The sequence below is a fragment of the Cygnus olor genome, chromosome 5 (genome assembly GCF_009769625.2).
Source record: "Cygnus olor isolate bCygOlo1 chromosome 5, bCygOlo1.pri.v2, whole genome shotgun sequence".
NCBI lineage: Eukaryota > Metazoa > Chordata > Aves > Anseriformes > Anatidae > Cygnus > Cygnus olor.
This window is the reverse complement of record NC_049173.1, coordinates 2,721,559-3,200,000: the sequence shown is the minus strand read 5'-3', so window position 1 is coordinate 3,200,000 and position 478,442 is coordinate 2,721,559. Positions and strand designations below refer to the sequence as shown.

Below are 478,442 nucleotides of genomic sequence, written 5' to 3'. Positions count from 1 at the left end.
AGTAGTGCACGGCCACGTCGTCCAGCCGCACGGCCTCCTTGATGTACTTGAGGTGGGCCTCGGAGGCCGTCAGAGCGAACTGGTCCTTGTGCATGTTGGGGACATGCTTCAGGATGTAGTCCCGGCCCCTCTTGGCCACCACCTGTTTGAAGATGAGAAGGTTGTCGAGGGGAGCACGGGCGAGTCCAAGGGAAAAGGAAAACCACAGCAATGCCTTCCATTTTAGAGACTTGCAAGCCCCCATCCCCCTAGTGCTCAACTTCTGGTGGCACAAATGGAATAAATACAGGGGCCACCCATTCCTCCTTGTAGGGTTTCCCACTGGCAGGGACATGGGGCCGTCACTTTTCCCCAGCATGTACAAAAAACAGGGAAATTGGTAGATTTGGGGCAAACCCAAGAAATATAAGTCATCAATCAAAGCGGGCAGCAGTGCCTACATGTTTTATACGATATTCTATGATTCTACGATTTATTCATCCTGCCATCCCAGTGTCCTGGGCAGTCCTGGCTGCGGGATGCCCTGGGGGGAGGCTCAGCTTTTTGGTGTCAGCACACCACACGCATTGCCCCTCGCTGCACTTCAATGCCAATATTTAGTAGTCTGGTCACAACCAGGCTTTTCTGGGGACACCCTGCCCAGCCTGGTGCCAAGCAGCGAGCAATGTCCCTGCCGACGGGGGTTCCCAGATGGGGGTCTGTGCACGGGGACAGCAGCACCCAGGGGCTGCAGAGCCCGCGGGGGGGCACGTGAGGGTGGCCGGGCGACGCGGCGCGAGGGGAAGCCCCCCGTAGCGAGCATCCTCATAGCAAACACAGGAAAATCCCTGTCTGTGGCACAACCACGCTGACCCCAACAGCTATTTGCAGCCCCGCAGTTGTCACTGGTTATTAATAACCAGGACAAGGCCGGAGCTGAGGAGGCAGCAGCATCGCCCCTTCTCCTGAAACAAACCCCGAGCAGCACAGGACCAGCAGGGAGAGCGGGCAGGAGACGCCGCAGCCATGGGATATCCTTGCAGCAGGCAGCAGCAGGCTTACCCAGGCGGGGAAATAGGCTTCGGGCTCGAAGTACTTCCCGTAGTGCTTGTTGCGCTTGAAGTCGCCCAGGTCGGCCTGCAGGGCGAAGGCGGTGAGCAGGAAGTAGGCCTCCTCGCGCAGCACGCACTGCGAGTGCAGCACCTGCTTCCGCAGGTGCCAGTAGTAGTAGTACCGCGCCGTCCGGTCGCTGCAGGGGACGAGAGGATTTGGGGGGTGCTGGGGTCCCACGGCAGCACGACATCGCAGCCACCCCCTGCAGCACCCAGTTCGCAGCCGGGAAATTAACCCCACCAGAGCACCTCCGCGCGGCCACCGTGTCCCAACACATCCCGGAGACGCTTTAGGCCCTGCAAATGTTTTTTTTTTGTTTTTTTTTTTTTTTTTTTTTTTCTGAAAGAACACATCAAGCTCCCTTCTGTCCTTCTGGCGAGTGATAAAATCCTAAATCTGATGTCCCCAGCCCCCAGAATGGCTCCTTCATCACTGAGGGGGAAAAGCGTCCCTGATAGTCCCTGCAGGGAGGTTCGCAGCACGGGGTCCCTTGGCACACAAACACATAGGGACAGGGACAGCAAAAGGGGCGAGCTCTGGGTGCCTGAACACTTCTGAATGAAGACACGCTATTTCGGGTTACTTTCACAAAAATCTCCTTTTTTTTTTTTTCAGCATTTTGGCACTGCCCAGACACAGCCCGGAGCGCCACGAGCCCCACACGCGGTTATCACGGGGTGCCCACCCCTCACCTTATCAGCCTGCCGTTCTCCACGTAGTACTGCACTCGGAAGTGGATGATCATGTGGGGGCCGAACTGGTCGATCCCCTGAAACACAGAAGGCATTCGGGGCTCCTGCGGGGATCCCGCTGTCACGCTGTGAACCCCGGTCCCCGCACCGACACCCCCAGCGCAAGGTCTGTCTTGGCAATTCCCTTCCCCACCACCACTTTTCCCCCCCAAATCTACCTTATCTCAAAAAAATGAAGGGGATTTGGATTTAAAGAAGGTGGAGGTTGGGTTCAAGACCCCCAGTGGGTCTGCAGCTACCGTCCCCCGTGCTGATGTCCCTCTTCCACCCCTCTCTGTCCCTTTGCCAGTCCCAGCAGCAGCACGGGAGCCTTCACACCAAGCTCCCTGTGCAGGCTGCATTGAAAATAATTATAAAGGTGCTTTGGGAAAAGGAAAAAAAGAAAGGATAAAAAAAGAATGCTTGACTTTAAAAACTGGACGGAAGCTGAGATTCTGTTGAAATATAGGGAAATGAGGGAGGAAAAAAATCACCGGGGAAAAAATTCATGTGGAGGACAGGTCCCCAGCTGGGGCACGTGGTGGCACGGGGGTGACAGCCACGAAGCACTCTCAGGGTTTGCACACTCATCCCCCCCCACAGCGCGTTTACAACACCCCCCTCCCCCCCCCCCCCGTAGCTGCGCAGGGACAGTGACCTGCGCCGGGGACAGAGGTGGCCTTAGTGCCGTCATCTCTCCATGCAACACCTCACCGCTGACCTTGCTGGCCTCCTTCTTCCACTCCTTGGGGCAGTACTTGTAGAGTTTCTGGGCCAGGTCCATGTACACGTGCTCATTGTCTGCGGGGGGAGAGGGGTGAGCGTGGCCGGCGCGTCCCGCTCGCGCCCGGACGGCTCCGGCAGGACCGGCCACTGGCACCAGCGGGCGAGCCCCAGACTTACTCTGGATGACGCTGAGCCCGAAGAGGTGGCAGTCCTTCAGCCTCAGGAGGTCGCACACCTGCACGAGCAGCTCGTGGCACAAGATCTTCACCTGCAGATGCACGCACAAGCCCCGTCGCACGGGCACCTAGCCTGGCCGACGGCACCGAAACCCTGCCGTGTCCCCAGGCATGGTCACCGGGGGTCTGGGTCTCGTTTTTGCATAGGGACAAAATCCCCCAAAATATGTGGGATGCGCAGCTGGGGCAGCTTGACCGCAGGTGGTGCAGAACGCACTGCAACCAACCTGGTTTGGGGGCAGACAATGGAATATTGGGTAGCGTTGAATAAAAAAAATAAGCAAAGTGTGGGAATTTCACATCCAGTACCCAACGAAAATCTCAGCAAGCAGCAAATTGAACGAAGAAGAAGCAGGAGAGCGTAAAGCACTGATGCACCCTTCAAGGGGAACAACCTGTGGGGGTTTCTGCAGCAAGGAGAGGGCGGGGGGGTCAAAATTAGAAGCAGAAGCAAGATGAGAGCTGGCAAGAGAGGCGCGGGGCGATGCCAACGGCCGTGCTCAACGGGAACAGGGGGGTCCGCCGCACGCCCCCGATCCGCCGCCGCCTTACGTTGATGATGATGTTGAGGGAGTCGTCGTTGGGGAGGAAGATGCACACGCTGCGGCGGTCCTGCATGACTCGGTTGTTGTGGAAGGGCAGCTTGTTCATCGTGGGCCGGGCTCTCCCTCGCCGCGCGGCCGGGCTGGGGCTGGGGGCGGGCGGCGGGCACCTCACCGGCGGGCCGGGGCGGCCTCGGTCCCCGCGGGCGCCATCCCTGCGGGACAGGGGGTTGATGAGCCCTGCACCGAATTCCCTGTCCCATGGCTTTATAATGAGCCCCCCAGGAACCCCCCACAGTTGTACCCCCCCTGTGATGCCGTTGTCCCCCCCCCCAAGGGGTGGCAGGGGACACCCGAAGCGCCCGAGCGTGCCCCGCCGTGGTTCGGGCAGCGTGGGATCGCAGCCCAGCCCAAAAAGCCTGAAGCAGCGGTTTTCTTCTCCTGGCTACAGTTTCAGAAAAAACCTCAGAAGAGGCTTTCCCAGCATCGCAGCGATCATAAAAAAGTCTTTGTGCTGGGAACAAACCAGGCTGGTCCGCAGCGGCGCTGCCTCGCAGGAGGTTTTGCTGCGAGCTGTGGAAAGCCCCAGGTCCGTGGGGTCCAATTCAGCACCTGCGCCCCCCCAGCAGCCCCATGCCCCTCCAGCGCTGCCCCGACTTCTTGCAGGGTTCAGACAAACCGAGCCCCACGGGATGCACGGGGCAGCCACCAGCCCTCGCCCCCTGCCCGCCCGGCCCCTGCCATTTCCCTGCTTTCGCCTGAGTCGGGACCGGGGCCAAGACAAACCCGTCCCAGCACCAACCACAGGCAACTGGGTTTTATCCTATTTTCAAGGGCAAATATTCCTTAAGCACTCTTTATCCCATAGCTGTCCCCAGGGACACAAACGCCCGCATGGAACAATGAGCAAGGATCTTTAAAATCCAAACTAGCTCACTCTTTTTCCTAACCAGCAGCTCTGTGCTGGCACTGAGGACACGACAGCGTCTCCCTCTTCACCAAGTATGAGCTTTGGTCTAAATGAAAACACGCTTGGCTTCCAAAACAGTTTCACTTGGAGATTTTTAGAGCAGAGGAAAAAATGCCCCGAGGTGACTTGGCGTTAGGTGGTTACCGGCGGTTAGCACGAGTTGGGAAACCCAGAGGTGAAGCTCTCCTGCCGCGCTGGGCTGGAACCACCGAGGCATTGTGCGGCTGTGCAACGTGGCCGTGCATTAAATATGTGCACCACAGCCGTGCATCGGGGCCGTGCATCGCACACGTGCATCGTGACCACGCGTTGTGGCTGTGCACTGCACCCGTGCCACTGCCTCCGTGCCTTGCACCGTGCGCTACGTCCGTGCGCTGCATCTGCGCACCGTGACCGTGCCCAGACGTGCTCGATCCCGACTCGGAGCAAGCAGCCCAGCAGCCAGGCTGGTTTCAGGGTTCATTAAAAATCACAGCAGGGAACGAAACGGGGCTGAAGGTATTTGGTGAGCGTCCCCAACAGAGGGGAGGGCACCATGTCCCAGGGCCAGGTGCTGCACGGTGCCAGCGCCCTCTGCACCCCGCTGCCACCCACGGGTGCCCCACAGCCCCTGAGCATCCTCCTGCTGCAGCCCGAGGGGCTCCAACCATAGCACAGAATATCCTTGACTTTATGGGTAGAAATAACCGGGTCCTTCCTCCAGCCGGGCTGCTGGCACCCGGCCCGGCCCCGCGGAAGAAGCCCGAATTGCTCCTGGAAATGAAACCGCGTCTTCGGGGCCCTGGCAAAACCGCCCGTGCCCCGGGAGCGACGCCAGGCCATACATTTACTCCTCGCCCTGCAGGGCACTACCTGCGAGAGCAGGCAAAACGCTGGAGGAAAAAAAATGTGCTGTTCTGTATTTGTAGAGGAAACGCTCCAGATCCTCCTGCTGAACGCTGTCGCCCCGTGTCACGGCAGCTTTATGAACCCCCCCGGCTGCCAGAGCTTCCCCTGGGTGTCCGCAAGCTGGGTGAGAGGCAGCCACCGGGCATCCCGAGCCCTTCTCGGGCGAGCCGTCCCCACCAGAGCCAGGTGCATTATTTTGGGGCATCTGCTGCTCCTTCCCACGAGGTCAGCTTGCATTCCCCGGCAGCCGGAGGCCGTGCTGCCGCCGGCGAGCTGCTGCTGCTGCTGCTCCGGCGCGCCGAGACAGCCGCGGGCTGGGCGCTGCGCTCTGCTGCCTCCCCAAAAATACCCGCCAGTGCTGGGTGGAAAGGTTTAAAAAAAGGAAAATAACCCGGTAAGTGCTGCTGTTGGCTAACCGTGAGCCGGGGGCAAACTCTGTCTATCTGTGGTTGATGCTAAAATTCCCAGCGAACAGGTATTTTTCTCCCCGTGTGCCCAAACAAGCGCTGACACGAGCCCCGAACACGCATGGCTCCGGGCTGGGAACGGCAAGAAGAGATTGCAGCAAGGGAGCTCTGCTCGGATCCTGCAATTTTCCATCAAGAGCTGCCCCTGGTGCATGCAGAGACCCCCAGCAAACCTTCCCCACGTGCAATTTTGCAAGGTGTGGTAGAGCAAAGTGGTGCTGGTGCCCACGAAGCTGTAAAACCCACGGAGGACGGAGGGTTTGGGCATGGAGCCCCACATGTGGCTCTCCCGGCCATGGCACGGCAAGAATTGGTGTTTTTCCTGCTAAAGGGAGCTTGGGCAAAAAGCATTAAAACGTCATGGGAAGGCACTGCAGACACCTCATCAGCCTCCTTGCGCTCCATCACTCCGGGGGGCAGGGAGAAAATTCCTCGATCTGTTGTGCTTGCAAGAGCATCTCCCTGGCTCACGCCGGTGCCGCGTGACGAATGCTTTTACAAAGCTGAGCTGGAAAGAAAACATTGTGCAATAAACCTCGGAAAAGCAGCTCCCAACATCCCCGCTGCCCGGGCACGCGCGGCGTTGGACCAGCGCGGGTCCTGCACGCACGGCTGCGGGCACGCGAAGGCTCGGGCGGCGGCAGAGGAGCAGCTTGGCAGGCTCTCACAGCCAACAGAAATTCTGGTCCCGTTCCAGCGCCGGGGATTTACATAGCCTGAACTTCGTGGCCGAGGTGGGTTTTTCCTTCAGGAGAAGCCGGCACACAACTCTTTTCCATGCGAAACGAGGCTGCTTTGCATGTGCAGCATCTCCCCCCCCCGGCAGCGCACGCGATCGGATCCAGAGGACGTGGCCGGGTCTCGGTTTGTGACATTTCGGCTCCGGGGATGCCCGAGGATGGATGTCACGGTGCTGGCGGGTGGCACTTGTCACCGGCGAGTCCCTCCTGCTGCCACCAAAGCGGGGAGCAGCAGCACGGCACGAGGCACACGCTGAAAGCGCATCCCTTAACGCAGCGCATCCCTCGAGCCCCGTCACGTTTATATTTGACCAATTTCCTTTTTTTTTTTTTTTTGTAAATTCTGTGCTATCAGCCGTCCAACCCGGCCGCCGGTCCCCGGCTTTTGTTTCGGCGCTCCCGAGCCACAATAGCAGCGCATTAAGGGATTATGCAAGGGTTGATCGGCGCAGGGAGAGGAAAGGCAGAACAAAGTGCAGAGCTGGATGGGAAGATGAATTCACGGGGCAGGAATTTCTTGTTTGGAAGAGTTTAGAGTCGGTTTTACCCCACATCACAGGGCGCAGGTATGCGCAAGCTGTTATTACAAGTTTTAAGGCTGTCACTTAGCGCAGCTTCTACTAACCCAAAAGCTAGATTAATTCACGCTTGCGGTCACCCCGTAATTAAAATTGTCTCCAATTCTTCATGAACTCAACAGTTTCCTCATAATGAACAGAGGCAGATGAAAGAGACCTGCACTGGGAAAAAGGACCGGGTTATAAATATTCCATTACTTCATCCCCCACAAAGCAGTTGGGATGCTGGGGACTCGGCCGGGGCAGCGGGAGCTGCACCCAAAGGACACCGGGGTCCCCGCGGCCACCGGCGTGCAGCAGCGCTGGGGACATCCGGGGATGGCCACCAAGGGCTGGGACACGGGCACCGTCCCAAAAGGGGGACGCTCTGCGTCTGCAGCCGGGGCCAAGCCCCGCGGGACACGACACCGCGCCGGGGGCTCGGGAAATTGCTCCCCCCGCCCTGCCCTCTGCCATGCAAAATGTCGAATCCAGCCTGGAAGCACGGAGTTTTCCAGCTGTGTGTTACCCGTACGTGGCACAGCAATTCCTCCTGCCTTCGCTGCCTTCCTTTGGGCTCGGTGCACTAAAAACTAAACCAGCAGCAGAGGCACTCAGGAGACGGATCTCGGCAGGCACCGGCCGCCAGCTCCTGCTTTTTATCTTCTCTGTTTTCCTTTCCTGCTTCATGAACCAGCCCCTTCCATTTTATTTCCTTCTGGAAAACTTCACCACCGGCCTCTGGGATTAAAGCAACGTCTGCCGAGAGCTCCCAGGTGCAGCACCGCCGGGTCGGGGGGGGGCTCTATCCATGGCCCCCCCGGGGCCGCTGCAGATGTCCGGGCCCTGAAGGAAGCCAGCGGCGATGATCCGTCGGGACAGCTCACCAGGGACACGGCCGGGGCTGCACGCACGCATCCGGCCCCACCAGCATCCCACAGCTCTGCCCAGTTTGGGAGGGCTGGAAACGAGGAGATGCCCCCACGCAGGGCAGGGCAGGATGGCCACGCAGCCCACGCCTCCCCGCCGGCGCTGGGACGGGGCCCGGGGAAGCAGCACTCCCTCCTGTAGCATCAAACCGGGGCGGCCGGGCTTCGTTTCATTTATTTTTCAGCCTCCTTCCAGCCTCCCAAAGCCGGGCTTTGCCCAGCCGCCACCACCCCCATCCCAAGGCGGTGCCCAAAATCGCACCGCGAGCCGCTCAGACCGCCGGCCTCCGAGAAGGAGGCTGGAGAGGGGGCGCAGGGCGCGAGGCGGGCTGGAGGCCGGCTGGAGGCCGGCTGGCACACGGCTGGAAGCAATTATCCCCCGCGGCAGCGCTGGGAGGAGGAGGAGGAGACGCGGCGCTGCTCTGCTTGCTGCGGGTTATTCGAGGAGAGGCAGGGGAACAGACGGGGCTTTGTGCGCCCCGGCCAGCCGGGACCCCGGCGCGGGCACCCCGCGCCCCTGCGCAGTGCTTTCATCCCGTTACAGCCCCCCCCACGCTTTCCGGGGCTTTGTGAAACGTCCCCCAGCCCCACGGCAGGATGTCTTGGTGCACGGGTCCCAGGATGGCAGCAGTTGCCCCGAAGGATGCCCGCGGACGGGAAGCAGCGCTGCCCTCTCCGTCCATGGGGTTAGCCCGAGCAGCATCCGTAAATCCTCGGGGGTTTGGCCCTGGGTTTGGCTGCAGGATCTGCTCTCCAACCACAAGGCAGCCGTAAGGAGCAGCTCAACCTCCCCGCAGCCGGCTTGGCCTCCCCGCGCCGGAAAGAGACATTTCCAAACCATGAAAGCCCCTATTAAAAAAAATAACATCAACTCCACGGCAGCCTCCTGCCTGCGTGATGCCCTGACCCCGGGCAAAGTCCTCTTTCCCAGGGAAAGGGCTTTCGGAAAGGCTCGGAAGATTTTTGTGCAAAAGCCCCTTTTGGGAGCCCCATCCCATGGCCGTGCTCCCGGGCAGGAGCCGCGCTGCCGCGGCCCAGCTGGGGCTCAGCACCCAAACCGGTCCCCGCTCCGGGGAACGCATGGCTCCGGGTGCACGTGGAAAGAGCCAAAAAAAAAAAGCCTTGATCGTACTTATTGTAGCCCCGGGACAGGGGTGATTTCCCAGGGGAAGGAGACGGGTTCAAAACCGCACGTGGGGAAGCGCTGCCCTGCCCCGGGTCCGCAGCGAGGTGCAAAGCACGTGGGGTGGGTGCAGAACCCAGGCACAGCCCCACGGGATGCCGGCGGGCTCCCCACGGCTCAGCCCCACCGGGTGGCTCCCAGCATCGCTTCCCAAAGACCACGCATGCCAGGCACCAAGCCCTCGGCTCCATTTCGCACCAAACCAGCTCCATTTCACGCCGAAACACAAGACGACGGCGCCTTGAACCTTCGGGTCCCCATCTGCGCCCTCCGAAGTTCACGGCACCTTTGCCTCCAGCTCCGGATTGGGGCAAACGAAGCCAAAGTTAATTTTTTTGGATCCTCAGGACTGGAGAGGAAGAGCGGAGCCGCCCTGGCTGGGCAGCCCACGAGCGAGCAGCGCGGTCTCCTCGAGCAGCCGGGCACCTCCGCTCTCCAAATCGCCCCGGGCGGCCCCAAAAGCGCCGGGGCTGGGGGAGCCGCGCTGCGCCTCCCCGGCTCCCCTTCCCCAGCAGCAGCGGGGAGAGCCTTCTGCCTTTGGAAAACATCATAAGCCTGCTTTTCAGAGAGGCAAAAAAAAATAAATAAATAAAAGCATAAAACTAAATTAACAACCAGGCAGATATTTTAACCACAACCATAATTTGTATATTCCATCTGGAGTCCACAGCGCTGCTTTTCTTTTTTTTTTTTTTTTTAATTTTCTTTTTTTTTAGCAGGAGGGAGCTGACATCATCTTAATTTGAAATTCACATTTATTTTTACATCTGGTCTGAATTAATCCTTTTCAGTGTACTGACTTTCATGTAATGGAATAATTGCTTACAGATTCTGGGTTTAAAGAGCCTGAATAAACCGAGTTTAAAAAAAGAACCCCTTTGCAAACTGATAGTAAAAAGCCCATAACCTATAACCAAATCCCAATCTGCCTTCGGGACTCGGAGTTTTAAACGAAACAACGTCGCTTTCAAGCAACAGAGACCAAATCAATCCACGCTCTATCTAAGAATTAGGGAGTGCGAGCAAGCCTGGTGGAAAAACACCAACACAAAGCAGCCCAGGAACCACGGAGAGCAGAAGCCCTCGGCGCGCAATCAGCGCGGCTGTAACCTTTCCGGAAAAGCTGAGCTTGGCTTCGAGCGAAAAACACCCTCATGACCAGAAAACGCATCAGCCACGAGCAGAGAAAAGCTGATTCAGAACTGCGAGATGACAGCGAAGGCACCCGGCCGCGTCCCTCCCGCTGCCACCACGGTGTCCCCGAGGCGGCTGAGCCGAAGGACACGGGTGACACGGCGCGGCCGGGAGCCCTCAGCCCCAGCCCTGCAGCAGGGAAAGGCACTCCTCATGGGAACGCTAGTCCCTGCGGGGGCACCAGCTCGTTTAGGGCCTCGTTAAGGAGCTGCATGGGTTTATCCTCACGACTTGGACAGGGATTCACATCCCCGCTGGGAAGCACGGCGGTGAGCCACAGCGGCGCTACCGGGTGCACTGGGTGCCACCGCCAGCTCCGTGCCACGGCACCCCCGTGGCCCCGCTCGCTCCAGTGACCCTCAGGCCACGCAGCCTCCCGTGGGACTGACCTGGTGCTGGGCAGGTCCTGGGGTGACGGCACCCGCAGGCAGGGGCACCCATGGGTGAGTGGCACCCAGAGGCAGGCGGGTCCATGGCCGAGAGGCCCCGTGGTGTGGGTACCAACAGGCAACAATACCCATGGGTGGCGGATCCCACGGGCAGGTGTAACCCGCAGACAAGGGGACACAGAGGTGAGGGGACCGGGTGATGATTGGGACCCCTGGGCGATGGGACCCATGGGTGAGCGGGACCCCTGGGCGATGGGACCCCTGGGCAATGGGACCCCTGGGCGATGGGACCCGTGGGTGAGCGCGACCCCTGGGTGACGGGACCCATGGGTGACCACGACCCCTGGGCAATAGGACCCCCAGGAGATGGGCCTCACAGACTCCCTGGTGGTGAGACCCACGGGTGACCCCCGGGCAAGCACAGCCCACGGGCGAGCGTGACCCAGGGGCAGGGGTCCCACGGGTGAGTGCAACCCAGGGCCGAGCGCAGCCCCTAGCAAAGGGTCCCGGGGGCCGGGCGGAGGAGCGGAGCGGGGCGGGCGGGGGGTTGGCGGAGCAGCCCCGCCGCTGTTAAATTTCAACTCCCTGCGACCGGCCAGAGGAAATGACTCGCATTCCTGGAAAATGAAGCCACTTGCAGCTCTCCGGCACCAACTCGGCCCCCAAGCGCAACAAGCCGCCGCGCCGGCCCCCGCCGCCCCAAAGCCTCCCCAAGCCAGCCCGGGCCCACCCGGGGCACCCCCGGGGCCGCAGCGGGTGGGCCGGGAGAGCGCCTGTTCGACCGTGCCGAGCCGTGCCGAGCCGTGCCGAGCCGTGCCGTGCCGAGCCGAGCCGTGCCGAGCCGAGCCGTGCCCAGCCGAGCCGTGCCCAGCCGAGCCGTGCGCGCGGTGCGGGGCGCACGGGTGCGCACCTACCTGCGGCTCCGGGGACCGCGCTGCCCAGCCGAGCCGTGCCGTGCCGAGCCGTGCCGAGCCGTGCCGAGCCGTGCCGAGCCGTGCCGAGCCGTGCCCAGCCCAGCCCGCCGCCCCCGCCCCTTCCCGGGCCGCACCGCCCCGAGCGCCACCGGCGCCGCCTCCCTCCAGCCTCGGAGCGGGGCCGGGGCCGGCAGGGGGGCGGCGGGCGGCCCCGGGGGGGTGTGGGGGGGCGGGTGGGCACGGAGCGGGGCCGGGAGGGGACGGAGGACAGCGGGGAGGGGACCCAGGGATGGTCCTGAGGGTGCTGAGCTGCCCGCGGGGAGCCGACAGCCGCGGGGAGCGGGCAGCTCCTTGGGGGGGGAGCCGGGAGGGAGCCGGGCATCCCCCCGGGGCCGCCGGCATCGCCTGGCCGCGGCACTCGCCTGGCCTCTGCGGGGGGAGCCGAGCACCCCCCGCACCCAGCCCTGCGGCCCCCAGCTCCATCCCGAGGCAGCCCCTTGGGAGCAGACGCCCCGGGCTCTGCCCGTGCCCCATCACATCTCCCACCTCTCACCCACCTCAACAACTCGTGCCGCCCGGGCCGCCGCTGTGCCACCGAGGAAGAGCCCCCAGAAAGCTTTCCCGAAAAGCCTCGATCTGCCCCCCCCCCCCCCCCCCCCCCCCCCCAAAAAAAAATCCCCAAAGCCCCCAGGTTTTCCCACAGCCCCAGCCAGCCGTGGAGGAGCCGCTGCCACCCCTCAGCATGCGGTGCCTGGGGCTCCAAGCCCCCGGCCGTGCCACCGACCCCCCAGGCCTGCCTTCAGGGGCCAAACCAAGCCAGAATTAGGGCCAGATCCTGCTCCTAGGAAATCCTCCCCTAATATCCTGGCAGCAGGACCACGGTTGGGTCTGGCTCGCTTTTGTGACGGCCGAAGGGTGCCCATAAGGGGTGCCCCGTGCCCGCAAGGCAGCCGACGCGCACACGGGGCCGGGCTCCATCGGTGACCCGGGACAGGAATAGCAGCAGCAGCGCCATAAATTAGCGGCAAAGCATCTTCCGCGGCGCTCCTTCCTCAGAAGTGCCATATGGCGAGATTTGTTTCGGGAGTAGTTATTTATTCCTCACTTTTAAGTGTCTATAGGCATCTTTCGGGCTGACCTGCGAGGCCGGCTCTGCCCCCACCGTCTCTGCGAGGCTGTGGGAGAGAACAGCCGCTTGTTCCCAGACCTAAATAAAGAGCAGCTCTGCTGCGAATACCCTGACGCTCGCTCCTGAAATCCGTTTGCAGCCCAACAGATCGTGCTGGGTAATTACATGACGCGAGCGCGCGGTGCCGGCAGTGGGAACCCGACGCGCTGCTGTCCTCATGGAAAAAAACAGCCTGGCTTTCTGCAGAGCTGAAAGGGGCCTGAAAAGCGCCGGGTTTGGGCCCGCCGCCGCTCTCTCATTCCATGAAAAATTCAGGGAGCATTTGCACTCGGCAGCTCGCTGCTGCTTGTGGCACACCACGTCCCCACGAAGCCACCGGCGGCACGTGCTGGGTGCCACCGCAGCCAAGGGCAGCAGAGCGGCAGAGCAGAGGCCAGAAAAGTCTTTTTTCCCCCAAAATTCACTCTGGAGACCTCCCTTCCCCAGCTAGCACAGGGGATGTGCAGCAGGGGCCATGCACGTTGCGGAGCTGCAATCTGGTTCATTTTCCAGAAAGCGAACAAAACGCTTTCAGTGCGGCACTGGTGGGGCTGGGGAGGGCGAGTGCGCATTGCCAGCTCCGGCAGCGGGGGGAAAACATCCCCATCACCTCGTGCTCTGCTCAGGAGGGCAAGTCAGTGCCACAGGCGTGCCACACGGGCCGCATCCTGCCGAATGTGTCACCTGTGGGTCCCACACCAGCCCCTTCCCTGCTGCTCACCCCTGGGTTCACACAAGTCGCCCCTCAGTAATAAGGTGCCTTGCTCTGGAGGCGCTGGGACAGCCAAATAGAGCAGCAGAAAGCTTTCGGATGCCAGCGAGGCGATACACAAACACTTATTTGGACGGCATGCGTGCTAACGCTGTGTTACATATCCCAGGATAAATGGAGATACTCTCAGGCCAGGGCTGCGGGCGCGTCCCCTCCGCAGGGAGAGCTCGGAAAGATGGACACGAGCCAGTGTCCGGCCGGCCGGCTTTGTGAAAGGAAAACCCCAAGGACTCCAGTGACATTTCTCTTTCACAATTCTGGCATTAAGATTGCCAAAAATCCCAAGAAACGGAAACGCAGATGGAGAATGTAATAAATTGAACCTTTTCTTTCTGTCTCTCTTTTTTGGAGAAGGTTTAAGGGAGCTAATTGCATTGCGAGGCATGTCTCCGGAAAAAAAAAAAAAAAAAAAAAGGAGTTGTGGTTATGACCAAAAATATCATCCACATAAAATATACAGATTTTTTTCACACTAGATGTATTTATATTAAGAGGATGGGAAATAGCAGCTGTTCACTGTGATCCTGCATTATCGCCAGTCGAGTATCTTCTGTAGCAGCGTCTCAATATCGGCATTGTTACTGGCAGGAATTGCTGCACAGACGTGGAAGCTCTCTTATCTCATACATATTTTCGCTATGATTTTTGCTAATGGGATAAAAATTATAAACAACGCTACAGAGTAACAAATAAATTCATCTGGTTCTCAGCGCCCAGCTCCTTTTTGCGGAGGCTGGGGCTGTGGCAGCCTGCAGCGCGCTGGGCGCTTCGTCCGGGGAGCATTTCCAAATTCAGGCTGGGGCTGCGCTCACCCGAGGCATGTCCCCCATCAGCCCTGAGCATTAACACCGGGTGCTGCAAAAATAGCCGCCCGTTTTGCGAAGGAATTTTTAGGATGTCCCTTATAGCAAAATGTACCAGGAAGGGTCTAAAACCCCCGCGCGCAACTCCAAGAGGTTCGCTCCCTGACTTCTCCCATAAGCTGGCCACGAGTTCCTCCATCTATGTCACTGATTTTGCACACAGTTTTCATAAAAGCCGATGAAATGCAATTTCAGGGGGGCTTCCAGCTCTCTGCCAGCCTCCCCCAGTGTATATTTGCTTTTTAATAAACCATATCCAGAGACGTGCGCATGGCACCGGGGTGCGCCCGGGGACAGGGGTGTCCCCGCCGCTCGGGGGACGCTTGGCACGGCGGCAGGGCCACGGCTCCAGCTGCAAACGAGGTTTAGAAATTCTTCCCCGGGGCAGGCAGGACAAAGACGGCGGTCACTGAGTGGGGGAGGCCGGGCTCTGCTCGGCTTTGGGATGGTTTCTCAGCCCATAAAGGGAAGAAAATAAATAATGAAGCCCCGCTCGGCTCCGCGCAGAACCACAACAGCCGCGCGTTGCTATAAACTCCAGCGAGGAGCTGGACCTTGCTGGGTCTCTTGCATTTCATGGAGGATTTCCAAGGAAACTCATCTTTTGCTCCCCCCCGGGGCCAGGCAGACACGTGCCCTGTCCTGCGTGGGGGCAAATGGTGCACGGCGAGCTGGGCAGCCAGCTCTGAGCCTGCTGATCCCCGGAGTCTGCGGGGTTAATGCGATGGGGTGCGCCAGGGGTGCCTGCTCTGCAGGGACACAATCAAGCCCCTGCCTTTATTTGCTTTATGACCAAACGCCTGGGCACCTACGGGTGCCCCCCTTGGGGTTTTTGTCCTGATGCTGCCTCAATTCTTTGATGTTGGATGAGCGACACCCCCAGCACCGTCCCGGTCCGTCCCGGTGAGATAGGCAGCGGGGTGGCAGAGCTGGTGCCCCCCAAGCAGGAGCCAGCGCTGGGTGACAGCAGGTCCCCGCCTGCTCCAGGGCTCGCGGGGAGACTTCGGGCACATCCTCGGAGTTACGGGGCTGGCAGAGTGCTGGGAAAACCCTCCGCAAGCCGAGCTCCAAAGCACCCTTCCGCAGGGGAGCGGGAAGCAAGGGGCGGCCCCCGAGACAGCCCAGCTGAGCGCAGGGATGGCCGGCGGTGGCACGCGGCCATCGGCGCCGGGGCAGGAATGCCAGAAATGCAGAGCCACCCACAGCTCCACGGCCGGGGGGGACCGGCCACGCTGCGCTCCGGCTGGGCACCGGGAGCAGCGGGACGTGGGGTCCCCACCGAGCGGGGTGCCGTGGGTCCGGACCCCAAATCTCCCTCTCTGTTTCCCCCGCTATCCTCTGTCTTTGTCTGGGAAGTCGGGATGGACGAAAAGAAGACGAAAAGCGGGTTCATACGGGGCTGGAAAAAGGGAAAATCCACCCTTGAGTGCACCAGTGTTGGGAATATAAAGAAAATCGAAGCGTGAGTCCTCGCTGCCTGGCAGAGGCCGGCGTTCACCCGCTGCGTGCAGCTCTGCCGGCGGTGCTGACGCGGGGTTTTCCCCTCATCTCCCCCCCCGTATCTACAGCCGCCTGCCACCGAGGAGCCTCTTCAAAACCCAGCCGCAGCAGCCGGATGCGAAGGGAGCCTGTGAGATTCCTCGGGACGGCCCGATGGGAAGGCGGGCTCGCTTCTCATCAGGTGCTTGTCATTGCCAAGTTATTGATAAGGCAATTAGTTAGTCTGGGGGGGGGGGGCAAGCTGGCGAGGCCAGCAGGGAAGTGCCGTGGCGTGGGTTTGGCTCAGCCCCCTGCGCGATGAAACACGCTGCACTTTGCATTTCCAAAAAAAAAACAACACCAAAATAACCCTTCTCCCTCTCCCATCTGCATGCTTCCCCATTTCTGGGGCCCTAAATGGGCTTTTTGGGGGTTCTGGACCTGTTTTTTTTATCTCCCGGAGCTGGCAGAGCTGCTCCCCGCCTGCCGGAGCTGCTGGAAAGCCGTGGAAACGTGTTGTAATGCAGGAAAGGCAGCGGCCGGCGGGGAGGAAAGATCACAGGAGCGGGGGGAATATTTTTAGCCTGTCTGTGCGCCTGCTCGCCGGCTTCCCTCCAAGAGCTGCAGAGCCACCAGCCGATCCCAGCCCCATCCGTCGGGGGGAAAAGACATCCCCGGGGCTTCTCCACAGCAGGGGCTGGGATTTTGGGAACCCCAGTGGGGTCCCCCCTCACGCCCCATCATAGCCTCAGCCCTACAAGACATCAGCGAATCGACGGCAGCATGGGGCTAAGGAGGTGGGGGAGAAATCGGGTCTGGGAATCTGCTGGAAAATAATTGCAATTAATGCAATTTGGGCAGGGGAAACACCCATCTGGGGCCAGGGCACAGAGGGTGCCACAGGGGCGCATCTGCAGCTCCTGGCTCGGCCCCCCCAACAGATGTGCTTTCAGCCGGAGCCCCCGGCAGCGGGTTTTGATTACGGACTTGCACAAGGCAGCAAACCTCTCCCTCGCTCCCCGCTCACGTTTGGCTGCAAACTGTGGGGACGGGGTTAAAACGTCGCACGGGAGGTCAGCGACCAGCCTCGCCCCGCACTGGTGCAGCTGGAGATGCTTCCTCCGCTGGAGCCGCTCCGTTTGCACCCATGTGTGCTCTAACCTGGATAGAGCAGGCCCTCACCAGCAGGATTTTCAAAGCAGACGGGATTCCAGCACTGAAAGAGGCTTGGCCCCAGTGCACGGGGCGAGCTGCATGCTGCAATGTGGCTTGGACAACCCCATGTTGCATCGGGAGCTGCAGATGACCGCTGCTCAAGGGAGCGTACGAGCAGGCAGGGTGCAGGCAGGAGCCAGGGAAACAGGGCTCTGGCCTCGTGCTTTGTAAATTTCTGGGGCTGCAGGGCTGTAAATATGCAGGAAACCCAGCCCACGCCAGCCCTGTCCCTGCCAGCCCCAGGGCAAAGCACCCCGTGCCAAAGCACCCCGTGCCAAAGCACCCCGTGCTGCGCTGCCTTGTGGCCACCCCTCGGTTTCCACTCCCGTGCTCTGCCCGGCAGGGGGGTGCCAGCCCCATTTGGAGCCGGTCCCCAAAGGGGCCAGCAGCACAGTGGCCACCCCAGCCCCAAACCACCCCTGCCGGCACCGCGGGTGTTTGGGCTGTGCCTCGCAGGAGGGCTGGGAGAGGTCCCGGCCGCGCGGGTCCGCCTCTGGAGCAGACCGCGGCGTGCTTTAAATGCCCGACCAAACGCCCCAGGATTATTAAAGAGCGGACTGAGCAGGCCTCTGTGAGGATCCGTGTCTCAGCTAATGTTTATCTGGAGGGCTTGCACAGAGAACCGTCTAACTCCTGGTTCCTTAGCAGCAGGCAGGACACAGCACGATGCGGCTGAGCTCCCTGGCCACGTCGCGGGGGTCCTGCAGCCCCACGTCCTTAACTCCAGCTCTGGTCACCTGGATTTCCCTGCTTTTATTTCAGTATTTTGGGTCCCTCCTTTTGCAGGGGAGACACGTACATATGCACACGTATACGTGTATATATATATATATATATAATGCAGGTAAGGGGCATGCACCCTGCATCCCTGCCACCACAGCACCGAGCCCGCCCGCTCCGCACTCCTCCCTAAACCCCCAGCTGCGGGCCGCCTGCCTGGCAGTTTGGGAGCAGTTTGGGGGCAAAACCTGGGGGATTCCTCCTTTAGGGGAGGGCCAGTGGGGTGCTCAGAGCTGCTGCTCTGCCAGCAACAACCCAACAAGTGCACCCGTCTCAGGGTGATGCTGCCCACAGACCGCAGCCTGGCGCAGAGCGCACCCGTGACCAGAGCGCGGCTCCCAGCGCCCTCCCGTGCAGCAGGGCACAGCGTTTTGCGCCATCCCTGCCACAGACACGGGCAGCAAGGAAATGCTCCCCGTTGTTTGGGTCTGAAGGGCCACGTTCAGCAGAAACATTCCCCAGACACGTCGCTTCCCCAGGAAGTGGCAGCTGCGAAGCCTCCGGCTGGCCACGTACCGCGCTTGTGGGCTCGCACATGGAGCTCCTAGTTAATGGGACGAAGGGAAGAACGCGCTTAAACCGTGAGTCAGGCACAGCCCCGGGCCAAAATGATACACGGCAGGCTGGCGTCGCCCTGCAGTGCTTCGTGCAGCGCAGCAGCACCGCCCCGTGCTGCAGGATTCGGCCCCGACAGCCGCAGCATCTCCCCGTGCGCTCGGGGTGTCCCAGCTGGCACCCGGCGGGGCCGGGGGACGCGGGGCCAGCCGGCTGGGGCCGAGCAGATGGTTTCCATCTGGGTTCCTCCAGCTGGGGGGAAATAACACCGGCGGATGCCAACGGGAGGCCCTGGGGTGAGAGCAGGCAGCGCCGGAGGTGCCCAGGCCACCCGATGTGGGTGCTGGGGGTGTCCTGCAGGGGCAGGAGCAGACGCAATGCTGATTCCAGCTGGGGCCCTACCTCTCCGGGACAGGGCTTGCTTGGATTTCAGAGCCCTGGAGAAACTCCTTCCCCCCCCCCCTTTCCCAGGTCCCTGGGTGCAGACTGTTGGGTTTAACCGCAGAAATAACCAAAAGAAGAGAAGTCACCCGTCGCATCCCTGCACTTTTCCCCAGCCCTGGCATTGCTGCAGCCCCTGGGTCTACATCCCTCACCCGCCATCACAGCACTCCAGCCACGCTCCCCTGGACCACAGCATCACAGCGCATCCTAAAGCCCAGGCAGGTTTTTGGGGTGGCTGCGCACAGCCAGGTCCCCACGCCGGGCACCCCATGGCAGCAGGCAGGAGCCCTCACGGCGCTGCTGGCCCGAGCGCTCTTCACTTTGCAGAACAAAGCTGTTTATGAGCTATATGAGCGCAATAAAGCAAAAGCAGCTGTGGCTACTGCCTCCTTTATGGGATTTTTTTCCCCTGCTCCTCTGAAATTTTATGATCCAGATATAAAGACTTAGAAGAGAGCACTGACACCCTTTAACGCGGTGGCATAAAATACACGTGTTCCCGGGATAAGAACCTTTCTTTGGGCGTTGCTTTTGGTGGGATCCAGTCTCATTTCCTTGGCATCACTTTACCAGCCGTTCAGCAGCCAGGCTGCGAGTTCCCTTGCACGATGCCCTCTTCTCACGGACTTTTTTTTGGGGGAAAAGAAAGCGCCCGGAAGGCTGCGACGGTGCCTGGCGGCGGGGCAGAAATCCCAGGTGTTTCTCGTTCGGCGCTTGTGTTTGCACAGCGCTTCCCCGGGCCAGCAGGGCTTCGCCCAGGGCTTCACACGGGAGAAGGAGCAGGGCTGGAGGATGCCAGGCTCGGAGGAGGAGAGGCGCGGGGAGCAGCGCTGCCACACGCCCTGACCCCCGCCCCCAGCCCCGGCTCGCTTTGTCAGCGCTTGCTGTGTTTAGTATTAGTGGGGGTTTTTTGCTCGTTTTTTTTTTTTTTTTTTTTGCTTTTGGTTATGCTTCGGAGCTGCGAGGAGGAGGGAAAAGCAGGGTGTTAATATTAGAGCATCAGCAGCCGGCATGGAAAACCGCGCTAAGCTGGGGGGTGACGGCACGGAGCCGCCTCCCTGGGGACAGGGACACCCCCGGAGTGCCCGGGGGAGCAGCTCTGCCCCTGCCAAGCCCCAGCTCAGCCAGGCAGGGGAAGGTCTGAGGAGTACAGGGCACATCTGTCTGGCAGCACTGATGCTGGCACTGATGCAGGAGGGATGCTGAGCCCCTGCTTGCTTCTGGACCCCTGTGGCCACGCGTCCCAGCGGGGCATGGCTCGACCTCAACCACTTGCTCCGTCCCAGCTCCTCGCCACCTGTTTTGCGCCTCTCCACACTCTCCCCTGTGCCAACGCAGCCCCCAAACCCCTCCTGCTGGCAGTACCCCCTCATCTGGGCACTGTGCAGGAGGAGGGTGCCCCCAAGCACCCCGCTGGCACTCCCTGCTTTACATCCCTCCTGCCATGGCAAATCCCACTCCCGTGATATACGCCGTGTGCCCAGACGTTTAATCACACGCGGAGCGGCAATTTCCAGGTCGTCGGTGATTAGGGAGATGCTGCATTACCCTCCGGCGTAATTACTAATGGGAACCCCGCGCTGATCTGGCACTTTGCATCCGCAATGCCGCCCGCGAGCCCCGGGTTCGTGAGCTGGGCAGGATCCGGCCGTGGGCATCTGGCTTTGCACTCCCCAGCAGGCCTCGGGCTGGAGCTCAGCCCCCGGGAAGGGCTCGAGATGGAAGAAAAGCACCCGAAAACACGGGAGCAGAGAGCTGCCCGGGCAGGGCACGAGCCCCCGGAGCCCACGCTGGGTTTGTACTGGTGGAAGAGATACGGAGTGCCACAGGGGGCTGAGCAAAGGGCCGCATCCTGCCCGTCCCGTGAGAAGGATTTGGCCTGGGGGAGCGGGGAGAGACGACTCTGCCCCTCTCTGCGATGCTCCGGGGGAGCTGGGTACAGACCCACCTGCATTCCCTCGCTGCAAAGCCCCCGGGGGCTTTCTGCAGTGCTGTTACACCACTGCAAGCTGCTGGTGTGAATAAATCAGCAAGGGGGTGCAGGATTGGACCTCCCATGGCGGGTGCACGCAGGAGGAGGCAGCCCTCGCCCACCACGGGGATTTGTCCCCATTTTACGCCGTCCCCGTGCGGCCCCAAAGCCACACATCCCTTTGCTGCAGGCTTTTTGGCTCTCATGGTATCAGACCCAGAACTGTGCCTGCGCAGCCAGGGACCCTACTAGGTGCCCACAGAATCCAGGTAGAGAAAATGATGCTTGAAATACGTTTTTTTCCAAGCTTAAGTCCCTATTTTCCAGGTACAACCAGGCCAGTCTCCAAGGCAGGAGAGGCCTTTTGCCTTCCTCCCTCGCCGAGCCCAGCAGACAGCCCTACCTGCGGAGCAGGATCGGATGCTTCTGCCACCTTCCCCTGCTCGTGTTTGCGACGGGGCTGGGTCTTAAGCCGCTGCATTAAAAATACAATTAAAAATTTGCATTGGGCTTCACGCCCAGCCTGAGCCGATACTGCACCTCCTCTGCCCGCGTCCACGAGGCACCGCCATCACCCTCGGCAGCTCTGCAGCAGGGATTGCTCAAAGCTCTCCTGCCGGCACGCATGTTTGTGCTGCTCCTTCTCCCTCCGAAATAGGGCAGATCCGCGGGAAATGCTGGGGTCTGCAGGACCAGCAGCACCCATCCCGGTGGCTCCCATCCCAGCGGTGCCCGTCCCAGCGGTGTGGGAAGCCTCCCGCAGCCTTTCCAGGTGGGGTGAGCGTGCGGGAGCCATTTAATTACACGGTGCCGGGTGTTTTTCTGGTTGCAGAGGGCCGGCTGCATTTGCACTACCCAAGCTGGATGTTTTCAGTCCTGTTCGACAGCTAATTGGCAATTAATGATATCTTTGCATGGCGCAAATGGGTTACTAATGTTGCAGATCTGTTTTTTTTGTGTTTTTTTTTTTTTAATGTCTTCACATTTGCCTCTAAGTACAGCGACGCTTTGAGAGCTGGATTCCTTTTTGCTAGGGGCTGGAAACACGGATGTCTGAGGATGCAAAAGCAGGTAGTGCTTCCAGCAGCACCTCCCTGCAGCTTGGCTTTGCTTATGCCGGGAGGGGAGGAGAGGAACGCCAAGAGCTCGGGGTGGGAAGACGCAGTGGTGAGCGGTGTGCCGGGGTTTTCCACGGCCCTTTTGGCTGCGGCACGTGGGGCCGTGCCCGTGGCACAGCCGGCATCGCTTTGGCAAGCACCACGCCTGCACCTGGCTGGGGTTATCGGCAGGGTTTCGCTCCCCTGCTGCATGTCCCGCACGCTGCTGCCAGCACGAGGGTCAGGAGGGATTGGAGTGAGGAAATCTGGTGGCTTTAAATCACTGGGACGCAAACCTGCGGTGCTCTGCTGTAGGACAAGCTGCTTTCTCACACTGGGCTGAGCTCCCGCGTTGCCAGCTCCCTTTAGTTTGGGGGGAGCAGAGAGCTCGCATCAGCCCTGCCAGTGCTGCTGGCTGCAAGGTTCAGGGCGCAAAGAGGCATCGCCGGCTCTGCAGAGCAAGATAAAGGAGCCAAGCTCTCCGAAAAAGAAGGAGCACGACGACAGCAGTGTGAGCACCTGCACCTCCGTCTCCCTCCGAACCTGGGGCTGGTTTTGCAATCACGTCTCCAGGCACAGGAACGCGCACACAGAACATGGAAAAACGGCAAGGGCCCCGTTTTCCCCCAGTCTCTGCGATTCCCAGCGAGAGGTTTCAACATCCGGATACCAGAGGACCAGGAAAATGTAACTCACTTGTAAAATTGGCTCTCGAGGGCGCTGGGGGAGTTTTCACAAGGGGGGGGGGGAAGCTATTTGGGAAAAAAACAAAAGTAGGTTTTTCCCTGCCTCTGCCCAAAGGTTTCTGCTTACACTGAGCAGGCGCTCCGAGGAGGAGCACGTCAGCGACCACTTTCCTTCCCAGGGTATGCATGAGCTTCTCCAAAAAAATAAATAAATCTGTGTTCCTTCGATAAATCGTTTGCATTGAAGGTAATTAAACTTTAATCAGCACGGCCAAGGAAATTCAGATTTTTCCATCGGAGATGAGATAGGGACGGACCGATGGTCTACCGGACAGAAGGCACCCCATTAGGGCAATACCAGCAGCTTCCATTTGCTCCTTGCTTCAGGCCGCTCAGGACCACGACACCCTCGGTGCAGTCCCAGCATCTCCTGGCTCTGCCTTCCGACTGCCAGCCCCCACCCCAAAACGAAGCTGACCCCACGTCGTGGTGGGGAAACACTGCCCAGCCAGCCGGCGGGGTGGCTTCTCCTTCCCTCTTGCAGGCAGAAAGCAAGATGGGGAAGAACGAAGAGTTTGCCGGGGCAAACAGCAGGAAAATTCACGCATTTCCAAGCGAAACGACGCTGCTTAGATCACGGGGATAAAAATTACCTGCTTGCTCCTGTCTGCTTCCTTATGCCTCGGTTACAAACCCTCGGTGCTGGAAGCATCCTCCCCACCCAGGCGGGGAAGCCAAGGCCCAGCTACCTGCTTATTAGCCGAGCTGGATCAGCCGGCAAGCGGGCAGGAGGGCAGGCAGCAGGGTGCTTCCCTTCCCTTCCCTTCCCTTCCCTTCCCTTCCCTTCCCTTCCCTTCCCTTCCCTTCCCTTCCCTTCCCTTCCCTTCCCTTCCCTTCCCTTCCCTTCCCTTCCCTTCCCTTCCCTTCCCTTCCCTTCCCTTCCCTTCCCTTCCCTTCCCTTCCCTTCCCTTCCCTTCCCTTCCCTTCCCTTCCCTTCCCTTCCCTTCCCTTCCCTTCCCTTCCCTTCCCTTCCCTTCCCTTCCCTTCCCTTCCCTTCCCTTCCCTTCCCTTCACTCCCTTCCCTTCCCCTCCCGTCCCCTCCCGTCCCCTCCCGTCCCCTCCCCGTGGGGACAGACCTCCTCCTCCAGCAGCTGGAGCAGAATTGCAGTTTTTCAGCCAGCCCCGGGCTCTGGCAGGCTGTTAGCTAACACCCAGGTTTTCGGGGAAGACGGGGTCAGCCGGCGTGTGGGGCTCAGCCGGGCGCCCACCCCGTGGGGACGCAGCACGTGGCCGACAGCCCCGCTCGGCCGCTTCCCTGGGGACAAAACCCCCCAAAAGCCGAGCGTGGAAACGGAGCGAATCCAGCCCTGGGGACAAGCTGTTTGTAAAGCCACCGAGTGTCCCTCCTCTCCCCTTGCTGCACGTCCCTCTCTGCCCATAACCCATGGGGACGCCCGAACATCAGCCCGCACCCTTCCCGCAGCACGGGGCACACGGCTCCGTAGCCGGCAGACTTGTGTTAGAAAATGGGCACGCTGAGAAGGGCCAGGGAAAAAAAGAAGCGAAAAAATGTTGGTTTGCCTTCTTGGACTGGCCAAATGTGGGACTCGGTGGGGGAAATGTCGGCAGAGCCCCCGGGATGTGCTGGGAGCAGCGTGCCTCCTGGCCGCCCACCGCGTGGACACGGGAGGGACCCCCTGGGACCCCTCTGCGCAGGGGGGGTGATGGCTTTGGGGGTGTCACAAACGCTCACGGGGCAGGAGCAGGACTTGTGCCACCTCTCCCGGGGGGAGCCAGGGATGAGCAGAGCAGAGGAGGAGGGCAGGAGAGCTCCTTAGCTGGCGGGGGCTGACTCACGCTGACTCCAGCTGCGAGCAGAGGGCTGGCAGCCGCCGTTGTCACTGCTGCCCCCGCGCATGGCCGGGCTGCGGGCATTCCACACACCCCCCCCCGGGACCCCCACCACCACTGCCCAGCATCGCCCCCAAGCCATAGGGGGAGCTGGAAATCCCCGTTTGCCCCCAGACTGCCCCAAAATGATGCGCGGCACGCAGGCGCAGGCACGGTTTGGAGCCGGGGGGGGCCCCTCCTGCCCGGGCTGGCCGGGGGCTCTCGCACACCCGCAGCTGTTGACTCCAAGCAGGGAGGGGAGCGCATATTTTCACCTCAAAACTGGCTAATTGCAGGCAGCGGGAAATTCCCCCTCCGCAGAGCCAAAGCCTCCGCGGTGGGAGGAGAAGGAAAGTTTGCCATCGGCGCGAGGATCCTGAAGGCGAGCGCTGGAGCCAGCAAGCGTGGCCAGAGCCCGCGGCTTTCCACAAGCGTGACCAAAAGGATGTTTTTTCCACCCAGATTGAACCCTGATTGCATTATGCAACAGCGCAGGGGCTCGGCTCTGCAGGACTCAGCTCTGCAGGGCTCGGAGAAAGCCCTGGGAGAGGACAGCTTGTGGCCACTGGCACTTTTGGGAAGCTGCATGCCCCGAGCTACCCCCTGCTCCCCACGGTCCCAAATGCTCAGTGCTGGGGGCCGGGCTGCACCCCATGGCACAGGATGCCCAGTGCCCTGCAGGAGGATGCTGAGCTCGCTGCACGGCTCCACATGTAACAAGCCCGTGTCCCACCCCAAAACATCTGAATCTGGGGGTCCAGCGGGACACGGCAGTGCCAAAGCGGCGAGCCGTGCTGCCCGGCGTGTTGCTGCATGCCAGCGGGGAGGCAACGCTCCCCCCCCCGCTGCCTCTCGCCCCGGCTTCGCCTCGTTCCTGCCCGATGACGGGTGCGATTGCTTCACCCGAGTGGCTCCGGCCATGGGGAGAGAGCAGCCGCCGGTGCCCCTCGTCCCCATCCCTGTGCCCTGGGGCTCAGGGGAGCCCAATGGAGGGGCACGGCGCAGACGTGGGGTGCGTGGGTGCTCTCCTGTGAGCATGCAGCAAGGAAAGGGACGCGGGTTTTGCTTGCTGCAAGGCCACCGAGGGTGTCTCCTGAGGCTGGGGAGCAGCTGGTGTCACCTCTCTGCATCCCCATTTCCAGCTGGTGGGGTTGAGAGGAGGTGGTGGCTTTGGGGACAACTGGGGGTGTCCCCTGTGCTCCCTGTGCAGCAGGCTGCAGAGTGCCAAATTTGTCAGGTATCTCCCTACCCCTTCCTTGCTGGGGTACCCCAAGGGGGAATACAAGACCACAAACCCGGGGGACACGGGTCAGGCATGCAGCACTGTCCCCACTTTTGCAGGAGAGTCTCCTGCAGGGTGTGCAGCGCAGGGAGGTGTTGGACACGCGTGGGCACAGCGCTGGAACCATCCCCGCTGCTCTGACCTGAGCTGGTCTGCATTTTGCAACACCAATTACACACGTGCCACCATATGGCGACCTACTGGCCCTCTGCTTTAAAAGCAGGAGCTCTGGGTGCGGGCACAGTGGGCAAGCCATGCACGGCACAGCTCACATCTCCTTCTGCAGCTGGTGGCAGCGTGCCGGGCATTCCCAGCCCCAGGCTCGGCTGCTGACCCCAAAATTGCCAGGCTCAGGCTTAACCAAGGTGCTGCCATTTTATTTGGCAGACGCTGGGTGAGGGCAGTCCCACCTCCTGCACAGGTATGAAGGAAAAGAGAGAGAGAGAAAGTTTGCCACTGAGTTGGTTCTTTCCCATCCCCAGAGGCTTTGGCACAGATTTACTTTCCACTTTTTAAATTTGTTCTCGCTCCCTTGTTTTTTTAATAATTTCAACCAACGTGTTATTGAAGTTTTTCGCCTCCTGACAAAACCCGGGCTCCACGCCAGCGCATATTTCTGATAATTCATCCATTATTAAATGAACTCAAAGATATGACTTAAAAAAAAAAAAAAAAAACAAGGCACGGGACGTTCGCATCGGCGAGATGCCGTTTGCAGCTCAGCTGGGAGCTTCTTCATCTACAAAATGTTCTCCCTGAGGAAAACCCTCCTCGTTCACCACGCGAAATCCATGCCTTGCTCCTTGAGCTGCAAACCCACTGGGGGTGCCAAAACACAGGGGTCCCGTGGCACGGCCCTGCCGGGTGCAGGCGATGCTCTCCGGGGCCGATAACTGCCCTCGGTGCGCTGGGTGCCGCCGGGAGCGTCCTCGCCCTGCCGGCGGGCTGCGGGGCCGACCCGCGGCCAGGGACACCCGACTGGCTCAGCCGGTCCTCTCCAAACCCGAGAGCGAAGAAGATCTGATGGAGAGGGTGGGGCACGGCAATTACAGCCTCCTCGCTTTAATAACCCTCGCTGCTTCCCCGAGTCCCTATTTACATCGTTTTCGTAACAGAAGTAGTAATTAAAGTCTCTCCGCTCAGGTCTAAACAACAGCAGACCCTCCTGTTATTAACAACAGAGAGACAAAGCTGAAAATCAACCCGATCTTTACGGGCAGAGAGCCTCGAAACCCTCTCTATGGGAGAGGAGCTCAGCAGGCGTTAGGGCCACGTGCCCGTGCTCTACTAGGGAATGCATGGGATCAATAGGGTGGATGTATGTCCATGAGATGCTGGTATAGAAAACAGATTGGAGAACAGCCCCAGCCCCTTCTCACCCCACTTTTTAGGATATTTGCACCCCCCTGGGCTGCCTCTATCAAAAGGGAGCAATTTTTTCTGGGGGCTGCAGGCGCCAGCTATGGGGCAGCTCGGCAGCTTGGCAGCAGCTCGTGCCTGACCCAGCCCTCCCCTCGCTTTAAAGAAGCTATCAAAAGAATTTGAGAAAATTAATTATTCACCAAGACTACTAATTAAGCTGATTTCCTCTGCGAGGGCATGGAAGGAAACGAGCTGGAGAAGCTCTTAATTGTTTAAAAAGAGCCATCCCACAGGCGCGGCCTCCGACGGCCCTGCGCGGCGCCGGGACTGGGCACTTTGCGAAAAGGGACGGTGGCCTTGCAGCTGGCCATGCTTGCAAGGAAGAAAAGGCAGTGACGTTTGAAACCCGGGCTGGGATCCTGGCTGAAAACACCAGGCAGCTGGAGGTGGTAGTGCAAAGGGAAAATGGGAGGCATGCAAGAGCAGGAGGGGGTCAGCGAGGTGTGGGGATGTGCAGAGCCCATCTCCTCCGGCCCGTCTGGAGGTGCACAAGTGTGGGAGCACAGGAGACAGCCAGGGAAGGAGTTTGGGGTTGTTTCTGCTTCTGCCTGAAACAAATTTCACTACAAAATGGCGTAAAGAGCGGCCGAGCAAAGTGATGTGTTTCGACATGGAGCACGGGGCTTCGTCCTTACCCCCATAGCTCCAGCGGGCGAGGTTTGCGAGCACCACACCGCTCTGCGAGGCCTCCGCAAACCCCGCGCGGGGATTTGCATGGGTTTGGCTGCGTGCGAGCCACAAAATGCTCCCAAACCGCATCTCGAGCTGGACGCACCCAGCGCCACATTCCTGTCCGCTCCCAGGGCTCGGGGGGCCCTGAGCTGAAAGCAGCGCAGACGAAAGCTCCTGTTACCCCGTGCACTTGCTTTCTTAACATCACCAGAGCTCGAGGCAGGCCTCATCCTGCCCTGGTCCCACACAGCGGGGCACTGGCTGCCAGCAGCCACAAGCAGAGCGGGGCCGGGGCCCAATATCCATGGCCAGAAGGAAGGCCGAGCGCCAGCTCTCTGTGTCGGGACGGTTTGGGCAGTCCGGAGGTGACACCAGCCCAAACCACCTGAACCATGGCTGCCATATACACAGAAACCACAGCAGTATACCAGGCCAGTGCTGGGAGGCCCCGGCCCACCTCCCATTTGGTGGCATGCCACAGGCTGCTGGTGGCAGCCAGCGGGGGACTGACCCATCATGGCCCCGCCATCACCGTAAGGCCAGCGCTGCACCAGGAGCACCCTGGGGTGCATGGGGAAGGGCACCCACTAGCCATGCCCTCCTGCCCCCACCTCATCTGGGGCCAGCAGAAGGCCTTCCCAGGGCCTCTCCTTCTCTTCCCATAGGGGCCAAAGGAGAAAAATGTTTCAGGGCCTCGCATGGCGGTGCAAAGGGCAGAGTTATTTAAAAATAAGAAGCTTGATTTCCGAGGCGTCTCACCAACAACAGCTCAGTGGTGACAGCACAAGAGGGCACCCATCTGCCCCCCAGTCCCTAAGGCCACCTGAAGGGGCACCGAGAGCCCCCGTCCCACAGGGACCCGGCTGTCGGGGAGGGAGCGGAGCTGCCAGAGCACAAGATGGATGGTGCTCGCAGGCAGCCCGCTTTTCCTTCCCCGAGTACCACCTTCTTCCTCCCTGCCTGCCTTTCCTCCTGTTTTTCCATCGGTGACCCACAGGACACATTTTTTTTGCCCTTTTTTCCCTTCTCATCCCCAAACGACCCACCCCGGTGCTGCTTTGGAAAGCACCGCCACAGACAATGCAAACATAAACCAAATCCAAACGGAGCGATCCAAGCCAAACAACCTCGCACCGAGAGCCTGGGGGCTGGGGGATATGGAGATGGCGCCGTCCCCACCAGCACCCCGGGGCCCTGCACGGCCCCAGCAGCCAAACACCCCGACGGGACACAGGGAAGGAACACGTGCCCTGTGTCCTCGCCAGGAGAAGACAAAGCTCGATAACGAGATTGCCCTGAGATCCTCCACTAGAAAGCACTTACAGCCACAGGACAGGCACGTCGTGGTGAAAGCCACGTCCCCACAGCTCGGCCGGGTGCCAGCCAAGATGCCCCCCCCCAGAACCAGCTCCCCACCGGCACCACCTTCCCTCCCTCGCCATCACAAACACGCACCGGCTTTCCTACCTGGAGGTGGGAACACCTATGAGTCGGGTTCCTCCAGCAGCTCCATGGCAAGCTCGGGGCGATCTCAGCAGAGCTGGAAGACAAAACCACCGCGAGGAGAGCTCAGTGTCCCGCAGAGGTGCGATGGCTCAGAGCGGGCTCGGCCGATGGGAGCCCATGGTGCGTGCTGGGGCGCACCGCGTCCTCCGGGGCTGGTGAGGCTCCTGGGAACCGCGCTGCGCTCTGAGGGACCTACCCTGTTTTGACTGGTGTCCAACTCCAAAACGCGTGTTCTTACCTGCTCGGTGGAGGCCGGGGGAAGGCTGGAGAGCCTTTCTGGGAAGCACATGGGTCCCCGCGGGGTGTGGACCTCGGTGGCTCCTCCTGCTCTTCGGCCGAACGAGGGTTAGGGAAAAGAGGCGCCGCGGAGTTGCAGCAATCTGGAGGAAAGGGGCCGGTGGTGCGAACGCTCCCCGCGGCCGGTGTCTGAACAGATCTGCCGGTTGGTTAACAGTGGAGCTCTGATCAACAGGTACATTGATGTCAAGCTGGGACTTGTCTTCTCGGAGAGGAAAGGGAACAGCAGAGATTACTAAGCGATGCAGGAATGTGGTTTGTTTAATATGAGCAATCAACACAGAAGAGTAAAATAATGACAGATGTGCAATCACATTTCCTGAGTCTAAAACCATGAGATAGAGAATTTAAACACCACTTTTCCCAAGATCAAGAAGAGGAGCCGTTTGGCTAAGAACTCATTTGGTTACTAATTTCCTTGGCATTAAAACATGCTTCCCGAATCTCTTGACATACTTTGCCGAAGCGCTCCAAGGACGGGGCTGCTCCCCGGAGCTTTGAAGTGAGGGCAAGCAAGGCGAGAAGATGCTTTGGAAACACAGGAACGCCGGCTGACCAGGCTGGCCCGGACCAGAGATTCCTGAGCATTGCTTAATTGGATTATTTTATGAAAGATGGCAAGAGAAATTTCACGTGGCTCCTCATCAGGGGAGTGGCGAGCGGTGGGAGGCAGAAATTGGGATCTCGGTTAAAGCAAGCCTTCCAGGGCAGAGGGAAAGCAGCCATTTCCCCAGGAAAAGCCTGGCTGTTGTGGAAAGCCAGAGACTGCTCTGCTTGGGTCTCGGCTCCCAGTCGGTGTTCAGCTCGGTCATCCCCCCGCCGTCCCAAAGGTCCCAGGTGCAATGACCACGGGGACACGGCTGCCGTCCCGCTGCAGAGTGCAGTGAAGGTCTGGGAGGGATCTATGTCATCTTCTCGTCTCTTTTTTTTTTATTATTCATCTCAAGATCAAAAGCGGGAAAAGCACCAAACAAAATGGGAAAGGTGCCACTGAGCGCAGGAGCCAGCTGCAGAGGGACTCTGCTCTGTGCCTGTTCTGGATTTAGGAAGCGTGTGGTTTTCCCCTGGCTGAATTACCAGCCCTGCCTCTGCTTCCTCTCCCTGGCTTTTCAGGGCTGATGGGACCAGGCCGTGTCACCCGTGGGATATCTCAGGTGGCCCCAGACGGCTGCAGAAAAGGTGCTGGAGAGCAGGAGTCCCCAGCGTATCCCAACCTCCCCCCCCAAGGTGGCAGAGCAGGGCAGGGGCCTCCAAAGCATGCCCTGGCACGGTGTTGGCCTGGCAGGAGATGCCAGACCAGCCTGAGATGCTGGGGAGGACACGACCGACTTTGGACCTAGGTCAGGTCCAGCTATTTTCCACATTCAGGGACAGAGCCAGAGGAATGGTGAGCCAGGGGCAGAGCTGAGCAGCGAGGACCCTCCAAATCCAGCTTCATCTTCTGGATCCTCACGTCTCCGCGGGGAGCCCACCTCCTGGTGCAGAGTTTGCTGGAGTGTCCCACACCGGCTCTCCACACCACCATGGTCTGGAGGGAGCTCACGGACATCCTCCAGCCAGCCTGGAGAACACTGCCCGTGCCCTCCTCGCTGCCTCGCTGCATTTCAGCACACGCAGCGCTGCCTCCTGCCCTGGGAAAGGCAGCTCCAGCCCCTCCACGGGCTTTAATTACCCCAACAGCCTGCCAGCAGCTGCGCTGGTGACACCCATGCTGCAATTAAGCCACGCTTTCCCCCCAAACCGTGCGGGACCCAGGCACGGCTCGCCCCATGCCCAGGGCTCCTGGGCGCATCCCGCAGCCCGCGGCTCCCGTCCGGGGCTGCCACTTCGTCGCCGCCTGCTTCATTAAGAGTCACCTGGGGTGGGATTTGGGTGCGAGACGAGCTGAATCACACCCTGCAAGCCGGTCCCCGCTGCAAAGGGAGTCTAGACGGCGGGCCGGTGGGGAGACATCTCCTCCCGGAGATACCTGCGCGAGGCTCCCACATCAAAGGCCCCGCCGCACGGCTGTAATTAAGCCTCCCCGGGGCAGGAGGGTGAGGGTTTCTCCCAGCACCGGCTGATCTCCCGTCACAGCTCCATCCTCTGCCGCCGTCCCGGGAGGCTCTCGTGGCCACAGCAGGGGCTCCTCATCATGCCTGCTTCATGCTGACCCTGCTCAGAGAGCCAAACCCCCCTCTGCAGGCAGGTCACGCTCTGCTCCCAGCTTCTTGGCTCTCCTGCACGCATCAGGGATGGAGATGCAGATGCGTCAGGAGCTCCTTATAACCCATTTTACTGCCAATTTACCCCAGAATCCAAGGGGGAACCTGTGCAGCAACACCAAGGAGGGCTGTCCTGCAGGGCAGAGGGGAGCTGGAGCCCTGGAAACCCTTGCAAACCTGCAGCCTGCCAGCGATGTGCATGCAGGCTGCAATTTTGGCTACAGAGAAAGCACAGGAAAGCAGCCATTTAATCACCCAGGGGAACCTGCTTCGTGTCGCTCCTTGCTAGGAAGCACATCCGAGTCTCATCCTCAGCCACGCAAAAAAATAAAGCAGGAAACCCAATGCCCAGGCAGGACCCAGAGCATGCAGCTGGGAGATGTTGGATAATGTTTTCCCCTTTCAGCAGGGCTTTGTACAGGTGGATCATCTCACAGAGCCAGCTGGTGAGCACAAAAAGAAAGAAAATCACCCTAAGCAGGAGACACGTAAGCCCCGGTGGGCAGGGAAAGAAGGGTCACCTGCTGGTCCCACCTGCCAGCACCAGAAGGGCCGTGCCTAACGTGGCCCTAACAAAAGCAGGAGCTCGCTTCTCAGCTCACCACTGAAAACTAAGCTCTGCAGAGCATCGGTAAAGCCCACATTAAAGGATTAAAGATGGGCAAGGAGATCCCAGCAAGCTGCTGTCCTCTGAGAAGCCCCGGCGAAGCAGAGGGCACCGTGGAGAGATCAACCTCTCCATCCATAATCCGGGCATCGCTGCAAAACCACTGCTGGCAAATGGTGTGCAGGCACAGAGCGCACCCGAACCAGCTGGGGGACTTCTGTAGGGAGCTTAAAAATAGCAGGAATGTAAAGAAAATGATGGATGAGAACGGGGATTGCTCCTCCATCCAGCCGACTGCTCAGATGCATAAACCCACAGAAGTTTTTTTGGAGGTGTGGCATTTTCCGCACCCAGAGACCTGCTGGGCCTTAAGGGAGGTGTCCAGCACCACCCCAGGATGCCCTCAAGGCTGGAGTGAAAGCTGCTGGTCCCAGCACACGGCAGTGTGTCCGTCCAGCACAGCCCCCGCCTCGGCAGGAATAAAAATACGATAGAAACTCTCAGTAAAAACCCTCCTTCCAGGCACTGCCTGTCCCACAGTGAGGGCTGGCTGTCGTTAACCTCCACGCAGGGAAAATTGTCTCTGTGAACGCCTGCCAGACATGCTAGGGACCCATTTAGCGATGCACCAGGCACATCAGGTTTTTGGGGAGCTATTGAAGCCGTCCTGCTGTCCCTGGAGAGCCCCGATGGCTGCATGGGCATCTTCCCTTCCCACCACGCAGCTCACTGGCTGGATTGCCTTGGAATCTATTTTCTTTTTTTTTTTTTTTTATTTCCCCAAGAGGCCACTTTTCAGCTTGTCGGTCCCTTTTTCTACCTGCCGTCAAATCCAAGCTCTGCTGCAAACAGAAACTGGGTGACCCTGCCACAGCTCCGTGATGGCCTCGTTCCTCGGGAGAGAGGCGAAGCAAACTGGGCCAGGGCGATAAAACAGCAGAACACCCCTTTTGAATGTGGAAACCTCGCTCACAGCTGAGTAAGGGTTTAAGGCTAGTAATTTGCATGGACCAAGCCAATGCAAAATGACTTCGATGATTCATTTCGTCTCCAGCCTGGTCTGGAAGTCGTTGCGGGCTGACTCAGACGGATAGATTGAGGCGAGGGGGACAGTGTAGACATGAAGACAGTACGGGGTGCGGCGGCGTGACTTTTTGGGATGATTTATGTCCCCCCCATGCAGCCGGAGCTCACCCCAACTTGCTGCCCCCGTCCCATGCGACTTCAGAGGCCGAGAAGCCGGGGCTGGTCCCCAGCCCGGGTCCTGACCCAGGAGCAGGAGATCGGCGGTACGGCGCTGCCTGCGGAGCTCTTCCCCTCCCTCCCACGGCTTTCTGCAGCTTCTCTCCTCGAACAGCAACTCCGGTTTGCATCGGAGGCAAGAGGAGTTACCCAACCCCACTGCCCTGAGCAGTTGCAGGGCAATGGGTAAGCGCAGGGACTTGTCGGAGCTGCAGCTGATTTGCAGATATTTATTTGCTTATTAGGTCACATTTGGCTAATAGACCCTGCGATGCTCCGCAGCACGAGCTGATAAACCTTCCCTGGAGTTCCACCGGCACCTTGCTCGACGGGCAACTTGAAGGCATCCCTAATTAAACCAGTTTTGCCTTCCTAATGCAGCCCTGGGAGTCAGCCAGCGGGGCAGGAGGCGTTCCCCGGGCTGCCGCCCTGTGACAAGGACAGGCTGGCCACCCACGCCACCGCTGACCTGCTCAGCCCTCCCACGGGGCCCGAGCTCGGCGTGCACACACCGGGTCCTCTCCCACCCTTTTTATTGTGGCACGGGGTTGGAAGGGGCACGCAGGGGACAGGAGGACCCTGGCACACAGCATCCCTGCAGTGTTTTCTGGAGCATCTCCCGCCTGGCTGTCCAGGACATGAAGCATTCAGTCTCCTTTCCCCATCCCGGCTGATTCCCACCCCCAGTACCTCCTGATGGTCCTGACCTCCCTCCCAGACCCTGCTCAGCCCTTCTCACCCCCCTGCTTTGTGTCTCCTCACCCCACCCAGGTGCTACCCTCTTTGGCACCGGGGATGACACAGCCGAGGCGCTGCCACAACGCACAAACTGCAGGCACCGTGGGTTCGAGCCCCGAGCACGGCTCTCCCCCAGCCCCTCGCCCCTTCCTCCGCCTCTCCCCTCCCCGACCAGCGCATCCTTGCCTGCGTGCCCCATCCCCGGGCACACAGACAGCTCCAGTTCTCCCCGGGCGAGCTGCTCCCCGGCGGCGGGGCCGCGGCTGTGCCGGTGCCAGGTATGAACTCAGAGCGTGACTCAGCCGGCCGGATCAGGCCGAGCAGCACCAGCCCCGCGCTTCCCTTCCAGGCCTCCAGCTCAGCCCAGCACAGGCTGTTCCGCAGCGTCAGGGAAGGTTAGTTAACGTGAAATATGACTTTTTAAACGGTTTGTTGCATCGCCCCTCCTTTGGGGCTGCAGCTGGTAGGAGAGGATGATGGAAATGCAATCAAGGAGATCGTTCCGAGGTGTGGTTTTTTGTTTTTGTTTTTTTTTTTTTTTCCCTAATTTTTTTCTTTTTTTTTGCTGTCTGGGTTCAAGGTTCCCCTGCAAGACCTTGGCACTTGTTCTGCAGTGGAGATGTACAACGTGGCAAGCGCTGCAAGACGCGGTCCGTGCCGCAGGACGGAGACGGAGCCTCTCCCCTGGATGTGGGAGGAAGGGGCTGTGCGGGCCTCGGGGTTCCCTTGGGGCACGGGGCACCTTGTCCTGCCCAGGGCTCACAGCACCTGAAGAAAAGGACCTGAGATGCCCCAGTTCCAGCCCAGCAAAACCATCCCAGTGACTGCAGCACACGCGGCGTGCCGAGCACAGCGGGGCCGGGAGGGCGGGCAGGGTTCAGTGCTGAAACGCCTCATTTGGGGGGGTTTATTTATTTATTTTTGAGAAGAACACAGCAACACGCTTGGTTAGGAGGGGCCGTGCCAGCACCCTCCCCGTTTCTTGGGTTTGCCCCTCCACCAAAAGCATCCGTGCCTGCCCTGGCACTTCATGATCTCTGAGACCCTTTCGCTCATCCACGCTAACAGAAAAACATCTCCCCGTTAATAAACTCTGCAAGAGCTGCTGAAATCCCGAGCGCCTCTCCGGCCCCCAGACCGCTCTTCTATTTTTATTCCTGTTTCTGCGTTATTGCCTCCTCTGTTTCGCTGTGGAGGCCGTTGTAATATAAACAAGTGCAAAATAAATGTGAATTATATTCTTGTTTTTATGAATTCTAGAGAGTGCATTCACCTGTCCTGCACAAAGCGCTGGTCATTCGCCCTGTTTCCATGCGGGGCTGCTGGGCACGCATCCTTCTGGAGGCCAGGTGCTTGGTGGTGCTTAGTTCTGGAGTAGCTAAAAAGCCCTATTTTGGCATGCTCAAAGGAAAAAGTTGTCTTTTTTTTCCTTTTATTTATTTATTTTTTCCAGCCGGGTCAGTTACGTCACTCCAACACTTAGCTGAATTAATTACCATATTATTTTATATTATATAAAAATATGCTTAAGAGGAGAGGGTAGAAAAGATGAAACCAGCACCCAGTTCTCCATAGTGTTGGGCCTGTCCCAAACACAGCAGATCTAAGATTTGCTTCCTGCACCCAGGCTGGAAGGTTTCTGGGGGTCTCATGGGGCAAGGAAGCCCAGAAAGGTGAAAACCAGTGGATTTGGGGATGGCTGCAGGATCGCCCCATGTTTCCTCTGGCGTTACTTGCAGAGCTGAGGGAGAGCAGCGCTGGGAGTCTTTGGTTTGGAAGAAAGCTCCAGGAGAGAGAAGACCCAGGGAGAGGCATCACCTGCAAAAATGGGTCAGCCTCTAGCAGGGACCCGTTTAATTCAGCACCTTTCGCATGGTGAACGGTGCTGGTGCAGGGTTTGGTCCCACCCTCGGACATTTTGCAGCGGGGAGCTCGGGGCTCAGGGGTCGCTGGGAGCCTGCTCCATGCCCTGGTTGCCTTCTGGAGCAGAGAGGGAAGGAAACAGGCTGGAATTTCCCGGGAGGCAAACTTCCAGAGAGGAACCAGACATTGGGGTGGATCTGGACCTTTCATCCTAGCTCTGATTAAAACAGCGCGACCTGTCCCCACGAGGCAGGCTTGTACCTCTTTGTACCTCTGTAGGTTTAAACCTCGCAGGTTTAACCCCTCGGTCTTTGCAAAACCACCATTTTCTGCCAGGAAAATCGCTTTATGGCTAATGGCCGGCCCACGGGGGCCATCAGGTGCGGGGCAGACACCGTCCATCGCGGCCGTGCCGGAGGGGAGACACCGCAGCGAGCAGCCCACGGGTGCCAGAGCATCCTCGTCACCCCAACCTGGGGCTCACCTGACTTTGGGCACAGCAAATGTGCTCCTGAGCTGCTTTTTAGTGTGTCGGGAAGTTTTGGTCTGCCTCAGCGATTCTCTAATTACGATCCAGTGCATTGCTCAGCATGAGCTCGCCAATAGCCTGACCTGCGTGGGCAGATGGCAGGAGTCAGATTTTGCCCCCAAACCCCTGTGTTTTGGGACCTCCTCCTTGCTGGAGGCCTTCCCCCAGAGAGCTTTGGGCAAGATGGGCTTTTTCCCATTTTCTGGACTCGCAGTGACTTCATCGTGTTTCCTCAGCGCGGATCAGAGGTTTAATGGCAAAATGTGTTAATCCGGCGATTACGTCTGCGGGAAATGTGAAAGGGCAGCGGTGTGGGGAAAAGGGGGTGTAGGAAGACATGAGAACATCGTTCCCCTGCCACAGGCATGAAAAAAAATCACAGAGAAGTTCCACTACGATTCACAGGGAGTTTCAGACGCTTTCTTAAGGACTAATATTCTGATTTTTAACCTGTGCCGTGCAAACATGTCTGCTCCATCCCCAACAGCACCCAGCCAGGCGCTGGATGAGCTCCCCATGACTGACCCCGCAGCCTGGATTTGGGGTGCCCACACCCCCGGCGCTGCTGGGATCCCCCATTTCCACTGCCTAAACCCCAAGGGGCTGCACCCACACAGCCACAACGGGGAGAGGAGCACCCAGGTGGTGATTTTGGGCTGGAAACGCAGGGTTTGCAGAGTTTGCTGGCAATGCCCAAAAAGCACCGCTGCAGGCACGGCCTCGGAGAGCTATCAGAAGGCAGCGGGGCTGTGAGATGCTCAGCTCAGCCCCAAAACGAGCATCTTCACTGCTCCCTCCTAGTCACGACGCTGCTGAGAAAGGAGCAAGGGCTGCTTCCCTCTCCCCAGCCACCTCCGTGCCATCCATCTCCCAACAGTTTGTTTTAATTACGCAATTACAGTGTGTACAAAGCTTTCCGTGAGCTTCGGTGGGTAATTAAAACAGATGGCGAGCTTAATGGGACCAGCTCCTCCTTCTTCTTTTAATTAACGTGTTAACAGTTTACGGGCTGGCTGCAAGCCCTCCTCACACGGAGGTGGTGGTGGTGTCCCCACACCTCGTGGGTCACCGCCACGGTGTCACGCACCCCCCTGGTGACACAGGCACCCGGCGGGGCAGGACGCAGGGGGTGGGCGTTGGGTGTCCTGGCACACACCGGCCTCTTGCAGGACCAAGGAAGGATGCCTCAGAAAGGAGAGCACATACGATCGTGCTGCACCAGCCATATAAACCCCGCGGGTGACCCTACAACGGGCCGTGCCCCTCGCCGGCCAGAGGGCCGCGCGCCTCCGGCCCCTCGGCTGCACGAGGAGCTCGTTGCTACAACAGGAACCGCAAAAACCATGGAAACTGCTCGTCTCGGCCAAACCCAAACTTAGCTGTATACACAGCATAAAATTTAGTTGCTTTAAACTCGCATATTTTGGCTCAACCCTCCCGGCCACATCCTGAGCCCGAATGGATTGAATTACCGAGCGCAAAATAAATTCCATCTGAGCGGGCTGCGGCCGTTGTCTCCCCAAACAAAGGCCGAGGTGTTTGCTTTGCCTTTTTTTTTTCTTTTTTTTTTTTTTTCTTCTGGAAGAAAACGAGCAGATTTTGTCAGAGAGGAGGAGCAGAGGCCTGGGCGCAGGGCAGAGCCACACCAGCTGGATTATTTTTGGGCTGGTGTCATCATGCACTGGGCCATCACCTCCAGATGCCGCCACCTCCGGCATCCTCCATGTCACCCGACGTGGCAGTGCCACCTCTTTTTGCCCCAGGAGACCCTCTCCTCCTTTGAGCAGGGACCGTGCACCAGGTGCCGCACAGAGGGAAGGACTCAAAGCGTTTCAGAGGGTGGTAGCAGGGGAACTTTGGCCTCTCTTGTAGCCCAAATTGGGCAGGAGAGCAAGGGGCAGGGGGTGGGAGGATGGGAGAGGAGAGCAGGAGGTGGTGGCAGGGAGCTGGAAGGGAGCTGCAAGCACCCAGCACCAGCACCCTCTGCCAGCCAGAGGCACGTCACAGCCATGGTTTGCAAGGACGTTTTGGGGCTCGTTTATTTATTTTACTGGTGGAAATATCACCGTGAGGGATTGACAACGTGGAGCCCGGCACAGGCTGCCCAGAGGGGCTGGGGGCTCCTCCTTGGGGAGCTTCAAAACCCACCCGGCCGTGGGGCGGGGCACCCAGAGGTGCCTCCAGCCCCATCCACGTGGGAGTCTGAGATTCTGCAAAAGGGTGCCACGGCCGGGCTCCATGGCGAGCAGGTAGGGCTGAAGAGGACATCATCAAGGGAAAGACTACACAGGGATTTCTCTTCCTGCTGCTGAGCCATTTAATTCGCTCCTTGAGATGAACAGCCACCCGGAAAAGAGTAACCTGGTGTTGAAACATCAGCAGGGCCGTCGCTGCAGAAAATGAGCTTTTAAACGAGGCTGAGGAGAACAAGCAGAAGCAAAGCCCTTTGTCCCACCGCCCCTAGGACTAGGAGAGGGCTGGTGCACCCTCCGGTGAGGCTCTGGAGCTCGGGAGAAGCAGCGGATGTGTTACCGGCAGCCCAGCAGCATGCCGGGCCCGCTGCACCCCCTCATTACACAGATTTATTTATGGGGTGTCTGAGGAGCAATGCGCATGTTGAAATAATCCCTTCAAAGAGGCCGGCGAGGGGAGGGCACTGAAGAACTGATGAGCCAAGGTGGCGCGGGGCTTGATCTCGATGCGTTTGTGATGTTAAGAAGTTCAGAGCAGGTATGCAGCATCGCTGCACGGAGCACGCGGATGCAGGATTGGGTCCAGCACCGGCGGTGTGGCAGCTCTCAGCACCAGCAAACAGCACCGAAATCTCTGCAAACCCCGTCGTGTGTAAAGAATTTAACCTCGCGGAGCACCAGGAGGCCAGGACCGTCCTGCTGTGCCCATTTTACAGGTACAAAGAGGCTGCCTGAGTCACCCGGCAGGCTGCAGCGGGATGCCACCTCCCTGGGCTCGTGTCCTCACCACCAGCCCCTCTCTCACCCTGCGTGTGGTGCCCAGAGGTGAGCAGAGCCCCCAGCAGCCCACCAGCAGGACGCCCCCTCGTGCCCACCATGGGCTGAGCCAGGAGCTGCCATCACGGCACAGCTGTCCTGGGGGGAACAGAGGAGCGCTTTGTTCCCCAACGCGTGGGATGCACGGCCCCCTTTCCTCTCCCTCCCCATCTAGCCGCCCTTTCCAAGGCAATTCCCCGGGGCTGAGAGCCGTCCCCTCCAGACATTTGGTTCAGACTCTGAAAGTGGCCTGAAACCTCGACAATTTATAGATAAAACCTGCAGCGGGTGGGCTGGCTGCAGCAGGTCTAACACTGCGAGGCAACACCTCCCACCCTGGACACCCTCGGTACCCCGTTTTACACAAACAGACCCTGAAGTCCTTGGGGCCAGCAGCTCCCATAGTTCAAGGCCGCCTCAAATTGCATCCAGCTTTGGAGGGAGACGGGGAGGTGGGAGCGCTGCACGGCGCACAGCACTCGGCTCAGCGCAGCACGTAGCCACGCACCCTCACAGCTCTCCTCTCCCCGTGCCACGGCTCTGCTCTTGGGCCAGGTCCGAAACCACATCCCAGAGGCCAGGAATCGTGCACGAGGTGGGATGGGGGCACCACAAGGGGATCTGCAATTCAGAGCAGCCCTAGGAGTGGGTGAGATATCCCGGGGGATGCTGCGGAGCTGGAGGAGGATGCACTGAGGTGGGCACAGTTAGCAGAAAGGTGGGGACCTTCTCTGGGATCAAGCCCCGCTGAGCATCCCATGGGATGCCGGAGCATTTGGGTGGATTTGGGGAGAGTGGAGTCTGCAGGCTGGAAAACCCTCCTGACAAAATCAGAAGCCCCGTCGGTTGGGTTGGCTCGGACAAGGTCTGCAGGTACCCAGCTGGTAAAGAATTCCTGTCAGGCACTTCTTCCGCGGCCTCGAAGAAAATAATTGCATGGCAGGAGCCAAGAGAGAGCCGATGACGCAGGACAAATTAACCTGGGAAATAAAGTACCGGGGCGAGCTCTAATGATGTGAGGAGTTAGAAGCAGTGACTGCCACACGTGAGGGCAATGACAAGCAGGCCTGCTGGTCAGAGGGATGAGGCAGGCACTCACCCAGACGCTGGCCATGCTTCCCCAGCTCCTGGTCCCCAGAGCTCAGACACGGCATCAGGTTGCCCCGTGGTGCTCAGCATGCTCCAGGCACCCTTGGTGCAAGCACAGCACCGGCTCCGAAGTCATGCAGGTGACCTGAAAGAGTGGCTGAGTCCTGGGGAGCTTCAGAGGAGGCAACAGAATAAATGCAGCTCCTCCAGCTCAGGGATCCTGGCTCCATGGACCCCAACAAGGACCAGGATGGGAACATGGGGTCCGACCGCTGTTTGCTGCATCCCTCATTGCCTGAGAGGCTGCTCCCTAGCTCAGGGCATGGTTAGCCTTAACAAAAAGCCTGCTCCATTGGTGACAGTGCTCCAAGGAAGACAAAAATTTGGGAATGAGGCTGGGATGTGCTGGTTTGCAGCCATCCTAAGAAAGAACAGTTGTCTCCATCCCAAATCAGCGCCCACTGTCTCCTGTGACACCGACTCCAGCTCTGACAGCCTGAGACATTTCCTCCCAGTAGCATCACCTGGAGGAAAATGCCCACATGAGCTTGTTACAGCAGCAAAGTCGCCCTTTCCTACCAGCAAGATCTGCTTTTGATGGCTCTCACAGGCAGGGAAATCCCCCTGATGTTGCTGAGAGGGGCCGAGAAGCATTTTGGACAGCCCGGTCTCCTGCCAGCCTTCACCAGCCGCAGGACCACTCATCCATTCCTGCCCTGACGATGCTCATCTGGTCCAAATATACAAAAGACACACGAGAGATTCAGCAGGAGACATGTTTGTGCCAAGTGTTTAGAAAAAGCCCAAGAAGCCAGGGCAGGTCGATGTCCTGGCCGACACCACCCACCGGGCAAAATCCTCCCAGCGAGCTGGGAGCAGCGGGGAGCCAAAGGCTGCCAGCACAGCCGGGTCTGCAGGCCAGGAGGGATTTTCTCTCCGTCGGAGCCAAGCAGTCACAGCCTTGCATTGATAAATGGGTTTTGAACCAGTGCCCACACACAAAGATAATGTGCTGGCCAAAGCCAGAGTCAATGATTCCACGGCACTCACTCCTATGCAGAGCACACCAACAGGCGTCAAGTTTGGGGAAATCAAGCTCCGGCTCTGACATTCCTTGCTCTGTGAAATTTATGGGGCCTCCTCCAGCTGCAGGTGATGGGAAGGTGTCCTCTTTGAGACGGTGACGAAATGGTGCCTCGTGGGATGAGGCAGGGTGACAAGCTCTGTTCAACAGATGCCTTCCGAATCAAGGAAATCTCTGCGACCGCCTTGGCTCAATGAATAAAAAGCAATGAGCAATTCAGCACTGGTGTGTTTTAAACGCACCTGTTAGTGCTGGTGGTGTTAACACCAATGTGATTCTTTAAAAGATCCTGTGCGTGCCAGGGTGGTGACACCCACAGAAACCAGCAATCCTCAGATTATTCTTCTTGTACACCTGCCGTTAAATCAGTGTAAAGCTCCCACCTCAAAGCCCCAGAATTAATTACATGCTTTACACCAAGCTAACTGGAAGAGGACCTTGGCTTTGCATTGCATGGGGCTGTTGGTTGTGCCTGCTAGACCCGAGCTCCCCTCTCGGCTCCGCCTTGCAAGGCCTTGGGCCTTGTTTCCCTCTGGGCCTTCCCCCCCTGCTGTGGCAGACACCTCCTCCCTTCCCCGACATCTCAGCGACATCCCAGGCTGGTTCAGCGCTCCCCGGGCTCCCACGTGCCCCCACTTTGCAGCAGAGACCCCTGCAGGAGGGGATGAGCTGGTGGTGGCTGCAATCCCGAGGGCGCCAGAAGCCCCCATCCCCTCGGGGTGCACCTTGGACACCCTCGGAGCAGCCCCAGGCCGCTGTGGCCTGTGAACGCAGTCAGAGGGCAGCCAGGAAAGCCAGGCCCAGTCTCTGAATGGCATCAGGTTGCTGCAAACCACCCGCATTTGGCAGACGGGCCTTTCACCGGGAGCATTCGCCTGGCCTTACCCCATCCATGTGCTCTCTGCAGACGCTCCGGGCATCCGCCAGCCCCACGGCAGCCCAGGGTGTCACCGAAGCATGGCAGCTCCAAATGCAGAGCCCCGAGGCGTTTCTCTCACCCTTTACAGAGTGCAGTGAGACGTTTCCCCCTCCTCACCGTGCACGGCCAACCACTTTGGGAGAAAAAATGAGTGAAACAGCACAGACTTGTGTTATTTAAGTTGGGAGCTCCAGGCAGCTCTCCTGCCCACCCAGTGGTGTGCCCATCTGAGCAGCACCACTGCTCTGTGGGGCCGAGGTGCTGGGGATCCCCCTCCCCATTTCCACACAGTGGGGCAGGGGCATGGGGACACTGGCCGTGCCACCAAACCTCAGCTTTTGTGCACACCAGGGCAGCGGGACAGCTGCTGGGTGCTCCTGGAAGCGTGATGCTGGGCTGAGACAGCGGCTTTGAGGAGGACAAGCCGGGAATCCCTGCTCACCCATCTTCAGCTTGGGCAAGAGTGTTTGTCCGCTCCTGTCCACCTGGAGAGAGGCGAGCTGGCTGGTAAGGGGATGCTGGCCCTACTCGCAAAGTTTTAATGACCTTCTCCTGGCAGACCTGCAGCTCGTGGCTGAGTTTTGACCAAGTTCCTAAACGAAGAGGGAGATCTGAGAGTAAAGCTGTCTTGCTCACAGCCACATTCCTTCCCTGAGATGCTGCCTGGAGATCCCAGGGCCCGTTCCTACGCTCTTTGCTCAAGCAAAACCTCCTGCCGCTGTTATTCCCCGCCTGGGAGCAGCTCTCCTAACGGGGAGACTGACTCCCCAGGCAGCAGAGATTTTCTCCCCATGTTCCACAAGGGAGATTATCTCTGATTGCTGCCGGTCCCTTATCAATTATTCACCACGCAGCCACGCTCCAGCCGCACTCCCCGGATCGCGCCGGTGCATCTGCGCTGTCGGCACAGTTTGTAAGCTCACTGCCGGCTGAAGGAGCAGCCGTGAGTAATCATATCTCCTCCGGTACTGCTCACGCTCTCAGCGAAGCAGAACGAGTAACTCACACTGCAAATGACTCACGGCCCCTGGAAGCTTCTCATTTTAGCGTCCCATCGAGGACAGCAGCCCTGCAGAAGCACCTGCTAAAAGCTGTGGGCCCTTGGCATTCAAATAAATAAATAAAGGGGAGAATATTAAATCCCATATTTCAACCTGATAGGATGAGTTTGAATACAGGGACTCTTTCTCCTTCCAGAAAATCCAATACAATTAAATGATTAAAAGAGAAAAGCAGACATAACACCAACGAGGAGAGGCTAGACGAGCTGCTCTGAATACAGATCGTGTGCTGGAGTCTCGATGAAGCCTCAGTCACTCCCCTGTTGTAAGTATGAGCCTGTTGCCGTTCCCATTCCTCTCTGCCAGAATAACAGCCGCGAGGCACAAAGCTCAGGATGAAAACAGCCTAATTTTTTAGCCAGAGCCCACTCAACGGCTTTATCCTGTGCGCACCCATACACAGGGTACACGTGCACGAACGCCTTTCCTGCTGCAGAGGTGATCGCTGGCACACGTAACCCAACCTCAGCGCCCAGATCTGCAGTCTCCAACCCCAGCCATTAGAGTGATTTATGGCCCAGAAGATGCACCGGTGTCCTTCTTGACTAAACCAGGCACAGGATGGAGATGAAAGGCGATCTGTCCCTTCCCAGCTGTCCCCAGGCAGCTCCACGACCGCAGCGTGGATGAACCCGCTCGGGTGTCCGAGACATCTGTGCGTGACAGCGGTGCTGGCTGTCCCCTCTGTCCTCCAGGTGGCTTTCCTTCGAAGCACCCTGCCAAAGGAGCAACCAAACAGCTTCTAAAACCAGCGTGTATTATGGGCATGTCTTTCCCGGGGAGATGTGCCCCTGTTTCTCTATTTACCTCCATGGTTTGACGTTTTGCTTCACAAATCCTTCCCAGGAAGAGCAGGCTGCCTCCAGGAGGGCTCGAGCAAGGCAGAGAGGTGAGAGACACGACTGTGGCTGTTCAGAGAACACTTCTCCAGGGCAATCCCCCATTGCACAACCAGTGCCACCAGCACCCACAGGTAAAACTGGAAGTAAAAAAAAAAATTATTAATAATAAAAAAGCTTGGCATTTCAGCTCTCTGGGCTTACTTACCTCCCCTCTGAGCATCTCTGCACCGCCGGCATCAGCCAGCTTCCTTCGGGAGGTACAGGAGCAGGGGAGATGCCAAGGTTTAGCCTAGTCCCTGATGGCAGCTGGGGAAAGTTTCCGCTCTCTCGCGGTGCCCTGCTGGCTCTTCTCCTCCCCCGTGGGGCTTTCTGCGGTCTAGCAACGTCTGTGGGGAGGAGATGAAAGTGCTACCAGACAGCTGGCCGCAGAAGGTACTAAGCCTTGCCTCAGCCTCCATTTCTCCAGCAGCTCAGCCACGATGAGGCAGACTAATAGCAGGAGACACCGGGCTACGTAACACACTGCAGAGGGTGACAGCAGGCTCAGACTAATGGACAACGCTAAAAACAGCGTGGCCGACATGATGAATCAGAGCTATGCAGCTTCGGGGGAACGGAGGAGTGGAAAAACACAAAAATCGAGGCTTAGAGCTTTCTGCCCAGGCCTGGAAGGGGAGGCAGTGTCCTTCTCCGGCAGGCTGAGCCCCCAGGTGCTCTCTGCTTGCAGCTGCAGGTAGAATCATAGAATCATAAAATATCCTGAGTTGGAAGGGACCCATAAGGATCGTCGAGTCCAACTCCTAGCACAAGGTGCCTCTTGGTGCGTGCACCGAGCTGCAGACTGCAAAGCAATTCCCTTCATGGGGTCACCGAGCAAATGCCTTATCTCGCCGTCCAGCCTCAGCCCCGCGAGTGGCAGAAGGAAGAATTGAAGCCGAGCTGCTAAAAAGCCTCCCTGCGGACTGCCTCCCTCTGGAGGGCTGTGAACACAGCGGTCCTGTTCCCTGGGGACTCCAGAGTCCTCGCAGGGTGGTTTAACGGGGTCCTTGGTGCCACCCCCGGTGTCGCTGGCAAACCCAGCTCCTGTTTGCAGCCCCCACACAACAGCGTCTCGTTGGGCTGTGGCTGGCAGGGGAGGAGGAGGTGTGAGCAGGTCAGAGGTGGAAGCAGAAAGGCAACTCATGTCTGCAAACCTGTGGGTTGGAGAGAGCCTACACCGGCGTTCAGCATCCCTTGCCACGGCGCCCAAAATGCGCTGGCTCCACCCTTCGCCAAGAGCCCGAAGGAAACGCTGCAGAGCTCCACGTGGCGAGCGGCCCTGGCAGAGCCCCAGGGGCTGCCCCCGCTCCATCTTTCTCTCTGCCACCTGCCCACGCAGCACATAAATCCCTGAGCACCTACAGCAGCCTTCCTCCAGCCCCCGGCACCCCTTACGGTCCCCAAAATGAGCTGAGCGACCCCACGGCGCTGCCGGCACAGGGGTACCAAGAGGCAAAGCGCACATCTCGGGATACCCGACCACGGAAAGCACACCTGCTCGCCAAAAGGGCTGCGTCCCTGAGCTGTGGTGGAGAGGAAAACGGGCGTCATGTTCTCGAGGGAAGAGCAAGGAGCTCCTGCAGGTACCCAGGCACAGGAGAGGAGAGCTGGCAGCGCCGCCACGGGTGGGCAAACAGCCCCCAGCATTTCCACGACGTGCTGGTGCCTCCTCCCGGCCCTTAAAAAAAAATCCCTCGGTTAAATTCTCCTAAAAAACATAAAAAATAAGTAGATAGAATTTTAAGACAGCTAACATCTCTCCCAAGCACAGCGCGCATCCTGGGGAGGGAGAAGTGCCAGAAATCAGCTCGAAATTGCTGCTGATTCTCCGTGGAAGGCGTTCAGCTGCTTTGCTGATAAGCAGCAATATAAATCCCTAAGCTGGAGAGGTAGATCATTAAGGGGAAATGTTTAGAGAAATTAAATCCTTTTTCCTGCTTCTTATGCTAATAGGGAAAACCAAGCTGATTTGCAGGAGGACAACATTTAGCAATATCTAATTCATCAAAGTCTCCATCTGCTCTCCTTCTCATGCTGAGTCTGTCAAAAATCAGCTTTCCTTCAAGCAACACCCGCGTCGGTTTTAGCCGAAAGAGGCCAGTTCTGGAGAGGTTTGTAGATAAACGACTTCTGCAAACCCAGCCAGAAAAAACAGGCACGGGCTGGGCCTGGCCGAGGGAAATACACGTCGGGACTGAGGAGAGGTGGCAGAGTGAAGGAGGGGACAGGGCGATGACTAAGAGGTGCAGCTGCCAAAACAACCTGCAGCAGAGGCAGGGCTCCCGCGGCTGGCTGGTGCGGGGTTAACACCACCACGATGGGGAAATCTCCAAAGCGGGGAGATCCTGGCAAAATCCTGCTCTGGGATGGGGCAGGATTTGGGAGCCAGCCTGGATGGGGACCCTCCTGCAGCGCTTTGGAGAGGTCCTGAGCGGGAGCACCAGCACCAGCACTGCCTGCGCTGCCCTGAATGCTGAACTAATTCATTATACTGCCTTACCTACACATGGGTATCAAAGCAAAAAGATCATCAATGTATTTAATACGAGCAAAACACAACACGGAGCAGATCTTCTCTCAAAACTTGGAAATTAAGGATTTAAGCAGCAAGGCTATGTTCCCAAACTCTTCTTTAGGGGCAGGATTATTCTGCATGGTTCGTACAGGTAACAAAATGTTCCTGTATTCAATTTATTCAGCAAACTGACTGCGTTTTCTCAGTGTTTTGAGCAGTGGGGATTATGTTTTCAAAGCGGGCAGCCCCTGCTGGGCTGGCACCAGCATGGCAGGGTGGTTTTGGTACTCTGGCAGTACCCGCTCTCACCTCTGGATCTGGGGCTGATCTGCCTTAAGGCATCGCAGCAAGCAGAGGGGAAAAAACCCTGACATTTGCTGCCCTAAAGACAAAACTTTTTTTTTTTTTTCTATCCTCGTCCACAGGGCAGAAAATCCAGAGAGCAGCAGCTGCAGCAGCCTCAAGCCCTGGGGCAGGCCAGCGACGTGGTTCACCACCTGCCTTTTCCAGGCGGCTGTAAAGCCCCGTGCTCGGCAGGGAGCAAACCCAGAGCAGCCCGGCTCTCCCCGCAGCAGCCGGGACGCTGCTCCTGCCCCGCAGCTCTCCCAGCCGAGCATCGCCTGCGCCCGAACGGCTTTGCTGCCACCAGCCGTCTGCTGCCTTCGCGAGCTCCCTCGCTGCCGGCCCCGGCTTGCTCTTCTTGGCCAAGCGCAACGTGCAGCATAAACAGGAGCAAGGAGCACGGGGAAGCTGGAAAGTCCAAAGAGCCACAGGTTTTGATGATACAGGTGGTCGTGCACGAGCTGCCCCTGCAGCACCGCTCGCCCCGGCTGGCTCAGAGACGGCTGCAGTGGTGGGGCTGTTCCTGAGGGCACCGTGGTGGAGGAACCGATCCCCCCAGTGAGGCCACTGCCCCTGCTGGGGACATCCCCGGCCTTTCTGGCACTTGTTTTCTCCTGGAAGACCCCAAAGTCTTGAATGAAAGCCAGCTCCTGTGAATAGGAAGGAGAGAGAAGAGTTAATTCTTCACTCTGCTCTGTGCTTCCTCCCAGGGCTGCAAGTTCAAGCGACAATCCCAGCTGCCAGAAATGAATCCATCCATCCGGGGCACAGGGTGCAAGCTGGACCTCTTCCTTCTCTACCATTATCTCTCACCAGGCCCCGTACTGCTGCAAGGTTACTTCCTGCTGTGTTGCCTCTAGCTCAGCGTTAATTATTCATTTCCTAATGTCCTTTCGTTCAGGAAGTTCTCGCTGATCTTTAACCTTCTTTTTCCTTTCCTTTGGTCTACGCCACCAAGTGACATTACAGCCACCCATAACATAAAGTGTTAGTTAGTTAGTTCTCACAGGTATGCACTGTACCCGTGTCTATCGTCTCCCTTACAGCTACCAAAAACGCTCACGTTGGCTCATTTCATGCTCTCTATTAAGTGATGAGACGACTTCAGGTCTCTCTGTAGACAAAACATTTCCTCCGGGGGTAACGCAGGGCCAAGCAACCTTTAAGTAGCATCCCCAGGTTGTCACCACATGGGCAGTTGGCTCCTTCCACTTGCCTTCCTTCTGGCAACACAGCTCCTTCCACAGCTCTCCAGAGTAAAGCCAGAGTAAACCACTGTGAGACATGCTCCAAAGCCCTCTGAGTACATACTCATACCCAAATTGGAGCAGATCTCTCTTTGGGGCATTTGAGCTTCATAGAGCAGCGGTGAGAAGCATGGGCTCGTGGCCGAGTCCCTAATTGTGGTAGGCAAACCCAAAAAGTGACGCCCTTGAGCTCCACACGCTCAGCACTACATGCACATGGCCGAATCTCTCCCCCCAAGGTCCCCTCCCAGATTTCACCGGGAGCTGAAACCGCTGCTGTAGGCATCGGCCAGGTTCACCGTTTCCTGGATGAACAGAAGAGAAATGAGGCATACGTGGATATCACGTGCCTCACATAAATCCAGCCGAGGGACTGGAGTTAGTCAGCATTTTCTAAAAAAAGGCCTCTTTATGGTGCCTCCGACCCAGCCCCGGGCTGACCAGCTCCTCCAGCCCAGCGAGGTCTCGCTGCGGCACCGCGGGCGCGCTCTGGGCTCTTTTAGTCATCGCGGCACAACTCCGGCAAAGCATCAGGACAAACAACTTTCCCCCCGGGGCCAGCAGGGCTGCTTCTTTCCGTCTCTCACGCCTAAGAAAACATAGGGAAAGCTCCAACAAAAACCCCGCTGCTACTCGGTCGGGCCCCGGTTGGCTTCAGCCATTGCTCACCTCCTGCGGCTGGGCTGGCAGCGAGCTGTAGGCTCAGCAGATCCGAAAAGGGAAACATCACTCGCTTCCAGGGCTCTGAAAACACACATCAAAACGTCCGGTTCCTTCAGAAACCTGTGGTGATCGTGTCTGCAACACACATCAAATTGATGATGAACTACTGTATTCAAAAAAACACTGCAGCAGAAACCACACACAAATTAATCCAAGCAGGATACGTTTTGGAAACACCTCGTTTTTATTTATCTTTAGGCAGGATTTCATCGATTAGCCCCTGTTTTGTACTCCCACCGCTCACAGCAGATCCTTCAGCGACTCAAAGCCTTTGGGAAATTTGGCCACAGATGCAAGCTCCGGCCTAAGGGGGACATAAAAATGTCATTTCCATTTCTGATCAGCCAGGCATGCACAGAGCCCACACCAAAGCCTGCTTCATGCCAAGTACTTCGTCTCAAGTTTTGTTAACAAAGCCCTGCTTGAACAATAATAATTAAGAAAGAGCTCGGTGTAAGGCCACGCCGCATGTCCTTCCCGAATATCTCACCAGGGGATGGGCAGAGGAGGAGGAGGACATGGTTACGTACCTCCGGAGGTGACACTTTTCCAGTCACCTAAGAAATCAGCTCTGCAGTTAGGAAACGGCAAGGAATAATCAACAAGGGAAATATGTGATGTTTTCCTGGGAGACTCAGGGGCTGAAGTAGCCTACGTGAGGAAATCAGCCGGGCTCAGCGGGCAGCGGCAAGGAAAGGCTTCGCTCAGCCCTTCGTCCTCATCGAGTGGCAACGTCACGCGCGCTTGAGAGCCAGAAAAGGCCACGCTCACCCTCGCTGACACGCTCACACCTCTCATTCCTGTACCACAACGGCTATGGCAGCTGTGCTGGTCGAGCCGAGCACCACGTTCAGCCTACACCCTGCCCGTTTCTCCACCCTCAGCATCTCTGGTGGCTCCAGGCCCTCCTCTCCCCATTGACTCAAGACAGAACGCCGGTGGAATTTCAGTTGTCCAAATACAGCACTTGGCCTCCTCGGGTTTTTCTTTTTTTGACAGATGAAGCTGCAGTTCCAGGGCAAACACGCAGTGCGGTTTGACAGCGAACGAGAGCTTGGGTAGTCCGAGGAGTCAGATGGAAGAGATTTACAGCGACGGTGCTAACTGCAGCTCCGAGCTGCATGGAAACAGAGCGAACCCATGATGATGCTAATGGGGCAAACGGCCCCCCGTGTCGCTGCCGTGCCTCACGCACCAGCTAAACTTGCCTGTGGCTGAAATTACAGGGGTAGAGGATGCCATTTGCACAGGCCAGGAAGAAATCTGTACTTTGAATGCCCCTTTCCCCTTCAGCTGACAGTCTTAATACAGCAAGCACGCAGAGGGAGCAGCTATCCCGAGTGCCAAGGACCCAGAGACATCCTTCCTGAGGAATTACCAGTCATACAGGGGAAAAAAATGGGGTTGAGGTTCAGGCTCAGCAAAGCATAGCTGAAACACTCTGGAAGGAGCAGCACAGCCAACAAGTTTTATCTTTACTGATGATCTTGCATTAATGGTTTCTCATCTCGCATGTTTGGAACTTCTCGGTTTAGAAGTCACAATTTAACTTACAAATGAACCTTCTGAAGCAAGATGCAGATTTAATTGGTGATTTTTTCCTGCAGATTCACAGCTATTTTACTAACTCTTGCCATTTCAAGGGCACCAGTTTTACACAGGCATCCACCAGCTACCGGAGCCCAGCAGCTGCTCCTGCACACGATGCTCCAAGGCACACGTGCCACGGCTAAGCGATGAAATGGGCTCTCGGAGAGATGAGCATCAGTTCCCAGCGTAGGAAAGGCTGGGTCTCTGATCTGCCTCGCATTTGGCCCACAGGGAACCCCAACACCAAGCATTCCTTCGGTTGTTGGCGCTTCCTCTCTGCCCACAGCACAAAGGTGGCACCTACCAGCAGGGCAGCAGCAGGAGGCGAATCGCGGTTCGCTGGGTACAGCGCTAGCTGGGAACAGGGCTCTAGGGGCTTTTTGGAGGGCTGGATTTTGCACGCTGGAAGTTAAGGTCAAATAATGCAAGTTCTACAACAGGATAATTCATATACTCTACTTCGTCAGACAAAGGAAATACATTTATTCCTTTCACAGCCTAAAGATGACTATTAAAGATCAGCTGTATACCTAAGAGCTGGCTTTCTGTACCAGCCTTGCGGTTAAGAAAAAGGCTGTAAGCAATGCTCGATAGAAATGAAACTTAGCTGGGAAGTATTAAAGAGCTAAACCCAGAAACCTGAAGAAAAAGGGCAGATTGAGGCAGAACCTCTTCTCCTATAAAGTTACTGAAGTTAAAACTCCTTAGCAAGATAAGAAGTTCAGCAAGGTTATAAAAAAAAAAGCTGACCCAACAGCGGACTGCAGGGCATTAGCCAGAAATAAAATTCAGGGAAGAAAGAGCCAAAGGTGACGCTCTTCGGGTCAACCAAGAACTTCAGCTGATGCAAGAGACGAGCTTCAGGAGACAGCCTCCCCCACCTTTGTAAGCAAAGAAGTCTTGAAATTGCCATTATTTCGGTGTTGCTAAACACTGAAACAATGCCATAGCATGCTGAACGTTCTCCTTCCCTGTCACAACTGAAACTTTTCCAGTTTCAAAAGCAGACCCGTGGCTGATAGCAACCTCGCAAACACCAACTGCCAGCTAAGCAGACAGTTACTTTTCTGTTTCCCTCCAAAATAATTAAAATAGCTGGGATTAGCTAAGCATATTTGACTTTTAGCTGCTTTGGGCTGGTTATTGTTCTCTGCTGTACGTCATACACTGAGTGGAAGAGTAGGGAAGCCAGGCTTTTATGAGTATCCACTAATTCCCCAGGCAATGCATGTTTCTTGCTCCTGCTGGGGAGGAATTGCAGAATATTACTGCATTTTTTTCCAGAAAAATCCACACAGAGAGAGCATGCACAGGGAGCTACCACATTCTTCCTACTCCATAAGAGGAGAGATGGACGAAGCAGTAAGAGAGCAGGCAAGACAGACGCTGATGAGAAAAGCCAGCAGTCGCTGGGTCAAGCTGTTACCCAGCGGTGCTTTGAGCATACCTTGTCTGGATTTGCTCGCCCCCAGGTATCTCCTTCATTTCAGAGACAGCTCCAGCTTAAGCTTCCCAGTCTAACATAAATGTACCGACGCTGGCCACTTCAGCTGTTCGGATTTGATGTAGCGCGTAGGTGGAAGAGGGGAGGAAGCAGGCCGTAGCTGAAATGATTTGCATGCATACTCAATGTGATTTTAGGCAAACGCAAAGAAGTCAGAGAGATGAATTTTAAACAGCATTTGCCAACTCTAGCCGACATTCTTTTTGCAACACAAGAACACTTTCTTTTTCCCCTCCTCAACCATCACTGTCTAAGCCTGGTATGCATGAAAGCTCCTTCCCAAACCGTAAAAATCATCTAACCAAAATGACTCAGACTACCATGAGAAACCCAAGCCAGCCTCAGCTAAAGACCACAAGTAGCTCAGTGCAGCTTTAGTCCAAAGAATTCTTCAGACTTGTCTTTTCAAAAGAGATTTATCACAAATGGCTCATTTGCTAGAGCATAACAGCAATTTTTTCCATGGAAACAGCTGCAGTTTTGCTCCTCTGCTATACAGAGGGACACTGTCCTAAAAAAAAAAAAAAAGGAAAAAAACAACACTGAACACAGGAATCCAAAGCTCATGGTTATTTTTTACTTGAAGAATCTCCGAAACATTAAAAAAATACCATTACAGTTAATTCATTCCTTCCTGAATTACACTGGATGTGCTTGGTCAAGGCGAAGACATGGACAGAGTCTGACTTTTATAAAACTGATATTCAAGCATCATCACCACACACAAAGGACAGGCTCTTATGCACATTTATTACACGGCAACCTTTGCTCTTCTTCAAGAAACGTCTTTTGAATACAGATGGAAAAAAAGAAGCAATATTCACAGGACAAAATCATAACATTATTAAAAATATGAACAGCAAGATTTACAGAGATCAGCAAACACAGGCTGCCTACGGATAATCAACACAGTACTTGCGTAAGTTATAACGATCACAAGCACAGGTCTGCATCAGAGGCTGGATTCCAGCAGCTCAGAACACGCATGAGTAAGAGGCAGTTTTGGAATTCAATCAGTTGCCTAAGGCAGGGAGGCAGTACAAAAAGGTAGGAGTGCAGAAGGCAAAGGCAAGGTTAGTGCTAGAAGTTCTTGTTAAACCAGGAGTCTAAGACGAGAGCAAGAAAACAAGGTTGTATTTGTTCTTTTGAACTTAAACATTAGACAAAAGTTATCAGTATATACTTTCTGTATTGCACCACCAGTTAAAGTAACTGAAAAATTAGAAAACCCTAAAAAAAATCTGCATTTTTAACAGCTACATTTAAATATATTCACTGAAGTTAGCCCATAGAGTTCAACTTTTAAAACAATTCATCCATTTTTTTCTAACAAGACCATACAGCATTTGTGTCCCATCTTCTCGAGCCCTCCCCAAACTAACTAAATACACCATTTACCAAAGTGCTACCAGTCCTCCTCAGTACATCGCAGATTTATTGCTTAATTTTCCTAGTTACAAAGGCTAACACTAAGCGTTTAGAGAATTTAAGGCAATCCTACAAGACCAACACCTTAATGGCATTTATGGCACACGCACGTCTTTGTTCCAACACCAGGAAAGGTTTTGATACTCAATGGCAGGAACACTTGGATTTTAACCAAAATGATCCTTTCAAGCATTGCAGTTGTATCTTGTCAACACGTAACCCAGCGCTTGAGTAAAGTCATTCTAGAGCACCAATGTTCACAAAAACAGGAGGGGGGGAAAAAAAAAAAATCAAAGGAGGAAGTTCCAGGATCTTATATAACAGCTCATTCTTACTCATCTAAGAACTTGTTGGAAGATTCACTCAGCTATTTGGATTGCTGAATCACTTCTTTCCATTCACAACACGCACGCCGAGTTATAACCTGTCAGACGTCCTTAAAAATGCAACTGACAAAGCGTTTAAAACTGACGAAAAACAGAAGTACTTTTTAACAGCTTTAGGTAAACTCATTCACCTGCAAGAGCTTTGAATCTTTTTTTCCCCCTAATGTTTCTTTCCTACCCCACAAAATTCATTACTAGCTCTTTGTTTCATGGTCTGTCTTCTTAATAATCACAGAGAGCCTGGCTTTAAACAGCCATGCTGCCACTGAAGACATTTTCAAGAGAACTTCTGTTTGTGGTCTTAATCACAACCAAGTTTGTTACTGACACGGATTTATCAACCGCCAGTCCTGCAAGCCCACTCAGACGAATAATTAAAAATTAAAACAACAACAAAAACACACCAACAAGAACAAGCCTGTCAAAACCCCAAGCATACTCGGCATAAGACTAACCCTTCCCTTGCAAATACTTTGGAAATTAACTGGAAGAACATGGAAAATCTTTTTCAAGCGATGCAAGGTAACACTAGTCCAACGCTCATGTGCATTCATTTCCGTACAGAGTGAAAACGGACACCAGACAGGAAACAGCAGATCACAGGTTTTTTGTTTTAAAAGAACTAGGGTATATTGTTTCAAGATGGTTTTGTGAAAACAGAAAAGATGCATTTCTGAAGAAAAAAATTAAGCAGTCAGTTCAGCTTCAGACCAGGTACAGCCTGATTGGATTTGCAGTAGAATTTGGTTATGCAGCCGTTATTGATGATGTATTAAAAAACAAGCAGAGTCCTACAGCAGGACAGATGGATGGGATTTGCCCTGAGCAGAGAACCCTGCGTGTAAGCTGTCCCTATCAGCGAGACAGAAAAGACTTCATAGTGCTACTTGTAATACTTTTCTGGAGTAGAACTACTTCAACCAGAAGTTCATACGCTTTTTTATAGCCTTTTCTAAAGGGAATTGATGCAAGTAATTGTTTTACCAGAAACCTATCTGTATCACACACAGTGCTGCTTGCAACCTCCATCCGTGAGGATTGCAATGACACGCTCTACCTTTTGCTCGGAGGGAAGCTTCTGTTCCTCTAAACGAAGGCAGTAACCTTTATTTCTTTAGGAGAAGACTGGGGTTTTTGTAGCACTCGTTGTCGTAGCAGAAAGCACAGGTTGGCCGCACAGCAAGCCCGGAAAACATCCCATAAACTGAAGGAACTTTTCCCCTCAGCATTTCTTCAGAGCACAACTAGAGTTGTGCTGAGAAACCCTTTTGAATGCTTTAACAGCGAACAGGTTAGTGCATTTTTTTCTTGCTAATGTTCCCTAATACAATGGTTTACATTCTATTAAAAAAAATCCCTATAGGACAAGTCATCTGAGAAGCCACGTCATTTCTTGGTACTCCTCTGCACACAGAGGCTTCAGCCATGTGCAACAGCAAGTTTTAGTTTTGAGTACCTGGTACCGAAGACACTTTAATTCTGAATTAGTGAAATGCATCAGAACTACCATGACAGGAGTCACTCTTCTCTTCGAGGTGAAGGATTTGACATTTAACTCCTTTTGATTTGGTGACTCACGAACACTAATCCTGCGTGCAAATAATGCTAAGACTTATCCGCTGTCACAGCGGGGTTCACTGGGCGCTGTCGTACAGCATTTGGTGACGAGTTTCTGTCAGACTCCTCTTTATCCTCTGCCTCATCATCCGAGATATCTTCTTCGTCCGCTTCTTGTTCTTCATCCAGCTTTTTCAACAGGTGAGCTGACTCTGGAGCTAGCTTTTCTTGAGGGGAAAAGAAAACGCATACAGAAAGTAATACCAGTAACAAGTGAAACGTTTGCTGTTCGTGGTTTTTTTTTGTTTTGTTTTTTAAGAAGTATCACAGACTGGCACGGAACGGGGACGAACTTAATCCAGGTAGCACTTTCCAGCATCGGTTACTTAAATTGCTACCTTCGGTAGAATCATTGCTAGCATGAAGTTACCCACAGGTCAAGTATTAAAGCTTACAGCCTGCTAGACAAGGTAACAAACAACTTCTTCCAGTTTGGGAAAAATGAGTAAGGTTCCTACAAAACATAAGCTAGCATTCAGATCTCCTTCCATCTATTTTAACGTTACCTTGATAGATTCCAGAGGCTAACCCCAAACTGAATCACTCACTATCCACCGAACTCCCTTTTGATCCTCACTTTGCCCCTAAAACAGAAACAAATCCTGCAACTCAGCAGCAATGAGAGCTCCAGAGGATAAAGCAATGATTCAAAATTTTTACTCTATCTCCCTGCACATATGGAATTTTATAACTTGTAGGTATAAAGATGCAGCAAAAACATTTTTTTCTACCACCTAAAAAACTGCTTTTAAGCAATAGTTTGGCATTAGCCTCAAATATAATCTTTCACTGTCAACCCTAAAGGGCAAAAACTGCAGTTAAAGCACAGCATCAGTCATGTGTGAAGACTTCTCCATTAAATCTCCCTTCTGCAGACCCAAGTTCCGCAGCATTTTTTTATTAAGTAAGATTTACCCAACACTGAATTTGAAGTAAACAGTAGGCTTACTTGAATAAGGGTACTGCGGTGGTCTGTGTTTTTTGGAAGGGCAGAGACAGTCTGCCAAGAACACCATCATCTGAAACCAAAGAAAGCCAAGGTTAAAGCAAAGACGCACCACAGCAGGCACAAGCCACTCTGCTTCAAGGGGTTCACTTACGAGTCCCAGTATCAGTCCTGAGAACAGAGTTGCCAACGCAAAAATGGCGTATGAGCCCCAAACCGGTATTCCAACGCTTTCTGTTAAATAACCATGGCAGTGCTAGAACAAAAAACCAAAAAACAAACAGGAGAGTCATCTCAAGGATAGCTGAATATCCTAAATATTGAAATGAAGCTGAGATCTGAGCACATACCCTGATCCACATTGATAACTGAAACAACGCCGACATGCTGCTCATCCTGAAAGAAAGCACAGAAAAGTAACCGAAAGCATCCAAGTTAGTCAAATGTCTTATCTTCTAGTTTGCCTGACTAGTCACTGTTTAGGTGCATGTTGAACAATTCTCTGCTCATGCCTGGTTTCCCTTTTGACTACTTTTGTTTTTTATCTCCTGTTTTGTCTTCTCCTGCAGTAAGCACCCATTTCCCACGAAGCTATCTTTAGAACCAGCATCACCCTGCGCGATATTCCACATCTGGATGACTACCAATGCCTTGACTTGGCCCTCTGGCACATTAATTTTAATTACTTGTGTTTATATTCTAAGTTATATATGGATCAACAGCCTCTGAGAAGCCAGCTGGAACTCTATTTACGGTACTAATAATTAATCATCCGGACATTCTACTAAAACAAAGAACGTGTTGAAAAAGCTCAGGTTGTGTGAGAACTGAGAGATCTTCAGGCAGCTGAGTTTAGCTTTGTGTTAAATACAAGCTCAAAAAAGACCAGGCTATCTGCTACGGATATTCTGCTGGTTCTGACATTTCCCTGCTACTGTGAAACTTAGCATTAAGTACGGACTACCTGTAAAAGAAAGGAGAAATCAAAACATTAAAGACGACATAAGTTGCTAACGGGTGAGCTGCGGAAGCAGGCACTCATTAGTAAAGACCTGCACGCTCCTTCAACGTGCACAAAGGAGCTGTACTGGACACTGCCAATAGGAAACCTCCTAATCCTAAAATGAGTACCCTATTTCACGTGTTCCTCGGAGGGGGATAATACTCTGTAAGAAAACTACCTGGTTTGAAGACTCAAATAGCATTGTAAGTAGACAACACGATGAAGTTGAGCTTACTAGGAGACAAAATGTAAGATTTCAACCTAGCGTAACACTTCATAAAGCGGACCAACGATACCCAAACCTGCTTAAACCCCAGTGCAGTTAGCACAGGTCAGCGACCGCAATGATAGCTGACATCTCTCAAATGAGAAGAAAAACCACAATTGGCCTCATTTGCCTCAACCAATAGCATTCCCAACACGCTCTACCACTCAGTTATCTCACTGCTCTGAAACCACCCCTCTCCCCACCACGCAGCGTAGGCACTAACAACTACAAGCATTTCCAAGCCACAAAACAAGGGCATACATACGCCCAAGAGCACGTTTCTTCCCAGACTACAGCATCTTCGCCTCACCCCTCCGCGCTGCTCTTAACTTTGCAACGGGTATGTCGACTTACACGGCCAGGCCGTATATTACAACTGCGTTGCCACAACGTTTCCCAGTTTTTATTGCTAGATTTCTAGAATTTAGCTCGGCAAACTATCATTCTGCTACATAACCAAGAGAAGAGCCTCAAGTGTAAGCGATCTGCCAGATTTTGATAAAACAATACATCCGACTTTTAACTGAGACCTTAAAGCAAACCTTGCTCAGGAAACTTCTGCAGCGGTAGTGCTCACCACCCTCCCACAAGCGAGGGAGGAGGCACAGCCACCCACACATCCTGTTCACAGACCTGTTACCAGCCCTGAGTTGCTGCACGAGCTGTTAACGACCTACGGGCCTGTACCGACCCGTCCTTCCCCACGCAGCACCAGGTGAAGCACGTACGTGCTCCATCTCTCACACCACGTCCTTGAAGCGGGCATATTTGACAACAAACGATAATAAAAAATCCTACCAAAACTTACAGGAAAGAGGAAGGACCAAACCAGGACGAAACCGGTTCGATGGATTTCCATTCCTGGTCACTGATGAAATTTATGAAGTCAGTTTTAGTTCTTGCGCCCTGGTATTTCCGAAACTCCCCATCTTTACAGCTGTAAAGGAACAACAGAACAAGTCCTCTGTTTTAGACAGCTGAAACGTTTGTTTTCGCTCAACATCTTTCCTCCCCCACCTTTTTTCTTTGAATTTTGCTTTGCTTTAGATGATATTGGCTCCAGTTTGTTTTCTAAGAACCTTTACTCCGTACATATCCTGGTTCGCTCAGGCTGCAGTGCCATGCACAGATAACGATCTTCCTAACGCACCTGCCACCCAACAGCATTAATATCAGCCTACAGAGAAAAGATTTCAAAACGGGAACACCCATGAAAAGACAGAATAAAGATGGCCCGAGGGCAAAAAGGAAGAAAACACTGGTGGCACTGTAAGGTCACAGAAGATAAGGCAACGGATGTATCTACGTAGAGTAACTCGCGTTCTTAAAGAGCATGGTAAATCTCATTTGCTTATACCAAAAAACATAAGAAGTCATTTCCTCTTCAAACAAGAAGTCACGCTGCATACTTACTGATAGATGGTAGGAAGAGCTGTTATGACAAATCGCCCACTTAACCCTGTGAAAAAAAGTTATCTTCAGAAAAGTACAGCATTGTTGTATAAAAGGAAGAGCTAAAACTGTTATTACACACCTAAATAGAAGAAGCTGCTCCTAAGCGATCACACATGAACTTGTGCGTATCAAAGCACGGCACACATTCTAGAGGAAGGGGCCATGAAAACTCCACAGGGGATGGGAAAAAGAGATGGCTGGGGATACCCACTCCACTCAACTACTTGGGCTGCAGCTCTTCAAGATGCTCTCTTTTTTTGCCCACAAGGAGCTGCAGCCTCCAGTGCTCACAGAAAACAACCCAAGTGAGGCAAACTTCAAAAGCCCTTGCATGACTTCAGAGAAAGCACCGACTTTGACAAAGCAGTTTTTACAAATCCCTCACGAACAGGAGGGCAGTTCAGGGAAGCGAGCTTCAGCTGAGAGAAGCCTGCTGCTCACACTCTCTTTTATCAGCAGCATAGGAAAGACTGGAAGTGAATTTTTAAGTCTGCGTGGTGCTTAAAAAAATGGGAAGAAGCATTTCCTCGAAGCCTTCCAATTCAGCCCCCCCAAAAGTCCCCCCGTTGCTTTTTGTGCCCAGGCAGCCCGGACGGCCCGGTGCCCGAGCTGCCCCCCGCCTCCCCCCGTTCCCCAAAGCCCCCCCCCAGGCTCCCCGCCCCACCTGGCTGCTCCGTGACGTCCACCTTAGCGATGTTCACGTCCAGGTCCTCCCCCCACTCGGCGAACTTCTCCCACTCGGGCTGCAGGCTCTGGCAGGCCGGGCACCAGGGCGCGTAGCTGCGGCGGGACACGGGGACCGTCACCGGGGGCCCTCCCGGAGCCCCCCCCCACCACGGTACCCCCCCGGCAACCCCCCGGTACCCCCGACTCACAACTCCACCATCCACTCTCCGTGCAGCAGCTCCCTCCACGTGCCGTCCGACAGCACCCGCACCGGGCTCGGCCTGCCCAGCGCGGCCGCGCCGCCCGCCGCCGCCAGGAGCAGCGCCAGCAGCGCGCACCCCCACCCGACCGCCGCCATCTTGCGCCGCCGCGCTTCTGTCTTCCGCGGCGTGCCCGGCGTGCAACGTCATCGCGCACGCCCCGCCCTCCCCCCCGCCGCTCACGCGCCCGGCGCGCTCCCCGCCGCGTGTGTGGGAGGGGCTGGGGGCGGGATTAAGGTGAGCGGCAGCCTATAGGGCGTCGAGTTGGGGGGAGAGGGGAGGGTTCGTCGAATCACGGCTCGCGGGCGCTGCGGCTGGCCAATGGGGGGCGCTTGTTCCTCGCCCGCCGCCATGTTGGGCGGGATGGGTGAGGCGGGAGGGTTCGTGCCCGCCGCCATGTTGGGGGGGCTGTGTGAGGCGGGCGGGCCCGCAACGTTACAGAGCTGGTGCTGCTTCCCCATGGGGCTGCTCCCACAGGGCCCTGCACTGCGGGCTGCTGTGTGCAGCTTCCCCTCCCCTCACGCCCCATGGACAGACGTTTAAATGTGACTAAGAACAGATGCAGCAAAGGCTGTGAATGCGTGCTGTGTCCTTTTTCCTGCCTGAGGAGGGGGAGAGAGCTATGGGTGCTTGGGGCAGGCTGTGGTGCTCGGCGAGGTGAGGAAGCAGGCAAAGCTGATCTGCAAGGTGTCTGGGAGAACAGCGCCCTGCTGCCTGCCCTCTTCCACACCTCTAGTTGGTCATATGAGCATCTAGTTCTCCTGCAGAAGTCAGGAAAAAAGACACCGGTAACGAGCAGAAAAACCCCACGTCATTTCATTATTTCACTGCAGTTCAAGAGTTAGAATCGTAGAATCCCAGAGTCATTAAGGTTGGAAAAGCCCTCCACGATCATCAGGTCCAACCATCCCCCTGCCACCAATGTCACCCACTAACCCATGTCCCTGAGCACCTCGTCCAACCTCTCCTTGAACACCCCCAGGGACGGTGACTCCACCACCTCCCTGGGCAAGTTTGTTGATACCTTAAGCTATTCAAGGGAATTAATCTCTTTTTTGATATGCACATATCACATAATCGCAGAATCATTTAGGTTGGACATTTAGGTTGGAAGAGATCCAAGATCACCCAGTCCAACCTCTGACCTAACACTAACAAGTCCTCCACTAAACCATATCACTAACATACATCCTCTCCCACAAAGTTTTAGCCAGCTCTTGATCAGAAGAGGCTGTGATAATGTAAGTCACCTTTCCTGCCTGGATCATTTCTTTCCCTGCATCTTTCAAAGGGGCTTTTGCCATAATTTAATATCCCACAATTTAGGGGTTTGGCAGGTGGAGAGAGCTGGTCTGTAGCAGCCATTAGAGCAGCGCAGGGAAAAGAATAAATCAGCATTTGGTATTTTTTTCCTTAATTTTGGCAACTTTTCTGTAGTACAATGTGTATGTTCCTCTTGTATGAGGACACTAAGACATTACTAAGGACTTGATGAAGGTTATTATTCATTGATTCAGGGTTCAGGAACAAATAATTGCTTGCCGCACTCTCACTGCCATTCTATTTTAGTCATAACTGATTTTTTTGAAATTTTGTTACTGATAATCCAAGAACACTTCAGCTCTTCATCAGTCATGAGATGCTAAGAGTTGTCTTCAGTTCTTCAGAGTAGTGGTACACATCCTGATAATTTAAAATGCATTCAGGAATAAGATGGTGCTTATCAAATGTGCTGTGTTGTGTGGAGGTTGGGTACCTACCAAGCCACGTGGCTTTGATCTACATCCTAGGAAAAGTGGCTGGATGTAGGGTCTCACCTCTTTTACATGCTGAACAGGAGGATAATTAAATGTGCCTTACCAAACAGATGTGTCCAGACAGATGACTGAACAGAGGATGAATTTGATCTCATCCATGTGTGTGTTAACAAAAGAGAAAACGTGACAGAATAGGGGCTACAACAGAAGCAAATTGCAACACAGCCTTCAGATGACACCACAAGAGAGCTCTTCTGGGACCGAGTCCCACCTAGAAGGGCACGTGTGGGATTGAGAGATGGGGAGAGTGATTTTGCCATTTAACACTCCTGTGATCAAGGAGAAAAGAGCTGGTAGGCGTTTACTGTAAATAAAGAGTAGTTTCAGAGGCACACTAAGCTCCCTATGGAAACAGCTTGAAAGATCCCCAAAAGTATGACTTCATACCTCCTCTTCTCTTGGTACTAATAATTATTTTAATTAATAACTACTGTGGATTACTTCTCATCTCCGTTAGTATTACACTGACATTTTCTTGTGTCTTTGTAAAGTTTTGAGGCGTTTGAAAACAAGCAAACCTTGGCCATATCTTTTATGCATTCATCCTCTCACCTATTCAGCCTTCCCCAACTGAAAGAGCAATGTTTGCCCTTTCAAGGCTTATAATAGAATAAAGAGATTTAATAACCAACCAAACATGAGATGACCCTGAGTGCCTTTAACACATGAACACAGCTCCTGATTCTACCACCCCTTTTCCCTTTCTTTTGTGCCTGCTCTGTTACTGCGAAGGAAAAAATGTCTTATTTCAGACATGGGCAGAGGATGGAGGCACAGCACTGGTTTAACCTACTTGTCGCCAACATCCAGTCCACTTCTTTCCTGTTGTGCTTCCTTGAAGGTATGATGCTCCTCTGCAGGAGCAATCTCAGATACCTCAGCGTTCACAAAGCTGCAGAGCCCCGTGGCTTTGATCTTGATGGAGCTGCCACGTCTCCAAGACCAGCCTGGGATTGCCCTCCTCCGGTTAGTCCTCTGAAGTGGGATCCTCAGGCCTCAAGGTTCTTTCCCTTTGCAGGTTGTAGGATCTAAGTTGTAGCCCAACACATATTAAACAGGTTTTGGTACCGATCCTTAATGAGTTCTCTTTTTTCAGAGTTTGTCCACACATCCTGGTGTACAGAAGGGATAAAAAATGCAGGATCCTGACTGTCAGAGGTGCTCTGCTGGTGTTAAGGTGTTTGCACAAAGAGGTTTGTGTGCTGTGATCTGTGCATATCCCACCTTTAAAACCAACTTCAGCCTCCATTTGCACAACCACCCAAAAGGGAAAGGACAATCAGTGGGGAAAACACCCTCGATCCTTAAGGACCGTCGTGGAACTACCAACAGCCGTCATTTTGAGAAACCCCAGTAATTGTCCACATCCCCTGAGAGAGCCCCGAGTGGTCCTGCAAAGCACCGGCCCCTCTGGTGGGGTGGGTGGTGGAGATCCTCAGGTGTAAATTCCCGGCTGTAAAATCAACCCCACAGTGCCGAGCAGGTCCTTTTTCCCCGTCTGGTGGGGTGAGCCCACGGGGCAGCGGTTTGGGATTTCTTTCCACGGCCTTTTCCAGCGCTGCCACACGGCGGCAGGGCTGAGGCTGCTTCTAGACAGGGAGGAGGGCGAAAAAAAGTCCTCTCAGAAATGAACTGCATCGCCTGCTAGGGCATCCTGTTAGATCATGGTGTCCTAGCGGAGGGCTTTTTCCGTGCCTGATAATGCTCTTTCTCCTGTTTTCAGACTGATTTTGCTAAGAAGCTGAGGTACAGGTGGTCAGTGCGCAGTTCTCCCCCCCACACCGCACCGCTTTGGTCATTTTGGCCAAGGCCGGGTTTACAAAAATACCAAGTCTCTGTAAGTTTCACGTTCAGTTAGGGGAGAGAGTGTGCTACTGATACACAGAAAGAGGCTGAAGCACAAGCTTAGGTTATTATTAGAGACAGAAGAGGAATTATGAGAATTTTAACTGCAGGGAAAGGTTTGCTCAGCAAGAACACTTGTCAGAGAAGGGAGATTCAGCCACGAGACACTTGAGCCCAGGAAACAAGGCCGATAGATCCTCCTGCCCACAGAGCTTTAATTTTTTTAATTATTAATATTTTTAATAAAATATGAAAGATGATAAAGCAAAAAATGACTGTGTAACCAAGATATCATCTTCTTTTTTCTTTTTTTTTTCTTAATGACATCTGTGCCTCAGAAAAACAGATCCCACAGGTAGGGGTGGGAGTAGAAAGAGTCTGCTTCCTTTGGAGTTTGTTTTCTTTCAAACTGGAAATAAAAATTAAAAAAAAAAAAAAAAAAAAGAAAAGACCAAAGTGCCTGAATGTCTCAACATATTGCCCAAAGTTAGAGCCACAAAGATGAACAAATTTTGCGAATTCATACAGTTCTGTAAGCGGTCAAAAATGGGAAAAACATCCATGCCAGTTCACCCACTCTCTTCCTTTTTTTTTGCAGAATGTTAATTCAACTATATTTGAAATGCGAACAACTTGAACCAGCTCTATTTCTGCATATTTTCTCTCTCTTTTTAAAATACCCTTGTACTTCCTGATGACAAGCTGAACCAAACCAGACAAATGATCAGTAGGAACACTGTGGCTGCCCACCTGGGGCCGACCTTTTGAAGGGCCACTTTGAGACAGCAGAGTGCTGGCCAGGTAATTATTTCACAACGCGGACCAAGCTCTGCAGTCCCTGGGCAAGGTACAGCATCAGAGCCCTGACCTGATTTACAGAGCCTGCATTTATGAAATGCCAAGAGATTATGCAGAGAGCTTTCCTGCAAGTGATCATATGAGTCAGGAGACATGAAGTCATTGTCCTGGAGCCCAAGGTGAAATCAGGCTGACCCCGAAAGTCACAGGCAGGCCGCGGGCTGCCTTTTGTGCCGCTGTAGGAACACGGACTGATCCTACCTAATTTGTTTGGCTGTTTTCTGGTTTCGGCCTTATGGGAAAATTGGCCACTCGGAGCAGTTTTATGGGCTTCAGTGCCTGAAGAATTAAAGTCAAGAGCTGATTGCTTTTCTGCGGCTCTGGGTTTCGTTACAGGAGGACAATCCATGCATCGATGCCTCCTCCTATGGAAAAACCCTTCATACAAGGGGAAATAATTCGACTCTACCTGTCTGCACTGAAGCACACAGAGGATGCCACGAACTTCCCAGAAGCCAGGGTGGGCTTGGTGCCTGTGGACAAGGTTGTCACACTGAACACAGTCGGGGAGGATCAGCAGAGACGTCTCCACGGGGCACTGTGCTCAGAGGAGCCCTGTTGGAGAGCAAGATCCCACCTGACAGCCTAATCCTTCTTCCTCCCAGCACCTGAGCTGCCCCAGCGTGGGCTCACGGGGTCCAACGACCACGTTTTGGGGGTTCGAGTTCTCGAAAGCTTCAGCTTCATTGCAAGGGTTTCACTGCCTCAGCTTCTGCCGTTATGCAATTCGCTCCTGACTGCAGTTTGCGTCAGCTGGTGAAAATGCTATGCGCAGCAAGGTTTGCTGCTTCTCGCTTTGGAAGACCTCAGAATTACAACAGTCCCTCTCACAACCACCATCCGCAAGCCTTTCCCTCTATGTGCTAAGAAACTCCGGCAACTGCTAATTATTCAGTAATTAAGTGTCTCTCTAGGGTCATAATTGTAAATCTGGCCTCTCCCAGTCACTGTTTGCTCATTAGGTAGCAGTTTTCTCAATGCAAAAGCAAATTCTCTGCTTTATATTTGATTGGATTACAAAATTGCTTTAAACTCGGTGGAGATGATTAGGAAAAGTGTGTTTTTGCGCTAGAGTTACCATGGGAACTAAAGTGGAGAGATCTTTATAAACCAAAAGTCAAACAGATTGTGTTTCAGACAATTAATATTGTCTCACATGTTTATTCATTTGCTTTAACTCTTTCAAGCAGCATTCTGAAATAGCTTTATAAATAAAATATAATGCGTATATCATCTCTTTTTTAGTATCAGGTGCTGTGCCAAAGAGATTCAGCGCCTCAGAGGATTCACCCCTCTCCTCTCTTGCAAGGGCACCTTGCTCCCACTCCAGCCCTAATTAGCTTCATCTTCCTCTTTGGCTTTGCCTCTTGGGCCTCAGGACATCTTGGGGGGCTCCCAGGTAGGATTCGGTTTGGGCATGGGACACGGCTGTGGGGAGAAGTGTCGGAGCTCCCATCCCGTCTGCTCTCATCGCTTCTCCTGTGCAAACTCCTCCGCTGCCTTTTCTAGCACCCTGGCCTTCTCAAACCTTCCCCTCCTCTAGTTCCAGGTTTGACACGTTAGGGAAGGGCAGGAAAACTGACCCAGTGCCAGTAGCTGTGCCTCTGCTCTCTGGTCTCTCCCTCCAAGCCCTCCTCTTCCTCCAGTAACCACATCCCACCCTGTCTCTTGATTTCTCTCCCATGCCCTCAGCTCTGTCCCCAGTATCTTGCCATCCTCTGGCTCTCCCTCCTAGCACAACAAGTCTTTCGCATCTTAAAAATAATTAGCATTATGCCAGAGACCCCTGTACCACTCCAGCAATTTCTATGTGCCTTTCTCCCCTTCACACTGAAAATGTCAAGAGGCCTCGACTGTACCCAGCTGCCGTACTGACAGCATCGCCCTTCGCTCTGCCTGCCTTTGCCTCCGTACTCCCATCGCAATAGTTTAGAACTAATTAATTAACTAACAGAACTCTCATCGCTTTCGTGGCTTTCCCGAGGCAAGGTTTTGTCCTGCATTAGCACAGCGCCCCTCGGAGCAGAGTTTTGGTGTGAGCACAGCTTGAAGAAACAGAAACAAGAAAGAAGAAAGCCGCATTCGCTGTACGTTTGGTTCTTTCTCACGGTACTGCTCAGACCACAGGGCTGTGCCATAGCAGCTGCTCTGTTCCTCCCACCCCAGATTAGCTCCTGCTTCTTCCGTCATCATTCCCATTTTCACACTTTCGCCGTGGCATCACGCAGCCAGTTTGGCAAGCTTTAGCAGGACCAGCAAAAGGCATATTCCTGCGGCAAGGGTGGCTGAGCAACCGAATTTCCAGCCTCTGATCAAAATCAGGGACGAGCGAGATAACCTTGTAGAAACACGGGCAAGAACTGGCACTGTGAGAAGCAAACCTCCTGTTTTCTGTAGCTTCAGTCTCAGCCTGCTGAACAGATCTGAGCAGAAACCTTCCCGAATATTTGTTGCAAGGCAGCTAGCTGGCCTGGAATAAATCAGCGTGCAAGATTTCACCTCGGGAAGTGAGAAGAGACTGAAAGCAAGGGCTTGCAGTGGGAAACGTCAGGCAGCCAGGAATGCCAGTGTTGCTACTTCCTCTGCTGACAGCATTTTGCCACGGAAGATGCACAAACCAGGATTTACAGTGATTTACTCTTGTTTTACAGGATTTACTCTTGTTTTCAGGAGACGGTGGATGCTGTGCTGGTTGAAACCCATTTGCTGTGTTTTAGTGACAAGAAACCTGCCCTGAGACCAGCACAGGAACCTTCCCAAGGGTGTCCAAAGACATACAAGAGAAAATTATATTATAGTAATTGGCTTTTAAAACGCCACTTTTTTAAGAGGAAGGTGTGCGCAGGTATTCCTGTGCTGATTTAGGAGCTCCTGCAAATGCTGCGTGCACAGGGCTTGTTCAGGCGACAGAAAATAGGCCACGTTTAGCTACGAAGTATGTTATGATGCTATGAAATATGTCAGTGAAAACATCCCCGTTTGGGCCCAGTTTCTCTCTGCAAAAACCCATGAAGCAGGGGAGATGTCAGCATGCCTTGTATTTTACTGTCACAATGGGAAATGATGCTTATGGAATAGCTAGAACCAGGAAAGAGGACCAGCAAAAGCTTTCTGCCACCACTGCCGCGTGTGGAACTATTCCCACTCATTCCCAGTCCCAGTCCCAGCCTGGCACAGGCTGTAAAAGTCCAACCTGTCCTTACAGCGAGGTCTCTGGGGCTGGAAAAGTTCTCCCGGGTAGCTGACAGGGAAGCGATTCTGCTTCTGAAGCCAGGAATAATTCTTTCAGGTGAACCAGGTGATCTGTAACAGAGCCCAGCGTTGCGCTGCTACCAGGTGCTGCTGGCAAGGTGCAGTTCGTGGCACTCCAGCCGATTATGTTGGATTTTGAGATCAGATTGGGTTAAGTTAAATTATCTTCCTGGATATCCAGGCCAGAAGGGCCAGGCGGTGCCACAAGGAGCCTCGGAAGGGGGACGCGTTCCTGCGTTCAGAAGGAGCGGGTGCTGGCTGCCTGTTGGCAGGAAGCCCGCTGCTCCTTAATTGGAAAAAAAAAAAAAAAAAAAAAAGGGTTTTAAATCAAGTTGGCATTTTCTTCTTTAAACAAGACGTCTACAATGGAGGGCTCGGCATCAAAGGATCAGGCAGAGAGGCGCAGAAATAGCAGTGGGAGCGTCTGATGAGGCAGAGGACAAGCCTCCTGACCCCAATGCCGCTAGCAAGGGTGCCAAACGCTTCCAAAGGTTTCTTCTTGGAGCCCAGGGTAAGGCTTCTGCTCATGGCTTTTATATTTTGCAGCAAATGGAGAACAGCGGCAGCATGGCCACAGAACAAAAACTGCTCTCCCAGAAGGGACTGGCCCTCCCGAGCCAAATATCTCACCACTGGCGTCGGCAGGCTCTGAGTCAGGTCCGCAAGAGCACGAACAGCACATCAGGGTGTCCCTTTATCATCCCTCTTCCACTTCCATCCCTGGGAAATCCTTCTGTCAGCAGCCCTGCTGCTGGTGCCGAGGGGTGTTTGCCTTCTGGGCTGGGACGGGGGTGGCAGGAACTTGCATGGAGCCCGAAATACCTTTGGAGACCCAAACTCCCTGCGGTTAGAAAAGCTGGAATCTCACTTGGACCTTAGTTCTTACCCTTTCTTTTCATGGCCACAAAAAGCCCACAGTCAGCACGTAGATTTTGTCTCTTAATTGTAAAGTCAATCAGCAAAGACCCTCTCTGATTTGTCCTTTCCTCCTTTTCAGGTCCTTACGGCTTTATAAATCCCTCCTGCCTCTGCTGACACCAAGAAGCCCAGCGCTGGCCCACCGAGCCGCTGCAAGTGGTGCCAGCGATGCAACTCGTGCTGGACACCAACCCTGGCGTTCACGAGCATGTGCCCTGATCCCATCTGTGCCTGCTGATGGTGCCTTTAAAGAGCAGCCATGCATTTTCCACATTCTCCTTAATGGATCTCTTCTCCCAAGGTTTTCCAAATACCTCTCCTTCTATTTTTCTATTTTTTTTTTCACTTCCCGAGCTGCAGTCCCACAGCCAGGGCTCCCCACGCAGGCAGCCGCGCCGCAGGGCGCTGTGTCAGGCAGCCCCGACGAGGACGGCCGTGCTGGGTCCCCGGCGGGCGATTTTTGTCACGTTGTGCTCTCCTTCTGCCGGTGCCGATGCCCCGAGAGGCTGCACCGAGCTACCTGCAGGGCGAGGGCTGGCCCGTCTCGCATTCCCTCTGCAAAGCCAAATAGAAACCTGTTTGCGCCGGCAAAATACGGATCTATTCATCCTTTCGGCAAAAATAAAATAATAATAATAATAAAAAAAAAAAAAAACGGAGTCATTTTCGTATGCTTTAAGGGAATAATTGAGTCAGTGATCCCATAATAAGAGCCCTGCCCCCTGTTCCTCTGAGGGTGTTCTCTCCGGCACACATCTCTGCCGTTCTGTTTTGAAGAGCCCTGTATGACTTGCCCACACATTCCTTACCGCGGGTGCTGTAACTGCTGTGTAGGCTGATGCAAAATGTTCCTTCACCCACAGATCCCTGCCTGCCTCTGCCTTAAAATGTCATTGAGAAACCAACCAAGAAACCACGCTTAGAAGAGAAGCTGCTCTCCCGGGAGTCCACTCCAGCGCGTCCCTCCGTCACCCACGGGTGGCACGGGTAACGCCGGGGCACAAAAAGGGACCGCAGGGCAAAGCGTGCTCTGCTGGTGGGGCTCCGCCTGCAAAACCGGGGAGGTGGCACGAGGAAGCTCTCACTGCAGTCATCACAAAGCTTTCCTGAGCCAGAGGATGCTGAACAAAACTAAATGTCACGGGCTGAATCAGAAACCCCGCGGGAAGGCGGCGATCATCGCACCCAGCCGTGTTCTCGAGCGCTTCTGGAGAGCACTGCCAGTCATTTTGTGGTTACCCTGGTGCGTGATGGGCTCCGAAACAGCACGCGGGTGGCTGATGCCCACAGGCACAGGCTCGCTCGTCGCACAGCCTGAACGCGGAGGTGTGCGGAGGGACTGGGAGCGGAGCAGGGTGCTGTACAACCCCGTCTCTGCTGCAGAGTTAGCGTGGAAAGTGCCGGGCTGTTTGTTTGCCATTCAGAGGGAAAGGTGATGGATGCACCCTGTTACGTGCAGGGCACCAGCGTGCTCCTGCTGCTGAGGACCCCCACCCTGCAGGGCAGGAGGTGCAGTGGTGGGCAGGAGCCTGAAGGTCAAACATGGGAAAACTGAGACCCGGTGGTTCCTACCGGAGCATCTAAAGGAGAGGGCAAGGAGGGATTTGGATAAAATGGCCCCACAAAGGAGCGCTCTCCCCTATTGCCCAGCCTTGCCCCTTGTTTTCATTTATTTATGCTCTCCCCTTCTACAACAGCCCCGTCTGCTGCGTGCCATTGAACCAAAACCAAACCTCCAAACCAAGAAGCAGACAACAAAACACTCCCGAACTGAAACTCTTCAATCTTCTGGTCAGGTGATGTGACGCAGCAGCGACAGCAGGGAGGCAATCTGTGACTGCCGCCAGGTGGACTCCACTCTTACCAAAACGCGTCCTGACTGCCCTCCGTCCATCCCTCCCACTGCCCGAGTTACTGCTCCCCGAGTCCACAGGGGGATAAGGGGACAGTAAGGGAAAAAGGGGAACGCTTGAGGATGTTTTCCTAGAAAGCCAAGCCACCACAGGCTCGCCGTGGGGAGGGAAGGCCAGGCTTGCTTTAATCAGCCGGATTTACAGGGGCTGGCAGAGCAGCTGGGACAGAAAGGAGAGGCACAAGAAGGGGAGAGGAGGCAGCTGGGAGCTGCTGGGGGAACAGCACAGGTCACAGGAGGGCAGAAAGGACGGGGGCTCAGGTGTGATGTCCTGCCTTGTCACCACCCCACGTGCCCAGGCACACGCGGCTGGCCCCCGCGCCAGCACCAGCAGCAGCAGCGAGCCCCCAGCGCGTGGCAGCCAGCAGAGAAAATCCACCCTAATGAAATGCTTCCCCGCGGTAATTGGATTTCCACTGTAAACGAAGCCATTATGCTGATTGTCCTTGCACTTTTGGAGACGAGGCGATGCCAGCGAGAGGCAGCTCCTGCTGGCGGACCCGATTACATCTCTCGCGGCGGGGAGCCGAGGGGGGCACTTTGCTTAGCAATGCCTCCTTCCCTGACGGAGAGCACGGGTCGGCTTGAGCAAGGTCACGGTGGCCACAGAGCTCCTCTCCGAGGTCCCCGCGGAGCTTGATGGCCTTCGGGACGTTGCCTGACCTGGTGCCAGCAAGGGAAAAGAGGTGAGGGCAATTTGGGGTGCTCTGGGACCACCCACATCAAGCTGGGGGCTTGAGCAGGGCTTTGTCATTGTGGGTCGAGCAGCAGCGCGTCCCTGCCTGTGCCGTCTCCTCCCCCTTGTGTTTTTAAGGTTCTTTCATTGCACGGGAAAACGTCATTCTATAAAAAACTCACCGAGCATAAGCAAAAGCCCAAGTGAGAAGCAAAATACAACTTCGGTTCTGCAGTTGTGCACTGCTGAGGTCGTCCTTCAGGTTGGCTTCCGAAACCCTTCCACAGCAACCAGAGCTCGCTCCAGCAGTGCTGCTAGGGCAAAGACGTGGGATTGGAAATGGGGCAAAGCATCATTTGAGACCAAGATACCCAGCTGGATCAGGGACAGATGAAATGAAACGACTCTAAACGAGTGATTTGAGTCATCCTGTGAATCAACAAGTGAAAAGTATTGGTTTAAAGGAGGGAGAAATCCCGGTCTGCATTTCTATTTCATCCCTTTGCAGGCAGAATTCGTGGTGTCAGTGGTGCAGCTGACAAACCACACCGATGGGGAGCCACACCGAGCATCTGTTCCCCAGGGGCACGCATGGCGCGGGCCGTGGGCTGAGGAGCATGGCTGTTTCTCTGACCTTGCCACCCCCTCGATGGTGGTTGGCACTAGAGGTCTTCCAAACGGGGCTCCTGGAGGAGAACTGCTGGCAAATCCAGGGGAAAAGAGAAAGCTAAGCGCACACGGGTCCGTGAGACAACGCAGAGGCAAATGCAGTCCCCCGGTGCCGTTCCCAGGGGAAGAGGTGTGTGCGAGAGACCTCGCTGATCCGATGCAAGCAGCGCGCAATGAGACCCAACAGCTAGAGCTCAGGCCTGAAAAGCTCAAGCTGGCAATAAGACACGTGTTTCTAATGGTAGGTAACGGGTCACCGTACCGGGCTGCCGTGGATGGGATAACCTCCCCGCAGCGCACAGCCCCGCCGGCTCCTGACGTTCCCCCGTGGCAGCACCACGGCAGGCAGATCAGACAGGCTGCACGGCGTGGTGCTCTGCTTCAATCTAGGGTGTGCGTTCTCCAGCGGGCAGTTACAGAGCCGCTTTGGGTCTGCTGGTCCTGCATCTTGAGCGAGGCACCTGCCACTGTCCTGTTACCGGCATGGCAGTTTCACCGGTGCTTTCCTGGTTCCCCACGACAGAGCAGACGCCGGCGTTACCCCGCGCTTTGAGACCCGCAGATCTGAAAACAAGGGGCTGTGTCTGCCTGGCTTTGGTTCGGTTCGCTGCTGAGACACATCTCTGCTCGCTCAGTGACCCAGGACACAGAATCATCACACGTTAACACAGCGGAACACGGGCCCAGGGAATACACGTCTAGCACCGTCATTTAACTCACCCGCAACAGTCAGGTTAGTAAATGAGCATACGCCGAGCCCCATCAGCCATTACACCCCGGGAATATTTCTCCGCTCCTGCCTCTGGACATCTGACAGTGTGTTTACATGATCGCCGAGATGAAAAACTCCGATTATTTGGCTTCGCATCAAGAGCAGCCTCTGCTTGAGCAGCCTGCAGTGGCAGCTCCCGAGGAATTTTAATCAGATGCTCACAAACCACGCGAGCTTTGTCGTCGTCGGTGGAAGCGTGCGGCAGGACGGGGCGGCACACGCGTGCTGCGGGGCACACGAGGGATCAACAACCTGCTGCACACCGGGCTTCCAGGCAGGGCTCTGCTCCTGCTGACACCCTGAATGCCTGTAAGGAGCGAAAAGAGGGGCTGGGGAGAAAGGAAGGGGAGAGCTTTCTGGCCCGGCATGATGTGTAGGGGTGGCAGAGTTTCTCTGCTGGCCCGATCAGACAGCCGGGGACCTGGAGGACTGGATTTCAAACAGAGAGGTACCAAAAGATCCCGGGGTTTTATTTTAACACCCTACAAAGGAAGATCTCACGGTGTAAATAGCGGAGCGCCGCACCCCTGGGTGAAGCACAGCCCATCCGTTTGGTGGGGAAAGGGCACGTAAATGGTGCGGTGCCATGGGGAAGCTGCTCCTGGGGGGCACGGCCTGGGGCCTGAGCCCACCCCAAATACCGCCAGCACCGCCACTCTCCCGCCTCTGCCTGCCCCAAGCCGAGGAGCTTAGAAAACAATAATGAAGGGTTACCGCTCATTTATTAATGATATCTTATCGACTCCGTCGGAGCTCTTTACGGCCCCTGCAGTGAGAGCAAAGCAACATCCCAGCGGGAGAAGTGTGGTGGTGTGCAGGGACCCTGTCCCCGGAGGCAGCGGGCGGTGGGGACGGTGAGGGCCGGCGTGACGTGCACCCGCTGGCTGCTTGGTGCTGGCAGCCCCGCGGGAGAAAATGCGGGAGGTTGGGGAGAAGCAGCTAAAAAGGGATTTGCGTCTTCTCCTATTTTAGCAGCGCTTTAGTCAGAGCAACACGTATTCCCAGGGTATTTTTGTCTGTCGCGGTTTGGGAGCGCAGCCTCCGGGTAGCGGGCTGCTTTGGGCCACCGCCAGCCCCCCATGGCACGGCACGGCCCCGCTGCCCCCTGCGAGGGGAAGGCAGCGCCATCCCGGTGCTCGACGCCTCCAGAAACCGAGCTGTTTCCTTCTGCACCCACATTTCGGAGGGGAGCTGGGGCTCCCCATGTCGCCCGCCTCTCCCCGTGCCCTCAGCGGGGGCGAGGAGCTGCAGCGTGCCCCGTCGTGTGCAGCTACCGGGGGGCATTTGGGTGTCCTCGGCGTGCTCAGGGAGGGCTTTAAGTCAGTCCTGCTGAATTCCTGAACCCAAATGTTCAGGCTAATTCCAGTAGCCTCCAGGGGTTTCTGCTCTGTGTTCCCTGGACCTCAAATATCAAAGGAAAAATGCAACCACCAAAGCTTGCGTGCCCCAAAACCTCGTCTGCCTTCCCAGCCGTGCTAGGGGATGGAAGAGGAGGGTAACGGGAGAGCATCACGCTACCTGCAAAACCCTCGGGTGTATTTACCAGGCTCTGAGTGTATTTGGCTCGGGTCGGCACCACGGTGGGCACAGACACCGGCCCTGTGGGGCAGTGGAGGTGCAGGAGCCGACACCCCGGGGTCTCAGCCAGATTTCTTTGCCTGCAGATTAAAGTTTCCTATGGGCACCTGAATTTTCCCCGTGGAAATTTCTCGTATAACCATGACTCAGTGATGCTGGAGAACTCCGGAGGAGCTGTCCGACTTCTAGAGTCATCCTCTGCCTAAAAGGCAAAAATCTAATTTTTCCTTACTTGGATAAAGAGTTTTTCTTCAGCACGCATTATTTCCTGCTCCTGTTCCGTGAGTCAGGGCACCCGGTACAAACGCTGTGAGCTCGCTTCATGCTACAGCTGGTTATTTATGTGAGGCTAGATAATTACAGCCGTTAATTGGGCATTAATGAATTGTATGTCATCCTCGAGCAGCCTTCTCGCTGCACAAAGGCAGAACCACAGCTGCAGTGAGCACCGGGAGAGAAGGTCCTCCCCAGCGCTGCTCGGGGCTAAAGAACCACTCTAAAAACTGGATTTTAATCGCCTTTTTTAGAGCCAACACGGGGTTGTTTGGAGCCAGGCGAAGGGGAGATTGGCTCCCCACTGAGCCCCGCCAGAACCTGGAAAATATTTTCAAAACACAGCCTAAATGAGAGCAGCTCAAAAAGCCTCCCTGGCCCTTTCGAGCCCATGAATCCTATGTGCAGCAGGCGGGTAGGGACGACACGGGGCAGAAAACAGCCTGGCATGGCCACTTGCCATGGGCTACGGCATCCCCTGGTGGCCTGGGCACTGCTGGAGGTTGCCGAGGTGGACAGGGACAGGGACAGGGATGGGGACAGGGACAGGGAGAGGGACAGGGCTGCCTGCAGCACACCGTGCTCTGCTCTTGAGCCCACTCTCCAGGGGAATTTGAGTTTTAGGGGGGTTTTGCTCTGGTTTCGCTCCGCTATAGCTGTTTAGATAAGCAGCGAGGCTCTTCTTAGCCTATATGATTTATTTTTTTTTCCCAGCCAGGTGGTATTTGCAGCGTGGGGACATCTGCCAGAAATGATTCACTCCTTCCTCTCCTCTCTCCGCCGATACTTTCCCCCGTGCCATAATAATGCCCCTTTTCCCCATTAGCCTTCCTGACGCTGCTGTTTGGGGGATATTCGATGCCCAGGGAGGGGGCATGGAGAGGGCAGGGGTGGGCTCCTGCTCCCAGGGGAGCGGGACCCGCAGCGTGGTGCCCAGCCGTGAACAGGGAGCTCTGGAAGCCTGCTGGAGATGGCAGAGCTGAATACGGTTTGCTCTCCTTGGATGCGCTAAATTCTCCCGAGCTAAATAGGGGAGACAATGAAGATCTCGGAGGCTCTGATCCTATTCTCTGGCTGCCTTCACCTCGGTAATTTTGTCTGCCCACCTCCCGCTCCTCGTCCTGCCAAGCACTTTTTACCCCATCCCATGCCTCCCCGGCCGAGCAGAGCCCCGTGATTCAGAGCCAAGTCCCCGAGCTGAGGACCACCAGAGGAGGCAGCTCAGGGAAAGGTCTCCAGGGCTCCCCCTTGAATTTTTTCTCTACGTGTTCGCTGCTGAGAAGCCGCAGCCCAGGACCGGGCACAAAGGACCACTCTCGTGTCCTCAAACGCCTTCGCCCCGCATTTATCAGCATCCTGCCACGGACGCCGTTCCCGTGCCTGGTCCCAGCAGGAGCAGATGTTGCTCCGTTTTGAAGTCCCTTGCAGGCGGGATCATCTGATCTTCAGATTTCTCAGTGAAGTTAAGTCCTAGCCAGCAATTTCCTTTCAAACCCATTAGGATCCCGCATAATTTTCAATTCACTCTTCCTTTGTGGCTGATGAATAGAGGAGGGTGCTCTCCATCAAAGACGGTTTATTAAAATGCAAATAAACTTCAGACTCGAGGTCCACTTCAGCGCTGCAAATCCCACACATCGACAGGAAACACGAGATTTGGTCCCACGAAGAACCGAGGCACAGATTTATTTCTGTGGAGGAGCCAAGATCGGCCCCGTCACCAACGCTGCCCTCCTCCTGCCACCGAAGGGCCCTTGGGGTGCTTCAGGGCGTCACCCCAACTCCGGGCAGCCAGAGCTGGCATTTCCTAAGCCTGCTGATGAGAGGCGACCTGGAGCTGGGGGTTTCCTCATCCCCTTTGGGATCCAGGCCCATCTGAAGCACCGCTGCCCGGATGGGCCAAGTAGGGTCCAAATTAAGGACCAAATTAAGGTTGTGGAAGCCCAGAGCCTGGCCAGGGCCACTTTCCCCGTGCAAAAGAGGCACGGTTCGGGTCCAGGGGGCTGTAGCTGCAGGTGGCTGCTCTTGGCAGGATCGGAGCCGATTTTTAGCCCTATTTTTGAACCCCGAATGGGGAGGTCTGTCAAGTGGGATCAGGGCACGCAGCCCCAGCTCCTGCTGCCCCTCCGGGCACCGGCCATCAGGAAGGAGCACAGAGGGGCTGCCCCAAGTGGTGCTGCCCAAAAGAGACCCCCCAAAGCCCTCCCCATGCCTGCAGCTGCCCCCCTTGGCGCATCAGCTCCGCACACCAGGCTCAGTGGGGGCTCGACCCAGCCTGGCCCCCGCACCAGCGCCCAGCCCCAAGAGAGGGCGAGGGTCCCGGGGGGAGCTCTGCTGTTTGCTGGGGACCCGGCAGGGGATGTCCCCCGGGATCTGCCTGCCCCGCCGCCGGGGGTGTCACTTGTTGATTGATGTTCCTGTGGCCAAAGCCGTGACCAGAATCTGTCGAGGTTGCCATGGCAGCAGGAGCGAGAAAAGGAAAAAAGAAAAAAAAAAAAAAAAAAAGAAGAAGGAAAAAAGCAAGCAATAGGTATGGGAGAAGCGATCTCCAAAATAACAAAAAGCCCACGGCATCCCGGCGGCGGCGCAGACCCGGTGGAAGCGCCCAGTGTCACCCTGGGCCAGGCTGGGTGCGGAGCTGCCCTGCTCAGTGCCACCTCCCCGGGGCAACGGGGTGGCGGCGGCAGCAGCCGGTGCCCCCGAGTCACCCAGCGGCACCCCGAGCACACGGAGGGTGGTAATGCAGGGAGAGCGCTGGATGGATGCAGAGCAGTCACGGGAGGAGGAGCAGGAAGCCAGGAGCAGTGCTATGAGCACGTCCTTGGGGTGGATCAAACCCTTAGAGCCGTATGGGGCCCCAGGGAGCCGGCTGCAGGACATCCAGTGGCTGCAAGAGGCCGTCAAAGGGGATTTGTTCCTCATTTGGGTTTCCCCAGGTGCGTTTTTCGGCAGTACAGAAACTATTCACGCGCCCAAGCTTTCACCTCCTCCTTTTTATTTCCTAGGTTGGTGTCTCCAGCCCTGCTCCTGTTCCCTGTTCCCATCACCCCTCTGCTCAAACCGCTCTGTGCTCAGGTGCAAGCACAAGCATCAAAGCCTTTCATTTGGCTGGCATTTTAACAGCCCTGAAATTGTGTTGTTGTACAAAGTGGGTGGCTGAAGTCCCTGCACAAACGATGCCCTTTGCTTTCCTGGAAAGAGCTTTTGGTGTTTTCCAAGTTCTTTGCAGAAAATCAAAGCCAAAAGCGTGGCTGGAGCCTTCTGAGCCTAGAAGAGCACCCAGCAGGTCCTGGCCCTGTGCGATTCGGCCATCCGAGGGACAAGGCGACGGCCGGCCAGCGCTCTCCTGCCAAGCAGGAGCCTTCCTGGTGCTGAACCCTTCCCCTTTCCGTGACATCTTTCCTGCAAGCTCCTCTACCCCCGAAGGCTTAGGATCCAGCACGACAAAGGCCTCTTTAAACAGGGGAGAAAAAGTAGAAAGAGATGTTTGAGTTTGCCTGGGGAGGCGCCGGTCCCCACCGCGGGGTCTGGCAGGAGGCAGCCCCTCGCCAGCTCTTGGCTGCGGTGCCCGGCGCTGAGACAAACACCCCGGGGAGGTGTTTGAGCACCCCGTCTTGTGCAAAATCCCAGCAAGAAGCCCGTGCCCGGGGAACGTGGGGGCCGGCTGGCACCGCTTTGGGAAGAACACCCCAAGAGAACAAACTGGGACGCGTTGGAAGTTGCCGGAGCAGCAGGAGGTGGCTGTGATGTGGGAGAAGCACTGCCAGGCACCGGTGGGCACACTTTGGGTTCATCTTTTAGGTGCTGCCCCAGGTGTGCAGGGCCCAGCACCCTCCTGGGAGGAGATGCTGGTTCCTCTCCTCTCCGTGCCCTCCTGCTGCCTTGCCCGGTTTTGGGAACGAAAAACGTGGCTGTGTCAGCCGGAGGTGAGTCTCAGCGAGGAGTGGGTTGCCAGGGCTGGGAACTAAGCCTGGCTGCCTTCTCGCACGTCTCCTCGTCGCTTCCACCACCTCCTCGCTGCATCCGAGTGTGTCACCGCGTGGCAGCAGGCCTGGGGGAGCACCCACACGGTGGGAGCGGAGGCAGACTCGCCGAGGAGCTGGCAGCAGCGATCCCTCCACGGACAGCGAGCGCGGGATCAGCGGGGCTGATCGCCGGCGGGGCTGGAGCGAAGGGTGTCCGTGCTGCTGTGCTCCCCCCCAGCCTTCACTTTGGGGCCTGTTGGCTCAGTCAGCAGCACCCCAAAGCCTGTCCGAGCCCCCTAAGACCCCGCAGGCCTGCCTGAAGTCCCCCCGCCTGCCCCGTCTGCACGGGGAGCCCTCCAGGGCAGCAGCAGCGATGCCATGGGAGGTGCTCTCACACCCTCAGCATCAGGCCCGGTCCTGCTGGGGTTTGGTGGTCCTGGCAGGGCTCCGCCTCCCACAGCACCTTCCCAGCACTCGCTGCCTCTTCGCCCTCGCCTTCCTGCTGGGAACCCAGCTCCCACCTCAGCAGAGGCAGCCTCGGCCCCTGGTGAAGTCTCCCTGGAGGCATGGGCCTCCTCCGAAGGCCACAAGCACACCAGGAAAGTGGGTTTCTACCTCATCTTTCTCACTCCACATAACATCAGACGCCCACCGCGAAGACATCTACACCTACACCAGCCCCCCACGGCTCCTCCCAAGCCCCTGCCCTGCCCCAGGTGCCTGATTTAGGAACAAGGGATGAACCGAGTCCCAAAATGGAGGCCGCAGGCAGGGCGCCTCGTCCTGCGGGCCCCAGGATTGCTGGTGAGGCACCCGCAGGTCAGGAGGGGTGGCTGAAGGCACCGTGCGTGCTGCCACGTGCACAAGTCCAGATTTTCCGCAAGTCCGGCTGTTCCCAAGCCCCACGTGGAGGCTACGTGGAGGTAAGGGGCAGCAGCACTGCTCCCACGAGGGCAGCGCCTGCCTTGGCACGTAACAGATCACAGCGATGATAAACGGCCGGGCTAGGCATCTATTCACCCCGATAACAACACGAATGCCCCGGAACGCAGGGAAGCAGACTGCCTGCCTAAGTTATGCAAAACGTCTAACCTGGAGACAGTTTTCCCGTGTAATTAACATAACGTTAAACGCCGTTACATAATGATTACAGATTTCAGGTCAGATACTCCGTACGTCACGAAAGCATGGTGTGTTTTGACATTTACGGGAATACTTCTTATTTTTAGTTAGTTTGGTTTCCATGGCAGCAAGAAGAAGTCTGCACCAGCCGCAGCTATACATTAGATTTTGGTCTCCCACTTAATACATCCCCAAACTTTTAAACGGATTTCTCCCAGGTTGCTAGCCGTAAGGCGTGGAATGAGGCTTGAAAAGCAAAGAGCCAGCACAGCTCCTTGATGATGAAGGCGATTTCCAGCCACTCGCCTCCTGCGAACCCTCCGGATGGGAATGCTGCAGAGGCGGAGGAGCAGCTCATGCCGTTCCCCTCACAGGGGGCTGCCAGCCCATGGCAGGGGGACAGCATGGGGACAGACCTGGCCCTGCCACCAGCATCCCCCGAGATGGAAATTTAGGGTTGTAGGGCTGACCCGGGGTGTTGCCGAGGATCAACTTCAAGATAAACCTGAGGATTTTCTTTTCAATGCTGCAGATGCAGGGAATATCCCCCCTTCGGGCTGCCTGAGGAACAGCTAAATGCTTCTGTCGGTGCCTTTGGCCAGGAGCGAGTGGGGAAGTCAGCGCCAGGCTGTGGGAGGAAGGACAGATCGCTCCGGTGCGCTGAGTTCAGCGTTGCTGCTCTCTGAAATGAGTCACGGGTCGGAAAAGTGGGGCACCGATCTCAGGGGAGATGAGTAAGTGGGCGGCGTGAAGGCAGTGGTCAAAGGAGCATCACAAATTATCCTTGCAGCTAGCTCTACCCAGGTATTAGCAACAGCTTTTGCTCTCTCCTGATTAAAATCAGAATTTTTCCACTAAGCCCCTGGAGTAAAAAAAAAAATAAATAAACAAATGATGTCACCTTTGAAAGTAATCTGCAAAGTCAGAGACTTTTCAGCACTCTGAGGCATCATTTTAGCATTCAGCTTTTCTCCTGCAGCCCTCCTGCAGCCGTCAGATGTCCCCAGGTGCCGGCGTGTCACCCGGCTGGGACTTACTGATGGAGCAGGTTTTGCCGGCCTATCTCCAGAAGCATATTTTTGGCGGATGCTGCCAGGAGGTGACGGCGAGCTGCTGCCACCCCTGGGCACGGCCACCGCTGACGCCCACAGCCACCGCCAGCACCGTGGGCGAGAAGTCCTCGCGGCAGCTCCTCGGCGGCTGGGCTCTCATCCTCACGGTGCTGCCGGCTAAGTGCTGGTTTCAGGAGGGGGAGCGCGTGCGTGAGCGATTTTAATTCAAGTCTGCTAAAGGAAAAGATCATTAAATATTTAGAACGGTTATATTGTTAATGTCCTCACTGGTGTTCCTCAGGAGGCCGTGCTCCTCGGTAATACTGACATTTTTAGTGCCAACAGGCCCCTGTCTCAGTGTGAGGGGTACCCAAGCCCAGAGCTGCTGCCCACCAGCCAGAGAAGCTCTTGTTTCACCTCTTGGGGAGCGAGGATGAGATGGAAGCAGCCAGATGCCAAATATTTTGTGATTCAAGTTACTCCAGAGCCCACTGAAGTCGGTGGAAAGTCTCCTCTCAGTGCTGGTGGGCTCTCAGGTCTGCCCCAAGCCCAAAAACTGGCCAACCTACGTGACCCTTTGGGTGCTGCTTGCCCAAACTACGTGCTATGGTCCTGCGACTTGATGGCACTCATGTCATCGCCTCTGTACAAAGGGATTCCTGCTCCTCTGCTCCTGGAGCACAGTATTTTACCTCGGTTCAATGGAGGTCCATCAGCTGCAATAACTCGGCAGCTTTCTTGGAAGAGAAGAGGCCTCACAAACAAACGGGAGGTGCTTTCAACTTTCGGAGCTCCTGCAATGCACCTGGAACGGTGCCCCAAGGTCAAGCTTGGAAAAAAATGATATAATCAGTCAGAAGCTTTGAAAATTGTGCCGGGAGGCAGTCGCTGCTGGAGTCCTGGGCATTTCAGCCCTGGGACGCTGTTAGACATCTCGCCGAGCATTTCTGCTGGTGGTCTTGGCACCAAACATAAAAGAGAGCTCAGCAGACGTGCTAACGATGCAAAGCACACAGGAGGTGTCATCGGTACAGGGACGAACCAGGCAATGCTGGAAACTGAATGACCTGGAGGGGTGGAATGGCAATGGGGACATGGATTTCAAGGTCACACGTGCACGCAGGGAGTAATAAACAAGGATTTCTGCTGGCAGCCCAGAAAATCTGTTCATCTCTGTTCATCTGTTGAAAATGACTGAGGGGAAGGAGGATCAGGGTGTGTTTGTTGATCACGGGTTGAATTATGAGCTGCCAGTGTCTTAAAGTCATAAAAAAGGCAGCTCCCATCCTAGAAGGCATCCACTGAGATGTTTCCAGTGGACCCAGGGAAACGTGAGAGTTATTGCACAGGGGCCCCGCACAGCTCAGGAGTGGCACCACCGATGGCACCGCAGCCCCGGGGGAAGACACGTTTCTGGACCCAGAGCAGGTTTCCCACGTGCAGGTGGGAGATGTGCAGCTTGCAGCGGGCACCCGAGGCCCCTCGAGCATGGGGACACCTGTGGGAAGGCCCTGGGGGGCCCCAACATGTCCCCAGCCCCCCAGCATTGGCAGCCTGAGGACCTTTACGTGTGTTTTGGAGGCTATCAGGGCTCCTGCCCTCCTGCCCAGACCCTTCCTGCTGCAGCACGTGGACATGTGCCCGCACACCAACACCTCCAGCCACGCTGCTCTCACGGGAGGGAGCCCTGAGCCCCCTTCTGCTCCCTCATTTATCTCTTGGAGGTGTTACAGGAGCGCAATGAACAAACAAGGCTGCAGAGCTCTCTGTCTTGCTCATTCCTCTCTGTTATTTATTAGTGCTAGCCCGGCTCAGAGCCTCATAAATCAACCCAAACTCCCCCATTACCTGCATGCGTGTGCCTGTGCCCTGGCACACCTTCGTCTGTCTGTCCAGCCTGTCCCTCCCCTGGAAACCTCACCCAGGACCCGAGGATTTTGTGCAGTAAGTAGGAGCGAACGTGGGAGCTGGCCAGTTTGGTGAGACCCTGCCACATCCCACCCGCGGGGAGATACAGGCGGGCTCCTCTCTGCCCTGGTGGACAGAGATCGATGGGTGTCACAGGGACAATGTCGGCAGATTAATTAGTGACAGACGGCCTTCAGCTCCTCGCTCCCGTCTAAGATGTGAATGCCATTGATTTCCCGAGTCCCACCTTCCTCCCGTCCTGTACGCCTCGTGCTGCCGGGGAGCTCCAGCTGACGTGTGGTGGGAGCAAAGGAGGTTGGAGGGGGATGTTGGAGGGGGTCCTGACACCGCAGACCACCTCCAGGCACCGCAATTTCTGCGATTTTCCAGTTGGTCTAACAGAACCGCGGCGGTGATGCGATCTCCTGGGCGGGAACGCATCATGTATGATTCAAGGAGCATCGCCCACCACCCCGTCTCGCTCCTGTCAATACCTTCGTGTTTGATCCTGATCTCTAATCTGCATTTCCAGCAGACAAAGCAAACGCTCCTGCAGGCTGGTGAGGTGCGAGGGGGGACGGCCAGGAGCAGGCCATTGATGTCGATGATAACAGCCCTTCTTGTTATTATGAATCGCCGAGGGGATGCAACAGCACTTACGCAGAGTCCCAATGACTTTAATTTATCTCAGCCCCGTGGCGTCCGCACCCTCCAGCCGGTTGCAAGAGAAACAAGAGACGCAGCCCTCCCGCAGCAGGAGCCGGGGCCGTCTCTGAAGCTGAGGCTCCTGGTGAGAGGCACAGGAGAAAAGCGAGAGGCAGCCCAGAACGAGATGACTTCTCGATCCTTTCGTGTGTAATCGCTGATCGCAGTGACATTAGACAAATGAATTTTGAAGCTGGGTCAAGTAATTATTGCAGGTTCATAGCTGCACGCCACGCGGCTCTCGGGGCAGTAACGAGTCTGACAATTGTAAATAATACGCAGCCGGAGCATGGGGATGCTTGCCTCTTGTTCAATAAAGTAAAGGCGTAAGCTGCTGCGCCGAAAAGAAAACGGCCTAATGCTTAGGAGCAAGGGTTGCTTCCAAATGCTCTGGCTGCACTCCCCCATGGAGGGCTTTTTCCTCTTTCTGCCCATTTATATGATCAGCATATAGCTAAAGCAGAAATGGCATCACATACCTGCCAGGATGAAAAATGGCCAAGGGAAGCAAGAGGCAGAGCAAACAAGGAACGACGGCTTTACTTGGGCAAAAGGGCAGCTAGAGGAGTGAGAGCAGGAAAAGGAATGACCAGCTCCGAGCAGACACTGAAAGGGAGCAAAAGAGGAATGCTCAGCAGAGCTCAGGGAAGGCACAGTGCCGGTCATCCATACGGAGCCAGTGGGAGCACGAAGTAGCAGAAGGGAAAGTACAAAGCACCCCTGCTCACAGCCCTGCACGGAGCAGGAGAGAGAAACACTCAGAAAGTCCTTTGCTCCTTATCACTTGCTCCTTATCAGACTGAGAGATGGCGGTGCCTTCCTTGAGCGTCTCAGCTCATCCACCTGGTCTTCTCCCCCATCCGAATACCAGTGCATCAGCTGGGAATTGTACCTGCTAGCTGGATCCGGGGAACTGCATGAACCCCAAGGGATTGGTACTACCTGTGTCCCCACAGAGGGATGAACTAGGCAGATGGCGATAGCTCCTTTTAACCTCCCCAAGACACAGATTAACAGCATGGCTCAGCAACAGTGGTCAGCAAGAAGTGGGTAGACAGCCCTGCTTTGGTGGCAAAATCCTAGAGCAGGTGACGGAGCCCTGGAGTGCCGCAAGTACCTCTGCCATCTCTCCGTCCTGGAAATGGAGGTGCCCAAGAGCGGTGGGAGGCACGCTATGCACATGTGGCTCAGCTACTTCAGAAAATAACCTCAGTAAAAAATAACCTTAATTTATCAGTTCCCAGCACTCTGGGATGCTACGGACTGGGCAAAGGCAACCCAGGAGCGCTGGTACCACAGACAGGCCCGCCACGGTGTGTCTGGCTTTGCACACAGAAGCAGCAAGAGGAGAGAGCAGAGGTGAGTGTCCCATTCTGTCTGAATATTCTCAGCACTGTGGCTGAGATGTCCTGGTGCCCTCCCCTTTGGATCCCTCAGCTACCTCAGCATATGGATTTCTTCACTCTGCCGGTCAAGGCAGGATGAGACCGCTAGCAGATATTGCAGCCAGAGCAGCACTTCAGGACGCTTGCCTTGCAGAGAGCTGGGGATAAATCACCACGTTCAGCTGTAAGACAGAGCACAGACAGCATCACTTGGCAAACGCCGCGGAGGAGCTCTCGTGGGACCAGGCTGCAGTGCATCCTGCTTGGCCGCGTACCAGGGAAGCTGCCAGCAGGCAGCAGAGGTTGCCTTTGTGGAGATGTGCAGATAAGATTCAAATTCAGGAACCTAATGAAGGACTTGAAGCAGGCAAATAGAAACAAGTCTTAGGCTCTGCCTGTCCGAGTCCCTGGGTATGAAGCAGAGGAACCATGCCACTGGCAGCCCGCTGCTTCCCCTGGATGGACTGTCAGGGCTCTGAGGGCACTTCATTGCTCCGACGAGCCTCACCTGGGGCTCCTGCAGCCCTCTGCCCAGGTTCCCAGAGCTCCAGGTAAGCTTTGGCCTTTGGCCCCAGACTGGCCAAACCCCCGGTCACAGGGTCCTGTCAGCGTTCAGCCCTCACCCTCTCACAGCCGCTTGGGCATTGCTGTGAACTTGCCTCAGTTTCCCCATCTTTGCCACCAATCACCCTGTGTCACCTCACGGCTTAGCTGTCCAGCATCGGGATCCCCAGGCCAGTTTCAAGGCAAGGGCCCACCACCCCACAGTGGCAAGGGCCCACCACCCCACAACAAGGACTGGAAGCCAATCTGCTTCCGTCCCTTGCTGTCCCCACTCTTCCTACAGTGTCTCTGCAAATTTCTGCAGCCCTCTAAACTCCAATTTTGAGCCTTTTCCTTGCTAGAGGCCCCCTCTGCCTCCAAGCTCTCCTTCCATAGTTCTCAAGTCAAGGCTCCTCTCCCAAGAGACACCCAAAGGCATCACCACAGAGCAGCTGCAGTCCCGCACAGCCCCAAACATGGGCACGCTGGTTCAAAGAGAAGGAAATAAAAGATAACACAGAAACATTCCAAGTAATTTTAATTTTCAGCTGGCTGAAAAGGAGCCGCTATGCAGCACTGCACATTGCCAGGTTATTTTTAAGACCTCAGGTGCCTTTCTTTGCGTTAAGAAAGGTTGAAAAGCGCTGCTCTGGTTAGCGGTGGGAGACACCCTGGGGTCTCTGAGCAAGCTCGACCGTGCTCGGCGCATCGAGAGGGCTGCCCAGCACAGAGCTGGCCATGCTCGCTCTCTGCACATGCATGAGCATGCACATCAACACATTAATTTTATAGAAAAAATGTAAGTTTATCAAATTATTGATAGCGTGTTGCATTTATTATGAAGTCATACTGTCAGCAGGAGCCCTAGGGGACCCCCATACCACACATATCCCATCCTATGCAAAATTTTCCGGCAAAACACTCTTGTTCTGCCTGGACTTGAGCTCCTTTACTGCCCTTTGCCACCACTGCTCAGCCAGGGCCCAGGGGCTCAGCACCCTGCAGCCCTGCAAAGCCCCTGCAGCAGCAGCAGCATGACCTGGAAAGGGCTCTTAAATGTGAGGAGGGGGCCCTTAAATGTGAGGATGGGGCTCTTAAATGGGAGGAGGGGGCTCTTAAAGGCAAGGAGGGAGTTCTTAAAGGCAGGGAGGGAGTTCTTAAAGGCGAGGAGGGGGGCATTAAATTCCAGGAGAGGGCTGTACGCCATCCTGCGGTGTGCGGCCAGCGGGGGGCTGTGCTGCCAGGCACCTGTTCCACCTCAGCGCCACCCTCAGCGCTGGGTTCTGTCACCACAGAGCCCATGAAGAGAGCCCACCGCACGTGAAACGAGTGTGAAACAACCACAGAATCACAGAATAACGCTCTAAAAGCCGCCCGCCTGGCACCCAGCGGGACACCGCGGCCCCGAGCCCCCGTTCGCTGACTGAGGGGCCGGCGGTCGGCCGCCATCTTGGGGGGCACCCTCGGGCCCGTGGGCGGGCGGGAGCGGGCACCGTGGGCTGCCCGGGGGGCCGGCGAGGAGCCGGTGCTGACGGGGATGCTCCCCTCGGGCGCTGAGGGGACTGCGGCGGGGCGGCGGGGGCACAGTAACGGAGCGGGGAGGCGGCGGAGGCAGGCGGAGGAGGAAGACCCCGCCGCCACCGCACCGCCGGGCCCCTCGCCTCCGCTCCGCAGCCCTGAGGAGAGCCCCCCGCAGCGCCCGGCCGGTGGGCGGGCGGCAGGGCGGACGAACAGGCGGCAGAACCAATGGCGGCGCTCCGCCCGCCCCCTTAGCCGGCGTTGGACCAATGGGGAGGCGCGGGGCGGGGCCAGGCGGGCCGCGCGGCGGGCGGGCGGCGGGCGGGCGGCAGTCGGCGCCGAGGCGCGGTGAGGTGCGGGTCGCGCCGGGTGGCTCCGCTCGGCTTCCCCTCGGCTTCCCCCCCACCCCAACCCCGGGCCGCGCCGCGGCCGCCGCTCTCCCCCGGTCCCCTATGGAAGAGATGGAAGAGGAGCTGAAATGCCCGGTGTGCGGCTCCTTCTACCGCGAGCCCATCATCCTGCCCTGCTCGCACAACCTGTGCCAGGCGTGCGCCCGCAACATCCTGGTGCAGACGCCGGAGTCGGAGTCCCCGCAGAGCCGCCGCGCCTCGGGCTCGGCCGCCTCCGACTACGACTACCTGGACCTGGACAAGATGAGCCTCTACAGCGAGGCCGACAGCGGCTACGGCTCCTACGGCGGCTTCGCCAGCGCGCCCACCACCCCCTGCCAGAAGTCCCCCAACGGCGTCCGCGTCTTCCCCCCGGCCGCCCCGCCGCCGCCGCCCGCAGCCCTGGCCCCGCCGCCGCCGCCCCGCAGCGCCTGCCTGACGTGCCCGCAGTGCCACCGCAGCCTGGGCCTGGACGAGCGTGGCCTGCGAGGTTTCCCCCGCAACCGCCTTCTGGAGGCCGTCATCGACCGCTACCAGCAAGGGCGGGCGGCCGCGCTGCGCTGCCAGCTGTGCGAGAAGGCGCCCAAGGAGGCGGCCGTCATGTGCGAGCAGTGCGACGTCTTCTACTGCGAGCCCTGCCGCCTGCGCTGCCACCCGCCGCGGGGCCCGCTGGCCAAGCATCGCCTGGTGCCGCCGGCGCAAGGCCGGGTGAGCCGGCGCCTCAGCCCCCGCAAGATCTCCACCTGCACGGACCACGAGCTGGAGAACCACAGCATGTACTGCGTGCAGTGCAAGAGCCCCGTCTGCTACCAGTGCCTGGAGGAGGGCAAGCACTCCAGCCACGAGGTCAAGGCGCTGGGCGCCATGTGGAAGCTGCACAAGGTGAGCCCGGGGCTGCCTCGCCTCCGACACGGCACCGGGACGAGCCCTGCGTGGGGGGGGTCTCCACGTGTACTGGGGTCGTGGTCCCCCCACGCTGGGGTCACCATCCCACCGTGGTTGGGGTCACCGTCCCCCCGTGCCATCCGTCCGCCCTTGCCTCTCGTGAGCATCACCCACCCATCCCGGCACCCTCACCCTGCTGCTTTTGGTGGCCTCGTGCAGAGGAGGGCAGGAGATGCTCCCCAAACCGCGTGGCGATGCCCACCGGGGCTGGCAGGGGTGCGGAGCTGGGAAGGCAGGCGGGAAGGATGCTGCTGGCAGGAGGGAGGCGTGAAATCTCGGCGGAGGACGGGATGCGGTGCGGGGCCGCCGAGGAAGGGCTGCCTGCCTCCTCCTGCGCACTGAGTCATCGGGAGGAGGAGGAGGAGGGCCGGCAGCAGGGAGAGGTGCCTGTCCCCGCATGCTGATCAGCTGCGCTGGAGCGCGCTCGCTCCCACACGCGTCCTCGCTGGAGGAGAGGGTCCCAGCGCGGGAGGTGGGGACGCAGCCAACGTTGGCTCAGCGCCACCCGGTCCACGCCGCCTCCCTCCCTGCTCGCAGCGCTAACCTCAGCTCACCTCCCTGGGGGAGTGGGGACGGAGGGGACGGGGGCGTGGGTGGACAGGGCGCGAGGGGATGTGCCGCGCTCCTTGCGTGAACACTGACGTGATTCCCCCCTGCTCCAGCGGATGGGTGCTGGCGGGAGGAGGTGGGGGACCCCTTGGTGAGGAGTCGGGGAGAGGTGGGGACACGCGTGACCCTGCTGAAAGGGGCTGGGAGATCCCTCTCCGGGAGCGTCTCTGTGCTGTGCTTTGCCTTGTGGCTCCCTGGGGGATGCAAACGGCCGGGCTGCGGCTCCCTGACGTGTGCTGGCTCCGTGGGTGCTTGGCACCGTGCTGCTTGAGAGGGAAGGCTGGAGCCGAGGGGGACTGCAGAGGGAGGAAGGGTACAGCGGTGCCTGTTGCTGCTGGAAGCAGCTTGTCCTGGCCCCGTTTTCCTGGGAGCACGGAGTCTCTTCTCCCCCAGCACGGTAGCTGTCAGGTGCCGTGAGCATGTTGCCCGCTAGGAAACCCGGCGCGTGCTCGCCGCATTAAAATCCCGGCGCCAGCTCTCCCGCGGGAACGGCCTGTTCTCCGGCGCCTGGCCCAGCGAAGGATGAATGGGTTGGGGCTGTGCTGACGCGCAGCGGGACAGGAGCCGGCTCTGGCGCTCAGCGGTGGTCTTAAACAAGAGGAGTCTCACGGGTGCCGGGCCTTTTTGTAAGGCTTTGGCTGCGGCGCTGTGCTCCCGCTAGCCCGACGCCTTCCTGCTTTGAGTTGGGTCCAGCAAGGCGCTGAGATGCACGCGTGGGCGTCTGGGCAACGTGGTGTGCGCCCAGGTACTTCAGGTTCTGTCCCTGTGGTCTTTAGGACGGCGCGTTCGTGGGTGAGCGGTTAGCTTTCGTTTCAAGGTACCTTTTCACGGAGGCTGAATCGATGTGGTATTTCCCTGATGCAGCCAACAGACCCAGAACTGCCAAGTTACTTGAACCGATGGTTTTCGTGCGATTTCCTTGATCGTCTTGAAAATTGGAGAGTGAAGGTGAGCCTGCATTTCGGCAGTCCGTGTGTTTTTCTGGATGTGACAGGGCAGGGATTTCCTGCCATTTCACAGTGGTAGGGGAGGGAAAGAAGTTGGTTGGGGTTAAACACGACAGCGTTGTATAATTGGAGGAATGATTTCACCGCCAGAGCTCAGGGGTGCTCCGAGAGGCTGCGTAACAAAATCAAGGGCTTTGGACGGGTCAGGCTTTATGGACCTGGTTGGAACCAAGCCACCAGGACCGCCAAACCACGTGGATCAGTTCGGGACCTGGTTGGAACCAAGGCACCTGCAGACTGGAGCTGGTGAGCCTCCTGCAAAACCGCCTCTGTGTCACTCTGGGGCAGGAGGACGGGCCTCTGGCGGCAAGACAGACTCACCAAGACGGAGACTGTCCCTCTTCGCCTCGTCCTTTTGCTGAGGTGAGTGGCTGTAAGGAGCGCTGCAGCTCGTAGGAAAGGACAGAGGGGTCGGCTCCTGGCTTCTCTCCTGCGATTACCACGCTGCTCCGCGCTAAGTAATCTTTGTGGTACATCTGTGCTCGTAATTTCTGACCTGAGAAGAATCTGTGATTCTCGCTGGAGCCTGCGATGACCTGAGGGTGCTTTGATGAACGCTTGCTGCTGAAAGCTGTGTTTGTGCATCGCTACCTGCCTGCCCGGCCCTGGGCACTGCTGCTAAGTGCAGTGTGCTCTGCCTCGGGATGGACACCAAAGGGGTTCTGCACATCTCTTTGGGAACGGCTCCGTTTTTTCCTTCCCTCTGAAAGGGAGCTGATGGTGTGGTTCTTGCAGACGATGGTTTCAGAATAATCAGTGCTGAGATGCAGTAAAGCATAATTCAGGGAGCTAGGGTTTCTAAGCCGGGCACAGGTCGCGGGGAATCCTCGCTTTTCCCGTCGTCCTGCCAGGACAGCTGTTGGGAGAGGGGTGAATATTCAGAGAGGGATGAGAGGGGAGCGGGGTTTTAATCTGAATTGGCCTAGTTTGGTACATACATTGCAGCGGTCGGATTTCACCCTGACAAGATGTAGTGCCGCTTGTCATGTCAAAGGCAGAAACACAAGATGGAGCTGGATCGTGCATTCGCTGCACATTCGAGGCCCTCTTGGTAGAGCTCGCTAACGGTGGTGTATATAAATATATATTTATTTTTTTCAGACAAACCGAAGGGTTACGGTTGTGGGTTTCCGTTACAGAGGTTCGTGGGGCTCAGCCTCTTTTCTTCACCAGCACCTTTCCCGTTCCTTTGCCTTAAACCAGGGCTGTTTTCTGTTTTACCTCGATGCTAAAAGTGGAGCGGGTGAGGTGCCTGTCCAGAACCCTCTTGCGGCAAAGCAGGAACAGGTCCTGACTCCAGCAGAAGGTGCACGGTGCCCTCGGTTTTACTTTCAGCCAGGATTTTCCAGACCGGGATGAGTTTACCCAGGCTGCAAACACAAACTGTCCTCAGACTGCAAGTCCCCGTGGCATCTCCACGCAGGTCGCTGTAGAGACCAGCCTGTAAACTGAAGGTAGCCCCCTGCTGAACCAGCTGCAGCGACTGTTAGCGGTCAGAAGCTAATTAGCAGCAGCTAATTAGCCTCGGCTCCTTCAGACTGCCACTGGCCCAGGTGGGGTGCAGGGGAAACTCCTTTACGAGTCAGAAATCCCATGGGCTCTGACTGCATTGCGCGTCTGGGGCACACCAGGGGCTGGGAGCACGCTGCCCACGCCTGTTATTTTCTGCCTGGGGGCAGCCGAGGAACGTTTCTGGGGGCTGATTTCTTGCGGCGCTGCTGCTGGGCCCATAGGAATTCCTGCAGCCTGTGGGAAACCCCCGGGAGCTGCTGCCGCACAAAGGCCTGTTTGCTTTTGCAAAATATTTGCTGCTAAAACGGAAGCGGTGAGGATCCTTAATCTTCTCCCGTTGCACTTTCCCAAGCCTGGCTGCGAGGGCCCTGCCAAATCCCAGCGCCTTTGCTCTGTCGGCTGCCACCTGCAGTGCGGGGTGTCTCCTTCCTTCCCCAGGAACGCCAGGCAGCCCCCCCAGCGCATTTTCCTGGGGGCGCCAAGCAGGCTGAGGTGCTTGGAAGCCACAAAAAGCAAGGAACGGCGCTGAGGTCAGTGGATTTACGCCAGCTCCGTGTGTCCTGCAGGTGATGCTGCCTTCTTGTATTAGCATTTGTTTAGAAAAGAGCTTTCTGTCGGGCCACCCTTCCCTCTGCACTTACCTCGGTTAACAGAGTAAGGAGCGTCCAAGAATAGCCCATTAATCACAGGTAATGTGGGACGGCAAGTTCTGCAGCATGTTCTTGGAGCTAATGCGGCATCCCCTAGATGCCAGGAGGCATCCGCTTAGGTCTGTGCAGCTGAAAATGGGCCCAGGGCTGTCTTGGAGGGCGTGTAAATCACTGTGGCTCCATCAGTTCCAGTGGGAAGCCCTAAAGTACAGGGACTTGAGAGGGCAACGCTGTGCTGCGCCATCCAAAAGTTCCTGTGCCCTGGATATCTCAACCCTTTTCCATTCTTTCCACATGGAGGTATGTTGGATTTTTAATTCTGACCACTTCACAAATGAAGGATCCCATGAACTTGGTAATTTTGGCTGAGCTTATAGTGGTGGGAGTCAGGAGCACCTCAGGTGAGACGAGTGAAAATCCAGCAGTGAAAAATGAGCCCAGGGACTAATTCTTGTCTTTTTCTCCCGGAAATGTCAACAGGTGGCAGTGTGTCATCCAGGGAGTCTCCTGACACTGCATCCATAGCTGGAAAACCAGGAGAATTAGTAAGCATTAAGAGCAAACACTGCTCCTGGTGTTAAGTAAATGATATGAGAGTGAGAAAAGGCATTGCTGTTTGTTTACCGGCGTTGCAAGCTGTGCCAGCAGCCAACACTGCAGCTAACAGCGGTGCGGGGTGGATCTTGGTCAGAAACACGTTCTCCAGAGGCTTATGCTGCTGCTCTCCGCTTTGCTGCTTTCCGCTGTCCTAAATAAAGCGCCCCAAAGTTCAGGTTTTTACAGTGAAAACCTTGCTTGGTGTCTCTTGTTAGAACCTGGTCTGCAGGTGAACACAATCCCATCGTGCATCTTCACAATGATATGTGTTTTTTTTTTTAACAACTCATATTTGGTTAAGGAATTAAAAAATGTTTATTAGAGGAACTGAGGAGGCATGTAGCGTGCTTTCTAGAGAGCCAGCGCGTAGCACTTGGAGATATTCTCATTTTCTTTCCTAAAGGCTGAAGAAACGTCCCGCATCACCTCTTTGTATGATTCACGTACTTATTCTTCTAAAGCAGACCAATTTTGATTTGCCCATGGTCTCCCTGGCTATATCAACGGGTAATTAAAAATTAAAAGGTAGATCACTGCATCTCCTGCCCTGTTCCCTGCTCTGTTTTTCTTGGGGAAGGCACTCTGTGTGGCCGGGTATGCGTTGTGCCTTCACTGTCTGAATTGTTAAATTAGCTTATAAGTAAGCCAGCTCGCTCGGTGCCCATTCAGATCGTCCTGCTGGGATGGATGGGATAAATGGCTATTTAGAGGAAGCCAAACAAAGCCAGCGGTGTCAATCCCTGGTGAACCTAGCTCAGGTCACGTACGAGAAGGATGGCAGAGGGCGGCGTGCTGCAAGTCCGCTCCCTGTGAAGAGGGTGAAGCGTCCGACCAAGGCTCAGGACGAAAGGCTCTCAAGTTCTAAAGGACGGTTCCAGCTGTACCAAAAAGACTGCAGGTTGGTAAGCCGGTGCTCTGGGACCTCTGGTGTGGGGCGGCTTACAGAACAAGGGTCCCTGCTGAGATTCGGCCTCGTGATCCTGGCCAAATAACTCATGAGGCTCCCTGGTCTGTCCTTCTTCCCTAACCTGGACTCCTCTATCTTGTCCAAAGCTGCCTCTTACGAATGCACGTTCAGCACAGCCCCTCTCCTCCAGCCCAGCAGCCTGGTCGTCCTCTAATGCAGGTAAATATCCGGGCACCTTTGCCGTAATATTCTGAGAGCTTTGCACGAAGCAGGGGGCACGACAGCTGTGACGAAGTCCCTCCGAGGCCATAAGGGGAGCTGCAGCCTCCCTCCCCGGGAGAGCACGTGCATTGTGCTTAGTGCGGAACGGAAGTCGCAGGGATTGCAGGGCGTGGCTAAAAGCTTTTGTGAGTTGGGGCGTCAGAAATGGCGAACTGCTGAGAGCCCTTCGTGTGCAAACGGCATCGGGTCAGCTCCATACAGCGTGAGAGCCGGCATTGTCCTTGGCTCGGGGTGACAAATGTCACCCTGTTTCCTTGGGGCAGGGCTCTCCCTTCGGCAGGGTGCAAAGTGGCAGTGTAAAACAAGCCTTGACCTTCATGGCAGAGCCAGCACGGGCCCAGTCTTGCTGTCTGAGGAAGAAAAGTGCCTTTGACTGTCCCCACGTGTGTCGTGTTGGTGCTCCTTTGTGGTTCCTCCGGCTGCCCCTTACGCCGCCTTCCATCACAGCCAGCTCTTCGCGAGGGCCTTGTCCAGGAGGAGCAGCGGTGGCTCAGCTCGTGCAGTTCAGACATGGCCAAGTTGTCCTCTTCCCATCCTGTAGCAGCACTTTTTCCACCCCAACATCAAATTCTCTGGAGATGAGGACCTGACCGGGTCTGTGCCACAGCCAGCCGCAGCTCGGTGACTCAGAGCTAGCGCCTCGATGCAGTTCCTCATCTATGAGACTATTTCTCACCTCCCCTGGAGCCCAGCAGCAACAACTCATTACTGACTAAGAAATCCCATACTCCCAAAGAGCTTTGCTTGGAATCATTTTAAATTTTGCCCTCGGGCTGATGGGCAGGACAGAGGGGAGCCAAGCGCTGCCCCTTCTTCCCCTGCGGGTGATGGATCACGGAATCGTCTAGGTTGGAAGAGACCTCCAAGATCACCCAGTCCAACCTCTGTCCTAACACTAACAAGACCTCCACTAAACCATATCGCTAAGTTCAACATCTAAACGTCTTTTAAAGACCTCCAGGGATGGTGACTCCACCACCTCCCTGGGCAGCCCGTTCCAATGCCTAACAACCCTTTTGGTAAAGAAGTTCTTCCTAATATCCAACCTAAACCTCCCCTGGCGCAACTTTAGCCCATTCCCCCTCGTCCTGTCACCAGGCACGTGGGAGAATAGACCAACCCCCACCTCACTACAGCCTCCTTTAAGGTACCTATAGAGAGCGATGAGGTCTCCCCTGAGCCTCCTCTTCTCCAGGCTGAACAACCCCAGTTCCCTCAGCCGCTCCTCGTAAGACTTGTTCTCCAGACCCCTCACCAGCCTCGTTGCCCTTCTCTGGACTCTCTCGAGCACGTCCATGTCCTTCTTGTAGCGAGGGGCCCAAAACTGAACACAGCACTCGAGGTGCGGCCTCACCAGAGCTGAGTACAGGGGTCAATCACCTCCCTAGACCTGCTGGCCACGCTGCTTCTGATACAAGCCAGGATGCTGTTGGCCTTCTTGGCCACCTGAGCACACTGCTGGCTCATATTCAGCCGACTATCAACCAATACTCCCAGGTCCTTCTCTGCCAGGCAGCTTTCCAACCACTCACCTCCCAGCCTGTAGCGCTGCTTGGGGTTGTTGCGCCCCAGGTGCAGGACCCGGCACTTGGCCTTGTTGAACTTCATACAGTTGGCCTCAGCCCATCGCTCCAGCCTATCCACATCCTCCTGCAGAGCCTTCCTGCCCTCGGGCAGATCGACACACGCACCTAACTTGGTGTCATCTGCAAACTTACTGAGGGTGCACTCGATCCCCTCGTCCAGGTCATCAATAAAGATATTGAAGAGGACCGGCCCCAGCACTGAGCCCTGGGGGACGCCACTAGTGACCAGAAATGCCGGCGCGGAGCCTGGGGAGGCGAAGTGCCTCGTGCTGGGCTCCGGGAGCTGCCGACCAGAGGACCGGTGGGTCGATCCACCCATGGCTCTCTTGCTCTCCTGTTGAGGGGTGAAGGACAGGCTGCAGCAGCTCGGGGGGGGCCCCTACTCGCTTCTCGAGCCAGCTCGCCCCCACGGGCGCACGCCGCCGAGCGTCGGGCTGGCTGCCTGCCTGCCGCAGCGGGTTTCTGGCTCGTGTCGCTGTGCCCCGGGCACGTGCCTTCAGCCCCTGTGCCAGCCGTGGCTGGGGTCCCGATCCCTCCGTGACCACGTGGGGATGTGCCTCGTGCCCGTGGGATGCCCAGGAGGAGCACGTCTCCTGCCGGGCAGGAGCGAGGTGGGATCCCAGCTGCCTGCTCCTTCCCCACCGTGCAGCTGGGCAGCGGCAGGGGGAAGTGGAGCGCTGGTTCGGAGGCTGCTTGACTGCTTTCCTAATGCTCTCGGGAGAAATATCCTCTTTCCTCTAGCTCTGAAGGGAGTTTAAGGAGCTCTACCTGTAAGCGAGACTAAAATCTGGCTTGAAGCATGCTTGTGGTTGAACTGGAGTCGTGTGGGGGTTCGGGCGGGTCGGTGGGCTCCGGTGTGCTGTGACAACCAGTGCAGGTGGGTTTGGCTTGGAAACAACCTCATTTCTGCTCAGGCATAAGATATTTCTTCAACCATGGCACGGTTCTTAGTGCACAGCGAGTGAGGGCACAGTGAAGTGCAGCAGGAGGGGAACAGGCCGTGTCCTCTCGGTGATCTCCTGAGATTATGTGAGCAGGTTGTCAGAGGGAACGGTGTCAGAGCTCACGGAGCTGTTGGTGTGCTGCCTCAGCTGGCGTTTAGCTCGTGCTTCCCAGGTTTGACCTCAAGAGTTCTGTAGCTCCCTGGGTGCTGGTGGCTGCTTGGCGCAGGTTCACCTGTGAGCAGACGGTGTCGGGGAGCGACATCTGGCTGCTCTCAGGCTGTCTGAAGGTGCTGGGCATGAAGTACCGAGACAGGACGCCTTTATGGGGCTGCTGCAGCTCCTGGGACTGCTTGCAGCTCTGCAGAGGCACGGTGGGTATGGTGAATAAGGGTCCTTCCTGCCATCGGATCCAGCTTCCAGAAAGCTGTGAATTGTTGTAGTTGTCATGAGGCACGTCGGATCCAGGAGACGAGTTTTTTAAAACCAGTCCGTGGCTCCGGAGAGATCCCCGCTTGATGCCAGCTGGGTCTGCAGTGGCAAAATGTGCAGAGCCTCAGAGACTTCAGGTACAGCTAAGGCCTCGTGCAGGCGGTGCCGTCGAATGCCGTCGAGTGCCGTGGTTTGTTCCAGCTCTGCTCTGTGTGCCACAATTTGTATTTTAACTTTAATTGTAAGCCACGATGTCCACAGGCAACTCCTGCTTTTGGGTGCCTCGAACTTGCTATGCCTTTATTAACTCTTATGTGAATTTCTCTGAGTACCTCGTGCTCACACCCTGAGAACCACTTTAAGTGGCTTCTTTAAAGTTTTAAGGCAGTCAAAAGTGCCCGTTATGTCTGAAATTTGTCCCCCGAGTGGGTCTAGAGGATGCTGCTAGTCCATGCGCAGTCGGCGCTGTCGGCAGCACGCCGCTGAGTGCTTCATCATCCCCCCGTCCACAAGGGTTCCTCGGCGCTTGGTTCCTTTCCAGTTAATTGGCGGAGGCTCCCTGCTACAGAGAGTAATTATACTGTCAAATGAAAGGCAAGGTGCTAGCCAGAAAATCGGCCATTTGAGCTCAGATTTAATCGGGAAGCCGGCACTGGGAGGATGGGTGGCGGCGTTTGTCCTCACCCAGCACGTGGCCCGGAGCTTTGCAGCAGAGATCACCAGAGCTGCCCGAAGGCAGCGGGATTTACGCACGGCTGTCTGCAGGTGGGTGAGCTGGTCGTGGAACAATCCCCTTCTAGCGAACGTGGTTTTCATCACCTCGTGCCTTATAAAGAGTGAAACGAGGGTAATTTAAAAAGAAGGCGTACGAGCAGAGGTTATATTCGTGCAGCCGCCCTGCGCTGAACTGTTCAGAAGCAGCCGGGCAGGGGTTGTGCTTCGTGGTGCCTTCCCTCCAAAGGCCTTTTCCCGAACCTGAGAAACCATCCGCTTTACTTGAACGTGCCCCAAAATGCATTCCCTTGACTAAATACAAGGAAGCTTGCAGGCCCAACGTGGTCACCTGGCGCTGAGCGCCGCGGAGCCGTGCTGACTCGGGCTGCCCGGCTCTCTGCTGTCATCCACCACCTATCGATGACCGTGCCTGCCGGGGGTACAGAGCCGAGCTATGCGCCTAATGACTGCCTCTGTGAAAAGCTTTTAACCTCAGCAAAATGTTTACAGGATCAATATTTATTATATTGCAGCCGTTTGGTTTAAACAGACGGTTTGCTTGGCTTGGGGGTCTCCGAGTGGATTTGCAGCTGCAGTCGGAAGGAGCCCGGAGATCCGAGTGGTAGTGCAGGGGTGGGATGGGTGAGTAATTTAGGGACGTATCTGCTTCCTTCCTTCGTGCAGCCATCCCTGCTGTTGGGAGTAACGGTGGTGGCTCGAAGCGATGTACTCCTTCAGCGTAAGGCTGGGGGAATTTGGCTCTGGAGATGTACCCGCGGCCGGTAGGTAATTTATAGAACAGCTTGAAGGCAATAAGCTGTTACGTACCATTTTGCACGTGCATAAATACGTCGATCTACCTTCTTGTTCCCGGGAACGTCCGAAAAGCAGACGGCTGATGCATAGATGGACGTTTTCGGTGTGTGCTCGGTAATAGCCGGAGCCTGCAGCTGAGCACCAGCAGCACCGCTGCCCTCGACGGGGCAGGATGCGGGCGCTCTGTTCCCAGGGGATGCCACAACCTGCACGTGATGGGCAGAGGAAGAGCGGCCGGGCAGGAGGAGAAGGGCCCCTTTGTCCTGCTCAGAGGCGGTTTTGGCCCCGGCTCGGCACAGCCGCTGCACGTGCTCCCTGCAGCAAGCCCCGGGGTCATTTCCCACCGGTTTCCAGCGAGCGAGCTCAGCTGGGAGAGGCCGGGTCAGACCCGAGCTCCTTCTCTGCACGTGTGAAACCCGGGGGGTCACAGCAGGGCCACCCGGGCCGATGCTTGGGAGCTAATTAAGAGTCAGGGCTAATGAGCTCAGGCAGAGCACTGGGCTAATCCCACTAGGCTGGCTCTGTTCAGCCGCATCTGCAGGGTGGATGCCGCAGCTCAGACACCTGCCAGGAGTCTCTGCATCCTCTTCTGCACCCCACGAGCCTGCCTGATGAAACCGACGCTGGTCACAGCACCGTTAGCACTTCCACACTACATGAAGCCCCTCTGCTTCGTGTACAGGTGCTGCTCGATTGCACCGTGTCCTGAGCAGGGGCCCCTTGCTGTGCATTAAGCAGCAGGAGGAGTGAAACTCATCCGAGATCCCCCTCTGCTGCTGCTCGTCCACGTAGCCCAGCAGCGGGGAGAACAAAGAGCATTTCAACAAGCTGCTCCCGGCCCTGCCAGCACGCCGTGCTGTGTTTGCTCTCCGCACCCAGCAGATCCTCTCCCATTCTCTTTAAAGTTTGTCTTCGCCGCGACAGAGCTGAGAACTGGAGAAGAGCTCCCGAGCCGCCGAGCGCCATCCCTGCAAGCTGGCCAGCGCGGTGCTGCGTTTGAAGCTGAGCTTATAAATATTAGCAAAGCACCTCCTTCCCAACAGTTTTAAACCCCCAGAGGGTTTGTTGGAAGTTACTTTCCTCTAAATTACACCGTGACTTAAGAAGAGCTCTTCAGCCAAGTGAGAAGTGGGGCTCTTTGCCCACTTTGCAAGTTGAGTGGTCTCTGCCTGTCAAAACGCGTGGCACAGGGTCTCCGTAGACCCTTTTAAATACATATTTGTTGTAAAAGAGGTGTCAAATTTATCACTTCCTAACGTGTTTGTACATTTATGGTGTAAAAGCGTTTTATTTTGTTGAAAGTGAAGTGCTGCAAAGCCTTGTGTGCCCTTCGAGATGCTGCCTGCTGATCCCGTCTGCGGCCCCTGACTTAGAAGTTGAGCTGCCACTTGGTGTGCCCCCTGCGAACTAAACCTCTCATTTCCTCCTTCCCCACTCATATTTAAATGATGAGAGTTTCTGCATTGGTTCCTCTACCTCGACAGCCGTCCCATTAAAGTACGTTCCCACTGGTTTGTTTCTTTGCAACAGGAGGGACAGAGACCGAGGTGATGGGCTGCTATTTTTCTGGTCTCTACTGACCAGGAGGTGCTGTGCATCCCACGCCTGGTCCTTGGGCTCCTCAGGGCACTGGGTGCCTCGCCCCCATCCCAGCTGCTAAGGGATTAAATGATTTCCTATCCCACATTAGACCTGCTCATGTTTCTAACAGAATGAGGGAGCAGAGCCTCCTGCGAGGCGGTCTGCCACTGCTGGAGGTAAAGGAGAACTGCCTTCTGCTCCCCCTCACGACCAGGATGGAAGCTGGAGGTGGACGTGGCCGGGCCTTCAAAGGGGCCATCGTCAGCTGGAAGAAATCCTGGGCACGGTGAGCGCATGGCCAGGGTCTTGTGGACTGAGGTGTTTGCTTGTCCTCCCTGGGACTTGCCTCCCTCTCTTGCTGCTGCCCTCTTTCTCCTGCCTTTCCCATCTTTCCCCCTCCTCCATCTGCCTGTGCCAAGTTCCCTCTCCCTGGGGCTCTGGTGGTCTCTGCCCCGTTGCAGTCCAGCGCCTGTCCTTGCTCCTTTCTTTAAGGTCTTGGGAGCACTTCTTTCTTTCCTTTAAAAAAAAACAGAAAACTATTACTGGAGGAAACGTGAATTATTCCCCCCTCCCGTCCCTTGGTACTCCCTGGGTTCTCCACTTCTTCATAAATACTCCTGAATGATTCAGCGAGTCCATTAACTGCTCTCCTCGTGGCACCGAGATGAATTGCTCGGCCCCAGCGATTCGGGCAGCCTTCAGCTCTGAGCTCCGGGTCCCCTCGCCTCCTCGCTCGCTGTAGGCACGCTGACAGGTCCTTCGTTACTTCCTAATTAGCCATTCGTCCTTTCTTATTAAATAATAATTTTTTTAAGGCACGCATTAGCCCAGCTCTTCGCAAATTATTGATTTATTATTCTTCCGCTGTTATTAATGGGTCTACAGTCTTCTCATAATCCCTCCAGTCTGGTTGGACGTCCTGGTAACGATATCCTCCTTCCCTGCCCACCTCCGTCGTAGTTTCACGCCACCTTTGAAGGCTTTTGTCACCTGTGCCACTCTGATTTCCACTGAAAATCTTAGCGGGGCTCCCGGGAGGCCACTTGAAACACGTCCCCCAAGCACAAGGGAGCGGGCTTTCCACGGAGCCCCTTCCCAAATCGTATCAGGAGAGGTGGAAGCTGAAAACCTCGGAGGTTTTAAATCTTCGCGAAATTCAGAGCGAAGCCCAGAGGCCACGTGCGTCGTGACATCCCGCCTCCCGCTGCTGCTGGGGCTGCCTGGTAGCAGCAGTCGTATCAAAAGCAGAAAGCATAAAATTAGGAATAATTAATTAATTAATAAGTTCTGCTGCCAGCGGAGTCTTGTCTGCCAGCGAGTGCCGGTAAGGCAGCGACGTCCCGGCGTTGGTACTGTCTGTGCTGAGCGGGCTGGCCGGCAAATGGGGTGGGTTGGGTAAATGAGGGGGACTCGGTAAATGAGGTGGGCTCATCTCACGGGGCTGGTGGCAGACCCCAGCCCACTGCTCCTTCCTGGCCGTGAGGGAGAGCCCAGGCTAGCTGCTAGAACCGCTCGGCTCCCCCAAGCCGTGTTCGGCTGACGGCGCTGGGCTGCTCGTTACGCAGAGCGGCTCTGGGGATTTAACCAGGCCTTCAGCGTTAAACACGAGCTTTAAAGCACTAGCCAAGAGCTACGTTTAGAAAAAAAAAATGAATAAAGAACCCACATCCTCCTAAAAATGTCAGAGAAGCAAGGGGGTTTGCTGCGTCCTCTATGGACAGGCGGGCGGTGGGGTATTTGCCGGGAGACGGTACCCCGTGCTTTATTGGTCACGGCACGGCTGATCAAAGACCTCGGAGGAGCATACGAGAACCTCTCCAAAAGAGGGTCCTGGCAGTAGGAGAGATTCACTCCTGATCTCCCGAAGAAAGGCAGGGGCATCTCCCTGGGAGCACAGGGGGTTGCTGTCCTCCGCAGCCGTGAAGTTGTTCAGCCCGGCACCGGTGCGGCTGGAGGACGGTGACAGCGCTCATAGCACGCGGGAGAGCAGCCGGGGTGACCGTGGGGCTGGAGGGGAAAAAAGGAAAGAACTGGAGGCTCCAACGGAGAGGTTGGAGGGGGGAAATTGTGAGGATGGTCTTCAAGGTTACTGCAGGCAGTCGCAGGCTTTGCATTTTCATGAGCACGACAAGGTGTTTGGCCTTAAGTTGTAGTGGTGGAAGCGTAGTTACGTTTCCCCTTCCGCCGCGGTAGGTTTTGTCATTAGGAATTTGGGCATAATAGCCAGTAGAAGTGCTAGTGACACCAAATACCACCTCCTTCAGCAGGTACTAGCCAGTATCGCACTGGGGAATATTAAACTGGGAAAGGCAGCCCAAGGCTGAGAGCCTTTCGTCTTGGGACAGCGATGGAAGGGACCAGCTGGGGGCTGCAGCCCTCCAGTGCTGATGTGGTTCACTTCAATACGTGCCAGCCTGCCTTCTGCAAGGTGGCTAAGAGCAAATATCCAGAAGGGAGCCCTCACAGAAGATGCAGGATCTCGTAGCTGGGTGGGACTTCGGTTGGGCCAAGGTAAGATTTGGGCGGGAGAGAGCTCTGGAACGCTCTGGTCTGCACCAACAGGAGGTGGTAGACGTGGGCTTGCCCGGCTGGTCCTCTGTGGTAGAGCAGGGCTTGGGCTCCAGGCCTGCAGACAACACATCAGGACCACCCTGAGCTCACCCCATAGCTGCCCTCCACGGGGGACCTCGTGGCCACCATCAGCAGTGGTGCTGAGTCGCTCACGCCAGCCCCAGCGGATGAAGTTTTCTCACCCCAGCCCTACAGGAGCAGCGGCTGCCGGCCGACCGCCACCCTGGGTGCGCCTTCCTGCCCCGGTGGGTCCTGCTCCGATGCAGTTTGCATTTCTAGGCAATTAAATGTCAAAGCAAAGTCAAGATGCTGGCTGGCTGTCAAGCCTATTTACGGCCGCACCGGGCTGCAGCGCGCAGATGGTTATTAAAGGCTATGGGGCGAGACAAAAGGGTGGCCAACGCACCAAATGCAGGAGGAGGAATCACCCCGTGGGGCTTGCAGCCTGCTTTCTCAGATGCCCCTGTGTTTGGGGAAGGGTTGGTAAAAATCATTGTTTGTGCAGTTAGTCGGGTTTAAATTTAACTCCAAAGTAATCAGATTTAAAGACTTAATGCAATAATGGGATGGCGGAGCTGGAGTGCGAGGAGCCGTGCAGGGAGGCTGAGTGGGGAGGGGATAATTGGGCTGGAGGCAAATGGGGCATGATTTTAAGGCAGCAAGAGTAAGGTCTGTGGTGGGCACCTTCCTGGGCACGGGGCTGGGTGCCTGGGGGGCACTTGGTGCTTGCAGCCACGCTCCTGCACTAACTGCAACCCCAAAAACTGGCTGTGCTGATCTCCTGGCAGCTTAGACTGCAGGGTGGTGGTCTTGTCTTATTTGCACGCTTGCGCACCCACAGTGCCTTTATTTTGCGTGTGGAACAGGCCCTTGGGACCATAAGCTGAGCCTTTGCGTACGTGTTTTTTCCGTGCAGTGTGGAGGAAAACAGATAGGGTTTGTCCGGTGGGATTTACCCTGCTGTTTGCAGGAACATCTTTAATTTCTTTGCGTAAGAAGCAGCAGCGGCAGTTCGTGCCGTGCCCACCTAGCCAGACCCAAACCTGCCCCGACCAGAAGTGTTTCAGAGCTCCTCGACCTCTTCTGGCAGCCCTGCCCCTGGTGCCCGTTTGTTCTGCGTAAGTAAGAGCATTTCACAGCTCTCCCCGGGGAGCCAGGTCGGTCCCCTGGTGTCGCCAGCAGCTCATCCCATCGCACACCCATTCTCGAGCCCCTTCTGGCACTGGGTGGCCGAGCTGGAGACGTGGCCACCGTGTCCCAGCGGTCGGGTGACAGGCAGCGCCGGGGGAGGCTGCGTGTGGGGCTGTCCCGGAGCTCGGGGGACACAGCGAGGGCCCCACACCGCTCCCTTGGGTCTGGGAAGCAGGAATCCGGGGCTTGGAGGCTTGTTGAGAGCCAAGGGAAAATGCCACGAGGAGCAGAGACCTGGGCAGGGATCAGCTGCTGCAGAGATTAGCTGCCGAGCAGACTTCTCAGGAAATGCAGTGTCTGGCTTTATTAACTGCCTTCTCTCTAATTAAGGCTGTGCGTTGGGTTTATTACTCTTTAAAACAATAATAATGCTATTTCAGTGATTGCCTGGGATGTGGAGGATCTCGCTCGATGAGACGCTTCCTCCTGACCTGCAGAGTCCTCCTCCAGGAGCTGAGCCCTGCTTTCCAAGGCCGATTCTAACTAGATGGGCCGAATGTTATTACTCTCAATATTTTTGGTGCGCTGGCTGCTCCAGCGACTGTGCACCAGACGGGTGGGTAACTCTGTCAATAAACCGTCTTTCTGTTTCCCTCCTGGATGCTCGCTCGGGGCTGGTTCTGCATTGGGAGGGCTCCAAAGGGAAACGGCGTCTAGCAGCAGCTCCGAGTAAGGTGCACCGCACTTGCTGGGGCACCGGGAAGCCAATTTCTGCAGTTTCCCTTCAGCACAGGCTTGTGTTTTTTCCTAGCAGTCCGTCTGCAAGTTGTCCTGCCCTTTATCATCCTTAGGAGAGGGAAATCTGTCGAGGAGGCCCGAATCTGCCTTTTCCCCAGGCAGCCCGGGTGGCACTAGGGGGATGCCAGCTCGGTATGTCGATACCCATACTCTTAGGCCTGCCCTGACTGATTTCAGGCCATTTTCTTTGCCACCTGGGCTCAAGCCCAGCCTGCTCATCTCAAGCACGAGGCCACGGTGCAACTCCGGTGACACGGCCCAAACGGCGTGCAGCTGCACCCAGGCCAATTAGCTGGGCGTGCTAACGAGGCTGATGAGCCGTGCTGGGTGGTGCTGTGCCCGACACTGCTGCGTGGCCGGAGCGGTGAGCAGTTGGGGCGCTCTCTCCTCCTCATCTGTGGTTCTCCTCTCTTGGCACGAGGGCACGGGGAGCTCTCAGCAGCCTGGATCCGCGCCCATCTCCTCTCTCGTTTCCGGATCCCTCCAGCTGGGTTCAGCTCCCGATGAATCCAGCTACCCAGGAGAGGATAATCTCCTCCCAGCTCCTGCAGAGGGGAGCCTCGGTGGAGTTTGGCGCTGATTCTGCCTGCAAAAGACATCCCTTGCAAGGAACCAGACCGCCTGCTCGGGGACGTGTCCGAAAGCACTGGTCCAGGAGAGCTGCGAGCACCTCCGCCCGCCGAGGGCACAGCCTGGGGATGCTGAGCTGCGCCTGGCAGGGGAGGGGAAGGAGCCTGGAGAAATCACCGATCAGCTGCGGGTTGTCCTCCGCCTCTCGCCAGCCTCATTCATCCCCGGGAACACACCAACACCGACACGCGGCAAACGAGCCCTGCGCTCCCAGGGCGCTTAGGAAACGCCAGCAGCACACAGCAGCTACCCGCCAGCTAAATGCCAGCAGCTACAGATCAGCGGGCTCCCAGCTGGGGGCTGCACCCAGCCATCACCAGGGCCGTGCTCCTCCAGACGTGCCTCAGCGCCGGCATGAAGGGGAGCCTCGTCTCCCCTGCTTCGGGAGGGACCTGCTTGCCCCAGGATCCGCCCCCATCGGTCTGCAGTAGTTGGCCCTTTTTTTAAAATAGCTTCCCACCCTTGCTGCGTACCCGCGGGCAGGCAGCAGGCCCTTGTTTTTCTCAGCACCCCTCTAAAGGAGCTGGCGTTTCCCTCTGTGATTTCAAAGGGCCGCGCGTTTGGTTTTGTCGGTGAGAAGCCGAGGTGGTTTGGTGCTGAGCGTTAATGAAGGAGAACAGGAATTAATTGGGCAGCATCAAAGGGCTGTTACTAACACCTTGCTCCTCGCATTTCTTCTCCCTAAAAATCAAAGCAAGCGCTACGTCCTGTATCAAAGCGAGGAGAGCGTCTTCAACACATCCACGCCGCAGGGAGCAGTCCCCACCTCTCCCGATTGCCCCCGCCGTCGTTTATTTGTCGTGTGGGTCATGCTGTGTCCCTGGCGTGGCCGTGTCCCCAGCACGGCTCGTGTTATCCCGTGCCCTACCTAAGTGCCCCCTGGCCACAACCCACCCCCTTACTCCGTGCCTCCAGGCCAGTGGCCCCGTTAGCTGCAGGTGTCCGAGGCGGCATCCTGCCGTGCCCTGCTGCCATCGGTCCCTCTCTGCAGCCCCTCTCTTGCCTTGCCTTGTTTTCATTATTAATATTGTAATACAAGTATTTTAATATTTTAATATTTTTTGTGTTTTTTTCATTATTAATATATGATAATTTGTGTTACATATTGTCCTGGTTTCAGTTAGGATATATTCAGTCAGGATATATTATAATTGATTTTTTATATTCTAAACGATATTATATATTCTAATTGATATTATATGTATATTTTATGATGTCCTGGCAGTCCTGCGAGCCGGGAAGCATCGGGTTGGACTGAGCCCACGGGTCGGCAGCTCAGCGGGGTGCTGTGCTGCTCCAGGGGGAAGGAGCGGCATCCTGCCTGCCGCCCCACAGCCCACGCACCAGCTCGGCTCTGTCCCCAGTTCTGCTCCCGGCAGGGCTCTGCAGGCCCCAGTTATTCTCCAGCCCTTTTGGCGTGACAATTAAGCGCATTAAAATCCATGAAAAGAGAATAATTGATGTTTTTCCCCTAAGCCTATTACTTCCAGCAGCGTGCCCGGTGCCGGCTGGGGTACGGTTCCAGGGGCTGGCGACCAAATCGCAGCAGGTAGCTTCCCAAACACCAAAAAAGTCCTTTCAGGGGGGAGCCTGGGGCTGAGCCCAGCCGACCCCAATCCCTCAGCTGTGTGTGCAGGGCTCTGGGCGGGAGCTGCAGCCCTCAGCCAGGCAGGGAGCTGGGCTGGGCAGCTCACCCTGCTGGTACGGATGGGCTGATGGACGTCTCAGCATCCCTGACACCAGCCTAAATTTTTTAGAAACTCGGCATTGCCCGCAGCGAGGCTGCGAGGAGGCAGAGCGCCGCGTGTGCTCCCCGGAGCAGGGAACCCCGGCGCTACTATGAAAGGGTTTCAGCAAGGTCATTGTGCTTGGGAAGAATATATCCTTGTCTTATTTCCAGGCTGGGGCCTTTCAATCGCTTCTGCCTGCTGAGGAAATACACTGCCCTAGTGTGCGCCTGAACAAAGCCAGCGGCCGGGGCCATCTGTGCACACAATTTCTGCTCCGCGCTGCGACACCCATGCCCCCTCTGCTGTTCTTTTATCAACGCTGTCAAAAAAATCAGTGGTTTTAACCAAATTTTAGCAGGTGGCCGGCAGCAGCCTGGCTTTGGGGCTTGGCATGGGGCAAAGCCCCCTGCCCCGTGCCCCCCAGCTCGAGGGAGGGCTGCAGCCAGCCGGCTGCCTGGCAGGCAGAGGGCTCCTGAGGATTTTTTGCCGGCTGAATTCTGCCCTGCCTCCATCCTCACCTGGCGCGCAGCTCCTGCAGTGTTGCTGCACGGCGACAGGGGAAAAGGAGGGTAAGGAGGGGGCTGCGGGAGGAAAATTCCCTGTGCGCACAGCGTAGTCTGTGTCCTGCTCTTTGTGGGCATTGGGAGCCCTCAGCCTCTTTTTTAAATGAAAAAGCCGTAATGAAAAAGCAGCTGGAGGAGCTGTCAGTAAAGCTGAACAGCCTCTCCCGTGGTCTCAGGCAGAAAGACTGATTGCCTGGTCCCCCCTAGGAGGTCCCACCAGGGTCTTGGATTAATTCCAGCGGGTGTAGCGGCATCTCTGCCTCTTCCCGAGATGCGGGGGGCCCTGTGCAGGCCCTGGAATTAATTCCTGTGTCAACTGCCCCGGAGATAATCGGCTTTGCAGATCCCCAGACCCTGCCTCGCACGTGCGGAGCGTCATCTGCTTGGCAGCTCCCAGCTGCGGCAGCAGGAGCAGCCGGGCCCCACGGGCTCTGTGAGCATTTCGTCTTCTGTGGGGTGGACCAGGGAGCAGGCCCTGATCTCGGGTGCATCGGGCCAGCTTTCAGGGCCCTCTGCTGCCTGATTGCCCCCCGAAGACACCGAAGGATTGCGGTGGGCTGCAACAAAAGTGGTCTCCACCAGCCCTGGGGTTGTTGCAGGGCGCCTCGGGCTCGTTTACTTGTCTTCGTCGGAGTAAATACGGTGCATTCTCAGGGCGCGTGTGCTCAGGAGCCGAAGGAAAGGGTCTGGGCTATCCAGCAGGCAGCCCGCACACAGACAGAGGCAGCGGGGACACGGGGCTGCTGCTGGGGGTTCGCAGGCAGCGAGGAGCAGCGATGCTGTGTCAGCCCCGGGACGGCCCCAGCGGGAACGAGAGGGTGTCAGATGGGTAAAGGAGGGACGAGGAAGGGATGAGGGCGGGATTTTTCTGCCGTTTGTCCCTGCTGGGACCAGGAAGGAGCCCCCCGGCGCGGATCTGCACGGCTCCCTGCCGTCGCAGGGCCCCGCAGCCCCTGGTCCTCCGCTGAGGCAGCGCCGAGCCCCGAGGTCGGGCTCCCGTGGCTGCGGTGGAAAGCCGACCGATTGTCAGCAGTTTAGCTTCGTCAGTTTTCTGACTGAATGCGAGTTTTAATTAAGCATCCCACTTTAATTAGCCAGGCATCGCGGACGCTAAGCTTGCCTCGAGATTCAAGGCTGCGGGTCCCGTGCTTTAGTTAAAAGAAGGAGGCAGACGACTGCACCTCCGGCATCTGCGACAGCTCCTCATCCTCCCGGGGGCGCAGGCAGAAGAGCTGGGAGCAGCACCTCGTCTTTTCCTGGCTCGTTGCTCTCCTCTTTTCCCTCCTTATGAAGGAACACCCCGCTGCCCCCGTCTCCTGGCGGCTGGGGGCTCGTCCCAGCAGAGAAAGTGGCCGCGATGGCTGGAAGGAGAGGAGAAGCAGGGTCTGGTTGCAGCAGCTGGGATCAGAGCAGGTCCTGGGCTCTCAGCGTACACCAGGAGTTATTTGGGGTGAGTTTTCTCTCCTGGGGTGGCAGCAGTTATCGCCTCCAGGTGAACCCGGATCACCTCCGCTGGTGGCAGCTGGGTTGTACAGGAGGAGAACCAGGCCGGCTCCTTCCGAGGGATGCTGAGGAGGTGAAAACGGTGCTTTCCCTGCCGTTTTTGTGGCTGCAGGGAGCCTGCTCAGCCCTAGGGAGCCCCCGGCTCTCTGCACCCCACTGCACTCATCCGTGCTTTGGGACCGGGGAGCCAAAGGCTGGCAGGAATCCCGTTGTGAGCCGTGCCTGGGAAGGAGGGCTGCAGAGCTATCAGTGCGCACAGAAAGGGGACGGATTCTCTCCCGAGTGCTTCGGGGACAGAGATTGAAGCGCTTAACTCCCATTAATGCTAATGTGTCAGTAACGGAGGGCTGCTTTCTGGGAAGAACAGATGCGCTTGATTTTAGGACTGCGCTAGGTGATGTTTTTCTGCATTTCATACTCATTAATTCCCTGCCTGTGCTATCTGGGGTGAGGCTCTGGTCCTGCACATGCAAGCGGGCTGCCACCCCGTGCTGCAGAGGATTTGGGTCTCCATCCGCCTTCCCGGCCCTGCTGGCAGGCACCAGTCCCAGGGCAGGCTTCGGGGCCCCGAGAAACCCCAAGAAGCCCGGGAGGTTTTGCCCGATGGTTCCTTTCCACATGAAGATGCAAAGATCAGCATTTCAGCATTTCCCCGGGAGGGGAAACCTCTCCAGCAGGTCAGAAACCTTCCCGGCATCTTGCTGCCTGCGGGAGGGCAGGCTCCAGGCTGCCAGGCTGGGGGCAGCAGCAGGGTTGCAGCCCCTCTGCTGCCCTGCCAGAGCGTCCCCCAGCCCGTCTCTCCAGCCCCAGTCCTTCAAGACCTCAGCGTGAGCCTTCATCGCCCCCAGCCACACTCATCCATCTCTCCCTTGCTCCCTCCGTGGGGTTCCTGCAAGCCGCCTCCTTGTTTTCTTGCAGAAAACCTCTGCCCCTTGTGCGCAGTGGTGAAATCCTCCTCCGAAGCGACAGGCTGCGTTAAAGCTTGGGTGTGCTCCAAGGGTAATGGCTTTCCAGGAAGGTACCTGGAGGATTTACGGCCCCAATCAGGCCGTTTAATTTCTCTCCACAGCCCCCGAGTTACAAGCAGAATAACGGAAGACAGAAGGACTTGTTTTCTCTGTGTCCCACGGCTGTGAATCACGTTGTCACCGCGCCTGCAGCGCTGCGCTGCACACATCCAGGCGTGCCTGCGAGCCCCTGCGCACGTTCCCATACGCGCTGCGTTGTCATATAGCATTAATTGACATTATTTAATGGGCTAACCACGATGGCTCGCAGCTCCGAGCCCCCAGATGGGTGCATCCCCAGCAGGGATGCAGCGCGATGTTTGCCGGGGATGCCCGGCAGCCTGGGGCTGCACAGGCTGAGAGCTCGCCCTGCCGGGGAGCCGCGCACGTGGGAGGCATTTGGGGATGCAGCAAGAGCTCGGGAGGGAGCCTGCAGGCGGTGGACCGTCTGCTTCTCCCACTTGCCGGGAAACGTGCACAGCTGGAGGGTTGTGGTGGCTCTGCTCCTACCCAGAGAGCTTTCCTAGGGGGCTGCGATGGGACGCCCTGCTCCCAGCTGCAGGAGCCCAGGGGCACGGGAGGGAGCTAAGATGGTATCCAGGGAGCAGAGGGGTCCTGGGGACACGAGACGGAGCTGGGAGGAGCATGGAGAGGTGGGAAGGAAGATAAAAGGCCAGAGGACGCCAGCACCTGCGGTCTGTGCTGCTCATGGAGGAGCTTTTCGGGTTTTGAGCCTACCCAGGAGGCAGGACATCACCCAGGCTGCTGGCATCCCCGGGGAAGGCACTCGCGACGGTCCCCATGGCCCTGCCGTGGTGCAGGGCCCAGGAGGCGGCAGACCCGCTCGCTGCTCTGGGGTCTTCCAGGAGACCTTTGCCTCCTCAAAACAGAGCCCGGCCTCTCGTGGACAGGGCTGAGGTCTCTGCGCTGTGAAAGCTGCTTCATTTAGTGACCTACCCGTGGGCAGCGCAGAGCTCTCATTAAATTTTAAGGGCACATTTAAAACGTTTGCCCATTAGGAGAGCCTCAAAGAGTTATGCTGAGATAAAGATCCCTTTTTTTTTTTTTTTCCGAAACGTATGTTGATATTAAAAAACAGCTTTCTGAAGGCTTTGTGAAAGGAGGAAAAGAAAAAAAAAAACCACACCGCGCTGCACTTTTAATGAGGAGCTTGTAAACCTCCCGAACTCCCGCTGCTTTCCTGTATTAGCTGCCTGCTGTATTGAGGAACAGAGCCCTGTGGTGCTCAGCCCCCAGCAAAGCACCGTGCCGAGCTGTTCCCTAAACCTGGCAGGGCTGGAGCTGTGCGCGGGGGGAGACGTGAGCTCGGGCCAGGAGCCACGGGGATTTTTGCGGGGTTTTGTAGGGGAGGGGACGGGATCTCGCCGGGGTTGTCCCCGCAAGGAGCAGCGGTGGCAGTGCCGCTCCTGCAGCCCTTGACTCGGGGCGAGGAGCCAGGCAGGCTGCTGAGCTGACTTAGCAATCCCATTTTTATTAGAGATGCATTCGCTGATTAGCTCCGCGTCCTAATGACTCGGGCACGACAAATTACCAAGGAAGCGCAGAAATCGCTAGGGTTATATTAACATCTCCGGGGGAGGCAGCGGCAAGGTCGTTTTCTGGGCCACTGAACGCCTGCCTCTCGCTGCTCCCTGCTCTCTTCGACAGCCGTCCATCCCACCTCCTCCCTCTGCCCCTGCCACATCCCCGGGAGCACAACAGCATGACCACGGAGGGTTAGGTTTTGGAGATCTGGGGACATCTCCACCCTAAAGCCCGCGTGCTGTTTGCAGCCCCCAAAATGCGAAATCTCTCCGAGAGGTAACTTCTCACAGGTGCTTTGCCCAGCTCCTGAAATAACAACTTAGTGAAATCGCAGCAGAGGGGATCTGAGTGAATGTTTGCAAAGATGAAGATGAAAAGCCCGTGGCATTAGCGTTACATCGCTGCGTTACGCCCCTCAGCAGCGGCTGGGGCAGGCAGCGATGTGCCCTCGCGCTGGCGGAGGCAGGGGCAGGCAGGACCCTGTTTGGCCTTGGTTCCCGTGGGGATCGGGTTATTTTCGGGCTGATTCGGGTGGCCTTTTGCCGATCATCCTCAGCACAGAGGTCAGACCCTGCAGGATTTCTGGTGCCTGGCTCCCCAGCGAGCACAGACCCGGAGGGGGCAGCGGCTGGCTCGCCTGGAGATGGCTGTGGCGTGTCCGTGACCACCTCTGGAGCAGGGGGACACCAGGTCCGTGCCTCCCGAAGCCAGGGCCTCTGAGATGACGGCTAACCCTCCTTCTCCCCTTCCCACTCCCAGGGCAGCGGGGGCAGAAGGACACCTCCGCAGGCTGCTGAAGGCTGCGCGCCCCTGGAAGGCGGCGCTGGGACCGCACTCCGTGCCCAGCCCAAACGGCACCCACGTCGGCTGCTCCAGCACAAGGACGAGGCCAGGACATGGAAATGACCCTGCTCTTTCTTCCCCCCGCAGAGCCAGCTTTCCCAGGCCCTGAACGGGCTGTCAGACAGAGCCAAGGAGGCAAAAGAGTTCCTGGTCCAGCTCCGCAACATGGTGCAGCAAATCCAGGTACCGTGTCTCCCGGTGGAGGAGCAGCCGTTCTGGGGATCTTCTGCCCCATCTCCCCACCTTGGTTTGTGGGAATCCTCTCCCAAAGGGGCCCGCCATCAGCACCTGCCTCTTTACATAGCAGACCCCTGCAGCCTTCCCAAAAACCGCTCCTCCCAAAGCCACCCAGCTGGCGTTATGGCTCTGCCCCCCAGCAGTGACCTTGTCTCTGCCGTACCCAGACCCAAGGCCATGGTAGGGTGGACCAAACCTGTTCCTCACCTGCCCCTACTCCATTTGCCGTGAGGCAGAGGTGTAAGCACTCCATGCACTAACGCTACAGATTGGTGTGTTGCAGAGCCATGGCTGTACATATAAAAATGGCCTTTGCCATGTCAAAAATAAATCCTGCTTCCCAGCTGAAATGGAGAAGCGCCCCGGGCTGTGACGCTTTGCTCTGACCCGCAGGAGAACAGCGTGGAGTTCGAGGCCTGCCTGGTGGCCCAGTGTGATGCCCTCATCGACGCCCTCAACAGGAGGAAAGCCCAGCTGCTGTCCCGGGTCAACAAGGAGCACGAGCACAAGCTGAAGGTGAGCCCTGCCCGCCAGCTCGGGCGGTCGGAGAGCTTTCTGCAGGGCTGCCACCAGCCCGGGACCAGGACCACGACGCTGTTTTTGGGGTGAAGAGCAGGGAGGTCACCGTGAAGCTGCTTTTCTCACCGTGCTTTGCACATCAGCCGAGTTCCCTTTTGCTGCAGGTGCTCAACCCACTCCCAGCATGACAGGCCCTGAGCAAAGTGCTGCTTCCTCCAGGTAGTAGTTCCCACTGAATCACTCCATTAGCGGGCCAATTAGCAGTCATTAGGTCATTAGAGCCCTCTGTACGGCATCCACAGACTGTTAGATGACCTTGTCCGTGTCCCACGTTGCTTCTGAGCTACCAGCCTGCTCCTGCAGGATGCGGAGTGCTGTAACTGCTGCTGGTTTCAGCACAAGCTGTGATCCTGGGGCACTCGGTGTCACGAGATGCCAGTTCTGTCACCAGGCAGGAGCAGGAGTCTCTCCATTTTCAGTTCTGCTCCTCGCTCCTTGCTGCCCCCCTCCCTTGTCCCCAGCCTTTCTGCAAAGTCCCCAGCAGGGCAGGTGGGCGTGCGATGCGGCGTTAGGCTCTGATCCCTGCTTAAACCCCGTGGATCCCGCGTGGGTCCAGCTGGACCACAGGATGAGAGCAGCTTCGTGGGGCTGAGCCCTGCCTCGGTGCTCGCTTTCTGACACCGAAGCACAGCCCAAGCAGGCAGTGCCACGCCGCCTGCCCGTCCCGTAGGTGCAGGACCGCTGCGCCCAGCGGGCTCTCTTTCACTCTTCCCGTTTGGGGCACGGTTAATTACCCTCTCACAAAGCCAGGCAGCACGAAGCAGTTTTCCTGCTCTGCACAACCCGCAGAGGCCCCTCACACGCAGGCCAGGGGAAGGAAGGAGGCTGCTTCCCACAGCTCGTCCCGCATCGCCCGCTTCCTGCAGCGTTACTCAGCACCATCACGGTGGCTGCCGTTTAAAATCCAGAATCTGTTCCCCTCTGCACTTCAGCCCATACAGTGGGGTCAGATTTTCAGCCTGAAATTCTTTTATTTTCCCTTTTAATTCTTGAAGGCAGGGGTAAGTAATGCACGCTGTATGTTGCTGTAGGCTTGGATGGGGAGAGCTGTACATCCCCGACCCTCTCAAGGGCCACCTAGAGTCCTGCACGGTGACATTTACCTCCCGTGGCTTCAGCACTGTCGGGCTGGGCCACACAGCCTCTGCACACCCTTCCCCGCCGGCCTGGGGACAGGGACAGAGAGGGTCTTGCCTGCTTTCAAGGCAAGGGTGGCCACCATGGGAGGGTGGCCATCACGGCACGGGAGGGCACGAGGACGAGGGGCACGAAGGGACAGGGCCTGCCAGCTGGCACCGGGCCACCGGCGCCTGTCACCGCCGAGCCCAAGCTCCCGGTCCCGTGGAGCACCCGTAGCTGGGGTCAGCTCGGCTTCGGGGCTGACCTACTTCTGCTTGACACACATTTGGTGCAGGCAGGCACCGGTCCAGGGCTGCCCGTGGGCCAGCACTAATTGCTCCAGAGGGGGGAAATGAACTTGGGAGGGACATCTCGCTGCCTTTCCCAAACCCCCCTGCCTTTCCCAAACACCCCTGCCTTTCCCAAACATCCCTGCCTTTCCCAAACCCCCCTGCCTTTCCCAAACCCCCCTGCCTTTCCCAAACCCCCCTGCCTTTCCCAAACCTCCCTGCCTTTCCCAAACCCCCCTGCCTTTCCCAAACCTCCCTGCCTTTCCCAAACCTCCCTGCCTTTCCCAACCCCTGCCTTTCCCAAACCCCTGCCTTTCCCAAACCCCCTGCCTTTCCCAACCCCCTGCCTTTCCCAAACCCCCCTGCTTTTCCCAAACCTCCCTGCCTTTCCCAAACCCCCCTGCCTTTCCCAACCCCTGCCTTTCCCAAACCCCCTGCCTTTCCCAAACCCCCCTGCCTTTCCCAAACCCCCTGCCTTTCCCAAACCTCTCTGCCTTTCCCAAACCCCCCTGCCTTTCCCAACCCCCTGCCTTTCCCAACCCCCCTGCCTTTCCCAAACCCCTGCCTTTCCCAAACCCCCTGCCTTTCCCAAACCCCCTGCTTTTCCCAAACCTCCCTGCCTTTCCCAACCCCCCTGCCTTTCCCAAACCCCCCTGCCTTTCCCAAACCTCCCTGCCTTTCCCAAACCCCCCTGCCTTTCCCAAACCCCCCTGCCTTTCCCAAACCTCCCTGCCTTTCCCAAACCCCCCTGCCTTTCCCAAACCTCCCTGCCTTTCCCAAACCTCCCTGCCTTTCCCAAACCCCCCTGCCTTTCCCAAACCCCCCTGCCTTTCCCAAACCTCCCTGCCTTTCCCAAACCCCCCTGCCTTTCCCAAACCCCCCTGCCTTTCCCAAACCCCCCTGCCTTTCCCAAACCCCCCTGCCTTTCCCAAACCCCCCTGCTTTTCCCAAACCCCCCTGCCTTTCCCAAACCCCCCTGCCTTTCCCAAACCCCCCTGCCTTTCCCAAACCTCCCTGCCTTTCCCAAACCCCCCTGCCTTTCCCAAACCTCCCTGCCTTTCCCAAACCCCCCTGCCTTTCCCAAACCCCCCTGCCTTTCCCAAACCTCCCTGCCTTTCCCAAACCCCCCTGCCTTTCCCAAACCCCACTGCCTTTCCCAAACCTCCCTGCCTTTCCCAAACCTCGTTGCCTTTCCCAAACCTCCCCCCGGGCTTGGATTCAGACGAAGAGCCAGGCTTTAACAAACAGCATCCGAAGGAGCAGCGTGGCCAGGTTTTAATCTCCTTGTCTGTTCTGCTCCTCGTGGCTGGCCCTGGTTTCCAAAGGACTGTTCCCCAAGTTCCCCTACAGCTCAGGCTGGATTGAGCCGGGGCCATACAAGTTCCCTGCAGGGTTGTCCCAGGACAAAATTCCAAGGGTAACATCAAAGCCACTGAGCTCCTGGACCTCCTGTCCATAGCACTATACATATCTGTGTCTCCAGAGCTGAAATGCTGGTCCATGACCCTTCTTATGGGATTACAGTCCCCAGCAGGGCTCATCCCGGGCACCGGAGCCGAGGTTCATGTGAGGTTGGGTGCCCTGAACACCACAAATCTAGCCAAGTGCTGGGAGAGGAGGAAGGTGAGGAAGACGTTTAGGTAGAGATGAGCACAGGTGTTACTGCCTTCCAGGAGCTGTATTAAAATGTAAATTATAGTTAATATCATCTTGCAGGGAAGAAAAGCTCTTGAAATAAATGTCCTATTTTAAGGCAGTGGTGAGGTGCTGTGAGTGCACAGCAAACGCCCTTTTTATAGGCTGTAATTAGTAACCAGCTCCTGCCTGTTGCCTCCTTTGACATGCAAAGGGAAAAAAAAAAAAAAAAAGACATAAAAACGACCAGAAATGAAATGTGTGGAGCTGCCCAAATCCCTTCGCCAGCCGGGCATGGTGCCCTGCTAGCCTTTTCCCAGAAGATGCCACCGCTCAGCGGTTGTGCTACCTCTGGGTTCCAGCAGAGCTCTGCAAACTACCGACTTCCCTGCACAGCCTAGGGCAGGCTGGTTTTCCTGGCGATCTGGTGGATATCACAAGCCCTTTGGGTTCTCCTGAAGCTGCCCAGCCACTGGCTTTATCCCCTTGCACAAGCCAAAGGCTTGAGGATCTTCCAGATTTTGCTTTCAGCTCTGGAATCACCTCCTCTGGTATTTAATGGGAATACTTCATTTCTGGGGTAACGAGGAGCCGAGATGCCCCACGCAGTGGAAATGCCAGGTGACAGCAGCAGATACCTGACAACCACGGGATGTTCACAGCCATATGGAAATCCCACGGGCTTCACTGCCCCCAGTGGGTTTTAGCCTACAGGGGGGTGTTTGTGTCTTATTTTTAAAACTTTTTGTTTCTTGGTCAAACCAATTCATGGGGTCTCACTGTCCTGTCTGCATCAAAGCTGTCCCCTGGCTGCTGTAGAGCCACAAAACCCCACTAGGTCCCAACCCAGGATCCGTCCTCCTGGCTTGGAAACCCTTTGGTGGTGGTGAAGGGACCGGGGCTTTCTGCTGTCAGCTCGCCTGCTGGGTTTGCACTGCAATCAAACCGCTGCTTCACGCTCTGGTTCTCCAGATGAAGAAGTTCTCCGTCCCCAAATGGGATCACAGAGCTGCAGAAGGGCAGGATCACCCGGATGGAAGGTCTGGGTGCTGGCAGGATGCCCTGCCCAGCCGCTGCCCAGGTAGCAAGCAGGGCGAGCTGCAAGGCGAGGGCGGTGCGTGCCCAGCAGCCCCGCTACCAAGGATGCCCTGACCTCTGTTAGCAGGGATTATCTGCCTGGAAGCCCGGTAATTAACTGGCCTTCCTGCAGCCCCTCGTGCAGGAGGAGCTGGCTGGCGCTGGCCTCGCCTCACCCTGCGGCTGCGGAGCGGGCAGGGCAGAGGAGCAGAGCTGGGGCTGCTGTCACCATCTCCCAGCTCCCTCCCCACAGCGCCAGGAGGTCCCGCAGGTCTCACAGACCCTGGAGGTGGCAGGTCCCCTTGGCTTGCCTGTGACCCCATCCTATTCCCAAACAGGTGACCGGTGCTGGGGGAGCCAGCAGGGTGTTCTCTAACAGGAAGGTAAACCGCGGGCTGGGCTCTTCCTCAGTGCCCAGCTAGCAGCACAGCTCGCAGCTCAGAGACCCAACATCCAACCCTTGCAAGAGCAGGGCCAGAAAAATCCCCCTCTCCCTAGGCAAATTGCTCAGACTGATGCAAGGGGCTTTGCTCTGCGTGGCAGGGGTTGCTGTGAGGCTTTGCACCCCCCCTGCACCTTCTGGATCGTGCCCCAAAGGACTGGGAAAGGAGGTCCAGGGGCTTGCCCACGCTTCTGGAAAAAGGCGCAGCAGAGCCAAAGAGGGAGCGTAGGAGTCCAGCTCTCCAGGAGCGGCTGATGCCTCCGCTCCGTGCCAGCAGAGCCATTCCGGTGCACTCGAGTGTTAAAAACTGGCAGCGAATGAACTCTTCGTCCCTCTAATGGAAGCATTCGAGGCCAAAACGAGCGTGCGCTTCTCTCCTGCCTGGTCTCTGAGCTCTCCAGCATCTCCGCAAGCCTCCGCACACGCTTCTCGGTCTGGAGGACAAGATGGGAGCTCCCCCTGCTGCCTCGCCAGCCTGGCACACCGGTGTGCTGCTGCTGCTCCTGCTGCTGCTGCTGCTGCTCCTGCTGCTGCTGCTCCTGCTGCTGCTCCTGCTGCTCCTGCTGCTGCTCCTGCTGCTGCTGCTGCTCCTGCTCCTGCTGCTGCTGCTGCTGCTGCTGCTGCTGCTGCTGCTGCTCCTGCTGCTGCTGCTGCTCCTGCTGCTGCTGCTGCTGCTCCTGCTGCTGCTCCTGCTGCTGCTGCTGCTCCTGCTCCTGCTGCTGCTGCTGCTCCTGCTGCTGCTGCTGCTCCTGCTGCTGCTGCTGCTGCTCCTGCTGCTGCTCCTGCAGCCCTGTCCCCAAAGCAGCAAGGGCTGTCCTTGCAAACAGCAACCCCCTAAAAACCAGGAGCCAGCCAGGAACGTGTTTCATAGCGTTTCAGATGCATTGTCCCAAGTTGCAGGGCGTACGGTTCTTTTCTTCCTGCTAGGTGATTCAGTGGAGGTGATTAAGTTATAATTAAGCAACGCGTGAGCTGATTGATTGCCCTGCAGGAGTCATTGCCCCCGTGGAAGCCCGGGCTCGTTTGCCGCAGGGGGCTGACACGTGCCTCATTGCAGCTCTGCCTCCCTCCCAGCAGCACGGCTGGCTGCAGGGGGGGCACTCAGCCCAGGGGGTTATTTTAACACGGGATTCACCGGCTGCTGTGACGGAGACATAGCTGTGCTTTCCCAAATTTTAATGGCTGCTTAGTGCAGCCTTTTCCATCTTCTGCTGGTGGGAAGCTCACCCGCACTGCCTCTAACACCCTGGCTAGCTGTGATCCCCGGAGCTGTGCAGCTTCGTTCAGTCCTAGTGGAGAACTTCACGCAGCTTTAAAGCTCTTTCAGAAGATAAAACATTTTTTATTTCCGTGGGCACTTCCCTCTAAAGCCTAAACTCTCTCTTCCTGAGCCACGGTGCCCGTCTCCCACCCCTAACCAGCCCTGGCTGCCCGCCGTCTTCGTGGGCAGCAGTCCCACTGACTGCCCCGCTGCCTCCCCCTGCCAGAGCCCTGCCCGAAGGATTCGTGTCCCTGGGCAGCAGTCCTGTCCCTCTGAGCTCATCTCCAGGCTCCTCTGCAGCCTGGGGGGGAAAAAAAGAGGCAATTCTGCATGGTCCGTCTCAGCCGATGGGGGGTGAGCACCTCAAACACACGAGTCTCACCCTCAGCACTGGAGCTGGGGCAGGTGGAGGGTTCATTCCTCTTGGAAATACCAAAACACCAGGCTTGCTCCTCACCCACCACCCAGTGGCTCCACTCGGAGGCATCCCCACGGAGGCTGTAGTAGCAGCTGTGTAGCTCTGGAGACGGGCGTTTGCTGTGCACGGAGCTAGCAGGCTGTCAGTGGGAAGCTGTCTTAATTAACGGCGGAGCAAGGAACTGCCCTACCGCTTTGAATAATTACCTGAGTTAATAATTACGGGCCAAAAGAGGCTTTCTGTTGTTCGTCAGGTTTTCGAGGATCTGGAGTTTGGTAAACGAGTTTTGGCCGTTTCTGCTTTGTTTTTTGTTTTTTTTTTTTTTCTGGGGTCTCGGCCCTGCGGCCAGGGTTACCGCGGCTCTCCTTGTCGCTGCAGGTGGTGCGAGACCAGATTTCCCATTGCACGGTCAAGCTGCGCCAGACGACGGGGCTGATGGAGTACTGCCTGGAGGTCATCAAGGAGAACGACCCCAGCGGCTTCCTGCAGGTCGGTGCGCGGCCGGGAGCCCTGGGGCGGTACAGCAGGCAGGGCAGGTACAGCGAGGACGGTGTCCCCGTTTTTCCCAGCCCTAAAATCGAGGGGCAGCCTCTCCAGGTAGCAGCAGGCCAGAAGCAGAAGCGGGATGGGGCCATGCGTTGCTCTGAGCACAGAAACAGGGGGTTGCAGCTGGTGGTCAGGGGTCTCCGGAGCGGAGAAGTGAGGGTGAGAAGAGGCACGGGGAAACTGGGGAGCAGGGTAGGGGCAGGGCAGGTCCTCAGCGCGCAGCCCCCGGCGGCACCTCGGTGGCTGAGGCTGCTCCTCGCCGCCAGATCTCGGACGCGCTCATCAGGAGGGTGCACTTAACCGAGGACCAGTGGGGAAAGGGGACGCTCACGCCCCGGATGACCACGGACTTCGACCTGAACCTCGACAACGCCCCTCTGCTGCAGTCCATCCACCAGCTGGACTTCGTGCAGATGAAAGGTAAGAGTGTGCCCGGCGCCCCTGCTCGTGCCGAGCGCCTCCACGCAGCGGGACGGGGAGCAGAGGAGAGGTTCTGCCCGTCCCAGCGAGCTGAGGTGGGAAGGATGGAAATCAGCCTGGCTTTCGTGACCTTCTCCGGGCCTCCACATCAACCTCGCCTCTGTTTCTCGGTGGTGAAGTGCAGAGCACAGCTTGCCCTCCCTGCAATCCCCATTGCTGGCTTGGGGCTTGTTTTGGGAGCAGTCCTGTGCCATGTGTCCTCTGTACCACAGCAAATACCAGCACCTAGGGACAGGTCAGGATGGGGCCAGCTTAGCACATCCAGGGTGTGAGACCACCAGTGGTGAGACCCTCACCTCTCACAGGCTGCACCGGTGAAGAAAGGGCCTTTAGTAGCCACGTAAGACATTTGTTTTCCATCTGGGCGGCCCTGACAGCAGTGGCATCAGACCTATTGTCCCCAGGCGTCCAGGTAACCATGAGCCAGATGCTACAGGGGGTCTTTGGCCCAGCTCCAGAAAGTGAAGTGCAAGAAATCCCTCTTTTAAGCAGGAAGGTGGTTTTTTTTTTCAATTTTTTAGTTTTTTTGTTTGTTTGTTTGTTTGTTTTCACTGTGAGAGTGGTCAGGCACAGGAGCAGGTTGCACAGGGAGGCGGTGGAGTCTCCTTCCTTCTAAATATTTAAAACACATTTGGGTATGATCCAGCGCAGCCTGCTCCAGCTGACCTTGCTTTGAGCCAGGGTTTGCACCAGGCAATCTCCAGAGGCCCCTTCCAGCCTCCTCGTTCCTGCTGAGGATCCTACCCAGGACGTGGAGGAGTCCCAGCAGGAGGTGGTGAACGGGGAACCTCGGCCACTGAGTCCGTCTTTTCTTTCCTGAGCACCCCTGGCTTCCCCACGTCTTGTCTGGGCCCTCCACGTCTTCTTCCCTGCCGACTCCCGTCAGATTTGGGGCGGTGAGGAAGAGGAGGGGGGATGAGCGGCACTGCTTAGAGCAGGGTTGGGAGGCAGTGTCCAATGATGGGATGTTCCAGGGGAGTGGCTGTGTCAGGGGCTTTCCCTGCCATCCCATTACCTCTTGCTGCTTTGCAGAGCAGGAGCAGGCTGTTACACACGCAGATACCCGACTGCAGGTGTGAGCGGGAAGAGCCCTGGCAGTCCTTTACGTCCCCTGAGCGCCCGATGGGTGGCTGTGGGGTGCGCAGCCTCCTGGCTTCAACCGGGGGCACGCAGAGGCTGAGGGCAGCGACTGGTGGCTGTTCAGAGACCTCTCTTGACGTGCTTGTGCCTTCTGCACCTCTTTTGGGATGCGTCCAGCAGCAAGAGCTGTTTGCTGGGGGAGCTGGCAGGGGAAGGCAGCCCCGGGGCCCCCAGGAGCGGGTGCACTGCTGGGGACAGCGTGGGAGGACCCCAAATCTTTTTGGCAAGCTGAGGGCCATCATCCCCCTGCAGTGACATTGCTGAGAGGCGCCCTCATCTCTTCTTCACTGCGTCTTGCAGCTGTAGCCTCCCTTTTTAGGACAGACCCAACCTATTCTGCAAGGCCCAAGGGCTCGTTCGTCTCTGCTGCTGGAGCACCGCTTGTTTTGCTGCAGTGAATTTGGTGGAAAAACAGCAGCACGTAGTGCTGGGCTGCGGGTAAGGCCAGGCACCCTGCCGCAGCCAGCTCTGCAGAGCATTTCTGGGAGTGTCCCAGGGCTGGGACATGAATCAGGGCAGTGGCACACCCCGTATACTGTTGTTTTGCCACGTTTCTCCAAAACGCGTTAGAAATAAATCCAAAAGAAAGCAGAGAAACTCCAGGGAAATCTCAGCTTCACCAGGCTGGAGGGTGGAGGAATTTGGTGGAGCTTGCCTGGAAGAACAGCTCTTTCTGCTTCTCACCCGCGGGGTTGCATTTACACCCCCGAGCAGTGCTGGTTGAGCCCCGAGGCACTAAATCCATCCTCCGTGCTCCCCCCCGGCGGCGCTAGCAGCCAGGGTCACACTAACTTGTGTTTAGTTTCCTCTCCAGTGCCGGCCCCGCCGATCCTGCAGCTGGAGGAGTGCTGCACCCACAACAACAGCGCCACGCTGTCCTGGAAGCAGCCCCCCTTGTCCACGGTGCAGGTGGAGGGCTACATCCTGGAGCTCGATGACGGCAACGGCGGCCAGTTCAGGGTAGGTGCTCGGGGGCCTCGAAATGACCAGAGAGCTTCCCCGGACCTTTTGCAAGTCCTCTCCTGCCTTGGAGACGTGAGACTTGGCTGCTGGGGTGCCCAGGTGTGGTGCAGACAAGCCGTGGGCTTTTTTTGGGGAGGTTGAAGTCATTTGAGGGGGTAGAAATACCTTCCCGGTGACCAATATGACTTGCAAATGCAAAGAATCCGTTTGAAGCTCTGTCTTTGTAGGTTGCTAAATATTTCATGCGAGGTATGCTAATTGCCACAAAAGTCTCATGGTTTGCCAGCTGCCAGAAAGCAGAGGTGTTTAAGGCCTGAGGGCTTTTAAATTGCTGTAATTACACAATTAAAATATGATTTTTTTCTGATCCGACACGCTGATAATTACCCCGGCGTGTTCACATCCACCGAGAGCAGGCGCAGCGAGCGGCCCATCGCGTTTTCTGCATACATCCACACGAAACTTAGCTAGGCAGGAGCCGGAGCAGAGTGAGGACAGAAGAAAGCAGGTGAGATCTGGAGAGGGGAGGACACAGGAGGCCAATTTAGGGGAGCCCGAGGCTCAGCAGAGCCACTCCAGCAAGGTGAGGGCAATTCCCCAGAGTCTCAATTATTCCTTCCCTCCTAATTTGCCCAGAGACTTTGGAGTGCCGACTGCCTCTCATGGGACACCGGCTGCAGGAGGGCTCCTTGGGTGCCAAGAGCCACCTTCAGCTTCTCATCACCCATCTCGGTCAGTTTGTCAGGGCACCCACAGTGTGTTGCTTGACCTGCCAGGGTCTTTGGGGAGGCAGAAGTGACCTGCTCTGCTCTGCCCTGCTCTGCTCTGCAGGGGAGCCTGCAGGCAGCTCTGCAAGCCCCAGGGACATGCCTGGGAGGACAGGGAGCACTGGCTGCCCCTTCTGGGAACAGCACAGCACCATCCCGGCAGCTCTGGCAGCAGAGCAGGGCAGGCTCTGGAGTCGGAGCAGGGCAGCAAAGCTTTCCCACGCGGGTGAGAACCCCGTACAGAACCTCCTTCCACACCACGAAGGGCAGCAAACCTCAGAGCTTTGTTGTGGGATCTGCTAATTGCAAGTGAAGGTTTCATGAGCCACACGTTTCGGTAGCCTGTAGATGTGTTTGTTCGCCATCTCTGCTTCCACAGCGTTGTTCCTTTGGCAGCAGGAGCGTGACGCGCCAGTGAATCAGCAGCACTTTGCTGAAATCACCTTGTTTTCTTTCAAGGAACGCTTTGATCCTGCCACCCAAGAGCATGCAGAATTGCTTTCTGCAAGGATGTTTCTCCCTCCCGTGCCGTCTGCATTAATTCCTCTCTCTGGCACAGTTCCTCTGGGATTCAGGCCGGGATCGATGCTTTACAAATACAAACAGCGTGTCCTTCCCCTACAGAAACTGCTCTTATGGCACGTTATTGTCAAGGAACAAACCACTTTGCTCCACTTTAGCAGTATGCGGTGCCCATAAACCTGCCCCAGGCAGCGGTGCGGGGGTCCCGGCACTGACACGCGCCTGTGCTTGCTTGGCAGGAGGTGTACGTGGGGAAGGAGACCATGTGCACGGTGGACGGGCTTCACTTCAACAGCACGTACAGCGCCCGCGTCAAAGCCTTCAACAAAACCGGAGTCAGCCCGTACAGCAAGACCCTGGTGCTGCAGACATCCGAGGGTAAGGCGGCGCCGCAGCCCCAGCCCCGTGTGCTCGCACGCTGCTCACACGCACGCAGGGGGCACGTCCAGCACAGCCGGGCTCAGCACTGCCACGCAGGGATCCTCCGGGACCTGAGCACTCGTGGCAGGGAAGCCAGTGCTGAGGGGAAAAAGGAAGGCTGTGTCAGGAGCCTCGAGCAATGCCCGAGTTCTCTCTCGCCCCTTTCCTTTGCAGAAGGTGTTTTTTTGGAGAGAATCGGTGTGGGTGCAGGGAGAGACGTCCCAGAGAGGTGGTGTAAGATTTTGCTGTTGTCAGGGCTTGTATTACACCCAGGGGAAGCTCGAATGTCTTCACTGATTTTGTTTAAAAGAAAATCAAACGCTCTCAGCATCGCTCCCAAGACACTAGGGGCTGTGCGTGGCTGCACAACAAGATAACCACAGCATCCCCTGAAAGCCTGGCAGCGCCCAGCAGGGAGCAGAGGGACCACGGAGCCACCCAGCTGTCCTCGCAGACCCCCAGGACCTACAGACAGCCACGCTGGCACCGTCTGCGGAGCTGATCCCCCGCTGGCAGGCGCTCAGGATATGAACAGCCCTCTCGCAGGCCGTGGAGGAGTCTCCCCGCCGGTCTCTAAGTGCATTTGTCACACCAGGCGCTTAATCCGTCGCGGAAAATTGGCTTGCTTCTGACGTGCAGGCTGTAAGGGTGGCTCTGAGATACAAGAGGAGGTCAGGAGCGGTGGTGCTGTGGCCACGGAGGAAGGGATCAGCCCCACGTCCACCCGGCAGCTCTGCTGCCAGGCAAGGAGCCTCCCTTGGGAGGCTGAAATCACTCCTGAAGGTCAGCAGTGCTCACCCAGCTCTGTGCCTGGCTTCCCCGAGCCTTGCAGGAGACAGCAGAGCTTGGGCTTCTCATCGGCTTCGTGTCCCTTAAGCTGCACTGGAGCAGCTTACCTGTTGCACAGCTCCAAAACGTGAAGGAACCTGGAAGAAATTGGCTGTTTGTGGTGGTCCCAGCAGGCCGGGTTGTTCCTGGGGCTGGTTCCTAGGTGAGTGCCAGCACACAGACCTCTCCTGACAAAAATTGCTCTTTGTTCACATTCAGCATCGGGGGAAAGTTTGCTGCATCCAGCCTCTGCACCGAGCAGGCTTTGCACTTGTCCTTGAACAAAAGAAAGAGGAAGAAGAAGTCAAGTGGGCCGGGAGCATTTTCTGCTCTCAGAGGCAGTCAGAGCTTTTTGGGCTCCAAGGGAAATAAATGCCATCCGTGTGCAGCTTCTAGATCTTGGTGAATGGAGCCGCTGTGCACGTCACGGCCCCCGTTAGGCTTTTATTCCTGTCTGGACAGCAGCATCAGGCCTTTAAGTGCTGTTTTCCCCGAAATGGCTTTCAGGCGCAGCGTTCCCCGCAGCCACGCTCTGCAGCTTGCTGCAAAGTGTTCCTGCAGGGGAGAGCAGGGGGGGCAAAAAAAGAGCCGGGCTCAGGATGAAAAGAACATCTCTGAACACAGCCGTCCTGTTGTAAGTGGTCATGAGACATTCTCCTGGGAGGGTGTTATTAAAGGATGGCTTCTAGCTCGAGCAGACAAGGTCCTGTCCAAAGCTCGTGGAAGTTAACTGGAGTCTTCCTTCCTTCCCTCACGCTCGAGCCAGCCCGGGGGAAGAGCAGCGTGCCCGCCTGCCTCCACTCCTGCCTCTCCCCGCTGCTCCGAGTCCCCAGTTTTACAGTTTTAGGTAAGGCTGCAGAGTTCAAGGCAAGCTAACACCACGAGCAGCCGCTCCCAGCTGCCTCTGCCACCCAGCTGTGCTGGGGATGTGGCAAAGCAGCTTGGGCACCTTGGTTCGAGACCCCTTCCCCAGCCTAGGCAAGCAGCAGGAGCTTTCCTTAATGCCACACAACTTTCTCAGGCTGTAAAAATCCCTCAGCTGGGGCACTGTGTCCCAGTACCCTCACCAGCTTCCCGCCTCCCGTACCTCACACAGCTTCCTCAGCAGCCCCGAAGCGACCTGCAGCAGCAGCAGCCACACGTTTTGAGCCAGCGTCATTTGGAAAGGGGCTGAGCGGCGCAAGGCGAAGTACACTGCAAGGGGCCGTAGGAACGTAGGATGCTGGGCTGGGGGAGTCACGAGGCATCAGAGGGCACATCCCTACCTAACCCGGAGCTCCATTTCTTTCAGAAAAAAAGGAAGGTTTTGCAGTGATGCACCTAGCCCATTTCCGAACCCACCGACGCTCTTTGCTCCCGCAGCCTCACGCAGCAGCAAGCTCCAGAAGTTACCACCCACCGCGCAAAGAAATGCTTCTTTGATCTGTTTTAACATGATTTCCAGCTTTATCGTGGTTCACAGAAAGAGACAGGAAGGCTGGGGACACAGAGTCGGGGGTGTGAATGTGTGGAGGATGGAGGATTCAGGATCTCCATTAGAACACCCCTTGGCAAGACGAGGGGAGAAATTGCAGGAGGTGACCGTTAGCGGGGAGTGGGATCTGATGACGTGAGGGGTTCCCTCTAGTGTGACGTTTTGCTGTGAATCGCATGAGTTGAATTCTCCTTGTAAGGCTCAGATGTGTTTTGACAGGTACAAAGAGACACCAAGAGCCCAACATCCCGAACAGCCTTTGAGTAAGGTGGGTGCTTGGTGGTGCTTAGGGTGTTAGAGCTTAGTGCCTTCGCAGCCTTCCCAACGTACTAGAGAAGGGACACAGCTAGCTCTGTGCCAGCAGTTGTTGTGCACAAAAAGGTATGAGATTTATTAAAATAACGCGAAGTGTGTGTGGTAACTTGGGATTTTTTTTAGGTGCGTTATTGTGACGCGGTGCAGGACTCGTTTAAAAGAAAAACCTCTTGAGTGTCTTGATGACGAGCAACATTTTGGAAGACAACCGTACATTTATTGTCGATATTACCCAAGGCAAAGCTCCCCTGAAGGGTGCCGCTGGGCTGCACAGCACCACGTGTCCCTGCTGCACACCCCGTGCCCACACGGACGCGGGTCCGGGCGTGCTGCCGGCGGGCCGGGGCGCGGCGTGGTCGGGCAGAGCCCGTTTCTGATCTCTGGTTTGCATTGATCTTACGTTTAGAAACGCAGCCAGAAGAACAGACCCTCCCTTTTCCAGTGCCTTTGGAAAGATTGCAGCTTCGTAGAATGAGTCCTTTCTCCTCCACCCTTAATCTACAACCCAGCTTTCCGGGGAGATCCTACTTTGAGCTAAGATCTTCGGCCCACCAGCTGAGCTTGCATTCTTCTTTACAGTCCCTGAATTCAGCCGGTGAGCCGAGTGCCTCTGGCATTTCCTCTTGGTCTGTGCTTCTGGCCATCTCCAAACTGTTTGTTTCGTTCTGTTCTGTTCGTTTTTCCCATGACATGCGGATGGATGGCAGGGGGGCCCCGTCCTGGTTGTCAGCGGGCTGCCCCCGAGGCAGAGGGGATTTCGGTGGTGCGGTTCTCGGGGTGTGCCCGGCTGTGCCTACAGCATCACCGGGTTCATCCATGGGGTGCTGGAGCAGCGCAGCCACCCCGAACGTGGGTCCTGCTCATGGCAGGGCCGGCATGGCCGGGCTGTGTGGCACAGAGCACGTTCCTCCTCTCGAGATCTTCTGCCGAGACACAGGCAGGGGAACAGACCCCCCCCCCGGGAGAACCCCCTGGGGACATTTCCCTGGTTGGCTTCCCCTCCCCAGGCAAAGCAAGGTCGGACTAAGGCCCGCTCACGGACCCCTCGCCGTCTGGCTCCTAACAAGATGGGGGCTCCGACAGCTCCGCTCGGAGCTGCAAAACCAGACGTGACCATACCCGAGGCTCCTTCCCCGCAGAGGTAACCACGCCGGCGGTCCCTCGCTCGGCTGGCAGCACCCATGGGTGCTTTGCTCGGTCCTCGCACCCGGTGTCCGCGGGCCATGCGGGCAGACCGAGCCCGGCATCGGCCGCCGGCAAAGGAGCGGCAGGCGCGGTGCATCTCAGAGCTGTTTTCTAACCTCTCTTTGCACATCCTCCGTTGTTAAGGATCCTGGGCCCCGATTCTTCCACCGCTCCGGATTTACACCACTCCGTGGGCTCCGGCGGAGTAATTCGCGGCTTCCTCTGGTGTAAGCCCAGGAAGAATGGGGGCCCCCGATCGTTTCGTTTCCATCTCGTCACCTGGAATGAGGAATGCTGCAGCATGACCGTTGCCAACATAACCGGGGGCCCTGCGGCTTTATTTTCTTTGTGCTTTTTATGTTTTTCCTCATCATCTTGCTGTGCGCTAATGGCTTGAACTCTGTTTTGTTACGGGCGTTTCTTACTTTGTGTCCAGCGTGCCGAGATGTCCCGCGGTGGCCGTGAGCACTGTTTGTCCACGGAGTTTGTATCTCTGCAGGCACGGTCCGGGTGGCGGGGCAGGGCAAAACGGGGTGGTAGCAGGGGGCTGAGGTCAAGAACTGCCCCAGGGACCCCAGGCCAGCAGCACCCAACCTCACAGGTCATGTTCGTGACCCCTCCCCGTGCTCTTTGGCTTTTAATGAATCAGGCCTCCTGTGGCTGGCCGGATGCTCGGGTTAAATGCTCACGAGTGTTTCTCAGGAGACCGGGTGTTGTTTCGTAGCTGTGATGTGTGAAATGTAGTATCTCTTTGTAGGATGCAATTTTGAGACACAAGGAACGCCTTACTCTCAATTAGGCAAGTATATTTGTTACAATTAACTGGCCCCTACTCCATGTTGCTCATCCATATTTTTCTTTTGTTATCTTTAACTTTCCTTTGGCGAGCGAGCAGCGTTTCTTGTGCACACCCTCCTTGCAGAGCACCCCCAGATGTCCTGGCGGTAGGCAAATTGAAAGAATGGCCATTGCCGTATGCTGCAAAGGCATTTAGCTTTCTTCCCACCATGGTTTTAAAGAGAAGCCCTGTGATTAAGAACTGAGCCTTTTGCTCAAAGCAGTGTGCGTCCCCATCCGCGCTAATCGGGGCGCTGGTGGGAGACGTCCGATTCAGAGTGCCTTCCCCAGCCGTGGCGCTCAGCAGCCCCCAAATTCGAGCCCAATCCTTCCTCCTTTGGGGGAGAAGGTGTCCCCTGAAGGGCACGGCACGTCTCTCACACACCATGCCTGCCAGCAGCACTGCTCCATCCTCGCTTCATCTCCCCCCTGTCGGTGTGTGCAGAGCCCTGAAAGCTCCGTGCGCTCGCCGGAGTAGCAGGCGAGCAGAAATTGTTTCTGATTCCTTTTTTTTTTTTTTTTGACTGAATGCCAACTTTACGTGCTGTTTTCTTTCCCTGCATGCCTCTCCTCGGGGATGACCACAGTTGACATTAAAAAAATGGTGGCAGGTACGGAATCGCTTCTGTCGGGTTGCGCAAGCCCGCGTGCATGTGAGCCGTCCCGTGAACCGTTCCAATAAACCGCTGAATCAATCTCACCCGAGTGTTTCATTCTTAAAGGCGTGTTTACTTCTGCAGGCGTGAGAGTGTTTTGTGGATGTGTCAGTTCACGTTTCGGTGACCGCTGGAGAAAAAGCCACCGGTGAAACCGGGACGGTGGCTTGTGCAACCCCGTGCCTGTCTTGTCGAGAACGTGACCCCGTACCTGTCCGGTTGCCAGAGACCGAGTCCCGTGCCTTTAACCCGTTCTGACTCGTGGAGGTCCTCAGGCGTTGTCCGTGGGCTAGCTCTTGTCTTACGTGTGGCCGGCTGCTCCGCAGGGCTGTTCCTCGGTGTGCAGCGGTGTAAATGCCGACCTTTGTATGTGCTTTCGGTTCCCAGAGCTGCCAGCCCCCAGACACACACAGGCAGTTATCTGCTGATCTCCAGCTTAGCCTTCCCACACCGAGCCTGACCCTGCCAACCATTGCTCACACGAGCAGCCTTTAGCCCTAAGAGTAAGTATGAATACCTGGGCCAGCCAGAAACCTCCCAGGATCGCCCGTCCCCAGCTGCTAGGGCCAGACAGAGACGGAGACGATCCTGCGGGCTCCCGAGCCGCGAGGGGGACAGGCAGGGGAGCAGCAGATCCAAAGCTCAGCTCGGAGCCCCAGCCGTAAAGCCAGGAGCCCTGTGGCCGTGCCCTGGAGCTCGGTGTCGCCCTGCATGGAGCATGCGCTGCTTCTCGTCCCGTCTGCTCCACGTGGCTCGGCGGCGTTCCCGTCCCACTGACCCTCTGGTTTTTATCTCTTCCAGTAGCTTGGTTTTCTTTCGATCCCTCCTCCGCGCACGCCGACATCATCTTTTCCAACGACAACCTGACCGTCACCTGCAACAGCTACGACGACAGGGTCGTGCTGGGGAAAACGGGCTTCTCCAAGGGGCTCCACTACTGGGAGCTGTCGATCGATCGCTACGATAACCACCCCGACCCGGCCTTCGGCGTGGCGCGCATCGACGTCCTGAAGGACGCCATGCTGGGCAAGGACGACAAGGCCTGGGCCATGTACGTGGACAACAACCGGAGCTGGTTCATGCACAACAACTCGCACACCAACAGGTACGGGCTCTGCGGCTCCGTCTTCCCCTGATACAAGAGACCAGTGACACCTATAGGCACCCGCAGGAAGGGGGGATTTGCTCCTAATCGCGTGTGCCCTTGCCCAAAGCAAAGGACAGCCCCTGCCGCTCTGGTTCGTTGCTGTGGCTGCTTCTTCCTTACTGTGGCCTGGTTGCATGCTGGCTCTTCCCCCGAGCACGCACTGCACCCCTTGTGCGTAGCACACCCCTTCCGTTAACATCCAAAGCCTTGTAATTCCTGCAGCGAGAAAATGCTGTCTGCATTCATCCCTGTGCCACAGCTGTGGTGTGGGCTGGTGGAGCTGGGGGCTGTAAAGCTTGTGGTCGCTTGGGCAGAGCCTGGCATCATCTCCTTCAAGGCTCGAGGGCAATTCTCTGGTGGGTCAGCGGGGTTTGAAGCAGGAATCACAGTTCTGCCCCCCAGGCCCAGCAGCTTTCCCCTCTGGGGTGTTCTCCTGGGGACATGGTGACAGGCGGTGCTGCAGGTGGCTCTGCTGGGCACGGGTCACGGCGTGGCTCCTGGCCGAGGTGTGGAGCCCTTTTTGGGGCTGCGGGGTCAGAGGGATGCTTTGGGGGATGCCAGAGGGCAGGGGCTGAGCTCGTTCCTCTCGGGATCACAGCCACACAGTGGGCAGCCCTGGGGAGGTGACATGGTGGGGGCCACAACCCGAACCCTGGGCCAGGAGCACAGGGGACGTGAAGCCACCATTGCCGCCATTGTCTCTCTGCTCCCACAGAACCGAGGGTGGCATAACGAAAGGCGCCACGGTGGGGGTGCTGCTGGATTTGACCAGGAGGACCTTGACGTTCTCCATCAACGAGGACCAGCAAGGGCCGGTCGCCTTTGAGAACCTGGAGGGCCTCTTCTTCCCCGCGGTCAGCCTCAACAGGAACGTGCAGGTACGTGCCGTGACCGTGCCCCCCGGAGCTGCTGCCTGCAGCTCCTGCCCCGGGTTCCTCCATCAGAGCTGAGGGAGCACCAGGGCTTTCCAGCCCCCCCCCCGGCTCGATGGGGTTTGGCAGCTCCACTTCGTGATCACTTCCTGCAGGAGCCTCGCCAGCTCTTACATCTCCCCAGGGACACAGGCAGGAGCACTGGCAGGGAGAAGGGCGCCTTTCAAAGCCTCTTTTCTTCTTGGGAGTTTCAAACCCCTCTTCTCTCCCTCTCTCCCAAGCTCCCTGCTATGCTGAACGTCATCAAGTGGTGGCTCCCCGGGCCCATCTGGTATTTCCATCTTTCATTTCCTCTTCTCACTGATCTCTTCCCTGCTAGCAGGTGCCCCAGTGAGTCCCCCACGCTCACTCAGCCTGGCTGTGGCACGTCCCCTCTCACTGCTTGCTCTTCCAGCACTCCTTCCTGCACTGCTTTTAGAGATTTCCTATTATTTGCTCTGGTAGAAATGTCCTGCTCCGCGATGGGTTTAATTCCTACCACAATCCTCTGTACCACTAAGAGACAAGCACACTGTAGAGCCCCTCTGGTTTCTGGCAGTTCAGTGTGCAAGGCAGGGCTTCAAATCCCCAGACAATAGGGGAGTCCTATGGGATGCTGATAAAAGGCTGCTAATAAACCCAAGCCATTCATTATCCTCCTTCTTCAAAGGCACGAGTAATTAAAATTACCCTAATCAGGATGGAAATAATCGTATTTTGGACAACGTTTCTTATAAATCTGTATCTGAAGGGGGAAAACGCTGCTGTTCGAGAAAAGGAATTGTGCTTTCCTCCCGGATGAAAGCATTTGGGGAGGGAACTGAATGAGCCGTGCACAGCTGCTTGGTGCCTGGGTGTGTGCAGGATCCGGCCCCTGGCCCGCTCAGTCCCTTCCTGTTCACCAGGGATTTCTTGCAAGCAGGGAGCGTTGGTCGCCAGTATTTCTTTGGTTTTCCCCTTACCTGCGTGCTGAAGTCCGTGCCGAATTGCTCCCCGTTGCCAGGACCGAGTGCCTGGCTCCCATTTTGCACCTGAGCATCCTCCACCCCACGGCACGGCCCTGCCCCAGCACTGCAATGCGAGCTCCTTCCTCCAGCCTTGTCCTCTCCTCTGGGGCTTCTCAGAAGCCTCCTTCAGCCCTAAGCAGCTTCACGATCCTTCAGCCCGCTCCGTACCCTCTTCTGCCCACCCTACCCGCAGGAGGACCCAGTTGCACCCATGTCCCACCCCTGGTAGCCATCTGGGAGCATTCGGTGCTTGGTACACCGGTACCAGCAGCCCCTCTTCATGCTGGAGCTGCGTGAGGGCCCCAGCCCCACAAAGAAGTGGGGAAGCAGCAAAATGGAGCCACCACCACGTCCTGGGGTCCCACTCCCACTCCCATGAGGGCCCCAGCCCCAGAAACCAGTGGTGAGGCAGCAAAATGGAGCCACCACCACAGTCCTAGGGTCTTGCTCCCACTCCCATGAGGGCCCCAGCCCCATAAATGAGTGGTGAAGCAGCAAAATGGAGCCACCACCACGTCCTGGGGTTCCGCTCCCACTCCCATGAGGGCATCAGCCCCACAAACCGGTGATGAAGCAGCAAAATGGAGCCACCACCACATCCTGGGGTCCTGCTCCCACTCCCATGAGGGCCCCAGCCCCACAAACGGGCAATGAAGCAGCAAAATGGAGCCACCACCACATCCTTGGATCCCACTCCCACCCCCCAGACCTCACTGCAGCAGGGACCCCCGGCGAGGTGGGCTCCCCACGACATCTCAGACCACATCCCGCCTCTCTGGGGGTCCCGCCATCCCCGGGGGGGCGCCACGTGGGCTGTCACACCCCGGACTGTGCCCCCGGGCCTGGTGGGGACGCGGCTGAGGCCCGGTGTCTCGTTGCAGGTGACGCTGCACACCGGCCTGCCCGTCCCCGAGTTCTACGCCTCGCGCTCGGCCATGCAGTGAGGAAGCTCCCGGGGCCGGCTGCCTCTGCTCGGGGCGAGAGGAGCCAGCCCGCTCCCTTCTGCGGCACCAGAGGCCTCTGCTCGGCCGGGGACCGGCGACGGGGGAGGCGAAAAAAAAAAAAAGGGCAGGAAGAAACTGGCTTTCGGCAGTCTTTGTTCTCCACCCGCCTGCGCTGTCCTGTGTGTGTGCGCTTCGCTCTTTAGCTCTTTTTGGCTGATCAAGTATACCTAGGTAGCCTGAGGTGTTTCTCCGTGTCCGCTTTTAGGTTTGGTTTTCCTGATTTTGGTTAGGGTTCGGGGGGCAGATTCGTCTCGTTTCGGAGGGCTTTCCGTCCTCGCTGGGCTGCAGGAAGGGGCCGGCCGGACAGACCCAGGAGGGCTGCGGGGAGGGGGACCCCCCCCAGGAAGGCTTTCGCCCCTGCCGGTCCCATGGCTTTGCAGGATGTTTCTTTCCCCGTGGCCTTTCTTTCAGAGCACCTCAGCCACGCGTCGAGGTCGGGCCTGGGTTACCAGCCGGTCCTGGGAAGCCCCAGGCGCCAGCCCCAGCAGCACCCATCTGCCTTGGCCTGTCTTCGTGCAGCTCCCCCCGCAGGCAGCGGGCCCCCCGGGACTTGGGGTGGTGACGGGGTTGGCGTGTGTCATTAACATGGGTCGTTAACTAGCATGGGTCGTTCACAAGACGTGTCCCATCACCCCAAGGCGTTTCGCTGGGCGCAGCAGGCACCCACCGAGTGCCCCCCCCCCCCCACCCCCGGCTCCCCGCAGACCGGCGCCAGCCAACACGCCACAGCCATACGCCGCGCGGCTCCTCGGAGATGAGCGTTTATTTTTCTATAGTCGCCGTATAAAAACCTAGCCTTAACTACTACCTGATAGTGTCCTTCCCTTCACCGGAGATTTCCTTCTGCAGCGAGGATCTGATGGGGAGCCCGGGGAGGACGGGGAGCTGCCCACAGCCCTGCCATGCACTCAGGGACCCGTGCCCGCTGCCGTGCCTCCCCGCGCCCGCTGCCCACCGCGTTTCCCTCTGCTCCCAGCCGCCGCCGTGCCCCTCGCCGGCAATTCGGGCGCAGGAGAGGAGCGAGCAGCCACCAGCCTGGTGCCAGCACGCGCCCCCCCGCCCCGCGCCGAGGGCGACTGCATGCGCTTGTCCCCACGCTTTGCTTTTCCGTCCTTTCGCCGTCTCCCCAGCGCGGCTCGTGGGGCCGGAGGAGGTGCCGGTTTCGCTGCCCGGCGTTTGCCGAGCCGTGGCAAGCCGCGGTTCGTCGCCCCGGGGCTCGGGGCTGCAGGAGGAGCGGTCCAGCAGAAGGACTGTACATAGGGCATTCCCCTCCAGGACGGTCCCGTTCGTTCCCTCGTTGCTCTAGGATTAAACTGACCTAATTTATTGAAGGGGTGCTATCTCGTTCATTCCCACCGACGGGTTTCTCAGCTGCAGGAGAGCCGTGTTGCGGGACAACGCCGAGCAGCTCTTTGGTTAATTCCTGACGAGCCCCCGTGGCCGGGTCACGGGGCCCATTTCTCAGCCGTTCCCCCCATTCTTTAGGATGTTCACGGTGCTTCTTAGACTCCTAGTGGTTGTAAGACGTCGTCCCCACTGTACCGCGATGATAGCTGCCTCCAGCTGCTGTACTACCGAGAAGTGTCATGTTTGCTGTTCTAATAAAGGACTTTTATGAGAGAAGGGCAGAGCTTCCCGGAGCATCTCTGCGCCGCCGCAGCCCCCCCTGCGTCCATCTCGCCCCCCACCATGGGTCACCGCAGCGGCACCACGCACCCCTGCGGCCCCCAGCCCTCAACAACACCGTGCCAAATCCGAAAGGATCTGAAGGGCCAGCCGTCCCCAAATGTCCTTCCCCAAGCCTTTCCCTCTCCAAGCACATCCATTATGAGTTATTTTGGAAATGCCAGCACCACCCCGGTGAAGGAGGGCCGGCACCCAGCAGGACAGAGGATTACCGGGGCTGGGTGCGGGTGGCTGCTCGGGGTGGTCCCTGCAGCCAGACCCTGCTTGGTTGCCAAATTTTAGCAAGGACGGGTGGAGAAGAGAGAAAATAACCTAGCAATAAAGTGATTTCAAGAAATTCAAGTGGGAGCCCAGCGCCCTGTTGCAGTGCTGGCAACGTTAAAATCCCTTGAGGGGCTTTTATGGAATAAAAATGCTAAGGGATGGTGGTGCTGGGGCTGTTTCTGAAGTCAAGAACCCGTCTCAGCAGCCTGAGAGGGGTTTGCTGCTGGGGTATCTGTGTCTGCTCTGAGTTTTGTAAGAGGGCCACAGGGAGGTTTTCACTGTTATGGCCTCTGAGCTCATCGTGGGCTGGAGTCCAGGGCTAAGGAATCGCTGCTGCCTTGCATTACTGCCTCAGGACGATGCTCATCCCTTCCAGACGGGCAACGTGCCCAGGACACCGCAGATGCAGGAACCTCTGTCCCCGGTGCAGCACGTAGCCCAGCCGGTAATTTGGGGTGGGGGAGTCCCTCAGGGGCCGGGGGCAGCACCCAAGGGCGAGGGCAGAGCCTCCTGCGGGACCAGCACCAGCTGCACAGCACCACAAGCCTTTTCCAGGCACCCAAATTCACCACCCCCAAGCTTCCACCCAATAATCCTTTAATTTATCCCGTAAAAAATCAGGAGGATCGGTCGCCTTCCCTCTTTCCCACGCCGCACGTGTTCCCAAACAGCAGCGGGTTTGGTTTTTCTCTCCCTTCTGCCGTGCCTGGGCAGGGAAAAACGCCCGGAAAGCCTGCGCAGAGCTGGCTGGAGGAAGAGGAAGAGGAGTTGCGTTGCTCGCCGATAGCCGGGCTCTGGCCCTCCGGAAGAAGCGCGGGCAGGAACCGGTGCAGGGCAGAACCCGGCAGCGGGACGCGGAGACGGGACCCGGCCCGGGAGGTGCTGAGGGGGGCTGAGGGGGGCTGAGGGGGGCCCGGAGCTGAGCAGGGGGGTCCTGGGGGAGTGGGGAGGGGAGAGGGGAAAGGGGAGGGGGAGAGGGGAAAAGGGAGGAGGGGAAGGGGAAAAGGGGAAGGGGAGAAGAGAAGGGGGTGCAGGGGAAGGGGGTGCAGGGGAAGGGGGGTGCAGGGGAAGGGGGAGAAGGGAAAGGGGGAGAAGGGAAAGGGGGAGAAGGGAAAGGGGAGCAGAGGAGGGGGTGCAGCGGAAGGGGAGCAGGTGAAGGGGTGCAGGGGAAGGGGTGAAGAGGAAGGGGTGCAGGGGAAGGGGGTGCAGGGGAAGGGGAGATGGGAAAGGGGAGCAGGTGAAGGGGTGCAGGGGAAGTGGGTGCAGAGGAAGGGGAGCAGGGGCAGGGAAGAAGGGAAAGGGGGAGCAGGGGAAGGTGGAGAAGAGGAAAGGGAGAAAGGAAAGGGGTGCAGGGGAAGTGGGTGCAGGGGAGGGGGAGAAGGGGAAGGGGAGAAGGGGAAAGCGTGCAGGGGAAGGGGGTAAAGGACGGGGCGAAGGGGAAGGGGGTGCAGGGGAAGGGGGTGCAGACGAAGGGGAGCAGGGAAAGGGGAGAAGGGAAAGGGAAGAAGGGAAGGGAACGGGGAAAGCGTGCAGGGGAAGGGGAGAAGGAGAGAAGGGGAAGGGGGAGCAGGGGAAGGGAAGATGGGACAGGGGTGCAGTGGAGGGGGGATGTAGGGGAAGGGGGCTCCGGGCAGGGGGGCTCGGGCAGCGCCCAGACCGTGCTGGCAGCGCGGCGCTTCCCCTTTGGGACCGGAGGCGGTGCTTCCCCCCCCCCCTTTCCCCCCACCCCCCCCGGTTCCTCCCCCGGCCGCCCGGTGCCGCCCCCCCCACCCCTCCCACCCTCCCCGCGGGGCCCCGTGGCCGCGGCGCCCGCCCCACGCGTGGGCGGCCCCGGGGCGGTGCCGGCGGAGCGCGGTGGGTGCCCGCTGCCAGCCCCGTCCCTGCGTGTGTGTGTGTGTGTGTGTGTGTGTCCCTGTGTGTCCCCGTGTGTCCCCGTAGTGTCCCCCCGTGTCCCCCCGTGTCCCCCCGTGGTGTCCCCCCGCGGTGTCCCCGCGGTGTCCCCGCAGCGATGTCGCGGCCGCTGTCGGACCAGGAGCGGCGGAAGCAGATCAGCATCCGCGGCATCGTGGGCGCCGAGAACGTGGCCGAGCTGAAGAGGGGCTCAACCGGCACCTCCACTTCACCCTGGTCAAGGACCGCAACGTCGCCACCCCCCGCGACTACTTCTTCGCCCTGGCGCACACGGTGCGCGACCACCTGGTGGGGCGCTGGATCCGCACCCAGCAGCACTACTACGAGCGGGACCCCAAGGTGGGTGGGGGGCACCCGGCCCCCGGAGGAACCTCGGCAGCCCCCCGGGAGTGGTGGGCAGCTCCGGGCTTGGAGGGTTGGAGCCCCCTCGGCACCCCTTGGCCCCCTTTGGCACCCCTTGGTACCTCTCGGCACCCCTTGGTACCCCTCAGCACTCTGGCACCCCTTGGCACCCTTCAGCACCCCTCGGCACCTCTTGGCACCCCTTAGCACTCCTCGGCACCCCTCAGCACCCCTTGGTACCCCTCAGCATTCCTTGGCACCCCTCAGCACCCTCCGGCACCCCTCAGCACCCCGTGGCATCCCTCGGCACCCCCTGGTACCCCTCAGCACCCCCTGACACCCCTCACACCCTTTGGCACCTTTCAGCACCCCTCAGCACCCTTTGACACCCTTCAGCACCTATTGGCACCTCTTGGCACCCCTCGGCACCCCTCGGCACCCCCTGGCAACCCTTAGCACTCCTCAGCACCCCTTGGCACCCTTTAGCACTCTGGCACCCCTCGGTACCCTTCAGCACCCCTGGCACCCCCTCGGCACCCCCTGACACCCCCTCGCACCCTTCAGCACCTCTCAGCACCTCTTGGCACCTCTCAGCACCCCTTGGCACTCCTTGTCACTCCTCGGCACCCCTCGGCCCCCCTGGCACCTCTTGGCACCCCTTAGCACTCCTCAGCACCCCTTGGCACCCTTTAGCACTCTGGCACCCCTCAGCACCCCTTGGTACCCTTCAGCACCCCTTGGTACCCCTCAACACTCCTTGGCACCCTTCAGCACTCCTCAGCACCCCCTGGCACTCCTCAGCACTCCTCGGCACCCCCTGGAACCCCTCAGCACCCCTCGGCACCCCCTGGCACGCCTCAGCACCCCTCGGCACACTTTGGCACTCCTCGGCCCCCCCGGCCCCGCACAGCTCCCCGCCGTCCCCGGGCAGGCGCCGCCGTCCCTTTGCTTTGCAAAACAAACAGCGCGGCTGGGCCGCAGCACGGGGCGCAGCATGGGAACGGCGTGGGAGCCGCCTGCCAAAAGCACAGCGAAGCCTTCTAGGGTGAATTAGCTGCAGAGAGAAAAGAGCCCGAAACAGGCCACGGGCAGACCTCGGCTGGCACGGGCGCCGTGGCGGGGCCGAGCCCGAGCGATGCGGCGGGTGCGGGAGTTGCTGCGCCGCCGGTGTGCGCCGAGCACGGGGCTCTGCCTGCTGAGGGATTAAGCCCTAATCCCTTCCTGACACCTGCCTGGCCCTGTCGGCTCCGATTTATTCCCGTGCCCCCCTCGCTGGCACCGCACCGGCCGGTGGGAGCTGGCACCCCCTCCCCACGGGGTGAAAAAGCCTGCTCGAGGGATCGGCCGCCCCCGGCACCGCCGGCACCGGCCCAGCCAGCGCCCGAGGAGGTCCCGGGGAAACCTGCAGAGTCAGCGGCTTCCTCCAGCCCCAATCCTGCCCTAAAACCCGCCGGTGCTGACACCAGGGCTCGGCTTGGGGCGGCTTACACAAGCCTCCGCGTTAGCGGCCACGTGCCCGGCGGGGTCTGCGGCACCGCAGCCATCCCCAAACCCCGCTGGGGCTGCAGGGCCCGAGGAGGCCGGGTGCCCCCCGGCACCAGTTCTGGTTTTCTGGCTTGCTTTTGCAGCTCGGGGTGACGTTAGGAAACGGCTCCTCTTTAAAGTTTAACTTTGTACCGCAGTGCCCTCGAGGTGACCATCCCGGAGCTGTCGCCGCTCTCGGGCAAACAAAGCGGCGCTGTCCTCCTCCCGGCCTGCAAAACATCAGCGGGGCCGGGCCAGCGTGGGGTGGGAGGGCAGGGATGGGGCTGGGGGTTCACTGGTGGGCTCCTTCTGCCCGCTGCAGGGACGTGCGAGGTGATTTCTGAGGGAAAATGGGAGGACAGGCCCTGCCGCAGCCCTAAAATTCCCCTTGCAAGCCACACTGCGAGTCGGGTTTTTTCGTCTTCTAAGTCAGATAACAGCGGGTGGGAGCTGCGGGGGGGGTTGGCTGAGCTGCCTCCAGCCCTGCCAGCACTGACCGTGGGCTGTTTCCTCTCGCAGAGGATTTATTACCTCTCCCTGGAGTTCTACATGGGGCGCACGCTGCAGAACACCATGATCAACCTGGGGCTGCAGAACGCCTGCGACGAGGCCGTCTACCAGGTGAGCACCGGGCGGCCTGGCCACGCATCTTGGCTTGGGGTGAAGACCCTGCAGCCCCACAGATGATGCCTCAGCAGGTAAACGCTGCCCGGGAGCAGAAGCCAGGGCATACCCTGGAAAAACCTCAGGCCGCATCCAGTGCCAGCGGGACGGGGAGTCGAGCTCCTGCTATCAGCTGCCTCCCAGGTGGCACACATGAGGCCGTTGCTCGCTGTAACCTGTGGCAGAGGGGATAAAACCTTGTCCTCCCTAAACCAGTGGCACTGGCACGCCGGTGCCACTCATCACTGCGTGGCGCTCGGGCTGGTGAAGGTTTTTTTCCACCCTGCCCTGTGCTCGTGCCCCGCCTGACAAACACCATCGTGCACGGCTGGAGCAGTTGCACAACAGCAGGAACAGGTTTCAAACAAATATGTTCAAAGGGAGAGCAGCTTATTTTTAGGGCTTTTTATTTTTTTTAACCTGTTAACCTTGCAGTGAGGGCAACAGCCCGGCCAGGGGCAGGTTTGTAAAGGAAGAGAGTGGGATGTTACGTAGCAGTTGTGTAGCTGTGCTACAAACCCAAATGCTAAACATTTCTAAAATAAAATGCTTGGCATAATGGGAATCACTTAAAACATTTCTGTAGGTGTTCAGGGCTTTCAGTGCAATTCGGTGCTGAGAAACACCAGCGAGGGGCTGGTGCTGCTGGGCTTTCCTGTAGCCGACCGGTTTGGGAGAAGCTGGCAGACCCGTTCTGTTTGGTGAGGTGGGAACGGGTGGCTCAGCCTGCTTTATTTCCTGCTGAGCTGCCCGAGGAGTTTTGCATAGGCAAAACCTCTTTCTCGATGGTGTTGCGGGCTGGAAACTTGGCATTTGCTTGCGCAGGTGCTGCGGCCGCGTCTCTGCACGTCTCTGCTGCAGGAGCGTGAGCCGGGGGGCAGCCCGGGTGCCTGCCCCAGAGCTGGGGGTCCTGGGGACCTCTCACCCCGGTGCTTGTCCACGCGAGGGGAAGGACGTGGGTGTCCCTTGTAGAGGCTGGTGGAGTGGCCCGAACACCAGGGAGGGTCCCTGCCCTGCATTGGGCAGCACCCAGGGGTGCGGGGTGGGCGCTCAGACAGCCCCCAGCCTGTCACCTCCCCTTGTCTCTAGCTGGGGCTGGACATAGAAGAGCTGGAGGAGATTGAGGAGGATGCCGGTCTCGGCAACGGCGGCCTCGGCCGGCTTGCAGGTGAGGAACCCCCAAAAAGATCTTGTCCCCTGGGTGGCGGCGCACAGCCGGCATCGGCTGCGGGGTGGCACCCGCGCCCCGGGGGTTCCCTGCTCCAGGCACGAGCCAGGCTGCCGACCTGTGCTCCCCTGGGCGAAGGAGCCGGTGTTCTCCTTGCTCCATGCGTTCCCTGTCGTTGGCAGCCTGCTTCCTCGACTCGATGGCGACGCTGGGGCTGGCAGCCTACGGCTACGGCATCCGCTACGAGTACGGCATCTTCAACCAGAAGATCCGGGACGGCTGGCAGGTACGACGGGGGCGCGCGGCCCTCGCCTGCCCCCCGGCACAGCCGAAGCCCTGAGCCCTGCCTGCCCCTCAAGCCAGGGCTGCTGGAGCCAGAGCTGGTGCTGTCGTGTTTAAAGCTCTCCTCGGGTGGTCTTCTGGCTCCGGGGAGACTTTACAGTGCCTCAAGGGGCTGCGGGACAGCTGGTGAGGGAGTCTGTGTCAGGGGGTGTGGCGGTAGGACAAGGGGTGATGGTTTTTAACTAAAAGAGGGAAGGTTTAGGTTAGATACGAGGAAGAAATTCTTTACTCTCAGGGCGGTGAGGCCCTGGCGCAGGCTGCCCCAAGGAGCTGTGGCTGCCCCATCCCTGGGGGTGCCCCAGGCCAGGCTGGATGGGGCTGGGGGCAGCCTGGGAGGGGTCCCTGCCCATGGCAGGGGGCTGTAAGGCCCCTTCCAACCCAAACCATCCTGTATTCCATGATTCCATTTTCAAGAGCAAGTGACACTTTTTAAACCAGTACAAGCACGTAGCCCCCGGCTCACCGCCCCCGTTAGCTGCCTGGTGCGGAGGGCAGCGGAGCCGCCTTGCAGCACACTGCTAATTAGCAGAAAGCTGCAAGTCATCGGCCTGACTTGCTTTCCTTCCGTGTCCGTCTCGCACCGAAATCCCTCCTCCCGGGGCTGTGCGGATGCCGTGAGTCACGGCCCTGCCGGGAGCGGGGAACATTTTGGGAGGAGCAGAGGGGTCGCTGCTCCTGCCCTGTCCCTGAGCTCTGTGTGCCAGGCGAGGCCGAGAAGTTTCCTCCAGGCAGGGAAGGGGTGGTTTGATGGAGACGGGGAGGCCAGGCAGGCCGGAGCCGCTCGCCCAGCGGACAGATGAAGAGCAGGGCGATGTCTCGGGCTGCCATCCCAGCACGGCTCATCCCCTGCGGCCCTTATGCAACGCCCGTCTCCCGCAGCCCTCCTTTGGCAGTGTCAAAGGTGACGGCTAATCTGGACAGGGACAAACCCGCTTCATTAAACCCGGCAGAGGCTTAGCCTCCGATTACAAGGCCCTCCAATTACAAGACCCAGAGGAATCGGTGCTTTAGGCCGCACGGAGCTGGCCGCGGCCCCTTTGCCACCACCGGGTGCCGGCGGCAGGGCTCGTCGCCATTTCGGGTGGCCCTGTCAGGGCTCGTCCCCAACTCTGGTGGCCCCGTCACCACCGCTGCTCCCTCGGGCAGGTGGAGGAGGCCGACGACTGGCTGCGGCACGGCAACCCCTGGGAGAAGGCCCGGCCCGAGTACATGCTGCCCGTGCACTTCTACGGCCGCGTGGAGCACTCCGGCACTGGCGCTAAGTGGGTTGACACCCAGGTATGGGTCACAGCCTGGTGGCTTGTCCCCTGGTTGGTGGGTCTGTCCCCAAAACCATGGGTTGTCCCATGCCCTAAAGCACCTCCAGCAGGGCTCGGTGCAGTGCACGGCCTGACCTGACAGCTGAAATCGGGCTTTTCCTGGCCCTCACAAGCACCTTTCCATCTCTGGGGGGCTTCTGGCAAACCACAGCCAGGGGAGCTGGGGTGTCCCCGGAGTGGGACCGTGCACGCAGCCCCACAAGGGCTGTAAGGGTGGGTGCAACCCCAAGATCCCTCCCTGGGGCTTGTTTGGGATGGGAGGGCTCTGTCAGGACATGGGGACACCGGCCATGGTCTGTGCAGCTTGCCAATGCCCTAGGTGGTGCTGGCACTGCCCTACGACACCCCGGTGCCCGGGTACATGAACAACACCGTCAACACCATGCGGCTGTGGTCGGCTCGGGCGCCCAACGACTTCAACCTGCGGGACTGTAAGTGGGGGCCGGCGGGGGCCGAGCGGGACGGGGCGCAGCGGGGTCACCCCCACCCTGTCCCTCTGCTCCCCCGCAGTCAACGTCGGGGACTACATCCAGGCGGTGCTGGACAGAAACCTGGCTGAGAACATCTCCCGCGTCCTCTACCCCAATGACAATGTAAGTTGGGAACTGGGGGCATTTTAAGGATGGCTGGAGAGCGTGTGTTGTGCTGCAGAGGGGCCTTGGGGTGGGCTGCAAACCTCCAGGTGCCCTTGGCCAGGGATCGCTGCGGCAGAGATGAGCCCATGCCTGGGCACAGCAAGGAGAGGAGCACGTCCTGCTGAAGAAGTATTCCTCAAATCTCAAAATATAAAACTGGGGCAAACTCCAGCATGGCTGAAGACTACTGGGACCTGGGTGGCATTTCCCTGCCACTCGGTGCTGGCCCGCGACTGGAGGCGATGCCTCGAGCTGCTCTTGCCACCCTAACCCCATTGCTAGGGGCGTTCTTCCCGCATGGCTGCTCTGCCGTGCACAGGGACACAACACGATGTGACACGATGTGACATGATGCAAAGTGACACGAGCCCTTCCCTGGGTGCGGCGGCAGCCGTGCACAGCAGCGTGTTCGGGGGCATGGCGCAATCCCGCCGGCCCCAGCAGCACCCCGCTCCTCTCGCTGGCAGTTCTTCGAGGGCAAGGAGCTGCGGCTGAAGCAGGAGTACTTCGTCGTGGCCGCCACCCTCCAGGACATCATACGCCGCTTCAAAGCCTCCAAATTCGGGAGCACAGACAGCGTCCGAACCGTGTTTGAAACCTTCCCCGACCAGGTACGGGCTGGGGTTGCTCCAGTGCATGCCTCCCAGCTCAATTTGCCACCCCCCTGCTCTGTGCCCGGCTCTGGGCAGGTTTTGTGGGCTCCACAGGGTGCCCGCGTGCCACCCGTGTGTCCCCCAGGTGCCACTCTCTCCCTGCAGGTCGCCATCCAGCTGAACGACACGCACCCTGCCATGGCCATCCCCGAGCTGATGAGGATTTTTGTGGACATCGAGAAGCTGCCCTGGAGCAAGGTTGGGAGCAGCAGCATGGCTTTCCCTGCACCGGGTGGCAAAGCGCACCCCCTTCCCCATGTACTGGGACGGTTCCCCCATTAGCACCATTAATTAACCACCACACAGGAGTGGGAAGGATCCAGCAAGCGGCTCCCACACCGCACGGGAGCTCAGGCAGGCGCCGGGGCTGGCAGGGCTGTGCTGCCGGTGGCTTGGGAGCAGCCAGGTGCCAGCACCCACGGGCACCCCCCTTCAGCCCGCCCGCCCAGTGGAACCAGTTCTGTGGCACCTGGAGCACTGGGGCTGGGTCTCACCCGTTGCATTGAAGTCTTCCCCTTCCCATCTTCCCCATCCCCAGCTCCTCTTGCTGGAGAGGGACGAGCCTGGCCCCGCTGCCCACCCCTGTGGCGCTGGGGGCCGTGGGTTGTGGAGGAGCCACGGGTGGGAGGGCCACGGGTGGGTGCTTGCACCCCGCCGGGTGCTCAGGGCTTGCCCACGCCGCGCTGCCGCCCGCAGGCCTGGGACATCACCAAGCGGACGTTCGCCTACACGAACCACACGGTGCTCCCCGAGGCCCTGGAGCGTTGGCCGGTGGACCTGGTGGAGAAGCTGCTCCCGAGACACCTGCAGATCATCTACGAGATCAACCAGAGGCACCTGGACGTGAGTGCGCCCCGGGGCTGGGTGGTACACGGTGCGCCCCGTGCCTGGGTCAGGTTCTGGGTGGTTCTGGCACTCATTTTTGGCACAGGAACCCGGTGAGGTGAGGCAAGGCCCCTCCTGCCAGCCTCGGGCTCCCCAGAGGGGCTGGGGGCTCCTCGGGGACATCTCCAGCAGCCGCCTGGCCATGGGGCTGCGCACCCTGCTGGGGCTGGGGGGCACATGGGCACCCAGAGGTGCTGCCAACCCCAGCCACCCCGTGACTTTATTGCCATCCTGCACTCAGTGGCTGCTTTAAAGGCCTCACCCAGTGCCCCAGGGCCTTTCCTGGTGGCATTTCTTTGTTCCTTAACCACTAAATTCGTCTCGGGGAAGGATGAGGATGGGGGTATGGCGGAGCTGGTGGCTTGGCCTCCTGTGCTGCAGTTGAGCTGGAACAGCCTTACAGGTGCCCCCCAGCCCTCCTCTGTGGGGCCAGAGGGGTCTGCATGTCCAGAGACACCCGCTGGTGTCACAGGAGGCAGAAGGGCAGCAGACGAGGTGGTTCACCTGGAGTAAAAGCCATCACCCTGGAGGCATCAAATGCATGGGGACACCGCATGGCCCATCGTGTGGGACGTCCCCATGGCACTGCTCACCCCCCCTGCCTCCACCCACAGCACATCGCTTCCCTCTTCCCCACCGACATGGACCGGCTGCGGCGGATGTCCCTGATAGAGGAGGGAGGCACCAAGAGGATCAACATGGCTCATCTCTGCATCGTCGGCTCCCACGCCGTCAACGGCGTGGCCAAGATCCACTCCGAGATAGTCAGGACTGAAGTGTAAGGGCGGGGGGGAGGCACTGGGGATCCCTCTTAGCTCACAAAGGCTGTGGTGGGGCTGGGGGGGCAAGCCTGAAGCTGCTCCCCCCTCGCCCTTGCAGCTTCAAGGACTTTGCGGAGCTGGAGCCCGAGAAGTTCCAGAACAAGACCAACGGCATCACCCCGCGGCGCTGGCTCCTGCTCTGCAACCCGGGGCTGGCGGAGCTCATCGCGGAGGTAACCGAGGGGGCTCCCCGTGCCCCACGCCGCACCCAGGGGTGCTGCTGCCAGCCCCAGCCCCGTCCGTCTGGCTGCTCGCCCTGTGTCGGCATCTCGCCCGAGTTCTTCGCCTGTGCTCCTCCTGCAGAAAATCGGGGAGGACTACGTGCGGGACCTGAGCCAGCTGGCGAAGCTGCACGAGTTTGTGGACGACGACCTCTTCATCCGCGAGGTTGCCAAAGTGAAGCAGGTGAGGGGCGCGGGCACGGGGGGCGTGGATGCGGGGGGCCCGGGGCTGACACCCTCCCTGCCCTCGGCCAGGAGAACAAGGTGAAGTTCGCGCTGTACCTGGAGAAGGAGTACAAGGTGAAGATCAACCCGTCGTCCATGTTCGACGTGCACGTGAAGAGGATCCACGAGTACAAGCGGCAGCTGATGAACTGCCTGCACATCATCACCATGTACAACCGTAAGCCACCGCGCACCCAGCAGGGACCCACGGCATGCCCAGGGGTGCACGAGCATCCCTGGCCCCCGGGGCGGCAGCTGGCACAGAGGTGACACTGGTGCTGCCCTCTCCTCCAGGCATCAAGAGGGATCCTGTGAAGCTGTTTGTTCCTAGGACGGTGATCATAGGAGGCAAGGTAATTTGGGTTTGGGGGAAGCCCTTGGAAACGCCCTAAGGGATTTGGGTGCAGACGTCGTCCTCAGTGGGTCCCCACCTCCTTGGGCACATGGGAGCTGGGTGCTCCTCGCCTGCCCCACGTGCTGGCCCTCCAGGCTCACCCACGGCTCTTCTCCTAGGCTGCCCCGGGCTACCACATGGCTAAAATGATCATCAAGCTCATTAACGCCGTGGCTCAGGTGGTGAACAACGACCCCGTTGTGGGGAGCAAGCTGAAGGTCATCTTCCTGGAGAACTACAGGGTCTCCCTGGCGGAGAAAGGTAGTCCCTGCGGGGTGCCAGGCGGGGAGAGGGCATCACCCCTATGGCTGCTATCCAGCCCACGGCTCCATCGCCACAAGGAAGCATCTCTAACATCCTTCAGCACGATGCAAGCACAGGGTTGGTCACCACAAGTGGCTGTGTGTCTTCTTGTTGGCAGTGATCCCTGCGACCGACCTGTCGGAGCAGATCTCCACGGCGGGCACCGAGGCGTCGGGCACCGGGAACATGAAATTCATGCTGAACGGCGCTCTGACCATCGGCACCATGGATGGAGCCAACGTGGAAATGGCCGAGGAGGCCGGCGAGGAAAACCTGTTCATCTTCGGCATGAGGGTGGAGGACGTCGCGGAGCTGGACAAGGAAGGGTGAGGACGGGGGATGCGGTGGGGAACGCTGCGGGCAGCCCAAGCACCCCCGGCTCATGCCGGCCCTGCCCCGCCAGGTACGATGCCCAGCAGTACTACGACCGGCTCCCCGAGCTGAAGCAAGCTGTTGACCAGATCAAGGGCGGCTTCTTCTCCTCAAACGAGCCCGACCTCTTCAAAGACGTGGTCAACATGCTCTTCCACCACGACCGGTGAGGCTCGCGGCCAGGATGCCACCCGTCCCCAGGGCTGGGTGTCCCCACCAAACACCATGTACCCGTGCAGAGCAGCCATTGCCCCAGCCACCCACCCAGTTCCTGGCCCTGGTGCTGAGCACTTCATGTTCCCCTGGCACAAAAGGCTCCCTATGGGTAGCACTTGACGTGTGCTGCCTTAAAGCCTGGGTGCATTGGGGCTAGGCTGCGTTTGGGTGATGACAGATGTATCTCGAAGGCTTTCCTAGCGGGCTCTGATCCAAAGGGGACTGCGGAGGCTTAATTCACCCAAAGCAGCTGTTTGACGCCTCGCTGTGGCCCTGGCAGCCAGAGCTGCCCCCAAAGACTCGCTCCCACCCGCACATTCCTCTTCTCCCTAACTCCCCCTTCCTTTGCTGCTGCAGGTTCAAAGTCTTTGCGGATTACGAGGCTTATGTCAAGTGCCAGGAGAAAGTCAGCGAGCTGTACCTGGTGAGTGCCAGCTGGGGAACCAGCCCAGGGCCGGCCCTGCGCAGGGCCCAGCAACCGGAGCCAAATTTCTCGGTGCCACCCTATGCACGGTTCGGTCTGGTCGCTCTCCCTGCATCCCCAGGGGCTAACGCAGCCCCGCACACCTCATCCCATCCCTGGGAAGGGGTCTGGCACGGGGTGCCCCCCCCCCCCGCAGCTGGGTGTTGGGGACAGGCTCTGAGGCCAGGTCCCCGCGGGTGCCACCTCCATCCCCGTGCCTCTTCGCAGAACTCCAAGGCGTGGACCAAGATGGTGATCAGGAACATCGCGGCGGCGGGCAAGTTCTCCAGCGACCGCACCATCAAGGAGTACGCCCGGGACATCTGGCACGTGGAGCCGTCCGACCTGAAGATCCCCCCGCCCAACGAGCCGCGGGAGGTGGCCGAGGACAGGACCCCCAACGGGACGGCGGCGCGGGCATAGCGGGGGGGGGGGGGGAGCGAAGGATGCTGCAGCCTGCGCTGTGACGCAGCCGCCCCGCTGCTGCTGCTGCTGGAGGGGGAGTTTTATAGCGAAAAGCCAAACTGTTCTGACCTGTTGCTTGCGGTAGGTACTAAAAATAAAAGTGCCAAGCAGAGCCGGAGGGGTGTTTACTGGAACCTGAGACGAGGGACTGGGCTTGCTTACAGCAAAGCTAAAGCCAAAAGCGGGTGTGCAGGGGCTGTGCGTGGCACGGGGTGGGGGGCGCAGCTGGGCCCTCGCGATGCCAAAGCAGGGTTTGGGTTTTGGGATGCAGCTCTTGCTGGTCGCAAGGCATCAGCTCCAGGGAGGTGAGGAGGCAAAGAGTGTTTGCAATGCACCCCCTGCACCCTCACCGTCCTGCAGCAACCCGCACCCTGCCCTGTGCAGCGCCCCCGGTCCCCGCTTGCTCTGTCCTGTCCCTGTAGCAGCTATGTCATGGCACTGTCTCCATCCCCAGCAGCAATATCTCCATCCCCCGAGCAACCTGCAGCATCCTCAAGTCAGCGGGAGCACTAGAAAGTTTCTCAGTAGAGTTTATTACGTACAGAAGTACGGTCAGTGCTGTGACGGGTTCCTGGTGCGGGGCGTGGGGGGAGTGCTCACGGGTGCTGTACGCAGCGGCTGGCGTCACTTCATGTTCAAGAAGTCTCTGCAACGAGACGCAATAAACCTCGCACTGTGTCACTGACCCTCCTGGGCTGCTTGAGAGCATCATTTCTTATCCCTGGGCGTGGGTCTGGGCTGTGCTTTGAGCAAAGCTGCGTCTCCGTGCCGTCCCTGTGCCACCTCCCTGTGCCACCGGGCTGATGATGGGCTCGGGGGGCCGTGAGGAGCAATTGGGGCTTGAAAAATAAATGCCAGAAAACCCCATGGGGGACGGGAAGGAGCATGGGGAAGGGACCTGCGTGGTTGCTGCAGGGGAAGATGCACTCCGGGAGGAAGAGGCGAGGCTCGTTCTGCTCCCCACATTTCCACGGAGCAGCACTTACTTGACCAGGGCAGGCAGCTCGGGGTTGGACGAGATGTAGTCATGGCCCAGGCCCAGCTCTTTGGGAAAGGTGATGAACTTCACCTTGCTCTTGTCCTTGTAGGCGCCGCGTGCGGTCTCGAAGAGCTGGGTGGGAGCAGGGTTAGGGGCGTGCAGGGCCCCTCCTCGGGTCGGTGACCACCAGCGGGGTCCCAAACCCTCTACCCCCCCGGCAGCCCCTGGACCACCTGCAGCCCCCTGGTGCCCACCTTGCGTCCCAGGTGCACGGGCAGCACGGCATCGTCCTCTGCGTGCAGGATGAGGAGCGGGCAGGCCAGCACCTTCACGCTGTGGGCAGCAGGCACAGTGCTGGGGTCAGTCCAGAGCCTCCCCTGCCCCACCGAGCCCCCCCGACAACCTTCACCCCAAATCTAGCCCTTTAGTGTCCAGGGGAGCTGACTGAGCTCTGCAGCGTGATGCACAAGCTGCTCCCCTCAAGACATTAATAACCTTAAACACCATTCGGGGGTGCTCTGACTGCAAAAGCACCCCCAAACCAGGCAGCTTTTTGCAAAGGTGCCCACGAACGCCGAGGCAGGAGGACCCCACACCGCGGCGCGCGTGACGCCGTGTGGGTGGGATGCGAGCACGTCGCGCTCAACAGAGGAACAAAAATAAAAGGCCATCAGATGGTCACGGAGCCCGATAGTAACATCGATTTCTGACCTTACACAAATAAAAGGCACTTCTGAGGCATGAGTAAGCTGAGCAAACACAGCGCACGCTGCAGTGGCGGCGTGGCGTGAGGTGCCCGTCCCAGCACCCTCGCCCCGTCCCGCCGTGCACTCACTTCTCATCGTTGCGGAAGAACATGTTGGCCAGAGCTATGGAGTCCAAGATGAGGTACTCGAAACCCGGGAACTGCCGGTAAATCTGCCCGGGAGAGAGCAGGATGCTTGCTGAGTCGCTACCGGGGGGGGACAGCGGGGACAGCCACCGCGCAGGGCCGCCGGGCTCACCGTGGTGATGGGGACGTGGGCGGCCGCCTCGCGGATGCTGTTGTAGGGCGACTCCAGCACGACGGCGTCAACCTGGACCCCTGAGAGCAGCACGGGGTGGGAGTCAGCCAGGGGGGCATTGCGGGGGGGTGGTTGGGGTCAAGGAGGATGGGGACAGCGGCTTGTCCCCACCCGATGCTCAAGCAGAGCGATGGGGACCCCCCACAATCTGGCGAGCGGCACGCAGCCAACCCAGCCCATGCTGGAGGTTACCTCGCTCCTCCTGCAGTTTTCTGGCCGCGTTCGTTGCAATCCTACAAGAAAGGAGGTGAGGGTGAGGGGGGAGCACCCGCGGCACACCCCTCACCCAGCCCCGCACCTACCCGGTCCCCAAGGAGTGTCCCCAGAAGATGACGCTGCTGTTCCCACTCCGCGCTTTGACCCAGTCGTAGAGCGCCAGGACGTCCGTGGTGAAGCCGCTCTCCGTGGGGTACCCGCTGGAGTCCCCGTAACCTGCGGGGAACACGTCTGGGTGTCACGGCCCGGAGGGGACAGTCCCCAGGGCATCGCTCAGCGAGGGGCAGGGGGCGGCCGTACCTCTGTAGTCGAGAGCCACGATGTGGAAGTCGGCGGCCCCCATCAGCTGGCGGAGGAGTGGCACAGAGTTACGTCCCCACCTCGTGTCCCCGGAGCCAGCGCGAGCCGAACGCCCGTCCCGGTCCCCACTTACCTTCATGAACTGGACCCGGTGGCTCGCAGCCCTGATGGGGAAAGCGAGGATAAAGCTCGGTGCGTGCAGGGGGTACCTGGCTTCCCCCGCTCTGCCAGGACACAGCCAGCTTGGGGACACCGTCCCTGCCAGGGCCGGGTCACACGAGGGACAGCTGTGCACCCATGGGAGCTAAAGGGGACCCCAGAGCACCCAGATCCCGTCCCCTGGGAGCAAAGGGGTCCCCCAAAGCACCTAGATCCCATCCCCTGGGAGCAAAGGGGACCCCAGAGCACCCAGATCCTGTCCCCTGGGACAGCATCACTAGGACATGTGCGAGGTCTCATCGGGTTCAGCGCTCAAACGCGGGTCCCCGAGCCTGTGCACCCCCCGCGGGAAGGGCAGCTGCCACCCACCCGAGGTGTCACCGCGGCCCTCGGGTACTCGCCTGGTGCCCCCATTGCCGTGCAGGTAGATGATGACGGGGTGAGCGTCGCCCAGCGCCTCCTCGTACCAGCTCTGCTCCTGGCCCCGCGCCTCGGCCCCTCTGCTGCCCGGCACCGTGTGCCTGCGGGGACGGACGGGGGTCGTGGTCCTCCACGGGAGGAGGACGAGGAGGTGGAGGAGGAAGAGGAGGAGGATGCCCAGCCCTGCTCACCAGATGCCGACGGAGACGCCGGGCTCGGTGGCGAGGCGCAGGCTGACCGTGTTGTTCAGCAGCAGCGCCGGCTGCCGCAGGTCCGCGAAGAAGGGGAAGGCCACTGGGGGAGACAGGGGGGGCATCACGGCGGGGCGGCCGGGCAGCACCCGGGAACCCCCCAACCCATCCACTTTCGTGCATCTCCCACAGCCACGTGGTGCTGTTTAATTCAATAATTCACCCCAAAGCCCGAGGACGTGTCACCGCCACCACCACACGAGGACAGCCCTCGGCCACCTCCTGCCACCGGGACGCTTCAGCCCACGGATGTTTCGCGTGCCCACGTGTGTCGCAACTTCGGGCAGCAAATAGGGTCAGCGCCAGCGCCTTACTGAGGCTTGCAAAACACGGCGTGCCACGGGGAAAGCTGCATCTGCAGCTGGGGGCTGGCCCCGTGCCATCGGAGTGGACCCCCCCCGGCCCTCCTACCCCAAAGCAGCACCCCAAAAGCTTGTGCTCGCCCAAGTTGAGCTCTCCCCGCCGGGGCACTCACGGAAGTTGAGGAAGATGAATTTGGTGAGGATGGCGGGGAAGAGGCGGATGAGGAAGGGCACGGAGACGTAGATGAGGAGCAGCTCCAGCAGGAGGGTGCGCAGCCGGGGGCACCAGCCCAGCCAGCCCCTGCAAGGCGACACAGCCCCGTGAGCACATCCCCAACCACCCCAAGGGTTTGGGGCACACCACAGCTGTCCTTTGCCCCCCGTGTGGCTGATTCAGGGCTGAGCCCCCCCCTAACTTTTGGCTTTTGGGGATGGAGCCAAGCCCTCGGAGCACCCCTCCGTGATTCAGTGCCGCGAGAGGCCGCCGCCACCCGGGGCCTCCACGGCCTCCCACGGGGCCATGAGTGGGCAGGAAGGGCAGGGCACGTGCCCGGCAAGCAAAACCGGCAACCGGGAGTCACCGATACGTGGCAACGCCCGGAGCCCAGGCAGGTGAGACCCGCTCGTGGAGGCGTCCCGGAGCCACGGGAGCCTGCGCAATCCCCCCGGAGCCGAGGAAGGGAGTTGGGAAAGAGTTCGGGGAGCCCCCAGCGCTGCGGAGAAGCAGAGCAAAGGGCTCCTGAGCGATGCCTGGCAGTGGGATCAGCATGGCTGTGCCCACCTCTGGTTGTGTCCTCGTCCTGCTCGGGTGCCACGGGACACGGCCGTGCCCCCGCAGCCGGCCCCGGCTGCGGCAGCTCAGGACGAGCACCCAAGGGAGAGGAAAGGCCAAAACATGCAGCTGGCTGGCATCGCACCCTCCTGGGCCCTGCGATGGGGAAACCAGCCCGGGCGCGGCGGGCTTGTAGGGCAGGGGTTGCGACCGGCAGCCAAGCGGAGCTCGGACCCCGCCGGCACCACCGGAGCACAGCGGGCAGCGCCGCAGGAATGGGCTGCAAAAGGCAAAGGCAGCTCGGCACCGCCCCGGGCACAGCACCCTCACCAGGAGGGCGCAGGATGGGACCGGCCGGAGGCACCGGGGTCGGTGAAGGGCACCTCGAAACCCCGCTGCCCGCCCCGGTGCCACCCCGAGCACCCACAGCCGCCCAGGACACGGCCCGGAAACGGCTCCGGTACCGGGGCCGGTACTCACCGGGAGGGCTGGGGCTGGGGCTGGGGCCTTGCCGAGCTCCCGCCCGCCGCCGCCTGGGCACCGCCGCTGTCGCCGTCGCCCTGCCCCGGAGCCTCCGCACCGCCGCGCCGCCGCATCGCGCCCGCTGCCTGCCCGCCGCGCCACCGGGACCACGCCCACCGCCGGGGCCACGCCCACCGCCGGGGCCACGCCCACCCCCCGGACACGCCCACGCTGGGACACGCCCACCCCTGGACCCCGCCCACCGCTGTGGGCACGCCCACGCCACGCCCACCCCCCGCCCAGCATTCATGCTCCTCCCTGTGGCCACGCCCCTTTGCTTCGCCACGCCCAGCCCGCTGCTCGCCCCCGCGCTCAGGCCACGCCCCCTTCTCGGTTGGCCCCGCCCATAGGACACGCCCACCTGTGGTCCCGCCCACCCGGGGGAGGTGGGAGGGGGCGGGGCGGGGCGGCCGGGGCGGGGGGGGGAGCTCCCAGGGTTAAAGGGGTATGAATAAAAATAAAAATGGAAATGAAAAATAGAAAAATAAAATAAAATAAAATACAATAAAATAAAATAAAATAAAATAAAATAAAACAAAACAAAACAAAATAAAATAAAATAAAATAAAATAAGAAATACTAAAACTAAAAGTATATAAAAATACAAATAAAAATAATAAAATAATTAAATACAACAAAAAATAAAAAATGAAACAAAATACGAATGTAAAATAAAAAAACGCCCGCGGCAGCTGCCTCTCGGTCCCAGCAGGAGGGGCTGAGCCGTGCTTCCCGTCCCCGTTGAGCTGCCGGTGCCACACACAGCCTGGCCCCTGGCCCCCTGGCCCCCTGTCCTCTTGTCCCCCCCGTCCCCCTGCCCTCCTGACCCCAATATCCCCCTGGCCCTGTGCCCCTTTGTCCCTGTGTCCCCCTGTCCCTGTGTCCCCATATCCCCATATCCCATATCCCCCTGTCCCCATATCCCTGTGTCTCCCTGTCCCCATATCCCCGTCCCCCTGTCCCCATATCCCCCGCCCCCATATCCCCATATCCCCCTGTCCCCATATCCCCGTGTCTCCCTGTCCCCATATCCCCATATCCCCCTGTCCCCATATCCCCATATCCCCCTGACCCCATATCCCCAGTATCCCTGTCCCCATGTCCCCACATCCCCCCGTCCCCGTGTCCCCCTGTCCCCCAGCAGCCCGCCCTGTGCGGGAGCCCTGGGGGTGGCGGCAGCGGCGGGGCGCGGATCCCCGCGGGGGCTGTGCCCGAGCTGCGAGCCGCAAACCAAGGCCGGGGCTGGGGGGGGGGGGGGGCTCCTTGCGTGGCCCCCTTCTCTCCCGCCCCAGCTGCCGGCGCTGAGCTTCCTAGCGGCTTTCTGCCGACGATTTGGGGGGCTCCCACCTAAGGAACCCCACAGCCCCAGCCCCACAGCCCCAGCCCCACAACCCCAGCCCCACAGCCCCAGCCCCACAGCCCCAGCCCCACATCCCCAGCCCCACAACCCCTTCCCCACCGAGCAGCCCGCAGCGAGCCATTGGGCGAGGGGAACAGCAAACACGGTGCCACCCGGCCACGCGTCCGGGCCAGGAGGGCCCCGTGGCCCCTTTTTGGGGTCACCGCGGCCCTGGGCGCGCACACACGCGAAGCTTAAGCCCCCGTTTTCGGGTGGCAGCCGCCAAGCACGGCCGTGGGAGGCAGCTTGGGCTCAGCGGGCCTGGTTTTCCCCCAATTCCTGCTTTCTTTTCCTGTGCCAGGCGTGACGGCGCCGGCGAGCGGAGGTTTCCTTCCTCCGAGCTCGCTCTGCGAAGCGCCGGTGGCGGATGCGACGCTCGGCTGCAGCTGCTCGCTGGGGTGGGGGGGGTGGGGTGGGGGGGATCCCGAAATAGGCTGGCGGGGCTCCGCAAACACGCTTTCCTCCCACGGGAAGAGGGGGAGAGAAAATATCAGGATGCCTTTGCAAACAGCCGGTCCTGAAAACGAGTCCGGAATTCTCCCCGCTCGCCCCGCAGCGACGCGCCCCGGCACCGCCGAGGCCACCCGGGCTGGCTGGGGACACGGGGACACGGCGCCGGCTGCTGTCCCCACCGCTGGGCACACGCAAGCACGCGCTGAGCGCCTTTGTTTGGTGGCGGCCGTGGTTTTTCGGGGCTGTTCGGTGGATTAGCGAGGCAGCGGCAAGGAGGAGGGTGCGGGGGATAAGGTCCTGGCACTAGCAGGGCTAGCAGCAAAACAAAGCACCAGATGGTTTCGGCTTCGCATAATGGAAGTGCTTGGACCGGGGATGAAAAAGCAAACGTGGAAAAAGGAGAAAAAGAAAGGGAAGGGAAGGGAAGGGAAGGGAAGGGAAGGGAAGGGAAGGGAAGGGAGGGAAGGGAAGGGAAGGGAAAGGGAAGGGAAGGGAGGGGAGAAGGGAAGGGAAGGGAAGGGAAGGAAGGGAAGGGAAGGAAATGGGAAGGAAAAGGGAAGGAAAGGGGAAGGGAAGGGAAGGGAAGGGAAGGGAAGGGAAGGGAAGGGAAGGGAAGGGAAGGGAAGGGAAGGGAAGGGAAGAAAAGAAAAGAAAAGAAAAGAAAAGAAAAGAAAAGAAAAGAAAAGAAAAGAAAAGAAAAGAAAAGAAAAGAAAAGAAAAGAAAAGAAAAGAGAAGAAAAGAGAAGAGAAGAGAAGAGAAGAAAAAAGAAGAAAAAGAAGAGAAAGAGAAGAGAGAAAAGAAAAGAAAAAAGAAAAAAGAAAAGAAAAGAAAAGAAAAGAAAAGAAAAGAAAAGAAAAGAAAAGAAAAGAAAAGAAAAGAAAAGAAAAGAAAAGAAAAGAAAAGAAAAGAAAAGAAGAAGGAAGAAAAGCCCCAGCAAGTGTCAGAGCAGCAGAAAGCCGCAGAGAAAAATGGCAATGTTGTTTTACAACCCCCCGAGCCCTCCCCCAGCACAAAGCCCTCTCTGCTAACATCTGTCCGGCAAACCCCTCGCGGAGGCCCCGTTCCCGTTCAAGCCCCCTCTCCTCGCCCCGACGATGCGGGGACGTGCCCCGCGGCCGGGGTCCGGCTCCCCTCCACCACGTCCCACCGCGGTGGCACTGCCGCAGAAGGCCGTGACGTTCGGCGCGGGTGCACGGGGACCGGGGCTGCTCCGGATGCCACCACACGGTTTATCGGGGTGTCCAGGTCCCGTGCCACGTCCCCTGTGTCCCCACGGCCGTGGGGTGGCACGGCAGGCCGGCCCAGCTCTCCTACGGGACCCCGTGGCTCTCCAGCGGGGTTCCCCACCGAAGCGAGGCTTCGTGCATCCCTGCCTCTGGCCACGAGGTTTTTGTTTCCCACCCTCTTAAAACATTTCGAACCCTCGGACCAATTTCAGGTTCATCTTAAAAAAAAAAAAAAAAAAAGAAAGAAAGAGAGAAAAGTGCCCAACGACCAGCACGGCCCTCGAGTTTTAGCAGAGAGGCAAATCAGTTTGCGTGCCGCAGCGGGTTGCAGGGTTGCACAACCCCTTACTAGCCATCAGAGAAGCCACAACCGCAGCCGGGTTCCCTGTGCTGAGCTGGCGAGGGGGGAGCTGAGAGGGTCCCCAGCCCCTAGTGGGGACCCTTTTTGGGGCTGTTCTGCGGGGGGGGGGGGGGCCCGGGTGTCACCCGCGGGGACGCACGGACGGGCGGGGGGGGGGGGGGGGGGGACCCGGGTTGCGCGAGGGCTGGGGGGCGACGGGATGTCGCGATACCGGCTGTCGCGATACCGGGGCGGGGGCGGCGCCCGGGGGGGGGGGGCGGCTCCCGGCGCACAAAGGGCCGGCGGCCTCCCCGCGCCCCCGGGGCCGCCCCCGCGCCTCGGCCCAATAAACGCGGCCGCATTTGAACCGGGCGCCTCCCCCGGCAGCCGCGCTCCTGCCCCGCACCGCTCCCCGCACCGCTCCCCGCACCGGCAGCAGCGCCGGGTGAGCTGGGGCCGGGGGGGGGGGGGGGGTGGATCCCGGTACGGGGTGTGTGGGGGGGAACCCCAACATTGTGGGGGGGGGGGTGATGGGGACGGGGACCCCAGCACTGGGGGGTGATGGGGATGGTGGGGGGGATGGGGGTGATGGGGAGGGGGCACCCCAGCACCGACGTGGTCCCGGGGCGCAGCCCACCCTTTCCCGGTGGGGTGCTGGGGGGGGGGGGGGGGCCGGGATGTGCCAAAAGCCCCCGCCGGCCCCGGCAGCCCCTTGGTGAGGGTGGTCGCGCTCCAGGCAGGTGAGCGGCACCGGGGTTGGGGTGCCCCCTTTCAGCCGCGCCCCCCGGGTGCTTCGCCCTTCGTGTCCCCCCCCCCGGGGGCCACCCCTAATACCGGAGGTGCTGCGAGTCGTGTCCCCCCCCCCCCCAGGCCCTCCCGTTCCGGGGAGGCGGCGCCGGGCCGGCTCTGCCCCGGCTGTGAAAGCTGCAGGAGGCTGCCGGGGGAGGAACTGGAGGCAGCCGGGGGGTGGGGGGGGGGTTGGTTTGTCGCCGCCGAAGCCCCCCCCACCGCTGCAGCAGCAGCAGCCGGTCCCCGGTAGGAAGCCATGGGCACGGCGGCTCCGGCGCATCCCGGGAGGTGGGCGGCACGGTAAGGATTGGGGGAGGGGGAGCTGGGGGCAGCCCCAAACCGGATTTTTTTTTTTAGGGTCAGCCGCAGGAGCTGGGGTCCGAGGCGCTTTTTTTTTTTTTTTTTAATTTAATTTTATTTATTTATTTATTATTTTTTTTTTTTTCCGTGCGCCCTGCTTGGCGCAGCCGCACCCGTCCTTGCGCATCGCCTCCAGCCCCGGTGCCGCAGGGATGAGGGCGCTCGGCGCCGTGCCTGAGGGCGGGGGGAGCCGTGATTCAGCCCGGGGGGGGGGGGGGGGGGGGGAAGCTCTGGGGGCCGGCAGCAGCTCGCTTGGCATCCCCCAAAATCACCGCCTGTCGGGTGCGCACCGCGGGTCCCACCGCGCCGGGGGCTCCCCGAGGGGCCGCGGCACAAACCCGGCCAGATGGGTGCTTTGTTTTTTGTTTTTTTGTTTGTTTTGTTTTTTTTGTGTGTTTTTTTTTTTTGCTTGGCGGCGTGCGGGCTGCTGGCTGAAAGGGCCCCATTGCGATGCAAATAGCGAGGTGGCGTGAATATTCCGAAGCTCCTTACATAAATTTCTGGCGCTTAACGTGCCGCCGCTCTAATCTGGGGAGCGGCGAGGCTGGTTAACAGGATCCCCTTTCTCCGCCGGCTTTGGGGGGGGGGGGGTTGCTGTGGTTTTGGGGGGGAGGGTGGGGGGTGGAAGGTGGCATTGAGGTGCGAAGCAGCCCAGTGCCAGGCTGCGGAAATTATTGCGGTGCTCAATGGGGAGGAGGAACGGCCAGCTGGACGGCTGACTTTGGTGGTGACCCCTGAAGAGCCGGGCGTGCTGCGAGGTGATTTACGGACCCGAAGTGATTTACTGACGCTTGGCGGCTTCGCTGCCCTCTTGCTGTTTTCCTTCCCCTTGCCTTCTCGCCATTGTGCGACCTGCCACAGAGCCACAGCTCCCCGAGAGGGGACGGCACGCGGCGGGGTGGGACCTGGCGCGGGTTTAGCTCAGACATCTCCCTGGAGCAGGCGTCGGGGTCTGCGGTGTGAGCGGTGAATCACGACAGCTTGGCCACAGCTGCGGTGGGCGAGACGGATCATCAGGGAAAGGAGACCATAAGTTGGGACAACCCCAGCTCCGGCCTCTCAGCTCCAGGACCCTGTTTCAGTGCCTGCTGGGCATCTTGTAACAAAACCCATCAGTGTCCGGGTCCGGGCCTTTCTTGGCAGCTGTGTTCCCATCACCCTGGGCCTCAAAGCACAGAGGGAAGGTGCTGTTCACCTGCCCGGGTTCCTCAGCACAGGGAGACAATGGTCACGTCCTGGAGCTGCTGTCGTGTTTTGGACCTGGCCATGAGATGCAGCTCCAGTGGGCGGTCGCACGCTGCTAATTGTCAGCCCCTCGTTTGAGTTGAGACAACCAAGGGTAGCAGTGAGGGCAGCACCTTTCTGTGCCTTGCAGGGGAACGGCCCCTGCCCGCTGGTGCAGGCACACAGACACCATCAGTGACGCAGCCCGAAATAGCTCCATGAGCCTTGTGCCGAGCAAACGCGCCGTTGGGCTTGATGCACCCTTGCGTTGGCACAAAAAGGTGCTGTGCTCACTGTGCCGTCTTTACCCCCATGGTGCAGGGATCGACTGGGCAGTGTGCGTCTTCTGTAGTTCGAGGCTAAAGCTTGGGGGTTGATGTTGATTCAGCATTTACTATGCTAAGCGGTAATTAGGATTTTTAGCCTGTATTATTTGAGTTAAATTTAGCCGAGAATGTACTTGTATCAGGCCTCTGCGTGGTGTGCTGTGAAGGTTATCTGGCTCTCTGGAGAGGCTGGATTTAAAGGAAGGAAAGAAATGCTGGTGAAACTTCCCCGTCCCGTTATCCCGAACGCTTTGCTGCCAAGGACTTGTTGTAGGCGGAACAGAAACTGAAGGAAAAGCGCGTTTTCCCTAAACCTGCGCGGTTTCCTCAAGCTGGCCGTTTGGGAGGGGGACTTCAAATGACCCACGAGGCTGAAGATAAATGCCAGCGGAGTGACCCCGGAGGGGCTGAGGGCCCCTCTCCCCCTCGGTGGGCCGGGGCAGCCTGGCCCAGCTGCCGCCGGTGCTCAGCGCCGCTATTATCCCGCCAGCCGCCCTCCTGCATCTCAGCTGCTGGCCCATCTGGAGCCGAGATGAAAGGCTGGGCTTTAATTCGGGCTTTGTGCTGCTGCTTCGTGTTCCCCCCCCCCCCCCCCCCCCCCCCCCCCCTCCTTTCTCAGCCCTTCTCCTGCTGCCAGCCCCCCAGCCCGTGGGTTCGGGGGGGTTTGGGCGCCGCTGCCCTCGTTGTGCCCACGGCGGGGCGATGGCTGCAGCTCCCCGGTCTCCCGAGCTGGGCAAGTAGGAGGGTGTGGGTCGTTTGGTGGTGTTTCCCCCCCCCCTCCCCGAAGCGCTGCTGAATAATTCAGCTGGGAGTAGGCATCTTGGGTCACCTTGCGCAGCCGGCTGCCTAAGATGGAGGTTGTGCAGGATGCGTGCGGGATCGCCTGGCTGCCGGCTGCTCGCCGCCACTGACCGCAGGTAGGCGAGGAGCGGGGGGGGCCTCCTAGTCATTTTCTGGGCTTTTTATCCTGGAAAGACTGGAATATCCCTCTCTGGCTGCGTGGGGACGGTGAGGTCTCTCCCTGGTTGTATTCAGAGCCCGGTGAGCTCTGGCTGTGCCTCGCCGTGGGGCTGTGCCCATCGCTGCCAGGCTGCCCCAGACACCGTGCCCTCTCCAAAAACTCACCTGGGGTGTAGCACAGGTTTGTCCCCAAACAGGGACCATGCACCCCATGCTCTTTGACCATTTTATTTTCCTCCCTGGTTTTATGGGCTCCCCACCCCTCTTCCCTGAGCATGCCTGGGCTCATCCAGGGTCAGTTTTTGGGGCTGCTGCGGCACCGAGTGAGGGGCTCGGCTGGTGACCCCAATACTGCGGCAGCACGGGTGCCCAGGGACACGCTGGGAGGTGGCATTTAGCTCTTTGCGCCACCTAACTGGGGGAACTGGTTTTGGCGGTGTGAAATTAGGGTCGGGAAAGGTCTCTGGGGGACAGGAGGTGGCTGAACCTGAAGGTAAGAGGCTAAAAAATGTCTGGGAAGCTCCACGGGCTGGAGCCTGCTCTTGTGCAGGCTCAGCTGTGAATTTGGGGGCTGTCAGGCAGGCGGCGATGCTGGTACCCAGCACGCTGGGTGCGAGTGGGAAATGGGATTACTGGCGTGAGAAGCGAGAAACCAGTTTGCTGCCTTCCCTCTGCTTGCAGGCACTTGGGGTTTTGGGTGCTGACTCCTCCTCTGCACCCCAGGTTGAATGCAAATGCATCTGCACCCTCGCTCCTCCCTGCAGTGCCGAGGTGCTTTGCTGAAGTAACTCCAGAGGCTCCTGGGGGATGAAAAACAAGGGACAGGGAGGTTGGGAAGCTTGGGTGTGATGATACGGGGCTGGGCTGCATCTCTGTAGGGAGGTCTGGCTCTGCTGCTGGCCTTGCGGCATCCCCCCAGGGAGGGAGGGCAGCCAGGCCGGGCTATTTGTGTCCCGCGGACCCCACATGCCGCTTGGCACCAGCCTTGGCAGGCACAGGAGCAGGGAGCATCCTCTCCAGCTCAAACCCCGAGTCCATCGAGGTGCTGGCTGCAGCACCTGCCCCGCAGGTGTCCCAATTCCTGGTCGGCCTTCCCTGGTCACACCTCTGCGGGGTGCATGTGCAAGCTGATGCAGTGGCTCGTGGTGCTCTGACAGAGCCTGACCCCCTTTGTTTTGGGGTGTCCGTGAGCACCGCCGGTGGGGGCCGAGATGGTGGGAGGAAGGGGGTGGCTGTGCCGTGGCAGGGGGCTTGGACACAACCTCCCCTTTGGGAAATGTGGCCTGGACAGCATGCGGCAGCGTGGGCAAAACAAATCGAGATGGAGACCGGGCCAGTGCTGGGCCATGGTCTGAGGCTGGCCAAGCATCCCTGGGCCCAGGGTCCCCGTGATACCCATTGTACAGCCCACAGTGCGCTTCTGGGATGGTGATGGCATGTCCCCACGGTGGCCCTGCACGCAGGGGCTGTGTGGTGGCACTTGGTTTTGCTGCTGACCTCCCGAGCCAGGGGGGAAACCCCGCAGCCAGGCTGAATGAACGGATGCCAGCCAGGTCCTGCATTTTGGGCAGGGAGTTTCGCTCCCGGCCCCTTCCTCCCAAACCAATTCCTGGGGCTGAGGCGCTCTGGTCAGTGCTGGTTTGGAGGCACAGCTCCTGGCTGGATGGAGGTGGGAACTGCTGGAGGGGAGGGCGAGCCCCCAGGCTGTGTCAGGGCAGCGCCTGGGGCTGTTTGCTCGTGCAGCAGAGGAGAAGTGATCCAGCTCTGCTCCGGGGCTGGCTCGGTGCCCTGCTCTGCCTGCTGCTGCCCCGGCTGCGTCCCTCTCCTGGCGCAGTGCTCTGAGCTCTGCCTCCGGGCAGGGCCTGACCTCAAGTCCCTGCAGCACAGCACGGGGACGTCCAGCTCAGCACAATGGGGCTGTGTGGCGTTGCCCCAGCTCTGTGCGCCGGGCTCTGGTGCATGCAAATAACGGGGAAAGTGCTGGTTTGGGATGTCCACGCTGCGCTTTCTTGCACGATGGTATCCGTGTGCCAAGGGGGCCACGCGTGCCCATAGCTGCTGCCAGCTGCCTGACAGGGTGCAAACGTCCTCACATCTTCCCTATAGTGTTTTTTTTTTGTTTGTTTGTTTGTTTGTTTGTTTGTTTGTTTGTTTTTTTACCCCTGTAGTATTTCCAGCATGCTGCTTGTGGCTTCTCCCTGCTGGGTGCAGGCGACTGCAGGGCTGGCGGAGCACCAGGTTGGTGCCATGCGAGCACCCACTGCTGCGAATGGCACGCACGAGGGCAAAACTGGTGGCACGGGCTGCTGCTCTATCAGCCCCTGGGGTTTTTTCTGCACTGCTTTGCTGTGGGAAATCCTAACCACCCTCGTCTCTCCCCGCAGGTGAGCGTGGCAGGCTATGGGATGGATGAAGCTGAGCAGGACCAGTATGAAGCCCGCCTCAAGGAGCTCTTTGACAGCTTCGACAGCACGGGCACGGGGTCGCTGGGGCAGGAGGAGCTCACCGACCTGTGCCACGTGCTGCACCTCGAGGAGGTGGCCCCGGCGCTGCAGCAGACCCTGCTCCAGGGCAACCTCCTAGGCAGGGTAAGGCCGGGGTGGGCACTGGTTGTGTTAGCCCCATGGGCACGGTCCCCGTGGCGGAGCTGCTTTGTGCTGCCGCTGCGTCCTTACGGGTTTAAGTGTCGGGGTGCTGAGCACGTGCTGCTTGCCCTTGGGGACCTCCGTGCTCGGCATGGACGTCCTTGTGCTACTGTGTTGTTACCTCTGTGCTGGGCTGCTTCCTTCTGAGCTGCCCTGAGATACCCTGACGGCTCCTTAAAGCAGCAAATGGAGCCGAGGTGCTCGATAGGCGTGGGCTGAGCAGCCGTTTGGACTCCAGTTTCCCATCAAACTGCAGCTTTCACAAAGCAAACCGGTTCCCTTAAGGAACAAATCCTCATTTTCCTTGCTTGCCCCATGGCTGCAGCCCTTCTTCCGACCGTGGGAGTGGCTGGCGTGGAAGCAGGAGCTGATCCAGGGGGGTTTCCGACCTTTGGATTCGCAGCGTGGCTCTTGCTTCGATCTCAGAGACTTCCCGTGCTGCTCGGCCCCCTCAGGCTCCTGCCACATGGATGCTGTTGTCTGGCTCTGCTGCTCGTGGGATGGAGGGGGGAGGAAAAGCAGCGTTAAAGCCCTGGCTGTCACGTCCAGGGAGAAAGCAGAAATGCTCCTCCTGCTCAGAGGAGGGGGTAGGAAGTGGCATCAAATATAAATGCTCAGCCCGATGGCACCAAAAAGCCCCTGCTGGAAGCATCCTGAGCATGGGGCACTCTCGCCCCATTCCAGCTACGAGCTCAACCCCTGCAAGCTGCCCTGGGGGCGCGAGGGACCCCAAGGAGCATTTCTCTTCCCCTCCCCTTTGTCTGCAGGGATGGCTCACACTCGCAACCCTGACATAATAACCTGTCCCTGGCATTTCCCTGCGTCTCCCCGGTGTCTGTGCTCGTTAGCAGCACCAGTGGTCCGTGGCTAAGCTCTGGGCTCCCCCGGGGTTTCCTAGGGAGCCCGTCAGGAGAGCAGCATCGAGCGCGGTGCCGCAGATGGTGGCCGCTGGCAGAGCGAGCCGCCTTTGTTTTTGTGAGCTTGGAGGGGCTGTGTCGTACGGGAGGGCACGGGGGGAGCGTGCTGTCTGCGGGGCCACGTGCTGCCTTTTGTGCCGGGGCTGCGCCGCGGGGACGGATGCAGGGTGCCGGGGGGGAGCGTGGACACACGCGGTGCCCCCCGGCTCCGTGCAGCGCTTTGGGGATTAAGCGGCGCACGCTATCGCCGGGGTTCCTCGGGGTTGTGTAAATCCCCTCTCAAGGCAGAGCTGGACCATCCCAAATGCCTCCTCTCACGCGATGCTTGCAGCAATTCCTGGCATTCCCCGGGCAGGCTGCCTGCTCGGGGCCTCAGGCGATGCGTGCAGCCCCCCCCCCCGCTCCTCCAGCCCCCTCAAGGCGATACCCATCGGTTAGCGGCTAACGCGGAGTGGCGTCTGGGGAGAGCACGGCAGCGGTGCCTGTGGGCAGCTGGGTGATGTGAGTGGCAGGGACAGGGCGAGTCGGACACCTCCGGACACGGGGCTGTCCTTGGTGGCCGTCCCCAGCTGGGGACGGGGAGCTCAGGTGTCCCCTGACGCTGGTGCTGCGCCACGGCATCGGTGAGCCGTTCCCCTTGATGCGCGCTGGCTTTTGGCGCACCAAGCAGGAGATTGGGGTTCAGGCTGCCCCGTTCCCATCCCTTCCCCACCCAGAGCTCCCCTCCGAGCTCCTGTCCGCCGCAGTGGGAAGCGGCTCACGAGCGGGGACGGGGCTCTGGGGAAGGATCCGCGGGGAGCAAGGAGCTGCAAGGAGCCGCCGACGCTCGTTTTTCCCAAGGGACCACGGCTGCAGACTGCTGATTTGCATTGCTGGGGCAAGTAGGGAAAAGCAGCGGGTAGCCTGGCACATGCGCGCTCTCTTTCTAGTGCTAATAAGGCGCTGGCTCATAGGAAGCTCGTGTCAAAGCAGGTGCTGAGCCTTGAGAGGTGCTGGGACCGCCGGGCAGCCGGCGGTTGGCTTGGTCCCTGCTTGCCCTGGGGGGGCTGAGCTGGGCTCTGTCTGTGTGGGTACGTTTGTCTCGGATTTGCTCATTCTGGGAACGCTCTCCTCACCGGGGCTTGATGCTCCCAATGCAGCAAGCAGATACAACACTGTGGTGCTCTCCTCTTCCTCCTCCTCCTCCTCTCGTGCCGGCTGGACTGGGGGAATTGCCCCATGTGCTGGCACCGTGGGAGCCCCCAGTGCCCCCACCCCACTGTGGCTCATCCGGAGACAGGGTCCTGACCCCGGTCCCACCTCCACCCGTGGCCAATTTCGGCTGTTGTGACCCCCCCCCCCCCACCACCACCACCCAGCGAGCTCTCGAGGGGCTGCCGGGGGGGTGGAGCTGGGAGCAGATGCGCGAGCTGCCGGTTCCAAAATACCCCGGGTTCAGCCGAGCATGCTAAAAGGAGCATTAAACTTTAAATACCCTGCCAGCGTTTCGCTGCTGCGGGCTTTCTGCCTCGCATTCAGACAGCCTTTTGGCAGGGGGCTGGCTCGGCCGTCTGGGGCAGCCTCAGAAGCGCTTTGTCCCAGGCTGCTGGTGCTGGTGCTGTCCTTACCCGGGTCCCTCGGCTGTCGGTGCTGTCTCAGCAAAGCGCGGAGGCTGTTCTGGCAGGATCCTGCCCACCCCGGGGGGGTGCCACAGCCTCGAAGTGCCCACGGCAGCACCAGCAGAGGGGAGCCCTGTGCGTGACCTCCCCCCCCCTCCCCATCCCAGCACATCCCTCCTGCGGGCACACTGGGGTAAACTGGAGGGAGACAGCACAGGGTTGGTGCTGGGTGCCAAGGCAAAGGATCATTTTCTTTAAAAAGAGAGATTTTAGACTCTGTGGCTTTGCTGTGCCATGGGTTTCCTCTCCTGGCTCGTTCTGAGCGCAGCTTTAATTTTAGCAGCTGCAATTCTCTCTTTGTGCACGGGCGTGCGGCACCCAAGGTCAAATGTGCAACACGAGCAGATGCTCCTTTTCCTGGCTCTTAGGATGTACTTGAGGTTTTCCAGCAGGTCTAACGGGAAGAAAAATACCCCCCCCAGCTCTCACATCTTCATCCAAAAGTTGGGTGCTGAAGGCGCGCGGGCTCTCCTTGGGGCCACGCGGCTCCGCGTGCCTGTGCCACCTCCCTCTGCCTCCCCGCTCTGTAGGACACGAGGGACACCTGTGAGCCCCACCGAGCAGCCGTGCCCATTGTCTCCAGGCTGCCCATTTGCATTTTAAATCCAGGGGGTCTGGAGCATTACCGGCTCTGTCTCCGCAGCCTAATCTTCCTCGGGCTCCCGTACGGCGCAATCGCGATGCGCGGAGCCATCTGGCCTGCAGCTGCGGCCGGGGGCACAGGGTGCAGCCCCCTCCTCCTTCCCCTTCGTCCCTGCTCAGAACCTGCCCCGTGGTTTTACCCTGCCCACTTAGTCTAAACGTCAAGTTTTTTTTTTGTCAGGCAGCTTCTCCTGTCTCGTTAAACTGTCCTGGTGAAGCACACACGTGGCCGGACCCCTGCCCTCCTCGCTGCGGTGCCTGTCCCCTGCTTCTCTAAATATAAAGGCTAATGCTAAAAATTCTCCTAAGGTTTCTTTAGCCCAAAGGAATCGTGGTGGCCAGCTGTGCCATGTCAGAGCTTCCCCAGTTGTCCCCACGTTTCCGTCTCGCGGTGCCGTGGCTGGCATTGCTCACATTCCCCATGGGCTGCTCGTGGTGCTCTACCCCCCTTGCAACTGTTCGTGGCAGAGGAAGAAAGGTTTTTTTTGTTTTTTTTTTTTGGGGGGGGGGAAGATGCAGATGGAAAAGGGAGGGGGGATAAAGCAGCGCTGGGATCATCCCTCCCTGGTTCTCTCATAGCCGTGCTCCAGACCTGGTGTTTCCAGGCCAGGAGCTGGGGCTGGGCTGCCCTGCAGAGGCTGCAGCTTTGTGCCATCGGCTCCAGAAAGTGTTTTCTGGCACGTGGGGCTGCTGGGCACCTCCACAGCCGAGCCCCTCACCCCTAGTCAGGGCTGCAGGTATCTCGCAGTAGTAGCCACCAACCCCACCTAGGTCATCAGAAGTGATGGAGATGCTCCATGGTCCTTTGGATGTGCAATTTGCTTGGGGGAAAAACCCACCAAATGCGTTCAAGTGGTGCCTCTGGGTCATAAAAACCCGTTTCCAAGAGCTCGAAGGCACTGGCTGTGCCTCTGTGTTGCTCACTGTGGTTTCTCCGAGGCGTGGTCCCGGCTCGGTGTCATGATCTGTTCAAGTGTTTGCCTTGCTGCCACTCTTCTGCTGGATCATTAGCCTGATATTTAATTATCTGTACTAGCTGATATCTTTTTTTTTTTTCTGCAGGTCCACTTTGACCAATTTAAAGAAGCACTCATCCTCATCTTGTCCAGAACCCTGTCAAATGAAGAGCACTTCCAAGAACCAGGTAAACACTAAAGCTGTCAAAACTAGTAAATTTTCGATTTAGTGCAGGGTGCCCGTGGCTGGTACCTGGGCTGAGGACCCTGTCCCACAAGGTTTCCAGCAGCCAGCGGTGCCTCAGGACCTCTCCAGCCACAGGAGGTGACTTTGGGCTGGGGACGCCCGTGCCACCTGCCCCTTTTCCATGTTGCTTTGTGGCCCAGCACCAGCGTGCTCCATCCCTGGTCCTGCTTCGGAGGGTGGTGGGGCCGTGGTGGCCGATGTCCCTGGTGTCCCCTCCTCTGCCAGGCGCGAGGCTCAAGCCCCTTTCCTCCCCCAGGAGACCTCAGGGGACGTGTCCTTAGCTGGTGTCTGTGCTGGCTCTGATGTTCCCCTGCTTTTGTGCTGGCTGTAAGGAAATGGACTTGGCGAGAGCTCCTCCTGCAGATGGGCTGCTGGACATAGAAATGTCGCTCCTGCCTCGTGCTGCCTTATTTTAAGGCCCATTCTTCTTCTTAGTGCCCAAGGTGAACCGGGCAAACTGGTCCCATGGGAAGCTCCTGCGAGGTGCCTGTATTTCTCCCAGGGGACGGTCAGGTGCTTCTGACTGTCCCAAAATGATTTTTCTGGCCCAAAGATATTTCTGAGCAAGGCGAGCCCCCGGCAAGCCAGGCTGGGGCTGGCTGGAGAAAGCAGTGAGCGCTGAATGCTCACCGTCCTTCTTTCTCCTTGGTTTGTTTCCACGTGCCTTGTAGATGTTTTTTGTTTTTTTTTTTTTAAACCCTTGGCAGAAAATCGGGTCACAGCTCTGGTATCCCCCTCCCAGCACACGAGGGGCCGGTGCTGGGAGCAGTGGCTGGGGCTGAGCCCCTGCAGCCCAGCTGGAGCTGGGGCTGAGCTCTGGCTGCTGCCACACCTGTATGTAAATCCCTAATCCTGCCTGCCCGAGCAGCGGGGCGCGAAATCCTCCAAGGAGAAAAGAGCTTAGCGCGGGGCGGAGGGGAACTCCAGGCTTCTCCTGGAGCATCCATCTCGGCTCTGCCCTTGGAGCATCCTGCGCTCGACAGCACAGCCAGGCAGCAAAATGACAGCTTCCCCCCCTAAATGGGCTGAAAAAAAACCCTGCAGGGCCCAAGAGATGCAATTGATGGATTTTTTTTTTTTTCCACACCCAACTTCATTTCCAAAGCTCTTAATGCTCAGAGGGAGATGGGTGCTGACAGCTCCTGCACCAGGCATCCCTTAATGCAGCTTCCCTGTGCTGTCACTGGGTCCTTGGGGGGCACGGGGAGGGCATCACTGGTGCCTCGAGGGGGCTCAGGTTTGCTGCAATCCCTTCCAGCCCACTGGAGAGGGGCTGGCATGGGGTGGGAGGCAGCCCCGGCACCACAGTGAACCAGAACTAATCCGACTCTCCGCGTTTATGGGGGAATCATATGGCTGAGAAGCTCTGGCTTTATTTAAATACAAAGAAACCTTCTAGAAACGGCTAAATTTGGGGTTATCGCAGGGGAAATTACGCGTGCAGCCTGGAAGAGGAGGGTGGCAGCATGAGGGATGGAGAGCCCTCCACGGGGAACCGCTCGCCAGCCGGGCTTGGCGCGGCAGGTAGTCACGGGGCACGCGCTGCAGGCAGGGAGCCGGGCGCAGGCAGGCCCGCGAGGCATTTATTTTTAATGCGTTTTGACAGGTTGGTTAATGCAGAAGCCTTGGCTTCTTTTAATTTAGATCAAACTCGAGATTTGGAGAACAAGCCGCTTTGTGCTGCTGGTGTCAAACTGTCAGCGACTGCTGAAACGCCGGCGTAAGAGCCAGCCCCGGGCTTGGGGGGGAATTGCGTTAAGAGCCCTGCACCGTGTGATTAAAATTAAAATTTAATTGTTGGGGAAGCATGGATTTTAAGGCTGTTTGCTGCATCTGCTGGGTTTCCACTGTAAGGAAGGGGCCATGTGTGTTGATGCTGTGGTTTTACGCAGAACTGGGTGATGGGAAGGTCCCTTGGGTGTGTGGGTGACTGGAGGGATGCTGTGCTCCAGCAGGGCAGCTCTGGGGCCACAGCAGGACATGAGGAACCCAAAAAGCTGTGTGATATAAAAGCAGTTCCTGCAGAAGAGGCTGCCAGGGGCTTCCCCATTTTGGGAAGGGGAAAGGAGAGCAGGTGGGCGAGGTGTTCATGCTTGCAGGGAGCAGCTGATTTGATTTGACTTGATTTTTTTTTTTTTCCCTTGGCAAAGGAGCTAAATTCCCTCTGAAGGGCAGACTGGCAGGAGGAGGGGTCCTGGGGGCTGCTGGGGAAGCAGCCCTGCAAATCGAGGGCAGGCAGAGCTCCTTGTACTGCTGTCATCAGCTGTGTCCCCTTGGGGATGCTGGTGCAGGAGCAGAGCCCCAGCTGGCTGGGCAAGCCCAGCCCTGCTGGGAAGCGCCGTGGCTGGGCACCACTCACAGGAAGGTGATGTTCCACTGGGAAAAGCAGAAAAACGCTTGCATGCATCTAAAATTAGTGGTTATTTTAGCCTGGTGCAGGGCTGTGAGACCCCTCGTCCCCAGCAGCACCCCTGGGCTTGGAGGAGCTGCAGCCTGGTTTTGGGGGGATGCTGTGGTGGGACTGGGGTGGGTGCTGCCACACATGTCTTGTGCAGGGTCAGCCTGCCCCGCTGTGTGGCAGGGAGGAGGCTGTCCAGGGGCAATAAAAATTAAAAAAATCCCATCTGTGCATTAGCAGCCTGGGCAGGGAGGGATTACTGGGGTGGAGTGCAGGATTACGGGAACACCTGGGTTAAATTAAAGAGCAGCTCGATGCCAGCCTCAGTGCGGTCACAAGGGGCTCTTGTTTCTTCCCTGCCCATGGAGAGAACCGGATTGCCCTCCCGAGAGAGCTGGGGATAAATAACTCGCAGGAATCCCACATGTGCTTACAGGGGTCTGGCTCTGGGAGCAGACCTTTGTGGGGACGGGTACAAAGCCACGGGGATGGTTCAGGTGCAGGCAGTGCCTTTTTTTGGCCCAAACACCCCAGTTTTGGGCCATGGCACCCCAGGCAGGGTCCCCAGGAGCTGCCGCTCCCCTCTGCCTCGGTTGCTGAGCCCGAAGTGTGAACCGGGGACCGAGAGGAGCTGAGACAATACCTGGCATCCCTGGGGATAAGGACTTAGCAGATCCTATCCGTAAGGCGATTTGCGCAGCGGCCGGCTGTCTGCTGTGCTGAGGAGGGTTCCTCCCTCCCAAACCTTCAGCAGCAAAGAAATTAATTTTGCCCCTAAACAACTGGCTCTTGGGGCGACAGCCTTCCTCCTCAAAAAGCCCCTTTTTGTGGGCGTTCGGGGGCTTTTGGTCCTCTGTCTGGGAGCCATGAGCGGGGCAATTTGCTGCGCTAGGAGCGGGGGGACAAGCCCCCACCACCTCCGAGGGCAGAGCAGTGTTGGAAATGATTTCTGTGGTGCAGGAAGGCAGAAAATCGGGTGTGGATCTCCAGCTGGGGAGACAGGTAGATGCAGAGAGGGGGGAGCTGGGGAACTGATGGCTGGCTGCTGGCTGCAGTGCTTCAGTTGGGGCTTTCCTTCTGAAATGCAGACTTTGTGTTTTTTTGTTTGTTTCAGAAGGGCTCTGGGGGCTGCGACCCCCCCGTAGGGGCAGGGAGCTCAGGCAGTTGCCCACGGGCTCTTTTGGCCATCGGGGCCCTGATGCTGGCTCCTGCCCTCACCCTGCAGCCCGGGGGCAGTTGCGCGGGTCAGATGAGACCCCAGTGTCTAATTAGGCACCGGCTCCAAAGCACGTATTTCTCTGATTCCTCACGTTGCTGAGGGCTGCAGAAAGCAGGGAGGGTTTGCCCTATTTTCTTCTTTCCATCTTTTTTCCTGTTTGGAGGCTGCACGCCTGCCCTCTGCCCACGGGGTGCTGGGGCTCAGCTCCCCAGGAGCCTGAGGTTCACCACGCCTGGGGGTGAGAGCACGGCTCTGCCTTCCGTGGGTCTGTGTCCCTCGAAGCGCTGATTTTTGGTGTTTTCTTCCCGTTTCCTCACCTACCTTTGAAGAGAGTGTGGGTTAAGAAGCCCTTCCCCGTCCTGCCCCATTATTTTGGGTTGGAAATGAGAAACGGAGCTCAGCCCTTTGGTGTCCTGCGCTTGGGAAGTACAGGTTGCTGCTGTACCCAGTGTTAACAGAAGCGATGTGGCTCCAAAAGTGTTATTTTTTATGGTGGTTTGATGGGATCCCTGTGGTTGGAAGCTGGAGCCTCGTGGGGCAAGGGTGAGCTTTCTGCTCTCAGCTCGGGGAGGTCACTGCTCCCTCCCGGAGATGTTCCCGGGCCTCAAAACTCTTTGGTTTACAGGAAAAATGAGGTGCTCGGATCAAAGGGGGATCTAGGAGTCAAAGTGGAGAGAGTTAAGTCAGTTGCCAGCCTCGAAATGCTTAATTAAAAAAAATAAAAACACCTCCCATTGCCTGTTTGCTGTTGCAAGGCTTGCAGAACTGCCCGGCATAAGGGCACCTGTGTTTGTGCACGGCTGGGTTTTCCTAACTCCCTGGCTGCAGCAGTGCTTAAATACGAGTTGTCGGGGGGATTGGAAGCGCGACTCTGCCGAGCGTTAGGAAATCCAGAGGTAAATTTAGCAATAACTTCATTCTGGCTGAATTGCTGCTGCTTCTCCCCCGGCCTTCCCGGAGACAGATGGGTGTAGAGGTGCGGCTGTGTCTCGGCGGAGAAAATTTATTTATCAAAAAAACACAAAGCCCCCCAGCCCTCTTCTGTGAGGCAGGGGGAGGTGGCAGCGAGGAAATAAATGGGTGAATGGGTAGCCACAAATATTAGCATTTCAGAGAGAGCTGCTCGATGGAGATTGTTCACCATCGGGCAGGCTTTAATAGGAGCGATAAGGTTTGCTTTTGTTCTCCGGCTCTCACTTAATCAGCCTGTCTCACTGCGATTTTTCTATCGGCGCACTTCATCACCCAACTTTCATGTGCGAGTCCCAGCTGCAGCAAATCTTGTTAAAATGGCCTTGTTCAAACACAGGCGCCGGGTTTGTTCCCTAGAGCTGCAATACGGACGGATGGAGTGCAAGTCTGGAGGAATCAAAGGCCTCCTAGGCCTGTGTATTTTATAATTCATTGCATAGCTAAGTTGCGGAATATTTTTTCCTCTAACAAGCTTGAAGCCTCCTTCCATATCTGAAGGAATATTATCCGAGGAGGTGTTTGGGCAGGGGGGGGGTTAGAGACCCGCTGCTTCCCACGTGCCGTTTGTCAGCGATTGAACGGCTTCCCTGGCCCTGATTAGCATGGCACTCCTTGCATTTATTTCGTACCGGAGCGCTCTGCAAATAAAAATTTAAAAAGCTGCTGCTCTCGGTGCGCTGCGAGTGGCGAAAAACAAAGATGATCAGGTCCTGGGGGGGTTTCGGCAGCGAGGTTAGCAAACACCGAAACAAAGCGCGGCGGAGAGCCTTTCCCTAATTGAATCCCTGGTTAATTTGGTCCTCCGCTTAATTTGCCCCCTGCTCCAGACGTCGGATGACTCGTGCTGAAAATAGCCCGAAACGTGCTTATTTATTTATTTTTTTGTTTTGATCCCCGCCCGCGAGTGCTCGTGGATAATTCAGGCCCCAAAGGCAGGAGGTTGTTGCGGGGAGCTGGAGCTGGGGATTCGAGAGGAGCCGTGAGGCCCCCCTGTAATTAGGTGGCGGCTCCCAAGGGTTGTGGGGACGGCGCGGGCTGGGACCTGCCCCGGCCCTCGCACAGATCAGCTCCTCCTTTCGAGCCCCTCGGGGGATGTTCGCCTCCAAACTTGGTGTTTTTTCCACTTGCCTGGTCGTCTTGACACTTTTAATCTAGCTGTGATTTAAGTGGCAGAGGTTGCCCAGGTGTCTGGGTGATCTGGAGGCTCTGGCGGTGCTGTCCCTAATTAAACTTGCCCGTCACCGCTAATGAAGATTAGCGCAAGGAGAGCAGACCTGACTGACTTTCCGATCCGAGGCAGGGTTGACAAGGCTTCCCCCAGCACCTTGTTAACTGAGCAAACCTGGTCAGGAAATTGGTTGGGGGGTGAGCAAGGCAGAGCTATCGCTGTGCTTTGTGGCAGTGTTTGGTTTGGGGTGGGACAGGTTCCAACTCACCGTGCCCAAAATCATGGCAAGGTTCACGCTGCTGGACAGGAGCAGCGGCACTTTGGTGCTCTTCGAGCACCAGCCAAACCAGTTGTGTGAGCCGGGAGCCAGGCGGGACCTGCAAAAATGTGTTACCGACGTGCTTTGTTCTCAAACTTCACAGATTCCTCCCCAAAAGCGCAGCCCAAGTACATCAAAGGCGGCAAACGCTACGGCCGGCGCTCCCTGCCGGAGTTCCGCGCGTCGGTGGAGGACTTTGCCGAGGTGACCGTCATCGAGCCGCTGGGCGAGGAAGCACGGCCCCCGCACATCGCTCCCGGCGGCTGCGAGGAGGTGAGCGGGACGGGGGCTGCCCTTTGCTTTTGGGGTTTGCTTTGATTTTTGCCCCACAGGCTTTGCTGCCCCCCTCCCTGTCCCATTTTCTTACCTCCCTGTCATCTGTTCTGCCCCAGCCCTTCTCTCACCTGGGGTTGCTCTGTCCCTTTGCCATCAGTGCGTTAATTAATTTCTCGTTTTGAGCCCGTGGCTATGGCTAAGCAAGGTGGGCAGCACTGTGATGTGCAAGCATGGAGGTGGTTCAGATGTCCTTGAGGCTCACCAAGCAAGGGGGACGGTCCCCTCCCGCTGTCCCCCAGTGATCCGTTGTGCATCTCCTACAGCAGATGACCCCAAAATCCCTCTCTACAACCCCAAAATCCTGCCCGGGGATTGGCTGTGCAGAGCTGTGGGGATCCCGGGAGGAGCTGGGCGTGCGCGGCGGTGCGGTGACGTGCGCTCACCGTGCTCCTGGCCAGCAATTAAATGCTGGCTGCCTCCGTGGCTAACGACGTGTGGGCTGGGAGTGAAGCGAGCAGAAGGAGCGTGTCCTCCTCCATTAGTTCATCCAGGAAAACCCTGCCGGGCCCTGGCGTGTTGGTGGGAGGGATGGGGAAGGGCACACGGCCATCAGAGAGCTTGGCAAAGCGGGGATCGGCAGCAGGCGGCTGCCGTGGGACGGTGCTGGCATCTCAGAGCTGTCGTCTTCGTGGTTCAGCCCTTTGTGTTTTCTTTCCCCATTTTCTTTCCTCAACGAGCCACTTGTAAGGCCATGTTCCTGCCCTGGTGCCACGGGGAGGGTGCTTAGTGCTGGGCACCCCCTGCTCCGAGCAGCATGGGCGCTAACAGGATGCACACTCACACTCTGGTTCTGCTTCTCCAAAAAAAGCTGAAGGTGAAGGAGAGCCCGGCTGGGCTTTGGCGCACGTTAACGTGCTGCCACGGCAGCGCTTCCTCGGAGCTGGGCCTGTTCCAGCCCGCTGTGGGCTTGCCAGGCATTGTCAATTCAGCAGTGAGCGCTCAGGAGTGCACGGCACAAGTTTTCCAGTGGGGAAGGGGAAACGTGCTGCTCTCTGCCCTCCTCTTCCTGGCTTCTTGTGCTCTCCCCAGCAAGGGGGGGGCTCCGCAGCCACCCTGCACACAGGGATGCTCAGCCTTGAGCAGGGAAGGAAGGGAGATATTTCCAATTGCCAGGTTCGCAGCCGTATGTGTTACTATTCCTGTGAAGCTGAGCTTAAAAAAAAAAAAGCTCAAAGAACAGTTTTTTTTTTTTTTTTTCCCGAAAGGCAGCTTCTTTACCCTGCCTTCTTGCTCGCTGCCCTGGGTGATGCTCACCCACCTCCTGGTGCTGGGCTGCCCTGCCCTGGAAACCAGCACGAATCCTCCCATGCCCCCTGGGGAAGCGATGCCCTCGATAGAAGAGGTCACTCTAATTTTATTCCTTGGTTTTAGCTGTTGGGTAGGTGCGAAGGGCTGCTCCATTAACAAGGTCAGTCAATTAGCTAAATTGGTACCTAACAGCCTTGGTGCAGTCAGCAGGGAGCACAGCCCCCTGGTGCTGCCTCTCTGGGTGGATGGGGTGGCTAATTCCCTTGAAATGTGATCCAAAAAGCACAGGATAAATCTGTAAAATCTGCAATTTTCATCTTTATCAGCATTACTATCTTGCCTCTAAGAGGATCGTATTTTGGTATATGTAGAAACTGGTTTCTTGGAGGCGCTGGGGGTCCCAGAGCTGAGATGCTGTCTGGTGCTGGAGGCTCCCAAAGCATTGATGTTTTGGGGCACAACACAACCAGTGCCATTTCCCCCTTTTTTTTTTTTTCCTACTGTGCACACGAACGCGCTGCTGACTGCTGCGCTCAGTCTGTCTCCAGCTCGGGGTGTTTTGCCAGCCTGAGAACTGGGGCAGCGCGGCTTAATTGGCGTTTGCTTTCAGCCGGTGCCAATTAGAGGGGCTCGGGCTCTGTCTGGGAGGCTTCCTTCCCTCTCAGCCTCTCATCTCGTGTTTGTGGAGCCGCGGAGGGCTGGTCTGTGGGGATCGGCTGCCCCGAGTGGCTCCACGACCTCGTCCCGGTGCCTCTCCAGGTGCTGCTGGACCAAGCCCTGAGCAGCCGGGGCTGAGCTCGGCGGCACCGCTGCCGCCAGGATGTCACCAGGCTCCTGGGCAGCGAGGAATTTGTGGCCCTGGCGGCTTTGTGGATGTGGTGCTGCTGGAACTGCGACCCTGAAAGCCCCTACAAACACAACGTGAAAACTCATGGTGGTTGAAGCCGCTTATCTCCAGCCCCGGTGTCTGGCTGAGATGGCTTCATCCCAAAACCTTGATGCACGGGATGAGTTTTGTTGGGCCCGTGGTGGCAGAGAGCCAGCCAAGCGTGCCTGGGGGGTTCTGTGGCCTGGTATTTTTTCCCTTTTTGCCTGGTGCTGCATGTGGGGCAGGTCTGGCGGCTGCGGGGTGCTGACCCCAAGCTGGGCACAGCACCCTGTGCCTCCTGGGTCAGAGCCAGCAGGTCCCCAGCTCCACATCCCTGTGCACGTGGCCAAATGCGCCCTGTCCCAAGGTTGTGCTGACTTCCAGACCTCGGGGTCAGGCATCTGTCGTCTCCCCTTGCCCAGCTGTTGGGCTCTGCTCCGGGAAAGGTCCTTCTGTCACTGCAGGAGGCAAAACCTCACAAACTGCTGTCATGTCCCAGCCCCATCCCTTCAGTGCCTGACGGAGCTGCTCATTCCCCGAGCATCTGCGAGCTCGCTTCTGCCCAGCGTGGTGTCTGCTGCGGCTCCCTCACGGGAGAAGAGGGCAGAGATGTGCCCTGCTCCCTGCTGGAAGGCTGCTGAGCCACGGGGCTGTACCAGAGCAGCAGGCTAGGCTTTTTTTCCCTTATCCTACAAAAATCAGGATCCGCAAGTGACAGCTCAGCACGGTGCTTGCTCTCCCCAAAGGTGCATTTATTGGTGCTTGGCAGCTAAAGATAACCACGAGGTGGCTCGTGGAGCTCTGCTGTCCCTCAGCAGCCCTTGCTGTGACCGTTCGTCCCCGGGCAGAGGCTGCAGGGCTGCCAGCCCTGGTGCGAGGGATCGCCTCGCCGTGTGCGCAGCAGGCTCAGCGTGCGCCCCTGCTCGTCATCTTAATTAGCAATATATTCTGGGGGAGAACAAAGGTCTGTCTCGCTGGAGCAGATGGCAGGGTGGGAGAGGTTGCTGCGTTGTTATGGGGAGAGGCCACGGCGAGCAAACGGCACAGGCTGCAGATGCTCGCCCAGGCCCCGAGCTGGAGGGCGGCGAGCATTGAAAGCCGCGGCCATCTGCCGCTCGGCGCGCGGAGCACGCGCCTGCCCCAATAATGCATTCCTGAGCCCCCCGTGCCGTGCGTGACCCACATCCAGCTGGAGCACCGCCGGCCGGGGACAATGCCCTGCCTGACACCGCCGTGCGCCGGCCCCAGGCCCCCTTTGTCCTCCCGCTGGCGGTGCCGACCCCGAGCCCCCAGTGCACAAAGGGCACCTCCGGGGCCCCCAGGAATGCTCCCGGGGGGTCACGACAGCCCCCCGGGGCCGGTGGTGAGGGGGTGCCCGCCTGTAGCACCCGCTGGTTGGTGTCTTCAGGTTGCTTTGTGCTCGTGGTTCTACCATGTGCTGTGGTCTGGGGGCTCCTGGGGTTTTGGTTGTGATTTTTTTGAGTGTTTTTGTTTGTTTTTGATAAGTCCTTGATGTGACAGGTTCTGGTGCTAATTGGTTTAGATTCTTTAAATTAAAATTATGTAGAGGTTAATATACACACACTGCTTATGCAAAAGGACTTGGACACAGCAGTGGGCCACCTTCTGAGCATCACTACCCAGTTACCCCTTGGCAGTCCCCCTGTGAGGACAGGAGTGTAGGACAGGGACTACTTTTAGCACCCAAAGGTGCCTTCTGCCTGCACACCGAGGGCAGTTGTGTATGGATGGGCACTTTCAAGGCGGAGCGCTGTCTGCTTGTACGTTTTGGGGAGCAGGGGCTGGGCTCTGTTTTTGCAGGTGATAAGCTTGACAGTACCTGTTCCCTCAGCTCCTGCTTTGTGTGATCAGCGGGATGGGTTATCGAGGAGTCTGCCCACCCTAAAGGTGGTGGAGCTAGCTGAACAGCGCTTGTTTGGGTTGAAATGCACGGCTTTCTAGTGCATTGTTCCTTATGTTCCTGGCTTTGTCCAGAATATCCAGCAGATATTCAGATATCCAGCAGAGCTGCAGGCTCCAGCCCTGCCTGTTGCCAGCCTGATTGCTGCCTGCAGCCTCCTGGGGGAGCAGAGGCGAACCCAGACCTCCTGGGCTCAGTTAACCCAGATTTCCTGGGTTCCTGCTCTCCTGGGCTCCTGTTCTGGCCCCAAGACCAGACGGGTACACAGAGATGCTGCGGCACGGAGCGGCCCTTCCATCATCCAGCAGCAGAAACAGGCGCAAGCAGCAGAGATAAAAAAGTACAGTGACCTAATCCAGTTCCCATGGTAACGCTGTAGATTAATGGCTTTTAGCTGTAATCTGAATGAGACGTATTGAACTTTTCTATGATGATTTAGAGCCTCTTTATGTCCTGGGTGACTTTGACATCCAATCCATCAGCGCCATGCATGCGCAAGCACGCGCTCGTGGTTGTGGAGAAGTAACATCTGCCACTGCTGTTGCTAAACTAGAAGTTAATATTGCTGAGCATGGCTCGTTAGCAAATCCCCTCAGCTGGTACAAGGCTGGTGGTGGCAGGACAACACATAATGCACGGGAAGTCATTTTGAGCACTGCACTTCTGCCCTGCTCCCGGTGCTGCCTGAGCTGCTGCAGCACTGCCTCGGAGGAAGCAGGATGGCTTAAGAGCAGCAAAGAGTATTTTTTGTCCTCTGTGTAGCTCAGGGAGCTTGTTGGCAGTGCAGTTTGCTCTCCTGACCCACAGTTATGGCCAGCGGAGGTGTTTTGGGCTGGGCTTGGCTGAGCACAGACTGCTGACCCTCCAGCTCTGCAGGCGGATGGGTCCCACGTGCAAAACTGGAAGCACAAAGCAGCGAGAGCTTCGTTTCCCACATCGTGTGTGCTCTGGGAGCAGGTGTCCCCATTGCACTCATGTGAGTGGGTTCATTGCAGCCTAATTGCCTGATGTTGATGTGCTTTGCCCAGGATGCTTGGGCTCTGCAGCTGGTGCAGGTGATGTGCAATCCCCCAGGGAGGGCCATGGGGTGGTGGTGTGCTTCAGGGTTATGTTACAGGCTACCTGCAGTGGGGATGCTCGAGGCTCTGAGTGGGCTCTGCTCTCGTTCTGGAGCTCAGGCTGGCTGTGTGCGTGATCTGTGCAGGCTGCAGGAGTCACCCTGCCCCAGGATGCTGTAAGGAAGGGGTAGCACACATTCAGATGGTGCTTATGTGCAGCACATGATCCTCGCTGCATCCCCAATCTCTTATCAATACCGCTACAAAAGCGGCACAGCTCTGATCTGATGCTGTGCCTCTCCTGGGTCGGCTGGGGGGCTTTGTCAGTCCTGTGCTGTGGCTGTGCCTTATCCCCACGGCAGCACCATGCCTGCCAGCAGCAGGCAGCATCAAAAAGCCAGGGGCTGCCAGCCTGGCCCGCTGAGACCGGGGAGATGAAAGCCTGGCGGCGGTTGGAGCCCTGCCGCTCGTTTGCTGGTGGTGGAGCCTTTTGTCAGCGCCGTGTCTTGCCATAATAACAACCTGGGAACCCTTTGTTTTCTCCCCAGCACTGGAAGACGCGGGGCAGTGAGGAGTACGAGGCAGAGGGTAAGAGCAAGCAGCTGGACGCGTTTCATCTTCAAAGCCCCAAGGAGTGCAGCCAAAGCGTGCTGCAGGGCCGCCTCAGGCTGGTGGTGCTGGTGTGGGCCCTGCACGGGGTCGGGCAGGCAAAGCACCACACGTTGCGGCCCCTGTGGCCATCCCGTGCTCCTCTCCTCTGTCATGGCCACGCTTTGTCCCTCCTGCTGTCGGCACGGCCCTGCTGGAGATGGAGGCGAGGCCCACGCTGGGAGCGGCAAGGAAACCAGGCTCCTTGGAGGCACTGCTTTATGGCCTAGCATCTCCGGGCCTGGTCCTGGGCGTTCTTTGGGGCTGTAGTAGAGCATGGCAGTCACTAGATGTCAGTGCCAACTGGCCCTTAGTTCCTGGGTCCCCCTGTGGGAGAGCAGGGTGACCCCAGGGTGGGGGCTCCTCATCCTGCCCCAGCACCATGGCCATGGCTGTGGGACTGAGCTGGGGCAGCATTGGGCCACATCCTGCTCGGCTGTGGGAAGTAGCGAAGGGTTTGCAGGGGGCTGGTTTGGGTGGGAATGCTCTGGGGAGGACAGACCCTGGTGAAGGAGCTGGTGGGGCTGTGGCAAGATTCCCTGCACGCTTCTGGCATCGCCACGCTGGCCTCTCGCACGAAAGCTCAGCAAAACCCACAGCAGCACAGGAAGATGTGCTTATAGCTAAGCCATGCAGCTTCTAATTGCCCCAACACCCCTGCACCATTAGCTGTGGTCCAATCCCCACCCCATCCAACAGGACCAAAATTTTTCTCCAAAAGGCCCTTTCCCAGCCCCTGGGGTGAGGTGGCCTTGCAGCTGAGCAAGCTCTGGCTGTTTCGTGTCCAGTGGCTCCACGTGTGTCCAGCTGGGTAAGGCTGTGCTCAAGGCAGCTGCTGGAGGTGAAGGGAATTTGTGCAAGTTAAATGCTGTGCGAGGTCTGCTGCTGCTGCAGAGTCTGACAGCCATGCTGGTCGTACCCCAAATCTCAAACTGCTCTGTGCCTTGAGGTCTGCAAAGCTCCTTGCCGAGCAAGCAGGGAGCCTCTGGCTGCCCAGAAGAGTCCCATGTGGCATACAGAGCCCACAGGTCTCTTGGTGGTCACTCGGGAGCAGTCCCATACACCGGAGCTGTTTCCCCCCAATTCAGGGCAGCTGCGCTTCTGGAACCCGGACGACCTGAATGCCTCTCCTAGTGCCTCGCTGCCCACGCCAGAGTGGATAGAGGAGAAACTGCAGGAGGTCTGCGAGCACCTCGGCATCACCAGGGATGGCCACTTGAACCGCAAGAAGCTCGTCTCCATCTGCGAGCAGTTTGGGCTCCAAAATGTCAGCGGGGAGGTGAGCGGCCGCGGGGCTGGGGTTGCTGGAGGGCTGGCTCGCACCTGGAGGCGTGCTGGGTGTTGGTGCTGCCACAGATGCCTGCCTTGTGGCTCATCACTTTTTGCTCATCACAAAGCACAAGTGCAGGTTAACAGCTCGCTGCTTGGAAGGCGGCGTCCAGCTCGCTGCTTTCCAAGGGGTTTGTTGGCATTCAACCACTGACAGGCTGTGCTGGTCCGAGGCAGCTGCCTTGCACCGTAATGCCTGTCCATCATCATGTACCATCGCATGGTAAACTTTAATTTAAAAAACATACCTTGGATTCCAAGCATGACTCCTTAATCCTAGGATCCATCTATCTAGAAAGTAAATATTGGTTCCAATATTCACAGATAGTTGCTTTTGACTTCGCAAAGACCTGTGGGCTGTCTTTGTCCTCCAGAGTCCCCGAGTAAATTATTTCTTTAGCAAAATGCATCCTTAAGATTCAGAGCATTTTTAATAAAACTGTTTCCCATCTTAGAATACCATGGCTTGAAACAGTTTCCTTCATAAAGCTTGTTTCTGGGCTGTTATTCCTTTGCAGCATTTGCAAAAATGTTTTCAGGATATTAAAGCGTAGGAAAGGCAGAAAGTGGGGGAAAATAAACTGAAGACAAAGGAATAGGAAGGGACTGTCGTAACATTGCTGATCCTAATATGTTCAGTCTTCTTTGTAAGAAAGAAGACTGCCCTGAAGTATAAAATAGTAAGGCACTACAAGGTTACAATAAATCTATTTTTTGTTCAGTCACTTCAGATGCTGCAGAGGTTTGGGCATTTTTCTCACGAACTTGCACTAAATTCCTGATGTCACCTGGGCTTGGGAGCAGGGCGAAAAAAGGCTTTTCCATGCTGCCGTACAAGATGGATGCTCAAAGATAACAACGATAAGGAGCTAGCTCTGCAGTCTTCTGTAAGACGACTATCCCAGTCCATGCTGATGCAGTGAGCCCGGCAGCTCTTTTGGTCCATTTGCTCTACTCTTTCCCTGTAGAGATCTGGGAAGCAGGACTCTGTCTGCTGTGCCAAGTTTTTCTGCAGTGCTTTAAAAAATAACAAATGTGGTTTCTGTCCCCTGCTGCTCACAGGTGCTCGAGGGGGTGCTCCACAGCCTGGACCAAGATGGCACCATGAGTGTCGAGGATTTCTTCTACGGTTTGCTCAGAAATGGGAAGCCGCTTACGCCCTCGGCATCCACCCCGTACCGACAGCTGAAGAGACACCTCTCCATGCAGGTGAGGGGCTGCTCAGCTCCCTCAGGGCTGTTGGGACGGGGATGGGTGGGAGGCGTCCTCTTGGGGAAGGGAAAGGAAGAGATGGCCCCTTTGAAGTAATGGGGTTTGGGGATGCACCTTGCAGGGCGTGGTGGGCACTAAATAAAGGGTGCAAGCTGTGCACAGGGGGAAAAGGTGGCCTGAGGTCAGCTGCAGGCTATGGGCTTGCACATCCCACATCCTTCAATTTTTTCTTTTGAGAGGTTGGAGTTGCTGCTTTCTCTGGCTGGAAGGTGAGGGCTGTAACACAAGTGCCCATGCAGCCTCTAAGGAAAAAGCAACACTTAAAAGCAGGTGGTGGAAAACACTTTAGGAGCACCGAGAACCCATCCAAAGCTATTCCTCCTTGGATTTATTTGAGACCCAATGTACCTGGTTGTGCTGCAGTGCCACGAGGTCAGCAGCAGCGCTCCTGCTGGGGGTTTGCGTGGCAGCGAGGAAAAGCAGGCTAAAATCCTTCACCTCCAGGGTGCTACTGGTGCAGTTAAGCTCGTGAGCATTCCCCAACACGGGGCAGGCTCCTGGTTCTGCCCACACCCTGCCACAGCTCTCCCCTCTCTCGGCAGTCCTTCGATGAGAGCGGGAGGCGCACGGCCGGCCCCGCTGCCATGCCTAGCACCCTCGGGTTCTGCCTCTTCTCCAGCCTGGATGACGGAATGGGCTACGGCTGCGTGGAGGGCATCCTCGACTGCTGGCACCAGGAGGGCGTTGAGAACAGCCAGGACATCCTGAAGGTAACTGGCAAGCACAGCTCGCTCCTTCTGTTTGCTTTATTTCCCGCCCTTTATGGGGTTCTGGGCTGTAACTGGATTTTTTTTCCTCTAAAATTCCCGGTGCTAGTATAGCTGTTCTGGGAAATCTCCAGTAATTTCCTTTTCCTGCATTGAAACGATGGTGCATCCCAGAGAGCTGAAAGTTAATGATAAAATGTAATGGGACTTCCAGCTCAGCTCGAAGAGGTCACCTACATTTCTGTAAAGCGATTTAATTCCTTTACCTCGCTGAACAGCAGCACCTGCAAACCTCTTAGTGCTGCAGTGACCGGGGTTATGGCTTGTTCTGGAGTGGAGGCCGGCGTTTGAAACCCTGCCCAGTAATTAGTGCTCCATTACGCAGGGTGAAAGGGTCATGCGTATTGCGAATCAGGTACCCGAAGCAAACCGCTTCCCTGCCCGTCCTGCTGGAAGCTGTGGACGGGGTAAGACACTTCCACGTGTCTGTTCCGAGACCCTCTGGGTTACTGGCAGTGACAAGGACAGGTTTTTCTTAGCATTTTGTGTCCATGCGGATTTTGAACATCCAGGCTGCCGTAAGCACTTTATTCATAACTGTTGCTGCTCTCAGGCAAATAAACCCCATTTGGAGCCTGGACTCAGTCCAGCTTGATAACTCTGCATTATTTTAACCAGACCTGCGTGGTCTGCCTCTAACTCACCTGCTGCCAGTGCTGCCTCTAGCCCACAGCCGGCCCTGTTGGCCGTGCCACTGTGAGCTTTCTGCAGCGTGGGTGCAGCAGCTGCACCACTAGCGGTACTGTGAGCTCCTTTGTGCTTGTGCAAGGTCAGGGGGAAGGAAATATGGTCAGTTACTACTGATAACGTGCTGGAAGAGGTGGGGTTTTTACTGTGGAACCTCCTGCAAGACCTCTTCTGTATCGCCTCTATTACAAGACCCTTTTTTTTTTACGCAAACGCTTTCAACCGCTTTCTTGCCTTTTAAAATATTCAAATGCTGCCAGTGCAATTAGGTCCGCTAGAGAATTAATTCTCTTAGTCAGGCATGGGCTTACTTTCCTCTTGGCCTTGCAGTGTAGCCGTGGTTTTTCCGTCTGCAGAGCCGGCAGCAGCACTTTAATGTAGGAAGGTGCCTGAGAGGTCTGTTTTATTGACCCAAAGCCATCCCTGAAGGGTTCATCAGTAAGCAAAGATCTCTTCTGAGCCTCCCCAGTTTATTCTCCCCCTTCGTGTACAAACGTCTTCAGGCTCCTGCAGAGCAAGAAAGCTCTGCTCTAACAGCGTGTTGTTCCGCAGGCTTTGGACTTCAGCTTGGATGGGAAGGTGAACTTGACAGAGCTGACGCTGGCGCTAGAAAACGAGCTTTTAATAACGAAGAACAGCATCCACCAGGCAGCCCTGGCGAGCTTCAAAACAGAGATAAGGCACTTGCTGTAAGTCGCTGGGATTGTTGTCTCCGTTTCCTCCCTGCCTCCCCAGGGGTTTGCCCAGCAGAAGCTTAAGGAGCAGCCGATGAGCGGCAGCACGGCCACTCCGAGGGGCATCGCACTGCCTGTCCCCCGATCATCATTATTTGGTTATCATTAATTCATCATTATTTGGGTTTACTTGGATAAAATACCCAAGTATCACAGGAGAATGTGCTTGGGGGGGGGAAATCAAGGCATCAGGCTGTTCCCAGCCTGGAAGGGTCATTGCAGTCTGCTGCAGTGGTCATTGGCCAAGGACCACAGAAGTGTTCAGGCAGAGGCTAGCGCAACCTGATAAGCAGCACCACAAATCCTAAATGCTTTCTGGGAGTACTTTTACATAGGTTTTGCTGTGGCATAGAGGTGTGTGGGGTACAGACCATGAGTCTCCACTTTTTTCATTCGAGTGTCAAACATAGTTTGACTTTGCACGGGGCTTGCGGTGCAGGCTTCTTATTTGTGCATCACCCATGGATGACTTTGGTCATTAAGACTGCAGATGTGTTACCTGTCAGCTTATCACTTGTGCCTACGCGTTCCCCATTTCACTTCTAGAGCAAAAGATGAAGCTTCCCACTGTGTGGGTCTATGTTTTTGTTTACTCTGTGGGGAGATTTGCTGCTGAGTTTCCACCAAGAAAGCAGCTCAAGAAAGCAAATCTTGCTAACTTGTGATTAAGATAGATGGGATGTAGTGTGAGGATGAAGTGGTAAAGGTAATAAAATGAGAACAAGTAAATGGGGCAGGGGGTTCGCATCTGGTTCAGGACCTGTGGGGGCATCAAGACAGGTCTGAGCTGTGTGCCCAAGCTCATAGCTAGTGACAGGTGCAGCTGAGGATAAAAGCCCTCCCAGAAACTTTTCCAGGCTCTCTGACAAGCCTCTGGTGAGCCTCTCCTCTGGGGGAGGGCTGCCCTAACCCAGCATGGCTGTGTTCGCCCTAGGGAGCGGGTGGACCAAGTGGCCAGGGAGAAAGAGAAGCTGCGGTCGGACTTGGAAAAAGCCGAAAAGCTGAAATCCCTGATGGCCTCCGAAGTCGATGACCACCACGCTGCGATAGAGCGTCGGAACGAGTACAACCTCAGGTACAGTGTCCTGGGACACCCTGGGTGAGCGTGAGCAGCTCCTGCCCATCCTGCAGGGCTGCAGGTGTTGGTGATGGAGGTAGTGGCTTGGGAGGAAGGGCAGGAGAGGTGTGAGCACCTGTGGCTTGGATGAAAACTGGTCTGAGCCTGAGGACTTGAACAGTGTTTGGCCATGTTAAAGCATTTGTTGTCCTTACCCCACCTGCCAGATTTGTCCGTGGGTCCCAGATCCCATCCTCTGCTCCTCACCCTTGCTCTGTCACCCTGCTGTCTGTGCATACGGCTCACCTTCCCCGTTAAGAGGTGTGTGCCGATGTGAAACTTCCAACATCAACATCGCTGGCTGCAGAAAAGTCTGGCTTAATCCTAAAACCCTGGCCAGACAGTGGGTGCACATCTAAAATTCACCGAGCACTGCGTGGCCGATCTGCACGGTTAATCCACGTGTTTCTGTCTGGATCCAGCCCCGACAGGGGCAGCGGCTCTGTGTGTGCCAATACCACCCAGCTTAACGCAGTGGCATTTGCTGCCTGCTTCCCTTTGTGAGCTTTCCTTGCCTTTGATGCCTTAACAGGAAGCTGGATGAGGAATACAAGGAACGAATCGCAGCGCTAAAGAATGAACTCCGGAAAGAGCGGGAGCAAATCCTGCAGCAGGCTAATAAGCAGCGGCTGGAGCTGGAGCAGGAGATAGAAAAGCTGAAAACTGATGAGAACTACATCCGTGACCGCCTCACTCTCTCCCTGAAGGTAACGGGGGCTGAATGCAAATGGCACCTTCTGATAAAAGCCAAGGGTGTGCAGAAGCAGGGAGCGATGCTTGTGATTTGATCCTTGCTGAGAGGATCTATGCCAGCATATATTGAGCTAGGTGAAAGTAGGTTTAGCTGCAAGATAAAGGCACATCCGTTACAGTGTTTTGGGGTCACCTTGATCGGTTACTGCTAGGACTTGTAGGGCTCCCTTTCAGATTTCTGCTGCCACATGTGCAGGGTGTGTGTGTTTGTGTGCAGATCTTGGGGGGCTGCTTGCATTGCTGGCCGTCTGGCTGCCCGGGCAGAAGGTCGTGTCTTGATGAAGCTTAAAACATTGCTTAAATCTCTAAAGCAAATTTGCTGTTGTTCCATTTGAAAAACTATTTGCTGCCTTGCAATGGTGTCGGTCACCTGTGACCCTACATATTCGAAACCTTTTTTTCAAATTTATTTAGGAAAAAAAAAATTGCAAATTTGTTCTACACTTAAATCACAACTTTTTTTTCTGAATCTGACAGCTGCCTTATCATAACTTAATGTTTTGTGTTATTTTTTTAAGCTGAGCAAAAGTTAAAGGTCGCGGTGTTGTCTTACAAATATCAAAAGCGCTGACAGTCAGCGTGAGCTGACACCCGTAAGGATATTCAGGAGAACGGCTTCTGAACAGGTCAGCTGTCCTTTTGGTGCCAGGGAAAGTGTAAAATGCTCCTCCTCAAGCAGTGATTAGCAAGTGAGAGGAGCGTGTGCCTGACAACCACCAGGCCCGCAGCCAGCTTACACTCACTGCTCTGATGTGCACGTGTGAACAGTGGGAAAGAAATTCACAGCTCCCGTCATCGGCTGCAACTCGTGTCGGTGCTGTGCCCTGACTTGACTGGGAGACTGCTCTTCTTGAATGAGTTGCCATTTGCTGGTGCTTCCCTCTTCCAAATGCTGAGGCTGTCGGGTTTCTGTTTGGTTCAGGAAAACAGCCGTCTGGAAAGCGAGCTCTTGGAAACAGGAGAAAAGCTGGCGGAGTATGAAAGCTTGGCAAGCAAGCTGCAGAGGAACTTGGAGAATGTCCTGACTGAGAAGGTAAATCCTCCTCTCTCTAGCGTGCGTTCAGAGCTGAGTTTGCTTCGAGCTGCTGCTGGTGGAGCTGGTGGTGGGGTCCCTGGAGGCTGCTCCCAAGGGGACTGGATGAGTGCTGAGCCGGGCAGCCAGCACAGGCAGCCCAGCTCCCTCCGGTTCAGGGAGCTGCAGATACCCCAGCCTCTCTGTGGTCCTCTGATAATTAAGTGAGCCCTACAGTGAAGCAGTCATTCAACGAGTTTGCAAGGATTTTTCCCCAGTATAGAGTTTTTGCAGTATAGCTCCTTTCTGGGACAGATGATACCTGAGGTGTCTGGTGCTACGTGGCATCTCTGTTAAAAACTGCATCTGAAAATTGAGATGAACAGCTGAGCGTGGCGATGATATAATAAACTCATCAGAACATCAGCTTCTCCAAAGGCATTTCTGTGCATGTGCATCTATAGACAAAGGCTCCTTGGTGGTGATTTTGTAATGATCCTCACCCAGCATCTGTTTTCCAGACTTGTTTCAAGTTGGAAATATTTATCTCTGCAAAATACATTTACTTTGTACATGCATTAAGATAGAAAGGTGTGGTCTGAAATCAAACTTAGTGTAAGAGCGATGGGAAGATAGCAGCTAGCGTCTTCTAGGGAGGTTCTTCCCTTTTTAGGGTTCCCTAGGGGAATTTTGATTTCCCTGGGGGAATAAAAACAAAAACAAAACAAAACAAAAAAACAAAACACACACAAAAGAAAAAATCAGAGGAAAGAGGGAGCAGGCTGCTTGAGAGCTGCATCCCAGCAGGGGTATGTGAAAGACTGACTGGGTCCTGTTGATGCCGTTTCAGTACGGTGACCTCGATCCCAGCAGCGCAGAGTTCTTCCTGCAGGAGGAGAGGCTGGCACAAATGAAGAGCAAGTACGAGCTGCAGTGCAGGGTGAGTCGGGCCCTGGGGCTGGGGACACGGCACCCGAGGGATGCATCTTCACCAAGAGCATCCTTTCTGGAAACGGCTACGCGTGGCAGCATGCAGTGCAATACTGCTGTTTGTGATGGTTTGGTTTCTTTCTTTCTTACATTAATCTGTGCTCTTGGGTGGTGGAAAGCTTTTACCACGGAAGCAAATGGTCAAGAGAAGATGATAGTGTGCCATACGGGTGGGCTGGGACAGGGTATATGGAGCCTCCTTTGCTCCACTGGTGTAAATCAAGCTTAATTCTTTGTGTGGCAATGCACCAGTGGTTTGTCTGATTTGTGAAATAAAGGATGCCCTCATTTGAATTTAAAGCTGCAGGAACTACCAGCAGGAATAAGATATATCTGAGTTTTGCCAGTTTCTGGAACAGTAATAGTTTAAGGAAATAAAACTACACAGATCTAAAGCTTGCCTTCTCCTCCCTGCATCTCGTGTAGCTGAATGCTTCTTTAAGGTGGGCCTGCAAGTGTCTATTTCCATACCTGTTTTCTGAGGACTACAACGATTACAAACATTCAGCTCACCTGTTCTGCTTTGTCCTTTTTGTTCAACAAAGGACTGTCTTGGCTAGAAGCTGCATAATCTGAAACAACATAGTAGCTCTGTTAAGAAGTTGGAGTTAAAAAGCAAATATTTTCTAGAAATATTTGCTGAACTGATGCTTCTTGGTAAGAATTTGCTTGAATGTGCAGCTGACTTTTATGAGTACTGGCAGATCTGAGTCAGTCTTCGAGGTTCACTTTCTGAACCCTTCAAATCTGCAGAATTGCATGTTTACTCATTCATGGATTCATTTTCCTCAAACGATGTTCATTGAGCTCAGCATGTTGCATTTGGCACAAACACTTGGGATATTCTGGCAAGCGGGCAGAAGTACCAGATGGAAATGCACTAATGAGGATATCTCCTTTCTAATTTGATCTTTTGCTTCTGATTTGATTTTTCAAGTAGAATGGTGTTTGAGGAGGTATTTCTCAAATATGTTTGAAAACGTTCCTAAGCTGCTGCTTAAAACTGTGGTGGGAAGAAGGAATAAAGTGGAAGGACCTAAGAACATGTAGGCTTTGGAAGCAAAATGCATGTGTTCAGTCTGAAGAAGGCACTGTTATTTTAATAAATACTTCCGTGTTACTTGCATGGGTTGGAAGGTGGAGAAGGTGCTGTTTTGCAGACAGGAGGATGACAACTGGCAAGATTTAGTCTTTACCTACAGCAGTTCTCCCCTAAAAACCCTGTCGCTGGGGTGTGTTGGTGCACGGATGCCCGGCTGCTTTCACTCAGCTCCTTTCCTTCCCCTCCCCTGCGGTCAGGAGCTACAGGACCAGATAGATGAGCTGCACTCCGAGCTGGAGGAGTACCGCACTCAGGGCAAGGCCTTCAGGCCGTCGCTGAAAAACTCGCTGTCGGAGGAGTTCGACATCGATATTAAAAGTCACGGCAACAGCGGCATTGAACCTGACCAAGGTAAAACGCTTTTCCTGTGTGGGAGCTTCAGGGACATAGATATTCGTGAGATATTCATGATAAAGCCTTGGATGTGATGATGTAAAGGCTCTCCCAAGCCTTTCTAGTGAACTCCTCGAACAACACCCCACTTTAATGTGTAACATTAAGTGGAATATAACTGCTGTATTCAAAGCTAAAACAAACATTTGTAGTTTCTTGTCTGTGTGGGGGAATTTCAGCGATGCCGTAGCTGCCCAAATATATTTAAATTGATTATCAATTCTATTGAGAACGTAGCTCTTTGGGTTTGAAGCTGTATATAATTATTATTTTTAAAGGACTTGGTTCAGAAGACTGCAATCCGTTAAACATGAGCATAGAGGCAGAAATGGCCATTGAACAAATGAAGGAGCAACATCACAGGGACTTGCATCACCTCAAACAGGAGCTTGAAGACACGGTGAGCTATTTTCCCTTCAAGCTTCACAACTCTTCCAGCCTTCTCATACGAGCGGTACGCTCTTGGAGGAGGACTTCTGACCCCTGGTGAAACTAGAACCTTTCTGTGAATCCGAGCCTCTGCCTCCTCTGCTCCTCCTGGGTGCTGGAGAGGTGCTGGTGAGGGCTGGATAAATGCTGCATTATATCCCCAGCTGCCCACCAGCTAACGAGAGCAGTGAGCCTTTCACATGCAGTATTGCATTTCCTGTCTTGAAGGGCTGGCACAGCTGAATTAGCCACTTCATTCACGCTGGCAGGGAATAATTATGGGTTAGGAAGGCTGCTAGCAGGAGTCTGTGTGGGGAATGCTATGCCTGCGCAGTCTGGTGGCGCTGAAACGCGCTCCGTGCTGTGAAAGCACGGAAACTGCTGCTGCAGTGCCGGTGGTGCTGGAACCCACCTGGCGGTTTCCCATTTTCTGGGTGGGGGTTTCCTGGCTTGCAAGGTTGATCTGGCCTCACGGGCTTGTTCTGCAAGAGCCAGCTCAGGACCAGAAGTCAGGGATCCTGTCGGGCTTCTGTTGCATCTGTTAAACCATCTCTGGATAGAGCTGATAACTCTGCAATGACTCGCTAATAGACCAGTTTTGTGAGTGGCACAACACAGGGGCACTGAAACTATTCTGACGAAGCTGACAGCTCCCTGCCTTGGTTAGCAAGGGGAAATGAGGCATGGGTGTGGGGACCAAAAAATATTACCCTGAAATTACTTTTCCTTAAAGAGCTTGTCCAGCTCATTTGTAAAGCCTTTTTAAAGGGAAATCCCTCATCTTCTTAATTTGAGGAAGGGGTTGAAAAAGGAATTAGTGAAATAGTCCACTTGCAATTTGCAAAACTTGCTTAGGACTTGAAAATTATTAGTGGCTTTTCTCTTCTTTCGCAAATTGACTGAACAGAATAGCATGGATTTCACTGGCTTCTACAGAATAATCATCTTTATCCCTGTAAGAAATTAAGCTGCACACTTAAGTATCCTTTGCAAGGAGAACCGATATAAGATGCTAATATGTAAATCAAATGATTCTGTAGAATATTAGGAAATATGTAACAGAAATGTACAGAAAACATCCAGAATATGCTGTATAAAACAAACCAATCTGTTTTCCTTCTTGCAGGTGAGCCATTATGAAAAGCAGCTAGATGAGACAAAAATCCACTGTGAAAAGGAGCAAGAGGATATGAGGAAGAAGTATACTGAAGAGATGCATGTCATGGAAAAGCAGATAACTGGCCTGAAAAATCAAGTTGCAGAACTGCAAGGAGAGGCAGCGGTGCTCAGAGAACAGCAAGAAAAGCTTGACTGTAAGCATAACGATGAGAAAAACAAATTACAAATGAGTTTCAATGAGGAAAAAGCCAATCTGCAAGAACTCTTGAGGAAGGAGCACGAGGACAATGTTAGAGCTAGACTGGAAGAGGCAAAGGAGAAGTTCAGTCAAGAACGGGAGGAACTGATTCAGAACGGTGTCTGGGTGGAGGAGAAGATGAGGGTGCTGGTGCAGGCACTGCAGGAAGAGAAGGGAGAGCTGGAGCATGGCTTCCACGAGCAGTTGAAAAGGATGACAGAAATGCATGCCGTGGAGAAAGAAGAGCTGCAGGAAGAGCTGTTGAGGAAGCACAAGCAGGAGCTGGAGGAGGAAAGGTGAGTGTCCCAGCCAGCCGCAGCGGCAGAGGTCTGCGCTGACCGCGAGTGCTCAGAAGTCATTCCTGAGGCTTATTGCAGGTGCTCACTGTGCGGTGCCCTTACCTGCTTCATCCCAGGACATGGGTGGGATGGTACCCAGCGGCTTTTGACTTTTCCAAGCAGATATTTGTATTGGCTTTTAGCTCACCTAGAGGCAACAGTACTGTTAAAGCATAACCAGATGTGGCTAACTTGAGCTCTGTTCAGTGTCCTTGTGCTTTACAGTCCTTTGTACTTAAAGCATTTGAATATTGAGGTGTCTTTTCTGAAGAAGTAAATGGATGGCTGGTAAATGCATTCAGGGAGCACTGAGTGTAAACAGAAACTGAAGCCGTCCTGGGGTGACAGAGAGATGGGGGACAAGAACATCTTGGGGATGTTCTTGGGACAAGCCCCCATAAATCTGATGCCAAGCACAGGAAAGGCATATATTGTATGCAAAACAATTTCAAAGGACATTGCATGAGTTATACCCTTTCAAGGCAATTAGATTTTTGTTTTTGAAGTTTCAACAAACTGCCTCAAATTTAACTTTGTCTCTCAGAAACACCCATCAAATAGTAGTTCCACTAAAACTCAGCGGAAATAGTAACTTTTCAGCTTGTTTTATTGAGTAGCTTTAAAAAAAATTGAATCTTTCTGAGTTAGCTCGGAGTTTAGTAATTTATTATGTTAACCATGTTTAGGAAAAAAATGGAAATTGACTATAACAGAAGAGCATCTCATGCTGAAACTCAGTTTTCTGTGGAGACACAAACACTTGTGAATAAATATGAAGAAACAATCCAAAATCTGGAAAGGAGCTACCAGCGAGAGTTGCATGATCTTGTTGAACAGCAGAGAGAGGAAAAATCTCAGTGGGAGTTTGAAAAGGATGAAGTTGCCCAGGAGGTTGCCGAAGCCCATGAGCAGCTGAAGGAAAGCCTGGCAAATGAAAAGGCTGCTGCTGTTGCCCTGACCCAAGAGAAAGAACTGCTGGAGAAGAACTTCAAGGAGGAAGTGAACAAGCTGGTGTGCGAGAAGGAGCAGCTCCAGAAAGAGCTGCAAGACCTGAGGAAGGCTGCTGAGAAGCAAGAGGAAAAGCTGAATGACAAAATAACACGACTCCAAAATGACCATGAGAAAGAGCTAAAGGACAAAGAGGAGCATATATCTGTGGTGGAGGAAAATGGGAGGCTGATTAGCCAAAAGCTGGAGAGACTCAACAGTGAGTATAAGCAAGAGAAAGAAGAATTGAATTCCAAACTTCTTGCTTTGGAAAGTTTAAACAAAGACATTTGTGTGCGAGCAGAAACAGAAAAGGCAGAGATGAATCTGGAAATCTCAAACCTTCAAGAAAAAATACAGAAATTGCAGTGGGAGACTGTTAGTTTTTCCGCACTGCAGAATCATTATAGGGTCCTGGAAAATGAATATGCAAAAGCAAAGAGCAAAATTGCTTCTTTCTCTAGTATGGAGCCTCTGGGAGACGATGCAGATGTTCTCATAAATCTGCAGAAAGTGCATGAGCAAGCTGTGAAGGAAAACGTCAGGATGGCTTCTGAGATCGTCAGGCTGCAGCAACGGCTTCGAGCTGTGGAGCGGGAGCCCCCCAGACCTCCCGGGTCTGGTCACTCTGACCCCAGTGCAGAACCACCGCAGCTGCAAGACAGAAGGGATCCTGCTCTCCAAGGGCTGCCCCGTGATCGGAGAGATGCAGGCAAGGCAGTAGGTGTGAATGTCTCTCCAATTTTGGAGGCTGACACTGCAGATCTGGAAGACATGCTTGAGATGTGCTCTGCTGTGGAGAAACCATGGGGTGAAAGCAGAGCAGACGGCCACGCACTCAGGTTGCAGGCGTGTCAGATGCAAGGAAGTAAAATGGCAGTGGGAAGTGATTATAATCTTGGTTATGACAAAAATCAAGAGCTAGTTGCTCAGGTGCCTCTGCTGCAGAAAAAGAGAGATCTTGAGAGAGTTCCCAGACTAAAAGTACTACAAAATAATACTAAGCAGCAGAATGTCCATCTGTTGAATAACAGAATAGTTCCCGGGAATAAAGGGTTTCATTCTGATGCTTCAAAGCTGCAGACTGATCTCAAGAGGGCCGAAGAGCTGACTGAAGCCTCTCTCCAGCTGGAACACGCTCCTGGATCAGTGAATGGCGACCTGAAGGATGCAATTCCTCAGCTTTGGAAAAGGGTCGAGGAGCTGCAGGAAAGGTTGGTGGCACAGGCTAAGCTGCTGTCACTACAGGAAGAAATTCAGGCAGAAAACAAGGATCTAAAATCTGAAGTGATCAAGTTAATTGAAAAAAATAAAGCCCTAGAAGACAGCCTGCATAGGCTGAGAAGCTTTCATTGCAAGCTCGAAGCAGGTAACCTGGGAGGCATTAAGCTCAGAGAAGAAAACACACAGCTCCTCAAAAAAGCTAAAGAATTGGAAGATGGTCAAAACCAAGATGTACAAGGAAAATTGGATGTGCGCAGTGAGAAGTTAAGGCTGCGGTGCCAGCTTGGAAAACTGGAAGAACACCCTGAAATGTTCGGGGTCCTGCAGGACGAGCAGGCCCAATGTGACAGCACGACGAAAGAGATGTTGGCAGAAAAGAGGGAGCTGCAAGAGCCCGACAGAAAGCTGGAGGAGAAAGTTACTGCCCTGCTGAGCCAAAACGGCGTGCATTTCCATGAGGAGAAGGAGGAGAGGAACACAGTGACACACGGCTTGCAAAGCACATGCACTGAGCTGCAGCAAAAAGTTGATCTTTTGAGGTAACGTACACTAAAACCTTGTGGGAAGCGTGCCGGCCCCGCGATGCTCCAACGTGCTGCTTGCTCCACGTAGAAACTAACCTAGTGTCCCACTGACCGCTTCGTAGCCCTACTGACTGCCCCATGGCTGCTGCATTAACCTCTGTAGCTTAGCTTTGAGTAGAAAAGGGTGCCCTGGACCCTAACCGTAGCAGGCAGGCTGTCGAAGCGTGGATAATGACGGCTGAAATAAGTGTGCAAGACGTACTTCTCTCTGAACCTGACCTAACGTGATGGGTAAAACCAGCAACTTGCTGCTCTGCGTGTGGACGCAGGCATCTTCACAGTGTATACTTCACATATCAGAGGTCCCTGTGTTCTTATGTTTAAAATGTTGTGGTAACATTTCCAGAATGCTTTTAATTTTTACTAATATCACCTCTTCGCTCTGTTCCTTTCTAGTACTGAACATTACTTGGAAAGCTAGAAGCGTTTCACTTTTTCTAAATATCAAAGTTCTTCTAAATATCAAAGTTAATGCTAAGAAATCAGTCACTTTTTTGTTAGCAATTAGTGTTATTTTGGATTGTTTGGAACTGGTATTAGGAATGCATCAGGTATACAACGTGGCAAATACCATCATAACAAAGAAAACACGACAGGTTACCTCCTTTTTACCTGCTTCATTTCAGCAAGTGCTGTTCTGGTAGTCATAAAGTGCTTACAAATGGCTTAATTATCATTCAGCACTGACTTCCTATAAGAAGTTGTTCCTTGAAGTATTGCTCCATGCCTGAATTATTTCTCTGCAGGTACCTGGGGAAAGGAAAGACACTCTCAGACTCTGCTGTTTCCATGCTGCTACTCCCAGCATGCAGGGCTCTGGAGCAGCTGGGGAGCAGCGTTCCTTGGTGCAGCCTGCATATGGCAGCATTAGGCTGTTCAAAGTTAGGGCTATGTTATTGGCAGTTTAAGGACTGAGAGATATAGTACAGTCTTGGAGTGTGATACTTCTACTAGGTATCTTAGATTTTAAGCAACTTTGCGCAGTTTTTTTATAGCTAGAACGTCCCTTTCCAGTGTTATGGAAAGCACTCGAAAGGTAAAATCCATACGAATCCATACACAGCTCATAAAATAAGCCAGCTGTAGCTTTGTTTTCAAGTGTCACAAGCAGTTAAGGCTTTTAGTGTGTGGGCCTGGGTGATGCACAGGAACGGTTCTCATGTCCCGTCTCTCTGCCACAGATGTGAAGCCGAGAAGCTCAGGGAAGAAAACACCGCTCTGAAGAACGAGGTGACGTTGTTAAACGAGGAAGGTAGTGCTTCCAGCCTGAAACTGAGGGAGCTGAATGGATCCCGGGAAGAAATGCGGTAAGGATGCTATGGGGGCACGGACCACGTGCATGCCTTCAGGCACACAGTAGCCGTGTCCTTTCTCTCAAAGCTCCTTGACGTGGTAGATATCCTACAGGCTGTGAAACAGGCTGCCTTCTGGTGCCACCAGCTCTCCACCTGGATGAAGTCTATTCCTTCTGCTTTTTCCCTGTCCCAGCTTGTCCTTCCCAGTCCTGGAGCTAAAGCAGGAGCCTAACTGATGGGATTCAGGTGACCACTAACACTTAGGAGCTGATCTCTTGTAATTCCCCTGCTTCGGCAAGGGCAGAGGTTGTTAGGCTGGTGTAGCCCTAAAAAAGTCAGGAAGAGGTACAGTGGGACAGAGCACTTCAAAAATTTTGTGTTTTGCAAGTAGGTAACTACCTGTGATCTTGGGAACCCAGCCTTTCCTTTCAGGAAAGGAATACGTGGGTATGTGAAAGAAGTAAGTACTCACGAAGCCTATGCAAAGCAGTGATGCTAAGCGAAAAATAATGAACATCCAGAATTACCTTTTCTAGTGACGTCAAAAAGCAGCCTGTTCTTGCAAGGATATATATATTAACGAGTGACCCTAATGTTAATGAGCTTTCTTTTTTCCTAGGCAAAAGATAGAGGCAGTGAGAAAGGAGAAGGTGGCTATACAGAAGATGGTTGACAACCTGAAAAAGCAGGTAAACAGAATCTCCATAATCTTCTCCGGAGAAATCATCACTTTACAAGTCTTTCTTTAGATGATTACATGTGGTTTAAAAAAAAGAGACCACTATCTACACTTAAACTTGTTGATAACTGTGTGATCTCATTAACTGTTTGGGATTGATATGAGGCTTCTTTCTCCTGATCTGGAGACAACTGCAATGCTACTGTAACTATCTGGCTTAGAAACTTGAGAGCATTCTCCATAGTCAACTTGGAAAATGTACTTAATGGAAATATAAAGTTAAAATCTTCCTTTGTAATCATTTTGTGGGTAATGCCCTGCAGCAGCCCATGCGGGAGAGGTTACGTGACTCAGCCTCTTCTTACTTCCCAGCTGGATGGGTCTAGGACTGCTGCCAGCAGTGACCTTTTGCTCATATCCATGAGACTTCACTGCTTTTGTTTAAAGGGAGGTTCATTGTGCTAGGCAAGTAGTAGAAGGTTTAAGTAGGTTTTATACCACAAGGAACATGGCTGTTTCTCAGTAAAATTCTCTATTGCTCAGGATAATCTCATAGCTTGTCAGCATAACACTCAAAATACTTATATCAGCATGGTAAAGGGAAGAAGGAACTGAGAGGTATGCCAGGTAGAACTGATATATCTGAGGCCAATTCTAAGAAATTAAGTTTGTGAGGCTGCATGCAGCGTGCCATCAGCAGCAGTCCTACTCTTATATAGGGGTCTACTTGATTTGGCCTTAATACTGGGGTGTGGAGCAAGTTCAATAGGTTATAGGGAAATAAAGCAGTGTTGCTGGGGTAGTGACTGTTACATGGAGCGCAGGCAGTTATCTGCTGTCTCACCATTGAGTCACCGTTCTGGGATTCTGTCTCTGTGGCTGGGCCAATGAATTGGGGTGACATTTGTCAGCTTTTCTTTTTAATCACCTGAACAGAAAGGAAATTGATTAAAACAAACAACAACCCTACCATCCAATGCAGAAATAGTCCTAACTGACACTGCCGTCCCACTTCAGGTAGCAGATCTGAAGACCAGGAACCAGCAGCTGGACTCTGAAAACACAGAACTGAGCCAGAGGAATTCCAAAAGCCAAGCAGATGTGCAGGATCTTAACCAACAGCTGGCAAGGGTACTCAAGCAAAAGGAAAGGGAAGCAGGAAAGTGTACGCTGGAAGAATGGGAAAAGGAGAGACTGGTACTGAAAGAGGAACTGGAAAACTCTAAAGTAAAGGTACAGGATAAGTGTCTCTAGTGGTATGAAACAACTGAACCTTTAGGAATTAGCATCCCTTTCTCAAGCTGTGTGTGGTCTTTCAAATCTGAACTTTTCCTAGCACTTGTTGCAAATGTCCATGCATGAGGCAGTAGGGGTGGAGGGAAAGTGTGGCAGCACCTGCTTTCTGGCTGCTGCAAAGAAATAGAAGGGTGCAGTTCTGTCTTGAAAATGGAGGCTAGTGATGACAAATACTTTCACCTGCATTTTCCAGCATGCCTGTTCTGTTCGGCCCAGTGTATCCCACCTCTAACCCACTGGCTGTTGTAGCATCCTCGGGTTAATCTTTGTTACTCTGTCTCCCAAGCTGAAATCTGAGCTTTTACTGTTTGCAGTCATCAAATATGGTGTCCTCCTTGGAAATGGAGCTGTCGAAAACCAAAGTTCAGGCTCGTATATTGGAGCAGGAAAACCACATCCTCCAGCAGGAACTAGCGAAGACAAAACAGGTACGGCACCCTGCCCAGTACCATCAGGTGATGGGGTTAGAGCCACCATCCTGCTGGCTGTCTCGTGTTCTGCTTTCTTGACTGAGTTGGAAATAGTTAATTTATATTTATCTTCAATAGTTAATTTATTGAATAAAACGTTACAACACTAGAGGAATGTAAATCTTATTGAAAAAACCTCCCAGCATGATGCGCAATTGTTTGCATAAGGTTGGTTTCACTTAGCCTTTGCCAAAAGGTATTCCAGAGCAGTGGATCTTCGCAGATGGACTTCAGCAATGAAGACCAAAAATTTAAAGTTCTAATCAAGCAATATACTAGGCTTTTCTAGGTTGCGTGGGTGGGATGGGCAGGGGAACATCCTCCAGCCACTGAGCAGTCCCTGACATCCATCTAGGTCCACAAGAGGACTGGTGTCCTCCAGCATGTCCTCTAGCAGAGGTGTAGCATTAAGAGTGCTGCTACCTGGAGGCTTTAACAGCTCAGAACTTAAAAAGTTAATTTCCTGGAGGACTTCGTTGTTGCCCATATAAGCATGGCTCATTTGGCTGTAAATACATGCTAATAATCAAAGATAATGAAGGGCACAGATGAGTTAGCCCTCCTGATTAGGGTGCCAAAGTCATTTTCTTCAGAGTAAAGCACTCATTTGATGTTCCTAATGCTTTGTATTTATAATGGTCTTAAAAAGCAAAAGCAGATGAGGCATATTCAGTACAGTGAATTGTGGCTTGAGTGTAATTAAAGACAGAAGATTGAACAGAGACCAAATCACCAAGGAGCAGGCAGACTAAGCTAAAGCACTCTGTCAACTGGGAAAGAGATCAGAAGTCATCTGTATGGTATTTTTTCCCCTTCCCTGGAAGGAGAAACCCAAAACTTTATCCACCTCATCAAGGTTATAAGAGGAACACTGACACTGAGCTGCAGGAAGGAGAATTCCCAATCTGTTATGGTTACTAAAAAAAAAAAAAAAAAAACCCACACCATAAATACACACAATGAAAATTAGGTATATGGAAGGTTCACTTCTCAATGCAATTGGTGTCATGCAACCCAGAGGGATGATTCTATTAGGGTTTTTATGCTAATACAACTCATGTAAGAGGCACAGCATCTGTCTGCTGGCCTGTGATTTGCAGGAGCCTTAACATAAATCTGAGGGGTTGCAGTGTGATTTAGGTGTCCTTAGCATTGTTCTTACAGGAAGGGTGTCTTGGATCATGAGTGATATTCATATGATCAGTCATGAAGCAGCTTGCAGTCTGCTCCCATCTTTTCTGCTCTGCCTGGAACATGATGCTTGGCCCTGAGGAGGGGAGAAAGCTTTGTGTGACACTCGCAGGCAAAATTCTGAAACAGCACAGAAACTTGACTTAGAGTTGTTTTCCACAGCTGCCCAGATGTCCTGATCTCTCTGACCTTCAAAATGAAGTTTCTAGCTTAATTGCTAAAAATGAAAAGCTGCTGAAAGAAAAAGAAGCCCTGAGTGAGGAATTAAACAGATGCATCGATAAGGTAAGACAGAACTGCAAACCCATGTCACTCCTACATGCTGTAACAAGGTGCTAAAATTATTAAACCATGTTCTCCATCACCCTAACCTGTAAAACTACATTGATTTTTTTTCTTACCTTCAGGACGAATAAAGGCTTTATTGCCATTGCCTTTTTACCCTTGCTGCTTTTAGAGAGCTTTTGGAGCACAGCTTCACTGTAATTTGATTATGTAGCAAATTCCAAACATCGCAAGGAACAGAGGGCTGGATATAAATATTGTAGCAGGACAAGGAAGACAGTGTTCTTGCACTTATTGCAGCTCTGATGTATTGGAGCTCTGAACTGGAGCAGTGTAGTAGGCATGCCATAAATAATGGTCCTGTTGTGCGGAGATTCGGGCAGGGAGCTGAGGGTTTTTTGCTTTCCTGCGCTTTCTTTGCATAGCTGTAACTCCATCTAGCTTAACTCCCAAAGTCAAATGGAGTTAAAGAAGATCCTGAATGGTTCGGGCTTACCGATGTAATCTTATTTCAGGTAGCTAAAGTAAGCTTCTTAGAGAATGCAGTCGGCAGCCTGAAGCAGGAACAGAAGTCCTGGGAACAACAGAGTCAGACACTGAAAACACAGCTCACGGTTGCACAAGAAAAGGTATAAAAGTGGGTTTTGTTATAGCCCCAAATCAAAAGCATTTCTTAATCTCTTGTAGTGCTTTTTTCCTAAAAACAGTCGTCTTCTAATATGCTCAAAGGCTTCATGCAGCTAAGAATGGACACTGATGGGCTTTCAAAGTGACGTTCTTAAAGGACAAGAGGAAACTTGTTAAATGAGATCTCTCTCCCCTGCCCCCAGGAATAAGCTGTTTTGCATCTACAGCCAAGTTCCCTTTGCCAATTCATTCAGCCCAGCGATCCCTAGAACACTACAGAGATTCTGCTCTCTCCTTTCTTGTGGTGGTTTGCTTCTTAACAGTCAAGGGAGTAGAACAAATGGCCATTTGCTTGGCTTTTCTTGATTCTTCTGGGCCACGGGCTGCCAAGAATAAATAATTCAAAAGGAATCTCCTTTTCCCAGCATATCACAGGAAATATTCGGGGGTGGAAAATGCATATCTGAGTACAGTATTTCAGCCATGTTTAAGAGTTTGTGGCTAACTTCAAGCAGAAATTCAGGGAATCATTTAGCATTTTCAGGAGGTGGGCTGTCACCGTTTTCTTCACCCCTTCCAACAGACAGCGGCCAAATCCCTGTGACTTGTGGCATATGTACCCCTCAGCGGACCAAGCTCACGACAAGTCTTGGTACAGCAAACATGAAGTTGTGTTCCTGCCCGTTACAGGTTCAGAGTCTAGATGAAACGCTGCAAAACACCAACCTCCAGATGTCCCGCCTGAAATCGGACCTACGGGTGGCACAGCAGGAGAAGGAAACTCTTGAACAAGAAGTGATGTCTTTACACAAGCAACTGCAGAATGCTAATGAAAAGGTAACTGGCTTCAAGGGCCTCAAATTTGGTCAACTCCACTTGTAATTTGAATCTGAAAATATGACAAATTTAATAGCAGCTAGTTGCTGCTCTTCTGTAGCCTGTCACTGTAGCCCACTTATTTTTTGGAGGGTTAGCTTGCTCACTAAAAGGACACAAATAGAGCTGCAGATCTGAGCAAGTAGACTCTGAATTGTGTAATTATTGACTCTTTTGTAAACACAAGTGATAAAAAGCTAACAAAAACAGCTAAAAGGAGAAGAGTACAAAAAAGTCCTATTCTAATGATATTTTCTGTTTTAGTTTTCAGTTTTAAAATAGTTGACTAAGAGTAGTTCTGTAATGTTGTATATAGCAGCGATTTACTTATGTCTAAATGTGATGGCAGGCTATGATCGGTCCATTTTCTAAGAGTCTTTATTCTTCTTCCCCAGAACAAAATCTTTTCAAAAAAAATAAAGCAGTGGGTAATAGGAATTTACACATAACAGACTGTAAGTGTATCAACAACAAAGCCAGTAATTGACAGGGAGGTCTAATTTTGAAATTTGTTTTTGAAAGGCACGGTATTGTAGCAGCCTTTCTCAGCTGATAAGGAACTGTAACTGAAGGAGGTTGCAGACAGCAGTTTCGTGATTGGTGTTATGAATTCAGACACTAATTTGGCTTGTTTGCTATGTAATTAAAGGAATATTTAATGTCCACATGGAGAAGAGAGTGCTTCAGGACTGTACAACAGGAACTAAATTACAGCTATTACTGAATAATATATAATGGAGTTCTATTATTTGCTTGATGAGGCTGTGAAATAGAGTGCAAATTGCCATTTTGTATCATCGAACTGTGTGCACTCGCAGTAACCATGCTGGCGCACGGCTGTATCTGTGATTTTAGCGGAGGGAAGCACTTGGAGAAGCACTTGGCTTTGCACCGTGATTAGCATATTGGGTTTTATGGGAAAATGGTGCCTGGGCTGGGGGGAAGACGGGAATCCTGTGCCTTTGGTCTGCAGCTACTGAAAGCCTACTTAAAACCCGCCTGAAGAGAGCAAATGTCTGCTTCTTTGTTTAAGGCCTAACCCTGCAATTCTGTCTGTCTTAAGAACCGGGTCCTCGAGCGGGCTGTGCCTTCCCCAGGGCCGCAGGAGCAGCAGAGGCGTTCGCAGCAGGACGAGCCGGAGCAGCAGCAGCTCGGGCAGGAGAACGAGCGGCTGCGGAGGGAGGTCCACAGCACCACCGCCGACCTGGTTCTCGCCAGGGAGAAGGTAACCTCAGCGAGCCCCCAGATCACGAGGGCAGGCACTCATGCAACGCAGTACTCAGTGATCCTTATTTCGCAGCGGGTAGTGCAGAAGAGGAATGGTGCCCATGAGTTTTGGGTAGAAACTTTAGTAGAAAGAAGGCATCGTGGGGTGGCTTTCCTTCCTACCTGCACTGAGTAGGCAGGCGCTCTTACGATAGTTCAAGCAATGGCTCTTTTTTTTTAAAGAAAATCCTGGTAATTTTAAAGAAAATCCTGGTGACTCTTGTCTAAGATTCTGGTCTAACTTTCAGTTATTACCATTTTTTAAAAAAAGTCTTCATACTCCTAGCATTAGTCATGTTTAATTTCTTAGCTCACACTGTTAGGCAGATTATGGGGAGAGGGAAGGGAAGATATGATGCTCAAAGCTAAAACATCAAAAATACCAGAATCTGTTATGAGTCTGAAATAGGTTGATACTTGATATTGTAAATTAAGTAGATGCAATTGATTCACAGTGCAATGTCAGTTTTGACCTACTGGAAATGCCATTATGAATCAGGCTTTGAATGGTTTGGAATGCCTTTCCACATTTGTTCATCTCTGGTCTCTTTAGATCCGACAGCTGGAATCCACCATCCTTTCCCTGAAGCACCAAAAGCATCAAAGCCAGTCAGGTATTGTCAAAGCCATAGAGCAAGAGAAATTAAGCTTGAAGAGAGAGTGTGAACAGCTTCAGAAGGAGTTGTCATCTGCAAATAGGAAGGTTAGTTTCAGATGGTAAATGTGTGAGTCAGTGCTGTGCTTATCACAACAGCTCTCAGAGATGGAAAGCTGTAACTTTCTTTTACTCCGAGCTTTGTGCTCCATGTCTTTTTTACAAATCCCTGTCCAAGGAGCCCACAGTCTCCTGTGCTTCTGTGGTGGGGCTGTTGAAGTGCCAGTATGCTGTAGGACTTCTGCTTGGCATAAAGAGTTCAGTGGTGGAGCATGGGAACATAAAAAATAAATAAATAAAAATGCAGCCTTTCCAAGTGCTCTGCAGCACACAGTGCTCATATGCTGGCATTACCACATTTAAATTGAAAATCAGCTACCCTACCTATTATTTGACACTTGTCAGCCACGCTGTATAACATTACCTTAGACATAGGTTTTAACAAAGCATTATGCTTGTCCAAATGCTTAATCTTTCAATCGTGAATTGTCTGGATGTGCAATGACTCATGACTTGCATATTGAACGCAACAGATGAAATGAAACTACTGCCTTTCTAAGGAAACTTCCTGTCTTTCGTAGATCAGCCAGATGAATTCTCTTGAACATGAATTGGAAACAAGCTCAGAAAATGAAGGGCTAAGAAAAAAGCAAGTCAAACTGGATGATCAGTTAATGGAGGTACTGTTCAATAGGTGTTGACTGGACTGACTGTAGTGGGGAGGTTTATCGGTATCTCACTGAATCTGTGAATTTATTTACCAAAAAAAAATCCTCTTCAGGGGAAACTGATTGAAACTAGAAGAATAATTGATCTCTAATAATAATATAATCTTTTATGATCAATGTTAGTGTGACAAACATGAAGCACACTGGCTTACCATAATCCACGTAAGATCTCAGATACAAAGTCAAATAGTGAAGAAATTTGCTTCTGTGCTTGAGGCAAGGCTAACGCTTCCCTCTTCCTTCCTAAAACATGTAACCTCAAGTTTCTTAACTAATATTTGCATAATGGTGCTCTTAATGTAGAAACCTGTTCTTATTTACTATGGGAATAATTTGCTGAATTGAAGCCTTGCTAGTTTATCTAGAGCATAATCAAATAACAATTTATGCAACTTGCTGTTAATCTAAAGGCATGAGTGAAAACTTCAGCTGAGACTCTTCAAAAGCCTGCCGTAAATGTGAAGGTTTGCTTGGTGTTGCTGGAGATGGATCGTGTGTTATGGAAACTGCTTAATTCTTTGGTGATGGTGGTTACAGGAACAGAAAAGCTTAACTGAAGTTACTTTATCCCCTGTGGTCAGGACTGACCTGGGAGCTGTCTCTGCAATTTTGTCTGAATTTGAGTCTTAAAACATAACTTAACCCCCTCAAAGTTTTGGCATGTTCCATAAATTAAAGTATCTTCGAGATAAGGCTTTTACAGCCCTTAAAAATATCCCGTAAGTGAATGGGAAACATGTTATACTGAATGTACTGTGTAATTAGCTGTAAAATTATTAAAAACTCAATTAGAAAAGATGAGATCTTGACAAGTTACTGACAACAGTTTTTATATCCTGTGCTTTTATGCGTTCTTAATATTGCTTTGGGAAAAATCTAAACACTGTTAATTCCTTCAGTATAAACATCAAGCGTGGAATTGCATTTCCTCCCAAAACTTTGTATTTCACACATGCAGGATTTTTGTTACTTCTGATAACATTTTCCCAACAGGTGTGTATAACATTCACTTAACGCTTTGACTTCTAACTTTCTCTTTTGTGCCTGTTCTCCTTTTGTTCGTGGCTAACCTGTCTAGAGCTCAGTGGTTGGAACTAGCAGAGAAGGGTGCAGTTCTCTTTCTGAAATAGTGTGCGAAGGTAGAGCAATCATTTTCAATGTACTACCATAGCATGGAGAAAACACTTTGTCTTTTATGGATTTCTATTCCATGTGTCTTTTAAGCAAAGAAGCCACTATTCATTTTAATGTTCCATTCTTACTTTGGCAGCTGAACTAATTTGGTGTGGCTAGCACATGTCTGTGATTTGATTCTGTAGGCAAAAAGCTGCATGTTTGTAAGGCATTACTGTGAAAATGGAGAAATGACCAATTGCATTCCAAAGAATTAAACTGATCGTAAGAAAATGAAAAGTGGCTCAACCCCTTCCTTCTAACCCAATGACTGTAAGGCTTGAAGGTGTTCTCATATTTACCTCTGACATCTTGCATGCTTTTTGACCAGACTGTCAAATGTTTCCTTAATACTTGATGTGTGACCGCACTCAGTGTCATCCCTAATAGTTTAGCAAGTTCGTTACTGTTCTACTTCCTTCCACAGCTGAATATGGCAAAACTACATTGTTTTCATTAACCATGCAACCGGTATTTATTTTGAAGATGTTGCTAACATTGATTGTTTCATCAGCACTTTCATTAGATACTCATGTGCTTTACCACATCATATGAAACCCTAAACAAATTCCACTGAAATTTCATTATTTCTGTGATTTACATTGTCAGTAAAAGAACAGGTCCTTTACAGACAAGTTGATTCAGGAGAACCTACTAATAGATTTTTTAAAAAGTTGTATTTTCTTAAGTGTTTTAAAATATTATAAATATTTAAGCCTATATTCTGTTTACTTGTGCCAGCAGAGGTGAACAGACACTAACGTGGCCAGGCACTAACATTACCACACTTCAAACAGGCCAATACTATGTCTACATTAGAGCAGTACCCCTGATACCAAAACTACACCATTATGAGAAATGCTTATAGTTGATTCCATTATAGATGAACTCAATAATTGAACTACGGTTACTAATTGAGCCCTTAATTACAGCATTTGCGAAAGGAAAAGTAATACCACTAACACAGTCTCACATGCCTTTTCCTAAGGGACCACAGTAATGGTTATGAGATAATGAGGGAGCGTTTTATGATATGGTTAACTGACTTTTACAGGAAGAATGATCTTTACAGGAAGAAAGCATTAATCTTATGCAAATTCAAGCTGCAAAATGGCTTGCCTGAAACATCAGGGGTTTTACTGTATAGTTTAAGGTGGTTTCTTTTTAGTATTATAACTTGTTACAGCTGTGAAGTAGTCTTACCGGGATTTCATTTTAGTCTAGAAAATCACACAAAACAATCTTAATTCATAATATTGTCCAAAAGTTCATCTAATTCTGGGGTAGTTTATCTGTCTCTTGTAGTTTACAATGCTACCATAGTGAGGTAATTCCAGAAGTGCCTGACTTCTCTACACACCTTCATCCAGTAACTGTCATGGCATTGTTTGGCAGCGGCACTTAGCTACAAGATGTGAGAAAGTTAAACCTTTTCAGACAAGTCTGTTCTTAAATGCTCTTTTTGCTACAGCAAGGATGATTATGAATGTGAAATATTACATGTGAGTGGCCTAGTCCTACTACTACAGAAGCTTTTTCATTGGTGTAACTTCACAAAGGACACCCAGTATGTGCAAACTCTATGCTGGCAATAACTACCTTTTATATAACAGACTTGTTACATGCAGAAACCTTTTTAATGAAAGCAAGACTTAAGTTGGGAATTAAACTACTTCAGGTTACTACATGCATGCATCTCTCAAGGGCCCCTCCAGGTACGCTTTTGCTTATGCAGCACAGTCACTTAAGACTCCAGAATTTCTATCAAGCTCTGCTTGTGGTGTGACTCTAAATGAAAATCATAAAATGCGCTGAAATTTCTACAGTAGTGAACATAAGGAAAGATGTATGGGATTCTAACTACTGGATTTTGAATATAATGTAGCAGATAGCATGAAATTACTTAAATCACCATACACGAAAGGAAAACAAGTTTTCTATATAGGGAACTTACCTCTCCATCCTAAATTAAAGGCTAGAAGTGAGCAGCACTGGTGGACAACGGCCTGCCTCATGCTAGTGCTTTTATTTGTAACTAGATACTATTTTTAAAAGAATTGCTAAGATCAGGGTGAAAACTAACAAGGAATATTCAAGTTAAAGCTCACCACAGGCCCGTTTAAGTTTGACGTGATTTCATCAGAAATTCAGTGAATTACAACTCAGGTCTGAAATTATGAATCAAAGTTCACTCTCCTTTAGACTTCGACTGTAGAACTACAGAGGGAGAGAGATCTTCCTCAGTGAAAAGAGGAGTTTTAGCTTCTGTTACTGACTTCAGGCTTGTTTCTCTCGTATACACGGAATTATTTAAGACTAAGCTGATGTCTAGTGAATTATGTATCATGCAAAAGAAGCTCTGAAAAACACCTTGTGCGAACTGCAGTGCTGCTTTCTGCTGATGGCGATGTGTTTTGCTGTTCAGATGCTACACTCGAGCAGCAGCGTGATGCTTAGCCAGCCACCGCACCCCTGGGAGCTCCAGCAGCAAGGCTGTGCCATGGTGCCCAAGGACCAGTTCCTGCAGCTCCAACACCAGCTACTACAAGCAGAGAGGAGGAGTCAACGTCTTCAGGAAGAACTTGAAAGCAGACCCTCTGAAACAAACATGCAACAGGTAAAACCCTCGTTTCTCTGCAGGTTACAACTTTAGAGGGGTGTTTGGTTAGTTGACTGTGTTTTTTCAGTTGGATGAGATCCATTCTCTGTTTATGCCAGTTCAAAAATTAAAATTCAGTTAATTAAAATTCATCAAAATTCAACTAACAAAGGTTAGTTTTGTACATCTTTGACATTTAGCGTATTTAGCTTAAGTCATAGCTCATTTCTGAAGTCCCCTTCTTGAAATAAAATCACTCCTATCCACATTCTACTGGCTTTTCTCCTTCTGATCAATGTGCAGTAAGTGTTTTCAGTTTTTTCTTTACCTAATGTCCATGTCTGCAACCATTGTTTTGAAAAAAAACACCCTATGCCACATGTTGCACAAGCACATATACATCAAATATAAAACATTCGTTTTGGCTGTTGCTGTTACACAGAATTTTGCTGTCAAATGTAGTAGAGCATAATACAAACAAGTAGTCCTTTATAAAAAAGGGTCAGCCCATCTGCATTATTTGGTCATGACAGGACGTTGTTTGGATAACACTGTTACTGTTATACAGAGACTTCATCATTGGCATTTCTGAGAGAAAACAATCTAATTCCAAGGAAGAATACAGTCATTGCACATATTGGGCTGAGTTACTTCTCGTATTTTAACATGTAAGGTTATAGGTAAGAAGCTTATAGGTAAGAATAATAAGCTCTGGTAGAAAATTTTGCATCTCCCATAAAAAAAAAAAGACTTAAATTAGGCTTGTCAAATGACTTGCTTCTTCAAAAAGTAACCAGATCTCTAAAGCCTCAGCTCTGGCCATATGTTTTAAGATCAAGTTGTATTATTATTTTATAAGAAAAGATAAAGTTCTAATAAAAATGTCAGTGTTTTATTTAAGCTTTTAATCTGTTAGTAGGAAAAAACCTTTGTTTTACACTCAGGTTGTTGTTGCATTTTATAAAATATATATAAAAATATGTATGTATAGAAAAGTTCAAGACTGAAGTTCGAAAATTCTGACCATGCATAATCATACTATCATACCATAAATAGGGTATTTTGGAAAAAAAAAGTTATGGAGAAAGAATATATGCAGTAATAGTTTCTAAAGCCTACAAAACTTGGAGTAAGATTGTGTTTTTAATAAAGGCATTAAATTGAATGTTTCTCCTTCAAAAAATGAGCTTAACAACAAATAATATAGGATAAGAAAAAAATCAGTTATAAGGTTCTCTCACTTTCAGCTGAGTCCTGATGGAAATGCATTACTACAGGTTAATGTGCTTGGTCACATACCCTAGAAAGCAGGGCATGCGGTTTAATTTTGAAATCAATAAAAGCCATATTACAGCAGTAGCGTCTGCAAATGAATGTGCTGTGAATTGCATTAGGAGTCATTTTGTAATTTTGCCTTTGAAAGCCTGAGAAACAATTTGCAAACTAGTCACATCCCGGAACTTGTAGTTCTACAGATGCATCACTTATGTTTCCTGTAAAAACCTTTTATCCTAGAAGGCTTCATGAATTTAAAAATCCTTTTAGAGAGGTTTCGCAAGTATTTACTGTCAACATACTTAATCCTTTTAACTTTTCTTTTTATATTGATTTTTGCTTAAAGTGAATGGATATCAACAAGCTTCCAGTTTATAACGTCTCCTACAGCTGTTTTCATGAGCTTTACTACATAACTTTCTAACTACATAACTTTCTAAAATCATTGTTAAACGTGCATTCTACAGCAATTAAAATGCTACATTTGTCAGTACTTCAAGCTGAGACAAACTGAAACACTTCTTTAAGCACATCATGCTTTAATTCACGTTGATTCTATTTTTAATTCATCATCATTGGTTGGATATTAGGAAAAACTTCTTCACTGAAAGGGTTGTGAAGTCTTGGAACAGGCTGCCCAGGGAATTAGTTGACTCACCATCCCTGGAGGTCTTCAGAAAATGTGTAGGTGTAGAGCCTAAGGGACGTGGTTTACTGGTGGACTCAGCAATACCAGGTTAAAGGTTGGACCAGATGATCTTAAAGGTCTTTTCCAATCTAAATGATTGTATGGTCCTGATTTCTAGGGTTAACATCTAGTTGAGCTTATGTCCATTTTAATGTCCACTTTAGCATGTTGAAAAATTGCACCCTAACCCCCCTTCATCATCTTTTCACCAGTGAGTACGACGTCAGGTTGGCTGTGCTTTCTATGTAAACTTAACTACCTAGTTTTGCTGCTACTGCTTTGCACTTTGCAGCTTTCTTCTTTCAGGTATCCAAAGTTATCCTCCTCTTTGGTATTCCTGTGTCTTCCTCATGCTTTGCAACTTCCATTTGCTTTCTGATGGTGGTGGTCTGTGTTCTCATTTGTATTACAGTCAGTGTTAGCTGTTGTCCACCGAGGTTACAGTTCAAACTTCACCAAAATAAAACTCCTCAGCCTTTTCTCCTGTGGTGACCTGTCTGCACTCTTCTGAATTACAGATGACTGCGTCTGCTGTGGCTAGTGCTGTGATCCCTGCTGCACAATAGCAATTGCTGCACTCCTTTTCCCTTTCCCTTCTCCCTCTCCTTGCTCAATAACTAGAGCTGTGAGCCTGTTAGTGACCTGAGGTTTTCCCAAGTTCCCTTACAACCTCTGCTAACCCATATTTTTGTTCCGAGTACTTTGAGTTGCTCAACTCCCCCTTTATTCAGGTCTTCATTTGAAAACTCAACCTCCGACCCAACAGCTTGTTCTGTCTCAAGAAAAGACTTGCGACTAAGTTTAAAATAGAAATGCAAGCAAGTTTTCAAAGGAGGTCAGTTGGACTGCATTTTTCACAAATGCTATTTGGCAATCTGTGAGACTATATACAGCAGCAGATAATTTCCTCTTAAGAAACTTAACTGCTTTGCTAATTGCACTTAATTACTGTTACTGATCTTAATCCCCCAAAAATGTGGATAAGCCCTCTTCAGAGACCTTACGTCTAGGAAATGCATCCTGAATATTTCCTTAATTGCGTTTGTGTAGCGCTAATACTAGTATTCAGAGAAATATGTGATACTCTGCATGTTTTCTTGTGTGTTTTATGTCTTGTGTTGCTTGCTTAGCTTGTATTGGTGGTTTGCTTTAAGTAAACATACATATTTAAAAGAAAATCTGGATATCAGGGTGAAGTATCCCACTTGCCTTCTTTCTCTAGGCCTTGCTACCGGAGCAGCGAGCAGTGCATGCAGATTCCTACAGGAGGATCGGGCACCTCTGACAGCTTGGCTGCTTATGATCTCATTCCTTACCATGATAAACACACACAAACATACGAACTGGCATAAGCTGAGAAACTTGAGGATCAAATGTTGTGCTTTTTTTATAAAAAAAAAAAAAGTCTCCGCAGTGTTATTTCCTATTTATATGTCTAGAAGCTATTTTGTGAAAGTTCATAAGCTGTCCTTTTTAATTTGTTACAAATCATTTCTATTTATGTTATTTAAAATGTGGATTTGTTCAACGGGGAAAGACTATTTTTCTCAAATGGTATTAATTTTATATGAGACTTGAAGAAAATCTGAGGTATTTATACTGCATTTTTGTAAAAGATGTATAAACTTTTTAACAGGGAAAGATGACATTTTTTGATGTAAATGAAAAATAAAATTTTTTTAAACATAATGTCTCTTGTCTTAATGGTATCAATAGTCCTAGCTTTATGACAAAGAATTAACAGATTTAGACAATGTCATTGATATTGAGGATCATCTTATCAGGACTTCACACTGAGGGTGGTGAAGCCCTGGTGCAGGCTGCCCAAGGTCTCCAGGCTGGATGGGGCTGGGAGCAGGGGTCCCTGCCCCTGTCAGGGGCTGGAATTAGATGGACTGTAAGGTCCCTTCCAGCCCAGACCATCCTGTGGTTCTGTTCTGTGACTTCTGGGAAAGTTTTTCAGTATGGGATATACTTACATACAGATATGCTGCTTCCCCAGCAGACCCACATTTGAGAAGAGAATTTCCAGAATATGTAGACATATCTTTCTGCTGTGACCATAAAGTAAAAATGGTAGTTCCAGAAAAAGGGAAAATTATTAACAGACTTTTTTCTCTGAAGGCATTCCTTAGTGATTTTCTTTGGTCTCAAATTACTAGATTAAATGACATTTCTTTTCCCTAGTAATTTGAGGTCTACCACCACTGCTTTAAGAGCTATGTTTTTTTCTAGTTGGGAGCCATGAACCTTTTCAGCTGTTTCCTTTCAACGATCATTTTGCTTATCTTAATGACCTTAAAGCTAATGCTTGAGCTGGCTTTTCCCATTAAACATGCAATAATATGAAATTAGGCAGAACATTCTCAAATTAACTTTAAGCCAAACAAGGATCACAGATGTTGAGACCACTAGTTCTTAGATTCCACTGAACTACTCCCTCAAGGTTCCTGTAACCAGTAAGAAACGTTATGTTCAGCCACGTTTTTGAATTCCAATCAAATTACAGAAGATAGCTGAAGATAATTTGTTTAGAAAGTCCCTTGCAAATTCTGCTTAGTAGTACTTTTATTAACCTGGAAATATCTCTTGTCCAGCAACACTTTAAAACTGCTTTCTGTACAGCTCTGATGTAACTTTTTTCAACTTCTTTACAAGCAAAGTGATTGTATAACCCCATACAAAGGTTTAAAGAGTTTCTGGTGTTCCAACAACTATGTTGAGTGGACTTCAATCAATCCAAGAGGGTCTTTCTACAGTGGTTTAGATGAACAACCAATTTTTTGAACTGGTCTCCTTCCTCAGGGTTTTTTCATTTATTCTCCCCCCAGAAATATGAAGGTACTTTGGTTTTGAAGGTATTTTGTTTTAGGGAGAAGGTTAGTACTTTCTCAAAGTAATCTTCTCAGATGACTTCCTAACATTAGCATCAATAGCAAGACAATGACCGCTGGGAAGTGGATTGTAACTCCTTATAGTTCCTGGTGTTTCTAATTTATTTGGGAAAATCTCTCTCAACTGCTGGTGTAACAGGCACTCTCATGACAATCCTTTTAGTTAGATTGTCCATCACTTCACTGAAGGAAAGCAGCAAAAGCATGTTAGAGTATTCAGAAGCATTATCTACAACTAATCTGAAGAAAGTAAAAACCAAGTTTGGGATAATAGCATCCTAGATTTTTTAGGATATTATCCAATTTTGAGGGGTCTTTGGCAGAGAACAGTTGCACAAAGCGACACCATTATGACCTCACTTTTTTTCTTTTCCCCTAAAGTCACTACAATTTTGATTGGTATTGTTTCCCACGTTCAGCAGGTATATGGCAACACCTAAAAACAAGAAAAGGAAGCTATCCAGATCTAATTACCACAGTCAAGATGGAACTTAGAATTTTATATCAATTTGTCTTAGATCTAGTAATCTAAAATATAACTTAGATTTGGAAAAATCCATTAATGCTGTGAATGTCCTTTAAACGTTGCCATAACATTTTGCTTCCATGAGCTGTTTATTAACTTAGTTGACTCTTTAAAATGGACTTGAGTGTGGATTGCCAACTTTTTTCTTACGCATAAAGTGAAAGGAAGAAGACTGGTGAAAAGGAACAGATCGTTGTTAACTGATTCTCCTGTTGCTTTCCAGGGGGGTCATGAGCAGCTTCTGAAAATGATGGAAGAACGTATGATGGATGTTGAACAGAAACTAAGGCTTGTGAAGAGGCTTCTCCAAGATAAAGTAAATCAGCTGAAAGAACAAGTAAGCATTCTTGCTCTTTTCCCAAATCTTCCCCATTGCTTCTGTAAACAATTAGGCGAGCCGCCAAAATCATTCTTGCTGAAAAGAAAGTTAAAGGAGTTTTCCTTTCTCTTTTAATACATCTGAGCTGAAGTACAGCATATGTGCCCCAAACTTCCCCAAAATCCAAACTGGGGACCAAATTCACTAATCATTAATTTCCTGAAAGCCATGCACGTTTGGTATGCTGATACATTTAAAGTTGGGAAACAAACGCCAAATTTGGGCCAAGTATCTTAACTAGAAAAGTTGCTTAGAAAAGGAGGGAAAAGAATTTCCTGAAGAATACAGATGGGATTAGTGTACAATAATGGATTTTTCCACATCCACTGCCCCATTACGCCCTTTGCTTTACATGATTTTGGGGTTTCCATTCTTGCCCTGGTTTGCCTTCTTCAGAAGTTTCCGGTAGCGTAGGAAAAGCTGGCTTCTGAACACTTAAGAAGGCATGACATGATAACAGTGGGGAGAATATCTGTTTTCTACTGCGGTACAGTCTCCTCTCTCATGTTAAGGAAGTGCTACACTGACAGGGCCTCCTGCCAAAGGGCTGTTCCCAAAAGCATGCAGACAAGTGCTAGGTGCTCTCCCTAATTTTATAGGGGGAGCTGGCAGTCCAAACCTCTGGGGAAGTATCTCTGTGGGATCACAGGGTACGTGAAGTAGACCAGTCCTTAGAGGATAAATGCTGTAAAGCAGTACTCATCTGACAGACAAGTCATTTGAAGCACGCCAACATCTGCGCAAGCTTTCAAGATCCTTACAAAGTCTTTCCAGTTCCAAAACATTCACAGCATCCATAAGGACTTCACAAATGTATAGCTTTTGACAAATGAAAATAGCATGAATGGGTGGGTTGTCTTCCTCTAATACGTTACAATGAACACATTACCTATATTCCCAGCACTGTTCTTGCTTTTTATTATTTTTTAATTTTTCTTCTGCTTTTAACTTGCTGAGTAATTTTGTTTCATTCATAATTCAGCTTTCCAAGAACACTAAAGCAGATGCAATGGTCAAGGATCTCTATGTTGAGAATGCACAACTGCTGAAGGCTTTGGAGATGACAGAACAGCGCCAGAAAACTGCTGAAAAGAAAAACTATTTACTAGAAGAAAAAATTGCCAACCTCAACAAAATTGTAAAGAACTTGGCATCCCCATCTTTTAGTTCAGCATCCGAGTTAAGGTCATAGCAAAGCCATTAAGTATGCCACAATCCCATGCACTTTACTGAAATTTTAATATTTCAGCTTTTCACTATGTTGCCTTTTGTATTGGTGAATTTTAGTTAACAGATGCCGCCAAGGAGATGGCAGAGCTAAATCCCAAACCAGACACTGCCAACAGATCTTTTGTTTACTCCCAAACTATTTTTCTGCTAAATTTTTCCTAAAAGTAATTTTTGGTATTTAAAAATACAGATGTTTTTCTAGGTTAACTTATTTTGATACTTTGGTTTTCATTTAAAATACAAATTCTGAATTTACTGAATTGGTTATATCTATCTAGATTGAAGCCAATGTCTAATGCAAGCTTATGGTATTGAATTAAAACTCTAAATACTTTTTGCTTTCTAGGATACTTCATGGCCCAAACGTAGTAATATTGACGGGTCAGTCTTGAACACTGTCAGTGTAATTGCTATTGAAAGCAAGACTTTACTGTTGTCATCTGTATCCTGCAATCTGATTCTAGTTTCTGTAAAGCAATATGCTCCACCTTATGCATTAGGCATCTGGGTTTTTCTTCGCGGCTGTTCTTCTGCAGAGCTCAGAAAAAAAAAAAAAAGGAAGAAAAAAAAACATTTAAAAATATGTAAATAGACTACCGCATCCAACTAAGCATAACCGTATTTTATCAGAAGAAATTTCCCAGATGGCAAATAAAGACTACTGCTTTTTTTTTTTTTAACTGTGCTGCCAGACAACTTAAAAATTGCAGAGGCCTTAATTTTTTGTGTGTGGAAATTAGTTATGCTAAACAATGGAAGAGTCACTAAACAGAAGTGAAGAAGTGAGTTTATATAACTTGTAAATTGAGTAAAGCAGTGGAGTATGTTTGTTAAACAACTGGCAGAAGAATGAAGAGGGGGATTTGAGTGATTTCTTCAGTGAAATCCTGTCTTTAGGCCTCACAGATGTGAACTTTTGCCACTTAAGCAGAGTTCCGTTTGACGTGAGTGATAATTTAGAAAGGTATGTCGTTTGTACTAAGTCCTGATACAGAATCTAAGTTTGTAATTAATTGTGAGGAAACATATTTGATGTGAATACAAAAAACTCAGGGAATAATAGCCTAAATTACTTCCTTCAATATAATACATGTGGATATTAATGTCAATAGATGAAGATAAGCATGCATTAAGAAGAGCAGGCTAAACCAAATTGGTTGAGTATTACCTTAATACTCCCCGACCAACCTGCAGTAGTGTTGTAGTTGTGAAGGCTGAAGAGCATCCAGGTTTGTAATGACACGTAATACCTCCTATTTGATGAGTTTATGAGGCTAGGGAACTGCAAGTGCAACAAAGAAGTAGCTGAATAAGAGCCTGCATGCTCAAGCTTGTATATAATCCATTACTACAGTCTAAAGGAGAGGCTAGCCCTTCCTCCAAATGCCCTGCCTCCGTCAGTAAGACATACTTAAGCAGCGTACATAAAACTGGTGAAAGGGACCATACTGGCAATACTTGAAACTGGACCTCTTTATATATGTATCATCATGGTTGCAGAGGAAGAGGGCAAGGTTCTTTGTCTCTGGGACCACTAGCAAGGTGACAGTTACAATAGCGTTTGTAATGAGCCAGATGTCTCCCAGGCACTGGGATAAGACTGCCTGCAAGCTGTTGAGTAACCTATTGAACATTATTTTCACTTGGTACTGACTAGAATGTGGCTGTAGGGGATGCCCTCTATGTCTAAAGGGTTACCTGCTGCTTGGAGGGTTGAGAGACTGAACTATACATACTGCATATGACCTCCTCTTCTCCTCTCTCCTCTTCCATCCGTTTATGCAAGCAGTGTAGGGGAAATGGAAATACAATAATGGAATACCTTAGAGTAACACAAAATCCTTTTAAATTATTTCACTACTATGCTATTCTAAATGCCTGTAATGGTTATTTGTCTGCATAATCTCAGAGATTTACATATCCCATTTTTCACAGGCTGCAAAAACACTGAAAAAAAAAAAAACAAATTGCATTGGCGTAAATTGGAGCTTGCTTTCAAAATCTGAAGTAGGGAGATCTTTCTTCTTTTTACATTAATCAGTAAGTGGTATCAGTTATAATAAACCTCTGTGTATGGGTACCAGGGCTGTGTGTTAGCAATATGGTAATTGAGCATACCCCAAAATCATGCTTATGCTATGGAAATTAACAAAGTTTTAAAATACTTCAGGAAACACAGGTGAGGTTCAGATGATCAGAACTATATTATCAGCTAGTACATTTTAATGCTACTTCATATGGTGATCTAGATGTAGTAATAATGCTCTGTATGTGACCAAAGTCTGAACACTGACATAAGCGAGTACTTCACTTGAGCTACTGTGGAGTTAATTTCACATTACTCATTTTAAAGGCTAGGCTACTTACCCAATTCATTTAATCTCCTGGTACTTACCAGTTGTTGTTGGTTTGTTTGTTTGTTTGTTTGTTTTTTAATCAAACAGACATTTCTAGAGCACAGTAGAAGCCAAAATATGCTTTTACCATTGGAATACAAGGAAAAAGCAGAGAAAAGGGATTTTGACTTCTCCTTTTCTCACCCTATCCTCTGTTGCTCTACTTTTTTTTTTCCACTTAGCTTCAAAAAATTAACCTAAACACAGGAGAAAGTAGAAGGATGGAGGAAGAAGAAAATGGTAAATATTTTTTAGACAAAACTCAAATTTCACTGGAATACTTGTGTGAATTAATTCTCAGAAGTGCCTTTTGTGATTACATACACTACAGCCTTTCTGTACTCAACTGTTTTTGTTGCTACAGGACAATTTTCAGGACAATCCCTTCCCAAGTGGAGGGAACGCAGACAAAGGTAGTGCTGCTTACCAGCGAGTGTAGTGTTGCTTATTGGTTTGTTGTGTCAGCTCAGAAGATGAGCAGCTAGTTCTACAAAATTAATGCTTCTGAAAATAAGCATATAAACATGTAAGTGTTAAGCATTTGTGGTCTTTTGTGCATGAATGTGTCCCCTGTGCAGCATAGGCATTTTAAAGACACCAAAGTATTTAATGGTATTCTGACAGTCAAAGCTCACTGAATTACTAGGCCTCATTCCTCCAACAGGTCTCACCAATTAAGATATTAACCACTTTATTACCAGAAGGTGTTTTAAAAGCATTCAACTCTTGCTTTGTGAATCACTGTGAAAATAAAGGCACATAGATATCTAGGGTTGGGATTTTGGGAAGAGGAGGAGGGAGAGGCAGAGGCAGTATATGCCCAAGTTAAAGTTACGTGTACTGAATTCACACAGGTGGAAGTGCAGTGTGTCGACTTAGAATGACACAAAGGTTCACAATCTCCAATTACCACTTTAAATACAAAGAAAGAAAATAGAATTCTTTGAATTCTGATTGAAGTAAAGGGTTGTAACATACGTAATTTTAGCCAGATTGTATGTAAGGTAGAGTAGGGGACAGTCTGGACCTGTCAGGAGTAAAATGCCCTAGTTTACTTTCAGCAAAAGTTAAAAAAAAAAAAAAAGTTTTACTTTCTCTCAGGTTTTCCATCGTTTACCTGTTAGGTCTCCTGTGCTGTGTCAGATGCTGTCATTGCTGACGTGTTCTGTATAAACGAGAACAATTGTATATTTTTTCTATTATGTTTTGTTCCAGTGTAATATATTGTCCTTACAACATCATGTAAAACTGAAAGATGAACCAACTTACATGTTATTTATAATGAATGTAAAAAAAATAAATGACTGTACGATCCCTGTGTGTGGTGGTTGGGTTTTTTTGGTTATTTTTTTTTACTTGAACATGATTGTAATATACCAATAGTTTGGTATGTTCCCATACAAGCTGTAGGTGTTTTAAGCAGTACCTACAATACTGTGATTAATGTGTACGGACCTACACAATACCTACAAACACACCATGGTATCGGAAGGTCGGTTCTTTCTGTTATGAGAGCATAAAGCTGTTTAACGGGTAAAAAACTGATGGGCAGCAAGCCAGGTTTATATCCGAGCACACCCTGTCCTTGCCTCACGTACGAATTCTCCACCTTCACAGTACAAGTTATAAGTATACATGAGTTATAACTTATTATACAAGTATAAGTTATACCCCCGTCTTGTAAATTTAATCTCGTAATGTGTTTTGTGGTGACTGAGGGAAGGGCGGGCACCGCTCCTGTCAGCGCCCCCCCCCTTTCACAGTACAAGTTATAAGTATATAAGAGTTATAACTTATACAAGTATAAATTATACCCCCATCTTGTAAATTTAATCTCGTAACGTGTTTTCCCACACACGACGCATGCGCCCTCCCGGCCGCGCGGGGGCGCTGTGCCCCCCCCCACCCCGCGGCCGTTCCCTCAGGGCGGAGCCCGCCGTCCCACAACCCCCCGCGCGCGCGCTGTAGGCGTGTTGGGGGGGGGGGGCGCGGCCGGGGGCGCGCTCGGCGGGGGCGCGCTGCCGGGCACGCGCCGTCGGGCACGCGCTCACCCCCCTCAGGCCCCAACGGGCGGCCCCTGAGGGAGCGCGGCCGGGGCGGCCCGGGGCTGAGGGGCGGCGGGGGCGGCGGCGGCGCCGGGCATGCGGGCGGTGGGACGGGGACGGGCAGTGGGACCGGGACCGGGACCGGGAGCGGGCCGGCAGGGGGATGCTGTCGCGGAAGAAGACCCGCACGGAGCTCTCGAAGCCCGGCGAGGTGCAGGGCAAGTACGTGAAGAAGGAGACGAGCCCGCTGCTCCGCAGTGAGTGTCGGGGGCCGGGGGGGGCGGGCGGGCGCGGGTCCTGAGCCTCCCTTTTGTCACGGTTTTACAGAAGATTAGCGAGTAGGCGTCGGAAGGGCGCTTGGGGTGCTCGCTGTGCGTGTCTGAAGGCGAACGGAGCCGAGTTGTGTGGTGGTGTAGCGGCTGGGTTAGCCTGGGGACCGCAGGCACCCAGCTCCCAGTCAGCAGCCTGGTCACGCTGGCCTGGCCCTTAATCAATACACATTAAGGCCTTCACGCCAACCTGTAGGTGTGTCTGGCGGCCTAAGGCCTCTTACACAGCTGCTGTTTGCCGTGATGTAACGATTGTGTGACTGCTTTACGATGGCTGTCATAAACTGACTGATTACCCCTCCTGCGAGGCACTGAATTCTTGGTGCAAGTTGTTAAGTTATAACTTCACAAGAGCTCGTTAATAAGCTTAATAACAGGCATGACCTCCCTGTAAATTGAAGCTGTTTGTGTTAGCTCACCTGGAAGGAAAGCAGTTATTTAAGCCATGCTGAAAGCAATAGGAGAGGAGCGAAGCTTTGTTTATGGAGGGAGGCGGCGAAGCCGCGTGAGGGGGTGTCAGCGCTCACGTGCAAAGCTCCTTTATGTAAAGGAGAAAACGAAATTTTCTGATCACTTGACAATTTACGTGCACAAAAAGACAGTGTTTTGCTGGCCAGACTTTATAATTAGCGGAGAAAGGACAAATTCTGTTCGTGGTTCAGTTGTAGGCAGGGTATGTGGATGCTCTGGGCCACGTAGGGAGGAGAGCAATGAAGCCTGGCTGATGTAGCCATGGTCCAGAGGTAGCGGGGTGGGAGGTGTTGTGTGTTGTTTTTTGTAGCTGCAGTTACGCTGGCAAAACTGTGCTTTTTTGGCAGTAGGCTGTTGCAGGCAGAGGGTGAGTGGCTTTTGTTGTGCCAGTGCACGCTGCAGCTTTACCATTATACTCACATATGTATTAGAGGCACTTTAAAGCGGTTCTGGCGTTTGAATTTCCTAGTTTCCATGGTGTAAACCAGGCGTTGTAGCTAGCCAAATACTGTAAGTGCACACGCAGTTCTTATTTCTCTTTTATGCTATAACAGATCTGATGCCTTCATTTATCCGCCATGGTCCAACCATTCCAAGACGAACTGATATCTGTCCTCCTGACTCCACTCCTGCGTATGCTGCTGGGGGAGATGGAATTGTTTCCAGGAATCAGAGCTTCCTTCGAACTCCAGTGCAGAGGCCACCTCATGAAATAATGAGACGTGAAAGCAACAGACTGTCTGCACCCTCCTATCTTGCTAGAAGCTTAGCTGATGTCCCTAGAGAATATGGCTCTTCCTCCCAGTCCTTTTTAACAGAAGCTAATTCTGTTATGGAAAATGGAGACGCGGGCGCCCGTTGCTACTATTACGATCACTTTTATGATGCCCAAAGGAGACGTCAGTTAAATGACCGCTTGCATGAGGACTACAGGTATTACGAACACAACAGTGATCTTTTCCAGAGGATGTCCCAGAATCATGGGAGGCACACTTCAGGTAAGTGTGGATTAATTGTTGGTTTTGAAATGTTGTTGAAAGACTTTTTGTGCAGAAGTCTATCTGTGGTCATGTTTCTGAGTTACGCTTATAGGACAGAGCTTCCTTTCAATGACATTTCTATGATCTGAGTACGTGTTGACACTTCTTAGTGTTAAGAGTGCAATTGCATATGTAGATGGTGAGTAATTTATGGAATAAATGAGGTAAGTTTGAGCAAACTTCTCTTAATCCCAAACCTATGTGCAGTTTTCTTGCCCATGTTGAGTTAGCCCCTAGTGAGCAAGCAGTTTTACTCATTAGGGGACTGCTGCTGTTTTCATGATGTATTGAATAATCAACAGCTCTAAACTATAATACTGCTTTTTTGTTGTTGTTACTATTATAAATATTTATTAATTTCATAATGAACAAATATCTTTATTTGATGTCAAATAAAGAGAAGAATGATTGTTATGTGTAATTAGCAAATTGGCATGTAGTTAGTGCTGAAATTGACTTCTTAGTCCTTGACTTTTTTTTTAGCCTGTAATATTGCTTGAGGGGGTAACAGGCATACTTACAAACTCAGTGGAACCTGTCTTTGTTTTCTAATGGAACAAGGCAATAAGAAAGAATCCATTAAATACTTTTTTGAAGTATTGGATTACCTGTGATGACGCTGAAGAAGAATTCTTACTGTCAAGAATCTGTTGTTGAAATTAAAAAATCTAGGGTTTCAATATTACATGCGGAAAGGTGACCTTAAAAGTAGTAAACCTGGCAGTACTGGAGCACTGTGTATGCTACTGCAGCTATGTTCAAGGAGGAGTTTGAAAGAAACATTTCAAACCTGTAAATAATATGCTGCTAGCTCATTACTTGTAATCTGTAAACGAAATAGTAAATCTCCTGTCTAGAAGAACAAATTTGCAAGTAAAAATATCATGGTTTATGGCTGCTGACAGAGTGCATGGAGTTACAATCTGACATTGCTTTGGTGTTTGTGGTGTGTGGGCTTTTTTGTTTTTGTTTTTGTTTTTTTTTTTTACTACAGGAACATTTCAGTGAAAAATGGCAGAAAAGTAATGTTAGCATTAGTGCTGTCAGCCAGTAAATCTTGAAATGCTATTGTTTAAGGCTGGCTACTCCATCCTTGTTAATTTTGTTAAATGCTGGCTTAATACATAAATCTGTCTGGATTGCGCGTGGAAGCCCTCCATCTCTGTCAGCTGCTTTCAGCCAGCAGTCATTAAACATTTACCTGGCCCAGATAACAAGCACCTGTTTGCATCTGCTGTGGGCTTGGAGGCAGGAAGGGAGGACGTGATAAACGAATCCATCATTTTGACCTTCAAAACGACAATACTAATGCTGAATGCTGAGAGAGGCTACCAAAATAAGATTGCTGCTTTGTAGAATTGGATCAGTGCTTAAGTGGAAAGGGATCTCCACCTGTTAGTTGAAGGTGAAGTTAATCTAGCAAATTTTAAAACAAGCTGAAAGAAGAGCTTCACAGCCATATTTTTCTCAATTGTAGCAACACATTTCTTTCTCATAAGGCTTTTCTCTCCTGTTTGTCTTCATGCCTTCTTAGCGATTGGAAAACACAAAGGAAATGCTGGTATTTGCTTGGTCTTTGTCCTTTCCTCGGATGTTTTAACAGTTTGAACAGATTTTACACGTTTGGAAAGGGGTGGGTATATATAGGAAGAAACCAAAAAGGTGAACATCTTGCCAGCCAGTGTTATCCCTTTTCCTTTGTGTTTTTTTTTTTTCCCTTTCATCTCAACCTGGAATATGACCTCTTAAACTCCACCTTGAGGTTTCACTGCAGTAAGAGCATTGACCTATGTCCTCAACTTCTCTGTGTCTTCTCAAAAATTGCTGTTACATTTTTCAGTAGAAGAATTGTGTCCAAAAACAAGAAAACCCCATGTCGTCTTATTTCTTTTGCCCTGCTGTAAAGCTTTTTTTCTTTGAACCATCCATTGTCATCAAGCCTTAAGTGTTTCTCTTAAGCAACGCTAATCTCTGCAGTTTCTAATTCCTCTTTTTTCCTGCATCTCCAGAATACTGGGTCAGGCCTTTTGCTTTCATTGTCTTTGTCTGAGTTCTCACACATTTTTAGTGTTGTTTCTAAGTGCCTCACCTAATTGAAACGGTTCTTCAGCAGGATCACTGACTGCAGCTTATAAACTTGCCTAATACCTACAGGTGCAAAGTATAACACATACCCCTTCATTAGCTGTGGTCTGTAAATGCTGCCTCTTGCCTCCTTTCCCAGAAGGTGCTCTCAGTTCTGTTCTGGTTTGGGTTCGTTGTTGAGGAGGTGTTTCCTGATGAGCACAAGGTGTAATCACCAGTGGTGAGTGATGTTTCATTTAGTGGGGGTTACAGCTGAGATGGCTCTTCAGAAGCAGTGTCTGGATACAAAATGTGCATGTGAATTTCAGCTTTCAGTCAGAATAAGAATTCCGCTCTTTATAATTTGGTGATAATGTGAAATGTGCTTTTTATTGACATCTTCATACTCAAAGTGGTTAGCAAAGTATTTAAGCAAGTTTCATGATTTTTCAAAAGCTGCCTTTCATAGGCATTCCTCCTTGAAGTCATGTTGTCTCTCTCTGCATGATTCAATTCTCCATATCTTCATTTTCTCATTCTCATTAGATTTATTTTTAATTAACAAACTAGTGCTAGTTGTTTTCCTGAGAAATGTTTTTCAGTTATTTCCTAGTTTTGTATGTTTAGCTACCTCTGTGCAATTTCTTGATTTTTTTTTTAATTTAATTTTTTTTCCAAGTGTCCATGTCAAACTTAATTCTAAGAGACTTTACCTGTCTTTCCTCGACATCTCTTTCCTCTCTTCTAGGTTAAAGGTTTTGGGAGGTCTGTGGTTGAAGTTATACCTACAGTATAGATTGGAACTAACTTGTAACCAAGACCTCAGAGTTATTTGTACCTGTTTGAGCGGTAAGCTGAATAATTCTTGTGTATATGCAAATTGCTGAGATTAAAAAAAGGGATTTTGTGGTGTAGAATTGTAAGTAGTTGACTGTGATGTCAGAGGAGAAAATTATTTCTCCCTCTGAAGGGAGAGTCTGGTGAGCTTTAGTTGAAAGGAGGTTTGCCTCGTGTTAAATTTTGCCCCTTTGGCATTGCAAAGTTATTCATATTGAATATGAGAGCAAAATCAAGAAATACAGGTTATTAAATGGAATCTCTATAGAGCTAAAGCAGCAGGGCTTTTCTTTTCAAGTGTGTACACTTCACTTTTTTTTTTTTTTGAACATGGCAATTCCTGACCTTTTCTTCTTTGCTGATTCTGCGGTAGTTTCAGTGTAGAACTTTTGGAAGCTCTCAAAGTACTTCCTGTCATGTCCCCTTCGTTAATTTATGCTTGCCTGGAATGTCCCGTGCCCTCTGACAATGGAGGTACTTGTGCTCAGGAAGTACCTTCAGAAGCTCTGGCATGCATTAGGAAGGCCCAGAACTTTTCTGATTTTATTATTACTTATTCCCTTAAACATTTCTCTCTCTGCCTGTTTCTTATCCTGGTTTGAAGAGGGAAAGGAAGGGGATTTGGGTATCATTAGGGAAGGGGGGAAAAAGCTTTCAAGACAGTTAACCTAATTAAAGGCAAATAAGACGGCCTTTCGTTTGGCTAGACTTGTTCTCCAATACCATGAATTTTGGTTGAAGCTAGCTGTGGGGAGTTTATAGGCTCTAAAACTTCTCTGCCTATGTAAGCTGTGTATCGAATAAGGTGCGACTTTCTGCAGTGTCTTTGCCCTTTTCCCTTTATGCTGGGCTGCTCTGGTGGTAGGACTTCTCTCCTGTGCTTTCCACTACCATTGTTGATGAACGGAAGAACTGCTTGACTTTTTTATGCAGAATGCTTTTATGTTAAAGCCCCTGTATTGCCCTGTGAAAGTATTTCCTCCTATCGCTCACGGTTTGCATTGTTCCATATTAATGGAGTAAGCCGAACAGGCTTCCACCATTGTAGAAGATCCTATGGAATTGTCCCATTTGTGACATCGTTAGCCGAAGGTAGATTTTTTAAGGGAGTATCTTGGAGTGCACTAGAATAAGGTGCTCAAAATTAAACTTTGGGATCTGGTGTTAAGACACCACCCCATTGCTGAAGATGTTGAGAAAGAGACTGAATAATGGGCCTGGCCTCACTTAAAACTCAGTATTTTTAATCTTAGTTCTCGTAATAAAAGTGATTGCTGTTCCTTGGCACATTCTTTTTTCAAAATACTAAGAATATACATGGTGATGTTCCTAAACAAGCAAACTATTGAACAGGATTTCCTTTTGCTTTAGGACAGCAAATAATACTCTAGGCTACTTTGCAATTCACTCAAGACCTTAAATTGAAGATACTGCGTTTTACAAGCATTAGGAAGCAGAATTAACAAATGAGACTAGGCAGGTTCCAAAGATACGAGCTGAAAAGGATTTACAGTTGCATAAATTTAAATTCATTGGAGACTCTGCTTGAAATGTAATAGTGCTGCTGAGAGTTTTTAAAGAACAGTGCTCATCATTAAACAGAGTGAAGGAGACTTTTAATGTTAGGAAAAAGCAGATAACTTACATAAAACTCTGTTCCTTGGCGAAGCAGGAAGAATAAGAATTTCTGCCTGGCCATAGGTACAAAAGCATGTGTGTGACAAAACCCCGAGTAGTTACAGTGAAGGGAAGATACTTTCTTCCATCAAGAAGAAAGTCGCAGGTTTTACACTACGTTCTGACAAAAATAATTCGAGCTGTACATTTTAATGTTTTTCTTCCTGTAGATAACTTTGTTATGTTATTAAAATACGGGTCCATAATTCAGGGAATATCCTTGTTTTTTGCAGTAAACACCTATGTGAAGCTTTGTGCTGCTATGAAAATGCTTTAGGGCTAAGACCTTACCTGAAATTAAAACCCAGAAGAATATCCCACTTTGGCAGTATTACACAGGAAAGTGGTGTTCATGGTAGACGGCTTCGGGCTTTCTTGCAGTTTGATTCTTTGGTTAGTACTTTGGAAAAGATGATGTCCAAAGTTATTCTTTGAAGTGTGGTCCTGTCTTACTGTTCCTTACAGGTGTATGTATCTGAAAATAGATTTTCATCTTCTCTCGTTTAAATTGTAGCAGGAACTACTTGCTCCTCATACATGCGTGCTCATTCTGCCTTGAAGGAAACATCTACTGAGCTTTATATGGAAAAATAGGATACGATTTCTTTTGCTCTCTGGTAACTTTAATTATATAAACAAATGCCTAAATTATACTAATTGCCATAATGGCTTGATGGTCGTAAGACACCAAGCATTACCTGACATCTGAAAACTTGCAGTCTGCAGAACACTTCAATGTGGTGCCTGGTTTTAAGGGGAGGTAATGCCCACGGAGACTGTACGCTGGGAGAAACCAGGAGCTGGAACTTAGTGATGGGACAACAGCAGAACTGCCTGTGGTGCCTTTCCAGGGGGTGTGTAGCGCTGCTTTTTAGCATGCTTTCTAGGTAACTTCTCTCTGTAGTCAGAATCTGATTTTCATCTTTACACGGGTGCATCTTCCAGTCTTCTCTGACTTCTGTTTGGGGAAATGCAGGCTTTGTGTCAAGAGAGCTTCTGGTGCAGAGGATGGCTCACTGCTCAGTGTTCATCATCCTGGCTTGTGCAACTTTTAATACCAACTTGAGATGTTAAAAAGCATTAACCTTTACCCCCAGTAAATAACTGTATTGGTATCTTTCTGCTGCAGTCATGCTAGAAGTTAAGTGGGAGGAACTCATTAAAAAAAAAAAGTGCTGTTTTTAACAGTGAACAGAAAAGTATGTTTATACCTGTATACCTTCATGAAAGTTCTTTGCCCCGTCAGGTTTGTGTGTTCAAGCTTGTGGCGGTGATTTAATGTTTGCTGTTTGTACGTATGCAGAATTACAACACAGCAGCTCACTTGATTGGGGAAAATACTGAATTTGTTTATCCCAAGTGCAGTATTTCCAAGAAGCTGAAGTGCTTGTATTTTGTCACTGGAATGAAAACAAAAACAGTGGCATAACTGTAGCTAGGGCCTGAAATAGTCTCCCTGGCCCCAGTACTGCTAAAGGTCAGGAAGCGTCTAGGATGTTTCTCCTCACTGGAAGTAAAGGTCTGGGTTGCTTAATCCTAATGCGAGGTGGAGCTGTCACATGAAGGCCGCTATTAACTTTCCTTCCTAAAGCTAACGAGTAGGTGAGCGCTCCAGCAAGCGGAGATGCTTTAAGGCCAACAGTTCAGAACGCGACAAGGCTAGAAACAGGGTTGTAGATGAGCACAGATCTTCTAAAGAGCAGTGCTCAGCAGGAACTTCGTGGGTTTAATTTTTTATTCGTTCAGTTGCTCTGTAACCTTTCCATTACGTTATTGCTGATCGCTCCTATCTTTTACTAGAATGACAGCCCTGTGTAAAATATGACAGAATATGTAACCTAGTACTTAAAATCGATGGCACCCCTTGGCTGGCATGCTACGGATTGTGCGTGTTTTGTTGCAAAGGTCTGTTGTCACAGTCAGCAGCCAAGGTATGAAATTGCCTGAGAAATATAACAGCTTGGCTGCTACTTAAGTATTGTCTCTCTGTTATTGACCAGACGTGAAATTTCTTCTTAGTAACATGATTTAGATGAGATAGGCCGTGCTTTTTCTTTCTACTCTCAAAAATAAGCACACACAAATGTTACCCCTGAAAAACAGAAGGGAAGGGGTGTATTCCTCAGTCAATAAACAAGGTGTGATGGAGTCACCTTCTGACTTCTAACAGAGTGGGAAAAGTTGCTCCCATACTCCTTCTGGTTGTAGGGAAATAGCGATACACAAACTCTGAATACTGTGATCGAATAGATGCATTTGAAAAGATAATCAGAATTTCTTTAAAGCCAGAAATGTGTAACTGTAGAGTTACAGGTAATGCAAGGTAATTATTTTAAAATAGAGGCGAGTTTGAGCCAGCACAGTCAGTAGGCTTCCAAAAGATGAAAGAGACACCTGTGAAAATCTTGATTGTCACTTAATTGTTTTTTATTAACTTTCTGTAATTTTTCTTTGGGTTTTTAATCAGCTACCCACCTAAGTATCCCCAGTGTATAGAGGGAAGGAAAAGATGAAATGGAATGATGTTTCTTCGGTACATCTCCCAGCATCCAGCACACTAGTTTTTATAATGTAAAAGCTACGTGTATGTTGGAACAAATAGGTTATTTTAAAATAATCATGAGCAGTCTCTTTAACTGGTTATTTGTAAGTCGTAAATGTGCTGTGTTTCCAGGGCAGAGGTAGGAAATAAACCAGGTATTGCTTCGGGTCAGTTCTCCCAACCCAAAATACACTTGACGTGGGTCGTTTTACTTCTCTTTTGCTGGAGAGAGTCTTCTCCTAGTGCAGCCTGCTTCACCAAGAGAGCTGGAAATTACCATTTTTCATGGGCCTCGTTAGCATTACGAAGTGCAGGTGCTCAGTACCAAAGAAGAACAAGATGAGAAGCGGATGAGCAGACTGCTAGGGCAGGAAATGTCTCTCCAAGATCTGTGGAAGGAAGGGAATGTGGGGGGAGGAAGAAAGCAGGAGATTTTGTGACCTTCTCTCAAAAAAAGGCCTCTAAATCCTGGCTGGATTGCGGTCAGAAGGCCTGACTGTCCCACTCGGGGTGCACATAAGCTAGCTAGTCTAGCAGGCATGGGTGGTTTTGGCAAAGAAGGCATGGCAACACGAACCTCAATTTGTGCGGAACAACTCTGTTCAGCAAAGGGCTTCTGCAGGATCCTGGGTGGATCTGGCTTCTCTGTTTTCTGTAGTTACTGATGCTGTTTTTTGGCTGTGATTGCACGCACATCACTAATACCCGTCAGCTCAGTGCTAACCTCTTCCCTCCGCTTGATTTTCCTCTTCAAGCTACCGATTTTGAAGGGTTAAGGCTTTGTTGGTATCCTGTCATTTTTCTAGTTAGTTGTTTCTGACTAAACTAGGGGGGAAAGAAAAGTTTTTTTTTTCTTGTAGATTCATCAGAACTATTTATCTGTAATAGCGTATAAACAGAAACTGTCATTTAGGTAAAGCTTTAACGCTTGTAATCTTATGTCAGCTCTGTGCTCAGCAAATTGAGCCAATAACAAGAGTTTTATCCCTGCTGAGTATGCTAAAATATATCTCTTAATTGAAAGAGCAAGGAGGCTTTAACTGTCTGAACGAAGGTGGCCAGTAATCCTGGAGTAGGAGGAGAGCAAAACACGTGAGATTTAAAAGAGGAATAGCTATTTTGAATTCATCAGGATTTTTTTTTACTAGTGTGCAAGTGCACACTCTTTAAATCTTACGGTATTGTTCAAAGTTCATAGTTACCTCATGCAGGGGGAAGAAAAGCTGACTCTGTACATAATGTTGGTTTGGGTTATTGCCGCTTTGGCTAAACACCGTTTTCCCTTTTTTTGTTAGGCATCGGGAGAGTTGCTGCTACATCTCTAGGAAATTTAACCAACCATAGTTCTGAAGACTTGCCTCTTCCTCCTGGCTGGTCAGTGGACTGGACTATTAGAGGAAGGAAATACTATATAGATCATAACACTAATACAACTCATTGGAGCCACCCACTCGAGCGTGAGGGACTGCCTCCGGGATGGGAGAGAGTCGAGTCAGCAGAATTTGGAGTGTATTATGTGGATCACATCAATAAAAGAGCTCAGTACAAACATCCTTGTGCTCCCAGGTATGACATCAGTCTTGTCTGTTATGATTGTTCTTTTCCTAACCCAGCTGAGAAAGTGGAACTGTTTTTGCCTCATATATAATGTGCCAAAACCATCTTATTTTTAGAAGTAAGCTTTACTGGTTCTTGACTAAGTTTTTTAGAAGTAGTTATAATTGTTAGTGTCTTTTTTTCTCATCTGTTACTATCTTAAGTTTAGAAACAGGATATTGTTCCTAACTCACTAAAACAAAGCAACTATTCTCTTCAACCGTTGGTAAAACAGCCAAGTTGCTGAGAACAGAACTGAGTTGTTGATTGAAGAGAAACTTGATCTGATGTTCCTGGAGGCGCTCTGAAAAATGGCACCTATAATCTGAACTATGAATTGTCGTCTTTAGAATGAATTTAGGTATTTTAGCTACATAAAATATAAAGGTTAAATAAAATTAGTATGTACCAGATCTACCAGTTAAGTTCTGCTACTCAATCTTTTTTTTTTTAGTGTTTCCCAGGAAGAGAAAACTTTTTTTAACATGTGACACACAAAAGCAAACATAAGAGGATGTCATTCGTTATAAACGGAGTAACGTATCAGCTGCTGCCTGAATACTTTTGTTCTAAAATACAAAATGGTGTGTTATTTGGTTGAGTTTGCCTTTTCGCTCTTTCAAAACCAGATAGCACTTCCTTTCCGCTTTAGCGTCCAGGTAGCGGGCACTAGGTCAATAGGTCCCGAGCGAGTTGGGCAGCGTGCGAACAGATCGCAGCACGGCGTAGAGCTGCGGTTGCAATGAAGCTCAAATGTAGCAAGAGGCCGTTGGTCTCGGTAAAGGCTTGCTGAGGCAACGCGCCGCGTGTGGTTGCATCACTGGCCTTTGCATGTATTAATCTGTACATTAGTGTTAACAATTAAATGATCCCTGCTTGGAGCTCACTGGGTGTCTCTGCCTTCCTTCGTACAGCGTTCCCCGTTACGACCAGCCTCCCCCGGTGACTTACCAGCCCCAGCAGGCGGAGCGAAGCCAGCCCCTTCTGGTCCCTGCGAATCCCTACCACACCGCAGAGATTCCGGACTGGCTGCAGGTCTACGCCAGGGCTCCTGTGAAGTGAGCTTGTTTCTTTACTCTTCTTTTCACACCAAGTTACTCATGCGTAGTTTAGAAGGAAACCAGATGAGTTCTGATGACTGAAAGAACTCCAGCTGGTGTCTGTTTTATAATTGCATAAAAACTGATGCTGACAGTGTGAGGAAGTTATACTGGATGTTTTCATATAGAATCGTTAGGGTTGGAAAAGCCCTCCAAGATCATCTGGTCCATCCCCCTGCCACCAATGTCACCCACTAAACCATGTCCCTAAGCACCACGTCCAACCTTTCCTTGAACACCCCCCGGAACGGTATCAGAAGCGTGGTTTAAAAAATCATAGATGCTTTAATGTTCACAGCCTGTAATTGCATGGGTGAAATTTTTAGCAGATGTGAAAATGCAAAATAAGTATATTTGGGTTTTATTCCACATTTTTACGTATTAAAAAAGCCACACTGAATTTAGTGAACCACTATTGCTTTTTACGAGCTGAGGATCTAGGCTAAACACTTAATATCCTAAATACTTAAGCTTCTAATTTGCTGTTGTTGCTCACAATCAGCCATTCAAGAAATTAGTATCAAAATATGTTTTTTGAACCATATGTAGATATAATCTCACCCTATAAAATATATATGATGTTATTAATGTATAATTATATAATTATTGTTATAATGAATATTATTTAAATAATTTAAACCACATATATACATTATATTATGGTTTAAACCATTATTATATGTATAATTTTTATACCTCCCCAAAACAGAGCTAAAATCTGCCTATTGAAGTGATTTGACACTTTTTTTTCCTTCCAGTTGAAAATCTTGTATAATAAGTATGACCATTCTTTATTTGTGTCATCTTACTAGAAGATTTGGAGACTCTTTCATCACGTTAGCTTGCTTTGTATTAGGCATCAGTTAAAATCATTGCAGTACTTCTTGCAGATCCCATGGCTTGCAGAATTTTATGTTGGAGAACTGGTAGGATGTGATTTACTTTCAGTGTATTTGTGAGAATAGTACCAAATGGCTTATAAAGAATATTTTTTTTTCAGGGTGTTAACTTCCTGATGTGTGTATATTCCCTTTTTTTAAAAAAAAAAAAAAAGAAGAAAAAATAACTATGAAGGAGGACTTGTAGTTTGAATTCAGACTGAAATCTGTTTCCAATCAAAAGCTTTAATTACTACTAAGTGGTGATAAGTTATTTTTTCGAAGAAACATCCCTCTAGAAACAGGGAATTGCTTCCAAGAACAGATTTAAGTCAACATAATGAAACATTTTCTGATGGGTTCAGCTCTGCAAAAGACTAACTAAATAGAAAAGCAATAAAAAATCCAGGTAACGTTTCAGTAGTTATGAAACCACGTATGTTTTCATAAGGGAAATATGGAGAAACTGATTTTTACAGCAGTGAACAGGTCAGTCTATAGTTGCAAATTCACAAGCTGTGTATGATCGGTGGCTTCCAGCTGAAATATTTTTGTTGCTTCTGCTTAACTATAATTTGGATGTGCTTAATTACTTCTTGTGGCTACTGGGCTTGCCTAAAATCCAGCAGTATATTATACACCAAAGACATACTAAGTTCCTGTAACCTATGAGAGGACTTATTTCCTAGAAACGCTTTCAGGTTTTGGCTGCGACTGCATTTCTTTATTTAGGTCTTTGGCACATTTAGACAATGCAGTTTGAAATATTTCAGCCTGTGTTGTGTAAATTCTTCCCAGTACTTCTCTTGAAACTTGAGGATAAGCAATGTAAGATTCTCAGAAATTTCTTTAATAGGCTGAGACGTTTCAAAATGTTTAATTCATTCAGAGTTTGAGAAGAATTGACATCGTTCAGAGGAACCAAAATCCATGTACTTGCCCGTATCCTTTTAACTTTCTTCTGTTAAGGTAGTTCTGGTAGTAATATGAATATTCATGTAATTCTCAAACACTTCTTTGAAGAAGCAAATCCTGTTTTATGCTACTTTTATACTACAAAAGTGAGGAAGAGAGGTAACAACTAGCTTGCTGTCATCTCAGCTTGAGGACTTCTTGTAGAACATTTGATAAATATTTTCAGTTACTGAAATCAAGATCACTTACACATTACAAATTAATTGTGATAACAAACCTCTGTTGTGAGAACAACTGGCTTAAAGCTTGAGGGGAAAATCTAGTGATGCTTGTAAGTTCTTAAACAGCACTTCCTAAAAGTGGAGTATAAGAATTGTGTGTGTTTCTTACCGTGTTCTAGCGCAAAAATGAAAGCTGGCAAAACACTTTTGTAGTGGTAGTAGAGGAGTATCTTTTAAGATCTGCTATTTGAAATTTGCTGGAAAAATTGTTGGTTAATAGTACTGTTTTCCACTGAGATCACTGTGGTAAATTTTGTTATGGATGCCTGGTGCTGTAGCTTGATTAGCTGACTAAGGGCCAGTCATTGAGGGGGCAAAAAATAGATATTATGAAGAAAATAGATAACAGCTTTTACTTTGACAAGTTTTTCTAAAGAATAAGACCACTAGAAAGATCTAATGGGGAGGAGAAGTGGCAGGCGTTAGCCATGTTTTCCTATTTTAGTGAAGAACAGTCAGTCTGTTAAGAACAAAATGAAGATACTTGGCTCATTAGACAGCAAAGAGGCTTTGAGGTCTAACAATAACTTGAGGCGTAATGATTTCCAATACCAAGGTACTGGTGACACCTTGAAGCGCCCCTTCCCCCTCTGCCCCAGTATCTGTCCAGGGCTTTTTTTTTTTTTTGGAAGCATAAGCACAGTTACCAGAATGTTCACAGTGAAACCAAGACACCTGGCATGCGTTTAAGCCCTTGCCAGACTCGAAAGATGAATAAACATTCAATTTTAAAGTCCTGAAGACCAGTGGGGTAGGTGCTCTAAGAGTATGCCGTAGTGCATGCGAGGGACTTTGAGGGTGAGGATGCTGGAAGTGCCTTCCTCGTAGGAGAGGCTGCGGTTCAGACTCTTCCCCCACCTCTTTTGGAGCAAGGATCAGAACCCAGGTCTTGCTCCTTGCAGCCGTAACCAAGAGGCTGTAAATATTTGGGGCAGATCACCATCTGTTGTGTTGAAAGCGAATGTTGTATTGAGTACTTGTTGTCTCCTGGGAATAGCCCTGGAGACGGAGCATTCTGACTGGTAAGCTCTTCTCTCCTTGCCCAGGAGGGAAGGTTCGGTGCTGTGCAGGAATCTTTTGCCAACGTGCTCTTGGTTTCTGGCTCTGTGACTAGTTGCCCCTCTACGAAATGCCTGGGGTGTCTAGGTCAGGTACTTGTCCTCTGGGCCCTGTTCTACGAGGCATCTCCGCGGTGAGTGTTCCTAGCCCTACACCACTTTCTGGATCGGAATGAGTCCGTTCCTGTTAAGGTGCTGCTAGTGGCTTGATCTTTAGTTAGACTTCTCTGTTCAGTACTTCTCTCGGCAGCCAAAGTGAAGCTGACACTGGGAAGCAGCCCTGATGTGCCGATCTATCACAAACCATCAGCAATGAGTTTCAAAGAGCTAAAGAACAACCAAGGTTTTGGCAGTCTGCGATGTTTTAAAATAATGGTGGGGGGGGGTTGTTCTTAGCTGCAGGTCCCAGGAGATCCGCAAATGCGTTACTGCACGTGGTGTAGCTTTTTTCTTTCCTGCTTGTGCCACCACGTTAGTAAGAAACAGCCCTGGGGGCACCCACTGCCTGCTTGTCCCTCGTGTGCCGTGAGCCTCGGGAGGCGCGTCTGCTCCTGGGACCAGGCGGGTGTCCCCGTGGCCGCCAGCTGGGGCTGGCTGTCCTGGCCAGACTTCGCCAGTCATCACGTTGAGGTGGAAGGAGACATCAAAGGGAACAGCCCGTTTATTTTAGGCTTTGGTATCTCTCTGGCTCTCTGAAGTCCTTGTACTACTTTCTTTACGCATATAAGGGGAGGTCTGCACTGCGGCCTGTTAACACATCCACTTGTCAAACACGCTGACTCGGGGCAGGTCTCCGTTAGTGACCCCTTAGCCACGGGGGCATCTGAGCCTGCACTGGCCTACTGCAGGTCTTCACCAAAGGGATTCTTGCTGTTGGCCCAGCGTCACGGGCTTCTCTTGAATTGTTTCAATTGCCAGCTCCTGGAGGAAGAAACATCCTGAATTCCAGCATCTCCTGCTTTGCGCCATCGGGCAGCTATTCCCCCGCGGGGTGTGGTGGTGATACTGGGTGTCTGGCCTTGAGCCACAGACCTGCAGTCCTCTCTCTGCAGCATTACCACGATTTTGTTAAAAACTTCGTTAGAGATGCTGGTTTTCTACTGGGACCTTGGAAAACCCTTTCCCACCACCGGCACAAAAAGCAGCACATTTAAAAAAAAAAGTTTTTCTTGACAGGGGGGATAGAGATTGGGATTTTGGAGGCAACCCAACCTCCATATAGTTTGATCTGGTGGCAGCTAAAAAGTGACTGATAGAAACATAGAGTGTATTTTGGAGCATAGAGTGTATGGGCAACGTGTTCAGTGAGTCTCAGCACAGACTTGTGTTTACACGCACGGCCTTTATTCTGATAGTTTCTTGCTTTAAAAGCATCAGAATAACCTGAGTTGGAAGGGACCCACAAGGATCATCAAGCCCAATGCTTGGGTCTATGCAGGCCCACCCAAAAATCCGCCCGTAAGGAGTTGGATAGTTCCTGTGGTTTGTATATTGAGCTAAATCAATACTACAGACACTAAACTTGGGAAAACAAGTTCCGAAGAATTTTTATGGCATGAAAGTGAGTCGCTGACTAACGTGTGACTGAACAACCCTCTCCATTATGAGTGTCCATAAACTGGCCTTCATTTGACCAGCCACCTCGTTCCCGTGCAGCTGCAGTGCCAATTTGGGTTGTGGAAAATTACTCGCAGGAGAATGGCCTTGATTACTCACAAGGGTGGCTTGGCAGTCAGGACACACAACGCAGCCTTCAGGAAACTTCGGCAGCTCCGCTAGTGGAACGAGGGAGGCTTGAGAAGGCTCGTATTACACGAAGTTCATACCTACCTAGTGGCAGCAGCTTCGATAGCCAAAGGTGCGATCATAAGGAGATGTTTGTACGTTTCAGCAGTTGGAAAGAGTGTTAGGAGTACAAACAGTAATCCAGAATTGCTCCCTATTAACAAATAAAAACTAAAAAGTGAGCACTGGTTGCAGCTGTATCTCCTGTAAGAAAAGCAGTGCAGGAGAGAAGGCTTCCAGAATGAAAGGCCAAGTATTTTGAAAGGCCAGTCAGCACGTAGCCAAGGAGCGTGTAGTGGTTAGAGACATCCAGCAGCTTTCCTTAGGTATCGTTTCTCTTACCTTGCAGACTGGCGTCACGCTTCTGCTTTTCTTTGTGGCTTGTCTTAATTAACGTGCGCTGCTCTTCGTTTTGGAGAGTGAGGAGTTTGATTTCTAACAAAGCCTGTCTGTACGCAGCCCTCTTCCTCTACCTGCTTGTGTTTTCTTTGAGCCTTCACGTTCTGCAGAGTACTGCTGACCCGTGTCCATTTCCCTCCTCAGGGCAAACTCACTGGCGATAGGAACAGCTTTCTGATGACCCAAGCTGCTGTATTTTGCCTTGCACAACCCGCTCCTCCTTGTGAGTGGTGGAAGCGGGGAGAAACGTAACAGCCTGTACCCAGAACTGGTTGACTTCCAGCTGGGTGTGTTTCCAGACAGCTAGAGCAGATGTTCCTACAGGGGGGCTTGAGGTGGCACCAAAGTTGCATGCAAAACCAGCGCCTTTCAGGCTCTCTTCCCTTTTTACATCCATCTCCAGGGACCTCCCCATGTCCCCAGCAGCTCATTTTTTCCAGTGCGAGGACGAAGAACATCTGTGGGCTTCCTTCTCTCCCTTCTCCCTCCCTCAGCCCTCGCTGGTGCTATCTAATCCCCCCGTCTGCTGTCCTGTGAGGTTCATGACCTGCAGTTGGAGACGCTGATTGAGATTATTGCTGCTAATTAACCAAGAGCAGGACAGTGTCCAAGAGTGCTCGTTAAGGCTGGAACAAGAATGCTGTGGAAACAAAAGCACGTTGTGAGGGAAAACTTGCAGGCCTGCAGTGTTCTGCCCTCTGGGAGGTACTTGCTGGGGAATACTAGGATAAGCTGTTAAAATAGTTCATTTTTTCTTTGCTACTCCAATTTTAAAAGATGTTTTACTGCTAAATCTTGAAGGCGTGTGTAACAGGATTGATGTTCTAAACCAAGGCATAAAATGCATTTGGGGAGTGTTAGTGTAGTCAGTTAATAGGAAGGATCTTTGGTACTTCTAGAATTTACCTTTATAAAAAGTAACTTGGCATATTATGAGTGATTCTGCAGTTTAGCTCTAAGTAATGTTTCTCCAGTGCATTTTGAGACAGCTCACTGTCTTTAGGTGTTAATTAGTTACTTCTTCACACGGAACAGGCTAATCAATGTAGGCTGTAGATGGCCAGAAGGCTGCTGAGTGGCCACCCAGCTGCGAGGTCAGTTCTTCACAGAACACCCGACGTTGTGCATTTGCTCGCAGTGGCACGTGGATAATCATCTCCCGTCTCCCACCAGGTACGACCACATCCTGAAGTGGGAGCTCTTCCAGCTCGCGGACCTGGACACGTACCAGGGCATGCTGAAGCTGCTCTTCATGAAAGAACTGGAACGGATCGTTAAGCTGTACGAGGCGTACAGGCAGGCCCTCCTCACCGAGCTGGAGCATCGCAAGCAGAGGCAGCAGTGGTATGCCCAGCAGCACGGCAAGAATTTCTAAGCTAACAACTCTTTCTAATAGACTTCTATGAGGACACTACGAGCTTTAAAAAGTTTCCACACTTCATACTATGAAAAAGTGCTTTGGTTGAAAAGGCAGCTTATTTTTGTTGACGTTGCACCTTTGTTATTATCCTCTTGAATATTTTTCTACATGTATTATGTATTGTTTATAAAACGAAAAATGTTTGTTAACCTTTTTCCATACAAAAACTAGTTTATTATTCTGAAAACCAGCATGGAGTTACGGAGTTTGATCAGAGACTTGTTTCTGGTATCTTTTTCTAGCAGTTGGCTGTATTATTAAGAAGCTGACTATATATTTTTAAATGGCAATAGATGCAATTACAAGAAATGCCCTGGATGCAAAACATTGTTAAAATCCAAATTACTATTTTGGTGTATTTCCCTCTGGACTTTGTATCCCTCTTGAGAGAGGTCTGTTCTTTGTTTACAGCTTTAATGTACAGAACACTGACACTGTTACTTCTCAGTACTATAACCGTACAGAAGCTGATTTCACCAATCTAAAAGTGCTTCATGAAAATGAAGTCTGAGTTGCCTTATTTTTTACTTTGTTTAATGCATTATTACCTTAGATTTATTACTAGTTTTCACAGAAGTTAGTCAGAGGGCGAAATACTTGTACCTTCTTAAAGACCAATATCACTAAGCAAACTCTTCAAAGGTTCTTAAATGCTAGGTAGACTGCATTTTATGAGCCCCAGTCGCACGGGAAGGTAGTAGCATTGTCTAACCAGCTTACCAACCAGCTGTACCACACCATGAAAAAAATCAGGGATGTATCAACATTTTTTTTTACCGAGCTTTGTCTTGTATTAAAGTTTCCTTACTTGGGGAAAATTTTTACTTGTACAGTTACCCTCGCCAATATTTTCATTTGGTTCATTGATTGTCCTGAAATGTTATTTATGGATTCTTTTTAGTGCAATAAACATTGTTGCAGACAAAATACATTTCTTGTAAATCCTGTTAATTCAATAAAAATCACTTTTGTTTAATGAGTGAAAGGGTGGTCAACTGATTTTTCACCTTTCAGCAGGTCAAATGAAATGGTTAGAGCCAAGAAGATCTGATTGGGAGTGGTCACAACAAGCAGAAGCTGCGGTGACTGCAGGTAGGACCTGTACGGACGCTGTCCCCTGCACGAGTCCCACTGGAACAGAGCTGCTGTTAGCGCTGTTCTCTATAAAACCCAACCGCTGCCCCTGCAAGAGTGCTGTGCCCAACCTGCTGTGACTGCCGGGTGTAGGACCCATGCGTGAACTTCTCTATTGTAAAACGCACTGGCTCTTCACATCTCACAGTCTCAAGTCTTTGCTGCCACCAGTGAGATGTGCAGGCGTTGTTTGTACCCTGAGAGGGCTGCAGACCTGAGCACGGAGCCCTCCTGTGGCCTTGTTCCCTTACAAGAAGCTCTCTCCTCGGCTGTTAAAAAGCTGGAAGCTTTTCTTTGCCCAAAACTTGCTTTTACCCTACCAGTGACAGAAGCACCTTGTGGAGGTCACACCCTGGCAGTGAACAGGCCAGAGTAACGTCAAGCTACTATTGAAGCACCAGTTGTGAAGGCCAGAAGAAAATCAGAAAAGAATGTGAAAAATAACACTGAGAAGCTCTTAAGTCATTAGTCAATAATTGCTTCCTATGGAGCCAACTTTTTAGGAACAAAAAGCAAACTTTAATAGTTCTGATGATAAAAGAATAGAACTGTTTAACACACTTTCTATGCACTATAATGAATATATATATATACAGAAATACAGTGAAACTTTCTCCAATACATATACAAAGTGATACTTTGTGCATCAGTTACGAATGGAAAAGTACACTTTCCTTACAATATCGTTAACGTACCATAGCATGTGTCCTTACAGTTTCTGATAAAGCAAGTTAATACATTTTTAATTATGTTGATGTAATTAGTTGATTGAAGAAAACCCTTGGTTACATGTTATAACTTGTTCAAGTATTTGAAAATAAGATGATTTTGAATAATGCTAAGGTTTGGAAGGTTTTTAGTTGCAGTATCACGTAAATTATAATTCTTTTAATGACTTCGTGACTAATTAAAAAGGGGAAAATAAGGCTTCATAAATTAGTTGGGAAGTGTGCCGGATATTGCAAATTAAAAGCACTTTGTACTCGCAGCAGTGCCGATATGTACATATTAACAAAACAAAAAACATGCCTACGTCTTCCCATCGAACACTGTTGTCGCATGAACATACTGAACCGTCGCGCGCGTGGACTTGTTCTCCGCGCTCCCCTCCCGCGGCAGGAGCTCGTGATGGGTACAGCGATGGAAGCGTCTAACCGGTGAGCGGCCGCGTCTCCTTCATGCACCGAGGGGAGCTCGTCCGGCCTACAGCTTCTTCCTCTCCGAGCCCTCGGCGGGCTCCGCTTTCTGTGCGGGGAAGGCGTGGTGGTACAAGTGTCTGTGGGTCGCGGCTGCGCTGTACAGTTTGTACAAAGCCTAAAAAAAACAGAGAAGATGCTGACGGGCTGCGCTGCAGCAGCAGGTTCAGACTGCGTGCAGCGTGCAGTTTGGTTTGGGCACCAGCTTGGCTGTGCGTAATGTCCAAAAAGGGGAAAAAAAAAACAAAAAACAAAAAACCTAGAGTTCAGGAGTTCACTGATCCCTCAAACTTCTCACCTAGGGGAAGAGCTGCCTCGGTTGTATTCAGCTGAGGCCTACCTGCAGTGTGAGTAAGGGGTTGGCAGTTTTTCCTACGTATTTCACATGCAGGCTTTAAATTTCTGCACTCTCAGCACTTTTTCGCCCCACCAGGCAGAAATACATTGCATCAAAGCGAGAGCTTTGCTGTGCAATTTGTATCTGGCTTTTCTACCTTATTTTTCTGCGGGTGGGTGCAGATTTTTTTTTCTTCTCGTGTTACCGTTTTTTTTTTTTTTTTTTTTGCTTTTACCGCTGGTGCCTTTCCTACCTGACAGCAAGGCCTGTCCTTGGCAAAGCAGCAGCACGGCGGGCTCGGGAAGCAGCGTGCCGGTCCCGCAGCGCGCCGGCTGCTGTCGCACGAGTCCTGCGGAGCGTGCAAGGGCCACGCCTGGCACCAGACCCGGGCGTTGTCTGTGTGCAGCAGAGGCTGCGTTACCCGTGCTCGCAGGGACGGTGTGGCCATGGGGCGCGTGCCCCTTGCAGAGCTCAGTTCGGAGCAGCCACGGGGCCGTGCCCAGGCCCCTCGGGTGCTGCAGCCTCCCAGAGGAGTGACACTGGGCCCCCCCCCCCCCCCGCCCCAAAGTGCACCCAGGGCACGGCGCAGAGGAGACGCTGCGATGTATTTCATGTTGCAGAGGCCTGAGGGTGAATGGGTAGCACAGCGCTGAGCTTTTTACTTCAAACGACTTGTAATTGGGGCAAATTAAAAAAAAAACCAAAAACATCAGTGGCTTCTGCTGGGGAACCTGAAGACTCCTGGTGCTCTAAACATGGCTTATAGTGGGGAGGGACCAGGCAGAGGCTGGCGAGGCGCGCTTCATCAGAGGGTGATGGCTTCTTCATGTGCACGGGGCTGTGGAGTGCAGCAGGTGGGTGTTGCACCAAGGAAGCCGCAGCACAGCTGAGGGTGAGCAGAAGGCCCCAGGGTGACGAAGGGCTGCTGCCCGCATCCCTGAGGAGCCCTGGGAAAGCCTGGGGGCTATTGCCTGCAGGTGGCTGCGTTTCTGGGGCTGTGGTAGCCTGATGCAAGGGTCTTCAAGCAACTTCTCTGGGTTTCTTTATCTTCTGATGCTGTCTGAAAACATGTCCTCATCTCCCCCCCCAGCAGAACTTGCAGCGCTTTGGGCTAGTTTAGGTGTTTTTTTTGGTGCCTTCACCCTCACACAGCTGCCTTTTTCTTGGCAGGAAGGCTTTGTTCGAGAGCTCTTCACTAGCAAAGAACACGTTCTGGCGTTTGCTGTGGCACAAGACAGAGCAAAGCCTCTGGCCCCAGAGGTCACAAAAGCTCCTAGCAGCTTCGTGGGCACAGCAGGGTCCCAAAAACAGCCCGCCTGTGCTGGCTGCTATGGGCCATAACGGGTTCTTTTTACCTGCACTCACAGAACTGTGTTCGGCACTGGTGAGAGCTGCTTCAAACTCCTTTTAAGAGGCAATCCCCGCGTAACTCAGTGGCAGAGAAATGCGTCAGCACCAAGCGAGGCAGCACCAAGCTACAGCGCGGGACTAACCACGTGCACGGGAATGGTGAGGAGGCTTTTTGATGTTTTATTTAAACGCTTCCAGGGCCCTGCCTGCGCAGCCGCACACGATGCACGCGGGTCAGCGTTGCACCGCTGCAGCGCTCATGCGAGGGGTGCTTTTCTCAGCTCTCGGCCCAAGGAAGAGGCTGGGGAGGCAGAATACACCTCCAAGTCCCTGAGCTCGGCTTACTCAACCCAGGATGTTGGGTTTTTTTTGTTTTTTTTTGTTTTTGTTTTTTTTTCCCCAAAGCAGGGCACGTGGCACTTGCAGAAACACAAAGCGAAGGGCTGTGCTCACCCAGCCTCGCTCAGCCCGAGCCATGCCTCTGTGCCTGGTGCCACAAAACAAACTCACGGGCAGGGCTCAGCACGACGGGAAAGCCCCCAAACACAACTGACGGGGGGGAAAGGCTAAAACCCCCGTCATAACAAACACACAGCCCCTCCTTCTACCCCAAACCCACCCCAAAACAACCCTCCCTCAGGCTCCTGGCCGTGAGGTTGGGGTGGATGGCAGGCAGCAGCTCCGAGGGTGACGCCGGCCACGCCGGAGCCCTGCCACCAGCGAGCACCCCGCTGCGGGGCCGGGTCCCAGCTGCCACCCGGGGCCCTCCTTCCTCTACGAGCCCGAAGGCCGGGAGGCAGCCCAACGTGCATCTAACCCCGGGAATGCTCCGCTGTCCCTGTGGCTCGGCCGCCCTCAAGGATCCCCTGGGAGCCATGCGGTGCATGCCGGGGGAGAGGGGGGGAAATGAGAGCCACTTACCTCGTTTGTGCTTCCCTGGGGAGAGGCATTGGGAAAAGAAGGGGGAGGGGGGTGGAAAAAAGGAGAAGAAAAAAGAAGCATCTCTGTGTATCATGCACATCCACGGAGCAAACAGCGCTCACACCTCCAGCCAGCAGCCACCTGCCGGAGCCCCCAGGGCAGCATATTTGCAGGGGGCTCCCCCCCGTCCCCTCGCAGGTCCCCGCAGGGCTCTGGCCACCCCGCCTGCTGCTGGGGACACCGTGTGCTCGCACAGGACGGAGCCACAAGGGCTCAATCCCTGCTCCCCACCTGCCTGCCTCTTCCTGCGGGCTCCGTCCCGTCCTCACTGCCGTGCTGAACCTGCCACTGGCTCCTGCACAGGGATGGGACAGCGCCGGGCTTACACACGCCCGCATCTCCCAAGGGCACCGGAGGGATGCTCTGGATGCTGAGGCCAGGGCAGCCCAGGAGGATGCAGGCGAGGATGGGCCCTTGCTTCAAGCTGCTTTATTTTAAGGGCAGCCCAGCTGGGGGATGAAGACCCGGGGTGTTAGCGGCCCTCCTCCCCCGTGGCACTAAGGCCAAGCAACACGCCGCTGTGGCTGCTGGTGCTGGGGGCAGAGGCGCTGGGGGAGCGGGCGGAGCAAGGCTGGGGTGCGGGGGATGTTTTCTCACCGTGACCTTTGTTAAGGCTGGGGGAGGTTTGGCGCTGCAGCCCAAACAAGCCCTTTCCAGGTTGTTTGCAAAAAGCAAAGACAAAGAGAGGGTGAGACGGGCTGACCCAGGAAAGCGGGGCGCAGGGCCAGAACAGGCAGGGCACAGCCCTGACCTCGGCCTCCCGCAGGCCAGGGACAGCCAAAGTCCCTGCCCGGGCCCAGGGGGCAGGAAGGGGTCTTTTCTTGGCATGCACACACACATGCAACACACAAAACCACCACGGCCCTGAGAACACCTCCCCGGTGGGACCCCAGTCTGAGCTGCTCCATGCCCACAGGTTTTCGAGTCCACAAACCGGCATTTTGGGACGGGTAAGACAAGCAGAAAAAAAACAAGGCCGAACAAAATAGCTTGGGGTGAGTGTTCTGATCCCCGGCGGGACCGACACCGCTCATCTTTGACAGCGGGCAGGGTTCAGGGGGTCAGGCTCAAGCAGCCTTGCTGCTGATTCCTGCTCTCGGCCCCATCTCGCTCTGCCCATCTCTGCTGCGGCACAGGGCAGCTGTACCCAGGCCCCGTCACTGCTCCCTAAGAGCAGTCCCCTTGTCCCCTCCATCCCCAGCTCCACAAACTGATCTGAAAATATTCCCCCCGCCGCTGCCCTCCCCACTTAGAAGGCCTAAGGAATGGCCTGGAGCGCGCTGTCCTGCAGCCTGAGGACAGCCCAGCTCTTCCCTCACTGCACAAGCAGCTCAAGCAGCCAGATCTGCCCGGGCAGGCCCTGCTGGAGCACCTAACAGCCCTAAATGCGAATGCAAAAGCCATTTCAAAGAGGAGGAACAGCCCCAGGAAACCCAACGCTTAAGCACTCGGTGTGGGGATTTGTACTGGTGTGGTTTTGTTTTTTTTTTTTTTTTTTAAATCAAAAGCTCTTTATCCTACCTGGTCCCATAACGCTGCGGCCACTTGGTCTATTACTGCGCCCAGTTCTCTGTACTCCCCAGAGTATCTGATATATGCCCAGGTACACAGTGTGATAAGTGTCAAGCCCATGATCATGTTGCACAGACTGGCTATGATGTCCAAGCCAATGAAGCCGGTGACTCCAGCTATCACGTAAGTGATGAAGATGACCACGAAGAGCGTGGCGGGGGTGCGGGCAGCGTGGAAGATGTTCTTGCTGTCGTTGTGCTTGATGTACTGGATGTAGAGCTCATCTATCTCGGCCTCCAGCTGCTGGAGGTAGCGGCGGCTGAACTCCTCCCCACCCATCTTCTTCACGCCGCGGAACAGCTTCACGGCCTCGTCCTTCAGCTCCAGGTGTTTGCTCTGGAGGTCGCTAGGCGCGAGGAAAGGCTTGTCCCCACCACAGACCTGCGTGGAAAACACAGCCCCATCACTGCAGAAACCTCAGCACCCTCAGCTCCTGTGCCCTGCCACGCAAACCACGGGAGCTGGGCTCTGGGGCTCCTGTTTGGCACAGGTAACTGAACTATCCCCTCCCCTCCCCTTAGCCCTGAGCTCCAGCTGCAGTTTTGAGACGTCCCAAAACCAAAGGGCGGTGCAGGGGTTGTCCCTGCCCTCCTCTTGGCACTATTTCTTCAAGCTGCAGCTACTCAGGCACAGGTTAAAGCGGGGCCGTGGGTGTCCGTGCTGAGAAGCCGGGTCCCACGACCCCCCCGTTCAATTTGCTCACAGCCTAAGCCAGGATCTCGGGCAATGCTGAGCTACGCCGCCCGACAGGATCTGGAGCCCCAGCATTTTCCTGTGCTGCAAACTGTGCAGCTTTTTTTTTCCTTCTGGCTTTAAGCCATAAGCACCAACACCCACCCAGAGCAGCGTGCAGATAATTTGGCCATGTAGCTCTGCACCCCTTTCGTGCCATTGCAGCCATCTGCAACACTGGCGAACAGACCGGACACACCTGGAAGTGGCTGGAGACAGGCCGAGGTCTGAGCCTCCCCCTAAAACATCACAACCATCCCTCACCAGAGCTGACAGGGCAGGGCACAGGTGAAAAGCCTGTTATAACGACTTTATCCCCTAATCAGCACCAGCCACAGCACGGGTTAAAGAATGGAACAGAATAGTTCAGTTGGAAGGGAGCTTCCATCAAGTCCAACTGCCTGAGCACTTCAGGGCTAACCAGAAGTGAAAGCATGTTACTGAGGGCATTATCCAAATGCCTCCTGAGCGCTGACAGCCCTGGGGCATCAGCTGCCTCACTAGGAAGCCTGTGCCACTGCCTGACCAGCCTCATGGTGAAGCAATTTTTCCTTATGTCCAGTCTGAACCTCTCCAGGCACAGCTTTGTGCCGTTCCCTCACGTTCTGGTCGTCATGGGCTGCGTGGTCACACAGCGCTGCTGCCCCGTTACGTTAAATTTTGGGTTGCAGCTGGGGGAACAGTGTGCAGAGGATGCAAATTCAGCTGAGGCCTAAAGCTGCCATCAGATGAAAGAGAAACCATCTGTCAGTCACCTTCCCATGGCCCGCCACGAAATGCTGACCGGGCACTGCTCTCCCCTCGCCTGTGCGAAAGCCCCTTTTCCACCACGAACACGGGAGGGAGTCTTGCTGGGAACAGGATTTCTGGCCACGTCCATGCAGGACGTTTTCCACCAGGAAGCCAAGCAGGGAGGTTTCTCCAGGAGGACAGGAGAGCCTGGGAACCGAGGTGCTCAGCACCACCTACCTCTTCCATTCTCCTGCTGTAGGTGTCTTTGGCAGTGGCAACCGCTGCTAAATTGTTGGCTTCTGCTGTGGCCTGCAAGAAGGGCAAAAAGGGCACAAAGTTTAGCTGCAGAAAGGTGAGGTTAAGAAGTGTAATTACAGAGAAGAGCAGCCGCCAGCTGGGTGCACATGGCCCACGTGTTTTCAGCCAGGATGCGTGTGTGGTGCATACACACAAAATTAAACAGCCCCCTTGTCTCAGCCAGCTGCACTCTCCCCAGCATCTGACCAACGCCAAATCAAATCCTTCTGTATTTACACATCCAGCATCCTCAGCCCCCCCAGGCAAAAACCTGCATCAAGGAAGGATTCCTACCCTCCAAGCCACGGCAACAAAACCTCTGGCTGGAGCTGTGGGAAACACCAAGGAAAGAGATAAAAGGCTCAGCTGCGTGTAAACAGCTACAGCTGCAGCCTCCCGCTGAGCTGTCTGACTCGGAGCACGGAGCTGCAGCACTGTGGGCAGCTCAATATGGGTCCACGCTACCTCCGTGTGCCAGAGCACGATGCTGCTCACCTGCAGGGAATAATTTTGGCCAGGCTGAGTGCTGCTGCGTGCGTGGAGTGACCGCAGCCCGGCCAAGGTGCACAAGCCATGCTGCCTCAACTGTCTAGCCACATCAGACCTTCCTCAGGCTTTGAGTGACTGCCAAATACAGCCCAGAGGGATGGTTTTTGGGTTGTGCAACTAAGACACTTGAAACAAAATCACAAAGGCTCGAAGTGCTGCACTGCCTGGACTCTCTGACAATTAACTGGAAATCGATGGCAGTTGCAGCGCACGGATGCCCACCAGCTCACACTCACGTACCTGCAGCATGGACTTTGGGTGCGGCAGTTCTTCCCCTTGGTAGATCTTTATGTATGCCTGCAAAACAGAGCACAGAAACACGGAATCAATCGGATGCAGCATGCACTAGCGACACGCAAACACCTCCACCCAGTTCCAGACGCAGCATTAACAGGATGATAAGAGCACAGAAGAGGAGGGGGTTCCTGGCACAAGATGGCTTCAGCAGGGGCTGCTCTGTCGAAAAAAGGCAAGTAGCACGGCCCAAGGTCGATTCCTTGGGTGGCATGGGTCACTCACTCAAGGCTCACACTCCACCGCTTACTCTAAGTATCTATACCACAGGATTTGCACCTACCTCCGTCCTTCACTGAAGGAGAAGGAACCAGAGTCAGGTAGCCCTGGAGAGTAGGTGGTGAGAATTACTCACTGATATCTTGCATCAAAATGTCACAGTAGTCATGACAACAAAATTATTTTTTTTCCAAAGGCAACAGGTATGCGGCTCTCTGCCTACCTCCCCCTGGGCCGCAGGTCTCCGTGGTGGGGTAAGAGCCCTGGCACCTTTTCAGCTTACTGCATGGCCAAATACACAGCTGTGAGGTGTTTGCTCAATGCAGCAATGGAGCCAGCACTATTAGGCTAGACCAAGATCCCTTCCTCCAGCCAACAAGTGCCAGCTTGTCTGCTGCTGCTTTCCCCTTCCATTAGAAGTGCAAACATGCTGCAAACAAATAAGCCCGGTTTCTCTTGAATAAGCCAATACCTTAAAATACTCCACAAGGCCTCGACAGGTGATCTGGTTTCCATTGATCTCCTTAACGTCCAGGCTCTCGGGACTAAGAAGCCAAGGAATCAAAATCTTCAAGTTCTTGATGAACTCATCGTCTATTTCTGGAAACAAACCCAACGTCATCAGAACCAGCCCTCAGTCAGCCTTGTGCTTCCGTGTGCACTCCCATCAAAGACAAGAGACTCAAGCCAGGACACCAGCTCAGACACCCTGTAATTTAGTGATGTGAGCACTCAGAAATGATCACGGCCCCAGTGAAGTTGTTATTTAACCCACAAAGATCGTACAGCTGTGCGTATAGCCATAAACCGGCTTCATTGTCTCAAAAACGGTTGCACAAACACAAATGCGACTGCACGGGGAAAAAAAATGCTTTTGCTGATGACACGGGTAATGCACACCAACACTGGCAGCCAGAGAACAGCGCCTTCTTGCCAAGGCAAATACAATCTTTGCAAAGCATGATCTTGAGTATACAGCATGGAAACGTGCTGTGCCTTCCCTCTGCACTCCTCTGTGGCACCTATAGTGGGAATCTTCAGCCAGGGCTTAGGCTTTGGCTCTTCTGTGCCAGCAGGTAGGACTTCCCGTGCCCAGTTCTCGGTCCCCTGTGCACCCATGTGTCAGATTCTCATTGCAAAGTATCTTAAAGCTTTTGAAAATCATTAGGCTCTCAGCACAAATGCACTAAGAACTCCTGCAGGTGACGGCATTTACACTGCCCCTACCTGCATTTACTCTGCCACTACCATCGGACAGCCCTCGGTGCAGGGCTCAGGAATGGGCACAGCCTGTGCTCCCCCAGCGTGTCCCCTCACTGAAGTGCAGAGCTGGCACAGAGTGTCACCGAGTGCCCCATGGGCTTGTGTCACCTCGAGGGAGGCAGGCTCATTGCCTAACAGTCACTTTTATGGCTTCAGAGTGCCTCACATCCATTACTGCTATTTAAATTAAACTGTAGACATGAAAGCAATGCAACATCTGGGCATCTGGAAGGTAACGAGAGAGGGGAAGTTTCCCCACATTTCTCCTCAGAGGGCACAAAAAGCTGAGTACAGCTCTAAAGGAACAAGAAAACGCTGTCGAGATGCTGACAACTCCCAGGCCAGTTCTGCACACACCACTTGTTAATTGCTGCTTAGCACCTGAAATTAAAGGAGGAACTAATAGAAACCAGTTCGGTTTCCACCAGAGCCTGCACGTTGCTAGTTAGCACAGAGTTTGCCACAAGGACAAGTCTGATCACTAGCCAAAACCAGAAAAAGTAACTTCTTTCTGTCTGGTAATTTACTGTAAGTGAATAACAGCCACTTTCTCTATTGCTCAGAGACTGCAAGCAGCCTGTAAGCAGAGATGCTGGTAAGCAGCTGATTCACAACAAATTGAAAATCCACAGCACGCGGCTCCTTTCAGGGTAGAGAATCCTACCTTGGCTTTTTTTTTCCTTCGTATTTATTTTTACCTATGAACTAAGTCTGCCGTGTAGGGAAACCATTGATCAGATAAGTCAGGAGGATTAAATATTCCTTGGAAAGCTTTTCAAAGTGAAATAACGTTCCTCTGAGAGCACGTGTAACCGGCCTGCCACCCTGCGCAAGCACAAGCCTGCCGTGCAGCGACCAGTCCGCACAGCTCTGCGTCTGTGCCCAACTGCAGGTGAGGCACGGGAATTAATTGCAGGCTTAGCATCACGTCCATAAAAATCATATCTCACCTGCCCTTCCCCATTTGTCTATCAGCCAACTGTTGGCAGGGCTTGTTGTCAGCGAATGTGAGCTCACGCTAAGGTTAAAAGCATCTGGCAAAGAGCAGGTAGCTGGCTGTGCTCAGGGGAGTGAGCTGAGCATGTGTATGTAGTTGGGAAGAGGATTCAAGTCCTCTTCCAGAAGCCCTTTCATGGAAAATACTCAGAAATGTTTCAGGAGTCAGTGGGACAGCCTGTCAGGGCATCTAAGGCACCAGTTTAAAAGCAGACCTTTGCCTCGTACCTTTCAGCTTTCCGTCGAAGTTAGGATTGGTGGCTACCTTCAGGCCGGGGTGAGGTAAGAGGAAGCAGGAGATCTTGGTGAAGCAGGAGTGGATGTGCTTTCTGACATTCTGCAGTTCTTCGTGCTGATTTCCTGAGACCTGCGAGAGATCAGTTTGGGGTCAGGTTCCCTTCGGATGCAGACAGCGGTGACGCCGGGGTGCCAGGAGCACGGGGTACATCGCATTGTGGCTGCTCACACCAGGAAGGAGCCAGCCAGGACGTCCCTGCGGAGCATGCTGCATGAGCACCAAGACAGGGCTCCTCCAGCGACCAAGGAGCTGGCCTATCTCTGACCACACGCCCTGGGGCATGTCATTATCGTTGGGAAAATGTGCATGTCTGTGCATGACCGGAATACAAAAACATTTGGGATTTCCCACTAGGGCCTTTCTTGTCTCCCCTTTAATTAGGTCTCTCCACTACCAAATCGCCCATGCATTTCCTGATTAACCCCACTGGAGCCTTTGCCCATCGGTTTAACCGTACAGCTACCTGTTACTGAAGTGTTATTCCCGGTCCCAGGAATCTCCCAAGCCCCATAACTGAAGAAAGCAGCACGGGAGCCTCCAGCCCAGCTGGGCTTTGGGGCACCCCCAGCAGCCCTCTTCTGAGCACAGCGAAAGGGAGCCCGGCCTTCAGCAGAAGGTTAGCCAGGAGACCTCAGCCCCCCGCTGACCACAGCAAGGAAAAGTTAACCTCCTAAAATGCCTCTTCTGTGATTTTAAGGCACGGGATTGGCAAGTGTAAGCGTCTCCACCTGACACCTGACCAACCAACCCTGCGGCCTCCCTAGTGCCGGTGCCCCGCGCCCCGTCCCTGTTCCCTGCCCAGGATCGGGCTCTCCAGTGCCAGCTTTCCCCCAACCAAGGTCTCACCCTTGTGCCCACACACTCTAGGTCCATGCAGGCGAGGACAGCATACTGCCACCAGGGCACAAGCCAGGTTTGCCTCTTCTCCTCCATCACCCATGAGCACACAACCCTGGCCAGCACCGGACCGCTCGTGCAGCCGTGCAAGCCCACGTGGAAATCGTTGAGGAAATCCAGATCAGAAAGAACAAACCTTGAGACGTTTTTCCAAAAACTTTGCGCCGCCATCGGATCCATAGGAAAACTCGTAAGGGAAGCTCCAGTCGCGCACGAGGAATATAAGGGACTAGAAGACAGAAACACGTCCAGGTCAGTGCCACACGACAGGAACCCAACCACCGCCGCTCGGCTGCACGTTATCGGGAGGGTTCTGAGAGGGAGGCCGGGGCCTCCACCACCATCGCTCGCAGCAGCCCGGATAGATGACAATTTGGTTCCCGAGCTTGAAAAATAGAGTCAATCATTTCCACTGCAAAACAAGAAAGAGGTTTTTGCTAACCGGGACAAAAGGCAACGAGCTCCCTAATTCCAGCCACATTTAGTTCCATCCCATGGGAATTTCACAGGCTCATTTTTTCAGCCGTTTTCACTGGGCAGCTTTCCAGACAGACTTTTAATGAGAAGCATATGTAGGATAACGAGGGTGAATAAGAAATTGCTGGCTTTTGTAATCTTTATTGAGGCAGTCGAATTTCTATTCAATGAATAAATAAATACCAGCACGGTCAACGTCTAATTTTTTTCCGAAAATCATTTTCAGAAGAAATCACGCCTCCAGTGCTTCATCTACGCAAGAAAGCTACGTCCCACAGAAGGGATGCAGGAGCTGCAGAGGGAAGCCCTGAAAGCAGAAGCCCCGAGTGGCCTGGCAGCAGTGCCAGGGCTTCTCCTACATATGTGAATAAGCCAGTCAGTAAGTGGAATGCATTTCAGTGGAATTTCCCTAAAACTTGTCCACGTTTAAAACAAAGATTATGGGGAGGGAGGGAAAATATTTCATCTCCTTAATTAAAACATAAAACATCAGGGAAAAAAAAAAAAGAAGAAGAAGAGAACAGTGAGTTGGCCATTCCCAGAGGCATTACAAGCCCCAGCAAATGTCCACAACTAGCTCTTCCAGGACATGCTGTTCTTTCTGAGACTGCAAGATCCTTAGGAGGCATGACCATGTTTAGGGCTTTTCCACAAACGCATTATGCGCTCATTGTACTGTTTGGATTGGGAGCTATTATCTTTTTTTTCTAAAGCAAAATTGTTCCTGACATGCTGCCCGTATCCCACCTAATGTCCCCCCTCGCCAAGGCACGGCGACCTGGCGGCAGCTGGCGCGGCGCACGCGGTTCTCCGTGGGCACAAGCTGACCACACAGTGGGAGGAGAGAGTGAAGGGAAACGTTCATTTTCCACGGCCAAGAGCTGCTTCCTTTCCGGCTGCATCCATTCGACTATCTCACTATCGGCACTTTCAGAGCACTCCCTGCTTGGCAGCATCCTCCTACATGAGCTTTTTTTTCCAAATCCTCCTTTCCAGACTCGTATATTTCAAGGACAAAAGAGATTCGTTGAGTTTGACTTACAGGCCTAGAGCCTCGCCCAAGCAACTCGAGCTGCACTGCCTTCTGCAGAGAGCTGTCTTGGTCTGAAGAGCCTGAGTGAGGGCTGCAGGCTGCGAAGGGCTCAGCCTCTGGCGCTCTCCCGGACAGACCAAGGTCCGTGCTCGGTGTCTCGCTGTTCCCCCGATGTCTGACCACTCTGTAGCAGTCACTCAGAAGATCCCTTTTCAAGATGTCCTCCGCAGGGACAGGCCGACCCCATGAGGCTCACCCGGCCACGTCGCCAGCGATCCTTCCACCAACATCTATCTCAGCTGCAAGGGTTACTGCCAGTCCTTTGATATTTTTCTTCAGATCGTTAATGGAGATTGCAATGAATCAGAGAGACCCTGGGGGGAGCCCCAAGGAAACACTTCTGAAGGATGATGATTCCCTATTAAAATTAGTTCAGCGTTCTCAGTCATCTATCAGTTAATGGGTTTTTAATCCATTTACACGGATTAAAACAGACAATGCTGACTTGGTATGTTGTTCGCTTTATTTTTAATCAGCATTGTATGGAGATAAGGCGTACAGAAGGCAGAATACCATGGTGATAGTTACCTTTATCAACCAAACTTGTGGTCTTTTTAAAAATTGATACTGGGATTGCTTGACAAGACTTGCTATCTGCAGAACTGCGTGACTTGACATCAGTTACGGTCTTTGGTGAAATCACAGGCTATTATCCAGTCCTAATGACTTAAGCATATTTAAAAGTGTCTCATTACAGCCTTCTTCTTACTGATGGAGTAGGAAGTATTTCACTTTCACTGTAATATTTGGCTACATTATCCTGGTACTTTCTAAATAAGGAACAGAAATATTTATTTAACGTCTGGCTTTTTCTGTACCATATTACAATTTTCTCCTAGCTCTTACTATAAGTCATATACTTTTACTGGTAGCTTTAACAAGGTTTATCAGTCATCTGCCCATGCTAGCATCCAATATGTACTCAAAGCTCTCCAAAATCTCAATTTGTCCATTTGTTGTACTTTTTAACCTTTCAATTTTATTCCCACTTCCTGACCGCAGCCACCTTACAAACCCCTAACGCCTTCCAGGATGATGGTGTGGCCAGCAATTCTCTTTTTATGTTGGAAAGCAAAAGTAAAATAGCTGTAACCCACCCCCAATTATTACTTGCATTTTTATAGCATGTTTTTACTCGCTGTTGTTTTTCACTCTGGGAAGCTCACAAAACCCCCATCCAGCCACCAGCTTGCCTCCTGTGGACGGAAGCTAGAAGTCGGAGCAAGCCATCGGGACTGGCAGAGGGCACCTGGTTAAGGAAACAACCTGTACAGGATGCCCCACAGAAGGTGTCCTCCTGCTTGGCATTGCTATCGTGCAGAGGATAAGCAGCCCTGCTGCTGGAGCCCTGGAGCCCCACAATTGCACCAGGACACGTGCGGGTCTCCCAGCAGCACTCCCTCCATCCCTGCTGGCCCTGCTTCCTGGCCTAAACCCACTGCCCACGATCCCCAAATCTTCCAAACCTGTTCAATCGCCTTCCCAGCCTCCCAGGGGCACAGGACTTGGTACAGCCATTATCAAAGCCGTACAAAACCACGACTTGTTCTGTTACAAGCCTGCAGTTATAGTGAGCTGCTGAACCACCCTACTCAACAGCAGCAGCTACAGCCACCCCATGGACTCCTAACCCCCTTCCTTCCACTTCTTTTCATCCACATTCATGGATGGGGCTGTCACAGCCCATCACCTCCCGCCATCCTGAGCTGCTTGTAGCCCTGGCATCCAGAGCAAGCCTTTTGCCCGACATTCTCCCTCTTCCGAGTGCCAGCTTTTCACAGGTTGGGAAGCAGATGTTGCTTATTTGAAGTTAAAATCCCACTTAAACCAAGCCTTCCCACAGCTCTGCTGCCACCCGCAAGCGCTCTGAGCTAATCCCTGTCCTTCTCTCTGCCAAGAGCAGGGATTCCGGGGGCAGGTGGCTCCAAGCCTCTGACAGCAAAGGCTGGGCAGAGAGCATTACAAACCTGGCAGTGCATTCATTATGCAGCTCTGCCACAAAACCTGACTGCTTTCTGAGCCCAGCAGGATGAGGCAGAGCTGTGGGGACAGCTGCCTGCGCAGTCCCTGCTCTCTCCCTCCTTCAGCTGGGGGCATTGCAGCACTGCATGCACAGCTCCCCGAGGACGAGCATCGCTTGTATCTGGGAGCAGGGCCCTGCCAGGACGCAGCTGATGCCACACAGCTCTCATTGCATTTCACCCAATGCCTTTTGTCCCCCCGAACAAAGCCTCCCACAGATAACAGCCTCCAGCTGCATCCAGACCTGCTGGGCGAGGAGGCTGCTGCAGGGCTCGGCGGAGCTGCCAACAACAAAGGTTCGGAGTGGGAAGAAAGAGGGATATTGGATGTATTCAGAAACCTCCTTGGGGGCAAGGAAACATAAAGCCCTTCCTTTGCTTCAGCAGAGCCAGTCTCCAGGCCTCCCTTTCTCCTCCCCGTCCTGCAAACTGCAGTGACACCTCGTGGCGAAGCCAACCGGCTCAGGGCCAAGCCACCTCCAGCAGCAGGAGGCATGGTGGTCAGGACCCTCTACTCACCTGGAAATGTGGCCAGGACCCTCTACTCACCTGGAAAGGTTTCAGGAACGTTTCCTCCATGGCCAGCCGTCCGTACTCGGTGAAAAGCTGGAGAGAAAAGCAAGGAACAGCAGGACTTTTAGCTCCCCAGCCTACACGCAGAGCATACAGCTGTGGCCACACAGGCACAAGCAGCAAGGCACAGTTGTTGATTTGGGGCAAAAAACACTATTTGCAGAGGTGGAACCGAGACTGGCTGGCTGTGTGGTTTTGGTTCCCATTTAGAGGCAGACGGAGCTGTTAGGGACAATCACCATGCTAAGCCCTTACATGAAAGATCTCGCCTAGAGTTTCTGGCTGCCAAACCTGTGAAAAATGGCTCAAATCAGCTGCTTGCCGTTGCTTTCATACCAACCAGAAACTTCACGTGCCAGAGGGGACTGCTGGAGCCCAGCTCTCTTTAAACACTCCAGGAAGAAGCGGAAATGAATTCAGAAATAAGTACTTTCCCTGCAAACCCCCACTGTGCATACTGTAAGATCAGCCTACCAGCAAGATTTGAAGGCTCTCCAGTCTCCCTGGACTGTAATTTCTAGGCGAAGGCACCAATAATGTATTTCACAGATGCCTAAAAATGGGTCAACATATTAAGCAATAATGGCCTAAAATTCAAACTGAAAGATCAGATTTGCACTGGATAAGTTCAACATTTAAAAGGTATTATTGTTAAACAGTATTTACTGACTGAAACAGAACAGAACTCTTCTGATTTTTCCAGGCGGACTTCCGTTTTCCTTTCCTTTTCCTTAAGCTACTGAAAAAAAACTAACTAACCAGTCAAACAGCCACCCAAACAAAAGAGAAAAGTGTAAGTAGAGGTAATACCAGGAGATGGGCAGGACAAGAGTGCCACAGAAAAAAAAAAAAAAAAAGGAAAAAAAATAACAACCTTAGCTGCTTGTCTCCAACAAGCAGGGTTGTAATTATCCTTATGGGTCATCTGTATTGAGCCAGTTCCAGATGTCAATATCCAAGTTTATAAACCAGTACCCAATTTATTTGGGTTTCTCAATCAAAAGGTCCTATCATGTGGTGTGAACAGTGTAAATTCTACCTTCAGTTTCCCGCTCACTTAAGTCAAAGGAGCACTTTTACTGCCACCACTCAAGACATGCTCCAAATATGTCACACAAGTAACAGAGCCTCCATTTTAAATACAAGACCCTGCTGCTCCCCTACAGGGCCTGACTCTGCCCCTGGCGAGTGTCCCACTGACTGTCCTGCCAAACAGCCCAGGCCCCAAGCAGGTGTGCTACAAGAGCACAGGCAATACAGGTTTCAGTCCCAAGCGACTGTTCCTCCATGCCCCTGAGCCAAAGTGAAAGCTGGGAAACTCAGAGACCCTTCTGTGGCTCCAAACACACCTTTCAAGCACAATGCAGCTTGTAAGTGAGGAGCATAATGCAGGCCCCCCAGTGACACGGAGCAGCAGGACAAAGGTACTTACCTGCAGGTGCTGCAGATCATCCTCCTGCACGTTCTGGGACAAGTTATAAACCTGCATGTGAAAACAGAAACTTCAGAGCACTCAGAATGGCCTGTCCCTTAGGCCAGTGCATAGTTTGGTGTGGTTAAAGCTCATGACATGACCACAGGAACACAGCCACAGGCCCAGGTGGCCTCTGAAGCTGTTACAAGACAGGCCCCAAGCACAGCTGTACTACTGGGTAGACACAAACAGACAAACAGGCGTAGCAAAACATGCCAGCATGGGAGCAGCAAGGGCTGTCGTGCCCCAGCCAGGAAGGCTGTCAGGTCCAAATGATGCTTCTCCTCCTCCATTTATGTGTTGAACTCTGTATCAAGACCCAGCTTCCATCCCGTTAATGCTGCTCTCTGGGAGCAAAGAGCAGAAGACAGGAGGGGAAGCCCAAACAGACCTTGCAGTAACCACCTGCTGTGTGGCTGCCCCCAGCCCAGAGGTTTGTCCAGCAGCACCGAGAAAAAGCACACTCAGCTTGCCACACCAAGGTCGTTTCCTCTCTGGTAGCTGGGTGTAAAGGGGTGCATCTGCTGCTGGCCCTGCTCTTGGGGTGAGATGAAGAAATGAGACTGTTCCCTGGGATGGTGGAGTCATCCCTGCACTCAGTGCAGCCAACATGATGGCCTTTCTCCCACCAACGGTCCCAGCTGCCCGCTGCACTTGGCTGGTGCCAAGCTGCTGGTTTTTAGCCACCACCTTTAAGGAACTGTTTCCTGGAGACACCCCCATTCTTACCTGTATCGAGCTGATCATTGTGCTAAGGGCAAACACGGTGGCCGAATCCCGCAGGGTGGACTGGCTGTCAAAGGTCCCCTGCGTGTCCATCAGCAGCACTGCAACCTGACAGGCAGAAAGCTCCAGGTCAGCTTGGATGCACCCGTTCCGCATCTGCACCCAAGCGAAAACACTCTCAAATGCCAACAGGGTGGGTGGGTAAATGCCAGCTGTGTTGTCATGTGGGGAATCTCACTGCTCATGCCTCAGACTTGCAGTTGGTGGAGGACAAAGGAAAAGAAATAAACTCTAAGGAGTCCAGAGTTGGAGAGACACCCAGAGAGTATATCAGGGACACAGGGGAACCAAGACATCATATTGCTCAGTGCATCGAATTATGCTAAATTCAGGATATGGTATGCTAAATTAGGGATATGGTATCAAGACCTCACCTCACACAAGTATTTGAGACACCCATGGCAAGGCAGGGGAGTCTTACAAAAGCTGGAGCAGCAAGATGAGCCGACCAGCAACAGAGGGCTAAAAAAAACATGCAGCAGAAAAGCAAATACCTTTTTACCATCAGGCTTGTCCACTAGGAAAATCTCACTCCATATCTGAATGCCAGTCGTCTCCCGCTCAGACCCTCCCCTCCAGGAGAAACCAGTCAGAGGCTCGTTGTAATCTCCAACCCAGTCCACAGCTTCCTGCAGGTGGGAACAGAAGAAGCGCTGAAGTTCTCATCCCACTTTGGTTTTACACCTTTCCTCTGTGCTGCCTCACCCAGCACTGGAGAGAGGCAGCCCCCCCAAGAGGGGTTTCCCACAGGGCAGTAAATGTGAGCATCTCTGCTCCAAAGCCAGGAAAAGCAGAGTCTCACTGGAGACCCACTAGTACATGGGGTTGTGGAAGTATCTGCTCTATTTTATTTTGTGAGGCCTCATGTTAAAGAGAGGCTTGAGCATCTCTAGAGCACCGAGCCAGTGTCCTGCCCAGCTCATCCCCGGGCAGCACACGGGAGCAATGAGCAGCAGCACCGTACCTGCGGGAAGAGCCCCCTGCAGCTGCAGCCGTACCTTGTTGTACATGTACCGCAGCATGAAGTCCATCAGGAACGACTTCCCTTTCCTAAAAGCTCCAGCAACGGACACAGCCACGACCTCTTTATCTCTGACAGCCTCTGAGAGGAGGATGCGGTTCAGCGCGGCTTCGTCCAGTTCAAAGGAATGGTCATCTTTGACGATGAGGACTTGCACCGGTCCTGCCTTCCTCACAGACTCCTCCTCCTCCGAGCTCCACTCGTAAGTCTTCTCTGCAAAACTACCTGCACAAACAGTGAGACAAGAGCTCTTTGGTTCCTTCTGCAACGCACAGAGTCACAGAGAGCAGGGCTGGACAGGGCCCTAACAGGTCAGTTAGCCCAAATACCACCCCAAGACAGCATAACTCAGAGCAGATGTCTGTCCCACATTCCCCAGACATCTTGGTGGAGCCGCCCAGCTGTCAGCATGCCCACCCCTCCCAGCAGCCAGGGAGCTTGCTGGGATCCTCCCGGACAAATATTCCTGTTAGTTTTTTTCCTACAAGAGCTGACATGAAGAACAGATTGTTCTCTTCTTACCTGCAACATCTTACGTACACAAAGACTGTCCTAGCATCTCCATTAGCCTCAACAAATGCCAGACCACCTTCCTTAGCCTTCTCTCTGCTACGCAGAACTCCAAGCCCCTGATGATCATCCCTTGCTGACTACACTGTTGTCCTGGTTTTGACTGGAATTTTCCTCCCAGTGTCTGGTGTGGTGCTGTGTTTGGGATTCAGGATGAGAATAACGTTGGTAGCACACCGATGGTTTAGCTGTTGCAGAGCAGTGCTTACACTAGGTCAGGGACTTGGGGCTTCTCGTGCTGCCCTGCCAGCGAGGAGCTGGGGGTGCACAGCGAGCTGGGAGGGGACAGAACCGGGACAGCTGACCCCAACTGGCCAGGGGGACGTCCCATGCCATGTGGCATCATGCAGAACCATAAATCTGGGGGACTTGGCCGGGGGGGCTGCCACTGCTCGGGATCTGGCTGGGCATCGGGTGGTGGGTGGTGGGTTATGGTGCTGTGAATCACTTGTTTTGTGTGTTCTCTTATTATTACTATTATTATTATCATCCCTTCCTTTTCTGTCTTATTAAACTGTCTTTACCTTAACCCACGAGTTTTGCCTTTTTTTTCCCCGATTCTCTCCCCCATAACAACAAGGGCGCTGTGTGGCGCTGAGCTGGGTTACACCAGCGCTGCCTGAGCACCCGGCTGCTCTCGGTGCTCTCCTCCAGACACTGCCCACCAGGCCCTTCCCGGAGGCTCCTCAGACATGGATGCAGCACTCGAGCTGAGGCACGCAAGCACCTCACAGATCCATCAAGGACTGCCTACATGCATCCTATGTGGCTGCTGTTTCTGTAGCAACGGCTCAGCGCAGGGGCCTGCTCCATCTGCAGGCCGCACTGACGCTCTCAGCGCAACCCGCTGCTCCTGTAACCTTCCCGACCGACCGCTTCCCCCAGCCTTAGGACAGCACACGTGGGTGCCCAGCACCCAGTTACTGCCATCCTGCACCCAGACCCTGCCATCCCCGCTCGGTTCCCCGGGACGAGCGGGCTGCTGATGGCGGCTCCTCAGTTTGGGCCTTGTTCACCGACAGCCGCCCGGCGGTTCAGCAAGCGCAGGCCAGCTCCTGTAATTTTCCTTTCATTGTCTCCCGACTTCCCAGCACAGGAAAGGAAAGCCGAAGGTGATTAATCACGCTGCTCAGCTCACCTACAGCCACGTAAAATCTCCTCACCAGCGGGGAAGGGAGCGTGCGGTGGAAAGTTTCCCCTCATTTCTGCAAAAAGTCCCCAGGTCACTGGCTCAGGCTGCAAGTTTCCGAGCACAGGAGCCTGAAGTCTCTGTTTCAGACCCTGACCTCAGGGGCCCAGTTTTCAGCCAGTCCCAGCTGTTTCAAAGCACAGGGACGATGCGTGCACATGCTAAAAGACGAACTATAAATACCGCAAGGAATGGGGTTTGCCCATTCCGGGCCTCTTTATAAAGAAGCCTCCAGCAGCAACTTCTTCTTTTAAATAACAACGGCGCTTTTGTACGCGGTTCTGATTTCCTATGATCCTGAAATATCAGGATCATTAAGCCTTGTTGCTAGGGGATATCTGGTGCTTCTCAGACATATACTGCAAGCTTTCTTTGCTCACAGTTGAAAGACAAAGATCTTTTCTTCCCGATGCCTGGACTTTCCTTAGCAAAACAAAAGTCCCAAATGCTCTGAAAAGCTAGATTCTCCACCAGACTCCAGCAGCACCAAACTCCCTTCCAACACCAGCCCCTGGCCCATGCCGCTGCTGAGTGGTCTCCAGGAAAAAGACCTTCCTATTTCCAATGCCCAGAACCAGGCAGACATCACCGAGCCACCTGAAAAATGAAGGCCCTGAGCACACTCAGTCCTCTTGCTGCACACACCAAACACCATCTCCAGCATTAAGATCTCCCCAGCACGTAAGCATGGACAGGTGCCCAACGGCCACAGGCTTGCGTGCTCATTTTAAGGACTGCCATGCTGCAAGTGCCATATAAAGCCTACGATCGGAAATACCTCTCTCCCGTGGTGTTTCCCAACACCCCGCTACGCTAACCGAGTCCAATTTCTTTTTTCTTTTTACAGCTGCATAAAAAGGACAGCGGAGAGATCCTTGTAGGATGTGACTCATGGCGGAGGCAGGAAAAAATCCGTAAATGGAATTAAATCTAAACATTTCTGACTGTAGCCATCAGCAGAGGCAAAGCCATCGGCGTGCAGGTGGCAGAGCTGTACCACCTCCCCAGACCCACCTCGGGGCCACACAGCCGGGCGCCCAGATGGGCACAAAAGCTGCTGCCCCAGGGCCTTATGCAGAGGCAAGGCAGCAAGGACATCCCCAGCTCGGACCCGGCCTTGATGCACATCCAAGCACACTGATGAGAGCCTGGGGAGAGCCTCGCTTATCCCTCCCATCCTGCTAGCAGAAGGGACGCTTGGTGCCGAACTTCCCCCTGCTGCTGCTGGATGAGGCCTCCTGGGTCGTCCTCCCCCTGTGGCTCAACTGCCAGAAAGAGCAGAGACCAGTGCTCTGTTTCAGGGGTTAGTGGAAATCTCCACAGAAGAGTTTTTACTGCTTCCCACCGGTCTCATGCGAGAATTAGACCACTCAGTGATATCAAGAGCAGACCAGCTGCACATTTCCACGGTGCTACAGCAGCTCCTCGCATGCAGAATGGGGTGGAAAAGGGATCTAGCGAGTGGTCGTCCCCACTGCCATCGCCAACAGTAACCAGCTCAAAGAGGTTGTGCTGTCCCTTCAAAACACCAGAAACCATGAGGAGCACCTTGTTATTCTTCACCAGGTATTGACAGCTTTTGGGAGAGTGTCTCTGGGCAGAGGCAGCCGTCCAAAGCGGCCGTGGTCTGCTAGAGGACATCTCTGCCTCTGTCACCTGAGCTGGCTGTTTGCACAACACGGGGGCAAAATACAGAGTATTATGAACAGGATCTGCTGATTTTCCAGTTCATTAGAGACATCGGGAGAAAAGGCACTATATTAACAGGTCTCTGAGCTGATTTCAGCCCTATTATCTCTGTTTCTTTCATGAGGGCCGTCTGCAAACAAAACTCTGTCTTTCATATTTATTTCCATGTGATGAAACTTCTGTGTCCTGGTTATTAGATTATCTGCTGTACTGGAGAGCCAGAGATTTTTTTACAAGCTGGCGGCACATTACTGGAAATCAATTATTTTAATTGTTCTTTCCAGCATAAATTAGTTATCTGCTTTGAAGGAAGTTGTACCTGGCAATGGCAAAACATCATCTGGCCAAAAGGGAAAGGAAGGAGGCCTAAGCTTTCCTAAACACGCTCTTTTTTTTACTCGTTTTCCAACTCGACTCCTCCTTTCTGTCGGCTCTCTCTCGGCGCCTTGCAATTACGTCAATTCTCAAGCTGCTCATTCAGAAATTGCCAGGATACAGTTCCTTTTTCCCATTTCATAACAGCTCGTTTCCATGACTCTGAAGCGGGGTGGAATCCACGTCTCTTTTCCATATGGTGATTTAAAGTGGAAAGGTGGAGGAGACTGGAATTTGCATTCATGCTTATTGTGTTGTCAGACAGCAGCAAGAAAATGGCCCTGCTCCTGCAGGCAGTTCCTTAACACAGGAATGCTCACTCTGTGAGGATCCACGGGAAAAAATAAAGCACTTTGCAATTGCTGTAGGAATTCTTTTTGGTTAAAATTAAATAAAGTTCAATAAACTAAAACAGCATGTTTCACATTTTGCCCATGTAAGGTCAGACAGCTGATTTAATGTATTTAAGCTCCCATAGAAGAACAGATTAGATAAATTACATGTCACTGATCACGCAGCATACTTTGGTGAGTAATTAAGCCTGTTCTTCCTTAGTTATGGACGAACAGGTCACAGAAATGCTGACTGCTTTCCAGAGACCCGTTAATAAAGTCATCTTTTTTCCTAAATCAGTTTGCGCAATAAATACATTTCATTCCAGAGACTAACCCATGACCCAGGACATCATCTGTGCAAACACGGGCTTGCCTAACCGACCTCGAGAAAGCCAACTTGCCAGCCCTGCTCTTGTGCTCCTGGGGCACCCGGGAACCTTACCTACGTATGCACAACCTGTGAGATGCCAGGGCTGCAGCCTGGGTCCTGATTCCCCTGCTGAAATACACAGACATAATGCGGAGCTGCTATTCTGAGGGTCTTTGAACCCAGTTTCTTCACTGCATGAAAAAAACAGAAACGACCAAGGAGACAAAATAGAGGCTTAATGTTTTAACTTGTTGTTCTTCCTCTGGAATGAAACATCCCTGTACTGGCTGGGTTAGGTTGCTCATCAGCAGCCCTCTCGGGATCAATTCGATCAGCAGCGATAGCTGTGTGGATCCCTTCTGAAGCCGTTTCCACCCCAGCTGTTTGCCTTACAAACATATCACAGTGCCACTAACATTACCACGAGCCGAGCACTGAGCAGACCGCGGCCAGGCAGGATCCCTTTGCACAGAGGGCTTCAGCTGCCAGGAGGCTTATCTGCCCTGTGCAAACAGCTCCGGCAGAGAAAGACATCTCTCTCCAAGCTACGGTATCCCTTGCACTTATCCCATTCTGCGCTGCCATGCCACAGGTCCTACTCACTCCGCTGATGCTGAAATAAGTCCACTGCCTGCCAACCAGCCAAAGATCACGAGCAAAGCTCGGAGGAAGCTGGAAAAGGCAGCGCCGCTTTGAGCACATGCCAGAGACCCTCTCCTTCCCTCCGAGAGAGGCTTGTGCAGAACTCTCTATTTTATCATGCTAATAAGGAAAAATGAGAAGTAAACTGACACAAAGCACATACTGGACAGCCAAGGCAGAGGAGATGTTGCAGAGCAATAACCTGTATCGATCCTGCACAAGGGCAGGGTAGGGGAAGAATAACACTCCTCACTGAGCGCAGAAGGGCACAGCTGCATCCCGAGGTGCTGAGACTGCCCTGGCAGCTATGAGTGAGCAAATTCCCTGGGCGCGGGGCTGCCATAAGGTGTCTAGACAGCGCTGCCCCTGGGAGATGGTGTCTTCGAGAGGACAAAGCGGGGCCGCCCGGCTGGGCAGAGCCCTCCCTTCCATCCATCAGGGCTCTGCCAGCTTGCCGCTCCCAGTTCCCAGCAGGTGCCTAGCCAGCAGGTCGGAAAGCCTCCAGGGCTGGGTTTAAAAATACACAGATGTTCACCTCCCCTTCCTACACTACTCATACATGTCCAGGGCACGGCTGCCCCCATGGCCCCTCAGACCCTGTAAGACCCCCAGGCAGCCAGAGGACAGGGGCACAGCACGCCTGGGGCCCCGGCCTCGCCCCCAGGGCTGGTGCTTTCCCCATGTCCACGCAGGAATTGTGTCCCTGACTGGACGTACAGAGACGGTCACTGCTCTGTCTTGAACCCGGGTGCAAGGCAGGCTCTGGCTTCCTGTGGAAACGCCGGGTAAGTGACACAGCCCTCAGAGATGGGCAAATGGCAGCGCTCTCAGCGAGCACCACCAACCAGGCGATGCAAAAAATCGGCCCCGTCCGTGGTCAATAGCACATGGCAGGTAAAAAGCCACGCTTGGTAGCAGCCTGTGCTCACTTTGCGGTCCCAGGCTATCCCCGCTGAGGCCAGGCGCACAGTGGTGTTACCGCCTCTGCCCGGGGCCATCAGCACTCTGCCGTGCTCCCAGCGAGCTTCTCCGCGCCCAGGGTGCTCGCAGGAGGGAGCTGCCAGGCAAGATGCCGAGTGCACCTTCCTGCCACCAGCCCTGAGTCATCCAGCTGGCAGCGCAGCAGCCTCGACTACAGCACGAGCAGCTCAGCTCCTTTTTCCTCTGGCAGCCGGAACGAGGAGATGAGCGAGCGTGCTGATAACGCCAGTGGTTTAGGAACTCCCTGCACGGAAGGCTGCTGGGAGAAGCAAGGGCTTGGCTGATTACTGGCCACCAAACCGTCTGTTACAAAGAGGGGCAGCTCAAATGCCAAAATACGAAGTGAAACCAACACCTATTACCTCCCTCATTAAATTTCAGTGCCTCAGCCAGCCCTGAGACAACAGCAATGCCTATCGCGGCGGAATTCCCAGGGCTGAGTCTGTAATTAGCATGCTTCAGAGACGGGCACACCAACTACCTCGGGAAGAAAGCAGATCAAACAGATTCCCTTCTAGAGGTCGTTCAGGAAGTTTGAGGTCACGCCACACAGCCCTGTGGTTATGCCCACGCCAGTCTACGTGCCAGGACAGGCTGATTCAAAGCCCAGGTGGGCAACTCTCAGAGGGAACCTTATCCCATCTCTGTTTGTCAAAACACTATCGTAAGAGAACACTCCAGAAAGGCCATCATTTATTTCTGAGACAGAAATTCCGGGGCTGTTCGCTCACCCACATTTAAGTCTAGCCAGACACACATGTGACACGATGACCGAAACACACCTTGCATGAATACGTCTCCAAAAGTCTTGCTTTGCACCCATTATGCATTTCCTGCACGGTCCTTAATCCACTTGGTTTGTCAGCAACCAGCCTCCCTCCACCACCAGTATTTCATTTAGTCATTTCTGATCAGTTTTACCCTTTTGTTGTTACCATTGCCTGAAAACAAAGTTTGGTCAATGTGCCACAAGATCCCAGGATATAGCATGAAAGGCCACTATGCTCTGAAGGAATGTTAATGTATATAGAGGGCTTTAAACATATTTTACAGGCTTGGCAGAGGTCAGTGAGCCTCCACCCCATTTGGGAAATTTGCGTTCAGTTCCTTCATTGCTCTAACACTTAACTGTCCTTCACCCAGTCATAAATGTGAGCGTTTCTCCAGGACCCAAGGAGCTGGGGTGGCTCCAGAGCGAGGTGGCTTTGGAGGTGACCCACCTAGGCCCTAAGCAATGTTTGTGTGTGCTCCTCACCTGTGTGTTTAGCAGTGAAAATACAGCAAGACACAGCCCCACGGGCTGCCTCCCCTTCCACTGAGCAGGCAGGCAGCCGCCGCCAGCGCTTCTCACGGCACAGGCATGGCACGGAGCAGGCCGAGGGCACCGCTCACCGCTGCAAAACAGGCCCAGGGCATCCTGCTTCCTCCCCAGAAGGGGAAAGGCAGGCTGCTCTTGCTCCTGCTAATCTTTGAATGAAACAGATCCCGCTGTTTTGATTTATTATACAATGCTACTGCCTCAAAGGCAAGGGCATGAGGACCAACCACCACGTGTTGGGCCTCGTTTCTTCTTGCAAGTCCCAGAACTTCATTTTCCCTTCTCATTTACAAGCTAGCAATGCTGTTGTGAATCTTCTCATATCTATTTTTTTGTGCAAAGGCACACCTGTCTGAAAAACCTCAGCTTTCGCTTTTCAGGAGGTTCCCAGCGTTGAGAGTGACAAAGAAATGCCTGTAAGGGGAATCTGAGGTTCCACCAGAAAAGGTCAGAAGCAAAATGACAACCAGAAGGGCTGTTAGCACTGTTACTTAACACCAACCAACACAAAAATCGTCCTTTTCTTCCCAGCTGAACCCCTTGCTGTCCATGCAGAAAGCGTGGCATCGCTGATCTGTCTGGCCTGCTTTGGAAGAGTCCGTTCTCCCAAAATAGTTGCTCAGCACTTCCTGACCATCAGGCTCCTTTAAGAGCTCTCACTAGCCTCTAGTTCAGCTTGAAAACCCTGACCAACAAGTATTACCTCTGTACTCCCTTTTATGGTTTTGAAACTGAATTCTTGATGAGTGGGTCATTCTGATTACAGCATGGGCCGTGATGGGAAATGAGAAATTTCAAGCAGTTTGTTCTCATCTGAGCTGTGTAAACGAGTGACGGGGAGCAGAGGTCTCTAACGGCTTTGCCACAACAAGGGGAGCAGGCTGCTGAGCACCTGCAACTGAAAAGCACAAAGAATTTCAGAAAAAAAAAAAAAAAAAACATCAGTGGAAGCTACTACGAGCCTTCATCAAGCTGGCTGGACTTGACTGCACCCATGAGGATTCAGACTAGCAGTCCTTATTCAGGCAAAAGCAGGATCCCTTCCTCTGATGCACAATTCTACATGATTTTTTTTTCATATCCAGCTCCCTCAGCCACTCATCCCACAACTAGCAGCAGTTGTGAGGTCTCGGCACCGCTTAGCACGCTCAGTAACGGAGCCCTAAGCGATGCAGAGCCTTATGCTGACCTTCTGCCCAGGGCTAAATCCTGCGCTTGATGCATTACGTGCCCCTGCACGAGCTCGCGGGGAAGTATGCGTGTGGCAGCAACCTAGCTTTGAGAGCTGACTGGAGGCAGTTTCGTCTGGGTGCTATGCAATCGCTCACCCTAATTCACTCTGTGATCTTTAAAAAAGCAAATTATTTTTATGAAACAAAGGCGAAGGATTGCACTAAGCAGTCGTCTCCTTTCAGGCCTGGCTAACCGGAAAGTAACTAGGACAAAGTTTGATCCGTTTCAAAATAGCATAGTATTTTTAATGACCCATAAGCACATTTTTAGAGCACACCGAGGACTTGCTGCCATAGCTGGAGAGCCCGGATGGTGAGAGGCTCAGACTCCTCCTTCAGCAGGCAGGCTAAGAAATGGAGCCCTGAAGTCCCCCCACAGGCTGATGTCAGCACCCAGTGGGCATAAACACATCCTTCAGGGCAACGAGGTGCTGTGTATAAATGCACGCTTCGTTAAAGGGGGCTTTTGCTGTATTACAAAGTACAGGCATTTTGCTCTCTAATTTATTACCTGTAATAACATCAACTGGCCTGGCAAAGCGCTGGGAATCATTCTAGGAATACCTAAACCTCTGTGGGTACGATTTGGCTCCGTGGATGGAAGGCAAACCCCGCGGAGATCCGCTTAGATTCGCAGGTGGTTCCAGGTTCTTGCGAAGCTTACCCAGAAGCTAAGCGAGAGTTTAGCGAATCAGCGGCAGATCGCATTTCACTCCAGCATGGCTTAGCAGGAGGCTCACACCGAGGTATGTGCCTAATTGTTCTGCTAGGTCAAGGCTCTACCTTCCGAGATGATGTTTTTCTCCCTTGAAATCTGGTCTGACATCGTTTGCATTTTCTTCTCATGCTATCAAGATGAGAAGGGGAAGCTCAAGCGCGCGTACGTGCGTGTAATACTCAACCCGCACAAAAACGGGACTGACAGTTCTGCGAGACAAAGCTGAGAACGTCAAAATATTCACGAGAAGTTTCCCCTGCAGTTTATCCAAGGCCTAAGAGCCTTCTCGTAGTGTCACAGCTACAAACGGCCTTTATCAAATGAACGTTGCTTATTTTCTCCCGCTCTCCTGCAAAGAGAACATCGCATGCTCCGACTGCTTAAATCGCAGGCTCCGTTATCTGAACGCTTCTGCAAACGTGTCCCTGAACTGCTAATCATTACCGTGGGAAACACTACAGTCATCTATACAAATTAGACTGTAATTTGTGTATCTAAACACCACGGCTCAGCTCACCTGCTCCGCCTGAAGAGACAGGGCACCCCGAGCACTGATGGCTCGGTTCGCACGGCACACAACTCGGGGGATGACAAATCACACCTCAGCAGCCTTAAATGATGGCAAATTGCCGTATTAAACCTGGTTTTTCCACAAAGCTGACAATGCATCAGCAGAAGCCGGTACAGCGGTGCACCACCGAAGGGCGAACAAAGAAGGCTGGGCTGTGGCCCCGGCCGTGGGCAGGGGGAAAAAGGTTCGGAGCCCCCTTGGTGCCCTGCACAGCCCACCTGTGGGACCAGCTTTGGCTGTCCATGGCTGGCGGGCGCTGTTTTTTCCCCAGACCTGCCCGTAGGATGGCGGGTTGGAGGAGAAGGGAGGCCCTGAGGGAAGCAAGGCTTCCTCCTCCCTGTGGCGGTGCCCGCTCTGCCGGCGGGAAGGGGCACTCTGAAAATGGCCCCTCTGGAGGGCCCGATCCTCCAGCAACGCCTCAAGCAGGAGGAAAGCCCCCGTGTAGAACCAGAGGGCTGGGCGTCCGGGACCCCTGCTCGCAGGGTGGGGGCTGCTGCCTTGTCCCCACCGTGCCAGCGAGGCCGGGGCTGAAGGGGGCCAGCGGGGGCGGCCAGGAGCAGCAGCAGCAGCAGCACCACCACCACCACCACCAGCACTAACAGCAGCAGCAGCAGCAGCAGCACCACCACCACCACCACCACCAGCACTAACAGCAGCAGCAGCAGCAGTACCGGCAGCACTAACAGCAGCAGCAGCAGCCCCCCCCCGCGCAGGCCGAGGGCGGTGGCGGCCGGGGACAGGCCTCGGCGGCCTCCGTGCCTCCCTCCCTGCCTCCTTCCCCGTCCCCGTCCCCCCGGACCCCCCGGACCGGCCTCCCCCCCGCCCTCCCTCCCGCAGCCCCCGGGTCCGCCCCGTCCCATCCCGGCCCCGGGCATTGTTCGGCCGCCCCCTCCCCTCCCCTCCCCTCCGCTCCGCTCCCCTCCCCTCCCGTGCCGTGCCGTGCCGTGCCGGCCCCGCCGCCTACCCCAGCCGCTCCTCTCCCTGCGGTTCCGGGCCATGGCGGGGGCTGCCCGGGGCTGCCCGGGAGGCGGCGGCGGCGGCGGCGGCTGCGGGAGGCTCCGTGCGCGCTCCGAGCCGCGCTGCGTCTGGCGAGGCTGCCGCGGGGGCGGGGGGCGGGCGGGGGCACCGGCAGCATCCCCGCCCGCCGCTACGGCACGGCTCGGCTCGGCTCGGCTCGGCTCGGCACGGCAAGGAACGGGGTCCCACAGGGCACCCGCACCCGGGAACCAGCTCGTCCCCGGGCGCTGCGCACCCCCAGCGGGCACCCACGGCTTGCGGGGGCTCCGTGCCCGCGGTACCGGGATCGTCCCCCGGTACCCAGCCCCGGTGGGGCGGCGGGGTTCGGGGTGCGGGCAGGGTGTGACCCCCAGCAGGGCACCCCCGGGGGCTGGGGGTCACGCCTGCACGCCCCTCGCCGGGGGATTGTGCCCTGCTGGGGGTACCCCGCAGGCCTGGGGGTGCACATGCAACACGAACACCCCACGCCCGTGCACGCCTGGGCTCACGCATTCACGCTTCCCGTGCACACGCCGGACAGGCGTCCAGCCCTCCTCGTCCCTTGTGCACACTGGGGTGAAGAAATCACTGGATAGATCCTGCCCTGGGGTGGGGGTGGCACCCGGGGTCCTGCTCCCCACCCATGGCAGCAGCATCCCCCGGAGGTACACCATACACCTACGGATGCAGCACAAGGGGTGCCAGGCTTGGGCTCACCAGGATTTAGCCGCAGCACAACTGATAACACACACCAGTTTCCCCATATCAGCGAGCAGTCGTATTTGGGATCGTAATGCAAGGGTTTCCCTTGTGTCTGGGGTTGATTCACTGCTCTGTCACGCGAGACCGTGACTCAGCCCGAGTGCAAGGGAACGCCCAGGCGCGAAACTTGGGCAGGGGAGCAGCAGCACCAGCCCCGGCCGTGCCCCAACCGGCCCTCGCCCACAGCTTATGGCCTGTGCTGATGTTTGCCCGCACTTCTGCTTGCCAACAAGCTGCTGATTGATCCACGCGTCACAGCTCTGTGCCGCCCTTTGGAAGGAGCACGGTGCAGCACTCGAGGCACAACCGCCTAAACTGGAAATGCGGTGGTCTAAGGAGGGTCGTCCAGGCAGAAGTCTGGAAGGGTGAGGAGGGAACTGAGCCCCAGGCTGTCTGCAAGGGGAGATGCTGGGAGAGCACTGCTCGATGCTGCACGCTGGCCCGCAGTGGTCAGGGAGAGTCCAGATGGCTGCTCAGCCCCATTGGGTGCACAGGAACCGTTGGGATCTGTTCTTTGTGAAAGCAGGGAAAACAGACAAAAATGATGTAATGTTCCAGGCGGCTTATAGGTGCCAAAGCCACGTTTCGTTGCGCTCCCATTGATATGCTGACACTTAATTCGTAAGTGCCCTCTCGAGCACCCAGCGACTGCCCCCCGTTGGCTTCCTCTCCGTGTTTATAGCGTTGGAAGGAAACATGTAATTTCGTCTCGCTGAAGTGCTGGCTCACGTGGCCGGCAGCTGAATCCTCCTGCCCGCAGCCTGCGGGCTGCCCAGCCACTCGCTGCCTTTGCAGGAGCTCCCTGACAACTTTTATAAATAACGCCTGTAAAATAGATATTATTATAAACAGAATAAAAATATAATACATAAATATAATAAAGAATTAAAATGGGGGTTATTGTTAATATGCATTTATATGTATTTATAAATATGCACAGAATAAAGTCGCGTGTGCATTTTCATTCTCTCTTTGAAGCAGACAAGAAGCGGGCAGCATTGCAAGGGGGATTTCTTACACTGGAGACAGCCAGAGTTCAAATAGGTTGAAACAGGAGATTAAAAGAAAAGCAGCTGGGAAATGGAGAGGAAAAAAAAAAAAAAGGAGGATGGAAAAGGAGATCTCTTAATTTGAAAGTCTGATTAAACCAAGATGGGCTCAGGCCCTGTTTTCTTCATTCCCTCTGAGAACTGCAGCTCAGGTCAAGCTTGTAATGCCCCATTTATGGGCGTTTTTTCCCTTTCTCTTTCCGTTAAGGCATGTGGCATCAGAGGGAAGGAGGGGCAGAGGTTTGGTCCTGTGCTGTGCCAGGTGAACGTCGGTGTTCCTGCCATATTTCCCCACCCGGGGCAGGGTGTTCTGCTCATGGCTTCGTTCCCAGGCGGTGACTCCACACGTGCTCATTGCCACCCACCCTCCACCCCATTGCTCCGTCGATTCATCCTGCCTTCATTTTTCCACTTGGAGCAGCCCTCCCTCGGAAGCATCTCGACATGCTTGCTGCCCGAGCTGCCAGATCACAAAGAGCTGACTGCAGGGCACGTACGCTGAATGGGCACGCAGTGGAAGCACTCTGGAGGAAAAGCAATGCCAAATGGGGGAAAGACAAAAGGAGAGAACTGCGCAGAGAGATACCGCGGCCGTGGGGTCCCCAGGCTGGTGTGCTGGGGGGCGCAGAGCTGAAAAGGCCACAGAAAACCTGGATTTAAACCCATAATGTGCAACGCTCCCGGAGCTCGCGGGGGCAGTTTCATAATTCACCTTGATTTGACTGGCCCACTTACCCCGGCAGCATTCACTATTGCTTTTCCCATCCCCAGTCCTTCGCAAGCAGGAGCCAGCCGTGCTGTGCAATACTTATGTAAGGGGTCGGGTGCAGATGCTGCAAAATCCCTGCTCTGCCCCAGGTGCCACCGCACCGCATTAGCCCGGGCCCTTCTGGAGCGCCAGGTCCGTCCTCACGCTGGTTATAAAAGGTTCTTGAACACGTTCGCTTCTTCCCGCAGTTATTCTTATCGCTTCCGCCTTCTCAGTCTTCATTCTTACACTGCTTCTGCTTAATTGCATGAGAAAGTACAAGGGATGCAGATCTTAAATGTGCTTAAAGAGGGTTGCAGGAGGACTTCTCCTAAGCACTTACACTCCTCTGTGGCAGTGATTTGTCATCACTGTTCTTGTTTCTGTAGCCTTATTCTCGGGTTAAGAGGCCAAGATTCCTAGGAAATACCAAAAAGTGATAAAATGAAATGAGCTTTCTCCCTCCTCTTCTTCTGAAGCCTTTCTCATATTTCTGTGTTTTGTTATTGTTGGTGGTGGTGGTGTTTTTATTTTTTTCCTTACTGAAGTATTTTTAAGCGAAGCAGATCTTTGTTGCTTAGGAAATCCTCCTGTTCCTGCTGCTCCTATTTCTCACCCCAAATCACGTTGTGACCGCCTACATTTAAACAGGGATTGCAACCAGAGGAATTATCTTTGCTCCTTCAGTAAACATTGCTGCACACCATGGCTGTAACAAAGCCATCATATTTCACTCGGAGAGAAGACAGAATTTCAGCGGTTAATTAATTGACTCGTTTCATCAGTCTGTGGGGAGGACCTTCCTTCTGGAAGATGCTCTGTAAACTGAAGGAACTATTAAAGAATATGAGAAGTGATTTAGATAAAAGAGACGTCAGGCAAAAGCTTCAACCAAGGCAACCTCAGAGTGCATTCGGGGACAGGATGGGCTTAACACTGTGGGCTGCCTCCCTGCTGTCTGGGTCTGGTCAGGCTGAGCACAGGGACAACAAACGATTGCACAAGTCCTACAATAAACAGATGCAACTTTTCTAATCTGATTTAGACTATCAGGCCAGTTTCCAGTAGGTTCCTCACCCCGAATGGCACCCTCAGGACTCTTCCAAGGTTTTGCTGAATTTGAATAAAATATCCCACTCACGGCTCTGGATTCAGATAATTCTGGTGTTGCAGGACTAACCATAACCTTCCCAGATTTCTTTTCCTTCCTCATATTTCTCTAAGGGTCAGTAAGAGCTCTTCTAAGCCCAGCTGCCCATTTATTTCTAATATTGTTTTCAATTCTTTCTTTCTCTCCTGTGCTGACAGACAGATGGACACTATATTCAAAACATCCTTCCCCACCAGCCTGCAACGTGGCTGTAGTAAGTCCAAGCAAAATCTGCGTGTGCCAAGTTGGTTTCTAGGATTTCCCCCTGAAGATACACCTCTTCCCAGGGAGAGGGTTCCAGCTCCTCTTGTGTCTTGGCAGAAATAACCGAGTCCACCTGTCTGCATGATTCAGCAAGATATTCGCAATATGTTCCAGGCAGGTTTATGCACCTGGAAACAAGGGGAGAAGATGGGTTTCCAGGCAGTGCTCTGAAGTCCCCTCGTTAATGCTGCTTTTAATTGAGCGGTCACATTTTCCTGCATCCCCGTGCTGAGCAGTGGCTGCCAGCGAAGCTGCCTGCTTCACCTCTGCCCTCGCTTCCTTCCTGTTGAGCACAAACAGCACATTCAGCTGCAAAGCGACCTGAGCTACAGCTACGTAAACAAGGTGACGCAGAGTAATGTATAGCCAGCGGTGCTCCCGTTCCTTCCGTGAAAAACAAATCCTTGCCCAGGGACCTGAGTTAAAGCCAGCAGAGGGGCTGAGCTCTGTCTTGGTTAATTTTCCTGCTCCTGCCAGGGATAGAAGCCTCTTGACAGCCTGGGAAGGCTTTGTCATTCAGAGACCTTTGGTGACTTTTCTCTCCTGGATGGTGTTTCCATCTCAGAAACACCCCTCCCTCTTTCTACTCTTGCAACTGAAATAGCCGGCTGTCTTCAGAGCCCCCTTACCCACTCTTCATTTTTTTTCCTGGCGTCTTTTGCACCGGTCGTGTGCTCACAGCAACTGTTATCCCAGCTGCTTCCAGTTCCACAGGGCCGTTCGAGCAATGAGAGCTCATTTGGCCCCTGGGAAACCTGCCCGGCCCCTCTTGTCCATGGGTCCTGCTAGTAGAGCTCAGCAGGTGAAGCGGCGTTAGCAGCACTGTGAGCTGCTGAAGTGATGCTGAGAAGCTTTAGCAGGCTCAGCATCCTTCCTGCCACGCTGAGAAGCTTCAGTAGGCTCAGCATCCTACCTGCCACAGGCAGAACTGGACTCGGTGGTGGGGAGCTGCCCTGGAAAGAGCTCCCCCATCCTCCTCGACCCTTCCCTCCGGGCAGGCCCCGGGCTTGCGGCAGCAGTCTGTAGCAACAGCACGTGTTTCACCAGGGAGGAAAAGCAGTCTGAAAAACCAAAACCACAAACCCCACAGTGAAAATGCTGCAGCATTTCTTGAGAGCTTACTTTGTCGCCTCAACAATTAACCTTGATGTAAAAGAGTATATTGCTCAAATCAATGAGCAGAAAAAGCTGCAGACCTTGTCGCCGATTCCTGAGTCTTTGGCTTCCTTATTGCTGTTCGTCTGATCTATTTTAGTACCGAAATGCACCAAAACCATGAAGTAATCCCACAGGATAGTTTTGAACACCTTTGGTGTGAGATCAGTAGACCATGTGAAATTAAAGACACTTTAGCAATCTGATGAAAAGTAGGGCTGAAAATTTTTTCTTCTTGCTAATGTTTCATTGCTCAGTTTCTGATGTGACAATGAACATGCGTTCACATGCACAGCACACTGTGCTGCTTTTACAAGCACGTTTATTGCACTGCTCAGTTAGAAATTGGTACACTTTTGCACCGACCGCTACCAGATAAATCTAGATGTCTCATTTAAATAACTTTTGCTGTTCTTCCTGTTAAGACTACAATGCAAACAGATCACATTCTCTAATCCTACGTAATGCCTTATGTAAAACCACTTAACATTCCTTTTAAGGCTGGGACCCATCCAGATGAAAGATGCTACATAAAAGCACATTCCTTAACGTGCTTGACCAGAAAAGCAGCGTGGTCCTGGGTGGAAAATACAGAATGGAAACCAGCGTGTGTGCAGGAGGAGATGGCTGGAAGTGTGCAGTGTCAGGCCATGTCTTGGACCATATGCTTTGCACAACCCATTTACCTCAATTTTTGTAATCATAAAATGGCTCTAATAATACAGACCTGGTGCTGCTATTATGTATGTACACTTTCCAGAAGCGCTTCCAGCAGGGCCTGAGACCCAGCTGGGGAAGATGGAATAAAGCACGGATCACGAGGCAGTCTCTGAGTTCACTCTACAGCACTGGCAATGTGCTACAGGAAACTAAACCTCCAGGTGGGACGTGAAGACTAACCAAGCGAGGGCAAAACAGTGGTCAATAAAGGAGGCTTTGCATTAAATTGCAGTCATCGGAAGGCCCTTGGATCTGCAGGACGCTCTAGGAGGCCAAGCCTTAATGCACCATCTGCTACTGGAAAATGAAACGGCCTCTTTCCTGTGCTGTCTTCTGATGTCTTGACAAGAGCAGAAAATCAGTAAAATGAGAAGCGGTGCTCGAACCCTTGGCCAAGGAAGAGGGAAAAAAAAGGACACAAACAGCTCGCTATCAGGAGTGCAGGAAGCTAATTTATGGGGGAGAGGTAATTGTTTTGTTAAAAATCGCTAGAGGAAACACAGCTCCCTAACGGGTAAATAGTTTTTTCTTTTCTTTATTTGCTGGGTGTTCAGGAAAACTTACGTATTTATGTTGGAGAGAATATACAGGATGTAGAAGGCTTTCAGAGTACAAGGGGAAATTAAATGCGAATCTCTTTAAGTTAGCAGTCACATGCTTCCCCGCCTCTTTGGAAGCAAGATAGTTTACATTTCTGAGCCTGCTTCTGAAACACACCATTTCAAATGAGCCCATAAATCAAAACCCAATAAAATCAGATGCGACTGTGCAATTCCCGAACGTCTGCATAAGTTGTCTTTAGTTTAACCTCAAACAGCCCAATAATCCTAATGAGTTATGCTGGAGAGCCTGTGTTTTGAAGGAAAAGCTTATGCAATCACCTGTGATGTTTCAGGTACGTGCATGTGGCATTTCTAAATGTGCTGAAGTAAGCTAAAAATCCAGACTCCATTTTAAACTGGGAATCAGCACCTAGCTACTTTGTCAATAGACTAGATTGGACCTGGTTGGGCTGTCTGCCTGCCAAGGGGGCAGAATCTGTTCTCAAGTAACCAGCCCAGTGTCCTGAACACCAAAAAGGCTTATACATCTGGCATCCATTTAATTTTTTCTACCTCGCTTTTGCAAACATATTTCCTGCATTGAGTATGTGGTATTTCTTGCACCTAGAAAATCACACCTCCTTTTAGGCCTTAATGATTTTACTGTGCAGCAAAGACTAATGCTAATTCCAGCATTCCGCTACTCTTACCCCTGCCTTTTGGTTCATTAAATTGTTCAGCACTCAAGAGACCATAGGTGGGTTTTACTCAGAAGTTCGGCTATTTTGCCGAAAATAATTATTCTCCAAAGGCGGAAAGGCAGATACAGCATTCTTGCCATCTCACGGTTTCAAAGTGTTTCTGAGTTTGGGAGCCCAAGGAGACAAGCCCCAACAGGCCCGAGTTACTTCTTGCGTGACTATCATCGCACTGGCTGCCCGTGGCCCTCGATTTGCCCAGGACAAGCGTTACGTGACGACGTGGCTGCGAGGTTGCAATCCGGATCACAAAAATCTGGGAAGCCCAACTTGTCCCATGTCGCTGGTGTGTGGCAGTGGGTGAATTGCCCTCGCCTCCGTGCTGGGAGCTGGGTTTTGCTGTGTGATAAGCCCTCCCGGGGCCTACACAGCTCAGGCGTCGGACAGAAGGCTCAGCCCGGTTTGGGCAGCAGCATACACACAGATATGAGTTTATTTACGTGGTGAATCGAGGCTGGAGGCTCTCCTCCTGCCTCACAACGCGGGGAGCAGCCCAAAAGGCGTGTGCTCCCCCCGGGGGGCTCACGGTGCTGCCCCCTCCGGCCTCAGGAGCCTCGGGGAAGGGCCTGAGGGCGCAGCAGGGCCCGGGGCAGCGCCGGGGAGGGAAGGAGGAGGAGGAGGAGGAGGAGGAGGAGGGCGGGCAGGCGGCGGGCGGCCGCGCTGTGGCGCTGCGGCGTCGCGGAGGCCCGGCCCGGTGCCGTCCGTCCCGGCCTGGCCCGTCCCGGCGGTGCGTGCGGGAGGAAGAGGAGGAGGAGAGGGACAGGAGGAGGAGGAGGCGGAGGAGGCCGAGGCTCTCGTTCTCCGCCGGGACAAAGGGCCGCGGGTGCGCAGGCAGGGCCCGGCCCGGCCTCCCCGCGGGCCTCCAGGGGCCGCCCCGCCGCTGCCCCGCCGCTGCCCGCCGCCCTTGGGCGCTTCCCCGGCGCCTCGGGGAGGGCGCAGCGGCCGCGGCCGGGCCCCAACGGCCGTGCCAAGCGCTCCTCCGCCGGCCTTTGTCCGCCCTCAGCGGGCAGCCCCTTCCCTCGGCCGGAGCCATGCGGGCCAGCGGCTGAGCCCCGGCCCCGGCCCGCGGGGCGAGCAGGAGGGAGGGAGGGCGGCCGCGGCTGCCGGGCCCGCCGCGATGGAGCCTCCGGCGCGGCCGAGCGGGGACATCCTGCGGCGGAACCCGCAGCAGGACTACGAGCTGATCCAGCGGGTGGGCAGCGGCACCTACGGAGACGTCTACAAGGTGAGAGGGGGGCCAGGGCCCTTTTCTGCTCTCCCCGGGATCCGCCGGGCTGGTGCTGGAGCCTCGGGGCCGTGAGGGCTGCAGGCGACACTTTTGCGCCTCCCTGCTACCGAAGGCAGAGGGTATTGGCTTGCCCTACCTGTTCTGAGAACCCTCGGTTAAAGCACCTGATTAAAAGGGTGCGAGTTTATCCCCGAGGTTAATAATAGCACGCGAAAGGCAGAAGCAGATTACGGCTCTTCAGAAGCTGGAGCTGGGCGAGAGCTCGCTGTGGGGTTGGCGCTGCGAGCCCGAGAGATGCTCTCGAAACTGCCCGTATCGTGTCTGAGGCAGTCGTAACCACAGCTGTGTGATACAGAAGGTGTAGGCATGGCACGTCCTTTTCTCAGGGAGATGCAAGCCCCTTCCGTAGGCATCAGGGATGCTCTCAGCAACTTCAGGAGTTGGGTTGCTTGTAAAGAAAGCGTTCACGATTTCGGCCTGTGAGATGGCAATCCGAATTGTTTGGCTTCGTGGGAAGGGTGGCTGTGCCGTTTTACATCGCACTGCTGCTGAGTGTGTTTTAAATAGACCTAGCACAGCCAAACGTACAGGAAAAGGTGCGTTGCTCTGCCACATGAAAGGCGCTGGTAATTGCCGCATGCAGGGGGAGGGCTCTTTGCTAATGTTCAAATTGAAGTTTTATAGCTGGATCTTGTTCCCACCGCCCCTTTGAAATGGTTGCTCATGGCCTCGGGGAGTTCTTTTTAACAGTTTTGAAGGTACTGAGTATTTACCTTTTTATTTTCCTAGAGCACTGTGCACAGATCAGTCAACTTCTCTGCTAGGGAACCTAGCCCTAAATACTCAAAAAGGACATTTCAGGTTTCCTAAATCTGAAACTCAGCACGCCTTCAGCTAGCGTGTTTGGGCACAGCACAGGGCAGCACGATGAGAAATGACGAGCTGTGTCGCAGAGAAGTGTTTTTGTGTCATCCCTTTGCTCTTGGTTGGGAAAAAAAAAAAGAAATATTCTGCTTTTCATTATCCTGCTAATTAGGGGAGAGCTGTGCTGACATGTCATACAGTTTCCGGTTCCGGAGCTGGTTGAATGCATGGCTCTGCTCTGTGCCATGTAAACATAGCCCTTTTTAAAAAAACATCACCCCCTCCTCCCAAACCCTCCTTTTTTTGGGTTGTGAAAAACGTGCCTTCTGCTCTGAACGGGTCCCAGGCGGGAATAAACCTTCTCATAGAGCAACCTGACAAGTTTAAATCAAAGCCTTTGCCAGAGTTATGTCCCTACAGCAAGTATAAAGTTAATGAGTTTAAAGTAGTTTAGGAGCCTGCATTTGTTTCTAGGTCACTGGTTTGCTCTTTGTTTTTATAAACCTCAGCAAACAGGGAGGAACTGTGTCAAGGGAGTACTGAATAGGGTGGCCCAGGCACTTATGGCAAATATGCAAAGCCAACTTATTTCTGCAAGTCATTGATGTGGTGTTAATTTTAAGAGTAACTAAGGTAAACCTTTTTTCTTGCAAGCAGTTACATATAAGCATTGTACTTTTAATTTTCTCTGTCCATGCTAAGTCTCTTCTTAGCGCAGATGGCACATCTTGTGCGTGCTGAGGGCTGTCAGTTGTGTTTATAAAATGCATTTCTTAGTCAATACCTGATCATTGTTCTGTTTCAGAGCTCAGGCAAGGCTTGCTAGAGAGCGCTCTGAAATTAAAATGGAATTTTCCTCTCACCTCTTCAAGTGGTTTCCCTGCTCCATCACCAATAATGAGTCACCAGTGTCTCCAGCACAGTTGTTTTTAGGATGTCTAAATGAGGCAGCCTTTCTGATTGTGGGAGATCTGCCTCTTTCTCAGTTGCTTTTTGGTGGCGGTGGTGGTTCATGCCTCAAATTCCTCTTGGGGCATTTGGTAGCTTTTGGAGTAATTAGTTCTTTTCTGGAAGTTGAAGGCGGGGGTTAAGCAAATATTTGTGTTCACTATTAGGTTACAGAAACTTATTTAAGGCCTTCCTAAAAATCTCCTGCCCACTTTGCTTTTCATAACTGCTATGGAAGCTTAAAACTAAAATGTGTTTTCTTAGTCTTTGTGCTTTTTTTCCCTCTGTTCCATGGCACACAATGGTTGATTGTAGGGTACTCATAAGTACTGGATTGTTGACCTTATTTTAATATTTTTTTTTCCCCAAACTGCATTTCAGGGTGGGAAAGAAGCCGTCCTTAAATAAACTATTTTCTTATCTGTGCACTGTGGGTGTAAGTAGGTCCAAGTTTGGGCCTACCAGTCTTGGAAGCACACTTTTCATTAAAACCCTAGCACGTTACTTGTTCCATTTGTGTTGGGAAAGCTTTTTTTCTTAATAGAGGATTTTACTCTTAAGCTGATTGTAATCCACTTGAATACGTTTTCTCCCAAAGCATTGTGTTAGGCACATCTTAAATTATTGGCTTCTGAAAGAGGTGGTAATGTAGCTGGGCGCTTACTGGAACTTAATATGACAACAGTTGGTTTTCTTTCCCCCAATTCCTGCCAAGTGGTTCGTGTCCCCAGCATCGTACCCATCAGCACTGCAGCAGTGAGGGCTACAAGAGAGAGGTTTCAGCTTGGCTTTCCTGGCAAGATTTCTGCTTGCCCGCTTCCGTCGCATACCCGTCTCAAAGCAGGAGTTTAAAAGTGGTGTAGGCTTGTTCGTGTTCCTGGTGCTGGTACTGAAACGGACCTCGTGTGTGTGGCGTTAATGCAGAAAGTCTCCAGCTGTCCAGTGACAGGACAGAAAGCTGAAACGAGTCCCTGAGAAACTGCAAGTAGAATTTAGCCTCCTGCGCTAAGTGGCCCGTCAGATCCCATCCCACGTAAACTCCCGTCTTGTGGTTAGATGCTTCCCAGATGTTCCCCGGGTCTTGATGGGGTTTCCTGGGTGCCAGCATGACCCGTCCGTGAACCAACCTGCAGCTTTTCAGTGGTGTTTTGTAGTCGGATTTGTGTGAGGCCAGTTTTGGTAACAAATTCACACGATCAGTTGTATAAGCACGTGTATCTGCAAGTCCATGATATTTTCTGGAAGTACTGGGACAGTGCAAGGCTGACCCGCTTTCTTTAGCTTGTAGGGGATTTGGTTGCATCAGAGCATCAAGTTGTTAGGTTATACATATTTGTAGATGTTGATGTCCTAAGGGACTTGGAAAACAAGCGTTGGATTAGGTCAGTAACTTCAGATTTACATCTTACTGGCATGGAGGGTTTTATTTGGCCATTTATTAATGACTTGGAATAGGTTTGGTGAAGAGATTTTGGAGAAGGAATACCCCGTGTTGTGGTGAGAGCTGTGGGGTCACCACAGCGTGCACATAAAAAGGAATTTCAAGTCTTCTGCTGCGTGTGAGTGCCTTCACCAGCAGTCTGCTGGGGAACAAAAGGCTCGCTACTGCCTCCTCTGTGTGCCCTTCTCTCCCAGCTAAGCGAGGCTTTGCTTTTTGTGGACTTTTAATGCAAGTGCCCCAAAGAGAGTTTTAACTAACCTTCAGCACTGAGGGAGGGGAACAAAAGGGTGGTTGATGCTCTTGTTTGGCAGCTGAGCTGAAAAATCATGTATTTGCTCAGCCCAGCACCCTCTGCAGGCTGCTTTTGAGTGATGAATAGCTAGATGTCTGTCCTCACTGAGAGGCGATGATAAAATACGATCTTGTGCAGCAATACTGAAGCTGTCTTGTCTTGTTTTGTTTTGTTGCTTTCCCAAGCAGGACTGTGAACAGTGCTGCAATAGCTTTCTGTAAAAGTAAGCACGGGGGAGACAAATGCACCAAATTAATAGCAGAAACTATCTGTAAACAAGAGACATTCTTAGTAAATATCACAGAAATGTAATCCCTTCTTAATTCATGTGCTCAGTCTCTCTCATTCTCTTGGGATGTTTTTTAATCTCCTGAACCAGTTAATGATGTTGGCTGAGAAGTACCCTGTGCAAGAAAAGACTGAGAGGTGGAATAGCATCAGCACAGCCAGAGGTGCTTTTGCTCAGTATTATTAAAAACAAACAAACAAAACCCCACAAAATCAAAAACACCACCATCAACATCAAAAAACAACTGATTATTTTAAAAGGTTGCCGTCAATTCAGACTTTCTTAAGTTCAGGTCGGGTTTTTGCCCTGTTTCTGTGGTCAGGACCTTACGCACGGGGCCCTGGAGTATGTATAACTTCTGTAGGAACAGCCTGCTGAGAACGGGTATTTGATATTCTTAATGTCGGTCTGGTTTCACGGAGCATGAGAACCTCCTGGTTAAAGCCAACAGATCAAAAATGGGGTATTAAGGCTTTGGGTTTTTATTCGTGCTCTGTATGAAAGTCTCTGCAGCTGCAGAGCGTCCCTGGTTCGGCGCTTCTTTTCCTGGTGCCTGCACGTCGCTTACACGTATCGATAACAGTAAGCATTTGTCACGTAGAGGGATTCCACTCCTCCTCCCCAGCTCAGAGCCGTCTGGTTGAGCAGCGTTTGCTGTAGCCATGCATGAACTCTGCATACTCCTGTTTTTCCCATATGAAGGGTGTTTGGAGTGGCATCGAACCAGCTGCTGTTGAGTTTCTTCCTGCTGCTGTGGATTTTCTCTTCTGGGAAATTGCGTGCTTTTCTTCTGGACGCAGTCGGTGAGATACATACTGCTGAGAACTAAGTTGCTCAGTGGCTTCATGACACCCACTTGTAGGATATTCAGGAGTTGGGGAGAAGCCCTTGTTTTTCTCTTTGTAATCTTTGATTTTTTTCTTATTAAGCATTTGGTCTTTATCGTGAAACATTCAAAGCTGTTTGGGTTTAAGTACTACCTCCTGTGTGCCTGTGGTTCCCATTAATGGCGTGTGAGGACCCAAACTCATTCCCTTGAGTGCTTAACAGAAGCGTTGCCTTTCAAAGCGAATGCTGAACACACAAGGTCTCGGTGCCAGAGTGCCCCATGTGAAATGTTTCTGGTCTGATGGCTCTCACCTCTGAATGCACCACGTGGCAACTTCCTGACCTCGTGGGAGCTCTGCTTTCTGGTGAGCCCTGCGGTTTGGCTGGGGCTCTTCAGAGGTTCTGCGGTGGGGAGTAGAGCACCTCTCCCTAGGAGCATTTCTCCCCATTTCTCATTTTGAAAAGCAGGCAGCATCCGAAATCTTCAAAACACGGTCTGATTTCTTTCCCATCTCGTTGTGAAGAGGTTTGTCCTCCCAGGCTGGGTACCAGAGGAGCCAAAGAAAGCGTGGCAGCAACTTTCAGTATGCTTCTGTCAGCTAGTACTGAGGCTGCATCCAGAAAGGCAACTGTGGTGCTGTTGGTGCCAGCAGTGTTTTCTTCAGCGAGGGCTGATGTAGGAGGCAATGTTAGGTGTGTCGACAGCACTTGTCTGCAAGGATTATATGCTTGCTTGGGTTCGGTGCATTGTCTGCCTTGCACTGATGCATCCCTTAAGTCGTGGAGGAGGGAGCTGAGAGCCTGTTCTGTCGAGTTTAATGTCCCGGTCTCCCCAGCCTTGTCTCTGATGTAGTCTTCAGTTCCCTTTTCTGCCTTCCACCCTGGAGCTCTGTTTCAACCGGAGATACCCATTCGGAGGAAGCACGTGGCGCAGTTGGCATATCCCCTGTGAATCGCCCCCAACAGCAGGGGAAATCTCTGAGAAGGAAGAACAGATCAAAGATCAGGACATTTGCATACCACTACCTGCTTCAGCTTCGTCTCCAGAAGATGCAGCGCTTACTTTCAGAGCCAGCTCATCTGGATAGCTTTGAGCGTGGCCAAGATTTGCAGCGTGAGGTGGCTGCGTGGTTCCAAACGGAGTGATACGCAGACCATCCGTGTCCGATGGAACGGCTCTTCCTGGAAGCATGGCCAGAACGGAGCTTGCCAGCTTATTTGGCTGACACCAGCAACTGTCCATCCGCCCTGCAGCTGGAAAAACAAACGCGCTTGCTACCTTTATTCGTGTTTGGCACCTCGCTTCTTGGCTGTGGCTGTGAATGAGGAGAGGAGGCAGCATTATAACCACAGGTGATTCCGCAGGAGAGCAGTGCAAAACGGGTAGGTCTCCTCATACAGAAAAAGTTGTTTGTCAGCTCAAGGCAACCCTGATGCCTCCTGTTTTAGATTACCGAGACTTTCTTACGCTTTGCCATTTTGTTAGGATTTCTGATAAAATATTTCTTCACGGATTTAATATTTCTTCAAAGATTTAGAACGCTTTACCCTCTCTCCAAATTTCTGAAGGCTTCCTACCAATAAGGACTCTCATCAAGGTTTGGTGGACCTTTGATTTGTGGTTTATGGCAACTCGTGAGGTTATGAGGGCGTTGCGGGATTCCAGTAGAGACGTAGGGAGAAGGGCAGAGTCTTTTTTGTTCAAGATTTGCATTTATTACCTATAAAAACAGATGTTACCTTGCTTTCAGTGAGGTAAATAAGGTAGACCTGATACTGACAGTAGTTGAGAAATAGCAAAAGCCAATTTATTTCATTAGGGCTTGTTCAAATCTCCTGGCAGAGCGTTTCTATGGAAGAGGTAGTGCAGAGAATCGTTTGCCTGAACTTCCCATTTGGCTTCGCCACGTAGAGTAGTCTTTCTGACAGGCTAACCAAGCCTGCCTAGTTATAGGGAAGGGGTCTGTGTACTATGTGCCACCACGTTTTTCTCCAAGCTGTGGTGTGTTAGACTGGAGAGTGGGTTTCCACAGCATGAATTGTACAGGCAGCATTGTATGACCTGCACCTCCCATCCCCTTTCCTTGTCTTGTTTATGGAATCTGTTCCAGAGTGGCTTGTCTGAAAGATGGGAATCGCTTCTGTTTATCAGAAAAGCAGAGCAGTTCCCCTGAGAGTGAAGCCTTACCCACATAACCAGCTCTAAAATATCAGTGTCTTCATCTGCCGGGTAGCATTTAAACCGTTGCCATCGTTTTGAGCCCCTGCTTTGCCTGTTCATATGCAGGCAGCTGGCCCACGGGAAACGTCTCTCACATGAAGCTCTGTGCTGTCAGGAGTTCCTCACTTAAGAAGGCTGGATAAGGTGCTCTTCCTTTCAAGATTATTTGAGGGAAAATCTCAGCATTTGGTACAGAGGGGTTCCGTTCTGTGCTTCAGCTTGTTGCAGGCCTTTACCCAAGGGTTCGAGTAACTCATTTTACCCAGCACGGTGGATAGAGTCTGCACGGGCTCCGTTTGCCCCTCGAAGAGCCGAAGCTCATCCTTCCCCGTGGCGGATGGAAAGCACCGTGCTGCGCTGTGCCTCGACTGCATCCCTGGGGCCCTCTCAACCGCTCTGGGTGAAAAGAGCGCACAGGAGGTGAGCAAGGAACTGCTTCCTGGCTTCTTCTTCTAGTCGGGACTGCAGGTCAGAGGCAAGTCTGTTTCATGGGTGCTGTTTCCATCCTGCCCCTGTCAAGGCAAAGGGATTAAGATGGGACTGGTCTATGCAGAAACTTTAGGAAGGTGGGAGTGGGGGTGCTAGGGAAAAGGCTAACATCTTATCTCTGATTCAGTGACCGCTAACACAGCTGTCAGACACAGCACGGCATGTTCCTCTCTGCTCTGTCAAGAGGTAGTTGAATTACGGGGCTAGCACATTTAGCATCGCAGAGCTCTTGAAATTGCACGCTTCAGAGACTGGAGAACACTACGAAATGGTTTGAGCAAATGCCTCTCACTACATCACGAGCAGGCCGTAAAAAATCTGAAGCTTATTGCAGCAGAGGGAGAACAGGAAGTGTCAAGACTTTTGTTCCAAAGTCTTAGCCTCTTCCAGCACTTTTCCCTAGTCTCTTATCCCGTGTGTTGGTGTATGTGTTTCTGCTGACTTCTCTGCTCCTGAAGATAGTAAAAAGATTGTGCAGGATGCAGTCACGGGTATCCCAGGGGGCTCTGAGCTGACATACAGTGCTGGTAGCCAGAACTGCTGCTTTTACTGAACTGGTCCGTGAAAGCAGCACCTTTAATGCCATATTTGATATTTTAGCATGTTGGAATTTTCTCCCAAGTCTATTTTTATATCTTCCACATGAGTGTAATGTATAGAAAGTTCATGATTTCACAGAGGTACGGAAGATTTGGCTAGACATGTTCAGAAAGCTGACTGAAACATATTTTCAGGTTCATGTAAACCGCTGGATTTGTAGCCTGTTGAAATGTGAAAATTGAGATATTCCAGAAAGGCAGGTGCTGTTTCTCCTCACAAAGCAAGAGATCTTTGCAGGGGTCTGCTGGTAAGTAACCCTTATTGAGCTTTCTTTGAATAACTACCTGTGCAGCATTAAGGGCATCATTTATTCTTCATAAGTAGAAATACAGAAATCTGGGTTTAGGTATAAGCCATTCATGTTCAATTTTATTCTGGTTATATATGCTAAAGAGATCATTAGAAAGGGACCTTGCTGTCAAACAGCAGCCTTTGAACAGTAGTAGCCACAATTTAAGTTTGCGTGGAGCAGATGAACTTACTTTGTTTGGATGCTTTGTCAGTGCACCATACTAATGCCCTACTTAGAGAAGAAGATGGAGTTCTATTTTTGGTGTTTCTCAGTAACCTACTTTGCCAGGATGCTGCCAAAGGAACCCAGTACACGAGAAATGGTACACTGTATAGTTTGCCTTCAGAGTTATTAGTAAGAAGGAACAGCAAAGGCTGAGAGATGATAAGGCCAGATATTAAATTTAATTTGATGGTCTACTCCAAGAAGTTATATTTTTGTTCTGTTTTCCGCTGTGCAAATGGCTGTTTGCTGACCATTGTTGAAGCAATAGTCAATGGTGGTACAGTGGTCTTAACTCACTGTTTAATATACAGATGTGCAAGATAATAGATTAATTATAATCATTGGATAATCTCCCAGAGATGTCTGAGACATTGCCATTAATCTTAATGGAAGATAAGCGGTAAAGTCTCTTGCAGAGGCATGGGAATGTAAATGCGGTAAGTAGAAAGAATAAAGGTGGGGCTATGCTGTCCTGTATGGATGTATTTTGTCTCGATAAAACTTAAAGTATTAGCATTTGAGCGGAACAGGAAGCAATGTCTGTCTGATGAGTGTTCGTTGCTCTGCAGTGACTAACAGCTTGAGGTATTCGTGTTGTATTTACCAAGGGTTTGAAAATGGCAGGAGCTGAAATTTTTCCTTTGAGTTTGGTCTATGGTGGGGTAGGGGAGAATATTTGATGTGTCACTTGCAGGTATTCACAGTCGTGTGGGCTCTCGGGGATTATTAGTTAAAGTATGATGATGGATTCTCTTAAACTTCCGAGATGCAAAAACGTTTTTCAAAGAAAAAGGTGAAAGAAGTGCTGCCATTTTAAATGCCCTCTACCTTCAGAGGACAATTTCCACTGCAGGGGAGAGGTAATGGCAGATGCGTGTAGGGAGGCAGTTGGGCATCTGTATCGGTAGCAGTAGTAGCTCACGAGGGATGAGGGTTTCTGGGCTGTGCTGAGTGTGTCTGTATATCCAAACTATCTACACCAGCATGAAGTTCAGGAGTTCTGTGGGCCAGCGTTTGGGCAGGATAAGCAGTTTCTGATAGTGCTGTTTCTTCTTGTGTCAGGCACATCTGCATTAAAATTAAAAGCACTGTTTGAGTTCTGGTAGTCTACTGGGGTAACTGTGAAGAGGCATAAGTAACGGTGAGAAAAATTGTGTAGTGCTGTTGATTAACATAATGCCTTTAAAACTTTGCCAAACTGTTGCTGTCTAGAGAGCTGTTTTTTTAATTTGGCTCCCGGTACTGAACTGGGAAGGAAGGGAGTTAGGAGAACGGTTAGGGAGTTCTAAGGAGAATGTTTTATGATTTGCCATCCTAGAATTGTAGAATGGTTTAGGTTGGAAAAGACCTTCAGGATCACCAAATCCAATGATCAACCTGACCTCCTGAGTCCCACCACTAAGCCCTGTCCCTCAGCGCCACGTCCACGTGTCTCTTAAATACCTCCGGGCTGGGGACCCCACCACCAGCCTGTTCCAATGCCTGACCATCATTTCCATGAAGAAATTCTTCCTGATAGCCAACGTAAGCCTCCCCTGGAACAACTTGGGACCGTTTCCTCGTGTTCTGTTACTTTTCAGCTGAGAAAAGAGACTGGCACCCCCCTCGCTGCAGCCTGGAGGCCTCCCCTCAGCGAGGCCTCCCCTCAGCCTCCTCCTCTCCAGACCGAGCAGCCCCAGCGCCCTCAGCCGCCCCTCACAACTCGTCTTCCAGTCCCTTCACCAGCTTCCTTGCTCTTCTCTGCACATGCTCAAGCAAATGCATGGCCTTGTAAAGAGGAGCCCAAAACTGAGCACAGCATTCGTGGTGCGCCCTGACCAGTGCCACGTACAGGGGCCTGGCTGGCCACACAGTACAGGCCGACAAGCCCAACCAATTGCCTTTTTTAGGGTACAGGAACATAAATTTTGCCTTTTTCTCATTCTGTGGGTGTTGACATTTGTCTCAATCCTAGACTGGAATGTCTTGAGTACAGACGGGCTGTGTTGGCTTGGGCAGCAAAGGTAGCTGCTGTAGGGACGGCGTTTGTGAGGAGGAGGAGGAGGAGGAGAACCAGCAGGCTTTGGCTTCTCTCCATGAAACTATGAAGTGATGGACTTCAGAGAGAGATGAAGCAGTTGCTGCCTCTATTTCTGGGAGCCTTGGTGCTTCAGGCAGCCTGTGGGAAATGCTGCGCGCCAGCTAGGGTGGATGTGCGTGGTGTGCTGTAGGAAAGGTGTGGTGCTGGGCTGTGTCCTCGTCGACTTTGTCCTTCCCCGGGATGCAGTCTCACTGGGCCTCAAGTTCAACTTGACGTGGTGGTTGTGGCCCTCCTACTCTCTCACGGTTTCTGATTTCATTACTTCATCTCTGTATATCATTTTATTTGGCTAAGGGCAGCTTTCCAAAGCTTGAAGTGGAATTTGCATGTGATCCCTGTTTGGTTGCCCTTTGATTACGTGAGTTTAGTCTCCTGTGGATTTATGCAGAGAAGGGCAAGAATGATATCTTAAGCTTCCTGCAGGTGGAATATACTTGCAGGATATATCATGTCTTCAAGACACCTTATAGCAAGTGTAACATTACATGTGACAACTTTGGCTTTTCTATTTAAGGATGTGGCTGTAATCTGTTTTAATTTACAGGGCTGCTTTTGCATTTGTTTTTTGCATTTTGGCTGCTGTCTTATGTAAGAAAAAAAAAACCATCCCACAGCTTAGTGTTTTATTTCATGAAGATCTTGTGGCTTGTTCCTTTCAATTAGGCAGGTGTGCAGATCATCAAGCCTCCATCACGGTGGTTCTTAGCACAGCAAAGATGCTGAGGACAGCCTGCACGTGGCAGCTGAACTACTCCTGCCAGCTACTACGACTGACTTGCTATCACATTTTCTTCCAGCTTTCTTGAACACAATCCTTGTCCATGCAAAATCCGCACAGCTGCAGAAGGGAGAGGATTACAAGTATTGGGGGTGGGAATTGCGGGTGTTTGCAGAACCGGGGAGCAGACTGTTGGGCTAGCCTGGGATGGAGGGGCATTGCCTTCACAGCCTCGAGGGCCCACCGAGGGTCAAGCAGTTAACGACATCTAGAAACAGAGAGGAATAAGGCAAAATGGAAAATGTTTTCAACTATATTAAAATTGGGGGGAAAAAAATCTTTAAAAATTTAGTTAAATCATAAGGCCCAATTTACTGTAATATTATAATTTCTGTAGTGTGTATGCTACTCAAGCAGCAGGTCTTCCATCCATGTTGTAAAGAAAGTTGAACAAATGAACTGGGGAAGTCACTGGCCAAGTGACTTGAAACCAGGCTACTGAAGTGAAACTGGTGTTTGTCAACTGTAGCTTAACTGTAGAAAAGCACTTGTCTCTTTTTTTCCAAGTTATATCGTTAAATGAGTGGGATGAGCCAAAATTTAGAAAACTATTTAAAAATTGAAAAAACAAAAACCTGAAAAACTTCATTCTGACTAAAGTGTGGTGTCAGGGGATAAGATAGCACATCTTTCAGGATTTTACAGCTGCCATTTCATTACAGATGACATCCTCTCTGCACTTGGTGTAAGTGCAAGATGCATTTTATACTTAACCTTCCTTATGTATCTAGCACACTTAAAAGTTATAATTTTCCTCATTAAAAACTTACCAGAAGTTACTAAGCTTATTTTCCAGACTGATATTAAATTGCCTACAGAAGTAGAAATGTTACTGATCACTATTTCGTCATGGTAAGACATAAAATTAAGATTGTAAATAAATGTTGCGTTACATTCTAGTAGAAACAGCTGAGCAGTGGTGCCATCCCAGCGATCTGAAAGAGGCAGGCACACTGTGATGTGTATACACAGGTACACAAGCAAAATTGAGAGGCAATTGCTCTGTTTTAACCAAGCCAAAGCCTTTCTCCATTCTCACCCCAAGATGACAATTGATACAGTACAGGTGCAAAACAGAACTTAAACTTAGGACAAAAGTATCTCCCTACTCCTATTTTTAACTATTTTTCTTTTATCTTCTTTGATTTACACAGCAGCTTTTTTATTCATTCTTTCCAATCTGGTTGCTGTTTTATTTAACAACAACAACACAGACCAAAACACCCAAATCTGTTTTCTTCATGAAGACAACTTTATGGCTTGTTCCTTTTATTTTGGTAACTGTTAGTATATCTGAGGAATTGAAATTTAAGGAGGCAGTCACTGAATAATGATGTTGGAGTTAGATTTCTCTATTTAAATGCACGTTTTTCACCTGCACCTCTCTGCATTCTATCAGATAAATTGCAAAAGAGATGTGTGCCCTTGGCTTGGAAGGCTTCGTGTGTGCCTGTGTGTGACATAAAAGCCCGAGGGGTTTGCCCAAACACTCTGTAGTTAAAAAGAACTTGCACACACTCAGTCTCAGCACGAAATGCCGCAATTCTAGGCAAAATAGCTTTAATTAAAAACAACAACAGAAGTGTACACTTGGATATTTCATTCTGACTAATCTGAAAGGACATCCAGAAGCGTGTCTGTTATTGTAGGAAGTTGCATGCATTGGTGCTGGTATGAGAGTCGCAGTCTGCGACTTGCAATTTCTTCTTAAAAATACCAGCGGCGGTTCCGTTCTGCCCTCCTGAAGGGACAGACGCTGCTTGTTGTGGGTTAACTCGTGCTTACAAAGCAAGAAAGTAAAATACTTCTTTTTTCTGTAGTACCAAAACAGAAGATGACGGTCTTTAATTCTTTAATGAAACAGAAGTGGCTTAAGACTTGCCTTTTCCTTCAAAAACAGGGTTTCTTCCCAGTCTAGAAAGCCAGACGGGATTTTTTGTCGTGAACAGTCTACGGTTAGGCTCCAAAGCACTAGATTTCCTGCATGACTATGACGTGTCGCCCAGTGGTTCTGTCCTTGTTGCGTGCAAACTATCAGAAATTCTTCATAACTTCCCTGAAATATAAAATGTTGGTGTCCATCATGTGAGTTCCTAATGTCTAAGGTTCGTAGGGTTAAGGGTTCTGCCTTGACCTGGAAGGGAAGTTAAGAGATTGACTGCGGCGGCGGTTCAACATGCTCATTTCTCTCTGCAGTGAAAAGAAGAGAAACAGATACTCTTCTTCACGTATTTTGGTTGACAAATCTCTTAGTTCTTTCATCTCTAAGGAATAAATAAATTCCCTTGCAGCTGATAAAATGTGCAGTCTTTTAATGTTACTTGAATTTGCAATCCATAATACCGTGGGGGATTTTTTTTCCTGTGTCTTGATGTGTGCATTCAACGTAGGAATAGAATTGATTAAATTTATTCTTTTTATTTTCTGGTGAATAAACTCTTTTAAAATCCAAATTGGTGTGTAGATGAATAATATGTCTGAAGGTATCTATTTATTTATTTATTTACGTTTCCCCCTATTTTACACCCTGACCAGTAAAGCTGTTAGGCACGGGCTCAGTTTTCAGTATATTAGCAGCTTCGTGGGCTTTCTTTGATTAGTGTCATCTTATGCTATGTTCACAAATAGTATCCGGTGCCACAATATATGAACTTTTCAAAACAGTCTTATTCACATAGCTGTAACTTGAAGAAGTTCTTTTGTTTTGTCTTTTTGCCAATGGTCTGCTCCAACTGAGTCAAAATCTGGCCTTTTTTTTTTCCCCTCATGTGGTATTTGTTTGTATCTTTCGTGCTGCATTAGTTGCTAAATAGTACTTTTGTGGTCAAGGTCTATTTCTAGCTTCAGCTTTTCAATTTTTGGAGGGTCATGCCAAATATTTTGCAAATTATGGTCTGCCAAAAAAATTTCATAGGAGAATAACCAACTTGGATGCATATAGCTGCTTTTTTTGTTACTTTGTCCCCTAAATAAATACTGTTAAGATGCTCGCTGATCTTAGCTTTGTTACTATTGTTTTCCATAGTGCCATAGGTCTTTGTCCTTCAGCAGTTATTGCCAGGAATGAGAATTAAACGTTTCAGTGTCCGCTGAGATCTGTAGCAGAACGGTAAGGGCACGTTGCTTATACAAATCCCGAGTCTGTTTTCTGTGCCGGAATAAAAGGAGTTGGCCTCCCATCCTTAATGAGCTTCTAATCCCTTATTGCTTGAGTTAATTGGCCTTGAGTAAGAAAGTGTATGAAGTCTGTGAGTGAAAGGTAGGTTCCCCTCCTACCAATTTTCTCTGCTAGAGATACGCTATCTAGACTTCACCAACTGCCAGCAAAAGTAAATAGGTTTGAGCTTTATTTGCATTACAGCTGTGCTTGGGAGTGCCAGTCACTGATCCTGCTGCTCTGGGTTTGAGGTTTGAATGTGGAATTTATTTAAACCCTGTTACTTTTGTGTATTCTGGCTTTTGCCCCTTCAGAGAGGGAAAATGTGAGCACTGTAAATGTGGAAGTAGGCAGTGACGGCTGCGAAGCGTCAGCTCCTGCTTTGTTCTTGCATGCGGTGCTCACCTGAGGAACGAGGGGTATCGTGTCTATCTGCAGAGCACCCTGAAAAACTAGTATTTGTGGTTGGAGAACAGCATGCTGCTCCGGCATCCGCAGTGGTGGCTCTCGGTGGTGCTGCTGCAGTGTAAGGAAAGAAAAGGAAAGTTAGCACGTGAATCTTTATTTCTGGTTGATTCTGAAAAGCACCATGGTGTTGGTTGTAAGAGGCGACTCTCTTTCAGTGTGTTGAATCTGTAAAGTCTCTGTTACAGAAATGGCTTCTGAAAGCCTCTGTGCCTTTTCCCTATAAAAGAGCCTGGTACTGCTCTCTATCTTAGAAACCCAGCTGGAAAACTGCGGAGTGAACAATTGCCTTTTGGCTCTTTCTGCCTCCTAAAAGAGAAAGAGCCCTGAAAATTAGAAATTGCTGCTAGGTATCTTCTTCTAGCAGCTCGGATTAGATTGGCATCTGCTTGACACGTGAGCTCCTTGGCACACCTTAAAAGACAAATGGAGGGTAGGAGGGACTCCGAACAGTTGTTTCTGCCCGGCACAGATCCAAACCCATTCAGTAAGATTTGCATTAGGATTTTGTAGAATCATCCCACTCTTACTTTTTGTATTTTTTCCTTAAAGCTGTTCTATTTTGTTCCTTCTTCTAAGATTTTGATCCTTTCATCGAGCTTCCCACATGAAGGAGAGAAATACCTGTTCAGCGTCTGTTCCAGAGATGCTCCCAGTGCCAAGCAGGAGGGCCTTTACTCAGTCCACTACTCTGTTTAGGTTTTCTCAGGATGGTCATGTAGGGAATTTGGGGTTGATTTTGTTTATTTTGTTTTAAATTTTCAAAACCGCATAAATAAATAACCACACACACATTTCTCCAGTAGTTGCACCTGTGTGGGTTTGGTACGTGCACCCAGGAATGCAGGAAGAAATATGTGGGTCCGATGCCACTTCTGCAGAGGTCTCCTGAGGATGCCTGCAGCCCGTGATGGCTGCCACTGGGACAGGAGCTAGGATGCTCGTAACTCAGTCTAAAACTGGAAAGAAAACTGGAAAGCTGTGGTGGGATCTACTGGTTTTGGCTGGGGACCAGGCAGAAGAGCTCTGCGGTCGGTCCATGGCCCGAAGAGGTGACTCTTTCACTTTTCACCATCCTGACACCGAGGTCTGGTTTTGTACTGGCAGAAGGGCGGCCGTTTATTTTCTTTGCAAGGTGCTGCTCAGGTGAGCAGCTCAGGAGACTGTGTTCAGCAGTGAGCTGTCAGAGCTGGTCGTTGTACTGGCTTGGGTTAACCTTTAGCTGGAAATTTTCAAAGATTTTTTTTTTTTTTTTTTTTAGAGCTTTTGAAGAGTTTGATTTCTTCTGCAAAAGTGCTCTCCTAAGGTGGGGCACCGCAAAGGTCCCGGTATCCTTTTGTGAAAGACAAAAATTCTAAACTCAAACAATGGAGATGAACTCTTGTTGCTTTTAAGCTGGGTTTTGTGAGAAGTTTTGGGGTTACGCATTGACTTTTTTATGAATATCCAGCTCTGCAGTCCGGGTGTTAAACTGAGCTGGCAAAGAGGTGGTGTTTCAGGAGCACAAGCTCCTCCTTCCCGTTCGCTAATGGTATGTCTGCTTTGCCTTCCCGATTGTCTTCCGGCTTGCTACCACGGCTCTGTTTGCAAAGCATTTTTACAGCTGACAGGCTGGTTACGTAAACCACAGGAGTAAGCAAAATTGTAATAGATAGTCATGGTAAACACTAGGAACAGTTGTTTGAACTTGCGCGTCAGGACATAATTCGGATTCTGTTAGAGGCCAGCAGGTTGCCCTCCACCGAGACCTAATTCTTTTCTAACGTGTCTTTTGCTGCTTACTTGAGAGAGAAATGACAAACTGGACAGGTCAGAAACGTAACCTAAATTGCCCTCTGCTTGCTGATTTCGTATGGCTGTTTATTGGTGTGTTCACTAAAAAAAACCAAACACGGGATGAACCCCCCACTGACCATCCTGCTGGAGGTAGCGGGGCTCTGAGGACTGGCTGCAGGTCTGCCTGTTGGGGCTGCAGCACGGTGCAGGGCCTCGGGACTTCCTGATCCTTGATGGTTTCTTCTGGCGTGCCGGGAACAGCGGTGAGGAACCGTGGGCCTGATCCTGAGAAGGAAGGGCCACCTTTGCGGAAGGTGCAACCGGTTTGAGCACAGCGCAAAAAGACTGAAATGGGGTCACGTACAAGAATGTGGCATGTTTATGGGAGCGCTTGTATTACGCAGGAGAGGAATACTACAAGTGGTAGTACAACTCAGATCATTAAGTAGGAAAGAAGCTCACGGCTGAGGTGCTGCTGAAGGGGCTGGTGGTGGTGCCACGTTGTGGCAGCGGCTCACACCAGAGGTGGGCTGGTTGTGGTGGCAGCTTCAAGATGCCATCTTCTGTTCCAAGGTCTCTGCCCTTGCCTTCTGGTACCTGTATGTAGTAGTTTTGGTTTAGTCCACTATCTCATTCTTTTTATTCTCCGCAGTATTTTGGGTTCTCTTTCCATGACAGCTAAGAGACTTATTGTGTGTCCTGCGTATCAGGAAGGATGCTGTTCTTGTGAATTTAGAGCAGCCCAGGTGAGAGATTTCTTTGGGTCACCTTAGTTGGCTGAGAGTGGTGGTGGATGGGAATTCAGAGCCGTAGGTAGGTGGATTCAGGGTTTGGTGATGCTGTGAGATACAGGCAGAACGATACAGCGTGATGGGAATTTCAAAACAGGGCAGAGCAGCTTAAGATTTATAAGTGTCAGAGGCCAGAAGCTAGAAAGCAGATGAGAAATTTCCATTTCGGTGTCTGGGCAGGAGGTTAGGGGACCTTTTGGAGGTACATGCAGTAACTGAGAAGAAGCAGGCAGCACGTGACAAACGCTGTGGTCGCTGATGAGTGAAGCTTGGCAAGGAATGAATAAGATGGGGATGTGTGGGAGGGTTGCCACAGGGGCTGCAATTGTGATTTGATTAAACGAAGACTCCGTTGAACAAATGGATCTTCTGGAGAACTGGATGGTTGATCCAAGGCTGGAGATCAGACCAGGGCATAGGAGTAAGGAGGTGGTTTCACCATGGAAATTGAAAATACTGATCTGGAGGTTGTGATATTGGTGTCTGAATGTTCTCCTTCTCTTCCTCAGTGTGGAAGGAGAAAATGGTCGGACAAGGAAACAGCACATAAACTTGCACTTCAGATGTGTGCAAGTGCAACAACTCTTCTGTCCATTTCCACTCAGCTGAGTACTGTGGACCCCTCTTGCCTGGGATCATCCTGTGTGCACTCTTAAATAAAGTTGCGGTGTGTAACTGGTTCTGAAACCAGTTTTCTCTGTTATTTCTGGTCATTAGCTATAAAAAGTGTCCTACCCAAATGTGTTTTCTTGTGTGCATTCTTTGGGGATGCAGAGGGAAGCATCACACGTACGGTTTGCCAGTGGTATCGTGTTGGGTCCCACTGTCCCATGGCAGCTTTTTGATGTCATTCTGAGAAGTAAGGTAAGTCTCGGTGGGAAAACTTGATGATTTTTTTTGTGGGTAATATCATAAACCTCTCCCAACTGCCCCAAACCCCAGATGTACTGATTCTGGACCTCTGATCTTTGAGTTTGGCATTGGGGCACACAGCTCGTGCTGTGCCTTGTTGGGACAAGGTGGGTTTCTCTTGGATCGACAGCACAGGCTCTGTCTGCAGCTCCTGATCCTGCAGCTCCCGGTCCTGATGCTGGGAGGGTGCAGCAGGAAGGTGACACCACTGCTCGTCAGTTCTTAACCACTTGCTGAAGCATCTGCAGTTTGGGATGGGCACGTGGATTTAGAGGAACCTTTGGTCTCTGGTGCAGCTGTGTGTATGCTTGAGCAAATCTGTGGTTTGTGTTGGCAGATGCTGACATATACTGAGAAAAAAAGTTAACGCTTATTGTGTTTTAACATTAAGCTGGTAGCATTAATCCTATTTCTAGGTCACTACGTTTCTGTAATGAGACATTTGAAAAAAGGTTTCATTTTATTTTGATCGCAGACTCTGTGTTGTTCTGTAGGATTAGTGTTTAGCTAGTAAAATATTGTGGAAGAGCTGTGCTCACTGGGATGCTGTCATTCATCCCGTGTGGGATAGCTGAAGAGGAGGTGGCCAAAAGACCACCTAGCCCTTCTTTCTTGGTAAATATATGCTGTATAGGACGTAGAGAACAATAAGGTTAATTCTGTGGCTCACCTCATTCAAATATACCCTTGCTCTGGTCCTATTCTTGTGTAGATCAAGGTTTCTGTTGAAGCTTTGCAATTGTTCTGCCAAAATCCTGTCATTTTAATTTTCATTCTAAGTAACATAGAGCATAATTTTCTGTTCTGAGTTCACAGTATCTGTGTTCACAATATCTATGCCATCTCTGCGTGATGAATGCAGATGCATGATAACTTGCCATATCAGTAATAGATCAAGAGATATTAAACAGCAGGTACTGAAGTAAGATATTTGTTAATTGGCAGGACGTGATTACTTGGCATGCAGATATTGTGAAACAATATCTGGTCCCTGGTTTAAACTACTTTTAAATTAAGACTTGAAATGCAGAGGAAATTTCAGGGGAGCAGAAAGAGGCAGATATTTTGCTGTTAGGTTTTAAAAACATAAATAGGATGACTAGGAAAAGTACAAGTTTTTGGCTTGACATCCTTTTTTTTCCCAGTGAAGAAGTATATCAATAATACAAAAGGAAAGGTCATTAACTAATTCACAAGAGGGAAATGGGAAGAAGTTAGGTTTGTCAGATATCACTTGTAGTAAAATTTCACGTTTGGTTCACAAAGAGAGCGGTGTCAATGGGGCGATTCCTGTCCGTGACTTCCTCAGCACTGCACAGCCCTTTTATAAAAGTAGAGTAATGCGGGCTGCAGTGACCCATAGGAAATAAGTTGAGGATTTCTTTAACAAATGTGTCTTAAAATGATTTCAGGAATCCTTATTTGGCAGCTTTCTTATTTAGCTGTACGCCACGGGGAACCAGTTTTTAGCCTTCACCATCTTACATTTTTCATGATATGCAAGATACGAGTGATTCATTATTGATGAAGTTTTCAGCTGACAGAAAGGTATGGAAGAGAAAGCTTTAAAAAACAGGAGGTGACAGCAGAGAGAAACGGAGGTACCTGTGTAAAGCGGGTGCAATCGAAGGTGAAATAACAACCGTCAGTCATGCTTACGGCAGGTGGCTGTCTGCTGGGAAAAGCCACTTTGGGTAATTTGCTGCATGCTTGCGACATGGCTGTCTAGACAGAATGCCTAATACCGTTCCTGCACCTGTGAGCATCCAAACAAGGACATCACAATGTGCCCTTGCTGCTAAGAAGACGAATGGTGTCTCGGCTGCCTGAGGTGAAATACCGCCAGCAGGTCAGGAGAGCCGATCCTTGCCCCGTGCCCAGCACTGAGGAGGCCGCACCTGGAGGGCTGGGTCCGGTTCTGTGACTGGATCGGGTTGCCCAGGGGGGTGGTGGTGTCACCGTCCCAGGGGGTGTTCAAGGAAAGGTTGGACGTGGTGCTTGGGGACGTGATTTAGTGGTGACATTGGTGGTAGGGGGATGGTTGGACCAGATGATCTTGGAGGTCTCTTCCAACCTTTGTGATTCTGTGGTAAACCTGATGTGTTCAGTTCATGAATACCAACCTGGTGACGAGCTTTCCATTCCGGCAAAGTCTGATGGCTGAAAACCGAAACAGACTGTGTTCAGGCTGTAGGTCATGTGCAAGCACTCGGTGGCAGTACCGGCGGCAGCAGGACAGGGTTTGGTGAAGCTGCGAGGCCTGTGCCGGGCGCGAGCTGACAGCCAGCAACTGCAGCGGCCTCTGGCCTGAGCCATCGGGGCCCAGCCAAGCAGCCTGCGTACGAGAGACCTTTGGCAGACCCCATCTGTTCTTTCAGGCTTCAGCATAACAGTAGCAGTGACAATTACTGCTTGTGTGGAAGAGGAACATAGGGAAGGAATGCAATCTTCCCCGTGTTTCTGAGATGAAGGTGATCGCTACACAGTGCAGTCCCCTTTATCTGAACAGCTTGGCTGCTCAGCAAGCTTGCTTGTGGATAGAGGGATGGGTAGTTGATGTTCCTTGACTTTAGTGAGTGAGTGTGTTCTTGGTCTCTTACGGGACCCTCTGTTTTTTACTGATAGTTTGGTGTAACAGTACCCAAGAAGCCCTAATCCTCTGTCCATGCTTGGTTGTGTGCTCCTCCTGGATGTTGAGGGATGCAAATGCTGTGGTCTTCAAAGCATCTCTGGTAGGAAGGTACTTTACGAAGTGGTAAAGATTTTCTTTGTGGTTAGCAGATACCTGTTCCTCTGTTCAGTGATTTGCTTGAGTCGTTCCGTCCTGTTGCGGTTGTTCAGGTTCTCTCTGTCTTCAGCTGAGTCATATTTTCCTGTGTCCTTAGCATACATTTCAACAGCCACCACTTGCCTGAGCACTACAGGACTTCAGATGGGCCAATTATTTTTTTTTTTTTTTCCTGGCAGTTGGAAAGCCATTCCTGATTTGGAAGCTTGACTAAGTGTTGACAAAAGTGAGAGATTCATCTTCCAAGTTCTTGCTCTACCTGTTGTCAAATGAAGACTTTTTCTTGTCCATAAGCAAGAAAAGAGGGTTCTGTTCTGTAGTGGATTTCTCCAGCTCAACCCACAGGGGCAAATTTGCTTTGCATCCTCATCCCACTTACCTAAATCAGTTTCACCTCACCCAGTTTTTCCAAAAATTTTCTACAGTCTAGCTTTTAACCAGATTTTATATGCAGCAGACTCTGCATGTTTGTTGTGGTAAGAAGAAAAGAGTTGGGTGTAGACTCCTGTAGCTTTCGGATGCTCAGCAAAAAGGGAATGGCACAGTCCCTAACTGGATTAGGTTGTGTGTCAAAAACAGTGTAGCTTAGCTCTGGTGACGGTGCCCAAGTGATTTAGAGCTCATTTTACCAGAGTTAACACTGTTAGTGAAAGCCCCTCTTAAAACTTTCCATATCTGAGGTTCCTGTAGCATTTTCCTCCAGCACTGAATTCTCGGGGTGAAGTTTACAGAAGTGCTCTCTGCAGGTGTAGTGCGAAGTTTTAACTGGAGCTCTGTACCCCTTCATCTAGAGGGTCGTGGGGACCACTCACTCTCAGGGTACACTGGAAGAGTGTAAGGGTCAGGTTGTTCCCAGGGAACTGAGACTCATCCGTGTTGCATCTGCAGTGCTGCTCTCTTGCTACCCATCAGTTCCACTTTCAGAGTGCGCGGAGGTTTCGCACCACGAGGTGGGTGGTTGAGTAGTGCATGCTCTGGCAACTCCTGTTGCAGCACAGCTCTTTTGTACCACCCCAGTCAGCACGGGCAAGGCACTTCTCAGACTCAACAACCCTTAAAAATGATGTTTTAGAGGCATGAACTCTCATTTGTTGACAAGTACCTGGTTGTTTTTTTTTAAAGCTCTGGAAAGAGCTGCCAGTAACTCTTCAGAACTCAACGAGGTTGTTGCTGTGCTAATACTAAGACCAGATAATCCTCACCCAGGTCGCTCTCAGCTAATTGCATTGTGCCATATTTGTAGCACGTTACATCATAGCATATCTTTTCATACCTTGTAAGACTGCATGAGAAACCTTTGCAGTATAATTGAATGTGTCTTAACTCTCTTATTGCAGGCTAGAAATCTTCATACCGGAGAACTGGCTGCTGTAAAAATAATCAAGTTAGAGCCTGGTAAGTTTTGCATTCTTTTGTGTATTTTTGTTGCATTTTCAGTTTTCTCACATGTTTATTTTTTCATAGCTGCAAAGCTCCAGACAAAAGAAGTGTTTTTTTGCTGTTTCAGTGGTTAGATGACAGGAAGCTCTGCAGGATGTGTTATTACTCTTGGTTATGTCCTGCTCACTATTTCCTTGTTCGTTCTTATCTGCCTTATCATTGTTTCATAAAAAGTTGCAGTTACAATGTGTTGTTAGTACAAAGAGAAGATTTAGGACAGATGGTAGATAGTGAGCTCTGAAAGAATAGGGAGCTGGGAGGCTGTGTGAATCAGAAGGGGAAAGAGACCAAGCAATGACGCTAATGCTCACCAAAGGTGCATTGGGAAAAAACAATGCCTTCTGCTTTGTAATGTGTTGTCTTTTTTCTCACCTGTACTGTGAGGATGGCTATCCTCATACCTTTTCTCACTCCTCCTAAAAGAGGGCAGGAGAAGCTCACTTGCTACCCAGGATATTTGCTGAGCTGAAGCCTAATCTGAGTCTTGCACAGAGAGCTGAAATCAGAAATTAAGTCTGAAGTGGAAATGAGGCAAGGAGCTTTTTATCTGTCCCACCTGGGGGTCAGGTATTTCCTTGAAGAGGTAATCTGTCATTACTTGTTCACTGGAATACCTTTCAAATCCCTCTTTAGTGAAGTCTTCTTCTGCATCTCTTTACCGCCTTAGTCTCCCCATAGCCATTCCTTGCCTGAACTTCCATGCTGTGTCCGTTCAGGGTGGCTCTGGGACGGGATGAGGGAGACTCCTCTTTGTGAATGTGTGCTTTCCCCGTGCTCATGTAGTATCACATCCCGTCTGTGAAGCAATTAAGAGACGCTGGAAATTAACGTATAGTCACAGAGCTAGGAGGTAGTAGGATTTCTGGAGACAGGATGGGATAACTTTTGTGACTGGGGTGCTACAGGCAATGAATGTGGACTCTCTAGGCAGGAAAAGTGGAGGAAAATCTGGAAAGACAGTTGACATAGGAGAGGCTGATGGAGCCATGTGGTTTTTGTCCTGGAGACAAGACTGAAGAGGGATCTAACCACCATATTCCACTGGAGACACACAGAAGATGGAGCCAGGCTCATCAGTGGTGCCCAGTGAAGGGCTGAGAGCCAGCAGGCACAAGCAAGGGAGATTCCAGTTGGAAACGGGAAAAACTCTTCATTCTGGAGAGCGCTTGTGCTCTCGACAGGGCCCCGAGAAGTGGTGGTGGGATCTCCATCCTGGAAGAGTCCTAGAAGTTGACTGGACAAGGCGCTGAGCAACATGGCCTGGCAGTGCGGTTAGCCCTGCTCGGAGCAGAAGGCTGGAGCAGAGGCCTCTGGAGGTCCCACCAACCTGTCTGCTGTGATTCGGGGGTTTGAAGACCAGCTCTGAAATGTCTCCAGTCCCTGAACTCCAGCATTGGTGGTGGTGGTGTGACAGGACAGGTTAGAGGGACTGTCATTTTGATGGGGTCTTGCAACGTCAGTATACTGATAGCGACCGAGGTGGATGCACTGTTTTCTGGTTTCTTGCTTAAGAAAATACATTGTCCCGTTTGGGTGTAGTTACTTGATTCCATTCACATGGGTTGAAAAGCATAGCTTTTGTTTTGTTTTTGTTTGTTAATTTTTTTAACAGTTAAAAGTCAGTGAAATCAGAACAGTTTCTTCAATTGGAAGAATTTGAAAAATTCAAGTGAATAAATAAATGAGAAAAAAGGCTCAGCTTGATTCTTTAGCTTTTTTTTCCTCCTTTCTTGATGTTTCCTTTGAAGGAAACATAGGATAGGTAAACAAGCAAAGAGCTGCTGGGCCACGTTGGTGACAAAGTGACCCCAGAACACTGCCACATTCATTGCAACTCTCATCTTCAAGAGTCAGCAAGGTCTTCTGCAAGTTCAGCTTCATGCACTCAGCGTGGTTCGGATGTCAGCGGCTGTGGTTACATAAACGGCCTACATCTCTGAACCCACTTACCCACACCAGAATTCATGATCGTACGACCTCGGGAGTGGTGGTCAGTGGGCAAAACCTCAGGTATGGCCTCACCTCCTGCTAGCAGCACCTTGCCAGCCACTCTGACTCCTTCAGCTGGTCCCTTCAAGTCCTCAGCTGGCGGATCTCATGAGGTGGCAACCTCTTTGGAGCAGAGCTGTCTCTTCCCTGTCGTTGTTTGGTGCTGTGCATAGCGTGGGTTTCCATCTTGTTCGGGGATTGCTTTCAGGAACTGAAATGTCGTAATGGTTCAGGATGGTTCTCTTGGCCCTATTTGCTTCGTCCTGTCCCCCTGAGACTCTGTCCCTCGTGCTGCTGTGAGCATGTGGGTGGCACCATCCCAGGGGACGGTTTTGGAGGCAGTCAAAAAGCGTGCAGTTTTTCTCTGCACGTCTGTGAAACTCCTCATTGTATGAAGTTGTGTTTACTTAGGTGCAAAAAGCAACTGTACAAATTTGTACGGGAGAAAAATAGATGGAGGACGATTAAATACAAAGATCCCATCTATGACAGAGAGATTTTTCTGAGCCATCGGTCTCTGGAGGTGGGGAGAGCGTTTGGGGGAAGCACCTCTGTGTGGTCCGTTTGTAATGCTTCCTTGGCACCCTCGACTGGAAGCAGGACGCAGGGCTGAAGGCCCCGTTTCTGACTCAGCGCAGCGTTAATTGTTGCTCCTGGTTGGTTCCATGATCCGCTCCGCAGCCAAGCAGATGTTTGGGAAGCCGAAGGCAGAAGATGTGTGGGGAGGCTCTGGGAAGAAGCTGAAGCCGCTGCCTTGGAGCGACCGCAACCACGGGGACGAGCGGCTGCCCAGCCCCTGCTCAGCGGCCGTGCACCCAGCGCAGGAGCGACGTGAGGTGCTGCAGCCCACGCCTGGGGAGAGCTGAGTGCCACGTCTGTCTCTCGGTGGGACAGAGAAACATTCCCGTGATGGAAGGAGGATGATATCAACCTCCTCATAGTGTAGTGAGAGGCTTCCTTGAGTCTCCGTGTTGCTGCACCTGGTGCAAGTGAAGTAGGTTGGTTTCTATTGTGAATTTCACAGAATCACAGAATCATTTAGGTAGGAAGAGACCTCCAAGATCACCCAGTCCAACCCCTGAGCTAACACTAACAAGTCCTCCACTAAAACATATCACTAAGAACAATTGCTTTGAAAACTTAGCAGAGGCAGAGGCTGAATCCTCTGCTGTTAGAGCTGGAGGAAGAGTACAAACCTTGGGCAGCTAAGTAAGTAATCCTAGTCTCTGCTTGTTGCTGCTTAAGCACGACAATGAAAAGTGCAAGGCTCTGGCCCCAAGTCATCACTACTGAGAACCCCATTGTAATTAGCACCGATGACCACATCTTTATAGCTCTTACTCTATTTTTAGTCTGACTTACCACAGAGAAGTGATTTCTTCTAGGGTGGCTGTCTTTTTTTTTTTTTTTTTTGAAATATATCTTTTAAAACATTACCAGCCTGATCTCCATCCACAGCATGTACACCCACAGTCTCTTGGCAGAGATCTTGTCAAGGTTTTGTTTTGTTTTTAAGGAGGGTTCACAGCATTTATTTATTTCTGTTTGGTGCTCTAGGACGTCTGCTGCCTCTGCAGGGTAGCTCGATGGTAGCAGCTTACTGTCTTGGCTGGACAGGAAGACATAGCTGTTCAAAGTCTTCCAGATTAAAAACAATAATAATAATAAAAAAATCAGCTGCTCCTTTTAAGAGTTTGTCTTCAACATTCAAACTAGTTTTAAGGATTTTGAGTAAAGTTTTTGGGCTGTGCCTGCAGAACACCAGCAGATCTTGGATCAGGTCAGCGTTAGAAGTTGGTGCAGCTAGCTGGGTGCTCCCCCTGGGGGGGCAGCCAGTATGAGCTCCTGCCAGACTGCAGGGCACAATGAGCAAAAGATTCATCATAAATTCCATAAATTAGTCAGCAGGGAAACAGGCCTGTGGCTCTCTTTGAGTTAGGTACAGCATCTTTGGGGGGGGAGTGGAAGGCTGCTTCATAGAGGGACACCTGCTACAGGTAATAAACGAGCTGGTAGACTCGAACTCACAACCAAGACCCCAGTATGACTGCCTCTTTAATTTCATCTGCTATTGCCTTCCTTTGTCTGCTCTCTGGACAAAAGAAGTAAGCTCCCTACATAGAAGGTTACTGTCATTAGCTTACTTGAAATTTTGGGCAGTGTGCAAGCTCTGCTACCACAGTTACTTAGGCTGTGCTGTTAGAATCGAAATAGTGTTTTTCACTTTTTTTGGCATAGACTTTGGAGAGCATTAGGCAAAAGTATTATGGCACGCTAATGACATTTCCCAGCATTCACCGAGTACAAATGCTTCAAATAATTTGGGAGCCAATTCTATTTCAGAAACTAATCCAACTGTACTCAGCAGCGTAGAAGCCAAAACCATCTGAAACTCTAAAGCCACTTCCTTCTATGGGTTTAGCAGATGAATCGAGAAGGCAGTCAATACAAAGAGATAGCTATTTGCCAGGGTAGCTTTACTCCGCAGAATTTTCTCCCTGGGAAAATGTAATAAACAAAATATTTTAAAATTACTAGACATCTAGTGTAAATACTGTCATAATGATAAATAGTGACCTCAGAAGCCTTTGATACTTTAAGGGCTGGTGGTAATCTGTAGTGCAAGATTACAGAAGGATCTCGTTTGTGGTTTTCTTTGGGTTCAGTGACTGTGTTTTCTGTGTGAGATCTCTGTAGGAGCCAGAAGTAGCCAGTTACGTGTTTCAAGTTGGATCTTAATCCGTGCGTGGAACTGTTGAAGGGTGTCTGTACAAGGGGAAGTAGTCATCCAGCGCCGTGGAGCTTTGTGCTCGGTGCATTCACAGCCGGATCTGGTTCGTTACCTTTGTTTTGTATCTGGTGGTTCGGATGTGGAGGTTCACGTTCCACGCATGAACACCGCCTTTGGGCTGAGCCGGGCTCAGGTCAGGGTCTGTCCTCTCTGCACCATGACCGCAGCACAGAGGAGCTGCGGTTTCACACCAGGGCCGTGGGGGACTGAAGAGGTGTGCTGCAGCAGTGCAGCCTCATGCTCTGTCTGTGTGATTAATTCCCTAGAGATGCTATGAACTATGGAGAAAAACAAGCCTGAGGCTTATTTGAGCTAAGCCTGCAGGGGTCAAACCATTGTTGCAAGCTCCAGGAGCTGAAGAAATATGAAAATAACTCCTGGTTATCCCTTTCACCTTCACTGCCTTGTGGTGTGTAACCTGGTTGGGCTGGGATCATGTCTGGTGTGCGTGATGGTTTAACTAGACACAGGTTTTACGTGCTGAACTGTCGGACTGCCAGAAGCCCTCACTACCCATTCCTGTGCTCCTTTGCTGGCTGCAAACTCCCGTGGCATCAAGCTGGCATCACCATACCCCGGGGATACCAGCACCATTTTGTTGGAAGAAGTCGAAGCGCAGCTCGTTCCACACCACCGCTGCATCTGTCTGAGCCCAACGCCTGTGTTTCCAAATGCGCCGGCGCTGTTAAAGGCTGGACGTCGCCGGCTTGTGCTGTGCCAGGTGCCGAGTGGTACCGCTGCCGCCTCGCACAGCTGCTCAGCCCACTTCTGGAGCGTACCCAAAGCGAAACAGAGGCAGCGTGGTCTTTTACTACAGAGCGCCCAGCATTTTAATTATATTTAACTTCTTGGAGAGTGGTCCAATTTTGCTTTGCCTGCTTCTAATGCATTTATAATCTGCTATTCTTCCTTCAGAAATACAGGTATCCGGAGTGGGTGAGCTCACGGTCCCATGTAGCGTAAGCTTTCGCTTACAGAAGCAGTTACTTGGATGAAGGCGACCAGCAGGAGAGGTTGGGGCTGGAGGAGGTGGTATTGTGAGTAGGAAAGCTGAAAGATCGCGCTTTTGGGCTGGGGAGGTAGTGGACAGTGCGACACTTGGGGTGAAGGCAGGTTGGTAAGGGGTGCTTGCAATCGTGAGGACGCTTAATTTGACAAAACCTGTGAAGAAAAATAGCAACAGTGAGGTGGGAGCAGTGAGACCAGGGAGTAAAGGTGTGATCGTGAAAGGCTGAGATGTGCAACAGTAAGTACAGAAGGCAAGGAGAGAGGGAGGGAGATGAAAGCATTAGGAATAGGCGTACAGGTTATTTGTTGACATGGTTGCTTGTAAATAGGACCATGCAGGGGAAAAGAGAACGTACGCGGGGCAATTGGTTCTGGCGTTGGAACAGTCACTGAACATCCATGTGCTGCGTGCTGCCAAGCTCGTGCTGCTGTGGCAGCGCTTTGCCATCAGTTGTATTTTGCATCAATCGAGAGATAATCAGTACCATCAGCCCTTAGCAGTTGGGAGCTAAGATGCCTGGCAATGAAATCTGCTGGTGGAAACATCATTGTTTCCAAATAGTTGTATCCTACTTGGAATCAAGTTTCTCAGCTTCAGGGTTTGGGAATTTAAATTCTTTCAGTCAGACTGCAGGTTTCCTTGAATCCCGAGAAGAGAGGTATGGCTAAAACGGCTCAGATGCTTGAGTGCAGTCTAAGTTATTCTTCTTAAAGACGTGAAACTTTTTAAAAGGATTGTTCACAGTTTTCAAAATGGTTGGTAAAGAGGAATGCAGGTCTGCAGGGTAGGGAAGAAAGCAGGACTTCTGTGTGTGTCAGAGCTATAGGATGGGATGCTACACTAATGCCTTGCGTCCTCTCCACCTCCCCCAAAATATTTTGGGGCTGTTGTTCAGTCATATTGTGCGTCAGGCTATCTAAATGGGAATTGGAAGACATCTCAGGAGCTAAACTTAATTAGGCTGGAGGGAAAAGACTGGCAACAAATTCCAGTCTTAAGAAAAACCTGTATATTGGGGATGCCACCTCTTTCATCAGCAGAGATTGAACCCTTATTAAGTTCAGAAAAGTGGCTTGGAGTGATTAAGAACTGGGTGGCACAGGGATGTGTGGAAATCGGCACAGGGATGTGTGGAAATCAGCACAGAGGAGCTAACAACCTGTAAGTAGTGCCTGATGGCAGCTTGGCTGTGGAGTTTGTCTATTGGGATGAATGGTTTCTGCAAAGTAGCGATTCCCATGGTGCTTTCTGGCCTTGTTCTGGCACCCAGGTTGTTGAAATAAAAAATAAAAAATAATTAAAAAAAAAAAAAAGAGAAATGGTCCCAGGTGTACCCAGTAGCTGCTTCTGCTAACTGCGGTGTCCACCTGGTCTCATTGCTAATGGCATCTCACTTTGTCCTGGGCCGTGTACGGTTTAATTATTGTGATGAAAATCCCAGCTGTGCCAGGTACGTACAGGGAAGCCTCCAGGGGAGGCTGCCGGGGCCAGCTTGTGAACACCCATCGCGCCTCCTGCCAGGCAGCCTGGCGTGCCTGTTGAGCACATTTGGGCGGCCAGGAGTATACAGTACTGCCTGGCGGGCTGGCACCACGGAGGTCTGGTCTGTCTCTCTGTAATCACTTCTGTCCCACCCTTCGTGACACCGTCAGCATCTCCAAATGCCATCAGTTTTCTCTTCCCAGTTGTGTGCAAGGCCTGGACGCTGCCTGCCTGTCCCTCCCTCTGTTCCCTCTTGGTATCAGCCCTGTGATGCAGCTCTGAAGTAATGCAGAAGAAACCAATTTAACAATAGCTCTGAAATCCTCCCCTGAGGAGCCTCCTGGACAAAAAAGTGGATCTCAGCTGACCCAGGAGGAGATGTGAGGGGTGACCATGGGTCTTTTTGACAGGATGGGCCCACTCAAAGCAGTCAGTGGAGCACATGAAAATAAGACCAGGAACAAACTTGCTTGCAAACCATCAAGGTCAGGCATGCTCAGAGGACCTAACAGTGCTGCATGATAGGCACTAGAGCCATCAGGTCCTTCCCGTGCTGCAGAGCGGGGCGTGCGGACCCAGACCGAGCATTTAAGAGAGCTTGGCAGGACATCCTGTACCAGGTGAGAACTGGTGTCTGCAAACGGTCCATTAACACTCGTGAATTACTCCGTCAGTTTTGTCAGTGATCTCCCGCTTAAATATGGATTTATCGTGAATTCACCAGGCCTTACCTTGCTTAGCTTCTGAAATCTGATCCGCTCGCAACACAAGAGGATGGGGCTGCAAGTTCCAGTAGTCGTCCTCCCCACCAGCTGTGCTGGCGGACAAGTGGCTCATTGTGCCGAGCAGAGCAGCCTTGACCACGGACCCTGATCGGGGGAGAATATTCCATTGTAACCCTCCATTGTGTCCTGTATGTCTCATTAGAGAGGTAAAAATTACATAATAGTAGCGCGCTGTAGTGAGTCACCGTGCTGCTGGTGTGATTTACAGCAGCTCCCTAAACTACGTTTTTGCTCAGCATGCCACATAACCCATAATTGCAAACATGTGAGTAGACAAAAAGTACATTTTTCCAATTCCACGTTATTTAGCATCAAGTGATCTCTGATGACTAAAACAGATGAAAATCTCTTTGTGTGGATATATTGTCACCTTTGATCTAACTGCTCTTATCTTGCTGTCTCCTTCTTGATGAAGTATTTTCTACAAATTCGTCTTACTGTCTTCTTTATTTTCATGCTATCCAAGGATATTTAATTTTTGCCCTATTCCAGCATCTCTTGCCAAGATTAATACTCCAGCTGCCTGGAAACTCTGAATTCCATTGTTTTGAATTCATTCTTGTCATCTTTGAAGCACTATACATCTTCTCTCCTATCTTTGAGTCTGATCTTTCAGAATTTTTTTCTACGTATTTTGCCAGACTTTTCTCGTCGATACGTCTCTTCTTTCTTCCATCTGTTTGTTACTTTTCTGTCAGCCCTGTGCCCACATTCAGCCCATGCCCAAATCCCTCTTTTATTCCCTTTTTTGTAGGTTACCCCATTTCTTGCGTAGGTTCTCTGTCTATTAATTGCACGGAGGTCACCTTTTCTGTGTTCCTCTTCTGAAAGGTAGGATCAGCCTAAGTCACTCCTGATGGGTACTTGTTTGGTGGTTTTGTGTTTTTTTTATTTTCCACTGGTGGGAAATTTCTCAGCTTTCCATGCATTGAGTTCAGCGCTTCATCGTCACTTTGGTAGGAGAAGCTTTTCATCTGTACAGGGGTTGTAGGTTAAGGCAATTTAAGCCCATTTCTAATTGTCCCATTTTAGAACAACAGAATAGATTATTCCTGTTGTTTTTATTTTTCCACAGATATCTTTTATGTGTGTGAAGGTTGTCTCGTCTACCATCATTCTTTCTAGTCCAAATCACTGTATTTCATTCATTTTCTCCCCTATTAGTTACAGTTTTTACAGCTGACATTCTTGTTGCTCCACACTAGACAGTCCAATCCATGTGCTATCGAAGGGCAATTCAAGATGCTTCCTATATTTTTTTTGCTGTTTCAGGGATGCTTCTTGATCATGATGTTCATGTGGCAGTGTTTAGCTGTTCTGAAATGCTGCTTCTTACATACCAAAGATCCTTTGATTTGAAGATTTGGGATTCAATTCTCTGAACTCATGGACAGCTGGCAGTATTAGAGAAAGGTGGTAACTTCTTTGGTGTGGGGTGGGAGTTTTTTGCTTTCACACTTGCTCAGATTTGACGTTCTTGAAAAACTTCTTTAATTTTAAAATGCTCCTGTGAGTATTTACCAGTTTCCCTGTGGAAATTTGTCACAGAAATAGAAGGGATTAATCCACCTGGATCAAACTCACAATCCTTTGTTCATAGCAGTTGTTTATAGGCAGGGTGCTTGAGTTCAAGCAAAGCTATAGTTGAAAGGTAACCCATAAAGCACAGTGTGAAGCCTGTGCTAAATTTGATTGCCTAGTTTGTGTTGTCTTTTCCTTTTTTCATTATTCCCAAAAAATAACTGCTCATGTTTCAAATGTCAAGAGTCTGTTTTAAACTCCTCTACTAATATTTTCCTTCCCCAGTGAAGTCTTTCTCCACACAACTCAACTTCAAGAAGCCCTTGAGGATTTACTGAAGTTAGTCAGGGTTGTGTTTGTGCAAAGGTAGTGAGGGAGGAACACATTTGTGTTTCGTGGTTATTTTCTTATGTAAAAATCCTAAAGGTTGCGATCACTTGAAAATCATTGTAGCAAACAGACACTTCTTTCACTACTAGATCTGTAAACATCTACGCACCAGCTGAGCGTGTGTAAGTAGACACGATTTTTACCGTGATATCCAGTGCCATGGGGCAGGACATCAGTCCTGGCTGGCTGTGGGTCCAGCCGGCACGGGTGGAAAGTCCGTCCAGAAGACCCTCAGGTGTGGTCTCCTTGGTGACTCCATTGCTCGGTGAAGTTGCTTGAAGCACAGCCCATAAAAACATCGATTTTTTAAAGAGGTTATTAAGAATATTAGCTACACTGTTACTTTTTAAATAAACACACCAGGGATCCAAACAGAATTTATAGCAGTACTTGAGACCTCTTGGACTTGTCAAAATCACGTAAATTAAGGGCAGCAGTATAGGGCTGTACTTCTGCTTCCACATCCCTGGCTTGATATTAGGAGATAAGTTTCACTAATGAAACCTGAAACAAAAATAAACATACAAAGCTCTTTTTTTATCATGAGAGGACATGGTAGTTGCCACATTTTCGGAAGCAGCATTTTATCTAAAACCCAAGACCTTTATCTAAATTGCAGTCTTTCATGTCCTGCAAGCTGTTACAGGCGTTTTGTTCATGCCAAAGGAAGAACAAAGGTAATAACATCCGCTTGCATGACCGCGAGGCCGGCAGACGCCTGCGAGGGCCCGGTCGGCCGGTTCCTGCGGTGCTGTTCCCCAGAGGCAGGCTGCCAGGCTGTCAGCCTGTGCTGGCATTACGTTATGGGATAGCAGGGAAGTGCTGCTCACAGGGAGGGAGAGCCTCTGGGCCCAGGCCACGGACACGTCCCTCGGCCTGCCCTGAGCCATGGGCCCACGGACTGAGCCCATGGGCCATGGGCTCTGCATCCCATGTGGAAATTCTGCCCATGGGATTTAATAAATGTACACCAGCATTTTTCCTAGGGCTCGATATTTTTCTTGCCTTCATTGCAGCTATAAAGCTATATCTTTTTGAGCTTATGATAGCTTTTAAGCTTTTACCCTTTTAAATTAACGTGTTAGGAACATGCTAGGCTATTGTGCTGTCCATAATGTGTTTTTAAGCACAGGGCTCTTTTTGCAAAGGCTGTGTAGAATGTGTAAATGTGCTTATGTAGCTGTCCTAATCAAAAACTGCTCTCACAACAAGGCAGCCGGTGTTGAGGGCTCTGTGCTTCTCTTCTGAGTCAGCGGTGGCTGAGTGGGCGTGCAGGCCGTATGCTGCCTCAGAGGCATTTTGAAATGAAAGATTCTTAATGGCGAGCCTACCGTGCGTGTTTTCTCTCAGTTTCAGCTGGGGGACTCTGGAGTTACATTGCCACAATATTTCAGTCTGTGGTTGGGACCCTTGTGCTGCAGACACCGTGTCCAGTGGAGCTGGGTGGCCCTGGGAGTCGTGAAGGGGCCGCTGCAGAGGCCTCAGTCGTGCTCCTCTGGGGGACCCTCTGGTGAATTCAGAGCACTCTGCTTGCTGAGCTCTTAGCTGATTGATCGGGATCAGGCTGCCAGGCCAGCCTTTCTCTGTTGGTCTTCAAGAAGTATTTGTGCCTCATGCAAAGCAGGTCATAAAGAATGGGATATGGAAGGCTGGTGTATGTAGAATAGCTGTTACTGAACAGGCTGATGTGCTAGAAAACCCTTGTGAAGGGCTTAGCAATTATCTCAGCCCATGGCTTGTTTTTATGAGTGTCGTACACACTTTCAGGTCTCTTTCAAAGTTCAGTTTTGTGTGACGTAACTGTGATTATTTCCTGTTTTTCAGGAGATGACTTTTCATTGATACAGCAAGAAATATATATGGTTAAAGAATGCAAACACTGCAACATAGTCGCCTATTTTGGGAGCTATCTCAGGTAAACCCCACTGTATTACCTACATTTCGTCTGGTTCTTTCCTGGGACAATCTCAGTCTGGTTTATTACTTATATCCTCTCTCATTGTTCTTCTCTATGCTGAATTCCCTTCAGTTCCCATCTGGCTTAAAAAAAAAAAAATGTAAAAAAGAAAAAAAGTGACTAATACTTTGTTTTCTCTGCTGGCCAAAAGGCTGGAATATTTTTATCACTAGGAACAGAAAGAAACTTTTCCCTTAGAGACTCTTGCAACATATCCAATCCTACTCTCTTGCTGGGCAGATTTTAAACATTTATCACTTCTACTATAAAGCAAGCTCACTGTTTATCTAGAGTAGAATTGCTTTTAGGTATTTAATTTAATGGCAGTATTGTGTGCTGTGCAAGGATAGCCAGTGAGTTGTAAGAGCAAAACGCACTAAATCTGGGCTGCTGGTAATAACATTTTTCATAGCTCTGGTGCGACAGATGCGACGTACTGAGAGCAAGGTGATGCCAGCTGGCCACATCTTCAAGTGCACACGTTAAATGTTATACAGAAAGTTGGGGAATATTTTCCATTTCTGTGGAACAATGCCATTTATCAATTGGCTCTGTGGGAATATATATCACCACTTTGCCAATTTGGTCTTTTTCTACACAGCTTCATCTTTGGATTTCATGAAGGACTGCATTTTTTAAAGTAATTTGTACAGCCCAAGTGGACTTCAACTGGAAAATAGCTGGATTTCTAAATCCCCAACACTCCTTTTGGAGGCTGTGAGGAATTTTTTAGATACAATTAGGTAATTTCAATTTCAGATTGAAACTGTGAGTTTAGTATGCTTATCTAATGTACTCATGCTGTTAGAAGGTAAACCTCGGGTGTTTACACATTATTCCTTGCAGTTAAGAGGTCAGGGTTAAAGCAACATCTTTTAGATCTGATAACAGTTAAAAGCTTGTCAGTGATTTTGGCATAAAATTTTCATTTTGATAGGTGAGAATTTATATTGAGATTTTTAATGACATGCGAAACGTGTAACTGCTAGTCATGTATCAGAGTGTATGTTTTTAACTAAGAGCGATCAAGGCCGATAGAAAACAATTTAAATAATCATTATTAACAGTGTTCTGCATACAGATCAATCAGCTTCTGATGTCTGTGTTTTTAACTTTTTTTTGATAGCCGTGAAAAGCTGTGGATATGCATGGAGTACTGCGGTGGGGGATCCCTCCAAGATATTTACCATGGTACTTTGAAAATTACTTTATGTTTGTACCCTTTGAAAGGTTTATGCAAAGAGGAAAATTTGAAAGGAAACTAGCAGGGAATGGTTGGTACTAGCCAGCACTACATGTGTTTTTTCTTAAGAAATGAACGGTGTTTTTTAGCTACAGTCAACAGATTTTGTCAAGAGCACTTCTCAACATGGAAACAGTCACTTTGTGCTAATATCCTGCCATTCTAGGCCAGAACATGCTTTATCTTTTAATCATCACACTGTTCATTTTCCTCTGTGATACTTAGGTAACAAGAGCTTGATTTATTCCAGTGGAGAGCTCTTTGGTAACTACAGTTGCTGTACATTGTGAGCTCGTCTGTGTCTTTAGTTGCCTTCTGTCAGCCCAGTGTCTTGAATGGCAGTATGCAGTAGTAGTTTATCTCCTCTCTCTGAAGGTACTGGAAAAAAAGACCTCTAAAAAGTTCGCAGCTAGAAATCATTCTATTTAGATGTGGAGACTCTGCATGCTATGAAGAAGCAGGTTTTACTGAGAAATCTCTAAATTTGATCTTCAAAGGATAAAAAAGACCTTTTATCTCTCCTCTTGTACAATACTGTACCACTCTTCTATTATTATTTTCACCTCTCAGGTCTAACCTAGAGTTGTTGACTCTGTAGAAGGATTTACTGGAGTTGTTAAAAAAAAAAAAGCAGTCCAAAAACTTGCTTTGCCTTTAAATGAAAACGTGGGGGTTTTGAGTACCAAAGCTTTCCACCTTGTTTTTCGGACAGCTTTAAAACAATTCTAAGTCCCATGGCCCCCTAGCATAAAACATTGCTGTTGCTAATATTAGAAAATTAGCAGAAGTCATTTTTATTGCTTTCTACGTTTCCCAGAGTACAGGATATTGTATTGCTGGGAAGTCACTTTTAAAATGATAATTAGATTTCTGTCAAACAAGTTTTCTTCTCGCTGTGGGTATTGTCTTCTGTTGCTGTGCTGTTTTTGTTTTTTTACAAAAAGGCTTTCTGTAAAACAAACAAACAAAACCCTCTTTTCAGCTGAATGTAAAATACAGTCCTTGTAAAAAAAGGTCTTTAACTTTCACGGCAATAAATTCTTTTTGGCTGCTTCACAATATTATTTATGTGTTACAGGCTATAGACTTACGTACTTTTTAATCTTTGTTTTCAGTAACAGGACCTCTGTCAGAGTTACAAATTGCATACGTATGCAGAGAAACTTTACAGGTACTGTACTTCTGCAGGTGTATGATGAAGTCTTGTGTGATAGTCTGTGTACAGAAAGTAAATATGGAAGATGAGTCATTGCAGAAAATGATTCAGTACCGTCACTTCCATTTGCAAGCATTGGGAATCCACTTGAGACCAATTGACCAGGGTTAATCTGTTAGTTTCTATATTGTATACATAAAAAAGAGCAAGAAATACCGTAATGTAATGCACATATTTGCTTAGAATCGTTGTCAGAGCAGTGCTCCTCAAGACCAGGCTGGATAGGGCTTTGAGTAACCTGATTTAGTGGGAGGTATCCCTGCCCGTGGCAGGGGGGTTGGAACTACATCACCTTTAAAGTCCTTTCCAACCCAAACCATTCTATGATTCTTTTGCAATGTAATTTGCAAAGGAGCTTATTCAGGAGCAGATGTCTCTGTGGATCCCATTACAGGGCCAAAATACTAAAACTCAGTCCTGTTCCTGTCTCTTTGGTGATCTTGTTGGTTTCAGTGAAACTATGGAAGACAGGTCTTTGCAGGCTGTGACCACAGTGCTGTCTAGGCTATTTTCATGCATTGTTCTAACACAGTGATTCAGTGCAGAAAGTGTTTAGGACAAAGTTCTGAATCTCGTTGCAGAAAGCAGCTAATACCTAGCAAGCAAGGGTAAGTCCCTGGGTAATTTAAAATAAAAATTAAAAAAAGGCACATTTTAAACTGCCTGCTTGATCTGTGGCATTAAATTATAATTGTTTGTAGAGGAAAAATATTACAATCAAATGACTAAAACGGTTTCATTTTCTGATTGCTGATAATTGTAGAAATTTAAGATAAGGTGATGCAGGCAGCATGTTTCTTAAAGGAACTTTTTATTCCCTGCTGCATCTATGAATAATTGCATAAGAGAATCACGAAGATGCACACCTTTCCCTGAAGCGGTGGCTGAACTCGTCACTGCCAGAGGCGGGGGTGTAGACCCATGGACAAATCTGCTTGGGAGTTCTGTTCCTGATCTCCTGTTGCTGCAGGAACTGGTATTGCTGGAAGGGCAGCTCAAAAACTAAACACCCGTTTGTTGAAACCTTCAGGACTTCAAAAATATAGCTAATTTTAGTAAAGGAAAATGGTGATTTATCTTGAGGCTTGTTTTGAAAACACACATATCCATATGTAAAATGCTAGACCATGACTGGTTTAAACAAGTCTTCACGTGTGTTGGCTAGGGCTGGGAGAGATGAGGAACAGAATCCAGCATACCTCTTAGCTGCAAATCTCAAATTTTTGAACTTTCAAATAAGGTACATTGAGTAATTCAAATTTGTTAAATAAGACTGGCTTTGCAGTATGTTAACGAATGGCAGAAATGATGAAGTGTTATGTCTCTTTTATTTCCAGGGTCTTGCTTATTTGCATATGAAGGGCAAAATGCATAGAGATATAAAGGTAACTTGGAACTTTAAGAAATTTATCTTGAACTTTCTAGTGCAGAAAAATATTTCTGATGAAATATTTTAATTTTCTATTTGTTATGTTTTAGGGTGCAAATATTCTACTAACAGACCATGGAGATGTCAAATTAGGTAAGTTGCTTGAATTTATTAGTAAGACAGAAAGCAAATAGGAGTTTTTTGATTATTGACCATTGATTTAGCAAGTTGTCTTTTATCACTCCTACAAGGCAGAAACACACAAAAAAATAACCATAAAGTAGAGACCCTACCTCCTGATGAGGATATTCAGCTTTTATAAGGCCTTGTCTTTGTGTTGCGCAGCACATGTTCAGCCAAGATTGAGCTTGCAATAAATGATAACGCAGTAGTTGACAACAGAAAGTGTGGATCCATAGGTGTATGTATGAGATGAGAAGTTTTGCATTCTGTCAAGAAGTAACAGACAGTTGTTTTTTAAAACCAACAGGCCTTGAAGCCTCCCAGGTTTCCCTGGAATTTGTCAGGCTGGGGCTACCTGGATATTGATGTGTTTGTTCCTAGCCAGAATGACAGTTCTCCTGGAGTGAGATAGCTTCTCCTGAGCCTGGCAGCCTGTGGCAACACAGGGTCCATTGCTGGCTGCGCCTCCGATGTGTGATATTGGGCATTTCCATGCATGTGGAGACAAGGAAACTCTCCTCCTTTGCAAGCACTCTGGGACCCACAGATGAACACTCAGAAGAGATCTGTATTGCTGGCTTTCTCCAGTGATGTTTTGTGTTCAGGGGAGCTCAGGCAGGCTGAATCTTTCGTCTGAGCACACTGCCTTCTAAAACCCCGTCTGCCTGTCTGCTGCCTCTCTTTAGAGCAGCCTACGTGCACAAGCAGACATCCTGGGAGACAGCATGAGATATTCATCATCTTACTGTGTCTGGTGTTGAAACTGGGGTAGCTGCGATTAGCTGCGTTGCTACTCCTCAGAAAAGCTGTGTGGTTCAGCATGCTTACTCCCCTGTGCTGGCATAGGAGTGCTACGCTAGGAAAGTACAGCTTTTTTTAAAGAATAAGGAAAAAAAAAAGAGTAAAACCTTGAAACTGATAGGAGCTTCCAATAACTCCATTAAACTTGGGTCACACACTGATACCTTCCTTTTGCCTGCTAAGCTAGTTAGATTTGTCCACAATTATCCTCCAGCTATCGTACTACAAATACAATAAAAACAAAACAGGACTTAAATGATATTTGGCTCTGCAAGACCACCTGATTATCTGCAGCTCTCAGAGTAAGGGATAATTGTCCCCTAGACAGAATCTCCAGAAATAAGAACAGATGGACCCCACAGTTCCTCTGTAAGTAACACAGAAATAGAACTGTTTCCAAAGCATGATGCTATTTTTCCTCTAGAATATTAAACTGAATACCCACTAAATTTTGTGAGGTTGCTTGGTTGCTGTTTTGTGAGATGGGAAAAATAGCTAGGAGAGGAACAGGATCATGAGCGAGCTGTACACAGAAACGAATCTTCTTAATTTGAAATCACGTCAGTGTAGAAATTAGCTGATCTCATTATTAGTCTTTAACTGTTGCAGCTTAATGAATTTTTAATTTGCATTAATTTGCATTAGTGCTTTTTCGTAATATGATACTTACTAGAGTGGAATTGGAGTGTTAAAATCTAAATTTCTAAATATATGATTTCATTTTCCAGCTGACTTTGGTGTAGCAGCAAAAATAACAGCCACCATTGCAAAGAGGAAATCGTTTATTGGTACCCCTTACTGGTAATAAACTACTTCCATTTCTATGACTGCATGCAAAGCTAAGTTTGTATTTACAAATCATGCCAAGAATTCTAAAATACGCATACTGAAGTACGTGTATATAAATATAGAAGTATATGCATGTATTTTAAAATATGTATAGCAAATGCATACTTTCCCTTTCTTCCAAGTAAAATGCCGAAGAGTAGAAGTCTGGGAACAACTGACTAGCTGGTCCGTTGCTGTAACATAATCTACCTGGTGTTTGAGGCCTCAGATTTCTCTCAACTTTATTAATGCAAAACATTCTCCCCTTTTTTCCAGATATGCAATGGTCATTTAGTTTCTCACCAGCTTCTTATTCTTCTAGTGAATAAACTAAATGATGTCTTTCAGATTTCTGCTGTGCAGAAGAAATTGCAAAGAAAAAGATTTTTGTCTTTTAGTCATCTCTAGTACCTAATTTCTGTGCAAGACAGCTTTTAATATGCTAACTTATCAGTGTAAATCTTGAGCTGGATGAATACGCAAATGTAACTGCTCTTGAATTCTGGCATTACTGTGATGCAGTTAGGATGCCTTTCTCCAGGGCGATATTCTTAGTATAGACTGACTGTGTTCATCCAGCTTAATTCAGACAATGGCTTCTAATTGTTTGCTGCCCTCCTTATCCTAGTGCAGCATGAGGACTCAGGGCAGGAAGATTATCTGGTCATTAAAGCATTTCACCAGGAATCATGAGACTCTGGTTCTATTCCTAGCTTTGCTGGCAAGTTCACAACCTTAGGCAGAACACGCAACCTCTGTGTTTCTTTTCTCCCCTGATGCTGGGGAGGCGACAGCAGGCTTCTGCCTTCCTTGTGTTCTTTGTGGGGTTTTCTGCACTAGCATTACATAAAGTGCTGCGTGACTCCTGCATGCAGGCAGTGATTCAGATTTGGTTCTCTTCTGTATGCGCTGACTGAATGATGCCTTTGCTTTTAAAGGATGGCCCCAGAAGTTGCGGCAGTGGAAAAGAATGGTGGATACAACCAGCTCTGCGATATCTGGGCGGTCGGCATAACAGCCATTGAGCTTGCGGAACTTCAGCCACCCATGTTCGATCTGCACCCCATGAGGTCTGCTGGCAGCGGAGCTTGCTTACCTTCCACATCCTCTTCAGTCCTAGCAGGGGCTGTTACGATACACTTCAGCCTTCTTCATAGCTCAGACTTAGAAACCCACACTAGTATTCCTTCATCAATTGCTTTCTGCATGAGCTATGTGTGGTTTTAAGATATCAGTCTGAAGCCAAAGACTTAAATTTAGAATTGAAATTGTAAACTGTAATCTTGTAATTTAACAAAAGAAATTCATAGTGTCAGTAACAATGTGATTAAGAACAGGTAGAGTAAATCGCTAAAGAAACCCATAGCCGTAGGTTTAACAAGATTATGCATGGCATTAAAAAGATTTTATTTAAGGATAAGAAAATGAACAACTTTATTGCATCTGTCCTCTAACACAGTATAGACTATAAACCAGTTTCACCAGAATGATTCTTACCATGAATTATAAATTTAAAGTGTTCAGATGTTGGAATGAAATATATATATATATATATATATATATAAAATATAGATATATAATTTATTTTTTTTTACCATATGATGACATTATTCTTCCTTTACCTTTAGGGCCTTGTTTTTAATGTCAAAAAGTAACTTTCAACCACCAAAGCTAAAGGAAAAAGCAAAATGGTAGGTTAAACCCTTTCCTTTGTTCAATATTTTGCAGATGATATAAGAAAATGATTTGTCATTATTGAAGATGGAGCACTGTGAAAAATAGTGTGGGCTAGTTTTAAACTCAGTAACTCAGAGAGGTGGTTTCACCCAGAAGTTGTTTCACTGAGAAACAGCCAGTTGTTTGTTGCAATGTGAAAACAAATGAGAGAGAACTGAGGTCCAGCAGCAGGTATTTGCTGACATGACAGAAAACCAGCAGTATGGGACGGGACAGTCTTACTTTGTAAATTGCCTCCTACCAGTGATCAACATGGATGTGAAATCTCCCTTCTTGGGTCTTCTTGTCTGTCTTAGGAAGAAAAGCTATTTTTATCCTTTCCCTTTAATTCCTATTTGTAAGGTATTTGCCACTGTTAATGGGACAGGTAATTGTTTAATCCTTTCTTGAAGTATGTGCCTCTGCCAATTTACATTCTGCAATAATTCCTTCAACTTGTGATACCTTCCTAGTGCCTGCAGGATTTTGTGTCATACTTAATAACATTTTATTTTCATATTAATTTTCGTGTTTTATTATCAAAACAATTCTGGATTTTTTGCTTGCAATTTTGCTATAAAATCTTTTTACCTTGGGGTATTCGGATAGACAGGTGTGTGCTAGAGGAAGGGAGAAAACACTTCTAAATGTTTGTCTCCTGAATCGAAACTGCTCGCTGTAACCGCAGCCAATCAACGTGCATTACTTCTCCGATGTCCTTTTTGTAGATGTTAAAACTAGAAGAGGAAATGTGTTTTTTAACGTCATTTGAAATCAAGTGTGCTTGGACTAATGTTGTCCACAGAAGTTATACTGACACAAATGCAACTGGAAAAAAGTGCTTGAAAAATTGTAGGTCCAGTCATAACACCGAATCGTACTTCAAATTTAAAGATTATATGATGTAACCACCTAAATTGTTCTGGAAATAGCAACAAAATATGTTAAAGAATAAGTTGAGTCTTTGTGTAGAACTTTGTATTTTATTTTCCTGCCTGTAGCTAAGAACAGTGAAATTGATAGGTTTGCTTGGATTTTGAGGGTTTGCTAGGTACCTAATTCACAATTTTTACTTTTGCTACCTAATTCTGTACCAGTTGAAACTGGAAAAAGTTTAAATAGCAACATATGTGCTTAGTTTCTTTTCTGTATCCTACCAAAACATTTTTCATGCAAGTTCCATTAATCAAATGTGGTTTTTTTTCCCTATTTTGTTAACTTGGTAACATAATTATTCAAACCTGAGATACACTGAGGTATTTGGACAGCATTCTAACTTAGTGCATCCTTTTGTAATCTGTCTAGTTTCTGTGTTAAAATCAAAATTATCTTCCTGAAAAATTAAATATAAAACCTCATTTTCCTTTAAGGTCATCAACATTCCATAATTTTGTCAAAATTGCACTTACAAAAAATCCAAAGAAGAGGCCAACAGCAGACAGACTTCTTTCTGTAAGTGACGTGGAACGTTTTGTGATGTTAGTAAATGATCTCTTGCTTCAAAGTGAGCAACAAATCAGTGGAAAATCGAACTGGAACAATTTTCTTTCTCTCCCACAATATGGGTGGTGAAATCTGAATGAACAAGACAATGGTTAACTAGGAGAAGTGGCAAGACTTTATTCAGGGTCAGGATTTTTATATGATTTTTGGTAGGGAAAATTACAGAAAATTACCTTATGTTCTTCAGCCTGCCCTTTCCACAAGTGGATGTCGCAGCCTCTTAGGTATAGCTGCATAGATGTTGACCCTTCCTGTCACACAGACAGAAAACTGATCTATATAGCTAGCATTTGTTCATGTATCGTCTTACTAAATTTGACCAAACTACTTTTGTGAAAAGTGAAGTTAGTGTGTAGTTGTTTGTTTGACTCAGAGTTTAATTTCCAACTGTCAAAAAATTGTCAAAAAAGTGTGCCATTTCCATGCTTACAGAGGGGATAGTCACTATGGAGTCATTAAAGAAATACTCGAACCCCCAGATGAGGCAAAATTCAGTGAAGTTGTATATTGGGTATTTATTATTGGAAGTTGCATATCAGCTGCATATTATAACTTGTTCTTTTTTATGATTTTAGCATAGCTTTGTAGGTCAGCCTGGTCTTTCAAGGTCTTTAGCAGTTGAGCTGTTGGACAAAGTTAATAATCCTGACAACCACACACACTACAATGAAGTTGATGATGATGATTTTGAGGTGAGAATATCTTTTATTTTCTCCCTTTAGGTAAACCCAGCATTTAGATATCTTGCTTTGCTTTCATCATGTAAGACTCCAGCTTGACAGGGGCACTGCCCCAACATTTTTAGAGTTCCTGTAAGCTACTGTGCTGGAGGAACCAGGAAAGCTTGTCAGAGCTTGTCACACTTTTGCTCTGGGGTGTATATGAAGTTCCTGCGTGCGGTTTGTGCAGGGTCTTGGCATGGACAAAGACAGTGTGTGGCTCTGCAACAGCTATTCTTTCTCTTTGTTGGTTTGATTCTTGATTGAGATCCAACAGAAATGCACATAATTTTTCTAATTTTTCTGTTTACAACTCTTGCAGCCTCACTCTGTTATTCGCCATACAATTCGTTCTACGAACAGGAACGTTAGGGCAGAAAGAACAGCATCAGAGATAAACTGTAAGTTCCAGATATAATTTGCCCGTATGATGGTGTTGATTTGTTTCTAACAAGAGAGGATGTTGTAGTCATTCTTCAGTTGTGTACCCTAGAAATTCTCTCCTGCTGTTGGCACATTTGAGAAATGAAACCTGAAGAAACAATGCGCAGACATGAATCTTCAATGATATTTTCATAGAATTGTAGAATGGTTTGGGTTGGAAGGGACCTTACAGCCCATCTAATTCCAGCGCCCTGCCATGGGCAGGGACATCTCCTGCCAGCCCAGGCTGCCCCCAGCCACATCCAGCCTGGCCTTGGGCGCTGCCAGGGACGGGGCAGCCACAGCTCCTCTGGGCAGCCTAGGCCAGTGCCATTTTTCCAAAAACAAAACTAAAACTTGCCTATTATTCTGCTGTTTCATTTCATCTCATTGCTGCATAGTAAAGTTCAGGCAGAAACTTTTTATGACCAGTGTAGTCTTTCAGTTCTGTGATCTTGTCAGACTTTAAGCCTTACTTAAAACACCAAAAACACTAACTGGAAGTACATAAAAATTAAGAGTGACTTGATAATTAGGAGGGCATCTTTTCACGTGAATACATTGGCTTTCATTCTGTGATGAGAAACCTGTAAAAAAGGTAGCATTTTTTGTTTGTCTTTACACTGTTTCAAGTTCACAAGTTAAACCTTTTCTTGACCATGTTGGAGCACTTTTAATTTTAATAGCTGTCCTCACAAGGGTGTCTGTCAACTTAGTGCATTTTCTTTTCATAAAACCTTTTCTTTACTTTTAAAACAATGTTAATGCTCTACTCAGTTGGATCTAAGTTGAAATTTTGAGGGCAGAAACTGCCTTTCTTCAGGTTTGGACAAACGCCTGTTGTAATATAAATACTAGCTGCTCCTCTGAGTCACGTAGGTCTCGCTTTTAGGAAGCTTACTGTTAAAAGCCCCTTTTTTTCTTTCATGTGCATTTAAAAATAACATGTGGTTACACAATTACATTTTAGTGTGCTTTCATATTATGACTTGCTATTTACTTTTCGTCTGTTTCTTGTGGGTTTCAAATTTGTGAATTTAAGCATTTAGATGATAATGATATTTATAGTGGTAGTCATTTTATAGGCAAATTAAGTGTTGTGTACGTTATTTTGTTGTGCTACAGCATGTGATTCCCTGTAGTAAGCATCGAAAGGACATTAGCGTAATGTTGTGTGTATTAAAGTTGACAATGTACTGTTTTGTAGTTGATAAGCTCCAGTTTGAGCCCCCTCTACGGAAAGAAACTGAAGCTCGGGATGAAATGGTAAGGACAAGTTTGTTTTTTCCTTCCTTTACTAAAATCATAGCACCTTCATTGTTTTGTGGTTCAACTCTAAGTAATTTGTGTCTGAAGTACAAAGTCATGAGAAGGCTACTCTTGGTCCCTGGACAATCGAAACATTTTTAAGAAAATGAATTGCCCTCTATGCTTTGTGCGGAGAGTCATGCTCAGATGAAATAAACAAGTGCCAATTAATTTGATAATGTGGAGAGGCTGTTCTGCATTTGAGTCCCTGATCTCACCATCATCAGAGTTTATTTGCTGCTTGTTTCTTGGAGCCCAGCCAACTTGCATGCGGACTTTTTGCCCCCTGTGAGCTGCTGCTGTTTATCCCAGTTCTCAGCAGTTTGCTTCAGATCAGCTAATTAACGTTCTTTTGGGTTAGTATGTGACTGTTTAAAAGGGCTCCATTTTTTAATAAGTGTTGTGAATAGCAACAGCTGCCATTAATTTTGATTTGGAGAAACCAGTGCTCAGTGTTCCAGAAAAATCCCATTCCTATTTTTTTAAAGCTGTACTCGAGTTCACCAGGTGGATACAAGTTCATCTTATTTGCATGTGACTTCAGAGACTTGTACATGTTGTTACTGATGAGGTCCCCTTGGTACGGTGACAGGAATGCCCCCAGCCTTTCCTGACAGTATTTCATACGAGTTTGGAGGTGGCTGCACTATGTTCTCTTGTTGGAAGAGTGTCTTGGAAGTGCCCCGAGTGGAAAATCCTTACTGAGTTTTCACCATAAGTTTTTGCTTTCATGTTATTTAACGTTACTTGATACTGGCATTATACCATTTCCAGATGCTCCTTTTCAGTCTGAATCTAAGAAGAAAATATCTTTTCAATAATTGTTTTGTAACTATATTGTGAAACATTACCTCACTTTGGAATTTTAGTTATTGCTAATGGGTCATTCTGCAGAGCTTGGGAATCTCCCAGGCTTCTTCACATGCTGCGGATTCAGTTTGATAGGAAAAAAAAATGAAAATCTCTTCATCCTCAGGTGGTGGCAGCTGGCAATGACTTTGCTTCACATTGGAATCCTTTTGTTGAAGGTGGAAGCAGCAGGTAAGTATAGAGTTTTAAAACATCTTGTATTTCTGTGACTTAATATGAAAATATAGTCTGAAAGAAATAAATTGAGGTGGAAAATCAAACCTTAAGCCCAAATTTATTTTAATATTTATAAAATCAAAGGAGATTTTACCCAGTTTTCAGTCATCCTTCTACTGTTGGTTGGTCATTGTCTTGGAGAATGGATTTTAATCTCTTTTAATAATGAACAGTAGTTTATTTTAAATTTATTGTAGCTCCCAGTTGTAGATGGAAAGCAAAGCATACACGTGTATGTCTGCCATGCTGAAATAACATTGCCAAAGCCAATTTTCTGAAGCGAAATCAGAAACCTTGCAAGGGCTGAGTTCAGGATCCTGCGCTACCCTTGCACGTCTCTTGTGAGCCACTTCTGTAGTTGTGACATCCTGTGGCAAATATTTTCGCAGTGCTGAAGGGCAGGTCTTTGCCAGTGAGGAGAAACCAGTTCTGAAGATTTAGTGGTGTGACTGCGCGGCTGCTGCTGTGGGTGTCCGCTTAGCACAATCTATAATAACAGTCATATAGTGTTAAGGGATGCAGTGTTCTAGGCAAAGATATGCTGTAACTGATTTCCTCCGGGCTAAAGCAGGCCTGAAGTAAGGGGGCACAACTGTGTCCAAGTTAGGACTGAATTTAACATGTATGTGGCTTCCTTTTGCTGCAAACTACCAGATTCTGCCTTTAAAGGCAACCTTTGAATTTGTGTTGAGTGATATGAATGTTTAGTAATAGTGGTGCACATATGTAGGGAAAGATGGTATTTCAGTTCAAATAATTGAGGCTCAAAGAGCCTCTTTCCCATCTTTATTTGGAACTGAGCAGCACACAGTAAATTTCTTTGGCTTTTTTGCAGATAAAGTCTTGCATAACCTGTCAGCTGACACTCCAGCCCCCTGGAAGGCTGACCTTGTCACGTAGATTGCTGGTGCTTGGGTCTTTTTAAGTTCAACCCATTTTTCTGTTCTCACTGTCATCGTAGTAAAAGTTCAGGGTGGCTTTCTAGACCCTGCCTTTCTCTGTCCAGTAATGACAGTGGCTTCTTTCCTTCCTTTATTCATGTTCTTTGCTTGTGTGACCCTGATGAACTAAAAGATTGCAAGCCTTTCTCATGAGTGGTGAGTTTTCTGCAGACAGCTGGAATCTGCGGGGTCGAAGAGCAGGGAGGGAGGAGGAAAGCTCTGATTTCTCATCTTCATATCCTCCCTGCAAAGTGACTTACTGACTTGGTTCTGTTTCTCTGCCATTATTAAGATTGTCCATACCAGACTATATTGCAGAAGGAACGTAGCTGTAGCAAGCGTTGCTAGGGCTATAAGTTTGTAAATAGATACAGATTCAGTACACAATCCCTCTGATTGAAAGGAGAATAGTCATAAAACTTCTGGATGGTCAGTCTGTGCCGCTTACTTGGAATCCACTTCCAGTTTAAAAAGATAAACAGGAAATGCATAGCTCCTCTGTCCCCAGCAATTCAGAATAACACCAGGGATGTAAAGAGAGGATGCGTGCTGGGGGAAGACAGACAGACGGACTTGCTTTTCATGTCCCTTGGCTTTTATCAGAGTAATGGCGATTGTTATGTTTGACTTGGGAATTATTTCAGTGGAAAGAGGCATATCAGAAGTTGTACCTGAAGATTGAACGTACTTGTTGGCTCTTCTCATCCTTATTGTAGCATTTTAAATGACTTTCTGTATAGATTTGCTGTATTATAGAGGTGTTTTTTTTGCTGATGGGTGGGCTTTGTATTTATTTTTTTACTAGCTCCTGGTGACAACTGCTTTTCCTTCAAAACAAATAAATTGTAGGGAAATCGTATAGCAATCCATATGTGGTTGGATTAGTTTTGGGGTAATATGTTTTGAATTTCCCATTAGTTACCCCTGTAGCCATTCCTCACTGGGTGACGTGTGCTGTGGGACCCGGAAGGATGTGTGTGGTGGTGGGATTTGGGAGTGTCTGCACTGTAGGCTGACTCGTCTGCAGAGTCTTGGGTTGCACCAGGCTTCTGCAGCCTGAAGCCTGCCTCTGCTGGAGCACCGAGACAGCCAGCTTGCGAGCTGCTGCTTCCATTGCAGAGCTGCTGACTGCAGAAGCCTGGACTTCGCGGTATCACAACAGCATACTAAGGAATGCATTTGGATGTGTAATGATCAATTATTTTTTTTGTTCTTTTAGAATGACATTTTCGGTGCTTCTCTGATCCTCTAGTCACAATTTCTTTTTTTACCTTTTGCTGGCTTTGAAAGAAAAGCTCCCACTGTTATGGGAAACAGTCTGTGTCTTGAGCATACAACACTCACGGAAGCAATTTTCCACTATTTCTTCTTTGTAAAGGTTTTTCTCCTTTTGCAATTTCCTTAGTTTTCCTTTTTTTGTTGTTTCTATTATTAGGCATTTCAGCAATATTTAAAATACCACGTAGGAAGAGGAAAGATTAGTTGATGGTATCTTGTGTGGAAGAGAGCTGAAATGGTTCTTGGGGGTGGGCGGTGAGGGAGGGAGGGAAAGGAAGTGACTGTGCTGAATTGAAAAGGGCTTAATGCAGTGAGAGAGGAGCACTGTGTTTTGTAAAGGGCTGGAGATGCTCTTTACAAAACTGAATGGTATTGTCACCGATCAGTTCGGTTGCACATGTCAACCTTTGAGCAGAGCTCCTAATGTTATAAACATTTCACCTAGGGGACTGCTTACAAAATTTGGCGATGGGAGTGAAGATGTTGAAGAGTGAGTGAACCTCCTTCGTGTACAGTTGCATTTACTCCGTGTGGCTCTCGCTAAGCAGGCAGTGTTCTGGCAAAATCTCATCCCCTAAAATGCTGCAGGCAGCTTTGCCACTCATAGAAGCGAGGGCTGGGTGCTCTCAAAGATCTAACGCACGCTTGACTGTTTATCTGATCATCTGGAGAATGTACGCAAAGCAATGCTTTCTTCCTTTGCTCTCCTTCCTGAGGTTATTTTAGGATGCGTGGAAGTGCCTAATACTTGAAAGTAGACTTTGTGTTGACTAGTCTGCCAGGCCTCATAGCGGCAATGGGCATGCAAATATTCCTGCAGAGCTCTGGGAGGGTTTGTGCAACTCCTGTTACCCAGACGTTTGAGTGACCCAGAACCGCACTGAAAAACAGCAAGCTGCGCTGAATGGCTGTGAACCCTTGTGTTGGTTGGCCCAAAGTTCAGGTGCAGTTGGGGTTGCTGTTAGTAGATGTCCAATGAACTTGTTTTGTCACTTTGGAAAAACTGGGGGAGAACATTGCTCTGTGATTTACTGGCTGATCCAGAAATGCAGCATTTTCACTGTCAGGAAGAATTTTTGAGAAAAAACAAGTGCAAAAGTAAAATCCAAGCAGTGGAAGGGGGGTGCCTTCAGAGAACTAGTCCTTTAACATATGTGCTTTGAAAATTTCAATACCCTTCATCACAGAACGCTCTCTAATGTCTACGTTTATGAAAGAACATGAGTTTATCAAAAACAACACTTCTAACAAGATTAACATGCTTTTTTATATTTCCACCCTTGGACTTCTAGTTTAACACTGTTCATGCAAAGCTGTGATCAGTCTTTTCTACGCGTCTGGCTTGTATCATTTATAGTCTTTGTTCTCAAGCAAGTCAATTTATATTGTTGATTTAACTAAGACAACTTCTACACCTTTTTATTTCAGATCAACACTAAAGCGAGCAGGGCCACCTCCTCTACCTCCTAAGGTAAGTGACTGTGGTTTTAGGCAGCAAAACCCCACTCGTGCAGCCTCTGCCGTGCTTATGTTGGATGCTCTCAGTAGGTTATAAATTCTCTTAAATACCACTTGCTAGCTGACTTCATATATTTTATGCTGACTTGCAGTCTGTGCAGTCTTGACCTTTGGGAACTCCTGGCCTTGTGCACTGTTCTAGACAAAGTGAGTTTTAGGTATTTTCTCTCTAAAGAGAGCATGCTGTGCGGAATGGCCTCTCAGTCAGCGTTGTGCCCGCTGCTGGGATTTTTCCATCAGAGAAGGAATACCTCTTAGATTATTCTTCTGACAAATGGCTTTGTTCTAAGGCTGATTTACTTATTTATTTTTCTAATGTAGAAGCAGTGTAAGTTGAACTAAAATTTGCTTTAAGTGTATGCTTCCAGATGCCATTTCCCAGGTAATCGTCACCTCTTTTGTTTGTTGCAGCCAAGAATAAACAGTTATCCCGAGGAAAATCTCCCGGATGATGAGAAATCTCAGACGATAAAACATTTCCCCGACTCACAGAACAGAGCCCCACCAGCTCATAGGAGACAGAGTATTCCTGTTTGTGGGCCTCAGACTGATTCTTCCCCCATTGGTATGACCAGCAGCATCAGTAGCCCAGGATTGCTCACAGCTAGATACAGCGACTTGGGTAAATGCATTGCACTTCCTAAAGGTGCCTTGTTTCCTTTTAAAGGAAATCAGTTTGGGAGTCAGCTCTGTTTTCAGAAGATGGTTATTTTAATACAGGCTGACCGTGAAGTGAAACTTTCCTTTTTACACGTGTGCTGGTTCTTGTTTGAGCCATGACCCGTGGTGGAAATGTCCTTCCCAAAGCAGGGATGCTCAGCCAGTCAATACTATTGCCTGCAGGAATAACATAAAAACAACGAGTGTGCAGGAAGAACCATCTGTGAGGACATTGCCGCAGCTTTATTCTCAATCCTGTTCAGCCTGGGGACTGTTTGGATAATGGGAAGCCTTTTTTACTGTGTAGCTTTGCATGCAGAAGAGTAGCCAGCTGCTCTTGAAAGGGTTCAGCTACCTGAGAAGTGTATACGCAAGTTTCAGAGTTCACTATGCTGTACTCCCACTAGGCACAGGGAGAAGAGAGAATAGGGCAGCAAAATATTTTCTATTTCGTTATGTCAAGTGAGTTCCAAAATGTGCCTGGGCTTCATTCTAGGAAATGGGGATGGCATGTTGAAACTAATTGAAGAAAATGCAGAAGGATCCGGACAAATCCCTCAGCTGCCACGTAAAAAAGAGAAAAGAGATTTTCCTGTAAGTATTGTGGCTCTGTCTGATCAGTTGCCCTATTTCACATATCATTTCAAGCTAGCTAGTTTTACTTCAGTGCATGGGAGCTATTTTATGATCCTTCTCTCTTTCCACAGAAGCCAGCGATCAATGGTTTACCACCCACACCGAAGGTGCTGGTAAGAAGCCTCATTTGCAGTGGGAATTACTGGAAGTCTGCCATCATGTCATCTCTCTAGTGTCAGAAGGTTTATTCTAGAATAAGCCACCACCTCATCTGGGCTGATGTGCACGTCATAGCCAATTACTTTTCACTCAGTTATTTGTGCACTGAATCCAAGATACTTGCTTCCTTTTCTTAAAAACTTCCCTTCACCATTCAGTCAGGATGTGAAGAGATGGGGGCTTCACTGGCTCTGTGGGCTGTGATCTCCAGTGGCATTCCCTGTTTAATACAGAGAAAGGGGGAAAGGAGGTAGCGATTGGAGAGGGTGTTACTTGCCTGAATGTTTCTGCTTGATTTGCTTTCTTACACAGTTGCATAAGCACTCAATCTTCTTACCTAGTAGGTAAGAATTGTCCATATCATTTTGATCACTCTTTGCATTTCTTAACGTATATGAAGTCTATGAAAAGGTTTGGAAGGCTGCATTGTAATTGGGGGGGAAAGATAAAAATGTTTTCCATCAAAGCAGGTTAGAGTAAGTTTGTGTCTGAAGAGAAGAGGGCCATGCTGTGTGTACAATCCTGTGCTAAGTAGCCAAGTGCCAGAAGTTAAGACCTTTATACAAGAAACATGTTTCAAGTTTCAGTTTTTGTGTCTTTCAGATGGGAGCATGTTTTTCCAAAGTTTTTGATGGTTGTCCCTTGAAGATTAATTGTGCAACATCATGGATACATCCAGATACTAAAGGTAAAGTTACTTTTTGTGTTCGTATGTTAAGGCTGCCTGTTACTGAAGTGCTAATGAGCTTGTGAAATAAACCATTTCTCTTAATTTTATAGATCAGTACATTATCTTTGGAACAGAAGAAGGTATCTATACTTTGAATTTGAATGAACTTCACGAAGCAACAATGGAACAGGTGATCTTCGGTGTATTGAACACACAGAATAGATTTAGCAATACTATGAAGCAAGAAAGTTTTATATTAAAGGGGGGGTAGATGGGATGCCAAACTTTGTGGCATAAACTGATTCACATTGAAGTAAACACTGGAAGTCTTAAAATTAGTAGTTCCCTTACCTGATTTTGTTGTTGCTCTTTATATAACACTGCTTTCAAAGGAACTCTGTACTAAACTAGCTTTCTTCTCTGTGGAGACAACTGATTACCTACCTTTTCTTTCTCCATTTTATCTCCACTAGATGGCATATTGCTTCTCCACTGCATGCTACCAAAGCCCTCAGCCATTTAGTTTAGTTGGTGGTGTTACCACCAATAAGTATGCGTTTGCTTCAGTTTTCTTGGGCTCTCTAACCCTTTCCAAAGAGCTTCCACTTCATAAAGTCATGGTGGTGTTACATTTGCCTTTTTAGAATCAGAAGTAGCAGGGTGTTTTTGCAAGGGAAGCATTGACAGAGGCTGATAATGAGATGTACACCTGCAGCTTTCAAAAGCAGTTCACAAAGGCGCTTCAGGCCTCTAAAGTGTTACATTCAGTCAAGACATGGCACAGGACAAAAGCCACAGGTGACGAGGTGGACATCTATGACTAATAGTGAGAGAAAGATGATTTCACAGAAAGGGCATTGCATAGATGTCTGTGCTTAAGAGGAAAAAAGTCCTTTGTTTCTGGGAAGTTCTTGATAGAAGACAGAACTTCAGGGGCAAAAGAAAGGGGGAAGCAATTCAGCAAGGTCAGGGAGGGGGTAGCTTGGCACAGACAAAACAAGAGAAGGTTATAAATGGCTTGATGGTGAGAAGTCTGAATTTGAATGTAATATAGCGAGAAGACGCTTTCACGTTGAGAGGGAGGGCCATGTACCTGAATGCAATAGAAGAACATTGAATATGAAGTTTGTTTTGTTATCTTTTTGTAGCGTCAGCAGACATGGCATCATAGAATCAAAGAATGGTTTGGGTTGTTCCACATGGGGAACAACTACTTACTTTTCTAACAGATTTCCCAAAAATGTGGTGACTACTGTTGGCGACCACCTGGCCTTACCTCAATTAACTCTTCCCTCAGTTAGTAAAACTAATCTGTTTCTTTGTATATTTTCCTAATTTATTTTATGTGACAGTCTTCTCTGGACTCTTCCAGATGCCTTTTTTTATATCAAGAGCTTAAACATGGCAGTGTTTGGTAGAGAGAACCTAGCACTATCTACTTATGACATTTAATGCATCCCACAATAAGAGTTTCCTTTTCTGTGAGAGCATCCTCAGTTGGCAGAGGTTACGTGTGATTCACTACAAACCCCAGAGGCTTTACAGCAGTGCTTCAGCCATGCCAGTTGTTTCCCTGTTTGCATTTATTCATTACATGATTCCTCCCCACTAAATGTTGGTGCTTGAGATTTTTTAACTGTTTCTCAAATTTTTAATTCTGATCACATCCTCCAAAGTGCTTGTTGTCTCTCCAAGGATAGTATCTGCTGATTTCAGAAGCACACTCTTACTCCATTACTAATTTCTCAGTGAAAATGCTGAACAGAACCACACGTAGAAAAGACACTATGTATCTGCAGGCTGCCTTTTTCCCCTACTAAATAGCAAATTTCTGATAGATGCTCTTGTTTTCATATTTTCTTTCTGCATTTTCTTTTACTTCATATTTTCTCATTTTGCCCTTGGAAACGGCATGTGAGACAAAGTCCTTCACATATGTTTCATGTTTCACTGCACCCAGCAGGGCAGTTACTCTGTTGAAAAAGAAAATTCTGATGTTCAAATGCAGCCCCTTCTGCACAAGTCTGCACCATCTTCTCTTGTTATCCTCTTGGTAATTAAAAAGTGGGTGGCTTGTTCTTGTGCTACCCCAGATGACCAGTCAGTCCGTCAGGCTTTTTTGCCGCTCTCAGAGTTCAGCCTAGGTGCTGCGTTTGTCCTTCCTGAGGTCCTTGGTCGTCCTCCAACAGTTTTGAAAATAATTGTTACTGAGGCCTTGGGGTTTGAGCCAGTTCTTAAGTACTGTTAAGTAAACTTTTGGGGGGCCTGCCGACATGAGTATATGTAGTCGGAATAATGATTGTGTTTTTTATCTGCTTCTAGCACAAGTTTCTACCCCAGTGCCAGTAACTGTGCTAATCATGCAGTTCAGATGAATTTTCACTTCTGTCAAGCTGGGGTCCTAGCCATTTGCTTTCCCAGTTACCACGTTTATTGACTTCTCTCGTTGCCTTTGTGTACTTTGCATTGGTAATCAGATTTGCATCTTAACCTTTCTTAAGTTTCTTTCTTCAGGCTTATCCTGTGATTTTCTACTCAACCTCGCACCCTTGTTTTCATTTTCTGTATTATATGTGTGAGATACTTAAGGTTTGGGGTGGAAACAACAAATACCCATCTTGTGATAGCTTGGAGAGGGTTCACAGAGAACAACTGTACCCCTTCTCTTCCAGTGGCACCATCAAATGAAGCTAACAGAAGCCAAATTAAAAATAAACAGTGGGTAACTGGCCTGGGATGTTTTGCTATGGGGAGTTACAAATGGTAGGAATTACACGAGTTCAGAGGGGGTCTGGACAAATTTATGGAAGATGAATCTTCTGAAGATCACTAAGAACATAAAACCCCTGTCTGACTCGGCAGGTTTCCAAGCTGAAGAAACTTGGCACCTGGCAGAGTACTTGGTAGAGTATTACGTTGTTTTCATAGGCTGACAATTTTTTAGAAAAAATTGTCACTTTATAGAGTCTGTTGGAAATCAGTGTTAGTTTAGGCAGACATTTGCTTGAACCAGTAGAGCTGTTCCTTTGTAGATCCTTGATTCGAGTGTCTTCTGCTCTGTTGTGCAGTGGTTTCTCTCAGTGGAGCTGTCTGCTGTTGTCTTTTTTTTTTTTAAGTATCCTTTCAAAACAGCTCGATCTTATGAACTCTTCTTTCTCTTCATGGAATTTCTTCTCATGGGAGGTCCTTGCCTATGAATCCTCATCAATAAATTCAGTCTCTTTAAAAAAGAAATAAATTGCATCCTTATTCCTTCCGTTGTTGAGACTCCTGAATGCTGTCATTTTCCTGTCACTGTTAGCAAAATTCCCTTCCTCCTTCAGGTTGTCAGGAGGCTCTTAACTTTACATTTTCTCAGACCTAGATTAGCTACTTCTTGAGTAACTTCTTTACTCTGAAACAAAAATAAGTCCCAATGCCTTTCCATGAGCTGCCTGTTTACAAAGCAGTATGCTAATATAAATAGCCAGCAGATAAGTCCCATAAAGTACAAGATTTTGTGCTAATTCAAGTTACTTAGAAAATATCACTGCCTTTTTTTAGTTTTCCCTCTTCTGACTTGCTTGGGGCTTAGTAGGCTTCTGTAATAACATTACTGTCTCTCTAGCTGTCATTCCTGAGCATGCTGTATCTGTCTATTTATGGTATTCCAGTCTTGCCAGTTGTCCCACTTCAGCTCTGTGCTGCTAATTAAAAAATAAAGAAAAATTGAAGTTTGAAAGTTTCAGGGGTAGAAGATGGCAGGAATGAAAACTGATTCAGCCAAAAAATAAAAAATAAATAAACAAACTAAGCAAGGGGTCCAAAGGAGTGAGTTAAAGGGGAAAATGTAGTTGAAGCTGGGACTTTCTCCAGCATCCATCGCTGCAGGAGTGGTGACAGATGTGGAGCAGGCAGGGAAAGCCATGGTTAGAAATTCCTGTATGCTTCTAGTAACGGAGATAATTTCTTTCTTCAGTTATTTCCCCGAAAGTGCACCTGGCTGTATGTTATCAATAACACCTTAATGTCCTTGTCAGGTATGTATAAGCAGAAAAAAAAAATTTAAATGATTAAAATTAACATTCAGTACAATGTCTGTTCATTGCAGTGAAGTAGAAAACTGTACATTATTTCTTGTGTTTGTATAGAAAGTTTTGCTTCATGAGTGTTTTAATTTGAAAAATTTTCGTAGATAGGGCTTGATAATACTGCTGCATTACCGAAATGTAGCTGTTTGACAGCATGTTCGGTATGAACCAGAGTTAGAAAATAAATACACCCTAAAAAAAAAAAAAAATCAAGTTAAAGAACCGTGAGGTGGCTGTGAAATACTACCAATCCATCAGATGGAGCCTTAAAAAAAAATAAAAAAAATCAGCAGTTGACGTGGAATTTCTAGGCGGGATACAGAGGTAGCGTGGCATGCAGACTAATTGTAGGGTTGTGCCTTTGAACATACAGGGTTTTGTGTAGCACCAGTTTTACTGATTTATAAAGATGTCCTGATAAAATGAATTGTTGCTGTATAATTACAGCCTTCTAAAAATGTGTACATAAAACTAACTTTCAGAGCTTTTTTTAGTGTTACTGAAATGAATTTTGAGTTGAATGATGTGTTTTCTCTATATGCATTATTATTGTTGTCTTGTTTTATTTTTCTTCATAATTGGACTTGAAATATCTGACGCATGTGGTCCATTTTTCTAGAAGGTAATTTTCTATACATATATTTCTCTAAAATGTACGTTTCTCTGACGGAGGTGTGTGTGCCATATCAATTTGTGCTGTTCTCTTTTACAGGGAAAACATTCCAGCTCTACTCCCATAATTTAATAGCTTTGTTTGAACAAGCCAAGAAAACGGGATTAGCTGCTCATATTCAAACCCATAGGTTTCCTGACAAAATATTACCAAGGTACAAATCTTTCACTTGCAGTTATTAACAAGTGACAATTTTCTTGAATGCTGTTGAACTGGTAGCATGAAAGGCCCTTGGCATCTCTTGTTGATGCATTTTTTTGTACCTGTTATTCCAGGAAGTTTGCCTTAACGACAAAGATTCCTGATACGAAAGGATGCCACAAATGCTGTATAGGTGAGTAGGCGTTCAGTTTCACAGGTTTTTTCCTGGTCTCTGTTGTTTGGACATGGCATGTCTTCAACTCATTGCTTTTTAATAAACTTATAGTTAGTTTACTGTTCAGAAAACAGTATGACTACAATATTTCTCAATGTTGTGCTTAACTAGTGCACATCTTTCCTTCGAATTATTGCAGGGGATCTTTATGCCGGTCAATGGAAGTGATAACACAGGCGTTTTTGCTATCAGTTCTTAACCTAGAAATGTTGCTATCTAGAACAAGATCCATTGGGAAACCCTGGAGAATGCCGGTAGCATGCAGCTGACATGTTGCACGCTGTTTTTGAGAGCTGCCAAGGGTGAATCTGAAGCTCTCAGTGAATAAGTAGATGTTTGGGATCACTGGTTTCAGGCTGCCACATGAGCCAGCTGGTTACTGTGACATGCAGGCTGCCTGCGAGTGTCACGCTTGTTACAGAATCCCGGACTTGGTGCCATACACAAACACCCTTTCTGGTTTGTCAGTTTGCCTCAAGCTTTGACCTAGATCCCATTTTTAGGGAGGCTAATGTGAAAATAATATTTTCCACAAGGAAAAGGCTGGGTATGAATAAAAATGATGTCCGGATGGGGAGGACTGATCCCATTTCTCAGTGTTCTAAGTACCCACAAAAAAGTTAAAGCTTGTGAAGTTACAAACTTGTCTTTGGCTTCACTGAATTTCAGGAAGGTTTGGGTTTTCTACAGAACACGTCCTTTCGAAAACTGGCCCCAGCGCCGTGTGAAATTGTATTTTACGCTTTTGCTTAAGCAAAATACAAAGTACCTCGTAGCAAACTTGGACATCCTGTTTAGCTCATCTAAAGTGTCTACAGTAGTCATATTTACAAAGTATTCCTGAAATCAGGCTGGTCTTTTATCTAACTGAGCAAAAAAAAAAAAAAAAAACATATTGCATTAGCTGTCAAAGCTCACAGGAAGTTCTGGGGCATCTGGACTGCTTGGGAATCTTTTTGGTTTAAGTCACAACGTGACCCAGACCTTTCACTCCCAATCCTCACTCAGCCCCAAGAAGAAGGTGTTATGACTTTTCTGGCCACTCAGCGTGTGGCCTCTTTACTGGAACTTAAAAAATGCCAGTGGTTATTAATTACAAGGATAATTTAATTTATCTGGAATGTAGCACAATATTAATCACGGTGGATATTTGAATGGAAATCCAGAAAACAATTACCAGTGTCAAAGTGAGACTGTTTCTGTAGTTATTTGCAAAGATATCTGCAATTTTTATTTTCAAGTATTCATTGAGCTTCCTGGACTTAAAATTTTTATTTTTTTTTCCTGTTTGTTTATTTTATATAGTGAGAAATCCATACACAGGACACAAGTACCTCTGTGGTGCCTTGCAGTCTGGAATTGTTCTGCTACAGTGGTATGAGCCAATGCAGAAATTCATGTTAATAAAGGTAAATACCTCATTTTAGTTTAGAACATCTAATTTTGCATCTCCTTCTTACCTGCTCCAAGATCTTAATTGTTGTATGGTTGTTGAAGTAACCTTTCTAGAATTTGTAATGGAAAGTACATCCCAGGATAGTCCCATTTGTGGGTTCTGAGCACTTGAATTTCTGGCTTGACACATGTTGACTAAGAAAATCCAGTGACTGAATCAGTCGAGTGTTGGATCAAGCCCAGTACTAGCAATAATGGACTAGCGTGCCTCTGCGCAACCTAATGTTGCTCACAGCTCATGCTGTCTTAAAAAAAGCACTCCTAGTAGCAGTGAAACACTGTTCTGTATCTTGTACACTTCGTGCATGTCATTTTAGGCTTCTTTCTTCCAAGGTAAAAGGAAACTTTAAAAATGCTTTTTTTTTTCCTTTTTTTTTTTTTTTTTCTCCCTCAGCACTTTGATTTTCCTTTGCCAAGCCCTTTGAATGTCTTTGAAATGCTAGTGATACCAGAGCAGGAGTACCCGATGGTCTGCGTAGCTATCAGTAAGGGTGCTGAACCAAATCAGGTAGTTCAGTTTGAGACAATCAACTTGAACTCTGCTTCTTCATGGTTTACAGAAATTGGTGCAGGTAAGACTCTTGGTCTGTCTTGCAGCTATTTTATTGTCTGGTAACTGTTGAATAGCCCTTCCTCAGAAGTCATTTGGAAACCCTTTATGCTAGGCAAAATGATGCAGCTTCTCTGTGTAAAGCATATAGAAGCCGATCCCAAGTTCTTCTTGTGATGATTTGCCAACCTTACTGTAAACTATCTTAAAAGACTTCATTTTTAGACACATCTATTAAACTTCCTTAAATAGTAATGCAGACCCTGCTGATCGAGTTCTCATTTGTGGTTGCATGCTTTTTACTGGGGTCAGCCTTAATGCTCTTTCCTCTTTTTTCCTGTGTAAAGACTCCTATAAATGCATTCTTGTCTGTCCTCCAGTCCTTGGGGGAGGCTTGTCATCTTCAGCTGGCTATTAATAAGTAGAATGTTTTATCTTCAAAAGCTGGTTGATATTTTGCAGATGCTTTTCTTTGCTGGCTTTGTTGGATGCAATTTTTAACCTTTAGATACAGCTGTATTGAGAAATTCATTAAGAAAAAGTATGCAAACTATTAAATTCTAGTTTAATATCAGCACAATAATCTTTCCCAATGTGAATTTAAAGGAAAAGAACATTTTTTTAGGGGCAAAAATTCCCTTGGTGATTCCTTTTGTTCATTAGCATGCCCCTTCATGAAGGAAGCTGACTTTCTGTGCTGAACTGTAACATAAAATGTATTTTATGCCAATAAACAGTAGTGCTTTCATATTAAATACATGCTTTGAACTAAGAGGTTTGTCCTTAGGCCCTGTTCTGCTCCTATAACATTCTGAGATCATGCAGCCTTAAAAATATAAAAGAATAAAAATATTGTAGCTTGCAAAGTGCTCATAGCATACTGAAAATGCTGTACCAATTGGCAAGAGGATGGGGGGATGGCAGAAATCAGTGTTATGACGTGACATAAACTAATTCCTTCTCTTTTTCACAAGGCAATCAACAGTTAGATGCCATTCACGTAACACAGCTGGAAAGGGACACTGTCCTAGTCTGCCTGGACAGTAAGTAACAAGCGACTCTTGGGCAACTTACTACGTCTTTTGCTAAACATGCTTTGCCACAATTGTTGATTTTAACTCTACCATAAGTTAATTTTTTCATTACTAATTTGTGTTGTAGCATTTCCTAACAGATACAATTCAAATAACTGTTCATTGTGACTCTTGCAGTTCCGCTTTCCCTCTTCATGTGTTTCTCACTCTTGTTTCTCTTCATTCTTCACTCTTGTTTCTTTCCAAAAGGAAATGTAATGCAGCGTTACGGATGAGAATTCAAATACACGCCAATCAGAAATTTTCACAATTTCCTTGGAAAATGTGACATTTGCCTGTTGTGTATGCCTAGCAAGATAAAAGGCTAACACTTGCATCTTACACAATACCAGTAGCAATGACTTGTGCGTCAGAGGGTAATACCTCCCTGGGAACTCTGCAATGACTTAAGCAACCTACGTTTCCAACCTTTATGTTGCATTCACATTTCTGCACTAAGTTTGTTTTCAGGAAGGCCATCCGTAAAGTCTAAAACCATACAAAGTCTATAAAAAAGTTGTGTGTGTTTATTTTGAGAGCAGGTGCTCTTGGATTAGTTTTGGGCAAACACTATAGCTGTCAGATGTGGGCATTTCTTGTATCTGAAAGTTGAAATTAGTATTTCATACTTAAAGCCATCAGTAATCCTGTTTGGCTGTGGGTTTTAACATTTATTTTTCTGCTTTTCTTGAGAATTTGTGAAAATTGTGAATTTACAAGGAAAATTGAAGTCAAGCAAGAAATTGGCCTCTGAGCTGAGCTTTGATTTCTGCATTGAATCAGTGGGTAAGTAATTTGGTTCTCTGTCAGCTCTCAAGAGCTGAGTATGGGGGGAATGAGTGTTGAAGGGATTTTAATAATCTAGATTGATCTAGTGCACCCTGTGGGGCCTGACACTAAAAATTGCTTGCGTCAGGATATTGTGAGCAGTTTCTTTGTCTACGCTGGCATGTGTAAGAAAATAAGCCAGTTGCCAGGTAGGGTGTATCCATTGTGTGTATGTTTCCATCTAGTGTCATTTCTGTTTCTGTAAGCAAGATCTATCATGATTTGATTTTAAAAGGTTGAATAGTAAGTTTAAGAATTCAGTATTTCAGAAACTGAACTCTTACCTGGAATCAAAATCAGTGAAGACACAAAAAGTGAACTTGGTTTTGTTACCAGTTCTGTACAGCTTGCATTTCTGGGTTCCTCACACATCTTCCTTTTTGAAGATTCTTGACATAAGTATTTTGTATTTGACAGCAGGTGGCAAAGCAGTGTACAGTCTGTGTACAGCATCTTTATTAGATATGTCAGAACCATCCTGAAGGAAGAATTATGATACTTTTAATCAACCCTGTGATTCTTCCCTAAGTTCTGATACGTTCTAATTAACTGCACTGCTTGTATCATACAGTGTCTCCTGCTGACACATGCATAACGTGACTTGACCATTGCCTTTTTCTTGAACTCTGAAGGAATTCATAGACAGAGGCATTTATTTAGAAGTCTTGTGCTTACCAACTGACATTGAATAATGTGAGCAGTTCTTTACACTCCAAGTGGTCTCTTGGGAATTCAGGGTATTAAACAACTCTTGATTTTCTGATTGCAGGGTGAAGTGAGGAATAACAGGTGGAGATCAGTTTTTTTGTGAAAAACATTGCCCTTTAGGATTGTGTTGAGTGCCTTTGTTCTGTGTATGTAGCACAGAGCTAATACTGAGCAAATACAAAATGTGAATCAGGAATAGTAAAGGAAAACATGCAGGATTTAGGAAAACAAAACACTGTATAAACTACATTTCTGTAACACTGCTTAAAGAACACCAGGTTCTTCATCCAGTATTTTAAAGAATCTAGTAATTGACTCATTCGGAGCTGGTAGTTTTCCTCTTTTTGGCCCTGAATGGCAGACTCCTCCCATTTTTCGTGCTCATGTCTATTTTGAAGTAAATATAATTACTAAAATGGTTTGTAATTTCCAGCAACCCAGAATGTTGTGGTTGGCAGCATGTTTATATACTTCCTGGTGTTTTTTTCCAGAATCAAACCATTAGGAAACTGAAGATCCAGAGAATAGAAGTGAAAGGGAGAAAAGTTAAACACAGAGATACCTATCTTGTCTTGGCAAACAGGGAATGTCTGAGTGGTGTCTGTAAAAAGTAATGTGTGCATCAGATCCAAATAGCAATCACAGTCAAGTTTTTCTACAGTGATTTTAGAGTTTCGTTCTGTCAGGAGTTGAAGTCTCACCGTGGACTTCATTATCCACATGCTTCCCATTATCATTGTTGGTGAGAAACCCACATTTCCTTGGTTCAGATAAGCCACACTTGGGTCTGATTGTGTTTTTCCTCTTGCAGTGTGCCTTCAAGACAGTGTGCTAGCCTTCTGGAAACATGGCATGCAGGGTAAAAGCTTCAAGTCAGATGAAGTGAGTAATCTTCCAGCCTCTCCTGGTTTAACTTTGTCCTATTCCTCATTTACTGCTTGATCCTTTGGCCCCTCTAGCTGCTTCCCCAGTGATAATGCTTGTGCTTCACATTGTCATTGTTGCAGCTTGCTGGTTCTTTGTCTGATTTCCCCTCGTGTGTTGCTCTCAGTAAAGCTCACACACATGTTTTAAGCAGCTCTGTTTCCAAGAGTGTCATTTAGAGACTCCTAAACTGGTTCTGCACAGAGGCAGTACAGATACAGTGTAAGCAGCACTTGGGTTTCCTGGATCTCATGGGAAAAAAAAAACTAGTTGGCAGTATTTCCTTAAAAAAAGGAAAAATAGCATGCCTTTGGAAAACAAAAAAGTACCCTTTTCTTCAAAAAGGACATCACCCTTTTCAATAGCATCCTGTGTAAAAATGCAGGGGAAAGCTTATCTCCTTCTGTGGACCAAGATTTGATCAACATAGTCCATCTATGCCACCAGTAGGTCCTCTAGACTGATAACGCTCTACAATACAAAAATTATTTTAAGTAAGTTTTACTTGATGAAATGTATTAACACTTCTTTACTTACTGTCGGTTTTATATGATTCAATCCTGTAATTTACACTATATTTGAGTTGTTGAAGAGACTGACCTTTTTTTTGTCTTCTGGCTCAGACCAATACATTTCATTTTGCCACTGAAATGGACCTTAATATCTCCATTTTTCTACAGGTTACCCAAGAGATATCAGATGAAACCAGGGTTTTCCGCTTACTGGGATCAGACAGGTAATCACCTTGAAGAAATGTAAACCTATTTTCTTTAAATCAGCTTTCTAACTCCCAGCTGGAACTGGGTTCCATCCCACAACAGATCCATCTGTAGGCAGTCCTGGGGGAGACAGTAACACTGTTTCTGCCTGCGATAGCCAAAAATTTAATTAGTGATTTGCATCCAAAATTATTTCTAAGAGCTCCTGTAACTCTCCCACTAACTTTTCGCTGCAGAGATAGAAATGTGAACGCAAATGCAAGTGTGAGGAGATAAGCTACAGAGAGTGGACAGCCTTCTTTGGTGTGTGGTAAACCTGGTGACCAGTGCGCTTCTGGCTTAGATTTTTATGGTGAACAGACATTACCTTGACAGCAAATTACTTTTTAAGAAGTCTTTACTGCTCTGGACCTTGAGGCCTGGAAGTTGTGGAGCAAACTACAGCACTTAGAGGTTTTAATGCACAGTGGTCTAAATTCACCCCATTACTCCTAACACCTGTAGGCAGGAGGTAGCACACGCTGCTCAACCCAGGTTTGGATCCTTAGCAGAAGCTGCCCCAGTGTCGTGGGTTTGGACATGCGTCCTTGTGGTTTCTCAGACAGTCAGAGTGCTGAATGTGTAAGTAGACGTGAGTCATGAGTCAAGAAAGGAGTTCCAATACCTGATCTTCTGCTCCCTCATTTGGCCTGCGGGGAACCTGGCCCTGACTCACTTTCTGTAAGTAAACCATAATTCTGTATGGTTACATTCGTGGATCCCCTGTCCAGAAAAAGAGCGAGAGAACAGGAGTAGCATATGCAGGAGACATCTGAAGTCTTTGCTGTGTACGTGAGTCACCAAGGGCCCATTGTGCTTGATCACTGTGGTTGGAATGGAGGGCTCTTACCAGAGCTGACTGAGATCCCAAAAATACAAATACAACGCAACGTCTGACAATGCGTCCTCTGTCTTTTCTGTCTGGTATCCCCCTTGTGCAGACAGGCAGTGGTGATTTCCTTCCCAGCGATCCCCAGCAGAGCAGGGGGCATGTTATTACAAGAATAAGCTTTTGCTAAGGCCCACTGCTGTACAAATGCCATTTTATAAGTTTCAGGCATGTGCTGCACCCCCATCAGTGAATCTTTGTTGCGTACTGGATTTGGTACCTTTAAACGGCTCAAATTTGTCTAATTTCTCTGTTGGGCTCGTGAACACAGGAGTGTACTGAACATGTAGAGAGATGGAAAGCAGTGTCTCGTCTGGTTCAGTCTGAACTTCTGTGGAAGATGTGCACATCAATAACAGCTTGGTACTAAATACCAAGGTGTTTCTGAGGCTGGAGATAAGGTTGAAGTCCTGCTGTGTGCGGGTTTGCAGAGAAGCCATTTTCTTCCATTCTTCTCATTGAGCTGCCAAATCCTTCCTTTTGTATTTTTGCATCACTGTATGGACAGAGCAGTCCAGTTTTACGACATACATCTGAGTGAGATATGGTAACACCTTTTTGGCTTGGATCACTTAAGAACTACTGAGTTGCAGAAGTGAAGAGCAGGGACAGAGGCTGTTAAGAGTGAGACTTCATGTGAAAACCATCTCAGCAATGTGATATGGGAGGAGTGTGTGCACTACTAATCCTGAGATAGGCTTCCTTTGAGAAATCCAACTCAGATGGCACATTTGGCTTATTTGAAAAGCAAGTGGAAAACAAAAAGCAGAGAGAAACAACATAAAAATGACGGAATGTGGTCCTAGGACCTGGTGTAGGGAAACGCAGGAGCTAAGCAGTTGGAAAGCAGACAGGAGGTCAAAAGCCCACCGCTGTCAGCTGATGAGGTGACTGTCAGGGTTCAGCACAACACAGATGTGTAGAAGACAGCGGTCAACGTACCAAGACCAGGAGAGCAAGGTTTTCCAGAGGAGCATCCAGGACTGTTACCAGCAGGATGAAGGCTGAGAGGGGTTGAGTGTTCCTTATAAATCCACTGGGTGACAAACATTTTTTGGGGAGAACTGTTTAGGTTAGTGGCTGATACTCACCATAAGACATAGGAGGTATAAACATACTCAGGCTGCGGATGATAGGAGGATTGTGTCTCTTTGCAACACTGTGGCTCTGAGATAACTTCCCAATAGAAGCAGAGGACATAACTTATTTCAAAGTGGAGTACGCCATTTTATAAGAGATTTGTAACATATTACACGTCTACGGCTGACGGGTAGATTCTGGTTCAAGGAGCTGCTTCTAGTTCTCTGTTCCTTGTGCGTTCTGCTTTAGATTTGCTACAGAAGGGGTGCTACAGGAGGTAACTGGTTTAAAGAATAAAATGCACAGAATATTTAGGAGTTACCTATATCTCTCTAATCTTTAAAAACCTGTGAGCAACAAGATAGTTTAACTACCAAGGAGGAACAATGCACTTCATATTTTGCCACTAATGATTTTGGATTTTGTGTTTGATTGCAGAGTCGTAGTGCTGGAAAGCAGGCCAACAGAAAACCCGACTGCACACAGCAATCTCTACATCTTGGCTGGACATGAAAATAGTTACTAAGCAACAGTAACCTAACGCAAATACCAGTGAATTCACCACACGAGGAAAAAAGGAGCATTAGGAAACTCAGTACAAGCAGGACTGTGACTTACTGTTTCTTTTCTTGTCACCTAAATGATGCTGTTTTAGGGTGGAAATCAGTTCATTTTTGCAGCTGGGAACAGCTGGTTCTGTCTCTTGCCACTGTGTGGTTGGTTATATCAAGTTTGCTTAATAAAAGCTGAGAGATAAATAGCCCTTTACTCATTAGTTGTAGGGAAACAGAGCCTTTAAAATAATGTTATTCAGTAAAGGTGCCATAAACTGTTAAATATTTGACTTCCCTTGGATTTTCCTTATATTCTGTAGATACAGATATAGTGCTGGCTGTTTCCTTGTTTTATACTGAGTCTTATTCTTAATAAAAAAAGTTTTGTGTAGGAAGTGAAAGTATCTGCAAAGCTTTTTGTTTTTAAATCTGCCATTCAGTATGGCTTTGTATAATAGACTATTTAATCCTTATTTATTAATCTGCTGCTAGAATGGTGTAATGTATCTAACTTTTAGCAAAGGAAGGTTGCAGAGCAGCTTACAGGTTTTTTTTTTACAATTGTATAAAGATTTGATTATTCTTTTTTTCTTGTAGAGATGTAGTGCATTATTGAGGGGTATGTTACAATGTTGGTTGATCTTGTAAAAATGCAGTTTTGTACAACAAAGTATTTTGTATTGATTTTTTGCCTGCAGAATTGCCATAAAAGGGATTTTCTTATTTACTAGATGTAGGGTGTGTACACAAAATATAATATTGATATCAGACATGTTGCTACTGGGTGGGTGTGTACAATATACATATGTGTGTGTGTGCATGTGCGCATGTGTATTAAGTTGACCGGCAGTGTGTATTTTTTATATATATATATATATTTATATATATATATAAATGTACAAAATATATATGCTTTATTTTCATAAATTAGGGATAAGCCTTGTGACGTGAAATGGAAATTGTACCTGGTCATCATCCTTAATGAATGAAAGTATCATGTATCAAACTGCCCATGACGTATAGTTTATTTATACTATTCCAAAGGGGAGCCTGTTAGCGATAACTGAACTTAGGAGCTTTTTTGTCCGTACAGTCATTCAGCTGTCTTCGGTCAGACAGTTGTTTGGAAATGGTTAATTCCCCAGCTGTGTAGTATAAATAAATATGATAAGAACCCGTATTCTATATTAAAGCTTTCGATCACCTTTTCCTTTTCCCTGTTTTGTCATCTGCATTTTTCTTTCTCTTTTTATTTCTCCATTAAAGAGTCACATTGGTTCCTTTTGTCTTCCTCATTAATTAAAATTCCTGAGGTACCATGAAATATAAATATAGGCTGACTACAGGATAGCATCTGGTTTTACTACCTCATATTAACCTGCTAGCTTTGATGTAAGTAAACACAGTCCATAGGCAGATACAGTAGCAGTTCATTAAAATTTGAAGGGAGGGTTTTTTAAATTAAATCCTACAGTCTGCTGCCATTTATTCAGCTCCTGTGATCTGCTACCCTGAGAAAGCTTCACAAGTCATTTTATTAAAGCATTAAAGGTAAGTGTGTTACGGCAGCTTGGCCTGTCTCAAGGTTTTACTGACATAGCAGAACTGGGGTGGTTTGATCTTAACTCGCAACCTGGCGAATAGAGTGCTGGGTTATCTGCTTAGGCATCAGACTACTTGATTCATAATTTAACATAGATGGAATTAATTCATCACATGTGATGAATCAGTAATGTCTTTTTGTTACTAGGTACAGCTGGAGTTTTACGTTATTCTGAAAATCTGGAAGGAAAAAAAAAAGACAAACCTGCACACAATTTAGCATTTTATCCACTTAGCATTGTCATTCAAAACTAATTCTTGTTACTGACTTGATATTTAAATCAAGTCAAGCTTTTCAGTTCTGAAACCTTATCAAGGTTTAATAAATAGTAACTGTACAGATAGAACTTGAAAATCAGCCCACAAGCAATGTACTGAAAATGTTTTAAGTGGTCAGCTGTAATTGGATCAGCAGTGTTAAAAGAGACATTTAAATTTTGTTTTAAGGAAATTAAGTTCTCTAGTACTGACCTAGTCTATAGGTAACAATGATTGGTGACTAACTCTAAAATTGTATAACCCATAGACTACAACAACCTTGAAGAAAAAGTGAAGCACCAGGTATAGATGTTGTAGAACGAATGTTTTCACATAATTTACTTTATTCACTGCAGAAGGTAATTTTGGCTTCATCTTTGAAAAGACTTAAAGATCTCTCAAAGAGTAGAGAAATGTGTGAATAAAATATGAGTATTTATGGGGAATAACTGGAGTAAATAACTACTAGGTCAGGACACTGTCATGCAAAAATAATGAACTGAAAGTATTTTTCTTTGAATGACATGAATGACTGGTGATTTGCTGAATCATAAAAAAGGAATCTAGGAAAGCCCTCCTGTAATCAAACTTCCTTTTTAGCTGTTAAAGCATTTCTAATGGTATGTTCTGAAATGCTTTATCTGGTCTGGTTTTATAGACAGTGGCATTTTTTATATAATCTGCAAGATACTGTTTCCTAGTGTAAAACCTCACTTGTTACTCTTAGGGGAGTATGGCACAACTGATTAGCATGTTTCATAGCTGAACTGGCCAGTCTCGGTGACTCTGACTAGTGTGGTTTGTATTCGTTAGACTGTTTAAGTTAGTCTGGTATTGTCTGTATCTTCGTATGTTTTTGTGACATTTCAGCCAGGGTTAAGAAAGCCTAGTGTGTGGTTTTGGAGTTTATTAAGCAAAAGCTTGCTCTCTCCATCATGACTCTTTTGACAGATATCAAAGTATTAGTTATTTGATGCACAAGGTTCATGTATTCAGCTTGAAAGCCTTAAAACAGGCTCCTAGTGCTCTTTGAAGTACAAACGGTATTTGAAAAGCAGCTCGTAATTAGTCTCTTGATTTCCTGATCAAATTCATTGTAACTGAGAAATAAAACTGTACTTGTGATGACATCTCTTCAAAAGATGAGAGGTACAATGCATCAGTGAGCCACTATGTCTCTGAGTAAAAAAAGTGAAGACTGGGAGACTTTCTGAAATGTACTTTTTACCTTGTTTATGCATTAGATTGTAACTGAGACTCTAACTGCACTTGTTCCAGTTTGTGCAACTAGGCTTTGTTCTACTTCAATTTCTGTTGCAGTTCATTTCAGTCTATGCCAAATAAACTATGCTTTATTTGATACCTAGGTGTGGTGTGGCCTGTATGGGTTGTCTGGGAATGACGTTTGGATTTGACCTCTCATTTGAGGAGCTTCCGCAGTGGCGTAGTCCTTGGACCTCTCTGAGAGAGCTCTGCACGTCCCTCTCCGGGACAACTGGATCAGCTGATTTCCTCAGACAAGCAGGTGGAAGTTGAGTTAGCTCGCAGCATTTGTCTGGTACTTTGATTGCAAGTCCTGATAGAGCCAGGAACATCTCAGTGACTGGACAGTTCTGCTAAGGGACACGATTGTCATAAAAATGAAAGGGTACACAAAGAACCGAAAAGAGACCGTGTGTGACAACACGGGGAGAGTTATCACTGATAGATGTGGCTTAGGAAGAAAAATAAACGGTGCCTCTTTTTTTCTGAGTAGAATTCAGAAAAGACCTGGGGGAAAGGATGGGTGGTGGGAACATGAGGTAACCTTATCCCAGAATGCTGCGTGGAGCAGAGGATTTACGCAGATCTCAATTTCTACAAATCAACTGGAAGCGATTGCCACCATAAGAGGCCATCTTCGTTAGGGTATCAGGAACTGGGTAAGCAGCCACAAACCTAAATGGGTGCCCAAGAAAAGGTAATATAAAGGTAAGAGTTGGGAACGCTGCAAGGGACTAGCTCCTGGTGGGAGCTCAGCAGGGGGCAAGCACTTGAGGTGCTCGAACTGTATGGGGGAGACAAAATGCAACATCTGGGCTCTGCACTAAATCCAGTGCAGGACCACTCAAAGCATCGCATGTGTTTGGGCACCCCAAATCCCCCACCCTCTAACCCCATGCAGCGAAGGGCTGTGCTGCAGGCACCAGGTCCTCCCAGCTCTGAGGAATGGGCTTCCCCTCTTCCGGGGGAAGAAATCGAGCAAAAAAAAAAAATAAAAAATATATATAAAAAAAAAAAATCAGAGGCCGCCAACTCCGCGGAGGCCCCCACAGAAGAGCTGGGCGGGAGAGCCTCGGCAGGGGGCAGAGCAAGCGGCGGCGGCTCCCGGCTGGCCCCTTGTCCCCAGGGGCGGCTCCTCCTCCTCTTCTTCCTCCTCCTCCTCCTCCTCCTCCCCTCAGCGCCCGGCGGGAGCCGCCTCACGGAGGGGAGACCCCGCGCAGGGCTCGCCCTGGGCCCGGCGGCGCTGAGGGGAGGCGGCGGCGTGAGGCGGGAGCGGCGCCATGGAGCGCTACGAGAAGCTGGGCAAGGTCGGGGAGGGCTCCTACGGCGTCGTCTTCAAGTGCCGCAACAAGGACACGGGGCAGATCGTGGCCATCAAGAAGTTCCTGGAGTCCGAGGAGGACCCGGTGATCAGGAAGATCGCCCTGCGGGAGGTCCGCATGCTGAAGGTGCGCGGGGGGCTCCGCGGGGCGCCCAGCCGCGAGGGACGGGGACGAGGGACGAGGGCAGGGCTGTGAGGGCGCGGTGCCCTCGGCCGAGGTGCCTGGGCGAGAGGGTGACCGACCTGACACTAGTGAGCCACCGCAGGCAGCGAGGGTGCTGGGGCAGCCAAGACCCTGAAGAGGGCAAGGTGCCGAAGACGGGTCACGGCAGCGAGGACCGTGCCGTTACGGACGGGTTGACGCATCCCAGCAGGCCGGCACGGTTGTGCCTCGGTGTGAGGACGGCGGCCGCGTGCCTGGCAGGTGGTCGGCAGCAGACCCCTCCGCATCCTGATTCCCCCCCGAGATGGGGGCTGCGGTGTGCAGGCAGGATGGGGCCGCGTGTTGGACGCCGGGGCTGTCGGTTCAGTGGTGCTCTCCTGTGGAAGTGCCCGCAGGACCGGTGCCTGCACCACAGCAGCACCTTGCCTCTGCTGATCCTGTCTTCAGTTTTGCACAGAGCTCATCCTCACATGGGAAAATGGGTCGCACGTTCAGCCTCTCTGTTTCCTTCTCTGATGAAGTAAAAGCACAGGCATGTTTGCCGTGGGTCAGACCCCGGGTTCATGTATCCCACCCTGCTGGCAGTGACCAGGAGAGTGTGCAGAAATGAGGAGAAAGCCAGGAGAAAGGAGAAGATGGGGTAAGATTTCCTTGCGCAGACCCAGCTTCTGGCAAAGTTACTAAGGCCAGAGGCTGTATCCATAGCTTCACGTTTAGCAGACACTCACAGGCATTTTCTGTTGAGAGTTTGTCTAATCTCTTTCTGTACTGGTGTATTCATTTGGTCTCCATAGCATCCTGAGTCAGTGAGTGCCACAGCTGTCAATACGCTGTGTGAAAAAGTATTTCCCTTTATTTGTTATAGACTCGATGCTGGGTGGCAGCACACAGCACCCCTGGTTGTGTAGGAGATGTGGGGGGGTTCCCTTTTCGCTCCAGGGTACTCATGCTTTTATACACCTCCGTCATCTCCCCATCTTCAGTTAACTCCCTTCCCTGCAGAAGAGTGGGAGCTTGAAAAACACTGAACCGATGAAAGAACAATATTAACAATGTGTTGGCTTATTCTACATTTTGAAATAATGACTTTCAGTAGGATGTTTTTTTACATGAAACCTGCAATTCTGCCTAGACACAATGCGTTCTTGTAGACTGTCAGGGATTTAGGATTTTGAAGTTACCAAAACCCTACAGAAAGCTGCAGAGAAAGATGTTGTGTTTTATTTACGACTTCTTTCCCAAAATCCATAGTTCCTTGGTCACTGATTTCTGCCTGAGGCCGTTCCCAGCCCTCGCTGCCCGTTGGTGTCACAGCGGTCGATCGCTCCTTGCTGTCAATGTTCCCTTCCATGGAGCTACCCTGGTTTGCTTGCTGGGAACCAGGTGACTTTCAGATCTACAATTAAGTGCAGGGTTTCAGCTGGTTGCTGCATTTCTGGAATTTTTCCTCTCTAAATCTCTTTTGTGCTCTCAGCTTGTCTTTTATTGATCATTTATATATAAATAAATGATGTAAATGTTATTGCCAAAGGAATATGAAGGCCTGATTCTCTACCTGCTACAGAAAGAGGTAAAATAAGCCTGAATGTGAGGCTAGAAGAGCCATCATCTAGGAAAAAAACATTTTTATTTTTCAGTTAGGTTATGTGAAGAAGCAGCCTTCGTTTTCTCCTTTCTGAAGCAAAGGGATGAGAGGTGGCTGGGTCGTTTTAGTAAGCGATGCTGGAGATGCATTAAGATTTAAATGATCTAAGAGATCTGAGAAGGAAAATAATCGCAGAAGTCCCTTGTAGTGCAGATGGGAAATGCATCACCCTTAAGGGTACAAAGCAGCACAACTGCGGCTAGCCGTGGCAGGACCTGTGTCAGGGCGATGTTGATTTTAACAAGTGCAGACCTGCTGACTGTCTTTTCAGCTTTTTCCCTGTAAATAGTAACAGTTTGTTTGCTTGTTTGTTGAGGTGGTTCCTTGCTCAGGCAACAACTCAGTGTTTGTCAAAGATGCAGTGAGATTGTGTTTCATCAGAAAAGAACGGAGGGCTGATAAATCATCATTCTGCACAACAAACACCTTGTAGGTTCAAAGGGCTTTATGGCCGGGAGCCGTGGGAGGCGAGGTGGGAGTGCAGGGCTGGAAGCACAGAGCCAAAGGTGGGTCCCTGCATGATCCCCGTGCCCTGGGACCGGCTGAAACGCCTGAAGGGAGCGACTTTGTGCGAACCCCACCGGTGACTGCGGAAACCCGATGCCTGCTGTGCCCAGACGGGTGAATTGTAGATGCCGCGGGCTGACATGGTGCAGTACGGAGGGGGCAGCTCGCAGCCCTGCGGAGAACCGGGCGTCTGGTTCGTGGGACGGATGCTGCGGTACGCTGCTCCGGCCAGGGGCGCAGTGCTGGCAGGTGACACCTGCACCATGAGGTGCCTCGCCGGGGTGTGGCTGCATCTCACCGGGAGGCTGGCGCTGGCCTTGGCCCTGGCACTGCAGAGCAGGTGAGAGAAAGATACAATGCCGCACCGTGTTCATATACGAAGCCAAAAATAGACCCTGTTATCTTGGCACGGGAGCTGTGGTAACCATGGGGAGAAGCCCGCCCAGCCCAGCAGGTGTGTGTGAGCCCACGCAGCCCCCTGGGCAGGGGCAGGGCAGGGAAGGTGTCCCAAGGCCACCAGCAAGCGACAGCCGGCAGCAGCGACAGCCTTAGAAACTGTTCGTTGTCTGAGCGCCGTGCGGCTCGATGCGACGCCGCTGCGGTCGCGGGCAGGTTTGCGGTTCCTTTGTGTACAGGAGACGTTGGCCTGAGTGCCCGCAGAGCCCCGACCGGGGGCTGGCTGTGAGCGGGGCGGGGGCGATGCCAGGGCACGGCCCTCCCGGGGCACCCCCTGCACGTCCTGTGCACACCAGAGCTCGTTCCCACAGCTGTGTCCCCTCTGAGCATCCCCAGCTCAGCCAGACCTCGTGCTTCGAACCCAGGCTCTCTCCCTCCAGAAATCCAGCTCCATGCTCTCATGAGGATGGCCAGGACACCGAGATGGTGCCTCAACACAGCCAGCTCCTGCGAGAGTCTCTCCAGAAGGCCGAGTGTACCACCAGGCTGTTAATGGCAGAGGTTTCCGGAGGTCTCCTCTTATTGTTGGTTTCCTTTCTTCTTGCGTTACAGTCAGCTGGCAACTGTTTTGTCCTTGCCTGTCCCTGAGAGGGGACACCAGAGAGAGGACCAAGGAAGCGGTCAGGAAATCTTGGTTGTAACCTGGGTTTGATCCACGCTCGCACGCGGTTTACACGGTGTGGGCAGGAGCCCTGGCCCTTCGCAGGGACTGAAGGAACAGGACATGTATGTGGTAGGAGAGGCTGTTTAGAAAGATCAGCTCCTTGCAGCCAGTTGCAGGACTGAACAGCCATGTTCCATACCCTGCAGGCTGGCTTGAGGGCTCGGAGTAGTTTGGGTTCAGTACAGTGCCCCTGGAGGCAGTGAGCTCCCTGGAAGGATCTCCCTTTGCAAGGAGCTTTTACAATGACGTGTTTGAATAAAAGGTGCATTCAGTGATCCTTCACCTTGGGGCTAAAAAATGCCTTCTGTGTTGCCTTGGTCAGGCAAAGCCCTCGTGGTGCACGTCCCTGCAAGCAGAGCGGACGGTGCCGTGCATCGTCTGAAAAGAAACGCCAGCATCCCTGAGCTGCCTCTGGCGTCTCCCTGCTTCCTTTTCTGAACGCTGTGCCTTCACCCCTTGGTTGAAGCCCCCTCCTAGCCCTGCCCCAAGATGTGGGTAAAAGACTAGAAAATGAGGCGGTGCGGTAAATTTCCAGCCTCACCTCTTGGAAGGTGCAGCTAAAACCCTGCCGTGCTCAGGCGTTACATACGGTAAGGATCTGTCTGAGCTCCCAGGGAGGGGAAGCCCTGCTATGAGCATAGCAAGTGAACTGAGAGGAAAAAGCAGCGATAAAAATCCTGGTTAATCCATCCAGAGGCTGACGATAAACTGGAGAAGCTGCGACCACATCCTTGCTTTACGCTTATCAGAGGAGCTCTCGGTTTCCCCTAAACGTGCGTTTGCCTGTTAGGGGCTCTTACCGTGTGCGATTTCCCCGGCTGTTCTCCGAGGAGAGCTGGTTTTCAGTGTGGGGCAGAGTCTGGACACGTCCAGTGAGAGGTGCTGCCGGAATAGCTGTGGGCACCGTGATGAATTCTTTGTCTATGAGCATTTTCTCTAAGCGCCGCTTGCTGAAGCCAAGCCCACGGTCAGTTCCTAAAATAACAGCACCACGAGTCGGGCTGCAGCCGAGCTGCTTCCTCACGTTGTGCTGTGCTTCTGCAAAAGGTTTCAGCTCAAGGAATTGAGATCCTGGTGGGTGAAGGCACCGCATCCCCCACCTTTCCCCAAACACCCCCCTGCCATGCAGTAACTAACCAGTCCTTCCACTGTTGTGTTACAGCAACTGAAACATCCCAACCTGGTGAACCTGCTGGAAGTCTTCAGGAGGAAGAGGAAGCTGCATCTGGTCTTCGAGTACTGCGACCACACGGTGCTCCACGAGCTGGACAAGCACCCCTGGGGGTGAGTGACCTGTCCCGCACAGGGAGCTTTGAGCAGAGGAGTCAGGGGGTGTCCATGGGAGCCCGTTGCTGCTCCGCAGTTTCCAGAGGCATTTCATTAAGAACAGGAGAGGTTTCTCAGCACAGCGCCCAGGACTCGGTCTGTTACTGCGGTTCAGCAGTGACATCCAAAAGAATTGCTATGAGCCTGCGAGTGCTCCTGCGCTGCTCACCTAGGCGACCGGAGCGCCGAGCCCGAGCATTTGGGTGATCTTTGGCTGCTTTGGCAGCAGCGGACCCCAGTGTTGAGAGATCTCGTGTCCTGCTGCGAAGAGGTTCGGGCTGCTGGGCCCAGGGGCACGCAGCCCTCCTTCCTGCTGCTCCCCGCATGTGCTGCACATCAGCGTGGGAGCTGTGGGCACTGGGGCAATGTGGCTGAGCACCCAAAACGTACACGGTCCGTCGTGATGGCACTGACAATGCCTATGACAGAGCAGTGACTGCTAGCCCTTTGGCGTGCTGCTGTGCTAAGGAATAAGTGTTGGCTGGCAGGAGTTACCCGGAGCTGTGCCTGCACCTCTCTGCACAGCCTCAGAGAGCTCCGGAAGGTCAGAGAGCCTCCTCTTTACACAGGCACGTGCACAAAGCGTGAGCTACATGAGCAGAAGGAACATTCTCCAGGACAGGGTTTATTCTTTTGACACGTTATAAACGACACTCCCACTAAATATATCATCCCTAATTATTCACCGTGACTTGGTGCCATGGAAATGCTCAGCAGAAGTTCATAAATCATTTCACAGGCCTGAAGCTAAATGAATTGAATGAATTGCCCGCAGGAGACTAATTGGGGGTTGAGTAAACAAGAGCCTGTTATTCTCTCTGTGATACGGAGCTGTAGGAGAAGGGAGAGAAGGGAGCATGCTCGCAGCACATGGCTTTGTGAGCTGGTCAGCAGCATCCACCCCAGTTTGAGCCTGTTCACCTGGAATACACAGAGAGCGTGGGTGACCCTCTTTGAAGAAAACGCTTCACATTTTCTTTCCATTCATCACAACAACTGCAGGGTGAACGTGCAACACCTGGCTGCATGCTTGGCTTTTGATCTTCTGCAGGTGGTGAAGTCTGTTGTGCTCGGGATTAAGACGGGTGGGCACATGCCTCTTTGCACGATGTTTCCAGGTAATTTGACCAGGTCATCCCTTTCTCAGGCTGTCAGTGCAGAGCTCATCACTCTAGGATGTTTCTGCAAGGAACCTCAAGCTTTTCAACCGCAGTGTCAGCACAAGACCTTCAGCACTGACAGCAGAGAGGATCTTAAAGCCAGCCTCTTGCATTTTTTTTAAATTTATTATTTATGATGAATCAGAATTTTTGCAGCATTAAACATGTGAAATAAAATTGGATTTGAGCGTGAAACTGCCAAGACTGTCACGCTGCCTTTCCTGGGGTTGTTGAAGACCATTACAGGCAGCCAAAGAAGAGAAGAGGAGGCTGAATCTTTAACATACATTTTTTCTTAGAATTGATTGACAGCCCCTGGAGGAAAGGAGCAGAGATACAAACCGAAGTAGAACTTTATACTCTTGTAGGAACATCCTTCCTGTCCCATTTGGGCACCTCTTCGCTCTGCACAATCAATGGCACGACAACATTGCAGGTCAGAGCATGCGTCTCCGCTGTGGATACTTCACCGCCTCCAATTCCCCGAGCAGCTGCAGAGGCAGAAATGCCCCCTGGCATTTCAGGAGGATTGCGAGGAAGTGTGGGTGCTAAGCACAGCCACGAGACAGGACTGGACACGGACCTGCAGGCATTGACACGCCGTTACCAACTGGCAGGCTTATGCTGGCTGGGACTGAGTGGTACGAGACGCTCTGCAACGCTCCTAGTCGCCATAAATCCTCGCGTCTTACTGCAGTGACTGGATTTGGAAGTGGTGTTCACTTTCTCTTTGATGCTCCTGCAATGCTTGGAGGGCAACCTGAGAGAAGAGCTTTGCCTTCTGCAGGGCGCTCTGAGGAGGTGCAGGCAGGGCTCAGCTGCAGCTCTGAAGCAGGGGAAGAGGCACAAACAGCCTTTACCGTCAGCATCCCGGCCTGACAGCTTCCCTGCAGTGGGAGAGCAACGAGCTGAGGATTATTGTGTGTTTCTTGTAACATTTATAGCAAAAAAATGCAGCTCTGCATTTTCTGACTTGGTCCCTGACTGGTTTGCTGGTTTGTTCAGACTCCCATATGATTGTTTAGCGCTCAAAGGCCTCCTCTTCCTTTTTCTGGTAATAATGAAGTTATTTTTGTGACCAAAGTAAAAAATGTGCTTTTTTATAACAGGGTGCCAGAGCATCTAGTCAAGAGAATAACCTGGCAGACTCTCCAAGCTGTGAACTTTTGCCATAAACACAACGTAAGTCCCCTGAACAGCACTAACAAGTGCAGTAGCATGGCTTTGGATGAGATATTCTGTTGCTGTTTTTCTGATTACGGGGTGTCCATGGGAAGAAGTTAGAGATGACATTTCCCATTTCCAACAGAAAGCACATATCTGAAATATTAGTGTACACCCACAACAGCTGCATTTATTGTCGTGCAGGTCCCTTGGGTTTGCTGTCGAGAAATGATTTGCACTCGTGACCTTAGACCAGCTTCCAGGCTGAACAAGAATATATCCTTACATGTTCCGTGTGTCGTGCATTACAGCTGATGTTTAGAAAACTGGCTTAATGTCTCACCAGCTCAGACCTGAGCAAACTCCTACTGGTGTCACGGAAAGTCCCTCTGCTGATAGTCATAGGAATTGAATCCTGTCACCAGTTAAGAGGTTTCAAAAATCAGATGCAGTAGAACAGTTGTACAACCCCTCCCCTGCTTTCTGGAGGGAGATGTGAGCTCTGTGCATGGCAAGAATTTTGCAGAATGCTGTGGGGACGCTTTAAGAGGCAGGGAAGGAAAGGAGCCTTTTGGAGAAGTCCATTAGGCAAACTGAGCTGTAGTTAGTTGTCTTTGGTTTTGTTTATCTGCCAGTGTTTGAGGTTTAGGAGGCTGGCAGGAGATTGCTCTGGAATGGGTGTTTTGTCTTTGCTCGACAAATTATGTCCGGCTGAGACACAGGAACTTGGTCATAGGTCTGTCCTGCTTCCAGGATTTGTTGTTTTGCTGCTTCTTTCTGTTCCCTCTCTCAGTCTGAAAGATTTAGTGGAGTTTTAAAGCCAAGGAAACAATTAGATGCTGCAGTCTGACCTGCTGTACATCACAGGTAATGAGTTTTTATGCAGTTGCCCTTTTCTGGAACTCTGTGGCACTGGTTTAACAAGGAGCACTTCAGTCCTCAGGAGCAGACACAGTAATTTACCAGCAGCTCAGCTAGGAAAAGCCCAAGGTGTTTGCTTTGCCAGCGAAATCCTTTGCTTGTCCACTAGATAATCATTAAATCAGTTCCTGGACTTGACTGAGGAACTGATCCCATGGAGCCCCACGCACAACAGCTCCTCTCATCAGGATCCCTCCACCAATACATAAACACTGAGCCCCTCATTAGGAGTGTGTTATACAAACCCGCATAAGGTGGGCTGATTTCTAGCGAGCCAGGTTAAGGAACACGACAACCCTTGCTCTGTAAACCTCGCTCCTCCTGCTAGCTGATTCCCAGCTGGTGCCAGGGAGCTCAGCCGGTACCGTCCAGGTGATAAAGATCTGTGCAGTCGAGGCTGGGAGCCTGCACGGTGTCTCATCCCGAGCACGGGGTACAGGCGAGGTAACTGCCGTGCCCAGCAGGACGTGACTTTAGCTGCTGTTAAGAAATCCTTTCATCTCCTCTCTCAGCAGAAATGATTGCGTGGTTAACATTCATGGCACAATTTGCACGGGGTGTGTGGCTGAATGAAGAGGTTATTTATCCAAGGGCCACGTTAAATACTTGCTTCTAACCGCGGGTGTGTTTTTTTTGTCCGTTTGTTGTTTGTTTCCAGTGCATCCACCGAGATGTAAAGCCAGAAAACATCCTGATAACAAAACACTCGGTCATCAAACTCTGTGACTTCGGATTTGCTCGCATACTGAGTGAGTGCTGGCCAGCTGCTTACATGGACCGTTACATGTGAAGCTCAAATGGGGTGTAGCTTCAGGCTTTAAACCCCAGTCAAGACTCGATTGTCTTTGATGGGCCTGTAAATCATCCTGTATAATGTATAAGGGCTGGCACGTTTTCACAGGGATGTTCTGCTAGAAGCTTTGGAGATGCCTGGTCTAATTCCCAAGCCAGTTTACACGGAGCTAGCTCAGACAGCCGAATGCCTCTGTAAATAAGCTGCGTCGGAGCTCCCTGCTAGTGCAGCTGCACTGCTGTGGTGCGGGAGCAGCTGGATCGCAGTCAGCTCGGGCACCTCTCAGCTGCCTGCATTGCTTGTGCAATGCTGGAGACCCAGCTGGAGTTCCCTGGCAGGAGGGCCGCCTTTGGCAGAAGGCACTGTCTCTGCAAACAATGTCTTCACATTTTCCGTCATAATAACCCCCTTAATTTTTATTTTTTTTAGCTCTTGTTCAGACAAATCATGTGGGCTTTGAGAAGTGACCACTGGCTGGCACGGGGTCCTGCTGCAAAGCTCTGCATATTTTCACTTCGAGAAAAATATGGTCTTGATTTCCCCAAACCCTAAATGTTTCCAAGCTGGGTTCTGCTAGCGGCCAGTGACTCACCCCGTTCCCGTAGCTCTTCCCTGTCCAGAAGGTGCTCTGGTTGCTGCCCCAACTGCTTGCATCTTGTCTGCCTCGCTCTGATCCCGCACTCCTGTTTGTTTCTCTCCTCCCGGATCCCACCCCAGCTGGGCCAAGCGATTACTACACGGACTACGTGGCCACCCGCTGGTACCGCTCCCCGGAGCTGCTGGTGGGCGACACGCAGTACGGCCCTCCCGTGGACGTCTGGGCCATCGGCTGCGTCTTCGCGGAGCTGCTGGCCGGGGTCCCCCTGTGGCCTGGCAAGTCCGATGTAGACCAGCTGTACCTCATCCGCAGAACCCTGGGTAAGCGTCCCGCGGGGCTTCCAACGCCTCTGGCACACTCCAGCTCACCAAGGAGGGGGTTCCTCTGTGGTGGGAATCGGGATCAGCCAGCAGGAGGTGAATTTACCCAGTGGCTCTCTGCCTTTAGTAGGTGCTGGTCTGCTGAACATCGCAGGTGCCTGTTTGGTGGCTGTGTGCTTGGTAGAGTGTGAACACTTTGTTTCTCTGTCCCACCCGCTTGTCTTTTCTCCAAGGAATTTTAGGAGCCACTCTGGATTTGAAACAGAGGTTAAACAAAAGACCTGTTATCCACGTAACACTTGAACTGATCCAGTCTCATTGCTTCCATTTAGTGTTGGTGTGTAACATCTTGTTTATGGGGTGGGAAGGAACAAACCCCCCTATTTAGATGAAATTCTTGGAATGACCAGAGAACTGTAATTTTTTACTGAGCAATTTACAAAACTATAAAGGTGGCGAGTGGCTATAAACAGATGAGCTCCTTAGCCAGAAACCCAGTTTGATTGCTTCATCCTCCAGAATACATTCGAGCCACTGTTAGTTGAGTTATAGTTGGTTTATTCTCAATGATAGGGTCTCAGCCAGAAATTCTCTTTTGATCCAAGTGGTTGACGGAAGCAGGATCAACAGAGAAAAGCTCCTTGGCCAAAGCTGTGTAATTATGGTGCTTTGGCTGTTGTACTGGTTCTTTTATTAAATTAATTTTAAACATTTTGCTTGCTCCAAGCTGCTGTAAACTTCAAAAACAACGATGAAGCTGCACTGGGGAAAAAGCTACAGCATGTCTGCATTGATGCTGCGTTTCAGCCCTTTTCTACACAACATCCTGAGGAGTGCACAAAAGGGGTTTCAATAGGAGTTAAATTTTAATGAAGCAGGAATAATTGTGGTCAGCCTGTCCCCTTGCAGCAGTCAGAAAAGACAGGACTGTTTATGCGCACAGCCTGCCTCGCAGGGATCTTCTCCCTTTGAAAATGCTGAAGCACAGCTTTGGTATGGCGAGTGGGCTGGCAGGGCCCCGCTCACCCTCCCTGGGGACAGAGCCCAGCCAACAACGTGTGCCCACGCTGCCGTGCGGCCACGTCCAAAACAAACAGCGACTCCTGCCAGTTACTCATCCCAGCCTGGGCAGCTCCATCGCGTCCCATGCGAGCAGGGGAGCGAGCTGCTGATCCGCTCTTGCCTAACACTTTGGGAAGGATTCCTGGCTGAAGCACAGCTCTGTGGCGTGGCTGGAGTTTCAGATCCCGGTAGGTGTTTGCACAGCACCCTCTAGCTATGATGCCTGAACACATTCCCACGCGCTGTCACACCTCTCCAGTTCAGCCGGCACACGGTGGAGGTACTGGATGCTGGCACAGAGCAGATGCGGTTACAAACCTTAGTATTTCTTCCACCTCCTCCCAGTGCATTCTTCATTCTTCTATTGAGGGGTCTTTCTGCCAGTGGAAATCCAAATTCGCAATTTCCCAAACAATGACGTGATAAGATCTAGGCATTTGGCATGGGGAGATACGCAGAAATATGTGTTTTTCAAAGCCCCCAGCTCTAGTGACCACAATTCATAATGACCACTGCTGCACAGCACAGAACCTCAGAGCCTGAGAGTGGAAGAGGCACAGCAGCTGGGTACTCCTGCTCCAAAAACTGCTCCCAGCGGCTGCATTTCTTGGCATTATTTACAGCATGAGGCCCCAGGCAGTTGTGGCTGCAGGCAGCTAGAGGTGTGTGGCCCTGCCTGTCGTTCAGCACAGACACGTGGCTGTGGAATCACTGATGTGCCAGATGGATGGATGTTTTCACAAAAGAATACTTTGTCAGCTCACTTGATGGTACTCCATCTCTTTTACTTGTTCTCTTGGATGCTGTCAGCCTTGTTAGAGAATAAGCTCGTTCAACGCAGGTGCTGTAAAAACTGCAAATCAATTTAACTTTTTTTTTTTTTTTTCTTGGTCAAAGGGGATCTTATTCCCAGGCACCAGCAAGTGTTCAGCACCAACCAGTTCTTCAGCGGGGTGAGAATTCCAGACCCAGAGGGCATGGTAAGAGCTCCCTTCGGATGTATTCCCCTTGCGCCTAGCACTGCCCAGCAATCCATCTGCAGTGTTAAGGAGACGTAGTGCTCGGACGGAAATGTCCCTGCCTGTTTTTCCCTAGAGTACAGGTTACCTGCCTTGGAACTAGAGCTGGAAGAGCTTTGCTTTTCAGCTTGACCAGCCCGTTGCTGTGCAGAACTTTTTCCCTATCCAAAAGCTTTGCCTGTGACTTTGTGCATGTCTGCTACAATATTAGTTGGAGGTGGTTGAACCCCTCCCATGACTTTTTAACTGATACCCTGTACAAGCAATCAAACAAATAATTAATCTCTGCTCCTTCTCCCCCATTTCTGGTGGCACAGCAGCCGATCTACCTGTTCCCAGTAATGTCAGTCAGCTCCCTGCTAAGCACATGAAGCGACATGCATTTGGTGAGGTACAGGTCATGTTGCTATGGAAAGCTGGGCCTCCGTACCCTGGTGAAAGAAAAGCTTGCTAATATGAGTACACTCACTCTTTTTTTTTCTTCCAGGAGCCACTGGAAATGAAATTCCCCAGTATTTCACACCCTGCTTTAGCCCTCATGAAGGTAAGCAAGCTGTCACAGGATGGCTGAGGTCGGTACAGACCTCTGGAGGTCATTGGTCCAACCCCTGCCTCAAGCAGGGCCACCCAGAGATGGGTGCCCAGGACTAGCGGAAGAGCTCTGCGCTGAGACTTAGCAAAGGCAGTCTTATTCAGGTGGTAAATGGCTTGAGATTTGGCTACTGGATAATCATTCACAGGAAAATAGAGCTCGAGGGGACTTGGGGAAGACTTTTCATCCACTTCTCTTTAATCCACTCATCTTTAGCATGGGCGTGGAAAGCACTGCACTACTAAGATGCACTAAATGGAAACTGAGGATGAACGCATTAAAACTAAGGTGCAGCTTTCAATAGTGCTACGCTGAACACTGGAACAACACAGCTAGTGATGCAGTAGATTCCCATTTAAGAAAGCTGTTCTAGTTCAAATGAAAGTTATAGGCTTAACTGTTTTTTGAGACGTGATGGTTTGCTATACCATACAATTGTAGCTGTTCTTGTAGCCTCAGTTTCTGTCAATGCCTTGTGTCAGAAGAGGCAATTGTTCAAAATTAGCTGCTTTGCAAGCTTTGTGCTGACTCTGAAAAGCCTGACTTTTAGAATTAATTTAAAAAATTAAGGCATATATCTGTGGGAAATGTTGTTGGCTGTTGTGAGTAGGTGGAATTGTGCAGACGTTTTTTATCAAGTGTTCTGTGTGATTCTTTACTTGTTCTTTTCTAAGGGTTGCCTTCATATGGACCCTGCAGAGAGGCAGACATGTGAGCAGCTGCTGCAGCATCCCTATTTTGACAGCATTAGGGAGGCAGGAGATCCGGGGAAAGAACATGAAAAAACAGCTCGGAAACCAGCCAAGCTGACACGGAAGCACGTGCCAGGGGTAACATTTTCATAGTAGTATTTAATGTTCTTTGTCTAACGAGGGAACTTGTTTTCTTTTCTTGGTTCCCAGGAGCTGTTCATCCTGGCACTTAAGGGTGAGGCAGAGGTCCCACACTGGACCAATCTTAATTTTAGCCCAAGGAGAAAACGAATCTCCTGGCTAAAGAGTAACTCAGTACAAATTGAATTCTGCATTGCAGCTCCGTTGAGTCACTGGAGATAAGCAGCACAGCAATGGGAAAGATCGGGTTTATCTAGGAACGTGCATTCCCGACAAAGTATAGCAGGATAGCTGAACAAACTGCAGCTAAACATCTGGTTTAATTCGGAGTTCTCTGGGATCTTCTTGATGCTTTTGAATCCCAGATTATCAAGATGGCAAAAATGCCTGGTTCCATTTGTAACTACTGATGGGATGTGAACCCTTACTGACTTCCAGACGCTAGACAATGCAGTGGGCATTTCTGCAACTGAAGTGCCCAAGCAAATATTTCCCTGCCGTTTCACTCTTTCCAGATTCCAGCCCAAGTCTTCAAATCCTGCCCATGATAAGAGTCGTTCAGCAGTTCTTTCTTCTAATGATCTACATTCCCCATGACAGCTGTAATACTGCACTGGTAACATGCAGGGAAGTTGGAAATGCAGGACGGAGAACTGCTAGAGCATATAATTTCCTGGATCAAACTGACTCACCTCTTCCATTTCTATGACACGGGATATAACTGTATTTTTTTCTCCCTGGATGTTTGGAAGAAATACCTTTAATGAGCTATTCTGGTTGCAGTCCAGTTGTAGAACATCAGACCCATGACTCTTAGTTTAAAAAGTATAGGATTACAGAACAAATAGTTTTATAGCTTATATTCCTGTTAGAAAAATGAAGTGCGTGCTTTATTCTCATTTCAAACACATACACACTGTGTAACTTCTGCTTTAGTTGCAGTGCCTGCCTCAGTTAACCAGCAGTAACGTTCTGCCAGCTCTGGACAGCAAGAAGTACTTCTGCAAAACAAGGAAATCAAACTACCATTTCCCTAACATCTAAATGGATGGAAGACTAAAAACTACTTATTGCTCAAAGTTCAAGTTCTTCAGAATTTATAAAAGGAGGAGATGGGGTGGAAAACTAAATTACTACACGTTATGACATACAAAAGTGGCCTGTAAAGTAACGCACTCTGGGCCACTAATGGAAGGAAAGCGATGCACTCCAAGCTCACGATAGTCAGTGTTCTGTGTACAAAGGAAACTACATTTGTTTTGCTTTAATTCATGATCGCATACTGGTTCAGGATTACTGCAAACCAGTGTTTACAGTGTGAATCCTAAGAACTCCGTTGCCTATCTATTGCCTGGAGTTCAGACTTGGCAGAAGAACTGCAACCTTGCCAAATAAATCGGAGAGTCCCACTGTGTCAGAACAGTTATACTGTTTTAGACTGGGGCTAAGTAACTGATCCTGCAAGGAGCTGTAACCTTATTCCCTATGTGAGTGGAAGACAGATGTGCGTGTTTATGGAGCCACGACTGAAGCCAGGCTACCTAACTGGTCCAGTTAGTTATAAACCTGCTGAAACAGCACTGCTTTAAAGATATGTCTGTCTCGTGTACTGCTTTATATATCATGCAGTATTAAAAGTACTGGCAATGACTTACACTTACTGGAAGGCTCAACAGGTACGGTTACCAGAAGGAGAACATAATTAATAAAAATCTATTTTTTCTTTAGTCTTTTTGGAGATTTCTCTGCCTGTTTCTTCCTTGCATTATGAGGTTATTTTTATTTGCTGTTTTTGTCAATAGTGAAGTCACTTGCCTGTAGTGAACAATTGTTTTTATCAAAAACAATTCATGAATGTAATTTATAACAATAGCCAGACACAGGCAGGAATTCTACCTAAGTATGTGTATGAGAACAAACGTTGGGGTTTGTGTAACTTCAGAATGTAATATTGTGTTTGAATAAAATAAATGTAGCTTGTTTTTCCAATTTACGGGATGTGGTTTACTGCATAAAATTTTAATGATGGTCAAGAAACATCCTCTTCCTACTTGAAAACTACAGCAGAAATGTTTTCTTTTCCCAGTACTGCTATTTTAATCTTGAACGTTGTTGGGTGCATCAATAGTTTTGGTTACACTCAAAAAGCTTTGTCCTTCCTGCATGGCTAGTCGGTCACCTCATTCTGTATATTTGCAAGGTACCCAGCATCAGTTCCTGGACATGGTCCTAGGCAGTGGAGGCTGGAGGGAATTTAATTTCTTGACACTATTCATGCCTGCTCTGTGCTAGGAGATACCATGAAGAATCGGCCCCATCATGCAATATCACCCTTTCCAGTGCTTGGCACCATTTACCTCAGAGGACAAGATGACAATCAGGGATAAGAAAAGAGAATCTCAGTTATGGCAAGGTAGCCGTGCTCGACACATTACCATGAAACCTGCTTTCTTGAAGTTGCCACGTACCGTCTTTCTCTCCACTACCACCAAAGCTAGGAATTAGACTAAAACTGCTATGTTCTTCCTGAGGGTGAATCGTTCTCCTATTTAGCAGAAGTGACATGGTTGCAACTAACGACCTACACAGAATTTAGTCCATGTCAGCATATGGCAAAAATGTGAGCAAAGGCATACCTAAAGAGAACCCGCTTCTCCACAAGTAGAGATGAACACTTCATCAGCTCAGGTTTTTATGAAGTCGGCCTGCCTGTCTGTAGTTTAATCCGTTGAAAACAAAGGCTACACCAATTAAAGTGTGAAGAACAGGAAGAAGGCCCATAGGCTATTTATAAAACCGTCACCCATTGACCAGGTGAGATGCTCAGAGGCTAAATATTTACACAGCCTCCGCACCATATAATAAAGCTGTACAGCACTGCTGTTTCACAACACTGACATTCTTTTCACTGACATTTTGCACTTGAATTTCTGTGCAATGAAATATTTTATAACTTCTAATTGATGAATTAACAGCTCCTATAAAATCAGAAAATAAAATTATACAGAATCCTGCCTTCACGGTTGTTGGTTCACCACATAGTTTAAGCATAGTGAAATTTAATTTCCATATTTTGTCAACAGATTGCATACAGCTTTTAAGGCTGGATTGAGAGATGTGGGCTTATTTCCATACCTGCAAATATGGTAACATCTACAACTTCATTTATGCAACATATGATAAATACTATGAAATCAAATACCTTTCATTTATGTGAAATTGCATTTATTCTAAATCCAGCTCCAGCTCTAAGTTTGGCAGTGCCTGCTGAAGGACGCGAGCAGTAGTTTCTTTCTGTCTTATTCCAGGAAGGTCACTCAGATACAAATATTCAAGGTTCCTACAAATACACACAAAGAAAAGTTAGCAACTACTAGTTAACTGTTGACTCAGAAATTAGACAAAGGATTATTCACTGTAGCTGTTATGAGTATTTTAAAGGCTACTGGTCCTAACAGAAGATTTTTTTTTCCGAAGTGTGTGCTTTAAATTTTTAGTTGATCACAAATTTAGTCTGTCTACACAGCTTAAAGAGAGATCCCAACCCCCCACATCAACAAGATTCCTTTAAATAGTATTTAATAATTTAAGTACCAATTTAATAAGTAATTTTAATTTATTTAGTAATTGGAGTAATATTTCAAAGACCTTAACAATAACTTCCTGTAGGATGAAATCCAGTTCATCCCCACACCCATCTGTAGATGTCTGTAACTCTGCGTAACACTAGAACAGTTCCGAGTTACTCCAAGTCCACACTTCAACAAAGCACATACGATGTGCTTCAGAGCTATAGAGGAGCGCAGCACCCAGCTCATACCTCTTCCCATGCCTGAGCACTAGTAGAAGACCCGGCCTGAGACCTTTAAGGCTATGTTGAGCACAAGATAACTGACAGAAAGCTGTGTACGGTGTAGAAAGTCAATAAAAGTTACAAGATACCCTGAAAATCAACCACAATAGGGGTGTCAGGAGTAGAAGCCATGGTGATCAGCAGTTCCTTATTCTCAAGCAAAACCACCCTTGTGTGCTAACATGAAAGGAAGCAGCGTTTCATTCACTCCATCACCGCTCTTGCCAAGGCTGTGTTGGCAGAGAGCAATTTGTGCAGTAATCAACATTGCCTAAGTTACTTCAGGTGTAAATAGGGAATGCCACGCTCAGCCCTAAAGACAGAAGCACAATTTATAGATTTACATACTGTAGCAGATGTTTCTGGATTTCTCAGCTGCAGGCTTCTGTGCTACATTAACTACCTGATACCAACCCTAAGCAGCTTTTTAATATTTACGTTAATTCACATGTCTTTTCAGAGCTAGCCACAACAATTTGTCTTCAAGCACACTTGAAGAAACACTTCCAGTGGCGGCAGTGCCATCTCTCCCAGGTTGCCATTCAGCTCAATTCCTCAAACCCAGCCATCCCACAGCCCCACACACGTCTGAAACAGCCCGGGAACAGTCAGACTTTAGCCTTTCCAGTCAAAATAATCCCAGAGCTGTGGGGTGATAGAGAAAAGCTCAGCAGTCCACGTACGTCAGCTTGTGAAGTGCAATGATGCCTTTATCTGTGACGTTCCCACAGGAAATTATCTTCAGCTGCAGGAGACTCTTCTGTAGATTCTTAGTCTCACTGAGCCTCTTCAGACACTCGTCTTGTATGTAAATACACTTCTGCAGCTTGATTTCTGAAACATGTTCGAGACCATCTGGAAAGACAAAAAAAAAAAGACAAAAAGTGTTTGCTTCAGAGTACCAGCAACAACTCGTACTGGCTGTTAAACTCTCACTTGCAAGTTTAGTAACTACTTCCACACACAGCAACATGCTTCTATGTGCAGGGAGCGTGGGGGGGACACATAATGCATAATGAATCTCCAAAATCCCTTTATGGGATTTGAAATTACAGAAACCCTAAAGTTTGCACCCTTTTGGTAATATTCTAACAGCTCTGACATGGGCAAGTAACAAAAAACTTCTGCAAGTCTGGGTGATACAGAATGACTGAGTTAGGAATGTAATAATGCATCTAATTCCAATTAAGGGAAAAAAAAAAAAGGACCTGTTCCCCATTCTGGTTTTTGTTACTTAAAGAAACCTGAAACACTTTTTAATCTTTTCATTATTATTACATAAGAAACTGAGTGTTTGCTTCTTTTAAGATCACCATAAACGCCTACAGAACAAGCAGTATTATGACATTGGAAACATCACTTGGTTTATAAGAAAAAGAATATTTTAAATAGTGCCTTTTGCTACCAACTACTTAACTATAAACCCAATGAAACATAAAATCTTTTTTGCACCTCCGTAGTGCTACTGTTACTTCAGGTAAGGGCTGAGGAAGTTCCCTATTTCTTTTTGCTTCACAGCAAACCTGCAGCAAAATCTTAGGAACTGCTAAATCTTTGTAGGGCCAATTTAAGGGAATGAAAACAAACATAAGATTTCTCTAAATCTTACTACAGAATGAGGAAAGAACCCAGTTATTCATATTTTGATGCAACTGAAAAGAACTAAGACCATTCAGCATATTGTTCGCACTGCTGGGTCTACATTACCCAAATAGTCAAATCCTCTGTACATGATGCAAGACTCGGTGGCATTAATTGCTTCTATCTTGTATTTCCCCAAGGGCCCAGTGGGGAGACCGTTGTAGTCCTGCTGCCATTTCTCAGAGCCTTGATAGCGCACCAAGGCACCGCACCGCAGCAGCCACTCTGAAGCTGCCCTGTCTGGTCCAACTGCTTGTATGCGTTCATAGTCCACTCTGCCAAAACAGAAAGAGCATTCACACGTTTCTTATAAGGTAGCAGATTTATTATCTTTGTAGTAATACTGCGTAAGAAATATACAGTTATGGACACAATAAGACAGCAGAAGACTAAGAATATGATTTCCTGGAAGTGCTTTAAATATACTTATTTGGTTCATGTTGGTTCTTAATCAGCCTGGCATTTGTTTTGTTGTTGTCATTTTTGTTGTGTGTGTTTTTGTTTGTTTGTTTTGTTCTGTTTGTTTTTGATTTAATTTATTTTAAATAGCAGTTACTTTTGGTAACAAAAGAATACAAATGCAGCTTGACTTGGCACATGTTAACCATTCTAATTGTTTACTTCCATGTCTGTAAGAAGAGATTAAAAAAAACCACACACACACAAAACAAAACGCTTTTCTCTTTCCAGAATAAGGTTTCACAACAACTGCAAATTTGTCTTGCAAAGATACCTTGATTATATAAGAACACAGAATCATCGAATGGTCTGGACGGGAAGGGACCTTACAGCCCATCTAATTCCAGCCCCCTGCCATGGACAGGGACCCCTCCCACCAGCCCAGGCTGCCCCCAGCCCCATCCAGCCTGGCCTGGATTGTCTTCCTTATGTTTAATCTAAACCTATTCTAGCTTAAAACTATTATCCTGTGTCCTATCACTACCCATATTGCCTGCCATATGTATGTCATTCCTGAAGGCTTTTCCTCAAGAATTACAGGAAATAGTTAAAATCTCCAAATCAAGAAAAGGCTATCTTTCTTAGTCTGGTGAGGAATGCTGAAGACAAGCACAAAACTAGAAGAGGACTCTGGTCTGGCTGAACTTCCCACCCCAGTACAGCCAACAGCTGCACCATGCAAGGCATTTCTGTAGTGCTAGAATACATAAGGCTGTTAGCTACTGCTAAAAGTTATGAAGAGAGAAAGAGCTACACTGAAAAAGCCTTTATCTTTCTGAAAGAGAAAGGCTTTATCTTTCTGAAGGACTTTATCTTTCTGAAAGCAAACATGAAATCCTTGTGCAGCAGAACGTTATTAAATGTTGGTCAGATGCTTTTCTGAATGATTAAATGGGACACAGTAGTAATACTGGCTTAGGTGTCAGTGCAGTTGGGGGCCAAAGGAAGACTGGTGAATGGGGAGAAAGAACCCCACTTGCCAGCCTGCCTCAGCTACCCCAAGGAAGGGGGCGAAGCGCACCCTTCCTCAGGCACCCACTGCTCCATAGCTGGAAATGTGAAGGCACAACCCTGCCAAGCATGAACACGCAACCTGGGGGAAAAGACCACTGATGACAGAAAACGTTCTCTCCCATCTTGGGACTTAGTCCGCCCCTCTTCACATAGTGTGTGGTGGATGTACCAGACCCGCCACGCTCACTGAGCAACCCCATCCGTGCCCCTTACTTGTTGAACACGGCGTTCAGCCACCCCCAGAAGTGTCTGCTCGCGCCCGGAGCCAGCACCTTGCCCAGGCTGCGTGCTGTTGGCACGGCTCTGCCCACCGGCATCACGTCCTTGAAAATAAAAGGGGAAAGGAGAAATGGAGCCGTTACTCGCAGCACCGCTAGGCCCACCCGGCTCCGCCAGCCCCGCGGGGCGGTGTCTCCAGGGGAAGCCCCCCCTCAGCCCCGCCTCGGGGCCTCCCCTCGCACCGGGCTGCCCCCAAGGCCGACCGGCCCGGCCCGGCCCTGCCCCGGCCGCCCCTCACCGCCACCACCTCGCCTCTCGGAGCGGAGGAGGAGGAGGAGGAGAAAGAGAAGGAGGAGTCCGCCCCGGCGCGGTGTACCTCACCGCCCCCAAAATGGCGGCGGCGGCGCTGCTGCGGCCGCGGGCGGGCGGCGGCGGGCCCGGGGCGCTGTGGCGGTCCCAGCGCCGCCAGCGCAGGTGAGGCCGCGGGGAGGGAGCGGGGCGGCCCTGCCGGAGCCCTGCCGCCTCCCCTCGGTCCCAGGGGACCCCCGGCCCTTCTCACACACACGCTGGGACGAGAGGGGGGCGCCCACGGCAGGCGTCTCGCCCGCCCTGAGGGACGCGGCCCCGCCGGGGGCTGCTGGCAGCCGCCGGGCCAGCCCTCACCGCCGCCTCTCCGTGTGTTTTGTAGCACTTTCGACGTGGCCGTGGTCGGTGCGGGCATCGTGGGGCTCGCCTCCGCCCGGGAGCTGGTCCTGAGACACCCCGAGCTCGCCTTCGCCGTGCTGGAGAAGGAGCAGGAGCTAGGTATGGTGGCTGCCTCCCGGAGCCGCGCTGCCGGCTGCGCTCGTGGGTGTCCCGCTGCTGGTCTGTCAGAAATCGTTACTGAAGCACCTTCACCAAAACATCACTAGTTTGTAAGCGTGTGTTTGAAGGGAGGCGCTTTTTTTGGTGGGTGAGCGCCAGTGGGAGAGCGTCTGCCCTTGTCATTGAAGCGAGTGAGGGCTTCCCCTCGGGAAGAGCGTCTTTGCTCCCAGACACCAGTGACTTTACCCCGATGGGATTTCTTCCTCCTCTCGAGGACGTGTCCATCAGGTGTCCATCAGAACTGCCATCAGTCTGCTTCGCTGCTGGAATTGCCAGGCTAGTCAGGAGACCGTGGTCTGTGCTGCCAGCTTCCACAGCCACGTGTGAAAGGTAGCGGTGAGGAAGCACGGAGCAGGTCACAAGCAGCGGGTGGTACCGGGCTCTGCACCACAGCTGGGACTTGGGGGAAAAGGGCAAGGAGGGCAAATGACTGAAGGAAGGAGCAGTGCAGGTATTGCTCTGTTGGTTTTACCTTTTCCTGCTGTTGCAAAGAGGCGAGGATGAGACTGTTTTAGTGCCATACAGAGTGGGAGCAATTTAAAAACGTTTGGGTGTTGCTGGTCTTGGCACTCCCTACGCTTTTCTATTAATTGCTAGCACTGTAAACCACAGTCATTTGCCCCTTTTTTCTCGATATTCCTGTAGATGCTGCACAGGGTGCTCCCAGTTGTGGGGGAGGTCGAAGGTAAAGTAATAATGCTATGATAACTGGAAAGATACTGCTAGTTCCTGGCCCAACATTAGCCATAGTAAAGTGGCACAGCTCCCACTGTTGCCTGCTTACATCAGAGTGGTTACTTCCTATGTTTTTAGGGTTATGGGAAATCTTGAGGCACTCTGCACCTGGGCATCTCTCCTGGCTTTGAAATAATAAAGACTGAGCCCTGTTACTTCATTGTTTGAAAGCAACCTTTGTGAGTCGGTATTTTAGGAGGGAGAATCTCTTACTTCAAATTAAATCACTTTGATAAAACATGTTACAGTAAAATGAAATTATTTCAATAAAAATGCTCTTGATATTTTCACCTCCATTTACTTGGTTACTTTATAACTAATTAAACTGAAATAATTAAATAGCAAACTGATCCAGTTCACAAGTACTTGAAAAGTGTACCAGTCCTGCCAGCATGTCCAAAAAAATGAGGATTACAATGATATTACTTCAGATGAGGCTTTTAAGGATGCATTTTGCTTTAAAAACGGGATTTCTTAAAATTAATTTTAACATGTAGAAAGGTTGGATGGATTTGCATGCAGTTGTAGCTCTTGGAGGAAAAACTCCCCCCACACGTTGATTCAGCACATTTCAATCTGTGATGGTTTGTTGGTTTGTTATTAACTAACTGTTGCTGTGTCAGTGTTTTTTCTAGCTTTTTGGAACCAGGGAGGAATTGTGTGCGCTGTGCAGTTATCTAAGTTGAGCATCTCTTGTTGTAACACTGATTTAGGGCAGAAACTCAAATTGCTCACTTTTCTGACAGCTGAAATAATTAACCACTCTTGGGAACGTGTATTTTAATAGTGTATTTTTCTTTCTGTTTAGCTCATCACCAGAGCGGACATAACAGCGGTGTAATTCACAGTGGAATTTACTACACACCTGGATCTCTGAAAGCTAAGCTGTGTGTGCAGGGTGCAGCTCTCTGCTATGAGTACTGTGACCAGAAGGGAATTCCATATAAACAGTGTGGGAAGGTATAGAAACTGCAGTGTGTTTTTACCTTTGAAACTGTAACTGTAATGTATGTTACACTGTACAGCATGTGCCTGAGTATGGTATTTTCTTCCATGTTGCTTTTCTGCAACTTACTTCCTTCGGGATGAAGGTCCTTCTTGTTTTATTTCCAGCTACTCAAGTTAGTTCCTTATCTGAGCCTAAAGAATAACCCTCCTTATCTGGGGGCTGAGCTGAAATTGCCTAGGTAACGGTGGAAGGAGGGCACCCACGGAAAGCCACTAACTCCAAGGAACACAAAGGCTTTCAGTATGCATATGTTATGCTTCTTGGCATAGCAGGCTCCAAAAAGACTCAAACATGAATACAGCTTTAGGTGTGACCTAGGTACATGCATTTATACCATGTTATATTCAACTAATATAACCTGAAATGCTGGAGACAGAAAAGTGGCTGTACTGATTCAGATCGGAGTTCACCCAACCTGGCTCTGGAATTATCTTCAGAGACCAAGGGAAGAATGCAGACAGGACAAACAAATATGTTAATTGTTAAATCTCCCAGCTTCCAACTGTTTTCAGCTCAGGTTATTCTCTGAGCCTGATCTGTTTTGTCTGCATTAACTCAATGGATTTCTTGTCCAAGTGTTTTTCAATTAAAAGCATTTCCAGAGATGCACAACTCGTTGCATGAAGAACTGCCTCCTCTTGTTTTGAAACTGGCTCCTGCTGGCTTCATCTAATGGCCCCTAGCCCTTTTATTGGAAGATGTGGTGAACAGTTGATTTGTGCTCATACTCTCCAAGCCATGCGTAAATTTATATTTCCTCCTCCCCAAGAGTCATCTCTTGTAGCTGATGAGTCTTAGCCTGCTCAGTCATTCCTCTTAGAGAAGGTGCCTCATGACTCTGGTCATCCCTGTCATCTGAACCATTTCTAGTTTAATGCATCTTTGATACAAGATGAGCACCAGTGTTCAGGGTGTGGTCAGACTCTGGATTTTTGCAGTGAGATAGTAAAGTTCTCTATTATTGTCCAGTATCCTTCTCCTAATTGTTCGCAATACTCAACTTAGGGCGTTTGGACTGTCAGTAGGCATGAAGCTGATGTTTTTGTAGGATCATCTGTCACAACCCCAAGACCTTGGTCCTGATAACTTTGAACTTGGAGCCCATCGCTTTATATATGAGGCTAAGACTTTTTTATGTTCATCATTTCACATTACTCTGCACTGAATTTCATCTGCCATTTTGTCTCGTTCACCTCGGAAGGTCCCTCTGCAGTTTTTCACAATCACCTCTTCTCTGAACCACCTTGAGTCGCTCTAAACCAGCACCTGACTTTCTCTCCTCCCTGGTTTCCCCTTTGCAGGTCACTCATAAATGTCTCAGACAACACACGCCCTTGTCTATCAGACAGGGTCTGTGCAACACTTCTAAGAGAAATGCCACTTCAAGGCCGCCTAGCTCAGTGGCTTTTCCTCAGCCTCATTTGGGAGTTGGGTGCAAATCTTTTCCAGACCTGGGTGTAGAGCTGAGATACCTGGATGTGGCAGTGTTGGTGGGCCCCGCACCAGCGTTGGTTCCGTTTTTTTTCGCTGGACTGTTCATGCTGTGCTCCCTAAGCTGCGGTGCTGGTCACAAGATGGCACTGTGGGTTTGTGCAGCCACACACCTGGAGTTAGAAGCCTGCTCTCGACTCAGAGCACTAAGAGGTGTGGTGCTTGGGAAGGGCTAGCACAGCCCCCACAGCGTTGTTGGTCCTTTGCTGGCACCGAATTTGTGTATTTGTGCATCACCTTCCTCAGCAGTGTTTATTCCAGGGAAGGTGATATTGGGACTTTACAGCTGGTTTTAAATAGAGCAACCCCAGGCTTGGAGAACTTGGTGCCTTGGCAGTGCAAAGGTGCCAGTGTTGCCAGACCTGAGCAGGGCCTGGAAGTAGCGTGGTCTGTGCAGACTTGCTTCTGGTGTCCTTGGCACGGATATCATAGCCTGGATAAATCTCTTGCGATAGTTGTGATCTAACGACGTGCTGAAATGAGCGAGGCTGGTGCAGTTTAGTTGAGATGCCATGTCAGAACACGTCCTTTATTCAAGACAGTTTGAGATTTGTACATGTTGGGTTACGTTCAATTTTATTTTTTGGAAGCATCCCAGTGGCTCTTTGAAATCATGTTCTCTTCTTTCACATTCAGATATGTGGTCCTATAGTACTTCTAGCAAATATTTTCCACAGATAGTCACTTGAGCTATATATTAACATTTGTTTTTAACTCTCCTTAGTATATTGATGCTTTCTCAGTAATGAGTGGTGTTTTTTGACTTTTGTGCCAGTAGTGGCACAAACCATGTTTTTTTTTTTCCCCTTGCATTGTAATTCACTGTTCACACGTTCACTATGGCTTGCTTGTTTGGGCTGGATGCCAGGGCTGAACTGGCTTTGTGTATTTTGCTCACTGGTGTGCCTTGTTATCTCTTTGAAGCTAATCGTAGCCGTTGAACAAGATGAAATTCCAAGACTCAAAGCTCTGTATGAAAGAGGGCTGCAGAACAATGTCCGAGGTCTGAAATTGATTGGATCAAAAGAAATACAAGCAAAGGAACCCTTCTGCAGGGTAAGGAATTTTCTTATATTTAACCATCATGTGAGATATCAAATTTTCAGATGATGTTATTTTTGAATTTAATGTGAACATGTTTCTGCCTTGAGGTAACTTGTATGGCTGACAAGTTCAAAAGAGCCTGAAAATCCAGAAGAAATACAATTGTCAACAAAAAAAAAGAATGTATCCATTCATTTCTGTAACTTCTTAGGGCCAATTCATGTGTATTTGTCCTTACATACAAATCAGACCAGGTTTAACACAACATAAGATGATCCTGCAGAACCTTTCTTGTCCATGCTTACTTTTACCCTGCTTTGCTGCTGCTCGTGTGTTCTCATTCCCTTGTTTATCTGTTCACTGTTCATCAATTCTCTGTGTGCTGAAGTCATAAAGAGCTGCTGCACTAATTGCAAATGATGTGTTGGTTTGTGTCACAAGGACCAGAATTCATGAATCGGAGACCAGGTAACTCACTTCACTTGTAGCCTACAAAAAGAATCAGTCATTTGAGTTAAAGTGAAAAGGGGACTCTATAATCCCTGAACAGGACCGAATCTACAGGCAAACAGATGGAACCTGCAAGCTGTTCAAACTTCATCCTTTTCTCAGCTTTACAAAGAGGTGTTCTCTCTGATGTATATATGTGTTCAGGGAAAAAACAAACAAACAGGTTTCCTGCCAGTAGGAATTCGTGATTTTTAATTTTTTCCCTTCTACTTGCAGGAGCTTGCTTGTATGTTTTTGTGGTCGATAGGCAGATTTTCCTTTGCCAAGGTCAGAACTGCTATATCTGAGTTTATGCTGGGACAGTTCTGCTCCTTCCCACTGAAATCGTTTAACTTATGTTAAACTCTATAATGCAGCAATGAAAATTCCTTCTCATCTGCAAATACAGACTTGGTTCAAGCCAATTTTTATCAAGTTTCTTCCTATACGCTTGGCTGTAATGTAGCACTTCTCAGCTTGTTTATTTTGACAGCAGGAGAAATGTGCGTGGTTTGTGGAATACGAAGTTGTTATTGTTTGGTTTGCCTTTGATTGAGAGGAAAATCTGGATGTAAATTCCCCATACTGTTTCATCTGGCAGCTTGCTCCTGGTGTAGTGCATGACTCATCGCTTCTGAGCGGTTGTAGGCTCAGACAAAAATTTTCTGGAGGGGAATCTTTTTTTTTTTTTCTTTCTTGTAAACACTTTGTATCCATCTGAGCACTTACTTCTGCAAATGACTGGGTTCAGAAGGGGCTTAATACGCTTGCTTTGGTTTCCTGCGCTGAATCCCTTTCTCCTAAGGAAAGGCAACTGCACGTACAGTGCAATGTATTATAAGACCATTCAAGTGGAGAGAAATCTTTTGTGCAGAAGACAATTTTATAAACCATTCTGTTTGTCTCAGGCTTGTGAATGGCCCTTATTGTAGTATCTAGGTGGCTGACGGTCTTCAGTGTATTTATGCTTGAAGCATCTCTGTGAGATAAAGCAATCCTACTATCCCAATGTTATAGCTGGAACTAGGAAAACATTCTGACATCTAGCAGAATAAAAATTAAGTGAGAAATTGAGCCATTTTGGTAGAAAAAGTAGTTAAATATCTCTAAGAAAAATGTAAAAATCTAGCTCTGCACTAAACTTGAACCCTTTGCTTTCTGCTAGGTCAGGCATAGGCTGTTGCCTAACTCAGAAGGGACTTTTCTCTCTGATGTGCGATGCAGTGGGTGTTGAGACCAGGCTAGATCATATCTTTTAGCCTCGTAGAGGGCATTGGTAGTAGCCGTGCATCAGGTGAACTCCCAAGTGACTGTTTGGAGGTGGAACTGCATAGTACATGGTGAAAAACAAATGTGTATTAGTTGAAGTCAGGATTAGGCAACTTGTTTTAACATTAAGCATTCTGTATCAAATAGTTGTTTTTGCTGTATTTTCACAATCAGTTAACTCCCTGTAAGCAGTTTTCACCATATTAGTTGTCAGCAAACACTAACACTGCCACTGGAGCTGCCACATGGAGAGACTAGGAACAAGCAGTCCGGGAAGGGGAGACGGCAGTACTCCCTTCTCGGTGGCAGTGCACATTACTCCAGGGGAAATATGTTCTGTATCAAAGACCAAATTGCACATACAACCTTCACTGTTCTTTCATATCTTAATACTGTTTCAGGGACTGATGGCCCTTGATTCTCCATATACTGGTATTGTGAATTATAAACAAGTGGCTGAATCCTATGCTGAAGACTTCCAGGAAGCAGGTGGAACAATCTTGACTGATTTTGAAGTTACAGGCATGGAGATGGCTAAAGAAAGTTCTTCAGAAAGTGCAGATGGTAAGGCAATTTTTGCCCTTCATTTACTACAGTCCTGCAAAAGATTTTGTTCAAAACATGTTTGCGTTAGGCTCAGAAATGTGATTTCAGTTTTCTGCCTGAAAAGGATGTTTTTATACAAAAGGCAAAATTATGTTAGTGAGAGTATTCAGCAAACTCGCTGTTTTTCCCAGGCAAGTCACCTTTCAGTCAAAACACTTAATACTGGTGGATGAAAATGACAGTAAAATAGATGAAGTAGTTTCTCTCCAGCTAAATTTGATTTTAATAGAATATTGCATGTGTGTGCTAGTGACAGTGCTCTTTATCCAAGTAGGTGGGCTAGATCTGTGGTGGTACACATAGCATATATTATGGAAGGATAAAAAAAAATGACAACTATTAATTTATAAATACAGTTATGTCCAACGATGTCAGTTATGTCCAACAGTAGCTGTTCTGTAGCTTGAAGATCTGCCAGTGGAAGAACCCTTCATTGTGTCAAGTGGCTAATTCTGTCAGTTTTCTGTTATGTCCTCTTAATTCTTAATTTCTTCTCTTGTCTAATTCTATTACAGGACTGAAATACCCAGTCATTGTTAGGAACTCTAAGGTAAGAACTAAACTCAAGATTTAGTTGTTTAATAAGAAGCTATTTCTCCTTTTCTTAAGAATTGCTGTCAAGTCCTAGTGCGTTAGTCAGCCTCTAGAAAGCTTTAAAGGTGCTTTTCTGTAACATGTTCACTGTCATCTAGGACTGCTGTTATAGAACAACTTCAGTCAATTGTTAACAAAGCATACAAGTATGTTCAGATTTTACTGTGTGCTGAGAATAATAATGAAAGTATAACTCTCTGCTGCTTGACATCTTTGACGGTATGTGCTCCTTATCTTCCTTATTTGCACATTCTTACGCTTGTTGTTTCCATGGACTCCTTTTATTACGTATTGATTTAGAGAGAAACATGTATTTTCATGTTTGTGCTTGATCTTTGACATCTATAAAAACGATAAGGAGGCATTTGGAATCGTTTTATTATCAGAAAACCACGAGGTAATGTAGTAAAATGGGTACCTGTACTGGGGTCGCTAAAGCAGGTTTGTTAATGCTGCACAGCAAACGTACTTGTAACCTTTTCACCTTCAGGAGAAAACATCTGCACTTTTTATTGGGGGGGGAGAGAGAGAAGGGGAAAACAAAGACAAAAAAAGCCCCACATGCACAAAGAACACCTTCCATGCCACATCACAAATAGTGTTTCAAGTTAGAGCTGCTGCTTTTTTGATCTATTTCCCCACTTTCATTAAAAAGTAGCTTCCAAAATCTGTTAGATTCCCTCATCAAAAAGTGAATTCTTTATAGAAACATTTTTAGATGGGGGAAAGAAAAGTTTAAAAAAAAAAAAAAAAAAAAAAACCACCACCAGCAAAACCACCCACATAGTATTTGAAAACATAGATTGTGATTTCTTTGAATTCATTTAGGTAGTAAGGTGTTTAGCTATTTAACAGCTCTCCATAACTGTGTGCTATGAGCTTAGGTGTCTGCATAAACTACTGCTTGACCACTCCCAGTGCGGGGGTGAAATCTGTTAATGGCATTATTTAACCAAATATCTTGTGGTTGTTTAGGTACCTCACCTATAATGTGCCCTCTGGCAAGGAAAATGTGGCCAGGGAGCTGCACTAGTGTGGCATCAGTGTTTTGTAGCATGCAGACAGCAATGAGGGAGTGCCAAAGGGAGATAGTTGGTTAGCTGGAGGAGCAGTGTTTGACTCTCATAGTGGGCCTTAGCCCTGTGCAATAAGCATGCTTGTGTAAGGAACTTGAAGGTAGTTAGACAGTTGATGACATTTCTTGATTTCTTTTTTTTTCTTCCTCCCTTCTATTCTTTAAAGATTCCTCCAGCCTCACCTATCCAATGAATTGCACTTTTTATGATAGTTCTACTCCAGGGAATAAAGGAAAATATTATCTGAAATAAGAAATGAGAACTGAAATGAAACAATTAAATGTTTTGAAAATGTGATTGTTTTTATTTCTGTTTTTTACTCATTTTTTCCAAGAATTTTACGTGTTCTTTTAGTAGATATGTTCAATTTTTAACTGTTTGGTTTTGGTTTTGCCTTTTTCCCCCCACCAAGGGTGAGGAAATCTACTGTCGGCACATTGTGACCTGTGCAGGACTCTACTCAGACCGCCTGTCTGAAATCAGCGGCTGCAGCCCTGAGCCTCGTATTGTACCCTTCCGTGGGGATTATTTGGTGCTAAAACCAGAAAAGTGCTATATGGTTAAAGGAAACATTTACCCGGTAGGTACTCTCTTGTGCATGTTTCACAGTGTGTTCTAGGAACTGCTAAAACTACAGAAATAAGGGCAATATCACACTGTTGTTTCTGTTAGACTGAAGGTAGTGAAGCACAACATCTCAGCATAGGTTCAGTTGCTTTCTGACAGGACAGCTTGTTTTTGTTAAGAATTAAGGAACAGGTAAAAGAACAATCAGGGAAAATTATTGCCAGTGGTGTCTTCTGTTCATTCATTTCTAAAGGAATGTATTGGTATTATTATTTTAGGGAAAGAATCAAACATGATAGCCATATACCCACAAAAGCCTGGATTTTTTCCTTATATTATAAAGCAAACCTGTTGGCAGAATTCAGAAGTCAATGAGGGACAACAGTAACTTATCAATTACCTAGGTGCATGGTTTAATTTCCTCTGCTAATGCTGGAGGCTCAGATTGAGATATGTCTCTTAATTTCATCTTTGAATTAACTTTACTTTGACAAAAAAATAGAAGTGGTAGGAAAAGGACAAGCTTTCTCCAATCTAGTGAGAAAAATAGTGTGACAAAGAGGGACAATTCCAAAGAGAAAGTGAAATTACCAGTCAGGAAGAGAGGATTCCTAGGGTAGCATTTAATCAATTCAGCCAGTATATTTAAATAGTGCCTTTTTAATATGAACTTAGGTTTGCCTGCTAAAAGCTGGCACAGGTCACCCCATGGAACTCCAGGTATCGGACATTTGTCTGGCCTCCTGTCACCTGGGAATGATGCAGGATCCTGCCTTGGGATGGGGGGAGGAACTGGCTTCCAGCCTTGTGCCGTGGCTGTGGGAGAACAGTTTGTACCCTTTGAAAGTTTGTTATGGCCAAATGTGGCAATAAGACTAGAAAACTGCTTTATTCGCTTAGTGACTTGTTACCAGAAATGGATGTAGTTTGTGGGGTGGTTGCAATAAGCTTAGAAAAATTTTGAAGTGTATTTCTAACAGGAAAAGCAGTGCTCTGAATACAGGAAAGAAACTTAAGTTGAAGTAATTTTTCAGTCATAACCTATTTTTGATATGTTTTGATAGACCCAGTAAGTGTTTATTTTCAGACTGTAAGATGGTCACCTCTGTAGGCACCTTTTCTAAACAGCTAAAGATCTTGAAACACCAGCACATGGAGAGATGTGCTTATTTTATACTTTTTTTCTGTGTATAGACAGCTTGTTTCTGTCAGCCTTCACACACAATTACACTGTGTTCCATTCACAAACAAAAAAAAAGAAACTGCAGATACTTATTATTCCTATTAATCAGGCTTGCTAACCATGGTTGTTTTGAGTTATACAGGAAAGGTGAGGTTTTCCTTATATTTTCTAACATACTTTATTGTAGTGTAATTACTATTGGTGAATAGTATTTGTGTGTCGTTGGTTTTGTTGTGGGTTGACTTATTAATAGCCTGAGAAATCACGTATACTTCTTCATATGTTGATTGTTTTGCTTTATCTGGGATGCAGTCTGACTTGACCCTGCTCTGTTCTTCAGTATTTTCAATTAGTTACGTGCTATAACTGTACAATTAACAAACAGAGAAACCAGCTCGGGAACCAATTGTATGGTTATTTGTCTTGAATGTTATTGTGGTGAATGGCAATAAAATGGCAAACTAAATTACTTTTTCACTTTTTTTTATTTAAAATGAATTATTTCCATTTATTGGGAGGACAACTCCTTTATTGCGTTTGGGTTTGTTTTATTCACTCTCTCACACAATAAACTGTAAGTACTGTGCTTTCCTTCTCACAAATATTTCCCATGTTTCTTGGAGTAGTTTGTTGGCCTGGGTGGTTGGATAGCTGTTTCATTGATCCGGTTTGTAGCAGCTGAGATTAGCTGTAATAACTTGTATCCTGCTTTAGGTTCCTAATCCTCGGTTCCCGTTCCTGGGATTTCATTTCACACCGAGAATGGATGGCAGCGTTTGGCTTGGTCCTAATGCAGTATTAGCCTTTAAGCGAGAGGGCTACAAATTGTTTGACTTCAGTACTACAGACTTCTTTGATGCCGTACTGTACAGGTAATATCTTGTCTTTTTGCCTGCTCAATATAGTAATTTAAAGGTCAGCTTATTATCCAATGGAAATTCGTTTTTATCAAAAACCCTGTCAAGTTTTTGGTGTGTTAAAAGGCAGTTGTGCTGATACAGGTGGACTTCCCAAAGAGATTCAGCTTTGTGTAATCTAATATTTCAGTTTATGTAAACTGCCAAGGCATTTCTCAGCTGGTCTGAGGATTTGACTGCTTATTGGGAGGTATTGGTGAGCTGTGTTGTTACTAATGGAACTGCTTTGGTACTGGTTCTGATTCAATGGAGTGCAATATTTTAACCAATGTTGACAGTGGGATTAAAATCTCTGCAGAGATTGCTTGGAAGAGAGAATACACAGTGGTCTGGATTGTTGTGTTAAACTTGATCAGGTCATCAATATGAATTTAAAAACATCCAAGCGCAAGGAGATGTGTTGAGAGCCACAAAGACTGGGAAGCTGTCCTACAAAGCATGTTGGAGGAGCTAGGAACCATTGCTAAAAATGCAAGCATAAATGAACAGAGTATCTGTAGAAGTTAAGAGAAATCTTGCTTCTCTATGAGGGGCTGATAGGAACTGAGTGCTCAATTTTAGGAATTAGACTGGAAAAAAGGAGGTGAAAATATTGGGTAGGGTCCAAAGAGAAGCTGCAGAACAGTTCAGGGAACTGCAAAATAGCTTCCTGGCAAGGAGCTCAGCTTAATGCAGTTTACTAAAGGAAAGCGTTGAAAACATCTTGATCATTATCTGTTGATTTTTATATTGGAAAACCAAGCAAGCAAGGCTTGCAAAGACATAACAAGATTCACTAACTGAAAGCTGAGGTTTTTAGGAGTAGATGATCTCTTCAGAACGACTGGAAGAAAGTCTCATGCAGTATGGCTGTCTCCTCTCATGCACGTGGGTTTTCAGCTTCTTGCCTCGACTTGATTGGATCAGTCAAAAATCCTGGACATAGGAAGGACTGGAGTTCGGAGTTATGTTCCACAGAAAGAATGTAAATGAACACTACAGCTCTGTATTGAAGGTTTGATGAAACAGGGAAGGACGAGCATGTATTTCTCAAGAAGAAAGCAATGATTGGATTATTGATGTAGGGAATTGGAAATTTTGCTCTGCAATTGCATTTGCTACCTTCTAAAGACGTTAGTTTGACATGGCTGCATATATCATGGAAGATTCATTCTTACTGCAGTTATTTTTTCTCTACAGTGGGTTATGGAAGCTTGTACTGAGAAACCTGTCGTATGGACTGAGTGAAATGTACAGAGCGTGTTTCCTTAGTGCACAGGTGAAGGAACTTCAGAAGTTCATACCAGAGGTCACTGTCAATGACGTACTCAGGTAAAAAGAAAACTTTTCTTGTTACTAACACCCAACGGCTTGTTTAATCTCTTATTTTTGATTGTAGCAAATGCAGCATGGCTTCCTCCCTTCTTCCACCAAAATACGCTACCAAAGCATAAAATATTTGGATGCTTTCTCCAGGAAGGTGTTTTATATTGTGTAAACTTATGTATAGGCAGGTTTGATGAATAGTTTTGTTACTTTGTTTGCTCTCCATGGGCTGAAATTCACAGATGAGACATGCAAAAAAAAAAAAAATCTTCCAAATGACACATCAAGTAACTTGAACATAGTGTTTGCTTTCTTTGTGAACCAAAATTAATGAAATTCATTAGTGAATGGCTAGTGAATGGGGAAGCCTGAGAGTTGTTACTGATACTACTAGAGGGAGGGATGTAGCATAATAGGTACCCCTGGCTAAATTCCTTGTATTTAGGAGAAGAGAAGACTGCTAATTTCCCTCAGGAAGGGAACATATGGCTTAAGGCATAGACTTTTCATTAAAAGTAGAAAGCTGTAGTGCTAGAAAAGAACTAAAGCTGGCAGAAATTGCAAGAAGTGCTTGCACCTCTGTTTTTTACTTGGAGAAGGACAGTAAGGACAGTGATGTTTTTGTGTGTGCTTGAGAGCACTGTCGTCGGATAGGAGTGAATAATGCCTTAGTTTGATCATGTCAATAAATTGTATTCAGCTTCTTAAGGTGTGGAGGGAGAAACTAATTCAAAGGAGTATTGAAATGACAGGGAACTGAAGAGATTTGTGAAGAAAGCTTGAGGCATTTAAAGTACGTGGAGGTGGGTTTAATTGTCTAAATATTTGCAGGGAGAAAATGCAAAATAAGAGAAAAAAAAAGTTACCGAGTTCAGGCAGTATACCATTGGCACGAAATTCATGTTTGACAAGGCTTGCTATTTCAGAACAAAAGGTTTCCTTTCGAAAAAAAAAGAGGGCTTGCTTGCTTGTTTGGGGAGGAGAGTGACTTCGCAATGAGGAAAAATACAGAAAATCCTCTGCCTGGCTACCTGCCCTTGTTTTACTGTAATGACTCTGAGACAGCTCCCATTCTGCTTCTCAAGTTCGTTACACTGCCCTGTGTTCCCCCAAAAGCCTGACTAGCCTTTGACTCCACAGCCTGATTTCATTGTTTGCTTTTTCCTTGGGAATCTTCATAAGGTTGGGAAAGAGTTGATTTTTCTGCTTTCAGAAAATTGAAGATCTCAACCTTCAGGAATGATGTGGAATGGAGAAGGAGGAATTTTATAACCTATAAGGAAGTGTTTCCTTATAGGAAGAACAAGTAGCTTACAAGGCATAATTTCTTAAATGTCGTAACATTTACCCTGTTACTTCAGAGACTTAAAACTAGACAGTACGGGAGACTGAAATGATCTCCAGAACTTTGTTTGTGGAGGGTGGACTTGCAAATCTGGGCCTTGTGGGAGAGGTGAAAAAGGAGAAACTTGCTGTTCAGGACTGGAGAGGTGAAGTCCCTGTGCTGCAAACTGGTGGTGACTTGAGAACAGTTGGAAGAAGTCTTCTGGGCTTGGTCTGTTCGTGTATTGGCATGTGACTGGCAGGAGGCAAGCTGCTGGGGTGGGTGAGCCTATGGTCTGACCCAATATGAATGTTCTTGTGTTTGTTACAGAACAGCAGAAATCTCCACTTCGGGGGTTATTTTCTAGTAAAATGATACTCTTGGTTCTCTAACTCCAAATGAATAAATGCATTTATGTTTTTTCTCTAGTAACCTGCTGAGGTGGTAACACCCAGTAAGGTGTTAGAGAATGGCAGGACGGGACAAGCAAGCCAGTGTCTGTTGAACGGAAGCAAATTTCCTAGACTGACTCATAATCAATAAAGTGTAGTATCTTTGGTTTTGCCACCAGAGGGTCACAGAGACTCTGAGATGGAAAACTCTACAGAATTAGTCTACAATGAGCTATTATTTCAGATTTCTCCCTATCTGCCTATGAATTATCTTTAAGGAGAATATGGTGTCGTGTTTACTGCAGTGCTTTCACCTCTGGAATAAGACAAGGGAGTCACGAACGTTTGCGTGTCCTTTGTGGTTCTTAATTCTGTACATGAGTGCTAGTGCCCTTTACAGTAATCCTAATCATCTTTTTGCAGCCTTATCATCTTTTCTAAAATCAGCACTGGGAAAATATTAGCACGTATGTTTGTGAAGAAAGCCTGCTTACTGACAGACAGGCAGTTGCTGCATCAGGTTCAGGACTGCAGGTAGTTGTGCCCTGCAAGGATCTGGAACAAGCAGTTAACGTGTGAGCCACTGCCGCCCTGACGTGTCTTCTTCACATGGACACAGTGTTCAGGAGTTGATGCTGCCTTAAGATTTGGATGATCAGATTCAGCTCCCTGCTCTGCCTTGTGACTTTGGACAAACATTGAAAATATGTTTACCTGCAGAAATTTAGCAGAATAATCAGAAAGATGTAATTTATAATGTGATAGTCTGGAATAATGTAGCATAGATGAACTTATTAACACTTATATGTTATATTAACACTTATTAGTGTTAAGTGTGTCTGAGAACCCTTCCTCCTTTTTACCCATAAAGTACAGCAGGAAATTTGTCTATGCACCTGAGGTGTTTTGCTTTTTTTTTTTCCCCTTTTGTACCTGTAAAATGAAAATTACAGCACTTTGAAACTTACATGGGAAAGAATGCTATGGTAGTAAATTCCTTAAAAGACTGTGAGGCACTTGATACCATAGAAATAGCAATGGGAAGTCATCGTTACTTTTTAATCTGATAAATTATTAGGTGCTCCTTGGTTTTCACAAGCGATAAAGATGTTGGCAGTGAAATAATCATCTTGGCTGTTGTGTGGAAACGTATGGTTATGTATTGTGCAAACTTCACAGCCATAAAATGTTTTCATGATGTCACACGTTACTTTTCATGGGAAAAGCCTGGCACTAGAAATGAGGCAATGTGTGCAAGTACCAAAAGCCACAAGACAGCTTGTCAATACTTTTGCCTTTCTGGACAGAAGTAAACATTGGAAAAAATGTGGGTGTTAGGGGCTGTTTATATAATCGTTGTTGGTATTTGATGCTAAATATTGTGTTGACATTCTGAGAGAGTGTGTCAAAGCTTGGGTAAAATCTAACTTCAAAATCCATATAACTTCAGATAAGACTCCTTTTTTGGTCTACACTAAAGCAGACCGATGTCTTGTCTTTTCCTTTGTTTCTGTGGGATGGTTCCCTAATATTACAGAAAGGGATTCAGTTCAAAAGTATATGGTTTTGTACGGTTTGGTTTTGAAATGTATTGCAAATGTTACTAATTCCTGGGTCCTCTACATTTTCTTAAAGGGATTACTAATATTATCATATTTCAATTAAGCTGACTGGATTGTTCCAATGTTATCTTTCTAACACTGAGCTCCTCTGTTTTGCAGGGGTCCCTCTGGAGTGAGAGCTCAAGCGTTGGACAGCGATGGAAATTTGGTAGATGACTTCGTATTTGATGGTGGCACGGGAGATATTGGAAGCAGAATTCTTCATGTCCGAAATGCCCCTTCTCCTGCTGCTACCTCCTCCCTTGCCATTGCAAAAATGATTGCAGATGAAGTGAAGCGAAGATTTGAATTGTGAATATTGACAGGTGCGGTGCTGTTTTCCCCCTCTCGTATGTGTAGCAGCTTGGCTGCGTTGAATGAACTCCGCAGCCTTTAATGACAAAGATGAAACAGGCAATGTGTTGCTTGCAAGATCAACGCCGGTACAGCTGTGCAGTGCAAAACCAGCACTTGAAATGTTTGCCAGCCCACAGCTCGTCAATTTCCTGAGTGAAGGATTTATGGTTCCTGGCAAGACGTGGTATGGTATTGGCATCTGCAAGAGCCAAGCAAACGGACCGTTGACAGGTTCACAGTAAAGGCTCGTCCACCTCAGCAGGAGCAGCCTGCGGAGGGGCTGGTGCCAGGCTCAGGGCGAGGTTCTCCCAGGACCGCAGGGAGCAGTAGGTAATGCAGGAAGAGTCTCTGTGGTTGGGTTGCCCACCTCTGAAAAAAAAACCACCCAGGCATGGGGTGGTTCTCTGTGTGCTTTCTCTCCATCTCTTTAAATTGGTTCAGAGTTGTCAGTCCCCTAACTTGTATTAAAATAATGGAGATAGAAGGATAAGCCCTGCTTAAGGATTCTGCAGATATGGAATTAAAAGCTTTATCAGAGACTGAAAACAATATTCAGAGCCTTTTACATAAACGTAAAGTATTTCAGCAAAAAATAAGCCTAACGAGATTACCAAATCCAAGTCAATTTAGATATGCAATTCAGATACACAGTCTATCTGATCTGTCTCTGTTTTTCTATAGAGCAGAAATTAAAATGTGTATATAAACAGTCATTTTTCATTTAACTTAAACCTGGGAAGTCATCACAGATCAGGAACTACTTTGGCGGTTTGGGTTGGTATTTTTTTTTGTTTGCTTTTACCCTTTGAGTACTGGTAGGGCAAAAGGAGCTTATCTTTGTACAGCATATTGAGCAATCTAGTGGAAATGGTCTTTGTAAAAGCAAATGTGAAGGGAGGGAAGCTACAGAAACCTGTCTTAATTGAGTCATGTTGCATACTGCTTCCCTTGGAGCCCGAGCAGCAGTGAGTCAGGAAGGCTTCCCATTTCCCTCATGCCTGGCAAGAGGAGCGCTTAGAAAGTACTGGTTACTCTTGTGAGCTCTTATTGGTACTTGAAGCTTTATCAAAAGTGCACCTAGAAGAGAATCTGTGTGGAGACTGGAGAAATATAAAGAGATGTTAAACAAGTTCTAAGCTAACAGTATCTTGGTGTGTTCTGCATAATTGCTACAAAAAAGAATTATGTGGCCCGAGGGACAAAGTACTTCAGAGTACTTTTAAAGCAGATGTTCACAGGATGTTGGGTAATACAGATAATTGTGGGTAGTTTGCTACCAGGCGATTTGCCATGCTTTTTTTTTTTCATTTACGTTCTGTACCTCTCTGACATGCATGAGGGATTGTGTTATCGCAGAAGGTCAGGTGTGCTAGCTGATGTTTTTACTGTACAGAGCTGAGCTGCTTTTGAGAGAGCCAAGGCTTAACCTATCTGTTTGGGTTTTGTTGTGTTGTTTTTTTTCCTCTGGTGACATCTACTTTACTGGAAAAGTGACTCCCATATAAGGGCAACCTGGAAATGCAAATAATTAGTCCTTCAAAGAAAAGCTTTGGTCTTTATTTTTAGCCACAATAACACTAGACAAGGATTCAGATGTTCCAAATGCTAAAATGCTGTTCAGTGTACAAGTTATATCTTCACAATGAAACAATCATATCTTCACTCCCCTCCAGAACTGTTGCCTATCAACAGTAAATACTACAAAAAGATTGCAAAAGCAACTTCCTCCCACACGAGGTGTGGCCCTAACATGTATTGACAGAATAAAGAACATTTAAATGTAAAGCAGTCATATACTGTGGTGAATCTTAAGTCAGCACATTTAACTGCACAGCCTGCTGTGCTTTTTACTCTCAGGAGATGATTATTTTGGGGTAGAGCTTAACTGAAGCTTTCAAATTATGCAGCATTCTGCAAAATATTTGTATTTTTAGAGATAAAGCTATAAACCTTTTTTAAAGGAATAACTTCAGTGATTTATGATAATGGAGTTTAATACATACATACATTGTGTGTTGCCCATGAAGTGTGAAAATGTATGAATGTATTTTTTTAAAAGGGTCCAACTCACTGGGATGGCTTAATCACCTTGCCTTTCACTATTGTGATTAAAATAGCGTATTTTTAAAATTGCTGTGAGGTCTGTGTATTTCTCCTGACTTACAGAAAAGTTTCACTGGTATTTGCTAACTCTCATCAGATTTAGATGGCTATATCTCCGCATAATAGGAATTACTTTATTTATTTAGAGGGTAGGGTGCAGAACCTGTCTTCCTAAAGTAAGGGTATCTTATCTGTACTTACACCACTTCACAGCTTTTTCTCATATAGGTATGTGTGGGCAGAACTGGTCCTAAGCCTGACCTGGACCTGTAATGACATGTGCAATGGTAATTCTTGAAATTCCGAATAAATGCATTAAGACAGTTTGGGATAAACTTGCATTTTTTTCCCCTAAAAGTGTTCCTCCATAGGGTCAGTCCTAAACGTTGGAAGAGTGGGGTACAAGTGGTTTTTTTAAGGTGTTGTAAAGAAGTGCTTGAGTGCCCATGCCATGGCTTACTAAGTGGCTGCTTTGGGGAAAATAAGCTCCTTTTTGGCACTTCGTGTTTCCAGAACAGGACCACACCATCCTGAAAAATGGGGTCTGGGGGCTCAGAGCTGGGGACACTGCAGTAGGCAAGGGGGCACCGGAGCAGGGAGGTGCTGTGCTGGGGTGCCTGCTGCCGGCCTGGGGGGCTCGCCACAGCCACACCGAAGCTGTAAGTGGGGTTGCTTTTTGCTCACAGTTTGGAGTTGACGAACCAGCATTTTTCCACAGAAATAACTATTTTGTTGGAAATTTCCCTGGCTGTCCTGATGCAGCGGGAAGGCTGAGAGACCACAGAGCAAAGGGAGCTGTCAGTGAAGCACCCGTCTCCTCTGGGGGAAATCTGCCCTAACAAGGGGTCGCCCTCTCGCTGGCAGAAAGGCAATCTTTATTTTGGTTTAATGAATCCCTTTTGGAATAACTCCCTTTGTAGATAAGCCCTAAAAGGGGGGTGGGGTTACATAAGGTATGAGGGTACATGAGGCACGAGGGGTACATAGGGCGTGAGGGGCACGTAAGACTTCAACTACACTGTCTTCAGAAAGGGCAACCCGGTGGAGGGGACAGCCCGGGGGAGGTGAGGAAAGCCCCCGAGGGCGGCACAGGGTCGCGCCGCCGAGCTCCTGAGGGGACCGCGGGATGGCGGCGCCCGCTCCCCTCAGCCCGGCCACCCCCCTGCGGGCTGCCCGCTACTGACGGGAGGTGGCGGGGGGGGCAAAATGGCGGCGGCGGCGCATGCGCGCGGAGGGCGGCGGCGGCGGCGGCGGCGGGCGGTAGCGGCCCGCAGCGAGCGGGGCCCAGGGCGCCTCAGCCGCCGCCCCGTCAGCGCCCGGCGAGCGGCCCGGACCCGGCCCCTCCCGCGCCGGATGTGATGGCCGCCGGGGCGGGGGGGTGAGCGGCCAGCCGCCGGCGGCCCGGAGCTGAGGAGCGGCGGCGGCGGCTTCTTCTTCTTCTTCTTCCTCCTCCTCCTCCTCCTCCTCCTCCTCCTCCTCCTCCTCGTCCTCCTCGGCGGGGACGGGCGGGCCCGATGCGGAGGAGCCGCCGGCGGGCGCCATGCAGCCGCCGCCGCAGCCTTACGAGTTCTTCGGCGAGGAGAACGGCCCGAAATGGCGGGGGCTCTTCGTGCCCGCCCTGCGCAAGGTCAGTCCGCAGCCGGCGGTGGCACCTGCCCCGCGGCCCCCGGCCCTCAGCCGCTTGGTGCCGGTGTCCCCGGGCGGGGGGAGGCTCCGAGGGGCTTTGGGAGGGAGAGGCGGCCTCCTCCTGTGGGGGACACCCGCTGCGGGAAGCCGCCCGCTTCGTCCCGGGGGGATTCTCCCTGTTTGTGAGGTGTTTTGTAGAGCTGGGCAGCCCCAGTCCATCGCTGGGGGGCCGGGGAGGCTTGGGGATGTGCCCCCTCAAAAATAACAATCAGAATTTGTTTCAGGGTCAGTGGTGTTAAAAGGCAGGCAAGTAGTCCTGTGGCTGGCGTAAAAACCGCTCGTCACCTGCCTGAAGAGTCCTGAGGTAGGGTTTTGCCTCTCCTCCTGAGAAGCCTCCTCCTGAGCTGCCAGCAGTTAAAGCATGAAGCCTGCCCTCGGCACTAACCACCTCCTCCCCACCTGAGCTGGGGCTCCACCACCTTGTCCCAAAGGATTTCACATCCTTACAACTTATTTTTATTGTGCAACACCAAAAAAACGTTAAAGTCACTGGATTAACACCACTCTTGCTGATTCTGTCATTGTATATTTCATTTGGGGCAAAAGAAATAGGACAGGATCTTACTTTCTAAGCAGCAAAAATAAATATTTGATACCAGTGGCTGCCTGTAAAAATTCATAATTGCTTATGGATAATCTTTTTCCTCCTGGGAAAGTTCCTTGTCTGCAGTACCCACCCTTTAGCGTGAAGCAATCGTACCGTAACGTGCATTTCTCCTATGAACATGCAGTATCAGTGAGTCAAAACAAAATTGTATCATTGTTCCAGTTTCGGGGAGAAAGCCAGTTTGAAAATCCTGTTTAAAAGATGGAATGCCCTGATATCGGCGCTGGGGATTTTTAAACCGGGCTATTTCTGCAAATGCCTGAGTTATTGTTTTGTTTACATCTTGCACTTTCACTTTGGTAATGAGATGAGAGCGTGCCCGTTATTTGCAGGCTAGCCTAAAACTGTTTCACGGAGCTCCCAGTGTGCATAAAGCAAGCGACTGTTAGTTTCTGAACTTATAAACTGTTATTACAGCATTCAAATAGTTGTAAGCTAATTCTGGGTAGGTTTGAAAAATCTGCATGTCAGCCAGTTTAGGTACAATCCTGTCAAACAGCATGCTTTTGTGATAAAAATGTTAAAGTCTCTTAAAAGCTTCAGAAGCTTTTTAGTTAAATACCTGGAATCAGAGTTAGCTGAACTTCTAAACTGCTCTTTCATCACGGTAACCGATGCTGCAAGGGCAGAGATAACATTCTATTTCCCATTTCTGAATGTTTGTTTTGTTTGGCTTTGTTTTTTAAATGAATGCTTCTTGAGAAACTGGGAACAGAAAAAGAGGAAAGATTTTGTTTTTCATTGTGTGTGTTAAGGTATGAGAAATCTTAGTTCTAAAATAGAGAAAGACGTGGGGTTGGATAACAGGTCAGTACGGTTCACCAACACCAACAGTATTTTCTTGCTGCTTGAGCTTTAAGTCCACAACTTGCTTTGAAGAGCTCGGCTCTTTCATGGTGCATTCAGCTAGTTTAAGGTCGCTTCTTATCAAAACACTTTTAAACTCTTGCATTTGCATTTAATTCCGTACAGCTGACTCTTGACAAATGGAAAAAAACCTGTTGAAATACATTAGTTCTTTAATATGTAGAAAAGGTGAGAATCTGTCTTTTGCACAATGCTCTGCATGCATTTAGGCAGGTAGATATCCTTAAGATGGTAAAGAGTGCCAAATCATGCCCACCAGTGGGAGTCTTCTTATGGAAAAAAAAAAAAACAAGCAACAAAGCTAAACAGCAGGACATTACTAAAACAGATTTTTTGGTTTACTTTTTTAATTATTTTATATTTAAATCACCATATCCCTAGCACTGGTACCTTAGAATCCAGTTAAGTTGACATTTTTCAAGTAGTTTCATGTATTCACTCTTTTCCAGCTGGTAGATTTATAAGCACGTCCCTACTCTGAAGCATTTTATTTTCATCTGTTGCTGTGCTGGAAACCTTCTAAGTAGGAAGTGAATATAATGGAACTCATTATAAAAGTGCTGTCAAAGTAAATGAATCAGAAAAAAACCCAATGATTTTTTGCTTGCTTGCATTGTAGTTACTAGAAGTGCAGTTTGTAGTAAGTAAAACACGTTTATGGTCTGAGCTTTGGGAAGGTGTTTAACCTGGGAGCTGACTTGAGGAATTAAAGGGTCACGACACCTGTCAGATAACTCTGGCAGCGTGCAGGCGGTTGCTGCAGTGGCACCACGCGCAATTCAAGCTCCCTGCCAGCACTGGGTTCACACCAAACACTCGGCAGTGGGCACCAGCACTGCTGCTTGGTGGCTTGCTGCTGCTCTGGGGGGCTGCAGGTGGGCAAGGGTCTTCCCTGTGCCCCCCACAGCCAGCGGGAGCTGCCTCCCGTGGGACCACGAGCCCTCCGTGGGGAGCTTCCCCTGCCCCGAGGATGCTGGAGGAGAAGGCGGTGCTCGAGGGTTTGCGCTCTCCCTTTTCGCAGGTTTTTGTTGTTTGGGGGTGGTTTGGTTTTGGTCGTGGGGTTTGCTTTTGCTTTCGAGTGTTTGGGTGTTGTTTTTTTTTCAAAGCCCGATGGGCTTTGAAGAGAAAGATGTCAAATTATGACACGTGTTTCTAAAGTTGGCATTGCAGTTTTGTAACCCTGCTTCCGCGTACAGAAGTGGTGCCAAATCTTGTTCTCGCTGATTGTAAGCTTTCTTCCTGATGAAGCTGTCCAGAACTGAAATGACTTTCCAAGGTGATACCAGTCGTTTGATGTCAGATCTATCAATTTTAGGGTGGGATTTTGGGGGACCCTGAGCAATGAAGTGTGAGTCTCAGTGGTAACACCTGACTGTGTAACTCCCACCAACCCACTACGTTATCAGTTTTAATATACCAGACGTGCATTGTGTAAAGCTTTTTGGGATTGAAAACTTACTTATGCCAGATGCCTTCAATTGCTACCCGGAATAAAGTTTTATTCCAGTTATTTGGAGCAAGTTTTCAGAATTAAACAGGTAACTGCTTAGAAATAACAGGCATTTTTGAAAAGGATGCGTAATGACGTGTATACAGGGATTAATTTGCCCTAAAATATTCTTTGTTTTCTTAACATGCATTAGCATTTGTGCGTACTTTTACAAATCCAGTGGCAAATTAAAAATATTTTGTAAACAAGAGGTGTGTAGCCAATTGCTTTGTTCTTTCTTGAATTTCTCTAAATCAGATTCACGAGCATCTCACAGGCATCGTTGTGTTGATTTTCTCCATCAACACAACCAGAAACCATTAAGGCTGCGGGCCCTGCGCGTGTAATCGGGGCTCCGTAGGCTACTTGCGTTTTCTAAAACAATTCCGCTATTGCTCTGGACCACTCATCAAATTTCTAGAGCATGACTAAAGGGTTTACTCTTAGCAAATGTTGCATTCAGAACTACAAAAGACCTCGCTGAGGACATTTCTGAAGTTTACGGTGGTCCGGCGCTTCGCGCTGCTGTAAAACCCCGGGGAGCTGAGCCTGGTGACCCCGCTCTTGTGCAAGGCTGCGTGGCGAGGGTTTCCATCGGTGCTCGGCTACGTGCAGGGGCTGCCCCCCTTCCCTCCCTGCTCTGCCAAGTGCACTTCACGACACATTTTGCATTGCAGGGTCAGGCCGCCTTGGGTTAGAATTATTTAACGCCTTACAATTCCATTACAGGGCATTACTGTTTAATGCATTATCATTTCGACAGCGATATCGCTTCCCATGTTATGGTGCTTTAAAATAATAGGGATGTTTGGTTTTGAAGTCTGTTAGGTCACTGAGCTTCTAATAAATATAATTATCTGTGCTCCGGAACCTGGACTTCTGCAAACAGGAATTCCTCTGCGCCATTCTGCATGGGAGAGTGGTGAACCAGGGAAGCGATGGCGATGCTAAAATAGAAATTACCTGTGAAATACGCACACCTGGACAATTCTGAAGCACAGATACCAGCTTGCTCACAATGGAGAAGTGGATGGAGGAGGTGCGGAAAGGAACACCGAGTCCCCGTGAAGTGCTAGCCGCCAAGCCTTCGTTAGACAACAGGCTAATTCCTCCAGACCTTTTGTATCCCTGGTGGGGGTTGGGTATCTCCGAAGGTTGGGTTTGGTCCCTTGCTTGTGAGCAGACTGATTTTTGTTGTTGCATAAATATTGACTGTCATAAATATCAGTAGGAGCCAAAGGGACTGGTCCCTCTACTTACATCCCCTTTTTCATGCTTTTTTCTCCTCGCTGTTGCACTGTTCAGCGTAAATGCCATCCCTGGGCTTTGCAGTTGGCACAAGGTAGCAGGAGAACTTTCTCAGGCAGCGGCACGAAATGGAGGTAGCTGTAGATCCGAGGCACGTACAAGTAGAAGGAAGAGTGCCGTTGTATTTGGCAGCAGCTGGAGGAACGCTTCCTCTAACAGAACGGCCCCGGGCTGCTTGCTGCGTGCCCGACCTCGTCCTTGCGCCTTTGGTCGCCTTTGGTCGTTTGCCCCTTGGGCATCGCGTGCTGGGGGAGCCGGGCTCAGCCCCCGGCCTCTTGTGCCCTCCTGCCAAAGCAGGGCTGTCCCCCTGTTGCCCTCAGCACCTTTTCCATGCCTTGTACAGGTCCAAGCAACCTCTAAACCTCATCTCCGCCCGTGTCCTGCCGCACGCTGAAGCCCAAAAAAAGCAGGCGAGCAGCATCTTCTATTTCTTCTCTCTCCATGGATTTCACACGTATGCTGAGTGAACTTCGTCACCAGGTGCGATATTTGTCTGCTATCTTTAGTTTTTCACATCTTTTTTTTCCTCTTCACATAGTGCGAGCATTGTCTGCTGTCCTCAGGAGAAGCTGCCGAGCCCGCAGTTTGCCTTTGCAGTTACCTGGGGCTGTTTCTGCCAGGCTTTCCTGGTGAGCCGCTGCTGCCGTTCCTGGAGGGCAGGGGCTTTTCGTGTCAGGAACGTGCCGAGCACTGTTCCTGAGGACAGGTGTCGTTCCCGTTTCCATATCCTCTTTATTCTCCTGACACTTGGCGTGGTTTTTGGGTGGCGTTTTAGTGACCGTGCGTTTCTCAGAGAAACGACTCTGCTGGTCTTCACCGTCTCCAGATTTAAGCTTTATTCTTTTTTCCTTTCCTTTGTTTATCACCATTTATCCTTTCTTACGGCATCTTTGTGTCAGTTCTCTTAGCTTCAAATACCACCTCAAAGCTCGCCCCGCTGTCTCCGAGCTCTGCTGACCCGTGCTGCTCACGGATTTATTTATAAGCCTTCGAAGGACCTGAGTGAAAAGTCGCGGGTGTGTTCGTGGTTTGGTCTGAGTGAGTCATTGGTCTGGGGAGGGCACAAGACAAAGCTGCGGGGTGTGGAGTGGAACGGCCCCTGCTCGGGGAGCAGTGCCTGGAGTATCGTAGAGAGTTACAGACCTGGCATCACAGATGCGTGCGCACCGGTCTTGCACTGGCTGTGCTGTTTTCCTCCTGTATCGTAGGGCAGAGGCTGCTCCTAGCTCGGTTGGGGCTTATCTCAGTTTAAAGAAGGCATTTTAACTGGGTGGATAAAATCTAGGTGTTTAATTTTCCATCCGTTTTTAAGATACAAGTGTTTGTGTATGTACAAGCATACGCGTGTTTTTATTTCTGCTTGACCCTCTGCGTAAAAGGACGCGGTCGGGTAGAGAAAGGAGGTCGAGTGCTGGGGTAGAAAAGCAGCGAGCGCGAAGATGTCCGAAACAAAACGTGAGCTGTAGATGAGAGCAGATAGAGCAGAGGGAAGTGCCAGCAGGAGAGCTACCGGAGGAAACACCTCTGGGCGGCGGGCAGGAGCTGCAGGCGGGCGGAGAGGGGTAGGTTGTGGGCAGAGGCTGAGCTCCGGGCTCATGCACAGCGATCCAGCCGTCGGTTCCACTGAGCGCTGTCGAGGTGCCCGGCGTGCTACAGCAGAAGAGGAAGGTGGAGTGGTCTGCGCTTCGTTTACAGTTTATCAGCCAGCTGCACGCCACATCAGTGCGTGCCTTCTGTCTGCGCCACGCACGAATCCTGGCCTCGATCTCGAGGCTGCGTTCCTCGGTGCCGCCCGCCGGGATGTCCTCCCGTGCGCCCTCTGCTCTGCTCTCCTCCGGCCGTGCGGCCTGATGGCGGGCAAACAGCTGATGGTGAGGAGGTTTGGATCTGTGCTGGGGCGGGGTAGGAAGGCCGCTGGACGCAACGCCCCTGTGCGCCGTCGCCTCGCAGCAGCAGCACACGTGTGCGAGGCGGAACGGCTACACAGGTGGCTGGTCGGCATCCGAGGTGCTTCTCGTAACCGTGTCGAGTGGGTGCCTCGTTTTGGCAACATCAGCCATTCGGAACGGCAGTGAAAAAGCTGCAGTGCTGCCGTGTGTCAAGTCGCGTCTCGCTCGGGAGCCGGCTCCGCGCTGTGCCTCTGGCAGCAGTCGGTACGGGCGGGTTTGGGAGAGACGGGCGGGCTGGGGGCTGCTGTGCTGGGCACGAGGGTAGAAAGCAGCACAGTTAGGTTAAAAAGCTGATGTTGCATTTTTATTTGGGATGTCTCTGCAAGTCTTGAAATCTTTGGGTTTCTTTCTAAATGCCTGCAATTATGCCTGGAAACTGGGAACGCTGGTGCTGTCATTTTTCAGTAAATAAGAGCGTCAGAGGCCTCTGAGCTGGTTTCCCCCCTCCTCTGGCATGTGATGGTAAAGCATCCCGACTAAGGGATTAAAAACACCTTCAGAGCAGCCGTTTTCTGCTTTTAATGGTCAGTGTTATCTTTAGAAAAGATGAAAAGGAATAAAAACCCAACCTAAAATTCGTCCGATTCCTTTTTTCTTCCTCCTAGCTTTCAACATCCTGGTACAAGGCAGGCCCAGAGCTACTTTCTTTGGCTGGGAGGTGTTTTCATCACCTTGGACACAGCGTATAGAAATCCTGACAAGTGCTGGCAAGGCTGTAACCAGCACGTGACAGTAAACATTAACTTCTATGCACTAATTATTTTTTCTTCCTTCCAAATTTATATGCTATGTTCCTCAAGTAAACAAACAGCCTTGCGAAGTTTTACATGTCCTCTGATCTGGCATCACTGTGTTTTTATGAGGCAAGTGAAATATAAATCACTTCTGAGTTGAAATCAGTCACTGTGGGAAAAGGGGAGCGAGTAGTTTCTGTTACAAAGAGTTCACAATTTAAACATGCAATTTATGAAACCATCCTGGTGGCGTAGTGGGCTTAGAAGCGTCAAAATCATGCTAACAGTTTTTGTGGTGGCACTTTTTAGTTGGAGACTTCTCGTTCTGAAACTTCTGTTAATGCTGGAGTTCTGTCTTCTGAAACTGTAGGTTTGTTTTGAGTATAGGTAGAGAAGTGGGACGTCGTCATCTGCTCTTTCAGGAACATGACAGTGCATGGTTTTGGTGCTGTGTGCTGCCTACAGACTCGATACGCACGTCCTGGGTTGGGTTGGGTTGTTTTTCTGTTTTGTTTTTTAAGAACAACCTCTTGGTTTGCACGTGTTGTTTCCGTGGAACAACTGGAGCTTTCGGAATGTGCTTTTACTACCAAAATAAGTGTATTATGTAAAAATATATTTAGGCAGCATAGCCAAACTGCGGGCTTGTCTCAGTAGTACAGGCTAAAAAGAAGTTGCAGTTTTGACTCTAATATCTTTTCCTCAGCTTTTTGCTGTTCCAAATACAACGCTTTGGCCCTTGCTTTTATACTCAGCACTTCAGAATTTCTCCAAGTCCCGATATCACTGAGATTCAGACTTCAGGCCGGAGCTCCTGTGGGTCAAAATTAAGTGTGCCCCTATATTAGCTCTACGAAGTAAGATGAGTTTGTTTCCAGTCCTAATGCTGTTGGTTATCTCCTTGAAAAGTTTTCGTCCTTGTCTTAACACACGTCTTCCCAAGGGGCTGTAGGGATTATTAAAATCTCACCGAGAAGGAATTTTGAGCCTGACTTCATCTCCGCAGCTGCCTGTTTCCTCTGCAAGCTGTCGTGGTGCGGCACAGGAGCTGCCTGGGAATGAAGGGTAGGATCTCAGTTTACCTGTGAAGGCTGGGTTATCATCAAATACGCAAGAGTTGGGGGGTGGAGGAGTAGGGAGAGGTGAAGAGGAGGAGCGAGGGAAGGAGCTGTGTAGGAACTCCCACCTAAAATAGGAGCGTGTCCCCCAGAAAGGCCTTAGGGCCACGTTTAAACGCCACGCTTACAGGGCTCCTGCCTGGTACTTCGGTTCCGCTCCTTGGAGCAGCTCACAAAGGAATGACACTAAAAAAATAGCTGGTCCCACTGATCTTCATCTCCCTCTTTAGTGACCTCAGGGTTTCTGCGTAGCTCTGGTGTGTTGTTCCAGGCCAGCCAACGCCGCATGCTCAGGTATTTCAGCCTGGACCTGAAATCAGTGAACGTACCTTCTGTAAGAAATCCGCCCTCAGTAATTCTCCCTGCTTTTTTCCCCTACGTTCAGTGCTTTATCAAACATCCTCTCCTTATTTTTTTACTTCTTTATCAGGGTTTAGATGAATTCTGCAAAAATAAGTTCTGTTTTGAGGCAGCAGTCTCTGATTTGCATGGCTGGTGCACGGCCTCCCGAGCTGTCTCTTTGGTTTGCCCATGTCTCACGATCAAATCGTTCGTTTGCAGTTCTGGCACTTGGGCCCAAAGGACTTCTCCCAAAGGCAGTGAATACTCGAGCGATGATCTCTGTGCTGCTGCAGGCAGCATCGTTTGAAGTGGAAGCTGATTTCGGAGTCCCCTGGGAAGGGCTGGCTCACCCCAGAAACACCGGGGTTTGGTGCTGGACTCGCTCCTTTTGAAGCAGAGTTGCCTGCGGTCCTCACATCCGTGCTCGTCGTACGAAGCTGAGATCTCTCTGGTGTTTGAAGAGGACTCCTCTGCTTGTCCTCACACTTAGGTATCCACGTGCTCTTGAGAAGGCTGAGGAAAGCCTGGCATGAGCTGCTCAGACTCACAAACTGAAGTCATTTTCCTTGTGGCACCAGTTTGCGTTTTGAAGACGAGTGCCCCTTGTGAGAGGAGGAGGATGGCTGCGGTCAGCATTGGAAGCTTTCCTTCCCCTCTTAAGGGAGCCCAGCTTCCCTTCCTCATCTTCCAGCTCCTCTTCTTGTCATTTCCGTGGAGCATCTTTGAGGGTTATTGTGTGGAAAACGTCACTTCTGCTTATTTCCTACTTAGGTAGCCAATGCTTCTGCCGTGGTAATGCTCTGCGGAGGGATGCGTGGCAGGACCTTCGCCTGATGCTTCCTGGTTTTCCATTGTTTTGTGAGTTAAACTCTTGTGCAGGAAGAACGTGAAATGTTCCTGTATTACTGAAAACCTGCAGCCTGCAGCGAGTGTTTTCAAAGAGTGCTTTGGGTTTTCTTGAGTTTATTTTTTTCTTTCGGTAGTATCTGAGCTTGTGTACACTTCAGCTGCACAACAGCTAAACGAAGCCAAGAACTATTCGTATTTGAGGTGCAGAAAAATAAGTGATGCCTACAGGTCCACACACCAACTGTGACAGAACCGGGTGACTGGATTAGAAGCAGCGGGTGTGCTCCCTGCTCTCAGCTCACAGCTGCCTTGGTAATGCAAGTCTTCACTTGTGGTTTTGGAGGAAGGGTGCCAGTGCGGAACCGAGCCCTAGAAGCACGCCTTGATACCTGGCCGGGCATCTTTCCCAGGGCATAGCACAGGAGCCCGCACGTTCGGCCGTCCTTTACACCACCACAGCACATTACCTTGATTATCAGCCCCGTTACGGTTAGCACCAGGGTAGGTCTTTGCATTTTTGTCGTCTCCCTCTGCTCCCCTGAGATGTTTTCCCCATCTGTGCTACCCGTCCCTGAGGCCTTTGGGCTGCAAACTGAGTGCCCCGAGCATACTGCTGTGAAATTATTGGTTGTTTAACTTGGAGGAAGCCCCCTCAGCCCCTCCGTTTGTGCACTTGCCCGTGGTCTTTGGATGGATGGATTTCAGAGGAGCAGAGGTTGACCCAAAGACGTCTTCTGAAAAACCACCTAACAGCTTGTCTTGTGCTTGAAACCACGTACAGAATAATGGCAGTGTGGGTATGTGCCATTCCTTTTTTGAAGTGATTAACATATAATTTGTTTTGGGGTAAGTAGGGAATTTCCCTGGATTGCATTTATGAATCTTCTGGCTGTAGTTAAAGATCGAGTTAGCGCTTTCCTGACCGAGATGCGCCAGGGAAAACTGAGTGTATAGGCTAACACTTGAGGGTGTTGGGTTTTGTTGTAAGGTCTCCCTCCTTGCTGTAGGTATTTCATATCTCTTTCTCACACCTCAGACAATGTTTCGTGTTCATTTCAGTTCATTTTCTACGTCACTTTCTGGTTCTCAGGCATCTCAGAGAGCTGTTGCAGCCCTTGCCCATTGTCGTGGCCATGGCTTTTTGTTGCCATGGGTTTTTATGATTGCCTTAGTTCAGTGCCCTGCCAGCCTGGTTAGCTCTTTCCCTGATTTCCTTGCTTGTTAAGTCTTTTCCTGTCCATGTTCCTCCTCTGTTCACAAATCACCCAGTACTCATTGGTAGGGTTAGCAATAATTGTTTCTTACTCATTCTGTGGATGAGTAACTGTGGAATTACTTACAGGGATGGTTTTCAGTGCATCTTTAGCAGAAATCTGCCTGGGCTTAAAATTTCTTCCTGGTGATAAAGGCTGAACAGATTTTAATTGAATAGAGGCACCAACGTTGCAGCAGTAGGAATTGTCAGCTTAACAACCCAGGAAAACTTGGGGGGAATTACTGGAAGTATGCAGATTTGCAGCAGGACAATCCAGGGGTACTCTGCTTTCAGTACGATTCATCCTTCTGTGCAGCTTCTGAATGAAAAAAAAAAAGACGTAATTTTTTTTAATTCTTTTGGACAGGTTCAGCAACAGGTTCACCCAAACCTTTCAGCAAAAGAAGATTCCCTCTACTACATTGAAGAGTTGATACTTCAGCTGCTAAACAAGCTGTGCATTGCTCAGCCACGGACTGTCCAAGATGTAGAGGTAAGGTTAGACACTGGGGAACCAAGGGCTTGCTTTACTGAGAGAAACAAAGATATTCTGACCAGTGCAGGTCGGAGTTAAAGCGAGATGAACCTGAAGAGTAGAGCTTGGTAACACCACTTTTTTAAAAGATTATATAGCATTCAAATTTCATAGAGCATGTTTAATTGGAAATTCCTTTTCTTATACAGTGCTTCAGAATAGAAATGGAGGATCTTTTTTCTTTCAGCATTGTTTTTGTAAATGCAGAATGCTCTGAAAGATTTTTCTGCTGCTTGAATACACCTTGGACTCGAGAGTGAAAGGAGGCTGTGATTTTTTTCCTGCTCTTTGACATTAATATATGGAAAAAAATAAATGTTGTAATGAAAGGTTACTGTTGTTAGGCCTGGATTGTGCAGCTGAGGGAATAGAGTTGTGTGTTCCTGGAACTTTATTGAACTCACTGAGGCTCTTGTATTATTGCAGCTGTCTGCTTTTGTGTCCTCAGTTACAAAATGAGAGCTTTAATGGAGTACGCCTCAGTATACAGTCTGGAGGGAGAAAGTGCTTTCATGTAGCTGTGATCCATTACAGCTTTGCAGAGTATTACTTTTACATCAGTCTATATGTCTAGGATTTTCAGCCTAAAACAAAGTGAGGTCCTCATCTACTATTCTCAGTGTTCATCCTGGAAATAAATAAGTATTTACAAAATAATTGCCTGAGGAGATTCAGATTTTTATTAGATGCAGTAATCACCCTTTAGTCAACATTGAGTCGATTCATTAATTATTAATTGTGGTTTATGATTAATATATTTTGTAATACTGATGCATAAAGATTACAGTATGACTAAATAAAAGTAAAATTTAATAGTCCTCTACTAGCTCTCAGGATTGTTACTACCTTGAGTCTGGATTTGAACCTTAGATGTGAAGTTGAGAAATACCGTGTTCTCTCTCCAGTTCCCAGCTGATAAATCAGTGCACAGGACGATTTGAGATAGCACTGATTATTTTGCCCACTAACTCCATGATTTTCTGCTTCTGAGTCATGAGATGATAAAATACCCTGTGTACATAGGAATTAATAGCTTTTTGTTAGGTCATGTATATGCTCCACAAATTACTGTGTGCGAAGCTGCACACCATACACACAATCTTCTGAGGAGACTGACGGCTCTCCTTGTGCATGTGAATATCACAGCAGACACTAAATCCCGTGTATTGTATTTTAAATATACCTGCCGTTTTAAAGCTGTGATCAATAAAACATTGTTGTACTTGGCAATACAACAGTTATTTAACGTACAAACACGGAGTTCTGTTTAAACAGCAGTAACACGTTCCCCAAAACTTTATTATTCTGTTGATCAATAAATTCAGACTCTTCCAGAGCAGGGAGGTAGAATTCAATTCAGTGTCAAGGTTTGCTGGTGAGGTTGCACTGCCAGCAGGCATCTGAGAGGCCCAAATGAAGGCTTTTGGCTCTGCTCCTCGGCTGTTTTTAGCTGTTGAGAGAAAACATGAGAGCTGTGATCTCTAAAGTTTATCACGCAGCTATTTACATAACAGCCTGGAGTTAAGGGAACTATTTGTGCATAACGTTAAACGTAAGTATTTGCAAGATCTAAAATCTCAAATTATAAACGTTTTATAAATAGTAAAAGCCCTTCAAATTGTTCCCAAAAGTGCTGGCAACCAGTAAAGTCCTCGTGCACGTGATACTTGTTATTCGTTGAAGGACATCTGAATTCCACATTTTACTCGTGACCTCCTGGTAGCATCTCAAGGAAAGTTCACTTGGTAAAACCAGTCTGTAGCTTCAGGCCGCTGTCCAAGAAAGGTCCCAGCGCGTTTGCCTGGCACAGGCAGCTGACACGGACAGCTGAACATGGAAAGGCCAAGTGCGGATACTAAAAAGCTGCCGCTAGGAAGACCTCAGGCCTCCTGTGAAATGTCAGAATACATGCAAAAATCCTTTTCTCAAAGGGAGACGTAGATTTCACCATCTTTCTCGAATCATTCTGTAGCTAACCTATGATGGAGCCATGGCAGTTGCAGTGTCCTGGAAGACAACTCACTTTCCTTTTGTGTTCGTTATGCAATAGCTGTTTAATTTAATAAATCTGTTTTTCCTGAGTCCCTTAAGAAGCAGTAATCAGCGCTGAGTTTAGACTTGTTCTCGCAGCCTTTCGTTCCTCAGCTCTCAGGGGCTGCTGCTGCAGCAGGAAGCCCGGAGAGCGCTGTGGAAAGCAGGACTGAGGTTTTGCACGTGTTTAGCTTGGGAGTGCTGCCCAAAACAGTTTGTTCTGTTGGGGGGGTCATCTCACCTGTTCCTGTAGCAGGTGGGGAAGTGTGAACCTATATAAAAATGGAAATTGCGTACAGTTTACTGCGGTATTGTGGGCTGTAAACTGCAGCCACTGTGACTGGCCGTGCAGCAGGGAAGTTGTTCTTGTGTGGGCTTGTGGAGTCCAAAGTGCTCCCGCCAGCCTCTTTCATGAATCATGAACTCGTACCTGCACTTGCTTTTCACTTCTGCCATAAACTTCATCTGATACAGGGCAAGTTACGTTCTGGACTTTTACGAAATAGGAACAATAAAAACTTGCTTTCTTCATTTAGATTGTGAGCTGTTTAGTACTTCCTCGTGTTGTTTGTATTTTGGGCTCCTGGTCTCTGCTGAGGTTTCTTGCAGCTCTTGTTCGTTGTGCTCAGGGAAGGGAAGTTTGGGATTACTGCAAGGAGTGAAGCTGAGTTGGGTAAGAAGGAGAGAATACTTAGGAAAACGTGTTGCAAACTCTGAGGAGGAGGATAATTGGCTGTACTGCAGGGGAAGTAATTTGTTGTTTTGTTTTCTTAACTTCTCTTTGATTATTGCGGTTAATCTAATTGTGTTCTTTATGTTTGGACAGGAGCGCGTTCAAAAGACGTTTCCTCATCCGATAGACAAGTGGGCGATTGCTGATGCGCAGTCTGCTATAGAGAAACGAAAAAGAAGAAACCCTCTCCTGCTACCTGTGGACAAAATACATCCATTATTAAAGGTACTTAAAGCAACAACCTGATGACTGCTGCTTCTGCCCACCACATAACCCCAGCTGTATTATTGCCCTCCAGCGTAACCTTTAGATATTTCTTTAATTTATGTGAAATTAGGTAAGTTTCTTGTATTGGCCAAAAGAGTAAATAGTCACCATAAAACCGGACAAATATATTGTAGTGTGTAATAAATCTAGATCCCTGAATTCATCATGTTCTAGACATTGGTTTGTTAACATGTTACTCTACTTTGAAATCTGACTAGTTAGTTTTTAACATAAATAAAACCCCAAACCAAATACCTTACCTATTTCAGTAGCACTGTTCTGATGCTTTATTTGTTTCAAAATGCTGCAGAAGCCAAAATAGAAGAAGAGAGAACATTTCGACACCGTTCCCTGTATGCTGTCAACTAAGACGTGTATCAATGTCCTTACTGTTAAAGGTCACTGATACCTTGCTTTTAAAATCCGTAGATCTGCAAAGGTGTAACAAAAGACCAAATACTGACTTTATTGTTGGTGGGTTTCAAGGAGAGTGGCCATCTCACTTTTCAGATGTCAAGTCAATTATAACAGGTGTAGAGCTCCTTACTCCCAGCCAAGATTTAGTGTCACACAATAAGCGTCTATTCATATTGTGCCCATGATAAAACGGTACTCTGGGTGCTGAATCATTTTTAGATCTGTGCTGAATCAATAGATTCAAGCCGATTCAAACATTGCTCTTTCTTTGGTATTTCTTTTTCTGTTTATTTTGCTTGTGGTTCATAGCTTAAAAAATGCTTTTCTCCAGTGGTGGCATTATTGAGCAGAGTTTCCAGCTGCATTGAGAAAACATTATTCAAGCATAAGCAGAAATCAAAGCACTCTTTCAGGCATAGTCCCTGTGCTCTTACATACAACGTCTCAGTTTGTGACAGTAATGAGATGGGAAGAGAAGTTAGGAGAGAAAACAGCATTTACCAAGACCTTTCCAGACAACATTGGCTTTCTTTTGTGAAGTCTGCATTAGAAGTGTGTGGATGTAGATATAGAACCTGTTTTTTAAGAAGATGCATCCAGAAATGGTAAGAATGATGCTAGCATGAATTTAGTCCTGAATGGTCCTGTCACAAATATGAGATTGTGTGTTGCATGCTGTGTGGGACATGGAACATGCATCACAAGAAGAAAGTGTAACATTCATCCTGTTCGGTTTTTTGTTGTTGTTGTTGTTTTTTTCCTGTGCAGACATTAAACTTTTCCATCAAAACCAATTCAAAATGAAGCGTGCTCTTTTCAGAAGAGTCCAGATTTGGGCCACAGTCCTGCAGTAGCCATAGATGTAGGCTAAAATTTAAGTACAAAACTGGTTCCAGTGAAGTCCCTTCCTTGAAGGAACGCTATTTTTAGGCCTGTCATTTTTAGGGGAAGGTTTATCGTAAGTTCTGTAGCTTTTCATCTGGTCAGTATATGGCAAAATAGCACAAGGAAGTGTTTGCAAGCATTTCCTTTGTGGCTGTTTGATGTCCTTTGTCCTTGCTATTACATTGCTGTAAATCAGCGACACAGACAAGATCAATTTCAGTAGAAAACCAAACGTTAATTGTCACTCCGTATGAATTTTTTGAATAAATAGCATTTTTCCCCTTGTTTTCAATTTGCAGGAGGTCCTAGGTTATAAAGTAGATTACCATGTCTCTCTGTATATTGTGGCTGTCTTAGAATACATCTCAGCTGACATTTTAAAGCTGGCTGGAAACTATGTCTTCAATATACGACACTTTGAGATCTCCCAGCAGGACATTAAAGTATCAATGTGTGCCGATAAGGTAAGGAGTGGGTAGGGTAGTCTTGGACAGATAGATACTGAAGGTGATTTTTTTAAAGGATGCATCTGAAGTAAGATAGGAGGGAGGCTTGCTCAAATGCAGAAGCTTCTCTCTGAATATGTGCCAGACCTGTCATGGTAAAGACTTAAGGTTAACGTAAGCCTGCTTTGGAACAGTAATACTTCTTATAAAGCAATATAAGGACGGAAAATGTTGTCCTTTATTTCCCAGCTCTGTAACTGTCCTCCTGATGTCGCTTTGTCATGACAGCACTTTCCTTCCTTATAACACAGAAAAGACTTTTAGTTTTCTATCCTCATTAATATGAGAAACATTTTTGTTGAATTTTATCTTCATCAGGAGGGTTTTGTCATAAGCTTATGCAAGATGCCTTGTTTTCAAAGTTCGTTCTGCATGAATTGTAACTTGTTTTCTAGGTCGTACTAACTTATAAAGGGGAAAATGGCTTTGGCATCTGTTCCAGCCTTCTGCTGCCAAAGTTTAAATATTACTCCCTTGTGAAAGTGATCACAGAAAGTATTGTATTAAAAACTCAAAGGATTTCTCTGAACACATTGAAATAGCTGAGCTTGATCCAAGTGTAAAAATCAGGCTTGCATGTAATTTTTTTAATTTCTTTGCTAGGTTTTGATGGATATGTTTGATCAGGATGACATTGGCTTGGTTTCTCTCTGTGAAGACGAGCCCTCTTCTTCTGGGGAGCTCAACTACTACGACCTAGTGAGAAACGAAATTGCAGAAGAAAGGCAATATCTACGGGAGCTGAATCTGATAATAAAAGTATTTCGGGAAGCTTTCCTATCTAACAGAAAATTGTTCACACCTAACGTAAGTCCGTAATAGGTTATTGATGTGCAATGCTAGTTTCTCCATTAGCAGCCATAACATATCAATTTTACATTAACTGCATTGGAGGTAAAATTGAATTTGATTTATTGTATGTCAGCACATAACAAGCGGTGACTGTATATGAAATAAAAGGGAGGAATTGCCATTAAGAGTATGAAGAGTACTGCTCTCAGAGTGAAGCGTGATGGACAGGATTCCTGGCTGGATGCCAGCGATAGCTGGTGCCCTTTGGTCATGTATGTAATAGTTAACTTCTGCTTAACACAAAAATTATCTACCTGCATGTACGGTGAACGCAGATGAATGCTTGAATTGACATTTGAAGTCTATTCCAGGGCCCCCTATCTGCAGAAACTGCAAATAAAGCAGCCCTTGGCTCCAGATTCTCTAGCATGTGACTGACTGTAAAGGAAATCTCTATTTGATTTATGGTTCAAGTACTTGATAATTGACTGAAATTATATTTGTGGCAAATTTTGTTTTCAGGATGCTAGAGTCTTAAAGGAGAAGCACAGCTCTTGTAGGAGAAGTAATAGTAATGAGAGATTGGTGAACCCTTCATGTGGGAGGGAGGAAGGAGAAGGGGACCAGGCCAGCAAAACCTGAACTGGGATTCTTAAGTGATACCAGAAGATTAAAAAGAGAGGCAGCAGAAGACGTTCTCATTATTTCTGAGCATGGAGGTCCCTCGGTAGCTGATGGGACATCAGAGAATTGTGCAAATGTGGGGATAGAATTCAAATAAAGAAGATAGGGGGAGGAGGGAGTGATGTTTGGGAATTGAGGAATATTCTTTGTTACGTGGGAATGAGTATGAAAGACTGAGATTGCTCGTTCCCATGAAGAGCTTGCCATGGTCTTGCAACTAGCAGGACGAAGAAAGCTGCAGGGTTAGGTAGGGGCAGAGAAGGCTTTTGAGAAATGTTTTTCAGAGGGGTCAGAAGAAGAATGAGAGCTGTTGGAAGAGATCGCATAGTTGCGTGCCTTTGTGGTGTTTGAATCTGAAAAGTCTAAAAGCAGGCTTTGTAAAAAGAAACAGCCAGCTCAGCTCCTCTGTACCCAGGTAGTGTTTTTGCTGAAGTAGCCCAGTGCTGCTTTAGTTTTACCTGTGCTCTTGAGGCTCTGACCTTGGAGCTGCTTTAAGTTGCCTCCTTCCTGTTGTGTTCTGAGACAAGAATCATCAGGGGGGAAATAACAGCTGTGAATTGTGGCTGAAAAGGCCGGACATTTCTGTCGAAAGCTCGGAGCAGACTGTACCAAGACTGCTGCCCTTCCAGCCTTGGAAGGAAGATGTACTTTCTTTTGCTGGGGTGAGAATTGTGCAAGGCTGGATGTGCCCAGACAAGCCTGCTGGGCTGGGGAGGCCACGTAATTTGACTTTCTTCTAGCTCTTCTCCGCTTACCACTTGGTTCAGACTTCCTGAAAAATGCTGTGGTATTTACATAAACAAAATATGTGATTCTAAACACTCCTAAGATACATTTCACGTTTGCAGGATATTGATGCGGTATTCAGCAACATTTCAGATATTCATGAGTTGACAGTGAAGCTTTTGGGATTGATTGAGGATACTGTAGAAATGACTGATGAAAGCAGCCCTCATCCTCTGGCTGGCAGCTGCTTTGAGGATCTTGCAGAGGTAAGGGGTTTGCTTTGCTTTGCTTTTAATGTTGTGGTTTGGTTTTGTTGCCTTTTTATTTCTTAGTAAAGTTTTGGTCATGACTCTAATATCTCCAGTAAGTTTATGGCTGTAATTAGTTCTCTTAACAGGCTCTGAACAGAGATCTTCCTTACTTACTCTTTAACAGGTAAGCTAAAGTGTATTTTCAGCCTGTCACAGAAACTGTATGAAGCAGGTGAGCACAAAACTAAAATCTTCCTTTGGAGTGGGGATTAATTGCTACAATCCTGTAGGGATGTGGTTTTGAAAAGCAATTAGCTGGGATTGCTTACTGGAAGAAGGTGGTACATTGATTTCTGTAGGCTTTAGTGTCTGGCCCAGTGCTACCCAAAAACTGTTGACGTTGTAAGATGACTTGAATTACAAATGCGTTGTTATACATCTGGAATAGGAAACGTCCTTGCAAAGCAATGACTCTTGGAGGGAATGAACTATAAAAACAGACAAGCAATTAGGCGGGTTCTTTACTGTTCAGTATTATAGCAAAAGTGCTACTGATACCCATTGACGTATAGATATTAAAGAGCAGGAATTAAGGGGAGAGGCTGCACATGGAATTCGTGTGGCTCATACTGGAACGTTATTAACAGTTCTTTTGTCAGCTTTGTGTGTTTTGTTTTTGTTCTAATGGGGCTTTCAAATACTGGAAGGACTGCAGAAGAGAGTCACAGAAGTAGTTTTAGAGAAAGAAATAGACTAAGATAGAGCTCATATTAGTCAAACAATATGAGATAGGTATACAGGTACCTTCACGACCTTAAAATTGAGTACAAAATTGCTCTGGAATTTATCATGGAGGGGCACAGCAAAAAGCAGTATCTGGAAGGCAACAGGACAGTTCAGGTTAGAAATATGCCACACCTGTTTAACTGTCAGGGGAGCTAACTCTTGGAATAAATAACCAAGGTGGGTGTGGATTGGATTTTTTTCCGCCTCTGGACATGTTTAAATGAGAGGTGTGTTGAGCCCAGTTTTTTGAACCAAAGTGTTAGGGTAACCATGTAAACCATATGGACTGTATTACTGAGGAAGACAAATGAGATGCTCTGGCCTGACAGAGAGAATATCTCAGACGAATCACACAGTGAATGTGAAGTTTATGGTTTTATCATAAAAGTACTATGTTTAAGTAAACGAGAACCTGTAACTTTTCTATTTCATTTTTAAGTACGTCTGATTTTTAGAGTTGGAGTGCGTGAACCCATCAGTGCTATCTGGAAAAGAATTACATTCTTGTAGGCGTGAAGGATACGTGTTCTTCAGCCCCTGTGCTGCTCAGTTAGGAATATACCATAAAGGTCAAGTTTTGCTGTCTTTATTTCAGTTAGCCACTCACGAGATCTATCAGTAGAAAAGTCTGTTTGAATAAGTCTTAGCTCTTAAAATGTTAAGGCATAATTGCTTATACAATGAGAGGGAAAAACGCTTGAACAACAAATTAAAGTAGCTATTATATAAAATTGAAAAAAAGGCTTAAAGTTCGAAATAGTACAGCACAATCCCAGAAAACATACATATCGCAGTTTATTGCAAAAGCTCTTCTTCGGCATCCTGTGCTTTAAAGGAAACAAATTATTTCAAATGAGTAAAAATCTGGCTTGCTTTTTGTTAACTGAAAGACTTCAATAGGTGATGAAGAACATTATTCTTCAAACCTACTTTTTATGCAGTGTGTAAGTTTGAATGGAATAATTGAATTAATGCAGAAAAAGACGTACTTAATTGTTCATTTGATCATCTCAGGTCTAGATCATCTTTCTGTGGATGTGTGTAAAAGGGATCATTAAGGAGAGATTGGAAAACGAACTGTTTATTTGCTCTGCCTATCTTACTGCCAGGCTTGTTTGCTTAGTGTTTCCATTAGAAAGGTCCTTCAACTTGTTTGGAAGGATAATTAAAAACAAACAGCCCTTGCGAGCTGGAATTTTCCTGCTTTGTCTGTTTTTTCTGCATCAGTCCTCTGGAAGGCTTTAACCATAAATATTATGGTGTTTTTGAGATAGGGAAGTATGGGGAAAATAAGTTTTCCCTGGTGTGAAACAAATTCAAAAACTTGATGCCTGACGCACGTGAGTGGGACATGGATATTTGCTAAATATGTGGGCAAACACATTTTTTTTTAGCTTGGCGCTAACCTTTACAATTCGCACTACCACAGTATGTTTTTAACGATTGCCTTAGATAATCTCATCAGTGTTGTTCATTTGGTGGCAGGAGAACGGCAGGAGTGAGGGCAGATTGTGCCTATTTTGAAGTGGTCTTCAGAAGGCAGCTAACAAAGCAAGGTTATTATCAGTAGACGGTAAATTTGTTGTGCTGGTATTTGCATTTTCATAGAGATGTTTTAGGTGTCCACAAAGTGAAAAAGACGCCAACAGCTGCACTACAGCAAAAGGAGCTGAGAAGTACAAACACCAGTCCAGAACTGTGTGCTGCGTTAAGGTAGTTTATATAGGCATCAGGTTAATGTCTCCGTAGTTCAGTAGGTTTTGTGAAACTGCAAACATAAAAACCCTGTGTTTTTCTGATTGTTCTCGTGGGGGAGATAGCCAATGCAGTTTGGTTCAATCTCGTGCTCCAAAAACAAAACCAAAAACTTGAAATATTGATTAAAGTCTGAGTGGAAGAAGCTGAAAACACTTCTAAAATGCAGTAAAAGGGAGTAAAGGCACATCACAAATGTGTTGGTCTGGCTCCCCCAGTAGATGTGCGTGCGAGATTACATTTTGACTAGTTCCAGCTCTACACTGTGCTTGTGTCCAGTGGCAGAGGAGAGAGCCAGCCCGTGGAGCAGCTGCAGCCATCTGTGTCCCTGCCAACTGCCTCTGGATGCAGCCGAGCCCATACCCATGGATGATTTAATGCTTCTGCGGAGGTTTATATTCATTTTTTGTCATGGCTGGTATGGAAAAGAGAAGCCGTGTCTGCAGCGTTGCCTTCCTCATCTTTAATTTGGATATCGTCAAAAAAGACCCTCGTATCCCATGCCTGTAGGTAGTGGGCAGGAGTGTAATGTCACCAAAAGAGCAGGCTGTAAACGGCATTCAGACTGCTCAGGAAAATCACCCTGCTCATTTAGTGTCTCCTCGTTCCTCGGCAGCTGCTGCTGCTGCTGATCTGCCAAATCTCTTTTTCCCCACCGCGAGGTGCAGCCTAATGCGAACGGACAGTAATGAGTAGAACTTGACGATGACGCCTGAGAGTGAGGATTAGAATTTGCATGTGAAAAGAGAGGGCATTCTTTGCTTCTCCTTCCCCAAAAGAGTTGAATCATAGCTGCCCATGAGTAAAGTAGGAAATCCCCTGTGCCCCCCCCCCCCCCCCCCGCACATGTAAGACTTGCGACTTCACCTGAATGTTCAAATGAGCCTTTGTGGTGCTTGGTGCTCCCAAATTCTACTTCTGCGTTAGCGGGAAAGAGGGATGTGCTAATTCTGGGCGTGGTGCCATCAGCAGAGACTAACTCCGTGATTCACGAGTGATTCAGCCCAGTGAATCTGCAGACTCAGGAACAGCCTGGCGGGCTTTGGAGCAGGTGATCTGTGGGCAGTCATAAATTAGGCCTGCAGAGATTCATGTCAAGTCAGGCTTTCGTCCCATCCTGCTGCAGTTGGTATTCCAGAATCGCAGCCAGGTGCCCCGTCCAGAGTCGTGATTTCTGCACCTGGAACTGCCGGGGTCATCCTGCATCCTCGGTGTCACCCTGCGCAGACTCCTGAGTGTATCCCATGGCTCGTGGAGATCATCTTCCATCCGGAAGCTATGGAGGCCTCACCTTTTTGGAGGCTTTATTTTATCACATCCTGACTATACTGTGTTGGAATTGGTGGGACTGTATTTGAACTCCCTTAAGATCTCTCTTGTTTTCTAGTAATCTTTTGGACCTACTGCTCAACCTACTCTTGCTTCTCCATCCTTTTCCCAAGAGCCAAATACATGCTTTTCTACGGGCCAAACAGGGTTAGCCCCCCAAAACTCATTTCACCGCTCTTAGGGGACTTTACCCTGAGACTCTTGCAGGCTTGTTACTTTGTGCCAGTGAGATATTTTCCCAGCTTTACAACATGGCCAGAGGAGTGTGCAGAAGACTGGTGTTTACAACAGGCCTTAACAGTCCTTAAGCGATGTATTCTGAAATGGAGGTGGTACAACAATGCCTCCTTGTGACAATGTCCAAAGTTCATCTGAATTGTCGCTTTACCTTCACTTCTTTCCAAATTGTTGTTTCTTACTGACAGAGGGGAGGTAAATTAACCGTTCTTTGTGAAACGTGGGTGGACTGAAAGCAAGAACTCTTAGTGGTTCCCACTGTTTCAGTAAAACTGTTTGTATTTGTGATAAGTATGGTAAGATTGACAAATGCTGAGAAAATGTTTTGTACATTTACAATTTAGCAGTAAAAGAGATGTGTGGCTTAATGAATATTTTTGTTTTGCAAAATGGATCTTTTGAAAAGTTCTACATGTCTGTCAGCGTATTCACAGAAAGAATTGTGCCAACAGGGCCAGAAGTATGTTGCATTCTTCTTGTATGTATATAATTCTCTGCCTTTATTTAGGAGCAAGCCTTTGATCCATATGAGACCTTGTCCCAGGATATTCTCTCTCCACAATTTCATGAGCATTTTAATAACTTAATGGCAAAACCTGCTGTTGCCCTTCACTTTCAGGTAAGCGCAAATGAGAAATACTGAATTGATTTGGTTCTCAGGTTTTGAAGGTTTGGATTCTCTTGGTTTTGAATAGAGGGGGTAACCTTTCATACCTGCTGTTTCTATTTTCTGTTTTGCCTTTTAACATCAAGCACAGGCATCAAGGAGCAGCATTTGCATTTTCTTCCTTGCATATCCCAGGTCCCCATGTTTGGCATTGAGATTGGGGCTGACAGTTTTTCCAAGAAAACTGCAGAAATCATTTCTTTAATAGGACTGTCCAGCAAGATCGTCTGTGATGATTTTTTCATTATTATTTTTTATTTTTAATCTCTGCCAACTTGGCAAATCTATTAAAGGTTGCTGCTGTTCAGAAGCAAGCTGAGCTTGTGTTCAGTAGTGTACTTAGAGAAGCTGCAGGGTGTGCATTCAATCACGGGCTCCCAGCTAAACCCGTTACAGTAGCACTTAGTTTGTACAGTTTACTGGGACCTGCATCTCTGAGAGCCCAAATTCCTCTTCTTCAGAGTCTTTCCAGCTCTGAGTGCTTGGTAAGCTGCCTCATCTTGCTCTGAAATATTACTTGGTGAATGAAGTAAGGCCCTCTATCCATCTCCCTAGCAAATTTAAAGCTCCAAACCATATTCCAGATTAAATTGGTAATCGAGTTATTTGACAGTGAATCTGGACTCCTCTCTGACTCTCCTTGCCATAGGAAGGTTTGGGCTTTCCTAGGAACGTTCCTCCACCCTTCCCCAAGCTCTGAAGTAAAGGCAGAGATCCAGGCTCCAGGCTGTGGACATGTAGGAGCTGTCTCTGGCAATTGCAAAGAGATGCGTCCAGAACTTTTAAACGGGGGGGGGGCTCATTTCCAAAATGGAGATCAGGTAATTAGGTTTCTGTTTGGTATGGAAGAGGGCAAGGATTTCACCGTCAGCTGGAAAATGTCTCCTCGTCTTGCAACGTGAATTACTGTGTTAGTTAACTGCTGGGAATGGGAAAGGATTTCTGATGCATTTTCTAACTCATAAACTTGTGATATCTCAGCTTCTGAGGAAGGGGAGATACTAACATTAATGTCTTCAGTGATGATACACCATATTTCTGCGGTATATTGGATATAAATGGAAGCACAGCATACCTAATTCAGAGGAGGGATAATTAGAGGGAAGTTGGTGGCAAGTATAGGAGTCCTGGCTGTTCCTGAACATTCCAGTGTTTTCTTTAAATTCTGCAGCAAACTGTGGCCCACAGTGAAACATGTTGTTTTGGAAGTGGGTATGAACATTGTTCTGCATTCTGGGATGTGTCTGGAATCACGGGGGCAGCTTAGCCATAGATAGTGCGTTATTTTTAGGTGTTGTCACCTTGAACTGTTATTGAGTGCTGCAAACTGCTGAGATATAAAGGTATCTAAGGATTGCGATATGACCATCTTGTGTACTAAAGGGTTCTTATAAAAAGAATTGTGGTTAACTTGGTCATCTGTCTGACATACTTGGTTTGCTGCTTCTGGCAAAAATGTAAACCATTCGGCTGGTTACCTCTTTAAACAGCAAGATTGTGCCAGCATTTGTGGGGGTTCTCAGAGCGGTGGGCTTGCTAGTGAGCGTGCGTTAAAATCCACCCTAAGCTGCTGATAGAAAAAAGTGCTTGCATTACCTGCAAAAGGGTGTTCACAGGTTCTGTTGCTTGATGTCAGAGCATTTTTTGTCTCTGAGTTTTCAGGGAGTCTCATTAGACAGGTGATTCTGCAAAATTCCTTGCTTGTAAGCATAGAGTGATGTAGATCGTGACGCCCTGGATCTGTTAGCCCAAGCATCTTGCTCTAAGCAGGGCTAACTTCAGAATGTGACCAGGGTGCTCAGGGCTTTGTCCAGCCCTGTTTTGAGTATGTCACTGGAAGTAATCCTGTTTGTTTTTCCTTTTAAGTCTACTGCTGAAGGGTTTAAAGAAGCTGTACGATACGTCCTCCCACGACTCATGCTCATCCCAGTCTATCATTGTTTGCACTACTTTGAGTTACTACAGGTAAGTGAAGCCACAGTCTGCCTTCCTGCTAAAAACCTTTCTTTATGTGGACAATCTGAGCTTTTAGATAGGCAATTAGATTTTACTTACTGCTACTGAAAATCGAAAGGTATAACAGACATTAATTCGACATCAGGGTATGTCTGAAAAGTAAATTCATGTGAAAAATCATCAAAAGCACCTCTTGTTCTGTTACGAATGCTTGGAAGTAGTTATATATTTTATTCAGTTAAACCTTTATTGAATGTGAGTTCTAATATAGTTTAAAATGTAATACACATATATTTTAATTCCGTCTTTCCTTGAGTTCTGCATTTTATGCCCATTCAGTAAAAGCTAAGCATGATTCAGAAAAGAATTCTCAGTGCCAAGTCACACTACAGTTGTAGGTCAGCTGATCTTAGTGGGGCTGGGGTGGTGGGGAGCACTTCCTTTCAGCAAGGAATAATCTGTTCTTAATGTTAAACTGTTTGTCTTTAGTCCTAAACTGAAGAGATACTGCAAAAAATAGCATTTTTCATGGTGTACCACACTTTCTCCATGATAAGGAAGGATGAAAATAAGCGATAATACTTTCTTATTTTGTATCTTCCAAGAAATGGTATTGAGGAAATATGCAGGCGTTATGGAATTCTGATTTAGCTGATAAAAAATTATTCCTCTAGGATGTGTTTTGGGGGTCTTACCACACAAATTATTTACATTGGCATCCAGTCTGTATGAGCTGTTCTGCCTATAAAGGCATTACTTAAATTAGCATAGCCTTGCTTGGTCCGACCACATATCACTTGCGCGTATTTTATTCTGATGTGCAAGGTAGTTCACATCAGTAGATATTTCCCCTGGGTATAACAGCTAAAAGCCAAAAAGTAACTAAGCATGTATCTTTTTTGCTTACAAGCAAATGTTTCTGCAGTGAGTTATGAGATCAGAGGCTAGCAGTCAGCAGAAATTTAACATCTGAGATCTATAATAATCATTCTTGAATAAGAAAAAGCACCCTTGCTGTAGAAAATGTAGTATCTTGAAAAATACTTAGGTCAGAGCTTTTTGAAGTAGTTGAGGATAATGTAAAAAAGGAAGTTTCTGTTTGCCCTATTGTGTTGGGAAAGTTTGTAATACGAATAAGGTTAAGTGAATTATTAACTAAATGGGATATACTCAGATTAAATGGATGAAATATCCTGTGGCTATAGCTGACATTTCGTTAATAGCTTCAGAAATTAAACTTTTTTTTTAAAAAGTTCTCAATGTAAAAAGCAATATTAGCAGTGTTGTGCAGCTCTAACTGTTCTATGGTCTGCCTTCGTATTTCAGAGGATTTATTTGAATGAAGGAGGAATAGGAAACTTTGCAACTTAGAACATCTGTAATGCAATGTAAAATCTTCTCAAAAGTAAAGAAACTCATAGCAGAAAAAATAACAGTTGGCTTAAGGCTAGGTTTGTGATTAATACCTAACATGTATTCTTTTTTGTTTACCCTCCAAAATACTGGTCATTTAATGTGAGCCATGAACCAGACGTCTGCCATGTATGGATTTACCAGTATCAGGTAGAAAGTTTTAAATCCAAGTGACTTCAACAAATTTTAAATCTGCAAGTGTTTTTGTTGATACTCAGCTTAGAAAAAAGTTAACAAAGCTTAAAAAAAAATCCCTCTGTAACTGGCAGTGAACTTTTATGCAGATTACTGCTCCATCTATATTGAGAACAGAAAATTTAAATTCCCATAGTTTTAATATTTGCTTTCATAAAACTTGTGTTTCTATGAGGAGAGCTTCAGAAAGAAAATAAACACAGAGCAAAGGACTAAAGGTTGACAGCAGAAGCACAGCGCAGTTCTGCGAGCCTTGCTGTGAACACTTACAGCTTCGTAACTACATCTCCTTTTCAAAATAGTGCAACTTCCCTTTCCGTAAGGGTCAGTTGCATATGATAAGTCTCTGGAACTTCTTAAAATGTCGTTCTTTCATGTTTCAGTGACACAATTAGTTCAGTGACCTGTATTATGCTGAAGGTCAGGCTAATGTTTGACCCATTGTGTCTTAAAGCTGGGAATGAGAGTGCCTCGGTATGAAATTAAAGACTGAAATCATGAGCCCCAGCTTTGGGAGGATCGAAGCATTTACCTGATTTTACAAGCTCTGTGGTGTTTGCCGGCTATTCAGGGAAATGATAACATGCATGTCTTACCAGTCAGTGTTTTGTTTTAAGTGTTTTGTAATTTGTTTTCAAATTTAAGATTAAATGCTTAGCATACAAACTTGTTAGCTTTTTCTTCAGTGACAGGAAAGGGTGGTTACTATTTCTGTTTTAAACCAGTGCACAGAGAAGACAATTCATTTTTGATAGCCTGTCTTAAATTTGCAATGCTGTAAGAGTTTTCTGTCTCATGGGAGGCTCTGAGTCTGCTCATATCTCTGGCTAATATCGATGGGATCAGCTTATAAATGCACGTTCTTAAAATTGCCTCAGGTCTTTGAGGAATAATCTGGAGGTAGTAGAAAAAGTTTTATTGTTTCTTTTAGTTGTTTTTACCTTCATTACAAAACAACAGAATTCTGCATGAAAGGTAATTAGTCAACGGTTTGTTGTTTTGTTTTGTTTTTTAGCTAGGGAATTCTGGTAGTGAAAATGATGAAATTTGACCTTTATCCAAAGTGTACAAGTAATCATAATTACTGAACCTTTTGTTGTGATCACTGCAGTTGCAGGTTTAAAATCTGAAATTCATGTTGTATTTTGAAGACATCCTAAATCTACAGCAGTGATTCTTAAAAAACAGAGTGTTTTTAGGGACAGAGAAAGCATTTATTCAACAGTATTAGTATGTTATAAAGTATGGGTGACTGCTTCTCTGTTGCCATTGTATTTGGCTCTAGGAACCTTGGTTGAAAAAGAACTGGCAAAAAAGGAAGCAGAAAAGGAACAAATACTCACATACACTATTTTCCTGGCTTCAGCAGAGAGAAAAGCTAAGTTCACTAGCTTTCCTTAGGAGCAACAGTCTCAAAAAAAAAAAAACAACCGAAAAACCCCAAAGCTACTGAATTGGGAGGTAAATAAAATAATGAATGATTTACAGAAGTGCAGGCCCTGGTGTTTGCTCTTTTGCAAAACAGGGAAACTAAAGTGGATGAAATTAAAGTTTGAAAAGCTTGAAAATTCTTTCAGGCAGAACAACTTTCTCCTTCGCAAAAGCCTGTATGTGCAGCCGTTTCATGCAAAATCTGCATCAGAGTCCTTTCATAGTCCTTTCCATATCGAATTCCTCCGGTTTTTCTGCTCTTGGGTAGCAGCAGTAGAGAGGTCTCTATTCTCCAGAAATACTCCAGGAAATAGCCTTTGAACACCCTGCTGTCACTTTTCTTTAATGACGTTGATTGCTTGTTCAAGCAATGACAGAAGACAAACCTTACCTTGCATTGTTTCGCAACGGGCAATTGTAGCGGAGGTTGAAGGAAGTCACAGTAAGGAAATGTCTTGAAGAAAAATACCTGGTAGTGATCACAAAATGTTAGCTCTTGCAAACAGGTAACAAATGCGTTCTGACTGTGACATCTTTAATTAATTATCAGAGCATTCTGTGTTTCAAATCACTGTGCTTGACACCTGGGAGGAAAGACACCTGAATGCTGGCAGCGTAGAGAAGCGCTCGGTGTTTCATCAGTCTTTCAAGCTCCAGTAATGTTTTCATAAACGTCTGTCAATACAAGAGTTCCAGGAAACATTACTCAGTAAATGCAGTGGGAAGGACGCGAGGGGTCACATAATCTATCCAAGTCCTGAACTAGGTGCGAGATAGATGAATCTTTAAAATCCTGAAAATCAGCAGTTCAAGTCTGTGCTCAAGTCCAAGATGGCTTTCCTTTATTGACTATAGAGTATACAGCCTCCCTTCTTTGGGAGATTGCCCCTAATTCATGCATGTGACTCACTATGTAGTTATCAGGCAACCCAAAGTATATGAAATTCTGCCTTTTGATCTTTTCCACTGTTACCTAATTGGTGACAGAGACAGAAACCCTGGCCAGTATGCTACAGGATCATCATGGCATTATTTCTTTAATGAATACCATGCTTCATTACTGTTACATGCTTCATTACTGTTTTCTCTCAGTTTTCTATATAATAAAAAATTGAATAGTTAATACTCTCAATTTGTCTGGTATTCTTAAATATATCTGATAGAAGCAGGAGCCCTTTTTCCCTTTTCCTGTAGATTTACGTATTTTCTCTGTCTAGCAAATATTGCACTTTTTAAATCTGTTTAGTCAGAAAGATGCTCGATAAGAACAGGCATTTGGAAAAGCAGATGTTGGTCAAGTGATTACAGAGAATGAGCTTCAGGTAGTCTGCCTGATGTTCAGGAATCTATTTGTTACGGTGTAGAAATGGATTAGATTACTAGACAAGTGGGGTTTTTTCAAGACCAACAACAATAAAAGCAAAGTATGCCATTTGACATCTGTTAACTCCCAAAGCTCTCACTTCAGAAAGGGTATGCAAAAAATTGTGCTCGGGACATGGGAGGAGGAAGAGTATTTTATCAGGCTCAATAGCTTTCCCCACTTTTAGGATAGTGCACTTTTCAAGCCATTTTTATGTTCTTTGCATTTCTGTGGCAGATACAAAAGGAAAAAAAGGGTTTCCACAGAGACTGACATCTTATTTTTTTCCCTTCCCTGTACTGTTCCCCAGCTCATAAACTTCCCAGAAATTTTTCGCCATGAAACTCTCATTTCTCTAATATGCAAGATGAAGGCTGTTTGGGCATGTGAAAAATAAAAAATTTAGTGATTTAAATTATATGAAGAGAGTGGACCCATCTGGTCAAATCCTGTTCTCTCAATTACTTTTAGAGAAAGCTACATATCCTTGCTGAGGGAACATAGTAGGGAAAGGAAAAGAAGGCTTCTGCCATGCTGAGTGATTGTAAGTAAGAGTTCTCTCGAAGTATGCAGGTAAAACAGAACTTACCCAGAGCTGCATGGCATAGTGTCTTGATATTGCCCAGCAAATCAGTTTGCCTGAGTTTTCTTTAAAAAATTCATACAATCTTGAACATGAAAGGGGTTAAAAAGAAAAATCTCTCTTACTTAGAGCAGTAGTGTTTTAGGAGTGATGACCTTAACCAAAAAGAGGAATTCTGTAAACAGGCTTTTCTCAAACCGTACTGCTGTTGAGTGTATAGAGATGATACGAAAGCTTGTTAAACTGCCAAATACGAGAAGTTTTTGCCTAGTGGCAAAGACAGATCTACTCTTCATGCTGATTTTCACTGTGTTTACATTTTACAATTAGAAGTAAATCTTGAATTTCAGACTTTATTTGGTATGGTAGAGTTTGCCAGACAAAGTTGGTGCTTCTTCTTGAAATAGATGAATTTGCTGAAGATGGCCGAGTTCAGAACAGTAAGAAGAGAGTGAATCTTGGTCGTTCTGTGATTTAAATGTGCTCTGAAATGTTGGGATTGCCTTATTGAAGGAATATTACATGTGGTTACATAAAACAGCATTTCATCCTTGACTGCTTCAAACCTCCAAACTGCTTAACAAAATCGTTGTCAGTTGCAAATTAGGACGTTGTTGAAAAGATAACAGAAAAAAAGTCTCCGACAGTTAGTATTGGCACTCGGTAAGAAAAGGGTTGTCTTTCTAAACTCCCACCTGCTCTCTGCTTTTGCATATGTACAGAGTGTTCCCGAGTATCTGACAAATGTGTTGTAGTTACACGCATAGCTAGTTTTGAGCGCGCTACTAGGAATTACTCTTTGATTGGCTTGAAGTCATTGATTTCACTGAGTGCTGTGGAAAACACTGTAAGAATGTTTGTCAGCCTTCCTACCCTTCTATAATTTAGACAAATCTGAAAGAAAACTGTTTATTATGTTATAGCAACTGCAGGAATGCAGTGAAGATGAAGAGGATCGGGAGTGCTTAAAACAAGCCATTACTGCTCTTCTGAACCTCCAGTGCAGCATGGAGCGCATTTACAGCAAACACTCCCCAAGACGTCGGCCTGGGTAATAATCCACAAAACTACACTGGTTTTCCAAAGTTGACAGAGAAAGAAATCAATTATGTGGAAGGAATTGTCTTTTTTTTTTTTTTTACTAGTTAGTGTGTGTGTTTCCTGTTCAAGGCATGTCTTTATGCCCATTTTCATTGTAGATGGAATAGCAGCCCAAACTTTCACAGTCATTTCTATAAATAATGTCAATATCTTATTCTCTCACTTGCCAAAACAGTGCACGTAGTTTATTTGGAACAATAAACTTGATTAGGGCGTTTAGGGGAAAGAAAGAATGATAAACAATTAATTTAGTTGATTTTACTTTGGTCTCTTGGGATGGCAAACATGGAATGTGCCCATCGTGACTTTTTCTTTTATTCGTTCAAGGGAGCCAGTCTGTCGCTTCTATAACCGACAAATAAGAAGCAAACACTTGGCCATCAAGAAAATGAATGAAATCCAGAAAAATATTGATGGCTGGGAAGGCAAAGATATTGGGCAGTGCTGTAATGAATTCATAATGGAAGGCACCTTGACAAAAATAGGAGCCAAACATGAACGCCACATCTTTCTCTTTGATGGTTTAATGATCAGCTGTAAAACTAATCACGGCCAGTCACGGCTGCCCGGTTACAGCAATGCGGAGTATAGACTGAAGGAAAAAATTATCATGAGAAAAATACAGATTATTGATAAGGATGACACATCTGAATATAAACATGCTTTTGAACTGCTGTCTAAAGATGAAAACAGTATACTCTTTGCTGCCAAGTCTGCTGAAGAGAAGAGTAATTGGATGGCTGCTCTGATTTCCCTCCAGTATCGGAGTACTCTGGATAGGATGCTTGATTCAGTGTTACTGCAAGAAGAAAACGAACAGCCCCTGAGGTTGCCCAGCCCAAGCGTGTATCGTTTTGTAGTGGAAGACTCTGAGGATAACATTGTTTTTGAGGACAACTTGCAAAGCAGGAATGGAATTCCTATCATCAAAGGAGGAACGGTTGTGAAATTAATCGAAAGGTTAACATACCATATGTATGCAGGTACCCTGAACATTTGCTCTATATGTGTTTTTTAAGGCGGTGCTTGTATGGGTGATTAATTTAGTCCTTTTTTTTTCTTTTTTTTCTTTTTTTTTTTCTTCTCTTTCTTTTTTTCCCCTGCATATAGTTAAATGTAAAGTGAGGTTTGCAGAAATAACCGGTATCTTATTAAATCAGATAGCTTTGCTGGCAAAGCTATAAGAAGACTTCAGGCACGCAAGCCCCCCCCTCCCGCAGTGTGTCAGTGGTCTAATAGGAGCTACCGATGCTTTCTGTTAAACCTTTGCTTCATTCTTCTTCCAAGACCGTCGTGGCTAAAGCAGCAGTGTTGCATGCTGTGTGGAGGAGGAGAAATGCTGGTGGTTATTTCTGTTAAGCCTTAGCCTGCCACTTCCTGAAGTCCCTGAGTAGAAAAGGATGCGAATCCCAATCAATTCTTCAGACTTTCCTGTGAAACGCTATTTTAAAGCCACAGAAATAAAACTTGTAATTATGTGAAGTACTAACACTGCTGAAAATGATTGAGAGATCTTTAAAAACGTGCATGCTATTGTAACAGCTAGAGCTAGATTGTCTTGAGCTGTATATCTTAAAGAAAGAAAGAAAAGGAAGATACAGAATTTCTCACTGGTCACACACTGAAATTCAGCGTCGAAGCTCCTTGTTACCATGCAAGTAACCCATAGCTCGTGATATCTGTGCCTCCCACCTCAGCCAGTTCAAAGACATGGTGGGTTTCTGTGGCACGTTAAGGCATCTCTCTCTCTCAGAGCGAACTGGTGCATCTGACTATTAGTTTGATAGTGTAACTTGCGAGGGTTTTATAGCACAAGTACTTGCCGCTTTGGCTTTGGGAATCTTCAGTGAAAGCATTGTCCTCTTGGGTTTCTGTGTGCTTTTTCCCAAACAGCGTTTGGAGCCAAGACTAACAAACCCTGTCCGTCTGCCTCCGCAAGGGCATTTCAATAACTAACAGCACGCGGAGGGACTCCTAGCAGGTCCTGATGGTGCTTTATCTTTGTATTTATGTAACAATACGTTTTTGTATGTTTGCATTAGTTTCAGATTGTTTGAAGCAGGTTTGTTCCAGCACAGGTTGTTTGTAGAACTTCTGTCGTGTGAAAGAACTTGCCAGTTGATACCAGGATACCATGGGAGGCAGCAGATGCAGAGTTGTTAATCTCTTGAGTTTAGCTTGTAAGCCGCTATTAGAAGCACATTGCTTGTATTTTCCATTGTGTTGAGAGTGTTTATTTACAAAAATAGTCTAAAAAAATAACATAAAGGCACCTACACAGGTCCGAAAGCAGAGTAGCAGTCCCCATTCTAAGAGAATTGCAGATCTTGTCTGCAGAGCAGAGAGAACGTGCCCGCCTGTTCAGTGGTAAGAGGAAGATTTTTCTTTTAAAAGTACCATAAATAATACTGACGAGTGACTGTAGATGTGACGTAGAGGCAGAACAGGCCAGTCCAGGACTAGGGCGCAAACTCAGCAGCACAGAACGAGAGCACCATTACTTCTAGCTTGCAAGCACATTCCTAAATAGGCTCCCTTAAAAACGTTGAGCCTTTGCAGGGAATTTAAGCCTGCTTAAAAGAAGTGTCTCTCCTAATCTTCTGGGTGCTTCTTAGAAGAAATTAATTGACTGCATGTTGATGACTGCTAGTGTAAGTTGCCTGCACTTAACGCTGACAGATTCAAGATGATTTATAGGACAGTGAGTAAAAAGAAACACCCAACAACCCCAAATCCATGCTTTTAGTGAACATCTGTACGAGCATTTCTCTAGGCCTGGTTTTCCTGTATTTCACCGTTCATTTGCTCCCAAGCAGCTCAGGCAGCCGCTGCGGCCACAGGCTAGCAGCTTGCTGCCGCTGGTAGCCACGTGGGGGGTCTGCAGCAGGCATGGAAGGATTAGGGCCAGATGATGATGACCCTTTGAGGCTCACACTGAAGTGATTTGTCTGTCAGCCTGCTTATTCACAACCTAGGATACTCCCCAAGAGGGGAATTGAAAGAAACTAAAGGAAAATGGTGGAACTGTGCATAATTAAGCATTTAATTTGTGTTTTGTTGTGGATTGTTGGTTTCTTTTCAGGCAGGCACGTCCGTAGTCTTTTATTCCCTAGTGTCTGCGTGCTGTGCCACCTTCCTCAGTGGCCAGGGCTGAGTCAAGATTGTCTGTTTGGGGGTTGTAATTTTTTGCCCAGGCTTCAAATGAGGCATGGAACTGTAGAGCAAGAGGAGAAATGTTTGTGGTTGTAGCATGTGAGTGCTGTATTGGAGGACTGGGTTCTCTCCTTGACTCTGTTTTGTGGTGCTGGTCAATTTGACGGAGTTTTTTAGCAGATGGCCACTGCACTTAACATTCCTGCTTGTGCAGCTTGCTGCAGAGGGGTTTGACTGATGGGAGTGCTCTTGCAGCATGGAAAACTATGCTTGGAGTGTGATATAAAGTGCACTTAATACCTTTGATAAACAAGGTCGTAATAGATGTATGCTTCTAAGCTAGCAGCGGGCCGATGAAAACACACGTTGGCCTCAGCTGAAATGCCAGGGAAGGTGGATTGACACCGGGCTGAGAATTGTCGTGGCTTGCAGACGGCTGCGCCCGGTGGTAACACACCTCCTGCAGCAGCGAGAAGGCAGGAGGCAGGTGTGGTGGCTTCTGGAGATGCCCCGTCTGGAGGTGCTGCAGGTATTTGCTTTGTAAGGCCTCTGCTGCCCGTACTGCTTTGCCTGCTCTGCCGAGGGCAGTTGTGTGCTGCAGCGGCGTGGCCGGGGGAGGCGTGCAGGCTCTGCTGGGGAGGTTTTTTAAGAACAGGTAAGACAAATGTTTTGTCGGGGTGGTATAGGTATTTTTGATGTCAAGACAGTGGACAGCCTAGTTCTACTCGGTTTTCCTTGTCTTTATGAAAGCACTGAATAGCTGCCTGGGCAGTGAGTGTAAGCCATTCCACATGCCAAGACTGAGACAGTTTTTGAGAGAATGTGCAGCTGAATACTTTTACAGGGGAATTGTATCAAAGGGCTAAATGAAAATTTCACAAGCAGTATCAGTTCGGGTATTTTCTAAACCACGGTGCTTGACTTACAATTTCAGTGTATTTTCTGCACTTTAAACTTTTCCTGTGTGGGCATGTATTTTTTTTCCTGATATTTTCAGATTAGATTTTAAACCTCCATTATTTTCTTACTCTGTCTTTACAGATCCAAATTTTGTACGTACTTTCCTTACCACATATCGCTCCTTTTGCAAGCCCCAGGAACTGCTGAGCTTACTGATTGAAAGGTAAGCTGTGGTTATCCTTTCTGAAGACGCTGAAAAAGGCTTTGCGTTCATTTACCTGTTCCTTTTCTGCTCGTGTTCTCAGTGCCACGTGGAATACATTTAGCAAACAGGAAAAACAGCGAAGTGCATAAAACAGTAATTTCTTAAAAGGGCAACAGCGATGCCAGTTTTTAATGCAAGCTTCCTTTTTTCCAGTTTGTTAAATTAGCACCTGAATTCCTTATCAGGTAGAGAAGTCAGTGTGCCTCAGCAGTGGTTTGGACTGCTTACGTTTGAGTGTACTGAAGTGTTCTAAGCAGTTTGTTTGAAAGGCACAGACTCTTACTGTAAACAACATGTTAATACAGTGTGATAAAGCTGCTCTTAAGCTTTCTTCTAATCTTCACTTAATCAAGCTAGCAGGTAGTTAAAAACCTTATATCCTAGTCTAGACATCTTGTGATGACCAGAAAGCTAGGGAATTATCAGAGTGAGAGCTGGGTGTGTTAGCAGCACGTAGCTAGGGGAAGAGGGAATTCCAGGCAGACTGGATACCAGATGAGTGCTTGAGTTGCACTGCACTGAATTTCTTTAAATAAAATTGCTCTTCATGTCCTACATAAAGGGTTTGTCTTGTATCTTAATTGCCATCAGTTTTCTGGTGCTTGTGTTCATAGGTTTGAAATCCCAGAGCCTGAGCCTACCGAAGCAGACAGGCTGGCAATCGAGAAAGGAGAGCAGCCCATCAGCGCAGACCTTAAGCGATTTCGCAAGGAATACGTCCAGCCAGTGCAACTCAGGTTTATTTGCTTTTAAATTTCTTCTCTTAAATCCAGATTTTAGTTCAGCGATTATATTGCATTCCTGGAGACGGTAATCTCTTTAGGAGACTGCTGTGCTGTCAAGTAGGGACTTATCATTGTCTGCAGCCAGACTAATATCCCAAGCCATGTTCTGATTAGTCATACTGACTTCTGTTGTTGTTGCTGCAACTGTACTTTGGTTCTCTGCTGCTCACAGCTGTGATCTCCACCACCCACAAGGACGCTGTATGGCTGCTATGTAAAGCGGGTGTGGGTGAGAGATGTACAACTCAAAGTGTTTCTGACGGCATGTTGAATGGGTTCCTTGTTAACAGGCCCTGTGAAGATAGTTTCTCTGTTTCCATTTTTTCAGTCCTGCTGGTATTTTACTCCCTTTCCCAGCCTATTGATGTATTTGCACACAGGGAGACTCTTGTCTGTACTGCACTTTGCAACGGGCTACAGTGAATCTTCAAGGTCTTGCTGACCAGGCTAATTTGGGGAACAATTAAGCATTTCTAGCATGAATGAGGCTAGTTGTTTCCCTGATAGGGAATCAAGTCAGGAGGAGACAGAGATCACAGCCAGTGTTTGTTAGAACAACTTTTATTCATTAAACTGTTGCTATTAGTAGTATCGAGCTGTTACTATTACTGGCAAATAACCATAGGCACAGTACCCTCACCACGCAGTCATTCATAGTTACCTGTTCAGAGCAGCAGCAATTTACTGTTACTTAGAGAATCATACTGACATGCCAGGACCTTCAGTACAGGTTTTTGGAAGGTCACTGAGGGAGTACTTCTTTCATCAGATAGTTGTGTACAAATATATACATGCATTTAAAAAAAAAAAAAACAAAGGTCCAAACTAAACACCCTAGTATGTATGTACGTAATCCTGTAGCTCTTGTCGATACGTAGGAGCCACCGCTTTCTTGGATGTGGTCCAAGTTATACAACCCCAGCGTAACCTTGATACTTCACTGTGCTCCCGTCCTTGCACAGCTTTCTCAGGTTCTTAGCGTTCTGAGTTTATCAGTTCCCGCGGGTTCGGCAGGGCTGCTAGTCTCCAGGGCTATCAGCTCTTGGGAGATCTTCACGCGCTACTTCTCAGCATAATTTTTTCCTGGTTTCAGATCGCTGTTTTCTGGTTAGTGTTTCTGCAGACATCCACATGAAGGCCTATAGAGCCCCTCCAAAGAAACTTGCACAGAATGGGCTTTTGTGACATAACTGGCTCACGAGTTTAAATATAGCCGTATTGCTTTTGTTGCTATTTTTATAACCTCCTCTGCTAGCTAGGCTTGAAGTTGCTTGGGGACCTCCTCACAGTGCCCCTCCGCATGGTACGAATGCATCTTCCTGCAGCGCTGCTGATGCCATAGCCGAGCAGGATAGGGGCTTGCCGATGAACTGGACCCTGTAGAAAAGTTCAAAGCAGCAAGTAACCACAATTCTTGCTGTTAATTTCCAAAATCAATGCAGCACTAGTGCTTTCATGTGTTACGTTTGAGCTGTTTGAAACCTGTGCCTAATTCCAAAGTTTCCAGGGTGTTTGGCTGTGATTTCTGGTTTCTTTCTTTGAGAGATTAGGATACCTCTTGTCATGACAGGTACACTTTACTGTCTAATTCATGCTATGGTTGGTGCGCTGAGTGCCTTATTAGTGCCTCCTTGATGAGAGATGTGGCTTAAAGCTGCTATTTAACACACACATACACTTCCGGGGCTTATAGTTAATCTGTGAATTGAGGAGATGCCACAAGTTTCTGGTAGCTTGAAACTCTTAGCTGTCGTACAGTTCAAAAGAAGTGTCTGAATTTGATCTTTTATGCTGATACGCCCAGGACTTCGTAAATTCCAGTTTTGTAATAGTATTGACCTCTACTTCAGAGAGATCTGAGATTTGGGAATAAGGTGGAGAACATGGAGATGCCCAGTCCTTCCCCCTCTTCAGCGCTTATTGCACATGCTGTAGACATGCTGTGCAGTGCACAGCCATAACAGTCATGTCTTTGGCTTGACTAAATGCATGTGAGGTTATGAGAAAGAGGAGGTGCCCAGCTGGAAGTGCAGTCAGCAGAACCAGGTAGTCTTTCTCGCTTTTTCAGTATTCCTACCACGATATCTCAAAGGCAAAGACTGATTAGATAAGATCCTGTATTACTGTTATTGGGAACTCGTTTCAAAACATCACTCCTTTGATGGTTAGAAGCTGTCATTAATTTCCAGCCCGAAGGGTCTGAGTAGCCATTTTTTCATGGGATAAACTTTATTCTTTAACTTAAATAGTTTTCCTCTTCCCAGTGTTTCTCCTCCATGTGTTCATGTTGAGCGTCCTTCATTTGACTCAGCTAGACCAGCCGACTTCTCCAGTACTTTGACTCACACCAGACTGGCAAATTAAAATCAGTTATCTGCCCTGTCCCCCTCAGACATTCTTGCCCCCAGTCTACAGGGCTGAACCACTGCAAACAGTAGCCTGGTGCTGAAAAGAGGACCACAATTAGCGCTGCTTTACCTGAATATCCTGAGCTGCAGAAAGAGTTCAGCAGCGCTCTGCGTATTGCTGAGCCGCTTCTGCAGAGGCAGTGGGGCAGAATTAACCAGATCTCACTGCAACCATCTCCTCTCTGAGCCCGAGACTGTGGGCTCTCCATTAACCCCGCCATCCTTATCCCAGCTTTTGGGCTGGCACAGGGAAAATCTGTTGTACTGGTTGATGTAGGAGATACCAGCTCACCATTCAGGTAAGGTGATAAGGTGCGCCCCAATAAATCAGAGGTTTGAGTTATGAGTTCGACTTGTTTACACGAAGAAGAGGCAAAACAGTTTTTTATTCTGATACATCTGAAGAGAGTAGAAGGCTGAAGAGCTGTTGTGGTTTAGTTCTTAAAGGCTTGTTTATTAGTGGTCTGTTTAAGAAAGTAGAGAAAAATCGAGAGAAAGTTGGGTGTTATCCTTAAAGCACTGGATCTTGTAGTGCTGTTAGTGTAAATAGAAAGATGAAAAATTAGGGAAGTACACTTGCAAAAACTTCTAAGATAAAATTTTATGTATACGAAAGAAACAGTTACAAATTTGTTTCTAATCAAATGGTCAATCCTAATTAGTTTTTGTTAGTTTGGTTAAAAATTATATCAACAACCTATATTCGTGATACCTGTTTTCTCTGCTGTTGATGACTGTTTTTCCTCTTCTGAAAACACCTCAACACTAGCATTCTTTATTTGTTTGTTTGTTTTTAAAGCTTATATACATGCTAAGACTGGAAAATTAGGTTTAAAATACTTGGGGACTTCTGTGGCCATCGATGCATGCTTAGTCTTTGCTCTGCCCCTATGTCCGTATGCATATTGATAGTTTTCAGTTACATGAATCTGTAACTCAGCTTTTATATAACTGTTTTGTTTAGTGTTTATATAGGATGAGCTTGGAAGTCCTAAAAAAAAAAAAAACCACACCCAAAATATAATTATTTTTTTCTCTCTCCTTCCTCAGAATATTAAATGTTTTTCGCCACTGGGTAGAGCATCATTTTTACGATTTTGAAAGAGATCTGGAGTTACTAGAGAGATTGGAGACGTTTATTTCGAGTGTAAGAGGTATGGTAATTGGTAGTCCTCTGTTCTTCCCCATTTTGATACAACCTGCTGTTCTAATGCTCATGGGTTTTAGGCATGAAAATATCTTTACACATGAGTAATTTTAATGCCTTTAATGGAGCTGTTATTTGACTCTCCTTTACATGAGCAATCTTTGGCCTGAATCATACATAAGTAACTACCATAAAAATGATTTCACGCATTGTGGTATTGTTTCACTTCAGTGTATTTACTTCTGGGCAGTAGTGTTCATCCCTGCCTGACTCTGTAGCAGACTTGTGAGAATTCAGAATTCTCTCACCTTCCTCCTTTGCTGTGTATTTGTAGAGAATTCCTTCCCCGTTGGTTAATGAGATGAGTTTTTCCATATTCTTTTCCCATTAATTTAAAGTTGTAGCTGAAGATCATTATCCTTTTAAGAAAGGACACTTGTTCCATTTGGTATCACTTCCTCTGGAGCAATCCTTTACAAACTAGCAGATTTTTTGGGGCAGCCTAGATGGAGGGCCAGCAGTGTTGGCATGGCAGTTTGCATCATTATCCTGGCAATGCTAGACTTTACTTTTCAGATTGTCAGACCATATGTGGGGCGGTACCATGCTGAGACAAACTTTGAGACCAGTAGTTTATCTTTTGCAGAGGTTTCTATTGCTGACCAGAGAGAAATAATTCAATTTTGGGGGTTAGTCTCATAAAAGTTACTTGTCTTGAACTGCTGAAGGTACTTCTTGTCTTGTCCACTATGTTGTGTACTGTAAATGTTGGACTGATGTTGTAAACGTATTTTTTTTAATCCTTTAATTATGCTGTGCACTAGTACAGCATATTGCAAAGTTTTCACTTTAAGCTTGTTTACTTTTTTCAGTTATTTTTATTTTAGTAGGTGAAGCTAGCAGCCAAAAAGAAAATGGTTGCAGTTTAGGGGAAGCAGTAAAATACAGTGCATACATGGTCACTTTTCTCCCACTAAAACTGTCAGTAGATGCATTTAAATGCAACTGAGCACCCAAAAATTTGTTGGTGTGTCTGTATTTGCAAACTGACACAAGTGCAAGAACCCATAAGACAACAAAAAATAAATAAAATAATGAACTGCAAACCTAATTAATTTGCCTGCAGAAATGCAGTATTTTGAGTGCATGTGCGTGTTTTGTTGTTGGTTTCATTAAACTGTCAAAAGTAAGCTAAGATGACATTAAAAATGTTTGTTATGGTTTACGTTTTGTAGGAAAATCCATGAAGAAGTGGGTGGAATCAATTGCTAAAATCATCAAAAGAAAGAAAGCTCAAGCAAATGGAATTAGTCACAACATCACCTTTGAGAGCCCGCCTCCTCCCATTGAGTGGCACATCTGGCGTGTTGGGCACAGTGAGACCCTGGACCTCATGACGCTGCACCCCATAGAAATTGCTCGGCAGCTGACGCTTCTGGAGTCTGACCTGTACAGGTAGAGGTCTATTAGTTCTATCTGAGCAAGAAAATTCATAGAATCAGTCAAAAGTATGTCCCCTTGATTTACAGAGTTTGTGGAAGTAGGTTTTCTGTTTGGTACCGAAATATACAAGAGAAAAGATGTTTTTTCATCTCTATTTCAGATTTCTGATAACGTAACTGAGTAAGTACAGTAAATTAGGAAACTAAAGTATTATGGGTAGGTAATATCAATTTATAGTCTCCTGGTTAAAAGCAAACTTTGTTACATTAATAAAAATGTTTATTGCATCATAAAAAACACATGATTGTCTCTTCCCCTTTGCTTAATAGACGCATAGCAAAGGCCTAGGTGTTATACACAATATAACTTACAGGACTGGTACATCGGGGTCCTCTAATCTAGTTCTGAAGAGTTTATTAGTCTGGTATCATAAATGCTCTGCTGTTTCCGTGCTCTGTTGTTACTGATGATAAATAAAGCTAGCCTTGATGTGAGAGCTGAGTTTTGCCAGGTAGAAGTTCTTTAAGGTCTTACGAAACTCAAAGGTGAAGCATCCTTTAATGCTTCAGTGATAGCAGGTTTTCTATGGAAATAGGCCACTTTTCCAGCAGGTTGCTCCAAGTACTTTAGCTTCCTATTTAAAAAAATCTTTTAATTGCCTTTAAGATTCTTCCTTCTGCCTTCAGGAGATTAAACTTACTCCTTTGTAATTTTCTTATGTAGAAATGCTTATTCAAAAATGCCAGTTTCAGTTAAGATAAAAATGGATTTTCTTCCATCTGCAAGTACTCATTGAAAAGTTATTTTAAGTAACTGTTTTTCTTATATTGGATTGTATTTGTGAAATACCAAGTCATGATTAAGGGAAGAAATAATCTTTTAATGCAAACACCGAACACAATTATTATTTGTATTGAACAATCCTGTTCATCTTGCTTTATCGTAACAGGGCAGTACAGCCTTCGGAACTCGTCGGTAGTGTGTGGACTAAAGAAGATAAGGAAATTAACTCCCCAAATCTATTGAAAATGATTCGTCATACTACAAATCTTACTCTTTGGTTTGAAAAGTAAGTACAGTGATGGTGATTTTAGTGTAGTGGCATGAACTCCTTCTGAAATTGAGAAACATTTTTGTCTTATTTGAATTGTGTTGCCTTGAATCTTCAGACAGGAGTAGAGTATTGCAGTAGTTTCAGGTTTTGATTCTAAGGTCCGTGCCATGCCAATCACGTTTCCTCCATTTAAAAAAAAAAAAAAAAAACACTGGATTTTTTCCAGTACTGACCACATGGTCAACATGTGTCCTACTTATATTTCTACAGTACATCAAAGGGCACTGAAGGCAATGCAGGACACTTTTCTGCGTCTCTTCTGAAAATACTATTGTGTCTGTCCCCTTAACTTATTTTCTCTCCCTTCTCGTGACACATCACTAAGGACTTCTGAAGACATGGCCATGCTGCAGTCAAAAGGCTGTAGCAGTTTGTATGTGTATACCTAACTTCATGAGCTTAAAATACCATCGTAGATACTGCAGCATGAGAGAGTCACCCTACTTACCCCGGATCGTGCTTGGGTCTTGCTTTATTTTAGAGTATGTGCCAAAATCATCTTGGCTTTCCAACCTGAACATATATAAGATGTGATTACATAAATTTATACTTGAGATTTTTGACAGCGCACCAAAATGTGCCTGCTAGACATACTATACAGTTTTCACTTGGACATTTTGCTAGCTACTAAATTAATTTGCTAGCTTGCTAAGATTTCAGATTTTGTTTATCAGTACTTCTCAAGTTACGTCTTTTGATTAGGTGCATAGTGGAAACCGAGAACTTCGAAGAGCGAGTGGCTGTGCTGAGCAGGATTATAGAAATCCTGCAAGTTTTTCAAGATCTGAATAATTTCAATGGTGTTTTGGAGATAGTCAGTGCAATGAACTCCGTGTCAGTGTACAGATTAGATCACACATTTGAGGTAAGCTTTGGGCATTGCTCTCGAGAAAAAAAAATCAGAATCCAGAAACAAATCAGACAAAGTTCATAAGTGAAATCCATATTGCATTTGCTTTCTTAGAAGAAAACAAGTTAATTATGAGACTGAGTTATTTTAAAAGTTACAAGAAAACATGAGATGGACTGGTTGTCTCGAAGGATTTGTAACAGGAAGTGGAGCTTTTCAGCAGATGTTTTCTCACTTGTATTTAGCTGAAAAAGGGGAAACACCATGGACATTTGATTGTTAACTTGTCTGAAATGAACCCGTTGCTTCAGTCCAGTGTTTTATGTGTATGAAAGGGGAGGGTCCCAGGGCTGAGAACCCTGGCCTGGAACACTTGAACAGCAGCATTTCCTACCTACACAAGGGCCATGGGGATAGAGGGGCACAGAGAGGGGATAGCTAAAACTCAGATTTCAGTTGTTCACGAGCATTTCTCTTGGATGAGAGTCTCAGCCAATTCACGTTGTTAGAGGCAAAAACAAATGGTTGCTGACTGCTTTAGATGGACACTAGGAAGAGAGGCTAGGAAGAGTTACTGAACTGATGGTGCTGTAGTCAAGAGCCAAACCATTTACAAAAGAAGTTCTTTCAAATATTAATTTGAGTTTCTAAGTTTTGTTAAGAAACCTAGGTGATTACCTTGTGTTTCCTAACCATGCTGTTCAGATCTGCATAGCTTTTATTTTCTTTTTTTTTTTCTCTTTGACAACTTAGGCACTACAGGAAAGAAAAAAAAGAGTTTTGGATGAAGCAGTAGAACTAAGTCAAGATCACTTTAAAAAGTACCTAGCTAAGCTCAAGTCAATCAATCCACCCTGTGTGCCTTTCTTTGGTAAGTAACAGCAGAATGGGCTAATATTGTGTGTTGTCTTTCTTAAATTGGGTTTGATGCAGATGTGTTAATCTTGCTTATAGTTCAGGGTAGTGTTTTGGTCTAAAAAATATTTATTATTTGTTACTTTGACTTCCTAGGTTTGCAATGATTTTAGACTTAGTGTCTTCTATATAGAAGTTTTTTTTCTAATTTAGTAATACAGATTACTGGTATTGGTATGAATATTACCCCACTTCATTTTACTCTGCTTCTGCATCACTGATCTGATTGTGGCAATGACCTGAAGATGTTTTTCTAAATTCAGGATCTCATGTTAAGGAGGTGAAACATCTTATTTCAATAATACATTGTTCCTATGTAAAATGCAAACTTAATTCATTCTTACCAGCTAGTAAACTGTTGGAGTGTTAAAGGGAATGGTATACCTATACTTGGACTTTTTTTTTTTTATCATTCTTTCATTATAAAGAATGAAATCAGAAAATTGGAAAGAAAATGAACTTTAAAATCCATTTCTTTTCTATCAGGAATATACCTAACAAATATTTTGAAGACAGAAGAAGGGAATCCTGACTTCCTTAAAAGACAAGGGAAAGAATTAATTAATTTCAGCAAAAGGAGAAAAGTGGCTGAAATTACAGGAGAGATTCAGCAGTATCAAAATCAGCCTTACTGCTTACGGATAGAGCCAGAAATTCGGGTAATCAAAAACTAAATATCTCTTTCGGGGGTAAGAGAAGGAAAAGAACATACACAACCAAAAATGGTCAATCGTTCTGCAAGTACTAGACCCAATCTTGGGTGATCAGTGACCATCGGAAGAGGGAGGAAATGGTGGCTGGTCTGAGGCAGCAGACAACAAAAATGTTGCAGCAAAGGACCAGCCAGAGCCAGGTATCTGCTTTCTTGGGTTCCACGTTCTGGGTCTTGTTCATCCCCTTACTGGTCTGCAGCCTGGTATTGGTGAGATTTCCCAGCAGCAGAACAGTGCATGAGACACACTGACTAAGCAGCAGAACTTTGGAAGGAAAGTCACTTCTTTCTGGCCTAAAGTGCTGTGTGTGTGCATACGGCACTTAGTCCTTAGACATTCTGCAGTCATAGAACCGCAGAATGGCTCGGGTCAGAAGGGACCTTAAAGATCACCCAGTTCCAACACCTCCACCATGGGCAGGGACACCTCCCACTATACCAGGTTGCCCAGGGTCTCATCCAGCCTGGTCGTGGACACCTCCATGGGGCATCCACAGCTTCTCTGGGCAGCCCGTGCCAGTGCCTCACCGCCCTCCACAGCAGAGGTGCTCCAGCCCTCTGATCATCTTCGTGGCCCTCCTCTAGACCCGCTCTAACAGCCCCACATCCTGCTTGTGCTGGGGGCCCAGAACTGGATGCAGGGCTCCAAGTGGGGCCTCACAAGGGCAGAGCAGAGGGGCACAATCCCCTCCCTCCCCTGCTGCCCACCCCTCTGGTGATGCAGCCCAGGACGCAGCTCCCTTCTGGGCTGCAAGCAGGCAGTGACCCTACTGACCCAGCCTCCTGACGCCGCTACATTACATAAACGGGGCGTGTGGTGGTGTCAGCCAGCTTGATCTTTAGAAATGAGAAATGCTCAAGAGGTTACTTAGATAAGAAAAACACCTAGTGCATCCCAGAGCATTTAAAGTAAATTAAAAGAAAACGATGGAACCTGAGCCAGGTAAAGGCAAGTGTTTGTGTAGAGAGGTAATAATGATTGGAAAGAATAGTTTGAAGTACCCAGCCATTCTTCCTGAGAGCACAGCTCATTGTAACGTTTGCAGAAAACAGCTTTGTGCTTAGCTCTCTCAGCTTGTGAACAGCAGCAGTCAGGAAGCAACAAAGAACTTGGTTACATAAAGAATTAAATGGGCAATAATACTGTTGTTTAAAATGTTATTTGCATTGTGTGTTTAATTGCTGTGGACATTTCTGGGAAGGGTTTTGAAGATTTACAGTATTCTCAAGCCAAGAAGTGAAATAAACTCAAGGGATGGCAGGGTTTGTGCTTTAAAAATAAAAAGAGCAGATAGGAAATGTTGTAATTCACCACCCAGAGACTCCTGCTGCATCAGGGAGCTTCGCTCTGTGCGATGCCCTCGGTGCCAGTCCCGCCTTACCATGCCTTACCTCCTGTCCTTGTGCCATATCACCAGATTCTGTCCCTGCCTCTGACCTTCCTGCTTTTGTCCTCTGTCCCTTCCTGTCCTTTGTAGTTAACTGATGACATCCAGAATTCCCCTAAAAATGGCACTGGCATAATAACATTTGCTTTCACTACCACATGATCTGTATTCGGCTCCTTCCCAGATCTGCGCTGTTACCTGAAGGGAAGCGTCCAGGGCACGGCTGTATGGCCTGTAACACTGCCGGGCTGTAAATGATCGAGTAGTTAAAAAAAAATACTGGCAAAGTTTACAGAAAACTTCATTTTACATGTCTGTGTATTTTAAATAAGGTCATTCGTGCCAGGAAACTTACCAGGATCTTGATTATTTCTTGCATAGTATTGTTCTGTTTTTTATCAGGGAGCGCTTTACCATCTCTTCCTGGTAAAGAGTTACAGAAAATGAAGAGCTAGTTTTTTCATTCAAATTCTTGCTCTATGCATGGTTTTTTTTTTGGTTGTTGGTTGTCTGTTTTTTAATGTTATTGATGCTTGTTTCGTCTAGAAGTTCTTTGAAAATCTCAATCCTATGGGGAAGATACCAGAAAAAGAGTTTACAGATTACCTGTTCAACAAGTCATTAGAAATTGAACCTCGAAACTGCAAGCAACCACCTAGATTTGTAAGTCTTGTCCTGTAAATTAAATAGATGAAGTCCACTAGCTGCCAGGAGAAAGAATACTTTGCTAACTCAATAAGCCATATATATTTTCTCTGGAATTCAGTCTCATGAGATTAATTTCCAGCAAAATGTGACTTAAAAATATTTTTATTTCAGGGGTTTGTTGTTACTGAAACTTGCTGCCTTTAGCTTATTTTGGAATGAATTCTTCTTTTCCCCAAAACGTAAAATATTACAGTTTACATTTGCATTTCTTACCTTATAGTCATTTGATAGAATATGCAATAAAATTTCATAGTATCAAAGGTTATTATAAAATATTAATTGAAATTGGTTTTATACATGTTATGTTTTCCTTAATTAAAACTTAATTTCTATTGTTTATTTGTCAAAATATTTTATATTACTTCAAAAATTGAAGTGTAGCACAGAATTGACAAGGTATAACTTTCTTGCAGAGCAAAATACGATTTAAAGGAGTAGCTATTTTGTTAAAAAAAAAAAAAAAAAGCTGTCGGGGCCTAGAATTCTTTTTTTTAGCAGAGAAATACAGCTCACGAGAACACTCGATTTCTACATGTTGTAATTGTGCATTTGAGTAGCTGGAGACTTCTCTGATTTTTGAGAGCCATCAGTCATTTTAGCAATCTCCTTTTAGAGGAATGACTAAGATGATATTGCAAATACGGCAAGAAACTGGCAGAAATTACTGTTGGAAAAATGCTGTTTACAGTAATTTCTCTTTTTTTTTTCTTCTTTTTCTAAACATAAAAACCTGTGCTGCTCTCTCAGTTATCTGGGCATGAATTCTTTACAGTTCGTGTCTTCGAAACTAGACGTTCTTATGGGAATTTCAGGAAGGTCCAGTTCTGGGTGCTGTAATGTGGTGGAGTCACGCATACCACCACGGGATGGGAACATAGCCCGTCTTCAAAGCATCGGCTTTGATCTGTGCTGTGTTACACCTGAGTCTGATGAGGCCTGTTTCAGTCACACCAGTAATGCGTGTGTAAGAATTTCGGACTGATTCATCCAGCGTGCATACACAGCGTGCGCCTGAGCATGTCCGTAGTCCTGGACACAGGCGGGGGCCTGGGGACTTTCTGTGGTGTAAGCTGAAAGCACGTCTTACGTTGCTGTTATGCGAAGCTCTTCTGCAAGCCTATGGAGGCACTTGAAATGACTCTCTCCCAAGATTGTGACTTGCTCTTCCCTGTATTTTGTCATGACTGACGTGCATCTGAAATTTGACTATTCGTTCTTCATAGCTGTGGAAATATTTAATAAGCTGGAAAAAAAAGATTTTTAAGCTGCATCCATAACATTTCAGTAAACTCCTGTTGTATAGGTAACAACCTCAAGTCAATTGCAAAAAGGCTGTAACGCCATTTAGTATGTATTTGATAAGTACCTTTTAAAATTGCTCGTAAAGACTTGGTGATTTTGCTATCTGCATTGTTAGCAGTACTAACCAGCTTTATTTCTTCAGCCTAGAAAAACAACATACCCCCTAAAATCTCCTGGGATAAGGCCCAATACCGGCAGACACGGCTCCACCTCTGGCACCTTGAGAAGTCATCCACTGCCACTTGAAAAGGAACCGAGTAAGATAAGTTTCAGTAGAATTACTGAGGCAGAGCATGAATCAACAGTATCGGCACCAACTTCTCCAAACACGCCGTCTACTCCACCAGTCTCTGCTTCTTCAGAGTTCAGCGTATTTTCAGACATTGATCTCAACAGTTCTTATGGTAAATGTGCAATACGTTTTAATAATTGTTGCTACTGTCCCTCGGGATTCCAAACTGTGTTGGTCTGTGTGCCAGCCTTTAAAAAAATCATTGCAAAATTTAGTTGTGAACTATGAAGTTCTTGCATCAGTGCTATATGCACTGCAGTTTGGAAATGCCTGCCGTAAGTAGTTAAATAACAAGTGATATTTCCAGTCTTTTGGCCTACTAAAGCTGAGGCAATCTGTTCTGGGAGATGTCCCCGTGAGGCTTTACTGTGCAGGGACTGCGCCTGCTTTACCACGTATGGCACCTCTGTAGAGAGACGGTGCTGAGAACCTGGAGCCCACGCCAGTGTGTTTCAGGAGCGTTCCTCTGGACTGAACACACTGTAGTGATTCTGGTTTCGTTTCCTTTGAAGAGAGTCCAGTCTGTATATTTTGAGATGTGAACCAAAGTGCCAGAAAGTGGGGGTGGTCAGGGCGCTCACTGCAAAACGCAGCCTTGATTAAAAAATTATCCTCTTGGCATAGATGCACTAATATGCTCCCAAGCTTTGCTTGTAGCTGTGAGCAGCTCCTTGGTCTTAAAAGCAGCCTGTGAGAGGTCTTGTCTCTTCTCAAAGGGAGCTGCAGACTGGGCAGGCAGGTTAAGCCTCATGGGGGGTAAGCGACAAGATCTATATGGCAAATGCTGAGGGCATATGGGCTGTAGGGGAAATGCAAGACAACGTGGTAGTGTCCAACAGAGTATAATAATGAAGTTTCATTCCCTGCATAACTTAAAATCTTTCGTTCAAGAATATTTTTCATAGGAAAGCTTAATTTGTGTTAGCAGTAGATAAACTTAGAAAATGTGGTCGTCTTTGAGGTCATTCATGAGCGTACTTTATGTGCTGTAGTGGAGATGTTCTGTCTGGAAAATCTTTAATCTGTTTTTCATTTAACAGGTAACAATAGCATCTTCGCTGCCGTCAGTTTGCCACAGTCGAGTGAGTACTGTAACTCTATTAAATGTTTCATTTAACTTTGCTTTTCCTGGTTTCAGGAGAGCTGAATAGTAATTAAATGGGATTTATCTGGGATAAAATATGGACTGTGTTCATTAAATAGAGTTCTGAGGGGAGTTTTTACAGGCTTTAGATCAACCGTCCAGTAAAGTAGGCTATAAAGTCTAAGAACTGTCTGATCTTTTTTTTTTCCCAGGCCTCTAGTACGATTTTGTTTCTCTTTTGAATGTCCTTGATGATTGTTTTGTTTGACTAATGATACAAATGAAGCAACCTGATAATTTAGCATTACCACTCAGTGAAAATAATTGTTCTATTGCTGGGGAATTGAGAGGTACTTTTTGTACCACAGCTGTGAGGGAAATCCTGTATTCATCTGTCTTTTGAGCTTCTCTTTTTACTCCCCTATTACACAGACATATATAATTCTTCATAATATGAAAATTTCAAACCGGAGAGCACAGTTGCCTAATGCATTGGTACAGAGTGCTGTGCGCTTCGAAGGGAAAAGGCAAAGGTGTGACAAAAGTCACATACAGGTTGGGGGTTGTGTTGTTTCTTAACTTGGAGGATTTTTTCCTCAGTAAAACGGAAGAATTTGAAATGTAATAAAACGCTGTGAGAGTTATCGCCATCTCTTCCGTTCAGTGTATAATTCTTCTGCTTTAGAAATGCTGCAAAGCTATTAACAAAGCCTCGAAACTTCCAAATTTGAGCATGTACCCATACGGCCAAGAGAACAAACTTTCCACTCGAAAGTGTAACTTAGCCGTGGGGCCAAACTGCAGGCGCTGTGGTAAACAGGCAAATTCTGCAATACAGATGGGATTGCAGTGAAAGTTGAAGTACCCACTAGGAGTTCACTTCATTTTATTTATTTTTGGGTCCTTTAGATTGACTGTTAACAGCTGACGTATATCTTTGATTTTGGAAATGGGACACCGCTTTGTAAAGAGTATATCTGATGAAGGAAATGAATGAGAGTTTCATACAACTGAAATTTAGTGGTCCATGTTGCTGTTGAACACAAAGATCTGCTTGTTTGAATTTCATCTAGTTTGGTGTAATATTCTTGAGTGTGTTCCTCAGGTATTACACAAGCAGTAAAATACTGGCTCTTCTCTCTCCAGAGACTTTCTTCAGCTCGTGGGGTAGCTTTCCTAAACTGAGTGATGAACCTCAAAACCCTCCCCCGCTTCCTCCTCGAAAAAAGATGGATCAGGATGCTTCTAATGCTAAGGTATATTTTTCCTGTATCGAATAGCTTTGATAATAAATCACTGAACATCTAGCCAGGTTGGATTTTGTTAGTCTTTTGAAGATTTGGCACATTTCAAATGCAGTGCTCCAGTTACTCTTTTTGAAGTTTCAGGTTCCCAGTGTCCAAATCCTGCTTAGCTGCTTTGGGAACATACCGGTCGTAATCAGATCAAAGATAGGGCTATGCCAGTATCACATTTTTGACAGCACCAGTAACAAACTTGAAGAAAATTCAGCAGCTCTCAGGAGATACGCTCTTCACCTAAATATCTACGTTTCTTACAGTGTCTTTTTCTCTGTAATTTTGTAGGGAAGTTTAAAATCGGATGACGATCCTCCCGCAATCCCACCCCGGCAGCCGCCACCTCCAAAGATACAGCCTCGTGTTCCTGCTTACGCTAGCTCCTTCGACCAGCCGCTGCACAGCCCTCCTCCGCCGCCCCCTCGGGACCCTCTTCCTGATACTCCACCGCCAGTGCCGCACCGGCCTCCCGAACACTTTATCAACTGCCCTCTAAACCTCCAGCCGCCGCCGGTGGGACGCTTGCACAGAGATCCCGACTGGTTCAGGGAGGCTGGCACGGGCCCCAGCTCTCCTGGCACTCCTCCCAGCACTCCCTCTCCACGGGTACTGCGCCGCTGCTGCGTGACCAGCGCCAGTCACAACAACCTGGTCCACCCGCCCGCGCCCCCCGTCCCGCCCAGGCAGAATTCGAGCCCTCAGTTACCAAAACTGCCACCAAAGACTTACAAAAGGGAGCTCTCCCACCCTCCTTTGCACAGACTGTCTTTGCTAGAAAATGCAGAAACTCCTCAATGACCTTAGCCATAGTAGTCATTGACACTGGAATAGTATTTGTAAAGTTCCTTTTTTATTTATTCAAAGAAGGCAGTGTATTTTAGTACTTTCACAAATTATGCTCTTAAAGTGCTGCTGATCAAACAAAAAAAAATAGCTTAAATTGGAAAAATAAGACGACACACACTCTAGCCTGCGTCTGTTCGACAGCATTACCCTCAGGTGATCAGCAGCATTGCCTTGTTTCACGTCCTTAGTGCCGACAGTTATGCCAGTATACAAAATATATCTTTTTGCACTGTAAACTACACTAATTGAGTTTAAACTGACATCATTTAATTGCACTGAGCCAAAAAAGGTGCGTCTGTGGATTTTTTTTTCAAATTTGAGCACTAGTGGCCTTTTTTAAAAGGAACAATGGGATGATTACACAACGCCAGGATGTACAGCGTTACTGATTTTAAACCTCTGGCCCCTTGCCTTCTAACTTTGTGTGGGCTTGGAGGTTTGTGAGTGACAGCTACTGTTCCCAAATATTTTAATGCCATGTCTTAATTGCCATTGATTTGCTGCTGAAGACAAAAAAAAAAAAAAAAAAAAATTGAAATCTAAAAGAAGATACCAAAATACTCGGTTGGTCTTGATTATTTTGAGGAAGTGTGAACAAGGACTACCTGTCTCAGATACTGGAAAGGATCCCTAGTACTTACTTAGCATGCATCTTGTTCAGATGTGCCTTTTTGTTTTGGTAGGTGAAGATGTCTTAAGCTAAAGAGTTGTCTACTGTTCTGGAGAACAAAGCTATATGCCATGTATGTACAATTGTTTATATTGTATATTTACAGATAATGCTAATAACCTGTATAAATTTAAGTGACGTGAGGCCTATAATACAGTCTGCTACTCTTGCAATCTTATACGGTCAGAAGTGTTTCCTCTGGCTTAGGAACGGTCTTGCCTTCCAAACCTAATACCTTCCTTTAGATCTCACTTAACTTAATCACGAGTCCATTTTGGAAATTGGTAGCATTTAAACCAGCAAACACTTTAAAGCTTTATTAAACTTTTTAAACTGATAAGTGAATGGAACTTTTATTTGCCAGTTGAACTACTTGTTTGAACTGGTGTGAGAGTGAGTCTGTTTTACTGGTAGTACTGTAGCAGCATTTATAAAGTGGTCAGAAGCCACATTTTATTTACTGGTCTGTGGCCTTTTACTGTGCTTTGTATCAGAGTTCTTAACAAGATTAATAAATCACCCCAGTCTTAATTTTCAAGAGCTTGAGCAGTGCGTGTTCCTTGTAAGGACAAGGTTTGGAACTGGATTTAGTAAGTCTTCTGCAATACAAAATGCCCCAATTTTCCATGTTGCTATTCTCAGCTTTCATTGTCATTTAGTCTGCATTTGGGCCCATACTGTGCTGCAAGCAAAGTTTCAAGGGTGTTGAGTGTGACACATGACAGCTCCCTGGGCGTGTGACCCTTCCCTCCACCTGCTAACCCACCAGATAGGTGCCTCAGCCCCTCTAGCTGGAGAAGTGATTTCCATTTCTTCCAGTTCCTGTCTGGAGGCTGAGCACTGTGGTGGGATTTAAAGCAGCTCTGGCTTCCAAGTCACGCTGTGGCTTTTCATCAGCCTGCTTATATTGCTACCACCATGTCAGGCATTTCCTCAGGAAGAGGAGAGAATACGCCTGGGAAGCAGTGCTAATTCTCTTCTCCTGGGAAGATGTATCTTGCTGTCTGTCTCTTGGACGTTCTTCTGCTGCCTGTCCCCTTCATGCTCCTTTCCTGAGAAACGAGAGGGGTAGAACCTCTCTCTGAGGTGTTACCCTGAGGACCATTCATGCAAAGGGCACGCCATAAAGGAGAGCTGCAGCATTTTGCAAAAAATAAAAGTCATGGAATCCAAATTCAAGATGCGTGGACTGGGAGCACGTGCAGGAAATTGATGGTTCCTTGATTACAGTTGCTTTTCCTCTTGCAGTAAGGATACAGCTCAAACCTCTTTTCTGTAGCACAAGTTTGGGAAGAACTCTTCCCTACTGTTTGGTGGTAAAATTTCGCTCCCTGAAGTACTCCCCTAATGTACAGGGAAAAGGCAGGCTGTCAGGTTTCACAGTTCCAATGATCTGCAGAGTAAGCTGAGCATGTGATTTTTTTTGTTAACTCTTTGAAGTCCTCACCAGCATCTATTGCCAAGAGACGAGTAATAATTTTTCAGTCTTCAACATTTTCTGTTTGTTGTTGGGGGTCTGGGGACTCTTCTGAACTTTAGAATATATAAATGTCAGCTTTTTGTACCTTCCTATACAAGTGCTTAGATCAGAAGCATGTTCCACATCCCATATTAAAATGCAGCACAGCTTTATTTTGGGCCTGATTCAGCAAAGTCCTCAACAGATCATTTTAAGCTGAGCATCTGGTGATTAGTAGTGGCTTCCATGTATGTCAAAGTACTTCCCTCCATCAAGACCCCAAATAGAATAGGACATTGTGAAGATGATCCTCAAAGATCATCTAGTCCAACTGCCTGACCACTTCAGGGCTAACCAAAAGTTAGAACATGTCATTGAGGGCATTATCCAAATGCCTCTTGAATACTGACAGCCCTGGGGCACCAGCTGCCTTGCTAGGAAGCCTGTGCCAGTGCCTGACCACTCTTAGGATAATTTTTTTTTTCCTGACATCAAGTCTGAACCTCTCCTGGTGCAGCTTGGTGCCTGCCTCTGTTCTTCCCCTCCTCAGGGAGCTGTAAAGAGCAAGGAGGTCTCCTCATGGCCTCCTCTTCTCCCTTCAGGACAACCCAAGTGTGCTCACCTCTCCTCACAGGACATGCCTTCCAGAACCTTTGTGAGGCTCCAGCTTGTGATGGAATTCAAGCAGTGTGTGAACTTACGGAAGAAGCGGTGTATGTTTAGTAGAGCTCCCCTTGGAATGACACGGGCACACTGCTCGCAACAGCCTTTTTTAGGTGACAACTTCCATTTTATGTTGACAGCCTACAAAACACACAGGAGCCTGTGAAAGACTTCATTTTTTAATTCTTAAACCTAACTGTGAAAGAGTGTCTCGGGGTGGAAGTTCTAAATTCAGACAGGAGCCTATGAGTCTGCGTTGTGGTTTTGACAGTGGCAGGTCCCACCAAGCAAGTGCCCAACCAACACCACTGCCTTCCTCAGCTACTCACTCCTCCTGGTGCCTCTTCAACCGTATTTGGTTGTGCTCTGAAGTGGATGTGGAAAAATGTCCCATTGGTTTTCACAGGTTGGGCTTGGTGTGTCACTGCCCCTCTCATGAAGACAGGCTGAGGGAGCTGGGGGTGTTCAGCCTGGAGAGGAGAAGGCTCCGGGGAGACCTCCCAGCGGGCTGCCAGTGCCTAAAGGGGCAGAAGGAAAGCTGGGGAGGGACTCTGTGTCAGGGGGTGTGGTGATAGGACAAGGGGGAATGACTTTAAACTGAAAGAGGGTAGGTTTAGATCAGACATTAGGAACAAATTCTTTACTCTCAGGGCGGTGAGACCCTGGCGCAGGCTGCCCTGAGGAGCTGTGGGTGCCCCATCCCTGGCAGTGCCCAAGGCCAGGCTGGATGGGGCTGGGGGCAGCCTGGGCTGGGGGCAGGGGGCCCTGCACTTGATAGGGGTGGGAATTAGATGGGCTGTAAGGTCTCTTCCAGCCCAGACCATCCTGTGATTCTGTGAAGTGAATCAACACTGGTGGAGGGCCAGTAAAGCTCTAGCCAGAGGAGAGGAGAGCAGGAACCTCTTAAATTAGATCTCCCGATAGAGGCAATAATGTGGAAACATGTTGCCCAAGGTATTTGGGCAGTGCTAGAAGAACACGGTGCCTGTGCTAGAAATCAGCAGCAAAATGATGTTCCCAGTTGCATTTCCCATGTGTGAAATATTACCCGTACCTTTACAGAGCCAGTTCTGAAGTTAACTTGAAGTATATAAATCACAGCATGATTCAGAAAAGAGGCCTTGCATATGGATAACTTACCGCACAATTAAACTGTCTTCCAAGCATAACAGGAGCTGGAAAATGCAAAAACAAAGAACCGTTCCAAAGCAGGGCAGCAGCAGCAATGCCAGCAGCTTAAAAGTACAGTGGGTACAGAAATGCACATTCCCAAAGTAACTGTTCTGCTGTGGAAGTGGTCAGAGGCAGTCAGGTTCCCAGCAGTGTGGTTCGCTGGAATGCCAAGATAGCAGTAAATTAACATTTCAGCTACTTCGTAATTAGAGGGGTGGATAAAAAGAGCAAAAAATGCTAGAGGAAAAATGTGAAATTGCTGGGTTTGAAGTTGGCTTGTGTGGGAAAAGGCAGTTCCCTCAGAAAAGTGCAGATAAACAGATGGAATGTGAAATCGCTTAATAGCAAACGAAACATCTTTCTAGTTTCTTTCAGTGATCCTATTTTGAGTTACTGAGTTTTAGCAGTTCCTCCTGCTCTGGAGCCAGAATAATTTCTTCAGGCACTATGACTTGGCTACAGCAGATCAAGAACAAAGACAGGAAGAAAAAGAAACCATCTTTAAACATCTTTTATTCATTCTTTTTTTCCCAGATTTCAAATTTTTCCAATTTTCAGAACTACACCAGAGGTCTGAATGTAACATTCAGGATTCCTACTAAATGCAGTAACTCCTCCTTAGGGAAGGGAGTGAGCATCAGTACAAAATGCTAAGAAAGAGAATAATTAAAGTTTCCAAACATCGGAAGAAAATAACAACAAAAAGCCTTTGCATTTGAAAAAGTTGACTCACAGTCCACTCATATTCAGCTGCTTTTTAAAAACCTTGTAAGTTTAAATGTTGGATGAGGACCTCGAACACCTGGGACTTGCAGCAATGCTGTGGAATTAGGTGGGACTGCGAGCCCACAGTGCTTACAGGCTACAGCCTCTGGTTGCACTGAGTAACTGGTGGCATGGGTTTTGCTTATAAACTAGCTGGGAAGCTGCTGGAAACTGATCATATGCTCCCTATGTTTACACAAACACATGTAAAGTGAACAACTCCAGGAGACGTTCGGCACCTGCAGCTCTCCCAGACATCTGCACAGTGCTGGTTTCCAGACCTCTGTTTTTCTGGAAAACCAGGTAGTCTAGGGTGAAGAAAATGGTGATAGAAACCCATTTTTTCTCCACAGCTGACTTTCCTCCGGCTGGCGTTCAGCATCAGCCCAGCAGAACGGGAGGGCAGGGTGAGGAAGGTGGGACTAGGGCCAGGGAGCTCCTGCAGTGCTCAGGCAGGGGATGAGGGGACTTTCTCCATGGGGTCTCCAAGTGGAGGTTTCTCACCTCTGACTAAACTCTGGCTTTTGTGGAGAGCGTGTACAAGGTTTTAGTGACCAGACAAGGGTGGACTGCTGGTTTTCTTCCCTACAGCAACCATGCCTGTTAGCGTGGCGGCTTTACATTTGCTCCTGTGCTGCCAGCGAACAGCAGACACAGGTGAAAGTGCGTTTTTCTGTCAAGCAAGGGTAGCTCAGAATACGCTTTCCTGTAGCAGTCAACGTACAGGTGAGTTTAAAAAACAGGTTAGCGAGCACTTCAAACGAAACAGCTGCCTGTGGGACTCCCGCTGCTTCAGGGGAGAGCCCGAAGAAGCTCAGCCGGAGCCCGGCGGGCACCGCTCCGCGAGGCGACGGCCCCGACCGCCATTTCCTCAGCCCTCCGCCCCGCCGGGGCCGCCATGGCGGCGGGCGGCGGGGCGGCGCCCCTGAGGCGGCGGTGGCGGGGAGGGGCCGCGCCGCCTCAGAGCCGCGGCCATGGCGGCGGGCTTCGTGAGGGAGCTGGAGCGGCGGGGCGGCCCGGCGCTGCGGCTGGAGCAGCGGGCGGCGGGCGGCGTGGGCTGCGTTGTGTGGGACGCCGCGCTGGTGCTCGCCAAGTTCCTGGAGACCGGCGCCTGCCCCCTCGCCCGCCGAGCCGTTCTCGAGTTGGGCGCCGGCACCGGCGCCGTCGGTATCATGGCGGCCACGCTGGGGTGAGCGGAGTCGCCCCGGGGGCTGCGGGTCCCCGCTGCCCTCCTCTCCTCCTTCGGTGCTGTGGGAAAACCGGCTTTAAATCCTCAAAAAAAAAAAAAGGGGGGGGGGGGGGGGGTGTGCGGGCGGGGGGGTGCGGGAGGGGCGGCCGTGAGGTGACCGGTGTGTGTTGTAGGGCGAACGTGACGGTCACCGACCTTGAGGAGCTCCAGGAGCTGTTGATGGTGAATATAGAGAACAACAAACATCTCGTCACGGGGTCAGTCCGAGCCAAGGTACTGAAATGGTTTGTATGAGCCTTGAATGTTCCTGTTCTGCTTCCCGACATTGCCAAATATGAAAACGCTGCTTCGAAATGGAAGCTAAAATAGCTAACTCTGACTTTACGTGCTTAGTTATAAAGCAGAGTGTGTTGTGTGACGAAAGGCGGTTCTCACCTTTTTCTGCTTCTTTTTTAGGGGTGAAGATGTAACAGAGTTTCAGCCTCCCCCTGATTACATACTCATGGCTGATTGCATTTACTACGAGGAGGTAAATGAGGCCTTTGCAAAACCCGTGTAGAAAGCTTGCCTGGGAAGAGTTGGGGGTTAACGTGAGAAGTGTTCAAATAAATTCTGTGCTTGTGTCTTGGTCCCTGTGTTTTAGAGGGCTGCGTAAAAGGATGATGAAAAGGGTATTCTTAACAGATTTAGAGCCCTTTGAGATGCAGCCAGAGACTTTTTTTTTTGAAATCTTAGTAGTTATTCCCTCTCTCTTTTTTTAACGTTTCAAGTGAAGTGTGAATGAAAACATTTTGACTGATAGCTGTGAACTGTCTTGTGCATTGGTGAATGGAATCTAAATAATAGTGCCATCTCTGCACTGTTTGTGTGTTTGTCACTTCTCTTAGGAAGGGAGAAGACTTCATGCTTCAGCCAAGCAGCTGTTACAGCCTTCCCCCACCTCTTACCCTGTAGCGCTGTAGGTTGTGCGCAGAGAGCTAAGAGCAGTCATAAGAAAAGGGAAATGACCTGAGGAACCCCATGTCCCAGCGCCGTTTCAGTTATCGTACCAGCCCCTTGCACTGGCTCCCTGCACGTTGGTCATGCTTCCATATGTAGGGTTCTGGATCTGAGCCATATTCCAAGAACGCTTAAGAACACGCACTTCTGAAGTGTGTCAAGAAATAGTTATTCTTGCATGCCTCAAGGAAATGCCCACTTCAGCACTGTGGGATGTTCTTGGCTTTGATGCTGGTTAAGTTTCCCTGGTCAGTCTGTGAAAGTCATCTTCTGTGCAATCTCACTTTCTCTTCTGCTTTCCAGCTTGGCCCCATGTTCTTTTTGTCCTAGATAATGTACTAAAAATAACTCCCTGAAAAGCAAAACTGGAAAGTTTTCTCTTGGGTGAAGACTTTCTCTAGTTAGAGGGTATCGTACCAGTAAAATGAACTTGAAATCTAAGTGGGAAATTCTTAACCTCTTTTGGGCAGTCGTTAGAACCGTTACTGAAGACACTGAAAGACCTCACTGGCCCTGATACGTGTGTCTTGTGCTGTTACGAACAGAGGACTATGGGAAAGAATCCTGAAATAGAGAGGAGATACTTTGAGGTAAGTGTTTTTAACGTGGGCTTTTTGGCCACTAGGAAAATAGGCAGCCAGACCTGCATAGGTTGTTGAAAGCCTCTCTGGCTTGTGATACCATCCAGATTTGCAGAAGGGCCCTACACGTTGGGCAATATCTGTCTATATCAGGACAGGCAGGATAATTTATGTAGGAGCAAGAGAATTAGCAGTTAGTTGTTGTCTTCTTTCTGCAGTGATTGTCTTGATGTTAGCAGAAGCTATTGGGAGGATTAAAAAATAATCTGGTGAAAATCTTTTAACATGTTCAATTGAACGCATAGGGAAAACATGGGTAGAGTTTTCCAAAGTAGCTCAGGAAATCAACTCTTTGCTAAATGGTACAGCCGCATTTGCAAACGTTTCTGCCCCCCACTGAGAGAGCATTAATAGGTGATGTGATTAAAAATAGACCAGCTGTATCTGTATCTTCTGAGCAGGTCGAGACACAAAACACCGGTAACGGCCAAATCCTTTCTACGGCTGTGGGGGTGACGGTCAGTGCAGGATTGGACTCTGTACCTGTGAAGTCTGCTGAAAAGCAGCCCTTGTACAGGAGTGCTGGTTTATATGAAATAATAGCACTACAAAAAAAGGAAGGGCAAGAATTCCAAGGTGATTTGTACATGTTAATAAAAGTGCCTCTTTGGTAATTAGCCTTGCCTCGAACTCTTGCAGGGACCTGACTGTGAGGAGGGTTGCTATAATTGAGATCAGTTCTGATGAGGTACTGCTCCCACAATAAATACAATAGGTGTAGGTGTTTCTGGATGGCTTCTGCTTTCCTGTAATTTATTTCCTTCCTTAGCTTGTCAGGGTTCAGCCAAGTTAATCTTCCAAGCAGGTTGCAGGGTTGATGTGTTTTTGTTTTCTTTTCTCTCCAGCTGTGAAGGTTGGCAGACAGAGGCAGGTGCTGTGGTTTGGCGTAGCACTTTGGGGATGGGAGGAAGCAAAACGTTCTGTCGAAAGCTTTAGGGTTTTTTTGTACGTTGCAAGATGTCTGTAGCTTTGAATTGACACTGGGTTAGTCAAAATGAGGGTAAATGCATTGTACCGGGGGGAAAAATGGCTTGCCTGCTTGTAAAGGCCTTCGGTGAAATGGTCTGAGCATGGAGGCTCCAGCCCCTTAAGGATTCCCACCTTCGTGTGGCATAGTGTGGGACCTTTTAAATTGAGTTTGTCTTCACGCGTGCTTAGTTCAAAAGGGCAGTGTCATTTGAATTATTTTGTGTTCTCTAATAACAGCTGCTTCAGATGGACTTCGAGCTGGAAAAAATTCCCCTGGATAAGCACGATGAGGAGTATCGCAGCGCAGACATCCACATTGTGAATATCCACAGGAAACAAGCGGTAGGTTAATTTGGCTGGCACGGTGCGCGTTGCCAGGAGTTAACAAAGCTGCTGTTTACTTGGCACCGTTGGAGCGTTCCGCAGTCGAAGCTGTAAACTGACTGTGAAATACCATTAGGGACCCCGTGGAACTACAAACCAGAACTGCACTGGTACAAAGGAGCTCTTTTGTTCCAAAGCCCAGCGCTCTGCCAGGTGCCAACCTTTGACTTCGGCAGGGCCGTCTTCGAGCCGTGCGCTGACTTTCTCTTCTGTTTCCGCACTGCGTAGCGCGGTAGAATCGCAAAACTGGAGTTTTGAAGCACCAAAGTAATAAAAAACAACGTGCCCACTGCTGCTTTCAGTACCGTGTGCTCTGCTCTACGTCCCTCTTCCCAAAACCAGTCTGTAGAGGTGGTACTTAGCAACCTGTCACTGTTGGTTAGATCATTTTTTGGTTATTGAGCAGACAGATAGGCATGAAGAAAGTACTCTGCATGTGGTGCTGGCATTACACGTGGCTCCAGTATTGAAACAAAAATGGTCCGTCTAAAATAGTGTACCTTTTGGGGTTTTTTAGATATCTTCACAGAATCTTCTGTTGTGAGATCTTTGACCACGTTGCCTGTCCTCTGGCAGCTGGCTGGAGCTCTGGGGAAGACGGAGAGAGCGTAAAACAGCACCACAAAGGGACTGCCTCCAGCGTGGTTGGTGACACACCTACAGGACGCTTCTAGCTGGTGGACTTGGCACGAGGCACAGGGAGGAGCGGGCTCCTTCGACCAGATGCCCTGATAGCACCTTTCTGAGAGCACACACTGATCTCTCGCTGCCTGCAGGAGAAGAGGAAGGCCAAAATGGAACCAGAGCTTAACCCAGAGCAGTGCTGGCTGCGTGTCCTGGTTACCTCCGAGCCAAGCGCTCATGAAGCGCACCCAAGGGCTCTCTGCAGAAGTCTCTGTGCCATAACGCAGCACCACCCGCTCCCTCCGAGGAGAAACCCCCGTGAGCGGGCTCAAACAGGCCCAGAGAGCCGGTCAATAAAACTTTTCCACTCAAGTTGGGCATTGACTGGTGGTTTTCTTCCAGCCTGTGGTTTCTGTGTCTCTTCCTGCATTGCAGAGGTCCCGGGAATCGCGTTGCAGGAGCAGGGCGTCCTGGCGGTGGGTACGGCGCTGAGAGGGTGCGCAGACGGTCCCTGTGCCTGTGCGAAATTGTTCTTTCTTTTAACTCCATCTGCGCTCTTCTATTATAAGGATGTGCAGCGTTAAGTTTTGACACCTTGAAACTATTCCGGTGAGCAGGTTCGTTGTTGCAGTCGGTGTTCCTTACCGAGCTGCCCCTTGCTGCTGCGCGCTGAGCGCTTTGAAATTTAATTTCAAAGGAAATTGGGCTGCTGCTCCGTACGTGGAGGCGTCCGAGGCTGGCTGCGCCATCCCCCAGCACGCCACGAAAGTAGGTCTGTTGCAGCAGTGATGCTGCCTGGCGTGGATTATAACAGCCTGTTCTTCCCTCAGCCTCTCCTGCCTCACGCTACGTGCAGCACAAGTGGTTCCTCCTTCAGAAATGTGAATGTTTAAGCGTAGAGGTGCTGATTCAGCGGTTCGTGCGGAGGGAGCCCTGTTGGGAGGCACCTGGGTGCTGACTGAACCCCTCCTCCTGCACCCGGCCTCGCTTTATATCCGCCGAGAGCGTTCCCAGTAAGCCTCGCACTTCATAAAACGCTGCCCCGGCTTGCAAAGCCCGGCGCAGATGATGAGTGAACGCGCAGCGAAGCGAGGATGTAATTTGTCGTAACCGCACGCATTATTTGTTAACTCGCTATGAAAAGAGCTCCTTAATTAAAAGGTGGCCTGCAGGAAGATATTTACTGGCGTGTTTGTGCCAGCCTGATGGTGCTTGTGGAAACCCTTACCCGAGAATAATCCAGGGTACCACGGGGGCTGCAGGAGGTGCTCCCTGCTAGGGCCGGCGGTGCAGGGGTGCAGCAGCATTTCCCAGGGGCCCGGTGCTGGCAGAGCAGCTGGGTTTTATCTACGGGGCTGTGCGCGCTCAGCACTTCCTTTTATCTCTTTCTGAAGAAAAAAGGAAGTCGTGCTTTTCTCCTCCTCGCCTGCGCCTCCGGGCCCTCGGCTTGGGGTGTGCAAAGCTCGAGCGGTGGCGGTGCCCGAGCTGGGGCTGGTGTGGGGTGAGGGGGGGCCCTTGGGGGCACACGGGTCCCCTCGCACCCCCTGCCACCCCTTTGTCTTGGTCGTACCTGCTGTGAGGGGGATGTGAAACCCAACTGCTCCTGCCCCTGCTGCTGCCCCAGCTCTGTGCAGAGGAAATGGCTGCCGAGCAGGGCAGCGCGCAGGAGGAGGCCACGAGAGCGGTGGTTGCCTCTGTGCCTCTTGTTCTGCACGGCCGTGAGGTGAAACAGCTGCTTTTGGGGAAAAAAGGGGGATTTTGGAAAGGGGGTCAGCATCCTCCTCCTGGCTGCCTTACAGCAGCCTTCCAGTAAGGAGGTCATCCAGTAAGGCCTGCAGGTGAGCTAGGGAGGGAGTAACATGGATGTGGGAACGCTGTGTGGCCGTGGATGTGCCCCTGACCCGTTCTCTGCATTGTCTTGCCAAAATTTGATTTACACCCTAGCAGGAGAGCAGCAAATATTGCTGCCTGCTCAGCTCCAGCCCCAGAAACTGCCAATGGTCACCCATTGCGATACTAGGCGATACAATTAATTGATTTTCTGAGGCACAGAAACCTGCAAGACCCCCAGGACAGAGGTTGGCTGTGCTGGTGTCCGGACCCAGCTGTCTGCGGGTGATTCCCCGGGGCTGCTGCAGAGCGGGGCCGGGACCAGCACCCAACCAGCAGCTTCTTGTGGGGAGCTCGTCCTGCGCGGCCGTGCGAGCTCCGCCTGTGGCACGTGAGCCCAGCCAAATGGATTTGCCTCATAGAAGCTGATACTTCTCACCTGCAGCATTAAGAGGCAGTGCTAGAAAGGCTTTTTATGACGGAGGGTCTGCTCCCGCTTCTGCTGACTGCAGCGGGGACCTGCTCCTCCGCCCGTGGCTCGATGAAACGCCTGCCAGCGTTTCGTTTACACGCAGCACATGCACCGAGCCCACGGCTGCTCGCAGGCCTTGTGACACTTCCTGTGCTGCACGGGGTTACTGAGCACGGCTGCCGTGCCGTTTGCAGAAACTATTTAAGTCGCTCACTCGGAGATAGAAAGTCGCGTCCGCGGGCTCCTGTTCCCATCCGCGCTCGCTTTCTGTGCCGTCAGCCCCAGGAGCTCGTGGCTGCACTGAGCTGAAGGTGCCAGAGCAGGAGCGCGGCCTTCCCGGCGTCCTTCCACCCCCGGAGCGGGGAAGCCGTCAGACCTCAAGCTCGTGGTCTGGCATTTATCTCCTTCCAGGTGCCGAAAACTATTAAATAAAGTTAATTTTCCCCCCATGAACAGACTGAGCCCTTGCCACAAGGAGGACAGCGAGGGCCCCGGCCAGCTGCGGCCGTGCCAGTGGGCGAGCGCCGGCCGTGGTTTATCGGAGGGGAGTGCCGGAGCTCGGCAGCCGCCAGCCTTGACCCAGAGCCCCGCAGCCAGCTCCTGCCCTCGTGCTGCTGGAGGCCTGTGTTGGCCTCCAGGCCTCGTCCTCCTCCCCTTCATCGTCCCATCGAAGGGGACGGACGGTGCTGGTGGGCACAGAGAGCGGCGGCTGCAATCCTGGAAAATGTATTTGTGACCTCTGGAGATGTTTCTGGAGGCTGCTTCCCGCTGCCCCTCGGGATGAGGGCTGAGCCCACCCCAGGGCTTGCTGTGGGAAGTTTCGCCCATGTCCTGAGGCTGCGTGGCCTCCTGCAGGACACCGAATCGCTCCTGTGATTAGCGTGTTGATTATTTCTGCCCTCCGGAGCTGCCACGTGGGATGTGGGGGCATCTGAGGGCTTCTCGGAGGTGGTGTTGATGCAGGGTTCCTGCTTCGGCTTGATTATTTTTGATTATTTTTTATTCCTCTTTCACTTCTGGCCTGGTTTGTACACTTTTTTTTTTTTTTTTCTTAAAAAAGAGGCTATATAAGGGAGGAAGCCACCGTGGGAGGAAGGGAGGTGGGGACATGGGGAAGCAGCCGGGCTGGAGGTGGCTCTCGCTGCGTGGGGACCCAGTCCTGGTTCCGTGCCTGGTCCTGGTGGGACAGGGCACACAGCACAGCATAGGTCTCATCCCCGTCCTGCCTGTCCCTCGCTTCTCCCCATGCCCAGCCACAGGGGAAGCGCCTCAGGGCCCCATCCTGCTGTGTCCCCATCCCGCTGCTGGCGGCGTCCCCGTCCCTGCTGAGCCCGCGCTTCCCATTGTGCCCCAAGCCCTGACTCATCGCTCTCGCGGCCGGCTGACGGCGCGGGGCCGAGCTCATCTGCTGCGAGCCCGCGGGGACGTGAGCGCAAACACTGGTGCGGCACCATCCGGGGCTCCCCAGCTCATGGGGTGCTTTCTGTTCCCCTCCTGCAGCAGCAGGGATCGGCCGCCTCGCCCTTCGCTCCCGTCGGCTCCCGCTGCGCTTCGGCTGAGCCCTGGCCTGCGGCTGGATGGTGTCTCACGTGCCAGGGGATGCTCGGATGCTCTCCCAAGAAACAGCCCGGCACGCCGCCTGTGGCTCGGCCTCTGCTCCCCAAACCAGGGTGAGGAGCAGGGTGCGAGCTCAGCTGGGAGAAGCAGCGCATCCCCAAACGCCCGGGGCACCCCTTGCCTCCGTCCCCTTCGCTGCGCCCCAAACCCCACCCCGTGGTGACATCCACAGCAGGGAGCACGGCTAGGCTGTCCCCGGCTGCTGCTTCCCCTTGCAGTATGCAGGTGCTAGATCCGGCACGGCCGGTTTGGGGAAGTGCATCGCTTCTGGGGGGGAGAGCATCTTCTTCTGGAGGGCGCAGCAGTTTTAGGCGGGGGACATCACTTTTTTGGGGAGGAAGCGCATCATTTCTTGGGAGAGCGCATCGCTTTCCTCTTGCAGATTGCATCATTCTTGGAGGCAGCGCGCCATGTTCAGGGGATTTGGGGGGTCAGGGGTTGCTTTTCTGCCTCGGCTCGCAGCCCTTGCCACCACGCACAGGCCCAGGGTCCCTCCGAGGGCCACAGCACCGGCAGCACCAGCGGGGGCGCGGGGCCCCGCCGCGCTGAGTCACCCCGGCAGCGCAGGCGCTTCCTGCCGCAGGAGCCTCTTCGGGCGCCTTCCGGCTGCAGGCAAGAAAAACCACGGTGGCAGCAGCTTCCCAACGGGGTTTGGGTTTTCCCTCCTTGATTTTGCCCGGACTCTCTGGGGTCGGTGCACGCTGCCGGCACCCGCAGCCTTCCACGCTGCTCCCCACCGCGGTTTTGTACCTCCCGCCCCGTTTCTTCGGCCGGCTGAATTTAGGCACCGAATTTCCTTTCGGGTTGAGTGCAAGGAGTTAAGCAGCTACACGCTCTTGTGGATTTGGGCCAGATATTTAAAGATCTCGGCAGGGAGAGGGGAGGTGTGATGTTCCCAAACACCTCGGGGCTCCTGCTCCAAGCGCCGTCCCCGCTCCCATCAGCGGGCAGTGGGGGAGAGGCAGAGAGCGCCTTGCTCGCATCTTCGGCGGTGTCAGTGGAATAATTTGGGACTGCAGGAGCCGTGGAAAAATGTTGGCTGTGCAAAATTCCCCGGCAAGGCAAAAGTCAAAACTGAAAGGTGTGGGATGCAGCGTGGGCAGGGGATGGGGATGGAGAGGAGCCGTGTGGCCAGGGTCACACGAGAGCTGCCACAGGGTGCTGGGGACAGGCTGCACCAGGGTGACACAGAGCAATTTGTCAGACACGTCCTTAACAGCATCCCTGGAGAGGGGTTTAAATAGCGACGAGGTGCCTGGCAGGGAGGGTTATCCAGGCTAGCGGGACACCCTCGCTGTGCTGGGGACACTGCTGCAGCCTTGCAACCGATGCCCCCGGGCTCCTCGCCCTTTCCACCACATCCCCTCAGCGCAGCCCCTACAGGCGCTCTCCTGGAGCCCAGCAGCATGGGAGCGAGCCGAAAAAATAAGTCAGCAGGGGCTGAGTAATACTAAAAGCTGAGCTAAATGGCAGAGCTCAGCCAGTCCCCACCAGCAGGCATCCCTTCCCGCTGAACCGGGGATCTGCGGGGCACGGGGAGCCTTTGGAGAGCGTCCAGCCGCGGGGCCGGGCAGCCGCAGGCTTCCTGGGGGCAGGGGAAGCGACACCCACAGACAACACCCACAAATTGCCCCTTCCAGCCGCTGCTCTGTGCACCCTGGGCACAGCGCCAGCCCCGTGCCGCCCGCATCCTGCTTCGCCCCTTGGTCCACTTGGCGAGGTCGGAGGCTAAACATTAGCTCCGGTCCTGGAGCAGCCGCCGACTGCGGCCGGGTGGCCCTGAGCCCGGACCAACCTTCGCCCCCCTGCGCTCCCACCTCCTCTTCTCCTTTTTCTGCTCCATTTAACCCTCATTTTTGCTCAGCCCATTCCACCGTTCCTGCATTCCCCCCGCCATTTCTCCATACACCCCTCATCCTTTCCACCCCGCAGACTTCCTCCATCCCCCAAATAGCTGATTTTGTGCCCCGAACTCGCAGCTCCACCTCGCCCGCCTGCGGACACCGGCACCACCGCAGCTCCTTTGGCTTCGCCCCGCTCCCGGCGGGGTCTGTCGAGGCCGTATCATCGCCGTGGTGCCTCCAGCTGGAGCTACTGCTGCTGCTGCTTAACGGGATTTTTATTTATTTTTTTGCAAATCAGGTCGTGGGAAAAGCCGGCAGCGGCCTCGGGAGCACAGCGAAGAGGATGCCCTGCCTGCCCTGCCTGCCTCCGCTGCCAGTGGTCCGCAGCCCTGCAGGGACGGGGCCTTGAGGCCCTAAATCAGAGCGAGGAGGATTTGATGGACGCTGTTTTAGAAGTGCCAGGGCCTCTGAGCCTCGTGCCATGCCCTACCAAAAAACAGAGAGGAGTGGGGACCGTCTGTCAGGGCATCACCCCAAAGGGGCCACAGCCAAGGCTCCCAGATCCCCTCCCCGCATCAGAGGTCGCTTTATTCAACAAAAGCACCAAGTAGTGGGGATCGCTCCTCTGCGGGGTCCTTGCGGGGGTCCCACCTGCCCCGGGCTTTCACCCTGGGTCTCACCACCCCTGGGGCTCCCCATGCAGCCACCCGTGCATCGCTGCCCCCGTGCGCTGCTGCCCCTCGCCACCCCGTTGGATTTCCCACCTGGCAGCCCCGGGATCGGTGCGTGGGTAATTGGCTTTGGCCGCTGCGCCAGCAGGGCTGCAGATTAGGGTGCCGGAGAGGAATTATTGGTGGGGGCGGGAGCTGCCCGCAGGGCTCGTCATCTTGCAGGGTTGCTAGTGGGGGCTAGTTCGGGGTTTTCAGGCTGTTTTTGGTGTAATCGCAGCATCGAGGCCGCCCCGTGTGCCGGGACTGGGTGGGGAGGGGGCTGCTGCAGTTTTCGGCGCGGGGCAGGGACCGTCGCCCCCATCCCATTGCGGGGAGGGGGCCGGGGGGGGCCGCCCTGCACGCGGCCGCCCGGCGTTAACGGCGGCTCTTTCGTTTCCTCTTGAGCAAGGCGCGGGGCGGCTGCGTGCCGGATGAGATAAAGGCACCCGGGGAACGCGAACGCCCCGAGCCTTGGCACGGCGGGGGCAGCGTGGGACCCTTCGGGGTGGGGAGGGCACCTGCAGCCTGCCCTAAAATTAAGCATTATCCACACAAATTTGGCTCATCTTGGTGGTGATGGGGGGATCCCATGGTGGTAAAGGGAAGGCAAAGCAGTAGTGCCTGTGCAAACCCCCAAATACGGGCCAGGGGCCTGGGGGGGGCCGGGAGCCGCTTGGGACGGGCGGGCAAGTTGGAGCAGCCCGGGAACAGGTAATTCCTGCCGCACCCGGCCGCGGGGATTACGGGCGTAGCCGCCGGGGCGTGCAGGCAGCGCGAGCGGCAGGACGGGTGCAGCCCCTGCTTTAGCTGCAGCGAAAGGAGGACGAGGCACCGAGAGGGGCAGAGGGAAGCGGGGGTGCCCTTCGAGGTGCTTCGCCCCACGGGCATGCAGGGTTTGTGCCCCCCCCATCCCCAAAAACGCTTTGGGAATAGTCAGCCCCGGCCGCCCCAAGCACAAAATCCCCGCGGGGTTTTGCTCCCAGCAGGTCCCCAGCCACCTGCACCGCCTCCACTTCTTCCCAGTGCCACGAAATTCCCTTTTTGGGGCAGGTTTGCAGCCAAGGAAGGGCTGTGGCACGGCGATGCCCGCCGGGAAACCTCGCTGAGAGCGGGCTGCCCGGCGGCCTGCGTGCCTCCCCGCCTCGCCGGGCTGATTCACCCGCGGCAGCCGCCCGCGCCGGGCCTGCCGCCCGCCTGGCACAGCCCCGGCCCCCCGGGTTTCGGTGCGTGGGAACGCCGTGCCAGCCCCGCGGGAGGCCTGCCGTCCCCGCTGCCGAGGCGGGCGGCGCGCACCCCGCGCCAGTTAATGCGTTCCCTTTCTGCTAATTGGGAGGGGAAGTGAGGAATGCCCTTAATTGGAGGGTAACGCGGCCATGCGGAACGGGCCGGCTGATTTACCGGCCTAGGCGCAGCTTCCCAGCTCTCGCCCTCACCGCGGCACCCCGGGGCCGTGCAGCGGTGGCTCACCCAGCCACAGAGCTCCCAGGGCCTCCTCCTCCACCGGGGCTTCCTCCTGCTCGACCCCCGGGCCAAAATGCCACCGAGGGGACGCATCCCATCCCGGCGAATGGCCCTTCCCCAGCCGTCCGGAGAGAACATCGAGGCACAAAGAACATCAAGGCACTTTTATACCACATTTGCTGTGGTATAAAAGGCGCTGGGAGGTCGCTTAGGCAGTGCCGGGCAGCATCACATGCAGTCGGAGCTGCAAAAGTCATTTTTTTTTTCCAGCTCTGGCAGCCTCCGCGCTCAGGTCGCTGGCCCGGCTCCAGGGCGTGCAAGCAGGCACCGCTCCTAGAGCCCCTGCAGCCCCTCGGAGCTGGGCTGCAGCTGGCAGTGCCACGGTTCGGAGCGGGAGATGATGGATTCGTCTCGTTTTTAGCCAAATTGCCCACCGGGTTTCCTCGTGGGAAGGCGTTGCTCCAAGCACCGCTGTGGGGACGGCTCCATCCTGCACCACAGGACGGAGAAACCCAGGAAAAGCCTCGTCCTGGGGTGGTGCCGTGCCCCCCACAGCCGGGCGGAGGTGAGAACCCCGCTTTCTGGCCCTAAGCACCAAAACCGGTGGATTAATTAAAGAATCAAAGAATCCCCCTTACGAAGCAAACATCCCCAGCACAAATCATCCGGTTTCAGGCAGCACAGCACGTGCCGGTGCTTTTAGGCCATTTCCTTGTTCCCAGTCTCCTGTGGGGGTGTCCACGGGGAGCTTCGCTCCAGCCTCAGCTCTCGATTCGGGGGAAAAGCCGAAATTTCCCAGGGAATTTTGACACCGAGCCGGGAGCCTGGGCTCAGCGGCGTGGCCGAGGATGCTGCCAGCCTGGGAGCTGCCACTTTGTGGGGGCGAAGACCCCCCAGCAGCCATCGGCTGCGATACCTGGGATCAGGAAGGGGCTGCACAGCCCCCTGCACCCCACCGCCCGTGGCTGAATTCAGACGGTTTCTCCTGTTCCACTTCCCAGCTCAAAACGTCCCGGGAGGCCCGGCCGGGCCGTCTGGTTGCACGGGGGAAAAACAACCCGTGTGACTATGAAAATCATATTGAAAAGAGCTGAGCCTTAATTAGGTCACATCCTTCAAAAGCAACTTGTGAGCTGGCTATGCAAATTGCCGGCTGCCTTCGCGCGCCTGCACCGGGCCCGCGCCGTCCCCACCAGCAGCGCAGCCTTGGGCAGGCCGGGGCTGCCTGAAACCCGCCGCGATGTCCGTGCCTCGGGAGCCACTTTTTGGCTAAATATATCCCCACCGCTCGCCCCGGTGCCGGGGACGCGGCCGAGCCGCTCACCGCAGGCGCCGCCGGCCTCGCTCGCTTTCGTTTTGCCTCGCTCTTGGAGGCGGGGGCCGGGGGCGTGCGTGGCCCCGTGGGGCTGGGGAGCGGGGCCCCGTCCTGCAAAGGTCCCCGAGCAGCCGCAGCTGGAGAAGGAGGAAAACTCCCAATTTACAGCTCCGCGCGCCGAGCTTCTGTCTGGAAAATGTGACGGCGCTTAATGAGAAAAGCACGGCCCTGTGATTTCCCTTCGAAGCGAGCCAGCTGAGGAAAAAAAAAAAAAAATCAGGAAAAGTTGGTGTCCCCGCCGCTTCGCTCCGAGGCAAACCCCACGTGCGGGTGTGCCCTGGGTGTGATGTGGGGCGCAGGGGTGCTGTTGCCACCCCCCCCCCCCCCCCCCCGTCCTGCTCCTGCCACGCTGTCCCTTAGGGGGACAAAAAGCCGAAATGCCGAAGGATGGATTGCCTGGAGTGCCCCCCGGGACCACACGTCCGCCGCTGTCCCCACCAGAGCTTTCCCAAGGAGGAAAACCGGCGGCGGCGGCGTGCCGGGTGCGGGCCGTGGGTCAATATTGGCTTTCTGGTTAACGAGTAACGGGGCCATCACGCGGCTGGGCTTCGCCGCGGAGGGAGCACAGCCACGGGTGTAACGCTCTGGTTTGGCAGGGCCGAGATTTGAACCCAGCTGGCTCCGTGCCAGGGCTGGCACGAGAGGCATGGGGGTAGGGGGATGATTTTTCTAGGGGAAAACACCTATTTTTATTCCGTGTGCTGTCCTGGAGACTGTACCCATGGCACGGGACGCGTCCGGGTGCAAAACCCCCGGGACATGCTGCTGCCCTCCCCGCGGGACCTGCCACCGTGTCCGGATCTGGTTGGTATTTTCAGCCCACGGGTGTCCCATGCACTCTATTGCCAAAAAAAATAAAAATAAAAAAAATCGCACAGCAGTAGCAGGAGCCACGTTGGTGCCTTTTCCTTACTTGTGGTGCTGGCGGCAGGGTGGGAGCACACACAGAAACCAGGGGATGCCACGGGTGGGACCGGGGCGCAAAAAAGCTCCGGGGTCCGGGAGAAAGAAGGAGCCATCCTGCTGCATCCCCCGCTGCTCTCCTGGTTTCTGCGGTCACCCAGGGGAGCCGGGTTTTGGTCAGGGGCCTCCGATGCTTTTTGGGCTCTGGCAGCTTGGCAGCAGCAATTGGACACGTCGCAGCCGTGCGGGACACGAGGGATGGGGGTCACACAACCAGATTTATCTCGGGCTTAGCTCTGCATTTAAAGCCTTTGTGCACCCGACACTGAGCCTGACCACGGCCCCACGCACGCGGGGCAGCCAAGTTCCACGCGTTCGCTGCTGGCTGCGGCACAGCAATGTCACCGCGCTCCCTTCCGAGCGCCCCGAGCTGACGAAGCAGCCGGTGCTGCGGGGACGGGCGCTTTGGGTGCAGGACCAGAGGCACAGAGGTGCTCGAGGGGCTCGCAGCGCCGCTCTGGGCCGCCCAGCCCGGCAGCCAGGCACTGCCGTGGGCCTCCCGTCTCAGACAACGTTTCTCAGGGCGGTGGCGAGCGGGCTGCGGCGCTCAGAAAAAGCCTACGGAGGGGTTTTGTGCCTGCAAAACACCTCCTTGGCTTCGCTTCCAGCACCCGCGGGGCTTCTGCCAGGGCGGCGATGCCAGCGCGGCTGCAGTCTGGATTTCCTCGCATGCTTGGGAGGCAGCTCCATGTCTGGCACTAATTGCTTTCTTAATGACTGTCGTCGCCCTCCGCACCCTCCCTCGGTATCTTGCAGGGCGCTCTGAATGACACGCTTGCCGGCGACACCGGCTCGGTCGGGGTTTCTCGGCCCTGCTTCTTTATTAGCCGGCGTTGCCTTCCAGGCCGACCGGGTTGAATATTTTTGTTCCAGTTGGCAAAGGTTTTATTGAGCGTGGCGAGCAGGAAGCGCTGCCACGCATCAGCAGCACAGGCAGGGGCTGAGGTCGGGCGCTTGGCTCTTCTTCGGGACGGAGCAAGCCCTCGCCCATGAGCGAGCACGGCCACTGCCACTTCCCCAAACCAAAGGGAGCTGATGAAACAACAACTTGGGCATCGCCTTTCCTCTGCGCTGCTCCCGAAAGCCTCACTACTGGCATTTAACTTACTCCAGACACACACTGTACATGCACACGCATTCTTTGGCCATGCGATCAGACCGGAAAAGATTGAATTCAGCCCAGGAGCCGGAGCGGGGAAAGAGTCCACGGAGAAGCTCTGCATTAATCAACGCGAGCTCTGCAGCCTCCAGAAAAGCTGCAGTCGACACTTTTTTTTTTTTTTTTTTTTGGAGAAGTGGTGCTAAAAGAGGAACCGCCGAGGGACGCGTGGTTGGAAAGGCCTAGCTGGAGAAGGGGGCGGGGGGGGGACAGCAATTTTATTTTAGCGAAGCCTTCCTGCAGCCTCCCCGCAGGAGGATTTTGTGCACACCAACCCCGCGGCGATGGGCTCCGAGCGTCCCCGCGCCAAAACGCAGGACCCGGGGCTGCTCAGGACCCGGGTGCTCGGCACTGGTGGGACTGGGATGGATGCGCTCAGCCCCCCGACCGTGCCGGGTTTTTTTTTGCTGAAGCGGCTTCGCCTCCAAAGGGTGCCGCAGCGGGGTGGTCGGGCACGCTGGGCGCTCAGTGCTGCACCGGCACTTGATTTCAACTCCGTTCCCAAAAGGGGGAAGAGACTTGGGGAACAACTCCGCCATACCCTGAGAATTGGGAGAGGGTGGAAACCCGTCAGCCCCTCTGAGAACAGGGAGGGAAGGAAGGAGCCCCCGGGCACCGCTCTGCCTCCCTGCCTCCCGCTGGGGAGCCTCCCTCACCCCCTGGGCTCCGCTCCCTGGTCCCTGCCCGCCCAGCACCACCCCAGCCGTGACGCTTTCGTCCTTTCCGCGTTTCCTCCTACACCCGGAGGCAAAAGAAAAGCGAAGCGGGGTGGTGGGGCCTGTGGGGCCGCCTCCCCTCGCCCGGATCCGCGACCTGGCAAGGGCGCAGGCAGCGGGGAGTTGAGCCATCGCTGCCTCCCAGGAGGGCGCAGCAGGATGTGCCTCATTACTCACCTCGCCCTCCCTATCTGTCATCTGCGAGTGCCCCAGCCTGAACTGCAGGTTTCGGAGCCGCCTGGCGCGGACCCACACAGCCGTCCCGAAGCCTCAGTTTTGGCAAGAAGGGGATGCGGGGGAGCCGGGAGATGTTAAAGGCTTCCACGGATGCAACGCCGGCACCGGCACCTTCTTTTTAGCCGTAGTCGCCGGGGGATGCTCGCTTTCCCTGAGCCCCCTCCCCAGACCCGGGGAGCCAGCAGCAAAATACTCCAGGCCTCTGCGTTAAGCAGCACCCGGCTCATTAGCAAGCCAAAAGAGGAATAAACTGCAGGAGCTGTCAGTTCAAAAAAAAAAAAAAACCCTCAAATGCTAGGAAGCTGCAGGTTGTCGGAGGGCCTGGAAGAAGCCCGGCTGCTGAATAATGCATGGGGCTGGCAGAAGTTGGCAAACGCCGGGCGGAACGAGTTAATCCGCGGGGCTGGTGCCAGCGCCCCGGGAGGAACCAGTTTGGCTACTGGGAGCGCTTCCCGAGTGTGGGACGAGGGGACGGGGAGCGGGGCGGCCCCACAACACATCGGGAAGCACGAGGCAAAGTAGTCAGAGCATGGGAGCAGCGGCTTTCGGGCCGTGCCCTGGAGATCTGGGGTGGGGAGAGCCGCGCACGCCTCCAGACAAGCTGGGAAAGCTGCAGGGAGGCTGTCATCCAGGAAATCGGGAGTAAGGGCCACGACGGACAGAAAAGCTGGGAAGCTTTGCTTCTCTGAGGGTGCAGCTTCGCACCAGGTTGAGAGAAAGAAGCCGTGTGCTCAGGATGCTCAGGGGCAAGGGCTGGAGGGCCCAGCCTTCGCTGCAGAGCCCGAGGCTGCGGAACGGAGGTGCTTGATGGCAGCGGCTCTCGTGTTGGCCCGGGCTGTATTCGGCCACTCTTCCAGCCAGCAGGTGCTCAGGAAGACTTTCCCAAAGCTCTGTACCGGGCAGCAAGGAGAAACCAAGCACGGCGGCGGTGTCTGCCCGGCCTCTGCCCCTCGCCCCCCCTCCAGACCTTTTATTTTCGGTGCCGCAGCCAGGACAGCTCTTCAGAGTGAAAACCCAGCTAAGGACATGAGGGTGCGAGGTGACCAGCTGAACGCAATGTAATCTGAACCTTAATCAACCAGGCCTGCTTCGGAGGGGAAGGCAGAGCCAAGCCGTGGCTTTGTTTGCGGGTTTAGGAAGAGCTCCCCGGCGAGAGCACGCGGCGCTGGACAGGCGCTGGGTTCGGTCCCAGTTAGGGCAGCAGATTGAAAGCCGCAAGTACGTGATAGGAAAAGCTTCCAGGAGAGCTGGGCCAGCTCCAAACTAATCCAGCCCCTGTGGGGAAAGGGCGTTCTGGCAGATGTTAAGCTAATGGGATAACTGCGAGCGCAGCCCAGCCCGCTGCGAGGCGGCAGCTGAAAGTTAACAGCCACCCGGCGAGCGCCTGCTCGCCATCATCCCCCTGCCCTCAGCAGGCAAAATGTAGGAAAGGGGAAAACGTGGAAAGCTCCTTGGGGCAAAAATGGCAGATACGAACGGCACGAGGAGGGAGCAGGCCCACGGCCCGGGCTGGCAAAGCCACACCTCAGCTCTTTCTCCGCAGCTGGCTCTCAGCAGCGGCGAGGGGCAGCGGGGGCACAAGCGGCCCCTGGCTGAGCCTGGACTTGGTGGTGGCACCCCCAGGGGGTGAGGACCCCCCCCCCCCCCATCCGAACACTCCTAAGGAAAAAAAAAAAAAAAAGTTTCAAACCTCACCAATTTCCTTCTCTTCCAAAAGAGACACCCATTGAACCCTACTTAAGTTTCTGTTTTATTTTCCTAGCACCGTCCCACGAGCTGCAGCGCACCAGGCAGCGAGGGAAGGGGAAACCTCCCTCTCGAGGAGGAGCAGAGGGCTGAGACTCGAACCTCGGCCAGGCTGTGCGGCTGGAGCACTCGGCAGCTGACTCACACCTCTGCTTTCCTTTCAGCCTTTTTTTCTTGCAGGAGGGCAGAGGTACCTGCTCTTGGGCAAGCGCGGTCGCTTCCTGGGCAGCGCGGGGCACGTCCCGCCTGCGCTGAGCCGCCCCTCGCGCCGGGCAGAGAGCAAACCCTCCCTGCCAGTGCCACGGGGCTCTGACTCAGCCATTTCCCCTTCAAAACCGAAGGCAGGGCTAAAATTACGCCGCTCGGCGTGGTGCTCCAGATGCTGAAAGCGAGGTCGGCCGCGGCGGCCGAGGGACCCGCCTCAGCCCGAAGCCCCGGCAGCGCCCGCTGAGGGCACGGCTCCGAAACTTCAGGGACGTCAGCGCCAGCGTCACGCCGGGGAGGTGCGGTGGGGACAGATGTGGCAAACGGCGCTGCCCCTGCCTCCACAAGAGCCCTGCCGCTTCACACTTCCCCCAGGGGCGAGCGGACAGCTTTTTTCCAGGAGGTGCCGAAGCCGGCGTGATTCCAGGTTGCACGCGCGGAGCTGGACGGGCACCGGGAGCAGACCCAGGACAGAAGCACAAACCCTCACCGAGCGTGAGCCCCGGTGCCCTGAGTGCATTAACAATAAAAATTTATGTGGGGCAAGCTCCCCTCACTGCTTGCTGCCCCGCTGCCCCTTCCCAAAGCCGAGGACACCGCACCCAGCGCCACTCGCCCGCCTTGCGGCCCGGTTTGGGGACACAACTAACGCTTAAAAGCCAGGCGGTGCTCCTTGGGGAGGATCGTTGGTTGTGCAGATTGTATTAGCAGGGTTAATTTCCAATCAGGGAGGGCAGGCGCATTTTTTCCACCCCCTGCCCACGAGGCCCACAGCCCGCGGCCGGGGACGAAGGCCTGCAGCAGTGAGTCACGGCGAGGCGCGACCGGGGCGCCGCTGCCACACGGCGCTGATTTACAGCGATAAGCGCTGACATTTGGAGAAATGACTAACTGCTACAATGAAAGAGACGGGTTTACTCTTCTGGAGCCGTGTCGACGAACCTGAAGTGGCTTAATTAAGCCAGAGCAAGTTCATTTGCACAGCCACGCCCTGATCTGGCGCGCAGGCAGCCGGGGCCCAGCCCCAGCAGGAAGGCTCGGCCGAGGCTCGCAGCCGCTGCGGGCCCACCGGCCCCATGCCCGGCTACACCCGCACAGCCAAACCCGGCCATTTTCTGGTGATTCCCAAAGGTTTTGCAACCCCGAGACAGCGTCAGCATCCCGACACTCTGGAAGCCCACCGTGCGCGCCCCGGCCCGCTGCCCCCGGCCCCCACGCCATCCCCGCTGCACCTGCCCCAGGCCTTGGGTGGCTCGCTCACCACACTTTTTGCTCCACACGCACCCCTTTCCACTCACCCTCCCGTCTGTCCATTGCTGCGTTTCCTACGCTGCCCTAAAACCCTCCAAGTGGTTTTTGTTCCGTGCGACACGGCGCTGTGCTCATGCCCTCCCGCAGCACCGAGCTCCACCGGGCTGCACCGCCCCAGAACAAACTTGACACCGAAGTTTGCCAGAAAGATCGCTGACTTCAAGTGGGAGTACTAAAGAAGCATCATCCTCGCCATTTATAAAAACAGTCGCAGATCCGAGCCCCAGAGGATTCGCAGGCAGGCTGTGAAGCGCAGAACAGAGGCCTCTTTATGTCGGCACAAGGCACTACTCCGGTACCATATTGCCCCTTTCTGTTTCTCTCAAAATTCAACGTAAGTAAGATACCAGGAGAGCTCCGCTGTATAATTGCTTTATTTTCTGCTTATTAGTTCTTTACCAACACTACAGCCATATTGAGAACACAAAATTCCTGTTTACTTGTCAGGGAGATCACAGTCTACAAACTCATTCACTTATCAGACACGATTAACGCCATTCAAAACTTACTCCATAAATTCACATGAACACAGATTGATGCACTTGAACTTCAGATCAGTTTTTAAATCATCGGGTTTCTCACAGATTTGCCCCTTTATCCTGCAGGCTGCGTTCACTGCCTGCTCGCCACTCGTTCATGGTGAGGTTCAGCTCTAAGCTATAAAGGAGATTTTGAAAGTGAAACCGCTGCGTTTTGTTCGGTAGCAATGGCCATTTATTTTTGAAGTCTCCGCCACGCTTCAGTAACTTTTTCTCCCCCCCCCCCCCAAAAAAAAAGACATTTTAAAAAAAATATCAGAAGCATAATCGGTTTCCTTTTCACCTACAAAAAACAGAATATCTAAAGTAACAAAGTTGCTAAGGAAATACAAAATCGTGACTGCAACTCAATGGAAGTCTAGCGAAGAAGTCTGCCCCGGCACTGGAAGAGAACACACAGTAAATCAACTCAGACAGAAAGTGAAGTCATTGAAATTTTCATTTTGACTGAGAAGAGGTTTAAGAAAGTTCAAGAACCATTAATAGAGCTTCAAGTTTTCCAGTTTAGGCATTTACTTTGTGCTTGGCTATTTTATTTATGCTCCAGAAGAAAACAGTAACCACATTCGTGTATTTTTAGGCTTTATACCACCACACCGTTAAGTTACATCAACAGAAGAAAAAAAAACAAAAACCAAAACCTTGCGCTTGTAAAAAGCTAGAAAATAGAGCAATGATATCCCAACGGCAAGAAGACTCGAGCGGAAAGTCTCACCTCCTCTGCTTCAGAGCTGAGAGCTAGGAGTTATTTTACGCCCCGCTTGCTTGGGCAGCCCGTGACCCATCAGTGCTCTATCTTCCAGCACCAAGAACCCAACCCGTCCCATTTGCAACCCCAAAAAGATCCGGCGCTCGGAACCACGTTCCCAAGTAACTTTTAAGCCGGTCCCAAGCGTTCAATTTCAGGGGTGAACTCAGTAATTTTATCTTCCCGTTCATCTTTGGTAAGAGCTCCATATACAATATACTTTGCATGCAGAGTCAACCCTGCGGAAATGTAGTGTAATGCCCCCGATCTCATGTAAAACCCAGATCCTTGGAAAAAGAAAAAAAACCACCAACAAAAAAAAGCCATTTTCTTCTGGTTTTGTAGCATACATTCCTAGAATTCCCCAATCGAGTTTAACTCCTTGAGGAAAACCGAAGATAATCCTTAAGGCTGAATGAGAACCAGCTGCTTTGACGTTTTTTTGCACCCAGCGTTAATACTTGATTGAGATTTTAGGCTAATACTGGTTCTGGGTGGGGTTTTTTTCGCCAGCCACACCTGCACACTGTGACAGGGCAAGCCAGCCGCTCGCCCTTTAAGAACTAGTTGTGGAAGTTTACATTCATAGTCGTATTCTCCCTCTCTCCTCCCCACTCTCATTAGCAGTTACTCAATGGGCTCCAGCCACCCAGCGGAGTTCCCTTCCTGCAGGACTTCAGCAGCAACTCGCTGCCGGGACACATGGCGAAGGCTGCCCCTGTCTGCACGAGCTCAGCCTCGTCTGGGGGCGCCGCACCAGTAAGCCGTTTCCTCAAAATGGCAATTCGATGGCAGAACTTCTGAGCTCAGGGGAAGCTCAGCGCCGCGCCTGCCCCTTGGGGAGCCTCAAAGCGGAAAAATGAGGTGCTCCTTCCCCCACGACGCGCGCCTCGCAAATGGGAAACCCTTTCGAGACTTGGGTGCCTTCGGCCGCCTTAAAACGAAACTTGTCTTTTCCCCAAGGCAGGCAAGTCGGCGCTAGATTTTTGCCTGAACGCCTGCGATTTGAAGTCAAACTCGCTGCAATGCCTGCGCGTTATCGCTGCGTTTCTCTGGGAGGAACCCTTCTTGCATTGAACCGGAGGCCGACACGAGTAGGAGAAACTGCAGCTAACCATCACCGAGTTCGCAATGCAAGAGGGAAACCGAACGGTGGAGACCCTGGAACTATTACATCATTCACGTCTCATTTGCTATACGGTTGCTATGTGGTACGGGGAACTTATTTGCATCCCTTCTCATGCATGATGTATGGTTCAGAACTTCACAGCTGACATTTCAAAGCAGCTCTTACATTACCTAGCTAACATTACGCCCGATGTGCACTTTGAACATGTTACAATGGTATTCTCACTATCTGCCACTGCAGGCAAGAATTCGTTTCGTTATTAGTCTGAGATATGAAGACAGACCAAGAGTCACTATTCAGTTACAGATTAACAGAACTTTAAAAAAAAAGTCCTTAATATAAAAAGACAGACTGCGGTTTGATTTTAAGCAATAATTTTCAGTTTACTAGATGAAGTAGACCTAGCAACATATTCCGCATGAATGCAAAAAAGTAGCAATCTACAGCAAGTGATAGAAGAGGGAAAAAAAAAAATATATAATCAAAAAAGTAGAACCAGAAAGCATACGCTGAAAATGGTACCCCTCCCCCAACCGTCCCCCAAAATAATCAAACCATCTTAAGGGCTATCAAGAGGAAAAAACAAAACAAAACAAAACAAAAAAGTTACTTAGCAAGTCTACAATGTGTCTTTCGCCTGTTTGCTGGAAGTCTGCCATAGCATCTAGTGCTCGCGTTCGTGTCACATTCGGAGATTAGAGCATCCTAACGCCAAGCGAGAAGAGTTAAAACAGGAATCCAGTCAAGTGTGGAGAAGGAAGGAAAGGGTGGTAACTGGAGAAAGGTGATCATAATCCTATGGATGCTTTTGTTTTACTTTTCAGTAGAGAATCATTCTTCCGGAAAGCCACGTGGGTTATTTTTTTTTTTCTTTAATTCTTTGTAGACTAAATAGTTACTCTCTCATTAGGATTTATAATTGGACGTTAACCATGTCAGCCCTTCGTAGAGTCCGTCCCCTGTAGTAGCACACGAGGGCTGCACGTACCAATTCCTATCCCTGATCCGGGTCAGGCCCAGTTTCTCCTGGATTTCGTGGGGTTTCATGGCATCGGGCAGGTCCTGCTTGTTGGCGAAGATGAGGATGATGGCGTCCCGCATCTCCCTGTCGTTGATGATGCGGTGCAGCTCCTGGCGGGCCTCGTCGATGCGGTCGCGATCGGCGCAGTCCACCACGAAGATCAGCCCCTGCGTGCCCGTGTAGTAGTGCCTCCAGAGCGGCCGGATCTTATCCTGGCCGCCGACGTCCCACACGTTGAACTTGACGTTTTTGTACGTGACCGTCTCCACGTTGAAGCCCACGGTGGGGATGGTGGTGACCGACTGGCCCAGCTTCAGTTTGTACAGGATGGTGGTCTTGCCGGCCGCGTCCAGCCCCAGCATCAGGATCCGCATCTCCTTGTTGCCGAAGATCTTGGACAGCACCTTGCCCATCCCGACGGCATCCAAGGGCCCGGCGCCTGCGGGGCGGCGGCGGAACGGAGCGGAGGGAGAGCAGCGGGGCCGGGCGGGGCTCAGCGCCGGCCGAGCATGGGGGGGAGGGGGGGGGGCGGCGGCGGGAGGGGAGAGCGAGCCGGGGCCGGGGCTGCGGGCAGGGCCCCGCCGGGCCTCACCGGGCCTCGCCTCACGGGGCCTCGCCTCACGGGGCCGGGCCTCGCCTCACGGGGCCCCGCCGGGCGCCTCGGCTCATGGACCCCGGCGGGGCTCGGAGCGGCAGCGGCGGCACGTCCCGCCCGCGGGGCCGCCTCCGGTTACCTGCGCCCGGCTCCGCACCGCCTCGCCTCGGCTCCGCTCCGCTCCTGCTCCCGCCCCGGGCCGCTCCCTCCCGCCCTCCGCCGCCGCCGCCGCCGCCGCCGCCGCCGGACCGGGCGCCTCGCGCCGCCTCGCTGCCCCCCGCCGCCGCCACCGCGCATGCGCGCCGCGCCCCGGCCCGCCCCCGCCTCTGCGCATGCGCCGCCGCCGGGGCGGGGCCTCGCCCGCTTCCCGCGCGGTGGGGAAGGGGAGGAGGGAGGCGCGCCCCCCCCCTCCCCCCCGTTGGCCCCGCCCACGCCTGGCGGGACGCGCGCTGATTGGGCGAACGGGGAGGGAGGGGCCGCGCCCTCTTCCCCGCGGGGAGGGAGGGGGCGCTGCTTCCTGCTGGGCGGGGAGGAGGGGCGGGGCCCGGCTCTCCCGGCGGCGGCAGTGCGCATGCGGGAGCGGAGGGGGCGGGGTTTGGGTGGGGAGAGGCGCCACGCGATCACACGTCAGCGGGGGGCGGCGGGGGGCGCGCGGGGCGCGTCTTAAAGGGGCAGGGGCCGGGGGGGGAGCCTTAAAGGGGCGTGCGCGAGGCGGGCCGGTGGGGCCACACCGGGCACGGGTCCAAAAAGTGCCGGGCGCTGCCTCGTGGGGGGCTCGGTCGGCAGAGGGGGGGTTGCGGGCAGAGCTGCCCCCTGCAGCCCCTCAGCAGGAGGGAGGCTCGGTCACACCCCAATACACACCCTCACCGCAGCGCAGGGCATTGCTCATTAATCGTTATTGGGCATTGCTCATTAATTGTTATTGGGCATTGCTTATTAATTATTATTGGGCATTGCTCATTAATTATTGTTGGGCATTGCTCATTAATTGTTATTGGGCATTGCTCATTAATTACTATTGCTCGTTAACGTCCAAGGTCGGGTCTCCAAGCACAGAGTTTGCAGTCCCCAAACACGTCCTAGGCTCAGGGACCTCCTTGCAGCCCTGCTCACGAATTAAAAGCCCTCTCGGCTCTTTGGCAACACGAAGCGTTACAGGGCAGCCTGGGGAAGTTACATGTTTTTAAAAGCCAGCCCTGGCTGAGTGTGTGTCGCTGCAGCGAGCACCTGGTGTGTGCCAGCGAGCATCCTCAGCTAGGAGAGGCACAGCAATTAGGGTTATGAGGTGAGCGTAGGTTAGGGCCTGGGGCAGAAGAGACCTGGAGATACCCTGGGGGCCTTCTGGTCGCTCTGTCTGGGCCTGGCTGCAGGCTGTTCGTAGCTTTTTTTCCCCCGGCAGGGCAGCTCCCGAGGTTTGCAGCTACTTTTGCATCTTCCCCAGTTTCGTAAGGCTGTGTTTGCGTGTCCTGTCCTCCACCGATGACCTAAGTGCTATCGCAAGAACATGGGGGAAGACAGTGATACGTTTTACGTAACAGCCTCATGGCAGATAAGCAAACCTCAAGGAATTAGATAACCCCCTCCTCTGTTTTTATCCCTTAAATATAATTTACCTTCCCAGTCGGTTTGGGTTATCAGGCCAACCCTATTTTCACACGCTCACTTTCATCTTGCTTACTTTCTTCTCTTTGGCAGAGCGAGATGGGAAAAGACCTGCACAGATCTCCTTCAAAGATCCTTGTGGCCTCCCAGGGAAGGACAGGGCAATGCAACAGTGCTTTGGTTTTAGCATCTGTGTTGGCTAAATTCTTCTGTTGTGAAAACAAATGACATCCTTGGTAGTACGGGTGCATGCCAATGGTGGTTTTCTTATCACTGAGATTTGATACGGCGGGCCAAGTGCCATCTTTTTCGGGGGAGACGAGTCAGAGAAGCACTTTCCGCGAGTGACGGGCTGTGGTCACCCCGGTCTGCAGGCAGGGAGTGGCGGCGATGGTCCCCCCGGGGCGTCTCAGCCGTATTTCCTGCGATTCTGCGATGCCTGTGTTTGTGCAACCGCAGCCGGGCTGGGCCAGGAAGCTGAAGCTTCAGTCTGCAGCACAAGCTTTGTCGGTAGCTCAGCATTAAACAGATCCTCAGCCCCTTCCCACGAGGCTACCGTAACACTGCGAGGGCAGGAGTAAAGGTGGACAGTGGGTATTGTTGAGGGCTGCAGGTGCAGGAGGTCTCTGATAGCCCCTCTGCGTGCTGGGATGGTGTAGTGAGGACCTGGAGAACCACCAGAAATCCTGCATTTCTCATCAGGAGAAAGCCCTCCTGGTCTCCCTGGACGTCCTCCAGCCTCAGTAGAAGCGGGGAAGAGCCCTCGCGAAGTGACCTCCCCGCAGGAGAAACAGTTTGGCCTCCAGGCTGTTTGGGTTTGTTTTGTACCAGAAGTCCATTGCCATGCCTTTGCAGTTACTGCTGGCAAAGAAGCAGGCTCCTCCTCGCACAGGTTATTTCTGGGAGCAGACAGAGGAAATGTAGGTGGGAATTGCTGTATGACCGAATTTCCATAATCCTGAATTACCGCCGTGACAATGTCGGCCTGAATAATCATGAAGCCTTAACAAAAATGTAAAAATAACTTGTGAGGCCTTTCCTTCACTCCCTGTTTTTTTTTGTGTGTGTGTTTTCACACCCTGTATTTACCAGCAGCAACAGAGCAGGAGGCACAGCAGTGACCTCCAGGGCTGGGCTGGTCGTGGTGGCTTGCCCCGTGGAGACCTGTGCCCTGGGGGTTTGGGATCTTGAACCAGGGCATCGCTGCTGCCCAGGTGATTTGGGCCATGCTGGTGTCCTGCTAAGTGGGGATGCTGAGGAGCTCTGCGTGGTGTGGCTTTGCAGAGGCCGTGCTGGGAGTGTTTCAGCCCTCCTTCAAAGGGTCTCTGGGGAAAAGGCAGCGTGAGCTTTGCCTCCTTGTGAGGAGAGGAGCTTTGGAGCAGCGGCTCTGCGCTGAGGGAGCCCGGAGCAGCCGGTGAGGTGCTGCAAGCGGCTGCAGGCCGTACTGTGGGGCAGCCGAGGTTTCCCAGCTCTGAGTGGCCTTATTCATCATTTCAGGAGCTGTTTGGAGGCCAAGACGTGCCAGGGCGCACCTCTGCTAGCAGCTGGCACCGCCGCAGGACCCTGCTTCTGCATCCCGGCCATGCCCCATCCCTCCTCGGTCTGCCAAGCCCGTTCCTGCCAGATTTCCTCAGGTAAAATAGGTAGCTTCACCCCCCTGCTATCTTGATCCACTCCTGCTAGGTTTTTTCATGTGATGAAGAGTGTGCATTTGTGGTAAGAAGTTTGCGTTTGTGGCTGGACAACACAGCACAGTGCTGCTGGCAGGAGGAGGGGACACCAGGCAGGTGCTGGGTGGTGTCTCTGTGCAGACAGCTTGCCTCTGCCGCCTCTTTGTGGATATCAAGCCTGCGTCTCCTCAGGCCCAGGACCCTACCGTCATTAACTAATGCTGTTAGCCACCACCCCAGCTGTCGCTGACAGCTCTTCCTTGAGTTGATAATGGGAGCATGAAACGAGGTGTCTCTGCCACCCAGCACTAACGTACTCAATGACTTCAGGCTTGGGCAGACTGGGTAAAATCTCACTTCTGCCTGCTCTGAGATGGGGATGCTGGGCTTTGCTCTGCTGACATGGGTCAGGCAGGCTGGAAGAAGTGCCTCCTGAGTGGGTGCTGGTGGGCCTGGTCTTGGGTAGGAGGCATGGCTGTACCTTGGGAAGGATGTAGAAAAAAATAGGCCATTTTGGCAACGGCAGTGCATGGTTTGGGATCACCCTTAGCTATATGTTAGGCAAGGTGCAGCACAGTTTACACTTCTGGATTAGAGCAAAGGCTGCCTTCACTATCTGAGCATGTCAGCTCCAAGCTTTGGTCTCCGTGGGAGGCAGTGAGAGGTGCCTGCAGCATCCCTCGGACAGCCCAGCTTGGAAACAGAAGTGCTGAGGTACTAACAGGCCAACTCCTGTTCTTACCCCTGCCATCAGAGTGGTTCCAAAGAGTGTTTATCAATATGGTGATAGGTGCTTTATATATATAAATATATATATAAGTATATAAATTCATGGAATGTCTGGGGGAGCTCTCTCAGACAGTCCTCTGGCATGCAAAATACACAGGGGAGGTTTCAGATGCCCGGTGAAGGTACTTCTAGACAGTTGTCTATTGCAGCAGTGAACAGATAAAGGCAAGAAGCTCCTGCATTTTATTCTTTGCATTACATTTCTGTTATTTTTATGTCCTCTGGGAATCAGACTACTTCATTGCAGCCCCAAGCACTCACTGCAGCAAGTAGGTTGCCTCTTAGTCTCTCTCCAGTGCCTCATCACAGGAAATTCTGAGCTCTCTCTGGACACATCCTAGAACAGGACCATGCCCCCTTTTTTTTTTTTTTCTGTAAAGCTTAATGTGGCCATTCTAAAGCAAATTATTGCATTGAATCTTCACTCGAAGAGCTAAGTTTTGCTTCCCGCAGTCTGTGCTTCTCCTCTCCTGGGTGCTGTGGAAGCATTAACGCATCCTGCTGCCACAGAGAGCCTGGAGGCGCTGGTCCCTGCGTGATGGAGAGCAGAGGCAGCAGGAGCTGTGGCCAGCCGGGCACGGTGGCTTGTGCCTGTAATCCAAGCGCCAGGGAGGCTGAGGCTGGCGGACGGCTTGAGCCCGGGGGTTCTGGGCTGCAGTGCGCTGTGCTGAGCGGGTGTCCGCGCTAAGGCTGGCATCGATATGGTGTCCTCCAGGGAGCTGGGGAGCACCAGGTCGCCTAAGGAGGGGTGAACCGGCCCAGGTCGGAAACGGAGCAGGTCAAAGCTCCCGTGCCGGTCAGTAGCGGGATCGCGCCTGTGAACAGACCCTGCAGTGCAGCCTGGGCAAGAGAGTGGGACCCAGCCTCTTTTGGCACCTTTCCCCTACCCGATCATGCTCTTGGCAGCTCTGGCACTGTCTGTCCTGGGGAGCAAGCACAAAAGGGTCAAGTAATACTGGTGTGGGACAAGCATCTTCTGCAGATGTTTAACCTTGCTCATTCATGTGTGCTCACGTTTTGGTTATGTGCATACTGGTTTCTTGCAGCAGTGAAGGGTCACAGTTCAGGACTCAGCCAAACCTTTGGGATCCAAATAAATTTAACTATGAACATGGGAAATCTCAGGCAGTAGAATTTCCCATCATGTTTCCATCTCAGAGACCCTGCAGACCTGCAAGTCAGCAAATGTCCCGTGAACACAGTCAGGTTGGGCAGCCTGCTCCACACTGATTCCAGGCTCCCAGGAGTGTCTCATTAGCCTCCTCCCTTGGGTATTTGCTGTCACAGCTCGTTTGTGTCCTCAGCTCTGAGCTTCCCACTCTTAGGAAATGAACTGAGAAGCCTTTCTCTGTAAGAGAAAGCGGGGAGTGGTACAACTCTTATCCCCTCTCCCTCTGGTCAGTAAATGAAGCATATTGAGCTGTCCTGGAGACAGCTCCCCAACATGCTTCTTTTGGCTTAAAATGAAAACAGAACGTCACAACGTGCCTCTTCTGTCTCAAAATGAGAACTCTGGGCTTTCTCAGCTGCTTGAATCTACTTGTGCTCAGAAATGTCTGTCCTGTGTACTTTATGATTAAAAACTCTTCCATCCACTTTTAATCATAAAATACAAGCAGCACAAGGACTGTCTCTCAGTTCCCCACTGCCACTGTGTGGCCAAGCAGAGCCCATACAGGACGGATGTGGAGGAATCTGCAAAAGGCTGAAAACCAGCCGGGCACGGTGGCTTGTGCCTGTAATCCAAGCGCCGGGGAGGCTGAGGCTGGCGGACGGCTTGAGCCTGGGGGTTCTGGGCTGCAGTGCGCTGTGCTGAGCGGGCGTCCGCGCTAAGGTCGGCATCGATATGGTGTCCTCCGGGGAGCTGGGGGGCACCAGGTCGCCTAAGGAGGGGTGAACCGGCCCAGGTCGGAAACGGAGCAGGTCAAAGCTCCTGTGCTGATCAGTAGCGGGATCGCGCCTGTGAACAGACCCTGCAGCGCAGCCTGGGCAAGACAGCGGGACCCAGCCTCCTTTTGTGCCTTCAGGACGTCTGAACGGGCAGCGAGGGATCGGGATTCGGGAACGCTGCGGCACGAGCCGCACTGACACACTTGGGAGTCCCAGCCAGGAGAGGGGAGCAGGGCATGTCACACGGGGGGCTTTCTGAAAGGGAACAGAGGAACAGGGGAAAAAAACAGGCATCTCTAAAAGGGGAGGGAGAGTGCCAGAAAACTTTTAAAGAAATTCCCCAATCAAGGAGATGCTGCTGATCCTCTGCTAGCCCCAGCTAGATCCTACAGCGAAGCACTGGCACCACCACCCCAAATGGTTGTGCGAGAGACAACAAACCCAGGCCTGTGGCAAGGACGCACAGGCTGCCCTGGAGGGGGCTTGCTTCCCTTCCTTTGGGGCAGCTCAGAGCCCGCAGAGTGCCTTCCTCGGGGCTAGGTGGGCCAGGCCTCGGTGGGCTGGGTGGGCAGAGCCCGGGGAGTGCAGCCAGCTCATTGCTGGGGGGGCAGACTGGAAAATGGTGTATCACTGTTTTTTCTGTTTTTTACAGCTATCACTCCAAACATTTTATTTTTTTGTTAGGGTTGTTTGTATTTTCCCTGTGAGAGTTTGGGGTCCTTCCAGTTTTCACTACCTGAAAGGAAGCTGTGGGGAGCTGGGGGTCGGCCTCTTCTCACAGGTAACTAGTGATAGGACCCGAGGGAACGGCCTCAAGCTGTGCCAGGGGAGGTTCAGGTTGGCAATGAGGAGACATTTCTTCTCAGAAAGAGCAGTCAGGCGTTGGGACGGGTTGCCCAGGGAGGTGGTGGAGTCACCGTCCCCGGGGGTGTTCAAGGAAAGGCTGGACGTGGTGCTTTAGTGGGTGACATCGGTGGTAGGGGGATGGTTGGACCAGATGATCTTGGAGGGCTTTTCCAACTTTAATGGTTCTGTGATTCTATTTGGCTGACAGCTGAGCTTCTGGGAGACAATACGTGGATTAACAAGCGGATCTTTGGGAAGCCTGTGAGGGAGAGGACGCCCTGCTGCGGACATCCCGGGGTCTGGGGGCACAGTTTTCCCCTCGAGGCTGAGAGGAGCGCGGGGCAGCGGTGGCCGGGCGTGGTGGCGCACGCCTGTAGTCCCAGCTGCTCGGGAGGCTGAGCC

At 50.4% G+C, this 478,442-nt stretch overlaps 15 protein-coding genes and 5 long non-coding RNA genes across 66 annotated transcripts in view; 10 read left to right on the top strand and 10 right to left on the bottom strand.

Annotated features, from left to right (window-relative positions):
* LOC121071148 (FERM domain-containing protein 6-like) overlaps positions 1-30,008 on the bottom strand; it is a 34,966-nt gene extending 4,958 nt beyond the window's left edge. Inside the window, exons 1-8 of one of the 4 annotated variants that reach the window (XM_040559174.1) lie at positions 29,600-30,008; positions 29,323-29,395; positions 3,338-3,542; positions 2,727-2,817; positions 2,482-2,624; positions 1,785-1,861; positions 1,042-1,228; positions 1-142 (exon numbers count right to left, since the gene is read on the bottom strand). The exon at positions 1-142 is cut by the window's left edge and continues 14 nt beyond it. In XM_040559174.1, the coding sequence (XP_040415108.1) occupies positions 1-142; positions 1,042-1,228; positions 1,785-1,861; positions 2,482-2,624; positions 2,727-2,817; positions 3,338-3,542; positions 29,323-29,395; positions 29,600-29,993 (1,312 nt within the window). In that variant the 5' untranslated portion in view covers positions 29,994-30,008. Of the gene's footprint in view, positions 143-1,041; positions 1,229-1,784; positions 1,889-2,481; positions 2,625-2,726; positions 2,818-3,337; positions 3,543-11,558; positions 11,698-29,322; positions 29,396-29,599 lie in introns of those variants that run through there. The other 3 variants (XM_040559176.1, XM_040559177.1, XM_040559178.1) reach the window with 3 other exon arrangements.
* On the top strand, positions 15,571-19,691 carry LOC121071149. Its single transcript, XR_005820404.1, has 3 exons — positions 15,571-15,823; positions 15,930-16,042; positions 18,862-19,691. It is a non-coding gene; the product is annotated as an uncharacterized LOC121071149 (long non-coding RNA).
* Positions 30,009-44,239: 14,231 nt separating the features above from the next.
* Positions 44,240-46,538, bottom strand: LOC121070642. The gene is made up of 3 exons (XR_005820158.1): positions 46,378-46,538; positions 44,810-44,981; positions 44,240-44,718 (listed from the first exon to the last, which is right to left on the bottom strand). It is a non-coding gene; the product is annotated as an uncharacterized LOC121070642 (long non-coding RNA).
* A 1,272-nt stretch (positions 46,539-47,810) lies between these two features.
* Positions 47,811-49,785, bottom strand: LOC121070641. The gene is made up of 2 exons (XR_005820157.1): positions 49,657-49,785; positions 47,811-48,390 (listed from the first exon to the last, which is right to left on the bottom strand). It is a non-coding gene; the product is annotated as an uncharacterized LOC121070641 (long non-coding RNA).
* Positions 49,786-53,359: 3,574 nt separating this feature from the next.
* Positions 53,360-60,996, bottom strand: TMX1 (thioredoxin related transmembrane protein 1). Of its 2 annotated transcripts, XM_040558112.1 has the most exons (8): positions 60,783-60,996; positions 60,572-60,687; positions 59,866-59,911; positions 59,261-59,389; positions 57,532-57,577; positions 57,336-57,437; positions 57,185-57,254; positions 53,360-56,402 (listed from the first exon to the last, which is right to left on the bottom strand). In XM_040558112.1, the coding sequence occupies exons 1-8, from the start codon at positions 60,929-60,931 to the stop codon at positions 56,224-56,226; spliced, it is 837 nt and encodes a 278-aa protein (XP_040414046.1). In that variant the 5' UTR covers positions 60,932-60,996; the 3' UTR covers positions 53,360-56,223. The 2 variants fall into 2 exon arrangements, with proteins under 2 accessions (XP_040414046.1, XP_040414043.1); XM_040558109.1 differs by having other exon boundaries at positions 57,185-57,437; positions 60,783-60,990.
* A 26,937-nt stretch (positions 60,997-87,933) lies between these two features.
* Positions 87,934-135,772, top strand: TRIM9 (tripartite motif containing 9). Of its 13 annotated transcripts, none has more exons than XM_040557872.1 (13): positions 87,934-88,872; positions 112,978-113,073; positions 113,521-113,643; positions 120,327-120,437; positions 120,761-120,914; positions 122,929-123,074; positions 124,606-124,744; positions 127,810-127,998; positions 129,346-129,387; positions 130,013-130,036; positions 130,883-131,186; positions 131,944-132,106; positions 134,028-135,772. In XM_040557872.1, exons 1-13 carry the CDS (start codon positions 88,054-88,056, stop codon positions 134,088-134,090), a joined length of 2,373 nt encoding a protein of 790 aa, XP_040413806.1. In that variant the 5' UTR covers positions 87,934-88,053; the 3' UTR covers positions 134,091-135,772. The 13 variants fall into 13 exon arrangements, with proteins under 13 accessions (XP_040413806.1, XP_040413805.1, XP_040413804.1 ...); XM_040557871.1 differs by having other exon boundaries at positions 122,917-123,074; positions 130,886-131,186; XM_040557870.1 differs by having other exon boundaries at positions 122,917-123,074.
* Positions 135,773-135,888: 116 nt separating this feature from the next.
* PYGL (glycogen phosphorylase L) lies at positions 135,889-149,134 on the top strand. Its single transcript, XM_040557869.1, is given in 23 exon segments — positions 135,889-136,545; positions 136,722-136,979; positions 138,016-138,199; positions 138,202-138,350; positions 140,397-140,498; positions 141,630-141,708; positions 141,891-141,994; positions 143,197-143,328; positions 143,689-143,800; positions 143,880-143,962; positions 144,472-144,615; positions 144,763-144,855; positions 145,354-145,500; positions 146,157-146,320; positions 146,422-146,536; positions 146,667-146,768; positions 146,840-146,987; positions 147,104-147,162; positions 147,323-147,464; positions 147,625-147,832; positions 147,910-148,044; positions 148,452-148,518; positions 148,786-149,134. Coding segments are annotated over 23 exon segments (3,084 nt in total). The 5' UTR covers positions 135,889-136,383; the 3' UTR covers positions 148,981-149,134.
* Positions 149,135-149,536: 402 nt separating this feature from the next.
* Positions 149,537-154,117, bottom strand: ABHD12B (abhydrolase domain containing 12B). Its single transcript, XM_040557890.1, has 13 exons — positions 153,966-154,117; positions 152,887-153,014; positions 152,352-152,454; positions 152,142-152,261; positions 151,715-151,745; positions 151,582-151,627; positions 151,368-151,497; positions 151,258-151,298; positions 151,006-151,085; positions 150,837-150,919; positions 150,256-150,334; positions 150,009-150,133; positions 149,537-149,668 (listed from the first exon to the last, which is right to left on the bottom strand). The coding sequence occupies exons 1-13, from the start codon at positions 154,079-154,081 to the stop codon at positions 149,647-149,649; spliced, it is 1,104 nt and encodes a 367-aa protein (XP_040413824.1). The 5' UTR covers positions 154,082-154,117; the 3' UTR covers positions 149,537-149,646.
* A 3,629-nt stretch (positions 154,118-157,746) lies between these two features.
* NIN (ninein) lies at positions 157,747-218,970 on the top strand. Of its 10 annotated transcripts, none has more exons than XM_040557853.1 (30): positions 157,747-157,871; positions 163,470-163,673; positions 168,010-168,091; positions 174,330-174,499; positions 180,206-180,245; positions 181,394-181,584; positions 182,697-182,843; positions 183,449-183,616; positions 184,913-185,049; positions 186,029-186,169; positions 186,744-186,918; positions 187,887-187,997; positions 188,827-188,916; positions 190,266-190,419; positions 190,740-190,861; positions 192,017-192,543; positions 193,272-195,335; positions 196,562-196,687; positions 197,295-197,364; positions 198,372-198,587; positions 198,965-199,078; positions 200,474-200,596; positions 201,112-201,225; positions 201,914-202,060; positions 203,163-203,324; positions 203,919-204,068; positions 204,602-204,700; positions 208,347-208,538; positions 214,127-214,240; positions 215,265-218,970. In XM_040557853.1, the coding sequence occupies exons 2-30, from the start codon at positions 163,491-163,493 to the stop codon at positions 215,472-215,474; spliced, it is 6,339 nt and encodes a 2,112-aa protein (XP_040413787.1). In that variant the 5' UTR covers positions 157,747-157,871; positions 163,470-163,490; the 3' UTR covers positions 215,475-218,970. The 10 variants fall into 10 exon arrangements, with proteins under 10 accessions (XP_040413787.1, XP_040413789.1, XP_040413786.1 ...); XM_040557855.1 differs by lacking the exon at positions 157,747-157,871 and adding an exon at positions 157,889-157,909; XM_040557852.1 differs by lacking the exon at positions 157,747-157,871 and adding an exon at positions 158,318-158,515.
* On the bottom strand, positions 214,260-216,782 carry LOC121070554. Of its 3 annotated transcripts, none has more exons than XR_005820131.1 (3): positions 216,701-216,782; positions 216,001-216,050; positions 214,260-215,364 (listed from the first exon to the last, which is right to left on the bottom strand). It is a non-coding gene; the product is annotated as an uncharacterized LOC121070554 (long non-coding RNA). The 3 variants fall into 3 exon arrangements; XR_005820130.1 differs by having other exon boundaries at positions 214,260-215,367; positions 216,001-216,042; positions 216,701-216,780; XR_005820129.1 differs by having other exon boundaries at positions 216,001-216,042; positions 216,701-216,780.
* Positions 218,971-219,950: 980 nt separating the features above from the next.
* On the top strand, positions 219,951-239,321 carry SAV1 (salvador family WW domain containing protein 1). 2 transcript variants are annotated; one of them, XM_040557888.1, is made up of 5 exons: positions 219,951-220,210; positions 221,308-221,751; positions 230,209-230,479; positions 231,424-231,567; positions 238,099-239,321. In XM_040557888.1, exons 1-5 carry the CDS (start codon positions 220,117-220,119, stop codon positions 238,298-238,300), a joined length of 1,155 nt encoding a protein of 384 aa, XP_040413822.1. In that variant the 5' UTR covers positions 219,951-220,116; the 3' UTR covers positions 238,301-239,321. The 2 variants fall into 2 exon arrangements, with proteins under 2 accessions (XP_040413822.1, XP_040413823.1); XM_040557889.1 differs by lacking the exons at positions 219,951-220,210; positions 221,308-221,751 and adding an exon at positions 223,573-224,706.
* Positions 239,322-239,981: 660 nt separating this feature from the next.
* On the bottom strand, positions 239,982-269,739 carry ATL1 (atlastin GTPase 1). Of its 4 annotated transcripts, none has more exons than XM_040557886.1 (14): positions 269,592-269,739; positions 258,615-258,862; positions 258,111-258,245; positions 257,560-257,664; positions 256,789-256,839; positions 255,333-255,389; positions 251,329-251,421; positions 250,226-250,364; positions 248,211-248,338; positions 247,466-247,522; positions 246,617-246,688; positions 244,865-245,296; positions 243,284-243,298; positions 239,982-240,793 (listed from the first exon to the last, which is right to left on the bottom strand). In XM_040557886.1, exons 1-14 carry the CDS (start codon positions 269,623-269,625, stop codon positions 240,683-240,685), a joined length of 1,677 nt encoding a protein of 558 aa, XP_040413820.1. In that variant the 5' UTR covers positions 269,626-269,739; the 3' UTR covers positions 239,982-240,682. The 4 variants fall into 4 exon arrangements, with proteins under 4 accessions (XP_040413820.1, XP_040413818.1, XP_040413821.1 ...); XM_040557884.1 differs by lacking the exon at positions 269,592-269,739 and adding an exon at positions 266,810-266,876; XM_040557887.1 differs by lacking the exon at positions 243,284-243,298 and having other exon boundaries at positions 269,592-269,738.
* MAP4K5 (mitogen-activated protein kinase kinase kinase kinase 5) lies at positions 258,628-348,016 on the top strand. Of its 5 annotated transcripts, none has more exons than XM_040557866.1 (35): positions 258,628-258,858; positions 269,588-269,654; positions 277,380-277,996; positions 300,573-300,630; positions 312,467-312,557; positions 313,726-313,790; positions 314,958-315,013; positions 316,396-316,443; positions 316,538-316,580; positions 318,140-318,212; positions 319,178-319,309; positions 319,868-319,930; positions 321,326-321,407; positions 322,034-322,150; positions 322,500-322,578; positions 323,808-323,866; positions 324,885-324,949; positions 327,659-327,703; positions 328,642-328,684; positions 329,143-329,296; positions 329,888-329,985; positions 330,099-330,140; positions 330,790-330,874; positions 330,967-331,046; positions 334,815-334,875; positions 335,546-335,548; positions 335,639-335,753; positions 335,875-335,933; positions 337,281-337,384; positions 337,825-338,002; positions 338,955-339,023; positions 339,747-339,839; positions 341,401-341,471; positions 342,194-342,249; positions 344,679-348,016. In XM_040557866.1, the coding sequence occupies exons 2-35, from the start codon at positions 269,624-269,626 to the stop codon at positions 344,764-344,766; spliced, it is 3,123 nt and encodes a 1,040-aa protein (XP_040413800.1). In that variant the 5' UTR covers positions 258,628-258,858; positions 269,588-269,623; the 3' UTR covers positions 344,767-348,016. The 5 variants fall into 5 exon arrangements, with proteins under 5 accessions (XP_040413800.1, XP_040413797.1, XP_040413801.1 ...); XM_040557863.1 differs by having other exon boundaries at positions 329,143-329,353; XM_040557867.1 differs by lacking the exon at positions 327,659-327,703.
* A 1,050-nt stretch (positions 348,017-349,066) lies between these two features.
* CDKL1 (cyclin dependent kinase like 1) lies at positions 349,067-364,450 on the top strand. Its single transcript, XM_040557891.1, has 9 exons — positions 349,067-349,365; positions 353,836-353,957; positions 356,269-356,341; positions 357,903-357,993; positions 358,755-358,955; positions 360,915-360,997; positions 361,524-361,580; positions 362,303-362,458; positions 363,398-364,450. The coding sequence occupies exons 1-9, from the start codon at positions 349,198-349,200 to the stop codon at positions 363,503-363,505; spliced, it is 1,059 nt and encodes a 352-aa protein (XP_040413825.1). The 5' UTR covers positions 349,067-349,197; the 3' UTR covers positions 363,506-364,450.
* Positions 364,451-365,508: 1,058 nt separating this feature from the next.
* On the bottom strand, positions 365,509-370,449 carry DMAC2L (distal membrane arm assembly component 2 like). 9 transcript variants are annotated; one of them, XM_040557898.1, is made up of 6 exons: positions 370,311-370,449; positions 369,642-369,751; positions 369,412-369,507; positions 368,022-368,230; positions 366,998-367,169; positions 365,509-365,801 (listed from the first exon to the last, which is right to left on the bottom strand). In XM_040557898.1, the coding sequence occupies exons 2-6, from the start codon at positions 369,743-369,745 to the stop codon at positions 365,687-365,689; spliced, it is 696 nt and encodes a 231-aa protein (XP_040413832.1). In that variant the 5' UTR covers positions 369,746-369,751; positions 370,311-370,449; the 3' UTR covers positions 365,509-365,686. The 9 variants fall into 9 exon arrangements, with proteins under 9 accessions (XP_040413832.1, XP_040413830.1, XP_040413837.1 ...); XM_040557896.1 differs by lacking the exon at positions 370,311-370,449 and adding an exon at positions 369,955-370,028; XM_040557903.1 differs by lacking the exon at positions 370,311-370,449 and adding an exon at positions 369,946-370,025.
* Positions 369,986-388,897, top strand: L2HGDH (L-2-hydroxyglutarate dehydrogenase). The gene is made up of 10 exons (XM_040557894.1): positions 369,986-370,121; positions 370,336-370,451; positions 372,055-372,206; positions 374,671-374,802; positions 376,950-377,112; positions 377,670-377,704; positions 379,237-379,404; positions 381,289-381,446; positions 382,671-382,802; positions 386,234-388,897. Exons 1-10 carry the CDS (start codon positions 370,039-370,041, stop codon positions 386,427-386,429), a joined length of 1,335 nt encoding a protein of 444 aa, XP_040413828.1. The 5' UTR covers positions 369,986-370,038; the 3' UTR covers positions 386,430-388,897.
* A 971-nt stretch (positions 388,898-389,868) lies between these two features.
* On the top strand, positions 389,869-443,238 carry SOS2 (SOS Ras/Rho guanine nucleotide exchange factor 2). Of its 2 annotated transcripts, none has more exons than XM_040558263.1 (24): positions 389,869-390,008; positions 390,045-390,200; positions 401,145-401,270; positions 404,170-404,301; positions 405,945-406,109; positions 406,755-406,958; positions 408,476-408,619; positions 413,220-413,330; positions 415,245-415,343; positions 421,243-421,370; positions 421,748-422,403; positions 425,615-425,696; positions 426,353-426,475; positions 429,982-430,085; positions 431,314-431,533; positions 432,471-432,590; positions 433,338-433,500; positions 434,239-434,356; positions 434,887-435,059; positions 437,047-437,163; positions 438,653-438,914; positions 439,843-439,884; positions 441,033-441,142; positions 441,473-443,238. In XM_040558263.1, the coding sequence occupies exons 2-24, from the start codon at positions 390,114-390,116 to the stop codon at positions 441,980-441,982; spliced, it is 3,996 nt and encodes a 1,331-aa protein (XP_040414197.1). In that variant the 5' UTR covers positions 389,869-390,008; positions 390,045-390,113; the 3' UTR covers positions 441,983-443,238. The 2 variants fall into 2 exon arrangements, with proteins under 2 accessions (XP_040414197.1, XP_040414198.1); XM_040558264.1 differs by having other exon boundaries at positions 389,870-390,005; positions 390,042-390,200.
* A 4,457-nt stretch (positions 443,239-447,695) lies between these two features.
* On the top strand, positions 447,696-451,938 carry VCPKMT (valosin containing protein lysine methyltransferase). Of its 3 annotated transcripts, none has more exons than XM_040559484.1 (6): positions 447,696-447,949; positions 448,123-448,233; positions 448,406-448,478; positions 449,419-449,538; positions 450,796-450,900; positions 451,019-451,228. In XM_040559484.1, exons 1-6 carry the CDS (start codon positions 447,735-447,737, stop codon positions 451,211-451,213), a joined length of 819 nt encoding a protein of 272 aa, XP_040415418.1. In that variant the 5' UTR covers positions 447,696-447,734; the 3' UTR covers positions 451,214-451,228. The 3 variants fall into 3 exon arrangements, with proteins under 3 accessions (XP_040415418.1, XP_040415420.1, XP_040415419.1); XM_040559486.1 differs by lacking the exon at positions 451,019-451,228 and adding an exon at positions 451,460-451,938 and having other exon boundaries at positions 447,697-447,949; XM_040559485.1 differs by lacking the exon at positions 451,019-451,228 and adding an exon at positions 451,519-451,938 and having other exon boundaries at positions 447,699-447,949.
* Positions 451,939-457,301: 5,363 nt separating this feature from the next.
* On the bottom strand, positions 457,302-464,912 carry LOC121071386. Its single transcript, XR_005820560.1, has 3 exons — positions 463,891-464,912; positions 461,559-461,714; positions 457,302-461,070 (listed from the first exon to the last, which is right to left on the bottom strand). It is a non-coding gene; the product is annotated as an uncharacterized LOC121071386 (long non-coding RNA).
* Positions 464,913-469,989: 5,077 nt separating this feature from the next.
* On the bottom strand, positions 469,990-471,518 carry ARF6 (ADP ribosylation factor 6). Its single transcript, XM_040558906.1, has one exon. It carries the CDS (start codon positions 471,059-471,061, stop codon positions 470,534-470,536), a length of 528 nt encoding a protein of 175 aa, XP_040414840.1. The 5' UTR covers positions 471,062-471,518; the 3' UTR covers positions 469,990-470,533.
* Positions 471,519-478,442: the final 6,924 nt, after the last annotated feature.

Excerpts from the sequence above, each read along its gene's own strand:
- TMX1 (XM_040558109.1), bottom strand. The coding sequence starts at position 60,931 with ATGGCGGCGGTCGGGTGGGGGTGCGCGCTGCTGGCGCTGCTCCTGGCG. Across the intron at positions 60,688-60,782 it reads GGAGAGTGGATGGTGGAGTT|CTACGCGCCCTGGTGCCCGG; the intron begins GTGAGTCGGGGG and ends GTCCCGCCGCAG. Across the intron at positions 57,438-57,531 it reads AGTTATCAATGTGGATCAGG|CACTGCCATGGTTATTTAAC; the intron begins GTATGTGCTCAG and ends TTTTTGTTCTAG.
- VCPKMT (XM_040559484.1), top strand. The coding sequence starts at position 447,735 with ATGGCGGCGGGCTTCGTGAGGGAGCTGGAGCGGCGGGGCGGCCCGGCG. Across the intron at positions 448,234-448,405 it reads CGAGCCAAGGTACTGAAATG|GGGTGAAGATGTAACAGAGT; the intron begins GTTTGTATGAGC and ends CTTCTTTTTTAG. Across the intron at positions 449,539-450,795 it reads TAGAGAGGAGATACTTTGAG|CTGCTTCAGATGGACTTCGA; the intron begins GTAAGTGTTTTT and ends CTCTAATAACAG.
- MAP4K5 (XM_040557863.1), top strand. The coding sequence starts at position 269,624 with ATGGCGGGGGCTGCCCGGGGCTGCCCGGGAG. Across the intron at positions 319,310-319,867 it reads TTCGATCTGCACCCCATGAG|GGCCTTGTTTTTAATGTCAA; the intron begins GTCTGCTGGCAG and ends CTTTACCTTTAG. Across the intron at positions 337,385-337,824 it reads AGAAATTCATGTTAATAAAG|CACTTTGATTTTCCTTTGCC; the intron begins GTAAATACCTCA and ends TTTCTCCCTCAG.
- L2HGDH (XM_040557894.1), top strand. The coding sequence starts at position 370,039 with ATGGCGGCGGCGGCGCTGCTGCGGCCGCGGGCGGGCGGCGGCGGGCCC. Across the intron at positions 370,122-370,335 it reads TCCCAGCGCCGCCAGCGCAG|CACTTTCGACGTGGCCGTGG; the intron begins GTGAGGCCGCGG and ends TGTGTTTTGTAG. Across the intron at positions 382,803-386,233 it reads ACTGTCAATGACGTACTCAG|GGGTCCCTCTGGAGTGAGAG; the intron begins GTAAAAAGAAAA and ends TCTGTTTTGCAG.
- ABHD12B (XM_040557890.1), bottom strand. The coding sequence starts at position 154,081 with ATGCGGCGGCGCGGCGGTGCGGAGGCTCCGGGGCAGGGCGACGGCGAC. Across the intron at positions 151,746-152,141 it reads CACGGCAATGGGGGCACCAG|GGCTGCGAGCCACCGGGTCC; the intron begins GCGAGTACCCGA and ends TTTCCCCATCAG. Across the intron at positions 149,669-150,008 it reads GAGCTGCCTGCCCTGGTCAA|AGACTTCTTGAACATGAAGT; the intron begins GTAAGTGCTGCT and ends GTCTCGTTGCAG.
- DMAC2L (XM_040557898.1), bottom strand. The coding sequence starts at position 369,745 with ATGCCGGTGGGCAGAGCCGTGCCAACAGCACGCAGCCTGGGCAAGGTG. Across the intron at positions 369,508-369,641 it reads CTGAACGCCGTGTTCAACAA|GTTGCGTGTTCATGCTTGGC; the intron begins GTAAGGGGCACG and ends CTTTTCCCCCAG. Across the intron at positions 368,231-369,411 it reads GCTTCGCCCCCTTCCTTGGG|AGTGGACTATGAACGCATAC; the intron begins GTAGCTGAGGCA and ends CTGTTTTGGCAG.
- CDKL1 (XM_040557891.1), top strand. The coding sequence starts at position 349,198 with ATGGAGCGCTACGAGAAGCTGGGCAAGGTCGGGGAGGGCTCCTACGGC. Across the intron at positions 358,956-360,914 it reads CCTCATCCGCAGAACCCTGG|GGGATCTTATTCCCAGGCAC; the intron begins GTAAGCGTCCCG and ends TCTTGGTCAAAG. Across the intron at positions 361,581-362,302 it reads CTGCTTTAGCCCTCATGAAG|GGTTGCCTTCATATGGACCC; the intron begins GTAAGCAAGCTG and ends TTCTTTTCTAAG.
- TRIM9 (XM_040557870.1), top strand. The coding sequence starts at position 88,054 with ATGGAAGAGATGGAAGAGGAGCTGAAATGCCCGGTGTGCGGCTCCTTC. Across the intron at positions 120,438-120,760 it reads ACCCCAGCGGCTTCCTGCAG|ATCTCGGACGCGCTCATCAG; the intron begins GTCGGTGCGCGG and ends CCTCGCCGCCAG. Across the intron at positions 132,107-134,027 it reads GCCTCAACAGGAACGTGCAG|GTGACGCTGCACACCGGCCT; the intron begins GTACGTGCCGTG and ends GTCTCGTTGCAG.
- NIN (XM_040557853.1), top strand. The coding sequence starts at position 163,491 with ATGGATGAAGCTGAGCAGGACCAGTATGAAGCCCGCCTCAAGGAGCTC. Across the intron at positions 190,862-192,016 it reads AACAGGAGCTTGAAGACACG|GTGAGCCATTATGAAAAGCA; the intron begins GTGAGCTATTTT and ends TCCTTCTTGCAG. Across the intron at positions 204,701-208,346 it reads TGGATGATCAGTTAATGGAG|ATGCTACACTCGAGCAGCAG; the intron begins GTACTGTTCAAT and ends TTTGCTGTTCAG.
- ARF6 (XM_040558906.1), bottom strand. The coding sequence starts at position 471,061 with ATGGGCAAGGTGCTGTCCAAGATCTTCGGCAACAAGGAGATGCGGATC.
- SOS2 (XM_040558263.1), top strand. The coding sequence starts at position 390,114 with ATGCAGCCGCCGCCGCAGCCTTACGAGTTCTTCGGCGAGGAGAACGGC. Across the intron at positions 390,201-401,144 it reads TCGTGCCCGCCCTGCGCAAG|GTTCAGCAACAGGTTCACCC; the intron begins GTCAGTCCGCAG and ends TCTTTTGGACAG. Across the intron at positions 432,591-433,337 it reads CTTACTCTTTGGTTTGAAAA|GTGCATAGTGGAAACCGAGA; the intron begins GTAAGTACAGTG and ends TCTTTTGATTAG.
- SAV1 (XM_040557888.1), top strand. The coding sequence starts at position 220,117 with ATGCTGTCGCGGAAGAAGACCCGCACGGAGCTCTCGAAGCCCGGCGAG. Across the intron at positions 220,211-221,307 it reads GACGAGCCCGCTGCTCCGCA|ATCTGATGCCTTCATTTATC; the intron begins GTGAGTGTCGGG and ends ATGCTATAACAG. Across the intron at positions 230,480-231,423 it reads AAACATCCTTGTGCTCCCAG|CGTTCCCCGTTACGACCAGC; the intron begins GTATGACATCAG and ends TCCTTCGTACAG.
- ATL1 (XM_040557884.1), bottom strand. The coding sequence starts at position 266,861 with ATGACCCACTCATCAAGAATTCAGTTTCAAAACCATAAAAGGGAGTAC. Across the intron at positions 256,840-257,559 it reads CAATGATCAGCTCGATACAG|GTTTATAACTTGTCCCAGAA; the intron begins GTAAGAATGGGG and ends TTTCACATGCAG. Across the intron at positions 255,390-256,788 it reads ATGATCTGCAGCACCTGCAG|CTTTTCACCGAGTACGGACG; the intron begins GTAAGTACCTTT and ends TTTTCTCTCCAG.